Source organism: Lissotriton vulgaris, chromosome 11, assembly GCF_964263255.1.
Source record: "Lissotriton vulgaris chromosome 11, aLisVul1.2, whole genome shotgun sequence".
Taxonomy (NCBI): domain Eukaryota; kingdom Metazoa; phylum Chordata; class Amphibia; order Caudata; family Salamandridae; genus Lissotriton; species Lissotriton vulgaris.
In genome coordinates this window covers 135,876,414-136,380,600 of record NC_141699.1, presented here as the reverse complement: position 1 = coordinate 136,380,600, position 504,187 = coordinate 135,876,414, and the positions used below count along the sequence as shown (strand labels likewise).

At 46.4% G+C, this 504,187-nt stretch overlaps 3 protein-coding genes and 1 long non-coding RNA gene across 6 annotated transcripts; 2 read left to right on the top strand and 2 right to left on the bottom strand.

Moving 5' to 3' along the window:
* Positions 1–100,862: 100,862 nt before the first annotated feature.
* LOC147679386 (uncharacterized) lies at positions 100,863–105,807 on the top strand. Its single transcript, XR_015300879.1, has 3 exons — positions 100,863–103,504; positions 103,867–104,690; positions 105,001–105,807. It is a non-coding gene; the product is annotated as an uncharacterized LOC147679386 (long non-coding RNA).
* Positions 105,780–200,376, bottom strand: RILPL2 (Rab interacting lysosomal protein like 2). Its single transcript, XM_086942915.1, has 4 exons — positions 199,956–200,376; positions 153,954–154,105; positions 150,342–150,455; positions 105,780–106,049 (listed from the first exon to the last, which is right to left on the bottom strand). Exons 1-4 carry the CDS (start codon positions 200,244–200,246, stop codon positions 106,034–106,036), a joined length of 573 nt encoding a protein of 190 aa, XP_086799041.1. The 5' UTR covers positions 200,247–200,376; the 3' UTR covers positions 105,780–106,033.
* Positions 200,377–201,396: 1,020 nt separating this feature from the next.
* SNRNP35 (small nuclear ribonucleoprotein U11/U12 subunit 35) lies at positions 201,397–265,669 on the top strand. 2 transcript variants are annotated; one of them, XM_086942914.1, is made up of 3 exons: positions 201,397–201,509; positions 211,081–211,890; positions 264,777–265,669. In XM_086942914.1, the coding sequence occupies exon 2, from the start codon at positions 211,084–211,086 to the stop codon at positions 211,876–211,878; it is 795 nt and encodes a 264-aa protein (XP_086799040.1). In that variant the 5' UTR covers positions 201,397–201,509; positions 211,081–211,083; the 3' UTR covers positions 211,879–211,890; positions 264,777–265,669. The 2 variants fall into 2 exon arrangements, with proteins under 2 accessions (XP_086799040.1, XP_086799039.1); XM_086942913.1 differs by lacking the exon at positions 264,777–265,669 and having other exon boundaries at positions 211,081–213,074.
* Positions 265,670–290,843: 25,174 nt separating this feature from the next.
* On the bottom strand, positions 290,844–385,992 carry RILPL1 (Rab interacting lysosomal protein like 1). 2 transcript variants are annotated; one of them, XM_086942912.1, is made up of 8 exons: positions 385,591–385,985; positions 362,372–362,522; positions 338,727–338,845; positions 338,038–338,259; positions 322,752–322,921; positions 309,986–310,078; positions 301,490–301,577; positions 291,540–294,584 (listed from the first exon to the last, which is right to left on the bottom strand). In XM_086942912.1, the coding sequence occupies exons 1-8, from the start codon at positions 385,873–385,875 to the stop codon at positions 294,579–294,581; spliced, it is 1,134 nt and encodes a 377-aa protein (XP_086799038.1). In that variant the 5' UTR covers positions 385,876–385,985; the 3' UTR covers positions 291,540–294,578. The 2 variants fall into 2 exon arrangements, with proteins under 2 accessions (XP_086799037.1, XP_086799038.1); XM_086942911.1 differs by lacking the exon at positions 301,490–301,577 and having other exon boundaries at positions 290,844–294,584; positions 385,591–385,992.
* Positions 385,993–504,187: the final 118,195 nt, after the last annotated feature.

Below are 504,187 nucleotides of genomic sequence, written 5' to 3'. Positions count from 1 at the left end.
TGCGAACAGTTTGGAAAAGGGAGCATTGGGTTCTGCAGGCCCATGTGTAGACACACCGGATTGTGTGTCGGATCTGCCCTAGGGTAGAACGGTCTGGGTCGGGGTGACCGCGAGACCAACTGATGTGAATAGGATATTGTAGAAAATCCGTATATGTATATTGTCATTCCCCATCCTTAGGTGCGACCTGTATATTTATCTGTATATCTACTCATTGTGAATACAATCTAAGGAGGGAAGGTGAGTACGTTTTGGCTGGGTCACAGGGGCCCCTGGGGGCTGATCCCATCTAAACAGAAAATCCGGCCATTACAAGAGCCCAGGTGACCCCAGAGGTTGGCAGAGGTTAAAGTTAGATAGAACCTTACTCTCTATTTGTGGTAGTGGTCGAGCAGTAAGGCAGTATGAGAGGACAGTTTTAAGCATTTGATGTACACACTCAAGCATTGAACTCTAGACCAATTGTTTTTGTATAAAAAAATATACTGATTTATTTTTTTGAACCAAGCACGCCTGGCACAGGTGAGCATTTAATACTTTACTAAATAAGTTGCTGAATGTAGAACAATTTGAAAATGCAAAAGAACTTGTACTTTGTTTGATTTACAGGGGATGCCGTAGATTGCAATACTTAGCAAATACAGTACACTGAAAGGAATAGGCTTTTTCAGTAAATTACAGGTAAGTTACTTTTCTAACTCTGTGCTCGATGCCTAGATTAGGCACTGCGACATTCCTGCAAACATGTAAGTACTATTTGGTTATTCGTGTGATTTTTAAAGAATATTTTTAGATTTCAAAACTCCACACTTAAAAACTTTTTGGAAGAAAATTGTCAATGTTTATCGGTTCACTGGTAAGTTATTGACTATGGGAGTTAAGGTTCTGGGGTTAGACTTGGGCGGGGGGTCCTCCAAGGTCAGTGATTCACTCTTGTTACACCCTCAGCAGCACTAGGGCGGCCGGGTGCAGAGAGGTGAGGGCCAATGTTATCCAATGGGAGATAAGGGACCTCTGGTTGGCGGCTGCTGGCAAGCAGGCCACTGGTTTGTTGGAGCAGAGCTCCTAGGGTTTGGGTCAGGGCAAATGGGGAAACAAAGTAGCACTAAAGGTGAACCCCCCTCAGTGACACTGGGGCGGCTGGGTGCAGAATGCTGTTTTGACGTCTGGCACTCTGTTTTCTATGGAGAACCTCTGGTTTGCATAAGCACTGCAGGCAGGGAGACGAAGGATTTCTGGGTGTGACCACCATTTTCGAGAGGTAAGTTGGGAAGTTAAGGGTTGGTTAGGCACCATTGGTTTGGGCACACAAGGCAGTGCCTTTTTGGGTCAGATCTTCTTACCAGCTCCTGGTTGGGGGCTGTTAGGCCTGGGGTTACCATTCCACATAGGGTAGCCTGGCACAGAGTGGAAGGATCTAATCCGAGGCAATTGTGTTATACTTGCATCGCACCCTATGCCCATCCACCAAAAAGGACACAGCACACCTTGTTTAGAAAAGTAGAAAATTCTTTATATTCTGTTTTAGTTAGTTTCTTGTTTCCCTCTTAGTTTCAAAGACCGTTGCACCTACACATTTATCACAGTGCAATAAATCCACTCACTCATGTAAGCTTTACCACTTTCAGTTACAAAGCTCCCCTGGCGAATCTTATTCAGTTCCAACGTTTCCTTTAGCACATTAGATCCCTTCAATTCATGTATGTTATTTTACATCAATCTGGATCAAAAAGGGAATTTCTACACCAAGCACCCTGAGTTGACTAACTCAATATCATCCTGCAACAGAAGGCATTTTAACTTCAGTGGTATATCACAGTTGTAAATAGCATTTCACACTTGTTCTACCCCCTCTCCTGGTGCAGTTTCTATTGTACCGATGATTTCACTCGGAGGCAGTTTCTCCTAAGGCTTGTGTAAACCCCTGCCTCAGTCCTGTTCTACCACCAATATCCGTTCACTTCCACTGAGCCAAAGAAGTTTGTGTTCGTTTGCACCCTAGAGGATTCAAACCCTCTTCTCTGCAGATTCCGGTAGATCTTATAGTTTCCCTTCTGTCCTCCACCCATTTACTTTATGCCTGGCAGTATGATAATTTCTCCAGGGCCCACAGGGGTTTCGTACGGTTCCAGTTTCTCTATTTGCCTCAATCGCCCAACTTTCTCCGGGCTTCCGGTAGTGTCGAACTGTTGTTATCAGGCTGATACTTGGGTAATCTCTTCCTTTCCCCCCACCCAGCGCAACGTCTAGGGCAGAAGCGAGACCCTCCTCAGCTCCAGGGTAAGACTGTCACTGACAGTCTTACCGGGCTCTTGTAGCCTCCTCCCGGTCAAATGGTTCTACTGCTTCACCTCTTCTAGTCACGCACTCGCGGCTCTGCTCCGTTCTCTGCCGCGACGCTGGAGATTCCTCGTAGCCGGCAAAGTCGGAACTTCTCAGACTCCCTCTGACTCCACTGGATCCGTGACCCGCCCTCTCCTCAGCTGAGAGAGGAAGGGAGAGGATGGGGGCTGGCCTGCTCTGGTTCCCGCCCCTACCTCTCAGCGCTTACCTGACAACTTGTTCCGGTCCTTGCGCTGCCGCTCCACCCAAACTGCTGCACTGGCGTGTAGAACCGGGTCCTCTCCAGTTAGATCTTCCTACCGGGGGCCCGAGTCCACAAGGCAGGCACACAATGACGGGACAACCATGGCCAGCGACCACAAGGTGAGGTTGCCCCTATCACCGGAGGGGGATCAGAGAACCCGGAAGGGGGGGTGGGGGAAGAGTATAGTGGGACAGCCTGTGCCAAATCAGCTACTCTCCTGCCAACGATCAACTGCTCCCATCAGGGGGTTCAATGACGCTTTCCTCAGGAACCTTTTCAGAGGTTTTGGTCAAATAATGTCATTAGGACAGTGGCAGGGCTCGGTCAAAAGCCAGGGGGTGACGTCCTCAGAGAAGGGGCTGCCGTCTTATGGGACGATCTAACCACTTTTATTGCAACTACTGCCTCACTCGTCACCAAGTTCTCACCAGACTCTGGTCACTCCTAAAATGGCCACCCTAGTTCTGACCCTTATATAGGCTGGCCTCAGGCTACCAAAACCAGCTGGAAGGTTCTGGAGCTTTTCCCATACTCTCCAATGGCGCCAGTTCCTGAGGTAATCAGTTGTGGCAGTTACCAGCAACCATGTTTTGTGACTAAATTTTCATCTCAGTAAGGGACACCTAGGCCTCAAAAAGTTATAAGGACAAGGTAGCACCTAACCCCTAGGACAACACCCAAAAGTTTCCATTGAACATAAAAATGAAAAATACTAGGAGGCAAAAAGGGACAAAAATAAATAAGAGGAGGGACCACCCAAAGGGCTGACGGGTCTAACACGCATTCTCCCCCACCCCACCTGAAAGTGGGGAGATCTACCCAACCCCTCAGTCATCACTAAGGCAGAAATACCTAGAGAGACCATCTGCATTGGCGTGGTCCACTCCAGGCCGATGTTCCACTCGGAAGTCCATTCCCTGTAGGGAGATAGACCATCTCAACAACTTAGGATTTTTTCCCTTCATTTGCATCAGCCAACGAAGAGGACGGTGGTCAGTCTGAACCAGGAAGTGCGAGCCAAACTGGTATGGCCGCAACTTCTTCAGAGCCCATACCACTGCAAAGGCTTCTCGCTCAATTGCACTCCACCTCTGTTCCCGGGGAAGAAGTCTCCTGGCCAGGAAGACAACAGGTTGATCCAGACCCTCTTCATTGAGTTGCGATAACACTGCCCCAATGCCATGTTCTGATGAGTCTGTTTGGACAATGAATTCCTTAGAAAAATCTGGAGCTCTCAGGACTGGACCCACACACATTGCTTGTTTTAAGGTGTCATAGGCTTGCTGACAAGCCTCTGTCCAAACTACCGGTCGGGGTTGCTTTTTGGATGTGAGTTCAGTTAGGGGTGCCACAATGGTGCCATACCCCTTCACAAAGCGACTGTAGTAACCGGTGAGGCCCAGGAGAGCTCGGACCTCAGTTTGTGTCTTGGGGGCTCCCAGGCCATGATAACCTCAATCTTCGCCTGGAGGGGCTGCACCATTCCCCTGCCCACCAAGTGGCTTAGATACACCACCGACCCCTGCCCGATCTGACATTTACTGGCCTTGATTGTCAAGCCAGCCTGTTTCAGGGCCTGGAGAACAGCTTGTAGAGGACACAAATGGTCCTTCCAGCTGCTGCTGAAGACTACAATGTCATCCAGATAAGCAGTGGAGAAGGCCTCCATCCCGGAGAGGACCTCGTTCACCAGCCGTTGAAAGGTGGCAGGGGCGTTCTTGAGCCCAAAGGGCATTACACAGAACTGGTAGTGGCCCTCGGGCGTGGAGAAGGCTGACCTTTCCTTGGCTCCATCTGAAAGGAAGATCTGCCTGTACCCTGTAAGGTCAAAGGTAGTCCAGTATTGGGCAGCTCCCAGCTGGTCAATGAGTTCATCCGCCCTAGGGATCGGATGGGCATCAGTTTTGGTTACTGAATTCAGTCCCCGGTAATCCACACAGAACCTTAGTTCTGGAGTGGTGCCCGGTGGGGCAGCTTTTGGTACCAGAACCACCGGACTGGACCAGGGGCTACTCGAAGGTTCAATTACTCCTAGCTCCAGCATCTTAGTGACTTCACTGTGGATGCTGGCCTTCATCTTGTCTGACAGCCGGTAGATCTTAGACTTCACAGGTGGGCTGTCTCCTGTGTCCACATCATGGGTACACAGTTGGGTCCTTCCCGGGACAAGGGAGAACAGTGAGGAGTACTGCTCCAAGACCTGTTGGCAGTCCCTACGCTGTTCAGGAGTGAGGGATGGGGAGAGAATCACTCCCTCCACCGACCCATCCTTTTCCTGAGACGAAAATAGATCCGGGAGAGGCTCACTTTCCTCCTCCGCTCCATCGGTCACCATCATCAAGATGACCTCGGGCCTCTCATGGTGGGGTTTAAGGCGATTGGCATGGAGCACCCGATGGGGCTGCCGGGGGGGGGTCTTAAGATCCACTAAGTAAGTGGCCTTACCCTTCTTCTCGATCACCTCAAAGGGGCCTGTCCAGCGATCCTGGAGGGCACTTAGCTCTCCAGGTTCCATCACCCACACTTTCTGGCCAGGCTCCAACTCCACAGGGTGAGCTTTGTGGTCATACCACTCCGTCATCACTGCTTGACTGGCTTCCAAGTTGTCAGAAGCTTGCTTCCACAACTTAGCCATTTGGTTCCAGAAGGCCAGCATATAGCTCACCACATCCTGGGGAAGCTTCCTGGGAGTCTTTCCACATCCGTCTTTCACCAGGCTGAGAGGTCCACGCACAGGGTGCCCATACAGGAGTTCGAAGGGGCTGAAGCCCACTCCCTTCTGTGGCACTTCCCTGTAGGCAAACAGACAGGGTAGGAGGTCGTCCCATTTCCTCCGCAGGCTCTCAAGCAGACTTCTGATCATGCTTTTCAAAGTTTTGTTGAACCTTTCCACTAGACCATTGGTCTGTGGGTGGTAAGGAGTGGTGAACCGGTAGGTAATCCCAGACTCCTTCCACATAGCCCGCATGTAAGCTGACATGAAGTTGGTTCCCCTGTCAGACACAACTTCCTTGGGGAAACCCACTCAGGTAAAGATCCCCATCAGGGCCCTGCCACTGCAGGCGCAGTAATAGTCCTCAGAGGAATTGCCTCTGGGTACTGTGTGGCGTGATCCACCAGAACCAGGATAAACCTGTGACCAGCTGAAGTTGGTGGATTCAATGGCCCCACGATGTCGATGCCCACCCTTTCAAAGGGGGTGCTAACGACAGGAAGTGGTTCCAGGGGAGCTTTCAGCTTCACTCCTGTTTTCCCACTGGCTTGGCAAGACACACAAGTCCGACAGTAAGTGTCGGAGGCCACCCTCATTTGAGGCCAATAAAAGGGGGGGACAAGCCGGGCAAAGGTCTTGTCCTGACCCAAGTGTCCTGCCAAGGGTATCTCATGAGCCAGTTCTAAAAGAAAGGCTCGGTAATGTTGAGGGACAACCAAGGCCCGTGACGAACCGTGCACTGGTGCCTTAGGTTCACTGTAGAGGAGTCCATCCTCCCAGTAAATATGGTAGTTCCCAGTAACGTTTTCTGCTGCCTGGGCTTCGGCCTGTCGCCTCAGTCCCTCCAGGGTAGGGCACTCCTTCTGGCCCTTACAAAACTCCTCCCTGGTAGGCCCTCCTTCCACATGCCACTCGGCAGGGATAGGTTGGTTCTCCAAGGAGATAATATCCCCCTCCGCGGACTCCTGGTCCATCACTGCAGGTGGCCTATCTGTCTCGCGGGGAGTGGATGCCGAGGCAGGCTTCTCCTGTCCCCCGTATCGTTCCCTTTCTGGCAGCTGGCTGTGACTTTGTTCCAGGCTCCAGCCCAAGCGAACTCCCCCTCCGGGTAGTCGCGGACCTTGTGCTGGCACAGGCCCAGTCAGGTGTACCCAGCATCTCAGAATGAGTCGGTATTCCACCACCTTCCAAGCATTGTGCTCCATATCATTCCCAAGCAGACAATCTACTGGCACGGCAGGGCTTACGGCAACTCGAAGTAAACCTGCAACCCTGTCCCTCTCAAATGGAACCTCGGCCACCGGGTAGTGACCCATTCTGCCGTCAGCCATCGCGGCGGGGTGGAGTACATGTGGAATAATCTGCTCTGGAAACACCAGATGACTCCTTACCATAGTCATACTGACTCCTGTGTCTCTCAGAGCTTCCCCTCTTTGGCCCCCCCCCCACACCTCCCCCCCCATATCGAAGGGCAACTCCTCCCGAGCGCTACACTAGCTACTCCCGGGGCTTTTCCTCCAGTGGGAGGGGGTGGTCTCTTTGGGCAATTGACATCACCTTTATAGTGCCCAACCCCACCACACTCATAGCAGCGGACAACCCTGGGCTGCTGACTATGGTCAGGATGAGGGTTTCTTGGCGGGTTAGCCTTGGGAAAGAATCCTGCTCACTTTCCCTGGAATCTGTTTTGGGGGCCTCTTGAAAACTCCCTCTGTTTATCTCCCCCTTCTTTCTTATGTGGGGTGCCTTGTCCAGTCTTTTGGGAATCCCCTCCAGTCCCCTTTGAGGACATTCGGGTACTAGCCCAGATTTCCGCCTCCTCAGCAAGCTTCCGGGGGCTGGTCAGCTTGCTGTCCACCAGGTGTTGTCGCAGCTCGGGAAAACATTTCTCGAGTAGGTGCTCCTTGAGGATAAGGTCATACAACCCCTCGTAGTCCTCCACCTCGCTGCCTTGCACCCAACCCTCTAGAGCCTTCTTTGCATAGTCTAGGAAATCCACCCAATTCTGTGTGCCCAGTTTGTGGCTGCTCCTAAACTTCTGTCGGTATTTTTCTGGAGTCAACCCAAACTTTTTGTATCGGTGCCACTTTCATGGTGGGGTAGTGGGTCTGCTCTCCCTGCTCTAGGGCCAAAAGTGTATCCCTGCCTGCAGGAGGCATGTATTTATACAAGGCACCCCCCAGTGTTTTTCCAATATCCCATGGGCTCTTAAGGAGACCTCATAGGCAGCCAGCCACTTGGCAATGTCATCCCCTGCGCTGTAGCTGGCGACTACGTCCTTTGGCAAATAGGGTCTGGGTTCCCTGGTTGTGTCTTTAGGTTCGCTGCCACCAATAGGAGTACTGGGAGTCCCTATTTGCAGGGCCTTGAGGTCTAAATCTCTGAGACTCCACTCATGAGCCATCCTCTTTTCCTCCCTCTCCTTTTCCAACCTAGCTAGCTCCCACTTCAACTGCCTTTTCTCTCTCCGGTCAGCTAATTCGGCTTTGGTCAAGCTTCTTACAGACACTACTGCTCTCCCTCGAAAGTGTCCTAGGACCTGTTAGTAGGTTCCCTCCTTCGGTTTGGTACAGTACATCCCCTTCGATGACCGTGTCCCGATCCCCCTCTTCCTCCTCCTTCCTCCCATCTGGATGAGCGGCCACCCATGCTCTCAAGCTGGTTTGGAGTTCCCCCTTTTTAGCACCTCGCTTGAAAAACACCCCCTTTTCTTGGCAAAAGTCTCGGAGTTGGGCCGCAGTATAGGTCTCCAACTCCTCCAAATCAAATTCCATTTTGCCCACAGGGTATCAAACAGCCACTTTGAAGAATTCAAGGAAGGGTATCACGTGAGGGCTTCCTCCATCCACCACCAGGAAAGAATTTGGAAAAGCAAAACGGTAATTAGGGAGTCCGCTAGGAGAAAACTCCAGGTGTAGGCCTGTGGTACACACTGCGTTACTATTAAGTGGATGCAAGCACAAGCTCTAATCCCACCACTGATCACCAATTATGTTAGACCTGGGGGTTACCATTCCACATAGGGTAGCCTGGCACAGAGTGGAAGGATCTAATTCGAGGCAATTGTTATACTTGCATCGCACCCAATACAGTAACCCAATGCCTATCCACCAAAAAGGACACAGCACACCTAGTTTAGAAAAGTAGAAAATTCTTTATATTCTGTTTTAGTTAGTTTCTTGTTTCCCTCTTAGTTTCAAAGACCGTTGCACCTACACATTTATCACAGTGCAATAAATCTACTCACTCATGTAAGCTTTACCACTTTCACAGTTACAAAGCTCCCTTGGCGAATCTTATTCAGTTCCAACGTTTCCTTTAGCACATTAGATCCCTTCAATTCATTTGTTATTTTACATCAATCTAGATCAAAAAGGAAATTTCTACACCAAGCACCCTGAGTTGACTAACTCGATATCATCCTGCAACGGAAGGCATTTTAACTTCAATAGTATATCACAGTTGTAAATAGCATTTCACACTTGTTCTACCCCCTCTCCTGGTGCAGTTTCTATTGTAACGATGGTTTCACTCTGAGGCAGTTCCTCCTAAGGCTTGTGTAAACCCCTGCCTCAGTCCTGTTCTACCACCAATATCCGTTCACTTCCACTGAGCCAAAGTAGTTTGTGTTCGTTTGCACCCTAGCGGATTCAAGCCCTCTTCTCTGCTGATTCCGGTACCGTTTAGGGCACGTATAGCGGGACAGCCTGTGCCAAATCAGCCACTCTCCTGCCAACGATCAACTGCTCCCATCAGGGGGTTCAATGATTCTTCCCTCAGGAACCTTTTCAGAGGTTTTGGTCAAATAATGTCATTAGGACAGTGGCAGGGCTCGGTCAAAAGCCAGGGGGTGACGTCCTCAGACAAGGGGCTGCCGTCTTATGGGACGATCTAACCACTTTTATTGCGCCTACCTCCCCAAACTACTGCCTCTCTCGTCGCCAAGTTCTCACCAGACTCTCTGGTCACTCCTAAAATGGCCGCCCTAGTTCTGACCCTTATATAGGCTGACCTCAGGCTACCAGAACCAGCTGGAAGGTTCTGGAGCTTTTCCCATACTCTCCTATGGCGCCAGTTCCTGAGGTAATCAGTTGTGGCAGTTACCAGCCACCATTTTGTGTGGCTAAATTTTCATATCAATAAGGGACACCTAGACCTCAAAGTTATAAGGACAAGGTAGCACCTAACCCCTAGGAAAACACCTAAAGTTTCCAGTGAACATAAAAATGAAAAATACTAGGAGGCAAAAAGGGACAAAAATAAATATATGAGGAGGGACCACCCAAAGGGCTGACGGGTCTAACCGGGGCCTTCTGGATTTAGGCTTGAGGCAGGTCAGGGGTCGCCGTATCTCTGGTCAGGAACGCCGGGGTGACGACCTTGAAGTGTTTTTCCGCTCTATCTCAGGCCAGCTTTGGCGGGAGCAAGTGGGCTGGAATAATGATTTCTGGCTACTGCCAGAGGTTCCAGTTGAACAAACCCGGTGTTCAATGGAGAAGTCTTTGGAAGTGAAGGCAGGCAGGTCCTCCTGGGTTTTCGAGGTTGCTGGCTGCAGGACACACCAGGATTTCGCAGGAGCAGGTTTGAGGGGAGACATGCCTGTAGGGCTGGGGCCAAGTCAGTGGGCGTCTTCCTCTTGTTAACTGGCTGCACGGCTGTCCAGTCCTTCTTTTCGTTTCTGGATCTGAGGAAGCCAGGTTCAGGGTGTCTCTAAATACCTTCACCTTCTTCACCACATTCACCTTCTTCACCACATTCACCTTCTTCACCACATTCACCTTCTTCACCCCCTTCTTTGATGGGCAACAGCCTTGTCAGGATTGTATCAATAAGGATGGTGCCCAGTGCTACACCAAGAATATCTCCCAGATGAAACCTTCCACAGGTAACTGGGGAGTCAGATCGCCCTACAGGGATTCTGGCAGATTAACCAACCCAAGGCAAACTAGGATAGGGCCCATATATTCTATGTAATAGCACAATGGTTGAATGTTTAATTGGATCTCGGCTAGCGTAGTTTGCGCAGTCTCGCTGGCGAGATTATGTTTCTTAGTAGAGGGTAAACCCCGCCCCTCTTCTCTATTGGCTGGGTTTTTAAACGGCGGCCAGCCATTGGAGAAGAGGTTTTACTGACGTCATTTTTCCCAGCTAAGCCCCTTCTTTTTGGGATTGAGGGGTGTGTTTTTTTTACCATTCTTTCTCATTCTTCTCCATTGGCTGTAATGTAAAAACAACAGTCAAAAACACGCCTGTTTACATTCCAGCCAATGAGAAGAGGGGAGAAAGAAAAACACGCCCCCCAGTCTGAAAAGGACGTCATGGCCAGCACTTGTTACTCACAGCATGTAGCTCCAGGTGGTAGGCAGTTGTTTCCCAGGAAACGGTGCTCTTGTGGGTGGCCAAGCTTGCTGCCTTGCGCTTGGATCCCTGCCTGGTTATGTTTACCCGGGCCTCCCGTGGAGGCTCTGCTTTCGGCCGTGCGGGCGTCTTGGTCTAGCGGGCGGCCAAGCTTGTTACTCACAGCGTGTAGCTCCAGGCGGTAGGCAGTTGTTTCCCAGACAGCGGTGTTCTCGCAGGCGGCCAAGCTTGCTGCCTTGCGCTTGGTTCCCTGACCGGTTATGTTTCCCCGGGCCTCCCGAGTAGGCTCTGCTTTCGGCCTCGTGAGCTGACTGTGGGCGCGTCGTGGTCTAGCTCCTGCGCCCGGGGCTCTCGCGACTGCGGGCCCAGTTTATCGGGCCAGGCGGCCCATTCTGCCTGTCTCTCATGCGGGTGAGGGGGCGGGCTGATGCCTGTCTTGCGCTCGGCTGCGGCCCTGGGCGCCGATGGCCGGTGCATGGGGCCGTTGACCCGCTTTTGCCATTACCCCTGCGGTGGGGGTGGGTGCAGGCTCGACCTGGACTGGCGCCCGGAGTGCCCCTTTGGGCTGTGAGCACAGGCACCGGTGTCCGGCCCTTCATGGCATGCAGGTGGGGGGGGGCGGGCTCTGCCTTTCCTGCGCACAACGCTCCCTGGTGGCAGCAGGTGCCAGGGCCTGGTGCATCGAGTTGTGTGACCCAATTTTACTAGAGCGTGCATGCGGGGGGGGGGCGGAATGAGGCTTTGTCCGGGCTCACGTGCACAGGCACTGGGTCCTTCGTGTCCAGACAGGGCAGGGGGATCCACAAGGCACACGGTGGGCGAGGTAGGGGTGCCGGGGTACGGTCGGTGTTCTCAGGTAGTTTTGTGGCCCATTAGAAGATCAGATTTGCCCGCACGGTCCATGAAGGTGGGCACCCGGGCCGCGTCGGCACTCCCTTGCCTTGGTGCGGCATGTGGTGCGGAGCAGGGGGAGGTGCGCTCCTCGGGGGAGGGCTGAATTCCTTTTTTCCGGTTCTCGACCCTGCCAACGAGGAGGGGATCTGTTTCCTCATTTTATTGCCTGGTCAGTGAGGGAATGGCATGCCGGGGGGAGGGGGGGTGCTACAAGTGTGATAATGGCCATCCGTGCCCTGCAGGGGCAATACTGACCGGTCAGTGGGGAGGGCAGACAGCTATAAGTTGGATAATGCCCTCGGTGTCAGCAGTTGCCTGCAAGTGGAAGAATGCCATGCCAGTGGGCGGGCAGTGTGCTACAAGTAGTGTCAGCAGGGGAGAGAAAGCCATGTCCGTGGGGGGGCAATGTGCTACAAGTAGGAGAATGCCCCCAGTGTCAGCAGGGGGCAGAATGCCATGCCAGTGGGGAGGACAGTGTGCTATAAGTGGGAGAATGCCCCTCCCTGTCAGCAGTTCCCTGCAAGGGGGGGGGAATTACCTTGGCAGTGGAGGGAGCAGTGTCATCTGTGGAATGCTCAGACAGTGTTGAAGGTGCCCAGACAGTGGAGAGGGCAAGAGGGTAATGCTTGATCAGCGTGGGAATGCAATGCCAGTGGGCAGGCAATGTCTTGCAAATCAAAAAGCAATGCATGATGAATAGCCCTTTGTGATGTTATTTTAACAATGCACCTTAACAAAAAAAATTCAGAAGGCTGTGTGTGGGGCTCTGTGTGTGTGGGGCTCTGTGTGTGTGGGGCTCTGTGTGTGTGGGGCTCTGTGTGTGTGGGGCTCTGTGTGTGTGGGGCTCTGTGTGTGTGGGGCTCTGTGTGTGTGGGGCTCTGTGTGTGTGGGGCTCTGTGTGTGGGGCTCTGTGTGTGTGGGGCTCTGTGTGTGTGGCTCTGTGTGTGGGGCTCTGTGTGTGGGGCTCTGTGTGTGGGGCTCTGTGTGTGGGGCTCTGTGTGTGGGGCTCTGTGTGTGGGGCTCTGTGTGTGGGGCTCTGTGTGTGGGGCTCTGTGTGTGGGGCTCTGTGTGTGGGGCTCTGTGTGTGGGGCTCTGTGTGTGGGGCTCTGTGTGTGGGGCTCTGTGTGTGGGGCTCTGTGTGTGGGGCTCTGTGTGTGGGGCTCTGTGTGTGGGGCTCTGTGTGTGGGGCTCTGTGTGTGGGGCTCTGTGTGTGGGGCTCTGTGTGTGGGGCTCTGTGTGTGGGGCTCTGTGTGTGGGGCTCTGTGTGTGGGGCTCTGTGTGTGGGGCTCTGTGTGTGGGGCTCTGTGTGTGGGGCTCTGTGTGTGTGGGTGGCTCTGTGTGTGTGGGTGGCTCTGTGTGTGTGTGGCTCTGTGTGGCTCTGTGTGTGTGTGGCTCTGTGTGGCTCTGTGTGTGTGTGTGGCTCTGTGTGTGTGTGTGGCTCTGTGTGTGTGTGTGGCTCTGTGTGTGTGTGTGGCTCTGTGTGTGTGTGTGTGTGGCTCTGTGTGTGTGTGTGTGTGGCTCTGTGTGTGTGTGTGTGTGGCTCTGTGTGTGTGTGGCTCTGTGTGTGTGTGTGTGGCTCTGTGTGTGTGTGTGGCTCTGTGTGTGTGTGTGGCTCTGTGTGTGTGTGTGTGTGTGTGTGTGGCTCTGTGTGTGTGTGTGTGTGGCTCTGTGTGTGTGTGTGTGTGGCTCTGTGTGTGTGTGTGTGTGTGGCTCTGTGTGTGTGTGTGGCTCTGTGTGTGTGGCTCTGTGTGTGTGGCGCTCTGTGTGTGTGTGTGGCGCTCTGTGTGTGTGTGTGGCGCTCTGTGTGTGTGTGTGGCGCTCTGTGTGTGTGTGGCGCTCTGTGTGTGTGTGGCGCTCTGTGTGTGTGTGGCGCTCTGTGTGTGTGTGGCGCTCTGTGTGTGTGTGGCGCTCTGTGTGTGTGTGGCGCTCTGTGTGTGTGTGTGTGTGGCTCTCTGTGTGTGTGTGTGTGGCTCTGTGTGTGTGTGGCTCTGTGTGTGTGTGGCGCTCTGTGTGTGTGTGTGTGTGGCTCTCTGTGTGTGTGTGTGTGGCTCTGTGTGTGTGTGGCTCTGTGTGTGTGTGTGGCTCTGTGTGTGTGTGTGGCTCTGTGTGTGTGTGTGGCTCTGTGTGTGTGTGGCTCTGTGTGTGTGTGTGTGTGGCTCTGTGTGTGTGTGTGTGGCTCTGTGTGTGTGTGTGTGGCTCTGTGTGTGTGTGTGTGGCTCTGTGTGTGTGTGGCTCTGTGTGTGTGTGGCTCTGTGTGTGTGTGTGTGGCTCTGTGTGTGTGTGTGTGGCTCTGTGTGTGTGTGTGTGGCTCTGTGTGTGTGGCTCTGTGTGTGTGGCTCTGTGTGTGTGGCTCTGTGTGTGTGGCTCTGTGTGTGTGGCTCTGTGTGTGTGGCTCTGTGTGTGTGGCTCTGTGTGTGGGGGGCTCTGTGTGTGTGTGGCTCTGTGTGTGGGGGGCTCTGTGTGTGTGGGGCTCTGTGTGTGTGGGGCTCTGTGTGTGTGGGGCTCTGTGTGTGTGGGGCTCTGTGTGTGTGGGGCTCTGTGTGTGTGGGGCTCTGTGTGTGGGGCTCTGTGTGTGTGTGGCTCTGTGTGTGTGTGGCTCTGTGTGTGTGTGGCTCTGTGTGTGTGGCTCTGTGTGTGTGGCTCTGTGTGTGTGTGTGTGTGGCTAGTGTGTGTGTGTGTGGCTCTCTGTGTGTGTGTGTGTGTGTGGCTCTCTGTGTGTGTGTGTGTGTGTGTGGCTCTCTGTGTGTGTGTGTGTGTGGCTCTCTGTGTGTGTGTGTGTGTGGCTCTGTGTGTGTGTGTGTGGCTCTGTGTGTGTGTGTGGCTCTGTGTGTGTGTGTGGCTCTGTGTGTGTGTGTGGCTCTGTGTGTGTGTGTGGCTCTGTGTGTGTGTGTGGCTCTGTGTGTGTGTGGCTCTGTGTGTGTGTGGCTCTGTGTGTGTGTGTGTGTGTGTGGCTCTGTGTGTGTGTGTGTGGCTCTGTGTGTGTGTGTGGCTCTGTGTGTGTGTGTGTGTGTGTGTGTGGCTCTGTGTGTGTGTGGCTCTGTGTGTGTGGCTCTGTGTGTGTGTGGCTCTGTGTGTGTGTGTGTGTGTGTGTGGCTCTGTGTGTATGCTCTGTGTGTGTGTGTGGCTCTGTGTGTGTGTGTGGCTCTGTGTGTGTGTGTGTGGCTCTGTGTGTGTGTGTGTGTGTGTGTGTGTGTGTGGCTCTGTGTGTGTGTGTGTGGCTCTGTGTGTATGCTCTGTGTGTGTGTGTGTGTATGGCTCTGTGTGTGTGTGTGGCTCTGTGTGTGTGTGTGGCTCTGTGTGTGTGTGTGGCTCTGTGTGTGTGTGTGGCTCTGTGTGTGTGGCTCTGTGTGTGTGTGGCTCTGTGTGTGGCTCTGTGTGTGTGTGTGTGTGGCTCTGTGTGTGTGTGTGTGGCTCTGTGTGTGTGTGTGGCTCTGTGTGTGTGTGTGTGTGTGTGTGTGGCTCTGTGTGTGTGTGGCTCTGTGTGTGTGTGGCTCTGGGGCTCTGTGTGTGTGTGTGTGGGGCTCTGTGTGTGGGGCTCTGTGTGTGTGGGGCTCTGTGTGTGTGGGGCTCTGTGTGTGTGGGGCTCTGTGTGTGTGGGGCTCTGTGTGTGTGGGGCTCTGTGTGTGTGGGGCTCTGTGTGTGTGGGGCTCTGTGTGTGTGTGTGGCTCTGTGTGTGTGTGGCTCTGTGTGGCTCTGTGTGTGTGTGGCTCTGTGTGTGTGTGGCTCTGTGTGTGTGTGTGGCTCTGTGTGTGTGTGGCTCTGTGTGTGTGTGTGTGGCTCTGTGTGTGTGTGGCTCTGTGTGTGTGTGGCTCTGTGTGTGTGTGGCTCTGTGTGTGTGTGTGTGGCTCTGTGTGTGTGTGGCTCTGTGTGTGTGTGGCTCTGTGTGTGTGTGTGTGGCTCTGTGTGTGTGTGTGTGGCGCTGTGTGTGTGTGTGTGGCTCTGTGTGTGTGGCTCTGTGTGTGTGGCTCTGTGTGTGTGGCTCTGTGTGTGTGGCTCTGTGTGTGTGGCTCTGTGTGTGTGGCTCTGTGTGTGTGGCTCTGTGTGTGTGGCTCTGTGTGTGTGGCTCTGTGTGTGTGGCTCTGTGTGTGTGGCTCTGTGTGTGTGTGGCTCTGTGTGTGTGTGGCTCTGTGTGTGTGGCTCTGTGTGTGTGGCTCTGTGTGTGTGTGTGTGTGGCTAGTGTGTGTGTGTGTGGCTCTCTGTGTGTGTGTGTGTGTGGCTCTCTGTGTGTGTGTGTGGCTCTCTGTGTGTGTGTGTGTGTGTGGCTCTGTGTGTGTGTGTGTGGCTCTGTGTGTGTGTGTGGCTCTGTGTGTGTGTGTGGCTCTGTGTGTGTGTGTGGCTCTGCGTGTGTGTGTGGCTCTGTGTGTGTGTGTGGCTGTGTGTGTGTGTGGCTCTGTGTGTGTGTGGCTCTGTGTGTGTGTGTGTGGCTCTCTGTGTGTGTGTGTGTGGCTCTCTGTGTGTGTGTGTGTGGCTCTGTGTGTGTGTGTGGCTCTGTGGCTCTGTGTGTGTGTGTGTGTGTGTGTGGCTCTGTGTGTGTGTGGCTCTGTGTGTGTGTGGCTCTGTGTGTGTGTGTGTGTGTGTGTGTGGCTCTGTGTGTATGCTCTGTGTGTGTGTGTGGCTCTGTGTGTGTGTGTGTGGCTCTGTGTGTGTGTGTGTGGCTCTGTGTGTGTGTGTGTGGCTCTGTGTGTGTGTGGCTCTGTGTGTGTGTGTGTGTGTGTGTGTGGCTCTGTGTGTATGCTCTGTGTGTGTGTGTGGCTCTGTGTGTGTGTGTGTGGCTCTGTGTGTGTGTGTGTGGCTCTGTGTGTGTGTGTGTGTGTGTGTGGCTCTGTGTGTGTGTGTGTGGCTCTGTGTGTATGCTCTGTGTGTGTGTGTGTATGGCTCTGTGTGTGTGTGTGGCTCTGTGTGTGTGTGTGGCTCTGTGTGTGTGTGTGGCTCTGTGTGTGTGTGGCTCTGTGTGTGTGTGGCTCTGTGTGTGGCTCTGTGTGTGTGGCTCTGTGTGTGTGTGTGTGGCTCTGTGTGTGTGTGTGTGGCTCTGTGTGTGTGTGTGTGGCTCTGTGTGTGTGTGGCTCTGTGTGTGTGTGGCTCTGGGGCTCTGTGTGTGTGTGTGTGGGGCTCTGTGTGTGTGTGTGTGTGTGTGGGGCTCTGTGTGTGTGGGGCTCTGGTACCATAGTCTTTCACGAACCTTCGGTAGTAGCCCGTGAGGCCCAGGAAGGCTCGCACCTCAGTTTGAGTGATAGGGGGTTGCCAGTTCTGGATGGCGGCAATTTTCAGCTGTAGAGGGGCCACTAGACCGCTTCCCACCTGGTGTCCGAGGTAGGTCACTGACCCTTGTCCAATTTGACATTTGCTGGCCTTGATCGTGAGGCCAGCTCGCTGAAGGGCTTGCAGCACTGCTTGGAGGTGGTGGAGGTGCTCGGTCCAATGGTGGCTGTACACAGCGATGTCGTCCAGGTAGGCGGCGCTGAACTCTTCGAGCCCCGCCAGGACCTGATTGACGAGCCGTTGGAAAGTCGCTGGGGCATTTTTCATGCCGAAGGGCATGACCGTGAAATGATAGTGGCCATCGGGGGTGGAGAAGGCAGAACGTTCTTGTGCTCGGGGTGTGAGGCCGATCTGCCAATAGCCTGCCGTTAGGTCGAAGATGCTGAGGTAGCGGGCAGCGCCCATTCGGTCGACCAGTTCATCTGCCCGGGGGATGGGGTGTGCGTCCGTTCTGGTGACTTCATTCAGGCCCCGGTAGTCGACGCAGAACCGGAGTTCTGGTGTGGTTCCGGGGGCGGCTGCTTTGGGGACCAGTACGACCGGGCTGGCCCATGGACTGTCTGAGGGCTCGATGACCCCGAGCGTGAGCATCTTAGCTACTTCCGCCTGGATGCAGGCCCGTACCCGATCAGGTACGCGGTAGGCCCGGTGGCGGATAGGAGGGCTGTCTCCGGTGTCCACATCGTGCACACACCAGGAAGTGACACCTGGGGTGAGGGAGAACAGGCTGGCAAATCGTGATAGGAGGGCTTGGCACTCTTGGCGTTGTTCCTGGGTGAGGGTCTCCGAGAGTCGGACCCCATCCACGGAGCCGTCTTGCTCCTGGGTCCGCAAGAGGTCAGGGAGAGGCTCGGAGTCGTCTTCAGCCCCGTTGTCTGTGGCCATCAAGAGGCTGAGTTCTGTTCGTGCAAAGTGGGGTTTCAGTCTGTTGGTGTGGAGGACTCGGAGCGGATTCCGGGCGGACTCCATATCGATCAGATAGGTGGCAGGACCCTTGCGCTCGATTACCTTGAAGGGTCCCGTCCATTTGTCTTGGAGAGCGCACGGTTCTGTGGGGGACATTACCCAGACCTGTTGCCCCGGCTCGAATTCAATAGATGAGGCGTTCTGGTCATACCATTTCTTCATGTCCTCTTGACTGGCCTCTAGGTTGGCTTTTGCTAGGTCTCTGAACCGCTGGGACTGGTTGCGGAGGGTGAGGAGGTACCGGAAGACATCTGGAGGACTCTTGGCCGGAGGCATCTCCCAGCCTTCTTTGATCAGGCTGAGTGGCCCCCGTACGGGGTGCCCATAGAGCAGCTCGAATGGGCTGAAGCCTAGGGACTTCTGTGGGACCTCCCGGTAGGCGAAGAGGAGGCACGGCAGCAGCACGTCCCACTGGCGACGGAGGGGTTCTTCCAATCCCCCGATCATCCCTTTTAGTGTGCGATTGAACCGCTCAACAAGTCCGTTTCCTTGGGGGTGATAGGGGGTCGTGAAGCGGTAGGTGACCCCACACTGTTGCCAGAGGGACTTCATATATTTGGAAATAAAGTTCGTGCCTCTGTCACTGACGACTTCTCGGGGGAACCCCACACGGGAGAAGATCCCCATCAGGGCCCTGCCGACCACTGGGGCTGTCACGGTCCGGAGAGGAATAGCCTCAGGGTAGCGGGTGGCGTGGTCCACTAGTACTAGGATGAAGCGATGGCCTTGTCTTGTACGCGGGTCTAGGGGCCCCACAATGTCTATTCCGACCCTCTCAAATGGGGTCGTGACTACGGGAAAGGGTTGCAGGGGGGCCTTTAATTTGCGGCCGCTCTTCCCACTAGCTTGGCACGTGGGGCAAGATCGGCAATGCTGGTGCACATCGTTTCTCATTTTTGGCCAGAAGAAGTGGGTCACTAGGCGGCTGTAGGTTTTGTCTTGTCCCAGGTGCCCTGCCAGGGGGACATCGTGGGCCAGATTTAGCAGGAAGTCTCTAAAGCGGAGGGGCACCACTAGTACTCGGTTGGCCCCCAGCTCGGCGATTCGTTGCTCGCTGTACAATAGGTCATTGTCCCAGTAGACCCAATGAGTTCCGGAGGTATCCCCTGCGCTTTGGGCGAGCGCTTGTTGTCGGAGTCCCTCAAGGGAGGGACAGGTCTTCTGCTCCTGACGAAATTGTTCTTGTGTGGGTCCCCCTTCTTGAGCCCACTGGTCAAGATTAGCAAGGTCGGAAGGTTGAGCAAGTTCGAGGGGGATGCCCTGGTCGGGGGTCTCGGCGGGGGCGACCGGAGGCGGAGGCGCCGGCCATTCTGGTTCTTCCGGGTGATGGTTGGCCCGGGCGGCCATGGACCGGGTGGTGACGCACGCCCAGTCTGGGACGCCCAACATCCCCAAGTGTTCTTTTCGCTCCACGGCTGCCCACGGGGAGCTTTCCAGGTCATTTCCGAGGAGGCAGTCCACGGGGGCGTCGTCTCGGACCGTTACTTTCAACATGCCGGAGACCCCTCCCCACTCAAAGGGGACGCAGGCCATCCGACACAGACTCTCCGAGTTGTCGGCTGATCGCACAGGGCAGAGAATGTTCGGTAGATATTGTTCTGGGGTCACCAGATGACAGCGGACGGCTGTCACACTGGCCCCGGTGTCTCGAAGGGCTTCGGCCCGTTGTCCATTGATGCTCACCCATTGGCTGTACTTCTGGGTGTTAGCGGGTAGGGGGACCCGCGGGACCATGTCTCTTCCCCCTAAGCACGCGAGAGTCATGGCGGCTGGCTCCCACTCTTGATACTCTTGCTCGTCTGTTTCTTGTTCCTCGGAGATCTGTTCTTCCCCTAGTGCCGCGGCGGCCACCTGGCGGGGTCTTGGACTCTGATACTGCGGGCAGCTTGGGTCGTTTGCATAGTGGCCGACTCGTTGGCATCGGTGACATGTAACATTGGCTCTGTATCCCGGTCGCGCCGGGGTACTGCCCCGGTTGGCCGGGGGGGTGGTGCTGGTAGTGGGGGTGGCCGGAGTGTTGTCTCTTCCTCGTCCTTGGCCCCCTCCTCCTCCTCTGGGTCGGTGGTGACCATTGTTGTTCCTGTTCTGCTCGTAGGACCCATTCCGGCCCACTCGGGTGATCTCCCACCGGTCAGCTTCGGCTGCGAGCTGCCGGGGATCGGTTAACTTGCTGTCGAGGAGGTGTTGGCGTAGTTCAATGAAGCAGTTGTTGGACAGATGCTCCCATACCATCAGATTGAACAACTGCTCGTAGGTCGTGACGTTGTTCCCTCTGATCCAGCCTTCGAAGGCTCGGCTAAAGTACGTTACATAGTCCACCCAAGTTGTACCTGGAATGCGTGTGCAGTCTCGGAACCTCTGACGGTACATCTCGGGCGTGAGGCCATAGCGAGTGAGGAGGGCCGCTTTCATATGGTCGTAGGAGGTCATCTGGTGGTCTGGGAGCTGTAACAGAGTATCGCGGCCCTCATTGAGGAATTTGCCCCATAGGCCGGCTCCCCAGTCGGCTCTATCGATCCGGTGCGCAGTCATCGCGATTTCATATGCCTTAAACCATTGCTGGATGTCGTCTTCTCGAAAATATTCTCGGACCACATCCTTGGGGATGTGCACTTTCTTGTCCGTGGTCCCTGGGGTGGACGGCCTGTCGGGCACCCCTAACTCTTTATTCTGTTTGCGCAGGTTGATCTCGGCTAGGTTCCGCTCGTGCTCGTACGTTAGTCTTTTTTCCTCGAGCTCCCTTTGCCTCTGTTTCTCCTCTCTTTCTTCTCGGAGGCGAAGGTGCTCTAAGTTTATTTTTTGCTCGGCCAATTTGAATTCTATGTCCATCTTGAGTCGGGCCATTTCGAGTTCGTGCAGTCGGGCTTTTTCTCTTTCTTGGATCTCGTCTTGCGAGAGACCCGTTCTTTGCTCTTCAGGGGCCGTGTTGGTCTTTTTCGCGGTGCTTTGCTCAGGGGCTTCGACATCCCCGGTCTCTGCCCAAGATTCTAGGGCATGCTTAAAATCGTCCTTGGTACTTAGTCCGGTGGTAGCGATACCTAGTTCGATGCAGAACTGCTTTAGTTCACGATGGCTGTATTCCTCTAGTTTTTCCATTTGGAACTTCTCAGTTGATCCGCTCTCTTTAGTCGACATTGTTGTTCGTTGTGGGGTGAGCTACTCTCTGTACGTTATGCGGTGATTCGGATCGCGCCGCTGGCCACCAATGTTAGACGGACCGGGAGGGTCGGCCGAGTTACGGGGAGAGGTCTCCAGGGAGAGCCGTCTCCAACGACTGTACAGATAAGTAACTTCCCCCCCACAGACGGACACCACACAAGATTGAAGGTTAACGAGACTTTATATGCAATTCTCAGGTTACGTTGATATAATACAAGGAGGTCTGGACTCAGGGGTCCCCTCGGTTCTGATCTCGGGTTGAGGAAAAAGGGTAGCGGGACAGTCTTAGTTACCAATGAGTTCAATAGCTCTCAATCCTCGAGCTCGGCGTGTTTGCTGATCGGGCCGTGGAGGAGCCAAGCAGGTCCCGAGATGGATGAAGGATGGTCGACGGGCCGTGGAGAAGCCAAGCAGGTCCCGATGCAGATGACGGTTACAACGGTCCGCGGCCTCGCCAGCAGATCCGGACGACGGTGAAGGATGAAGGTTACGACGGCTGTGGCAGCGCCAACAGGCAGGATGATGGTGCACAGGACAGAGCTACGGCAGCGCCAGTAGTCCGTCCAGGATGAGTTCTTCTTTCGTCTCTCGACTCCAAGATACAACTGCCTTCCTGCTCTGGAGCTGCCCCAGTTATAGGGCTGGCGTGCTTTGATGTCCGGACCCTCGCACTTGGAGGTCGGGAGGTCCGGGATGAGGGAGTCCAGACACCCAGCAGGGGGGTGGAGCCAGCGCCCGGGGAGGCGATGGGCGAGCGGCACTGGCCGGGGGAGAGCCATCGACACCTCTTTCTCCCATTGACCCGCCAAGTAGCTCGCTCACCTCCTGGGTGGAGGGTGGTGCCGGAATGTCTGAGGCCGGGCTAGGCCCAGGGTTGAGGTCGATCGGGGGCCAGGCGGCCTCGTGGCGAAGTGTCCAAGATGGCGGCCCAGGCTGGGCGCATGGGTCGGCAGTGGATCGGGCCCACGAGGTTATCATGCTCGAGGGCAGGTGTCCCTGAGGGGACGTAGGACGTGCAATGGTGGTGTGTGGTGCTTGCGTGACTGGCTCGGGCCTGGTCGAGCCGGGGGAGAGCGGCCCGTCATGTGGCCTGTCCAACAGTGTGTGGCTCTGTGTGTGTGGCTCTGTGTGTGTGGCTCTGTGTGTGTGGCTCTGTGTGTGTGTGTGTGGCTCTGTGTGTGTGGCTCTGTGTGTGGGGCTCTGTGTGTGGGGCTCTGTGTGTGTGGGGCTCTGTGTGTGTGGGGCTCTGTGTGTGTGGGGCTCTGTGTGTGTGGGGCTCTGTGTGTGTGGGGCTCTGTGTGTGTGTGGCTCTGTGTGTGTGTGGGGCTCTGTGTGTGTGTGGCTCTGTGTGTGTGTGGCTCTGTGTGTGTGTGGCTCTGTGTGTGTGTGGCTCTGTGTGTGTGTGGCTCTGTGTGTGTGTGTGTGTGGCTCTGTGTGTGTGGGGCTCTGTGTGTGTGGGGCTCTGTGTGTGTGGGGCTCTGTGTGTGTGTGGCTCTGTGTGTGTGTGGCTCTGTGTGTGTGTGGCTCTGTGTGTGTGTGGCTCTGTGTGTGTGGGGCTCTGTGTGTGTGTGTGGGGCTCTGTGTGTGTGTGTGTGTGGGGCTCTGTGTGTGTGTGTGTGTGGGGCTCTGTGTGTGTGTGTGTGTGGGGCTCTGTGTGTGTGTGTGGGGCTCTGTGTGTGTGTGTGTGTGGGGCTCTGTGTGTGTGTGTGTGTGGGGCTCTGTGTGTGTGTGTGTGTGGGGCTCTGTGTGTGTGTGGGGCTCTGTGTGTGTGTGTGTGTGGGGCTCTGTGTGTGTGTGTGTGTGTGTGGGGCTCTGTGTGTGTGTGTGTGTGTGTGTGTGTGTGTGGGGCTCTGTGTGTGTGTGTGTGTGGGGCTGTGTGTGTGTGTGTGTGTGGGGCTGTGTGTGTGTGTGTGTGTGGGGCTGTGTGTGTGTGTGTGTGGGGCTGTGTGTGTGTGTGGCTGTGTGTGTGTGTGGGGCTCTGTGTGTGTGGGGCTCTGTGTGTGTGGGGCTCTGTGTGTGTGTGGGGCTCTGTGTGTGTGTGTGTGTGCGTGGGGCTCTGTGTGTGTGTGTGTGGGGCTCTGTGTGTGTGTGTGTGGGGCTCTGTGTGTGTGGGGCTCTGTGTGTGTGTGGGGCTCTGTGTGTGTGGGGCTCTGTGTGTGTGTGGCTCTGTGTGTGTGTGTGTGGCTCTGTGTGTGTGTGTGGCTCTGTGTGTGTGGGGCTCTGTGTGTGTGTGGGGGGGGGCTCTGTGTGTGTGGGGGGGGGGCTCTGTGTGTGTGTGGCTCTGTGTGTGTGGGGGGGGCTCTGTGTGTGTGTGTGTGGCTCTGTGTGTGTGTGTGGCTCTGTGTGTGTGTGGCTGTGTGTGTGGCTGTGTGTGTGGCTCTGTGTGTGTGTGGCTCTGTGTGTGTGTGGCTCTGTGTGTGTGTGGCTCTGTGTGTGTGTGGCTCTGTGTGTGTGTGTGTGGCTCTGTGTGTGTGTGTGGCTGTGTGTGGCTGTGTGTGTGTGTGTGGCTGTGTGTGTGTGTGTGGCTCTGTGTGTGTGTGTGGCTCTGTGTGTTGGTGGCTCTGTGTGTTGGTGGCTCTGTGTGTTGGTGGCTCTGTGTGTTGGTGGCTCTGTGTGTTGGTGGCTCTGTGTGTTGGTGGCTCTGTGTGTGTGTGGCTCTGTGTGTGTGTGTGGCTCTGTGTGTGTCTGTGGCTCTGTGTGTGTGTGTGGCTCTGTGTGTGTGTGTGTGGCTCTGTGTGTGTGTGTGTGTGGCTCTGTGTGTGTGTGGCTCTGTGTGTGTGTGTGTGTGTGTGTGTGTGGCTCTGTGTGTGTGTGGCTCTGTGTGTGTGTGGCTCTGTGTGTGTGTGGCTCTGTGTGTGTGTGGCTCTGTGTGTGGGGCTCTGTGTGTGTGTGTGGGGCTCTGTGTGTGTGTGGGGCTCTGTGTGTGTGTGGGGCTCTGTGTGTGTGTGGGGCTCTGTGTGTGTGTGGGGCTCTGTGTGTGTGTGGGGCTCTGTGTGTGTGGGGGGGGCTCTGTGTGTGTGTGTGGGGCTCTGTGTGTGTGGGGGGGGGGCTCTGTGTGTGTGTGGCTCTGTGTGTGTGGGGGGGGGGGGCTCTGTGTGCGTGGGGCTCTGTGTGTGTGTGGGGGGCTCTGTGTGTGTGTGTGGGGCTGTGTGTGTGTGTGTGTGTGTGTGGGGGGCTCTGTGTGTGTGTGTGTGTGTGTGTGTGTGGCTCTGTGTGTGTGTGTGTGTGTGTGTGGGGCTGTGTGTGTGTGTGTGTGTGGGGCTGTGTGTGTGTGTGTGTGGGGCTGTGTGTGTGTGTGTGTGGCTGTGTGTGTGTGGGGCTCTGTGTGTGTGTGGGGCTCTGTGTGTGTGTGGGGCTCTGTGTGTGTGTGGGGCTCTGTGTGTGTGTGTGTGTGTGGGGCTCTGTGTGTGTGTGGGGCTCTGTGTGTGTGTGGGGCTCTGTGTGTGTGTGGGGCTCTGTGTGTGTGTGTGGGGCTCTGTGTGTGTGTGTGGGGCTCTGTGTGTGTGTGTGTGGGGCTCTGTGTGTGTGTGGGGCTTTGTGTGTGTGTGGGGCTTTGTGTGTGTGTGTGTGTGTGGGGCTGTGTGTGTGTGTGGGGCTGTGTGTGTGTGTGGGGCTGTGTGTGTGTGTGTGTGGGGCTCTGTGTGTGTGTGGGGCTCTGTGTGTGTGTGGGGCTCTGTGTGTGTGTGGGGCTGTGTGTGTGTGTGTGGGGCTGTGTGTGTGTGTGGGGCTCTGTGTGTGTGTGGGGCTCTGTGTGTGTGTGGGGCTCTGTGTGTGTGTGTGTGGGGCTCTGTGTGTGTGTGTGTGTGGCTGTGTGTGTGTGTGTGTGTGGCTGTGTGTGGGGTTGTGTGTGTGTGTGGGGCTGTGTGTGTGTGTGTGGGGCTGTGTGTGTGTGGGGGGCTCTGTGTGTGTGTGGGGGGCTCTGTGTGTGTGGGGGGGGCTCTGTGTGTGTGTGTGGGGCTCTGTGTGTGTGTGTGGGGCTCTGTGTGTGTGTGTGGGGCTCTGTGTGTGTGTGTGGGGCTCTGTGTGTGTGTGGGGCTCTGTGTGTGTGTGGGGCTCTGTGTGTGTGTGTGTGTGTGGGGCTCTGTGTGTGTGGGGCTCTGTGTGTGTGGGGCTCTGTGTGTGTGGGGCTCTGTGTGTGTGGGGCTCTGTGTGTGTGGGGCTCTGTGTGTGTGGGGCTCTGTGTGTGTGTGGGGCTCTGTGTGTGTGGGGGGCTCTGTGTGTGTGTGGGGGGCTCTGTGTGTGTGTGGGGGGCTCTGTGTGTGTGTGGGGGGCTCTGTGTGTGTGTGGGGGGCTCTGTGTGTGTGTGGGGGGCTCTGTGTGTGTGTGGGGGGCTCTGTGTGTGTGGGGGGGCTCTGTGTGTGTGTGTGTGTGTGTGTGGGGCTCTGTGTGTGTGTGTGTGTGTGGGGCTCTGTGTGTGTGTGTGGGGCTCTGTGTGTGTGTGTGGGGCTCTGTGTGTGTGTGTGGGGCTCTGTGTGTGTGTGTGGGGCTCTGTGTGTGTGTGTGGGGCTCTGTGTGTGTGTGGGGGGCTCTGTGTGTGTGTGTGGGGCTCTGTGTGTGTGTGGGGCTCTGTGTGTGTGTGGGGCTCTGTGTGTGTGGGGCTCTGTGTGTGTGGGGCTCTGTGTGTGTGGGGCTCTGTGTGTGTGGGGCTCTGTGTGTGTGGGGCTCTGTGTGTGTGGGGCTCTGTGTGTGTGGGCTCTGTGTGTGTGGGGCTCTGTGTGTGTGGGGCTCTGTGTGTGTGGGGCTCTGTGTGTGTGGGGCTCTGTGTGTGTGGGGCTCTGTGTGTGTGGGGCTCTGTGTGTGTGGGGCTCTGTGTGTGGGGGGCTCTGTGTGTGTGGGGCTCTGTGTGTGTGGGGCTGTGTGTGTGGGGCTGTGTGTGTGGGGCTGTGTGTGTGGGGCTGTGTGTGTGGGGCTCTGTGTGTGGGGGGGCTCTGTGTGTGTGTGTGTGGGGCTCTGTGTGTGTGTGTGGGGCTCTGTGTGTGTGTGTGGGGCTCTGTGTGTGTGTGTGGGGCTCTGTGTGTGTGTGTGGGGCTCTGTGTGTGTGTGTGGGGCTCTGTGTGTGTGTGTGGGGCTCTGTGTGTGTGTGTGGGGCTCTGTGTGTGTGTGTGGGGCTCTGTGTGTGTGTGTGTGGGGCTCTGTGTGTGTGTGTGGGGCTCTGTGTGTGTGTGTGGGGCTCTGTGTGTGTGTGTGGGGCTCTGTGTGTGTGTGTGGGGCTCTGTGTGTGTGTGTGTGGGGCTCTGTGTGTGTGTGTGTGGGGCTCTGTGTGTGTGGGGCTCTGTGTGTGTGTGTGGGGCTCTGTGTGTGGGGCTCTGTGTGTGTGTGTGGGGCTCTGTGTGTGTGTGGGGGGCTCTGTGTGTGTGTGGGGGGCTCTGTGTGTGTGTGGGGGGCTCTGTGTGTGTGTGTGGGGCTCTGTGTGTGTGTGTGTGGGGCTCTGTGTGTGTGGGGCTCTGTGTGTGTGTGTGTGGGGCTCTGTGTGTGTGTGTGTGTGTGGGGCTCTGTGTGTGTGTGTGTGGGGCTCTGTGTGTGTGGGGGGGGGCTCTGTTTGTGTGTGGGGGGCTCTGTGTGTGTGTGTGGGGCTCTGTGTGTGTGTGTGTGGGGCTCTGTGTGTGTGTGTGTGTGGGGCTCTGTGTGTGTGGGGCTCTGTGTGTGTGTGTGTGGCTGTGTGTGTGTGGGGGGCTCTGTGTGTGTGGGGGGGGCTCTGTGTGTGTGTGGGGGGCTCTGTGTGTGTGTGGGGGGCTCTGTGTGTGTGTGTGGGGCTCTGTGTGTGTGTGTGGGGCTCTGTGTGTGTGTGTGTGGGGCTCTGTGTGTGTGTGTGTGGGGCTCTGTGTGTGTGGGGCTCTGTGTGTGTGTGTGGCTGTGTGTGTGTGGGGCTGTGTGTGTGTGTGGGGCTGTGTGTGTGTGGGGCTCTGTGTGTGTGTGTGGGGCTGTGTGTGTGTGTGTGGGGCTCTGTGTGTGTGTGTGTGGGGCTCTGTGTGTGTGTGTGTGTGGGGCTCTGTGTCTGTGTGTGTGTGTGTGTGGCTCTGTGTGTGTGGGGGGGGCTCTGTGTGTGTGTGTGTGTGGGGCTCTGTGTGTGTGTGTGGGGCTCTGTGTGTGTGTGTGTGGGGCTCTGTGTGTGTGTGTGTGTGGGGCTCTGTGTGTGTGTGTGTGGGGCTCTGTGTGTGTGTGTGTGGGGCTCTGTGTGTGTGTGTGTGTGTGTGGGGCTCTGTGTGTGTGGGGCTCTGTGTGTGTGTGGCTGTGTGTGTGTGTGTGGCTGTGTGTGTGTGGGGCTGTGTGTGTGTGTGTGGCTGTGTGTGTGTGTGTGTGTGTGTGTGTGTGTGGCTGTGTGTGTGTGTTAGACGGACCGGGAGGGTCGGCCGAGTTTACGGGGAGAGGTCTCCAGGGAGAGCCGTCTCCAACGACTGTACAGATAAGTAACTTCCCCCCCACAGACGGACACCACACAAGATTGAAGGTTAACGAGACTTTATATGCAATTCTCAGGTTACGTTGATATAATACAAGGAGGTCTGGACTCAGGGGTCCCCTCGGTTCTGATCTCTGGTTGAGGAGAAGGGTAGCGGGACAGTCTTAGTTACCAATGAGTTCAATAGCTCTCAATCCTCGAGCTCGGCGTGTTTGCTGATCGGGCCGTGGAGGAGCCAAGCAGGTCCCGAGATGGATGAAAGATGGTCGACGGGCCGTGGAGAAGCCAAGCAGGTCCCGATATGGATGAAGGATGGTCGACGGGCCGTGGAGAAGCCAAGCAGGTCCCGATGCAGATGACGGTTACAACGGTCCGCGGCCTCGCCAGCAGATCCGGGCGACGGTGAAGGATGAAGGTTACGACGGCTGTGGCAGCGCCAACAGGCAGGAGGATGGTGCACAGGACAGAGCTACGGCAGCGCCAGTAGTCCGTCCAGGATGAGTTCTTCTTTCGTCTCTCGACTCCAAGATACAACTGCCTTCCTGTTCTGGAGCTGCCCCAGTTATAGGGCTGGCGTGCTTTGATGTCCGGACCCTCGCACTTGGAGGTCGGGAGGTCCGGGATGAGGGAGTCCAGACACCCAGCAGGGGGGTGGAGCCAGCGCCCGGGGAGGCGATGGGCGAGCGGCACTGGCCGGGGGAGAACCATCGACACCTCTTTCTCCCATTGACTGGCCAAGTAGCTCGCTCACCTCCTGGGTGGAGGGTGGTGCCGGAATGTCTGAGGCCGGGCTAGGCCCAGGGTTGAGGTCGATCGGGGGCCAGGCGGCCTCGTGGCGAAGTGTCCAAGATGGCGGCCCTGGCTGGGCGCATGGTCGGCCGTGGATCGGACCCACGAGGTTATCATGCTCGAGGGCAGGTGTCCCTGAGGGGACGTAGGACGTGCAATGGTGGTGTGTGGTGCTTGTGTGACTGGCTCGGGCTTGGTCGAGCCGGGGGAGAGCGGCCCGTCATGTGGCCTGTCCAACATGCGTCCCCCCCAGCTGAAGGTGGGGAGAGTTACCCATCCTCTTGGGGACTCTCTTCGTCGAGGCGGAAAAACCGGGACAGGCCATCCGCGTTGGCGTGGTCGGACCCAGGCCGGTGTTCAACGGTAAAGTCCATACCTTGCAAGGAGATGGTCCAGCGTAGCAGTTTTGGGTTTTCCCCCCGCATATGCATCAACCACTGCAGGGGTCGGTGGTCAGTCTGCACCCGAAAGTGGGTGCCAAAAAGGTAGGGTCGGAGCTTCTTGAGGGCCCATACCACAGCGAAGGCTTCCCTCTCTATGGTGCTCCAGCGTTGTTCCCGTGGTAGGAGTCTCCGGCTGATGAAGGCCACCGGTTGATCAAGGCCTTCGGTGTTCACCTGGGACAGGACCGCCCCAATGCCCTGGTCGGAGGCGTCCGTCTGGACGACGAACTCCCGGCTGTAGTCTGGGGCCTGGAGCACAGGAGCGGAACACATGGCGGCCTTTAGCTGTTCGAAGGCCGCTTGGCACTCTGGGGTCCAGTTCACCTTCTTGGGCTGATTTTTTGACGTGAGTTCGGTGAGAGGCCCCACGATGGTACCATAGTCTTTCACGAACCTTCGGTAGTAGCCCGTGAGGCCCAGGAAGGCTCGCACCTCAGTTTGAGTGATAGGGGGTTGCCAGTTCTGGATGGCGGCAATTTTCAGTTGTAGAGGGGCCACTAGACCGCTTCCCACCTGGTGTCCGAGGTAGGTCACTGACCCTTGTCCAATTTGACATTTGCTGGCCTTGATCGTGAGGCCAGCTCGCTGAAGGGCTTGCAACACTGCTTGGAGGTGGTGGAGGTGCTCGGTCCAGTGGTGGCTGTACACAGCGATGTCGTCCAGGTAGGCGGCGCTGAACTCTTCGAGCCCCGCCAGGACCTGATTGACGAGCCGTTGGAAAGTCGCTGGGGCATTTTTCATGCCGAAGGGCATGACCGTGAAATGATAGTGGCCATCGGGGGTGGAGAAGGCAGAACGTTCTTGTGCTCGGGGTGTGAGGCCGATCTGCCAATAGCCTGCCGTTAGATCGAAGATGCTGAGGTAGCGGGCAGCGCCCATTCGGTCGACCAGTTCATCTGCCCGGGGGATGGGGTGTGCGTCCGTTCTGGTGACTTCATTCAGGCCCCGGTAGTCGACACAGAACCGGAGTTCGGGTGTGGTTCCGGGGGCGGCTGCTTTGGGGACCAGTACGACCGGGCTGGCCCATGGACTGTCGGAGGGCTCGAGGACCCCGAGCGTGAGCATCTTAGTTACTTCCGCCTGGATGCAGGCCCGTACCCGATCAGGTACGCGGTAGGCCCGGTGGCGGATAGGAGGGCTGTCTCCGGTGTCCACATCGTGCACACACCAGGAAGTGACACCTGGGGTGAGGGAGAACAGGCTGGCAAATCGTGATAGGAGGGCTTGGCACTCTTGGCGTTGTTCCTGGGTGAGGGTCTCCGAGAGTCGGACCCCATCCACGGGTCCGTCTTGCTCCTGGGTCCGCAAGAGGTCAGGGAGAGGCTCGGAGTCGTCTTCAACCCCGTTGTCTGTGGCCATCAAGAGGCTGAGTTCTGTTCGTGCAAAGTGGGGTTTCAGTCTGTTGGTGTGGAGGACTCGGAGCGGATTCCGGGCGGACTCCATATCGATCAGATAGGTGGCAGGACCCTTGCGCTCGATTACCTTGAAGGGTCCCGTCCATTTGTCTTGGAGAGCGCACGGTTCTGTGGGGGACATTACCCAGACCTGTTGCCCCGGCTCGAATTCAATAGATGAGGCGTTCTGGTCATACCATTTCTTCATGTCCTCTTGACTGGCCTCTAGGTTGGCTTTTGCTAGGTCTCTGAACCGCTGGGACTGGTTGCGGAGGGTGAGGAGGTATCGGAAGACATCTGGAGGACTCTTGGCCGGAGGCATCTCCCAGCCTTCTTTGATCAGGCTGAGTGGCCCCCGTACTGGGTGCCCATAGAGCAGCTCGAATGGGCTGAAGCCTAGGGACTTCTGTGGGACCTCCCGGTAGGCGAAGAGGAGGCACGGCAGCAGCACGTCCCACTGGCGACGGAGGGGTTCTTCCAATCCCCCGATCATCCCTTTTAGTGTGCGATTGAACCGCTCAACAAGTCCGTTTCCTTGGGGGTGATAGGGGGTCGTGAAGCGGTAGGTGACCCCACACTGTTGCCAGAGGGACTTCATATATTTGGAAATAAAGTTCGTGCCTCTGTCACTGACGACTTCTCGGGGGAACCCCACACGGGAGAAGATCCCCATCAGGGCCCTGCCGACCACTGGGGCTGTGACGGTCCGGAGAGGAATAGCCTCAGGGTAGCGGGTGGCGTGGTCCACTAGTACTAGGATGAAGCGATGGCCTTGTTTTGTACGTGGGTCTAGGGGTCCCACAATGTCTATTCCGACCCTCTCAAATGGGGTCGTGACTACGGGAAAGGGTTGCAGGGGAGCCTTTAATTTGCGGCCGCTCTTCCCACTGGCTTGGCACGTGGGGCAAGATCGGCAATGCTGGTGCACATCGTTTCTCATTTTTGGCCAGAAGAAGTGGGTCACTAGGCGGCTGTAGGTTTTATCTTGTCCCAGGTGCCCTGCCAGGGGGACATCGTGGGCCAGATTTAGCAGGAAGTCTCTAAAGCGGAGTGGCACCACTAGTACTCTGTTGGCCCCCAGCTCGGTGATTCGTTGCTCGCTGTACAATAGGTCATTGTCCCAGTAGACCCAATGAGTTCCGGAGGTATCCCCTGCGCTTTGGGCGAGCGCTTGTTGTCGGAGTCCCTCAAGGGAGGGACAGGTCTTCTGCTCCTGACGAAATTGTTCTTGTGTGGGCCCCCCTTCTTGAGCCCACTGGTCAAGATTAGCAAGGTCGGAAGGTTGAGCAGGTTCGAGGGGGATGCCCTGGTCGGGGGTCTCGGCGGGGGCGACCGGAGGCGGAGGCGCCGGCCATTCTGGTTCTTCCGGGTGATGGTTGGCACGGGCGGCCATGGACCGGGTGGTGACGCACGCCCAGTCTGGGACGCCCAACATCCCCAAGTGTTCTTTTCGCTCCACGGCTGCCCACGGGGAGCTTTCCAGGTCATTTCCGAGGAGGCAGTCCACGGGGGCGTCGTCTCGGACCGTTACTTTCAACATGCCGGAGACCCCTCCCCACTCAAAGGGGACGCAGGCCATCCGACACAGACTCTCCGAATTGTCGGCTGATCGCACAGGGCAGAGAATGTTCGGTAGATATTGTTCTGGGGTCACCAGATGACAGCGGACGGCTGTCACACTGGCCCCGGTGTCTCGAAGGGCTTCGGCCCGTTGTCCATTGATGCTCACCCATTGGCTGTACTTCTGGGTGTTAGCGGGTAGGGGGACCCGCGGGACCATGTCTCTTCCCCCTAAGCACGCGAGAGTCATGGCGGCTGGCTCCCACTCTTGATACTCTTGCTCGTCTGTTTCTTGTTCCTCGGAGATCTGTTCTTCCCCTAGTGCTGCGGCGGCCACCTGGCGGGGTCTTGGACTCTGATACTGCGGGCAGCTTGGGTCGTTTGCATAGTGGCCGACTCGTTGGCATCGGTGACATGTAACATTGGCTCTGTATCCCGGTCGCGCCGGGGTGCTGCCCCGGTTGGCCGGGGGGGTGGTGCTGGTAGTGGGGGCGGCCGGAGTGTTGTCTCTTCCTCGTCCTTGGCCCCCTCCTCCTCCTCTGGGTCGGGGGTGACCATTGTTGTTCCTGTTCTGCTCGTAGGACCCATTCCGGCCCACTCGGGTGATCTCCCACCGGTCAGCTTCAGCTGCGAGCTGCCGGGGATCGGTTAACTTGCTGTCGAGGAGGTGTTGGCGTAGTTCAATGAAGCAATTGTTGGACAGATGCTCCCATACCATCAGATTGAACAACTGCTCGTAGGTCGTGACGTTGTTCCCTCTGATCCAGCCTTCGAAGGCTCGGCTAAAGTACGTTACATAGTCCACCCAAGTTGTACCTGGAATGCGTGTGCAGTCTCGGAACCTCTGACGGTACATCTCGGGTGTGAGGCCATAGCGAGTGAGGAGGGCCGCTTTCATATGGTCGTAGGAGGTCATCTGGTGGTCTGGGAGCTGTAACAGAGTATCGCGGCCCTCATTGAGGAATTTGCCCCATAGGCCGGCTCCCCAGTCGGCTCTATCGATCCGGTGCGCAGTCATCGCGATTTCATATGCCTTAAACCATTGCTGGATGTCGTCTTCTCGAAAATATTCTCGGACCACATCTTTGGGGATGTGCACTTTTTTGTCCGTGGTCCCTGGGGTGGACGGTCTGTCGGGCACCCCTAACTCTTTATTCTGTTTGCGCAGGTTGATCTCGGCTAGGTTCCGCTCATGCTCGTACGTTAGTCTTTTTTCCTCGAGCTCCCTTTGCCTCTGTTTCTCCTCTCTTTCTTCTCGGAGGCGAAGGTGCTCTAAGTTTATTTTTTGCTCGGCCAATTTGAGTTCTATGTCCATCTTGAGTCGGGCCATTTCAAGTTCGTGTAGTCGGGCTTTTTCTCTTTCTTGGATCTCGTCTTGCGAGAGACCCGTTCTTTGCTCTTCAGGGGCCGTGTTGGTCTTTTTCGCGGTGCTTTGCTCAGGGGCTTCGACATCCCCGGTCTCTGCCCAAGATTCTAGGGCATGCTTAAAATCGTCCTTGGTACTTAGTCCGGTGGTAGCGATACCTAGTTCGATGCAGAACTGCTTTAGTTCACAATGGCTGTATTCCTCTAGTTTTTCCATTTGGAACTTCTCAGTTGATCCGCTCTCTTTAGTCGACATTGTTGTTCGTTGTGGGGTGAGCTACTCTCTGTACGTTATGCGGTGATTCGGATCGCGCCGCTGGCCACCAATGTTAGACGGACCGGGAGGGTCGGCCGAGTTTACGGGGAGAGGTCTCCAGGGAGAGCCGTCTCCAACGACTGTACAGATAAGTAACTTCCCCCCCACAGACGGACACCACACAAGATTGAAGGTTAACGAGACTTTATATGCAATTCTCAGGTTACGTTGATATAATACAAGGAGGTCTGGACTCAGGGGTCCCCTCGGTTCTGATCTCTGGTTGAGGAGAAGGGTAGCGGGACAGTCTTAGTTACCAATGAGTTCAATAGCTCTCAATCCTCGAGCTCGGCGTGTTTGCTGATCGGGCCGTGGAGGAGCCAAGCAGGTCCCGAGATGGATGAAAGATGGTCGACGGGCCGTGGAGAAGCCAAGCAGGTCCCGATATGGATGAAGGATGGTCGACGGGCCGTGGAGAAGCCAAGCAGGTCCCGATGCAGATGACGGTTACAACGGTCCGCGGCCTCGCCAGCAGATCCGGGCGACGGTGAAGGATGAAGGTTACGACGGCTGTGGCAGCGCCAACAGGCAGGAGGATGGTGCACAGGACAGAGCTACGGCAGCGCCAGTAGTCCGTCCAGGATGAGTTCTTCTTTCGTCTCTCGACTCCAAGATACAACTGCCTTCCTGTTCTGGAGCTGCCCCAGTTATAGGGCTGGCGTGCTTTGATGTCCGGACCCTCGCACTTGGAGGTCGGGAGGTCCGGGATGAGGGAGTCCAGACACCCAGCAGGGGGGTGGAGCCAGCGCCCGGGGAGGCGATGGGCGAGCGGCACTGGCCGGGGGAGAACCATCGACACCTCTTTCTCCCATTGACTGGCCAAGTAGCTCGCTCACCTCCTGGGTGGAGGGTGGTGCCGGAATGTCTGAGGCCGGGCTAGGCCCAGGGTTGAGGTCGATCGGGGGCCAGGCGGCCTCGTGGCGAAGTGTCCAAGATGGCGGCCCTGGCTGGGCGCATGGTCGGCCGTGGATCGGACCCACGAGGTTATCATGCTCGAGGGCAGGTGTCCCTGAGGGGACGTAGGACGTGCAATGGTGGTGTGTGGTGCTTGTGTGACTGGCTCGGGCTTGGTCGAGCCGGGGGAGAGCGGCCCGTCATGTGGCCTGTCCAACAGTGTGTGTGTGTGTGTGGGGCTCTGTGTGTGTGTGTGTGTGGGGCTCTGTGTGTGTGTGTGTGTGGGGCTCTGTGTGTGTGTGTGTGGGGCTCTGTGTGTGTGTGTGTGGGGCTCTGTGTGTGTGTGTGTGGGGCTCTGTGTGTGTGTGTGTGTGGGGCTCTGTGTGTGTGTGTGTGTGGGGCTCTGTGTGTGTGTGTGTGTGTGGGGCTCTGTGTGTGTGTGGGGCTCTGTGTGTGTGTGGGGCTCTGTGTGTGTGTGTGTGTGTGTGTGTGGGGCTGTGTGGGGCTGTGTGTGTGTGTGTGTGGCTCTGTGTGTGGGGCTCTGTGTGTGTGGGGCTCTGTGTGTGTGGGGCTCTGTGTGTGTGTGGCTGTGTGTGTGGGGGGCGGCTCTGTGTGTGTGGGGGGCGGCTCTGTGTGTGTGTGGGGGGGCTCTGTGTGTGTGTGGGGGGGCTCTGTGTGTGTGTGGCTCTGTGTGTGTGTGGCTCTGTGTGTGTGGGGCTCTGTGTGTGTGGGGCTCTGTGTGTGTGGGGCTCTGTGTGTGTGGGGCTCTGTGTGTGTGTGGCTGTGTGTGTGTGTGGCTGTGTGTGTGTGTGGGGGGGGGGCTCTGTGTGTGTGTGTGGGGCTCTGTGTGTGTGTGTGTGGGGCTCTGTGTGTGTGTGTGTGGGGCTCTGTGTGTGTGTGTGTGGGGCTCTGTGTGTGTGTGTGGGGCTCTGTGTGTGTGTGTGGGGCTCTGTGTGTGTGTGGGGCTCTGTGTGTGTGTGTGGGGCTCTGTGTGTGTGTGGGGGGCTCTGTGTGTGTGTGGGGGGCTCTGTGTGTGTGTGTGTAGGGCTCTGTGTGTGTGTGGGGGGCTCTGTGTGTGTGTGGGGGGGGCTCTGTGTGTGTGTGTGTGGGGCTCTGTGTGTGTGTGTGTGGGGCTCTGTGTGTGTGTGTGTGTGGGGCTCTGTGTGTGTGTGTGTGTGGGGCTCTGTGTGTGTGTGTGTGGGGCTCTGTGTGTGTGTGTGGGGCTCTGTGTGTGTGTGTGGGGCTCTGTGTGTGTGTGTGGCTGTGTGTGTGTGTGTGTGGGGCTGTGTGTGTGTGTGTGTGGGGCTGTGTGTGTGTGTGGGGCTCTGTGTGTGTGTGGGGCTCTGTGTGTGTGTGTGTGGGGCTCTGTGTGTGTGTGTGTGGGGCTCTGTGTGTGTGTGTGTGGGGCTCTGTGTGTGTGGGGCTCTGTGTGTGTGGGGCTCTGTGTGTGTGGGGCTCTGTGTGTGTGGGGCTCTGTGTGTGTGGGGCTCTGTGTGTGTGGCTGTGTGTGTGGGGGGGGGGGGCTCTGTGTGTGTGGGGGGCTCTGTGTGTGGGGGGGCTCTGTGTGTGTGTGGGGGGGCTCTGTGTGTGTGTGGCTCTGTGTGTGTGGGGCTCTGTGTGTGTGTGGCTTTGTGTGTGTGTGGCTCTGTGTGTGTGTGGGGGGGGGCTCTGTGTGTGTGTGGGGGGGGGCTTTGTGTGTGTGTGGGGGGGCTCTGTGTGTGTGTGTGGGGCTCTGTGTGTGTGTGTTTGGGGCTCTGTGTGTGTGTGTGGGGCTCTGTGTGTGTGTGTGGGGCTCTGTGTGTGTGTGTGGGGCTCTGTGTGTGTGTGTGGGGCTCTGTGTGTGTGGCTCTGTGTGTGTGTGTGTGGCTCTGTGTGTGGGGCTCTGTGTGTGGGGCTCTGTGTGTGTGGGGCTCTGTGTGTGTGGGGCTCTGTGTGTGTGGGGCTCTGTGTGTGTGGGGCTCTGTGTGTGTGGGGCTCTGTGTGTGTGGGGCTCTGTGTGTGTGGGGCTCTGTGTGTGTGTGTGTGTGGGGCTCTGTGTGTGTGGCTGTGTGTGTGGGGGGGCTGTGTGTGTGTGGGGGGCTCTGTGTGTGTGTGGGGGGGCTCTGTGTGTGTGTGGGGGGGCTCTGTGTGTGTGTGGGGGCTCTGTGTGTGTGGGGGGGGGCTCTGTGTGTGTGTGGGGGGGCTCTGTGTGTGTGGGGGGGCTCTGTGTGTGTGTGGGGGGGGCTCTGTGTGTGTGGGGGGCTCTGTGTGTGTGTGTGTGTGGGGCTCTGTGTGTGTGTGTGTGTGTGGGGCTCTGTGTGTGTGTGTGGGGCTCTGTGTGTGTGTGGCTTTGTGTGTGTGGCTCTGTGTGTGTGTGGGGGGGCTCTGTGTGTGTGGGGGGGCTCTGTGTGTGTGGGGGGGCTCTGTGTGTGTGGGGGGGCTCTGTGTGTGTGGGGGGGCTCTGTGTGTGTGGGGGGGCTCTGTGTGTGTGGGGGGGCTCTGTGTGTGTGGGGGGCTCTGTGTGTGGGGGGCTCTGTGTGTGGGGGGGCTCTGTGTGTGTGGGGGGCTCTGTGTGTGTGGGGGGCTCTGTGTGTGTGTGGGGCTCTGTGCGTGTGTGTGTGGGGCTCTGTGCGTGTGTGTGTGGGGCTCTGTGTGTGTGTGTGTGGGGCTCTGTGCGTGTGTGTGTGGGGCTCTGTGCGTGTGTGTGTGGGGCTCTGTGCGTGTGTGTGTGGGGCTCTGTGCGTGTGTGTGTGGGGCTCTGTGCGTGTGTGTGTGGGGCTCCGTGCGTGTCTGTGGGGCTCTGCGTCTGTGGGGCTGTGTGTGTGTGGGGGGCTCTGTGTGGGTGCGAATGCAATAGGTCTCGCATTTGCGAGAGATTAAGCTATTGGGATAGTAAATGACAATGCCATTTATTTATGTTTTAAAACATAAACAAAAATAATGTCATGAGCAATGCTAATAGCTCTAACTTTAACAAAGACAAGACCATTGCATTGTAAATGCTTGTTTTCTTTACCATTCTCTTGATGCTGATTACTCTATTCAGTTTTCTTATATCGATTATTGCAGCACACTTATTTTACACAAGAATCTGTGTTTGACACAATATGTTGTGATCGATGACAATCAACCCAGGAAGGGACAGTTAAAGCTGCACGACCACAATTGGCTACACCTGTAATTAGTCCAGTGACCATTATTGCAATAATGGGTAGTCCCATCAGAAGAGTAGAGATTCCTTTCTGGATTGCTCAAAAAATTCATCCGCTTGAAGCAGTGTTTCCCCATACGGGACCCCAAGAAAACCATAAAATTCTCACAGTATGCCTGCCAGTGGGGATGGTTCCCCCAGTGGAAGACTGCGCCACTTGGGGCACAATCTTTGATTCAGTATATAGCAAAATACACTGTACACCCTCCTTAGCTGTTTTGCCTGAGGCGCTTAAACGGATCCAAAATGAGTACAGGGTGGCCCCGGTGCTGGATTTTGCGATGAGACTGATGGGCAATTTAGCAGCACTGGCCTCAATCATGTTAAATAATCTAAAAGGGCAGCAGCGGCGTTGGCTTTCTTCTCGTGGCTCACACAGATTTCTCCAGGAGCTCCAACTACCAAAAATAATTCAAGAAACATATGCCTCAATAGATGGAGATAATTTGGGAGCGAGATTTAATAAACCACAATTTAAAGGTAATTCGGAAAAGGATAACTCGAAGCAAGTGCTCGTGTCTTAAAAATAAACCAGTGTGATAGTAAGAAAAATAAATAAAAGACCTAAGCACAGGGTGGATCTCCTCAACGGGAGCTCACTGAGAAGCGCTATAATTTGTGTAACCATGATTCAATTAAACAGACTGAGTGTAGGAAACTGGCTCTGTATATACTATACCAAAGTGAGGTATAGTGTGCACAGAGTCCAGGCAGAGGTAAAGTTAGATTTAACTTTACACTCTATTTGTGGTAGTGTGGTCGAGCACTAAGGCCGTATCAGAGGACAGTGTGAAACATTTGTTGTTCACACTGTCTGAAGTTCAGTTTTTGAGTGTGTGAATTCATTTGCTGACTGATTGTTTTAGTTATTTTATTTTCTAGAACCTAGCAAGCCTGGCACAGGTAAGCAATTCATTAATCTGAAAGAGACATGTTAGTGATAGATTCCTTACCTTAGAATATCCCGAGGCGTCAGACTGGATCCGGAAGATTTTGTGTAGCAGTACCCTTGATCGTTGGTAGGCGTCGTCTGCGGCTCCGCGTCCATCGTCGGCGCAGTGATGACGTCGTCGGGGTACTTAGACGCCACCTCCGCGTGCTGATGTCAGTTCTTCTTTTTTCACCGCCAGCCAGCGCAGATCTGGAAAGAGCAGTTCCCTAGTCACTTTTTTACTAACTTTTGGTGATCTTTTGATCCACTTCGAAGTCTGTACGACTCCGACGGTGCCTTTAGGGATGCCCGGATTCAAGCATGGAGACGAGTGCAACTGTACCATGTCGGTCACGGATCCCCACCGCCTTTGCCTGACGTGTTTGGGCGTCGACCATGACGACGAGGCCTGCCCCGACTGTCGGGCCCTTTCGAGGAAGGCCAGGCGGGAGCGGTCCCGCAGGCGACTCGAACTCCGCCAGTCGGCCCCGCGCCGTGTGAGGTCCCGGTCCCACGGGAGGTCGAGGGACAGGTCGCTGGGACGGAGCCATCACAGCTCTGGGAGTCAGCACCACTCCTCCGGGTCCAAGTCGTCAGGTAAGAAGCATAAGAAGTCGAAGAGACATCATCGCTCTTCCGGCTCCCCCCGACGCTCGCACGATGCGGCCGGGGGTTCGGGTGACACCGCCCACGCGGCTCCTCGGGAGTCGTGGGCGCCGTGTTCGGCCCCATACCCCCCGGTCCCTTGCCTGAACGCGACGCCGGAGGAGATTGAGTGTTTCCTCATGGCCATGAGGTCCCTTTCTCCTCCGACGGGTTCCGCGGCGCCTTCGGGCCCACCAAACCCGTCTGGGGGCCCTAGTGGGTCGGGGGCTTCGACCCAGACGCCGTCGGGTGCTTCGGCCCCGGCACCGCAGGGCCCCACGATCCCAACACCGCCGCTGCCCTCGGCCCCGGCGCCGCAGGGTACAGTGGCCCCGGCGTCGTCTGTGCCTTCGAGCGCGGCGGCGCAGGGCGCCACTGGACCTTCCTCGGGCGATGGATCGTCACCGGTGGACCTTACGACCCCCCCTCGGCGTCGGTCCGTGTGGTGTCCCCTCCGGCGTCGTCCTCGGGCGGCACCGTCCCCGATGCTTCTTTTCAATCAGTTCCGCCATCCGGACAACGCCTATCGGCGCCGATCTCGACGCCGTTTGGAGATTTTAGTTTCTATGAACCGACCTCATTCAATTACGACCCTGAATCTCAGGAGATGAGGGATGAGGAGGATTGGGAGGGGTCTGAGGACCCTCTGGCCAGAAAGTGCCAGTCTAACATGGACTGGGTAGGAGACCTTGGGGAGGCCAGTGGCCTGGACATCTCTCCAGACACTGGATTTGTCTCTCCTCCTACCGTGGCTTCGGAGGAGGGAGCTACCTATGGTGTAGTGTTGATGAGGGCTGCCAAGGCCTTGGGCCTTGAGCTCCCCGTCGCGGCCGTGAGGACTAACCTCCTCACTGAGGTCCTTAAGCCGCAGTCATGCTCCATGGAGCCTCTGCTGCCGTTTAATGAGGCCTTGACGGACGTTCTTTTGGGCACTTGGTCCAGGCACACTACAGGTTCGTCTGTAGATAGGAACGTGGCCAGACGCCACCGCCCGGCTCCGGGCGACCCATGTTTCCTGTCCTCCCACCCCACCCCCGAGAGTCTGGTCATCCATGCCTCTAACTCCCAGACCGCCTTCCCAACGGCCCCGCCGGACAGGGAGTCCAAGAGGTACGAGAACTATGGTAAGAAGATCTTCTCGTCCCTTAGCTTGGGACTGCGGTCTTCCAACACCGCATGCCTCTTGGGCCGCTACACCCACTCTCTGTGGGAGACGGTGGCGGAAGTGCTGCCAGAGTGCCCGTTGGAGGTACGGGCCAAACTCGGCCAAGCCCTTGTGGAGGGCCGGGACGCAGCCAAGTATTCAATCAGGTGTGGACTGGATTCTACTGACTCGCTGGGCAGAGCGATGGCTACGACGGTGGCGGTACGACGCCACGCCTGGCTGAGATCCGCCAACTTTTCGGTAGACGTCCAAAACACCCTCATGGACATGCCGTTCGATGGCCGTCGCCTCTTTGGCGACAAGGCAGACCACACGCTTGAGTGCCTTAAGGACTCCAGGGCTACGGCCAAGTCCTTGGGCCTCTCGGCCCCGCGCCAGCAAATTGGTGCCTTTCGCTCCTTTCGTGGCCAAGGAAGGGGCGTCCCCACACATGGCGCCAGCCACTTGCCGCAAACTGTCGCCAGCGTGGCGGCGGCCGTGGAAACCGCCGTGGGGGCAGTCGGGGGAACAAGCGGAGTCAGTCCACACCTGCCCCCGCAGCATCCGCCTCTAAACCCTCCTAGTCCGTGCTTTTCGGCCCATGTGACGCCAGTGGGAGGCAGGGTTCGCCATCACCACTCTCACTGGCGCACAGTCACTTCGGACAGGTGGGTGCTGCAGATCGTCCGAAGGGGATACTCCCTCCCCTTCGAGATGACCCCTCAAGCCATGCCACCGCAACACCACCGCGTATTGGGGGATCATTTGCGGCTCCTGCAGGAGGAAGTTTCGGCCCTCTTGGCCCAGGGGGCCATCGAGCGCGTTCCTGGGCCAGAAGTAGGATCTGAGGAACGTCAACGGCTTCCTCCGGAAGGAGTAGTTCAAAATGCTGACACTGGCTCAGGTCTTGACTGCCCTAGACCCAGGAGACTGGATGGTAGCGTTGGACTTGCAGGACGCATATTTCCACATCCCCGTCCTGCCGGCCCACTGGCGTTACCTGAGGTTCACGGTAGGCCTCGAGCACTTTCAGTTTACGGTGCTCCCCTTCGGCCTTACCAGCGCCCCACGGGTGTTCATGAAGGTGATGGCGGTGGTCGCAGCTCATCTGCGCAGGTTGGGGGTCTCAGTCTTCCCCTACCTAGACGACTGGTTGTTGAAGGCGGGCTCGCCCCAGACAGTCGTCAGCCACCTCCAGACTACGGCGGATCTCCTGCACCAGCTGGGATTTTCCATCAATGTGCCGAAGTCACACCTGTGCCCCTCTCAGAAGCTCCTTTTCATCAGAGCGGTTCTCGACTTTCGGGTTTACCCGCCCGAACAGCGGGTTCGGGATATACAGGCTCTGATTCCGATCTTCGGGCCGTTATCCCGAGTTTCGGTAAGGTTGACGCTGTGGCTTCTGGGGCTGATGGCCTCCTGCATCCTTCTGGTGCATCACGCACGGTGGCGGATGCGGGCTCTGCAGTGGGACCTTAAGTTTCAGTGGGCCCAGCACCGGGGCAACCTGTCCAACCATGTCCTGATCTCGGAGGGCACTGCGAGACAGCTGCAGTGGTGGCTCACTGACCGCGATTGGGTCAACGGCAGATCCCTCTCCCTTCCCCAACCGGAGCACGTAGTTGTGACGGATGCGTCCCTCCAGGGCTGGGGAGGCCACTTTGGAGAGGCGGAGATCAGAGGGCTCTGGTCTCCGGCGGAGTCCTGGCTCCATATCAATCTGTTGGAGCTGCGGGCGATAAATCTGGCACTGAAGGCATTCCTCCCGTCTGTCCGAGGGAGTGCAGTGCAAGTGTTCACGGACAACACCACCGCCATGTGGTACTGCAACAAACAGGGCGGGGTGGGGTCGTGGACACTTTGCCAGGAGGCTCTGCGCCTCTGGTAATGGCTGGAACATCAGGGCGTGACTCTGGTGGTTCAACACCTGGCAGGTTCTCTGAACGCCAGGGCGGATGAACTCAGCAGTCGGTGCTTCGATGGATCACGAATGGCGTCTGAACTCGGACGTGGCGCAAGGCCTCTTTCTGCGATGGGGAGAGCCTTGGTTAGATCTATTCGCCACCGAAGAGAACGCGCATTGTCATCAGTTCTGCGCGTTGGAATTTCCAAGGCGGCACTCGCTCAGCGACGCTTTTTGTCGCGAGTGGAGCTGAGGTCTGTTGAACGCCTTTCCGCCTATACCACTTCTGCCCAGAGTGCTGAAGAAGATCAAGCGCGACCGGGCACAAGTCATCCTTGTGGCTCCGGACTGGGCACGAAGGTACTGGTATCCCGAGCTACTCAGTATGTCAGTCGATCCCCCGGTTCGTCTGCCTCTTCAGGAGGACCTTCTGTCGCAGCAGCAGGGGACGTTCCTCCACCCGAACCTGTCCAGTCTCCACCTCCATGCTTGGAGATTGAGCGGCGACAGTTGAGGCCATTTGACTTGCCTCCTGAAGTTTGCAACATCATTCTGGCAGCCAGGCATCCCTCCACAAAGTCTGTATACGCCTGCAGGTGGATCCCCTCCATGCCCCTCTCTGAGGTTCTCCTTTGTCTTCTCTCTCTTGCCCAGCAGGGCTCTGCTCTGGGCACTATCAAGGGCTATCTTTCAGCCTTTCTGAGGCTGCCTGACCAACCTTCTTTGTTCAAGTCCCCTATCGTTAACAGATTCCTGAAAGGCATCACTCATACCTTTCCTTCTGTTTCCTTTGTGATGCCTCAGTGGGACGTGAACCTGGTTCTAACGTTCCTGATGTGCGCTCCCTTTGAGCCGCTTCACAACTGTCCTCTTCGCCTTCTTTCTCTGAAGACTGCCTTCCTGGTTGCCATCACCTCTGCCAGGAGAGTGAGTGAGCTCCAGGCTCTGTCTTGTAAGCGTCCTTTCCTTTCAGTCCATCCGGACAAGGTTGTGTTAAGGACAAGGCCCTCCTTCCTTCCCAAGGTAGTCACGGCCTTCCACATTGGGCAATCCATCACATTGCCCACCTTCTTTCCGCCTCCGCACCCCTCGAGAGAGGAGGAGAGGCTCCACCGTCTGGACCCAAATTGTGCGCTCTCATTTTATCTGAACCGCACACAACAGTTACGGGTGGATGATCAACTCTTTGTTGGGTACGCGGGCGCTGGGAAAGGGGTGCACAAGCGGACCATCTCCCGGTGGATTATCTTGTGCATCCAGGCGTGTTACTCCTTGGCTAAGAAGGAACCCCCTGTTGGGCTGAGGGATCATTCCACTCGAGCCACGGCCATTACAACTGCCTTGGGCCGAGGTGTGCCCTTGCAGGACATTTGCCAGGCAGCTACGTGGGTTCGCTGCACACGTTTGCAAGACACTATTGCCTGGACAGTCAAGTCCGGAGGGATGGCTATTTTGGCCGTTCCGTCCTCCAGGACTTTCTGGTGTGATTATTGGTTCGCAGACCCACCACCACGGGGATGGTATTGCTGGGGTATCTATTCTAAGGTAAGGAATCTATCACTAACGTGTCTGTTTCAGATGCACAAGTTACTACTTGTGTAACGATATATCTGTAAGAGACATTAGTTAGTGATAGATTCCTTACCGACCCACCCATCCTCCCCGTTCTGCGAACCGATATCTAGGGTTAAGGTCATCCCCTTTCAGGGCCCTAGTTTCTTGGCACCAGTGTTGGTTTTTGTCATGGCTCTGCGCTTCTGGGGCGGAAAAGCTGTGGCTAAGAATTGACATCAGCACGCGGAGGCGGCGTCTAAGTACTCAGACGACGTCATCACGGCGCCAACGACGGACGCGGAGCCGCAGACGACGCCTACCGACGCGCAAGGGTACTGCTACGCAAAATTTTCCAGATCCAGTCTGACGCCTGGGGATATTCTAAGGTAAGGAACCTATCACAAACTAATGTCTCTTACAGATATATCGTTACACAAGTAGTAACTTGTGCTTTACAGTAATAATGCAATTGAAATACAGTTTGAAGGATAATTGTATATGCACTTTGGTTTGATTTACAGTATGGATGCAGAGAAATGCAATACTTAGTAAATGTAGTACATAGACTTGAATAGGCTTTTCAGTAAAATAGCTGGTATGTAACTTTTCAGATTACTAGGCTTACACAGTGTAGTATACCTAGATACTACTCTGGGACATTTCCTGGAAACCGGTAAGTAAATGTTTTTGTTAGATTATGCAATTTTAAAGAATTTCTTTAGTTTCTCAAACTCCACACTTGGAAACTTTTCAGAGAAAAACTGTCAATATTATCCTATGGAAGAAAATAGTGTTATTGGTTTTGAGGTAAGTCAAGTCAAATGGTCTTTATTCGGATATAAAAACATCCATAAAAGTGCAGCTTTTCACAACAATAAAACGCAAGTATAAAAACCATGTAAAAACACCAAGGAAAAAACTGGTTACGAAAATGGCAATAAAACCAATGTGCAAAGGAAATGCGATACTGACGATTTTTCTAGCATTCAATAGCAAGAATCTGACACCAGCACTGTGCAATAGGTGACCTCAGGTTTTACAATATCATCAGGCAGTGTAGATAGTTGGCATTTAGATTCCAAAAAACATCAGTGCCAAACTATCAATGTGCAAATACGCATTATGTAAACTTTGGAACCATGTGCAAAATCCGCAAAATGATGTGCAAATAATTCATTATTATCTAAGGCCTGTTCATAGATGCTCGTGAGTGTATCGCAGATTGAAGAAAAGAGCTAACTCTGAGGATTATTTCATCGCATCCTAACAGCTGTATTACCTGGAGTGCCAGATTAAAGTCAACGATGGCATGGCTTTTAAAATAAGGGATTAGATACTGTTTGGTAAATTTATCATAGAATCCACAGAAAAACAAAGTGTAGCAGTGTTTGTTTACATCCGGTGCCACATGGCAGAAAAGGTTCTCCAAAGTTTTGTTGAAACCCAACGGGGAACAGAGTGAATATTTAATACTCCCATCCCTAAGTCGGAAAAGCAAACTCCTGTTACATCTTCCAAGGTTTTTTCTAAGATATACCTGTGGCATATTGTTAATCCTGCCAGGTGGCACCAGGAGAGGGGTATATCTAATAATTGTTGATTTGTGGAGCTCCATCTTTTCTCGTTCTATCCGGTACAAACTGTACAATGCCCCTCTCACCGACTTGTGTGTTATACCTTCAATGGATAGAGGGGAGAAGAATGTATGCTCCAACTTCACACTAGCTAGACTTTTCTTTACTGCCTCAAGCCAAGGTATGCAATTAGCCCTATCACATTTTAGGCAGTCCATAATTATTTCTTGTGTTAGGGAGGCTGCAGGATTTCACCAAATCGTTAACCAAAATAGTGTCGGCCGTGACCTAATAAAATCCTCCACATAAAAAAGCTTCAATTCCTTATGACATATGTAGGTGGGTGCCGAAATGAACGCCCCTAATACCTTTCTACCGAATCTATTTTCTTCAGTTTGTATACTACTGCAGTTTGTGTACCCCCACAACTCTGTACAATAGGTTGCCGTTGGTAGGCATTGGGTTCTATAGATCTGTAGTAATGGTATTACGACCTCAGCACTTTTCGGCTGTCTGAGGCTAATTATAGAATTTATGGCCTTACCCAATTTATTTTTCCCATGGGCTACATGAGGCTGCCATGATACTGAGTCTGAATAAATCAGGCCCAGGTAGGGAAAAGTGCTAGTGCATTTTAGAAGCGCTTTCCCTGACACAATTTGATGTATACAATACTTTTTAGGCCCACAAGACATTATATGTGATTTATTAAAAATTAGTGCACAAATCAAGATCAGCCATAAAAGAAACAAAGCCCGTTATTAAAGTGCGGAATACTTTTGGCGTGCAGCCCATAAGGACCGCATCATCCGCATATAAAAGTGCGGGGAGTAATTTACCATTAAAGCTAGGAACGTCGCCAATTAATTTAGACAGAGTTACTCAATTCATTTATATACAGAATAAAAAGTAGAGGAGCTAGAACACAGCCTTGTCTAACCCCCCTACTGATTAAAATATCTCCGGAGACCTCGCCTTCATTGTTTATCCTGACCCGCCCTTTCAAGTCTCTGTGCAAATGAGCCAAAAAGTGTACTAAAGCTTTGTCCAACCCGTAGTTTAAAAGAATCTCCCATAATCGTGAACGGTTAACAAAATCAAAGGCAGAACTCCAATCCATAAAACCCAGGTAAAGCGGGACCTTTTTGGCGATGGTGTATTTGCCCAATATGAGATTTAAGTTCAAACACTGTTCCACAGTTCCCACATTACTCCTGAATCCCAGCTGACAAGAGTGTAAAATCTGGTTGTCCTCTGCCTAAACCCTGAACTTATTAAAAACCACTCTTCCTAGAATCTTCAAAGTATTATCAATAAAAGATATGCGGCGATAGCAACTAGGGCGAAGTCTATCGCCCTTCTTAAAGATAGGAACGATGATACTGTTTGACCAGGTTTGTGGGATGGTGGTATGGGACAAATTATTAAAAACATTACATAATAACTGGGACCAGAAATCTGGCTCTGATTTAATTTGGTCAATAGATAAACTGTCGGGCCAGGTGCTTTATTACCTGCGCTCTGATTTATGGCATCTTCCACTTCAGTTATGGAGATATTAACCACCATAGATGAACAAGTGATGTTAGCTGTCTTTTGTGGTGCTGCATATATGCTTGAGAAGTGATCTTCCCACGTTTTGCCAACTGTGTTACAGTTAATTGGGGTGATATTTGAGCCCAAAGACCTCATGGATTTGACCTCACCCCAGAACCCGTTGACATCTTTGAGTGCGGCAGAGCGGGCAAGGGAATCCCACCGCTCCTTTAGTAGCTCCTCTGCGCGAGTTTTAGTTGCATGCTTGTAACGTGTTCTAGAGATTCTAACCAGGGACAAGTCCCTTGGTTCTGCTACAAGGGCTTCCCGAAGTTCACGATTTGCTCGTGAGCAGGTGCCATTAAACCAACTAGGATTTTTATTTGAGTGCCTAACGGGTTTGGAGATCTCTCTTTTGATACCCTCACATAACCCTGAAAAGGCCCGGATAATTTCTGAACCTGGGCAATCACTAGACAAGCACGTTTCCGCAAGTAAGGGATACATATTTGTGATACGTGCTAAGAGAGCCTTATTATCGATGCTCTTCCAGATTACTCTACCGTTGTCTGTTGACGCAACCAGGTTTCTAGCCCCTATTTCCTTCTGTTTCCAGTTTTTTGGCAAATTTGATTACAGTCAGGATTGGGTTGTGGTCACTGTGGACAGTGCTTAGAACATCGGCCTTTGCTAGACAGTTCACTAGGGAGGAAGATATAAAAACATAATCGATTGTGGAGGAACAACCATACCCTCTGTAAGTAGGCAGTGGACCTTTGGCCGTCGAACAGTCCACTTTCTCCATAACATTGACTAAATCCTGAGTGGCTAAATGGTTGAGTAGTTCTTCCCCTCTTTTACAGGGTTATACCTGACCAGATGTCGCCACTGGGTTTACATTTCCCTTGTGCAAATGCGCATTGAAATCGCCTCCCAGGCAAATTCCATCCAGTTTGCCATATGTATGACCATCCGCAATTTTGTCGATAAAATCAAATAATTTTATAAAATTCTTATTCGGTTGTGAGATAAAATCATTATTGTAAAAGTTTATTAAACATAACTTCAACCTATTGGAATAGATTATAGCCTGGAAGTTGCTATCATTAGTATCCAGGGGTTTAATTTTACAGCCTGCTGTGATCTTTACCCATGTGGATAGACCCCCACTAGGTCTGCCCACTGCAGGACTCTGTGCAGTACTATTATGGCAAACTAATCCCTCATAAAGTGGACCACTGGTGCACCATGTTTCCTGAAACATTACGATGTCAAAATTGCTAATCCAGTCAGTCCAATCAGCCGATTCCAATTTTGCCTTTAAACCAGCAATGTTCCAACTGAGTATATTCAAACTATGATCAGGGGTGACCAGATCATTGGTGTTAGAACCGGTTAGCGGTAGTTCATCCGTGCACGCCTTGGAAGAGCTATTAGTGGGTCTAGGTTTAGTCATACCCTGGAGGTCCTTTTCAATATACTGAGGTCTTTCTACAGTGTCAGGAAGACCTTTTGATGGTCAGTCCTGACTCTCCAGATCAGATAAGGCGCTGAACCGATTATATAATGGGTATGTTGGTGTGGCTAAGTTGAATGATCTCTGGGGCGGTCTATAGAAAAATCCCAGGGGTAACGAGGTTATGGCCGTTGAGGGACTAAAACGGGTGTTGTTGCTTCTTAATATGTATTTCACAAGGGATGGGTGCCTAAAACACATAACTATACAGTCTCCATGGATGTTCTTAACCGAGGGGCCAACCCATCCCACCCGTCGTACCATTAGAATATCGTTGGAGATCTCCATCCCCACCTCTTTATACCTAGACAGGCAATCAATACACTTATTTCTCAGCTGAACTCAAGACTCACTTTGCTTCTCTTTCAAGGAGGTAACTCCTGTCAAAATTAAAACATATGGACAGGCTTCAGGGGGCAAATGAAGGACGGGTAACAGCAGTTAGCCTATTGTCTATGTCACCATCAGCAGGTTTTGTAATAGCCGGTAGGGATCTTCCAGATGGAGCTCCCACCGGCAAACTCGGGGGGGCCAGGTGGCCTGTCTCCTGCAGGCATCACAGTCTGCGACGGTGTGCCCGCAGCAGAGCCCGGGAAAATACAAGGCATAGGCTGATTGGTTCCTATGACACTTTTTCCGCTTACATTCTTAGTACCCAATGTGCAGCAGTCATCCCTTCCTCTAACAATAACCCTGTTAAAAGCCTCCATATCTTTCAGAAACCTATCACCCCTTATCTGATCAATGATGATGGCACCTTTCCTTTTTGGCATCTTTTTTTAACCAGGCCTTCTAACCTATCAAGACGTTTAAAAATAAGATTAAGCTGTTTATCCATTAGACTTTTCAGTTGTTTAAAAGTTGAGTCCACTATGGTATCAATCAGATTCCCATTTATCTTGTTGTTTGTACCATTTTCAACAAATGACTCAGTCTGTGTACAAATGGAGTTTGGCCCTGCTCCTGTTATAATTGGGTCTATGTTGTTATCGTCTAGTTGTACAGTCTCATTGGCCGGTTCCCCACTTGATGCAGTCTTTCCTCGAGACCACATACGCGGAGTTGGTTGGCCTTTATTACGAGGAGATTGTTTCCTCTAGTTGACAGATGATTTTAAAGGGCCTCTCTCCCTTTTCTCGCCAGCAGTCTTAGTATTGGAGGCCGAGCTACAAATATCAAAAATATCCTTTGGGTCTTGCTGGGAGTCAGTAATAGTGATTGTGTTACTGTCAGCAAACGAAGCAGTGGTTGAGGTGGCTAACTGAGCAGTTTTTAAGATTGTAACTACAGGTGAGAGCAGCAAGGTGTTAATGCGATCGCCATTTTCACAACTAGTCGGGGGGTCTAAATACGATGACGAAAGTCCCATTGACATTCTTCTCTCCGTATTTGCAATTTCAGTTGTAACCATATTAAAAGCATTCTCCAGCATGCTTTTGAATGAGGGAGGGACAACAGAAGAGATCTTGGGAACCTGTGTAGTTGTATTAACAATACGTTTCCCCATTTTTGAATTTTCTCTCACCTTGCTCACAGCTTAGAGAGGTGGCCCGCCCGACCACTGTCGACCACGGATGGCCACAGATGGCCCGCCCTCTGCCCGGGCTCAGCCAGGCTCGTCCTGCGCGTGTCCCGTGACGCGGATGGAGCCTCTCCGCTTTTGTAGCGCCTCCGGGTGGGATGGTTGGCAAAAACCGGAAGTTGGCCGCTGTGCAGCCTGGGAGCTGTAGTCTCCCCCAACTGTGGCCGCGAGGTGGTTAGAAGCGGCGGCAGGGGAGACAGACAGCTTTAGTCCCCCAGGTGCGGCAGAGTCATCAGGAACCCAGCAGGTATGTGGACGCTCACCTCCGCGTGCAAATTCACCCCCGCTCCACCGAGGGAGCCTGTCCGCTTTTGTAGCGCCTCCGGGTGGGATGGTAGGCGAAAACCGGAAGTTGGCCGCTGTGCAGCCTGGGAGCTGTAGTCTCCCCCAACTGTGGCCGCGAGGTGGTTAGAAGTGGCGGCAGGGGAGACACACAGCTTTAGCCCCCCAGGTGCGGCAGAGTCATCAGGAAACCAGCAGGTATGTGGACGCTCAGCTCCGCGTGCAAATTCAACCAAATGGTTTTGAGATAAGTATTTGGTAGTGGGAGTTGAGGTTCGGGGGGTAGACTCAGGGGTCCTCCGGGGTCAAGGATGCACTCTAGTTACACCCTCCGTGGCACTAGGGCGGCCGGGTGCAGAGTGCTGAGGCCCAATGTTATCCAACGGGGGGGATAGGGGACCGCCGGTTGATGGCTTCTGGCAAGCAGGACACTTGGTTGTGGGAGCAAAGCTCCTGGACTTTAACTCGGGGCAAATGGGGAAACAAAGTAGCAACAAAGATGCACCCTCAGCAGCACTAGGGCGGCCGGGTGCAGGGTGCTGCTTTTACGTTGGACTCCTTGTTGTTTTCAATGGGGAACCTTCAGTTTGTGAAGGCCCTACAGGCTTGGGGACGAAGGTCTTCTGGGTGCGACCGCCACTTCGAGAGGTAAGTTGGGAAGTTAGGCATCGTCAGTTGAGGCACACAAGGCAGTGGAGCGTCTGGTGCAGAGGTGCCTTTTGGGGTTGGATCTTCTTACCAGTTCCTGGTCGCGGTTAGGGTGACCTTCTGGATTTAGACTGCAGGCGTCTGAATCACCGGGGTGACCTCCTCATGGTGTTTGCCTACTCCAGCTCGGGCAGTGGACGGCGGGTGCAGAGTGGTGCGGATTCTGGTTTTCTGGCAAAGACCAGAGGTTGCAGATGAACAAATCCGGTGTTCGCTGGAGACAGTCTTGTAGTTGAAGGCAGGCAGGTCCTCTGAGGTTTTCGAGGTTGCTGGCTGCAGAACACACCAGTATTTCGCAGTAGCAGGTTCAAGGTGAGGACAGGCCGGTTGGGGGTCAGAACTAGTGGGGACCAGTTGCTGGGAGCAGCAAGTGGTCTGGGGAAGCTCACAAAGGTGGCAAGCCTTTATGCTTCCCCTTTGTGAACTCTGCCCATCCTGGGGGAGGAGGCTTGGCACCTCGTCCTAGGATGTACTTTGTTTCAGGTCCCAGAGAGCAGCAGGCTCTCGACCCAGGGGTCCAGAAACCTGTCTGGTGGTGGCAGCCGAAAGCAGCCACTTGGCTTGGACCCAGGGGTCCAGAAACCTGTCTGGTGGCGGCAGCTGAAAGCAGCCTCTCAGCCTGGACACGAGTGGTAGGTTAGTTATCACGGGGCCCCCTGTGTGCATTTCTCATAAAATCCCACACTGGCATCAGTGTGGGTTTAATGTGCTGAGAAGTTTGATACCAAACTTCTCTGTTTTCAGTGTAGCCATTATGGTGCTGAGGAGTTAGTAATGACTTTTTAAAAAACCTTTATTGTAGCATTCAGTAAAAATACAAGTATGGGCCTACAACCACGGGGGCCAGCCGCTAGACAAATTAAAATCGCCGATATCACAGTATGACACAGCTCATCAGCCGACAACCCAAAGGTCCGGCAGCGATTCAGGATAAAACTTGTATTAGAATGCACAACTGGATTTCAGGATGAGACGGAGGTTTCATTTTATATTTTATAAGAGAGGATCAGGTGCCATACAATCAAACAGAATGCGGGGGACAGGGTAAGAAACAGGATATGCATGTAATAACCACTATAATGGAGAATTGGCGCCAGAGCATATAGATCGTTGCAAAACAGAACACACAATATACATTCCATGTTGCGCCAGTACTCGGAGCCTGCCCACCCAGGAATCAGGATATCATAAGAACATAAGCACGAAATACAAGCACACAATAAGAAGCCGAATGATTTGTAGCTATACTGATCCTTTAAGAAAAGAGAGAGAAGGAAAGAAAGGCCATAGAAAATAACAAAGGCAAAATAAAAAAAATAAAAAAAACTCCAGCCCCCCACGCTGCACCCCTGCAAATGGCTAAAGCCTGACCCCACTAGCAGCGTGCCTGTCGCCCCTAATAACTAAAACCCCAAAAGGTAGGAGAAAGAACGGAGGAGGGCATTTCCATGTGTGCCCCCAGCCCCTTTAGACCCCCCGCCTGAAACAGATACCCCCTATCACTAAAAGACAAGTTTATGACAACAATATAGAAGAAATTAGAGGGTATCGTGAGACACCGCCCAGCCTCTTAGAGCAAACAGTTGCAGGTCCGACACTTGTGAAAGCCATGCTAACCCTTCCCGACCCAGTCGATCTTAACCTTGGCCCTTCAGAACAAGAACACGAACCCCTCCCAGCGAGACCCAAAGGCACACAAAGAAGAAACAAAGGAGAAGAGAGTCATCAGAAATCAGCCCATGGCTACCGGCAGGCGGTGAGTCCACAGGAACTGTAGAGGCAGGCGAATTCTCCCTCCTAGTTGAACAGTCCCAATGTGTCTTGCACAGGAGTCGTAGCGTCACCAGGGAAGGAGAAGATGACCACAAAATGAATGGAAAGTCACAAACAAAAGTCTCTGGGAAGGGAACGCCTGACGATATCTCCAAAGCCGGTGGTGGTGGTGGTGGAAGGTTTAGCAATACCATGACATCCTCAGTAACACTGTCTCCCAGGGCACCGTCCGATGGTTCCAATACTTGCTTCCTCACAGGGTTCTCGCACGGAGTCAAAATGGCCGTGGTATGAATGGCTTCAGATTCCTGGACCGACAATAAGGCTGGGCCCGGTTCCACCAGGAGCATCTCAGATAGGCGCGTGTCCAATTTGCTCAACAAAGTATCCACATGTGAGCGAAATGCCCAAAGTTCTGCCAGTATTGACCTCAGCGATGGCTCATGGACCGTTCGATCCATAGTCTCATGCCCGATATCAGTCACAATCACCTCCCCGGGTGAGTCTGGCATCCTGGGGGGGGACAGACAGGACCACGAACATGCAGATGCGAAGGGTGACCAGTCTTTGTCCGCAGCCACGGTCAACCCAGTTAAGGCCGCAGGCCAGAGACCCCGAACCACCGAACCCCGGCGGGCGCAGACCGGGTCAGCGGGACGGGGGCCCCCACCTGCAGCTGGCAGCAAGCAGACTCACCCCCCGGTCGATGCTGAGCAATGAAAACGATTGCTGCCAAATTCGGGCTGAATTAGAGCCTCCACTCCGGTTGACCGGACCCAGCCCAATTCTCCTTGCCGATGTTGTTGAAAGTGAAAGTACTCCAGGCCCCGGCTTCACCGCTGGAGTAGGCCGCAAACTTCAACTCGATGGAACTTCGTCAAACAAGCCGATAAAAGTTTCCGGATTTCACCATCGTAGTGCGGAACAGTTCATGCACACAGAGACTAGGCGTAAAGTCAGGATAATATACAGGATATCTTGGCGGGTTACGGAGGTCGGCGGAGCCGGGAGCCTAAGCAGCCATCTTGCTTGCTGACGTAGCTCCTCCAGCACCATATACTCTTAATGGCAGCACTGCACTTACAATGTCTAAGAATTGGCTTAGACATTGTAGGGGTACAGGGCTTATGCACCCATACCCTCACCATTCGTATAGTCCACCCAGCTAGAGGGGTGACTGACCTATGCCAGGGCAGTGGGTTGTAGGCATGACACACAGATGTGTACCATGTCGGCTCTTCACGTTGTTCTGCACCAAAACAACTCAGCCTGCAAAGGCAGTGTGAGTGTAATGGTACAGGACCTCTAAGGGTGACACAATAAGTACTGCAGCCCTTAGAGGCCTTTACTGGTCTCCTTGCCCTGGGTACCATTTACCAGAGGCTGACCTGTGGCCAGAGATGCCAATTGGGTTTAGGCTTCACTGCAGTTTTATGGAATGAACGTAGGCCCTGGGTACCTGATTAGCAGGAGCCCAGGGCACACTCCATCAAAGCAATTCAGCAAAAATTGGGGGCAGCCATGCAGAAAGATGGCACTTTCTCACAATGAATATCCGGATACTGCTACATGTCCTTCTCATTCCTTTCAGGAGTCATCTGAAAAATTCTGGAGGAGGAGGAGGATCAGGAGGAGGATCAGGAGGAGGATCAGAAGGAGGATCGGAGAGGTATGTGAAACTGAAGGACTTCCAACACACTGCAGACTACATAATTAATAAGGAAGACAAACCTCCACAGTCAAAGCCTCAATTTAAAAAGAAGGTGGCTGGAATTAAAGCCAAACAAGCCACAGATATTGAAGACACTGCTTCTGAACAAGGAGTGGGCTCTGACCATTGTGCACAGCGCAGCAGAAGTCATGCTAGTTTGCCAGAATCTTCTGGCAGCTCAGCTGTTGCAAGGATTTACTGCTTCCGGGTGGAAACATTGGACCAGAGACAGTGTCCCTAATCGATTATTTGAATTGCAAATCCAAATGAAGGGGCATATATAACTTACCAGCAATGTTCTCATTTGGTAGAACTTGTCATTCTGCAATGACATTCTCTTGGCTGAAAAAGAATGGCCACCAGAGTTTGTTTGAGATTGCCCACATGGAGAAACCATGATTTTACCATCCCTTTTCAAGCTTGTTTCAGAATCTGTTAAACACACATGCCAAGGAGTGGGCTTTAGCACATGCTTCAGGGTTCTACAGCAGCCACGTGGGCTGGGATGATGGACCCCTTGTCACATCGCATCTGTGAGGTCCACCCCAAAGCCACAAAGACAATAGCCCCTTAAACATGAGGCCAAAAAACGAGTTGAAGAAATACTTCCACAACTTGAATACCAGGGTGTAATAGAAAGTTGCACTCAGCAATTAATAATCTTGTTTCCATTGATAAAACCAGACTATTAATATTCTTTATTCGTAGACTGCAGCCACTTGAACACTGCTACATGCACATTTGCTGTACAAAACGTGTGAAGCACCGTACTAATGAACAATATAGTGTACAGAAAATACAAAACCAATGATTGAAATGGATTTTTCTGCCAAAAGATAGTACCTAAAAGCAATTACTTAGCCTTATTCTGCGCTTTCGGTTCTAAAACACAAGTATGTCGATTGCCTCAAGGGTTTAAGAATAGCTCCGAACTGTTTTCGGCCCAGTTCACAGAACTATGACCAGATTTTGATGACCAAGCATTGTCCTGAGTCGATGACGTATACTGAATGAATGATGACTTTACAACACACTTGACCAAAGTAGATCGCATAGTTCCTGGATTTGCTCACATGGGCTACAAATTTTAATTAAACAAATCAAATATCGCCCTTCTCGGTGTCTTATTGGGATATGAGCTGTCAAGTGAAGGCAAAAGCCTTGCGACACATTTCTTAGAGAATTGTGCGCTTCTAACACCTCCAAATACATTGAAAAACCTTCAATCAGTATTAGGTTTTCTATATTTTGCCAAAACATGCATATGAGATTATGCACAATAGGTAAAACCGTTTTACAAGTTGATTTGTCCAAACTTTTGAAGCACACATTGGACATCTGAACATACAGATTTTATGTTAAGTACAAGCTGACATGTTCGCTTCTAAACATTTACACACACTTGTAAACATCACAAACCTGCTGATCCATATAATTGCGGGTACATCAGGATACACGTATGTCGCATTCAATAAAAAAGACTGCCAATTGCATATAAATCTCATTAATACAGCTTTACAAAAAATTTGTTTTGTACCAACAGAAAAAAATCCTGGTGCAGGGTGTGGAATTTAATAAAATATCTACTAGGTTGCTTCATAAATCTACGTATCCTGTAACAAAATCCACTTGTCTCTAATGTGCCATGTGGTGTGGTGACAAATTATGGCAGCAATCTCATTATATAAGAGCTCTGAAATAGCCTCTCTGATTTTGCCAGGGCTCCTTCCATAGTAGGGCTTGAATACTAGCAATTCCCTTGTTGCCATGTTTCAGCAGATCTCCATACTGGGGCTGAAGGTAATGGTAAGCAACAATTTAAGGCAGTGTTCTTCAATCTGTGGGGCCCCCCCCCACCCCCCCGGGGGGTGACGCACCACCATCCCAGGGGGGGGGCGCGCACTCCACCTGAAAATCTTACCTTTGTTGACTTGTTTTTCCTCTGTCCCACGTCACAAGTTCTCACCCATTTCAAATGGGGATTTTTAATTAGCTGCTGCTCTCGCGTTCTCCAATCAGCACGCAATGAGGGGGACAGCAGCGGAGATTGCAAGAAGTGCCGAGAAAATTTGCGGGTATAAAGATCTTGCATTCCGCTTTAGGTGCCTTTTCTTCCTGGTTTCCTAGCAAGGCTTTCCTATGTTTTTCCGACGCCTTGCTGTGAAATACTGCTGGAATCTGCACAGCTAAGAGGGCTTTCTCAAAATTTGGTCGGGGGTGGGGTGGGCTGATGTTCGGCCGTAACTGAGGTTTTGGTCACAATGCGCGCCTAGTAAAAGCCTCCTCGCGCACCGCGCTTTATCTGCGCATTGCTAGTAACCAATTTAGCCTGTCTGCAGGTGACCTTGTTGGTATTTATACATAATACATATGGCAATTACCCTACACACAAACTGGATTCCGGGCAGGGATGGGAACCCTCACCAATATTTCAGCGGTTACCCTCATAGCCAATCAGTCATTTGCAAAATCTAGGCCCCTGTACACCTGCTTTATCGACCTAAAAGCGGCTTTCGATAAAGTTTCAAGAGCCAACTTATGGGCAAAAATGCAAGACTGGGGGGGTTCCACCACGACTCCTGAAGGCCATCATCAATCTATACTCACATACGTGGGTATAAATAAAGAAAGGAGACGGGTCCAGTTTAACTGGCAAAATTCAAACATCCAATGGGCTAAAACAGGGTTGCGTACTGGCACCCTGTCTATTTAACATCTATACCTCCGATCTTGATAAGCGCCTCAGGTTAATCCAAGCAGACCCTCCAAAATTGGGAAAAAAACGATCCCTTGTGTCCAATATGCTGATGACATCGTCCTGCTAGCACAAACTCCCATAGGCCTACAGAAACTGATCACAGAACTAGGAGACTATGCCACCTCGAACCAACTTACGATTAACCCTAAAAAAACAAAAGTTATGTGTTTCTCGAAATCTATTAAAACACCGAAAAGTCTAACTTTTTCCTGGAATTTGGGTGAGCATCAATTGACAAGGGTTACGTGCTACAAATACCTGGGCTTTCAGTTAGATTGTAAGCTTAACTTCAAATCACACTTGGACCAAGGTCGCTTGAAAGCCAAACAACTGTTGTTCGCTTTTAAAACTCTAAGGAAAAAAATTATAGGATGCTCCACTGCCCACCTGCTTAAAGTGATTGCTGCAAAATTTTAACCTTCCATTTCATACGGCTCAGAAATTCTGAACACCAAAGATGCCACAGTCCTAAATACAGCACAATCTACACTATTTAAGAGACTGTTCACAATTCCGCTACACACCTCACAGGCACAAATCCGCCTAGAATATGGTCTAAAAAATCAGATTATGGCCAGACAAGGCGCCCTAGTAAAATACTACTGGAGGATGAGGGAGGCAGAAGATAACACCCTAGCCCACTATTGTTGGGTCGAGATTGAAAACCAAAAGAGCCTAGCTAACTCAACCACAGCAGCCCTGAAGGAATCCCTGTCGGCATTACAGCTAGAGGATGCTTGGCTCACCCTCACAACGTACTCAGGATTTAAAATCGTTGTCAATAACGCTATCAAACGGACCTCTTTATTAACTGATAAAACGTCCTTTGCAAAAAAACATCATGCCTGGGCTGTGATTAAGGATTATCAGAGGCTGAAGCCGCAACAATATCTTTTGGAACAATTCTCACACCAGAAAAAACATTATCTGACTTTGATACGCATGGGGTCTTTCCCCTCAAAGGATTTGACCCCAAAATGGTAACAAACATGGCCAACCAAGGAGTGTCGTCTCTGTGGTCAAGGGGAAGAGTCGCTACTACACTTTCTATGCACATGCTCTTTTTTATTGGAAGTCCGAAAATCCATTCTCCGGGAGGCTCTAAGGAAGGAACAAATAAGAACATGTAGAGCAGCGGTCATTAAATGTCTCGGAGGATCGTCAATTCCTCTGTCCTGTAGAGCCATAATACTATGGAAAATCGCAGCAAAAGAACTGGTAAAATGCGACCCTGCCAAGCAGCCAATTAATTAGCAGATTTTTCCCAAATGCATTGTTATATTCGTCATTATTTTTAAAATAATAAGTATCTCCTTATTCAGACATCAACCTCAAGCCTTTTTAGTTTTTTAAAAAAAAATGTATATTCTAAAGCATGGTGTTTTATGATGGTTGTCCATCCTTTTATGATTTTTTTAATGAATCAAATAAAAGTATATTTGACTTGACTACATATGGCAATCTCACCAAATGCAAACAAACCACCCACACACGCACCAGTGTAAGGTTTTCAACATGATTTTATTCTGTCTGGCGCGGCCTTCATTAGTGGCGCTTCCTGTTGCATTGCCATGATATGTTACACTTTCTCTTTCCGGGCAAGCAAGAGAGCGATGCGTAATTAATTGACCGAGTACTCGCTCACGGAAGAATGGACTGCTTGGTAGAGAAAATTGGGAGGTTATGGAGGTTATTTACATGGCACAACGGATCGGGTAATAGTTCGCCCTCTAAATTTAAGTGCCTCAAGACGTGGCTCCGCAGGGCAGGTGGAGGTGGACGGGAGTTGGCACTTATGTCCTGGATGCTACAGGGCCGTCCTCCAACGTGGTTATCATTCACCCACTCTGGAATCCTTCTGTGCTATCGGATTTAAGTGCTGGGCTGCACTATTGCACGGTTTGCATAGGGATGGTGTGGAGCTGTTGGTTTTGCCTTTCTTGTGTGAAACTTTAGCCCGATAGCTTATCTTGCTTGAACTGACATCCATCACTAAAAATAGTGTAAAATTACACAGTGGCAAATTTCGGATAATCCCGCTCACAGCTTTTACATTCCACAAATTTTGCAGGTGGCAATAAAATGTCACACAGAATAAGGAAAAGATCATTAGACCAGGTACCCAATTCCGGTTTATGGGAAAAATAAAGTACTTTTTGCAGCATATACTTCACAAAGGGGCTTGTGAAAATATATGGTGGGAAATCACACAAATCTGTGAAACTCATTAAGTGCAGGCTTTTCAAGAATCAAACAAAAATTTGAAGTGTTTTTTATTGTTTTATTTGTTTAGATTTTAGGACCATATCTAAGTCTCAATGAAACATGTACCAAGTGCTATACCTAGTCATGAAGTATTGAGTGCTGTCGCACACTTTAGGTCAGTGACTTCTCGTTGCTCAACTGGGTGTGATTTCTGATATTTATGTTCCCCTCATCTTCTTTGCTTGATTTTGCTTGCGAGAAAGTGTCACTCATATTCGTTGAAATGTCAACCATAAGACACTAACATTATGAAAATGTCACACATAGCAACCTGAATCCTTGGCATCTCTGCACCCACACATGGAAAACCAAAAGTTTTGGGGGCAATTGTGCGACGTGTACAAAGTGGAAGGAGGTGTTAGGGTACACTTAAGTCAGAGTTCTTCAATCAAGTGGGGGGTCTGCCACCATCCTCAGCAGTATTGTCTTACCCACAGCCGTGAGAGGACCGTTTGAAGAACTTTTGGCATACATCCAGGTCAGTGGTAGTTTTAGGACCATGCTTTTTTTCGAGTTGCACTTACATAGATCTTTTTCAAGTACTCTCTGGTCCTCAGTACACGTCATTGTTCCCAGTACAGGTGGCCCACTGTCATTCACAGTCTTCTACTGCGCCTTCGTTTTTAAGGAGTACACAGCACATCGTTGTTTTGCATTATATCAGCAGTTCCTGCTATTTGCATGGCCCCTGAGGAAGGGACACGAGGTCCCAAAATGCATTGGGCCGAAGGTCAAAAATCACCACTCTGTGTTCAGATCTTCATAATGTTATGACTGTGAAACACTTTTCACGCATTATTTATCATGAAGCAATACTAATTGTATCTATGGAACAATGTCCACATTTTTGTCTTATTTGAAAACAAATGAAAATTAATGGTGATATCAACATGAGACTATTGTTTTTGTTATATGATGCATTGAATTATGCTGACATTTGTTAACAAGCCGGTATAACAAGTAAAAACTTTCCCCCAGCGGAGCACACGTTTTTTTCCAGACTACCGTCTGGAATCACTACACACGTTCACGCTTCATGAGGGATCGGCAGCCCTTTGACACCATGTGGCACGCTTTAGTTTGATTCTTTTTTTCAAACAATTCATTTACATTTAGGATTATTGATTTGTACTTTTGGTGTGCAAGTGACTACCTTCCATTTGTTATTATCAATCTGTCATGTATAAAACAAAGCATCCTAGTAAAAACTATTTTATCTTGAAAAATTTTGTTTTGAGCTGTGTAATAAGCCTCTGCCATTTAATCACACCCACTCACAAACCTACTGTTAACTAAACTCTTATTGCGTTGAAAATGATTTGCCGGATATGGCCCGGGATATGCGGATGGCGGTCAATTATATAGTGTACCAGATTCCAGAAATTTCTGTCAGGTGGTGGGGGAAGGGGGGAAGGGGGGGGGGGGGGGGTGGGCTCGGCATTAAAAAAAATTCAGCGGGGGGGGGGGGCTCAACCTACAAAAGTTTGAAGACCTCTGGTTTAAGGGTTGGAATGCCCTTTTGAGTCTATTCAAACCTACTAACGTGCATGTTTTAATGGTTTTCACCTACGCTTTTCTAATCGTTTAAGGTTGGGAATTCACTCCTGACAATGGCAGACATAAAACTTCTTCCAGAGTTGGGGAAAAAAGTGGATGGAGGGAAAGTGAACTTGTAAACACTCAGATTTTTCCCATGAGCAAATGTATACCAGCATATATGCTTGTGCTAAAATGCAGTTCACAAATTTTTGTAGGAGTACTATTTCTTGGCCTACTTCTGTGCAGTAAGTACAGCTTTCGTGAATGCAGAATACTTTAAAGACATTGGTGCACTTTTGAGACTTTATTTAATAACTGGGCACTTAATTAGGTATGGCGTTAACAATGACCTTTTGTGTTTATTAAAATGTTGTCTATCGGCTAGCTTCACTGTGAGTGACTGCATTCTGTTCTTTTACAAGGAGCATATTGACGCACAGTAGTTTTGTTCAGTGCCAGGAACTACTGTGGCAACGTGATTTTTGAGAGTAAAACAATTTTTGCTTTTACCAATGTTTGTTATAATGGTGAGGGCTCAGCAGCTCCCACGCCAATAAGGCTTTACAAAAAACATGTCAAAACATGTCATGCATTGACAAAATCAAAAGGCTGACCAACAATTTCAGACCTACTGACTTTACCAATGCTTGTTTATTTTTGTCTCCCATAATCTTATTAAAACCGGTTGCATGTATTTTCCTTTATGAATATTTTTGGGAAATTCTTGCATCCATTAACACATTTTCCTAAATGATGCTGCAAAGAAATGTTGCCTAAAATGTTACAGTAGTTTAGCGAATGTTGTTTCATTTTGTTTGTGAACACTATTTTGAAATCAAAGAATTATCAATCTTGCTTTCAGGATTCTGCAAATTTTTGCATCCAATCAGAGAGCATTCTGGGATAATTATACATAGCCTTATATTGTTAAACATTGAATACCTGTGTACACATTTTTATACTGAAACCACTGTCAGTAGTGATAGAGCGCGGGCTCACCTGCTCGGGATTTTACCATATTCACCTGGGCCCATAAAACATACACACTTTGAACAGGTAAAACTAAGCTAATCCGAATTTTATCAAACCATTTAGGATCTATACCATTTGTCTTACCAATCCTTGTCACCGGTACATAGAGTCCTAAGGGATCAAGGGTGTTAGCATTGTAGGCAGTAAATAAACATTTGCAGAGGCCAAGAACTATCGCCCTATCTCCCTTCTAGACTCCTCCCAAAAAATAATGAGCAGGGTGCTTTTGTTGCGACTGGGGGAGTGGGCAGAGACTAATGGCATCCTTGCAGATTCCCAATTTGGGTTTCGTAAGGGCCTTGGTACCATCGAGCAGTGTATTAACCTAGATCTTATCATAGGTAAATACACACTCGCAAAGCAGGGTGCGTTATTCCTCTGCTTTGCGGACCTCTCCAGCGCATTTGATTTGGTGGACCACGCTCTATTGTGGACCACGTTATTAGATATGGGTGCACCGGCTGCAATTATCCATTTCCTGGAGAAAATTACAAAAAACAATTTGATGGACAGAATGTAGATCAATGTCTTACATTCACCCCAGTACAATGATCTGGGCCTAAATCCATCGTTTTTTGCACTCCACACCACCCTGGGTCAGATAATGGCTTTATGCAAATCAGCTCTGACCCTGTGCCCCATGGGAACAGTCCAGTCCGAACTACACAGCCATATCTTTCCCAGACTGGAATCAAGCATCCGAGGACCGGACCGGTTTCGAGGTAATACCTCTCATCAGCCCGGCTAGCTTGACTCCAGTGGTGTGGAGGCTCTGGGACCCACGTCTGAGCTACCCCAGTACACTCAGGGAGAAAATTACAAAAAACAATTTGATGGACAGAATGTAGATCAATGTCTTACATTCACCCCAGTACAATGATCTGGGCCTAAATCCATCGTTTTTTGCACTCCACACCACCCTGGGTCAGATAATGGCTTTATGCAAATCAGCTCTGACCCTGTGCCCCATGGGAACAGTCCAGTCCGAACTACACAGCCATATCTTTCCCAGACTGGAATCAAGCATCCGAGGACCGGACCGGTTTCGAGGTAACACCTCTCATCAGCCCGGCTAGCTTGACTCCAGTGGTGTGGAGGCTCTGGGACCCACGTCTGAGCTACCCCAGTACACTCAGGGAGAAAATTACAAAAAACAATTTGATGGACAGAATGTAGATCAATGTCTTACATTCACCCCAGTACAATGATCTGGGCCTAAATCCATCGTTTTTGGACTCCACACCACCCTGGGTCAGATAATGGCTTTATGCAAATCAGCTCTGACCCTGTGCCCCATGGGAACAGTCCAGTCCGAACTACACAGCCATATCTTTCCCAGGGTGGTGTGGAGTGCAAAAAAACGATGGATTTGGGCCCAGATCTTTGGACTGGGGTGAATGTGTGACATTGATCCACATTCTGTCCATCACCTGTTTTGTTTGCAATTACCGCCATAAGTGCGCTGGGGATGCTCAGACGTGGGTCCCAGGCACTCCCCACCACTAGAGTCAAGCTAGCCGGGCTGATGAGAGGTGTTACCTCGAAACCGGTCCGGTCCTCGGATGCTTGATTCCGTTCTGGGAAGGACATGGCTTTTGTAGTTCGGACTGGGCTGTTCCCATGGGGCACAGGGTCAGAGCTGATTTGCATATCGCCATTGTCTAACCCAGGGTGGTGTGGAGTGCAAAAAAACGATGGATTTGGGCCCAGATCTTTGGACTGGGGTGAATGTGTGACATTGATCCACATTCTGTCCATCACCTGTTTTGTTTGCAATTACCGCCATAAGTGCGCTGGGGATGCTCAGACGTGGGTCCCAGGCACTCCACACCACTGGAGTCAAGCTAGCCGGGCTGATGAGAGGTGTTACCTCAAAACCGGTACAGTCCTCGGATGCTTGATTCCGTTCTGGGAAGGACATGGCTTTTGTAGTTCGGACTGGACTGTTCCCATGGGGCACAGGGTCAGAGCTGATTTGCATATCGCCATTGTCTAACCCAGGGTGGTGTGGAGTGCAAAAAAACGATGGATTTGGGCCCAGATCTTTGGACTGGGGTGAATGTGTGACATTGATCCACATTCTGTCCATCACCTGTTTTGTTTGCAATTATCCATTTCCTGGCCAGATTATATAGTAACTTATCGGCCCAGATTCGATTTGGCCAACGGGGGAATGCACCAATAACATCAAGGTCAACTCGGGTATCAGGCAAGGCTGTGTCCTTGCCCCCTTACTTTTCTCCCTTTTTATTAATGCCATGGACTCCGAGCTAAGATTAGTCAATGCTGATGCACCAATTGCTGAGGGCCAATCGATCCCCGTATTGCTCTATGCAGACGACATAGTCCTACTATCTAGAACACCAGTCGGTCTGCAGAGATTAATGGACAAATTTTTCGATTTCATTAAGGGGAGGATATTAAAAATAAATAATTCTAAAATTTTTATCATGGCTTGTGGGAAGAAAGTAAGGAAACTAAGATCATTCCAGTTTGAGGACCAAACAATCCAAGTGGTAGATAAATTCTGCTATTAGGGCATCACTTTTAATAGTAATGGCACGTGGGCACAGGAAATACATAATGTCAAGGCCAAGATGGGCAGAGGCACTTTCGGAGTTTTTAAATTTGCTTCTAAATTAAGAAGTCGACGTATAGGGGACATGTTGCATATCTATCGCCTTAGATGTGCTTCAGTGGCACTTTACGGCTCAGGTGTTTGGGGTCACTGTCGCCATGGAGATCTGCAAGTGGAGGAAAACAACTTTTTAAAGAGACTTCTTTGTCTCCCAACCTCTGCCTCTAACGGGCTGGTACACCATGAGGTTGGGTTAGAATTCTTGACTGATCTCATAGGTTTAAGACTACGTCTGGATAAATATAGTCTGATCCCTTGGCTTAATTACGTCATAACATCATTTAGGGATGTATTTGATTTGAATGTCTTTTTGGACCCCGTGAGTGCTACTGATATTTCAAAAAAGGAGCTTAACCCCTTCGATGGTGATGACGAGCTCAGCTCGTCATCAGCCACGGGGGGGCGTGTGCGTATGACGAGCTGAGCTCGTCATCTAACGCGGCTTTTCGAAAAAAGACGCGTAGCGCAAAAATCACTGCAGCAGCGATGCGGTTAAACATGTCTACCTGGGGACAAAAGCCAAATTACGTAGGGATGCCACTTGCCTGTATGTAACACACCAATTTTATCACTCGAATAATCAGGCAAGTTCCGGCTATCCTAAGTATCTAAAAGTGGTTACCAAGCAATCCCACCAGTATGTACTAACCAGACTATGATTAGGCATTGTCCATAATCTGGTGGCCTTTCCCCAGATAAAAAAAGTATACGTCAACACCCTGCCCATGTGATGGGTTTTCCAAGCAGAGCACCGAGCACTTTTTGCTACTTGGTCCTTTGTATTTGTATCTCCGTATTGCCTACCTTAAACCGCTTTTTAGAAAATATTCTGTGTCAACTGTTTAAAACTGCTATGAGGCTTTTATTTGCACTTGACGAACCGGATGTGTTTTTTTCACAGCGATATTTATTCTGAAATCTGTGTCTGCCAGGAAAAGTATGGCCTTTTAACCTAATAATGAATACTTTGTTTCCAGCTAAATTAGCAACCCTTTCATGTTTTGCCGCCCCCTCTTTTTTACTGATTGTATGACTTTTAATGTTTCACCAATGCTCGTACTATTGATGTATTATATGTGCTTTTATGATTGTTTTTTTAAATGATCGAATAAAGTTTTTGAAATAAAAATGAAATAAAACATTTGCACTCTGTTGGAAATGGGGGTTGCCCAAGTCTCAAAGGGGGTAGCATGGCATCAAGCGGGCAGGCCAAACTTCGAGGACATGTGAAGCATTCACGCAGTACCCTCAGTCAACACACCAGGCACACTACAAAAGAGGCAGGACACCAATTTGAGTTGGAAAATTAAGCAGTTTAGTATCTCCAACCTGCAAGGCAAAAATGCATTAACAGTGTCATCATAACACGGCGCCAACTGGCACCAGAGCCAAGTACTTCAGAGGGGGATTATTTACAGGGGATAAAAAGGGTTGAGTCCAAAGTCCATGCTGTAAGGGAAAAAGGATGGGTTAAAATTGTCATTAGATCTGGAGCCCAATCTGGCGGGGCCAACTCAGACTCTCATCCTACAGGGAAGGCTGTAATTGCAAAATACCACATTAGCATAGATGTATATATCATGCACAATCACGCCAACCCAACCCCTGTAAAAGAAAACATCAGGGCATCATAGTACCTCATAAATAGGAGCACCTGTAATAAAAGGCACAATCACCTGCACGGTGGCACAAAAGCATGCAATTAACCATTAGATAGGAAAGTGGCCTCACCACAAACGTATAAACAGTAACCTAAGAGCCAGGCCTAACCTCAGGGACCATCTGGCAACAGGTAACAATGGCATTCCATTAGGCAGGTCACCTGGCTAGGTGTATCAAACATCAGGCAGAACATACATCGCCTAGCATTAACATCAGGTAGGGGCCCTCCTCATAGATAAGGAACACCTGTACAGAAACGGGTAGGCTCCCTCTACCATCAACCTAGGGCAACCCTCCTCGGGGCATACTTATAGAAGTGGGAGGTCAGGTCTAAAACACTTCAGGGAAAATTAGGCAACAAGCAAGAAGATGCATTCCAATGGGCCTCTCACTTGGCTGTGCATGACAACCCTTTCCCTGGGGACCACTACAACCTTCTACCTCCCTCCTGTGATCCTTAGGATGAGCAGGGGCTTCTATAAGCAGTTCAGTACGCCTCCCTGGTATCCTGGGGCTCTGAGGCAGCAGTCACCAACAGCCTTTATTTGGTTTCTAGGCACTTGGGCCCCACTTAGTCAATAGAGGCAGGGTAGAAGGCGGACACCGACCCTGTGTCCCGTTGCCCTCTCTACCCCCCACACCGTATACAGTTGCCCACACTCACCGGGCTGTCCAGGGCCTCCTTCGCGGTAGGGCAGGCACCGACAATGTGCCCCGAGGCCCGGGCTTTGCTGACCCCCACGGGGCTCCCTCGTGGCTACTGTCCTTCTCCCCTTCGGTCTCCTCGGACCGGCACGGTGCTAGGGGCTCTCCTCTGTGGAGGGACAGGCATCGATAGAGTGCCTTTCTGCCCCCTCCTCTCTCACAACAACCGGGCCCCTCCTTCCTCACAGGGGGCCCGGGACTCACATGCAGCCTCCGCGTGGTGCTAGGCCCAGACGGGGCTCCCTCCTTCCTCACGGGAGCCTAAGATCAGGAGGCGGGGCTGGCACCGACAGTGTGCCCCGGCCCCGCCTACCTCACCGGCCCCTCGCGTGGGGGCACAGACCGGCGGGGTGGCCTCCCGCTCCGGGTGCTTCTCTCGGGGCTCCGCAACAAAGCTTCACCCGGGTCCCCCTCCTACCTCACGGGGACCCGGGGCTCCGACTCGACCTCCTCCTGCCTTTCCGGCCGCCCGGGCCGGCAACCAATCCCTTCGCGGCGGGGGCGGGCCAATGACGTGGCCGGGCACCCCCGTCACATGACGTGAGTGCCGCGGCCTCAGGGCCTTTGCAAAAACAACAAGTGATGGACCGAATGTGGATCAATGTCACACATTCCCCCAGTCAAAAGATCTGGGCCCGAATCCATCGTTTTTTTGCACTCCACACCACCCTGGGTTAGACAATGGCGATATGCAAATCAGCTCTGACCCTGTTGCCCCATGGGAACAGTCCAGTCCGAACTACAAAAGCCATGTCCTTCCCAGAACGGAATCAAGCATCCGAGGACCGGACCGGTTTCGAGGTAACACCTCTCATCAGCCCGGCTAGCTTGACTCCAGTGGTGTGGAGTGCCTGGGACCCACGTCTGAGCATCAGGGCCTAGCGCGGCCCCTTCCTTACTTCGGCGGCCCTCTCCTGGTACCGGGGGCCGCCGCAACGACGCCGAACACGGCGGGGGTCTCTTTGGCGGCGCCGGGCTGCGGCGGTGACGGTGGAATCAATAAGGGGTAGGCTCCCTTCTAATTAATTATTTATATAGCGACAGAAGCGCGCCTCCTCAAACAGCGCTATTCACAGCACACTGCTCCTTGCCACAGTCTCCTCAGGAAACAGCGTTTTCCACCGCGCACTACTACTCAAACCACAGCGCTATTCACAGCGCACTGCTCCTTGCTCCCACACGGCAGTTCTGGGGCAGATTAGCGCTTCCAGATTATAGCGCTTCCTAGGGGGACACAGCAGGCCCTCAGAACAACACGTTTTTCTTCCCACAGCGCTGGGTAGGCAGTCCAGGGCTTCTAAGGACACGCAGCTCCTCCCAGTCCAACGCTTAAGGCAATGCAGCAGCAGCACTTCCAAAGGGGGCCACAGCTTCCTGGGGGCACCAACCTCCCCAAACAGCGTCTGACAGGCGCACCTCACGGAGGGGGGTGAACAGTTCCACAGCCAGCCCCAGGGGCACACTCCTCCCCTCCTGGGGGGTTCAAGCCCACAGCATTCCTCCTCATGTGGGCACCTCTTTCCCTCAGCGCTGGAGTAACTCCCGGTTCCCACAGTGTCAGGGACCTGGGTAGGGGCCCTCCCTGGTCAGGGGCCCATGGGGACAGCAGCGGGGGGGTTTATAGGGGTGCAGGGCCCAGCTCACAGGCCCATGTGGCGGTAGCACCTCACAGCAGGTCCCCTCCCTTCCTTGTCCCTGCGCTGACTGACTCTCTGGTGACACTTCCCCCTATTTATACCCTCCTCCCAGGCAGTGCCAGGACCTTCTAGAATGTTGGCACATCTAGCCTAAACTGGTTCTAGGGGAGGGGGTGAGCACCCTGGGTGCCAGGCTTTCCCTCCAAAAGCTAGGGGTAGCTGGGTAATATTAACTAGACCGCCAACCTAACGCAGTCAGGTGGCACTACCCAGGGCCATGGCATCCATTTTAAAATCACAGTACATTTTAGTCAGGTACATTTTCAAAATGGGGGATATTTACAAGTGCTCACATTATGACATGTAATTTAACATTTTCAACACGGTGTCTCACACCACTCATGGCCTATACAGGTTTAATCCCATGGGGGAGACATCCTAGGTAAGGGGGTCAAAAGCGAAAAATTTGGGGGGAAAAAGGCCAAGTCCAACACACTCCTATAATAACCACAGACTCGGGAAAGATTTAAACACTTTATCTATGTAAATTCTTAAATGTCAGAGTCCATACCAATTCAATCAAAGCTCGGTCAATTAGAAAGAATATAATCAAAGCAAGATGATGTGAAAATATTTTGAGACTTTATTCAAGCATTGAAACATAGGGTAAAAAAGGGAAACGATACAATGACATACCCACATTAATTTATATTTACCTAGAATGGTGTGAAGACCAACCCTGGCCACGGGCTGGGATAAAGGATAGGACTTCTAGTAGTTCAGATGCCAGTAAGACAGCACAGGTGTAGATCAGGACCAGTGATGACCAAATTAGGATGGCTTCAGGTTGGAAACAGGTACCCTCAGCTAAGTGCAACGCCAGCGTCACACCCCTCACTGCGGCTAACAGTTGGACCCCGATTGGGTTAGCGAATCTTCTCCGTCAGGAACCCCGATTGGGTTATCGATTCTCCTACCAAACCCCGATTGGGTTATCGAATCTTCTGACAGAGTGCTCCATCAGCACCTCTGCTCTCGATCCCTATTGAGTGCGTTGGGTCAGTGACAGGTCAGCTATTCGGACAAGTCGGACAATCTAACTAGCTAAGCCAACCTTAGATATACCATTTTCCAGGGCAGTGTACCAACCCCCAATATTGCAAATGTGTGTATTCCCTCAATTTGATTGGTCAAAAGACCAGGAGAGGTCATCACACCATACCAGTTATGAGGTCACTTGATTCAATATTGTAAATTATCTGTCCCGCCCATAACTTTATTTTCCCATGCATTTTATTCCACCCAACAATGAATGTTCTAATAGTAAATACAATTTATCAATTTGTCTTCCTCTTGGAGGTTCATAAGGTCGGGTTCAAAGGCGCATCGCAGGCAAGACTGTTGTTGGCAGGGTTTCAATGCCATGGCTTGTGGACTCGGAGATTTCTACACATGTGCAGTTGCGGGTCCCAAGATGGAGCAACATTGTACTTGATTGGTCCAAACACAAATCAATAGCAAAGTCAAAAAGAATAGTTTTAGAACAAAGAATAAATGAATGCACTGTATACCACTTATCTCTACTCTATTCCTCTTACTTTATTTTAACTACAAGATTAGGAATTAGGCATAAGGAACAATTTAGTAAAAGCAGCAATGCAAGAGTTAGCATGTGAAAACGTAGAGCAGCCATCTTTAGTTCTAGTGCGCAGAAGCAAAGTTTTCCCACCAAGCAAAGAATACGTCACGTCATGTGAGTGTGACAGACGCATGCGCAGAAAAGTTCCCGCGTTGTGACGGCCATTTTAAGACACTCGAGTTATGGTTAGTAGAAAGCCCATTGACAAGCTTCACCTAGATACTGGAAATGTCGTGTGGAGCATTGTTAGTAAGACAAAACATGTTTATTAGAGTATTATATAATATTTCAAGACTATTGAGTCCGAGCAAGTCTCTTTACGAGCGAAACCTTGCTCCATCAGTAGTGCAGTCGGAGCTTACAACATTTACCTAGAGCGCTCACCCGAATAATAAAGGCTTTGCTTTAATGAACCATAAATACATGTTTGAACAGCATTAACACATGGACACAAATATTACCTTAACTGCAGGCAATGTCTTACCCTGATCCATGATGTGGTACTGTAAACTGGCAGCCAAAGGGTTTTTGCTGAGGGGTTTGGGCCTACTTGCCCCAAGGACAAAATACACATGAAAACTTGTTTCCCTTGACCCAAAAAAATATGTCCACAACCCTACTGGTGGCGGTACAAATAGCTATAGTGAAAGAAAGATCATTGGCTCTGGGAAAACAAATAATTGTTGTTACTCCCATTCCAGCCTTAGAGGCGGTCACAAAGGCCAGTGCTGCGAACATGAAAACTGTACATACGAGATGGATACAATGGGCCAACTCACAGCAAGAGATGTAGTCTATATATTTGAGTACACTACACGCACAAGCATACATGCAATACGAACACCCTCCGCCCAATGAGATAATGTCTTTAGATACTATGATTATATTATCTACAGTGATGGTCCTGCCCAGCCTGCAGTAGTGACAAATCACCAATACTCTGCCACTTGCATGGCGGTAAGGGGTGATATAAGGAATGGAGAATTCCAACCTCATAAAACCTACACACAGTGACTTGGTGATTGCACTGCACAGCTGCCTGAACTGAACTCTAATTCTGCTTCATGGTAATGCAAATCCTGAATTCTCCACTCCAATAATGTGATATGTATTATTGTTTCCAGTCTTACAATGAGTACTTACACTACTGTAGCGAGAATGCATACAAAGATTCCAAAGGGTACACAATCACGCATAAGATGCTTTGGCAACAAGTGGCTACGTTTAAAGCTAGCCTGCCACATGCTTATGTTTTACACATGCTGAGCCACCATAGTGTAGGAATAAACGTAGGGAATTGAATGACTGATAAAGTGGCAAAAGCAACAGTGCATACTGCTGCAGTTAATGCAATTACTTACTGAGGGACAAGAATAGATGGAGAGATCATGACCGGTTTCAACACTGAGCTCTATGGCATCCACTTACTGAAAGGTTCCCACTAAAATACTCTTACCAGTTAAGTGCGCAAAACATACCATTTGTTCTTCTTCACAGAGTGGGGGATAGTAATGCCTAACTCAGATTGTAGGTTAGGACTGATCCTAGCAGCATATGAGGGTCTAGCATCTGCTAATGCAGAGGTGGTGGCTACAATTTAATTATTGCAACAATGCTATTGGTGGCCAGGTCTTTCCCAAAATGCCAAAGACTATGTCCTTAAATGTGACATTTGCCAGCAAATCAAAGTATGCACCACAGCTCGTTCACTATAGACACTACTTTTTACCTTGGGCATGCCTCTGGCTTGTGTTTACCTGGACTACTACTGACCTTTACACTCCGATGTGTCTTAGAAATAAATCATGTTGGCAGTGGACTCCTGCTCTCAATTCCTACGGGTATGGCCACAGCAGTCGACTGATGCTCAAATTGTTATATAAAATTTCCAAGTCTCTATCAGCACATATGCAGTAGCCATATTCAATTCAGACCAGGGTACAGCATTCGCCTCTAGGGTGTACAGTAATAAACACCAAGTAAAAATTGGATGTGTCTGTGCAGTACTGACCCCTCCCCTCTATCATCCAGCAGGAAATGCAGTAGTGTAGGGAAAAAATGTGACTTAAAGCAGTGCTTAACAGCTGGAGTTTTAGGTTCAAGTCACAGATGGGGTCCAGAGAGCCTTCAATAATCTGCCTAGAAGAGCCTTGGATGGTCCGACTCCCTTTGAAGTCCGATGTGGGTTCCAGACCTTGACAGTCCCGTTACAGTGGCGGTGGACACACCTTTTTGATATCAGTGAATGTTTGACTGTTTTACAGGACCTAAACGACTTCAGAGACAGTTACAGCAACATCCTTCAGAAACATTATGCCACTGGTGAAGTTAAGGAAGCACCAGCAACTCCTGGTTGGATTCCAAAGATCTGGGATCTAATCCGGAGAAACTAATAGACGAGAAGAAATTTGAGCCATGTTAGAGAGCGCCTGTGCCTGTCCTGGCTGTTGAAGGTACCAGAACTGTACTTTTACAATCCCATGCCAGTAGCAAACACAAGCAATTGGTGTCTATTGATCTCATCAAACCACATCATGTGGTCAGTTCTATATAGTAGGCCTGTGGGCTCCTGGGTAGTTACCTGGCTCCGCTCACTACTGTGAGAAGTTGGCCTGGTATATGATGATCACTATTCTAGTGGGCACCGTGCACCAGTCCAAATGACCCTTATGGTGATTGGTTGTAAGTCAACCTTATAGACCAGCTATCCTAGTGGTAGCATGGACAAAAGCAGTCTTAGGCTAAACTCAAGAGGGCATGTGAAGCCAGCTGTTTTACCATATGCAATCCTTTTAAATACCAAATAAAAGGACAACACACAAGTTATATATTACAAAATATATGTATTTATTTCTAGAATAATCCCCTAAACTCTTTATGAACACAGGATAACATACAATAAGCTGCACAATTATGGATAGGCCAGGTGGCCACTCAAACCATATATTAAGAAAGTGGTACAAGTACCACATCACAAACAATGTACAGGCCTAGGGCCTTGGGAATCGCTGGGCCTACACTACACTAACGAAGGTTAGGACATAGGAGGCCCACAGGATGCGGGTGCAGTGTCTATAGGTAACCACGTTTACCATACAAGTCAATGGTGCGTAAAAATCAGAAAGTGTTAGGTTTCTGAGACTTCTGACTGGACTAGAACTTAGCCACCTAAAACTAGGACACTAGAGGTGTAATCCCCTATGGGAGCACCTGAGTTAACTTGTTACCTCACCCACAGGAAGCGGGTGCATAGGTGCCAAAGTGTGTTGGGTTTCGTCGTGTAGTTCTATGGAGCCTGGAGGTGAAGATGCTGCAGGCGGCCAGGAGAGAAGAGTCCGGTTGGATCCAAAGTACCTGAAAGCAGAGGGGACAGAGTTCAGGTCACTAGCCAGTGACCAGCGAGGAACCAGGAAGGAACCAGGCAATGTTGGGTTGCAATCAGGAGATGTTGAGGTGTTTGTCTCCGCTGCCACGTGGACCAGGAAGGATAGAGGATGTCCAGAAGGTAGTCACGTGCTGTCCCACGACGGCTCTAGCTGTCGGCGGTGTCGGTACTCAAATCGGAGTCACCAAGCCTTGGCAAATGCAACCCACGCAGGAATCGAAGATGTTGTCGGGATCGGACAGGGAAGGTCAGATCGGTAGCTCCTTTTTAGGGAAGCTGGGGCCAGTCTGGAGCAACCAGAACAGCAGTGTAAATTTGTAGGATCATTGTTACAGAGGCCCCTAGCCAACGGGCAAGTGACCAGACAACACGTCGAGCAGGGAAAATGCAAAAGGGCCCCACGCAGCACTCGTGAGTGTGGAGAGGTGATTTTCGGTGCAAGAGCTGCTCGGGGCTGGGGCTTCTCAAACCCCAATGCACAGCTTCGAGGGAACCTCAGGAGTTGCACGGGAAGCACTTCGCTGGCTTTCCAAGATGGCCGGTCCCACGTCTCACGTCGCCTCCACGGGTCTCAGCTTTGCTGTGGCTGTGGATCGGGCTGTTGGAAGTCTGGGAGTCCAGGTCTTGTTGGTCTCTGTCATTCGAGCTCCAGCGGGAGCAACGGCAAAGAAAACCTTTGAGCGCTGATGGTGCCTGCTTGCACAGGGTGGGCACTCCTTGACCACAAGGGAGATTCTTCAGTCTTCTACGTCGAGTAGGATGTCGAAGGGTCCAGATTTATGTTTCAAAGTTTCAGTCAGGATGATCTAACTTGCATTGGTACAGCTCCTACCTTTATTCCAAATCAAGGGGCTGGATCACCTGCTAGGTCCCTCCTATTGGTGGGACCCAGGAAGGGGGTGGTTACACCCCTTTCCCTTTGTCCAGTTTCGCGCCAGAGCTGGGGCTGGAGTGCCCCAGCACCGGTTTGAACTGGACTTTGCATGGGACACCTTGTGTGCCCCAGGCAGTGTCTAGTTTCATTCAACCCTCTCTGCTACAATCCACTATCTCCTGTCTGGGGTGGTGTGTGTGTGAGAAGTTGGCCTGATGTATGATGTCCACAGTTCTGTGGGCACCCTGTATCAGTCCAAACAATCCCTTATGGTGGTGGTTGTAAAGTCAACCTTATAGACAAGCTATCCTAGGGGTAGCATGGACTAAGCAGTCTTAGGCTAAACTCAAGAGGGCATTTGAAGCCAGCTGTTTTACCATATTCAATCCTATGATACCAAATGAAAGGACACCACACAAGATATATATTATAAAAATATATGTATTTATTACTAGAATAATCCTCCGTACTCTTTATGAGTGCAGAGGCACAAGCGTTTAAACAAAAGCACAGTTAAACATTCAAAAGTTGCACAATTTTGGATCGGCCCGGTGGCCAATCAAACCATATACTAAAATAGTGGTATAAATACCACCTCTCGAACAATGATAAGGCCTAGGGCGTTGTGAATCCCTGGGGCTACTCGGGACTAGCAGTGATGAAGTCGGGAGAGGCCCGCGGGACACGGGTGCAGTGCATAAAGCACACGCATGCACCAATGCAAAGTCAATGGCGCGTAAAAGTTATAGAGTTACTGTTTTGGAAGTCTTCCGACAGGAATAGAATTACCCCACTTTAAACTAGGACACTAGAGGTGTAAACCACTACAGGAGCACCGGTGTTTGCTCGTTACCTCACCCACAAGAAGCAGGTGCATAGGTGTCAAAGTGTGTCGGGTTTCGTCGTGGAGATCTATGGAGCCTGGAGATGGAGATGATGCAGGCGGCCAGGAGAGAAGAGTCCGGTTGGATCCAAGGGTGGATCGAAGATGTAGAGTACCTGAAAGCAGAGGGGACAGAGTCTGGGTCACTAGCCAGTGACCAGGATGGAACCAGGAAGGAACCAGGCGATGTCGGGCGCAATCAGGTGGTTGTTGTGAAGCTTGTCTCCGCTGCCACGTGGATTCTGGGGCATCGACGATGACCAGGAGTGGAGCACGACCTGTCCTACAAAGGCTCTCGCTGTCGGCAGTGTCAGCTTCCGGATCGGAGTTAACAGGCCCTAGCAAATGCAACCCACACAGGACTCAAAGATTGCTTCTTACTCGGACCAACAAGGTCAGAGCGGTGGCTCCTTTTCAGGGGAGCGAGGGCCAGTCTGGAGCAACCAGACTAGCAGTGTAAATTTCAAGGTTCATTGGTTCTGGGGCCACTAGCCAATGGGCAAGCGACTGCACCAACGTGTCAAGCAGGAAAATGCAAAAGGGCCCACACAGCACTCGATAAGGGTGGAGGAGAGACCTTCAGTGCACAAGGTGCTCAGGGCTGGGGCTTCTCGAATCCCAATGCACAGCTTTGAGGGTGCCTCAGAAGCTGCACAGTCAGCACTTCGCAGTCTTTTCAAGATGGCTGGCTCCACGCTTCACGTCGCCTCCACAGGTCTCAGATTCGCTGGAACTGTGGATCGGGCTGTTAGAAGTCAGGAAAGCTGGGTCTTGTTGATCTCTGTCACTCGAGTTCCGGCGGGAACTGCAACAAAGCAAACTGTTGGGCACTGGATGGTGCCTGTTTGCACAGGGTGGTCACTCCTTGACCACAAGGGAGATTCTTCAGTCTTCCACGTCGAGTGTGATGTCGAAGGGTTCAGAGTTCTGTATCAAAGATTTGTTCAGGATAATCTAATGCTCCTGTGCACAGCTCCTACCTTTATTCCAAATCAAGGGGCTGGATTACCTGCTAGGTCCCTGCTATGGGTGGGACCCAGGAAGGGGGTGGTTACACCCCTTTCCCTTTGTCCAGTTTTGCGCCAGAGCTGGGACGGGAGTGTCCCAGCAGCGGTTTGAACTGGACTATGCATGGGAAGCCTTGTGCTCCCCAGGCAGTGTCTAGTTTCATTCAACCCTCCCTGCTACAATCCACTATCTCCTGTTTGGGGTGGTGTAACACCTCCCTGTGACAGGATACCATTTGTACAGGCCTCCCCTGCCGGAGTTTCGGTCAGCAGCAGGAGGCCAGACTTGTGTCTGTGGCAGCAGCATCCATTTTGTGATGCTGGAGCTTTGGTTAGATTTAACCGTGTTTAATCAAAGTAACATGTCTTCTCCCTCTAGAAGGGTGGAATGCTACCCCCATCGCCAGGACTGGCGAGGGGGTAGTATTCCAAAGCGTATGACACCATACACGACATGTTTTGATAAAGCCAAACCAAAGTTAACAAGTAACCACGAGGATTAGAATGCACTTAAGAGTATATGGTATGGCCATATCCCGGAACAGCTAAGGGAGTTGGTCCTGACAGCTGCAGACAGGCTCAGCTCATGCTAGAGCACAATCTCACATAAAACCAAGCACTCTGCCTCCAGGATTGTTAAGGCCTGCCATAGGAGTGACTTATAGATATATATGTGTCCAGATATAGGTTTAGATATAGGTATACTATATCTAAGCAAGGGGTGATTACACGACCTTGCCCCAGCTGAATGATCAGCCAGTTGTGTCTGTTTGGATAGCCAGCCTGGGGTGGCAAAAGATATGCTGAAGCCCCTGGTAGGCCTTGGATACACCTATGCCCTGGGTACCTATAGTACACTGTACAGGGGCTGATACGGTGACCCAATATCCAATTGGAGATGTACCTAGGGTACATGGAGTCCATTTTAAAGAGAGAGCAGATAGCCTGGGGCCCTGATTATCAGGATCCCAGGCCAACTAAGTCGAAAACCAGCTAAACACTAGACAAAAAATTGGGGTAACCATAGTCAGGTATCCACCTTCCTACAATAACTGACTGATTAAGTGTATCTTAGAATATACATGGGTTAGTGAGTAATGTTTACATATATAAATATCTGTATCAGTCTTTCACTTTGTGTATAAGTGGCTGCATGGGTTGGTGAGTAGCTACATAAGTGTCTATATGGGTTATTACTTGGTTTTTCGAGTATCAGTATGAGTGTCTGAGTGTCTGTATGGTTCAGTGGGGGGTATTACTTAGTGCATACATGCATGAATGAGTGAGTCACTATTTGTATGTTTTAAAGACAGAATGTGTTCAGCACTGGATGGGTGGACAAGTGTGTGTATGGGTGTGTTAGTGAGTGAATGACTGTCTCAATAGTGTGTTTATAAGTAACTACATATATTTTAAACTAGTATATGTGAGTATCGGTGTATATAAGTGAGTATATGTGAGAGTGAGAGATTGGAAGAGTTCCTGTGTGAATAAGTATGTGGTTCTAGAAGTGATTGTTCAAAACAATAAGTATGTGTACGTTTTTGTAGAAGTAAGTGTGGTGGTGTGTGTATAACTGTATATACAAGTAAATGGATGTTTGATTCTTTATTAGCATGAGTGACTATGTGTGTGAGTAACTCTATGGATGAGTGGAGGTGAGTAACAGGATGTATAGTTGTATGAGTACATATGATGAGTGAGTACATGTAGGAGTAACTATATAGGACTGTTGGTGAATGAGTAGATGTGTATGTAGATCTTAGAATTACTGAATAGGTTGTTGTAACTGGTATTGGTATGTCCATTGTTTTGAAAATGTTAGTTTCTATTTTTGTATGTGTCTATCAAAGGTTATATTAGGGTAAGAGTTGGTCTGCCACTCTATCACAAGGATGATGTCATCAGTGATGTCATTTGAGATGTCATCAGTGATGTCATGAGTGATGTCACTGACCGTGTCATGAGTGATGTAATATGTGACATCATTAGCAGTGTATTGTGGGCGCGCAAGTTATAGTTAGTCGAACTAACTATAACGGGGGAATTTCAATGGTTTTGTACGAGTGAAATGACCAGCTAACTATAACGCCCCTGAAACCTATGATTTTTTTCAGTGAATTTCTAAGGTTTTTTAAATGCTGATTCCTAACTATAAAGCGCGCCTGAAACCTATGGTTTTTTCAGTGAATTTCAAAGGTTTTTTAAATGATAATTTCTAAATATGCCTACAGAGATAGGACATGAGTAGAGAAAACGCACAGTAAGAAAAAAAAAAGAAATGCAGAAAGAAGCAACCGAAGTCCTCAAAGACAAAGAAAAGTGCAGGAAGAAGGATAACGTGCAGAAAGAACAAACAGAAGAGCAGAAAGAAGCCTTGTTGCAACACCATCCTGTACCCTCAACTTTTTAAGATGGATACTGGTGGTAACGGAGTCTGACTAACCAGTCCTACAGCCGGTGCTGTGTTAAAAGACACTTAGAATACAGTGAAAACACCTACATACACATGGGAACACTATGCGTTGGGGTCCCCCTGTGATTAGCATGACCTCCTCTGTAAGCCCCTAGTATATAATAGGGCAGGGGGGTTAAAACTACCTCTTAGAACGCGCAACAGGGCGTGTTTGCACACGTCACCTCAGTCCCCGTCCCCTCCCTTCAACACTGTGCAAACACGCTCTGTGGCCGTTTTAAGTTGGGAGATTAAGTCCCCCTTGAATCCTGAGAGTCCCTAGGGTCCAACTAGCCCACTAGGTACCTCCAGTAAGCGCCACAGAGCTGTGTTGCATAGAGGTGTAAAAAGGGGCACAGCCTAGTCCACCTCTCTGCAGCGCAGTGGCGCTTACTAGAAGCACCTGGTGGGCTAGTTGGCCCCCAAGGGCCCTCAGGTTTGAAGGGGAATTATTTTGCCAACTTAAAACACGCCACAGAGAGTGCACACGTCACTTCAGGTGATGTGTAATCATGCCCTGTGGCCATTTTAAATTGGGAGATTAGGTCCCCTTGAACCCTGAAGGTCCCTAGGGTCCAATAAGCCCACTAGGTACCTCCAGTAAGCGCCACATAGCTGCGTTGCAGAGAGGTGTAAAAAGTGGCACGGCCTGGACCACCTCTCTGCAACGCAGCACAGTGGTGCTTACTGGAAGCACCTGGTGGGCTAGTTAGCCCCCAGGGTCCCTCAGGATTCAAGGGGAATTATTTCCCCAACTTAAAACGTACCACCGGGTGTGTTTGCACACCTCACTTCAGGCCCCGTCCCCTCCCTTCCCCACTGTGTAAACACACCCTGTGGGCGTTTTAATTTGGGAGAATAGGTCCTCTTGAATCCTGAAGGCCCCTAGGGTCCAACTAGCCCACTAGGTACCTTCAGTAAGTGCCACATAGCTGCGTTGCATAGAGGTGTAAAAAGTGGCACGGCCTGGACCACCTCTCTGCAACGCAGCGCAGTGGCGCTTACTGGATGCACCTGGTGTGCTAGTTAGCCCCCAGGGGCCCTCAGCATTCAAGGGGAATTATTTCCCCAACTTAAAACGTGCCACAGGGCATGTTTGCACACATCACCTCAGGCCGCTTCCCCTCCCTTCCCCACTGTTTAAACACGCACTGTGGCCGTTTTAAGTTGGGAGAATAAGTCCCCTTGAATCCTAAGGGTCCTTCGGCTCAAACTAGCCCACTAGGTACCTCCAGTAAGCGCCACAGAGCTGTGTTGCAGAGAGCTGTAAAAGGGGGCGTGGCCTCTGAACACCTGCCTGCAACTCAGCTCCCTGGCGCATACTGGAGATACCTGTTGGGCTAGTTGGTCCTCTGGGACCCTCAGTGTTGAAAGAGAATTAATTCCCCAACTTACAACTCGCCACGGGGCACGTTTGCACACTGGTGAAGGAAGGGGGCGTGGCCTGAAGTGACATGTATGCAAACACGCCCTGTGGCACGTTTTAAGTTGGAGAATTAATTCCTCCTCAATCCTGAGGGTCCCTGGGGGCCAACTAGACCAGCAGGTACCTCCAGTATGCGCCAGAGAGCTGCGTTGCAGAGAGGTGTTTAGAGGCCACACCCCTTTTTACAACACTCTGCAACGCAGCCCCATCGCACTTACTGGAGGCACCTGGTGGGCTACCTGGCACCCAGGGACCCTCAGGATTGAAGAGGTATTAATTCATCAACTTAAAACACGCCACAGGGCGTGTCTACACACGTCACCTCAGGCCCTACCCCCTCCCTTCACCACAGTGCAAACGCGCCCTGTGGTGCGTTTTAAGTTGGGGGATAAACTCCCCTTGAATACTGAGGGTCCCTGGGGTGCAACTAGTCCACCAGCTACCTCCATTAAGCGCCACAGAGCTGCGTTGCAGAGAGGTGTAAAAAGGGGCGTGGCCTCAGAACACCTCTCTGCAACGCAGCCCCCAGGGGGCGCGTCTGCAGAGTGCTGCAAGAAGGGTGCGTGGCCTCCGGCATGATGCCGGTCTTTCTTTTTTTTTTAAAGAAGGCGGGCTGTGTAGCCCCCCTTCTTTTTCTCATTTTTTGGCCCTGGGGACCCCATCCCCCTTTTAATTCGGGAAGGGGGCCACCTGGACCCCTCCCGAGGCCATAATCGGCCCCGGGAACCCCATCCCCCGGGGCATGGCCCTTTTTAAAAATCTTTATCATATTGGAGGGGGGCTGCCTTGACCCCCTCAGGCCATTTATGGCCCCGGGGACCCCATCCCCTGGGGCCGACCTTTGTTTATTTTATATATATTTTTAAAAATAATTTTTTTACATTTTGGGGAGGGGGGCAGCGTGGCCCCCCTCCCGGGTCACTAATATCCCCGGGGACCCCATCCCCTGGGGCTGGCCCTCTCCAGTGGGGACCGTGGGGGGTCCCCAATCCCCCCACGGTCCCGCTGGTTCCCGCGTCCTGCAGTAGCCGGGATTGCTTTTCCACACGGGGATCTGCTTTGGTATTTGGAAGAGAGAGCATGTTTCCTGCTCTCTCTTCCAAATACCAAAGCAGTTTGCTATGGCAGGGCGGGAGCCGCGAGGATCCCTCCCTGCCATAGCAAACTACAGTGTCCCGGGGGTGGGCACCCCGGGACACTGCAGGAGCCGGCCCTGGGGGGTGGCGGTCCCCAGGGCCATAACAGGGCTCCAGGAGAGGGGCCGTGTGGCCCCCCTCCCACCATTCACAAAGCCCCGGGGAGGTGGTGCTCCCCGGGGCGTGTGGGGAGGCTCGATCCCCCCCACACAGTTTTGTAAAATTTATTTTTTATATTAAACACAAGCCCCGAGGGGTGGCGGTCCCCGAGGCTGCGGGGGGCCGTGAGCCTCCCCACATATATTGACATTAAGCCCCGGGGGTGGCGGTCCCCAGGGCTTGAAGGGGCCTTTGAGCCACCCCACACATTTAATTTTAAAGCCCCGGGGTGTGGTGGTCCCCGGGGCTGGGGGGGCTGTGAGCCCCCCCTGTACATTTTGTTATAAAGTCCCAGGGGGTGGCGGTCCCCATGGCTAGAGAGCCCCTTTGGGCCCCCCACCCAAATCTAACATTGCCCACGGGATTTGGCCCACCCGGATGCTGAATATTAATGAAGCGTGGGAGGCCACACTTCGTTTTTTTTTTTATTATCGGCAGGATCCGCGCACCCTGCACGGATTTTGCAGATTTAAAAAATATATATATATATTTTCTTGGCCCTGGAGGTCCTTGTGGGACCCCCTAAGCAGGCCTAGGGAGTCAGGGTGTTTCTACCCTGCCTCCTTTTTGTGCTTTGCAAGTTTTTTTTCTCTGCTTTATTGTGCCTCGGTTCTACCGAGGCACAAGATGGCTGCCAACACTTCCTGATTTGGAGTGTTGACAGCCAATTAGCATACAGCTCATGCTCGGCAGAGTGCGCGGATCCACCGCTCCCATAGATATACATGTGATTTTTGTAGAGATGTCTCATTTGGAATGTGAATGTGTTGCTTAGCAGCTCAGAATGTTATGATTAGAAAGGAGTGAACTGAGCTGTGAAGCAGTTTGTGGATAAAGTTGGAGGCTCCTGTGCAAATCTTCATTAAACCATTTACTTCCACTTGCTTGCCTGGATTTATCTTTACACTGGCGACGAGGGAACCGTACTTATTTTCTGCGCAAGGGGGAGATGTTGGTGCCTCTACCCTTGGACTTTGGAGTTTTTCATATTTCATCATCCAATATTTGTGAGTAAACTGATTAAATTCTGAATTTAAGACATTCTGTACTCACGGATACAGATTCTTGTTCTTGGATATTTAAACTATTAAAGATTTCTGGATTTCAAACTATTTGATGTCAAATTTGCAACAAGTTTTCAAGGAAAGTGACTGTTGCTGAGGCAAGAGCAATAATTTTACAAAGAAGGTTACTATTGCCGCGTGGACTGAAAGAAATCTTGGTTCTTCTATGGAATTTGGCAATAATTGAAATTAATGAGAAACTAATGAGTTATGTGGATTGAAAGAAAAACCCAAATCTGTCTGATATTTCGCATGTTTCTAGTGAAGACTTCACAAGTTATCAATTGATTTGTGGCTGATCTCGAGTATTTCGCGGAGATTCTTGCGTTATTTATTTTTACATCTTTCTGGTATTTTTGTAACGCTACAATCGTTTCATGATTGAAAATAAACAACTCTCACCGAAGATTTCTCAACGTTCCCGAGGTGTCTGTATGCGCTTTTGTTGACATTCAACACCGCAGCACCGCAGCATTCGGAGCTCTGTGGATGCGTCATTGTAATACGTCGAGGGTTGTCAGATGTCAAACGTGATGACGCGATGATTCGATGACGTTTTGCAGCGTTTGTCAGCCATTTTAACTCGTTGGGACAAGTTGCACTGAAAAACATTGTTAGTACGCTGAACTTTATTCATGGATTACGCCGGACGCCCGTTTTTCCAAGGATTGATTTGTTTTGGCACAGAACATCGACATCTACATAAAGATTAACCCAACAACAGGAGGAAGGTTTTAATTTAAATTTTTTGTGTTAGTTTATTTATTTACAACTAATATTTCTTTTGCAGGTGGAAACTTATTTGCATTTGAATTCATTGTATATATTTTAGCACTTAACATGGGGGATCAAGCCTTGTCCACTCCACCATCCTTTTTACCAACTCCTGGTGAACCAACCATTCCGTGGAAGGAATGAAAAAAAACTATTTCTTACCTATATTCTTGCCACTGGGGCTGATAAACATGGCCCAATACGTAGACAAACCATATTACTACATAATTTGGGTGTTGAAGGTCGTAGGTTGTATGAGAATCTCCCTGAAGTTTCTCTTGGTAATGGAGATGGGCAGGCTACAAATGTTTATGAAATGAGTTTACAAATGCTAGAAACAAGATTTACGACGAAAGTCAATGTAGTTCTTGAAAGACATACGTTTTTCTGTAGAGTACAAAAAACTGGAAGAGGACATTGCATCTTATGTTCTGCTTTGAGAGGGTTATCATTAACTTGACAATTTGGAGCCTTGACAGATTCACGTATACGTGATCAAATAGTCAGATGTACAAATAATAAAAGAGTATGTGAAAAGTTACTTATAAAGGATTCAGAACTGGAAGAAGCCATACAAATAGCAAAGGGTTTAGAACATACTGATATTTGGATAAAAGAAATGGATAGGTGTACTAATTCTATTGTCAATAAGGATGAAGGAGCAAAGGTTTCAGTTTCTAAAGATTCAGAGATTCATGCCAGCATTGATGAAACTAAAATGGTTAAGCCATTTAGCAAATTGCAAGTAAAACCTGTTAGTAAATTTTCTGATAAAAGTAAAGAATCTCACCAAACTACTAAGTTTACGACTATGCGACCGATCAAATGTTATCGTTGTGGTGCCCCGGGTCACAAAGCTTCCAGTATGAGGTGTATGGCTAGGAATGCAATATGTAGAACATGTGGTATGAGAGGTCATCTTGCTAAGGTTTGTAGGACTAAGATGCCTTCTGTTCACGAAATAGATGATTCATGTGAGGATGTTCATGAGTTTATTCCTTCTATTGATAATATTATAGCTTATCAGGCGAACATTGAGGATGGAGCTGTAATTGAAAAGATTGATGTTTCTACTATTCCTACAGAAAGTACTGAAAAGATTGAAAAACCTCATTATGTTATCAAATTTGATGATGTTTTCACTTGCTGGCTGAAGGTGTACAAAATGCGATGTGGAAAGAAAAGTTTGTAATATCAGGTGAAAAAAATGAACTTTGCACTTACTTTCAGGCCTCAGCGTCAGGCAGGATTGCGGCATGCTCGTGAGAATGGATTAATAAAGTTTCAGCATGCTGCTGTCGGCGTGAAAGAAATAAAAGGACACACCTGTGGGCAAGTGCACTCTGGGAAATTACTGAACTGCAGTGTGAAAGCACGAGAACAGTTGAAAGTCAGAGAGCTTCTACCCATGATCAAGCCTCTTATGAGGAGAAACTTGTTGGGTTTTATTTTCACCTGTGCAGCTTTTCACAAAGAATAAAGCAGTTTTTTACAAACCTCCAGCAGGCGTCGGTGTTCCTCACTTCAAAGGATGAGTGGGGTGATGTTTGGATGTTTCACGGGGAGCTCCGGTCCCGTTTCACTGACCTGCCCTGCAGAGCTTGTGGCTCATTCATTGGAGCAATTGTGGCTGTATATATATATATATATATATATATATATATATATATATATATATATATATATACCATCCATCAAAACATTCCCAGTTTGAAGACACACTCGAAAAACAGATGAATTAAAAGGAAACTGCCATTTTCATTCAGATGCATTTATTTTGATGGATGATATATATATATATATATATATATATTTTTTTTTTTTTTTAAACAGAACTTAAAGTGAAGTTATAGTTAGGAATTGTAATATGTTGTTTTACATTGGAAAAACCTTAGAAATGTATTGGAAAAAACTCCCAAAGGTTAACTAGACGTTATAGATATCAGTAAAAATATACAGTTTTACACCAACAAAATTTACAAATTTGTTATCTCAAGTAACTATAACTCGACTATAACTATAACTATATTGACTCAGCACAATCACAAATATAGCTTGTTTCTGTCAGTTACTAAAGGCATTTCGACACAAGATAAGTTTTTTTATTGAACGAAGTGTGGGACTTCTGGGTGGAGGGAGTTTTGTTGTTTCCTATCTATTCTGGAACTTTCTGTCCCATAAAGGTACGTGAAGTCTTTTTGTAACCATTGCTTGATCTGTACACCACCTAGGATTTCTTCAAATGTCTAGGGCCTCATTACGAAAGCCTTGCGCCACTGATGCGTCACTTTTTCCCATGTTAAAAGTGACGCACCGGCGGTGCAAGGCCTTCATAAATAAGGCCCCTAGTGTTCAGACCTGTCTAGGGTTGGTAGGTTTACCTAGATGCTGAACGACACCATACTTAAACATGTTTTTCTACACCCTAGTGAGGACAGATTATTGATGTATTTTTTCTGAGGCCAACTCCTTTCCCCTCATCCCCAGGGCCAGGAGGAGTTTCCCTCCATCAGGGGACTGAGAAAAAGTCGCCCTTGGCATGCATGCATGCATATATGTGTGTGTCATAAGGGCGTCTTAGAGACACATATACATCAATAAAGAAACCAAGGGGTTAAGAAACAGCACTGACAGAAGAGCCAAGACTCTGCTCACATGCTGATCGTCTTCCCTACAGGGCACAGAGCGTACTTCTAGTAAAAAGAGTGCTTGCATTGCATTTCCTGCCTTCTGGGAAAGCTTCTGCTCAGTAAACTAGGCCTGAGTTGGTGACAGAACAATGTTCAAGGCTGATCAATCATGAAATATAAATAAGACCATCTGAAGTAACAGTAATGTAGCTCTCGCCCCTAGATGGCCTTTCCACTTCACAGCCCGGGATGCTACATAGGCAATAGGCCTTTAGCGTGGATTGTTATTGCTCTGTGCCATACCCTGTAGACAGGTATTTGATTATATGTAAGTTCACAGATTACTGTTTTAGGCACAGGTTACCCTTTGACAAGCCCAAACGATGGACTCTAACTATGCACATATTTGCAAATAGTGTTACTGCATGCTCAATGGTTCCCTTGAGGGAAAGCTTAGTCTCAATGCAGTGAACCTGCTTTTGGTTATAGTGATAAGCCAACGAAAAAAGGAAATCAGCCTTAGTGGTCCATTAGGAAACAATATGTCTGATGCCATAGGTCCAAAATGTTTATTATAAAAAAGGTTACAACAAAGGCAGTAGACCGGACTATATTGTGACAAGCATATGTAAAAGCTAGTAAGGTGTGCCTACGTGAGGGACTGATAAAGCATGTAAGTGTGGTGGTTGGGGAAGACGGCGCACACTACCACAGTAGACTCAATTAAACACAGTTAGATCTTTTTTTTTTTTTAGAACGTCTATAAATATCTGGTGCTCTAGGAGGAGGAAGAGCCTCCAACCCTTTCTCAGCTGGAAGGATTCCAAACGTCAAAGAAGAGGATCTCCAAGCACTCAAAAGTCAGAAGTTGAGTTTGTATTTTCAACACATGCTCTTTATTACACATCCATTTATTCCATTTCGCCAACACGTGTTTCGTCTAATGCTGTAACTGTAGCAGCAGACTTCTTCAGGCTATAAACATAAATATAATCATAATTAGGGAAGAGCACCTGAATACATAAGATTCCGACACCAGGATCCGAAACCCATAGTGCACCTTGTGTTTTGGAAAGTTAATGTAATTTTACTCAGTCCTCTGTTAGTAAAAATAATATTTTTGTACCATGATTGAGATGTTATCAGGCGATCTTATAAAGCCAATTGGTGTAGATCCTTTTGAGCCTGTCCCTGTCAGTGTGTGGAACTACAGATTGCTGCTCTATCTTCACGCCTTGCGGTACCCGCTGCGCGGGTCCCGCTTCGCCGAGGGGCGCTTGCTGCACCTGGGAGCTGCTGTTGTTGGGTGCAATCAGGGCTGAGGGCTGCGAGCAGAAGGGCTGGACTCAGTCTCGCAAGAGTCCCAGCACATCTCGCGCCCGTACCACCTGGGCCGCTCTCCCTCATCGCCCCGCCCCCAACAGAACCTGTGAAATATCTCGGACTGCCTTTACTTCCTGGGATCCTTTTGAGCCTGTCCCCGTCAGTGTGTGGATCTACGGATTGCTGCTCTATCTTCACGCCTTGCGGTACCCGCTGCGCGGGTCCCGCTTCGCCAAGGGGCGCTTGCTGCACCTGGGAGCTGCTGTTGTTGGGTGCAATGAGGGCTGCGAGCAGAAGGGCTGGACTCAGTCTCACAAGAGTCCCAGCACATCTCGCGCCCGTACCACCTGGGCCGCTCTCCCTCATCGCCCCGCCCCCAACATTTCTTCCATCGACTCCAAGGCCATAAGTAAGTGCACGAATCCCGCTGCGCTGGAGCGCGCCGGGAGAAGCCCGGGACAAGGGCGGGACCGTCTGTGGCCGTCCGGGGCCGAAGGAGGCTGGGCTGGGCCCACTCTCTTTCGCCCGCTTCCCCTTGATAGTAGCTGATCCAAGGATTAGATCACGGACATGCCCTCACCAACATTATGTGAAACCCCTTCAAGGGCTGGGGGAAGCAACACAGGGACTCTGGACAATTATTTTAAATCTACGAAAGGAGAAGGGGGAAAAGAAAGCTCCTTAGAGAAGCGCAGGGCAGAGCGTCGTCGCTCCATTGAATCCATGAAAAATAGACCCCTCATTGAGATAATCCCCTATCCGATCTCCCAAGAGGAAGCCACCCCCATGGATAGCCAAGACCCATCAACCCAAGATGATGTCCCACTATTGCTACAGGACACTCTCATCACGCTCGGCACATTGCCCGACAAGAGTATAGAGATTATTCCTCCTCTAACATCTACTACCAGGGCTGTTGACCTGGTCACCCAAACTCCCCTGCCAAATAAAAGTAAGAAAAGTAAGCCCAAGCAAACTGTTCGCGCAGAAATTCACGGCCCTCCACCTAACAAACGCAGTAGGCGTACAAGGGGTGGACAGGGGAAAACCAAAATATATCATCTAGATTTTGGCAAAAAACATAAGACCACACTATCCCCTGTTAGGTTGAGAGACAATGTGCAGACTGCCACCCCTCCTAAGGACACAAGTGCTAGCACTGTAGTTACTAATAGCGACCTAGGGGTTAATCCGCCCAATTTAGCTCCCTCTCTTACATCTTTAGGGAGTATCGAATTCCTACTTCGTTCACTTTTGCTGCCTATCAGTGAAAGTATGAAAAAAGTCGAGATCAGGCTTACCATTCTAGAGGCAACCCTAACTACACTGAACACCTTAGTTAGTAAGCAATCTAACAATAAGGGGCCCAATTCGTTTACAGGAACCTTATCAAACAAACAAAATCCCCCCCCCAATACAGGAGTTTTACGGGGTGCCAGTAAAGGAGCCTCCCAGGGCACTCCCATCGCCCTGCCCCTGCAGCCACTTATGGCCATTTCTGTCCCGACCCCACGAAACATCCTAACCAATATACCTTCACAGATAATAGATCATGACCCCCACAGCTTACAGCCAGGTATTAACCCTGAGCTCCCCCAAAATGCCAGTACTTCTTCTCCCCCCCCGGGACAGCTCACCCAAAGAGCACGGAGACCAGATTTGCCACCGGAAGCCAACAGTCTCATGGTGGTCTTAGCGGGTGCCCCCCCCTTTACATAGAGGAGAAAATGAAGATTTCCAATCCCTTAAGAAGAAAGTCATCAAATGGCTAAATTGGAACAGACCTCTACCACCACAATTCAACAATGAGATTATAATGGTCAGAAGGGTGCCTTGGCTGGGGAAGACGAGGAAAACAATTATAGGGGATTGCATAATGGTGACTTTTAGGGACCCAGGTACTGTTTCACATATTTGTGCAGGGATGAACCGATCATTGGATTCCACTATACAGACCCTGCCAGTCTCCTTCTTCTTTCCACCCATCCGTATGCATTATAACCCGTTTCATGAAGACTGGACTAGGGTGGAACGGAGATCCAGACCAAAAGGATACGTCGAACGCCTCAATTACCAACCACCTAATACCCTCTACTTCCATTACAATCGCTTCAACTGTCTGAGTGGACTCGAGGGGGTTGATTGACTGCCCACCAACAACCTCGTGACCTTGGACATTGGTCCCTGTAGTCTCCCTGTTCCATCTAGTCCCACTGTTGAAAATGTTCCCGACTCAGTGTCTGGTCTAATATTTGAAACTGTCCTGTCCCACTCTTCTATTCCGGCAAATCCCACCCCTGAACATCTGAGATTAATCTGGTAGAATGTTGCCGGCTTAGCCAACAAACTGGCCGCCGAAGATTGGGAAACCTATATCGAGACTGGGGACGTTTGTATGTTCCAGGAGACCTGGGCAAGAGAAGACTTTGGGCACCAAGGATATCAGTCATTTTTTATTCCAGCTAGGTGGGAGGGCAAAGGTCGCCCTTCAGGCGGGCTCACAACCTGGGTTGCATCTCATCTAGGCTGTGAGGCAACACGACTACCAGTTACATCTGACGATATCCTTGTGGTGTTGCTGTCTTGGCCAAACCAAGCAAAGCTTGCCTTAATTAACATCTATTCTAGGCCAGTTGGAACTGCCAGGGAATCACCTACCATAGAGGAACTCACGAACTATTTATCTGAATTACCAAGTGACTTAACCTATGTAGTGGGAGGGGACTTAAACTCTCACTTTGAGCCATTGCCATTGCCAGGTCTTTTGGAGGGTTTTCCAATGGAGGAAGAGGTTAGATGGTCAGTACCTTCGACAGACGCCCCCCCCCCGAAAGCATGGTCTCCCTTAGCATTACAGATCACAGCCCTCACCCTGAAATTTGGAATCAGAGCCTGTAATGGGCGTATTAGATCTGACATACCGAGCAGAACCACCTATAATAGAGTGGGAAGAGAATCTCGCTTGGATTATGTCCTGGTCCAAATAGTGAATTGGGCAGCCATTCGGGACTTTAGGGTGAGGGAAAGGTTAGATAGTGACGATAATGCTCTTGAGCTTGACCTCACTCACCCCGGCCTCGGAATTTGTACAACATCTCATGAGGGGACCAAACCTGAACTCCTCCTGGAAAACAACAGGAGAAGAATCAGATGGGAACATCTGGTCTCAAGCAAGGAGAAACTGGAGAGGCTTTATGACGGGATAATTCCTATTTTGGAGGTTGTGGGAGATTTGGATATCGTAGCGGACAACAAAGATTACCAGGCCAAATTACATCAGGCCCATGAGGATCTTATAAAGGCTGCGGCCCCCAACCTCCAGTAACCTCTCACCTTGCTTTTTCAGGGGCTCAGCGGGGCTGGCTGGCAGCTGATTCCACCTCAGGCGCCTAGCGGTAGTGGCCGCCATCGTGGATCGGGCTGGTTCGCCCGACCCCACCCACGCCACTCCCCCCACGCTGCTCCTCTATTTAGGAGTGATCCCCAGTCTCCCCAGCGATTGCGAGCAGCCCGGTGGCAGTGGGCTTGCTTGCAGGAGCTGAGGGCTGCGACTGAGCTTTTAAGTTCTTTTAGCGCGCTGTCACGCCGACCAAAAGCGGCGACACGCACTTGCTTTTAAATTGCCTAATTTTGTTGTCTAACCTGTACTGAAATTCAACAGGTACCCCTAACCTCTCACCTTGCTTTTTCAGGGGCCCAGCGGGGCTGGCTGGCAGCTGATTCCACCTCAGGCACCTAGCGGTAGTGGCCGCCATCTTGGATCGGGCTGGTTCGCCCGACCCCACCCACGCCACTCCCCCCCACGCTGCTCCTCTATTTAAACGTCCCCCATGTGTCAGCGCAGCGGACGAGCGCAGCGGGCGCGCCGTAGGCTCGCCGGAGTCAAGCCAGAGTCCTGCCCGTCTGCGCCCGTCCGCGGCAGGCCGGGGCAGGGGGCACCCCCTTATGCCCTCCCGCTGTCATATACTTCCTCTGAGCTTCTCTCTCACTGGATCCCTGGCATCATTAGTCATACTGTGTCTAACTCACTACAACACTTAAATCTCCTTACGAGCCCCCCCGCTGCTCCACCCGCCGCTATTCAAAGTTGTTTCCCTCGGCCTTGTGCCGCTGCCCCTATTCACTCCCTTTTGCCTGTTCCCCACGCGCCGTCTTATAATACCACTGCCACGCTCCTCAACACCAGATCCGTCGTCAGCCATCAGCATGAGCTATTCGACTTTCTTGACACCCACAATCCGGATCTCTTGTTCTTAACAGAGACCTGGCTCAAGGCAGACTCCCTTCCCAACGTCTTAGCCGCACTCCCTCCCTCATATTCCATCATTCGAGCGGATCGCCCGGAGGGCAGGAGAGGCGGCGGAGTAGCCTTGATAACACATACTGACTCCCACTTTCAAATACTCCCCTCTCCTCCTATCCCTGAGGTAGACTGCCTAATAATTCGTGCTAGCTCTCATTCGACCCCCCTTACTGCTGTTCTCATTTATCGACCCCCTCACGCAACTTCCAACTTTGTCTCTTGCCTTCAGGACATCCTCGCCACACTGGTTATTAACAACTCTTCAGTGTTGGTGTTGGGTGACTTCAATTTTTGGCCTAACGATCCCGCCGAAAGCCCCCTCTCTAAAGAATTTACCAGCCTTATGACCAGTCTTAACTTTTCTCCCCTTGTCCACAGCCCCACCCATGTTCATGGCCATTCGCTTGACCAGGTCTGGACCCTAAATATCCCTACTACTCCCCCTGTCATCTCCCCCTGCTCCTGGTCGGACCATTTTTTAATCTCCTTCTCTCTCGCGTTAGCCCCAGCGCCTAAACCTCCTCTCCCCAAGAACACCTGGGCTAGAAAATGGGGTAAGGCAGACATGCCATCTTTCTGCTCATCCCTAGCCAACTCCTGCCCTGACCTCTCAGGCCTCGCCGCCCCGGACCAGCTGACTACCATCGATGGCTGGTTGACCCGGGCAGGCGACGACTTTGCTCCCCTGAGACGGATCACGGTGAAGCGTGCCCATGCTGCCAATCGCTGGTTTACCCCCGACCTTAAGGAGAAGAAATTAGCCGCACGCAGAGCAGAGCGTGCATGGAGAAGAGAATATTGCCCCGCCAAAAAAACTATCTACCTTTCTGTGCTCAAAGTATATAAACAAAGCATACTTGATGCCAAGACCCTGTTTTATTCAAACCGGATACTAGCAGCTGAATCTCAATCTAAAGAGATTTTTGCCACAGTACATGAGTTTGCCTCATCCAACAGAGCCACGGCCTCGATCCCCCCTTCTCAACCGCTCTGCGACTCACTCAACGATTTCTTCGTTGATAAGGTCGCAAAGATCAAGGCTAATATCTCTCCCCCTTCCCCTACCTTCACCAATCCCTCCCCTCCCGTCATCACTTCCAAATTCACTTCCTGCCCCCCTTTGACCATAGCCACACTTTCTCCCCTGCTCCAAAAGGTAAAGTCAGGTTCCCCCCTAGACTTTGCCCCTGCTCGCATTTTGCGAGAAGTCTTCCTACACTGTCCTACCCCCCCCCCTCACACTTTTAAACGACTCACTCAAATCCGGAGTGGTCCCCACTGCCCATAAATTTGCGGCAGTCATCCCCATCCTAAAAAAACCCGGTGCCGACCCTTCATCCCCTTCCAATTACCGTCCCATCTCCCTTCTACCCTACTTGGCCAAGGTTCTAGAGACCCATGTAACCAGCACCCTGAGTACCTACGTGGAAACCAACCACTGCCTCTCCCCCCGGCAGGCGGGCTTTCGCCCCCTCCACTCTACGGAGAAGGTAGTGATCTCAGTGATGGACAGCCTACGCGAGGGCATTGATACCAACTTCCCCCAGGCCCTCATTCTTTTAGATCTATCCGCCGCTTTTGACACGGTGGACCACTCCATCCTCCTCACCCGTGTCAAGGCGGCGGGCATAGAGGGCCTGGCCCTCGCCTGGCTTAAGTCCTTCCTGAGTGATAGGGCTCAGGCAGTCCACCTTGCTGGTTTCACTGCTGCCTCTCGTAAGGTTGCATGCGGAGTCCCCCAAGGTTCCTCCCTTTCCCCTCTTTTGTTTAATTTATACATTTACCCCCTTATTTTTATGTTACAGCAGCTCGAGGTCACGGTGTTCAATTACGCCGATGACCTCCAGCTAATTTTTAACCTTTCCCACTCTTCCTCCTCTGCTTCAAATGTCCAATCCGTCATGTTGCTCATCCAGGACTGGATGAACTGCAACCACCTCAAACTCAACCCGGACAAGACGGAGTTAGTCTTGACCAGAGGTGGTTGCAGTCCCTGGTCCCCTTCTCACTGGCCCTCCTCACTTGGTGTTCCCCCGCTCCCAGTTCCCAAGGTCAAGACCCTTGGCATCTTCCTGGATCCCTCACTTTCCGTTCACCCTCAGGTCAATTCGGTTGTTTCCTCCTGTTTCTTTTCCCTCCGAATCATCAGGAAGATCTCTCGTTTTTTTTCTTTACCTGCCCTAAAAATTATAGTGATGGCCATGGTGCTTTCGCGTCTCGACTATGGGAACATCATTTATAATGGCGCTCCAGCTTACGCCATTCGCCGCTTGCAGCTAGTGCAGAACCAGGCTGCTCGCCTGATTCACGGCCTGCCTAAATACCATCGAGCCACCCCCCTATTGCAGGCCTTGCACTGGCTGCCGGTGAAAGAGCGCGCCCTGTTTAAGCTTGGCTGCACCACTTTTCAGGCTAAAATGGGCACCGCCCCGGAATTTATTTGTTCTGCCATCACTCCCTACACACCTGGACGAGAGCTTAGGTCCACTCATCAGGCTCTGTTAACCATCCCCCGCTTCAGCAAGAAAAAGACTGCCTGCTTCCTCACAATCCAACAGCGCCAAGAAACCGCATGGTAAAAGTGCGCTATAGAAATGTTTTTAAATTCAAATTCAAATAACGCACAGAATCCAACCAGGGGGCGTCCATGCAAGTCGTCATGGTATAACTCAGCCTGTAGAAGGGCAAAAGGGGATCTTCTTAGATCCATTAAGGAGGGCCTAGGGGGGGACAAGATAAGAGAAAGCAGATGGGCCTACAAAAAACGTATCACCCATGCCAAAGCAGAATGGGAGGAAAAGCAATGGGAAGAGCTCACTAAGTCTCTAGCGCTAAAAGATCACCGCTTGTTCTGGAGAATAGTGAGCGGGGGGTCGGAAAATCTCCATTCGGCAATTGAGCCAAATATTGTTCCAGGGGTGTGGCAGGCACACTTTCAATCCCTATATAGCGCTGAGCCAGGAGAACTTACCACCGACATCGGCGCTGGCTGGCCGGACTATGAGGGGGATCTAATAAACTTGGGCGAGGTTACGGCCGCAATAGCAGGACTTACCTCGGGAAAGGCGCCAGGATTGGATGGCCTACCCGGGACCTGTTTAAACAGGAGCCCGTTGTCTGGGCCCCCTACCTTGCCGCTCTGTTTAACGGAGTTCTTAGTGGCATGGAAATCCCCAACACTTGGCTGGGGGCGGAGGTGGTACCCATATTTAAAAAGGGCTCGTCTCTCCTCCCAGCCAACTACAGGCCTATCAGCCTGATTGATGTGGCACAGAAATTGTTCGGTAGGGTACTGCTGAATCGGCTCCAGGACTGGGCAGAAGAGGTGGGCGCCCTTAGCCCTTATCAGGCGGGTTTCAGAAAGGGGGTCTCCACAGTGGACCAGGTCTTTCGACTGAACATCATATACTGGAGGACAGCACTACTCGAGGGCGGCAGCCTTTACACAATTTTTGTGGATTTGCGGGCCGCCTTCGACCTGGTGCCCAGAGGGAAACTTTGGAGCGTTCTGGCAGAGATGGGCGTCCCCCCGGACATTTTGATAATCTTGCAGAGATTACACCATAATAACTACGCTCGAGTAAGGTGCGGGCGGTCCGGGGCACTTACGGACAAATTCCCCGTTGACCGAGGGGTGAGACAGGGTTGTGTGCTGGCACCGACCCTGTTCTGCCTCTTCTTCAACGGGGTAATCGCCCACCTAAATGCCACTGAACACACGGACGCACCCAAGTTGAACGGCAGCAGGGTGCCTGCAATCATGTTTGCAGATGACACCCTGCTGCTGTCCAAAACCCCAATGGGGATACAGAGGATCCTCGACTCATTTGTGGGCCTTTTGCACTGATCGGGGGTTAGAAATCAATGCGGCCAAGACCAAGTTTATGGTTTTGAATCCAAGCCAAAAACTACGGCCGAATCCACTACTGGGCGCCTCACGGCTCGAGAGAGTGTCCACCTTCGAATATCTCGGTGTGACTCTCAATGAAACTATGTCCTGGGGAACACATCAGAACAGGGCTAACCTCAAATTGGTACAGACGACAGGGGGCATCGCGCGAATGATGAAGGGCTCCTCCTATCGTCCGCTGGGATCGCTTATACAGATCTACAAGGCACAGGCCAGGGGTGCGACCATGTATGGGGCGGAATTGTGGGGACATATATCTTGTCGCAGTCTGTCCTTAACGGAGAACAATTTCATCAGACAGATAGCCGCACTTCCGCCCAGCACCCCCCTCCTCCCTTTGAGGCTAGATCTGGGTCTGCGACCAATAGCGGACGAATTAGGTTTGAGACCCATAGCTTTCTGGCGGAGGCTATGGAGTAGTGATGATCTTTCTGTCTATAGGGCGGAACTGAGGGAGCTATTGACCCACCCGAAAGCGCTTCGGATCCCCTGGATAAAATATATCCAAAATACCTGTACGACATTGGGGTTCCCTGACCTTTGGTCTAATTCTGCTAATGCCTCACTGATTATCTCCAAGAGAGCCCTGACCAATGCATATCATGAACAAAAATTAGCTATGACAATAGACAGCCAGGGTGAAGGGTCACTAGCTTCTGCATTCGTACAAAGTAAGGACTTGTACAGGTTTGAGAGGGTTCTAGATGATATCTCCCCCGTGTTGTCCAGGATGCTATTTCTCCAATGGAGATATGGCACGCTGCCCCTACGATCTTTTACTAGCTCCTGGTCAACACCCCCCTCCACCAAGCAGTGCCCGGCCTGTGCTGCCGCGGAGGAAAGCGATTTGCACGTGGTCCTGTTTTGTCCAGCCTATAAAGCAGCGAGGAAGTATTGGCTCCTTCCATTGATTAGAAATCTGGGTGGTAGGGAGTACCTTCCTATGTACAGAATTCTAAAAACTGATGCCACAAGCCTAACTGTGTTTGCACTAGCAAAATTCCTCACCAATGTTTGGCACACTCGCACCCGTATTTTGAAAATGCAGGCTCCCTTGTAATCGTAAGGTCCACAGCTCTCAAATGAAATTTTAGTATTAACTAACTGTAGGTTTTATACTGCTAACTGTGTATTGATTGATTATGAATGTTGATTTTATAGCAATTGTATGTGTTTTATTGCATATCTTTGATGGCCAACGGACGAAATAAAGATTGAATAAATAAAAAAAACATTAAAAAAATTGGTGTGGCATTAGTTGTGAAGAATCCTGGCACTATTTTGTATTGTGCCCAGATGTTAGTCAAGTCACCCTCTCACATCATGCATGTGCTGGTATCACCCATTGTGACAACATTATTGGAATTCTACTAGTGGTCAGAATAAAGTTGTGTATATGCTATATCAAAATTAGATCGAGAAATCCACAAGTATGATGTCTGAAAGGATAATGAGAGCATCTTATGAAAACTCCTACCTACATTATTATGTACATAATTGTATCCAAAATGTGAAAAGGACTAAAATCTTACCTTATATTGTCCCACCAACTTGTGTGAAGAGAGAGAGAGAGAGAGAGTGTGTGTGTGTGTGTGTGTGTGTGTGTGTGTGTGTGTGTGTGTGTGCGTGTGCGTGTGTGTGTGTGATATATGCAAAAATATATATAAAGCATCTGTACCCACATGTCTATTTCTATATTCACTATCAGTCTCCAAACACCCCTTTTATACATACACCATATTTATCCAGATAGTCTAGTAAATGTAAATGTAAATGTAAATAAATTTATTAAGCGCGGTTGCTGCCCACGGGCGTCCAAGCGCTGAGTTCAAGCAGAGAAGAGACGGAGCAGAAGAGTTAGCACTCAAAGGATTTGGCAAACTAGTACTTAATCCGTCAAATCTGACATCCACCTTCTTATCATCGCCGCCATTTGCCTGTGTCTGTAACTGATATCAGGTTGAATGCCAGGTTAATTAGGACCTGCTAGCTTGTGAGACTTATATTCCCATAGCTTATGTGCTACAAACCCAATTTCACACACACGTAATTTATCTCCCATTGAAACCGCATAATTAGAACAATAACTCGTTATTGGTGATTCCTGGTATGGCATGCGTACTTTACATAGGGTATCCCGGTAAAATATTTACACTTCACGTGCCGGCCCATGTCTCTCGTCACACATTGCACTCATTTTGTCAGACTCAAGCCCGTATAACATGCCACTCTAAGAAGCAAGAGTATTATGAGACCTGAACGTGTGCCCATGCCTCATGTATACATGCCAGTACGAGTGTCGGGTTTAATGAAGACCGCCCGTTGTTAGCTGGTCTTGTCTCATTTGTAGTATAATCTGCGTGCCTGTACCTAATACATATATGACACTGTCCCATTCCCACGTTCATTACTGTATCAATAGCAATTCACATGCATTTGTTATACCTGAGGGAGGGTACTCCTGTGTAATCTTTTGCGTGCCTCGTGGTTCAGCATGAGCACCATTTTGAAGAGATATATATAGGCCATATAACTGAATACGAACTAGCTGTGGTAGAGCCTCCCTACTCTAACAGAAGCACAGTTGCGGCCATAATTGAGTGGTGTCTAAGTCTGCAATACCGCAGCCTATTTAGTACTCAAATTGAATATTAAGCATTGGTCGATACAACAGCCTCTACTTATATCTTTACCATGTATAACTCATTTCTAAAACAAATACCTATGGGACAGTATTCCCATTTCGTTCATAGTGCATTGAGGCATTCCGTTCGGGCACCTAATTAAATATAGTGTCAATAAGTTGTGTTTGCAAAATAAATTTCTTGTCACTAAGTCAAATGTTCAAAGGTGACCTCGAAAAGTTCCACTTTAATCTAGTATCCATAGGTTAAATAACGCTTTAATCTAGTATCCATTTGTTAAATGACGGACGTAACTTATCATCATAAGGTGGCACCTGGATAATGCGGCAATATTTAAATGCTGAGTGAAGTCCATACATTAGAAAAGCAGCTTATCACGTAGGCTGGGATAATATAGTGGCGAGTCTGAAAAAATCCTCGGTGCATTACAAAAAGTAATACACTACAGTGCGTTTGTGTATTGATGTGACGCATCTGTATTTTAAGTGAACACCAAAGTTACAGAAGAAGTGTTTTCAGGATGCTCTCCAACATGCAGAAGAAAGAGAAGGATGTCACAAAGACTGTGTCATAAGTAGATATCAAGCATCTTACTTTCACATTATCCACTGAACATCATTGTTATTTCTTAAATCCATTCAATAGTGTCATGCAATCTTTGACAGAATAAAATACAGTAAATGTCATTGGTATTTTAATCACCTAGGCAGTAGTGCAATTCCCAATCAATGTTCAGCCCCCTTTCCACAGCTTTGAGACGCACAATCCAAATAGACTCAAGTGTAATTCTGTGTTGCCCCCGCTCTCGATTTGTTGCACCATTTCTAGACCATGAAACTGAAAGGTCTGATGTTGGTCTTGTTGTGTACAAGTGAGTGTATGAAGTGCAAAGGGGTATTTGGGCCACCTTGTCTCATTACTCTGAAGTTTTCCATTACTCTCTCTTTACCCATTCTCACTGTGCTACCAACATAAATCCTGTTGCATTTACAAATCAGCACATAAACTAGAACAAGTGTTGTGCAATTTATGTTGTGTTTGATATGGTAAGTAGACTGTCATTATATTTAAATGACCTTGTTTCTTTAGCAACACTGCACATGATGTGGCGTCCACATTTGTCGAAACGTTTCAAGTGTGGTGTTAGCCAGTCACTCCGTAGTTTGGTGCCTGGGTAACTAGGGCAGATAAGTCCTCCCAAGGTTTTTCGTTTGTGGATAGTAATGTTCAGATGTAAAGTGATATGTTGGGGGCATTGTTAGTGGTTTCTTTCAACAAGTGCCAGTGTCTGTTGAGTACTCTGCTAACATCACTAATGTTGCTGCCAAATGTGAGGTATTGGCTTTGTTAATGGTTTTCTAGCCATGTTCTGCAGCATGGCTGAAAGGTTAAAACAATAAGAAAGGGCACCCCGATGCTGCCAGCACTGGAGGGGTGGATGGGGGCAAGCCAGCAAGGGCAATGGGAGAGAGTGTGTGGTAGGCCTGCCAAAACAAACAAAGGGAGGGACGATGGGTGCAAGCCAACAAGGACAACAGGAGGGAGGGTGGTAGGCCAGCCAACACAAACAAAGGGAGGGACGATGCAGGCAAGTCAATACGGACAATAGCAGGGAGGGTGGGGGCAACCGAACCCAGACATCAGGGGGAAGCTGGGTGAGGGCAGCCAACATAAAAAAATGGAGGGAAGGGTGGTGGCAAGCCAAGACAGACAACAGGCGGGACAATGGGGTCAAGCCAACACGGACAAAAAGAGGCAGGTTGGTAGTTGGTCAACACAGATAATTGGTTGGAGGATGGGAGCAATGCAACAAGGCCAACGGGAAGGTGGGTGAGGGCAAGGCAATACAGACAACAGAAAGAAGGAAAGCAGTTGGGGCAGGTCAACACAGATAGAAAGGAACATTGTACACGGGGGAAACAGCTGATAAATATGCTCCAGTGCTTTAACACAAAGAAAATAGTAGTGCCTAAACAAATTGAGCTGTGGAAGGACAGAAGTAATTGCTTCCACTCTTCAGTGGAGGGACAAACACACTAATAGGAAGGAAGCCTACAGCAGCTCACCAATAAGACACAAGGAAATGAGAGTGACAATGAAGTCAACCAGTGGTAAGTAATGGGCAGTCTATAAGTCTACTTAAAGTCAACAAAAGGTCTCAAAGAGAGAACGCACGTGCTGTTGAGGCGCGATCTAAAAAAGGCAGGCTGGGCTAGAAACAAAGCAGAAACTCATTTGAATGGTTTCTACTAAGTGTCTTTGTATTTAAATTACGACTGTAGATGTTCCTGTAAACACATATATTATTCCAGCTCCTGTACTGGAATTTGAAAAAACTCGAAATGACATCAAGAGGCAGTTCAACTGTATAAAGTTGTCTTTTGGCATTCACACTAACCCAATCAATGCAGGGGCGTATTTGTATTTGAGACGTGGGCCTGCAAGTGCACTTGGACTGATGCAGCATCTGCCCAGGCATAATCCCTACTTCCACCCCACCACTTGTTCACCAAGGCCGTCAGGGTCAAGTACCCTAAATTACAGTGGGAGCCAAGCTCTTGGGGGGAAAATGGCTGGTGGCAGGCATCAGGCAATGCGAAAAAAGAGTAGTACCTCAACCCATTTTCTTTTATATGGTGGGTATTTGGCAGCCCCTGACAGAGTGGAGGTAGGGACACAGCTCTACGATTGAAGTTATCCTCGCTTCTGCCCCCCGCTAACAGCCACTGGGAGTCAGAACCATGGCTGAAGTGGACTTTGGCCTCCCTTCCCGGTGTTTGAACAGGGGCCTCAGTTACAGGAAAAGCTTTATTATTTAACTTTTCTAAATAAGAAAAAAAGGGTACAAAAAATGAGTATTTCACAAATTTTACACAACGATTAAGGTTTATTTGAAAATAGCATGGAGTGCTGTACAAAAGTTAGCAAAGAATGTAAAGTTTATAAAACATAGACATTTTTCAGTAAACAGGTACAGAAAAGGCACTGATCAGTGTTACCAATGGGTTTGAAAAAGGCACAGATGGTCAACACAACTATGCAGAAGGTTCCTAAACCCAAAATACAAATACAATATCTTTTAAATCCTGGAGGTTTGAGTTCTGCAGGTTTAGGCGAATGCTTCCTAGTGTTTAGCTAAGCAAGTTATATTTTGGCCACCCTCCATATTAGTTTTGCAAGCTCTTGTTCCTTTTTAGCTCTCTGATTGAACAAAGAAGCTTGGATCAGACTGAACAGTGCACTGCTTTAATGGGAGGTAATTTACTCTGAACGACAGGCTGACACATTCCATCTTCCACAGGGGAAAGATGATGCAAGCCTAGAGGACAGCATGAACATTTACTTCAGACAGTTCTGTTTTTTCATTCACACAGGAGTTTGGGAAGGTGTGTGCTGTGCTAATATTTTTCGGCTTTGCACACAGCAGAATAATGTTTGCTTGAAATGCACACAAAAGCGCATCCCATGTTATCATCCTTCACATAAGTTTATTTTACCAAATCTTCTATTCGACCCACATTCTGCACGGACACGCCAACCAATTGAGGACACTGCCAACTGTGCTGGGAACAGAACAAAAAGCGCATTGTTCGTCAGGGAGTTCCAACCGATTAAACTTAAAGGGTCAGTCTAGCTGCTTTCAATGCGATTTAATTCATTACTTAATAGCTTTTGTTTTACTTTTCCACTTTATAACATATCCGCCCCCTGTGCTATCCCTGGAGCACTTAGAGCAGTCACAGGGGGTTGTAAGGGATGAATATGCTTTACAGGATGAAGGTTACAATATCCTGTAAAAAGATGGGTAAATAATACATCACAGTACCGATTGTTTTTGATAGGAGAGAGGGATTTCATTATTCCCCTTCCTATGCCACTGTCCTTGTGCTGAAAATAAAATGTACAAGTACTCCTTTCAGGATTATTTTTCGATTTATTTTCACTTAGGCTATTTTCTGGGGTTTTCTGATTAAGTTTAGTTTTATATTTTATGTAATTCTGACAATAAAAGAAGAGGTCAAAGCCCCCCAGAATGAAATACAAGCCACAGACAACAAGGGACGACCTCAGGGCAAGATTTGGATACAAAATGGCTTATTAAGACCAGCCTCAAATGTTCTTTTAGTTACAAGTAAGGGAAAATAAACTTTAAATGAGCACCTGTATTAGAACTAGAATTGTAAAGGTAAGAAGATATAAGCTTTAGAGAGAAAGACCAATGAGTCCCAAAACTGTAACGATCTAAAGACGACCAATTTTCGGGACAATCAAGATTCAGGATTCTACAGGATCTGAACACACACAGAAAATACAACCCTGATTTTTGAAGAAGCCTGCATGGTAAATCTGCTTTTGAAATACATTACTGGGGTAATTAGCAATCATAATTAGTGCTCGTGTTTTATGTCATTTTATTTTGGGGAACATTTCCATCTATATTCATACTTGCTTTTTAGCCATCTTATCAGTATTTATCAATTTTTTTGAGTTTTGAGAATAAATGAAGTAGTAGCACTGATATATCCACGTTTATTTAACTAATAAATGTGTACTCATACGTTGATGACTGTCCAGTTTTAGCACATTATGTAACCAAATTTAATAAAACAACAAACCCAAATGAAAATATATGCATAATAGCACAAACTTATTTTGAACTATGCAGTAATTTAAGGACATTTCATGCTGGGTTTTTTTTTACTTCATATGCTCACAATCTGCACGTCTATTGGGTGGGAGAGTCAGTGAAAAGATGCCCAATTTTCTGTACTTTTCTCCTTATAAAAATAAATACAGACAGGAAACACATTGTTATCTATATGTATTTATCTGTAAAAATCAGTAAAAATGATAAGTGTGAGACTTAATCATAATGTATTCCCTTATGCGCAGAGTATGATGACAACAGGCATGCAGGCCACAGTCCATCTGCAAGACACAGTTCCTCGCGCCAGCTGTGGGCCTTTTTCCAGTATTGAGTCTGTTTTCCAGTCACACATGACAGATTCCGATATTCTGTTAGTGCTAATCACTACAGGAGAGGATGTAGAAGTCAAGGAGAACTAACAACAAGTAAAAAAAACAGGAACCAGGCAAAGAAGGTAGAAGTAGCAGAACACTGGCCGTTTACCTTCAATTTTCTCTTGAACATTGTTCATTTTGCTTTAATTTTCCCTGAACATTTGTGGCAGGCTTTTTAAAATCACCCAATGGCACCTGTAGACCCAAATCTTGTCTTAATACTGTTCTTTGTGTGCACGAATGAATCAGCGCATACAAGGTTTTCAATGACAACCCGTAATACAGTGCTGGGGATTAGAAGGATCCGGAAACACCTGCCAGCAGTAAGCACAGTTGGCATAGTTAGTTCATCATAGTGCAATCTAGCTGCTACTCAGAGGCTTCTCTAAACATCAACAGATTCCAGAGTGCCTAAAACAGTCAATACTCCTTGCTTTTTAAAGCTATGGATGCTTTACCTCCAGTTGGTCTGAGGGACACAGTAAATGTAAATGTAAATGTAAATGTGGGATACTTGTATAGCGCACAGTTACTCTACCCGAGTGTCCCGGCGCTGTAGACTGCTGGGGAACCCGTCCTGGTTTTCCCTGTGAGATGGTCCCTTTTGGGTATCTCCAGGGTGAAACCAGGCATCCCTGGCGTCTGTGGGGGCCGTTGTAGAGATGAGGCAAGCTAATGCCCAGAGTTGCCGAGTGTGCTCCCTGGTCGGAGTGGGCACCGATGCGAGAATTATCAGTCCGCTGATCCTGGTCCAAGACCCTGCCGCGTCGGGAATCGAACCCTGGTCCCGGGCCGTTCTCTGCACTCGGGTCTGCCGCCTCTAACCAGTGAGCCACACCTCTCTACCAGTAGTACTTTAATCATATCCATTCTTCTATTTACTAATGTCAGTCCTACACTTGCTATCGAAGAATCGTATGAACTCTATTGATTCAGTTGGTGCTAAGTTAGCTAAAGGGCCTTGTAGAAGGATTTAAAATATCCTGACCTTTATTGACTGGCAGTAGACAGCAGATGAAACGGGGTCCATTCAATATGGAATCCCCCAGGGTTCACTTCTGTCAATGGCCCTTCAATACTTGCTGAGGCTGCTTAATAAGATAGTCTGAAACTTTAGCGTTAGGTTGTATTCTTATACATATGATATTGTACTTCTCTTTGTCTCGTCTTTTAAATGATGTTAGATTTGTCTTGTTTCACTTAGCCTAAAGCTTCAAATCACACCAAACATCTCCGCAGAAAGCACTGAAAAGCTTAGGGGTCTCGCTTAATAGAGGTCACCATAAATTCTCAAATTATCATCTTAAATTGCTTGACCATGCATTATCTTTTACTACCTCGTAGGTCAGTTGTAATTGCCGCCACTGTCGCCTCTTAACTAGATTGGGCCACCAGTTTATCTGGACCTTTCGGAAGACATATCAAACTATGGAACATTCTGAAGCAAACTCAGTTAAAAAAAACCTGGTGTTTAGTAAGCGATACTTTTAGACACCACCTCCTCCTTGACCAGCAAATGTTCATCATGGCCTTGACAACAACTGGTATGTTATATTACAAATCTGGCTCACATGTACCTGAATTAGAAGTGTATGAAATTCCTTCTTCTTCATAGGTATGAGTCTTCAAACCTTCTGGCATCCCATTTGCACATGATGCCTTTGATAGCATAAGTGATTCAGAAAAGGGGGTGGTGATGAACAGAGTGTCTGAATCAAGCAGACCACTCTTACCCAGTCCAAAGATCCGGGCTTGATCCATCACCGTTTTTTTAGCTCACTGCACCATCCCAGCTCAGAACTTGGCTATATGCAAATTAGTCTGACCCTGGCCCAGTGCATCATGGGATAATTAACGGTGATGGATCAAGCCCTGATCTTTGGACTGGGTAAGAGTGGTTAAGAGTGGGTAAGAGTGGTCTGCTTAATTCTGACACTCTGTTCATCACCACCCCCTTTTCTGAATCGTTTTTGATAGCATAAGACAACTATTGCTTTAGAGTGCCAGGTTAACCTAATCTAAAAAAGTCCTGAGAAGGGAAAAAATACTTTATATTTTCGTAAGACCTTAAAAATATATTGTCATGTAATGGCGTTGCTGTTACTGGCTAACTGCGCTGCTCTGACAGAATTTTAAGATTTACTTTGTGCACTTCACAAATCAACTCACAATTTCATTTTTTTGTTTACAATAGTACATAAGTATGATACACGTGGCAAAGGTGAAAAGGTGATAAAATAGGAACAATTATAATTGAGGCACATATGAAAAGGTTGCACAAGTATTACATTGTTTTTGTAATGCCCTTACTATTGTAGTTTTCCAGAAATGTAGAAAATATTAGGTGCTATTATCACTAACAGTAATGGTCATCAATGTATTGACTTCAAAAGGATGAAGACTAATTTGGCCTTGCCAGCACTAAAGCCTGTACCCAGCAGGCAACACATAACCATCAGCAATAATCACATTACATTGTGAGCCATCCTGCTTGTCATAAGAATTTCTCCTAAACAATACACGAGGTATTTTAAGAAACAGAAAGTGCATACAATTCCCTTGTTTTACATATACTGTGATAGTTAACTGGTCTGAAGAGGGAGATGGACACAATGCATGAAACCATAGACAACCGGGACAGGACACTGCGAGGGTTTGGGTCTCATCAAAGCAAAATAATATCTCCTTCCCCAGCAACAGAAACGTTTGCATTCAGCGACTGATGAGGCTCAGTCTCCCATGAAATCATATTTGCCACCATATGTTTAAGAGATATTTTGTGCTCACCCTACCGGATCCTCGAAGAAGTTGTCATGGAACATTTGCTTTTGAAATACATTACTGGAGTTCAGTTATGTGCAGGGTATGAGAATGCTCTCTAAAATTATGGAAATAAACTCTGGAATAAACATTCCTGCACACATGAAATACTTGTAGATGGGCACAGTTCAGGAGATCTGTCCAAGCTGCAGTAGAGCTCCCAAGGAGCTTAGACGCTCAAGTACTCTGGCTTCCTTCACTTAAATGAAAAGCTGTATTGAAGAGAAAAATTAGAACCACAGTTACATTCAACTTAGGCAGACAGAAGGAGACTATACATTAACAACATTAACAATCTGACCCCATCGCAGCAGGGAGTCTTGCCTCCAAATCACATCATGATTGATCACGGTCTGGACTTATGGATACAAGCCAAAATAGTGAAGAACTTTGACTCAACATAAAAACTTTGTTGTTGTACTGAGGACTTGCAATCTAAATGCACCATAATCCATCTTCTGCATGACTTGCTCTTTCTTTTGGCCGGCAGGAAGAAGATCCTTCTCCCTATCTTCTTGAAATATGGGTGTTGGGCCCGGGCCACAACTTTAAATTTAATAACCCCTCTTTCTTCGCCTGAAATAAATTTTGCTATTGGCCAAATTTTAAAGGTGTCTATTAATAAATTATCCTTGTTGAATGTCTACTTCGCTGCAGGCTAACTGCATTTACTTTATTTGAGGACTATTTACTGGTCATAAATCGTGTTTTAAGATTATGTTTAGGTGACAAACGCAAATGCATGTACTGGGAACGTTTGGGTAATATAGTTTATGATTACTCCTTCCTTTTTAGGTCTCGCCTGAGCCAGCACACGCGCTACTCTGGTGAGACATTTAGTGAAACAGCTTTAAAAAGCCGACCACAGCTTTTTGTCTTGCCTTGAGCATGCAGTTACACAGTGACGAGCAGAGGCGCCATCTGGCTTTCCTCTATCGTTATGGCTCATTAAGTGCATCGCTCGCGGGCACCCTTACAGCCCTCGATCACTTTCACTTTGACGGCCGCGTCACTTTCACGGCCAGGCGGCCAATGCTTGTTCTTTTTCCTTTTCCCTATTTCCCGACTGTCATAATAATTTTTCCACAAGTTTGGCCTCTAAAGATCTCTTCTATGTCCTCTGGACCAGCTTCCCTCTAACTATTGCTCGGACTTGTCACTGCTTTTATTTTATTTTTCTCTCATTACATTTTTTCTTCCTGTCACCCTTTCAGCCCGGTCGCTTTTATTATTTACATTTCTTGGTGTTATCCCTGTCTCAGTCTGCTTATCAGTATTTCTCTTATGGCCTTCCTACTCGTTAGCCATGGATGACTCATCACGTTTCAGATGATGAGTGAGAGGCCATTAATTTCATCCTGACGCTACCTTGCGTTCACTTCTTTCATCAGGACTGCAGAGATCACGTTGCTTATTGCAACCGATCGGTAAGTTTTATTTCTCTTTCTTTTGCCTCTCACTTTTATCAGCCCGACCTTCCTTGCTCTCTATTGGCACATCCAGCCGCCTTCATTCCTGGCTTGACTTTTACATCTTGCATTGGATTGTATTTCTCCTCTTATCTCTCAGCCTTATAGCCTTGGAGCTCCTGGACACATTTGAAAGATCTTTCATGTTTATGGCTGCCCATGCTGGGACAGGTTATTGTGAAGTCCCCGGGGCTCCTCTTATTTCATGTTTATTAGTCAGAGTTAGCACTGGGACTGTTTGACCTGTTTTTTTGCTAATCTCCATTGCAATCTCTCTGCAGAGTCTGCCACTTCTGCTGATTTGTTACGGGTATTAGGCCCTGCAGGCCATGACCGTGTTATTTGCTCTTGACACACGTCCCCTTCCTTACAGCTTTCATGAACACTCGCTAAGAAATTTGTGTTAACGAATATTCCTCGAGAATCTCCTTTTGCTTGAATAATGTGAGGTCAGTGAACTAAAACCCAGACTTGAATGAGGCCTGCTCCACCTGTCATTGTGGGACCGGGCCATGAACAACTTAGCTTCCCATTCCCTAATGGCCTTGGTGTGCATGCAGAGACAGAAGTCAGAGTACGTGAAATCATGGTTCGAACCCAAGCGCCAAAGGCAAATGGAATAGAGGTTCCTGTTGGGCATCTGTCCCTTGCAATGCTTACATGGCTTGACGCCAGAAAGCTTCAGAGGATACATATTACTGCAATACTATATTTTTGTTCTGTAAGAAATCTCAAATCTCTCAAGAGAAAGAATGCTCTGGATCCGGATCAAAGGCACAGAAAACAAGCATTGGCATAGCCAATAGGTCTCGCTTTTGGGACCTTATAAGTATTTAGTTATGAAGCACAATATCCTTGGTGCAACAAAATTAAATATTGCATGGTTAAACACTTATGAGGTTCCAAAGGCGAGACCTATTGGCTATGTCAATACTTGTTTAGTTTTGCAACTAGTATTATATTTAGACATTCTATTTTTCAATACTAAAGCACTTTTTTTGTAATGGTCTTAAATACCTGTTATGCTGATGCATGTTACTGTTTTTCGATTTGTAGTGTCATGTAAAGGAACGGTTGACTATTTAAAGATGTTAACATCCCAGGATATTTCTAGGAATATAAGATTGATTCTATTTTTAATTGCCTTGAATAGCTGCTATTGTCGTTTACTGCTTTGGTCTGTTTTCCTACGTATAATAATTACAAGTAGTTATTTTATCTTTTACTATCAATGCACTTTATTGCATTTACTTTGAATATTCACTACTGCTGATGATTTTGACTGTTTCTGGCTGGCATTGTTAAGAGAAAGCAATGTCCTACCCTTTAATGTAGTCAATATATGGTGGCACTCCCTAGGTTATTGGCTATTGTGAAATCTGGAACAGTCTGTGGTATATTATTTTTAATTAGGATGTCTGTGTTGAAATGTATTTTCTATGAAATTTTATCTTAAAGAAAAAAAGATTCTGTCAAGAACAAGCTATAAAAATAAATAACAGAAATCTCTATGCTTTAACCATTATCCTATTTTTTAGCACACAAATTAAGTGGACAAATGCAGAATTTTCACTTAATTCAATGGGTAAAACTTTATAAGGGTACATTTGTGTTGTTGAAGCTCAGGAATTGACCACAAAATGAAGTGAATGCTTTCTTCACAGATTAAAAAACATTTCAAATGACAGAATACACACTGAGGAACAGGTCATTATATTTCATTGGAAGGTATTCGTATAATTATATGACCTTTTGTTATAGAAAACGATGCTGTTCCCTAGCTCTTGACATGATAGTTTTGCTATTGCGCAGCTCAATGGTGTTCACTTTTTTTTTTACCTCAGAAGGGAGACAAGCAGAGAGAGGTCTGCCAGGATTCAAACTTGTGACTAGCAGGTGACACATCAGCAGTAAACACTTTTAACCTATCTTTTCTACAACCCCATATACACATATTGAATATTTTTCAAAATGTAAGTTCCATGTTGTGGAATCGTCTGTAGAATATTATGACACAGTAGTGTTTAGGGCGAGGCACGAACAATAGCCTAGACTGGTATTTCTACATTTCTGAAATAGAATGCGAGTGACAGTTCTGGATGTGTATTCATGCAAGAATGTCCTGTACTTCAAAGCGAGAGAATCCAGACACAAAACTTGACCTTATCAAAGTGAAACATTGATTTCTTTCTGGATTCTGCAGGACTCCATTAAATCAATTACTAAACATCATTCAAAGAGAAAAGTTAAAAGCACACACATATTTATACTGATAAATGTGAGTGTACATTTAAAGGTATAATCTGTGCAAACAAGCATAGAGAAATAAATTCAAAAGGAGTCTGAGCTTGACATCTAGACAACTTGACAAATTATGCATGCCACAAAAAATAAGAGAACAAATCGGTACCGCACCGAAATTCTCAGTTCCAAGTATTTTGTCTTATAGTCGGATGGCTCTTATATGTTTCTACAGAATGCCTTTGTGTTCCGCAGAATTCCTCGAGTTCATGTCATAGTATAGTCGTGTTTGCTAATAGTGCTAACCATATTGCCTAAACAACAAATTTCGGAAGGGTGGTGGTATGAGTGGTAGTAAATGTTGGTGTTGACTGCAAACACTTGTAAGTGTTCACTGTCTAGATGTGTATGGGTGGATGGATGGGTGCAGGAGGGTCGGAGTGGAGTAGCGGACGAAGATGTAGATAGCAGACGCTACACTTAGTACTGGTGGGGATACAGCTTATCAAAAAAAGATTACCTGTCACCACTGAATGTCTAGATGTGTATGGGTGGATGGATGGGTGCAGGAGAATCCAAGGGGAGTAGCGGACATAGATGTAAATAGTAGACGCTACACTTCGAGCTTGTCAAAAAAAGATTACTTGTCACCACTTAAGTAATATCCCAAGCAAACATTACATTTAACGAAGATTCACTTGAATATATTTCTAGTTCTTCACCATCTTGTTCTACGTTTTGTTCACAGTGTATGTTTTCAGACAGTTCTTAGTCCCTTTGAGGCTCATTTAGATTGCTATACTCCTAAAGACAAGCTACATTTGGTGAGAGGCACATATTTAAAGTCTAGTTCTTGGTGTAACATCAAAGACATCGGCCAGGGGGGCGTGGATGCCGAGGAGGTAGGCAGCGTGAGCCCGGAGCTCCGCGCCCAATCCCGAATATCATCCTGATTATCCGTGCGAATTCCAGTAAAAATGGGATAATCCATAATCTGAAGTCATCACGGAAGCTGCGGCGTTCAGAGTGGACGACCTGGAGCTGTTCCTTGTCCTGAAAATTGACTTTGAAGACCAGCACCGGGTGTGATGCCGTCGATCTAAGATGGCGCCCTGAGGCCTGGACAAAGCAACGACGTGGGTACGAGGCCTGATTCTCCTGCTGATCCATTACTGGCAGTGTTTACTAAACTGGAGGGCCCCTCCTGACCTTCTCGGCAGGCACAGGTGATCTTTCCTCGACTACAATTACGTTCGCCAACGAAGTCCTAAAATGGCGGCGGCTTTGTGACGACGGTCCCGATTATCCGAGCACAATCTGGCACCTTGAGGCTCAGCGGCAGCAGAGGACCCCCGGGAACTGAACCCCTGGTCGCCATTCTCGAGGGCGAGGTGTGCCACGAGACACGCCCACCTCGGTTGGCCACACCCCCTCCAACGCCCCCCCCAATCACCATAAATCATGTGCCTTGGCAGGAAGCGCAGCGGACGAGCGCAGCGGGCGCGACGATTGCGCGCCGAAGGCGCGCTTAAGGCAAGCTCGTCTGCGCTCGTCCGCGACCGGCCGGGGCTAGGGGCATGCCACTCTGCCCGCCGTACCAGCTATTCATCTCCCCAACTACGTTGCCTCCAGGGCCCTTGGCCACTACCTGCTTCAACCCATTCTCGCATTATGTCTCTTGGCCTATCCCCTTCTGCCTCTTCGACTGTCCCTTCCCCCCAACCTACCCCTCCTTCTCCCTCTGGAGGTAGCGCCACTCCTGCTGCCCCCAGATCCCTTACGGCCATCTATTTAAATACTAGGTCTGCAGTAGCTCATGCCCATGAGCTTTCTGTTCTACTGGACCTTCAGGCCCCCGACCTGCTATTCCTAACGGAAACATGGTTCTGCGACGACTCCCTCCCTGTCCTCTTGGCTACTCTTCCAACGCCATATTACGCGATCCGCGCCGATCGCTTAAATGGCAGAGCCGGGGGCGGGGTGGCGGTCATTGCCCGAACCGACCTCCCATTCCAAACCTTATCTCTACCAGATATTGCCACTTCGGAGTATCTAGCCATCCGTACCACTTCCATCTCACCCCCACTCACCTGCATACTCATCTATCGTCCCCCCCAATCCCCGCTATCGTTTCTCACGGACTTTTTGGAAGTCGTAGCTACAGCTACCGTTAACAATTCTTCCATCTTGCTCTTGGGTGATTTTAATTTTTGGCCCTCCGACCCAGCGGAATGCTCATCTTCCAAAGAATTTTCAGAAACTCTTCACTCTCTTAATTTCATCTCGCATATTCAATCTCCAACTCACATCAAGGGTCATACACTTGACCAGATCTGGTCTCTTAACTGCCCAGTAGAATCCCCCTCTGTATTACCTTGCACTTGGTCTGACCATCATTTGATTTCTTTTTCTCTCCCCACCCTCCCCCAGGTCAAACCCCCACTCCCGAAAAACATCTGGATGCGAGCATGGGGCCGAGTGGACCTGGATAGTCTAGTTTCCTTACTTGCCACCTCCCTTCCCTCCTTGGAAAACCTGCCTACTCACTCCCAGATTACTGCCATTGGTCAATGGCTCTCTACAGGCAGTGACTCTGTTGCCCCCCTGAAGCGGGTCACCACCAAACGAGAGAAGGATGCCAACAAGTGGTTCAACCAAGACCTTAAAACCACTAAACTAGCGGTTCGCCGCGCGGAGCGAGCCTGGAGGAAAAATTACTGTCCTTCTTTGCGACTAGAGTTCGTCAACACCTTGGCTCTCTACAAAAAAAACATCTTGGAGGCAAAAACCATCTATTTTTCCTCCAAAATACTCGCAGCGGAAAACAAATCGAAGGAAATCTTCTCGATTATCCACAACTTGGCATTCTCGGACAGAACCTCCCTCAAACCTACCCCCTCACTGGATCTCTGTCTCTCCCTCAATCACTTCTTTATTCAAAAAATTGCTATTATTAAAGCCAATATCCCCGGCCCCTCCCTCTCTTTTGTGGACCCACAATGCCCTCCCCCTAAGGCACATCTCACTGCCTTTCCACTTCTTACCCAAGAATCTCTGGCTGCTATAATTCCACTTGTCAAATCTGGCTCCCCTCTGGATCCCTGCCCGGCCCATATTCTTCGTCACATTTTCCTAAGCTGTCCTGACCCCCCCCTCCACGCTCTCAATAGTTCTCTTTCTCAGGGCGTGGTACCTGAATCACTTAAGTCTGCCGTCATTGTCCCCATATTGAAGAAACCGGGCGCTGATCCCTCAGTTCCAGCCAACTTCCGTCCCATCTCTCTCCTGCCGTTTCTGGCGAAAGTTCTCGAGCGCCATGTTACCTCTGCCTTGAGCTCTTTCGTGGAGAAGAACGGGATTCTTGCCCCCCGCCAGGCTGGGTTTCGCCCTGCACACTCTACGGAGTCCGTAGTACTTTCGGTCCTTGACAACCTCAGGGAGGGTATGGATACCAACCAACCGCAGGCCTTAGTCCTCCTCGATCTCTCAGCCGCTTTTGACACGGTGGATCATTCCATCCTGCTCTCCCGTGTCAGGGCGGCGGGGATCGGGGGCACGGCTCTGGTCTGGCTATCCTCCTTCCTGAGGGACCGCACCCAGGCTGTCCGCCTGGGTGACTTTACTGCGGACTTCCGTAATGTTCAGTGCGGGGTTCCCCAAGGCTCCTCCCTTTCCCCCCTCCTATTCAACCTATACATCTCCCCTCTTATTTTTTCTCTGCAACAAATGGAGGTCGCCGTATTTAATTATGCGGACGACCTCCAGCTTGTCTTTAACCTCTCTTCTTCCCCTGACTCTGCTCTCAACCTCCAAACCATTATGATCCATATCCGGGACTGGATGAACCACAATCATCTCAAACTCAACCCAGACAAAACAGAGCTGGTGTTGACGGGTGGTTCGTCCAGCCCCTGGTCGCCCATCTTTTGGCCCCCTTCCCTTGGTCCTCCGCCTGTCCCCTCTACATCAGTAAAAACCCTTGGCATCAAGCTCAACTCCCATCTCACCCTCCACTCCCAGGTGAGCTCTGTGGTTTCCTCTTCCTTTCTGGCACTGCGAACCATACGCAAGGTGTCCCGCTTTTTTTCATTTGATGCACTTAAACTAATTACCCTTGCCATGGTCGTGTCTCGCCTGGATTACGGCAACTCCCTATATGCAGGTATTCCTGCATATAGTCTTCGGCGGTTGCAGCAGGTCCAAAACCAGGCGGCGCGCCTGGTGTTTAAACTCCCTAAAACCCACCATGTCACTCCCCTTTTGAAATCCCTACATTGGCTCCCGGTCTGTGCCCGTGTCCAGTTCAAGCTTGCTTCTATCACTTTTCAGGCTCGACTGGGCACGGCCCCGGCTTTCATTTCATCTGAAATTATCCCCTATGTTCCCGCCAGGGAACTGCGGTCTTCTACCCTATCTCTCCTTACGGTCCCACGGTTCCGGAGGAAGAAATGGGGAGGCTCTAAGTTCGCGACCCTCGCCCCGATTTTCCTGAACTCACTGCCTCTTGAGCTCAGAGCCTCCACCTCGTACCTACTGTTCCGGAAACAGCTCAAGGCACATCTTTTCGCAAAATTTCTCAACTAACTCCCCTTGCTTCTCCCCTCATGTTTAGCTCTCTGTCAGTCTAGCGCCATGAAACCGCTGGTGTACGTGCGCTGTATAAATATTTTTAAATAGAAATAGAAATAGAAATAGAACCATCTAGTGCGATCGGAGCAGAGTCCAATGCCCTAAGGATATCCTAGATCTCTGATCCTATTGCCCGAGGAGTTATCCAGTGGCGGAGCTCTGCAGTGCGGAGGCAGTGAGGGGGACAAAGGGACCCTAGGGGCCGCTGACAGCTGCAGCCAAGATGGTGAAACCGAAAGGGAAGGGGGACGGAGCGACTGACACAGAGGTGGTGGATGGAGCGGATCGCGACCAGTCTGCTCTCCAGCGCATGCAGGACCGTATACTGGAGGCCATCGCGACCACGAAAGATGCCCTGCAGCAGGACATCGCCCAGGTGGCGACGGGCTTGGGTCTCCTGAAAGCAGATCATGATAAACTTAAGGACAGAGTCAAGTCTATGGAGATCACTGTTCAGGAATTGGCCCCGGACCACGCAGCTGTGAAAGCGCAGATGGCGGATGCTCTAGATAGGCTGAAGGTGTTGGAGAGGAGGGCCGAGGATGCGGAAAACAGGAGTAGGCGCAATAATGTTCGCCTCGTGGGCCTACCGGAAAAAATTGAGGGCGATGATATGGTGGGCTACCTCGATAATTGGCTACGCACTGAGGTCGCGCCAGAAGGACTATCTTCTTTCTACTTCCTGGAACTGGCCCACAGGGTTCCGGCTCGACCTCCGGCCCCGGGCCTGCCACCTCGCCCGGTGGTGATCAAGTTGCTCCACTACAGGGATCGGGACTGGCTACTACAGAGGGCGAGGGAAGCGGGACCCTTTCAAGTTGACAACAACAGAGTCACCATGTTCCCGGCTACACTTTTGAGACCCAAAGACTCAGGGCCAACTTCTTGTCCCTCAAGCGTGAGCTCCGTGGAGAGGGCATAAAATTCTCCCTTCTCTTCCCAGCGAAGCTGAGAGTTGTGGTGGACGAAAAGTCGCTTTTTTTCACTACCTCGGCGGATGCTTGGGCCTGGTGGGACACCTATAAAGCTGGAACGGACGGAGCTAAGGCCAGGGTGGAGGAGGCTAGAGAGACACAGCCGATCAGGAAGTCGCAACGGATTCGTAAAAATCGCTGGAGAACTGGAAAACCGTCCGTGTCACAGACGGAGACAGAGAGGAAGGCGGCCCTACAGGTGGTTGTGGACCTATCTAGCACGACCAGAAGCCAGTCCGGGAAGGGCACGGACTCTGATGAGCAGGGCACGGGGTCGGAGACGGGGCTCTCGGAATATGGTGGAGCCAAAGGCCCTATAGTGACACCACAGACGTCTGGGTAGATAGTCGAAGCATGAACCACTGGACTGGAGAAGCGGCCTGCTGGTCAGACACTGGGGCGCTGTGCCCGTGAGAGCAGTTTACTATTGTGTGGGACTTCGTGAGTCTATTATGGGGGGATCATGGGGCAGGATATGCGGGATTGATTTGCTTTAACGTACTCTCTCGACATCGGTCCGCGCCCTACTGGCCCTTACGGTCATCGCAGTGGAGACTGCGAATAATAGTGCCTTCCTTTGAGGGGATAGTTGGTTGTGATAGTTTGGATGGGTTTGCTACCAATTGCGGGGGGGCCTGTCCTGGGGGGGTGGGAACCGAGAGTAGTTGGGGACGCTCAGGTTGTTTTTGGAGGGTTCACTTGTTTGGAGTGGGAGGGGGGGGCAGCACGTTGTTGGCAAAAGCGCATGGTCAATGGCTTTTATTGTTCTGTCTGTATGTGCAAGAGGATATGGCTAGTACGGGGGCTTTGAAATGTGTGACCTGGAATGTGCGGGGTCTCCATACTATGGTGCGTAGACACAAGGTTCACGCGTATCTAAAGCGTAGGGGTGTGCATATAGCTTTTCTACAAGAGACGCACCTCACCAAGCAGGAGGGAATTGCACTGCAAAGAAGGTGGAGGGGGCAGCTTTTTAACACAACATATTCGGCCTTTGCGAGGGGGACATTGATTTGGATACGGGCAGGGGTCCCTTTCCAGGTCACTAAGACGGTGGTGGACCCAGAGGGTAGATTTGTGGCTGTAGAGGGGAGACTCAGGGGCCGGGTGGTATCTCTCTGCAGTGTATATGCCCCAAATGTAGATTTGCCCGCTTTTCTAACGACACTCTCGGGCAAACTGGCTAGGTATTTGGCAGGGCCGATGCTCATGGGGGGGGGGGTTTAACTCGGTGGTGGATATTGATTTGGATAGATCTCATCCCCCGCTGCAAGCCTCCCCAGTACACAGGGTAGCGAAGCGCAGATTGGAATGGCAGGAGAGCTGGGACCTGGGGGACGCCTGGAGAACACTACACCCCACCACGAGGGACTATTCCTTTCATTCAACTTTACATGACCTGCATGTTAGACTGGATGCGTTTCTGTGCTCGTCACATATGCTCTCAACAGTGGGTAGCGGGGAGTATTTGGCTCGCACGATGTCGGACCACAACCCTTTATTGTTGTCCCTGAACTGGATGGTGGAAATCAACTGTGTACCAACATGGCGGCTGCAACCTGATACCTTAGATGATTTGCTCTTTAGGGAGGCCTTGGGGGAGCGAATAGCGCGTTACTTTGAGGAGAATAGTGGCTCTGCCTCTACTAGAGCTGTGGAGTGGGACGCGTTTAAGGTGGTGGTCAGAGGTCACTGTATTGGGAACACTGCAGGGGCTCGTAAAACTTTGCTAGATGATCTCGAGAGAGCGGAGAGACGATTGAGGGAGAAGGAGAGGGAACGCCCGAATCACCCCGAGCTTCAGGAGGGGATTAGTGGCGCCATGGAAGCGCTAGCGGTGGAGTTGGAGCGGCTGCGTAGCTTCGACCACAAGGCGTATATGACGAAGGCGCATGCGGAAGGTGATAAGGCGGGGTCGATGCTGGCGTGGCTCGCCAACCCGATCAGGCGGGGCGCTCCGATCATGGCGATTCAGGCGGGAGGGGGGGGCTTTGCCACACCCAAGCCGGGATTCTGGATAGGTTTAGGGCGTACTATGAGGGTTTATATAGGAGCGGACAGATGGGCGGGGCGGAAGAGCTGGGCACCTTTCTCGAAGGGTTGCAGCTACCACGATTGGAGGACTCGGAAGCAGAGGAGCTGGGTGGGCCTATAACGATCGGGGAGATAGGGAGTGCAGTGAAGCAGATGGCTAGAAATAAGACTCCAGGGCTTGACGTTCTCCCGATAGAGTTTTATAGCAAATACTTGGAGTATCTGGCTCCACAACTGCAATTGGTCTATAATGAAGCGCAATCACGAGGTAGGCTCCCGAGTTCCATGTGCGAGGCCCTTATGATCCCATTGCTAAAGCCTGGCAGAGTGAGCGATGCCCTTTCGTCCTACCGTCCATTATCTATGCTGACGACGGATTACAAGATCCTGAGCAAAATCCTAGCAAATAGATTATTGACCCACATGACCGGTCTGATTCATAAGGATCAATGCGGCTTTATCCCGACACGTAACACTACCCACAATATCCGCAGACTTACAAGGCTGATGGGGGCTCGGTGGTCGGAAGACACTACTCCATTCGTGCTCTCTATAGATATCGAGAAGGCCTTCGATAGTCTTGAATGGGACTATCTGTATGAGGTGATGAGGCGTTTCAGGCTGGGGGACGGATATATCAACTGGACCAAAGTCCTATATACGGAAGCCACAGCTAGAGTCAGAGTGTGTTCATTGATCTCGAAGCAATATCCGGTACGACGAGGCACTAGGCAGGGGTGCTCCCTTTCTCCCCTCTTGTTCGCTTTAGCAATGGAACCTTTTGCAGCGGAAGCCAGGTCTGGCCGCCATTATAAGGGGCTGGTATACAGGGACAGGCCGCATGTCATCTCATTATATGCGGACGACCTACTGATGTTCTTGGCTGATGCGGAAGCAGAGTTACTGGGGGCGAGACGTTTGCTGGAGCTGTTCGGGCAGCTGTCGGGCTTGAGGGTCAATTGGCCCAAATCTTGTCTATACCCTCTGAGACAGGGAGAGCCGTGCCCTCTCACGGCGCAGGAACTCCGATGGGAACCGCATTGTCTGCACTATCTCGGAGTTTACATCTACCATACCCCAACGGATATGCTGGATGGCAATATTAATCGCTGTATTACTGCCCTGAGAGGGTGCATGGACTTCTGGGCCACTCTTCCACTCTCACCAGCTGGTCGGGTCTCCCTGCTTAAGATGGTGGCTCTGCCTAGGCTATTGTATTACTTTAGGACTCTTCCGGTATGGGTTCCGGGCTCCGTCTTTCGGCGCCTGAGATCATTGACCATAGCGTTTTTATGGGGCACGGGCATGTGATGAATCGCGCTGGATACCCTCTTGCGACCCAAGGATGAGGGAGGCATGGCGGTGCCCGATTTCGAAGGCTATTATCTGGCGGCTCAACTGCAGACTTTCACTCAGGAGGTCGCGAGGGTGTATCGAGGCCCGGAGCATTCTGGAGATGAGGGTGCCCCGCAGCATGTGCTGGCATACATCACGCTGCATCAGAAGCTATTGCTTAGAGATTTGACAGTGGAGGAACAGACGTTCTGACTTTGCTGGAACCGGGCGCGCAAACGAGCGGGTGTCTGCCGCATGTATGCTCCGGAAATTCCGCTGGGAATGGTTACAGCCCTGCCTCATGGTGGGGACTGGTTGAGATTACTAGGTTGGGAAGAGGCTGGGGTTCAAATGCTGGGCGACTTGTATGAGGATGGTGCATTGCTTCCATTTCAGGAGTTGCAGGAGCAGTTCGACCTCCCACGAGGAGATTACTTGTTACATGCGGCGGTAACAGGCGCCATGCAAGACACCTGGGGAGAGGGTTTGCAGGAACCTGCGACCTCCATGGCGTGCCAATATACGATGATGGCAGCCGGGACCTTTAAGGCGGTAACCTGCCTGTACTCCAGAATGTTGCGGGAGGCCTTGCAGTCGCTCGCAGCTTTAAAAGCTAAATGGGAGTTGGACCTCCAAATGGAGATCCCTGAAACAACTTGGGGTCAATTGTTGCGAAGGGCGCGGAAAAGCTCAAGGAACGCTAGGTTCCAGCTCCTACACTTTTATATTATTCATCGGGCATACCTCACGCCTGGGAAAATACGGCAATACTTTGGGGTGGAACAGGCGGCCTGTCCCAGGTGTAACACAGTTGGGGCGGATCTGGGTAACATGCTGTGGGATTGCCCTGCCTTGGGGTAATACTGGCAGGAGGTTGGGAGGGCCCTGAATAATGCTACAGATAGGGAAATACAGTACATCAAAGCAGTGGGGGTCCTACATTGGTTTCCACACACGTCTAAAAATAAGAATACCAGCCGATTTATAGATTTGGGGTTGATCCTGGCAAAGAGGGAAATAACGAGGAATTGGAAGTCGAAAGTGGGACCCACGTATAAACGGTGGTATGGTGAATGTCTGAGGTGGGCAGCCTGTGAAAGCACTTTGAGGTACCAGATGGCTAGGAGGACTGATGATGAGAAAGCCATGGAGAGGGCAACAGCGTGGGAAATGATGGTGTAGGCGCTCCGGGATGATAATGATGAGGAGGAAGGGGAGGAGGAGGACTCGGTAGCAGCTGACCCCACCAGCACACCTAGGAACACACCTGAGTGAATGTATAGGACCTCCTTGCACGCACCAGACCTTAATCTGACTGGGATTATCAAACAGCGCTGCCACGGGGGGGGGGGGGGGGGGGGGAGTTCAGGACTGTAAGAAGTTGGGGGGGAGGGGGGTGGTTGATGGGGGTGGGGGAGGGGCGAAAATTTCAAAAGCAGTCCACTTCTTCCTGTGAATGTAACTACGGACATTGAACTATAAAGCAGGGAATGGACTCAGCACGATGGCTGTTTAGTCTTCTATCTGGAGACGCGCCTGGTATGATGGGGGGAGAGTATTGATAATGTGCCTTCCTGCTATGTTTACTGGATATGTCATAAAGATATTGTCTGTACATTATTTTGGTGCTGCAATAAAAACGATGTTATTAAAAAATCAAAGACATCGGCCAGAGCTTGTTTGGGTGCCACAGAGCAAGCAGAGGCTACTGTACCTCACACATGGGGATTGAGGCCTTTTTCACTAATGTTCCAGGTTCTTACCTACTTTTGGCACTGCAAACTGGGCGCCCTTTCCGCACTTGACTCTTAGGATAGAGAGGGCGAGCAGTCAAAGGTTTCTCCGGAAAGCAGTGTGTTGGGTAGACTTAGAACTAAAATGGATATGCAACATAAACAATAACTGCTGCCAGGCCAGTGCTTTTCTTAATAGAAATAGTGAAGTACTTTTACTACACACCAAAAGGTAATACTACACACAAAAGGTAACGTCAATCAGGCATAGGGCTTTTATATGGGTGCTAAAAGATAATAATCACACAGAATGACTAGTTTAATGTATGGCATATGTGAATAGCATGCAGTACATTCCCTCCCTTGGACATGAAGAAACTGGAACCAAGTTCAATAATTTGGGTCAAGCTCTTATAGTCCTTTTCCAGATGGGGGATGTTGATCCCACTGTCAGTGGTCTGGATCAAGTTTTGAAGTGGTTCATCTTCAAAAGTACTTTCTCCTGCTGCAGAGTCTTAGTTGAAGTTAATATCTCTCAAAGCAGGGAGTGATGATGTTATCTTCATATTGGCAGTGAGCCATGTACTAACAAAAAACGAGAGGTATATGTTAAAAGTATATCATGCAAAAAAAGTGGTTTCTCATAAAATGTAAAGATGAAAAGGGCCAGTTGCCTACCCACTGTATTCAGCCAGCAATGAGGATCTGGAAATGTATCATAGAGCAATATAGAATAAATTCAGGAATCCATTGAAAAAGTGAAACCATCAACAGGATATTTGATAAGCTCAGAGAGAAAACCCCGCTAAGATATGTGGCGTTTCGCTTAGGAAAAATAGATTAAACTGATGCAGAATTGGCCCTTAAAGTATATGGTTGCCTGCTTCGTATGCATTTCCCCAAACTGATGATGACCCATTGCACGTTGGGGTTAAAACGCCATATGGGCAAATGGAACTTATGTGACTACAATCATTGACTGACTTAAAATTGAATAGATTAAAAGCAGCATCAATTATCTATTTCATGGTTCCTTTGCCTGTTTTTTCTGCACACACTATATTACTTATTTGTTTTTCATCACTGTGTGAACACTCACGAGCACTGAGCACTTTCTATACAGCAATAAAACAGATACTTGCATGATACGTGTCTTTCTGTTTCATCAACTAAAGTATTGCTAAATCGTATATAAATTGAAGAACTCAATTTGTATTCTAACTTGTCAAATCCTTCAACACCTGGCACCTATGTTGTATGCCTAGTGAATGCCCCGGGTTCTAGATATTTTTATTTTAATATAATTTTTTTAATTATGGGTAGCCCCTGTTTCTTAAACAGAAGTTTTACCAGGAGCATTCAAAAAAGATCCTACTGGTCTCTGCAACATATGCTCACAGTAAGCATGGAGTTCCACTGCCAATCATAATACATACAGCATGAAAATGCCACACCCACACTTTACTTGAGTGGGGCCTGAAGGTGCCACACTCAAATCTAAACAGAAAAAATTTGTTTTTATTGTTATCAATCAGAAAGACGGGAACCGGCCACCACCGCTTATTGTATATAAGTCACAGGACTTTGATTGTAGTCCATTGTTGATTAGAGTGTGCACTTGCTGTGTCACTTCAGACCTCAGAGCCACTACCAGGGTCTCATGATCAGGTACAAGGCGCCTGACCTTGGGGATCACACAGGAGTAATCGTGTATCGTGTATAGTGGGTCAAAAATATTAGGCAGCTTGGGCTGGACTGTTCCCTTGAGGCACAGGGTCAGACTGATTTGCATATGGCCATGTCTGAACTGGGGTGGATGAGTGAGCTAAAGAAGGATGATGGATTAAACCCAGATCAGTTGACTGGAGGGGAGTGTTTGATTTGCTCAAACGCTCCGTCCATCATCCCCTTTGGTATTGCTTTCTTCACCCTAAGTTGGCAGGGTATGCCCAGACGTGGGTCCCCTGCTCACTTTGGGCCATATGTATCATACTACCGTTTAGCGAATTCCAAATAGCGAATTTTAAGGAATCGCTATTTGGAATTCGCAAAACGGTATGTATGTACAAAATCGCTATTAAATAGCGATTCTTTACCATTCCTAATTTGCGATTAGCAAATTGCTAATCGCAAATTACCCATTAATTTCCATGGGCCAGGAGGCCCATAGGAATGAAGGGGCAATTTGCACTTAGCAATTAGCTAATCGCAAATTAGGAATTTTTTCAAGGGTGCAAGGGTGTCTCAAGAACACCCTGCTGCACCCCTGAAAAAGACATTTGGGGGCATATGGCGCACATACATGCCCTAAGGGCATGTATGGGTGTCATATGGCACCTTTGGTTTTTTTGAAAAATGCATAATTAAAAGAATTCGCAAATTAACCCCATCTAGAAGTTGGTGGTAATTTGCGATTCCTTAATGGCATTTTTTTTCTTTGATACATTGCATTTAAGGAATCGAAATATTTGCGATTCCTTAAGTGCAATCGCAAAATAAGGAATAGCAAATTTTGCGATTCCTTATTTTGATGCAAACATGTTTGATACATACCATTTAGGTATTTAGCATTCGCAAAGGCCGATAATGCTTAATAGCTTGATACATATGGCCCTTTGCCACTGGATTCAAGCTAGCCTGGCTGATGACGGCTGAATAGCTAGATGCCAGGATGCTTGTTTTCGGTCCAGGGAAGGCATGGCTTGACAGTTCGGGCTGGACTGTTCCCATGAGGCACAGGGCCAGACTGATTTGCATATGGCCATGTCTGAACTGGGGTGGATGAGTGAGCTAAAGAAGGATGATGGATTAAACCCAGATCAGTTGACTGGAGGGGAGTGTTTGATTTGCTCAAACGCTCCGTCCATCATCCCCTTTGGTATTGCTTTCTTCACCCTAAGTTGGCAGGGTATGCCCAGACGTGGGTCCCCTGCTCACTTTGGGGCATATGTATCATACTACCGTTTAGCGAATTCCAAATAGCGAATTTTAAGGAATCGCTATTTGGAATTCGCAAAACAGTATGTATGTACAAAATCGCTATTAAATAGCGATTCTTTACCATTCCTAATTTGCGATTAGCAAATTGCTAATCGCAAATTACCCATTAATTTCCATGGGCCAGGAGGCCCATAGGAATGAAGGGGCAATTTGCGATTAGCAATTAGCTAATCGCAAATTAGGAATTTTTTCAAGGGTGCAGGGGTGTCTCAAGAACACCCTGCTGCACCCCTGAAAAAGACATTTGGGGGCATATGGCGCACATACATGCCCTAAGGGCATGTATGGGTGTCATATGGCACCTTTGGTTTTTTTGAAAAATGCATAATCAAAAGAATTCGCAAATTAACCCCATCTAGAAGTTGGTGGTAATTTGCGATTCCTTAATGGCATTTTTTGCATTTTTTTCTTTGATACATTGCATTTAAGGAATCGCAATATTTGCGATTCCTTAAGTGCAATCGCAAAATAAGGAATAGCAAATTTTGCGATTCCTTATTTTGATGCAAAAATGTTTGATACATACCATTTAGGTATTTAGCATTCGCAAAGGCCGAAATTCGCAGAATTTCGGCCTTTGCGAATGCTTAATAGCTTGATACATATGGCCCTTTGCCACTGGATTCAAGCTAGCCTGGCTGATGATGGCTGAATAGCTAGATGCCAGGATGCTTGTTTTCGGTCCAGGGAAGGCATGGCTTGACAGTTCGGGCTGGACTGTTCCCATGAGGCACAGGGTCAGACTGATTTGCATATGGCCATGTCTGAACTTGGGTGGTGGAGTGAGCTAAAGCATGATGGTGGATTAAACCCAGACCAGTTGACTGGGGGTGAGTGTTTGATTTACTCAAACACTCCGTCCATCATCTCCTTTGGTATCGCCAAAATATTAAGATACCAGATAATCTAATGCTGAGGTCACCCAGGGCAGAGGTGCACATCTGTACTCCATGCAAGGAACATGCCCATCCCAACAAAATCAAATACTTATTTACTTGTATGTTATCAGAATGCCCCTCCGTCATCCCCACCTCACCAAACCTACAGACCTCTGGCATACATAACAAACAGAATTTTTTTGCTTTCTAAACCAGTTATAATAGGCCTGATGGTAGGCGCTAAAGCTAGAGATGTAGCCATTGCCGAGCAAGAGAGTCTAATATGTTCTCCCGACAAAAAACAGTTACAAGAGTCAAGTCCCAGGAAGGTAAAAGATAGAAGCTTGTCCAGTGTAGCATTCCAGATTATCAAAATGTAGGTCTACAGGAGCTGAATGTTTTCGTAAAGTGCAGCCTTTGCTAACTCCTTATTTGTGTAGGTAGGTGTTTCATCTTCTAATGGTGGGCTTGACCACTGAAGCTGGTTCCATACGCATCATTCGTCATAGAGCCTTCTGTCTGTCCCATGTTGGTGGGTTCAGTATGTGGGTAGCACTAGTACACAGGGTTCCAAAAAGGGAGAAGGATGAGAAGGATAATGGTGAATATTCACTAAACGCATAGCATGTTTAGTAGTGGCTGTGAGTGAGTAGGGCAAGGAGTTTCCCAAAGGGGTAGACAAGCCTTGAAGTCATCCTCCGAATATGTAATTAGTGGGTTATGTGGCCGTGTTTTCTGTGCAGAAGGCACATTTCGTCTATTCCATGTGTGTGCAAATATGCTGAAAAAGGGATGCAACCAGTCATGCCCTCTGAAGTATTCAATGGTTTTATTTTTATATTTTCTTGTCGCTGCACCCACACCCGCACTGGTCTTAAGTGTGATAAAGCACATTTTCAATGCACTTTATGTACATACCCCAATATACAGTTCTTAATAAGACTACTACAGTCCTTTGAAGGGTTTATTAATTGTATTCATCATCTAAGTTGCCAAAGCAAAATGACACACGACCACAGATGAAAGTGGATTACCTCGGCTGAAGACATACAGTGAAATTATTTTGTATGGTCAAATCTGCATTGTGTGCGATTGTTTCCGCAGGGTCCCAACATTTACAGTGTTTTGTATGGTAAATGTAAATTATTTACATTAATCTACACTAGATTCAATAGCGCATCACTGACAAAGCTTGTGAAAGAGCAAAATATGTTGTCTGAGGATGGAAGTTATCATTTTGGCACAAAACTACTTGACAAAATCAACAAGCACCTCAAAAAACCTGGGAAGGGGGGGTGGAAGCTCAGAGCAGGGGAGGGAGAGTGAAACAGAGTGTGAAGTGTGTGTGTGTTTGTGTATGCGCTGACGTTTCCTTCCTCTGGTTTGCCGCCAGGTTGCAGAAAGAGGACAAACCTTCAGCCCTTCACTGAAGCCATACTGGGTTCACTCCTCTAGCCACAGCAACAGTTTCACTAATATTATGGAATTTGTGTAAATCAGGAAGATTTGTTGGTAACTAGTGGGATCTGAATTTTCATCTTTTTAACGAATGGATCTATGCAATGGGCTCAACTGCTATAGGTAGAAGGTAGTGTCCCAGATACAAGAATCTCATTAATCACATTGGTGAGCAGAGGACTCACCGAGTTATCCATGAACATAGATAGCTCCTTCTACCTCCTCTTTATCAGGGGTTTTGAGCACATCTAAGCATCCATGTTAGAACAGATTAAGTGATTGTGCATCAGCTGTACACTTAAGTGACATAGTCTATAGGAATATAATAAAGAGAAAATTAGTCAATCCAGGTTTTAGTTGCCCATTTCCTTCTGATGGTCTGATCTTTGATGGATATAGGCCCAGATCTCTGTACTGGGGTGAATGTATGACATTGTTCTGCATTCTGTCCATCAATTGTTCTTTTTGCATTTGTCACCCCGAGTGGGACGGGTATGCCTAGACGTGGGTCGCATGCTCTCCATGCTATTGGAGTCAAGCTATCCTGGCTGATGAGGGCTGAGAGCTCGAAACTGGTCTAAGGATGCTTGTTTCCAGTCCAGGGAGGACCTGGCCTGGCAGTTCGGGCTGGACTGTTCTCATTGGGCGCAGGGTCAAGACTGATTTGCATATGGCTGGGTCCAAACTGGAATGGCATGGTGAGAAAAAAAACAATAGATGTAGGCCCAGATCTCTGTACTGGGGTGAATATATGACATTGTTCTGCATTCTGCCCATCAATTGTTCTTTTTTGATTTTTTGTCCATAGGCAGTTACACTGCCATCATGGTCGACTTTTACCATGTGCACAGACACTACCCTGCTAGGCAAAACCCAGCTGATTGATGTACATGATGTAAAGAAGTGTCTTGGGACCGGCAGCAAAGGTAGTCAGTGACATTCTACAACAAGCACGAGGGAAATGAGTGCCTCCTCCTGTCCAAACATTGATGGGGCTAGGAACTCTCCCTCTTTTTCTCCTACAAAGTATGACATAAGATTTCTCTCTTCTACTCTCGCAGTCCCTGTCTTCTGTTGCACTCCAGACAATACACAGATTCAAAGGTGCATCACATTGACATGCCAGTGTGCTCGGCAACACTTTCAGCTTTGCCCCACTTCCACCGTCTGTCCCAAGCACATACTGGCAGCAGAAAGTAACTGAGGGAACGTGGGGTGCGTGTGACGGTCTCCTCATAGGAAAACAGTAGACGAGTTAGCAGGGAGGCAGGCAGCTCTGGCGGGGAAACGGATGGGCGCTAAGGGGCCACTGAGGTCACACCCCATCTCCGAACATTATCAAGGGGAAGGAGAAAGGATACGCAAAGGACAATGAATCAGCACCAAACTGGCCTACATGAATGGTAGGACTACATCAGCAAGGTAAATACCAAATAATAATGTCACACAGACCAGGACTACTGCCAGAGGAAGTATCCCTAATAGGACAGAACCCTCCGTGGTGGTTGGGCCTTCCGTTGCAAGGTAGGGTTACTCGCTTTTCATGTCCTGAGGCCTACAGTGACAGTAGTTCTACTATGGAGCAGAATTGTGTGGCTTTAGGCCACATGCCCAAAAGAAACCCACTTGTCCTTTAAATAAGGTGGAGCCTAATAGCTCTAGTCCCTTTGCAGAGCCTCCTCTTCACTTATTCCATTCCGCAAGAAGTTGAAGACCTGGCTTTTCGAGTAGTCCCACAAGGTCCTAGGTTTGGCTAGACTCACAACTGCTCAGGACTCACACCTACTTAAGGGCAGGATACCCTTCTAGGTGATAGTACGCTCTACAAAAAAACATAACATAGCATGACGTGTGCTATATAGCCCTCACAGACATGAGATCATGGAGCGCTGTTTCAGAGAGCTGAAAGTGGCAACATGGCCTTCACCTCTGTAACCGAATACTCTGCAGCTTAGTACTCCAGCCATCAACACTGGTTCAGTAGGCGCCACGGTCACACTTGCAATCAATATATGCGTCATGGCACATGAAAATAAATTGTAGGCCTGCATTTGTCAGTTATATTTTCTATAAGAACCAAGGCGTGCAGTAAAGACTAGCAGGATCTGCTATTCCTGCTTGGGCCACTGGCAGGATCGAGAGGAATGGTAAGTAGTTTTGCTGGCATGCGACAGCATGCGTGCTTCCCGGTATGAGTCTGTGTCAAGTGTGAGCTTGTGCCCACATAATTGGGCTCCACAAGCACACAATGATCATGCCTGGCAAGATGGGATCCACTCCATGACAAGAGAGTTGGCATACCAGATATTTGGTGTGCATCCTTCACATAATGCAACTCATGTGAGACACGAAGTGGACCACACCAGGCATAATGTTTGCTTTTCCTGACATAATGCAATCCACCGTGGCATAATGGAGCCTATGCTTGACAAACTAGGGCCATTATTGATTTCATTATGGTAATCCCTGGCAAAGCCCCTGCATACAATCGACATCCCTGATATTGGGTATTAATACAAGGTCATATAGGAAACAATCTGTCAATGTGTGGCAGTAGTATAAGTAAAGTTGTTTCAGAAAATGGCAAATTGGAGTTTGCGGACCACAAGTTTCACTGAAAGTGAAAAACTGGTATTTCGGAGCTGAAATGTTATTTTTTCATGAAAATATCTAGCTATTGTGTGGGAGAAAAAGTTCATTTATCAAAGATGAAAAGTTTGTATTTGATTGGACATGTGTACGTTCACAAAATGATGAGCTGATGTTTCCATGATATTTTTAAGGCTGATATCCGCGTGATAATTCCTGATAAGTTCAGTAAACATATTGTGGATGTACCACATGTAATGGCTGTTAGTCATGACACACTTTGAGGTGATTCATCCTCTGTATCATGGATACTCGCAAAACGTTTCTCGGGGGCCATAAAGTACAGCTTGGGTTGTGCCCGAGGGCCGCATCTATGCAGTGGTATGCCAACTCGCTCCCCCCGTTTGCTTTGCTTTTTTCTTCAAAGTTGCAATAGCCCTGTTCCAAAAAAGCACATTAGCACAATACCTAAAAAGTGCATGTCATGCAACTTTTATTTACTAATCCGTTTGGGATTTGTAAATTAATAGAAAACAGATGCTCACCTCATTTTGTAAAGCAAAAGACACACAAATGATGGACGGAATGCAGAACAAATCAAAATATTCACCCCAAGAGATCTGGGTTAAATCCTTCATTCTTTTGCTCACCCAATTTAGACCCAGCAATATGCAAATCAGCCTTGACCATGTGCCTCATGGGAACAATGAAGCCCGAACTGCCAAACTAGGCCCTCCCATGCTCACCTCATTTTGTAGCGAACACAAAGAGATGGTGGACAGAGCGCTGAAACTTTTCAGACACTCACCCCCAGTCACAGATCTGGGTTGAATCCACCATCGTTCTTTAGCTCACTTCGCCACCCCAGTTCAGACACAGCTATATGCAAATCAGTCTTGACCCTGTGCCTCAAGGGAACAGTCCAGCCCGAACTGCTAAGCCAGGTCTTCCCTGGACCAGAAACAAGCATCCTGGGACCGGTTTCGGACTAAAAGCCCTCATCAGCCCGGCTAGCTTGAATCCAGTGGTGCAGCGAGCAAGGGTACCACCTCTGGACATACCTGGGAGAAGGGTCAAGACTGATTTGCCTATGGCTGGGTCTAAACTGGAAAGGCATGGTGTGTAAAATAAAAGATGGATTTAGGCCCAAATTTCTATACTGGGGTTAATGTTTGACATTTTTCAGCATTCTGCCCATCAATTGTTCTTTTTGCATCTATTTACAGCTGTGTATCCCTACCCACATCCCTGCTATTCAAAGTCATGTCCCCCTCCCTCAGTCGTAGCTGCCAACTCTATCCACTTTGCACCCTATCTTCATTCGCCCCAACCTCCCCAACAGCCCAGCTCCTGTCGTTCGCTTTTGCATATGGTTAGGTTCAAACTCGAATGGAGTGGTGAGCAAAACAATGAGGGATTTAGGCCCAGCTCTCTGTACTGGGATGAATGTATGACATTGTTCTGCATTCTGTCCATCAATTGTTGTTTTTGCACACCTCATTTTGTAAGCACAAGCATCCATGTTAGCGTGTACCTAAAAAATGAAGCGACTACCACGTCATAGTACCTTTTTAGGTCTCGCCTAGCGAACGCAACGCATGTGCTGCTTCGCTTGGCGAGACTTGATTGTTGTGGCTTTGGTGAGCAAAGGGAGCCAACCATTTGCACGCACGGACAGGCGATGTGTGCGGCACGCATGGCGTCTCCTCTGCCTCACACGCTCCCACTGCGCGCTTGTTATTAACTCTGGTGGTGTTTCCCGGAACGACCTTCATTGTTTGCAATGATTGAGTTAAAACTGACTCAATTGGGAGGAGCTTCGCGGGCAAGCAAGATGGCCGCGTAAGCTCGGAGCTCCGGAGACCCTCCGACCCTCCGCATAAATCCTGATCGAAATCCTGTTCCACGGTGGTGGATCCTTGTTGGTGAATGGTCGTTGAGACGGGATCTGCTGTCCGATTCAAAATCCGACGGCAGCGACACTGAAGCGCATGATCGATATGCCGAGTGAGTGACTCCTGCGCCAGCCAGCGGAGCAAGCGAAGTTGCAGAGTGGCCTTCCGATGAATAAACATCTGCGGCTGCTACGCTTCACACTTGCTTGTGTTCTCGAAGGGGTTTTGGTGTACCACCCTTTGTTCAATCCTCGGCTCCAACATGGCGGGCAAAGGTGACCCAGACAGAACTGTGAACAGGGTCAGTAGGAAGACGGTCCAACCCCAGACAAACAAGATTGACCGCTATGCCCAACAAAGGACCTCGCCGATTGTGGCCGCCCACTCAAAAGACACTCTACGTGCGGGTTCGCCGGACGAGGCAGAGCCGACACTCCGGGACATCATGGGGGCTATAGCTGGCATCAGAACGGAGATGCACAAGCAACACGAGGTCCTGACGCTCAAAGTTGATACCTTGGCGATCGATCTCAACCTGATCAGGGCCGACCTCGGCAAGACCAATGACAGGGTGAAATCGCTAGACATTAAAACCACGAGCCTCACGACTGATGTCTCGGACCTGCAGACGGAGGTCCGGAACCGGAGGTCTGTCAACGATCTTTTTTCGAGGCGGCTGGAAGACTTTGAGGGACGTGCCAGGCGGCAGAACGTCCGAATTATTGGGGTACCGGAGGGCGCAGAGGAATCGGCCACTGATCTCTTCGTCGAGGAACTGATAAAGACTCATCTGGCCCCCGCGGGCCTCAGCCATTTCTTTTCAGTTGAGCGGGCCCACAGAATGCCGGGTGGACCGCTCAAGTCGGGCGCCACGCCACGACCCATCATAGCCCGCCTGTTCAATTTCAGAGATCGGGACGTGATCCTACAGGCCTCGAGACGACACGGGCCCCTCAAGTTCCAGAACGCGGATGTCAACTTCTACCCGGACTTTACTAGGGCGGTTCAAAGACAGCGCCAAAGTTTTGCGGGAGTGAAGCGGCGTCTCAGAGACTTGGGGATGAAGTACTCGATGATGTTCCCCGCTAAACTGCGTATTGAACACAATGGTCATGCTGTATTTTTCGACATGCCTGAGGTGGTGAGCGACTGGCTGGACACCTTGCCTCACAGACGCGAAGAACGGGAAGAACATTCGGAGGGCGCCTCGGGAGGCCCCGATCGTCAGGAGTTGAACTCATTTCACTAACTTTGTCAGTCGGTGATCCTGTTGACAATGACCAAAAAGCCATACTGTTTCACGTTATGGTGAATATCCTTCTTCCTATCATGGAGGGTGGCGGGGGGGACTATGTGATCTCCTTTCTCCTCTAGGGTCTTCTTGTAGTTTAGTTTATGGGGCGACAGGCACACTGCTGGTTGGGGGGGCTATTTAGTCTGCTGCAGGGGTGCAGGGTGGGGGGTGGTTCGACAGTTGGTTTTGTTTGCTTTCTTTGTTTCTCCTTTCTTCTTCCAAGGCAATGCAACGAATGCTCTAATTCTTTTACTGTATCTGTGAGGCCTACTTGGGCCGGCGAAGGCCCGCGATTCGATGATGGGGGGTAGGAAATTAAAAGTTCTGAGTTGGAATGTTAACGGCTTGGGTGACCGCATCAAGAGAGGGGTGGTTTTGCAATTGTTTAAGAGATGTATGCCTGATGTTATTTTGTTACAGGAGACGCACTTGGTGGGAAACACGTGTCGAGCGCTTAACAGGAAGGGTTTCAAAATGGTGGCACATTCAGGGTTTTCCTCTGGGTCCCGGGGGGCAGGGATAATGATGCGCACGTCTCTCCCATTTGAGATTGACTCCAGTGTTGTGGATGAGAGGGGGCGGTACGCTGCCGTCACGGGGAGATGGGAGGGGCGGTCCCTGATTCTGGTTTCAGTTTACGTTCCCCTGGGGCTTCAAAACAACACTTTTCAGGACCTTGGGGGCGCCATCTTGGGCCTACCCGAGGGGTTGCTTATTGTGGGTGGTGACTTCAACTCAGTCTGCTCTGGGACCTTGGACAGACATCCGCCCAGAGATCTCCGTAGTTCACAATCCTGGTTGCCCGATTTCCTCGACACCATGGGACTGATTGACTGCTGGAGACTTATGCATCCCACCCAGAGTCAATACTCGTTTCACTCCGGGGCGCACGGTAGCCTCTCTAGAATAGATTATGTCCTGACCCTGGCGGCCCATGCGTCGGTGATTTCCGAGGCCCGCTTGCTGGCGAGGGGCATCTCGGACCATTCCCCGGTCTGGGTGTCTTTCGACTTCGCCATTGTGGTCACCGAGCGGCCTGTAGTGGTTAACCCGTGGTATTTTCGAAACCCGAAAACGCGTGGACTCCTGGCCAGAGTTATTGAGCTCTATTTCTCTGAGAATACCGGGACGGTCGCATCAGCCGCCACTTTATGGGAGGCGCTTAAGACGGTTCTGCGAGGTGAGGCTCTCACCCTTATAGCGGACGTCCGGAGACACAGAGATGCCGACATGGTGCGCATTGAAGCGGAGATCATGGAGTTGGACTCCCAATTGGAAGCGGGCCCCACGCCTGAGCTGCTTCATGCCCTCTCGCTTAAGCAATTAGAATACCGTGATATTGTCTCCGATGCTGCCAGAGTCATGGGTAGGGAACAACAGGGTAGAATCTACGATGTTGGTGACAAGGCGGGCAAGCTCCTTGCTTGGCTTGACAAGAAAGAGAGAGCTGGTCGCGTGGTTCCGGAGGTGTTGGGGGACGATGGCCTGCTTGTCACTGATCCGAGGGCGATAGTTGAGTCGTTCTCGGACTACTTTGAGAGCATTTACACTTCAGTCTCGGACCGATCTGAGACCGACTCCAGTGCACTTCTGGCGGACATAGATCTCCCTTGCCTGTCGGAGACGGACCGAGACGACTTAGATAGGGACATCACTGCGGATGAGATAGCCCTTGCCATTCGTTCCCTCAGACCTGGTAAGGCGCCTGGCCCCAATGGTATTCCAGTGGAACTGTATAAAATCAAGCCTGATGTTGTTTCTCCGCCTCTACGGGACATGTTCTTGGAGGCGCGAGAGACGGGCATGCTTCCCCACGACCAGAGGCTGGCCACCATTGTGGTTATCCATAAGGAAGGGAAGCCAAGAGATTTGTGCCGATCGTATCGTCCCATCTCTCTGTTGAACGCAGAGCCTAAGATTCTTGCCAAATTGCTGTCCAATCGCCTGATTGGCGCAATCGGCGACTTAGTGCACCTGGACCAGTCGGGCTTTATTCCACATCGCAACACGGCCCTTAACCTTCGGAGACTCCACAGAGCCATGGCTAGGGCTCACACACTCAGGGAACCAGCTGTTCTGGCGTCGTTGGATGCTACAATGACGTTTGACTCCCTCAAATGGAACTACCTGTGGGCAGTGTTGGCGAAGCTCGGCTTCGGTCCGGAATTCGTAGGGTGGGTTAAACTTTTGTATGCCAGCCCGCTGGCTAATGTGTCGGTCAATGGTCGAGTGTCCGCGTCCTTTGCTCTTCAGAGGGGCACTAGGCAGGGTTGTCCCCTGTCGCCCCTTCTGTTCGCACTGGCACTTGAACCGTTGGCAGCCTGGATACGGCACCACCCTGACATACAAGGCATTCGCTGGTCCCCTGGGTTCGAGGACCGAGTGTCATTATATGCAGACGACATCCTTCTGTATCTTACCTCCCCTTGCAAATCTCTCATCGTGGCATGTGACGTGCTTCGACTATTTGGCCGGCACTCCGGCCTGGTCATTAATTGGTCGAAGTCGCATTTATACGTTCTGAGTGGGGGGACGCCTCGTCTTCCGAGGGACTGTGGCATACAGGTGGCGAGACAGGGATTTAAATACCTGGGGATCTATATTTCAACTGACCCCAAGGCACGCTACGAGAACAATTTGCTGCCCCCTCTTGTTCGTCTCTGACGTGATGTAGAGGGGTGGCGTAAACTTCCTCTCTCCCTCCTTGGGTGCGCGGCGTTATTTAAAATGATGTCCCTGCCCAGGTTCCTGTATGCCCTGCAAAATACTCAAGATCCGGTCCCGGCCAGATACTTCGGGGAAATCGAGAGCTTGCAACGTGCCCTGCTCTGGGATGGCCGGCCACGCATTGCTACCACGAAGCTCACGCTCCCGTGGTATGATGGGGGCATCGCATTGCCCGACGTGCGGAGATACTACTGGGCCTCTCAGTTGGTGGCCCTCATTCATGGTCTTTACGGCCCGGCAGAAAGTCCAGGTTACACCATGGATCGTGGCTACTGGATGGCGGCAAATACCATAGGGCACTGTACACGAGATCTCTTGATAGGCGGATGTCTGGGCCAACAAAAACCACTGTGCACATCTGGAGAACGATCACAAAGGCACAGGGGTGGAATGACAAGCTCACAATGGCAACTCCACTTTATGACTCTGAGATTCTGGGTAAATTGTGGCACACTAAGGGATTCGACAAGTGGGACATGATCGAATCTCTAGGGTGGAGGACATGCTGGCGCGTGGAGAGGTGAAGTCTTTTGCCTAACTACAGACGGAGTTCCAGCTGGGCGAAACGGAATATTTTCGGTACGCTCAGCTGCGCCATGCACTCCTGTCCACCATGCCGGAGGGCGAGGCAATTCCCGAATGTTCTCCCCTGGAAGATCGGGTACTGGACGACCACATGCCGGACAGTGCCATCTCCCTGGCGTATAAAAAACTGATTAATGTTCGCACGGCTCTTCTTCTGGGGGTGAGAGATCAATGGATACGGGACGGGATAGAGATCGACGACGAGGACTGGCAATATGTGGTGTCGTCCCCCAAGGAGGTCGCTATCCCCGCCCGGCTTCGATTGGTGCAATTGAAGATCCTGCACAGAGTCTACGTCACTGGCCCCAGATTAATACATATGGGACATTCGGTTGACGGCCTCTGTCGGCGTGGCTGTGGCGCTCTGGCCACCTTCATACATATCATTTGGGAGTGCAGTGTGATAGCTTCCTATTGGAGGCGGGTGCACTTGATCATGAGTGAGGTGACCGGGGTGGGAGTACACGCGGAGGCCCGGAGATGCCTCTTGAATATCTGGGGTCCAACAGATTACAACACTGAACAAACCCAGTGGGTCACCCTTGGGAATATGGTCGCAAAGCGGGACATTGCACAAATGTGGGGAGCGATAACAGCCCCGAAGGTGGTACAGTGGAAGGCCAACATGGATTGGTGTATGTTCCGAGAAAAGACAGTGTATGTAGCCAGGGGTAAACCCAAAAAGTGGCAGAAGTTGTGGGGGGCCTGGAACGAGTATAGGGGTGACATCTGCATACCACCGGAATCCGCCCCACTAGAAGAACACCTGACTCCATAGCCTACAATTCCAACTGACGATTTGGTATCACTACTATCCTGTGTTTCCTTCCCCCCCTGGTTCTATGTATCCATATTGTTCTGAATCTATCTGCGATCAATGTGCCTAGCCGACTCCTTGATTAGGCCCCACTGCATAATAGTTTAATTGCCTTCTTTCTTAGCGCTAGTTTTGGCGCCTCCTTCTGTTCTTGTTTCTTTTTCATAAAAAACGCAAAAAATGGAAAATTATAACCTTGACACGTTCTGTTACTTTGCTTCTTGCACTTTGACCTATTGCTTTTCGAGTTGCTGCCTAGCCTCCGGGATGTAAGCCTGAATAGCTGTGTGCACTATTTGAAAATAAAGGTTTAAAAAATTTTTTTTAAAAAAATGACTCAATTACAAAAACAAGGGTTGCTCTCATAAAAAAAACTGAAGGTTTTTACACGTGCAGTGTTTGTTTCCAACAGGATGTAGAACGGCCTATAATGAATCATAGCATTCACAGACTTTAAATATAACCATATTTATTGTGTTACCGTCACAATTGTGCTGCTATCATTGCCAAATTCAAGATCTTCAATGCATCGACTACAGAAGTATGAAAGTCGGAGTCAGCCACCCTTCAGCCTTTCCCCAGCTAACTGAAGCAGACGGAGTAGTCCAATATGACCTTCATTGTTTGTGATAGGATGAGTGAGTTAAAACTAACTCGATTGTAGTGGAGGGTGCAGGTGAGATAGTATCTCTTCTGGTGCTGTTGGGGGCGGAGCGCCGCGACTAGCGCTGCGCTCGCAGTCTATATCAGCCCAGGGGGTCCTCATCGCGCTGCGGACATGCGCTGAATTTCACTTTGGTGAGATTGCTTGGCCACTATTAACTCACTTGCGCATGCTTTTAAATTCTTGATTTTTGATGTTCCAGCATTACTCTGCTAACTTTGTAGACTTTTTTACTTACTGACATTTCACTTGTCTTTTGCCACCCGCACCTCGGTTCCACCACGGGGCTTCCCCGATTGTAGTGGAGGGTGCAGGCAAGCAGTATCTCTTCTGTGGCTGTTGGGGGCGGAGCGCCGCGACTAGCGCCGCGCTCGCAGTCTATATCAGTCCATGGCTTTCCCGTCGCGCAGCGGGTGCGCCGCTGGCGTGCCAAAGGCAAGCCCGTCTGCGCCCGTCCGCGGCCGGTCGGGGCCAGGGGCCATGCTTTATGCCCATTTTTTCCGCTACTCCATATCTGAGCTATAGTCACTTCAGGGCAATTGGGCTCTTCATCCCCTCACTTTGAAGACTCTAGACAAACTTCAGATTCTGTCCTTTAAGAAGGTTGTTGGCACATCTTTGATCATGCCACCGGACCTGAGCCCCTTACTCTCTGTGAAAATTCCAACCCTCCCTCCTCTTTTTTCCCGATACCAGACAAAATGACCATTTGCTATCTTAATACCCTTTTCCATGGTCAGACATCAACTAGAGATCTTCTATTTCTTATATGGCAGTAAACCAGATATGCTTTTTTTTATCCGAAACCTGGCTTACAGCTGAATCTAGCCCTGATATCTTAGCAGCTATACCTGATAACTACTACATCCTCCAGACTAACAGGTCGGAGAATAAAGTTCATGGTGGGGTGGCGGCCATTATCTCTCAGGCACATAAATTCACCTCTCTGACTATTGTAGGTATTCCTTCAAATTTGAATCTACCACCTCCTCTTTCATTTGTGCACTTTTCTTCAGACCCCCTCTTCCTATGCCCTCTTTCCCCCAGTCATTTGGCCAGGCAATTGACGACCTTGCTATAAATCACGCCAGAGTACTGATTATCTACAGATCCAACCTCTGTGCCACGGATCTCCTGGCGGATTCTACAGACTCTTGCGAATACCTTGTACTCTCCATCTGTAGCAACTCCACTCTTTTATGCAAGCTATACATCATCTATCATCCCCCGGGCACGAACGTCTCCTTCACTGTCCAACTCATGGAACTCATCACTGCTAAGTCCTCCTCAAACTCTAAAGATATCTTCCTGGGTGATTTCAACCTGCACTGGAATGACTCCAAGGACCCTCATGTCAATGCCATCAAAGACCTCCTGTCCGATCAAGCCCTGACCCAAGCCTGTTCACTCCCAACTCACTCGAAAGGGGCCACCCTCGACTGGATCATCTCTAAGGACTCAACAGTCAAGCTTATCTCTATAGACCCGTGTGACTGGTCTGACCACCATGCCATCACATTCCTACTACATGGAACCGACAAGATAAGGGCACCTCAACCAGTGATTCCTAAATGCTGGATTAGAGACACTAGAAACCTAGGCCTCAATGAACTGAAGGCTCGCTGCACATCTGACCCCCCCCTCCCATTTCTCAACGGTCAATGACCTTAATAATCATTACTCTACAACTATCTCGAACATCATGGATGAATTTGCCCCACTAAAGCTAAAAAGAACCCAACAAAAAGATAAGAACCCCTGGTTGACTGGACCCCTCAATGCAATCCGAAAGAATCTGGAGACAGCACCCCTCAGCCGCACATCTTAAACTTATCCGCCAGGCCAGAAATGCCTACAACAAGAACATCCTTAACTCAAAAAAAGAATTTTTCAGATCCATACTAGAAAACGCCAAGAACAGACCTCGCAAACTCTTCGACTTGGTCAAACACCAATCTAATATACTGGCCAAAACCTCGAAAGAAACACCCAAGTCCTTAATGTCATCGGAGGAATTCTCCTCCTTTTTCGCAGACAAAGTCACAGCCTTAGAAAATTAATTTAGTGCCGCCACATACTCTCTATCCCTCCCAGGAATGCACCCTCCTCCCGAGATGCCTCCACAGACTTCACCTGAGAACCAAGCAATTTGGACTGACTTCAACCTCTATGACGAAGACTCAGTTTCTAAAATCCTATCGTCCCTAAAACCGAATAACCACTTCAACGACCCGCTCCCCTCCAACTGCCTAGTGGCCGTTGCCCAATCCATTATCCCTAGCTGGACTGCAATAATTAACGCCTCGCTCCAGCAGGGTTCCATTCCTGACTCTCTGAAAGCCGGCCAAGTCCTCCCCATTTTGAAAAAGCCGTCGCTGGACCCAGCCATTCCAGACAATTTCAGACCTATCTCCAACATCCCCCTCTTAGCCGAAATGTTGGAGAAGTGTGTTCAACAGCAACTAAGTCAACACATCAACAACTTCCACCTTCTCGATGACTTCCAATCTGGATTCAGACCCTGGCACAGTACTGAAACGACCATGCTCCACATCGTTGATGATGCCCTCCTAGCTTTAGACCAAGGAAAAAACAAGCCTTTTAATCCTCCTAGATCTTTCATCGGCCTTTGACACGGTCAACCACGAAAAACTAATCGAACGCCTCAAACTCAGGATGGGATTGAATGGCGCTGTTCTAAATTGGTTCAGATCCTTTCTCCAAAACCGTTCGCAGCGATTCCTAATCAACGGCAACCTCTCTGCTCCCTCTCTGGTCAAAGTCGGAGTCCCCCAAGGATCAACCCTGTCCCCCACCCTCTTCAACCTCTACCTCGAACCACTTGCTGAAGTATTACGCTCAGCAAATATCTCCTACCATATGTATGCTGACGACACCCATCTCTACATCAAAGCCTCCTCTCTCGAGGATATTCTCTCCCTGAGTGAGGCCCTGAAATCAACCGTCCACTGGCTCACCTCCAATCAACTCAAGCTCAACCCCAAGAAAACATAATTTCTCCTAATTTCCCCTCCAAAAACCAATCCAGAGACGCAGATATGGATTAAAGCTATCACAGCCCTAGATTGCCTGCCGACCATCGTGGACTCAGAAAAATCTCTGGGAATAACCCTCGACTGCAAGTTGAACATGTGGGACCACATCAACCTGATGGCCAAATCAGCCAGATTCCACTTGAGCTACCTCTGGAAGCTGAAACCCTTCCTTGACACTACAGACCTAAAAAGTGCAGTCCAAGCGCTGGTAATCTCTAGACTGGAATATGGATGCTCCACCCTCTCTGGTTTACCCACGATCTCCCTGGCACCTCTGAGAGCCTGCCTCAATTCCGCCTCCAGACTTCTTACAAGCTCAAAAAAATTTGACCATATAACCCCACACATGAAAGCATTGAACTGGCTTCCCCTTGAGGCCAGAATACAACTCAAACTGGCCTGCATCACACACAAGGCCTTATACTCAAAGTCCCGGCTTATCTCGCACAGAAACTGGTGATATCTAGTGGAATCAGAAACTCCCGGTCCGCCAGAGAGACCTGTTACTCCAACCTACTCGGTTCCGGAAAAAAATACTTTTAACCGGGCTTTCTCTGGATCCGCCCCAAGAATATGGAACTCTCTCCCGCCAGCCATCAGAAGAATCCCCTCTTTGGCACGTTTCAAAAAGGAGGCCAAAACCTTCCTTATGGGTGCATTCCCCTCCTAAATGCTGCCTCCTACGAACACATAGACTTTGACTTACTACTGGCTAGCGACTCCCTTCGGAATACCAAGCTACCCCATCAGGATATCTGGGGCCTTATATGGAGCCACTTCAATGTAACTGTACATTCTTTTCCTCTACCATTAATGTGTTTTCCTTGCCTAATGTGATCACATGTAAAGCGCTCTGATATCCCAACGGGTTAAGTTCGCGCTCTATAAAACAATTAAACAAAAGAACACAATGACCCGCGGGAAAGTATCTGTTCGGCTGAATTCACTGACCTTCTCACAGGTATGAATTACAACCAGCATATCAGGGTAGCTACACATATTAAAGGTCACACCCTCAATCAGGTTTGGACATCCAACCTTGAGCTGTCCAATTTACAAATTCTTTCTTGCCCATGGTCAGATCATTACAGCATTTCCTTTACGATCCCCTGCCTCTCCCCCATCCAAGCCCTCCCCTCAGTATCCATTATGGCTAGTAATTGGAACCGGGTAGATATGACAGCTTTTTGCTCTTTTCTAGCCACCCCCTTGCCTAGTACCCCTACACCTTCTGCTCAACTGATATCTCCTCATACCCAGGTGGAACACATCAATGCCTGGTTGGATTCAGCCAGAGACAGACTAGCACCACTTAAGAGAATTAAGCACAAAACGCCCCATGATGCTTAGCGTTGGTTTTCTGACATCCTAAAGAGAAAGAAATTAGCCCTGCGCCAGCTTGAGCGCAAATGGAGGCGAGATTATTGCCCAGAAAATAAGCCTATCTTCATACTAGCCCGCAAAGATTACAAGAACACTATTCTTAAGTCTAAAACTGAATATTTCTCATTAAAAATTCTTGATTCAACCAACAAAGCTAAGGACATTTTTTCTGTTGTAGACGAACTGGTCAAACCTGACTGTGTCACTCCACAGCCTACTCCCTCCCAGCCTCTGTGTGATTCCCTTAACTCTTATTTCTTTGGTAAAATTGCAACTATTAAAGCCAGCATTCCTAAAGATGACTTATCTTCTGTTCCCAGTCGCCCACACATTAACCCTCACCTTTTTGATCAATTCCCTCCTATCACTCAGGAGACCTTTTTCTCTCTTCTTCATAGGCTTCATTCTGGCTCTCCTACTGACACCTGCCCTCCTCATATCACTCAGGATATTTTCCTCTGCTATCCTAAACCCCTTCTGTCGCTCCTTAACAACTCCCTCGCTGCTGGCATTATCCCTAAACTCTTTAAGAGTGCTGAGGTTGTCCCCGTCTTGAAGAAGATTGGTTCCAATCCACTAATTCCTAGTAATTTCCGCCCCATATCACTACTACCCTATTTGGGGGAAGTTCTAGAGGCCCATGTCGTAAATTGTTTGAGCTCTTTCATAGAGCACTCTCATTTTCTCGACTCACATCAAGCAGGCTTTAGGCCCAAACATTCTACTGAGTCTGTTGTTTTGGCGGCTCTTGATGAACTAAGGAAGGGTGCGGATCAGAACATCACACAGGCTTTGGTGCTCCTGGATCTCTCACCGGCTCTCGACACCGTCGACCACCATCTTTTGGTCGACCGCGTCGAGAGCGCCGGGATCCAGGGCCCCCCACTAAAGTGGATAGCATCTTTTCTTAGCGACCGGTACAAAGCGGTTCGCCTTGCCAATTTCTCATCTGAGAAGACAAGAGTAACTGGTGGGGTGCCTCAGGGGTCATCCCTTTCGCCTCCTCTCTTCAATCTGTATATCCTTCCTCTGATCCTGGCCCTACGCAAGATGAAGGTCATTATTTTTAATTACGCCGACGACCTCCAGAAGGTTTTTAATATTGATTCCTCACTCGCCTTCATGGAGAATTTTCGAACTACCTTGACTTTTATCAGTAATTGGATGAATGCAAACCAGCTTAAATGGAATCCTGATAAGACTGAGCTGGTTCTTACTGGGGATCTGACCAACCCTTGGAATTCTAATTTTTGGCCTCAATCATTGGGTTGCCCACCTTCTGCTGCCAGCTAGGTTAAAAGCCTAGGTATCATTATTAGCAGTGGCTGTAGGAAGGTGGATATCCGACTATGGTTACCCCCAACTTTTTGCATGGTGTTTTGCTGGTTTTTCGACTTAGTTGACCTGGGGCCCTGCTATTCAGGCCCCAGGCCCACTGCTCTCTCTGTAAAATGGATTCCATGTACCTTAGGTGCATAACCAATTGGTACTGGGCCACCTTATCAGTCCCTGTACAGCATACCTTAGGTATCCAGGGCATAGGTGTACCCAGGGCCTACCAGGGGCTGCAGCATGTATTATGCCACCCCTGGCTGGCCACCCAAATCTGACACAACTGGCTAAACGACAGCTGGGGCAAGGTGGTGTAATCACCCTTTGCTTTAGATATAGTATTCCTATATCTAAACCTAAAATGGACACATGTATTCCTATCAGTCACTCCTATGGCAGGCCTTATCAATCCTGAAGGCAGAGTGCTTGGAATTATGTGAGATGGTGCTCTGGCATGAGCTGAGCCCATTTGCAGCTTGCGGAACCAAGTCCTAATAGCTGTTCCATGATAACGCGTACCATATACTCTTAAGTGCATTATAATCCTCGCGGTTATTTGCCAACTTAGGTATCGCTTTATCAAAACATGTCATACGAATTGGAATACTAACCCCTCGCCAATTCTGGCGACGGGGTTAGCATTCCACCCTTCTAGATGGACACGACATGTATGTAACTGTGAACCCCGGTTAAAGTTAACTTGAGCCTCAGCATCACAAAATGGATGCTGCCACCACAGACACAAGTCTGACCTCCTGCTGCTGGGAGTCCTTCCAGCGAGGAGAGCTTGGACAAAGGGTTTCCTGTCAGGGGCGGTGCTAGAACCATCCCAGACAGGGTTTTGTGTATCCCAGGTAGGCAGGGCTGAGAGGAAGGTGACTGCAAGTGGCACCCCGGTGCTCACTGTGCATATGCCGGCTCAAACCAGTTCCAGGGGCACCCCAGCCCCTGAGCTGGGGAGAGACCAGACAAAGGAGAGGGGTGTAACCACCCCCCTCCTGGTCCCACCCATGGGCAGGACCTAGTCGCGTGCCAGCCCCTTTTCTTAGGATAAAGGTAGAAGCGGGCCCCCTTCCCAAACTAGATCCTCCTGAATCAACTTTAAACGAAGAAGACGACTGGACTTCGACATTCTGCTGCACAGAAGACTGAAGAGAATCTCGCTTGTGGCCTAGGAGTGGCCACCCTGTGAACACAGGCACCAACCAGCAACTCGACGGCTGCTTTGCCGCCGCCTCCCGCCGGAGCCCGAGCCCAGAGCCTGACAAGACCCAGACTCCCAGACTTCTCACAGCCCGATCCACAGTCCCTGCAAAGAAGGGACCCGTGGAGGCACCGAGAGACGTGGGACCGGACCTCTTGGAAGACACTCGAAAAGCTGACTGCGCAGCATCAGAGGCATCCTCGACGTTGTGCTTTGGGGACTGAGAACCCCCACCACCGAGCAGCCCTTGCACCGAAGATCAGCCCCCCAGCATCTCCACGATCTGCGTGGGGTCCTTTTGCATTGTGCCACTCGGCGCGCCATCCCGGCCACTAGCCACGTGGTCAGCGGCCATCTTGGCGATGAAACCGACAAACTACACAGCGGGTCTGGTTGCTCCAGACTTGCCCTCGCTCCTGTAAAAGGGAGCACCCGCTCTGACCTTGCTGGTCCGAGTGATAAGCCTTTTTCGATTCCTGCGTGGCTTGCATTAGCCAAGGCCTGTTTGCTTCAATCAAGTTGCCGACACCGCCAACAGCGAGAAGCCTGCATGGGACAGCTCGTGACCGACTCCTGGACGTCCTCGACCCCCGGTGTCCACGTGGCTGCAGAGAGAAGCTACACCTCAACGCCTGTTTGCACCCGACATCGCCTGGTTCCAATCTGGTTCCACGGTAGTCACTGGCTAGTGACTTTGAACATTGTCCCCTCTGCTTTCAGGTCTTCACATCTTCAGATCCACCCTTGGGTCCACCGGAACTCTTCACATCGAGTCGCCTGCAGCATCTTCAGCTCCAAGCACCATCGACCAGCGTGACGAAACCCGACACTACTTCGACCCTATGCACCCGCTTCCTGTGGGTGAGGTAACTCAGCAACGCCGGTGTTCCCACACTGGTACACACCTCTAGGGCCTGTGTCTCAAGTTTCAGCTTTCTAGGTCACTCAGAAGGTTCCTAACTTTCTAACTTTTACGCACCATAGACATTGCATTGGTGAGTGCGTGCACTTTAAACACTGCACCCGAGTCCCGCGGGCCTTTCCCGACTTAGTCACTGCTAGTCCCGATCAGCTCCAGCGATTCCCAAGGCCCTAAGCCTGTTTCCTTTTAGATTGGTATCTCTTATACCACTTTCTTAGTATATGGTTTCGGTGGCCCCTAGGGCTCATCCATATTGTGCAACTTTTGTGTATTTTAAACTGTGTTTTGTTTAAGCTTGTGCTTCTGTGCTCATAAAGAGTTCAGGGGATATTTGTAGTTAATAAATATATATATATTTTCAATATATATCTGTGTGGTGTCCTTTCATCTGGTATTCAATGGGGTTGTGTATGGTAATACAGCTGGCTTCACATGCCTTTCAGAGTTTAGCCTAAGACTGCTTAGACCAGTTATCCTAGTGGTAACGTGGACAATGAGGTTGACTTACAACCAATCATCACAAGGGTTGCTTGGCATGGTACAAGGTGATCACTAGAACTAATGAGCATCATATACCAGGCCAACTTCTCACAGTGACCTTACCATGAAAGCCCAGATAAACTCTGCGGTCCCTGCTAGCTTCTCCCACCTGTGAAGAATTCGTAAGAGAAGTAGATTTTTAAGCTCCGAGGCTTTGATTCAAGTCATTTTGGCCCTTGTCATGTCCCGTATTGACTACGCCAATTCTTTATATGTAGGAATCCCAGCATACCAATCTCGAAAGCTTCATTTGGTGCAGAATCAAGCCGCTAGGCTTGTTTACGGCCAGCCTAAATCTCTCCATGTTCAACCATTACTTAAGAGCCTTCATTGGCTCCCTGTGACTCAACGCTGTCTTTTCAAACTTGGTTGTATCACTTTCAAGGCCCTCCTAGATCAGGGTCCTAGTTTCATCTTAACCAAAATACAGTGGTATGTCCCCATTCGTGAATTACGCTCATCCAATATGAACCTCTTGAGTCCTTGTCCATTTAAACTTAATAAACATGGCGGTCTTAGAATCTCGTCCTTAGCCCCCCCAATATTGGAATTCACTCCCTCTGGACCTTCGTCTTTCCACTTCCTACTTCTCCTTTAGGAAAGCGCTCAAAACTTGGTTGTTTGCTCAGGCCTTCAATTAAAGTATCTGCTGTGTCTGTTTGCATGTCTGCCTGCCTAGCCCCAAGAAACCGTCTGGTGATTGTGCGCTCAAGAAATACTTTTAACATAACATAACATAACAATTACAAAAAGAAGTGTTGCTCTCATAGCAAAAACTGAAGGTTTTTACACATGCAGTGCTTGTTTCCAACAGGATGTAGAATGGCCTATATTGAATCGTAGCATTCACAGACTTTCAATATAGCCATATTTATTGTGTTACCGTCACAATTGTGCTGGCTATCACTGTCAAATTCAAGGTCTTCATTGCATCGGCCAGAGAAATATGGAAGTCCGAGTCAGCTATCCCCAGCTAACTGAAGCAGACGTAGCAGTCCAATATGTTCATGATCTGTTAGGTAACGTTATTTTATGTCTGTTGGCACTGGGGTCACCAGTCCCCTAGGGTAGCATGGCACGAGCGGGTAGGCATCAGAAAGCATATGTGTTAAGCAACCATGCAGCACACGCAACCACTGAGTCAGAAACCTGGGCACGCAATTAGTGACACCACTCCAGTGAGTTTGTGTAAAAACTCAAGTTAACTTTATTAAGATAGAGCTGGGTCAGGGTATTAGGAATTCATCATAAAATTAGCTTATTAACTTTCCACTAAAATACATGTGTGAGAACACTTGGCAATAAATACTGGATGAATAAATAATAAATATTAAATAACCACAGGCCTGACCTTGGCCTGGTTTCTCATCATCACCTGTAAGAAATACATTATAAGGTCATGAATACAACACTGCGTTAAGTAATGAGGAAACATTTCACTAAAGGTGTGACATCCTATTAGCCTCAGCCTTAGGCTCCTCCTCCCCTATTAGGGGTAAAACTTAGGAAGGCATAAATGACGTATCATAAATAACTGTAGATCAGAGTTATCATTCTTCTTACGCCTATGAAGAACTTCCTGTGAAGTCAACGTAAAACATTTCATTAGGTCAGTATTACCTATCTTATCAAGTAAGAATTTCCTTCAATCAGGGTAGCCTTTCTCTTAGCAGAAGTAAACATTTAATAATAGATCAACCATTTCATGCCTCAGACCTGCACATTCCATTGGGCCTATGCAGAGCATTCCCCTAAATAAGGCAGTAATAACTAGGCCTATTGTAATATGTGCATTTCATTAGTAGCACAAACACTGCATTTCTCAGCAATAACATTTCCTAAAACGCAGGAATAAACAGTGCCTCAAATGAGGGTAAAGCATTCAATTGGCAGGAGCGACCCCTTCCTTAACCAGGAATGACATTTCAGCGGATAAGGGTAACATTTCCTTATTCAGTGCCCAACAGTTCAATAATCCCAAAATAAGTCAGGCTTCAAGCATTAGTGAACATTTACTAATAGGTAAACCTTTCATAAGGCCTAGGCTGAACAGGACTCTAGGCGGAATATGGAAAATCCCTGGGTTTGGGTCTATCACTCGCTATTTCTCTTCATCAGGGAATGGTAGGCTTTCCATTACAGCCCCTAAACAGGGGGGGGGGGGTTACCCTATTAGGAATTGAGGCCTATAAACTATGGGCCTTGGGACCTCTCAACCAGTCCAATACCAGAGTAAACATTTCCTGCAGTAAAGATAAGCAGTTCAACAACACAGTTCCTTGGGTTAGAGTAAAGGAAGCAATTCACCAATGCATCAACATTCAATAAAGGCATCACCTTTCATTATTTTCCAATAAACATTTCAGTATAACAACCCCAGCATTTCATTAACCCAGCATGGAACATCTCCTCATTTACTGGTGGGTAATTAATCACCATCTTCCTATGGAAGAATATCCATTTCCTTAGACATAGAGAACCAGGCCCTAGTTAGGGAAGAACTTTCCATTAGACAAGTTAAGCATTTCGTTTAGCAAGAATGAGCTTAAAGAACTTGGCTTGCACATATAAAACCTTCCCTTATGCATATAGAAACATCTCCTTAAGCCCGGATAATCTATGCATCAGGCTAAGATGAGCAATACATTAGTCTAGGCTTAGCCATACCTAAGGCCTAAATAAGCATTCCATAATGGCTAAGCTGTCCCAGGCCTCAGACAACAAGAAGTCAGGTTCCCCTAGCCAGGGGTTAACTTTTAAGGGCCCACCAGACAATCCGGGCCTCCGCCCAGTTCAGGGAGTGCTGGAGGCACAATGGTGGCCAATGGGGCCCAGTAACAGCTTTTCCCAGGACGTGGCAGGTGAGCGCTTGAGGGGGGTTTCACGGCGCTTCTCTCCCTCATCACATTTCACAGGGGGGCAGCCTCGTGGGGACAAGCGGTGCTTCAGCCCCAGCCATCTCCTGGCATACAGCGCTTCCACGGGCACCCCAGTTCTGGGAGCTTGCGCTCAAACAGCAGTTCCCGGGCAGTATAGCGCTTCAGCAGGCAGTCCTAGCAGTTGGGGCACTTCACAGAGCTTTACAGGGGGGGCAACTTCCACAGCCCTGCAGGCAATTCACAGCGCTCCCACAGGACACAGCAATTCTTCACCAGTCAAGCGCTTGGAGGGCAATGTAGCGCTTAGGCAGTTTCTAGGTTGGCGCTTCATCAGCAGTTGCTTTAAAATAGAGGCAGCTCACAGGACATGCCAAACAGCAGCGGTAGGTTAGCGCAGGGACCCCAGGTGGCGTCAGGGGGCACAGGGAGCAACACAGCGCCAATACCTGGGTGGCTCTTCAAATGTCCTGTGGAGATTCAGTCTCTTCTTGGCGCTTTATGTTCCTTGCGCCTTTGTAAGTTTCTTGGTTACTGGTTCCTTGATTTCTTCTTGGCGCAGCTGTTTCTTGCGCCCTTGTAAGTAGCAGTTGGGTTCTTGTTTCCTTTGGTTTCTTATTCCTTGAAGGGGGTTAAGTTGGTGGCTGGTGTTGGATCTCCTCAGCCAATCCCCTCAAGTGGTCCCTGGGGGTTCCCTGCCGCGGGGCTAGGTCAGTGGGGGGGGGACAGGATACCTCAACACTTGTAAAGCAGCACACTAGGCCTTGTCATTCCAGCATCATAAGACCCTGCCCTGACCCCCACTGCCTATCCTCCTGCGTAGGTACTTCCCCAGGTCTTCCCCTCAGCTTCTCTCCCCAGGAAAGTTCCCTCCCTTTCCTTTTATAGTGCCAGTTGACAGTTGGTAGTGTCAGTTGGTGTCACCTCACCTCTCCCAGAAGGTTCCAGAGGCTTCCGGAGGTTCCACCATTCTACCTGTGGACAGGCTGGCAGGCTAAGATGGATACATTGCCTGAGGGTTGCAGCCAGCCCCTGGCTACTAGAATGCGCCCACCAAATCACGCTGCTGCAGCAGTGGTCTGTGGCGGCCATGTTAGGGGTAGGAAGTACCTGTACTTTAACACTAGTTTTACACTACACAGGCCCTTCTCCACTACACAAGACCTACACACTGTTGTTTCAATAGGGGCATTCTAAATTAACAGGGGATAAAAAGCGAAAAATTTCTGGGGAAAGGGCCAAGTCTCACAATGTCATAACGCACTACTTGCCTTTTGTATGGCACTGTAATGCCTTCAGCAGTTTGTTTTACATTATTTTCAGCCATGCTGCATATACACCATGTCTAAAAATCATTGCCAAAGCCAATATGTCTCATGAATGAGACTGAGACCTACTGATTTTGTCAATGCTTGTTCAGCTATGGTGCCTGTATTCTCAAAATAGCACCAAACATACCCTTGCAACATCGTTTTTTTTGTTTCTGGGCTTTGTTTCTACAGTAATTTCAGCTTGTTTTACAAGCAGTTCAGCCCTGCTCATAAAACAAGCTTCACTAACTGAAGAAAACAAGCCCTGAATTACAAAACAATGTTGCATGACTAACACTAGCAACAAAGAAAACAGCGATCAAGCAGCAGCTTTCTCCGCTGCAACTCTCAACTTACCAGTGTCACAGAGATGGGCTCCTCCCTGGACAAGAACACAAGCAACCCAGGACAGGTTTCCCCTAGATACGGTTCATCAGCCATGTGTAGCTTGTACCAGTGACACAGTGTTCACGGGATCCATGTCTAGGAATAAATAGCCTTACCATTTAGGGCGACACACTAAAATATACAAAAAGTAATGGATGGAATGCTGGACTTAATTTCAGTCACTAGTAATATCTCGGGATGCATCACAGTCCACTGTCATTTTGCATACCATGCCAACTCAATTTGGACCCAGCCTTTTCCATCTATGGCAGAGGGAGACCGAGATGTATGCTGAGTCACATAAATTGGTCAAGTAGATACACTGAGATTAAGATTATGGTCTCTCTGCTTAACAGCTGACAATTTAGATCAGGTACATCACTTTAGTTCTGGATTTCATACAATATGCATAATACAAGGGTATAGCAACAGGAAATAATGAAAATAAACAGACTGTATTTGTGATTGACAGGATCACAGCTAATCCTGTAACAGCCCAAGTTCTGAAAAGGACTACATAGCAATTCACCTTACAAAACTTTACTGGTTTTTAAGTGGATACTAGGCCATGCTAATTTCACCAAGACTACACCAATTTAAGAGTGAGCATCTAGATCAATTAAAAGGTAGATTAAATAAGGCGTGGTTAAAAAATCTGGATTTAAAATAGAACCAGTCCCTTATTAATATAGGGCATACTCATTGTACGAGTGAATTATTAATGGCCAGTGGGTGAACACATCCTGTTACTAAATGGGGCAATAAAAGAATCACCACAGTATTTCAGTAGACAATGCCTATCTCTGAAATTATTATTGTCATCATAAAAACCAAAGTAGAAGTGAACATGTTTTTCAACACTGTCTGGATAGTAGTTCTGGTATCAAAGTCCTGATAATTCTGGATTTCTAGCCACTCGGGGTGTATTTGCTTTCTATCGCTATACATTGCAGCCCTTGGGCTGCTTTTACTACACGCTATTTGCAGAACTACTACTAACTGGGAAATGTCTGCTGAATTATTTTTAGGGACGACAGTCAAAACGTATTTTATGCAAGTGAAAAAATAACCAATGGGGTACCAGGGTTGTAAAAATATTGAATAACAGACTACTATTTTTACATTTACCAAATCATGGGGTGGTTGTATAGAAAAACACAATTGGTACTTACAAACGTTTTACAATCGATTTTTCTTGAACACTTTCATTTGATAACGCAGCATTGGGTGCAACTGGTTCTTCTTCCAATGTTGTAGCCTGGTCCTCGCTCGGGGCAATGAGGCCACTGTGACAATATATAAAGTATATAGAGTAGATAGTTGGCATCATTTACTTTCCATGAATGGGTAAAGTATGGTCCTGTGCTCTGTAGTCTAGTGTCTGGACCCTTTAAGTTTGCCCACTCAGCTATCTCATTGTCAATATGATACCACGTGTGTTGATGGCCCTACCACAGTAGAAAAAAGTAGACAACCTGAGGCCATGTGAAGACCTCTTGCACTTTACAAAGTCACAGTTTTAGGCCATTCCAAACCAGTGTGATAGGTGGCCACACATTAATTTAGTAATAATATTATTTTTATAGAGAAAAGTGAAGGAATGCGGGATGGTAAGACTTTTGTAATTGGAAAGCAGTTCTGGAGTTTTCCATCACTGAAATTTAAGAACATTGTGTTTTTACAAATATGTTGATGTTTGTAGTATATTCTGGTTAAGATACAGTGGTGGGATCTCATCACACCAAAGATTCCCCAGGTTTCTAGTTTTCAGAAATGCCTAGGTTTTGGTAGGGTTCTGTGGGCTCTTGCAGTCCCTGATCACAAATACTACAGCCATCATCTAAGGAAATTGGAAAGAAAAGTGTATTCATGCTGTCTTAGTTTGGCCCTTGCATGGCACTCTGGGCTGCAGACATTGGCGCGAGTCACACACAACACACTTCCATTCATTCCCGAGGGCCTTTAAATTACAGAAATGTTCTGGGTAGTTAGGAGTTCCTGGGTGCTGGCCAATCCTAGGCCAAAATACTGCACAAATGTGTGCTTTTGTCAAAGTTTAAGGTTTGCAAGTGCTTCTGGGTAGGACAATCTAGCGAAAGCCACACAAGTCACCCCTCCCTGGATTCCGCCAGGTATCTAGTTGTCAAAAATCTGCAGATTGCTTGGTTTCATTAGGTGTCGGTTGAGCTAGGGCCCAAAATCCACAGCTACCCACACTGCAACAAGAGGGTTCGTTTTCAGTGGAAAGATGTGATGTGGCCATGCTGTGAGTTGGGTCCTTTCCTCTTATGGGAACTAGGTCTAACCACACAAGTGAGGTAGCATGGGGAACACAGAATAGAAGAACATTTGTTATTATCAATTGGATTTCTTAGTATTTGTGCCTTCTAAATGTAAGCCAGTCTGTAATAAATAAGACATTTTGAAAAATCCCCCCAGAATCACATACTAGTATGAGTATACCCAAATTCAGAGTTGTACTCACTGCTTCTCAACTCTGTATCTGGTATCCATTTCAGAACTACATAGGTTTCCTGGCTACCCATTTTTCACCCTATATATTTTTCTATATGAATTGCTGTATACTTGGTACACAATGAAAAACCATTGCAAGGTGCAGCTCAGTTGTTGTCACTGGGTACATCGGGTTCCTGGACAACCTATAAATCCTGTATATCCCTGCAGCAAGAAGAGTCTAGCAATCATAATGGTATATTGCTTTTGTGATTCAGCCTTTGTGACAAAAAGTTACAGATAAACAAGGTCACAAATGGGTATTTTTCCTACACATTTACAATGCTTTTTATCTCAACAGTTTCTTTGGTGAAATCTAGAATGATCTATACAAATCCAGAAAACTATAGCCTTTCTGGACCACCCAAGGGTTTCACACCAGTTTCCACCACAAACTGGAAGAAGGTTGAAAGTGCAAACATTCAAACAAATGAGCTATCTCTTATAAAAATGCCAAAACTGTGGTACAACATTGCTTTCCCTTGCAGCTTTGCACGTTTTTGAAAGCGGGGAAGATGGTGACTTTAGTAAAGCTAACCTTTAGTTGATGCTGTTCTCCTATCTTTCCTCAAAAACTCAAAACTTAGCTATATTTTGACTATCTTCTCAGTCCCCTCCAGGGGAATCAAAAACCCTGGGTACCTTTAGAATCCCCATGATGTTGGGAAAAAAGGAGCCAATTTGACATGGCTACCTTCTGCAGAAAAACGTTATGGAGGCCTAAGCGCAAAGTACCCCAAATAGGCAAAAAGGGCTCAGCACTGGGGTGACAAAGCCTCAGCAGTTAAAGGGTTAAACTCTCTCACCACCTTTTCCTTAGGATAGAGTGACGATGAAGGTGCATCATAATTAACAGGTGGTGGTAAATAGCACACACTACTGATTCAAATATCTATTCCCACTCTTTTCAAAAGAGTTAGGAGCTCAGGCACCTCTTGTTCAACTCTTCTTCCAGTGGCGGTACCCTTTGGAACTACAATCAAGGATTGTGGGATGGGTTTCTACCAAGAAGCTCAGTGAGAACTTTACCACAGGATTCTTGTTGGAAGGTAAACTACATTATTTAAAGGGGAAATAAGCACTAGGGTACAGTAGAATATTTTGTACATCTTCTTCATGTGATAATGTTACCCTTACCAGTCAGGGGGCTCTTACAATTTGCCATGGAGCCCCAATCTTTGCCTTAAATTCATCAGCTTTTGCTATTTTACCTCTGGCCAGTTTCTTTATCTTGTGGTTTTCCCCTTCAGCAGTGCCACTGTTTCCACTGCAAATACATTGCAGCACCCCATCATACTGTATCTTTCATTATGAAGTAGCTCTGCCTGAAGATGAGTCGCCCAAGACTATATTCTATTCAAGCAGCAAATAAAATGCAGTGACTCCTCCTTAAGCATTGCGACAAAGGCTAACCCAATGACAACGTGCTGCTTTCAGCAAAACATCTGCACTACTCGCTTTCCTTGCACATATACACTCCCAGGTCCACTCACACTCCTACGCTATTTGTGAGTGGTTTGCTGATGGACAACCACTCGCAATGTGCCCCTTTCTTGTACTTTGTTAAGCTCTTCATGTACTTCCTTCTCCCCTTACACTCTTGTGCTGTCCACGCGTAGGCTATAAGCAGCACAACAAAAAAGGGTCAACCCACTGGCAATGTACTTGCCGCTACTCTAGGCTCGACATGCCTCACCAAAACAAACCACTGGCTAATGCAAGCACTTACCATTGACATGGTTTCTGAGACGCACCACATGAAACCCTCACCACTTTAGCACTAGCATTCAATACGCATTCGATTACAAAAGCACCCTCTCCAACTAACATGCACACATTGTACAAAAACGGTGGTAGGCATGCCACCCCATAGAGTACCCACTCTGAAATTAGAAACATTTGAGACATGCAGACCACACATAAATGCTGCACATTCCAACACAAACATACACACAGAAGCACACACTGTAAACTGCAGAACCATAAATTCACAAACTCATCTCTCCCATACAACTAATTCTTCAGAACCTAGTTTATCTACTTCTCAGATCCCTAAAGTAACAAGAATTCTGGAAAAAAGTATGCCCAATGGGCATTTAAGATATCTCACTTAACTAAGAGGCCACAACATTAGAAAAAGAGTGCTGTGCAGATACAAACAGAACAGTGGCAACATAATTCACCATTGGGTTGAGGACAAGATGACATGATGTGCCCTCTCATGGATAAAGAACGCCTACAATTGGGGAATACACAATATTGGAACCCACCTTTTATAGCACTGCAGTTCCTCTTGAGCGACAAGAAGTTGAGCCTTCAGGTGGTTACGTTCTTGCAATACCGCTCTCAGTTCCTCCAGTGTGAATCGAGGGCGGTTCGGATCTGTAAGATCTACAACCATTTTGTCTGTCCCAAGATCCAGCTGCAAAAGAAAACGTATTTTGTGTTGCTTGTGAGGAGAGAATGGCGGCCATGCTATCAAGACAAGTTTGAATGCACTATTTTTAGATTCAAATATGCCACCTTATGCAGTGCTTACACTTTAGGAAGAATCTAAAACACGCAGTTAAATATAATGATAACTATAGCACAGCAGATGGACTAAAACTGGCAAGTTGAGAACGAGGATCTTAGAGAAACAGTTATAGATTTAACCCAACGCAGTTAGGTATGGATTGGCAGCACCGCTGTCTGCAAGACGTGTTTTTACCAGTTCTTTAAAATATACACAGAGTAGGCATTGGCTAAACCAGAGGAGTACTACTCTTTCACCTCATGCTGTTGACTCTCTGATGTATCATTCCACCTCCAATGGAGTGCTTGGATTGCAATGATAATGGGATTATTTTACACCTGAAAAATACACTACGTCATCAAACACTTTGATCTTTACCTCGTACATGTACTGTGGGCAGAAAGCAACCCTGTACTTCTTTTTTTAACTGTGCTAAGCCTATTTTACAGTAGTAGGCTTTAAAAACCATTTTTATTGGTTTTAATTACCAAATACATAGAAACACTCTTAATTTAGACCTCTGGTTTACATGCAGGCAGTATAAAATAGACTTTTTTATACACTGGGTTACACAAGTAGACACAGATCCCAGTATTACTCCCATATGGGTGTTTGAAATGAACAATCTATTCTTACCTTAATCCATCTCTCTGAGTTCTCCTTTTACCACTCCTAGTTAAACAGTCCATTCATTAATCGTGTCAGCAACATCTATAGTGTATCATCCTTTGGTTCCCCAGCCTGTAGAAGAGCCTCCACCATTTCCGAATTATCAGGGACTTCCAGGGATAACCCCTGCTTTCATAAAGTTATTTTTTTGACCTCCATGTTCATATCTAGACCTGCAAGCTCTTCATGTATGGTTGGTGTGGTATATGCAGTCCACTTCCTTGCCAAATCTCTTTTTGAAACTATTAAAATCAACATTAAAAACGTGAGTTTGGACCTGGTAAATCGGCATCTTTCAGTATTGCCGCGATAACAAACTGAGGCACTGAGGGAATATTAAAGGCTAGAATTCGACCAAGCTCACAAAGAATTATCTGCCAATATTCGTGCAATTCATCTTATTACAGTCCCAGACTGTATGAATTAAGGTGGCTTCTTCCACCTCACATTTCAAGCAGGCGGTCTGCTGAGCCCTCCCCATTTTATAGAGTCCTCTTCCATTATAATAATACACTCTGTGGAGTAATTTCAGCTGGACCTGGCGTAGACGTAACTTGATTGCATCCTCCCTCTGAAGCATCAGAGCCCCTTCCCAATCAGTATCTTCCAGAATTCCTACATCACCCTTCCATCTAGCCCTCAGCTTCTGAAACCAGACCTACATATTAATAATAAGGGTTCTATAAAAAGCGGGTATTGCCCCATCCCAGTTCTCCAAGTACAGGCTCTCTGACCCTTTCACGAACAAATGAGCTCCCATATGTTGCTGATTCTCTGCAGCAAACACACCCTTGTCTCTAATGCTAGTAAAGAATATGTGTCCTGGTGCCCCATTTTGTAAAGTAAGGCTGTCATAGTTGTGATGCAGCGGGCCCTCCAATCTCTTGGCCCCAGTGCCACTGCACCTGCTTCACTAATAACAGCTAACCCGAAGCAAAGCGTTTCTAAATCTGGGCCTATGTAATTTTGCTGCAGCTTGTCTTAAACTGTGTGCAATGCAATTTTAAAATAACTTATTCACCGTGCTTTCTGTGAGATTGGGACATTGTAGCACTTTAAATACAGAAGTCACTATTCCTTATTGCACCTATAAAGAATAGTGGTTCAATTCAGTGACTCCCTTGTGACACACACAGACATCTGAAGTGATCACATTAACCAACTAAGGTTTCATAACGCAAGTGCTTATTCCACTGATCAAGTTGTATTTATTTTTCACCAAGTCCCTGGGCCAGCTCCCCACCACTGCTGCAGGCCGAGCCCCCCATTCGAACATGCACCGTGCTGCCATTCCTTGACGCCATTGTTTTTGTTGTCAAATATGTGCTCACTTTCACCTCCTCTTTTCCCACCACAAATCGTAACATTCGCTTTCTTTTTTTCCAGCCTTAACCATAACTTTTGCCTCCTTTCCCTTCCCCCAAATCATAACTTTTGGCTTCTTTTTTACAGCTTAACCCATAACTTTTTGCCTTCTTTTTCCCCCTTAAACTGCTCCTTCTCCCACGCTCTCCCGGCTAACTCTTCCTCCAGATTCTCGCCTTCTCTTGACCCCACCCAGCACCCCAACCCTCCCAGGAACTGACTTGATTGAGGCCACAATGCCGGGATGCCAAAGGCAAGCCAATCTGTGACCATCTGCGTCTGGACCTCGCCTAGCGCCAGGACCACTGGGTCTCCACCCACCCACAGTTACACCAGCACTAAGATAACAGCAGCAACTTTTGCAGCTGCACACCCCCCACGCTCAACGGCAGGACCCTTCGCCTGCCGACAATGCTGCTTCTCCTGTCCGGCTGGACGCCTTTTTGAATATAGCATACATTGTTGACTATATTTTATGTTTCTTGTGTATTAAATACGTTAAGGACCACTGTTGTTTTCTAAATTGATACCCTAGGTCCTTGACTACTTATAGGGTTCCCTTGTTAACTTAAAACTGCTTCTCCTGCACCGTCAGATCACTCTCCCATGGGCCCACGGCCACCACTACTGAGCTAAGAGAAATCCAATGCCTCCTGATCAACTTCCGGTCGCTCCACAAACACGCCAGCGATGTCTGGGGCACCTTCACCTCTCTCACCCACGATGTTGTCTTCCTCACCAAGATCTGGCTCAACCCCGCATCAGAAACTGACTTTGCCAACGCCACACCAAACTGATACAAGATCATACACTGGGACCGCATCAACAAACTCGGAGGTGGAATAGCCATTATCATCCACAAAGAATCTCTCCACTGCACAGCTACCAGCAACGCCAACAACCCCGTCATGGAACACCTCAACTTCAAACTCAACACAAGCGGCAAGACCACCTTCAGAGGTACCATGGCATACAGACCACCATGGCTACGCCCCGCCTTCTGCGAGGCCATCTAAGACTTCTTTGCCCCTCTGGCCATCAACTCCAAGAACATCATCTTTCTCAGAGACTTCAAGGACGAACAATCTCGACCTCACCCAACCCATCACCGACCCCACACACATCACCAGGCACACACTGGACCCCATCTTTACAGCCAGAAACAGAATCAGGTACAGCCATGCCTCCGAAATCACATGGTCTGACAACTCGATTGTCCATTGCTCTATCACTACCACTCTCGACAGCCTCACCAACCAGACCAGTACCTCCCACAGCAGCTGAAGCAAGGTAACCGAGAACCTATGGACCAACCCCCGGGACACCACTTCCAACCTCGAGATGGTCGTCAAAAACTTCAACTCATGGATCACCGAATGCGCAAACATAGTTGACCCATTCAAACTTGCCAAACCAGGCAGACCCACCAAACACTCCAGCTGGTTCAACCCATATTTTAAATTCACGAAACACAACTGCAAACGACTGGAAAGGATCTGGTGCACCAGCAAAGTGCCTAAAGACCAAGCCAACTTCAAACTGGCTCTCAACAGATACCACCATTGCCTGGAAAACGCTAAAAAGGACAACCTGACCACCTGCATCGAAGCCAGCTACAACCACAGCAACAACTCTTCACCATGCTCAAAGCATTCTCCAACCCCCTCAGCAACCGAGAACACTGTTAATCCCTTCTCAGGATCTCTATGACACCCTTGCAGTATTCTTTTACAGAAAAATCTCCACCATCTACAAACACTTTGACCTCCAACCACTCATTGGCCAGCATCCACACCCTCCTCAACCTCACCGACTTAAACTCAAACTCAAGGATCACAAAGTGGGGCCAACTCACCGAGCAGATCACCATCATGAGCTCCAACCACTCAGGAGCACCCAGAAATTCCTGCCCCCACCACATGTTCAACCTGGGGAACAGTACAATCAGCAAGGAACTCAACTCAATCCTCAACCCATCCATCTCCTCAGCCTCCTTTCCAAAGGGATGGAAATACGTGAAAATCAAGTCACTCCTGATGTGGCCTAACAGCTAGAGAGGTCAACCTCGAAGCTGGGGAACCAGGTTTAAGTCTCAGCAGGGACGCTCAAGATCCTGTGATTCTGGGAAAATCATTTAATCTCCCTGTGCCTAACAAAAATGAATATGTCTGTCTGTAACGCAACTGGTGCTCATGTAAAGCGCTCTGATACCTTCGGGTCAAGTTCATGCTATATAAAACTTCCCAAAAAATAAAAAACATCTGCAAAACTGGAAGAGCTCAAGAACTACCGGCCTATCTCCCTCCTCCCTTTCTCTGCAAAAGTCTAGAGAAAGCAATCAACCACCAACTCACCAACCACCTAGAGAACAACGACCGCCTGGACCCATCCCAATCTGGGTTACGCTTAAATCACAGAACAGAAACTGCTCTAATTGCAGCCACCAATGACATTAGGTCTCTCCAAGGCCAGGGAGAACACAAAACCCTGATACTCCTTGACTCTAAGCAGCCTTCAACACTGTGTTCCACTACACCCTCCTTAAAAGACTCCACCAGATGGGGATCCAAGGTGATGCCCTCAAATTGACTGCATCCTTCCTTTCCAGAAGAACCCAGAGTGTCTGCCATCCACTCTACACTTCGGGCCCAAAGAACATCATCTGCGGCGTTCCCCAAGGGTGCTCTCTGAGCCCCACCTTATTCAACACATACATGGCCCCTCTGGCCGCCTTTGTCAGTACCTACAGTATCAATATCATATCATATGGTGATGACACTCAAATCATCCTCTCCCTTTCCACAGACCCCACAAATACCAAGGCCAACTTCCACATGTGCATGACTAGCGTCACCAGCTGGATGCAAAACAACTGCCTCAAACTCAACACCAACAAAATAGAAGTACTCCTCTTCGAGAGCAAAACATCCCAATGCTAGGACATCTGTTGGCCAGAAGATCTGGCCCCTCTTCCACACCCACAGAACACACACGGAACCTCTGCATCATACCTTACAGCAATTAACCATGAAAAAACAGATAAACGCAGTGTGCTCAGTCTGCTCCAGGAAATCTTCAAGTGGCTCCCCATCAGCACTTACAATGGGACTCCTGAAGAGTCTACTCGCCTATCTAGGTAAGTATGGGCAGGGATGAGACATTTGGAAGATAGATCCAACATTGTGTTTGCTAAAATAAGAGTAGTATTTGATGTCCCTTGTAGGAGGCTGGCTTAGTATATGGTGCACATTCATTTAAGTCTGTGTAGGAGAGTAGGGTCTGCTATCCTATGGTCACCCCAATTTTTGCTTTTTGCTTCACTGGTTTTCGACTTACTGAGGCTGTGGGCCTGCTAATCAGACCCCCAGCCTGCTGTTCTCTCTCTAAATTTATAATACATGTGCTATAGGCACATACCACAATTGGAAATGGACTCCTTGTCAGCCCCTGTACCATGCACTATAGGTGCTCAGGGCATAGGTGCCACCAAGGCCTACCAGGGGCTGAAGCATAGCTTTTGCCACCCCTGGCTGGTTCTTAAATTGACACAACTGGCTGATCACTCAGCTGGGGCAAGTGGGTGTAAACACCCCTTGCTTAGATATAGTATACCTATATCTAAACCTATATCTGGACACATATATAGCCTGTAAGCCACTCCTATGGAAGGCCTCATCAATCCTGGAGGCAGAGTGCGTGGTTTTATGTGAGATGGAGCTCTGGCATGAGCTGAGCCTGTCTGCAGCTGTCGGGAACAACTCCCTAAGCTGATCCGGGATAATGCCATACCATATACTCTTAAGCGCCTTATAATCCTCGCGGTTATATAGCAACTTGGGTTTGGCTTTATCAAAACATGTCGTGTAAGGTGTCATACGAATTGGAATACTACCCCCTCGCCAGTTCTGGCGACGGGGGTAGCATTCCACCCTTCTAGAGGGATAAGACATGTTACTTTACTGAAACGCGGTTGATTTAAAATGAGCCTCAGATCCACAAAATGGATGCCCCTGCCACAGACACGGGTCTGGCCTCCTGCTGCTGACCGAAACTCAGCAAATGGTGGCCTGGACAAAGGGTTTCCTGTCGCAGGGCGGTGTTAAACCACCCCAGACAGGAGAAAGTGGATTGCAGCAGGGAGGTTTCAAAGAAACCAGACACTGCCTGGGGAGCACAAGGCTGCCCCTTGCATAATCCGGCCAAACCGGTTCTGGGGCCTTCCAGCCCCAGTCCCAGCGCGGCCTGGATCAAAGGAAAGAGGTGTAACCACCCCCTTCCTGGGTCCCACCCATAAGAGGCGACCTAGCAGGATGTCCAGCCCACCAGATTCGAATAAGAGTGGGAGCAGTGCCAATGCAACTCAGATCATCCTGAAGAAACATAAGAAACGAATTCTGGACCCTTCGACATTCTATTCGACATAGAAGCCTGAAGAATCTCCCTTGTGGTCAAGGAGTGACCACCCTGTGCAAACAGGCACCATCCAGCCCTCGACCCTTGCTTTGTTGCAGTTCCCGCCGGAACCCGAGCGACAGAGACCGACGAGATCAAGCTTGCCTGCCTTCTCCCAGCCCGATCCACAGTCCCTGCAGAGCTGAGACCAGTGGAGGCGACCGGAAGCGTGGGGCACGCCATCTTGAAAAGGCCACGAGACGCTGACCGTGCAGCCCACGAGTGATCCTCGAAGCTGTGCACGGGGGTTTGAGAAGCCCCCACCCCGAGCTACACTTGCACCAAAGCTACCCCCTCCACACTCGACAAGTGCTGCGTGGGGCCCTTCTGCTTGTGGCGGCTCGACGCGTTGGCCCGGTCACTTGCCAGCTGGCTTGTGGCCCCTGTGCCGACGAAAACTTGAATACAACTTGCTTTTCTGGTTGCTCCAGATCTGCACCAGCTCCTGTGAAAAGGAGCCCCCACTCTGACCCTCCTGGTTCGAGTGATAAGCAATCTCCCGGTTCCGCGTGGATTGCTTTTGCCAAGTGCTGTTTGCTGCAGTCTTGAAGCCGACGGTGCTGACGGCGAGAGCCTACGTGGGACAGATCGTGACTTGCTCCTGGACGTAGCAGATGCCCCAGAGCCCACGTGACAGCGGAGAGAAGCCTATCGACAACCACCTGATTGCGCCCGACATTGCCTGGTTCCGTCCTGGTTCCACCCTGGTCACTGCTGAGTGACCCAGACTCTGTCCCCTCTGCTTTCAGGTACTTTTCTACTTCGATCCACCCTTGGATCGCACCGGACACTTCTGCTTCACATCGCCTGCAGCTTCAACAGCTCCAAGCACCAAGAGCCTGCGTGTCAAAACCCGACGCCACTTCGACCCTGTGCACCCACGGCCTGTGGGTGAGGTAACATTGCAACGCCGGTGTTCCCACACTGGTACACACCTCTAGGGTCTGTGTCTAAAGTTTTGTTCCTCTAGGTTCAGCGGAAGTATCTTTTAATTCACTTTGTGCAACTTTTACGCACCATTGACATTGCATTGGCGCAAGCCGCACTTTCCGTGCTGCACCCGAGTTCCGTGGGCTACTCCCGACTTCAGCATTGCTAGTCCTGACTGCTCCCAGCGAATCTCTAGGCCCTAGGCCTAACCACTGTTCGATTGGTATCTCTTATACCACTTTTTTAGTATATGGTTTAAGTGGCCACCGGCCCTTATCCAAAACTGTGCAACTTTGTATGTTATACTGTGCTTTTAATTTAACGCTTGTGCCCCTTTCCTCATAAAGAATACTGGGGAGTAATTTAGAAATAAATACATATATTTTTATAATATATACTTGTGTGTTGTCCTTTCATTTGATTACAGGATTGTATGTGGTAAAACAGCTCGCTTAACACGACCTCTTAAGTTAAGCCTTTAAGGCTGCTTAGTCCATGCTACCACTAGGATAGCTTGTCTAACAAGGTTGACTTACAACCAGACATCTTTGGGGTTTGTTTGGACTGATACCAAGTGGTTCCAGAATTGGAAACACTACATATCAGGCCAACTTCTCACATTGGTGTGCAGCGGTGCGGATTTGAGCTTGCTGTTTGTTTTACCATTGCAATCTTTATATCAAATTGAAAGATCACATCAAGTACCTTAGGTACATATAAAATCAAAAGCTTAGCATATTAAGTTCTACTGAACTTAGTAGTTGTAGATTAAAGGGATTAGCACACCCTGACTACAACTCACTAGCAAGGTACAGTAGGAAAACACTTAGTGTGGGTAAGTGCACCACTTACACCTCACTAGCAGTCATGTCTGATACAGGTGGAGCCTCAGGCTCTGCTCCTGTAACAGTTGACCCTACTAAGGCAACTTCCAGATATGACAACCTTAGCCACAAAGACCTGAGTGCCTTGTGCACAGCCAGGGGGCTAAAAAAGGGCAGAGTCCCTACCATTCCTTCCCTAATAGCTATCCTGGAAAAGGATGACTTAGATAAGGTGAGTCAGGCTCCCTTAGATTCAGGTGAAGGGATAAACTCCCCTGAGAATGAGGATCTTCCAGATGAAGAGGAAGAGGAGGAGGAAGAGGAAGAGGAAGAGGAAGGCTCAGATGTAGAAGAGCCTGAAGATCAGGATCAGAGGGTGACCCAGGTACAGGTTGCCAGGCTTAACCAGGCCAACCTAGACCTACATGGGAATGGAGAGGGCCAGCACCACTCCAGATCTCATAACCAAATTCTCCCAGGTAATAGGAGGGTGAGATCTCAATCAGGGGACTCCCATCTTTCTAGTGCCTCAAGAGAATCTCAAAGAGGGATGACTCCCTCCCAGAGAAAAGCGCATAGGGCCAGAATGAGGGCTGTCCAACTCCAAATAGAAAGGGAAGAGGTAGCCTTGGCTCAAGCTAAACTTGCTTTAGCAAGAGAACGAAAATTGTGTGGCTTAGATGCCACTGGTGGCAGCAAAGTTCCTAAAGAAAAAGACAGGGCCTATGACAATAGAAACCTGACAAAAATGGTGCCCCCCTACAAGGAAGGGGATGATATCCACAAATGGATGACTGCTCTTGAGAGGGCCTGCATGGTACAGCAGGTCCCTGAGGATCAGTGGGCAGCAATTTTATGGTACTCCTTTTCTGAGAAAGGGAGGGACAGGCTCCTCACTGTTAGACCTGAGGAAGCCAAAAACTACTCTGTTCTGAAGAGTGCTCTTATTGAAGGGTTTGGCCTAACCACTGAGCAATACAGGTTGTTGTTCAGAGACACCCAAAAAGCACAGACTCAGGACTGGACTGATTTTGTTGATTGTGCCACTAAGGCTCTGGAGGGTTGGCTGCAGGGAAGTAAAGTTTCAGACTATACAGGATTGTACAATCTTATCATGAGAGAGCAGATCCTTAATAACTGTCAGAACCAGCTGTTGCATCAATACCTTGTTGACTCTGATTTGACCTCTCCCCAAGAATTGGGAAAGAAGGCAGACAAATGGGTCAGAACAAGGATGAAGCAGAAGAACCAGAACCAAGGTGACCAGAAGAAAAGAGACCAGAAGGGTGGGAATCAGAAAGATAAAGAAAAGGACCAGAAGTCTTCAGGCCCCCAAACTAGCAATAAGGAGGGGGGTTCCCAAAATGGAAACAAGAAAAAGAAGGATGATGGCCCAAAGAAACCTTGGTGTAATACCTGCAAATCAGTTTCACACTGGGGCAGTGAATGCACTAAGAAAAATCCAGTTCCTACCACTGCAGCTCCTAAAGCAACTGCACCCCCTAGTACAGTCAGCAGTGGTGGTACACAACCTAAGGGGTTAGTAGGGTTAACCTTGGGTACTGAGGTGGAATCTGGCCTAGTCAGAATCCCCACACAGGCAGTTCTCCTATATGATGTGGACTTATCTTTGACCACTGCAGTAAGCCCCAGTAACCTGGGCAAATATAGGCAGACTCCCTTAATCAATGAGAAACTGGCTCAGGCCTACAGGGACACTTGTGCCAGTGTCACTATGGTGACACCTGACTTTGTGGACCCTGGTCAGATTGTACTAGGTGAAAGTTACCTAGTGACCAATGCAAGCAACTCCACTACTTCCCATAGTTAGGCTGTTGTGAACTTCTCCTGGGGAGGGGTAGATGGCCTAAAGAAAGTTGTTGTGAGCGCAGTCCTCCCAGTAGACTGTCTGTTAGGCAATGATCTTGAAAGCTCAGTTTGGTCAGAAGTGGAGTACAGGACTCATGCAGAAATGCTAGGGATTTCAGCTCATGTCCTTGCAGTGACAAGGTCTCAGGCTAAGAAGTGCCTTCCTGAACCAGTGGTGGATCTTGAAACAATAGACCAACCACAACCCAAGAGAAGGAGCAAAAGGGTTAAGGCTGTGCCTTCCCACTTGCCCCAGGTTGAGGATCAAGTTTCACAGGAAACTGATTCTGCAGTCCAAGAGGAGACTGTCTCAGAGGAGCTTGAACCTGACCAGGTTGAGTTTCTGGGGACAGGGGGACCCTCAAGGGCAGACCTGGGGCAGGCCCAATTAGATTGCCCTTCACTTGAACCCCTCAGACAGCAAGCTGCTGCTGAGGCTGCAGGGAATGCTCAAGGTACCCATAGAGTGTATTGGGATGAAGGACTCCTTTATTCAGAGGCTAGAGACCCCAAGCCTGGCACAACCAGGAGGTTGGTTATACCTTTGAAGTTTAGGGGTTTCCTTCTTACCTTGGCCCATGATATTCCCCTTGCAGGACACCTAGGCCAGAATAAGACTTGGGACAGGCTTGTTCCACACTTTCACTGGCCTCACATGTCAGAAAATGTAAAGGAGTTTTGTCGCTCCTGTGTCACTTGCCAAGCCAGTGGTAAGTCAGGTGGCACAACAAAGGCCCCCCTGATACCACTACCTGTGGTGGGGGTACCCTTTGAAAGAGTTGGAATAGACATTGTGGGTCCCATGGATCCTCCAACAGCATCTGGGCACAGATTTATACTGGTGGTAGTGGATCATGCCACCAGGTACCCAGAGGCAATTCCCCTGAGGACCACCACAGCTCCTGTGGTGGCAAAAGCCCTCATTGCAGTTTTCTCAAGAGTGGGCTTTCCAAAGGAGGTTCTTTCAGACAGAGGTACCAATTTTATGTCTGGATACTTGAAAGCAATGTGGAAAGAGTGTGGAGTAAACTATAAGTTTACCACACCCTACCATCCACAGTGCAATGGGCTTGTTGAAAGGTTCAACAAGACCCTAAAGGGAATGATAAAAGGTTTACCAGAGAAGCTTAGGCGGAAATGGGACATCCTTTTACCCTGCTTGCTCTTTGCTTACAGAGAGGTCCCACAGAAGGGGGTTGGCTACAGCCCTTTTGAACTTTTGTTTGGCCACCCTGTAAGGGGTCCATTGAGTTTGGTGAAGGAAGGATGGGAGTTACCTCTCAAAAAGCCTAAACTAGACATTGTGGACTATGTACTTGGTCTCCGCTCCAGGATGGCTGAATACATGGAGAGAGCATCCAAAAACCTGGAGGCCAGTCAAGAATTACAGAAAGCTTGGCATGACCAAAAGGCTGTTCTGGTTGAGTTCCAGCCAGGGCAGAAGGTGTGGGTGTTGGACCCAATGGGCCCAGCAGCTCTCCAGGACCAATGGACTGGACCCTACCCTATCATTGAGAGAAAGGGAGAAGTCACCTATGTGGTTGACTTTGGTACCCCTAGGAGCCCCCACAGGGTGCTCCATGTAAACCGTTTGAAAGCATTTGTTGACAGGGAGGACATGAGTCTCCTCATGGCCACAGATGGGGAACAGGAGGAAGAGAGTGACCCTCTCCCAGACCTGCTTTCCCAGAACCCTGATGATGGTTCAGTTGATGGAGTAGCCTTGGCAGGCAGCCTCACTGAGCAGCAACAGGTGGACTGCAGACAGGTGTTGCAGGCCCACAGACATATGTTTTCACTCACACCCAGCCAGACTAATTGGTGCACCCATGAGGTGGACACTGGTGACAGTCTGCCTGTGAAGAATAAGATCTACAGGCAACCTGATCATGTCAGGGATTGTATAAAGGCTGAGGTGCAAAAGATGTTGGAGCTTGGAGTGATTGAGCCATCAGAGAGCCCATGGGCTAGCCCAGTGGTCCTTGTGCCAAAACCTCATACCAAAGATGGGAAGAGAGAAATGAGGTTTTGTGTGGACTACAGAGGTGTCTCAATGCTGTCACTAGGACAGATGCACATCCCATTCCAAGAGCAGATGAGCTCATTGATAAATTGGCTTCTGCCAAGTTTCTGAGCACATTTGATTTGACAGCTGGCTACTGGCAAATCAGACTAGCTGAAGAGTCAAAAGCCAAAACAGCATTCTCTACCCCTAGTGGGCATTATCAGTTTGTGGTAATGCCCTTTGGTTTGAAGAATGCACCTGCCACCTTCGAAAGGTTGGTGAATCAAGTCCTTGCTGGGTTGGATGACTTTTGTGCAGCATATCTAGATGATATTGCTGTCTTTAGCTCCACCTGGGAGGATCACCTGATCCACCTGAAGAAGGTTCTGGAGGCCCTGCAAAAGGCAGGCCTGACTATCAAGGCTACTAAGTGCCAGATAGGGCAGAGCAAGGTTGTGTACTTGGGCCACCTAGTAGGTGGGGGTCAAGTTCAACCACTGGAGAGCAAGATCCAGACCATACAGGACTGGGCTCCTCCAACTACCCAGACACAAGTCAGAGCCTTCTTGGGCCTGACTGGGTATTACAGAAAATTTGTAAAGAACTATGGGTCCATTGTGACACCATTGAATGACTTGACATCCAAGAAGATGCCCAAAAAGGTTCAGTGGACAGTTAGCTGTCAAAAGGCATTTGATGACCTGAAGAAGGCCATGTGCTCTGCACCTATCCTGAAGAGTCCTGACTACTCCAAACAGTTCATTGTACAGACAGATGCTTCTGAGTTGGGGGTGGGAGCTGTGCTTTCACAACTTAATCAAGATGGTCAAGACCAGCCCATTGCTTTTATTAGCAGAAGGCTGACCCCCAGGGAGAAACGTTGGTCAGCTATTGAGAGGGAGGCCTTTGCTGTGGTTTGGGCCCTGAAGAAGTTGAGGCCATACTTGTCTGGTACTCACTTCCTAATTCAGACAGACCATAAGCCCCTCTTGTGGCTAAATCAGATGAAGGGTGAAAATCCCAAACTGCTCAGGTGGTCCATTTCCCTACAGGGGATGGACTTTACAGTGGAGCACCGCCCAGGGACTGACCATGGTAATGCAGATGGTCTCTCCAGGTACTTCCACTTAGAACATGAAGACTTATCTGGTCAAGGTTAAGTTTAATGTCCCTGCGTTTGGGGGGGGGGGGGGTTGTGTAGGAGAGTAGGGTCTGCTATCCTATGGTCACCCCAATTTTTGCTTTTTGCTTCACTGGTTTTCGACTTACTGAGGCTGTGGGCCTGCTAATCAGACCCCCAGCCTGCTGTTCTCTCTCTAAATTTATAATACATGTGCTATAGGCACATACCACAATTGGAAATGGACTCCTTGTCAGCCCCTGTACCATGCACTATAGGTGCTCAGGGCATAGGTGCCACCAAGGCCTACCAGGGGCTGAAGCATAGATTTTGCCACCCCTGGCTGGTTCTTAAATTGACACAACTGGCTGATCACTCAGCCGGGGCAAGTGGGTGTAAACACCCCTTGCTTAGATATAGTATACCTATATCTAAACCTATATCTGGACACATATATAGCCTGTAAGCCACTCCTATGGAAGGCCTCATCAATCCTGGAGGCAGAGTGCATGGTTTTATGTGAGATGGAGCTCTGGCATGAGCTGAGCCTGTCTGCAGCTGTCGGGAACAACTCCCTAAGCTGATCCGGGATAATGCCATACCATATACTCTTAAGCGCCTTATAATCCTCGCGGTTATATAGCAACTTTGGTTTGGCTTTATCAAAACATGTCGTGTAAGGTGTCATACGAATTGGAATACTACCCCCTCGCCAGTTCTGGCGACGGGGGTAGCATTCCACCCTTCTAGAGGGATAAGACATGTTACTTTACTGAAACGCGGTTGATTTAAAATGAGCCTCAGATCCACAAAATGGATGCCCCTGCCACAGACACGGGTCTGGCCTCCTGCTGCTGACCGAAACTCAGCAAATGGTGGCCTGGACAAAGGGTTTCCTGTCGCAGGGCGGTGTTAAACCACCCCAGACAGGAGATAGTGGATTGCAGCAGGGAGGTTTCAAAGAAACCAGACACTGCCTGGGGACCACAAGGCTGCCCCTTGCATAATCCGGCCAAACCGGTTCTGGGGCCTTCCAGCCCCAGTCCCAGCGCGGCCTGGATCAAAGGAAAGGGGTGTAACCACCCCCTTCCTGGGACCCACCTATAGTTGGGGACCTAGCAGGATGTCCAGCCCACCAGATTCGAATAAGAGTGGGAGCAGTGCCAATGCAACTCAGATCATCCTGAAGAAACATAAGAAACGAATTCTGGACCCTTCGACATTCTATTCGACATAGAAGCCTGAAGAATCTCCCTTGTGGTCAAGGAGTGACCACCCTGTGCAAACAGGCACCATCCAGCCCTCGACCCTTGCTTTGTTGCAGTTCCCGCCGGAACTCGAGCGACAGAGACCGACGAGATCAAGCTTGCCTGCCTTCTCCCAGCCCGATCCACAGTCCCTGCAGAGCTGAGACCAGTGGAGGCGACCGGAAGCGTGGGGCACGCCATCTTGAAAAGGCCACGAGACGCTGACCGTGCAGCCCACGAGTGATCCTCGAAGCTGTGCACCGGGGTTTTTAATTCACTTTGTGCAACTTTTACGCACCATTGACATTGCATTGGCGCAAGCCGCACTTTCCGTGCTGCACCCGAGTTCCGTGGGCTACTCCCGACTTCAGCATTGCTAGTCCTGACTGCTCCCAGCGAATCTCTAGGCCCTAGGCCTAACCACTGTTCGATTGGTATCTCTTATACCACTTTTTTAGTATATGGTTTAAGTGGCCACCGGCCCTTATCCAAAACTGTGCAACTTTGTATGTTATACTGTGCTTTTGATTTAACGCTTGTGCCCCTTTCCTCATAAAGAGTACTGGGGAGTAATTTAGAAATAAATACATATATTTTTATAATATATACTTGTGTGGTGTCCTTTCATTTGATTACAGGATTGTATGTGGTAAAACAGCTCGCTTAACACGACCTCTTAAGTTAAGCCTTTAAGGCTGCTTAGTCCATGCTACCACTAGGATAGCTTGTCTAACAAGGTTGACTTACAACCAGACATCTTTGGGGTTTGTTTGGACTGATACCAAGTGGTTCCAGAATTGGAAACACTACATATCAGGCCAACTTCTCACAGTCAGTGATACTCAGAGTACGGCCCGGGGGCCGCTTGTGGCCCTCTTGACATTTACATGCGGCCCCCATGGTAAACAGTAACACAAGCTGGTGTTTCGTTGCTGAGGAATAATGTTCAGAATTATTTTTTAAATAAACCGGCAAGCATTTATTTTAAACGGGCAAGCATTTATTAACCTGCAAATAAATACTTGCCCATTTATTAATCATGTCTTTACGCCTCCTTACACAATCCCTGACTCACCTGTACCCCCTACCGCCACCCTGCTGTCATTAGTGCGGCCCTCAGTCACACCACAGATCGTACTTTGCAAATGTTTGTGAGTACCCATGATTTAAGTGATGCACCTTGCACTAATCCAGGCAACCCTTAAGGTGATTATAGTGGTCTTTAACAACCATAGAAAGCTCTCAAAGTGGTAGCTGTGGAGAGCAGCCTTTAGGCTTAGTCCAGGAGTGTTAAGCAACTTGTTTTTCCAGTTTAATCATGTAGTGTAGGTTAAATGAAATGCATTGCATTGCGATTTATATAGCGCACGTATCACCCGAAGGCATCAAGGCGCTTGCCTTGGGAACCCGTCCTGGTATTCCCCTGTGGGATAACCCCAGCAGGGTATCCACAAGGTGAAAGCCAGGCATCCCGCGGCGGGGGGCCGTAGTGGAGATTAAGCAAGCTATTGCCCAGAGTCGCAGAGTGTGAACCCGTGAGTCGAGTAGGCACCGGAACGAGAATTATCGAGTCCGTAGAATTTTTGAACCCAAGACCCTGCCGAGGCGGGGAATTGAACCCTGGTCCAGGACCGATCTCAGCTTCCGGGTCTGCCGCCTCTAACCCCTGAGCCACACTATATAAAGACCAACACAGTCTATATATAAAAATATGTCTATTTATTACACATCACTCACTAACACTACATGGATATATCTCCTACCCGGAGATATCAACACTAATACACAACAATACTTCAATTGCAATTGCAATAAGATAAGAAAGCACAAAATATAGTTGTCTCCAAGGGGAGACCAAACCATATACTAAGAAAGTGGAATGCGTACTGTGACTGAAGTCGGACTAGGACCAGGAGACTCAGAGGAGCTGCTGACCAGGGCCGGCCCTAGGCATGTGCAAAGTGTGCACCTGCACAGGGCCGCCAAACCCCAGGGGCCGCCACGACGAGGATCCGTTCGTGGCATTGGAGGCCCCCTGGCAGGATTTGGCGCCTATGGCCAGGGGCGTAACAATAGCACCCGCAGACCACGTGGTGCGGGGGGGGGGCGAGCTCCAAGGGGGCCCCTCAAGCAATGTGCACGGCATGGGAGACTGGCAACAACGGTCATTCGGCTCGTTCCTCTAAAAGTTATGTGCGAATCAGCAACAAAAGTAAAATAGCTGGAATCTCATCATGGCATCAAAGAAAATAGTTCGAGTTTTTTTGGGGCGTGGGGCGGGGAGGGGGATACTTACGTAGTACGTACGTGCCGCAGGCTGCGCGCGCCTCTGTCTTTTTCTCCAACTCCTCAGTGTTAAAGTTACTGCAGTCACTGAGGGGGCTCGAGGTGAGGGAGAGATAGGAACAGGGGAGAGAGAGTTAGATAGATTTGAGCGTGGGCAGGTTTGAACATGTTTGCCTCGGAAACATTTGATTAACAGTCCAGGCCTGCCCCAAAGTTTGCATGAGCAGGTCTTGGAGTAGGACGGAGGGGTGTACTCTCCCAGGCACTGCAGGGGGTCACATGCTTTGAGAGGAATGGGCTCTGATATCACTGGACTGGTGTGACATCGGCGCCCACTAACGAAGTTCGATTTGGATGATGGGGCAGAGCGACGTTAATGAGCTTATCCGAAGGAGATAACAGACTGGGACAATCGCTCGATCGCAGCCCTGCATCTGCTGCCTCCAGCCAGGGGGCCCTATACCTGCCAGCACAGGGGTCTATTGTCTTCCAGTTCCAGGGAGGTAGAGTTGACTTCAAAAGAAACGTGTTCATGCGAGAGCTGGACTCGAGGAGAAAGGTCACTGTGGTAGGACATATTCTGACTTTCTGTTTCACAGGATCATATTGATTTTCAGAAATGTCCTTAAAGGCTGTGTGCCACTGAAGAGTCAGGAATGGGCTTCGCTGTCAACCCCTAACCAGCACTCCAGGCCTTATGGCTAGGTTTGAACTATATATATTTAACATATATATCAATGAGTAATAGCTGTGAGGGAGCCAATAAATGAATAGGGAGAGCAGCTGTACCAGAGCTGACCCAAGAGTCTGCCTCGGATCTTAGATCCCGCGCAGGAGCCAGGCCTGAACATGTTTGCTATGTAAACCATACCACAAATAGTACGTACAATAAGATAAAGTCTCTTCTTCAAAATTCTAACAGTTTATTTCTTTAAAATTTGGAATCTTTGAAATTAATGTGTCACATTATAACACACCACAGAGAAGTACTTTATTAAAAGTGATATTTTTTAAATATGAACCAATAGAGTAGTAAGAGGCAAGACAATTATGTAACCCCTGTACATGGTCCAGATTATTAGAGCAACATTATAGTGGGTTTTTGTACAACTGGTATTCTGCACTCACGTATTTGAATAGTCTATTATATCAGGGCAATAGGTTTTTGTACAAATGGCATTCTGAACTTGCGTATTTTGGAATTGTTTTCATACATCAATCATGAAGCAAAAAAACGTTTTGGTTAAATAAAATATTTGCCTAAGATCACACAATTTAAGTGGAAAATTCTTTGCACAAATCAATACGTAAATGGCTAATCTTTGTCTTATCTCATGTTAAGGGTTTGTTTTTATCTCTTTGCAGGGGCGTAACAATAGCCCCCGCAGACCCCGTGGAGCGGGGGGGGTCCCGAGCTCCAGGGGGCCCCCTCAAGCACTGTGCACGCATGGGAGACTGGTAATAAGGGTTGTCCCTCTAAAAATCATGTGGGAGTCAGCAGCAAAAGTAAAATACCAGAAAGATGATCATCACAGAAAATAGTACGAGTTTTGGGGGGGATGGGGCAGCTACGTATGTGCCAGGCGGGCGTATGGTGTGATTCACCTTTGAGGCACAGTCCGGCTTACTGATGTTACAGTGGTGGGCATGGCCATTGTAAGCGTGGCTTCTTATGCTGGTACTGTGGCATTGGCTGATTTGGCCCAGGGCGGGATAAGTACAGTAGAGCGACAGGCAGGGCAAGGAAGGTCAATGTAGAGGGTGGCTAACGCAGACACAATGATGGAGCAGTCTCCACCCACCAGGGCCGGCCCTAGGCATGTGCAAATTGTGCACCTGCACAGGGCCGCCAAACCCCAGGGGCCGCCACGACGAGGATCCGTTCGTGGCACTGGTGGCCCCCTGGCAGGATTTGGCGCCTATGGCTCTTGTTTTGTTTTATTGCATTTTTAGACTCCAGACGAAGGGTCCATGCAGACCCGAAATGCATTGGGTTGTGAAAGAGATTGAGAAATAAGGAATGAATTATATATGGATTTTCGCTGTTTAAAGAAAAGAAGAAAGTATTTCCTTAAATTAAACAATAATTTAATCAAGAATAAGAGTTGAAAAAGCTTTGTTAATTGAATATAAACTTGTTTTGAATTTGGAGAATAAACCTCCGGTTTCATAGAAAAGGTGCGCACATACTTCGGGACTGGTACGCATGACCTGGTTCATTCGTATTAATGAGAGGCACTGCCAGACACAGTGCAAAGGATGTAGTAGCACAACATTAAGCTTGAAGATACATAGAAAATTGAACAATTGAGTGCACGGAGAACCATCATACGAAAAGTACAAAAGAGACATCCCTGTCCAGTGTCCTCAAGGTTGGACAAGCCGTACCAGGCACCAAGGGTTTCGCCGGGAAGCTGGAAAGGTGGGGGTGGGGGCGCTTTTGCTACTAAGGGGTGGTTTGTAGCTGTGCAGCAGTTTAAAAGCACTGTAGAATTCCTTGCATAGCCAACCGTTTTCAGACAACAATTAAAGTGTCCTTTGAGTAAAGTGCCAAGATAACTCGAGTGATTAATGTACGGGCTAATCAAAGTTTTGTCTAGTGGCAGTTTTGACTCATCTAAGGTAGCACAGAGGGTTAATATGCCTGATGCAAAGAGTGTGTACTATGTAGATCACAGAACAGTATTTTATGTGCATTGCACAGTGGGTTACTGCTTTTGTCACTGAGATACTTTTGTTACTGTGCAGTTTATAAATGACAATCATAATCTAGGTTAGAAAGGCATATTTTTCCAAGTATTTCATATCCTGATTTAGCTAAAAATGGTTTGTTTGGGGAGAAATACATTCTTGTAAGCAAAGTCAACCCTAACCACTGGGTAACGTTCTTTATCCTGAAATTGTGCTTTCCCATATCAAGCACTCTTAAAAAATGCCTAACAGTATGGATGACATGTGTTCCCTACACATTGTAGTCCCCTTTGTCTTATGCAACATTTTGAGTGTTGAGGAGTCATTTCGAAATGGTGGGGCTGCTCTGGTGCTGAGCCGGTGCTGAGTGATGCAGCATTGGTGATGAGTTGCTGAAGTAAATAAATTTGGCAGTAGAGCACTCCAAAAATAATTAAAACCTGTTCCAAAGTCGGCAGCTCTGGTTGTTACGCCACATCATCTCTCCTGAACAGAGTTGAAATAATCGATAGGAAAAATGATATAAATTCCTTCTTATTATTTTTTAAAGAAAAAGGCCTAGGGCAATGAGCTTTCAGGTTGGCCTGGTGTCTCTGAACCATTCATGTTTAAAAGTTGACCTATTTTAGTAAAATATGATTTACAGGTTGCACGCGCATCTCTTTGACAGGCTCACGTAGTGACATGAAAGATGGCGATGAATTCAGGCTCCGCTTTTTATTTCCATAGCCACGTTCAGAGAGGTTTTATGGGAGTAATGATTATTCTCACTAATACCAAATGTGTAGGATGTAGTGATAATTCCCCTGTTACCAATGTTCGTCATTACAGAGAAGTAAACGGCATTACAGGACAGTAAGCTAGGCATTGCATCCATGGTAGGTGGACAGTGGTCATGCCATGGGTTAAATGACAACGAAACAACAGTAATCATGTCTGATTGTATTGTATATGATCTATAGTACACACGTAGATGCATGCATGTGGAAAGCTTGGCGCGCCTAGTCTTTTCAATGCCCTTTATTCGGATGTTGTCTTGGTTTTCTTTAAGGTTCTTGTCATTTTGTATTTACAAGCCCCTTGCGCGACCAGTGCGTCACTTTTAATATGGGAAAAAGTGGCGCACCGGCGGCGCAAGGGGCTTGTAAATAAAATAAGCCCCAGGGTTTTTACTGGTATCCTTGGTCCATGCGGTAAGTCGTGAGGGGGTGACACCATCGGTTACCCGCACAGGGTGACACCAACCCTAGTGATGCCACTGTATATAGGCATAGAAATCATAACCATATTTAGACTTGGCTCCGCCCCGTCCGGACCCCCTCTTCCGGGGCCTCCACCTACGCTCCCTGCATAGGGCCACCATGAGCCTAGAGCCGGCCCTGTGCTGACACAAGGAACCACCCATGGTAGGTACCCAGGAATCCACAGAGGCTGTTTGCAGAATGGAAACACAGCTGCATGTCGAATAGAAGTCAATAGGAAAGTCACTGTTGCAGTTTTTAAGAAGAAGGACCCGCCCCAGTGGACACTGAAAAAAACATGTGGAAGACAGGTGGTTGGACAGTCACCCCACCTGTGGATACCCCAAGAACCAGGATACCTACACCAGGGAAGCCGGTGCATATGTGTTAAGGGACGTCAGAAACTGCCATAGACCACAATAGAGGATGTCAAAGAAGATACCACTGGAGAAGACTGTGCAAGAGTCCGGTGGAATCCAAGGGTGGATTCTTGAAGAGGAGAACCTGTAAGCAAAGGGGACAGAGTCTATGCTTATCTGAAATGACCAGGAGACACGAAAGAGCAATGCCCACCGATGTTGGACAGTTCAGAAGTGTTGACGGTGACCTTGTTGCTGCTGCTGTCAGGGCCATGCGACGCAGGAGAGTCAAAGCAGGCCCCGCGCAAGCAGGGGAGCCCACTGAAGCAGGAGAAGACCCTCAGGAGGACCCACAGGCCAAAGGTGCAGGAGTCGCAAGAGGACCTCGAGCAGCTCACCAAGAAGGAAGGCCCAAGGTGCAGATGATGCAGTGAGGATGCTGTACTTGACAAGAAAATATGCTGGGGGTCGAAACTTTTTGTAGCCCGAAGAGCTCTGGAGTGCAGAGCCAACAAACCTTGACAACAGCAAGTTGACACAGTGCACAGGGGTTTTGTTCCAGTGGTTCCAAAAAGGGATACAGGCCTCAAATTGCAGAGAGGACAGGTAAGGCCTCGAAGGAGTTGCAGAACCACCACCTGTTTGGTGAGATTTTCGAAGTCGGTGGGACGTCAGGAGCAGCAGACCGTTCAGCTCCCTTGCGGTGCCTGCAGATGCAGGGTAGTGACTTCTTCACTCCAAGGGAGATTACTTCGGGTGTCCTGGAAGCCCAAACGTCTGGTGAAGATCCTGGAAGAGACACAGACACAGACGAAGACTTGCAAAACAGCGCGACCAGGAACAGCAGTCTTCCTTGATGCAGTCCCAGTTCCAGGCAAAGTCCAGTGCAGTCCATGTGTCCAGAAAGTCGAAGAGTTATGTGGTTTCAGGCTTGAGTCTTGTTCCACACAAATCTGAAATACCAGCCACAGGTAAGCCCTTAAGTACCCCAGCCCAATACACTAAGCCCTGTCTGGGAGGTGGTCACACCAAACTGTGACAGTAAACCTATTGATCTACCTTCCCCTGCTCGAGTTTGGCTCAGAAGCAGGTGGGCAAAATTGTTTTCATTGTTGGCAGCAGTAATAGCTTGCTGTCAGACCCTGAAAGGCTGTTGCCGGTAGTACAGGGAGGTACCTCAAGGGACCCCCCCAGTACGTGGGATCATACTTCCAACACTGTAATCGCTGTTGGGGTATGATTCCAATATGTTTTAAATTCAAATTTGTTTTATTGTTTTCAATAAAGAACACAGGCATTACATTGCAAAATAAGGGCTCCATGTAGAAGCAGCGTATGAGACAGACAAGCATGTCTTCTCCACAAAGCAAACTACAATCGTGATACATGGGCCAAACTGTGATTCTGAGACACAAGACGTGTTCGCTGAGCCTGTTAAGTAAACACAACCTCAAGAACCAGAACCAAAGAAAGAAAACCCTGCAGGTCGAAGAGATGCTCAGCCGATCTGCAGCTAGTTCCACGCCACTGTGAAAAGGTGCGAGGGCCATTGCCCGGTGGGAACTCCGGGTTGTTTAAGAGAGGAGTGAGCGGGGAGGGGAAAGTCGTAAGGTCTCTTAAGAGCGACCGAGTCCCAAACCCGCAAGATGGTGCGAGTGATAGGCGACTTCTGGCAGTATTGCGGCCTGTGGTGCCGGTGGAGAAACGGTATCTTCCAAAGGGATGTCTGGGCCATCGCCCTGTCATGAAATAACCATCTTTTTTCAGATTCCGGTCTATACCACTCCACTAAATAGCGGAGCTGTGTTGCTTGAAAGTATTGCTGGAGATTAGGGATCCCCAGACCCCCCTCATCCATGCTCTGATACGCTAATTGTTTGTGTAAGCGCGGGCGTTTCCCCCCCCCCCCCTTTTGAACTGTTGAAAGGCAGCTTGTAGGTTTGCGATGGCACCAGCAGGAGGGATCACTGGAATAGTTTGAAAAATATATAAAATCTTGGGCAGGGCCGACATCTTCACCGCCGCGATTCGCCCTAACAGGGAGAGTGGTTGTTTGGACCATCGTGTCAGATCTGCGCGAATCTGGGACGCAAGGTTTGCGTAGTTGAGGGTGACTGTTGATTCCGTGGACGGGGTAAGAGTGATGCCCAGATATGGAATCTGCGTTCTTGTCTGCAGGCCCCCTCCATACTCTGGCGGGCCCGTAAAAGAACGGGTGTTCCTGCCCAGTGGTAGTATCATCGACTTCCCCCTATTCACCCGGAAGCCGGACACCTCACCAAAGGACTCCACCTCCTCTAAGAATGTGGGAAGTGATCTCTCCAATCGATCAAGAGCAGCTATGATATCGTCGGCGTATAGGCCGATCGTGTGTGGTTCTCCACCAAATGTGAGGCCGTGGATATTCGGATTATCGCAGATCTTTTGCGCCAGCGGCTCCACATATAGAGAAAAAAAAAAGAGGCGAGATGGGGCACCCCTGCCTCGTGCCACGCTGGATCTCGAATGGGCTCGAACGCAAGCCACCCAGGCGAACCCGCGCTTGGGGGCGGTGATAACAGCTCGCGATCCAAGATTGAAAGCGATTCCCTATCCCGAAGTGGGCCACGACCCGTTGTAGGAAATTCCAGTCGACCCGGTCGAACGCTTTTTCCGCGTCTATGGCCAGTAGGGCCGAGTTTGACTGTTGGAAATGGGCCTTGTCCACCAGGTGGAGGATTCGTTTGGTGTTATCGCTGCATTGTCGGCTTGGAACAAAGCCCGATTGATCCGTCTCAATAATCCCAGGTAAGTACGGCCCCCGGCGAGCGGCTAACACGCCGGTAAAGAATTTCAGGTCTAAGTTAATTAGGGAGATGGGGCGAAACGCCGAGCAATGTGTAGGTTCCTTGCCGGGTTTAGGCAGCACCACAATCTCAGCCTCCAACATGTCCGGCAGAATGGAGCCCGGACCGCGGAAGGAATTGAAAAGCCGAGTAAGGACTGGAGCTAAGAGCGTGCTGAAGGCTTTATAAAAACCGGTGGAGTAACCGTCTGGGCCCGGGGACTTGGGGGGGTCGAAGGCGGGATAAGGCTGCCACCACCTCATCTAGCCGGATGGGGGCCTCCAAGGTGTCCGCACTCGCCGGAGAGAGCGCTGTGGTCGCCACATTCTCCAGGTATGCATCGATGTCTGTGCCCAGAGCAGTGTCGGCTCGGTATAATGAGGCACAGAAGTCTTGAAATGCCTCCGCGATCTGTGCCTCCTCCCTGATTTCATCGCCCTTCCCGTCACGCAGACCCTGAATCTTCGAGCGCTGAGTTTTTGCTTTCAGCGCGCTGGCGAGTAGGCGACCAGTTTTGTTCCCTCCCACATAGTAAGTATGGCGGAGGCGCAGGGCGGCAAATTCGGCCCTATCTGTGTCCATGCCTGCCAATTGGGCTCTGGCAGCCTTTAATCGTTTCCAACCCCTTGGAGCTCTGGTGCGACTATGAACCCTCTCGAGTTCAGATACCTGATCAGTCAGGTCCTCTCGTTTCGCTTTACGGTCCTTAGCCTCCGTCGCTGCTATCGCAATGAGTTCGCCACGAGCCACCGATTTTAGGGCTCCCATAAGGCTGAAACTGAAATCTCGGGCGTGTCATTAATGGCCAGATAATCAGTAATGCACTTGCAAAGTTGCTGAGAGACCACTGGGCGTTGCAGGAGAGTTTCACGTAGTCTCCACCTTCCGGGGGGACGCCTATTCTTGGGAACCGTGAGTGTGAGTTCGACCGCATCATGGTCTGAGAGAGCTGCTGGCACAATGCATATGTCGGCTAGTCTGGCATTCAAATCAGAGGATCAGAGAAAGTGATCCATCCTGGCATAAGTGCGGTGTACATGGGAGTAAAATGTGTATTGTGATGCCCCAGGATGTTTGGCCCTCCTTAAGTCCACCAGCCCCCTTTCGTGTAGCCAAGTCTTGCCTACCGTGGAGAGGGTGCCTTTATCCCTGTATCTATGCCCAGTTCTGTCCGTGTTAGTGTCCATCACCAGGTTGAGGTCCCCCCCTATAAGCAAGAGAGGGTCTGGGGATCGAAGAGCCTTCGAGATAGCGCCTTTCAAAAAGGACTCCTGCCCCGTGTTCGGTGTGTACAGGGAACCTATTGTCAGCTGTTGGTCACCTATCAGGAAGCTGTATGCTAGGAGCCTGCTTTTGATCTCCCCAACTTTATCTCTGATCTGTCCCTGGAAGCACCTAGACACCAGAATCGCCACCCCTGCTTTTTTCTCCGGCATAGAAGAGAAGAATTGTTGGGGGAAGCGCGGGATCGCATCCTGTGCCAATCCTTCGCGAGTAAATCGGTTTCTTGGAGTAAACAAATCTCAGCCCCCGAGTTTTCCAGATATGAGAGCACTGCCCTTCGCTTAACGGGATTATTCAGACCCCTCACATTAAGGGTCAATACCTTCAAGGCAGAGTCCGCCATCTCGGGGTTAAGGGGTAAAGGGCGCTATGTGAGTTTGATGACATTGCGGTGCGACATACATGTGTGCATCAACCATTCCAGCACACTGATCCCCCCCGGCACACTGGTTCCCACCCCTGACCCACCCCCCTGCCCTCAACCAAACCCCAACTGAAAGCCCCTTTCCGCCCCCGCCACCCACCTCCCCCTGAACTCCCGCCCCCTCAACCCACCGTCCCCCCTCCCTAATCCCAACCGGCAACTCCCAAAAAAGTGTCATAGTTCCAGGCCTATCAATACCAGTTCAGGCCTGGGGTGTCGTAATGTGGAGGAGTGTGTGGCAGTGGCGACCCCTTAGGCCCCCACCCGTTCCCCCCCTCGACCCGCTTATTCCACGTGTCAAGAAACCCCTTATGATTGCTGCACTAGGCATGTGCTGCTGTGTCTTTGTGCACTTCCTGGACGGCTGCTGCCTGTGCCTGCGCCATAGATTGCGGGTCCGGCTTGAGAGAAGCTGTGGGCGACCGTCTGCAACCCACTCGGTGCCAACCATCCTGCGAGGATCTCGGTGATGTCTTCTGCGAAGACCGTAGTGGTGCATCATCTTTTCCAGAATCCTCGTCTAGTTCAATACCTAGGAGTTTACACGTGTCCCTCAAGGATCTGAGTTGCTGCAAGGTTCCGTTCCATTTAAAGATGATCCGGAAAGGGTGACCCCAGGAGTACGGAATCCCTTTGTCGCGCAGGAAAGTTGTGCCTTTTTGGAATGCTTTCCTTTTCTGCAGGGTGATGGCAGAGAGATCCTGATACAGCGCTATCGGATGGCCATGATATTGGAGGGGCTGCTTCCGGCGCGCCTCCTGCAAGATCCGCTCCTTCAACGGAAAGTCAGGCAAAAAAGCCAGGATATCTGGTGGGGGGGCAGGCGCTCGGCGCGCCAGGCCTACCCTGTGTGCCCTGTCAATGCGTATGTCAAATTCCTCAGATTATTATTATTATTCTCCCAGAACCTCCCTGAACAGACCCTGCAGGAATTGAGTCAAGTTGCCCCCCTCTGTTTTGGATGGGACGCCTCGGACTCTTATGTTGTTTCTGCGTGAGCGGTTCTCAAGGTCCTCCGCGTGTGCCTGGAGGTCGACTTGTTGTTCACGCAGGCGGACGACCTCCTGTTGTAGCTGCTCCACCTCCTCACTCCGGGTCTGATCTGCCTCCTCCACCGCTGCCACGCGTTCGCCAAGCCATCCACGTCCTGGTGCAGTTTGCGGTATTCCCCAGCGATGTCCTGCTTCGGTGTTTGGAAATCTTCCCTCAGGGAGTTGAATAGGGTCTCTAAAAACGATATGGTGATGGGGGTTTCTCCATTTTCCTGCCCTGGGCTGTCCTTTGCTGTGGTCAGGGGCGGCGGGCTCTTCTCACCTTTAGGAGCCCCCTTCACCAGCATGTCCGTGATGGTGCGGCGGTTGCCTCGTGCCCCCATTGCCATGATGTGCTAAGCTCCTGTACCCAGAGGGGCCCCCGAGGCGCGGAGGATGGATGAGAGCTTGTTCCAGTGGGAGGGGGGGGGGGTGGTCTTCAGGCACCGACGCGGCCAGATCACGAGGCAGGGCGCCACCCAGGGCGGGCACACTGCTTTTCGCCGCACCATAGAGCTCCCGAAGGGCAGGCGCCTCAAACGTGCACTATAAGCGGTCCACAGCGAGTCGTCCCCAGCCGTTGTCACTGGTGTCTCCCACAGGCCGAGTCTCAGTTCTGTTCACCCAGCCCCCTCTCAGCGTCCGTTTCTAGGCCCCAGGCGTCTGGGGGTGACTCCTTCTCCTCTTTGTGTACCCGATGTCGCCTCAAGCAGTTTAGGCCGATGATGTTGCCCCCGACGTGTGTATCCTGGTAGGTCTCAGGGCCCAGGGCCCAGCGGGAGCATGGGTCTGCAGGCGCAGGCTAGGCGCACGGCGCCGCGTCCCAGGGGCCGTCTCAGTCTCCGCAGGCGTTTGTGCAGGCAGGAGTATGAGCCACCCCGCGTCCCCAGTACTTGTGCCCGTGGCCCGGGACCAGGCTGCAGAGTTCGGGCTGCTTGGTGCAGCCTCCTGCCTCTTCCCCGGGCGCACTCACCGGGCTTTCAGGGCCTGCAACGACACTCCCTGGGGGCACCGGCAGCCCCGATCCGAGCCGCCCCTCAGGACGCCGCACCAGCCGCTGCCATCACCCTGCCCTCGTCGTGTTGCTGGGGGTGTCGGCTGCCTCTCTCACCGTGTTGCTTGGGATGTCAGCTGCCTCTCACCCGAGCCCCGGCGTCGGGCTCGATTTTTGCGCTGTCCAGCGGGGCTCGGTGTTTGCCCACGGCCGCCCTCCTCACCGCTGGGTCGGCCCCCCAGGTGGCCGGGTCCCCGACCTCTGCCTCCGCCGACCCCCAGGGGCCAGCCGCTGTCCGATGGGCTCCCACAGCAAGCAGGAGACACAGATCACGCCAGAGCCCCGGCCGCCATTTCACTGCAGCAGACGGCGGGCTCCGGCACTGCGGGGGAAGGGGTGTCTCGCAGGGCCGCTCCATAGACTCTTCGCTGGCCAGAAGTGTGGACAGTGGGTGCCCCCTCTTGTGCTGGGCACGGGTCACTCTCGTGGCGGGGATACTAAGGGCTCATGAAGGGTCGGAACGGGGGACCGGGCCGGGAGCTTCACACACCAACGTCCACCACGGTCGCCATCTTCGATTCCAATATGTTTGATACCAAACATGACCAGGTTTGGTGCAGCTCTATATAGTAAGACATCTTGTAATGACTGATGTCCACTATGTATTAAAATGGCTGACCGCACTTACAAAGCCTGGAGAATCGACTTTGGAGTTTGTAGGGGTGCCCTGCTCATACAGGGGCACCCTCACACTTATAACCAAGCACCCTGCCCTCAAGACTGAACAGCCTGGCATGGGGTGACTTATAGGTTTTGAGTGCAGTGACCCCAGATAATAGGAAACGTATATCTGTTGTGAGAGGTGCAAGCATCAACTCACACAGGATGCAATGGCAGGCCTGAGTTTAAGTGGACTCCCATGGGTGGCACAATAAATGCTGCAGCCCATGGGAGACCCCTGGTGTACCTTTGCCCTGTGTACCTTAGTACCTTATATTAGGGACTTACAATGGTACATCAGTAGCCATTGTGGATGTACAGAAGTACTTAGCATGGTCAATTTGGGAGAAAGCACTGTGGCTGGGGTCCTGATCAGCAGGATCCCAGTCAGACTAGTCAGAAACACACTGACACCAGGCAAAAAGTGGGGGTACCCATGCTACAAGGTTCCTACCTTCCTACTCCCCTGCATATATCGGTAATAAGGATGACCAGTAGAGCAGATAAAAATTGGTTTGTCTTACTACCGAGCATGGTACCCTGGGCATATATGCTGAAAACACCAAGCTAAGATTGATATTCACTCTGATAGAATAGTTTGGCTAGCTTGTTTTTTTCCTATCACGATAGATCTGAACCTCTGCTTGTGGTCTACTTCATCCAGGAAGTGACAGATTTCCAGGACTTGTACGGAAACAGGCCCACCGTCACTATATCTTCACTGCCTGCTGACACTTTCATCCTTCATATTTGGGTCTGGATAGTGCCTGATACCAGAGTCATGATGGCACAGAGAGATGCTGTGTAAAGTCAGGCAAACCTATATTGGTAAATAGGGATTCAATTTCATTGTTGCTGTGCAGATGTTAGGACACTGAAGATGGAAAATAAACCCCTTATCTGGATTATTAGGCCATACATGGCACAACACCAGATCATGACCCAGACTAACAGGGCTTTCCCCTCAGCTTCATATACCTCCAAAAAACAAGTTTACTCTTCTTAACTATAAGCTTGATTCATGAAGGTGAATAAACATGTTTATATTTATTCAGGTGTATTCTTACTCCTACACCTAGTTCTACTGCTCCACGTTTTTGCTATTGACTATGTCTGAGTGGAGATTTACACTTGACACTAGAAACACATATACAGATGTCCATGTTGGCTTCTGGAGGTCCTTTGTTTTTCTCTTTCTTGGTACTCCTAATCCAAATGTTAATTCTCCACAGACTCCTACAGCCACTGTGAAGGGGTCTCCACCTAGGGGTCAAGCTCTGCCAGTGGTCAAAGGCAAAACAGCCTAAGAAGGATGCCATGGAGCAATTTAATGTGACCTATCTAGTCTGTCCAGACTGTCATCGAGGATGAAGACCCATTCGATCTGTTGGAAGCCTCACTGTCTCCCCAGGAGGTATCTGAAGATGAATGAGATTAGAAAATCTCAAAGGAGGATTTGGACACGTTCTGGCGACTTTGTGTGTATGAGAAAGGGTGATGAGAATTTAGATGCTGATGAAGGCCCTTTATCTGAGAAGTTTTCCTCCTTGGCCTTCTGAGAGACACATTCTATACATTTGATCCTGAAGGATTCACCCATCCAATTCACCTGACTAACCCCATCACCAAAGAAAACAGTTAGTTTGCAGGCCAGACTGCACGAACCATACACTAAGGAAGTGAAAAATAATATGCGGGAAAAATGCACCGGGCAATCTCTAGACTAGTTTCACAGTTAAACAACACCCCTGACATTAAAACCAACCTAATCACTTTTTGCGTAAGTTCATAAGAAAAAAAATGACATTGCTAGGTCCTGGAAGGTACACCAGGACAAACATCTTGACTTACAGGGCTATTTGTCAAAAATGCTTTACCCGGCTTTCCACCTTTAAAGCAGGGTACCACCATTGACCCACAGATTTTGGAAGTGGCGCACCTGGTCGAGGTGTAGGAATAGGAACCATGTGGGCGCGTTCTACTGAGAAGACCTTTAAGAGCCCCTTTGATTTCCATGTGTTCAGAATGAGGTCCTCTAGGAATATGTCCACGCTTGGGCCTAGTGTCCATTACCTTATTTCCTCTGGACCTGCCTTCGTTGTCTTCCAATTTAGCCTCTATCGCCTCAGCCTGGAGCAGGACCCCTTAGACTCTGAGAGTCCGGGTCTCCGAACAGAGTGCTGTGATCAGGACCTCATTCTCCTTTTACACCATCACCCAATTTGCACAGATCCACCCTTATCAGCATGACCTCTGTAGTGATAGTCAGTTTGGCCTCCAGCAAGCCAGAATTGGTCTCCTTGGATCGCCCCCCCACCCCCATAATGTCTTTTAGGGTGAGGCCATCTTTGCCCTGGGAAGCACACGACACGTTAGGCCCCACCATAGTCGCACCCTCATGTGCCACTTTAGGAAAGGCGTATCTGTCCCGTTTTGTTTGCTGCGAGCCCCTGGCACCCCTGCTACCAGTCATTTTCGCCTTCATGCTTCACTTGCCTATCACAACGTGCAAGGGTGGAATTCACTGTTCCATGCCGAGGTCGTCCTCTCTTTACTATAGCATGGCTCATGGCCTCTCGGGTTTCCCGCTACCTCCAGAAGCATGAGGCATTTCTAGTCCGGGATTCGTTGGTATCACTTGTGCTTTCACTTATGCTCCCTTGCTGTGTTTGCCTTCTAGTTTGAGCCTAGTAGGGGCCCCAATGATGCCCTACAGTTCCACTGCTCTGCAGTCCAAGGGAGCCTCCCGCCTCTACCTAATTGCAGAGGCAGCCTGCATTGACAGGAGCTAGCTTTCGCTCATCGCGGGGGTCAAGGCCCTCTCTTTGCCACTCTAAGTAACTCTATGCATTTTGCAAGCCTCACACTTGCGACTCCCGATCCCGTCTCCCCAACTCGCCTCCAGGGCACGGCTCGCATTATCTCACCCCGCATTAGGGGCATCGGGCACTTTTCATATGACACGCTAAGGATCTCTTTGGGCCCCAGGGGAGAGCAGCCTCAGCCCTGCTTCCTCCCTGGCCACCGTCTCTCCGCCATCCGATGTCAGGGGTAGCCGCCCGACAGTAGGCTCCGGCCCGGCAGCTGCCCCGGGAACCCTCATCACAGCTAACGCTCCCTCGAGTACCTGCCCCTCTCCCTCCTAAAGTGCATACTGCTGAGGGAGGGTGGGAAGTGGATTAATGGATGGATTTTGAAGGAATTTGGTTTGCGGGCGTAGGAGCCGTTTCAGCATTAGGCCATCTTGCTTGGCAGTTGACCATGCCCACCAGCACAGCCATCTTTGGTTTTGTACCAGACATGTTAAAGGAGTCAGATGCCACTCAATAACACAGTTGGGGAGTAAGATATGGCGAAGTGACCACCGAGGGTAGATGGTCTCAGGAAGAATTTCACCTTCATATCAATTGTTTGGAGCTTCAGGTTGGATGGTGGCTAAAATTAACTTTCAATCGAAAACCTGAAGAGGAGGAAAGCATGGCTGTTAAACCGTATGTCATACACTCACCACTGTAGGGGATACAATATAAAACTACATTTGGACTTGCAGGCCAGATTGATATTACCATCTGGAGCTGCCACTTGTGTGCTCTTTGGAAGAACTTTGTTGCACTAATTGTACAGCCTGCGGCCTAATCCGTATCTCATTCTACCAAATGATATACTGCGCAGTGCAGTGCAACTGCTCTTTAAACATCCAATTTGGCCCAGCAACTGACTACATCACCTACCTGATATCCTAGAATGAATCCTCTTTTTTAAACAGACTGTACATCAGGGGTGGGGAATTCCTATCTCCCGACGCCCGAGACATCTAGATTTCTTAGGAGGGCAAGAGGTTTTAATTTGCATTTTGTCCAAAGGACAAGTAGACAGTTTAATGGTGCTGGGGCCTGCACTTTAATTTCCCCAGAGCAGAACAACAACGGAGATATAGCAGAGCTCAAAGTTGCAGCCAGCTCCATAAGCTTGTGTGGCCCCCAGGCCCGCCCCTGTTCCTTTTATTTTTTTTTAGCATGAGACAAACATCTGCTTCTGCAGCTCCAGAACACTCACAGCACTGGCATGGAAGAGGCTGCCTTATCTGCCTCGTGGCCCCTTGGTCTGACTTGAACTCTATGACCCCTGCGTTTTAATCTCTGCTCCACTCTTGGGCCTCATACGGCCCCAAGAGCAGTGCTTTCCCTTCTCATGCACCTCGTGCAGCCCCTTCTTTGCACTTTGCCTTTCCTGTACACTTTGTTTCACCCGGTGCCTAAACCTGCTAACACCGCCCTCTCTGACAGCCTGGACCTGCTCCCCTTGGCCTCTCGTTTTCTTAGTCATTCAGGGCTTACATTAAAGCTCATAAGTTTCTCCATGAGGCTTTCATGCAGGCCTAAGGCCACCCCCATTTCTGTCCTTGAACTAGGCCTCTCTTCTCACTTTGTGCATACACCAGGGGCATTTTGAACACACTTCCATAGCAACTACAGCAGCTGTGAAGTTCTTAATGGGCCTCTTCAGTCTACAGGTCTGCACACAAAGGCCCATAATGGTTTTGAAAGGGGTGGGTGGATGAGTGATAGGGTGGTTTAATAGATGCATTGATGAATGAGTGAAAGGGTGGATGGATAGATGCATGTATGAATGAGTGAAAGGTTGGATGGATAGGTGCATGGATGAATGGGTGGAGTGAAAGGGTGGATGGATAGATGCATGAATGAGTGAAATGATGGATGTCAGGAAGGATGCATGAAAGAATGGATGGGCAAGGGTGAAAGGATGGATGGCTGAGTGGATGGATGGGTAAGTGGATGGATGGGGTGAAAGTGGATGGATGGGGTGAAAGTGGATGGATGAGTGAAAGGATGGATGGCTGAATGAAAGGGGGATTAATGGGTGAGAGATAGAGTAGATGAATGGATGGACGGCCGAGTGGGTGGGTGGATGAATCTGTGGGTGGGTAGGTGCCTAGCTGGGAGGAAGGGTGGATGGATGGATGGATGGGTGGATAGTTGAGTGTAAAGGTGGATGGAGGGATTAGTGAAAGGGTGGATGGAGGGATTAGTGAAAGGGTGGATGGATATATGAGCGAAATGGAAGATGGATGAGGTAAAAGGGTGGATGGATGAGCTAAAGCATAAATGGAGGAAGTGAAAGGGTGGAAGGATATAAGAGTGAAAAGGAGGATGGATGTATGAGCAAAAGGATGGATGGAGGGATGAGTGAAAGTGTGGATGAATATGAGCGAAAAGGAGGATGTGTGGGATGAAAGGATGGATGGATGAGCAAAAGGATGGATGAGCGAAAGGAAGGCTGGATTGATGAGTTTGCTAGATAGGTTTGGAGATGGAAGGATAGGTATGAACAGGGGCTTCGTGAACACCCCACTTTAGCAGCTACTGTAGAGGTGGAGCTCTTGATGGGCCTCTTCTGTCTGCAGCTCGACAGACAAAGGCTCATAATTAATGTGAAAGGGTGGGTGTGAGTGAAAGGATGGATGAATGTGTGGGTGAAAGGATGAGTGAGTGTAAGTGTTGCTGGCTAAATGCATGGATGAATGAGTGACAGGGATGGTTGAGTGACGGGGATAGTGGATAGACAAAGGATGTTATAATGAAGGAAAAGGTGAATGGATGGATGGGTTACAGGGTGTATGGATTAGGGAGCAAAAGGATGGATGAGTTTAAAGGATAAATGGATGAGTGGAAAGATGGATTGATTGGATTGATGGATTGGTAGATGGGTGGGTGGGTGGATGAGTGAAAGAGTGGATGGATGAGTGAAAGGATGGATGGATAAGTGAAAGGATGGATGGATGGATAGATGGATGGAGGGAATGGGTGGCTGTATGGATGAGCGAAAGGATGGACAGATGGCTGAAATGGTTAGGTTTGGAGATGGATGGGTAGGTTTGGATATTGATGAGCGGATGGACTGACAAATCAACAGATGGACAAACATATTGGTGAAAGGCTAATGGATGAAAGAATGAATGGATGACCATGTAAAGATGAAATGCTAGATATCAGTGGGTGAAAGGATGAATGGATGGATGCTTAGATGGAAGAGACAGAGCAATTCTGGAGAGGACTCCAGTGACTTTTTTCGCTTGCTTGGTGGCATAAGAGCTTTGGATCAAAGTGGGGGGTATTTCAATTTTCTGGTTACTCACTTGGCCTGCCCTATGCTCCTTTCTCTACCTGGGGATTATCAGGTAGGTGTGGTGCTGTTCGCCAGCACGTTCTTACTAGACAGCCAGTATTTGGTCTCATAAAGGCCTCATTGCCATTGAAATTCCTGGTACTGAACAAAACTACTTTGTAAAAGAGCAGAATGTCACACACAATGAAGCCAGCCTATAGATAGGATGAGAAAGCATTTAAATAAAAACAAAAAGTCTTGGTTAACTCAGATTGAATTAGGGGCTCAAATGTTAAAGTAAGTCACAAAAGTACACCCAGGATATATGTCCTTATATTATTGCAGATTTACGTTTTTCATGAATTCACATGAATTTCCTTAAGTAGGCCAGGAAACCGTAATTCTAGAAAATATTTGTGAATTGCATTTTAGCATGAGCAAAGATGAATGTTCCTCAGTGGAAATCAGAGTGTTTACAAGTTCACTTTTCCTCGCACCACATTTTTCCCAGCCCTGGAAGAAACTTTACTTCTGCCGTTGTCAGGGGTAGTAAATTTCCAACCTTTCTCAGTATGAGAAAAGATTAGAGAAAAGCTAGTGAAACCCCCCAAAAGTCAAATCCTTTTATAGTATTAGCCTGACATTACCCAGAGAGGCTACTATCAGAGCTCTTCTATATTGAGATGGCTGCCATTATTTTACGGCGCACTATGTGGCACCAAAGGGACAAGTGGATTTTGTTACAGGACAAGTAGATTTATGAAGCTACTTGTCCCTTGGACAAGTAAATATTTCATTAAATTCCACACCCCTGGTACATATATATATATATATATATATATATATATATGTGTATGAGAAAGCACAAAAATAGGGGTTGAGGCAAACAAGCTTGCACCTAGCTATTACATTGGCTAATTCAGTAGAATGATGGTGCTCAAAACCAGGAGGTACACCCCTCTTCACCCCCTATTTGGAAAAACCAAATACAAAACGTTCAACAAATTGGAATTAGCACCCATCCAAAATTATAAAATTTCAGAATTTCTTCATATATCGGATAAAATGTCCAGACATAAATTCAATAGAGCAGGTCTCAAATCCACTTGTAATAGCAAAATTGTTCTTTATTGATGTACTTCAAAAATTTCTTTATAAAATCCAAATCATCAGAAATTTAGCCAACGCGTTTCATCTCGGTCGAGACTTCTTCAGGGCTAAAGAAAAACAGCATACATAATATTTTAGAAAAAATATAAAATACATATACATATATATATACACACAAATTTACAAGTTCACAGATATTAAAGAAGCATCTTTACAAATCTACAAGAATAATACTAATCATTAACATTTAAAAAATGGGGATTGAAAGATGTAGTTTGATCAAAAAGCATCACTACATTTTGAGATAAGAATACATATTGTCCGAAAAAGCGAACTCATTTTTGTTGTGTATATTCAAATGATCCTTTTAACAACCTTTGTTTAGAAAGACCATGTACTTTCTGTTTGGAGGAGGAAGGCATTGCGACATACACTTTTTATGTAATGACACACATGTATTGATTTCTACAGTTACTTTCTAGTTACACCACATTTTTGACTGGACACTAAGTTGGTTACAATACTCTTATACCAAAATGCAAAGAGAGAGCACATCTATTACTCAAAAATACATAATTCAATGACATACCTCAAATTGAAGTATTGATGATTATGTTGTAATCCACTAGTACAAATGGCGTAAACAGACCTAATCAGATGACAGTGATCATGTGGATGGTCACAAGATGATCTGTAAATTCAAATGAAATAATAAATCCTCTCTAACAACCTGATAGTTTTTGTAACCACCTTCTCATAAAACATGATCAGATTAGGAAGAAATTCATTACACAATATAATCACATCTCATGCTTATCATGAATAATGAAATCTGTTGTGTTGGTATAGCAACCTGCCCAATGTATCCAATAATTATACACTAAATAGACCATGCTAAAAGGAAGAATCCTCTTATGTTTTAAGTACCTCAAATATCAAGATGATCTTATATCATACCTCAAATTGATGCTTGTATCATATTCCAAAATTTCACTGGAAATGCAAGACGAATTTATCTGTGCAATAATAGTCAGTCCTCAGTGTACCGAATATCTATAACATGGATGCAAGATGTGAGATGCATCATTGATATGTATTATTTTTATTGCCATTGCTAATTATAATCCTTAAACTTATATCAAACATGACTTCATCCAATTTTATTACCTCTATATGCATTGTTATAAAAGTAAAACTTTGCTCCCAATAGCATAGAGGTATAACGGTTATAAGAGTAAAACGGTACTCATAATAGCATATTTTGAAATGTAACTAAAATCACATATTTTCATTTTGCTACCAACAAGTAATCAATCATATGTCCAGATATATTGAAGGTACAACCTCTGGCGTATAGCAGATATAGATAGCTTGAAAAATATCTAGTCAGATAGTTATCCAAAAAACATAGATGAAACTTTTGGCTCCATACAGTACTTTTCGAGCAGGCAGTTTTGTGAATCAACAAACTTCAAAAACGTAATAATGATTAAGGGTCAGAATTCATATGCGAGTGGAGAATGAAACATAGGCTCCATCTAGTCATTAATATAATTGAGAGACAGCACTTTGAGTGACAAAAGCTTCTATGTTACATTAATAACGTTAAAGCCAACAGGAATGTAACTCTTTTCACACCAAATAGGTCTAGAGACCCTCTCTAATGCACTCAAATTCAAAAACGAAAATATATTTACCTGGCTTTAATAGTTAAACGCCACGGTTACTGTAGATAGAAAAAAAGAGAAAAAGAAAAAACAAATTATAATCAATATGCACTATTTAAAAATGCAGAATATTACTATCCCGTTTATCTACCATTAAAAAAAATTATGTGTCGAGCTTGTGTAAAGACTTACCACGAGAAGGCATGGTGGTCGAAAGCAAAGCAAGACGACAGTATTCGTAACGATTAAACCAAACACTGAGCTCAAAACCATTTTATACATTTTACCCGCAAGTTAATTAGGTTCACCTGTCTCGCTATTGAATAATAGAGACAGAAAACATCCACGGCAAACGGGCTTCTGACACGTTATAGCGGCCATTTTCAAAAGGTACAAACTAAGTCAAATTTGACCGCCATTTCTGAATAGAGTATTTCACATTATGGTGGCCATTTTCAAACGGTACAAGCTGGATCAAATTTGGCCGCCATCATTGAATGGAGTATCGTTCATAAGTGTAAGGCTAACATTATCGAATGGAACATATTTGCCAACGTACCCATATATATGTCCAAGAACGTACACACTGGCCTGATCAAATACACTACAAAAAAGTAAGATTGGCCTTAAATCCTATACCGTATGTATCAAGGCTTCATTATCAATGTGCCAAATAGACAAAGAATAAGCTGTTTCTAGAATGAGATATCACCTCCTCAGGTTCAGACCATTTCAATACGGCGGCCATTTCGGAATGGTGTAAATGACGTGAATTTAAACTAATATTTCTAAATGTATTGTTAATCCTCAGAGTGAGGATACTTTTGCTGAATGAATCCTGTTTCGATATTGGTGGCAATGTAGAAATATTTTCCACAGATCAAACTGACTCAATTTACTCTCAGGGTTCTTCTTAAAAAGATGTGTCTCCGTAAAACCCAATATTTAGATTAAATTATAAGTTCCATTATATTTATCACACATCATTGTAACATTGCTATAACAGCCAGAGCAGTAAATAATATGATAGTTGAAAATTTCAAATAGGATCTTATGTTAGAATAAATTACAAGTTCTACACACTTATTCGACAACATCCTGACCTGTATTTGGAAAAACAGAACAGAACACAAAAATTGTATAATGTGGCAGTTTAAAAAAATAAATATAAAAAAAGCATTATCGAACATGTTGTTTTAAAATTATGTTGTCATGGGTAATATTAAAGACCATTGATGTCAACCTGGTCAAATTGAAATTCATTACTAGAACGATTTCATTATTAGGATACATAGTGATCTTTAAAACATTCACAAACTGGCAGACAAAAAGATCAGCGGCCACATCAATACTATTCACAGAAAATAATTAAATTCATTATTGTAATTGAGTCCAAATTTTACACTACGAAGACGACAGATCCATTTAGCTTCAAGTTGTCTTAGGGATAGTTCTCGATTTCCACCTCTTTTATTACTCTTTACAAGGTCAATGGCATGAAATTCGATCTCTTTGTTACATGGATGTTCACTGCAAATATGATTAGCCATCGGGTATTTAGCATCTGCATTCCTTATTGCTCTTGAATACGTGTTTTTAAACTACGTATGCTGCTCCCAACATACGTTTTGCCACAGAAGCATATAATGATATAGACCACAAAAGTAGTATTACAATTCATAAAATGATCAATTGTAAATTCTTTTGACCGATTAGAGGAAAACGTGTTGATTTTATTTTTCCCATATGTGCATATGCAGCAGCCGCCACATATAAAACAAAATTGGGTTTTTCTGGTAACCAAGTTCTTTTTGAGCGATTGGACTTAACATAACTTGGACATAATGTGTCTTTCCGAGTGGGACCTCTCCTATATACCACTTTTGGTTTCTTCGAGACAGTTCCTTGTGGAATGATTTAGATTCTAACAAATGCCAATTTTTTCTTAACACATTGTAGATGTGACCACTATAAGAATTGTATTCAGTAATTAATGCAATTTCCATCACAGTGCCACATTTCTGTACATACCAATCTCCATCATGTAGAAAGGCATTCTTCTCAGGATTAATTCTGCCATGTCTAACAGCATTGAAGTATGTTCGAGTTTGTTGGCATCTCGTTTAAAAACAAAATGTTTTATGCAAATATGGGAAAAATAAAATCAACAAGTTTTCCTATAATAGGTCAAAAGAATTTACAATTGATCATTTTATCAATTGTAATACTACTTTTGTGGTCTATATCATTAAATGCTTCTGTGGCAAAATGTATGTTGGGAGCAGCATACGTAGTTTAAAAAGACGTATTCAAGAGCATATAAGAGCAATAAGGAATGCAGATGCTAAATACCCTATGGCTAATCATATTTGCAGTGAACATCCTTGTAACAAAAGAGATCGAATTTCATGCCATTGACCATGTAAAGAGTAATGAAAGAGGTGGAAATCGAGAACTATCCCTATGACAACTTGAAGCCAAATGGATCTGTCGTCTTCGTAGTGTAAAATTTGGACTCAATCACAATAATAAATTTCATTATTTTCTGTGAATAGTGTTGATGTGGCCGCTTATCTTTTTATCTGCCAGTTTGTGAATGTTTTTAACATCACTATGTATCCTAATAATGGAATCGTTCTAGTAATGAATTTGACCAGGTTGACATCAATGGTCTTTATTATTACCCATGACAACAAAATGTAAAAACAACATGTTGAATAATGCTTTTTGTATATTTATTTTTTAAACTGCCACATTATACAATTTTTGTGTTCTGTTCTGTTTTTCCAAATACAGGTCAGGATGTTGCTGAATAAGTGTGATAGAACTTATTCTAACATAAGATCCTATTTGACATTTTCAACTATCATATTTTTTACTGCTCTGGCTGTTATAGCAATGTTACAATGAGGTGTGATTAATTTTATGGAATTTATAATTTAATCTAAATATTGGGTTTTACGGAGACACATCTTTTTAAGAAGAACCCTGAGAGTAAATTGAGTCAGTTTGATCTGTGGAAAATATTTCTACATTGCCACCAATATCGAAACAGGATTCATTCAGCAAAAGTATCCTCACTCTGAGGATTAACAATACATTTAGAAATATTAGTCTAAATTCACGTCATTTACACCATTCCGAAATGGCCGCTGTATTGAAATGGTCTGAACGTGAGGAGGTGATATCTCATTCTAGAAACAGCTTATTCTTTGTCTATTTGGCATATTGCTAATGAAGCCTTGATACGTACGGTATAGGATTCATGGCCAATCTTACTTTTTTGTAGTGTATTCGATCAGGCCAGTGTGTTCGTTCTTGGACATATATACGGGTACGTTGGCAAATATGTTCCATTCGATAATGTTAGCCTTACACTTATAAACGATATTCCATTCAATGATGGCTGCCAAATTTGATCCAGCTTGTACCTTTTGAAAATGGCCGCCATAATGTGAAATACTCTATTCAGAAATGGAGGTCAAATTTGACTTAGTTTGTACCTTTTGAAAATGGCCGCTATAACGTGTCAGAAGCCCATTTGGCGTGGATGTTTTCTGTCTCTATTATTCAACAGCGAGACAGGTGAACCTAATTAACCTGCGGGTAAAATGTATAAAATCGTTTTGAGCTCAGTGTACGGTTTGATCGTTACAAACACTGTCGTCTTGCTTTGCTTTCGGCCACCATGCCTTCTCGTGGTAAATCTTTACACAAGCTGGGCACGTAATTTTTTTAACGGTAGATAAACGGGATAGTAATAGTCTGCATTTTTAAATTGTGCATATTGATTATAATTTGTTTTTTCTTTTTCTCGTTTTTTCTATCTACAGTAACCGTGGCGTTTAACTATTAAAGCCAGGTAAAGATATTTTCGTTTTTGAATTTGAGTGCATTAGAGAGGGTCTCTAGACCTATTTAGTGTGAAAAGAGTTACATTCCTCTTGGCTTTAACGTTATCAATGAAACATAGAAGCTTTTGTCACTCAAAGTGCTTTCTCTCAATTATATTAATGACTAGGTGGAGCCTATGTTTTATTTTCCGCTCGCGTATGAATTCTGACCCTTAATGATGATTACGTTTTTGAAGTTTGTTGATTCACAAAACTGCCTGCTCGAAAAGTACTGTATGGAGCCAAACGTTTCATCTATGTTTTTTGGCTGACTATCTGACTAGATATGTTTTAAGCTATCTATATCTGCTATACGCCAGAGGTTTTACCTTCAATATATCTGGACATATGATTGATTACTTGTTGGTAGCAAAATGAAATTATGTGATTTGGGTTACATTTCAAAATATGCTATTATGAGTACTGTTTTACTCTTATAACTGTTATACCTCTATGCTATTGGGAGCACCGTTTTACTTTTATAACAATGCATATAGAGGTAATAAAATTGGATGAAGTCATGTTTGATATAAGTTTAAGGATTATAATTAGCAATGGCAATAAAAATAATACATATCAATGATGCATCTCACATCTTGCATCCATGTTATAGATATTCGGTACACTGAGGACTGACTATTATTGCACAGATTAATTTGTCTTGCATTTCCAGTGAAATTTTGGAATATGATACAAGCATCAATTCGAGGTATGATATAAGATCATCTTGATATTTGAGGTACTTAAAACATAAGAGGATTCTTCCTTTTAGCATGGTCTATTTAGTTTGTAATTATTGGATACATTGGGCAAGTTGTTATACCAACACGACAGATTTCATTATTCATGATAAGCAAGAGATGTGATTATATTGTGTAATGAATTTCTTCCTAATCTGATCATGTTTTATGAGAAGGTGGTTAAAAAAAGTATCAGGTTGTTAGAGAGGATTTATTATTTCATTTGAATTTACAGATCAACTTGTGACCATCCACATGATCACTATCATCTGATTAGGTCTGTTTACACCATTTGTACTAGTGGATTACAATATAATCATCAATACTTTAATTTGAGGTATGTCATTGAATTATGTATTTTTGAGTAATAGATGTGCTCTCTCTTTGCATTTAGGTATAAGAGTAATGTAACCAACTTGGTGTCCAGTCAAAAATGTGGTGTAACTAGAAAGTAACTGTAGAAATCAATACATGTGTGTCATTAAATAAAAAGTGTATGTTGCAATGCTTTCCTCCTCCAAACAGAAAGTATATGGTCTTTCTAAACAAAGGTTGTTAAAAGGATCATGTGAATATACACAACAAAAATGAGTTAGCTTTTCGGACAATATGTATTCTTATCTCAAAATGTAGTGATGCTTTTTGAATAACTACATCTTTCAATCCGCCTTTTCTTAATGTTAATGATTAGTATTATTCTTGTAGATTTGTAAAGATGCTTCTTTAATATCTGTGAAGTTATAGATTTGTGTGTATATATATATATATATATATATATATATATATATATATATATATGTATTTTATATTTTTTCTAAAATAATATGTATGCTGTTTTTCTTTAGCCCTGAAGAAGTCTCGACCGAGACGAAAAGCGTTGGCTAAATTTCTGATGATTTGGATTTTATAAAGAAATATTTGAAGTACACCAATAAAGAACAATTTTGCTATTACAAGTGGATTTGAGACCTGCCCTCTTGAATTTATGTCTGGACTTTTTATCCGATATATGAAGAAATTCTGAAATTTTATAATTTTGGATGGGTGCTAATTCCAATTTGTTGAATAAATATATATATATATATATATATATATATATATATATATATATATACTAGCAGCCCGTCCCGACGTTGTCCGGGTATGAATTGCTGCCGGCCAGTAGTATATTGTTTTGTAGGATCTCGTTTTGATAGCATTTGCTATCTGTGACAGGCATGTGAAACGCTCCGATTCACAGTGCACTGCTGATGCACTTAAGAGTGCGCATTCAGTAGTGTGTGAACTCGAGTTTCCCTACTTTCTTTTTCCTTGCAATATTATATAGAGCGAACTCGACAACATGGCATGAGCCCAATTTACATTACAGAAGAACACAATCATTTGTGGTAGGCACGGGGAGACAAAACGATTTGCCTGGAATCACAGGATGTTGAGCTGATGCCGAGATTCGAACGTAGGTCCCCAGCTCTAAAGTTCGCAATTGTAGAACTTGTGGCGGGAGGTGTGTCTAAAAGTGTATGTCGGTGCTGGCCATCAATAAGAGAGACCTGTGCATTTTTCAAATGGGTGGTGAAAAAATATGAGTATGTTGCTGGAGATGTGGCCGCCGTGCCACCAATGTACTTACCGGGGGAGGGTAAACACCCATTATTCCGCAACTTTCTTTCCGCATACCATCACTCCGCATACTTTCATTACGAAAGTACCAGGACTCCGCAATGCCATTATAAAGCATGCCATTACATTTTATATGCTTTTACCACGCATACATTTACAACGAAATTCGTTGTAAATGCATGAATGGTAAAAGCATGGTTTTTTTTAATGTTTGGATAAGGTAGGTATGGGTATAGGGGTATATGTTTTGGGGTACTGAGGTATATGTTTTGAGGTGTTTGGGTATTTTAAGGGTTCAGATATAGTTTTAGGTAAATATAATGTCACATAATGGTTGGTAATACCCTGGATGGGCTTACAGCCTCTTTACATGCTCCCAATTTGACAGTCCTTCAATCTCACCCCGAATGGGCAGTATCAATACATAATTGATTTTTCTTTTTACATCAAACACATGCTCACATATATACACAATCATCATATTTCATTTTTGTATATATTTCAAAATTATTTGTATGCTTTTTCATGTTTTAGCTGTTCATTGTTCTCTCCTACATTGATCACCCTGCAATCATCTTACATCAATTTACATATCATTTTTCTGTAATATCCTTATTTTCCCAGATGTACCGCTAATTCTTCGTGTGTATTTAAACCTTCAGGGTTCCTAGTTTGTAAATCAACGATGTAGCGGGACTCTAGTCTTCGCAACATCATCAGTCTACCTCCACCTCTAGGGTATACTGGGACATGGTCTAGTATAAAAAATCTGAGCAGATCCATGTCACTCTTGTGTTTCTGTTGGAAGTGACGGGCTACTGGGTATGTCATGTCACAATTTTTTATAGCCCTAGTGTGTTCAAGGACTCTCTTTTTTGTTTCATGAATAGTACTTTCATTATATTGGAGTTTGCAGGGGCAGACCAGACAGTACACTGTGTAGGGTGTACTGCATGTTAGAAACTTTTTGATCTTCCTAAGTTTCTCAATCCCTGGTACCTTGTATGATGAGACCTTTTTACTTCCCGAGCACGCCTTACATTTACCGCAGGGAAAGAATACCTGCAAACTATTAGTCAGCTGAATGGGCGGCTTTTTACTGTGATAGCTGCTCGTGAGTGTATCTCTCAACGATCTCGCTTTTCTAAAGGTAAGTAATGGTTGGGGCGGAATATCCATTCCTATTACTGGATCCAACTTTAAGAGGTTCCAATTTTTCTTAAAAATCTGTTTTAAGTCCCCTGCTTCCTCAGAAAAAGTTGTAATCATTCTGAATTTACCCCCCTCAGTTCTCTTGTTTTTTTCATTGAATAGCTGTTCTCTGGGTGTGCTGTTAACCCTTCTAAAGGCCTCTTGTAAGGTACGTTCTTCATAACCTCGTGCTCTTAATCTATCCATTCATTCACCTGCGTGTATCAGAAAATCCACTTCTATGGTATCATTCCTCTTAATCCGCAGGAGTTCTCCAAACGGAATACTCCTTATTAGTCTGGGAGAGTAACTGCTCCGACCATGCAATATCGAATTGCCTGCTGTAGGCTTTCGAAACAGTTTGGTATGAATGTTACCATCTGTTATGCATACCTCCAAATCGAGAAAATGCACTGATGAGGCACTAATCTCTGCAGTGAATTGCAAGTTTACCAAATTGTGGTTCAGTCTATCAATATATTCCATGGCTGTCTCCATAGATCCCCTCCAAATAACGAAGAGATCGTCTTTGTAACAATGCCAGGTGACTATGTTCTGGGTCCAGTTGTTGTTGTTCTCCGCCCAGGCCACCTGCTCCTCCCACCAGCCAACGAATAAATTTGCGTAGCTGGGGGCGAAGCAGGTGCGCATCGCGGTCCCTGAGACCTGTCGATAGTATTGTCCTTGGTACTAAAAAATGTTGTTATTGAGACTGAACTCCAAAAATTGCACAACCATTTCGTTGTGAGTGGTAAATTTTACAGGTCTATTCTGCAGAAAATACCTCACTGCCTTGATCCCATCAGCATGTGCAATGCATGTATATAGACTGGCAATATCCATAACAGCCATTAGATCACCCTCACCCTATATATAAATACCACATTAAGCGCAAATAAATGACAACAGCTCATTGTTTTAAAAGATATAAAGATTGTTCTGTTCCGCTACTGTTCTATGTAGACTAGCAGAGATCACCAGCTGGAAGATAAAGGAACTGTCAACTTTATGGTAAGATTTGAATGCTGCATAGCTGTACCTCTATTGATAATATATGTAATGGTTTTGAGTTACCTGTCCTGGTGGCCCTTCTCTGTGAAGTTTCTCCAGTTGCATCTTCAAGTTGTCTCTTTCCATCTCCAGCTCCTCCAATGTTAGGCTGCTCTGGTTGACCAACGATTCCAGCATCTCAAGCACTCTGACGATTTTAAACTGAAGTTCGGGAACTTTGCTGTTAATATCTTTAGACTCTGTGCCTATTTTCAAAAAGTCCCGCCCTATCACGTAAGAAATATCATAGACGTCCTCCACAGTCAACTGGAAAGCATCCTTCTCAAAGGCTTGCTCAGGAGTGTGCTCCTCCATGGCCTTAAAAATGTCTATCTGATCCCTGGACAAGTTGGAAGCACTGCTCCCCTTCTACAAAAAGAGACCAACTCCTTCAAACCTATGTGAAGACTTCACTCAAGTATGAACCACTTTGAATAAAGAACCAGTGGCTCATAAAAATGGATGCACTAGTCACCTCTGCACAAAGCACACCGAAACCAGGTCTGTGCAGTGTTTCACACAGGATTGTGTATGCACAAACTGCTCCGAATTGTGAATACAGATCTAGACACACTTCTTCACAATGGGAGAGCGTGCACAGGCTGACTCCCCCACCAGGTATTCTGAAATAATAAACTGCGACCGTGCTTTACCAGACCTAGCTGCAGTGCTTCACCAACAAGCGTAAACGAGCTCCCAACTGAACAACTTTGCAAGTCCAGAACCTAGCACAGCGATTCAACATGCCTCCCACTCCTCCGAGTACCTTGAGACGAGTCCTATCAATGCAGTGCTTCAAAACAATGGGTGCGCCGTCTGCATCCAAGCTCCACACTTCCTAGATGTCTAAGCTTTCTGTTTAAAGTACAACTTCTGGTACTTCGTTTCATTTCCTCCTGTGACGTGACACGGCGAGTCCACACAGCCGCGTCTCGGACCAGTTGCCATAGCTACCACATGCCCTCTACCCTACAAGTGCCATCTTGGTTTTGGTTTGACGACTTGTTAAATGTAATCGATGTGCACTGTTCTCTATCTGTATTTGGCAAATCGCAGGGAACTGCTATATGTATCGTTCAATGAGTTATTCACATTACAACATTTTTTAAATACATTTTAGTTTACGTGTTTTAATAATTCTCTAACTTTGACTACGTTTTGTTTTTAAGTAATATTTTGCGACCTTTACCAGTCCTAGCAATACTTAACAGGTATTAAAATAATACTTCTTCCAAACAGATAATTATGATTGCTCATCCTCTGGTATAAACTTTATTTTCGGGGTATTCAGCTTGACTCGAGATATTATGAATAGGAGTAAAGACTCTTTTAAGATGGACGTCGAGTGGAAGCCTCGCTGGCCATCTTTCGCTCCAGTTCGCACTGTTTTGTCCGAATTGGGGGTGGGGTGGCAGATGTAAAATCGAAATCGAGGCTTGAATTGCAACGCTTGCTCTTGAGGCAGGCAACTCGAACCTATGATTGGCCCTCGTCTCTAACGTCCTTGTTAGGCTAGATTACGGCGAGGTTTGCGACAGTGAAGTCCCTATCTGTTGTGCTTGTGATTACTGTGATGAGGTACTTTTGTATATGCTTTTTGCGTTACCTTGGATTGTTATTTCATTGATATACCTCTTTTTGCCCCTGACAAGGCGTCGGAGTGCTTTATGGTGGCTAACATGCAACTCCGAGACCGCGGATAATATAGTAGTTTTTGCTTGTTGTGATAGTCTGCGCTATGAAGTAAACCATTTCAATTTACTTCAGCTTCTTTGTGGTGGATTAAATTAATAGGAGTTGTGAATGTCATTAGAGCGCAGCATTTGCCACCCTTTTTTTGGCCGGGGGGGTTAAAAAAATACTGGTTATTTGTTTGTGTTATACTATTCTCTAAGCCAAGAGTGAGTAGGTGAAAATAAATGTGTGTAAAATTGTCAGTATGCCTGTATAGCATGGCAGGAATCCTTCTGTTTGCCCCCAATACCACGTCTGAAAAGATTGAGAAAACTTCAAAAGACCCGTTCATCTGTACTGCAAAGCAACCACGCTGCTGTATTCAGTAGTTTCCATTTCTGTACAACAGAAATATATAGTAATGTGAAACCGTAATCGACGTCGGCATCCACGTGAGCCCCGTGGTTGGTTACTACTTTACTGCATAAAAGAGAAAGAACGTTCCCTTGTCATAAATAAAGTTAATAATGTAGTTCTTTATTAATCCGCATTAAAAGTTATTATCCACATATTTCTAATTAAAGTGCACAATGCCATATTGCTCCATCCACACCAACATGACCTGTTTCGGGAGAGTACCTCTCCCTTACTCATGGGAGCAAAATGCTCCTTTAACTGTAATTCCGAAAGATGTGGAGATTAACAGTTCATGAGGATCAATAAAAAGTACACTTTTAACTTTATTTCTGACGCGAGGTACTTTTTTTGCATGGATTTTATCCAGTTATAATTGTTACCAACCCAATGGCTGGCTTCTGATGAACTTTCAATGCGTTTTAACTTCTTTCTGTATGTCTTAGCTGTTTTAAGTTTTTGTTTCGGAAGGGAAAATTATCATATTTCACTGCTTTTCCTAATATTTTCACTGGAACTCACAAAAAATATACGACAGTCTAGATAAAAAACTGACCTGGTGGCTACCCAATGTGAGCGACGCCCTGTGTGTGGGGTCAAATGCATATCCTCAACCTTTTGAATCATCCCAGAGGGCGATTGAGTGTTTTGGGAGGGTGAGTGTATATAAACCAAAGGATAGGAAAGTCTTTTGGAGGGTAAGGAAGGTTTACAGAGCAGGTGATCCATTTCAATCCAACGTGAAACATCGCTTATCTGGATCGTCGAGATGAGCCCAAGGGACGGTGATACCCTACAATTTACAGTGGGCTAGCTGCGGTCAAGGGTGTATATAAACTTTTGTTCAGTTGAAGGTTCTTCGTCAATGGACCCTTGACCTAGGGCCACCAAGTTTTGAAAAATAAAAACTGGGGCGTTCCACAAAAGTAGAAGTAGGACTACAATTTTGCATCAATAGGGAGCGCACACTGACTTAATTGAAAGTGCTTATCAACATAGGGAATAAGGATGAAAGGGGGCATGTAACAGTTCAAATTACAAATACTGTATCATCTGTGATAACTAAACTGCGTTCTGCCAGAGCTAATTACTAATTCTACATTCAACATATGAAATCCTCCTTAGCTGTTTCTGTGTTTAATTCTCTTAAAACAAACAAGTGCTAAATTTACAGAAATTTGCCAGAACAGATGGTGAAAAATTGGGGATACCAGTTACCCTACCCTGATTTTGTTCTTGAAACTAAATTGTGATACCTCACATTCCTTTCCTTGAAAAGGGCTTAGCATAGTGGTCTTTGGTTATCGCACAAGGAGAGGAAATAGTAAAGCCTACAGCTATATTCGAGGATCGGTTTGCCCCTGAGACAATTGGCCCAGTTGTCGCTGCACTTGCTGCATTGTTGATAGGTAGGGTTCTGGTGAAATAAGAATATTGTAATGCACTCTGTATAAAGTCCTGCTTACATTTATGTACTGATACTGAAACCAAAGGTTATATACACAAGCTTATAAAACCTTCCCCCACACAGACTGGAAAACACACAAGTCAGTACTTACTCAGATCACAAACACAAATTCTGTTGATCGCCATATACAATTAAACAGAACCCGAATTCAGAGATAAGTAGACCACTCCCCTTTCCCCACACTCAATCTGATCAGTCCACGTTCTACTCTGAATTAGTCTGCTGATTACCCTCTTAAGGATGCCCCACTCACTGGAGTACTAGAACACTGTGCATATTTGTCAACCAGTTGGCTCTTGAATGAGTGCGAGAGACAATGTTTGAAAGGGAGACCCCATTAAAGTTAATGAAGAAAAACGTATTTTTGGCGAGTGATGGAGGTTTCCAAAGAGGTTGACCTCATGAAAGTTCATTGATGCATATTATTTTTTTTGGGCTGTGCTGGTCAAACAAAGCCTCTCATCACCAAATCTTGTAACTATAGAACAGTGTCAGGCTTGCACAACAGTCCACAACAAAAATAAATAAACTGTACTAATAGATATCAAGCATAGTACTGCCAAGAATTTAATTTAATTTTGGCCAATAGTGTCCTGGCTGCTTCAGCATTAGGAGGTTTACAGATTGGATTCTTTCGCGAGATTGGCTTCTAAGCCAGTGCCGGACTCTGCCCCATGAACATTTAACAGCTTCTCCATAGAGCACGTTCCAGGACAAGATGCTGAAAACTGACTAAATCCACTGTAACTAAATTGGACATGTGTAATGCACTTCTGGTGCACGGTTCAAAAATTGAGAAATTCCTCAAAGCAATGTAATGAAAACACTTTAAATACACATACAGTTTGTCTCTAATTCAGGTGTGTGCACAATGCAAAAATTCACATTCAAATATTATGTGCAGTTTTGTATGTATCAAAGAAAAGTGTTCTGCACATGTCACAGATACCTCACCAGGCTTCCCATTAAGCAGTACATAGACAACCTGGTTCTACTGGACCAAACTTTAACTGGGATGAAAAGGGCCCTGGATATACTTCATCTGTATAATGCAAAGAACGCTCCATGTAAATGCACCTGAAACCAAGGTCCTTGTTTTTGTCAAAGAATCAGGAAACATCAGCTGGAATGGCACCTTGGCCCCCTAAGGATAAAAACTACCAGCACATATAACTAGCTCGGTGTTTGGCTGTCAATTATAGGCAAACCCACTATGCAGGCCAAAGCTCTGGCAGACAAAGCAGCAAAGACAACGTATGCATTAAGCAAACTACACCGTAAGTTACAAAGCCATTTGATAGAGGGAATCCGAAGAGTATTGCTGGCAAAATTGTTACCAAGGATAATGAATGGACACTTGGCCTTCCCAGGCATGCTCACAAAGCCATTAGAGTACTGTCACACAACAGCATGTAGGAACATATTTAATATCCCAAAAAGTACCCTGCGCACATCGATCCGGCTAGAGTTTGATCTTGTGAATATGGATATTGTATGTAAAAACGTTCTAATCACGTGTTATCATCGTGTGTCCAGAGCTGATCAAGATTCTGTGAGAAGTGCACTGAACTTGATTTAAAGCAGGTGGTCAAAGTGTTTGGACAGCACCAGAGTCATATTGGACCTGTCCTTAAGAGGGCATAACAAACCCTCTCATAACAACAGGTCTCCCAAAAAGGATTGTAAACGTGCAAGGCAAGTGCACATCAAGGGAGCAGGACATATAACAAATCAGAAACAGCCCGGGAGCGGTGGGTCTCTGCATATCCCATGAAACCACCTCTTGCCAACCATATCGCAAAATGGCTTTGGGCAGACAAGCCCTAAAGAACATACTGCTCACTAGGCTTCTAACCCTGTTGATACAGGAACGTAGGTCCCACTGGAAGAACATCCCCAAACAGTGGAACCACGCTGGATTTCCCTGCGCACGAGAAGGCAATATTCGCTTGGCAGACGCTAAAGGATCGTTTGGACTTCTCAAACGCCGTGCACACATAGCCATAGGGGGCTCGGGTTTACTGAGACGCCTTATCCAGCGCCGGGATTTTCAAAGAGGATCAACACACAATATGGATTTATCATACAGGGGACAACTGAATGTGTCTTCATCCCCTGTGGATGTATCTTTCGTCAAATTATTGGGTCAACAAAATACCAACAAAAATAACAGCCATCGCTCTGTCTTCCCTAAATATACTGTACAGCTGCAAGGTCTCAAATAATTCACGGCTTCCTCACGAAGGCTCACAGCCGAAACACGCGTAGGACATTATTTTTTTCAGCCATGGTAATGATGCATTTTTTTCTCTCTAGCAATACAATATACTATGATGTTTCGACCACACTTGGTTGTACTACATTATTTATAATCTGTTGGAGATTCCCTATCAATGAGGACCTCAAATGATGAACATGCAATAAAATATTAGAGACTATGTATATAGCGTGTGTAGAAGAACAATATATGAATCATTAATGTACCGATCAAAACAAACGTTTTCACATATCTTTTTTTCGTTATAACATCAGTGACGTGAGGTAATGGATGAATGTGGGAGTATGACTGAACATCTGTACTAGAGACTATATTTTATAGAAATAGACCTATAATGTTTTTTTAAATTGATTAGGTAAAGATAAATGTATACAAATATAAAATTACGGTTTATTAACTAAATACAGTTTTCTATTAATAAATGTTTTAGATATGAATATGCCTCTTGGTGTATATACATTTCTTTAGAAATTCTGAAGGTCCACTAGTCTACCAGCGTCCTACGTGTTTTCTCTCACAAAAGAACATCCCTGCTGGCCATGGGCAATGCAGGCTGCGCCAATCTCGGTCCGAATCGGCAGCCCACATTGTCTGTTGCTGCCCTGCATTGCTCCATCAGAGGCGACTCTACCTGAGAACCATTTTCTTGCAAAATGGGATAAGAACATGCAAAGACGCATTAGCATACATCTACACAACAGTTGTCCCAATGGACCTAGCACAGACTGGTAAGCTGTTTGCTGAGGCTGGAAGGCACCTGTGCATCGTCTGCCCACAGAGGGGGACAGAAAATGAAACACTTTCAGCACCATCGTAGGAATGCCCAAGTTAAATTTGATATGTTCCAATACTCTGTTGTAGCGTGTGGAAAGAACTCTCACATCAGGGCATTGTGTACTTTATTGCTATGTATGTCCACAAAGCGTCTCACGTAAAGAGTTCCTTATCACGGTACCCTGCTTCTTATTGCAATGCATGTTTACAAAGCGTTTTCTAATCAGCAGGTGGCACTTTAGCGAACAGTTTGTCGAACCAAGTAGGTGCATGATTAATAGAGCTTAATAACCTGGTTTTAGCACGTGTTAAAGTTTTTAGCACGTGGAAGAGTTTTTACATCTAGGCACATTGCACTTTATTGCATTACAATGCACGTGGCACTTTACCAAACAGTTTGTTTGTATTTGGCTATGTTAGTGTACGATTTATAGTATCTGGATACCTACACCTCTTTAATTCACATACACTCTTAAAACAAGCATTTGCAATGCAATAGGTCTCGCATTACTGAAAGTTTGAGCTATTTCTGTTGCAAACAATAATGCTACGCCAATAGCTCAAACTTTCAGTAATGTGAGACCTATTGCATTTTTAATGCTTGTTGTTTACTCTTCTTGGGGAATGTCCACCTGGTGGACTCCACCCAATGGTGCACTTTCGCATCTCCTAGAGGACCATTTGCAGGTATGACTTCAGCTTCGGCAGCATCCTCCCTCCGCCCTGCGGACTCTCACCCTCCTCAAAGGGACCCCTTGAAACAAGAGCATATTTGTGAATCTCCCCTGAAACTGCGCACCAGGGCCCGCCTCCTCTCTAATGAAAACCTTTAATCATATTCAAATAGGTTACTATTCAGCGGGGAAATAGAAATATGGATTTGATAGCAATACATTTCCATCGCTGGCTAAGCTCACTGCTTAATTGTCCTGCCCCAGGGCTCACACATTTCATTGTTCGATGGGTGCTTAAGTCCCACTCTCATTTAGTGTTGGTGATATTACTGCTGATGGGCCTAATACTCTCAATATTTGAAAGGGGATTGCATGATAGAACGCAGAGTATTAAAAGAAAAAGAAAAAAAGAGGGGGGATGTAAGAGGGGCTGGGGGACAGAGAAGGAAGGGGGCTGCAGCTGGATTTCACTTTTGGAAAAAAAAGTAATTTTCTTCAAAGTCAAATCATTCTTTTTATGAAAGTGGAAAAGACGAGTCTGCAGATCGGTCCGGCGGTGGCAGGCGCCCTCATTATTGTTCTAATGGTTATTAATTATTAGACAGGCGAGACCTAAAAATACTGGTTGCATATGTGGATCACGTGCTGCGCGCGCGCGCGCACACACAAACACAAAACACACACACAGGCACACAGAGACAAACACGCTCACACATGCATACAAACCACACATGAACACATGCATTCTCAGACATAAAACACGCTCACACACACATCCAAAGCACATTCGCACCCTTACAAAACACACACAACTCCCCCTCCCGGAGACCCTCTGAACCTATTGAGACGTGAAGCGTTTTAAGCGCACCAAGAGCGCATTAAGCTCTTTGGGCACTACCAGGGGACATTTACCTATACACATTCTCTCCTCCCAGCGCAGGGACAGTGGGAACGGCTTCTAAAAGTATTTATTGTATCCTGGTGAAAAAGGTTCACCAAGGTAATATTTGAAACTATGGCTCGTGCCACGGATGATAAATGTGGAACACCCGGAGGCTGAGGGGCTAAACCGCTGTTAGGACCGCAGGCAATGGCAGTCTCATCGCTGTCCGGGGCGGGCAGCCGGGACGTCACGGCTCTACCTAGCGCCTAGTTCTTAGGAGTCGTAAAAACTGCAACTAAACGCTTCACAGGCCGCTCCCTCTGTAAAACGGGCGCTACAGCTACTAACAGGGCTCAGTCCTTAACTGAGCTGCTCTTGCACAACAAGAAAGAACAAGCCGGGTGAAAGTGGCGCAGAACAAAACACAGCTTCTTTCATTTACTTGCTTCCCTGTGAAATGGATAAAAAAAAAAAGCCCGCGAGTGGTGTGCGTGCGCCACAGCGAGCCCTGGTTTCGGTTTCAATTATCACGGCCGTGTCTGGGCACGATAATTGAAACCACATGACGGCCTATTGGTGTCTATTACGCTCACCAAGCACGTAATAGACACCAATAGACCGTGGGCGGAGCAGTGTGCCAGCCTTTGGCCAATAGCGTGCAGTCTTTCATTAAAAGATGCACGCTAAGGCCAATGGGGTAGCTGAAAAGTAAATGCGCACGCACAAGCGTGTGGGATTAGGTCAGCTTAGATTCCCCATTTTTCACGTACAAAATGTCTCGCGCTGTGCAGTGCACCGCTAGGCGCAAGACATAAAAAAGCACCTTGGTTGGACACGTTGCACCTAGTGAGCAGTTTTGTTTATGAGGGCACTTTTCACCTTAGTGCCATGCACATAGTGGTCGGCCGGCCTGAGCATGTCCCACTTTAGCAAGCACTTTGCCACTTTAGAGAACAGCTTAAAATGGGGTTCCTGTATTCCGCATGCCTTACACACCCCTCCGGTCTGCCTGACTTTAAAATTATTGGTCAGTTTTACTTTTTTTTTTTTTAAAGTACCTGGTGAGGTTTATTTTTATTTGTGTTACAGGCACTGTTTTGGTCCTCTATGCTGCTAGTTTGCTCCAGTGTCACATGGGGATATTTTTATGGTTGTATTTTTTTTATCCTCCAAAGTTTCTGTATGGTTTTAAGTGCATTTTTTTTCTTCAAACGTGTTTGTAATGATTTTAAGTAATCACACAATAAAGACGACTATGCCAAGTCAAAGATACCCAAGAGAAGAACACTTAATCTCATTGGTGCATAATCAAAGTCACCAAATCCAACACAGGCTGCCACTTACTGTGGAGTAAATGCACATCATTCTATCCAACACAGGCATTACTATTTCTCATGAGCTCCGTGCCTAGGAGTTCATCATTCAGCGATTTGTGCATGCAAACCATTCAGCAAAACAAACTTATACCACTGTTCCACATCCATCCAACTCTGAGACACACAGGCATGTGCAGCTCTCGCAGATTGATACCTATTCAAATAGAGCTAGCACACTTTACCGAACCCAGCATATAATACTATAATAACCTCCCTGTTCCACACAGACCCAAAACACATCTGTCCAGAACACGACCACTTGCGCATGTACTCCCGTCATTGAATCCAGGGCACATGCCACAGTTCCAAACAGCTCAGATGCACCACAGGTAATACTTGCTCAATTAAATGGATGTGAACTGAATGCTCACTCTAGATATCCCACTTAATACTCAATATGAATCCTTTCTGCTTTCATAAACTTGAACATGTGCTCCACTCGCTAGCCAATTCATGGCCCCACTGTTTCACTTGGAAAGAATACACATGCGCACAAATTTAAATCCTTATTCACTCGGACATAACTGAAATTAAAACTTGCCTGCTTTGCATATGCACCACGTACATATTTGTACATTTGAAATCTGTACAAATCTCACTAATTCAACACTTAGGGACAGATGTAGGTCCCTAATTACCGGTCGGTAACGGCCGATTTCGGCCATTACCGACCGGTAATTGGTTTTTGAGATGTAGGGGCCCTTATTTTACAGAATCGGTAAATTTACCGATTCTGTAAAATACCAAATCGGTAATTTTACCGATACTGTAAATCCCAGATGTAGGTAGCACTGTTTACAGTGCTACAGGCCTTCAGAATTCGGTATTTTACCACCCAATACAATTGGGCGGTAAAATACTGAATTCAGGTGTACATGCACATCTGTGCATGTACACCTGTGCCATGTGACACACAGACATGCCCTTAGGGCATGTATGTGTGCCACATGTCACACAAGCCTGTACTTAGGGTGCTAGAGGGTGTCAAAGTGACACCCCCTGCACCCTTGCAGGATTCGGTATTTACCGAATCGGTAAATACCGAATCGGTATTTCCCATTGATTCCTATGGGCTTCAAGGCCCATAGGAATCAATAAATACCGAATCATACCGATTCTGTAATTCTAAAATTAGAATTACCTACATCTGCACCCTTCCTATTTACCGACTCTTAAATACCGAATCGGTATGATTCGGTATTTAAGAGTAGGTAAATCGGAATTACCTACATCGGGCCCTTACTCAACATGTCGTAAATACACAGTCCTACAACATTGGTACACCGGCTCCTCAAAGAGGATGCAAACAGAATACTTGGTATGTTTACGTTAAAGTGACTTTTTAAAAAGCCATGAAGGCTAAGACTTTGTGAACTACAGGTTTTTATGTGCAGGTTAGAGTGGTCACTTGGCCAAAAGGTTAAATGGTATTTCTCTACAAGCAGCTCAGTATACAAATACTACCTTAACGTATATCTAATATGCCACTTTATAACAAGCAATATACCCCAATACATCGAGATGTAGAATGTTATTGATGTGCTCTTTTTTTCTGAATTATGAAAAATGTAAGTCCTGAAAAAGTAATTATTTGATTTTTGTTTGTAGAAAATGAATGATTGGTCACCCATTGCTGTGGAGTACCATCCTCTAAAAGCAGGAAGCATTGATGGAACAGATGAGGAACCACATGACCGCGCTGTTTCAAGGGCCATCTTGTCACGATATGTGCCAAATAAAGGTGTCTGTGGAGACCCTCATCTTACGCTTTTTGTTGCTAGACTAAATTTACAGACCAAGGAGGAGAAATTAAAGGAGGTATTTTCCAGATATGGAGACATAAGAAGAATTCGGCTTGTTAGAGACCTGGTAACTGGATTCTCAAAGGGTTATGCATTTGTAGAGTACAAGGAACAGCGGTCCATATTAAAAGCACACAGAGATGCAAATAAACTTGTCATAGATCAAAATGAGATTATGGTAGACTATGAGTTGGAAAGAACCTTAAAGGGTTGGATCCCGCGGCGCTTTGGAGGAGGCTTTGGAGGTAAAAAGGAATCTGGCCAGTTAAGATTCGGAGGCCGGGACAGACCCTTCCGTAAGCCTATCAATTTGCAGAACAATTCTTACTTGGAGAGATATTCAGAAAGATATGGACCTCCTCGGGAGAGAGTGCGAGAATGGAGGGAAAGGGGCAGAGACCACGAATGGAACAGAGACAGCAGGTGGCAGGAGGAGCGATCCCGAGGCGGAAGGGAAAGTGTGAAAGACAAAGAAGACTCAAAAGATGAAAGAAGCAGAGATAGAGAACGAAGGGACAGGGAGAGACCACGAAAGGAGAGGGAGAGAGATAAAAGTAGGGACAACCACACCAGAAAACAAAAGGATGAAGACGAACAGCACTAGATCTATGGCAAGGTGTTTTTTTTAAAACATTTTTTTTTTACTTTCAGCTTCCTCAAATTCACCAATCGTATGAGCTTTCTATTTTTTCCCCGAAATGTCTGCTTGGAAAAACAGTTCATCATTTTTTAATACCTGTTCCACGTGTGACATAAACTGTTGATCATTTGAGCTTTATTGTAGTTACAATAATGTAATTGAGTTTGGGCATTTGCAGTAACATCCAAACCCTGTAAACTCAGTTACTTTGAACAAACAAAATAAATCTTGCAGTGATGTAAATGACAACAATGATGAATCCTTTTCAATGATTAGATTAAAAACATTTAACCACAGTTTACTTTAAAGCTAATGGAAGTGATGAAGCCACTACAAGATGCACTTTCCATTGGGAAGGGTGAGCACATCATGGTCTGCTTCAAAACACTTGGTGGCCAGATTCCATTATGCCAACCTAGCACATCATAATTTGTTGCTAAGTGTATTGCACAGGGCTGAAGTACACGCACATTTAACCATGGGTCCACATATGCCCGTTCCCCAGGCCCCAACATGTGTAATTTCTAGAATTATGCATGTTTACAATAATGTTCTTCTCACACGTTCTGAGGGTATCTGCAATTTGCGCATGCCTTCCCTTAATAAAGAAACCCCTGAACTATCAAAAAATATACTTTGTATTTAACAAACCTCTTAGCCAGCCATATACTTACCAACAATGCAGTCAACAAAACCAAAGTAAATTACATTGTATCTCAGTAATATAAAAATAATAATCAGAAACTCGCCTACCATACCAGGTTTGAGGTTGAAGGGAGTCTGAAACACAGTTTATATCGTCCTTCATTAAACAAGTATATTTCTTTGGAAAATTCTGCTTCTGTGTGTACGTTTGAGCTTTCAAAGACAATTTGACTAGGTTGGATACCCTTAAATAACTTTAAAGGATAAGACTGATTGACAGAAGCTCATTCATCAGGACAGTGTGAAGTGTAAATATGCAACTATTTCCACCCAGCCGTTCATCCTTCAGAGGACAATAAAATGAGTACAATTGAGTTGGGTAGCAATAAACAGATGTTATTCAGCATCACAATTCCCCAGTGGTTGAACTTGCACTGTACAAATACGTGTGTGTAATGCAAGTCACTGATGCAATTTAATTAATCTTTTCATATAAAACCTTTTCATTTTCGGAAGGCTTAGTGTTAGACTTTTGTTGCTTTAAATTTGTAAAAACAGTACATCATGCATTGCTCACATTTTGTGACAAAAAGTAAGGTTGTGAAAAGTGTCTGTAGGCCAGTTTAGCCAGTGATGAAGATCTAATCAATAGATAACCTATAACCATCTATGTACAATCACGCACACAAAAAACACTTCTCTCCTGCATTTCCACAATATAAGAGTTGAAGTGGCAGAAATGAGCCAGAAGCACATACAAACTATTGTCCGCCATGTTTTTGTTGCTTTATGTACAAATGAAGATCCATTTTTCACCTGTAGACTCATCCAATTGAAAAGCAAGGTCATTCTTTACATTTAAACCTAGATGTATTCTTCTATTTAGTGTCTGTATCATCCGTTTAAATCACCCTATAATGTATGGAGTCAGAAAAGGTTAACCTCTAGTCAGTGTTAACAAGCTTGAAGTCTCTGTGATGCACCCAAGATTATTCTAGAAGTAGTACTAAGCAGTTGAATTAACTTAATTTAGTTTGCAAAGTCACCTTTATTCAACTTTTATTCCGTTCTAAGCCCAGGCAATTATGAATTGTTGCAAATCTGTGCTCAAGTAGTCTTTGGTTTGAGGGAAATCAATCTTCAATTCTGATGTTTACCCTTTTGCTGGGATACAATGCTCAAACGTTATTGCCCCATTCTGATTTCAAAGTAATGACTTCCTCTCCTCACATCTTTTTAAATTGCTCACCTCTGTTAGCCAATTGACTATGAAGATTGGAGCCATGCGGTAGGCCAGTGACCACTATTAGAAAACATAATATATATTGCTTTGAGACTCCAATCTAGTGTACAAGCAGAACATTAACCATGTCCTTCTCATGGAATGCTCATTTTCTTCTGGCACCCACTTCCTTTTTCCCAACTTCCCTGATTTTCAATTGAAAACTCACATTTGATCTGTTACAAAACTGCATCACCAACCTTTCCTGTAGGCAAAGGTTGTGAAATTGTTACCGGCCTCTCAATGTATTCTGTGTCATAGCCGTTCTTTGCCTTCTTGTACCTTCATTTTTAGTTTACACTGTTAATAAAGGGCTATAAAACCTTTGGGTTGGCAAAGACTAATAGGAATCGGTGCCGGATTAAGAAGGGTGGGCACTGCATTATATTGCGTTCAGCTAAAATGTATGTATGCTTTTGTAACAGTTTCCCTAACCCCTTCTGTTACTGAATGTCAATCAGAAACAGATGTGTCCTTGATCTTGGAGAAAATTGAAGTAAAAAAATGAGGTGTCTCTTCAATAGAGAGAAAATGCAAACCTCTACGCTTCTTAGACCTACTACTATAATTTGCATTGATTTACCATTTTCAAAGATTTACAGACCCTCAATGATTATGCCGTTAAAATCTATGTAAACTGTAGAATTTCTGCATGAGCAAATCTGTTCTGCAAATGGATCTGTCTCCTAATCAAGCTTCTGTTAATTGAGACAAAAGAATTTCCACCAATGGGTAAGGTACAACACACATTGTGCATAGAGCCGTTGGTGAAGTGGAGTGCACTAGGGCATTTCCTATCAACGTACTCGCCCCATTTCTTTTCTCTATCTACACTAATGTGGTAGAGGCTACCCTGTCAGACTCAACCCCATACGTCCCTAAAACTAACAACGTTCGCACCCCAATTCTCCTGTATGCTGACGACAAAGTATTAATTGCCCGCACGAGCCTGGCCCTACAAAAGTTACTGGACATTTATGTAACCTACATGCAAAAATTAGGGCTTAAAACTACCGAAGCAAAGTCTTTCATCCTAATCTCTAGCAGGAAGGTTCTTAGCTTTTATATTTCTGGGAAAAAAAACATACCGATACCTTTTCTAACCTAGGTGTAACATTTCATAGGCAACTATCATGGTCCTATATGCTTACTACCAGGGGGTTATCACTTGAGAGAAGTATCATTGCTCTTCATTCATCAAAAAATTGTGGGCAAAACCTATCGACATGGTAAAAAAGGTGTATGCAGCGAAATCAGTGTCGGTAGCAGCCTATGGAGCAGGCATATGGGATTATACCAACCCATCTGCCCTCCAAGTAATAGAGGACATCTTTTGGAAAAAACTAGTAGGCCTCCCCGTAAGCTGCTCCAACCACATTATCCGAACAGAATTGGAGGTCCCATATTTGACGGATACAATCACTTAGGCACCAATTATTTTATGGCACTCTATCTGAAGAAGGGAGTCTATTCACATTACCCAAAAACGAATTGAAGACTGTTTATCCATGGAAAATGTCGATGGGATCCCATGGATTTCTTGTATCAAATCTACTCTCTCCTCCTTAGGTTTAGAACGCTTATTTGTTAGCCCTATGGACTGTTTGAGCATTTCAAAACGGAGATTAAATCCCTTTTTCTTAAGCAAAAGGCAGATGCCAGACTGCAAACAAAGTGTACAACGGTATCGGTAAAATTTTATGGCAAGACCGGAGGCTCCTAATATGCTTTCTTATCTTGCCTTTATTCCAATAGCAACCAAGATAAGTACTAAAACTACAGTTCCCAGAGGGCCGAGAAAACTGCTGGCCAATGGGAGCACTCAAAATCACAACATCATAACGAATCGGGGCGTAGCAACAGGTATAACGTTACAACTGACTGCGAACAGTCCTCTTTTCTTGCTGCTCGCAGTCAGATAAGTGCCTTCTCTTCGTTTATGTATATATGCATGATGCATGGTTATGTGTAATTATTGTATGCTGTACTGTTTCTTCTGAATGCCATAATTGCCCTTTGTGCTTACCGTGTTATTTTTCAAGTTTCAACGCTCTGTTTCCTGCTCAGCTGTTATCCCCCCACTCACGCGTGTTGGTGGTTGAGTCTCGTTCCTCGCCCCCTTGACCCCGTCTCTTGTGGGAGTGGTTTGGTTGGTTTCTACTCCCTTCCAGCCTCCTGCACCTCCTGGTCCTTAATCTGAACCCTTTCTCTCCATTGTGGCTCACCATTTTCTCTCAAATGGAGATTGACAGTTCCCCTGGGTGTGACCTGCATACTGAGGAAGGCGAAGCCTTCGAGAGTGACTTAAATACTTTTAATAACACTTCTGTGGAGAATGCTGTTGAAGCATCTATGAAACTTTTTTCTAAGGTAATGGAGAATTCTATGCTCAGTCTGTTGTCCAAAGCTTTGGCCCATTCTGCGGGGATATCAGAAAAAGAAAGTTGGTACCCTCTGTGTCTACAAATGTTCCTCAAAATATGTCACGCTTGATTAGCGAGTCTCCCTTGCACCTGACTGAGGACTTTGTATCTCCCAGGGGTTCTCAACTTCTGACGGCAAGAGGAAATCTAAATCCAAACACGTAAAGGTACCTAAAAAATTGGTGATTTCTACCATTATGAACATAGACGACGATAGATGTGAAACAGTTGATGATTTGTTTGACGTCTTTGATGTTTTAAATCCTCCTTCCCGCCTCTTCTAAGAAATTCAAATCTGACTTCTTTGCTTTTACTCCAGTATTGTACTCTGACGGTGCCCCCATGTTTGATCCTTCCACCATCCATCACCCCAACTCCACGGAGTGGTTCCTGGCTTCGCATGCTGGCAATTATATTTCAGCCAGACTTCGTCCTCACATCGACAAATCAGCCCGATCTAAATTAAAGTCTGAATGTCCAGAGCCTTCTCTACCATCCAACATTACTGTTGCTCCTTCTATTGACCATCCTCTTCTTATGTTTTTCTCTAAGTTTGGCAAAGACCCCCGCAAAGGGGTGGATAAAGCTTGGTCCATCTGCCAGGACAAGCTTTTGAATATCGTGGGCCCTTTTGCTCGCATTTTTGACTTGGCAGAAGTTGCTCTCTTGAGGGACATGACTTGAGTGCTGAAGATATTTCTTTGTGGGCTTTTTAGGCAACGACAATGCAGCTATTACGAACGCCGCAAAGAGCTTCTTATCAAACTCGATCCTAAATTAGCTAATCTAACTCCTCTAGATCAAGGCAGATAGCCTTTTGTTCAGAGACTCCCTTGTTAAAGATTTCAGCAAAGTTGTCACTACCTTTTGTCTCTCTGGATTAGGCTCAGCAATCGATCAAAAAAAGTTTTTTCACCTTGGGTTTTTAGGCGGGCCGGCAGAGGCAGGAGTCGCTCTTCCGGCCTCTCCTATCCGAATTAAGGCTCCAGAGGATCTTTCAACACAGGAGTACAAACCTCAATTCTACCCACAAAGAGGTCATGGGTTCTGAGGTCGAGGACAGAAGAACTTCCGCCACAACAACCAACAAGGTAGGTCCTCCTTTGCTTCCCCCGGTGGGTGGTCATTTGAAACTCTTCATCCAAAAATGGCGTACTCTAACCGCAGATCCCTGGGTTCTAAACTCTGTCCAAGGTTATCTTCTAAAATTTTATGCGCCACCTTCCCAAACAGTTTTCCCTCCTCCTCTAGTCTTTTCAGCAGACATGTCTCATCTTATTTCGGTAGAGGTCCAAAACCTACTCCAAAAACAAGTCATTCAGATCGCCCCTCTAGATACCTCAGGGTTTCTCAGTTCCATTTTCCGTGTCCGAAAGAAAAACAAGAAAATACGTCCAGTTATAAATCAAAAATGGTTCAACCAGTTTGTGGTGTATCGCCACTTCAAAATGGAAACTGTCATTCATTTGCAAGATACGCTTCGCCCAAACGACTGGATGGTCTGGATAGACTTACAAGACGCATATCTTACCATTCCTAATCACGTTTCTCAAGAATAGAGATGCCTGGCCCTAAGATGGCCGCCTGGGACCTTTAATGATCGAAAGAAGAGCACACTAGGCTGTTCCTGCTGAAGCTGGAGCGCAGCTCCACCTCCACCTCCCTTGCCCTTCACAGTAAGTCCCTTGCTTTACCCTGAGTGAAGCTTTGTAAAGAGCTGGAATCCCTCTCCAGATCGGCTCGGATGGTGATGCCTGGCCCTAAGATGGCCGCCTGGTACCTTGAGTGATCATTGGAGACCACTTGAAGCTGTCCCTGCCCCCTTTTGATTTACTTACTTGACTTGCTTGACTCCTTTGAAAGCGGTCGCTCCAGCCTTCCTCCCGACATCATAGCGCTGCTGTGGTATCGTAACGCTGCTTCTCATTGCATTATTTTTTATTTGAATTGCTTTAGCATTCGAGCTGTAACGTAGCGCTCCGCCCTGCTTGCTTTGCATATTTCATCTAGATTGTGGCTGTGTGCGTAGCGCTGCTCCTCTCCTCTCCCGATCGGTGGCGTAGTGCTCCGCATCGCTTTGTGTGGTGATTTAAAGTATTATTATTTTTCCTGTATTCCACCGCTAGTCCGCTCTTCCCGCACTGCCCCCTGATTGCGCCCATAGCGTAGTGCTGTCCTTCTTGTTGTTGTTTGGACACCATTTTGTTGTGCCTGCAGCCCGTCCCTCCCCCTATGCCCACGCCTCCCTGCTCCCCCTCCCACGCTCCGCCCCCTCCACTATCCTTTAAATGCCAGATGCTCCAACGCGCAGCATCCACGCGCAGCGTCCACGCGCTGCGGCCGCGCCGAAGGTGCGCCAAAGGTAAGCCCGTCCGCGCCTGGACCGCGCCCAGCGCCATTCCCCCTGGTCCTCGTAATGCCATCCCCTCCCGCATTACTTACGATGCCACCACCCTCCTAGCCCTTAACCCCGGCCGTTACCCCAACTGCGTCCAAGCCGCTCCTGGACACACCCATGGACCCTTCTCCTGCAACTCCTGCAAGTTCGACGGCACCAAGAACAACTCCTCATCTACGAACACATAACAGATATCCGACCCCAACCACCTACAATGCATCCTGCTCAACACCCGCTCGGTCCACAGGCACGCAATTGACCTCTGGAATCTACTAGACACCATCTCTCCGGACGTCGCCTTCCTAACAGAAACATGGATGAACGCCGCATCAGCCCCAGACATCACCATTGCCATTCGGAAGACTATAAGATCATTCGCAAGGACCGTACAGGCCACACAGGAGGAGGCATCGCTATCGTCCATAAAAAATCCCTCCGTATCTCAACCAGCTCAGACGTCAATCTCGCCAACTCTGAACATCTTCACTTCCAGATCCACATCGACCCCAAGACCATACTCAGAGGCACCCTCCTTTACAGGCCACCAGGACCCCGCGCACAATTTAGTGAAGACATCACGGACTTCATCACTCCACACGCGCTCCCCTCCAAAGATTACATCCTTCTGGGAGACCTCAACTTTCACCTTGAAAAGAACAACGACCGCAACACCACCACCCTTCTAGACAACCTCGCCAACCTAGGACTTAAACAACTTGTCACTACCCCCACCCACATCGCAGGTCACACACTCGACCCTATCTTCACCTCCAGCAAACATGTCTCCTTCAGCCACACCACAACTCTCCTTTGGACTGACCACAGCTGCGTTCACTTTACCTACAACAAGCCCACATCCAACAACCACCCCCAACCCACTCTGCAAAGAAACTGGAACAAAATCACCATCGACCAGATCTCCTCATCGCTTCTTCTAAACCCCCCAGCCCACTCCTCAAACCCCGACCAAGCAGCCACCAACCTCACCCAATGGTTATCCAACAGCGCCGACATCCTAGCACCACTGAAAAAACGACAATTCAAACTAGGCAGCAAGAAGGCCTCCTGGTTCAACGATGATCTTAACAAATCCAAGAAACTCTGTCCCTCTCTTGAGAAGGCCTGGAAAAAAGACCCAACCACCAGCACCAAGGACGCCTTCAAAAATGCCACCCGCATACACCACCAACTGATCCGGAATGCCAAGAAAGCCGCTTTCACGAACAGACTAGATAACAACGCCCACAACAGCAAGGAACTATTCAACATCGTCAAGGAATTTACAAACCCCTCAGCCAACTCCAACGACATCACCCCCTCTCAAGCCCTCTGCGACTCCCTAGCCTCATTCTTCCACAACAAAATTGCAGACATCCACAACAGCTTCGACAACCGACCCGAAGACCAACCCACCCAACCCCCTGCAGGACCCCCACCCCCCCTGAACATCCTCAATGACTGGAAGCCAATCTCCACTGAGGACACCATCCGTCTGATGAACTCTATCCACTCGGGATCCCCCACAGACCCATGCCCCCACCACATCTTCAACAAAGCAGACTCCATTATAGCACCGCACCTCGAGACGTCATCAACTGCTCCCTCAACTCCGCAACCTTCCTGGAAAGCTGGAAACACGCAGAACTCAGCGCCCTCCTGAAGAAACCCACAGCTGACCCCACCGAACTCAAAAACTACCGCCCTATCTCACTCCTTCCATTCCCGGCCAAAGTCATCGAGAAAGCGGTCAACAACCAGCTCGCCGCATTCCTCGAAACCAACAAATCCCTCGACTCCTCACAATCCGGCTTCCGAGCCAAGCACAGCACTGAAACCGCCCTCATAGCAGCAACAGACGACATTCGAACTCTACTGGACAATGGAGACACAGTCGCCCTCATCCTCCTCGACCTCTCCGCAGCCTTCGACGCGGTCTGTCATAGCACCCTTTTACAACGCCTCAGAAACGTCGGAATCCAAGGAAAAGCACTGGAATGGATCACCTCGTTCCTCACCGGAAGAACTCAGAGAGTCCGCCTCCCACCATTCAAGTCTGAGGCCACTGAAGTCATCTGCGGCGTACCACAAGGTTCTTCACTCAGCCCCACCCTCTTCAACGTATACATGAGCCCCCTCGCGGTCATCGCACGCCAACACAACCTCAACATCATCTCCTACGCCGATGACACTCAACTGATCCTATCTCTCACCAGAGACCCTAACACTGCCAAAACCAACCTGCATGAAGGAATGAAAGAAGTAGCTGACTGGATGAAGCACAGCCGTCTGAAACTGAACTCAGACAAAACAGAAGTCCTCATCCTAGGCACTTCCCCCTCCGCCTGGGATGACTCTTGGTGGCCAGAGGCCCTTGGAAAAGCACCCATCCCAACGGACCACGCACGGAACTTAGGCGTCATCCTGGATTCCTCACTCTCGATGAACAGACAAGTCAACGCCGTTTCTTCATCTTGCTTCAACATTCTTCGCATGCTCAAAAAAACATTTCGTTGGATCCCCACCGAATCTAGAAAAACGGTCACCCACGCTCTGGTCACTAGCCGACTGGACTACGGAAACACCCTCTACGCCGGTACCACCGCAAAACTCCAGAAAAAACTCCAACGCATCCAGAACGCTTCAGCCAGGCTCATATTAGACATCCCGCGTAAAGAACATATCTCTGGTCACCTGAAAAACCTCCACTGGCTCCCCGTCAATAAGAGAATTACTTTCCGGCTCCTAACCCACGCACACAAAGCACTCTACGAAATCGGACCCGAATGCCTCAACACACGACTGTCCTTCTACACCCCCTCCCGCCAGCTACGATCCTCCAACCAAGCCCTTGCCACTGTACCTCGCATCAACAAAACCACCATGGGAGGTAGATCCTTCAACTACCTGGCAGCTAAAACCTGGAACTCACTTCCCACTCACCTTCGCCTTACTCAGAACCACCTAGCATTCAGAAAGCAACTTAAAACGTGGATATTTGACAAGTAATTCCCCACCCTTCTTCAAGCGCCTTGAGACCCTCTGGGTATGTAGCGCGCTATATAAATTTAGTGACTTGACTTGACTTATTAAATTTAAGGCGGACCCCGCTCACTGGGACACTCAAGCAGTTGAAAATTCTCCCCCCCCCCCCCCCTTGAGAACTGCCCAATAGAAAGCATAAAAATGAGCTTGTTCACGCTCCGGACTGGCACGGCCTGATGCCTGGTTTGAAAATGGCCAACGCCAATCCACCTCTGCATTCAGAAACTGTAATTTAACTTACCGCCAGGTTTAAGACTATACCCAAGACGCCAAGCTAAATGCCCATGCAGTTTAAGGGCATACCCAGGACGCTTAACCAAGCGCAAGCTGATCTTCACATTTCCCGTCTTGATGAGGAATTGGGCCAGCCTCCCGAAGCCTAGAGATTGCCAGACCCTCCAATGGCGACCAATAAGGACTACCCTCCGCCTGCTCCAACGACGCTAGGACTCCTGGCCCACTCTAAGGTACCAGACCTGCTCCATGTCTCTTTCACCCCCCTGCAGCAACCACGCTTTCACCCCCCTGCAGCAACCACTCTTATACCTTAGTCTACTCTGTGGCCCCCCCACTACCTGCTCCATGACGCTTTCTCCCACCTGCAGCAACCACTCTTATACCTTAGTCTACTCTGCGCCCCCTCAATCTCGACTCCCATATTAGGGTGGAACCTTGAGTGCCCACCAAACATTCGTTGTGGGAAGTCTCCCACAGTCGATACTACCAGACCAAGGGAGTCCTGCCCCCCTATCAATAGCTCGTCCCGTCCCTCCTACATAATACGCAATAATGTCACCAGGCACGCCATTTTCGGTCGAACCACCCATGTCGATCCACATGAAACCGCACAGCGCAAATGCCTTCGCTATTAGCTTCCCCCTAACCTATCTCCAAAAGTGAGAAGAAACCACAAAAAGAATCTAATCAGACAACACCCAGAAACGCTATTTGTAGACACGTACCACTGCCAGTGGCGTAGCGGGGGTGGGGGCGGGCGACACAATTTTTGAGGCGGGCGCACAGCACTGGAGGCCCGTTGGGCCGGCCTTTATAATTTATTTGGGAACAATTCGAAGGTAGGAACACAGTGTGAGTGTCCCAAATAAATTATTAAGGCGGCCGCAATGGGCTTCCAGTGCCGCGGCCGCCACCCAGACTGTGACAGTCAAGTCAAGTGCAATGCAAAGCCGCACGCTCCAGCCTGCACTCTGACGTGACTGACTCACTGTCACCTGCTTCGGTAACTGCAGCAGACTGCATTCACAGTGCACACAAACGCGGGACTTACTTTTGGCAATGAGTCCCGCGTTAATGGTTCCTTATTTTGCGTAATCTAGAAAGATCGAAAGTTTGAGACATATATTTACATACACGGTGTCCACCCCTAGAGATGATTTATGAAACCGACCTTCCTGCTGTCTATTGCACCTCTAGATTTCATATGGCAGACTAGATGAGACCTGTGCCTGCCGTATATCGAGATCACCTTGAAACTACAACCTAATTACACTGCTTGTAATAAATGTCAGCCTTCCGCTCATCTGCGGGAGATATATATTACAACACAGTGCACAGTTATGATCTAGGGATGTATATTTTTAAACCTAGTTGCTTGGAGTCCTTCTGCGGGCCATGGTTGAGCAGAGCTGTAGGCAGTTTTTCGTAGAACTGTGACCACAATGGCAGAGTCGCAACCTGCTATTTCTGTACTTCCAAACGCCCACACTTGAAATTCTGTTTTGTGCTGCTTTACAAGTTTTTCCTGACCAACACGAGAGGCGCTGTGGCTGAGTTGTGTGTTTGCACTGTGCCTGCCTGCTGCGCTGCAGTTAAACCTTAAAAGCCGGTCAGGAGTGCAGGCTGCACTGTGCAGCGCTGTGCGGCCTAAGTCCCTGCGCCGCGTTAGTGACGTCCTGCCTCGTCCTCTGACCGTTGTTGGCCCCCCCCCCCCCCCCCGTCCCACCCTCGCTCAGAGTCCTCCAGGGCTGTCAATCAGTTGTAGCGTGCGCGCGAGTGCTACCAATGACGGCCCTTTATGGACATTTTTGGCCAGCCCTCGCCTCCAGAACGTAGCAGTGACGAGTTATGCACTCACCGTTACGTTCTCGTCTTGTGACTCGTGTCGGAATTAATTCTTGCCTGGGGGCGCCGGCTGGCACTGGGCAGTGCTTTAGTTCAGGCAGCTTTCAGAGAGACAGACTTATTCATTAAAGAGGTGAGAGAGAATCAGTAATTTTCATTCATTGGCAAGCTCTGACTCATTCCCATGAAATCATTGCCCTTCCGGCCGAGGCTGGCTGCCATGTACTGTCACTGTGGCAGTGCTCCCACTAGCTACCAACAGCCTCACGTCCTAGAGAATTCTGGGCTGGGGCCAGGGGCCCATTTGTACAATACTTACAATGTGACCATCATAGACCACTAATACAGTACCAGAAAAAAAGAGAATAATATGACAAACCTGGATCTGCGCTATACCTCAGTACATCATGACAACTTGTATTATGCTGTAATGACGCAATGTGTAAATATATTCATGATTAAACAACAGGGGGTGGTGATGGAAAGAGTTTCTGAACTAAGCAGAATACTCTAACCCAGTCAAGAGATCAGGGCTTAATCCAACACCGTTTTTTAGCTCACTGCACCATCCCAGCTCAGAACCTGGCTATATGCAAATTAGTCTGTCCCTGGCCCAGTGCATCATGGGAACTGGGCAAACCAAACTACCAAGCCAATTCTTTCACTGGGAAGGAAACAAGCTTCCGGGGACCGGTTTCTGGCATTTCAGCCGTCTTCGGCCCGGCTTGCTTGAATCCTGATGGTGCAATGAGCAAGGGACTGAGTATACCCTTCCACGCTTGGGACGTGAGTCCCAGGCTCTCCACACCACTGGAGTCAAGCTATCCAGGCTGAATGAAGGCTGATAGCCAGAAACCGGTCCTTGGATGCTTGATTCCGGTTTGGGAAAGACATGGCTTGGTAGTTCGGACTGGACTGTTCCCATGGGGCACAGGGTCAGAGCTGATTTGTATATAGCCAGTGTCTAACCCAGGGTGGTGTGGAGTGCAAAAAAACGATGGATTTAGGCCCAGATCCTTGTACTGGGGTGAATGTATGACATTGTTCTACATTCTGTCCATCAACTGTGTTTTTTAAATATATTCATGCTCACTAGAAATGTAGACAGATGTGAAGTTGTATGTGTACCCAATTGTTACTAAAAACGAAATAAACAAAAAAATATTATTGTGGCAGTGCTCCCAGCCTCCCAACAAGAGGAGCGCTGTGCTTTAGGCCCGGCCTGACCTGCATCAGCTGGAGCTCCTGCTCCTCCAAAGAGGCACTCTCACACCCAGCTGCTACAGTAGGGTAGGGCCCTTCTTTTGCACCTGTCGGTGTTCTCACTTTAATACAAATCACCAGGCACCAAATCAGCCCATGCGCCACCCTTTCATTTTTACCTAGGCAGTGGCCATGGAGCACCGTGTTTCAGGCTTGTGCAGTGAGTCTCGATCAACCAGGCATTGTGCCTTAGGGGAGAGGCTACTCGAGTTAACTATTGGCAGCAATAGTGTGTCGACGGACATCTTTCAAGTGCTCACCGTCCTTTTTCCCCCATCACCCCCCCCCTCCTCAAAGGGGCGGCAATCTGAGGGATAGCCCTGGGCGCCACAAGCTCTAGCTCCTGCAAAGGGCAGGTAAAGATGGATCTCATCTTCCACACAGATAGACCTGAGAGCTGGAACACTACATTAAGAATGCAACTTCACATATCTAAAACGATGATCAGTTCTCAGCTGTAAACTGACAACCTCTCTCACCAACCAGGCAACTAGAAAAGGGACTACATCAGTGACCATTTACGCAAATGGCACAGTTTTGATACAGGCCAACAACGAGAACTTAGGGGCCCCCTCCCCGATCAATCTGCCCCATCAGGAAAGCAAATATCTACTTCCACTCCCCTGATGAAATCCCCAAGCCTCCCCCACAGAAACTCCTCCCACTCCTCCATCCCCACGAACCGAGACAAGGAGCATCAGTCCCCACAGCCCCCTCAATCTTATCTTCTTCAACACTACTCCATCATCCCACGGGCTCAGTCTACTGACCCCCTTCAATCTCCTGAAGAAGATCAATCCCCATCGCCCCCTCAATCTCATCTTCCTCAACAGCACATCATCATCCCTCTGGCTCGGTCTATTGACCCCCTCATCACTCCTGCAGAATCATTGAGGAAGAGCTCACGATTAAACCCCCTACCGAGGGTCGCTAACGGACACAGCCGGGCTGACCTACTCCGCATTAGACCTCACAATTCGACCCTGCCCCCCACCTCACGAGATGTCCCAACCCAAAACTGCACGCCAACAGCCCCGGAAAATATGGCGCACCGGCTGGCCCTACTAGAAAGTCAGTTAGAAATCCTATTCAGTGGCCTTGATGAAATCCTTTCTAACCTAGACAAGACTCGAAAGCTGCAACGTTCCCAACTCATGACTTCCTATCCGACTGACTCTACCCCTCTAAAACCCCAAATAGGGACCTCCCCCGCCCTCGAGAACCGGCTGCTCAGGTCCCCTAGAACTGACGCTGTGATCCCACTACAATCTCTCACAAGAATCAAAGCCCCCACGACTGGAGCTCAGAGCCACACTAATAAAGATGTGGAGATCCAAATACAAAGACCATCCAGAAGGAAAGCAGCAATGTCTGCTGAAGAAGCTATGGACCTAGACTCCAATCATGACTCCCCTCTCCCAACTTCCACTAACTCCAATGTTCAAGTGATCACGGGCTTCGGAAGAGACTTCCCTCCTGTGAAAACCACAAGACGCCCGCCCTCCCTCACCTCCATACCGAGGGCCCCATTAGAAAAGCATCTGAAAAAAATAATATATCTACTAACTGTATGCTCATTAACTGCAGATCAGCCCCCAAGCATGCAACGGAATTAGCTGAAGCCATCCTCTCTCAGGACATAGACATTGCGTTCATCACGTAGACCTGGTTAAATGAGATCTCCCTACCTTGTTTAGACATGCTGGTGACCCCAGGTTTCACCATCATCAACAAAGATAGAAAAGATCAACGCGGGGAGATGTAGTCATCATCCATAAAGATGACATTGGCATCGCTGTAATGGACTCATGCAAATATAGCTCCTTTGAATGTCTATCTGTCACCATCATGACTAAGGATAACAGCCCTTTAGTTGGTCACCTTCTCCATCACCCACCTGGCAACTCCCCCTCTTTTGGTGAACACCTATCCGACTTGATTGCCCACTGCGCACTCAAAGACACTAACTACATAATCCTGGGTGATCTCAACTTACGCTGGAACGAGGCCAACAACACACTAATTCAATCTCTCAATACTCTCCTTTGTGACAATAACCTTTCCCAACACGGCTCTGAAGAAACTCACAACAAAGGAGCGACCTTGGATGCCATCATTGCCCACCAAGATGCAATTACGATCGACAACATCCTCCCAGTGGACTGGTCGGATCATCACATGACCTTATTCCACATCAACCAAAAAGTCCTATCCCGGCCTACTGTTCAAGACCCCCCCCCATGGTCCCGAAATCTCACCAAGATCCCCCTGGATGTCATGGAAGATAAACTAAAGTTGCTCCTACCCAGCGACAAAGATCTCTCCACAACTAACCTCACCTCGCTCTATAACACGAATATGGTAATCCTTCTTGACCAACTAGCACCATTGAAACTAAGAAAAAATCAAGCCATTCCGTCCAGATCTTGGTTCGACTGACACTAATGAAGAAAGGGGACAACTAAGGAGGAGCTTGCCCACTTCCTGCCATCGCGACAAACTGAGAACTATCCGGAGGAAATACAAGAATCACATCAAGAACCAAAAATCTATGTATTTCCGCTATGCTCTGGATAGCGCAAAAAGCAGACCCAATGAGCTCTTCAGTATTATTAGACAGCAAACCTCCAAACCAGATACTTCCCTGGGGCAGGCCTCCAAAGAACGATGCGACCACTTCGCCAACTTCTTCAATGATAAGATCTCCAAGATCGAGTGCTCTCTGGTCACCAACTGCTCTTCCTTTCCCCATAGCAGCCAGGGTTGGGTGCTTGGTAGCGCTCCCCCTCCCACAACTAAACCCTGGTCACTCTTTCAGCCCATTCTAGAAGAAGAGATAGTCAAACTTATCTCCACCTCTAAACCTTCATCTCACACCCTGACCCCCTTCCGTCTCAACTCACCAAAAAATGGAAACTCTCCCTAGACCCACTGTGGTGCACTATTATTGACGACTCCCTGAAAACCGGAATTGTCCCAGACTTGTCCCACTTTCAGACAGTCACCCCACTGTTAAAAAAAACCAGGCCTGGACATAACTGATTTAAACAACTTCAGACCCGTCTCTAACCTTCCTCTTCTTTCCAAAATTCTAGAAAGATGTGTACTCCACCAGCTAACTCGGCACCTGGACAATACCAATCTCCTCGCATCAGTCGGGATTCAGGAAAGGGTGCAGCACGGAAACCGCAAACCTTAATGTAATAGATGACATACACAAATCACTGGACTTAGACCAATGTTGCCTCCTCATTCTCCTAGACCTATTGGCAGCATTCTTATTAGGTATGGGCGAATTTTGCGAATCTGGCGTTCGCGAATTTTGCGAATTTGCGAACTCGCAATCCGCAAAATCCGCAAATTCTCGCGAATTTGCAGATTTTTTTTGTGTTCGCAAGGGTTTCTGCCAGTTCGCGAGGGTTTGGTATTAGTTCGCAATTGCGAACTTACTTGTCAGCTCGCAACGGTCGCGACTATGTTGGTTCTACGTCTGGTTCATCATCACAGCCTCCCAGCACCCTCTGTTTCACCACTGCCACCCTCTCTTTCACCCATGCCACCCTCTGTTACATCAATGCCACCTTCTGGTTCATCATCACTGTAGATTATGGGGGGGAAAAGCAAGCACACCTGCCCTGCTTCAACTGACATGACTTAATTTGGGGTTAGTTTATTAATGTGTCACTGTTTTAAAATTCCAGGTCTGGCACCTGCTTCCTTATCAGTAATTTGCTTTCTGTTGCAGTGCAATTTTTTTTTCCAGGACCTTTGTGGCCTACTTCTAGCTATTCTGTGAGCCTGCTGTGAGGGTCAGAGCAGGGTCATACAATTGTTGCAACTAGCAACTGAACTCTGGAGGGGCCCCAGTCAGGAAGCATTACAGTGAATTGTTACTAATGATGAGTTTGAACTCTTGCACCTGCCGAGTGCTTTCAGTTTTGCAAAACTCGTTTTTCTGCAATTTCGCGGGATTCGCGGGGCGCGAACACACACGCGAGATCGGATTCGGAAGCCGCGAATTCGTGCGAATATGCGATTTCTTTTTTTGCGGCGTGTTAGTTCGCAAGGTTTTGTGCGTTTTCGCGAGCCGCTTGTAGCGCAAGGCGCGAAGTTACCCTCGCGGTCGTTCAAGGGCGCGGCCATCTTGTTTGCATGACGTATTTCCGTTTCCGGGCGTGAAGTGTAATCTCGCAAAGTGTGCGGCTCGCAAGTACAATTTCGCGAGTGTTCGCGAGGAACATCTCGCGCGAACTTACCCGCGCGGTCGTGAACGGGCGCGGCCATCTTGTTTCTCATTTATTGCTATGGTTCTGGGCATGCTTCTTGTATCCTCTCTAAATCTGTGCCATCCTTTGCTTGTTTGAAGTTTTTTTTAATCTATTTTACTTATTATATATCCCTCTATTTTTCTAGCCCTATATTTTTGTGTTTACTGCTACTTTTTGTTAATTTTAAACTACTTTTTTTAAACTCTTTTCTTTTCTTTTCTTTTCTTTTCTTCTCTTCCCTATTCTATTTTCTTTATTCCTTTCCGCCCAGACCATGGTGAAGGGAGCTGGGAAGCTTCCCGAGAAGGGGAAGGGTCCCGCACCCCGTGCCCGGCTCCCGTGCGGGCGTTTGAGGGGGGAGACAGTCGCACCCCGGGAGATGTTCAGCCCGGAGGAGGTGGGCTCACTAGTGTTCTATGTACAGCGCCACCTCCCCAGGACCATAATGGCAGGAGGCAAGATCGGAGGCGGGTACGGGATGCGGGATCGCCGGAAGCGGTGGGATAAGGTGTGCCGGGCCATGTACCACCACTCTCGGGTCCGGCGCACCTACAACCAGGCCACCCACCGCTGGACGGATGTCCTGACCCGTGAACGAGATCTACTCGACCTGCTTGGCCTCGAGATCCCCAGGCTTGGTGAGTAGTAGTAGTAGCTATTTCTTTACTACTCTGTTTTCTCCTGCTGTGTTATTATATTGCAATTTTTTTTACCAAGAGCAATAATGCTGCTCATTACATTGTAGGTATATTATATTTCAAAATCTTCTGTGCATTTCAGGTGCACTGCTCTCCTTCTCAGTAGTGTTGCTACTATGCTTATTTGTTTCCGATTTTGTGTTCATTTCATTGGCCTGTGAAATTATGTATGAGTGTAGTTTAAAGAACTGCGTAATGCTACACACTAAGGTTCAGATGTTTAATTACCGGCGCATCCCTGCAAAGTAGCAGGGATGCGCCAGTAATTTTGCGCCACGCCACTATCACCCATGGTGCGCCGTATTTACAATGCGGCGCACCATGGGCCCAAAACGTCACCAAAGCGTTACGCATCTGTGCCGTAAGCGCGGCGCATTGCTGGAGTTGCGTCGCAACGATGGCGCAGCTCCATCAATGCTCTGGGGTGCCCTATCTCCCCAAAGCTGCGTCAAGCCGTACGTCTGCTTCAAGCAGGCGCAGGGTGTGAGTCACGCATCATTGTCGTTAAAGTGAGTGATTGAAATCTTGTAGATTTCCCATAGCCACTTTTAGGATGCATTCCTGCGCAGGAACGCCCTCCCTTGCGCCGGAACGCCCCCTGATGGCGCAGGGCTTTTCAACGTGATGCATCTCCCATATGCGTCACGTTGTTAATATACGCTGCATCATTGCGCCTCTTTTGTGCTGCCGCTGCGTCACAAAAGTCACGCAACAATGGAGCAAAAGAGCCGCAAGGGGCTTCTAAATCAGCCCGTACAGACTCCAGTCCTTCCTTTGTACACATGGCGATAAGAAGAAATAGTGGTGGTGGATTGATAGTTTGAGTATTTTAATGACTGGTTAATGTAGTAGGAAACTTTAGTGTTGTCGCTGATCTGCAATCACGGTGGACTTTGGCTGTCACTTCGCGTGCTGCGGACTGCTGCTTGCCAATCCTAGGCAAACCTTTTTAGTACTTTGTGTAGTGAGTTACATAAGAAGTTTACAATTCGATGGTCCGCAAATCAAGCAATACTAATAACGTAGTAGACCACATGAGATTGGTCAATAATATATCCTGTTGAATAGTTGTCTATTTGCTATTTCACCAAAATATTTTGTTAGTTCTTTTGAAATGTTTGATTTGGTTGACAAATATCATCCATGTTTTCTGTTTTTCTTTCTTTCATGTTGTACATCAGCTTCCCCCAGGGGCAAGAGGAGGACACAGGAGGAGGAGGAGGAGGGTGCTGTTGAGGATGCAGGCCAGGATCGGGCAGGCGAGGGCTCCTTTGCTGGCCCCAGTAAGTTTTAATTTTAATATAGAGTACTTATTTTTTCCCAGCGTTCCTCATTCGATTTTTTTCTAAATCGTCTTTGATATTCGTGTAGACTGGATTTAAATTCTTATCCTGCCTCGACTATGACTCCGTGTGGTATTACCAGATTATTCTTATTAGTCTGTCTGTGTAGCTAACTAAGATTGCACATTTGGCAATTCCATTGGACTCCCATTCTAGTCAGCAATAGCTCTATGCACAGAGTGCAGTCCTCTGGGATTGTCCATAATGTCTTTTCAAGTCTTCTAAATGTTTATGCTTTGACAATTGCCAACAATAAAAAGGTGAATGACCACCAAGAAAGATTAAGATACTACTTTACTTTTGATTTGGATAGGAGGACAATCTATTCTACTACTGTTGCAGGGACAAATCTGCACAAACAGAACTATGGACACTATATAATGCATTGCTTAGCTTATCAATTATAATAGGTGCTGTTAGACTTTCCACATACCTCAGTGATAACAGACTTTGTAGTTGAACCCCCAATCTACTTACTGACTAGATAGTGTGGCAGAGTCATTTAGCTCCCAAAGTCACCGATGATTATGATTATTCCCCAATGATGTCGGAGGCACAGACTCATGCTTGCAAAAATTGCAAAACCTTTAGCTCATCCACTCTAGTCTGGAGGACCAAAAACCACAGAGTCTATTTAAGTTTAAAAGCTTTATTAAAAGTAAACACATTTATTAAAATCAAGTTTGTCTTAAACGTAAACGTTTAACTGGAAATGGAAAAGTGCTTAGTGCTGACGATTAATTGGACACATTTCTTGTGGTCGAGCCAAGTTCTCACCTGGTTTGAACTTGATCCTGCTCGTGTTCTTAGAAGTGAAGCTTCTGTCTGTTAGGAGAAAAAGTGGTGCGTGTTAAAAATAAAAAGCAAGCATTCATCAGTTGTGCCAAAAAGTGCAGCAAGACAACAGCCTTCCCTGGAAAAAGGGACATTTTTACTTTAGAGTAGACAGTCACAAATTATTACATTGTATACTGTTTTTTTCACATTTCTTTCTCCCTCCTAGACCAAATATTATATAGTAGTGTGTGGTGTATTCTAACATGATTAAATGTACTTTGTAGGTGGAACATCTGGAGGCGGGGCCAGCGCGGAGGTGACGGTGGCATTGGACGAGGACAACTCTGGGGAGGAGGCGGTGGAAGTGCCGGACAATTCTGTGGGGGATGACACGGTGGTGGCGGGCAGAGGTAAGCTATATATTCCTTACTTATTGAGATTGAAGACTGCAGAGTGTGCTTTCTGCACGGGTGTATTATAAATAAACCAGGTAGTAGCCTCCTCTAAATGTACTTCGACTTAGCTGTGAAGTTTTTGGCGAGAAGAATCCCAATCAGATCTGAGATGAACTTGATGGATGGGATGAACGAAAAGCGAAAGAAGGGTGTAAGTAAGTGTGGAAGGACGAGAAATGTAATGATGACTGGCAAAGAAGAATGATATGTGTTTGCTTGGTCCCCGAGGTGGCTGGGAAGGAAAGAATATGGTATGGTGCATGGCTGGGTGAATGATGAAGCAAGGATGGGTGGAAGGAGAACAGCCTGGGTGGGTGAAACAGAAACTGTATGTGTGCATATACTTTGAATGGATGGATGCCTGGATCATTCATGGTACTATCTGACTCTTAGATAGCATATGTGTATCTAGAGAGAGTAGACAGTCACTGGATGAACTAAGTGTTACTTTGAAGAGCATGTAACACCGCACCCGCACGTCCGTTCCAGTGTAGGAAAGGCAAGGAAAAGAAGTTGTAATTTTGTCCAAATACTACCATGAATAATAGCAGTAGTTTGTATTGCAACTGCAAGCACAGCATATATCCGGTTATTACGGTGGACACTCCCTACCTCTCTTAATAACTTTAGTTTAGTAGTAGTATGTCATTCATGTGTGGGTGTATCACTGTTCACTCAATAATAAGCAAAGCACCTAAAGTCATCCCATATGTCATCAAATACATCCCATGTGAAGTGATAGATAATCATATTATTTAGCTTCTTCATTTTTCTTTTCTAATACTCATTTGCACTGTAGGATGAAAGCTAAATTAATTAAGCAGTAGCCCTTTTAACAGAGTATTCTCAGTGCCACCCGTAATAGAAAAGTAAGAGCTTCACCACCTGCATGTACTGGACCGGTACAGTAACGCAAGTCTGTCTCACTCACCATGGTGTGCGTCTGTTTTTCTCGGGTGCAAGTTCACTGCGCTGGCATTATGCCGGCTTGCATAAGATAACGTACCAATTTTCCTAAACAAGAGAGAAGAAGAAGAATAAGACTGGTGTACTGTCATAGTCGACTGTAATGGAAGTCCATAGTGCTCGTAGAATTTGTTCCTTAAACTCCCACTAATGTTAAAGCAAGGATGAAGAAGTCGGAGGTTACATAGATACTGTCCTCAATAGTTATGTACTGTGCTTTCAATTTGCTACTTGTACTGTGACAACTTTCTGCTCAATCATTTTGTGTTAATCTTAAGGAGCATTGGTTACAGACTATGTCTTTCTTTCTTCATGTAGTTGCTCCATCCAAATCCAAGAGACCATCAAGGAGGAAGGAGCTGGCTCGAATGGCCCGGCAACGGAGGCTGGATGCCACTGTCGCTGAATATCGGCGGCTGGTGGCCCTGGAGGAGGAGGAGACGCAGTCTGGTAATACAAAAACGTCCACTGGGACAGCTGCATCCTCCTCCTTGCGGGCTGCCAGCCAGCGCAGTGCTCCAGCGGTACGCAGCCCGGCTACCAAAGCCAAACGCCACCGCGGAGCAGCAAAGACAGCAGCTGCCCCCCACAGGATTTGCAAGGCACGCCAGCGCCGCTTATCCCTCAGACTGTCCTACCTGGAGCAGGAGGTCCTGAACTATAAGAACTTGGTGGAGGGCCTCCGCTTCGAACATGCCACCCTCCGCAAGGAGCATAATGCCCTGGCTGCTAAAGTCAACAGCACCCTGCCATAGTGTCCCTTGCCCCTTTTTTAGAGACTTTTGGGGGGTGGGAATTGGGATTTGGGTTTTTGGGGACTTTTGAAGGACAATCGTTGGGGTTAGGGAGGGTCTTGGGGAGATTATTTTGTTAGGGCTATAAAAATATACTTTTTGAAACTTTATCTGACCATACCTGTTTTTTACTGCTTTTGAGTCTAGTGAGTGGGGGTTTAACAGTAAGTTTGTTTTCCTGAATAGTCCTAGGGCTTTAGTAGTACTACCGTCAATCTCTCGTCTCTCCTAATACTCTATTATACTACCTCTAACCAAACGCTTATCTTACCTGTAATTTCTGTTTGAAAGTAGGGCTAGGCCCAGGGCTGGCTCCACGGGAAATGGCGATTAAGGTTGCAATCCAGGGCGGCTGAAATTTCCTCCTCCTTGTGGTGGTACTAGTGGTGTGACACAGTGGCAGTTGCATGGCTATGGAAAAAAAGAAAATGAAACCTGGTTTGTCCTTACTGTAGCATTACAACGCTACGATAGAGAATATAGCAGGTGACAGTACACTAGACTACAACAGTGCCACAATGTAGCCTAACAAATGTTAAAGTATTTATAGTATAACTTCTACTTGCGTAGGATTTCTTTGACATTGGCTAATACTACAAGAAATAGTAGTGAAGCTGAGTAAGTCTAGAATATATCCTCGGATTCCTTCACCAGCCTGTTGCTATGACCTTATCCTCCCCAGCAAGTGTGTGGAATTATTGATGTCAGTTAGTCACACATCAAGCAAAACCACGCAACCCGGGGGAAGAGGGTTAGGGTTTGTAAAATGGATAGGAATGGGGATTTCTTTTTGGGTAGGTTTTGTTGAGAGAAAAAAAAAGCACAGCATGGACAAACAATAATTGAACATAAAGAAATGTTTGGGTACAAATCTAACCATAAATCTTTTACGTGACATAAAGGAAGTGCATGCACTACTGAATGCATTGTTACAGAAAAGTAAGTAATACTTTCGACAACCGTGAATGCCAGAATGCGACAGTACAGGCCTACATTAAATTAGGTCAAAAAAATAGCCGAAGTAAAACCTATAGAATGGCTGTTGGGATCAATTTAGAAGCAGAGAGAGATCCAAGAAATGCAGTCACACACACTCATTGAATAAAAGAATGGATACTGTATCTGTTTTGTTGTAGTTGTCCTGTTGAATTTGGTAAGTAAGCTGCATGCAGCAAACAATTCCTCTTATTAGCGGCACTCCTCCATTCCAGCTGACGCTTCGTCCATCAATGTTGGTGACCAGAAGACACCCTGTACACTGCCTGCCTGGCGGATGCTGAATTGTGGCTCGCTAATGTGAAGCCTGACTCCATCCTTTTTTCCCCATTGCAGACTGAAACCCGGCCTGTAATTATTGAACGAAAAACAGCACTGATAAATAAATATAAGGTATGTACGCTGTGTAGTGCAAAAAGTCACACTTTGATTTTCCTAATAGACAGTACAACATTTTTGAAAGTGCGTACTCTGTCTGAGTCACCTTTTCAAGGATAAATTATTATGGGCGAATTAATTTAGCGGATCTTTCTCCTCAAGCTAGGTGTACTGTAAACTGTGTTTTAGAACAAAATTAGACCTTCCCAGCAGTGCTTCCACCCAGACCCTTACTAAAGCCAGTTGCAAAAATGTAGAAGACCCCCAATTAGATCTCAAAAAACGAGGCCTAGCAGAAAACTGGTGACAAAACGTACTTCGAAAGTAAAAGTAGGCCCAAATACCCCCTTACCCACCGTGGATTGTATTCAAACCACTTGCAAGCAAGCAAAAGTATCTATAGCCAGCATCGCTCCAAGACTCGAAAACCCCCCCACCCAAACACATGCAATAGAAATACTGCTAACCCTAACGAGCCATAGGTTAAGAATAGTGGCAGAGGCTTTCTTTAACTATGCCAAATCCCTCCTTTCCCACCATGGATTTTCTTCAAATGACTTGCAACCAAAATTACACATTCTCACGAGTGCTCTAAGACCCCAGAACTCAGTTGCAAAAATCTAGAACACCCCAAAACACATGCAATCCTGCTGCTAGGGCTAACCCTAACGAACCTTAATTTACAAAAAGTGCCAAAAGGCTTTTCCTTATGGATTTTGTCCCAACCACTTCTATCCGGTATTAGACCTTTCCAGGAATGCCCCAAGACCCGCCAACCCACCCGCCAAAAAGCACAACCCCCCCAAACAGCCCAAAAGCAAAATCTCATACTTACAATATTTCTCGGCCTTCGGTCCAAACGCGCTGTGTAGCTAGGCCATAACTCCGGTTTACCACCACGGATTTCCTGAAAAGCAAATGCAATCAAGATTAGAGTGTCCCAGCAGTGCTCCCAGACCCCGAAACTCAACCACAAACAGCCGGAACCCCCCCAAAGAGCTCCTCAAAGGCAAGCAAGTCAGCAAAAACACAAATAAATTCCGCCTCCGATTTGGTCCAAACCACTTTTATCCGGTATTAGAGCTTCCCAGCAATGGCCCGAGAGCCGTCAACCCAGGAGAAAATGAGTAGAAGACCCCCAAACAGCCAAAGAGCAAAAGTACAAAAATGGGGACTTAGTCATTTTTTTGCCAATTTCCCAAATCACTCCGCGCGCGCTCTGCAGCTCGGCCACCATGGATGTGCTTCAAACCTCTTGCAAAGTAAAGTATCCATAGCCAGCAGTGCTCCCAGACCCCGAAACCCACCCACAAACACCAGGAAGTCCCCCAAACAGGCCCCCGAAAACGCTACATTGAGCAAAATGTCAGAAATAGCACAAAAAAAAATCTGCGTGGATTTTGTCCCAACCACTTCTATCCGGTATTAGACCTTCCCAGGAATGCCCCAAGACCCGCCAACCCACCCGCCAAAAAGCACAACACCCCCAAACAGCCCAAAAGCAAAATCTCATACTTACAATATTTCTCGGCCTTCGGTCCAAACGCGCTGTGTAGCTAGGCCATAACTCCAGTTTACCACCATGGATTTCCTGAAAAGCAAATGCAATCAAGATTAGAGTGTCCCAGCAGTGCTCCCAGACCCCGAAACCCACCCACAAACACCAGGAAGCCCCCCAAACAGGCCCCCGAAAACGCTACATTGAGCAAAATGTCAGAAATAGCAAAACAAAATCTGCGTGGATTTTGTACCAACCACTTCTATCCGGTATTAGACCTTCCCAGGAATGCCCCAAGACCCGCCAACCCACCCGCCAAAAAGCACAACACCCCCAAACAGCCCAAAAGCTAAATCTCATACTTACAATATTTCTCGGCCTTCGGTCCAAACGCGCTGTGTAGCTAGGCCATAACTCCAGTTTACCACCACGGATTTCCTGAAAAGCAAATGCAATCAAGATTAGAGTGTCCCAGCAGTGCTCCCAGACCCCGAAACTCACCCACAAACAGCCGGAACCCCCCCAAAGAGCACCTCAAAGGCAAGCAAGTCAGCAAAAACACAAAAAAATTCCGCCTCCAATTAGGTCCAAACCACTTTTATCCGGTATTCGAGCTTCCCAGCAATGGCCCCAGAGCCGTCAATTCACCCGCAATGAAGTAGAACACCCCCACAAGTGCTGAGTCTTTCTTCATTGGGCGTAAACCAGCCCTCTGCTTTGATGGAAATAGGAGCCTGGAGGAGGAGGATAGAGGAGCATGTTCTTCTGAACTCGTGAACCTGAGGAATGCAGACTGCGGCACCTTCAAATCAATAAGCAAACAAGTGAAGACAGTTCTGCTGATGGGCTTGTTTTTGTGATTAGGTGATTAAAGTTTGAATTATATTAACTGTGCACAACAAAGAAAGACAGACACACAGGAATAAAAGTGAATAAGGACGAAAAAGAAAGTTATTGATTCATTGTCTCATTTTCAGGGCTCGGTGTCACGGTCCACGAATAAGAATAAGGCTTCGTCATCATACTCTGCGAATTCAGGCAGGGTGAGCTCAGTGTCACCTGACAGAGAAGAAATTCCCTCATCTATGTTGCTGTCCACCTCGTCTTCATCCGTTGTGCTTTCTCGTACTCTGTAATCTGGTGGTATGAGGTGCTGATTCATCTTGATCATTGTTAACCTCTCCACATTTTTGGGCGAGAGGCGGCTCCGTTTGGAAGTTACAATGCCACCAGCAGCACTGAAAACACGTTCAGAAGACACGCTTGCGAGTGGGCAAGACAAGTAGTTTAAAGCCAGGTTGGAGAGCTGTGGCCACAATTCTTTTTTCCCATGCCAATACGCCAATGGGTCAGCATTAACATAGACCTCTGTTGAGTCATTCAGATAGTCCTTCACCATCGACTCAAGGTGCTCCTCCAAGGTTCCTCCACTTTGCTTAGCTGTTGCTGTGACCTTTTGAGAGCCAAACCCAAGCCGAGCTAGCCAATGCTCTTCAGCCTCCAATGTTACTGTTGTGTCTGGTGGTGCAGATGATCCGGTTGCCGGTGTCTTTAACGGCTGAGAGGTCACTTGTGCCGCAGCCACAGGTGCAGAAGTGGATTGTTTTGACTGGGGATGGCCTACTGATGCTGATTTACTGCCTTTTCCTTCAATTTTCTGCTGTTCTCTTTCAAACCTCTTGGCTGAGGAGGCTAGCCACTGTTTGTACTTTGTAACATCTTCATCAGCAAAAGGAAAGAATGCTCGGCCTGCCAGTGCCTTTTTGTAGCATGGATCCAGAATAGTAGCACAAATGTAATGCTGGTTTGAGTGGATCATTTTAAGACGTTCATCACCTTATAGGCGCTCTAATAATTTCTCCGCCAAAACAAAAGGGTCTTGGTTTTTTTCATCTTTTTGAAACACAGAACACACCTCCTTCAGTTGGTGCCCCAGCATGTACAACAATGGGATAGCTTTTCCCAAATTACAGTCCTCCTTGCTGACTGCACGCGTGAAGACCTCAAAAGGACGAAGCATGCGTGTCAGGCTTTTAACTATGTCCCATTGCGCCGCACCCATCCTCAGGTCCTCCTTCTGAGCTGTACCCTGTGTTAAGAAATAGTGATCGAGTACCGTATACTGCTCATACAGACGCTCAAGCATGTAGAAGGTTGAGTTCCAACGTGTTGCCACCTCCTGGATTAGTGCTTTCAATGGCATTCGACGTTCATATAGCAGGATCCTCAGATGCTTCCGGGCCTTAAAAGAATGGCTGAAATGCTTGCACATTTTTCGGCAGGTGTCCACTACCCTGTACGGTGCACTGTCTTTATCACTCAAGAATTTTTTGACAACCAGGTTTATACAGTGCGCCAAACACGGCACTCTGAAATAGTCACCCAGCTCCATGGCCTTAACTACATTGGCGCCATTATCCGTGGAAACATAACCAATCTGGCGTTTTTTTGGGGACAGCCAGTCAAGGACCTTTGTGTTAAACTCATCCAAAATGTTTTCTGCTGTGTGACGTTTCTCCAAACCAAACATGGCTAGTGTTGCATGTTTCCGAGCAGCTTTAAAAACTTGGTCCGGGTCAACACCTGCGTTTAGCTTTGCTTTAACCCCTGAAAAAGAGACCCAGTGTGCAGTGATGCACATGTAATCAGCGCCTGCGCCACTGGTCCACATGTCTGTTTTCAGATGTATAGTGTGAACAGCACTCTTCTGCAAAGCTGCCCCAATCACCTCCAGAACATCTTCATGTAGTGCTGGAACCGCAACTCGGGCAAAATAGAACCGGCTAGGAACCTTCCATTTAGGGCAGAGCGCTGCCACTAATTCTAGAAAACCAACCCCTTCTACAAAAGAAAAAGGGAGAAGGTCCAGAGCTAGCATTTTAGCCAGCTTAGTGTTATACAGATGCATCAGTGGGTGGTTGCGTTCATATTGCGCTTCTGTAAACAACATCTTTTTAATGTTGCCCTGGACCAAGCATTTACGGGATAATGATGATAATGATGATATCTTCGACCCAGTTACGCTCGCTGATGAACTTTTTCGCATTGGTGTCTCACTCTCTCCCACACTCTTAGTGTGGCTCACATGGGATGTGCTGCTGACAGGGGTACTGGGTGTAAGAGAAGTGTTTGACACGTCTTCTTCCTCCTCGTCATCATCAGATGAAAAATCAACGTTTTCATTACGTGCAATTAGGGCTTCCTTGATCGCCTGTAGGTGCGCAAACCATTGGACAGGGTGCTGTCTCTTAAGATGACCTCTCTGGCCTCCGGTACCATAGTTGGTACCAAACTTACCACGACTAACTGCAACCTTACAAATGCTACAAATGGCGAAGTTTTCCCTTTTTGGGCAAACACTAAAGAAGTCCCAAGCTGGGGACTTGAATTGTCTGTGGGGGCCGGAGGAGGCGGCGATACTGGTGGCGGTGGTCTTGCTGCTAATGCCAGATGAAGTGGAGGATGTGGATCGCCGAACTTTAGTACGTTGTGCACTTTCACCACCACTAATTGAGGTCGAGGTGGATGGAGGTCCCTTCTTGCGAGGAAGAAATATGGAAGCGGTAGGTGTTGGTGTACTAGTTAACTCCAATGATTGTTGTGTTTCCATTGCCTCCTCGTCGACATCATCATCACGCTCAGCAGCTTCTCGGGCTAGGGTCAAAATGTCTCTTTGCTGCATGCCCGCTGGGGCTGCAGTGACCTTTATGATGACTGGCTCGTCGTCGTGAGAGGCTTCATCAGCAGCAGTATCCGCCACTTCTTGTTGAGCCTCATCACACTCCATAACTATGAGTTTTTCGGCGACCTTCCTTTTACGCTTAAGTACCTTTGTCAGATCATGGTGTGCCTCACTCTCAGGCGGCCGTGATGGTTCCCAATCTTCATCCAGATCATCAGAAGGAGGTGGGCTTGAAGAAGATGTAGACAACCCCCTTGATCTTTTCCTTGCTAGGGATGTGGAAGACAATGAATGATCATCAGGAGGAGTGGCTTCCTCAAATGATACCTCAGTTTGATTGTCGATTTCCTGATGTGCCCCTACTTCGGGAGGAACAACTATTGTGAGCACTTGTGACCCTCCATGCACCTCTGCTTGCGCATCTCCTTGCGCTGCCTCTCCTTCCACATGTACTTGGGCTTGTACTTGCACATGTGGTTGTTGTTGCGGCTGTGGTTGTTCAACACTTGTCAGATGAGTTACAACAACCTGTGTTGATTCAGGGACAATGCTGCTACTTTCTTGCGATGAGCCAACATCACTGGTCGATGGTGATTGAAGAAGTACACTGACTGCCTCTGCAGCACTCAAGGGCTTGGACTTAAGTTGGCGTGGTGGTGGCGGCACTGAGCCCAATGGAGCGGGGGTGCTGCTCCCAGCTTGGTCCCCAGCAGATCCCGCTGCTGCTGCAGGCGTACTTTTTTTTTTACTCCCAAAAAACGTGGCGGCCGGCACACCAGCCTCCTTGGTAACTCGCTTCTTCTGCTCCTTACTGGAAACTTTCTTGCTAGAGGAGCTACGGGGAACTCTTTTTGGGGCCATCTTCTTCAGAGCAGGTCAGAACAGCAGGCCGCAGTTGCACGAGTTGCAGAGTTGTCTGTGGCCAGACGTGACGCCGCGTGACGTTATGCTGCACACACACACCGCTGCAGGACTTCTTCCTGGCACTGGTGGTTCTCTTGAGTCTTGTGCACCTAAAAGCAATGGAAGACAGAGGAACATCAGTTCAGTTATAGAGCACAAAAAAATCGAAAAACACTGCAAAATCAGCACAATCCCATGCCCTCCATGATGTTTAAATTCAAGACACCCCACAGAAAGACTAGGCCCATGCAACACTCACTACCCCTGGGCATAGAGGTTGAAAACTAGGCAAAATGGTTGCAGGCCTAACAACACTGCCTGCATTCAAAATGGCCCCCTCCCTCCCAGCACATGGCCAGGGCCTGTAGCAGCACTCAAAATGGCCCCCACCCACATGGCCTGTCCCCATGAACACCCCCAAAAAACGAAAATCACAGAAAAATCAGCACAATCCCAAGCCATCCAGCCCCTCCATGATGTTTAAATTCAAGACAACCCACAGAAAGACTAGGCCCATGCACCACTCACTACCCCTGGGCATAATGGATGAAAGCTAGGCAAAATGGGTGCAGGCCTGAGAACACTGCCTGCATTCAAAATGGCCCCCTCCCTCCCAGCACATGGCCAGGGCCTGTAGCAGCACTCAAAATGGCCCCCAACCACATGGCCTGTCCACAACAGGCCCAAAAAACGAAAATCACAGAAAAATCAGCACAATCCCAAGCCATCCAGCCCCTCCATGATGTTTAAATTCAAGACAACCCACAGAAAGACTAGGCCCATGCACCACTCACTACCCCTGGTGAAAAGGCCACAACAGGCCAAAAAAACGAAAATCACAGAAAAATCAGCACAATCCCAAGCCATCCAGCCCCTCCATGATGTTTAAATTCAAGACAACCCACAGAAAGACTAGGCCCATGCACCACTCACTACCCCTGGGCATAATGGATGAAAGCTAGGCAAAATGGGTGCAGGCCTGAGAACACTGCCTGCATTCAAAATGGCCCCCTCCCTCCCAGCACATGGCCAGGGCCTGTAGCAGCACTCAAAATGGCCCCCAACCACATGGCCTGTCCACAACAGGCCAAAAAAATGAAAATCACAGAAAAATCAGCACAATCCCAAGCCATCCAGCCCCTCCATGATGTTTAAATTCAAGACAACCCACAGAAAGACTAGGCCCATGCACCACTCACTACCCCTGGTGAAAAGGCCACAACAGGCCAAAAAAACGAAAATCACAGAAAAATCAGCACAATCCCAAGCCATCCAGCCCCTCCATGATGTTTAAATTCAAGACAACCCACAGAAAGACTAGGCCCATGCACCGCTCACTACCCCTGGGCATAATGGATGAAAGCTAGGCAAAATGGGTGCAGGCCTGGAAACACTGCCTGCATTCAAAATGGCCCCCTCCCTCCCAGCACATGGCCGGGGCCTGTAGCAGCACTCAAAATGGCCCCCACCCACATGGCCTGTCCCCATGAACACCCCAAAAAACCGAAAATCACAGAAAAATCAGCACAATCCCAAGCCATCCAGCCCCTCCATGATGTTTAAATTTAAGAAAACCCACAGAAAGACTAGGCCCATGCAACACTCACTACCCCTGGTGAAAAGGCCACAACAGGCCAAAAAAACGAAAATCACAGAAAAATCAGCACAATCCCAAGCCATCCAGCCCCTCTGTGATGTTTAAATTCAAGAAAACCCACAGAAAGACTAGGCCCAAGCAACACTCACTACCCCTGGTGAAAAGGCCACAACAGGCCAAAAAAACGAAAATCACAGAAAAATCAGCACAATCCCAAGCCATCCAGCCCCTCCATGATGTTTAAATTCAAAACACCCCACAGAAAGACTCAGTGCACCCACCACTGAGTACCCCTGGGCAAAAGGCCCCAAAACAGCCCAAAAATCGAAAATTCCAAAATTGTAGTTGCAACTGTAATGCCCCAAACAAACTTACTTGTGAAATTTCTAATCCAAAAGTGATCCAAAGAAAGTCAAAAAGGCCTCAAATCCAAATATCCAGCAGCATCCACAACAAGCATTTGCAATGCAATAGGTCTCGCATTAGGAAAGTTTGAGCAATTGGTATTGTAAATGACCAATTTTTTATTTATGTATTGGTTTTGAAAATAGCAAAATTAATATCTTTGTCATTTACAATGCCAATAGTTTTAACTTTCGCAAATGAGCCAGCTATAGCATTTGTAACGCAATATGTGTTGTATTTACATGACTTAGATGTATTGATATTACAAATAACAATGGCTTGTAATTTTTTAAATAATTAATACGTAAAAAAAGGTTATTGTAAATTATAATGGCAATAGCTTAAACTTTTGTAAATAACTTTTGTGAAGATTATGTTCACTATATTTTATTATGATGAAAATGCAAGAACAGAAGTGAAATATTAACATCTTTTTGTGACATTTGTAATAAAGCTTGAAACATTGGGAGAACATATTTGAATCAGTCGTTGTTGAATGGTTGCACAGATTGATGCTGTGGTGGCGCTGAGTGATGTTGTGGTGGCGACGAGTGATGCTGTGGCATTCAGTGATGCTGTGGTAGTGCATAGTATGTTGTGGTGCCCCTGAGTGATGCTGTGGTAGTGCTGAGTGATGCTGTGGCGACGCGATAGATAGATAGAGTGAGTGTGATAGATAGATAGAGGGAGGGTGATAGATAGAGTGAGGGCGATACATAGATAGATAGAGTGAGGGCGATACATAGATAGAGTGAGGGCGATAGAGTCAGGGCGATAGATAGATAGATAGAGTGGTATTGTATGGAGTGTGTGTTGCATTCAGTAGAGTGTAATTATGTGGTGTGTAATTATGTGGCAATGAGTGGTATTTGGAATGTATGTTGCTTTGAGTGCATTGTAACTATGTTGCATATAACTGTGTGGCACTAAGTGGTACTTGGAGTGTATGTTGCATTGAGTGCTGTGTACTTATGTGGAGGGTAATTATGTGGCACTGAGTGGGATTTGGAGTGTATGTTGCATTGAGTGCTGTGTAATTATGTGGCGTGTAATTATGTGGCACTGAGTGGGATTTGGAGTGTATGTTGCAATGAGTGCAGTGTAATTATGTGGCGTGTAATTATGTGGCACTGTGTGGTATTTCGAGTGTATGTTGCATTGAGTGCAGTGTAATTATGTGGTGTGTAATTATGTGGCACTGTTGGTATTTGGAGTGTGTGCTGCATTGAGTGCAGTGTAATTATGTGGCATGTATTTATGTGGCACTGAGAGGTATTTGGAGTGTGTGTTCCATTGAGTGCAGTGTAATTATGTGGCACTGAGTGGTATTTGGAGTGTATGTTGCATTCAGTGCTGTGTAATTATGTGGCACTGAGTGGGATTTGGAGTGTATGTTGCATTGAGTGCAGTGTAATTATGTGGCATGTAATTATGTGGCACTGTGTGGTATTTCGAGTGTATGTTGCATTGAGTGCTGTGCAATTATGTGGCGTGTAATTATGTGGCACTGTTGGTATTTGGAGTGTATGTTGCATTGAGTGCAGTGTAATTCTGTGGCGTCTATTTATGTGGCACTGAGAGGTATTTGGAATGTATGTTCTATTGAGTGCAGTGTAATTATGTGGCGTGTAATTATGTGGCACTGAGTGGTATTTGGAGTGTATGTTGCATTGAGTGCAGTGTAATTATGTGGCGTATAGTATAGTGTATGCAGCTCATGTGCAGCTTGTAATCTGTGCCTGAGCTTCACCGCATACCTCGGGCCATGTTTATCTTTAAAGCAACTCTGTATTTATAACAATGTTTTATAGCGCATGCTGCCAACTAACTAATTGTCTCTTGGCACATTACTCACACCTAGTCAGTCCTATTAGCCGAAGGTTATACATTTTAGGACTCATTTGCTGTCCTTCTGACCAAACATATGAACTTCAGAATGCACGCACGCTTCCTAAGTAGCTGGTCTGCTCACCATGCCTTTTTACGGACTTTGTGGCTATGATTCTTTTGGAGGCGTCGGGGGGGAGGCATAGCTACTAGCCCTCTTTACCACCATCTGTTTGTGGTAACCTTGCGGGTAGGTTGCTTATTAGCAGGCCATGCTGTTGCAAGAGAAGATGGCAGAGGTGAGGGTGAGACTGCAAGTGTCTGCCTACTTAGGCACCGACAGCCATTAAAAATACGGTAGCTAATAAGGGAAATTTAATCTGCTTCTCGGCACAGCAGGATGTGACATTGTGCTGCGTTACCTTATTTCCCAGCATGCCATCTCCCCCTGGCCCCTATTGATACCGGGGGTCCCGCCCCCTAGCTTACCAGCTTCAGATGGGCGGCACAGAGGGGTACGCAGAGGCAGATGTGTTTGTTGGTCGGAGACAATCTCGTGCGGCTGCAGATGGCACTGCCTGGCAGCGGGCTTTGCTCCCTGACACCCCGTCACACTCCGAGTAGTGCTGGCAGAGAGGGGCCCCATCCCATCCTCTTTAAACATGCAGCGCTTCTTTTCTATTTTTTTTTTTAAGTGGAAAGGAAACTAGAATTCTGGCTGACTCAAACAGGGCTCATGTAGTCGGCCTACTCAAAGGTATTTGGACAGGATGGTTTCCAGCTACGTCGCACACTGTGCTATGGTTTGGCATTTTGCAGTAACTGTTTTCAAGTACGGTGGGGACCCTCACAGCACTATGTGCCTCGCTATCCACAGGTATAGGTTGGGTGCTGCAAACTCGTGGCAAGTTCTTTAACTTGGGAATGTAACATTTAGAAATATCACACCCCTCGCTTATCTGTTTGTCTACTGCAGAAGAGGTTAACTTCCAGTTATTTATATATCACTTAATAACATTTAACCTGTTTCTAAGCTTTTCTAAGTTTCACAGATAAAGAAACCGAGGCGGAGGGAGTGACTTTCTCAGGATCTCTGCCATTTGAGTCACGCTTGACATTTTGTCTGTGTTTCTTGTGGGCGAGGGCCCGGGGGAGAGATACCGCTAACTTTTTTTTTTTAATGACACCTGTCATGTGATAGAAATTTGGGTTGAACTTGTGAATGTTTAAAGACAACAATAATAATACAAGCATGTAGTGTCGTGTGTGGCAGAATTCGGGTTGTGAAGCATGATTGAAAACTTCCAGTAGATTCGAAGTGACCATCGGTCAATCAAAGCCTGGCTCTCTGGCAGGTGCTTGCAGCCGATTGGCTGAACCTGTTTCACACTGGTGCACCTGAGGCTTCAAATCCGCCCGTCGGGAAGGCCCTGCTGAGAAGAGAGCAGTGGACCCTGGCGCGGCACTGAGGGGGAAGGGTTAGGGCAGGGCCTCTACAGTGCTCGGCTGAGCCTAAAGGAGGCGCTGGACGTGCGAACTGGCCCTCGGCGTTGGAGCGCACAGGGCGTCGGGCTGACTGGCGGCAATGGTGAGTGAAACTCCTGGCAGAAAGGACCGCACCTTGAGGGCCAGTGAAGCGTGTGTGTTTTCTGCATGGACCTGGACCCCAGCCACAGCAGTGCATTCACATGTGTGAGAAGCAGTGGGTTCAGGGCCAGGCATTCTTACAAGCCCCTAAAGGAGCCCTGCTAAATAAAAGTTTATCTATATTGGACTAACGTTGTGGTAGTCTGTACGAGGAACATTGGACCGTAATTGTGTGCTCCCTACGACATGGGTGCGTCTGTCGGTAATGCTGTTTTGCATTTGTACTTGGATTGCTTTATGCATTTTATATTCCTTAGTTTAGCAAACCACCGCATGCAGCTTTTCTGAATTGATATTTCATAATTACAGAGCGGTTTTCGAAGTTGAGTGGATGGAAACGTAGCGCGCGTGCGCATTACAAAAACGAAAGTGAGATGTGCACATGCGTGTGTACACGAGCGCGTACACAGACCCCAATCTGCGGGTGTCCGGTCTGTATCACTTGGCAGGCAAGACAGTAAAACAATACGTCCTTCTGCGATACCTAAACAAGCACTGTGGGGGAGAGGTCGGCGGCAGTGAAGGTGCCTGCGAGAGGCTCATGTGGCGTCTCAAAAGTGAAAGCAGGAGCGCGAGAACAGACGCTGCTGACGTGCCGTACACGCTCACAGCTCATGCCAGCAGCAAACGCGCGCTCACGAGGCCAAATCCGAGATGGAAAATGCGCGCCCCAGACTCGTGCCCACATATTCAAGCATATAGGTATACTAAAGTATACTTGAGGTCCATCGCTACGCTCGACCTAAAAAGTAATCCTTCCAGCTCCAGATCCAAATGAAAAGTGACCAGGAGATGGACAAAGCCTGGGAGGAGCCTGCTGGACAGGAACAGGAAGTTGAAGACTGTGGGGCACTTCCTTCCTCCCCCCTCCCCAAAATGGACTCCTCGCAAAAAAAGTGCAGGCAAATGTCAACCCGAGGAGTTATTCAGATAAAAATCATCATTTCCAGAAGGTTTATGCTGCTTGCTGGTGGATTTCTTGTGCAGAATTGCAAATTTTGTATTTTCGCGAGTGCAAGATTGTTGCTGCTCGCCGCATCTACAAGCTCGCAATTGCGAAGTACCGCGATACGTGATCACGGAGTACTCGCGTTTGACAAACTCTTGCTGTGCAAGTTGGCAAGCCGCGATTACGTAATCGCGCTCGCCAAATTCCCGCGGGATTCCGCAGCAAGATCCAAAATGGCGCAGCACTCGCAAAATATCAAGAAAAACAACTCGGCAAACGCTGAAAGACAGTAAGTAAACGCCGCGCGCCGCAAAATTGTATCACCAAGAAAAAAAAATCCGCTGCGTGCGAATTTGCGGATTTTCGGTAAATTCGCGAGCGTTCGCAGATTGCGAATTTACCGAAAATCCGCAAAATACGCGAGCGTAACGGATTTTCCGCCCATGCCTAATTCTTATCCTCAAAGCTCTCAAAGAAAGGGCCGGACTAGACGACATGGTCCTCAACTGGTTCTCCTCATTCTTGCACATCCGACCTTCACCCAGTCAAGAGGGGAGTGTCCCAAGGATCAGTGCTCTCCCCTCAACTCTTCAACATTTATATGGGATCCCTCACCACCCTACTCAGAAAAACTAACATCCCCTTCCACCTCTACCCTGATGATACTTAACTCTACTTGGAAATCTCCTCTTCTAAAGACATTCATAGACTCAATGAAACATTAAAGGAAGTGCAACGTTGGCTGTCAAGCAACCATTTAAAACTGAACCCGAACAAAACCGAACTACTCCTCATCTCAAACAAAGAAGAGAACCCACAAATGGTTGAGTGGTTAATAGTTATCGATGCGCTCAATGGGAACCTCACCCTGGCTGACTCCGTTAAGTCATTAGGCATCACGCTAGACTCCAAACTAGACTTGACCAAACATATTAAGATCTCGGCGAAAAGCGCTTTCCTTAACTTGAAGCTACTAAACAAAATAAAACCTTTAATTCCATCCAAAGATCTCAAACAAGCCACCCAAGCATTGGTGCTGTCACGACAGGACTATGTAAACGCAATCCTCTCGGGAATAGCCAAAACTCATCTTGCTCCTCTGAAAACAACCCTCAACGCGGCCGCCAGAATGGTCACTGGAATAAAGAAATTTGATCACATCTGTCCAGCACTAAAATAACTCAAGTGGTTACCAATAGAAATGCAGGCGAACTTTAGAACAGCCTGCCTCACCCACAAAGCCCTTCACGCAGGCAAACCCGAATATCTGGCGTCCAAACTCAGAAAAGCAGGTCAGAACAGGAACCTCAGAAGCTCTAATACCTTACTTCTTATCCCCCTAAAAGCTCAAAAACAAAAAACCGCAGACAGGTCCTTTGCTGGTAATGCACCCAAAATATGGAACTCTATCCCCTCCCCACATCAGAACTATTCCTTCCTTCCCTAAATTCAAAAGCCAGCTCAAAATCCTTTTCCTCGACCTCTCCCTATCTAACCGATAGGAGCAGCTCCGAGTGTTTAAAGTGACATTGCTCCTCTCTCCGATGCAGTTTGCCAAGTTCCTGTAATGGAACTTGTCATCATCCTCTTTACTACGATTCGTATCCTGAATGTCTTGCTATACTGTATTATGTTTGCTTTCTTTTGCACTGCTCTGTATTTGTTGTGAAGCGCTTCAATACCTTCCCATCAGGCTAGCACTATATAAAACTTCTTAAATAAAAAAAATAAAAGAAGTTCCTTCAATTCCAATGGCTAGGCGTAACCTACCATTTTTGTTCCCTTCTGTTCGGACTATCGTCAGCACCGTGGTGCTTTACAAAAATCATGAAACCGGTGGTGTCTTACCTACGATTCCTCAGCATCAGGTTTATCATTTATCTAGACAACATTCTGCTCATGAACACGGACAAACAGAATCTTTTGTCAGATTTGAGCACCACTCGGTCTCTGCTTCTAGATCTAGGTTTTCTTCTCAATATCGAAAAATCTATTCTCATTCCTTCCCAGCGCATCGAATTCTTGGGCTTTCTTGTGGATTTTTCCACGGCGTCTCTTCTTCCACAGTCAAAAGTTTGGACCATAATGTCCGAAATTTCTCACATCCTTCAGACCTCTCTGATCTCTCTCAGATCTCTTGCTCGGATCGTCGGCCTCCTCTCTGCTTCCATCCAGGCCATCTTTCCAAAGCCCCTTCATTATCGCGCCCTTCAACGTCTAAAGATCCGGCATGTTCGCCAAGGTTTGGCCTATTCCGACCTCTTGCTTTGGATCAGGAGTCTTGTGTCGAGCTCCAATGGTGGATCGACCATTTAGATGCTTGGAACGTGCGTACTATCTTCGCTTCGGCCCCAAATCTTGTATTAGAGTCTGATGCAAGCCTGTTGGGTTGGGGTGCCCGTTGTGGACCAATATCGACTGGCGGTACATGGTCTCGCAAGGAGTCAAAATTGCACATCAATTGTTTGGAGATGCTGGCAGGCTCCCTTGCAATCCAAAGCCTCATCAAGAACAGAGTTAGCTGGTCCATTCTCCTTCATATGGACAATGTTTCTGCGGTCTACTACATCAACCATCTAGGTGGCACCAAGTCCAAACCTCTAGCAGAGCTAGCAAAGAGTCCTCTCAATTATGCTTTACCTCCTTTCCTCATGATCAACAGGGTACTTTCTCAGGTTCGTCGCCAATCGACCTGCCTGTTCATAGTAGTTCCCTTCTGGCAATCACAGATTTGGTTCCCGTCTCTTCTAGATATGGCGGTGTCCTTTCTGGTTCGCCTCCCTGTTTGCAACGACCTGCTTCTGAACCCCTTGGGTCATCCTCACAGTCTCATCCTGGACTAATCCTTGGTACACTCAGCATGGAAAGTCTCCAGTCTGTCCCTCCTGACCTCATTTTGCAAGAGGCTTCTCTCTGTATCAGCAAAGCCTGGGCTCCAGGTACCTCCAAAACCTACAAGTCTGCTTGGTTTATGGACAAGCTGGTGTCTGTAAAGACACATCGATCCCTTTTCAGCCCCTCTAAATTTTGTGGTTCATTTTCTGGCTTCCGAAGCCAGTGCAGGTAAGTCCTATAGAACGGTCAATTTGTATAGATCAGCCATTTCCCTTAATCTTTGTCCTATTGATGGCAAACCGGTCGGTGTTCATCCTCTCATTTGCCGTCTTTTTCGAGGGATACGATTTTCCAGACCTCCGTTGGCTAAGTATTCTAATTCATGGTACGTTAATTTGGTTCTTAAGTTATTTTCTGATTGGCCAGACAACTCCGCTCTTTCTCTGAAAATGCTCTCTGCTAAACTTACCATATTACTGTGTCTTGTTTCTATCAAACGTGTTTCAGATGTTAATTCCTCTCGTCAGTTTTCTTCTACAGGTGTATTGTTTCAAGTTAATAAACATACTAAGACGAATTTGAACACTGTTTTTAGGGCTCGGCCTTCGTCACCACTGCGTCAGCAGTGGGGCGGAGCTCCGAGCCGTATTGTTAAGGGGCTGTGAATCGTGCAGTGAAAATTCCTCAGTGCGCGAGAATTTTTTGGGTGTTGTCTGCCATCTGCATGGTCATTGGTCCTTTCACGGCTGTGTTTTTGTAAGTGTTCACGCAATAGGCCCTAGGAATTTTTCTCTATCGACTTCCTGCATAATCCGTGCCAGAACGCGCATGAGCTGCCATAAATTCCCAATTACCAGATGTCAGGGTCCGTTCGCGCATTCACGACTCTGTAGTTTTCTTGAGCTGTAAGTGCGCGCATGCTGTCTCCTCGTCCAGGAGAATGCCATAAATTTTCAATGAGCAGCTGTCAGAGGTGTCGGTAATTGAAGGCAGATGCCAATCTTATCGCGATTTTGTTTTTCTTTGCTGCGTGAAGGCTAGGTTTTAGGTGCTCCTTAAATGAAGAGACAGTCAAAAATAATTTGCTGTCAGAATATGCACAATAGGGCTTGGGGCTTCTTCCTGCCAGGATGTCCCTGCTTGAGAGCTTAACTTATGAATGGAAGCGTTCACGCTGTGTGAAAAACAGAAGCATTCATTTTGTATTATAAAAAGGTCCTACGGGGGGGCGTGGCTTGGACGCCAGAGAAATGGCGGCGTAATTCTGTCCTCCTCCAAGCGGCTGTGGACGATTATGCTGTAAAGAGCTGCATCCGCCTCTAATCCTGGCCAAAACGGGTGCCTGGCTGTCGGAACACCTGAACCGACGATGAGGGAAGTTTGACCCAGATCCGACCGAAGGAAGAGGAGTTGACTGCCTGTTTTGCCCTGACCGGAGGGAACTGCACTGCATAACGGAGCCCACTCACGGACGCAACCACGCGGCCCCCCGGTATCCCGGAGATCCAGTCACGTCGCGCAACACGGGCTGGTAAGGCTCTTCCAGGGCGGTGCAGGACCATGGACCCACACGGTACCACGGAGTAGTGAGTAAAAACGAAGATCGCAGTGTGGCTGCTGAGTGCGTGCAAATGTGGAAGGCAGCGCTGACGGCATGAAATGGCGGCCACCCAGAGCGCCTGACTCCGCGCTTAGATCACCCCGCTCCGTTGCCGTGTTCTAGAGAATGCCTATGAGTCTGAGATAGGCGAAGCGATGCAGACGGATTAGACCCAATGTTCAGGCACAGCTTTGGAAATAACGCTGCTGTCAGAATCTGCTAAACTATGTGAATCCCAGAGCTGATTGTTTAAAATGGTGGTTCCCCAGCTCGTCTAACATCGTGATTGTATAACCCTGCGCCTGGATGCCGTGATGATTACTGTGGCCTCTGGTGTGCTATGAGGAATTGTAGGCAAGCAATTAGAACCAATCAACCACTTTTTTGGAAATAACGCTGCAAGCATACATAAAAACAATTATTGTAACCATCTACAGAGCCTAATTTGAATTTTCTGTCAAAAGCAGATCTTAGAGAAACTGAGAAGATCTACAGAGACTCTAGGAATCTGGTGGCATATATGTGGACTAATACTGTGACACTGTGTGTGGTATGCTGGTTGAACCTTTGCGGCAACTATCGCAATTGATATTTACAAGGATACAATCGATATTTACAAGGAGCACCACAAGCATTGTGCAAAACGACGGCTCCTGCTGATGAATGTTCATGGCGAGAGCTATAGCTTATATGCTGGTATTACATCCATAATTTCCCATCAATAAAATCGCTTTTCACTACTCACGATCACCGGAACAGGGCGGAAGGAGTCTCTAAGGTGCTGCCCTGTACTCTCACAACGTAATTCAGTCTCAACGCCGTGAGTTGGTGAGAATCAGAGTAAAACCACAACAAAACCACAACAAATCGCTACACACAACTAAAGGATGGGGGACAAAGAAAATGGTGTAACTTCTAAACGCCTGAAATCTAACCCACCGACGCCAGTCAAAGGGAATAAAGGAATGACGGAAGCCATGGAAACAATTTTGAGCAGGCTAGAAGAAGTTAGGGACTTGGCTAAATCCACCAAAGAAGAGGTTGTAGCTATCCGCCAGGATATCAAAGACATCAATTCAAGACTAACGGAGTCCGAGAGCAGGATAAGCAAATTGGAAGACTTTGAAAATAAAACGTGTGGAGCTATCAAGAACCTCTACTTATGCTCGGACCACCTTGTGAGGAAAGTTGCAGAATTGGAAGACAGAAACAGAAGGGGGAACCTAAGAATTTTTGGTATGCCGGAAAAAGCAGAGGAATCCCATGACTCATGCATACCCTTCCTCGAGGAGTGGTTCACTCAGGCCACAAGTCTAACCTTCACTCAGCCACTGGAGTTTGATAGAGCACATAGAGTACCAGGACGAATCTCTAAGGATCAGAGGGGCCCGAGAGCGATCGTGTGTAAACCGCTAAGGTATCAGCACACAGAGCAGATACTTACCTTCGCTCGCAAGCATAACCATGTGCTATGGAAAGGTCACAAAATCTTCATCTCACAGGCATTCAGTAAGGAAACTATGGAAATCAGGAAAGCCTTCCTCGCATTGAGGCCCCAACTGAAGTCACTTGGTCACATGTATGGCTTTATTGGTCCAACAAAGTTTAGAGTAACTATACAAGGTGTGACTCATGTGTTCTCTGACCCGCGAAAACTGCGACAACTCCTGTTCGACCACGGAGATGGCACTATGGAAGTCTCCCCTTCAGCTCAACAAGGAGCCTCTTCATCTGGCCTAGGATGAGTTTTGGCTTGGGGCTTTGGCACTATTACTCTCATGTTCCTGAATCCTCATGGAAGTGCCTATCTGACCTGGAACCGATATGAGGGTCTCCTGTCCGGTATTGTTACATGGTTACATGGTTGATGACCACGACTGGATTTGGACGATGTCCGATTAGGGCCCACTCACCTGGGGGCTGGTTCTGGCCTGTTCTGTTCGGCACGGTACTGTTCTACTGGTCTATGTACCCTTTGGGCCCTCTGCCAGCGAACCCTCTGGTACCCGGATCTGTATTAGAACGATCTCTTGAATCCTTGACTTAAAAGCTGTATCATAAAGGTTATATCTATGCTACCATGATATTGCTCGTGTCCCTCTTGGACCTCAAATAGGTGCTATGCTGTGGTGTTGTTTTGTAGCACTCCTCCTTGATGTTAGGTGCACCCACGATAATTCCTCTACAATTACTGTTGTGCTTGGTTCACGATACTGAAGTCAATGCAGTGACTTTCCTGTGCTCAATGTTATGGCACCATTGTTGTTTATTGTTGCCTACATACTTGGCTTATTTTTTCTCTAGATTGGGGTTGCAGCCCCAAAGATTAATAGTTATGAGTAAGCTGCTTGGAGGCGGCCTCGTGGTCGTCATTCCCGAGTCGCCATGTTCTGTTGTTTCTACTACTGGGGAGGGAGGGGTGGGCTGTGGGTGAGGGAGGAGGGTGGAGGGAGGTTGGTAGGAGTGAAGGGGGGATTGTTTTCGCATTTTGTATATTGTTTTGTTTAGTTTTGTCCATCTTGCATCCTAGCTTGCGTCCATTGCACCACATTACGTTCCGGGGCGTATACTCTGTCCTTCAATGTCCTGCATATTGTACTAGCCCTGTATTCAACGTGAGATATGACACTGCTGGTTTTGCCAAAGGTATGAGACTCTCTTCTCGATCCAATTTTTATGCATACACATGGGTCATGAGACGATATCACTTGTTGTATAATTGATGGCTCCTGTTATAGACACTCCAATAGGGACAACAACCATAGCTAACCTTAGAATATTATCGTTGAACTTGAAAGGCCTTAACCAACCGGTTAAACGCCAAAAGATACTTGATTATCTACGTAGACAGCGTGGAGATATAGCCTTACTGCAGGAGACAAAACTAGAAGCGAAGCAATTTCACACACTGCGCAACAAATACTACACCGAAGTGATAGGCTCTGAAGCAATCTCAGAAAAGAATGGGGTGGTGATGCTAGTGGCCAAGAATGCAAATGTGGAGGTAGTCTCTACTACAACAGACACGAAAGGTAGATGGATTTCGGCGAAACTACTCAAAGATGACACTGAATTCTTTATCACGACTATTTATGCCCCAAATACACACGATCCGTCTTTCTGGGTAGGCCTCACGAAGCAGATCATTTCCATCCCCGACACGGCAGTCCATATTTTGGCGGGCGATTTCAATCTCCCATATGACCCTATACTAGATAGAGACTCTAAATGCGTCTTTCGTCCAGGCAGAGCCCATAAGGCGTTCATGAAACTGTGCAATAGGTTCCATATGGTAGACACGTGGCGCTTACTACATCCTGATGGTAGAGACTATTCCTTCTACTCCCCACCACATGACTCGTTTTCGAGAATTGACTACATACTCATATCTAAAAACGCGGTGGCAAGAGTTGAGGACGCAGACATTGCTCCCAGATTAGTCTCTGATCATTCCTGCGTCTCCCTCACACTATCTAATATTAAACCAACTACCCGTCAGTCTATGTGGCGATTCAATGATACCATTCTTAATGACACGAAACACAAAGAAACCCTTGACACTGCCATTAAAGATTTCTTACTGTTAAACAAGAGAGGGGACACCTCAGACACCATCCGTTGGGAGGCACTGAAATCCACTATAAGGGGACTTATTATAAAAATATCCTCTGCAATTAATAAGAACCGCACCGCGGCCTTGCTGAAGTTAGAAGAGGACATTTCAAAACTCCAGCGCAAATACCAGATGAGTAGAAACCCTGAAGTCCTAACTGAACTGTCCAATCAAAAATATACCTATAAGAAACTTATCAGTGAAAAGGCAGGAATTTGGCTAGACAAGAGGAAGCGTTTCAAAATCTGTGACTCGAACAAAGCAGGGAAGGGGCTAGCGGCTTATCTTAAATTTAAAATTCAAAAGAACACCATTACTTCCTTACTCGATGGAAATGGTACTCCTAACTCTGATCCCACTAAGATTGCGAATATTTTCAAAGACTTTTATGAGAAACTCTATGCTAGGAACGTGCACGTTGACAGTGAAAAAATGAAGAAGTACCTCTCAAATTGCACACTCCCAACACCTAAGACCGCAGAAAGGGAATCCTTGAATGAACCGATCTCTGAATCGGAGGTTATTAGCGCGATCAAATCCCTCAAAAAGGGGAAAGCCCCTGGCCCTGATGGCTATACAGCACCATTTTATAAGACCTTCGCCCATATTCTTGCAACTCCTCTATTAGAGGTTTTCCATGAAATTAGCACCACAGGAGAGGTTAAGGGAACTATGGCTGAAGCCGTAATTGCTGTAATACCCAAGGAAGGCAAAGACCATAAACTCCCCAAAAATTACAGGCCTATCTCACTGATAAACTTAGATTGTAAGCTCCTGGCAGCGATTTTAGCAAGACGCATCCAGACGGTTCTGCCGTCCCTAATACATCCCTCGCAAGCGGGTTTCCTGAAGAACAGGCTATCGAGCGATAACACGAGAATTCTGGCTCACGTTATTGAAAAAGCGAAATTCTTATCCACACCCACCGTAGCAATTACACTAGGCGCTGAGAAAGCGTTCGACAAAGTAGACTGGACTTATTTAAATGCTGTACTACACAAATTCGACCTGGGTCCCCTATTCACTAAATTAGTCATGTCCCTCTATGCCTGTCCCTCCGCTAGAGTACGAGCTGGTGGCGCTTTTTCCTCCCCCTTTAGTCTAGAGCAAGGCACTAGGCAGGGTTGTCCATTGTCCCCGTCCTTATTCCTCCTGGCAATTGAACCCTTTCTGTACTATATAAGGGAAAATCCTGACATTGCAGGAATTCGGTTCGCAGGCTGTACAATTAAACTCACGGCCTATGCTGATGACGTATTGGTCATGAGTGAGAAAGCTGATAAGGCTATACCGGCGTTACTCTCCACAATTGAAGAATTCTCAAGCGTGTCTGGATACTCCCTGAACAAGGATAAAACTGAGGTGAAATCATTAAATAACCTGTGTGATAAAAACATCCTGGGCGACTCCGGGCTTACCTGGCAGCCGAAGAGTTTTAAATATTTAGGATTGGAATTTGAAAGTGATTTGATAACCACCCTAAAAATTAATGAGGAGATACTATATAAAAAATACAAAAACTGTTAGATGGCTGGTCTCCAAAATTCCTCTCATGGCGGGGTAGGGCGGAAACATTGAAAATGATGATCAGTCCCTTGGTAAATTACATGGCATGTATGCTCCCCATGACCTTCACGGAGGACTTTCTACATAAAGTTGAGAAATCGCTCACGGACTTTCTGTGGAAAGGGAAGAAACCGAGAATTGCCATGAAGAGACTGCAACTTCCAAAGCTTAAAGGGGGTTTAGGTTTACCAAATTTCAGAAACTACCAAACCGCCTTTCTCTGTAAGCAGGGCGCTTCCTGGTTTACCGAAGACCCTACTTATACGCGCTTATGGATTGACATTGAGAAATCCATTATAGGTAAGGCCCCGCTCTCTGCTGTGCTTACAATGGACCTCTCACACCGTACGAATTCTAAATACATCATGCTTAATACCAAGAGAGCTCTTTTGCGGATAGATCGCGTTCACAACACTGGTCTGCAAATCCACAATTCATCTTCTGCATCTTTATGGCGTAACCCGTCAATTAAAATCGGCGGATCGCCCGTCATATGGGATCACTGGTCTGATAAAGGTATTAATGTGGTTGCAGATCTCCACGAAAATAACATTCCACTGCCATTCTCGACTTTGCAGGCTAGACACTCCCTATTACCGATTGACTTTTACGCTTTCCTGAAGCTAAAGTCAGCCCTATCCACTAGAACATTCAAGCTAGCGACGCCTTGGCTAAAATCTGTGCTCCCTCACTTTCACTCCTCTGGACATTTTGTCTCAAAAATATATAAACTTCTTGCACCAACACCCAACAAATCGATGAGGCGCAATTAAGTCAAATGGGAATCAGAACCAAACAACACTGGCATAAGCATAGACTGGGTCAGGATACATGCATCAGCACTCACACACAAGGTCTCGCCGATACTATCGCAGACCAAGTATATGATTCTTAACAGGGCATTCTGGACCCCACAGCGACTATTTAAGGTTGGCCTGCGAGACACACCGACTTGCTGGAACTGCTCCTCGGGCATTGGTGACCTTCCACACATGTTATTTAATTGCCCCACGCTTCACACATATTGGGCTAAAATCTTTGACTACATTGGGCACACGTTTGACATACACCCTGCAAGGGAATTCATCTACATTATCCTGGGAGCCTTAGACCCACTATTAAAGGGAGACCATGACCGCCAGCTCCTGGTTCTCTTACTAACATTAGCATGCAAGGTGGTCCTATGCAATTGGAAATCAGCGGCTGAGGTCTCTTTCAATGCCTGGAGGGAATGGCTGTCCTGCATTAGGGGCACTGACAATCCCGCTCTACACTCATCACCATGGCAAGTTACCAACAAAAAACTATGGTCTTCCTTAGATCAGGCCTCCTTCACCTTCGACCCAACATGAAGTACTAACTGATGAGGTCAATACTTAGTTAAGTGTGGGATGCCCGCTGCATGAACTGTACTGGTTATAACCTGTACCCATGGGCTTAACAGCCTTAGACACACTGTGCAGGGACGACAAAATATACATGGTATTATATGGCTAGATTTGAATGGAGGGCTCTACGGAACTGTGTACAACCGTAAGAATGCAATGATGGTATATTATTTTGTTTAATATATATACTTTACTTTATTTTCCTTTACTGTATGTATGTATTGTTTTATATGTACTGATCCATGTTTGATTGCGGCATCACTCCAATACGATTGTATTTCTACTGATGCCTTATGGCCGTTATCACTTTTGTTTTTGCTCAATAAAAAAGATTTGAACTTAAAAAATAAAAAAAAGTATATGCACAATAGGTCACTCATGAGAATTTTGTTTTAAGGCACGGTAAGTCAACCTAATAGATTTCCCCTTGATTGAATATGTTAGTCATTGCTTAAACAACGTAGTTCAGATTGAAGGTATTTCAACAGTTTGTTCCATTCCTAATGTTTTGATGTAGTGCAGAAGGGCATGAAGCTGAATAAATAGAATTCCCAGGTTTATTGCCATCTGTTTGGAGCCAATGTTAAAAAGTGTCTGTAGTGAAATTTTGAGTAAACCTGCCTGTAAAGATGGATCCCAGCTCAATGTTATTTCAACACTAGCCTAATCACTACAGAAGAATAAATTGCCTTCATTCCAGAAAGCGGGACCAAATTAGGCCTCAGGACACAAGATGAAACCGGAATCACTTCAGCCATGTACACATTGGTTCCCGGAATCAGCAGTAATGGTTGTAATGATTAGGGAATCTCAATAAAGCGTTCGACATGTTGTGCAACGAGAAGCTGTTAACTTTTCTGGATTCCATGACAGCTTGTTGTTGAACAATAGTCCAAAGTAGTGATAATAGTTTGTTGGAGAAAGACCTATTTTGTTCAGCATGTAAAAACCCTTTCAATATACTTTACCAAACATGATGAGTTTGCTTTCATCATACATAAATGTTAACTCGTCGCTGGCCTTCGAGGACGTGCACACAGTGCTCTGCAGGGTACAGAGAGATCTCAGCAGCAGGGGCATCAACCGCTGAGCTATCTCGCTCACTCGCACTCAAGGTAACTGCAGACTTCAACCAGACGCAGACAGAGAGCGCCATCAGAGCAGCAGGCGCGTTAACACCACAAACTATATGTAAGGCTGGAGCCTGTGCATGGAGCCCTCTGCAGGAGCAGCACGAACCGACCCAGCTAGGTTACTTACCGAGCACTTATTTATTTATGCGTTTTTATATAGCGCGGACTTTACCCGAAGGTGTCAGAGCGCTTCAGAATAGGAACAGAAGTAATACATGAGAACATTACAAGTGCACAAAATACAAAAGCAAACGTTACATTAAATGAAGCAAAAATGACAATCGTGAGCCAACAAAATACAAGAGGTAGCAGACGGTGCATTACAAAAGTGACAATAGTGAACCAACAAAATACGCTATTGCGCATGCGTGTTACCCAATCAGCCCCCTCTGCCGTAGGTGGATTAACCAACCAAGCCATCTTACTGGGAACTGTGGAAACACAGGTCTGTGCTGATTCAGAGTGCAGAGTGCAGACAGATTCAGAGTACAGGTTCAGAGTGCAGATTGAGAATGCAGAGTGCAGATTCGGAGTGCAGATAGTGAGTGCAGATTGGTAGTGCAGATTGTGAGTTCAGAGTGCAGATTGAGAGTGCAGATTGAGAGTGCAGTTTGAGAGTGCAGAGTGCAGATTGAGAGTGCAGAGTGCAGATTGAGAATACAGAGTGCAGATTCAAAGTGCAGATTCAAAGTGCAGATTCAGAGTGCAGATTCAGAGTGCAGTTTCAGAGTGCAGTTTCAGAGTGCAGATTCAGAGTGCAGATTGGTAGTGCATAGTGCAGATTGTGAGTGCAGATTGGTAGTGCAGAGTGCAGATTCAGACTGCAGATTGAGATTGAGAGTGCAGAGTGCAGATTGAGAGTGCAGAGTGCAGATTGAGAGTGCAGAGTGCAGATTGAGGATGCAGATTCAGAGTGCAGATTCAGAGTGCAGATTCAGAATGCAGAATCAGAGTGCAGATTCAGAGTGCCGATAGTGAGTGCAGATTGTGAGTGCAGTGTGCAGATTGTGATTGCAGATTGAGAGTGCAGAGTGCAGATTGTGAGTGCAGAGTGCAGATTGTGAGTGCAGAGTGCAGTTTGAGAGTGCAGAGTGCAGTTTGAGAGTGCAGAGTGCAGTTTGAGAGTGCAGAGTGCAGATTGAGAATGCAGAGTGCAGATTCAGAGTGCAGATTGAGAATGCAGAGTGCAGATTCAGAGTGCAGAGTGCAGATTGAGAATGCAGAGTGCAGATTCAGAGTGCAGAGTGCAGATTGTGAGTGCAGATTGAGAGTGCAGATTGAGAGTGTAGATTGAGAGTGCAGAGTGTAGATTGAGAGTGCAGAGTGTAGATTGAGAGTGTAGATTGAGAGTGCAGAGTGTAGATTGAGAGTGCAGAGTGCAGATTGAGAGTGCAGAGTGCAGATTCAAAGTGCAGATTCAAAGTGCAGATTCAGAGTGCAGATTCAGAGTGCAGTTTCAGAGTGCAGTTTCAGAGTGCAGATTCAGAGTGCAGATTGGTAGTGCATAGTGCAGATTGTGAGTGCAGATTGGTAGTGCAGAGTGCAGATTCAGACTGCAGATTGAGATTGAGAGTGCAGAGTGCAGATTGAGAGTGCAGAGTGCAGATTGAGAGTGCAGAGTGCAGATTGAGGATGCAGATTCAGAGTGCAGATTCAGAGTGCAGATTCAGAATGCAGAATCAGAGTGCAGATTCAGAGTGCCGATAGTGAGTGCAGATTGTGAGTGCAGTGTGCAGATTGTGATTGCAGATTGAGAGTGCAGAGTGCAGATTGTGAGTGCAGAGTGCAGATTGTGAGTGCAGAGTGCAGTTTGAGAGTGCAGAGTGCAGTTTGAGAGTGCAGAGTGCAGTTTGAGAGTGCAGAGTGCAGATTGAGAATGCAGAGTGCAGATTCAGAGTGCAGATTGAGAATGCAGAGTGCAGATTCAGAGTGCAGAGTGCAGATTGAGAATGCAGAGTGCAGATTCAGAGTGCAGAGTGCAGATTGTGAGTGCAGATTGAGAGTGCAGATTGAGAGTGTAGATTGAGAGTGCAGAGTGTAGATTGAGAGTGCAGAGTGTAGATTGAGATTGCAGAGTGTAGATTGAGAGTGTAGATTGAGAGTGCAGAGTGTAGATTGAGAGTGCAGAGTGCAGATTGAGAGTGCAGAGTGCAGATTGAGAGTGCAGTTTCAGAGTGCAGTTTCAGAGTGCAGATTCAGAGTGCAGTGTGCAGATTGTGAGTGCAGATTGGTAGTGCAGATTGTGAGTGCAGATTGGTAGTGCAGAGTGCAGATTGAGAGTGCAGAGTGCAGATTGAGAGTGCAGAGTGCAGATTGAGAGTGCAGAGTGCAGTTTGAGTGCTGTTTCAGAGTGCAGAGTGTGAGTGCAGAGTGCAGATTCAGAGTGCAGATTCAGAGTGCAGAGTGTGAGTGCAGAGTGTGAGTGCAGAGTGCAGATTCAGAGTGCAGAGTGTGAGTGAAGAGTGCATTTGTGAGTGCAGAGTGCAGATTCAGAGTGCAGAGTGTGAGTGAAGAGTGCATTTATGAGTGCAGAGTGCAGATTCAGAGTGCAGAGTGTGAGTGAAGAGTGCATTTGTGAGTGCAAATTTAGAGTTCAGATTGTGAGTGCAGAGTTCAGAGTGCAGGGTGCAGATTCAGAGTGCAGTTTCAGAGTGACTGAGTGCAGAGTGAGTGCAAAGTGACAGTGAGTGCAGAGTGACTGCAGAACCAGTGTGTAAGGGTGCAGGGTGCACATTGTGTTAGTGTGCAGGATAAACAGTGTGTGACTATGCAGGGTGACATTGGGAGTGTGCGGGTGAGCAGTGTGTGAATGTGTAGGGGCAGTGTGTGAATGTGCAGAAAACACCACATACACCACACACACATACCACACACACACACACACACACACCATACACACACCACACACACACATACACCACACACACATAACACACACACAAACCACACACCTCACTCTCTCAACACCACACACTCGTCACCACTCACCACAACACACTCACCACCACACACTCACCCCCCCCCCCCCAGGCTCACCCCCACCAGGCTCACCCCCACAGACACGCCACTACACAGAAAACAACACACACAACAACACACCCCCAGCCGTCGATGAATGCTTTCACCAGGCACAAACACCAACAACCATCAATATACGCTTTCACCAAAAACAAACACGACCATGCATCAGTGCCGCTAAACACTCACGCACACAACAAACAATTTCAGTGCAACTTTCACTAAACACACACACACACCAAGTGCTGACAGTGCACCAGCCACTCTTTCAATTGGCACAATCATCAACAGCAGTCAGTGCACCCTTTCACCAACCACATGCGTTACCATCCAGCTCTGTACGCTTGACAGCCACACTCACTAACAGCTCTTACTGCACGCTACCACCAGCCATACACACCTCAAGCCACCACTACACGCTTCCACTAAACACACACACCAACAGCCATCACTGCACAATTCCTACAGGCACACACATCAATGCACACACCAATTGATAACGCATCCACCAATTAATATTGTACCTATCGCACTATGCTGCACTTTACCTTTTAAAGATATTGCGTTAAAGTGCAGCATGCCACCATTGATAACATTCCAATCCAACACACATATCTCCAACACACACTACATGTTTCCACTCCAAAACACATGCCTAAAACACATTGCCATTTACAATGCCATTATCTCTAACTCAAACAAACCCGAGCCCTAATGCATTCCTAATGCTTGTTTATCCTTATTTTCCTTCCCATCCTAAGCTATGTGTAGGTCAATGCCTCCAGGTATACGAGCAAAGAACCTCTGTTCTCAGAACGTCCCCCAATTCCCAACTTCTCATTTCCTTCCGCAAATCCCATCTTCCTGTTTCCTCTGCTACTCTGGCCCGTTGGGTTCGTTGGGTCATGTCCCTTGCGGGCATTGACATCTCTGTTTTTGGGGCACATTCCACCAGGGGAGCCATGGCCTCCAAAGCTTTTTGGGCAGGCTCTCACTTGGAGGACATTCTAAGATCTGCGGATTGGTCTAATGACAAAGTATTCCGAATGTTTTATTACAAGCCGTTTGTTTCTGCTGTTTCTTTGGTTGTTGATATGCTTTGAACAAGCATAACAGGAGCCTCCGGTCTTGCCATAAAATGTAGATTTTCTTAGTATATTATGACGGAAAGTCTTAATTTTATTAACACCATCGCTGCTAGTGATATTTTCCTCCTGTGCTAGAATTTTCAAAAGTCCATAGAGCATGACGAGCTGGGCTTGTCATCAGCCTGGTAGGAGGCTACTTCATGACGAGCCCAGCTCGTCATGAGCCTGGAAGGGGTTAAAGACACAGAGGCGAGTATTATCCTGCCTCAACACTTCTAATCTGTGTTTTCTCCCTCCCTACAGCGGCTCCAGCATTGCCTCCTGCATCTTCGTGACAGGATTCATAATCTGCAAGAGTGCTCTTCACCTCTTCGTGACGCTTCTTCTTCCTGTTCGGCTTCTTCTACAGTGATTCCTGCTGTTCGAGGGACCTGGTTGAATTTTGGTCAAGAGATTTATTTCCTGGACTTTGGCCTTTTGTATTGTGTTATCTATTGTTCCTCTGTTTATTGACTCTATCTGAGCTGCTCGCCAGCAAAAAGAGGACTGTTTGCAGTCAGTTGTGATGTTCTACCTGTTGCTACGCCCTGATTGGTTATGATGTTGTGATTTTGAGTGTTCCCATTGGCCAGCGGTTTGCTCGGCCCTCTGGGAACTGTAGTTTTAGTACTTATCTTGGCTGCTATTGGAATAAAGGCAGGATAAGAAAGCATAATAGGAGCCTCTGGTCTTGCCTTAAAATTAAGACTTTCCGTCATAATCTACTAGGAAAATCTACATTATACCTTGAAGGTCTGAAGGCTCAGGAAGGGACAATATCATATTTATTTACTGTGACAAACTCAAGCCATAGATTTGTATTAATCAAATTCCGATTGAATTTGATCCCTTGTATGTTGGCACACCCTTCAGGAATCTATTCTATAAATGAATTACCCTTTTGTCCCTGCAACGGTACCTCTGCACAATCAAATCTACATATTTTTTTCTTCTGCAAATTTTACAGGGAACCTCGCAAAAGATTAATTCTGCCTCTGATGCACAAATTTAACTTTAAACAATGCCATGTAGCAATGTTCTTTTTACAATCCCTGCCTAATCCTATGGTTTGCTTCTCAGTGGCGTCCTTTTGAACTCAATCGTGGAAGATCAGGCCGAGAATTAATTTTTAACACTTCTTATTAATTGTTTTTTAATTGCGATTGTTATAACTTTGTTTTATTATCTTTGTACTGACATGTACATAATTTTCGATTCTGCACTGATTGATTGATGTCTTAAATTGTATTCATCTGTGCTTTTGTGATCTTATGGTATAGTATTGAATAAAGTAATTTGACTGACTGACTAGAGCTCTGTTCCAACCATTCTAATATAGTCTGAGTTTGCTTAAAGTAAGGTAATTACTTTGTGGCATCTCTCTTCAGATGTTTAAATTTGGAGTTCGATATTTCCAGTGGGTCATTTCTAAAACAGCACTCCTTACTTTTTACTTCATGCCTTTGCTTCTATTTAGTCGGTCTGCATCCCTTTTTAAAAAACGCCCTGTCGCTAGCAGAGGAGGCTTTCAAGCCATGTAACATACAGTGGTCTTTTCCTTCTATTTTAGCTGCAGATCACACTGGCCTAGAATTTCAACCTAAGAACGGTGCATGTTGCGGTCATCATAAACACCCATACATCTGTTAATTAGAGAGCTTACCCTTACACACACAGTCTGGAAAATGCATACAGAGGTGCACCTTACTTTATAGATTGGCGTTTTTCCCAGATACCAAGCACTCTTGGTAAAAGTCTTACAACATACAATATGTGACGGACAGTCAAACAACTGTTATCAAACCTCCTAGTATATCATAGTTTTCAAAGGATAATTGATCTGGACTCCCACATTTTTGTGGCATTCTTCATCATTTGTCTTTTTCCTGACTTTTTAGGTAGATACTATCTGGATAGACTCAACGTTTTGAGGGAGTTCCACATAACAATGGTCATGATAGTTTGAGGAATCCAGATAAACTAAAAAGTACCTGGCATGCAAAGATCTTCAAATCGAAAAAGGGAGAGTTCTCTAGGGCTGATAGTGACTGTAAAGTTCAAGAACTCATTACTATCATTAAGTCGGCGGTGAACTTGTGGGACAGCTGTTTATTGTCTCTCCATATAATGAAAATGTTGCCAATATAACGTTTCTACACGTTCAGTATATGGGTTGGTGATGTTTAGAACACTACTCCTTTCTAAGTCGGGGACATAAACACAGGCCACCCTTGGGATGAATGTACTGCCCATGAAGTACTGTGTCTGGAGGAAAAAAAATATTCTGAAACAGGAAATATGTTTTGCTAGGGCCATATCTGCACAGTCAAGTACAAAATCCTTTGGAGTGAGTGTCTCACTCTGGGTTAGACAGTAATTAGTCAATAACCCGTCAAATGGGATGCTAGCATACAAGACTTTGACATCCATAGTAATTAATACTTCTTTTGATTAATCCAATTGTTTTCCTTCTAGAAAGTTAGTATGTCATTTGTATCTTTCAAGTAGGATGGCAATTGCTGACAAGGGGGTGAAAGAACCAATCGCAACATTTCCGGAGAGGTTCCAACTCTTATCCGATACCGGAGACTGTGGGCCGTTTTGATGGTAGATAAGGGCACATAGAACGGAAGAAACAGGTTTGCATTAGACGGTGAATGTATGAATCATTTATTTCTAAGAGATCCTGCACGATTCCAGTTTTAACTGTACACAGGGTACCCACCTATAAAGGGATATCTTTTGGGTTTTCTCAGAGGCGTTTTTATTATATTTTGATCCCTGCAACTATCCAGTTCATTGTTATTCTGAACTCTCTCCAAATGTTAAGATCATCCTGGTGGAAGAACACCAATGGTGAAGCTTGTACACAAACAATGTGGATGAGGTGTCCTGTTACATTATCTTTTGAAACCTACAATATACTAGGAGTTTGATAACAGTTATTTGTTTGACTATCTGTCACCTTTCCCATGAATGTAGACTTTGGCCGCATTGATAACCTATTTTGATTTACTATATAAATATAACTCATAGTAACTGCTTTTATTGACCTAAATGTCATTATGCTCCCAAATAAAAAAGACTTTGATTGGAAGTCAGTGTGACAGACCTCATCTCATCTCACTCCTTTTGGTGATAACCCATTAATTGAAGAAAACCCAGTGATAAATTTGATATTAAGTATGGTCTCTGTGTGTTACAGTAGGTAGTGAAATTCTCAGACTCGCTGGGACTAGTAGTCTTTTTATGCTGTTGCCATATAAGCATTGTTGTACAACACTAACTCACCCAGAGTCTGTACTTTTCAATCGCTGGATGCAGTTAATCAGCTTTATATTTCGATACAGGCATATCCTGCATGCATTTCTCAAAGCTATGTTGAAATTATAGCCAACCACTTTTCAAAGCTGCACAGTTATGAATAATTCCACCCTTATACGTTTCCACTGTTATTCAAACTATGTTTTTATTCCTTTTATGAGTGGAGTTAATTCAACTCATGAAAGGATTACATACCTATTTTGAATAGAAGTGGAAACGTCTAAGTGCTGAATTATTCAGAGCAAAGTGTTTGGCTATAATTTGAACATCATTTGGACTGGCATTTTTGTGTCCTAGTACCCGGACTGTATCCATCAGAGGCACAGGACAAAGCTTGTGGTGGTAAAACATCGCACTCCGGGGGTGAGTAACGGCTTACCTGGTAGTACTGTGATCGCTTGACCACGGGCTGAAATATAGCTACTGGCGTAACACTGGGGGCATAACTACAGGCCTGAGAGCGCTTTACCACGGGCTATTACATAGCTGCTGGCGTAACTTTGGGGGCATAACTACAGATCTTTACCGGCGTAAAACGAAAACGTGTGATATGTTGTACGATCTGTACTCCTGATACCCTCGATCGTGCAACGTGAGGGAGTTTATAATTGGTATATGTCACAGTTACCATGTTGCCTCGGGGTCTATTTGAGGAGAACCGTGAATTGGACTGATAACCGACGGGGCTCCGTTTTGCACGATTTCTTGAAACACTGGGGAAAACAGTACTCGTGCAAAGTATTAATATTCCGGATGCTTTTTGTGTGTGGGTACACTGATATGAGTCTTCTTCTGTGCCCTAAAAACATAGGTTGTGCTCTTTGGAACTCCACCCCAACGTTGCTTTTTCGAGTTTAATGGGCTAATAAACTCGGTGAGTGAACATGCCTCAATTAACAAAGGGGGAAGGAAACCATGGGCCAAATTATGCTCAAGAATGTGATTGAGTACATATGTGTGATTGGGATTAAGTATACATATAGAATATTAGATCATGATGGCTGTGCTAATTAAAAACATTCTCTCAAATTAATCTCAACTATCCAATGAAGATGTTTATCTTTTATTGAATTTCATGATGCACCTCCACATTTTATTTGTTTGAAACTATCGAACATGAATGGAATAGACTAACTTTTTAGTAGTCAGTAATGGGGATGAGGGAATTGCACTTTATATACGTTGACAGTATTATAATCTGGAGGGGATCAAGTATTAAACAACGTTGGTAGGGGGTACATATGTCTGGATTTTACCTATTTGAATGTTGTTTATCTCTTCACAGTTAATGTATTCTGTGTTGACCGAACTTCCTCTACATGGACAAGATCAATTTGATCTAGCATTACCTACTTCACTACGTATCAAGGTAAGGAGTTTTCATATGGGACTGGGACTGATAGACGTCCTGACGAAGACCATTGTGACCTACTGATTGGGGGCACACTCAGGTCGAAACATGTTGACTCCAGCAGTTTAGGAGGGGTGTTATAGGTTCCTAATAGTCCTTCCTTAACACCACCATCCGTTTTTGAATTTTAATCCTGACCTTGGAACCAACAAATAAAGGGATATCTGGTATCCATGAGCCAGTTTTAAACTACCTTTTGTGACTGCACTTTGTCTTATCACTGTACCCAGTCTTGTACTGACACTTCTTGGTTAGTACACTGTTTGTCAAGTCTAGTGTTGTGATTTCTTTACGTTATGTGTTCCCCCTCCCTATGCTCCGCCCTGCACGTGGCTACGCCAGGGCGTTGCAGCAGACCCTATGATGAAGCATGTCACACGCATTTGTGTGTGAGTGAGGGCAGTTTTTTCAAACATATGAGTTTGTCACTGTTTGTGAAATTCACTATTTGTGTTTTTGTCCTCTCCACCCCTCCCTGTGGAATGCTTCTGCCCCACAGGCAAGTGGTCATTGCATTTTGTCCAAGCATTGGTCATTGATATTTCTTTCCTAGTGTGCATTTTGCATGGAGGGAGTAGTAGGAATATGACCTCAGAGTGGCATTACCTGTTAACTACAAATCCTCCAGGTAATAAATAGCCTTCGATTGCTTTGCCCAGGCATTTCGAAGACAAGGGTGTCAACACAAGTTTCCGTTTTGCCATGCGTACGTAGGGTTTACGAACTGAAAGAACTGGACTGGTCTTCCCTTTGGCAATTTATCATATGAAAGAACATTCTGGATGAGCTTCTCTTCTGAGTTGACCTTCCTCAGCATTTCCACATCCATTGGCTCGAAGACCCTGTTCTGCTTTGAGTTTGATGGTCAGAGCTAGGAGGGCGTGAATCGGTGAGGTGGCAGAAGGAAGTGACAACCCATGAAGATTGCTTGCTTTGTGTGGGGGCTGCTCAGTGCAGCCACTATTGCTAGAGATATCTTGGCTCCAAGGGCGCTTATGTTCTGGAGTGAGTTTTGTTTGTTTGTTGGACGCTGCAGTTGCAGGTGAATTGTAAAATTTTCTACAAATAGAGGATAGAGGGCCACACCAGACTCGTGGTGGGCCGCTCGGTCGTATTGCTGCTATTTTACAAAGCTGATTGCTGATAATTCTTTAAAAAAATTGTTTGAAACTTTTACCTGTGTCACTGCTGAAACCGCTTTCCCCGCACCTCACTCCCTACGTTCCCTTACTTCCGGGCTAATCCCGGTCTAGCGTTCATAACCTGACAACTCTGCACAGCAGGGCTGAGTGGTGGGTGGGAGGAGTCACGGGCTCAAAAAGCTAGGCTGGAGCAAGCGCGCGGTGATATAGGGCCATCCCAGCTCGTGGTGGGCCGCTCGGTAGCCTCGCTGCTTGTACGTAACCCTGCTATTTACAACACTGATTGCTGATAATTCTTTTTAAAAATTGTTTGGAACTTTTACCTGTGTCACTGCTTAAACCGTTTCCCCCGCACCTCACTCCCTACGTTCCCTCACTTCCGGGCTAATCCCGGTCTAGTGTTCATAACTGTAACGACCGGATTCTTAGACCAAGCAGGCTACCAACCGTAGCTAACCCAGTCGTCACGTAACCACACTCTTCTAAGGCCACTATATACATGATATCTAGAATACTCACCTGAGAAGGTGAAAAAGAGCTATTTACAAGCCTATGCAGTCAAAGATACCACTAACATCTAATGGATTCCATATCTTATCCTATAATTACCTCATCTTATATTCTTTAACGTCACCCGACGATATCTTTAACGTCACCTGACAATATCTTTAACGTCACCCGACGATATCTTTAACGTCACCCGATGATCTACACTAATGGGGATTCACCTTTAAAAGTTATTTTCTAAATGAAGTTCACACTCTCCCTCCATCTTCAGTTACCTTTTCAGAAGGGCGTATCCCATCCTTCTGTATGTCAGCATCTGATTAAAAGGAAAGGTTAATCCCATTCATAAAAACAACATTCAAAGATTTTTAACATTAAATCTTTATTCTACAATTCAGCATAACAGAATGAGCAAAAAGAAACATGAGTTAGGTTAGTCGCTACCTGCAACCTAAAAAGTGAACAAGAATGAATGATTAGATATGTTCTACACTAAGCTCAGAACGCCTCACCTTAGACGTGTCTTTCCATCTCAGCAGCGGAGCTGATCCCTCTATCTCTCTTCTTGCTTTGTCTCGGGATTCTGCTCTCCTTCTATGGCTCACGAATACACGTTTGCACCGCTACACCTCATCTACGCTGCCATGGTTCCGAAATACTCAAACCCTCTCCTTACTTTACAGCGCTTAGCTGGGACGCGCTCACCTCTGGCTGGTCACTGAGAGGAGGACTTTGTGAATAGCTCGCCGCACCCGCTCCGCGGGTGCCGCTTCGCCGCCAAGAGAGGAGGAGTGGGAGATCAACGCCACCAGAGGGCTGCAGGGCTGCGAGCGTATCAGGGACTCCAATTCCCAGGAGTCCCTGAGAGACCGCTGACCACTTCCGGTCCGCTCTCCCTGCCGGCCCGCCCACCGCCCACCGGAGGGATTGTTAAAGCCCCCCCAGCGGACCTAGCATTGGGAGACCTTACTTTACAGCGCTTAGCTGGGACGCGCTCACCTCTGGCTGGTCACTGAGAGGAGGACTTTGTGAATAGCTCGCCGCCAAGAGAGGAGGAGTGGGAGATAAACGCCACCAGAGGGCTGCAGGGCTGCGAGCGTATCAGGGACTCCAATTCCCAGGAGTCCCTGAGAGACCGCTGACCACTTCCGGTCCGCTCTCCCTGCCGGCCCGCCCACCGCCCACCAGAGGGATTGTTAAAGCCCCACCAGCGGACCTAGCATTGGGAGACCTTACTTTACAGCGCTTAGCTGGGACGCGCTCACCTCTGGCTGGTCACTGAGAGGAGGACTTTGTGAATAGCTCGCCGCACCCGCTCCGCGGGTGCCGCTTCGCCGCCAAGAGAGGAGGAGTGGGAGATCAACGCCACCAGAGGGCTGCAGGGCTGCGAGCGTATCAGGGACTCCAATTCCCAGGAGTCCCTGAGAGACCGCTGACCACTTCCGGTCCGCTCTCCCTGCCGGCCCGCCCACCGGAGGGATTGTTAAAGCCCCACCAGCGGACCTAGCATTGGGAGACCTTACTTTACAGCGCTTAGCCGGGACGCGCTCACCTCTGGCTGGTCACTGAGAGGAGGACTTTGTGAATAGCTCGCCGCCAAGAGAGGAGGAGTGGGAGATCAACGCCACCAGAGGGCTGCAGGGCTGCGAGCGTATCAGGGACTCCAATTCCCAGGAGTCCCTGAGAGACCGCTGACCACTTCCGGTCCGCTCTCCCTGCCGGCCCGCCCACCGCCCACCGCCCACCGGAGGGATTGTTAAAGCCCCACCAGCGGACCTAGCATTGGGAGACCTTACTTTACAGCGCTTAGCTGGGACGCGCTCACCTCTGGCTGGTCACTGAGAGGAGGACTTTGTGAATAGCTCGCCGCACCCGCTCCGCGAGTGCCGCTTCGCCGCCAAGAGAGGAGGAGTGGGAGATCAACGCCACCAGAGGGCTGCAGGGCTGCGAGCGTATCAGGGACTCCAATTCCCAGGAGTCCCTGAGAGACCGCTGACCACTTCCGGTCCGCTCTCCCTGCCGGCCCGCCCACCGGAGGGATTGTTAAAGCCCCACCAGCGGACCTAGCATTGGGAGACCTTACTTTACAGCGCTTAGCTGGGACGCGCTCACCTCTGGCTGGTCACTGAGAGGAGGACTTTGTGAATAGCTCGCCGCACCCGCTCCGCGGGTGCCGCTTCGCCGCCAAGAGAGGAGGAGTGGGAGATCAACGCCACCAGAGGGCTGCAGGGCTGCGAGCGTATCAGGGACTCCAATTCCCAGGAGTCCCTGAGAGACCGCTGACCACTTCCGGTCCGCTCTCCCTGCCGGCCCGCCCACCGGAGGGATTGTTAAAGCCCCACCAGCGGACCTAGCATTGGGAGACCTTACTTTACAGCGCTTAGCTGGGACGCGCTCACCTCTGGCTGGTCACTGAGAGGAGGACTTTGTGAATAGCTCGCCGCACCCGCTCCGCGGTGCCGCTTCTCCGCCAAGAGTGGGAGATCAACGCCACCAGAGGGCTGCAGGGCTGCGAGCGTATCAGGGACTCCAATTCCCACGAGTCCCTGAGAGACCGCTGACCACTTCCGGTCCGCTCTCCCTGCCGGCCCGCCCACCGCCCACCGGAGGGATTGTTAAAGCCCCACCAGCGGACCTAGCATTGGGAGACCTTTCTTTACAGCGCTTAGCTGGGACGCGCTCACCTCTGGCTGGTCACTGAGAGGAGGACTTTGTGAATAGCTCGCCGCCAAGAGAGGAGGAGTGGGAGATCAACGCCACCAGAGGGCTGCAGGGCTGCGAGCGTATCAGGGACTCCAATTCCCAGGAGTCCCTGAGAGACCGCTGACCACTTCCGGTCCGCTCTCCCTGCCGGCCCGCCCACCGGAGGGATTGTTAAAGCCCCACCAGCGGACCTAGCATTGGGAGACCTTACTTTACAGCGCTTAGCTGGGACGCGCTCACCTCTGGCTGGTCACTGAGAGGAGGACTTTGTGAATAGCTCGCCGCACCCGCTCCGCGGTGCCGCTTCGCCGCCAAGAGTGGGAGATCAACGCCACCAGAGGGCTGCAGGGCTGCGAGCGTATCAGGGACTCCAATTCCCACGAGTCCCTGAGAGACCGCTGACCACTTCCGGTCCGCTCTCCCTGCCGGCCCGCCCACCGCCCACCGGAGGGATTGTTAAAGCCCCACCAGCGGACCTAGCATTGGGAGACCTTTCTTTACAGCGCTTAGCTGGGACGCGCTCACCTCTGGCTGGTCACTGAGAGGAGGACTTTGTGAATAGCTCGCCGCCAAGAGAGGAGGAGTGGGAGATCAACGCCACCAGAGGGCTGCAGGGCTGCGAGCGTATCAGGGACTCCAATTCCCAGGAGTCCCTGAGAGACCGCTGACCACTTCCGGTCCGCTCTCCCTGCCGGCCCGCCCACCGCCCACCGGAGGGATTGTTAAAGCCCCACCAGCGGACCTAGCATTGGGAGACCTTACTTTACAGCGCTTAGCTGGGACGCGCTCACCTCTGGCTGGTCACTGAGAGGAGGACTTTGTGAATAGCTCGCCGCCAAGAGTGGGAGATCAACGCCACCAGAGGGCTGCAGGGCTGCGAGCGTATCAGGGACTCCAATTCCCACGAGTCCCTGAGAGACCGCTGACCACTTCCGGTCCGCTCTCCCTGCCGGCCCACCCACCGCCCACCGGAGGGATTGTTAAAGCCCCACCAGCGGACCTAGCATTGGGAGACCTTTCTTTACAGCGCTTAGCTGGGACGCGCTCACCTCTGGCTGGTCACTGAGAGGAGGACTTTGTGAATAGCTCGCTGCACCCGCTCCGCGGGTGCCGCTTCGCCGCCAAGAGAGGAGGAGTGGGAGATCAACGCCACCAGAGGGCTGCAGGGCTGCGAGCGTATCAGGGACTCCAATTCCCAGGAGTCCCTGAGAGACCGCTGACCACTTCCGGTCCGCTCTCCCTGCCGGCCCGCCCACTGCCCTCAGACCCTGCTACATCTGGGGCCACTCCTCCCGCAGCGCGGGACGCAGCCCGGAGCAAAGACCGGGCTAAGAGCGGGCCGTTTGAGGCCGTTCGAGGACGGCAGCGGACGGCCCTGGCCCACCCCCCTTGCTACTCCTAACTCGCCTGTTGTCCCACCATTGTGTTAAGCTAGGCTAGCCCAATAGAAGCAACTTATCTAGCAAGGTGTGTGAGGGCTCACACTCTATTGTAAGCACTATGAGCACTAGGATGACACGTAGAAAGGCCTCCAAAGGTGGTTCACAAGTCAGTGGTCCTATGGACGACTTCATCACCCGCACCAATATAGCTATCGATGAAGAAATATCCAAACTCCAAACTCGGGTATCCTTAGAACTGGCAGCCGCACGGAGGTTGTCCGAGGTAATTGCCCTCTCGAAAAAATCATCCCTAGGCCATATAGCCTCTGCTGTCACCCCTGCTCGCCCTGTGCGCCCAAATAGCATCACTACTCAGGCTGATTTACATCATCCCCCGATTACTCCCTCTGCCACTCCGCCTTTAGAGCAAACACGCACTTTAGAAGAGCTAAGTTTCCCTGCACTTCCCCATGCCCAGTCCCCCACCCCTAACCCTCCTGCCCAAGTATTTCCAATTACTTCCTGCGTTAGTGGCGCGCAACCCAAAAGAAAACGCCAATCACGCTCAGCCTACTCCCGCAAAAAGGCAAAAGTGGCAGTTTCCCAACATCTCACATTGGCTAATACTCAGGCATGTATTGTTTTACCTGAGGGTCCTTTAAGATCACAGCCAGTATGCCAAAATATGGGAGAGGGTCTAGCCATCACCACCCCAGAGGTCGAGGGGTCGCAGGCGCAGGACCAGGGACAAAATGAGAAGGAATTCATAGACCAAGTCTGGGATACACTAAAAAAACTTCTCTCACCACTCGACTTAAGATTGTCTAGGATAGAAAACAATCTACTCGAGATGGAGAAGAGCATTATTGCTCTGGCCACTCTTGGCCTGAGAAGTCTTGAAAATCAGGGCATGTCCTTATCTGACCCACATTTGCCAGCTCCTGTTGTACAAGCTGAGCAGCACCCCGCACCAGTACCTGTTGCTGCAAGACCTGTTCCTAAGCCGAGGACGGTGGCTGTGGATCAAATTTCCACGACCGCTAAACCTCAGGCTTCCAAACCGCAGGTTCCTGCACGGAATTCTAAGCCGCAAAAAACAAATCCAAATCTGGTACCACCCACTAGACCCCACCCTACTGAAACCCAGGGCCCTCGCCCAAAAGAAAATTTTAGAGGAGGCTACATAGATCTTCCTCCAGAGGCCAATGACTATGTAGTTGTGTTGACAGGTGTCCCTGTGCTCGGCACTGACCAATACGAAAACCATTGGTCATTGCAAAATAAAATAATGCACTGGCTTAGCGTTAACAGACCAGTTCCTAATGGCAAAAGAAGCCGAGTAATGATGGTCCGTAGAATACCCTGGGTGGGCCCAACAAAGAAATCTAAGCAAGGGGACTGCGTAGTTGTAACTTTTGATGACCCACATACGGCACGCCATATCTGTTCTTGGCCAACTAGCGAAGAATCCCTAGTCATACCAAGGCCGTTATCCTACTTTTACCCTCCACGCCAAGTACATACTCAAGCGGATAACTGGTCCTTGGTGCAGCACCATCCATGGAACATCCATCCCACGAGGCAAATGGACACCCTTTTACATTGGAATGGCCTCTCAACCTACAACAGATTTGGAGGCTTGGAGGAGGTCGATTGACTCTTTGCGCCCCCCGCTTCCTTACAACTAGAAAAAGCTTCGCCTCCCAGGGACACAGAAATATCTGGAAATCAAACTTACGGCCCACAAACTAACGATGGCGGGCTCCTGACTCGCACGCCGTGGAACTGACTAAAATGGCTACTTTAGATTGTACAAGGATGGAACCATGGCCAGACAGCCACTGCCCGATTCCACCTCCTCCCGTTCAATCCAATCTAATGGAGATCAAACTGCCAGTCAGTGCTGCCCCCACTGAACTTTATTGGATTAAGATCCCCCCAATACCAACTATTCCGGATGAGGAAAATTCTTCCTTACCCACTCATGTTCCTAAAATCTCTCCACCTGGTGAATCCTCACTGAAGATCTTAAGCTGGAATGTGGCTGGCCTCGAACGTAACCTGGATAACCCGGAATGGAACACCTTCCTGGCACCTTACGACATTTGTTTGCTACAGGAAACATGGTGCCAGGAACCTAGACATAGAGTGGGGTTCTCGACCTTCTACGTCCCGGCTGTCCACCATCAAGGTTCCAAAGGACGCCCGTCCGGCGGTCTTCTTATCTGGATCAACATAGCTCTAGACCTCAGCGTTCTCCAAAGACCCACTGAATCTCCTGACCTCCAATGGCTAACACTCCATCACAAAGGGGGAAGGAAACTAGAACTATTTAATATCTATTTAAGGGACAGCAGGAACGGAGGATCTTTAACCTCACTAGGTTTAAGCAACAACCTGGCTGCCTGCGACGCTGACTCTCTCGTCCTGCTGGCAGGCGATTTTAACTGCTGTTTTGAGCCTTTAGCTAAAGAAGACATTCTGGACACTAATGATGAGGATAATAGGAGGGGAATCCCCATCTTGAACCTTGACCCGATTCCGAAATGGACACAAAGGGTGATCGATATAAACGCTCTCTGTATGGAGTATAATCTGAGAGCAACAAATGGGCATTCTAGATCAGATCCCATGGGTGCCCACACATACAATAGGACGGGCCACTCTTCCAGAATTGACTTTGTTATGCTCAACTATACCCTCTGGCCATACCATCAAGACATGGAGGTTATCGAAACCTGTGATAGCGACCACAACCCTCTTGCTGTAACCATTTCTGTTCCCTGGCACCAGGGCTCTCAAGAAACCACCAACCAGATATGGAAATCCTCACATGAGATCCTCCCCTCGAACTGTGGGAAACGTCTTAAATGGGCAAGAGTCGCAGCAGATGAGGCAAGGATGACGCAAGCTGAAACCATCTTATTACAGGCCGAATCCAAGTTTGGTGCTACAAACGGCGATAGTAAGAAGTTCCTTTCACTATTTTTAGAGACAGTAACAGCACTAAGTGGGCTATTCATCATTTCGAAACCCAGCTCCAGAAGCACTGCAAAAGGTGTCCCGAGAGCAAATGGAAAGTGGTTCACAGCAAATTGCCGAAATGCTAAGAGCGAACTTGTGGCCGCAGTAAAAGGAAAAGACCAAGCTGCCATCAGGTCTGCAAGGAAACTCTACAGGAAATCTGTGACTGAGGCCAAGCGGTCATATGACTTCAACTTTTGGCGTGATCTAACGGAGGCAAGCACGAGGAAAGATGCCAAGGGGTTTTGGCACTTGCTAAGGTCAAGAGACAAGCCCATAGATCAACAACTGACTTGCAACATCCCTGGCGCTGCCTGGTTTGCCCATTTTTCGAACTTGTATTCAGCGCAAACAGGGCCCCCCCAACCAGACCCGCTCCCACGGCTCAGTCCCATAGATCTCCCACCAAACGAAGTTGCATTCACCGCTGTGGAAGTAGAGAAGGCAATTAGTTGTATTGTTCCCAACAAAGCGGCAGGCCCGGACGGGATCCCGGGCGACCTGATAAAAAATAATCCCCCATTTTGGAGCAGACTAATTGCTGCACTTCTTAATGAGGTTACGTTGGGGGGGTCTTTCCCTGACTCTTGGAGGGGCGCTGAAGTCGTCCCCATTTTCAAGAAAGGTAACAGGGAAGACCCAGCTAATTACCGCCCCATCAGTTTGTTGGACACGACGCAAAAGGTGGCGGGGAAAGTGGTATTGGGCAGGATTCTGGAGTGGGTGGACGATAACCAGATATTATCTGATTTCCAAGCGGGTTTTAGATCAGGGACAGGCACCGTCGAGCAGACTTTCCGCCTTCTAATGCTCTATTGGAAGGTAGTGGTGCTAGGAGGAGGCAGTTTATACTTAGTCTTTATAGACTTAAAAACGGCCTTCGACCTGGTCCCACGAGCATTATTGTGGAAAGTCCTTGACGGTCTAGGTCTACCTCCCTACCTTTTGGCCTTACTGATAAAATTCCATGCAAACAACTTTGCTCAAATCAGATGGGGTGCCCAGGGAGAAAAAACACCGTGTATCCCAGTAGACAGGGGCGTCCGCCAGGGGTGTGTGCTTGCCCCCACTCTGTTTTCGCTCTACGTAAATGGAGTGGTGGAGCATCTTCTACAACATCCTGCAGATGCACCATCCCTGGCCGGAAGGAAAATCCCGACGCTCCTGTTTGCGGATGACACCCTCCTGATTTCGAAGTCACCCACAGGCATACAGGCACTACTCACCAGCTTTAAGGCCTTCTGTGATACCAAGGGTTTAGCCATAAATATTGGCAAGACCAAATTTCTTGTCCTCAACCCCCCGAAGAAAACTGTTAAACCCCCCACTCTAGACTCTGTCCCATTAGCACGGGTCAAAGAATTTGACTATTTAGGCATACGTCTCTGTGATAGTATGAATTGGAAGGCCCACCACCATAAAGTGTTTCTAACCCACAAGAGGGTTGTTGGTGCTCTACTCAAAGAACAACGTGCTTCCTCCATAAAACCGATCGGGGCACTTCTTGACATTTATAGGGCCAGGGTTGTGAGTGCAGCATTGTATGGCGCAGAACTTTGGGGAACCCAGAGAGTGGACACCTTAGCCCACCTAGAAAATAAATTCCATAAAGACTTGATGAGGTTACCCCAGAGCACTCCCACAATCCCACTCTTGCTCGACGCAGGTACTCGCCCTATCTGCGAGCAAGCTAAACTACGCCCCTTATTACTGTGGTCCAGAATTTGGAACGTTCCTGAACTCCACAGCTATGCGGATGCCCTAAAAGATGTCTTGTCCCTACCTGGCTGGCACAAGATCGCCTGGCTTAGAGAGGTTAAGAAGGCACTTTTCTTGCTTGGTCTAGGATCTGCGTGGGAAAATAAAACCGCACCTCCCAAACAAGAACTGAAGAAGGCCTATTGGTCTTGGGTGGATAGCGAGAGACTTGGTAAATCAAACCATCCAAAAACTGTTGCCAACTTCCTGATGGTTAAAGGTAACCCCTTTAGAGAACCATACTTGGACCTGATCCACAGTCCATATGATAGGGCTTTATATTTTAAATTCAGGGTTGGGGTTTTACCTTTATGCCAGTTTACTTCTACCTGGAAACCACCCGTGCAAACTATACCCTACTGCCCATTTTGCGAGCTGAAAACAGAATCCGTTGCACACTTTTTATTTGAGTGTCGAGCCTATCTGGCTCCCAGACGGAGGTGGTTGAAGCCTCTTTTCAGGAGCCTAGGAACCCGCTCACACCTGGAAGCTTTGAGAATATTGCTCTCAGACACAAGACCTTTTTTTGCCATCTGTTTGGCAAAATTCCTAGGATGGGCTTGGCGTATAAGAACCACTAAAAAATTGATGACCCAATAACGTCTCCCCTTTTTTAACATGTTTTTCTTGTCCAAACGAACAGATCTTTTTAATGGCACAATGAATTGTAAGTTGTTTGTTCGATTATTGTTTTACACTGTGATGTTTTGCTTTTATGATATGCTTTTATATATCGAAATAAAGCTTACTACTACTACTACAAACCCTCTCCTGGACTCAGTCTCTGCCACTCCTGTATGATGTCACTACAGGACCCTTAGTCACTTTCCTTCTTCGTTTCAGGATTTCAATTAGCAGATGGTATCAATCTCTCTGCACCAGCCTTCGGACCAACTTCTTCTGTCTACTTCACACGTTACTTTCTCCCTGTCTCCCTGCTCGCTCCTTGATAATATAGAGCTCTCTTTCTCTATGGAAAATTCCGGTATTAGGCCGACTCCCACCAAATTCCTGTACCAGTCCCCGGCCCCCTTCGCTTTCCACAGTGGCCGGATGTACCATTACTCCGCATACTATTACTCCGCATACCGTTACAACGCGTCTTTTACAACGCATACCATTACAACGCATAGCGCTTTGAGGTGCTGGATAGTGGTAAGTATAATTTACTATTCTAACTCCAGTCCCCGTGGACCCTAGGGAAGGTGTTGGATAGTAAATTATACTTATTCCCTATCCTAGAGCGCCCCCCAGCGCAATGCGTTGTAATGGTATGCGGAGTAAAAGTTGCGTTGTAATGGTAGTGCGGAGTAAAAGATGCGCTGTAACGGGTGTATACCACAGTGGCCACCTGCGTATTGCATCTAGAGCCGGGGAGACAAACACATTCCTTTGATAAGAGCCAGTCTTGACCGGTTCCTCACTAGTGAATAACAGGCTAAATTCTTAACACTACCTTTACCGTGCAAGCGCCTCGGACAGTCGAGGCAGAATTACAAAATGGCTTCTCTCTAGCTTTCGGGCATGTAGGCCCAAAAAAACGGAAAAAGGCACTAAACCCTGTCAAAGCTTGGTAGCCTCGCTGCTTGTACGTAACGCTGCTATTTTACAAAGCTGATTGCTGATAATTAATTTTAAAAATTGTTTGGAACTTTTACCTGTGTCACTGCTGAAACCGTTTTCCCCGCACCTCACTCCCTATGTTCCCTCACTTCCGGTCCTGCACTTCCGGGCTAATCCCGGTCTAGTGTTCATAACCTGACAGCCGCTGCACAGCAGGGCTGAGTGGTGGGTGGGAAGAGATACGGGCTCAAAAAGCTAGGCTGGCGCGCCTAAGGCAAGCCCATCTGCGCCCGGCCGCGCCAGGCCGGGACCAGGGGCCACGACCCCTGGTCCCGCACTCCGTATTCCAGGCAAGAACTCCTGTCACTAAACCATGGAGCTCTGCAGTTAAACCATCAAATCGTCGCTGGGCTACGGCACGAAGGACTGCTAAAGTCGCCACCTAGCTCAACCAAACGCAAGGGCACTTCAATCCCCATAAAAACGGTAACACCACAAAGATGCAGCTTTGCGCTGCTCAATACACATTCTCTCCAAAAGCATAACCTCTAAGTCTTCTCGTTACTTCAGGAAGTTCACCTCGATATCTTAGGGGCTACTGAAACTTCGCTTGAAGAGTCCTCTACTCCAAATTTGGTCGCATCTCTGCCAACTAACGTTGCGGCCATCCATCAAAATAGGACAGGCAGTATGAAGGGGGGAGGGGTAGCCTTTCTCTACAACTGCTCCTTCAAAACGGAAACCATCTGCTCAGAAAGCCTGGAGGGCGCGAATGTATTAGCTGTTAAATTCTGCTCCTCCACCGACTCCCTGGTAATACTCCTAGTCTACCGTCCCCCACGTACATCACCGGGTTTTGTTGAACCTTTCCTGGACTTAGTCCATGACCTTCGGTCACGCTATGAAGGACTGGTAGTAATGGGGGACTTTAATTTCCATTGGGAGAACTTCCAAGGACTGTCAGGCAAAGCAGTTAGATGAGGCCATGACATCGCTAGAACTTTGTCAAAGGGCGGTGGGCTCGACACATGAAAAGGGTCACACATTGGACTTGATCTGGACCTCTGTCCCGATCAGTCCAATCACTATCTCCCCCTGCTTGCGGTCAGACCACCTCCTATTGCAGGGTTGATTCACATTCCCAGGGCGATCGGTAAATCCAGCACCAGGGTGGAAAGTCCTAAGAAGCTGGAATAAGATCAGAGCAGATCTGGTAGCCATCCTAAAAATCCCCTGATCCACATACGCAACCCGAGTGCAACATAGAGGCCTTTAGCCTCAATTTATCACTAAAGCTCAATAACGCCATTGAAGCAACAGCACCTGCTTGTAGTGTGAGAATCTTGGGCCAGGGCAAAGGTGCTCCCTGGTTCAACGATGCTCTTAGGGTATTGAAACCATCCTTGCGAGAGAGCCTGGCGCAAAGAGTATGAACCCGGGTCTCGTATACAACGGCATTTGCCACCTACAAACAGGCAATCATTTCCAGGAAAGCCGATTTCTATGAGGACAGAATCTCTGCAGCAAGCAACCCCCAGAAAGCAACTTTTAAGGTCCTGACCGAGTTAAGGAAAAACAAGGAGCAAAAACTCTCCTTTAGTCAAGAAGACTGTCACAAATTCCGTCCAGTTTCACGAATAAAATATCGGATCTCCTGACAGAAATCCGTTGCACTCTGAGCTTTAGCTGTCCTAGTAGCCCCTCACCAACACCCCCTCTGATTATCCACCCTCTAACCACCCTGCCACCACTTACTAAGGAGACTCTGGCAGTCCTGATGGGGCGAGTGAAATCCGGGTCACCAGCGGACCCATGCCCACCTAGGATCTTTAAGCTGGCCCTGCCAGGAATAGAGGACGACGTACTCTCCCTTCTCGACAGGTTCCCACTGATTTTAAGGAGGCCCGCCTGATCCCCGCTCCTAAAAAAAAGCCTGGTGCTGATACCAAGATCTTGAAAAATTTTAGACCTATCTCACAGCTGCCTTTCTTAGCTAAAGTAATTGAACAGCACGTCCTCCCCCACCTTTCTTGCCATCTTGAAGACAATCTTCTTCTAGAACGAAATCTGGCCGGCTTCAGGGCCCATCACAGTACTGAATTGGTCTTGCTCTTCGTGCTGGATGACCTGAAACTCAGGGCAGACAAAAAAACTCTGTGCGACCTGGTGCTGTTAGACCTCTCCGCAGCATTTGATACGGTCAACCATGACCAATTACTGTCGCAGTTGGGGGATCTTGGCATTCAGGGCACTGCTCATGCCTGGCTAACTTAATTTCTTAAAAACCGTTCCCAGAGAGTCCAACTGGCAAATTTGGTTTCCAACCAAGCAGGTCTCTCATGTGGAGTTCCCCAAGGCTCAGCACTTTCATCCCTCCTTTTCAACGCCTATTTGCAGCCTTTGATCTCTGCACTAAACCAGTTGGAGTGCCAGCTCTACAACTATGCAGATGACACTCAAATTATTATTCAAATTGACAATTACCCTACGGCATATGTAAGAATGCAAAACATACTAAAATTTACGGTCAATTGGATGTCAGCCAATTCGTTAAAGATAAATCCGGATAAAACTGAGGTGCTGGCGATCACCACAGCGTCCAGCCCCTGGAACGACCTCCTTTGGCCAAAAGAACTGGGGCCCTCCCCGGAAGCGGGAGCGGCTGTGAAAAGCCTGGGCATTCAAATAGATGCCAAACTTTCTATGGCACAACAAGTCTCAGCAGTTGTCGGCACTTGCGTGGGCCTACTAAGACAACTGCAGAAACCATCTCCACTCCTGACCTCGGCCACACTCAGACGGGCGGTCTCAGCTATGATCCTGTTGCGTCTGGATTACGGCAATTCTTTGTACGCTGGCCTTCCCCAACAACTGTTGGCCAGTCTACAAACAGTCATGAACAACACAGCAAGATTAATCTTTACAAAACATAGACGGACACACGCTACAACACTGATACGTGAGCTTCATTGGCTCCCAATTAGGCAGAGAATCAAGTTCAAGGGCCTCTGCACCACACATAAAGCTCGGTACGGACAAGCCCCAAGGTACATCAAGGAGCGCATAGTTCCCTATGTACCCAGTAGGACACTCCGATCAGCAGAAGCCACCCTTTTGGTTTGCCCCGGTTTTAAACTATCCTCTGTGGGAGGGTGAGCATTCTCCAATGCAATTCCCGTGGCCTGTAACAACTTGCCAGTGAGCCTGCGTAAGGAAATGAACCTCCTACCCTTCAGGAAGCAGCTTAAAACTGTGCTCTTCCTGGAGGCATGGGGTACGTCCTAGCAGCCCCCCACTCCCCTCTCCCATCTTGTCCGTGTGCACTCTCTGACAAGCGCTTAGAGACCCCTGGGTGATAAGGCGCATTACAAATCTAAATAAAACAAATCCCTTTCTCCAGCTGTTGTGTTATATCAATTCTACATTGTTTAAATTTGTTTACGGGACAAGAGCATCAGAAAGTCGTTGAGGTGTTAACTTAGGCATCACTTAAGGCTGCACATCAATATTATCTGTTTGAAATACTGTCCCAGGAGATTAATTTTGTTCGACTTCCCTATTAATTAACAGAGTCGTAAAATTCCTGTGCCAGAAAATATAGTCAGAATTGATTGGATTATATACCAGGATGACATGTCACTTTTACATACTTATAGACTGAAAACCATATGCATCGCGAGACAAGATCTTTCAATTACATTAGTTAATGACATAAAAAAAGAAATTAAAGATAGTTACCAGTTCATCAGTGGGGCTTTAATCAGAGTCCTTGCCCAGCGTTGATGCTAGACACTGTGACATAATTATATCATTACAAAAACAAGACACGCCAACAACCGGTTGCGGTCTACATTGAAAGGATGCTGCTAATAATCTTATGCTTGTGTTCCAGCTGATCTCAAATATTCAAGAGCTCTGCGGCGGGCGGTGACCTGTCAATTAAAGAGCTGAAATATGCCAGTGGTGCTGCTCAAATATGCTTGGAGCTGATCCATGTGCCAGAAGTGCTTGCTGTTATACCAGTATGCTGCTTTAATTGATAAGTGCTGCTCACTGGAAGCACTCACCGTCCCAGGAACAGGCTACTTACCTTATTGGCACATGCCTCAATGCAGGAGAATTTTCCATCAGGCTTGACACCGTCATAATGCCAGTTTGAAGCATGCTTTCCAGGTCAGTTTCCCAATTGCTATAGTTTGTGAAGTAAACATTAATCCAGTAAAGCTGCGACCGGCCATGCAGGCCGCATCACCGATAAATCTGACATCTGCAGGCTGAACAGTTCCTTAAGACAAGCATGCGCTTCCATAATTACCCTGTCTCCCAAGAGCACAACGCCTTTCCAGGAACCCAACACCAACAGTACCACTATTCAGGCACACAAAGGAAGCATACTGAACCAGATTAACACCGAGAATGGTTCCCTGGGTGTAGATAAAAAGAGTACCATTAGGTAATAGCGGGGCATGGAGGTGGATACTATGATCCTTGCATATCTTTAGTTTCAACGTCATGTTTCTGCCCTTTCCTAAAAACCTAACAGGTCTTGGGCATTCATCAGGGTTAATAACTGCCTTATTAACCCTAACAGAAAATTAAGGTAAGAGTAGCTTTAGTAAAACCAGAGAGGACCTACATCTCCGAGGTAAGACCTCTGATTTAGATACCAATATTCTGGGGCTTTTTGCCTCATGGTCTGTCGAGGGGGGTTCACCTCCTGTAGTCACGCATTCGTCAAGGGAGCGTGCCCTCTTGGATCCTACCCTTCCCCTTACAAACAGCCGACATTGGCCCATCAGCCTTGGCAGGGAGTGGGCACGTGGTCCCATTCTGTAGTGGGCAGAAGCAACATTTAAAGAGCAAACAGATCAATGGATGCAGACGGGGGACCCAAAGCCACTCTATGAAGCATACATGTATGTATTTATTATGTATTCATCAATTTGATTATACAAGACTGCAGTGAAAGATAAGGCTGTCTCTAGACCAGACCTAAAAGAAAAAAAACAAGTTCAGGGAAGTTGATTCTACAGCACACATAGCACTTCAATGCCTCATCAGGGGTAGTAAGCACGATAGAAATACCATTACAATTACATACAGTGAAAGCAGATGCACTGCAGGTTATTCTATCCTCCCGCGCTGCACATAATCAAGATGTGGGCGAGCAGTAATGGGCGAGACAGGTAACCCGGGAATCCCTCTGCTGATCTAACCTCATAAGAGCCCACCTACCCCTTGTCCTGCTGAGTTTTCATTGGTATCTTGTTCGTTAATGTGGCCCAGAGCGCATTCTATGTTCCATCTCCCAGGTGCTGAGCTATTACTTGGGCTGCAAGGCTGAACTTCTATGGTACTCCGGTTGCAAAGCATGTCCAGATTAGTGTTGCAACTCATAAAGGTATAGCCCCTGTGCTCTCTTAACGAGTCAGCAATTGCTAGGGTGATAGCAAGAGGTTCATGAGTGAGTGAGATGGCCACTATACCACCAGGAGAGATTGGTTGGAGCAGACCCAGCAGTCTTGTGGAAGATGTGTGGCGCAGCAGTCAGGGTGCCTGGCTCCGGACCACAGGGTTCACGGTTCAATAGCCGGCGGCAGGTAAGCCCAGTATCATGTGACTCTGGGCAATTGCTTGCTTAATCTTCCCGAGGGCCCCCAGCGCCGAGACATGTCTCCAGAGGTAGCTGTGCGCTTTACAAATGCTGGTATTTCATTATTCATTTCTTGTTAGTGTGGCGTGCTTCTTTCCTTAGAATTCCTGCTCTTTTCTGATACGGTTTCCCACCTGGTCCACTTTCCCACCGGACGTCTGGTCATATTCATGAGCCCAAAGCCCTTGTGACAGACACAGGCTTCGTCAGTGCAGTTGTCGTGTGGCCTCAGGCCTGATGGAAAGAGAAGCTGGCTATTGCAGCTGCTGGACCACTGAATGGCTCCAGGCTAAATATCCACGTGCTTCCTCTATTCAGATGCTACCACGCACTTGCAATTCCAAAAGCAATGACGCAGTACACCTCGCCGGTCACCATTATTAGGATCGGCAGCGAGTAAATGGAAGGAACCCTGGTGGGATGCAACATTTCTATGAGACTGGCTAAGAACTAAACCAGTACAAACAATAGATGGTTGTCAAGAAAAGGCTGAGGGATCCCATTTTTGATGATACAAACCACAGGACATGCTGTTTTCAAGGTGTTGTAGATGCATAAACCGATTACTTTGTTTTACTTGTTTTTTTCAAGTATTCGGGAGTAAACACTATGTCAAAGATAGACTGCAATGTACTGTAGTGTTCTGGATTTGATGGAAGTGTGCGCACCTAGTGTTGAAGGTGACACCATGTCGAATGAAAGAACAGAGCACATAGAGAATGTATTGGCTGTTGTAATCTAACCATCAGAATGTAATCAGATTTTATACGCAAAATAAGATATGGCAAACACGGGGAACTTACCACACCTATCCCTGTAGGTAGAGGCGTACGCCAGGGCTGCGTCCTTGCCCCAACCCTTTTTAGTCTCTTTGTAAATGGGTTAGTCGACTTTTTAAAAATGAAGAGAAGGACTTATATGCACCCAAGCTGGCGGCACGTACCATCCCGGCCATGATGTTTGCCGATGATACCTTGTAATGATCAAAATCTCCCATGGGTATACAGAGGGTCCTAAACAAATTTGAGGCCTTCTGCAAGGAAAGGGGGCTTGAGATTAACCTGCAAAAAATAAAATATGGTGTTTAACTCAGCCAAAAGTACCCGACCAAACCAAAGTCTAGACGGCAGACCCCTAGAGAGGGTATCTGTCTTCGCTTACCCCGGCACTACAATCACAGAAAAAATGGACTGGATGGGCACAAATTATTAAAATCAGCCTGAAGCTAGCAAAAATAGCAGGGGGCCTGACCAAGATGTTCAGAAACTCTATTCATAAACCTGTGGATCCAACATTAGAAATATACAAGGTGCAAGCAAGAAGCGCTGCTCTACATGGAGCTGAAATCTGGGGCCTTAAGGACACCGATAGCCTAACTCGAGTGGAAAACTCCTTTGTAAGACAACTGTTTGGTCTCCCTTGTAGTACACCACTCATACCGTTATGATTAGATCTTGGGGTTAGGCCAATCGAGGAAGAAGTCTCTCGGAGACCTCTTCTATTCTGGAGACGCTTATGGGCTACCCCCGAATTGGTTGTGTATAGGGAAAAACTAAGGGATGTTAAGTGCATACCTGGGGCAGGGCGACTACCATGGCTCACCTATGTAAGGAACACTTTTACACACATGGGATGGGGTAACCAGTGGGAAAACCCAGAAGTGATATTCCCCTCAGTTTCAAGGAATGAGATAAAGACCCGTTACTGGGAGTATAAAATGGCCCAACTACAAGGGAACCATATAATAGGAAAGCTTACTGAAGCCTTCTTGGAAATCAAAGAGCAGTATATACTAGAGCCAGTACTCAATTACATCAAACCGGCAGCTGCTAGGAAACTATTTGCAATTCAGGCATGGGGTACTACCTCTACGTGCTTTCACAAATAAATGGGCGGGCTCAGTAATATTGGGTTGCCCGGCCTGTAGTGACGCAGAAAAGTCTGAATATCTCTTGGTTTTTTTCTGCACTTGGTACACGAAAGCAAGGAAACAATGGTTGGTCCAGCTATGTAGAAATCTGGAAACCATGCAGTGTTCAGAGGCATTCAGGATACTAAAATATGATGGCAGTCTCCCCATAGCTTTTTCGATGGCAGGCTTCTTATTTGCTATATGGTGCACACGTAGAGCTTTCCTAAAAATGCCCCTCACAGAATGTGATCAAACCCGTATACATTCTTTAAAATTTTTTTTTTTTTTTAAATGAATGAATTTTACATAAACTGTATGTGTACTTTAGTATTTTTAACAAAGCATTAGAATCTTGATGTAAATTATCCAACGGGTAGGCCTACTAAGAACCAGAAAAGCTGTCTTAGGGTTACAAAAATGTTTTTTAGTCTTTTTATGATTGAAGCAATTCTTGTTATACAATTTTAGAATTTTTTGAAATTAGGCATTGTAAATTGTTAAATATTGCACTTTATTGAAAACAATGATAATGTCAATATTCTCCTCTTGACTGCCACAAGCACTTCATACTAGCAGATATCGTGGTTGATCAGTTGTCCGAGCGATAGAACAATAAGCGGGTAATATTTTGTTTGTAGAAGATGGTACTATGCTCTGCACACGTACATAAATGCCAACTGTAGACTCAGGATGACTGTGATATACATTACACAAGTGTGTATTCAGTCCACAATGCCATAAGATGTATATATATATATATTTTTTTTTATTATCCTTTTTGATCCTGTTTTGTTATAAATCAAATATTCGATTTTGCCCAAATGCTTTTATGATCAAATTGATCGAAATAAAGTTTTACTGACTGACCCGATTTTATTATTTGTTGCAATGAATCTACCAGCAATCTCGCTGCGGTTTCAGATTTGTAACGTTGTGAAGGAGAAACTGGAAACATCTGCAAAATCGATGTGGGTTACCTGTGCTAAACAGTAATATATATATTTTTCAGTTGAGTACAAGGCAGTTGAAAACATTCAACAGATAGGCCTAGAATTTGCTATACCAATGGGTTACAGTACATAATGTACAAGACAGTAAAGATCGGACATGGAGAACGCACATCCAGCACACCTCCTTTTGTACCAGGGAAGTGAGTGAGGACATAAAAGATGGAAGCTGCCCGGCAAGATGGCGCCGAGAGGACAGCCAGAAACCATTCAGGTTATATACAAAGGTGGAGAGGAAGTTTAGAAGCATGGGGGTTCCTACTCCATTCAGGCATTAGTGCTGCGATGAGGGCTCTAGATTTGCTAGCAGTGCAGTTACGAGGTATATTTCTGAGTGTATTACAGAATAAATTCAGACTTTGACTCACTGGTAAATACGTCACATTGCTGTTGTGTTTGGTTTGTTTAAAGGTGTCTGGATGGAACCATGTTTTTTGCTTTATTTTTTTACATCTGGGAAAATCTAGTGTTTGACGAAGTTGGGTTTTTGTAATCATGGGTGGGTATGGTATGTATGTAAAAAGAGGATAGGGGGGCTGATAACAATGGTACAAGTCACAAAGAGACAGTGTGGGTATCAGAAACATCCACCAAACGAGGTATGGGGGCAGATTGACTATAAGGTGGAAGTGAAAATTACCAAGTCATCATACAGGTTCCTTGACATCGTGTCACCCGAGCCAATGATGCACCATTACGCTTTACAACATTGTTCCGTCTTTTCTGCAATACACAGTTAAACGAAAAAAACTCCAAGGTGTATAAAACAGAGCTGGAAGTCTTTCATCAGTGTTTATGATCGTAAACAAACAGCACATTTATTTCTTAGTGGACCACAACTACACATAAATGTAACTTATTAACTAATGAAGCTAGCAGTGAAATATATTTACCAAAAACAGCTGTAAATCGAGTAAAAAGAAGATAAATCCAAACAAAATATTTAAATGTTCTCATTTTATTAACCAAGATGGCAGATTTCCTAATGTCAAAATTCCAAGGCACTCTCACCTTGTGCATCAGTATCTACAATATCTACATGATTTAGGCACTATAAATAACAAAGTGAGAAAAACATTCATAATCCCTTTGGAAGATGCACTTTGTACAAGAGCTTACGGTACACATTATGTTAATATATGGGTGAGATCAAGGAGGCCGCAACATGATTCTTTCCCTCCAGGGACATTCTCCTATCTAAGATGTTCATGTACAATAGTAGGGATCTGAAACTTGTTTCTTGAGTGAAAAGTAATCCACTCTGTTAGGTCTGAAGATTACTACTGGGTGTCCTCAAATGACCTGCATGGTCCAAAAAATATTGCCTTCTTCTGAAAGTCTTTTCTTTGAAACAGTCCACATTTTAGAGACCATAATGCACACTGCGATCTGGAAGCCTGAATACTGATTTTCTACAACGTTTCAGAAGGTGGTGCAACTTAGGCCTCTTGGCAAACCGATGTCGTCAAAGCGGAGTTCACAGTTCAAGCTTGAAATCATTTATCTCCCTACCCTTTATCCCCAACCAAAAAATTAAAATAAACAAACCCCCAGCCAGAAGGGTTCGGCCAAAAACGGACCCAAATTAGAATGTTTGGATATTCGTAATTTCTGAAGAAGGCAAACTAATTGATATTGCACTAATGCGGACTTGTAGAACAAGTACTCCAACTTTTTGAACCAACTTTCAGGACACAAAGGGGAAAAAAAAGTTCTACTGTGAACTGCAGCAAAAAAATAAAATACAAAAAAGACAATGGTTCTGAGGGTGGTTGTGAAGGGACACTATATTCACCTCTACTATTAAAATTATGACTTTCCGCAAAGTAACTATTCGAAAAACCAACATTTTAATAGTATTTAATTCCACAAAGAACGCTCGCATTTAGAGAGCAGTCACCAAAATGCTGAAGGGAAGAAACTTGGAAATATTTATTGCTCTAAATATTGAACTTCCGGACCCATTTGCCCTGTATAGTATTTCTTCCTGTCCAGCATCTCGTAGCTCCACGTATGGGCATGCTCTTTTTATTTTACAAACTCAGCAAATCCATTTAGCCAGAGAATAACGAGTTCTTGAACTTTTCTTTATAGGTTAAGCCATGTGAAAATCTTGCGGTGTATGCAGGTTTTCCTTGAGGTCTGAATCACACAGAATTTGTACACACAAATCTAGAAGTCCGAAAATTCCTACTACAATTTGCTTTCTATTCTGGTATTGCAAAAATTCCCAGGTTAAAGTAGGGAAATCCACGCATATTGCACATTCCACATCAATGCCTAAAATAACCTAGTAGATTTTCTGCTGTTGGAAAATCAATAAGTTTATGTTTCATTTTTAGGTACATATGCTTCCTTTTTCCTCCACAGGGAAAGTATTGTGTGAATGCTTTTCACTCAACACCCAAGAAACATAGGTGCAATCTAGTGTCATTCACACACAATTTATAAATGTATGCCGGTTTTTTCTAGCACTAACTTTAAGTGAGTAAATGGAGGGTGAAAACCATTAGACAGGTTTGCGAGTACATAAAGTTGTGTCTCTGGGGTTGTTTACTGCTTTCTCAATGGTCAGCATCTAAACCTACCCCAGGAACAACTGTGTTACAACCCTACGCCTAAGCGTTCTGCAGAAATCTGATATACTGGTTTATTTTACATCGTACAATTTCCTATTGGCAAGTGTGAAAGGGCAGATTACGTGACTTAGGTTCTTTAATTCTACATAGGTTCTCGGATTGTACACCCACCTCAAATTAAAGCAGGGGTGCAAAACAGGCTTGTGAATGAGTTTTACCCCAACGCCAATCTCTTACTTTAGAGAAGATGGATCAATCCACTGGGATATCTCATTTTACACTTCAATCCACCCTCCCTTAGAATGATCAGCCTGAAACAGGAGGATTCATTTAAAAAAAGGTTTTCAGTGACTATCAGAGCCAAACTGGAAATCAGCCTGGGTGTCAGAAGTGCACAATTGTTCTGACAACGTTTCTTGTTGACCTAGAGTAAAAAAAATCCTCAAAAGGAACACAGGAGGTCACCAAACAATTATGAAGAGAACACGAAGTCAAAGATTTGCAGTGGTTTACAGTATTCTTACTTTGGCTGAAGAGGGAAGTACAGATTTCATGATGCAATACTTAACTATAAGTAAGCGTTGAACGTTTAATCTTGTTCTTGTGCATAGTGCTTCTCCAGATTTACCACCAATAAAACAAAGCTCACACATAGAAGTAAATAAAATTGCAATCAGTCATCTTGCATTGAAAAAAATTCTGAAATACCTATGGAATTCACACACTATTGTCAAAATATTTAAGTTTGCATGTTGGTAAATTCAAAAAGTAAAACCACTGCAATCGTACGTGTCATACAATCAGCCCCTCACAAGTACTTGTATAGATGCAGTTGCATTTGTCAGGGAAAGAAACTGGTCGCTGTAAATATACCTGCCTGAGAAATTTGTCTTTTAACAGATACAGAACCTTCTACTTGCAGAACACTTTTATACAAAGTATCTTCTAAAAAATCCATTATGTTTTACAATAGCAAAAACATTTAAGTTACTTTTAAAGTGCTTTATGCAGCTCCAAAAAGCCAAGAAAACAAAAGTCTGTTTAACCAAGAAAGATTTTGTACTGCTTCCACATTATATGAATGGCAGAAATTGAATCCAGGATTTCCTGGATTCCAAACACAATTAACACGTTTTAAGAAAAGCACTATAAAAGTAGATTTTTTTGTATCATTCACTTCAAGAAAGGCATGCTTTTTCATAAAAACATGCAGTCAAATGTTTATAAAATTCTATACTGATCTCGAAAATAGTTAATTTCCCGCATTAGACAATGTTGATGTCACAGTACTTCCAGGTACATTCCCTCCGCATCATCTTTTGTGCACTTTCTGTGATTATGATTTTGCTTGAATGAATAAATGAACGGATTTTAAATTTGCTTCTGGGTTTTTCTTCCTTTCTGCAGTATCCACACACACACACAGTTGTATTAGGCGCCGTGGCTTCATTCATGGCATCGATGACGGTTTCAAGGGCAACGCTGGGAAATGGGTAATATCATTCATTGTGCAACTTCTGGCTTGGGGCACTGGAAGATTTAAAAAGTCTTTCACATAAAGTACTAATCACAAACTTGCAGTTGAATAATTAAAAGAAAATAATACACATGCTTTTCAAGCAAAACTGCACAAGAGCTAACCTTGAGCTGGAATAGCTTATGGTTACTCTTTTCTCATTAGCACACTTTTTTAGTATTTTGAATAAGCCTGAATTACATAAAATTATTGCTAGGATGCCAAAGACTAATGTTAATATAATTATATATATAAAACTGGGACACATCCCAGTGCATCCAGGTATAAAAAATGATCCAGGACATTGTTCTGTTCCTCCTATGAACATGTAAGCAGCTCGTATATAAATGTCTTTTCTTCTGAAATATATAACCATTCCGCAGTGGGTAGCAAATAAAGCTATTTTCTAGTCCAAAAGTAATGAGAGTTCCAGGCAGCAACTCAAGTTACAGGTCTTGCAACGCCTCTTGCCCTTGCTCTGTGTAGTAATTTTCTCTGTTATATTCATCCCAGGCGCCAAAGGATTCTTCAAAGTGGACGTTTCTCTGAGTTGTCGTTGAGCGCTTTTTATCTCGAGAGAAGAAACTAAATCTTCAAAAAAAATAATTAGAGAATTAATGCACTGCACCTTGCAAGTTGTATTACAGTGTAGTATTCAAGGCGTTTGCATGTTAATACGGAGGTTGTTAATACTGACCTACAATAATATAGCATCCTCTATATCTGACTACATTGTAAGGCAAGTAGATAAATACAGTAGATAAATACTATTCTTAACGACCCATTCTTCCTTTCGGGGTTAAGTACAATTAAAAAGAGTGATTATAAACTTACATTTCTATATAGTGGTTATGTCGATTTTGTGGATGTAAAACATTTGTCGTGCGGTGTATCACAAGATAATATAGTGACCCACCACCCTTCAAAGGCACCCGCCCACAACAACTACACAATACAAATTAAAATACAATGTACATGTCTTCTTAAATCTTCAACTTCACCTACTGACCCACATCAGATTCCAAAGTTAGAAAAGCTTCTCCTTTTATTTAACAATGAGTGACTACTAGAAATGCCAGCTAATTTTTACAGGAGGGGTGCTTACTGAACGGGACTAGGAAAATCTGTTTGAAACCGGCAATATTTCCTCCTTTTACCCTTAACACTATAATAAGACACCCTAAACTTTTCACTTGAAATGCTTAGGACTTCGGAAGGGTGATGTAGAAATGGCAGGACTATTAATCACAGTACATCTAACACTTAAAACCAAGTTATAGTAAGCTCTAGATTACAACTATTCAGACTACAGTGAGCACTTCTTTTGTGGGGCAGATTTTCTTAATGGTGGCTAGAGTTTCCTTCACCAGCGGCCAAAATTTGCTTCAAATTTAGCCATGAACGCCAATTCACAGAAAAGGCAGGGGAAGCAGACGTGACATTGCACCCCATTTGACCTATACATTCACTCACCCACAGATGCTTACACATTAACACAATCACACACTCTCTCCTGCAGGTTTATATTCCTGCTAATAGTACTCCATTTTTTATACACTAACAAACAGTGAATAATATACGGTTATTCATTATTAGTGTAATTAAAAAAATGCCAAAAAACAAGGAGACTGGATCCCCAACAGATGAGTCCATAAGGACGAGGTGCCCCTGTGTTTATGGCATGGACTTTACCACCTCCGAGTCCAGGAGATGCAAATGCAGATTGCCCCTGGGATTGCAAGGGGTTGCAACTGCGACCCCAAGGGACCCCGAAATGAGGTCTATGAATTTAGCCAACTGGAGTTTGAGTTCATGGAAGAGGACCCCACACTTAAGCCTTCTCTCACCAACTTGCAAGCACAGTGCAACATAGTGTGGTGGAACCCCACCCGCATTTATGAACGCTAGAGGGCTCATTCCATGTGTGAACCCAGGTGGTCCTTTAAACAAGATTTGTTTCTATATGCTGCTGGACGATGGGTCACCGTAAATGTCCTATCTCCTCCATGATTCCAACTGGCAACGCAACATTTATTTTTATTGACAGCATACATATTTTCAAAACCAAAAATTGTGTGACAATTATTAAAATGCTTCTACAGGCTAGAAACTTCACTATTGGGATCCCTGCCACAGAGCTTTGGTAAATGGGCCACCAATTTATCCACAACTGCAATGGTTCGTTCTTAAGTGCGCATCTGCACTTGAAAATGTGACCATTAAAGTTTAAACTTCACAAGATTTCACAGCAGGGGCCCTCGTACTGGATGGATGCTAGAAGAGGGCTTATGCAGCATATCATAAATGCTTTTTTAAAGCTCAATGCTTATTATCTAACTTTCAGCTAACACATGAATCGTGTTAAATTTCAATTGTTGTTATGGACTGCAGGACATCCTATCTGAGTGACTGAATAGTGTCTGAAGGAGCCATGCAGGCAACAAAAACGAAACCTATGTTTAGAATAGGTTTCCAACTTTGTATACCTGCACCTCTGATACTAAGCCATTGTTCGAAAAGACTCCAAAAGCACGACCACTACAGTGAACACCCAAGCAGATTTTTTAAAATCGAATAAAAAGCCCAAATCTTAAAACGCTTAGTAAGGGAAAAAATTTACACTGAAAATCTGTCACATTTTTGTTGTCAAACCGCAAACCTTTTAATAAAAAATTATGTAAAATGGTAGTTTTGACAACTTGTTTTTATTTTTAACATGTATAAACAACTTAAATACTTTGTGCCAAATGTAATGGCACATATACCCAATAAGGTAATATCTCAAACAAAGCAGTGCCTTGTGCCAGGGTTATAATCCACAATTAGAATATAAACGAAACTTAACAACTGCTGGTAAGCAGCAAAATTATACATGGCAACAAGTTGTGTTTTGGTGGTTTGTCAGGGTCCCAAACACCAGGGACACCAAAACAGAGCAGTCACATTTGTAGGTTTTTGCAAATCGCAAAACAAAGAAAGCTATGGCTATCATTGCTCAATTGTCATGGGTCTAAAAACAATAATACTAAGTAAGGATCAGAACCATTTCATATAGTTAGAAGCAAAATCATCTGCTTTAATTTTCAATAGATTGCAACTAAAGTGAATGAATGATGTGACAAATGCCACTGCAGCACCAGAGGGACGTGCCTAGACTGAGAGGAGGAGTGTCTTCTCAGGATAGGTAGTAGGAGTGGTACATCATTGACCACAAGCAAAGGTGTGGTTGGCTGGCTGACGTGTAACTCCAGTGACTGAAATGACAACGTCCTTGTGTGCGAGAGTCTTGCGGTTGAGAAGCCGCCAAATGGTCATAATCCCTGGTGCATAGTTCTCGCCCTACGGGAGGAGGCTCAAGAACGGTTTTGCTCTTGAGGGGCAGCCTAGCTCAGAGAGATTATCTGAAGGCAAGACAGGACCCAACAGTATCCTAACTTAAACCTCGGTAGGCCAGATTCCATTAGACTACCCTGGTCCACTCACCATCTTTGTAGCTGATCTGTAAGATTGAAGATCTTATCCGCACTACCAAGAAGAAATCACTGAAGGAACGACTGGACAACAACGCCCACGACAGCAAGGAACTCTTCAGCATCGTCAAGGAGTTCTCCAACCCCAGAACCGGCAACAACGACATCACTCCTTCACAAGATCTCTGCGACTCTCTCGCCTCGTTCTTCCACCGCAAGATCGCCGACTTCCACAACAGCTTCAGCGCACCATCCACGCACCCAACCGTCGAACCAACGCCCTCCACCGCCACCCTCCGCACTTGGACCACGGTGACCACCGAAGACACAGCTCGCACTATGAACACCGTGCACTCCGGATCTCCGACCGACCCCTGCCCCCACCACATCTTCAACAAGGCCGACTCCATCATCGCACCCCAACTCCGGGACGTCATCAACACCTCCTTCCACACCGCCACCTTCCCGGAGAGCTGGAAGCATGCCGAGCTCAACGCCCTACTGAAGAAACCAACAGCGGACCCCACCGACCTCAAAAACTTCCGCCCCATCTCGCTCCTCCCTTTTCCTGCCAAAGTCATCGAGAAGACCGTCAACAGACAGCTTGCAGCCTTCCTCGAGACGAACGGATCCCTCGACCCCTCGCAGTCCGGTTTCCGAGCCAACCACAGCACTGAAACCGCCCTCATCACAGCCACCGACGACATCAGAACCCTGCTCGACAACGGGGAAACAGCGGCCCTCATCTTCCTGGACCTCTCCGCAGCGTTCGACACTGTCTTCCACCGCACCCTAGTTCAACGCCTCAGCAACATCGGTATCCAAGAGAAGGCACTGGAATGGATCATCTCGTTCCTCACCGGAAGAACACAGAGAGTCCGCTTCCCCCCATTTCGATCCGAGGCCACCGAAGTCATCTGCGGCGTACCGCAAGGATCATCACTCAGCCCCACCCTCTTCAACGTCTACATGAGACCTCTTGCAGCCATCGCACGCCAGCACAACCTCAACATCATCTCCTACGCCGACGACACCCAGCTGATCCTCTCCCTCACCAGAGACCCTGCCACTGCCAGAACGAGCCTACACGAAGGGATGAAAGACGTTGCCGAGTGGATGAAGAACAGCCGCCTGAAACTGAACTCAGACAAGACTGAAGTCCTCGTCCTGGGACCATCGCCCTCCGCCTGGACGACTCCTGGTGGCCCCCCGCCCTGGGCGCCACTCACAAACCAACAGACCACGCACGCAACCTGGGCTTCATCCTGGACTCCTCCCTCTCGATGACCAGACAAGTCAACGCCATCTCCTCATCTCGCTTCAACACCCTACGCATGCTCCGCAAGATCTTCTGATCGATCCCGACCGAAACCAGGAAGACGGTCACCCAGGCACGCGTCACCAGCCGAATGGACTATAGAAACACCCGCTATGCCGGAACCACAGCCAAGCTACAGAAAAGACTCCAGCGCATCCAGAACGCCTCCGCCCGACTCATCATGGACATCCCCCGACGCAGCCACATCTCCGGCCATCTGAAGGACTTACACTGGCTCCCCGTCAGCAAGAGGATCACATTCAGGCTCCTCACCCACGCATACAAGTCTCTTCACGACCTGGGTCCCAAGTACCTCAATGACCGCTTGACCTTCTACACGCCCACCCGCCAGCTCCGTTCTACAAGCCTCGCCCTCGCCGCCGTACCACGCATCCGAAGAGCCACCGCCGGAGGCAGATCCTTCTCCTACAAATGTTATGATTGATTGATTGAAGATAGCGGGGAGTCAAAAGAAACCTGGGATTCGAGCAACAGAGAATGTGGGCTACACATGGCGAATCAGTACAGTACTGTCCCCAATCCAGACGGGTAAGAAGAGGTGACAATAGTCACTCCTCCATTCATCTAAGGCATGTGAGCGCTTAAAGCCTTGAAAACGACCCTTTGTTGATCCAGATTTCTTTGTATTTGTAAGGGCTCAGGTGGAGGGTCTCCCACACAGCACAGACTCAACAGACACAGTATGCCTCATCTAGTTCTTAGTATAGCCCACGGAATGAGAAAAACTCACAAAGACCACAGGTAGAGTGAATGTACTATACCTCAGTGAGAGTCTTGGAATGTCTTGAACAATGCCTCATCTTTAATCCATCAGAGAGCTTTAAGGGCCTATGTGAATGAGAGGATAAGCGTTGTTACACTGCAGGAGCGCACTTTCTTGTAGGTTTAACATACCTATGGGATACCCATGGTCATGTAAATATGTATATTGAACCCTCTAACCAACAATATGATCATCTCTCACCATTTGAACCATGAATTATAGATGGGTAATACACCCAACAGCCAGCTGTGAACATCTTTTTTTCTTTGCTGCCCAAATGATTTTTGCGCTCCAGAGAACCTGGTGGCGCCTTTCAAGAAAGATATTAGTGAAAGGGGCTGCTTTGAAGACATTGTCCAATCAACATGTGAGGTACTCTGTCACCTCAATCACAAAACGTAGACAAGCCACTGCATGGCTAGAATAGGTCGGCAACAAAATATTTATTATCCCACTCAGTGCCTCTTGTGAAAGTGGATGCCATTCAGATGGGGGTAAAATGGTCTACACAATTTTGTTTTGTAATCTGGTCATTAGAGATTTATTTATTGAAAAACAAAAGCTGGATTTTACATCCTCAATATTCAAATGTTGCTCATAAAAAGAGAATCTTTGTAGAGATTACAATGGAAGAGCTTGGCTGAGGAGCCAATGGGGCGAGGCTACCATCTGTGGGATTATGAGCATAAAACACTTTTGCATACGTCTTTTGAATTTGGCATATTGATGTCAAACACATGCAACTTTTTTTCCTATAGCATATAAATAACATAGCACATAAAAAATTCTCATCCACCTGTCACAAGTCCTACGTGCATTTGCTTGAAAATGATGTTCAATAGTTATTCAGTGACCATATATATTTTCTACAAATAATTCTTTTGGAAGTCGTTTGAAGATTTTAACATGCCTCCTTCGATTGAAAGCCTCTAAAATGTTCCCTCTACAGCCAAGGATTTGTGGAGGAGCTTTTATAAATATGAAATAAATGTTCTATAGGACAGGTGTGCCCACTTACTTTCTGCAAAACTAATCCATCTAGAATTTATATTGGTAAAACACAAAACATTAAAATAGATCTCAAAATGGAAAGTACAAAGAGATTACACAAATGAAAGAAAAAGGGCACCAAATTAAAAAAGGTAAGATTTTTTTTGTTATTGTAAGGATTTGATGTTGGCCTTTTGTGTATTATATCTTTATTATCATCAACTCCTATTAGAGAATTTGCATACAAAGCTATACATCACAAGAGGATGCAAAGTGCGAATTAGTAAACAGTAACTGTGCACAACAACACACAAACATAGCTCGTTATATAACTTTTTTTTCTGGTTAGAAAATACTTAGCAAAGGCAGTAGTATTAGCTTGATTACAAAAAAAGTGCATGTAAATGAAACTGTAAAAAGTCAGTGAAGAACTAACTGTCAAGTTTAATATGCCCATTGGTCATTTCGATTGACAGATGTGACCCGTACTGTGATTGAAAGATCCCACAGGCAGCCAATTGGAATGCAACCAATTGCAAATATTAAAGCAACAGTACTACTAGATACATTCAGAGAAACATGCTTTTTTATATTTTCATAATCTTGCCTTTTTTTTAAAAAAAGCTGTACACTGTTTTCTAATAAAAAGGTGTGACATTTTTATTCTGGCTAGTACTCCATTATAGCTTTTACATGCTGATGGGACACTTATGGACTGCAGGCACACAAGTAATGTTGTCCATTTGGTGAATTTAAGTTCTAATTGAATCAAAATATTATATGGAAATGTATATAGTAATCATATGGAAAATATGAGGAAATGTTACTTGTCAAAGTGTTGCTTTTACTGTAGTACTGATGCTTTAATGCACAATAGAGTCATGCAAGGAACGTCAAACTTCAAAAGGCAAACTCAAAAAAAGAAAGTGCCTACAAGGGAAACAAGTCTTCTGATTGGCTGCAGTGTGGGATCGTCTGGAATCAAACCAGCAGCTACCATGGGCATAATGGCTGTGAACATCCTGGTCAGAAAAGTACAGACACAGAAAGATAAAAGACTAGAGTAAGATACAAATACATTCCATAAAAGAAACAAACAATAGGAGTGGTGGAACAGCTTTGGACTATGTATATTTTTCCAGTTTGTTAATAAAGAAAGGTGTGTTACAACTGTAACACCTAAGACCACTGAAATTTGGAGTTTACTCCCGGAGCTCTGTTACAGTCAGTGGAACGTTGTTACGTAGAATGGAGGCACTTACCACAAAAAGACCTTGCTTATCAAAGGCCACTTTGGAAATTGAGCCAAGTGGGCTCATCTTTAAGTGGAGAGGTTGCAGGAGGTATTTAAAGCATGGATCAAATTGATGGACCTCCCCAAATGGAGGAGGGAACAACAGTAATTTAAAGTGTACATTCTCAGCTATTAATAGAATGGATAAGTCACTGTGAGCTTGGTTTACAACCTACGATTTATCTTGCAACAAAGCCCCAGGTGGAAGATGCAGGAGATCACATATTAATGCTGTTCCATAGGCTGCAACCACTTAACCACTTTACACTTCAGAAATCTCTTGTTTCAAAAAGGAATGCAAACTCAATTAAAGCAGAAATTGCTGGTTCAATTGTGCGGAATCGCCAGCATTTGTAGACTCGTACTGCCTAGAAAAGCTCAATGGATGTTGGTAACATATTTAAAACGACTGGTTTGGTCAAGAAGGCAAAGGGCATCATGGGCTCGGGCAGTTGGGATGCTTGGTCCTGAAAAGACCAATACAAGAATTATCAAGAGCACAAGGCTGTACAGTTATCTCAATCTACTTCAATGCCTCATCGTTCCTGCAGCACCTAACCTAAAATGTATGACTCTGTTTGAGTGGAAATATACATTTCCGTAGGCCTCACAAGCTTTCAGCAGCATAAGCGGTCTATGTAGTCCTTTATTTCCACTTTTAATCTGTCCCCTAGATCTAAAATGTTGTGACTGCAAATTTATTTTTATTACAGAAACATACGATTAGACAAGAGATCAAGGCAGGCATTTTCATGCAGTAGTGCATATCCCCTCTCAGTTTGGGACACAGAGATTATTATAGAATGAATCTTTATACTCACTTAATTACTGTTCTCTTGTCTTGGTCCATGAATTCTTTCACTGGGTGAAAATATTCAAGTTAATTTCACATTTCTCCTGTCTTACTTGTTTATGGCTATCATAAAATGACTTGTTTTACACCAGGTGAATTAACCGAGGAGTCCCAGACTGGTTATTGTGTTACTTGTACTGTAGAAAACTAACCACTGCCTTTGCGGACTCATACATTGTACAGCACCAAAGGGAGTTGACCCACCCAGTCAGGACACAAAGCCTGGCTTAAAAATCAAAGGTCCCTGTTAGCAATAAAAGCATTGTGGTTTTTCATATAGAATGTAAACACTTGATGGCTGAACCAGTGTGCAATCTCTCTCATATTGTTTGATTAATAAATGGTTTTCAGTACTCTCCAATTTGAGAATTAATGCTCCAACGTAGTTTTAAAATGTTACGTTGGCTATCTTTATAAATTAAGAATATTTCAAGATCACTCTTATCGGACTAAGCTTCCAAAACAATGAACAAGCGTTTTCACTCTGCCATTAACCAGTTAAGTGCTGCGAACGTTCGGCGGACGTCGCGTGCACTACCTCGCTAGTGCTGCGCACATCCGCTGAACGTTCCGATTCCGCCCGCGCAATGGAACGTCCGCACTGGGGCGGAATTTGCGGCGAGCTTAACGGGTTAACCTTTATTCCCCTTCAACAACCCTTTAAGTTTTGAAACAATAACTAAAGATGTACATCAAACGTTTATCTGAGGGTCACACACAGGATAAGGCCATAGTAAAGGATATGAAATGCAGATGCATCACACTAATTAAATGCAGCAATAGGAATCATTAGCATCAACCAAAACATAATATGATTTTATACCCGAAGACCGAAAGATTTGTTTGCAATTTAGGAAGCATTTTGTCACAATTTCATCACCATCTTTCTCATACCTACGCACTGCATTTAATGGGCTTGTGTTGATGTTGCTTTTGGAAATAAATACTACAGTGAAAAAATGCTGTCAACACCAACCATTTTGTTGTTTTTTCTTGCTTTATTAAACTGAAAACAAGTTTCCTGCAGCTTTCAATACATTATTTTAAGTAGTGATTTCTTACTGGCCATCCTAAAGCATTCCAAGTATTAAAGAAATCATGCCTATCAGCCCATTATTACAAGTAAAAGGAGCTCAGACCACCAACCTCGAAGAAACCGAAAGGTAAGACTACCGTAGCGAAATACAATAGCCCTCAGTATACCAACCTACTCCAGCCACACTCAAAGCCAACCCCACACCCAAAACAAACTAATACAATGTACGTCCCATACACATCAACAGCCAACTTAATCCAACACAACCCATTCCCACTCCGAACTTACCCCCACCCAGTCTGACCTTACCCCATCATAGTATGACCCAATGCGCCACAATCCAACTAACTCTGTAATGAGTAGAGTCCTGCATGCACACATTCTATCCAACCAGCCTAGACTCCAACCCAATCTGTAAATTGCGAAGACCAGTCTGCCTCTACAAGTCCAGCCCAAAAGGCTCACCAGTCCAGCCCAATTAACGCTCCAGTTGTCTTTGCCCTGGTCCACTAATATCTGCACTATTCAAACATTATGTCAAACTTCAATAGTCCACAATTTAAGCTATCCATCGCAATATAAACAAATCCATCATTAAAAACAAAAATACAACAACAACTTTATTTCTGGTATTTTTGAAGTGTTGACCAAGCCCTAAATGGCAAGAGAGCATGGTACACAGCAATAGGGGATACACAATGAAAACCGGGGTGCGTGATGAATAGCACTGGAGACGCAAATCATGTGACCTAGAAAGTGATATGGATAAGATGCAAAATCATAACTTTAGAGAATGCGTGTAGCATTGTCAGATCGATTAAAGTGAGTGCCACAGAAATCGGGGAGTCTAAAGAACATTCTTTAAAAGTAAGTGCGTCTTAAAGACAGCGGGGATGTATCTTTAGCGTGTAAAAACAGGTTGATTTTCAGCATCTCTGTTACGAGAGTTCTGGAGGCAAAGAGAAATGGAAAGGTTACTCACAATCCTAGTTCTGCATCACAGGTATCTTTAATATGTTGTATACACTAAAAAGCTCCACCCACGAGACCCCCAGAACTCTGTTACCTTAGTTAAGTATCTGAAATATTTCAACGCTGCTTACCAAATGCATTCCTGTCTTTTTAAGACTCTATAAAGAATTATATTTAAAAAAAGTAAACTGAGTGCAAGAAACCCTGATTAGTGCTTAACCCTCCCTATTGAAAGAAAATGTAAACTGCAGTTAACATGGTTAAATAAGCAACAGCCCTGTTCAGGAGGAATTTGTCCAAGGCAGGGTACTCCAAAATCACGGAATGCAGGTCAGAGGAACGGCAGAAGCAGCCGCACGCAAGACTCCTCATCAAGAAGATAGACACGTATTATGGGGCTGAGGAGTTTTTGCCAGTTAACATCGGATTCCCTTTCTGCCTTATGTAGCCGACAGTCTGTTGGCAGGATCCAACAGTCATCTTCAGCTAGTTGTTACATGGGATTTTGTGCTTCTGCATAATCAAGCAGTGGTTGAATCCTGTGAGTAGTGTTTGACTGTAATCCAAAAAATCAAACACATTTTAGAAGGACTTTTTGCATCATCTGTAGAGCAGCCGACTAGAAGACGGGAAAGCTTTTGCCCGTTTTACAATATAAAGTAATGGATGTTCAGTTAGTAAAGTGTAAAATTTGGCTAAGGAGCTGAATCAAAAGACAACTTATTACAAGCCATTGATCCGATCAGGGTCTCCGAAAATTAAAGTGCTAAAAGATCATTTCTGGGGCTCTGTGAGAATTACCCTATGTTTATAAAGGGTTTTGCTGTGATTTTGATTTGGAAACATCATTATTATTGTTCAGAGAAAAGAAAACAAAACAAGCATGGCAGTATAAAATAATTTTCATAGTCCCTTACATTACAGTCCGCTTTGAAGAAATCAATGGGATACGAACATCAGCGAGCGGCGAGTAGTATGAGCCCAGCAATATGTCAAGGGCAGTCAGAGTCAGTGGGGAAAGCTAGTGATCAAAAGAATGGTAGCCAAAGCAAATAATATAGAAACACGACAAACATAAACTTAGCAATTAAGTGAAAACAAAACCTGTATGCCAACAGTTGAAGTAGGGTCAGGGATGCTAATACCTGTAAAATTGTAGAGGGCTTTGCTGTGAGGACAGGTCCACTTAGGACACTACTTACACACATTCTCAATTTGCATTATTAAAGCAGAAAGCAAGGGGGGCTTCCATTCTATTGATCAAGCTATGATTGAAGTTCCAGCCTTGCCACCTTTTTCGATCAGGCTATATGTACTCTAACAGTTGATGCCAGCAGACAGCGAATTGGAGTTGTTCTTTCCCAAAAATTATTCAATATGGAAAAACTGTCTCATATTCATACTGAATCTTTAGAGAAACCAAATACTTAGCAACTGAATGAGAGATGCTCTAGTCTGCATCTGGGCTGTAGAACATTTTGAATCATTTTTACAGATGAGGGCATTAAAATAGGTTGTTTTTGTGTATGTGTAAAAGAGAGGGTATGGGAAAAGCTTCATCATGACTGATTAGAATTTGATCCAAATTAATCAAAAGCTATTTTGAATGTGGTGTTTAAAATGTCAGTGCAGATTGCTTTTCACCATTGTCAGCTAATGTCAGAAACAGTCAGAAAACCCCAAGAAGAATGCGTGGTAGTTTGTGTGGTTTATGTGGCTAGTGTTAGCTGGTTATGGGATTAAGGAAGAACCTTGGTTGAAAGGAAGGAAGAGTGATATACCAATGGGGGAGGTGGCTAGATTTCACGAGTTTTGGCCCAAGGAAAGGTAACTGAGGTCGGAGGTAGAAGTGTTTTGGAAGTTAAGGGGTGAGTTCTGTATTAAACTTTTGTTTGTTCAGACGGGTAACTGCTTGGTGCCTCTAGCTATTCTGTGAAACGCCACTGGGAGGGCTGCTACTAAGGGGCATTTAGGAGACTCTGCTAACATGAAAAGGTGAGTGAAAGGTTTTAGTGGCTATTCATGGATAGAGAAATTTCTATGTTTGTTAAGGTTTGTAATTGGTATCAGGAGGCGAATAGGATATTTAACGATAGATGTTTTCATGTCAGTGTAATACAATTCTAGAAGGACCCTGGTAGGATCTTGCTTTGGATTTTGTTGGGCCGTATGAAACTTCTGGAGGAGGTTGGAAAAAGAACATTATTGCTTTGAAGCATTATTTTTCAAACTTTTTGCATATGGAATGGGTGTTCCATATGATCACAGAAAGTGATGTGTTTATGAAAAGCGGTGCACCAAAGTCCATTATAATGCATCTAAAAAACAATAATATAATTGGGTTTAAAATTACACAGTACGCTTTACTCCACTCTTCAACGAGCTGTTCATCACAAACGGAATCCCAGAATCATGGAGGGGGAAGTATGATCCAGCCAATTTTTAAAGGGGGAAACTCAACAAAGCCGATAAACTACAGATTGATTGCTTTAATTGACGTTGAAGCAAAGTTATATGCAAGCTGCTTGCTAACCCAATTGAAAAAATGGTCAGACAATTACAGCTGCATCCAAGATCTCAAACAGGGTTCCGGGTCGGAGCAGGCACCTTAACAAACCTAATGGCACTAACATTGTTAGCCGAAAAAGCCAAATTTAAGAACATCCGCTTGCTTGCCTGTTTTGTGGACCTTAAGCAAGCTTTCGATAGCATGCCCCGTAAACGTCTGCGGGAAAAACTTGACAGCTGGTGCATCCCTACAAAGTTATAAAATGCAATCTGAGAACTATATTCGTGCACATGGAGTCGGGCTAAGTTAGGGGATGGCCGGTGGATAGCAAAGAAAATACACACCCAAAATGGTTTGAAACAAGGGTGCGTGTTAGCTCCAACTCTTTTCAATCTATATATATCTTATCTTGAAGATGCTTTCCTGGAAATCAAAAGTCCTCCCCCATCAATAGTTCATGGGGAAATCAGGTGCCTTCAGTACGCCGACTATCTAGTACTACGAGGAATGAGTGCCGTAGCCAAATATTTGACAGCAAAAGGTCTAGAAATGAATTTTCTAAAAACAAAGGTTGTACGGTTGGTGGATGCCAAACACAAGAAATTCATATGGCATATAGAGGGTAATAAAGTTGAAGCCGTTACCTCCTATAAATATCTTGGATTCATGGTAGAACAAAAATTGAGCTATAAATCACAGCTCACCTCAATGAGGTCAAAAACTCAAAACCTGATATACGGTTTTAACGTTTTAAAACATAGATTAAGCTGTACATCATACGATAATCTAATAACTGTTATGCAAGCACCAGTTATTGCCAACAGTAACCTATGGCACTGAAATAATGAAAGGATGTGACATCTCTGTTTTGAACAACATACAAACAAAAGCCTATAAAAAAGTCTTTCATATCCAACAATGTGCATCACCAGCCCATGTGCGGCTAGAGTTTGGCTTACTAAATCAGGAATTTCGAAGCAAAGGCGCCTTCATTAAATTATGTTGGAGGCTGCGTGCTTCTGAAAGTGGGACCATAGACCAACTATGCTGGAAAAGAAATAGGCAGACAAAAAGAAAAGAAAATGCACGGATCCTGGGGTAGTCATTTAAACCAAGTGACAGAGGACCTGTCTGCGCAACACATTTGGAATCTTAGCATAGGGAAAAAGGCTTTCAACAAACTAATCAACACTACAATAAAACTCTTGTCTCACTCAACGGATGAGAATACCTTACTGCAAAGACGGCATGCTTGGATGGTTATCAGCTCATATGAGAAAAGGAAGCCTCAGGAATACTTATCAGCTTATTTCTCACCTACCCTAAAACATCAAGTTATGAGGCTGCGTCTTGGCATGTGGGAAACAAAAGACTTAATCCCAGCATTGAAGGATAAAAGTGAAAAATCGAGACTGCAGACCATGCGGATACAAATATGAATATTTTCAACATATTTTTTGTGCATGCCCAAAGTTATTAAAAGACCGGAAGTCACTAATAAAAGCACTACTGAATAGAATGATTATAAAAAAGTGTAGAGAAGCTGTAATCACCTGGCTTGGCGGAGCCTCAATACCTCTAGTATGCAGGGGGGTGAAACTTTTAAATGTGTACATAAAGGACATTTTCTGAAACTCTGTGGATATCTAAATAGACTTTTTATTTTATTTTTTCACTATTGAACAATCCGGAAACTTTTTGAAAAGTAAAATGCTGTATTATAAATAGGCTGTCACAAAGACATGAACTTCCCAAATCGCCATTTTAAACGATATTTTAAATAAATCTGAAATCACACAGTACGCATATCCTCAAGTATGGATAAAGGACCCCAAGATAAGGGAATTAAAAGTAATTCGAAACACTAAAGAAACCCTGATCTTACAGCATACCTCCACAAAACTATCTAAGGATATACAGATCATACACCATTTGAGTTAGTGTCAGAGTCCAAGTCGGAGTAGAACCCATATTGGTATCAACTAGTGAAAAAAACAGATTTTTCCTCAGATTCATTTGGTAAGGTGAAAAGAAAATTAAGGTAAAGTTAATGAAAACACGTTAAAGTGAAAGTTCCAGAGTTTGGAAGGAGGGGTGTTTCAAAACCATTGATTATCATTGTGGGCCCAGGTGGAGAGGGTCACACTTGTAAAATTAAGTAACAATTCCTGGTCTTGTAAAAATAGAGTGGCAAACTATTCTGGTTGAGTAGAGTACTTGGGATGTGATGGGTTTGTTTCTTATGTTCCTGTTTAAAGGTGTACTGAACATGTATTTAGAGAACGTAGTAATGAGGTTTCTGAGAAGGCAAGAAGAACTTGACATTAATGAAGTGGTGTGAGTGAGGGGAGTTAGCTGCAAATCAGTCAATTTACGAAATTTGAAGTACATGACACTGTTCTGACTCTTAAGAGTCTAAATGGAACATTTTGTGAAGGAAAAGGAGGTGCTGGTGTATCATTACTGAGAAAGAGTTAAAGCATTTCGAAGTAATTGTAACTATTATGGCGCTTTTTTTGTGTGGGGTTTTTTCAAATAAGGATTTATTGTTCAAGGAAGTCACACAAGTTCACGTTTGGTATCCTGATGTTCTTGGATGGTGTTTTCCTTCTGGAAAACGGAAATTTGTTTAGTGTATCTTACTTATTGTATTTTGTAGTCCATAATATCTTATTCAGAAGTGTGTGCCTAACTCACTGAGCTACCTCATTAACTAAATAAAGGACACCGCCATGAAAACAGCAAATCAAGGAAATCGCTACTTACAGTCGTTTAATACCGGATTCCTGTTGTGTTGGTGTTTTTGAATGAATTATGGGTGTTGGATGTATCACTTTATTTTCTTCTTCTGCTTCCTCACTGTATTGAAGGAAAGCAAATTGTTAACATTTCCTGTTTCTGCAGCTCCACATACAATATAAAACGTCAACAAGAAAAAACACACTTTTGTTGCTTTGTTTTAAGGAGCTTTCAACTTCTTTCTTTCTCCTGCCACAACAAGTCGTGTCCTCATCACAACCGGACACTGATACATTAGAGGATAAATCTGTGTTTTTTATATTTTGAACCATTATCACATGACATCATTGTAGGGAAGTATTTTCTTGATGCACATGGTATGAAGTGTGAGATGGCTGTTTGCTTCTGTAATCTTAAATTAGAAGTCAAGAAACTTTACTTCCCCGAAAATGCCTGGGACTCAAAAGTTCAATATTTTTCAATCATGGTATGTATGTACTTGGAAATGCTGTCGAAAAAACAGTATCTTCATCAAGATAAAGTTTCTTAATCCATTCAACTTTTTAAAATGTTCCACAAAACAAGACTGAAAAAGAAAAGGGATAGGTTTCAAGGTGATTGGAGAGACAAATGAAGAAAGTGTGATTGGACCCAGAATCAACCAACATCCTTGTTAATCCCTTCCATGCTGATGACGAACCCCAGCCGTCATGTACTACGGTGCTCGTGTGCTGATGACGGCTGGGGTTCGTCACGGCCCGCCCCTGTTCGTGCTGTTTACAGCACACCAGGGGAATCGCGGCCACATGGAAAGGGTTAAGAGAGCATGAACTAACCAGTTGAAAAACGAATATGCAATTTTCAGTGCGCAGTTACTAAAAGATTCAAGCACTTTTTAGTTTCGTAAATTAGTTTTTACAATGTACTGGGAATGTTTCAGACAACACCAGCTTGCTAATACCAATGGAATTTTAACTATAACTGATCTACTTTGGGATTACATATATGTGGAAAGTAAATGTTTAAAGTTTAAGTATTTAGGAGTTTTATATATCACATTGTGAGTAGTATTTTCTCGATATTTTCTTTATATCGAGCAGTTTGTAAACTGTCTAAACAAAAATGTGATAAACTGAAAGTGAAACATCTCTGTACTGTCTATTGCAGAAATCTCTCTAAATATTTGGTTAGAAGATCTGGTCTTGTTTTTATCTTGAATCGAATCTTTTGCATTCTGCTTTTGCAAATACCATATTTTTTCACGTGACCCATTTAATTTCTCCATTCTTGCTCACTCCTGATCTCTCACATGTTCTCTATGTTTCTTGGTCTCTGTGTGGATAGCACCCACATTTCTTCTCACTATCATTAAGACACGTCTATTTGTTTTTCAAACTCTGTTCCTTCTCCGTTCTATCTTTTTTTCTTCACTGATGTTTAAGAAATATTATGTTGTTAACAAAGTGCTCTTCAAACCAGAGATAACATTTAAAATAGATTAGGGACCAGGGAGTTTGACTTCTGCAAATTAATATCCTGTTTCGGCAGCATCAGCTCACAGCCAGCAGAGGGAGCATTTCTAGCCAGAAGTAAACGAGAACAAATAATATGTAATTATTTTCAATCTTGAACAGGCTCATACCCTTATGGTTCAACAACATATAGTACACTTCTACTATTACAAGTAAAATTTGCTGTTGATTAAAAAAGGTCATGGGCAGGATGTGGACTTGAGCAGAATTTGATATACAGAGAGGAGGAGGATATAACTGGCACTAAGATTAGTGATCTCACTTCCCACTTCAACACTTGCTTGTAATAAGATGATATGTAAACTAAACCAGCTGTTCAAAGTAAATGATGGAGTGCCTAAATTAGTGACATATTCTACTACCCTTGACCAATATTGGACACATTGATATTTTAATGTTAGAACATGCGCAAAAAATTGCTAATAAAACATAACATGACTTTACATGAAAGTAGTTGAATTTCCTCACAGAACAATTGCATTCAACGTATTTCACTAAATTATTTAGCAGTCTAGTCTGGGTAGTTCACTGTAACACAATATCTGCATCTAGTATTCGGAGACTGCTTTGCTTTCTAATCTCCTTCAGCATCCCATACATCTTTTAGGTTTTATCTATTTTAACTTTTTACCTTATTCTTTTCTCATCACTTCTACTGGAAGGCATTTCCATAAATTCTACATCCAATCAGTTATGACCTTTCTTAAGTGACTCTACAATGGTTTGGAATACTAACCGGGGCAATTCCAGTGGTTAGACTATTTCCAAGCACCTTTTGTGTGCATTTTTCAAGTGAAAAGTCTCATAACATTGTTTCTTGTTCCACTCAGTGCAAATGAAATAGGTTCACCCTGTCATCCAGGCACTCATACACTGATATATGTACATGTATACCTTTCATCTAGTCTTTTTAGCTCCGTCCAGAAGATTCCTGGTGTATGACAAACACTCACTAGGCTTCCTATAGTCAGGCGCAAAACAAAAATTCGCTACACTGGTGCTTCCTACTGTACTGCCATATTGTTTTAAAACACTGAAGTCAACAGACACAATACCAAGATCAGTCTAAGGTTGTTGAATGCCAAAATTATAATTACAGATAAATGAAATGAATTCTTTGCTCCCGACTAACAATACTTAACATTTTCTGACATTTTCCACACTTCCTGATATACCAACCCATTTTGGTACTCCACATTGAAAAAGCTGTACTCAGCATTGGATCACGGGGTATGCCCGAGATACCCCATCCAAACATTAACTTGCACCCATGTATACACCCAGACCAAGAACTATTTACGTAGACCACCTTAGTCAAGTACCGGTGCTCCTTCTGCCTAGTCACTCACAATGTGATTGTTTGGCATGAACTTATGTTCCAGGGGTCAGATCATGAGGCCATTGATTGTGTAATTTAATTGGTGTGGGATAGTCAAGGTAGTAATATTTCATATGGTTTTCCAATAATTACAGTAGCATGGCTCAGGCTTATGAACCTACAGGTGCCAGTGTTGACCCCACTTCACAGGTTTTGAAATGCAGCTACATCTGCTAGCATCAGATCTGCCAAATAACCGTGCTGCTGGTCAGTTTCCATAGTTATCTCCAGAACAGGTTCTAGATGTACATGGTATATGTGAGACAAGGATCTTGCCTGGCCCTGTTGAGCTTAGACTTCAAAGGCCCCAACTACTCGCCTTTCACACTCACTAAAGCCCAAGTATACCTAGATCCAATACTGCCCACACTGGGAGCTCTAAACTGTGTAATTTTTACTTTTTTTGCCACTGAATCCTTTAAGCTGGAGAGCACAACAATTACACAAGAGCAATTGTAAGCATGAAAAATGACCTTCATAAATATGGAATGTTTGCTGATAATAACCTCTCATCCTGGAGTCTGAGAAGCTTCTAGTTTGAGGGTGTTCCAACATCGGAAAATGTTAACAGCAGAAAACTATGATAATTTGTAACTGTGGAAAGTACATACGAATCTGTAGATATGTATAGCTAGAGACTGCCGACTGCCAGAACACAGCAGTGGCAACTTGAGAGTATGAGTACCTGATTGTCGATAACTACTAGTAAGGTGATTTAAAGGGCATCTCTGCTCATATTGCTTTTTCAGCCAGCTAAGCTATCATCCACCATTTTCAATGCACATAATTATAATACACAGTAGTTATAATTCCCTGTGCATTAAAAAAAACAGGCGTTTGAGAAGAATGTATAATTTATAAATCACTGCCAACCCTTTGTTTAACATACTACTGTTGAAGAATCATGTATGCCATGTAGAGCGGGCTTTAGTTCAGCCTCTTAGCCATGACGGATGGCTATCAACCATATCTCTGTTACTTCTCCTTATTCGATGAGCTTCCACCCTATTCGTGTGTGGTCCTACCCTGGGGCATTTCTTCTCTACATCCTTTCAGGATAGATGACCTGCACTGCTAACATGAGAGGATACGTTTTAGATTGACTTTCAACATTCAATGGGACTGCACTGCTTTACTCCATCACCTGCAATCACACATTTTTACAAACCTAAACTGTTTTTGCAATTGTTAGTGTGAGTGTCTGCCAGCTGTGTGCTACTGCAGAGCCATTTGCTTCTCTGACTGTTGCTCTCTGCCTGACACCTGCTTTTTAATTTTTAAGTCTATGAGTGCAACACCCATGTATAGTGCTACTAGGCCCACTCACTTTTTTTAAAAAACTTTTTTTTATTAACAATGCTCGTAAGACCATACAATATAACACCACGTTTGAAAAACACAATGGGAGATGATACAAATGTTATCAGGAAATTACACATCAGGGAAATACAAGGGCCCTCCAGTGTTACAATTTGACTACCCCTCCAAGAGAGTACCCGTTCCTCTACATTTGCGCCAGGGCGCTCATACTTTCGTCCATTTTTTCGTACATCCCCTGCTTTTGTATACCGTTTCTTCCGCTCTTTGGCACCAGCCAAGGTCGCGCTGCCAATCCTCCAAGAGCGGGGGCGCCTGCACCCCCCATTCCCTGGCAATGTTCCGGTTTGCAGCCCCTGCAGTGAAGGCCAGCCAAAGTTTCACATATCTAGACCAATCAGTGTCCCTTTTAATCAGTAGTAGAACCAACTTCCGGTCCATCGGGACTGACACTCGCATTACCTTAGCGGTACAAAACGGGGTGGTGATGGACGGAGCATCTGAATCAATCAAACACTCACACCCAGTCAAAAGATCCGGGTTTAATCCATCACCGTTCTTTAGCCCACTCTGCCACCCCAGTTCAGACATGGCTATATGCAAATCAGTCTGACCCTGTGCCTCATGGGAACAGTCCAGCCCGAACTGCCAAGCCATGTCTTCCCTGGACCGGAAACAAGCTTCTGAGGACCGGTTTCTGGCATTCCAGCAGTCTTCAGCCCGGCTTGCTTGAATCCAGTGGCAAAGTGAGCAAGGGACTCACGTCTGAGCATACCCTGCCACACTTATGGTGGCCAAAAGCGGTACAAAAGGGGGTGGTGATGGACGGAGCATCTGAATCAATCAAACACTCACACCCAGTCAAAAGATCTGGGTTTAATCCATCACCGTTCTTTAGCCCACTCTGCCACCCCAGTTCAGACATGGCTATATGCAAATCAGTCTGACCCTGTGCCTCATGGGAACAGTCCAGCCCGAAATGCCAAGCCACGTCTTCCCTGGACCGGAAACAAGCTTCCGAGGACCGGTTTCTGGCACTCACATTACCTTAGACATGGTTTACGTTACCTTCGTTCAGAATGGAATGATCTCCGGACACTGCTTTGGATATGAAAGAAGGTGCCCTCCTGTTGACAACCCCTCACACAGGATGCAGACTGGCACCTTCCCCATGCATAAAGGTGAGTGCGAGGATAGTAGGTACGATGAAGGATTTTAAACTGCAAAAGCCTTAACCTAGAGCGGATAGCAATCTCTCTAGGACCCTGGAGAGCGTCTTGACAGTCTTCCTCATCGAGGCTCCCAAGGTCCCTGGCCCAGGCAACTCTGAGATTAACCAAGGGATCAGGCATATTATTTATTAATTTGCGATAGATTGTGGATGTGGGTTTCTCTGCAATGGGGTCGAGTAATAACCAATCCTCCATCGGGGAGTAATCCGGGATGAATGTACTACTTGGTATATGGGAGCGTAAGGCATGCAGTAGTCGTATGTGCTGATATCTCTGTGAGTGATGTAAGCTGTACTCCTTCTGAAGGTAGTCGAAGGTTCTGGGAGCGTCCCTTTTCCATACATCCCTAGGTAGTCAATGCCAATCTGTTGCCACCCCTTAAACCATGTCAGAGTCGTCACTTCACTCAGCAGCTCACCCTGCCAGAGTGGAGTTCTCCCGGTTAGCTTGCCAGCCCAGCCCAGGAACCAATTTGCCTCTTTCCAACAGTGTAGAACTACCTTAGTGTGTTCAGGCCATGACCTCTGGGGTCTGCGGGCATAAAGAAGAGCTTCACAATTGCCCCTCGGCATAACCATTCTATCCACCCTATAGGCGGGCTCGTCCCCATCTGTGTACACTCAGTCATTGACCACCTGCAATTGTGAGGCCCAGTAATATAATTGTGTAAGCATCTTGAACAAAGGTGCCCTAGCCATGAGAGAGAGCGGAAGGGTGCACCAATGAGCCACGTCGGCATTCAGGCGAGCCAGTTGAGGCTCGAGATTCCTCTAAAAAAACTCCCTCCTATCACGCATGATGTACACGCCTAGATATTTGAATCCCTCCAAGACCACTGCTGCCGAGCACCGAGACGGGACCAGAGGGGGAGAGCCCGACAGAGGAAAGGTCACAGACTTAGACCAGTTGATGGTATAGCCGGAGTAGCTGCCAAACAACTTGAATAAGTGCACTACTTGAGCAATCGAGTGATATGGTCTTTCCAGATAGAGGATGATGTCGTCGGCGTATAGGGATATACGCTCTTCCCACTCGTCAGTCGCCGCCAAGCCCCAGATTGAGGAGTCTCTCCTGATCCAGTGGGCCAGAGGCTCCAGCGCAAGGGCGAAGAGGAGGGGGGACAGGGAGCATCCCTGTCGAGTCCCCCTCCGCAGGGAAAAGGCCCTCGATACGGCCCAGTTGACACGCACCCGAGCCGCTGGTCGTTTGTACAGGAGCCGTACCCAGCTACAGAAGATCGGTCCGAAGCCCAACCTCTCAAGTACCATGAACAAATATGGCCAGTCGATGCTATCGAAGGCCATTGAGGCATCCAGCACCATCAATGCCGTCTGAGTGTCTCCAACATCTTCAGTCATGTAGAGAACCCCATAAAGACGCGGAAGGTTGTGAAGAGTGCTTCTGCGGGGCATGAATCCAGATTGGTCAACGTGGAACAAATCTGTAACCACTGACAGCAGTCGATCAGCCAGGACCTTGGCGAGAGCCATGGCCTCCACATTTAGCAAAGAAATCGGCCAGTAGAAAGGCGCATTGGTCTGCCGGCTTCCGTGCCTTGTGAATCACCACTATCATGGCTTCTCTTTGATCAGGGCGCAGGCTCCTGTATTCTTGCACCTCATTGAGCATCTCAAGCATAGGGGCTGTCCCAATTGTGGCTTGTTTTCTATAGATTTCAATTAGGAGCCCATTAGGGCCAGAGGTTTTACCCGACTGCAGGGTGTTTAGAGCATTACCGAGCTCTCCTACCGTGACATCTGCCTCTAGGCGTTTGCTCATTTCCTCAGATAACATAGGTAGTGCAAAGTCACATAGAAATTCTGCACAGTCCCTTTCAGTTCTAATGCATACAGACGAGTACACTCACTCGAAATGAGCCGCAAAGGCCTCTGCCATGTCCATGCTTGATGAGCATAGTGAACCCGCCGCGTCCCATACTGCAGATACCCATGAGCACTCCCTATCTCTGCGCTCCAGCCACGTTAGTAATTTCAGTGCTTTGTCCCAAATATCATAAATCCAGTGCTGTGTGGCCAGTGCATAGGCACAGGCCTCACCATCGGCCAGGGCCCTAAGATCTTTCTGTTTCAGCTTCAGTCTGTGGAAAAGTTCCACCGAGGGGGGTCATTCCAGTGTCCCTATCTAGCTGCTTGATTTCACACTCTAGGAGCCGGATCTGAAGAGACTCCTCCTTTTTTGTGCCCCAATTAGTGACTGAGCCAAGCCCCTCAGCACTGTCTTGTAGGCCTCCCACAGAATAATCTGTGAGTCCACGGACCCCAACTTCTCTTTGAAGTACAACTTGGACCCCTCTCGAAGCTAGTCGCCGATCTCCGGGTTCCGAAGGCGCCAGGGGTCTATTCTCAGAAAGGTCGCCCTGTTGACGATCGGGCCCCTAAGGGTGGTACAAAGGGGGGAGTGATCCGAAATCTCCCGAGCCATATGTTTAGTGTCGTCGAATTCCCCCATTTGATCATTGTGGGTAAAGAAGTGGTCGATCCTGGAAAAGGACCTGTGCCGCGCCGAATGGAACGTATACTGCCGAAGTGAGGGGTTGTGGCCCACCACAGGTCACCCAGTCCCATAGCCGTGGCAAAGTCCAAGAGGCCTCGTTTCCCTTGTCTACCTGAGGGGGCTTTGGACCGGTCGAATTCTGGGTACATAATTGCATTTGTGTCACCGGCGAGAAGTAATATTCCTGTAGGAAGGCTTGTCAAGAATGCACTCGACTTGGGGAGGCACACAGAATGATGGTCCAGGGATATATAGCAGGGTTAAAATATCAATCAGAGTCCCTCCCATCTACCCGCCACTGCAGCAAAACAGCCCGCGTCGTCTGCCCACATGCCCGAAACAACAAGAGGTAGGGTATCACGTACAAGGATTCCCACTCCTTGTGACCCAGAGGTGAACTCGGAGTGTGCAACCATTTTGGAGCAAAAACGATCTAGGGCTTTACATCTATTCCCCTGCAGATGCGATTCTTGAAGCAGGACCACATCCGGGGAGTGCCTCTATAGATATTGCAGTACTAGAGTATGCTTAATGTTATTGCCCAGCCCATTGACATTCCAGGTCCAGACCTGCACCATAGCCAACTCACCCATCATCTCAGAAACCTGTCCACCCTCTCGGAAAGACCATTGCCCCCGATGTGACTCCCAGAGCAATACCCAGTGAATGGTGGATATGGTGGCCTCGAGCAAACCTCCCGTCCCCCCAAATTCCCCAGAACCCCATGAACATAACAATCCAGAAACCCAACTCCCCCCTCCTTGCCGCCCTGCCAGGTGAGTCCCCAACCTCCCACCATGTAAACTCGCAGAATGCCTGTTGCCCTGGTAATACAAATAAAACGATTTGTGAGGAAACGTGAACTTGCAGACATTGGGAAGAGGTATATATCGGTTATCGAAATGTACACCCCCATGTTGTGAGTAGCAAGTTAGCTCTTGTGTATCAATCAGTGCACCTACACACATCAGACCCCGGAGCCACATAGAGAACATAAAAATGTTCACAATTTGTGCAGTGTTCCAGTCAATAACAAGACCGCCGGTTCCTGCCACCCATCCGCCGTGAACCCATGCCGCCTGCCACTCCATATTCAAGGACCCAGAGGAAGAGTTCATTCGAGGCCTACCGTCCGGCCCAAAAATGTAGGAACTGTCTCAAAGTCATGCAGCCGTCCGGTGCTCTCTGCCACTGGCGGTTCGCCCCTCTCCAAGATCAGTGACGTCCTCACCCCGGTTCGGTACCGAGCGTGGCTGTCTCCCCTGCCAACCAACTGTTCGCCAACCTTCCAGCCAGTCACTGGCCTTTGCCTGCACATTAAAGAAGTAGGCTTTCTCGTTGTCTAGGATTTTGAGTCTGGCCGGGAAGAGCATCATGTATTTCACACCCTGGTCCTTAAGGGCCTTTTTCACCCCATTAAAGGAGCGCTGCTGGCGTTGAACTTAAAGCGTGAAATCCGGAAAGAAGCGGATGGTTTTATTTTCTAGCTGAAGATGTCCACGGGTACGTGCCGCCTGTAGGATGGCATCCCTGTCCCTAAAATTCAGGATGCGGGCAATGATCGTATTGGGAGGAGCCCCAGGTTTGGGCTTACCTCCTTGGGCCCTGTGTACCCGTTCGACAGAGAAAAAGTTTGATAGACGTTTAGGCTTCAAGTGGTTCAGTATCAGGTCTTCTATGAACCAGTCCATTAAGGGCTCCTCCATCCCTTCTGGCACCCCCACTATGCGTATGTTGTTTTCTCCAGCACGACCTTCCTGGTCCTCCAGATGAGCGTAGATATCGGCTTGGTTCTTGGTGAGGGCGGCAACTTGTTCCTCCAGCCTCTTGGTCTTCGACTGAAGGTCCCCAATCCTAGTCTCCGCCGCGGAAACCTTCTCGGACATTTTTCTGAAGTCAGCTCATAGGAGGTTTACCTCTTCGGTCACTGAGTCTAATTTAGGCTCCAGGGTACAGCGGAAATCCTAATGGCCCTCATGATGTCTTTCAGAGAGGGGCCCGGGCCGCTGTCATCGGGTCATCTTGCTGAGTACCACCCGTCACTCCTTCTTCCCGACTGACAGCTACAGTGTATTTGTCTATTTGGTTGGTTTGGCTCTGACCCTTTGTCCTATTGCGGTCCATGGCGGATCGTGGACGATGTCTCAGTATTGCACCTGCACTCAGAGGAGCTGTGTCAGAACCTGCGAAGACGGCGGACGTCCCCCCTCGGGCGCTTACTCAGGACCACCAATTTATCGCCAGGACCAGATGGGCCCGTGGCCCACCCCCACTGCGTCCCGGACCATAGGTGACAAGCAGCAGCTCAAAGCCAAAGTTTGTTGCATTGCGCATCTTCCAGCAGGAGGGCCCCCCAGCAGGCAGCAGCACTCACCAGCGCCTTTACAACAATCCCGACAATGCAGTCCAGGCCCTTCACACCCCCTGCAGAGTGGGGCACTTCCTCAAATATAGGGGTGGGTCTTAGGCCCAGTAGGGGAGGCCGAGATACCCTCCCAGCGTATCCAGCACCTCACACCAGCAACTGCAGCCACTGCAGGGCGGTGGGGGCGCCCCCCAGTAAGGTCTCCCTTGTGGCACCGCTAGACGTGGGGCCCCTGGTTGGATCTGCCAGCGTCCAATGTCTCCGAGGGTGCCCGTCTCCTGACGCAGGTGAGGCTCCGGGTCCCTCAAGTCACATCCGCACCTCAGTGACTAATGGCAGCCGTGATGAAGTCCGCTCGATGTCTGGGCTGCATACTCGCTAGCGTGCACCAGGTGCCTGTTTACTGTAATCATGGGACACGTAGCTGGTTTGAAAGGGTCTATTCCGACCCTGCTATGCGCAGCAGGCGATCAGGATAAGACTGGGGGTCTCTGCTCACAGGTTCTCTGTAGGCACCATTTTCGATCGCCTTTGCCTCAGGCCACCGCACTTCATTACAGCGCCCACCGCTGCTCTACATAGCCGCCTGTCGCCACCGCGGGTCGCCTTCACACTCCGATGTTGTTGAGTGTCCTCGGTCACACCGTCGGTGCACGGAATATGTCGGATTTAGGGGTTTATTCCCAAACTGCTAGCGCAGCCAGATTACAAAGCCACCATCTTCCACGGCTGGAAGCCAAGCCCCCCACTCATTTGTTTTTTTAGCGATCATGTGCACACTTTATTTTAATTTACAGCATGAAAAGGACGGTCTGCAGTTTTGAAACAATAAATGAAATTGCAAGAATGGCAGCTGATGCGCAACACTCATGCTCAAACAGGAGGCAATCTTGAAATTCTTTTTTTTAAGAAAAAGAATGCCAGTTTGGCCGGCCATGCATGCACATGACTAACGACCAGTGGCCATCTTGAAATGATTTTTCACATGGCACGAGCGTCCATTTTCTATTTTCTTCTCTTAAACAATGGCAATGGAAACTAGAAGTGGCAACATCAATAGCGGATTAATCTCCTTTTAAAGGAAGGCCTTTTTATTTTGTCAGTGCTTGCTTAAATTGTAAATTGAATACCAGCCATTGCAGTCACTGTTTACACATACATGAAAAAGGGTTGAAAAATCAGTAATAAGTGAGAAGGGGAGGAGAGTACATATGCAGGGAGTTGACACTAGTCAGTGCAAACAAATGCAAAAAAATGTAGGGAGTAAATGTTCCTTAAAGACAACGCTAGTTACGCAACATAAACCCTCTACTGTTGTGTAGTTTCTAGGAGTCCCCCAGGACCTGCTCGTTTTGGATGACCTAAACTGAGGGCTTGGTGTCCAAAACGACTCTGGACACCCCCACAGGTTATGTCAGCCGTTAGACCAGTTAGCTTTACAGTGCCACTACCACCCCCTGTATTCTACAGTGGTGTAGGTAGTCTCTGGCAACCACTGAACATGACAACCCTGATTCCACAGGGATCGTGGAAAACAGTACATTACGTTTCGCTCAGACACTCTTATTCTCAGAAAATACACAAGATAATGATTAGGACGTTTTCAATACGTATTTATTGCTCAAGCGTCAATCTTGTGTAAAACATATGTGCTGCGACAATCAGGAGACAGAAGCATATAAACGATATGGCAACTATCCATATAGTAAATAGGAGATACGATCCTACCATAGTGCTAATAAAATGAGCACGAGCAGCTCAGATAAAAACAGTACCACTTGCATATTCCTAAATTGCACAACCTAAAATAATGTGCCTAAATGTACTTATTCTAGACCTGTGAGTGTAGCATATATGGGTAGGTATCTACAGCCAAGAAATCCCCAGGGATGAACTAGCCCCCTCACCTGACGGCTGAGAACGAAGGACCCCGTCTCGAGGATGACACCACGCAAGGGATATCAGACAACTGCGTGTCGAAAATTCAGCATGCAGGACCCATGTCTTCAGCTTGGAAGGAAATCTCCTCAAATTTGTCGGGGGAGTGAGGGTCTTTTATATTAAAGTGGTCACTCCAGATTTTTTTCTAGATTCTATGTTTTTAAAACAACCATGGATGTTTTGAAAACAATCATAAATGTCTTGAAAACAATCACAGATGCTTTTCTAAACAAGTGTGATCATTCACAGCTGGCTGGTGGCCAAGGATGAAAAAAAGTGGTGACCCTTATTCAGAATAAATCTGCCGTGTTTGGGCACATGTTTATGTACGTCAGGTACAGGGATTTTGATAGACTATTTAGAGACTAGTGTTGAAGAGACAGAAGCAAGCTACTAAGTAAAAGGTCATTTTTTAGAATAGTGATTGTCGTGTGGATGGGACAAGCTATGTAAAAATGGGGTATACATGATGAAACTATCCTAAAAGACATGACACTACAAATGCATGCAGTACCTCTTATAATATGCTATTTCCTCCTGTAGTAAAAATACTTTGGATTTCAGTTCATTTCTTTCGTGTAGGACATCACGAAGCTCTTGTAACGTAAATCTTGGGCGATTGGGATCCTTCAAATCCAAACTCATATCAGATTCAATAATATATTCCTCATTGTTCGATTCCGTCTGAAAAAAAAATAAACACCACCAGTAAATTGCTATACGTTCACATATAGTTTCTGTTCAGTCACATATGGTACATTTAAAAATGCCATAACCATGTTTCACCTCCCACCTTCAGCTGTAGTTCAGCATTTTTATTTCATTTGTTCATTTATGGCTGTATGCAGGGTGCCGCAAGCCAGTATCAAGGGGCAGCTTTAGACACGATATGAACTTTTTTCACGCTGGCAATACATACAGTCTTACATTCCCAACAGATCAGGTGATTCAATGGTGTGATGGAAGGAAATGTTATCTATCTAACTTCTCTCTGTGCAGGTCTCTTATAAAGTACTTTTGTTGTATAGCGTTTTAGGACCCTAGTGTAATTTTCCCGATTCATGCCCCTATATAGGTATAAAATATTGTATCCTAATATAGGCATAGAAGTCATAACCATACTAAGACACCTTCAAGGTATAAATATGCCCACACTTGTCCAAACAAACACACAGTGGTTTGGAGCAGTTCGACTATCTACTTGCCCGACGCCCTGCTACAGCAAGTGCCGAAGGAAAACGACCCTCCAGCTGATGCGCTGAGAGAGACGCTGTACTTTCTCCAGCCGAGAAATCCAGCTCCAGTGTTTCCAGGCTACCCTTGCGGGTTGCTGGGAAATCGAGTCCTGAGAGAGAGAGATACAAGACCTCCTTCATTCTAAAACCAAGGTACGGAGCCGATTAGATCCTAAGAGAATTCTTGGAATAGATTATTGGTAAAGCATACTAGAACTAGGCTACATCTTACTTACTTCTTCCCTTGTACTAGACCTAGGTTAGGTACACCGGGTAGGCGTATTTTAGAAGCACCAGTTGAGTACCTTTAGTCAATATTTATCACTGTATGTATTTTATGCATCTTAGGTATTTTATGGCTTAGAAACCATATCATGCTTTTACAATATTATTTTATAATACTCTTCGTACTGTATGCTTTGTACTTTTCCACAAGTATTACGATTGCAGCAGTTCATTTCTAATGCTTGAGAAAGAAGACTGTTCAATAAAAACCTTTTATTGAAAACGCCCGTCTGTCTATTTCTCTGCACCTCTGGTGAAACGAAGCATGCACGATTGACTGAGTGAAATAACTATCTATTGTTTCCGCGACTCTAGAGATATATTTCTTACTCTTGGGAAACAAAGTTGACATGTTTTAAACGGTTGTCAGAAATGAATCCCTTCTTGTTCATTCGAGAAAGTTTCTAGTGACCTCTGAGCTAGCTGGCACACACACAATTAAGTCTAGTATATCTAAACTACTGGATACACTATTCCAATGCGCATAGCCTATTGGGAATATAGGAACTACACTACACTTGTTTATATTAAGATTATTTCTAAAGCCACAGATAAGAGTTTTCCTAGGGATATCCAGGAAATCTGGATCCTTGCCATATTTTCTGGGTATCCATACAAGATAGATTTAGATGAACTAAAACTAAATGAAACCCATTAATATAGTCAGTGGTTAGCCTACAAATCTGGCATGGATCCAGCTCCTCAGAGCAAACATTGGGCATCCATGGCATGAATTTGAATAGAATTTAAAAGTATTTGTTAAGCGCACGTTTACCAGGCGGTTTCTTGGCGCTGAAGGATGCAGGCCCTCTGGAGCAGGGGTGCAGATGCTAGAGGGAGAAGACTTGCAAGAAGAGAAATGTTTTGAGCGCCCTGCGGAACTCAAGATAGGAGGCAGCAGATCTAATGGGGGGAGGGAGGGTGTTCCAGAAAGTTGGGGCGAGAACAGAGAATTTCATCCCTCCCGATTTGCTCTTCCTAAACCTGGGTACAGAGAGAAGAGACTGGGAGGATGAGCGCAGCTCTCTGCAGGGAGTATAGGCCTTGATTTCAGAGTTAATAAAAGCGGGGGCAGTCCCAGCACGGGCCTGAAAGGTTGTGCAGCCCAGCTTGAAGAGGACAGGTTCTTTAATGGGAAGCCAGTGCAAGGCCTTGAGAGACCATAGATAAGACGGGCAGCCTGGTTCTGGACCAATTGAAGGCACCGGAGGGCATAGGCAGGGACTCCGTTGTACAGAATGTTGCCATAGTCCAGGACCATCGCCATAAGAATGAGTTTCAGGGCCGGGAAAGAGAAGAACCGGGATATCTTCCGAATGGTGCGGAGGATGAAGATACAGGATGAAACTACTGTACTGATCTGGGAGTGCAGCGTGATGTGTTGGTTTAGCGGTATCCCTAATGTTTTGACTGAAGGGGAATGTGACGGAGGTGGGCCAAAGGAAGGGGGCCAAAATGTGGGGGTCCAGGGACTGGGACTACCTCCGGTGAGAACTAGCACAGTTTTATCCGGATTCAATTTGAGATGGTTGTAGTTCATCCAGTCCCTGATGAAGATCATGACTGATTGGAAGTTATGAATAGAGCCAGGGGAGTGGGAGAGATTGAAAATGAGTTGGAGGTAGTCGGCATAGTTGAAGACTGTGACCTCCATCTGCTGTAAAGCAAAAATAAGAGCGAAGATATACAGGTTAAACAAAAGGAGGAGAGGGAAGAGCCTTGAGGGACACCACACTGCACCTTGTGTGGGGAAGCAGAGAAGTCGGCAAGATGGAGAGCCTGGGTGCGGTCGCTTAGAAAGGAATTAAGCCAGGCCAAGGCCGCCCCCCCGCCGCCCGCCGCCTCGACACGGGTAAGAAGGATGGAATGATCAACCGTGTCGAAGGCGATGGACAGGTCAAGGAGGACAAGGGCCTGGGGTAGGTTGACATCCATTCCCTCTCTAAGCTTGTCCATGACGGAGATGACAACCTTCTCAGTAGAGTGTAGTGGGCGAAAGCCCGCCTGGCATGATGCTAAGCAGCCACTCTCTTCCACAAAAGTGCTGAGGACTTTGGTGACATGGGACTCAAGGACTTTACCCAGGAAAGGGAGAAGAGAGATGGGCGATAGTTGGACGGGGAGGATGGATCGGCACCGGGCTTTTTTAGAATGGGAATTATTGTTGCTGACTTATGGAGATTGGGAACAAGGCCCTGTTTAAGCGAGTCATTTAGGAAAACAAGAGGGGGCTGAGGACAAGCTAAAAAGATCTCTTTCAGAACATAAGCAGGGCAGATGTCAGAGGGGGATCCTGACTTAACTTGGGCCAGCAGAGGGAAAAGAGTTTGCCTGGTCAGGAGAGGTATGTGATCCAGGTGAAAAGTGTTGGGCGGTGGCTGAGGGTCAGAGAAAGTGGAGGGGGGTAATGGTATATTGGCCTTGATGATCGCAATTTTTTCTATGAAAAAGTCGTTGAGGGAGTCACAGAGAGATTGGGAGGGGGAGGGTTTGAGGGTGACTATCTGAAGAGGCCAGCTCATGGACCGTGGCAAAGATTTCCCAAGGTTGGCTTTCGGCTAAAAGGATTCTTCTAGAGAAATATTCAGTTTTAGCTAGGAGAATAGCTTTTTTATATTCGTGGAGGATGGAGATATACTGTTGTTTAAGGGCGGGGCTGTACGCACGCCTCCAGGCGCGCTCTGCCCGTCGCGCTTCAAGTTCTCTCCTTAAGGTCAGCGTTAAACCATCTGTTGGCGTCGTCGGCACGTCTAACTGACGCGCTTCAGGGGGTCCACTTGGTCACACGATCCTGCGAGGCAGCTGCTAAGGGTGGCTGCTTGGGATGATGGGGTAAGTCCCTCTAGAGCTGGGCAAGAGACTGAAAGGGAGGAGCAGAGAGTAGGGATATCTACTTTATTCCAATTCCGGGCCCAAGTGTTTTTTGGGAAAAGGTCTTTTGGCGAGGCTTAAGTCCAGGAAAAACGAAATAAGGGAGTGATCAGACCAAGTACAGGGCGTGACAATGGGAGCGACACCGCCTCCCACCTTCCCCTCGGGTCTGTCGGCCCGAAGGGCATAATAGGAAGAGGGGAGAGCCGCTAACACGTTTGGCAGTGAGTCAGGGCAAAACCAGGTTTCTGTCAGAAACAGGTCAGGTTTTTAGGAGTCTAAAAAGTCAAACAGTTCTAGATAGTGTTTAACTGCCGACCTGGTGTTAAGAAGGAAGGCTGAGATGGTGGGTGTGGGATTGGATGGGGAGGGAGATCGTGGTGTCACAGGGGGTGGGGGGATAATGAAGACAGGGTGGCTGGGAGGGAGGGTATGGGGTTTGCTCGGGCGAGGCCAAGTTTGTCAATCTTGGCAAGGGTTGCTGGACAAGGAAGCCAGGGGCCCTGGTGTGAGCACAACTGTTCAGAAGAATAAGTTAAAAAACGGGCATAGTGGCATGGATACTAGTTTTATGATGCTGAAGAACGAAGATGCAAGACATGAGTGAGCACTGAACAAACCTGAATAAAGCCACGTTTTCAGTTGTTTTCTAAAATGAAGATTGATTTCTTTATACAGGATGAGTGGAAGCTCATTCCCTCGCTTAGCTGCCATAAAAGGGAAGCTTCCCCACAGGTTTTGGTACCATCAATTTGAAAGAGTATGTGGAGCCATTCGAGATTGCCTTTGAATACTGCAGATATGACTTTAATACAGACAAATGTAGCCAAAGCAGCTAGGGCAGACAACAACTAGTTAGGTCAACAATAACAAAACAGTTTTTGTGTCTGGAATTTAAATACTGACTAACTAACAATTTATTGTTACTTTGAATGAGGTTTTAAATTACATATAGCATTATATGAAATTTTGGCGCATCCTCCTTTATTGCTTAGTAGATATTAAAAAATTGAAATATAGCATATGTATGTCAGGGCATTTTTCGTTAAAATACTAAATGAATTAGGCATTTCGTCTTTTCCTCATAATCTGAGCACCATAATCTTTAGTTGTTAAGACCTTACCTATACACTTCAATTTAAATTCACACAATAAGACACTGTCACAGGATAGTGGGATATAAATATTAAAAATTGGTAGGAAAATCATTTAACAAAGTAGAGTGTGTACAACTAATCCAAGAATAATCTATTTATTAACTTTAAAAAAAAATGTTAAGAGTTTTATATAGCGCAAACTCGTCCTGAGGATATCAGGCATCAGAGCGCTTTATATGAGCCCCAGTTTCGTTACAGGTGGACACTTTCATTTTTGGTAGGCACGGGGAGATTAAGTGATTTGCCCTGAATCATAGGAAGCTGAACGTCCCTGCAGAGACTCTAATCCAGTTCCCCAGCTCAAAGAGCGACCACTCTAGCAGTAAGGCTATATCCGCTCAAACGTGCACTGTTATGCATTTCTATACACTAAGTTTGGGAGGATGCAAACACATTTAGCTGTGTGCAAAGCATCAAGAAAATCCAGATCACACAAACAAAGACGATCAAGGAGACAAATTCAATAAACCCACAAAAAAAACAAATTGCAAAGTAAAAATCAAAGCCTTCATTCTAAAGCCAACAATGCAACGGAGAACAAGCAAAATGTGTTGAAGTTTAAATTTGTTGATGTTTTAGGTTTAAATATACAGTACAGTGACTACTTTTGACTTCACCAGTTTCCATAACCTAAGGGGCCATCCCAGTCATGGATGCACCCAACATGGTTTAGCCTGAGTAAAGCAAAGTGGCGCAGTAATACTGGGGACAAGCCCTCTAGACCTCAGTAAATACAATGGGATTATGAATTTACATGAGAAATTGCAAAGGCACAGATTGCCATAGGTCATTTCCAGCTGCATAAGGGCTAATTGGACCAAAATGTGATTCCCTTGTTGTACCAAGACCTTGTATTGGTAATACTTGTTACCATGCGCTTTTACCAGGCCACTCATAATTACAGCACAGATGTCTTATGTTCTAAATCTCTTAAATACACTCACTGTGTCTTAAAGTTGGACATGTCCGTCCTCGTAAAAGTTGCAGTTAGCTTTTCGATCTGCTATCTCATGTTTCAGTAGTACTGCCTGGATGGCTACCATTACCTGCACCAAATTGAGAGCCTGGTTCCACTAGTGCAATGTTTTACAGATACCAGCATCATACAGTTGTTTCTGCACTGCTTGCAGATGAAAATCTCGATATTACTCTGAGAAGGATATACAATTTCAGCCTTGCAGCATCTTCATTGACAGAGAGTACACTTGTACATTACCTTGAAGGCCATTTTGGCGGCCCAAAAGGCCTCCTACAAGAATGCCCTAATTAGTAATATGATGACTGGCGAACCACTGGCACTCGCTAAATTTACAATAAGGGAGGCCGAGACCATTCATCCCTAATACAAAAGCTGCCAGTGATCCACGCTACATCTAGATTGAGGCTAAATTTAAAATAATGCTTGAAAGTTGTGGACTGTTCCAGCAAAGTTGACACTTTGCCAACATTTACCACAACCTACAAACAGTATGGAGAAATGGTACAGTCCACTTCAGCTCTTGGCTCACTTCACTGTGAGTGACGGAAATTTGTTCTTGCACATTTGGAAAAAAGTTCACTTCAATGTAAGGGTGGTAGGCTGCTCTCCGATTTCATTTCTCTTATGTTTTTTTTAATTTTTGCAATGGGCCACTTTTTTCCTTTTTTTGTAAATACATGAAAGGACCCTTCAGACAATGGCATATTTCCTTTTTATTCGTTTTACACTGTCACTTGTACAGGTTTGCAGAACAAAACAAAAGTTACCAGCTATCCATGGCCAGGCCTGCTAGCTTTGCCAATATTTGTTTAACCATCAGCAAATAATGCTGATACATAACTTGAGGCCTTCCTGCCTCCAGATAGCAGGTGCAATCATACCTATTTTAACTTTTAACTTTATGTTCCCATTATGTGCAAGTTTAAATGCTGGGAGAGGTCAAGTGTTCTGCATCAATATACACATGTCTTTGGGATGAACTTGAAAAGTAGTCTTCGAGGTAAACAAAGTTACCATGAACAAGTTATCCAGAGTTTAAATCCAGAAACCAAATACTGAGAGATCATTTTTAGCCAAAAATGTGCAAGTAGATAGATCAGCAGTTATTGTTTCAAACGTACAAAGCTCATTCTCTTCACAAATGGCATTTTCTTTCTGAATCTAATGCGCGTGCATCTTTATTTACGGCGAACAAAGCAAACACAAGGAGATGATGGACGGAGCACTGAAACTTTTCAGACACTCACCCCCAGTCACAGATCTGGGTTGAATAAATCATCGTTTTTTAGCTCACTTTGCCGCCCCAGTTCAGACCCAGCCGTATGCTAGTCAGTCTTGACCCTTTGCCTTATGGGAACAGTCCAGCCCAAACTGCCAGCCAGGTCTTCCCTGGACCAGAAACAAGGATCCTGGGAACGGTTTTGCCAGGCTAGCTTGAATCCAGTGGCAAAGTGAGCAAGGGACCCACGTCTGGGCATAGCCTGCCAACTTAGGGCGAACAAAGCAAACACAAGGAGATCTGTAGGTCACTACGCCACCCCAGTTCAGACCCAGGTGATTTGCATATGGCTGGGTTTGAACTGGGGTGGCGAAGTGAGCTAAAGAACGATGATGGATTCAACCCAGATCTGTGGCTGGGGTGAGTGACTGAAAGGTTTCTGCGCTCCATCCATCATCTTTTTGTATTTGCATCTGTATTTACAGCCACAACCTGCTCTGGTGCTCCAATATACACATTTTATCAGTCCACCAGGCAAACAATGCAGCACAAGTTTGCTAATATCTGCCCTTTCCATTTACTCATCATGGCTTATCTAACGAGCATTAGTAAATTCAATAAATGTGTGCTATTGGCCGTCAGGCTTTTGGTTTTGTCAATGCTGGTTTTGTCTTTTTGGAATAAAAAAAACATTATTGCTGGAGCAGCGTCTGGGCTCTTGTCAATCGTTTAAACAAATACAAAGAAAAATAAAAAAAAAAACACTGGCCAAAAGCAAAATTATATAATAAGTCAAAAGGCATACACTGCCGTAGTAGTCCCTGGTACTGAAGGGAACTGCTTTGTGTGTGGATGTGCTCCTGGTGAAAGGGTAAAATAATGTCACTTACACTGTAGTTAGCTGATGGATTAATCGTAAAAGAAAAAAGTGACTGACACAAAGACGAGTGGATGAAGAAGTCTGGCTGAAAACCACTTGGAGTATATATTTTACATGTATAATTTTAACAAAATCAAAAGGTTTTCCCTGATGCCAGACCCAACAAGCATTGGCATAGCCAATAGGTCTCGCCTTGCAGAAATGTGTCCATTCTGAATGGTTTCTAAGTACGTACGTGTATGACATTCAGCTTTGCCATAATGTTTTTTGCTATCACAATCCTTTTGTTTGCTACATTTTTAGCAGACCTTTAAATGGTACCGTTTTACACAAAGTGTTAATTTTTGGTGCACAGTGTTTCTTCCTTCAACATCATCCACCCTGGGGGCGTTGGTCAAAATTAAAGCGGAAAGCAAGTCGGAAAGGCGAGAACGGGGCAGTAAGAGCAGCATAGACTGAAAGAAAGGGAGAGATGGGAGGACAGAGTGAGAAGAGGGCATGGGGTCAAGAGAAGGAGCGGGCTCAGAGAAGAAAATGCGTTGAAAGAGAAGATGCAACAGAGAGACGCAGTTTGCTCAATATCACAATGTTTGCTAGAAAGGAGTAACACACTTGCAGAAATGTGTCCTTTCTGAATGGTTTTTAAGGTTTTAAAACGAAGCATCTCATTGTAGCGGTAACCTGCATCAAACTCGCGCAGGGAGAGCGATTGAAAGTGTGGAGAGCCTGCAACAAGAAAACAAGCGAGTCTCCTCCCATCTCAGCCGGCTCCTGGAAGAGGCACAAAGGAGCCGGGGGAAGGAAGGAAGGGGTATGGGAGAAGGCTTTCGCAAGGGCGGCCGCGCCAAGCAGACCAAAAACAACCTTTGAAATATAAACACTCAACAGATGACACCCAACGCGCCGCTGCAAGGTGGATGTCGTAAGCGTCAACATTTTAAGGAAAGGTGGGACAAAAAGCTACCTTTGGCCAATTGCATGCTTTAATTTTTGAAAGCTACATGCAAAGGCCAATGAAATGTCACTACAACACGCACAAGCTTGCCCGGCGTCCAGAGTGATTCCAAGAGGTCATCTCCTTGAGCAGCGTATGCACGCTGCGCTAGGCTCGACCTAAAAAGTACACAGGATGCAAAAAGGGCCAAGCTACATAATGAAAAAAGTGTTGGGTGGGGATTATACCTCGTGACGGACACTTTCTTGATCATTTTTCAGTAGACTTCCCACTCTGAAAAATAACTTAAATGTGGTCACTTTCAAATAAATTCAATTAGCAATTTCCCATATATTTCATTCAATAAAGGAAACAGTTTTTCATAAATCAGAAACCTGACTGATAGATATTGAATAAGGAGGCTGGATGGGTCCAAGAAAAAGAGGTCAGCGAGCTACCTGAATCGCGCAACACTGTTGCCAGTAGAACGCTTGATAATAATACTGCAAAGGGGGGAAAGGAAATACAACACGCAATTAGCCCCGCACTACCGGGCGGAGTTGGAGGAGGCCAGAGCCCTGGGCCGGCTCCCCCTGGATTAGAGGCATGCTGAGGTGGTAGTCTTTCACAAGCCGGGTCGCCCCCCTGAGCAGCACGCCTCCTATCGTCCGATCTCGCTCCTCAACGTGGAGGCCAAGGTTTTGGCCAAGGCGTTGGCCAATCGGCTCCTCCCCTATATTTCGGGACTTATCCACCCGGATCAAGCCGGTTTCATGCCCCAAAGGGCGACCAGACACAATATCAGGAGGGCACATGTGGCGATGGAGGCAGTTAGGGGCACTGGGCAGCAGTTTGCGTTTCTCCTTGCTGACATGGACAGAGCATTCGATTCACTAAGCTTCGTGTATCTGTTCTTGCTAAAGCCGCGGCCTAATCTCGGACCCCGCTTTTTGTCCTATCTGCGCCTTCTGTACACCGACTAAACTGCTTCGGTTCGAGTTGCGGGAGCAATCTCGTCTAAATTTCAGATTCGGCGTGGTACCTGGCAGGGATCCCCCTTGTCGCCTTACTGGTTTGCCTTGGCTATGGAGCCCCTGGCAGCGTGGGTGCGCAAAGATGCGCAGCTGAGTGGGTTTGAATGGGCGCAGGGCTTGTCAGACAGAATCGCTCTGTATACGGACGACGTCCTCTTCTTTCTTACGGACCTTAATAGGTTAGTGCCGCACCTTCTACGGATCATGCAGATCTTTGGGGAATCGTCGGGAACTATATATGAACCCCCACAAGTCCACGTTGTGGGTACTGGGAGAGCGGACACACGCAGTGGGTGACTGGGCCGCTCCACTCCAAGTAGCGATAGGGGGCCTCAAATATTTGGGGGTCTTCCAGTCAGATGTCCCAGCCGTGTCCTGGGAGCGGAATCTGGTGCCGGTCTGGGACTGTGTGCGGGCCGATCTCAAAACCTGGTCGAGCATGCCGCTTACTACATATGGCAGGTCGGCAATTTTTAAAATGGTGGTGCTTCCCCACCTGCTTTATCAGTTGCAATATCACCCGTATCCGATATCTCCGGGCTGGTTTCGTCAAGTGAAGTCTACTTTGGGGCAGTGCCTATGGGGGGGGGGAGGGTGCGGTAGGCGTGGCATTGCGCACGTGTTTCCTCTCCACCTATTCTGGGGGTCTAGCGACCTCGGATATCCTCCCCGGGGTGCGGGGTGCTGCCATAGCTATGCGTCTTCGCTTTATCCAATTCAAATACTTGCATAGGGTCTAATTTACAAGGGTTCGTCTTTGGCGGGCGGGACTGATTGCTTCACCAGACTGTCTCCATTGTCACATAGAGGAGGGGACGTTCCTACACACGGTCTGGAGCTGCGGAGCTCTTGGTCGATTCTGGAGTGGGGTCCTGGCCTGACTTTGAGGTATTGGGGTGGGAACTCGCTCGTACACCACAGTTTGCCTTACTACATGTAATGGATGGGGTAACCTATATAAAAGACACCTGATGTTGCTGGACCTCACGATGGCCAAGAGGGGCATAGCTAAAGGGTGGAAGGGCCCCCAAACCCCGTCTGTGGGTGTTTGGAAGAGGGGACTAGACTTTTGCACAGGGCTGGAGCATCCGATATTTGTGGCTAGGAGGTGCCCGCGGAAGCATTATAAAATTTGGAAGCAGTGGGCGGATTATAGGGGTGTGTGGCTGGCACCCCCTATGGAGCAGGATGATCTTCCCCAGGGGGAGTGAAGGGGAGAGTGCGTTGGAGTGGTAGGGCATGGAGCTGGGGGGACAGGTGGGCTTCCATATATTATCCCTTTTGTGCAGTATATTGCTTATTGTGACTGGGATGGGCCTGGAGCTGGTTGTGTGACTCAGGGGGGGTGGGGGAGGGGGGGTGAAGGTTGCTTGGTAAGGGTGTGGGGAGTTGGGGTCTGTGGTGGGAGGACTGGGTGCGGTGGGGGTGGTTTTTTTCTTTTTACTTGCTCATGTATGTGTGTGCAGTGAAAAGTCGATTGCCTCTGATACTGTCATGTTTATGCCTGCAGTCGTCCCTGGGGTACAGGGCCCTGCATTACTTGTGCAATCTGACAATAAAATTGGTTTAAAAAAAAAAGTGGGGGAAAGGAACAAAGGTGTAACCTTAGGAGAACTGAAATGGATCAGTTGAATGTCTACCCAAATGATCTTCTGCCAATGCAATTAACTTGTGCCTGCAAACCCAAGGCTGCCATTAGTCAAAGTTCATCTGGATGAGAAGGTAATCCTGGAAAAAATAGATCCTATAGATTGTTGCAACTGAGTTAGCAGACCTGTCCTTTTGTTCACCATGGGCTTTAAAAGTACTAGAAGAAACAATCTGCAACTCCCCAAACTCTTTGTTACTGCCAGTGAGTGTGGGTTTGTCTTGGACTGTTAAGCCTTTGAAACTTCAGCAGACACCTAGTAAAGTCTACTTGTGCTTTTCTCCTCCCCTTCAACACTAGCCAACTATGTTTTCAAGTGTGTTCACTATTTTTTGTACACTTGTGAAAAACCTTAACATAACTGCATAAAAAAATTAAAACGTACTCATCCTACACCTTTACAGAAGTCAATCTCACAATCTGTTTCACCCGTTCGTTCTTCATCCATCTCATTTTAGCAATACCCAATGTTTGACTTGCGAAGGTAAGCTGTTCAGAAACCACACTTGAGAGTGCATATTATGCAAATTAACTATTTCTTGAGGTATGAAGATAACACCACAGGGGCACAAAAAAACAGGGAGAAGGACTCAAGCAAGTCTACATTGAGGAATTGACTATGATTGGCCGATAGTAATACCAACACAACAGGGAAGGGAAGTAACAAGGCAGAGGATGCACACCATGACTAGTCACTCAGTGGTAATATCTATGTTCAAGACCAGAGGTTGAAGAGGGCAGATACCTTTTAGATGGGTGGGTTCAGTAAGAAGAGTTTGCATCTTTAACTGATGCATACACTAGTAACAACATATCTAACTCTGTCAGGACCATGTGATAGGTTATTTACACTTATTGAAACCAAAACGTTGGCAAAAGGCCTAGCCAGTACTTGAAAGCCTGAGAGTTAGGGTGCCAGGCAGTCGGAATCAGGGCTGGGCAGTGGCACTGACATAGGGTGGGAAATAGGCTCCTCATTTGCCAATTATCTTACTTTGTTAATCTGCCTACTAAAGAAAGCATACATGGGTTTAATGACCTTCTGCTGATCTAGGTTTTCGGGTCTGGTAGCATGGCTCTGATGGGAGTGGCACGATAAAGAAGGACAACAGGTTACACAAGAGAGCCAGTTGATGTGACTTTATGATTCTGAAGTCCATTTTAATAGCCGAAGTGCAAATATCGATCGACATGGAATCCCTGGGATTCTTACATTCCACTGGTTATTTTCACCAGAGGTAGACTGCACACTTGATCTACAACCAATACTGCAAACGTAAAAAATTAAGAATTGGTGTGGAACTCTCATACCACAGCTGAACCACCAATGTATATAGCTTGTGCCATAAATATTCATCACGTAATCTTTGAAATGTGTGTGCTATGCTTTCCAACTCCGGGAATTAGGGGAGTGAGAGCAAGCATGGACGAGGTTTAAAATTGACAATGCAATAGGTCTGGCTTTAAAAGAATGCTATAGGGTACTGTGATGCATTACTAGTAAATATCATGGGACTAGATTTGAATTTGTGTGGAAGCAAAGAACTGTAGCGTAATATTGTTGTAGGTTAAAAAGTCAGGTGACAGTTGAACTGTCAAACCAGACTTAAAAATTAATGTAGGTTAACCCCTCCCCTGCTGGTGACGGAACCACTCCGTCATTAGCCGCGGTCGCGCTGTGCTGATGACGGAGCGGCTCCGTCACAGCCCGCTCGGCACGCCTGCGCGGCGCGGATTCCGTGCCTGCACTGAGCGTTCCATTTAGCGGGCGGGGCCGTGACGGAACCGCTTCGTCATGAACACAGCGCGACCGCGGCTGGTGACTGAGCGGTTTCGTCACCAGCATGGGCACGCCGCGTGGCCCACCCGTCCCCTTAAGACTGCGGCGGAATAGCCGCCGCAGCGAAGGGGTTAATGACTGCCCTCCTATCTGTCCTGCTTACAGAGAAAAACAACATAAATTATCTAGGACACTTTAATATCATTCCAATGTCATGTGTGTGGCCTTGAATGTTCAAGCTTAGGTAGCTGGATAAATAAAATAAAATCTGTGTGGAGGGCAAGCACTTTTTTGTGGAAGCACACGTCTGCCCCATCAAAACATGTACTCTGCATTACCTTTTGTCGGAGCTCAATAGAATCTGCTTATCAAAACATCTACTCCTGGCTCCCAACGTGTGGAGATCCAAAACCCCTCTCTAGTGATGCTCACCTAATTGACTGCTTTGAAAGGACTAGCATTCAAGGTGCTTTGTAGATTGTTACTCTGCATTAGCATCTATGAATGCAAGATGAAATTAAAGAATGATCTGAAGATACATGAAAAACACACAAACAAGAACACACATTTAAGTTTGAAAACAAGCCCATAAGAATGCTTTATAAGAAACATTTTTCTATCCTAGGGCATGATATAAATGTGTCCACCTACAGTGTACACATTTCCTGCCAAAATGGGTTATCAAATACAGAGGCTCTGGCAATTAATGCATCATTACAGAGACCAGGAAAAGGCAGGCATACAAAATATAGACATCACACAAGAACAAAAAAGAAATATTAAAAGAAACGTCAAAAGACTCCCCAACTATGGCACACAGTACAGAAAGAAATTGTGAAATTAAGATTCTCGGATGTTGAAGATTAATCTGAGGCTTAGCATATTAAAAGCAATGGATGATGCCAGAAAGGTAGCAGAAGACTTCTTTATGGGTTAAAAGGACAAACATATACTTTCAGGATTGCAGTCTTGTTCCTATTTTCATTGTTGGAGCTGATCTATAGGACATGCAATATTCACTCATCTTCCTTCATTCCTCCCATCTCAAACCCGCTCTCCTTACTTTTACCATGACTTTTCCGCTTTTATTCTTCTCTATTCTAGGCCTGGGCGGCAAATTCCGTTCCGCTTGCGAAATTTGGGTAATTTTGCGTTCCGCGGAAAACACGAAATTGCCCAAAATTCTGCGTTCCACGTCTACGCGAACTTTTTTGCTTGTTTGCGTTCTCAAAATGCGTATTTGCGAGATATTTCCCCCCAAGAAGCACGCAAACAGCGATTGCGAACAGGAAAAAAGCATTGCGAACAAGCAATTCCGCGTGTTAGCAGAATTTCTGCATGTTCGCAGAGATTTTTTACTGTTTCGGAGAGATTTGTGTAACGCAATTACGCAAATTCCACCCACCCCTACTCTATTCCCCTCAGCTCAATCGCATCTTCCTCTTCACCCTTCCTTCCCATAACCTTTCTCTCCCCATTACAAATCTTTGTATTTCTTCGATCATCCCTCTTTCCCAGTTATACCTCCTTGTCCACTAACATAATTAGAACACATCGCTACACCCCTCCTCTTAGTCCTTTCTCCTCCTTGTTCACAAAGTCATTTTATGTAAGACCTTGAGAAGCCTTTATCGGTACCATGTAAAGTACATTTACCTCTTAGGTGATCATATGCAATACAAATATATGAAATAAATAAACCAAAATATATGCGAAAGCAAGTAAAAAAAATATTTTGCAAATGTACTAAATTTTGTCACACTGGAATCTTTTCTTACCTTCACCACCTCCCCATTTTGGTTGTTCTGCTGCCCTTGTAGTTTCTCTCTTAATTTTCCAATTTCCATCCTCATTTTTCCCGATTCTTGTTCCTTAGTTTGCAGATCTGCTTCCAATTCCACTTTCTGCTCAATTAGGGATTTCCCCTGAGCCTCCACTACATTGATTCTATGCCGAAGGTCATGGTTGATCTTCATTAATCTGTTTTGCTGTTGTTGCAACTGCCGCAAAACAATAAAAGAGGTTTTGTCGTTTGCCGTTCATTGCTGGGAAAGTTTGACAAAACTAGGTAGTTGAAAGTGTACGCCATGTAATGGCTTTAAAGTTCGGGTTGAATTTTAAACTTATCTTTCTTTGACAATTTTGCAAGTGCTTGAATTTTAGGAGGACTGTAACAAGCAGTAAATAACATATCTATTAGCATTGAACAATCTCTACATCAATATGGAAATTGGGCAAAGGCAGCATGAAAGGTGACATTAGACTGAAAACAAAGTTAGAGGATGCAAGTTAATTTTTAAGGCTCGTCACTCTTGTGCAGCAAGTTCTGATTTGCACAAAGAAGTGGCATAAAGTAAATTTTCACCCTAAACCTTTCCATTTGGGAGTGTTAATGGTGGTAAATGTTTTGCATGAACAGCAATATTTACTCACAATAGCATAACGCGAGATGACAAAAAATACTTACTGCCTCAATGTCCTCATTTTTTAAGCCAAGCTCCCGATCCTTTGCTCTGATTTCGTCCCTTTGTTTATCCACCACTTCCTTCAATTTCTTCATCACTTGCCGTTCACGCTCCGACATCCCTAGCAAAAAAGGAAACGCTTCATTATGTCCTTATTCAAGTTGCTGCGCTGTACCATTCCTCTTGGTGACGGATCCAGAAAAGTGTCAAGACTCTGCAACATAAAGGAGGTCACAGATCGCGACTGAAAACCACATGGAGATAATGAACCACTAGTCTACATTATTGAGTCTGTCTGTGTTGAACCCTTTTAATTTTGGGGAGTTTAAAGACCTCCAATTGCTATTGTGTAGAATTAACTAACTTTTCAAGATCAATTAGAAAGGATGCAATATGCACATACATTTAGAATGAGTGAACTGAACTACTGAAAAAAATTGTGAAAGTTTGGAATTCTTTAGGGGATGAGATTTGTGAATGTCAACCAAAACCATATGATCCACTACGCAAATTATGTAACCAGACAGGGATCAATTCCACACCTGCTAAAGAATACTAATGAAGAAATCGTTGACAGAGGGCATTCACCCATCAGTGAATCCGAACCATAACAATTCTATCTTTTAAAATAAAGATTTAGGCTAACATGGAGAATTCTAGAACTACAATATTGCCATTGTAAAAGAAACAAATAATTCATTAGCACAAAGAAAATGAGAAACAATTATTTATTTTAGAAAAAAAGTTATACTATGATTGCAGAATATTTTGAACTGCTGCCGACTTTCTTACTGCAACAATTCTAACAATATGACATTAAAATTGCATACACTGGACAGAAAGAGAGTTGGTGGAAAACTATAAAGCAAGACACTGTAAGCCAAGTAATAGAAACTAAGGGCCTGATTACGATGACTTTGGCGCGACTGGCACCATGGTGGAAGCAGGACCTCCCGACTAGAAGTCAGCAGTCCTGTTGCTCGAATTATGATACGACTGCCTTCATGGCAGTCGCAATTTGTATACTTGGCATTGGGGTGTGTGCAGCAGGTTGCACCACCCCCTCAGTACAAAATATACAAATTTTAAGCATTCCTGCACTATGCGCAGGCACCACGCGGTGCCTACACATGGATGTTTAGGGGGGCACCATATGTGCTTCATAGGGCCCAATTCAGAGGGCTAGAGGGGAAGGTGGCCCTGCTAAGGGCCCCCAAAGTCACTGTCCCCCTGCCTTATCATGCCATGAAAGGGCTGATGAAAAGGAACATCCATATTCGTACGGCGGTGCATAAGCAGGCACCGCCCCATTGTAGGGAATAGGAGTCCGACCCCCGCACTGACGGGATCCTTGACCCTATCGGACGCAGCGTTCTTTCCCTCCACCAGCCGTGATCCAAACGCTTGCATACTAATACGGCGGTCGGATCTAATGCGCTGATTGTACCACCGCCATCGTAATCAAGTCCTAAGTAACGACAAAACAGGAAGTGCAAAATTAATTCCCAGTGTAGGTTCAAATACATAAAAACATCAAAGCCACATGCAAAATATTTAAGAATGAATAGTGACAAAATTAAATTTGATGGGGGAAAACTAGGAAAAGGAAAAATGTCGTATGAGAATCCAGATAAATGCCTAATGATATGTACATCATAGAAGGAGCATTTGCCAAGGTGGCATTAAAAGTAATTCCAAGTTAGGCTTTGCTTAATGAAGAGTAAATATATGAAGTTATAAATAATAAAGACAGATGCAATTTTACTTTGATTTTCCATTTTTCAAGCCCTGGATTTTTATTTCAACCGAATGCACTCTGGCAGTCAAAATCTTGGTTCATGTACATTGAAACAAATTCTCCCTGTAAGAAACCAGAATTGGCAACACCAGAATGTCTGCCTTTAATGGGTCAACACATGTAAATGTAGGCATCCTACATAAGCTTTATATACACTGCATGTACAAATGCTTTTCATCACTTTAAAGCCAGCCCTATTTTCTTTGTCAATCCTGTATAAAACACATATGAGACAAAGAATTGAATGGAATAAAACAGCGTGAATTAACATACATTTCAAATGTAAATTAGTCCCTCGTATTCCAATGGAAGCACTTCCTAGGAAGGTGGAATGATACGCCAAAGAGCCAGCAGAATGGGGTGATAAATTACTACTACTCTGGGTAGAGCTTAGCCCCCTCAGTGTGTATTTGAAAGAACTTGTAACAATATGTCTTGCAGACAGCTGTGCTGTCTACCCAGACCTAAAAAGGAAAATGAGCCAGTAAATGCTACTCATGGTGACATTGAGCTATGTCTATTATAGGTGAAGTACACAAGGGAGTGGAATAAGGGGCGACGTGCTGTTTTGGACTGAACTCAACATGTGGCCCACATGGTATTGATTTTGGAAATGTGGGCAAAATGTATTCATTTATTTCAAAATTTGTACAGCGTATAGCTGTCCCAGTTACGGGGCATCCCAGCGCTACCTAAGCATGTGCCAATAGACCACTCCAGCACATGGAAAGCACCCTACGCTGGGAAAAGACTTTCAAAATGCCAGATGGTTCTGAAGTCCTCTAATTGAAAGCTGGAGGGAATTCCAAAGGTGCGCCGCCTGGACCTTAAAAGAGCGGCCACCTGCTCTGGCTCTTTGAAATCGGGGGGTAGAGACCGAACCAGAGTTGGCCGAACGCAGAGGGCGATTTGGCACATATTGGACCAGCAGATCCGCTAAAATCGGCGGTCCTTGTTGTGTCAACATTTTGTGGGCTACACACAGAGGCTTAAAATGAATTCTTTTAGCTATCGGCAACCAATGAAGCTTAGGCAAAAGATTCGCAACCGAACAAGATTTAGGAAGTGCTAGCAGGGCACGAGCTGCAGCATTCTGGGTTCTTTGGAGGCGAGAAATACAGTATTTATTGGTGCCTAAGTAGAGGGAGTTACCATAATCTAACCTTAATAAGACTGTAGCCTGAAGAATAGTTTGGGGGACCGTTGGTGCAAAATAGCCAAGTAAAGGTTTCAGCCCGCTTAGGAGACCAAAACAAGATCCGGCTAAGGCCTTGGATTGTGCATCAAATTAAAGATCACTATCTATCCAAAAGCCTAGGCTTTTTACTGCCTTGGCAGCATTGAGCTGTAAGCAATTTGCTGTTATCCAGTCAGAGATGGCTAAAAGGTCCTCTTTAAATTTAAAAAGATTATCTAGACAACTTTTTGAGAAGACGACAACTAACTGGGTGTCATCTGCAAAGGAAAACAATGACAACCCTCTACTTTTTGCCAACAAAGCTAGGGGTTGGACATAGATGTTAGAAAAGTGCAGGGCTCAATATAGAGCCCTATGGGACCCCATGTTTGATAGCATGTATCTGTGAATGATAAGGTGGCACCACCACTTGAAAATCGCCATCAGGTCACCAAAGACCAATATATGTAACATCTGTTTTAACAAACATCCTAGAATCTGTTATTATGGAGGCTAATGCTGAAAAATAAGGTCAGCTATGGAATGATTAGTACGACACAGCAAGGATTTAATTGGAATAAGCCTGGTCAAACTCACCTGCTGAGTTTGTTGAGACAATTAGCAAAAAGGTTTTGGAAACATATTTATTGGTGGTACACAATAGGGTCATTATTAAGGTACACCAATGAAGTTGAGGCTGGCTTGTGCATGCAAGCGGCCAATGCATTGCATGGCAGTACGTGGGACCGACGGCAATGTCACCCTAAAGTCCTGCAATTGTACAGCTGTGCTTTTAAAATCAGTTCTTCTAAATGTAGGACAATGACCTGCATGCATACAATACCATTTTTATTTGCTGTGCACCTTCTAGATGTTATATGTGCAAGGGGTAGAGTTAGAGTGCTGTAAAGAATTTGAAACGTTTATTTTAATTTCATCAATATGTATTACATATGTACTTTAAAGTTCTTGTTTAATAGACTCATCTTAAATAAACAATATTTTTACTACTACCGAGTTGTCCATTGTCCATTAAGCGGCCTTCCAACTCACAAAAAGGCAATATAGTGGATCTAACTTTCCCACCACTAAGCTCAATAAAACTGCTTTAATTACTGGACTGACTGTAGGAAGGTGGATATCTGACTATGGTTGCCCCCAACTTTTTTGTCTAGTGTTTTGCTGGTTTTCGACATAGTGGCCTGGGATCCTGCTATCCAGGACCCCAGGCGTCCTGCTCTCTCTGTTAAAATGTACTCCAAGTACCTTAGGTACATATCTAATTGGATACTGAGTCACCTTATCAGCCCCTGTACAGTGTACCTTAGGTACCCAGGGCATAGGTGCACCCAAGGCCTACCAGGGGCAGCAGCATGTATTATGCCACCCCTGGCTGGCCATCCAAATCTGACACAACTGGCTGATCAATCAGCTGGGGCAAGGTGGTGTAATCACCCTTTGCTTTAGATCTAGTATACCTATATCTAAACCTAAAATGGACACATATCCTCCTATAAGTCACTCCTATGGCAGGCCTTAACAATCCTGGAGGCAGAGTGCTTGGAATTATGTGAGATGGTGCTCTAGCATGAGCTAAGCTTGTCTGCAGCTTTCGGAACCAAGTCCTTTGGCTGTTTCCATGATAACGATATACCATATACTCTTAAGTGCATTATAATCCTCGCGGTTATTGCTAACTTTGGCATAGCATTATCAAAACATGTCGAATAAGGTGTCGTACGAATTGGAATACTACCCCCTCGCCAATTCTGGCGACGGGGGTAGCATTCCACCCTTTTAGAGGGACATGACATGTATGTAACTGTGAACCCCGGTTAAAGTTCACTCGAGCCTCAGCATCACAAAATGGATGCTGCCACCACAGACACAAGTCTGACCTCCCGCTGCTGGGAGTCCTTCCAGCGAGGGAGGCCTGGACAAAGGGTTTCCTGCCTTGGGAGGTGCTAGCACCACCCCAGACAGGATTTTGTGTATTAGGTAGGACAGGCCTGAAAGAAATGAGACATGCCTGGGGCACACAAGGTGTCCCTGTGCATACACCGGTTCAAACCAGTTGCTGGGGCACTCCAGCCCCAGCTCTGGTGCGAAACCGGACAGAGGATAGGGTGTGTAACCACCCCCCTTCCTGGTCCCACCCATAGGAGGGACCTAGTGGTAGTACAGCCCCCTTTAGGAGAATAAAGGTAGGAGCTGGTCCCATTCCAAGTTAGATTAATCCTGATTTGAAACTCTACAAGAAGAAACTCTGGACTTCGACATTCTGCTCCACAGAAGACTGAAGAAATCTCCCTTGTGGTCAAGGAGTGACCACCCTGCACAAGCAGGCACCATCAAGCATTCCAGCGGTTCACTTTGTCGTCTTCCCTCGAGGATCCAGACTTCAGAGCCCGACGAGACCCGGACTTCCAGACCTCTCCGACCTCTACCTACATCTGCAGCACAGCTGAGATCCGTGGGTGCGACGAGACACGTGGGACCGGCCATCTTGGAAGAAGCAGCACTTCGCCCCAGCACGACTTCTGAGGTAACCTCGACCAAGTGCTTTGGGGATTGAGAAGCCCCAGCCCGGAGCAGCTCCTGCACCGAAGATCAGCCCTCCAGCATCCACGAGATCTGCGTGGGGCCCTTTTGCTTGATTGCTGCTCGACACGTTGTCTGGTCACTTGCCGGCTGGCTAGTGGCCTCCTAGACAATGATCCACAAAAACTACACCGCTGGTCTGGTTGCTCCAAACTGGCCCTTGCTTCCCTGCAAATGAGAAGCACCCCGGACCCTCCTGGTCCGCCCCAGACGCCTTTTCCACTCACCGCGTGGGTTGCCTTTGCCAAGGCCTGTTGACGCCGAATCTGGAACCAACACCGCCGACAGCGAGAGCCTGCGTGGGACAGCTCGTGCCTCCATCCTGATCGAAGACACCTCCTGGTCCACGTGGCTGCAGAGTCAAGCGTCCACTCTTCACCTGATCGCGACAACAGCATCTGGTTCCTTCCTGGTTCCACGCCGGTCACTGGCTACTGGCTAGTGACTTTGAACATTGTCCCCTCTGCTTTCAGGTCTTCATCTTCCTCGATCCACCCTTGGATCGCTCCAGACAGCTTCCTCCTGGTCGCCTGCAGCATCGTTCAAGGCTCCATAGACTTCGACGCGGAAACCGACACACTTTCACACCTATGCACCCGCAGCCCGAGGGTGAGGTAACGAGAGCATTTCGGTGCTCAACGGTAGATTGACTCTCCTAGTGTCCAGATTTCCAGTCGTGTTTGTCCTAGCTAGTCGGAACTGTCCGTACTCCCCTTTTTCGTAAACTGTACTGTCCATTGACTTTGTTACGCATCTCGTGTGTGAGTTCACACTGTGCACACGCGTCCCGTGGGCCTCCTATTACTTACCTCAGGTCAGGATAGTGTAGTCCCAGCGATCCTACAGCCTCTGGACAGCTCCGTTCCTTCTATCGATTTCCTTATCCCACTTGTTTAGTATATGGTTTGACGTGCCCCTAGGGCAACATTGTAATTGTGCAACTTAAACGTATTTTTCTTAAGAGTCTTGTCATGTGCTTAGCCCTCTGACCTCATAAAGAGTTCAGAGGTGTATGTTAGTTAATAAATATCTTCTCTATTTTCATAACTACCTGTGTGGTGTCCTTTCATTTGGTATTCAAGGGGTTATATGTGGTAAAACAGCTGGCTTCACATGACAAAAGAGTTTAGCCTAAGACTGCTTTGTCCATGCTACCATTAGGATAGCTGGTCTATAAGGTTGACTTACAACCAATCACCATAACGGTTGTTTGGACTGATACAAGGTGATCACTAGAACTAGTGAGCATCATAAATCAGGCCAACTTCTCACACTGACCAGACTACATCACTATGTTATCTACTGCCTACGCTATACGTCAATTGTAGAAGTTTCAACCAGAAGAATTACTTTCTGCTGTTTTTGCCAGTATAATCATACGGTCGACGTATTAAGACAAGCTCAACCATTTCATCAACAAAAGAACTTAAATGTGTAAACACACTCATCTCAAAATGTAATTTAATTTAGAGGTTTTATATAGCGCTGGCTGGACCCAGAGGTATCAGAGCGCTTTACATGATAGAGCTAGTTACGGTAAGAGACAAATGACAGCATCAAAGAATAACAAAAACATCAGCGTGCTTAACAAGACAGATACATATGGTAAAACAAAATTACAACATTTACAACATCATTTTAGGATAAACAGCAGTTAAGACAGAGAATGACAAAAGGCTTTTTATACATATCATGTAAACAGATACTCGGAGAAAAGAGTTGAAATACCTCATCATGCCTAAAACAGCAACCCCATGCATTCACAGCAATCCAAAAGGAGGGAGGGGCGACACTGCTTGGCACACCAGCACACAGTTCTCCCAGATATACTGTGCTAAAGCCAGTGCATGAAAACACTCACTTAAGTTTAAAGACTAGGGTTCACCATTGTTGGTGCAGCCAGTGCTGTGTATCTCTGGACACACATTTCAGAGATAATAACAAATCAAGGAAACTCAGAACTCACACAGATTTCCAAACTTTGGACTTAAGCTGGTAAGGCAAGACACCCTCCAACCACTTCATGATCACAACCAGAACAAAAATCCATTAATCACTGAAGCTAATATGCAGTTTTATGTCGTTGGGGTAAAAGATGGTCAGCTATGTGATAAAGTCAAACAGCGCCAATAAACCAGATGTATCTGCCTAGACTGGTCATTCGCACCTATAGCAGTCAATGACTCAATGTTGTGGTTTGGGCGAAATTCCAGCTGAAAATCATTTAGTACTTTAATTTCCTCCACAAACTACAATAGTTGAACACTAACTGCTCTTTTGAAAAGTCTTGTAGTGTAGTTCCTAGTTTCCCACTAGGCCCTGCGCATTGGAATAACAAACAGTAGTATCGACGTGGAACTGCGGATATTCCAGGCCTCCACTGACTATGCTAAACTTAATTGGGTGTGTTACCAACTAGCTCAGAGGTCACTGGAAACTTTCTTCTCTGCATGGGAAGTGATCAGCTTCCCTGGCACAGACAAGAAGGGATTCAGCTTTCCAACAACCGTGCAACAGGACAACTTTGCTCCTCAGATCAAGAGTCAATCTCTAGGGTCGTGTGAAACAATAGACATGTATTTCACTCAGTCAGTTTAGTGCAGTTTACTTTCACGAGATGTAGAGAATAGAGAGACGGGCGTTTGTCAATAAAGGGTTAACATTTATTGAACAGTCTTTCTTCTCGTACAAGAGAAATGTATTGCCACAATTGCAAGACTTGTTATTATAAAAAGTACGTACAGTAAGATAAGGATTGCGAAATAGAACTGTAAAAGCATTGATATGGTTTCTTAGCCATACAATGGTTTAAAAGTAATAAAACATATATACAGTCATATATACATTAGGCTAAAATACTCAACTGGTGCTTCTAACTACGCCTACCCCAGTGTGCCTGACCTAAGCCTAACACGTGGAAGGGGAGTAAGTAAGTAGCTTTAAGTTAAGTTGGTTTTGCCAAGGTTTGCTTCAAGAATTCTCATCTAAGGGTTTAGTCAACACCATACCTCTGAATAGAATGATGGAAGTCTGGTATTTCCTTCAGGGGGCACTCAATATCCCAGTCACCCGCGAGGGCAGACCGGAAACGCTGGAGCTGGATTTCTCTGCAGGAGAAAGGCAGCGGGTCTCTTCAGCGCGTCGGGAGGAGGAGGCGGGGGACAGCGCCCGCGGCAGCTGGAATCTGCTGGGCTTCTTTCGCAGAGGGACGGCTGTTCAGCTCCTAAGCGTACTGCACCATCGTTCGCACTTTAGCAGCGATAATGGTATCAGTAGCTTCACCACCAAGGGACAACAGCAGCAGCGTACTGCGTGCAGCAGCAATGGGATGCACAACAGGGTGCACGGCAGCTTACAACAGCACGACAGCTCTCAGCTCACAGCTCACGGCAACGTTGGTAATATTTATACCCGACAGGTGCCGGGTTTGACGCAAGTTTGCTGGACATAAGACGTCAATTAAAGATGTCACTAGGAAGTGATAGTTATCAGTTGCTCATTAGAGTTCCATTACTAATCAAAACACAGCAAGCGGGGATTTCCAGGTTTGCTGAGTTTTTATCTTGTTGAAGAACTCGGAGTGTTAATCTAGGAATATCAGATAGTGACTTCTGCTCTGTCATTGCACTAATTGGTTGCAAAGGAAGTGGCAGAGAACTATGCTGGAATGTGGCTCTGTTCGTGTGAGGCCAGAGATGACTTTTCTGAAAATCGCACTTGAACGGTTATGCCAATATAGGGAATAAATGGATTTATAGCCGAATAGGGGCATAAGGTCGCAGTATCGATCAGGAACCTAGATAAACACGCAACAGTCTAAGCATTACTATGCAAAGTAGTTTTTGTCCAATGAAGGTCATATTACTGCATGTGTAAGGCCTGACAAACTCCATAGAGCTACTACCTATAGAGAACCCATATTCCCTCAACTACAATCTGTGTTTTAAATACCCTGTACATACATTCACCTCAACTACCCTACTTGGCGGCCATCTTAGACTAGTCAATCCTCCTTACCTTTCCATGCCTAAAGAAGCGGCCATTTTAAACTAGTCACATCCTCTACTCCTGCCTGCCCACTTCTTAGACTAACCACCTTACTCGCCCTTACCATAGCCCTTTTTTTTACACCCACAACCTCCTACACCTACCTACACCTCTACTCCTAACATGGAACGTACGGGCAAGCACACATATAAAATTATTTACCCCCCTAAGCTCTCTAAAAAAAACACCAAACGCTTTAAATACAACTTCCTGAAGTCCCACCCTGAAACCCCCTTTGTAGACACCTACTTCTCACTAAACAAAGGAGCGAAGAGCACAGATATCATCTTTTACACTACTCGTAGAGCACTATGGAGACAAGCGCTCCTCACCTTACTCACTATCTCCGCCACCAGGAAATCCGCCCATGGCTTAACACTGTCCACCACTCCTTCCCAACTCTTCCCAGCTAGAGCAACCATCACCATCTACAACAATGGCACTATTTTGATTCAATCCACAGACAGGAACCTTGACCTATTCGACAACCTGTTCCCCACTTTCATAGACTATATCTCCAACCCTCAGACTCAAATCCATCTGGCATCCGACCCTAACCACCCTGACTCCACTGCGCCTCCTACCACTAACACACACCTCCCCCATCCCCCCAGTACTCTACTCTATCATCCACCCACTACTGTCACCTCACATCCCTCATTCACAGGCGTAGATCACTCCTCTTCTTACATCCTCCCCACCCCCTCTACACCCCAACACAACCCTCCCCTCCCACTTCCAACTAGAAGCTCAGAACTCCCCACCTCCCTTAACTGCACTCCCCCTCCCCACAATAGGCCCCTCTCTCATTTCACCTCCCTCCCACTCCCAGTCCCCACTACCTCTCCTGCACCCCCGCCACCCCTAGCCCTCAATCATCCATCAACTTATCCCCCCCCATTCTTAGTCCCCACTACTCCACCTGCATCCTGGACACCCCTAATTCTCATTCATCCCTCAACTTATCCCCCCCCACTCTCAGTCCTCACTTGCACCCCCGTAACCTCCAGCCTACACTCATCCCCCATCGTCTCTCCCCCTCCTACCAATTACTCCCGGCCCAATAACACCAACCCCCTTACTAATCTTCTCACACCTCTCCCCTCCAACTCTCCTACCACTTCTACTACCAACACCCTTACCTATACCACTAACCTCCTCCCCAACCCTAACTCAATGACACCCTTCCCCCCAACCTCCCTATCCTCCCGAACAACCCACCCATGAATATCACCAACCCCTGCAATAACACCACTCCACTCCCCCTCCACTACAGTCAATTAGTCCCTCACTCACCTTTAGTGCCCAGCCTCAACCCCTTTCCCAATCCCACGCTGGACATGATTATGTCCACTCTCCAAGTCAAAGTAGATCTACACACCCTCAAAGAGTTGCTCCTTACACAATCCAGTCACCCCTTACCCATCGCCACTCCCCCTCCTAACAAATCCCCCACCCTTCCTACTCACCCTCTCACACAAAACTCCCCACATTGGACCTCTATCCCCGCTCGCAATCTCACCAACCGCTCCCGACGCACCATTAATCCACTCTCGGACCACGACATACGCACTCTCCTCCGCTCTTATGACCCAGTTCCCCAAAACCACTTAGCCACCACACACCTTTCCATCCCCACGATTCACTCTAATCCCCTTAGGCACTCCACACTAAACAACAACAGAGGCTCGGTCCCAAATAACCTTCAAAAAGTCCCCCTCACTCTAGAACCCTCCACCACCCTCTACACCCCCAGACTCAAATGCATACTTCTCAACTGCAGATCGGCCCCTAGACACTCCTCCAACATCGCCGATCTCATCAAAACACTGGACCTTGATCTAACCATTCTGACTGAAACTTGGTTAACTGAATCTTCTACACCTATCATGGATATTCTACTTCCACCCAACCACCTCATCATTAGACTTGACAGGTCCAGCAAGTCAGGCGGTGGAATCGCGTGTATTTATAGGAGCAACCTCTCAATTACTAGAACCACCCCCCCCCCACTGACCTCCTGCGAATACATCTGCCTAGATGTCATCAGCGAGAACAAACCTGTATGCTCTCTACACGTCATCTACAACCCACCTGGAGACAACCTCATCTTCACCCAACAACTCATGGACACAATATCATCTATTCCGGACGGCAAAACACTCAGATTTTCCTTGGTGACTTCAATCTCCATTGGAACGATTACAATGACGCGGTGGTAAATAGTCTCAAAAACTACCTCAATGCTCTCGACCTCACCCAAATCTGCAACAGCCCGACCCACGATAAAGGCCCTATTCTCGACCCTATCATGTCCAAAGAGAACTCTACCCAACTTGAGTCAATCCAACCCTTTGACTGGTCAGACCACCACATTATCACATTCTTCATCAATGAAAAAGTTAAACTTAACCCGGTTCAAGCCACTAAACCCAAGGTCTGGAAAAGGGACATGAAGAAACTTAACCCAAATTCTTTACCTTCCCACAGCAGCAATCTCCTCCTTCCCCCTACCGGCGCTCTTGACGTTCAATCTTTGACCGACCACTACCTCAACTCTATGACCTCAATAATCAATGAGGCCGCCCCCTTGCAATTGAAAAGAGTCTCCACTAAGAACTCCAACCCATGGTACGATGGTAGACTCAATGAAGACAGACGAGCCATGCGAATGGCAGAGCGCACCTGGAGATCAGCCCCTTCGGCACTGCACCTTAAAAATCTGAAGAAAAAGAGAAACGCCTACTTCAGGAAAATCAAGCGCACCAAATCAGATTTTTTTAGCCTTCAGCTCGATCAAGCAAAAAACCGGCCTAGAAAACTATTCGAACTAATCAAAACACAATCCAAGGAACAACCCCAACATTCACATAGCACAATAGGTGATATACCATCATCTGAAGACTTCGCTGCTTTCTTCAAGCTAAAGACTGATAACATAAGGAGTGATCTGTGCAATTACGTAATCCTTTACTCCAACCCCCACAGCATAACACCCACTGAACCAAAAAACAATGCTGCATGGTCATACTTTGACACCTACTCAGAAGAAACAATTGTCAAACTGATCAGCACATTGAAACCCTCTAATCACCTCACAGACCCTCTTTCTGCCAACGCTGTAAAAGACTTCATCCCATTACTCCTCCCACTCTGGACCAAAATTATTAACAGTTCACTTCAACAAGGACTCATCCCCGACTCACTCAAAATTGGACAAGTTACACCCATACTCAAGAAACCAACAGCGGACCCTACCGACCTAAACAATTACCGTCCTATAACCAATATTCCCACACTTGCAAAACTGTTGGAAAAATGCGTACAACTTCAATTGACAAAACACATTGATCAGTTTGACCTCCTCAACCCTCATCAATCTGGTTTCCGAGCAGGGCACAGTACTGAAACTGCTATGACACACATAATCGATGACACACTCCAAATCCTAGATCAAAACGATACCTGCCTCCTCATCCTTCTTGATCTCTCCTCAGCATTTGACACTGTCAAACACGAGAACTTACTCGAGCAGTTAAACACCACAATGGGTCTATCGGGGACTGTTCTCAAATGGTTCACCTCCTTTCTGCATAACAGGGCTCAGAAATTCAAGAGCAACAACTTGATGTCCCCACCATTGCCTGTAACCTTAGGCATCCCACAAGGATCTTCTTTATCCCCAACATTGTTCAATTTGGTCATGGAACCTCTCACCACCTTGCTACAAGCATCTAATATACAGTTTCACATGTACGCCGACGACACCCAACTATATCTCAAATTACAATCTCCCAACGACATCAAACTTCTGAACTCAACGCTCAGAAACACTTAATCATGGCTTGCCGATAATCACCTCAAACTCAATGCTCTGAAAACTGAGTTCCTACTGATCTCACCTCCAGCGAAAATCTCCACCACTCAAACTTGGCTTAAGCACCTAACTGCACTCAATGTCCAACCTACCATCGTGGACTCAGCGAAATCCTTAGGTATTACACTTGACACCAATCTCAACATGCAGCAGCACATCAGCAAGGCAACTAAGGGAGCTAATTACCAAATCAATACCCTGAGGAAACTTAAACCCTTCCTCCCTGCCAAGGACTTCCAAACTGCAGTACAAGCCCTAGTCATTCCTCGCTTAGACTACGGTAGCATCGCCCTTTGCGGACTCCGTCTATCTACAACTGCACCCCTGAGAGCCTCTTTGAACACTGCAGCAAGACTCATCACTGGATCAAAAAAACACTCTCATATTTCCCCGGACTTAAAATCCCTGAACTGGTTGCCTTTTGAAGCCAGAATACATTTGAAAATTGCCTGCATGATGCACAGAGCTGTACACCACAACTCACCCCGCCACCTCACTCAGAAACTGACAATATCTGGCGGCGCAAGACCACTAGAACCACAAAGAATCTTCTCCTTAAACCTTGTAGATTCCGGAAGGAAAAAACATATAAACGCTCTTTTTCAGGAATGGCCCCAGGATCTGGAACTCACTCCCTCCTGAAACCAGACTTATCTCCTCCTCTGCATTCTTTAAAAAAGAAGTAAAAGCTATCCTCTTGACTAAATTCACCTGAACTTGTACTTTGGATCTATTTGAGACTCTACACCTATCTGCACTATTGTTTTGTCTGATTGTCGATATGTATCACTGGTTTTAGTCAATCATTATGCTCCCCCATGTACCCAACCTATTTTGCTTTTCACTTTTTACCAACACTATTCTTTGCTCAAAAGTTTGTTAATCAGTCCCATGTTTCCTGTTTCCTTACCCCCTGTATATGTAAAGCGCTCCGATATTTGCAAAGATCTTGTTCACGCTATATAAAACTTTCAAAATAAATAAATAAAAATAAATAGTAAGTTGGTATCTCTGGATGGTGCAATCTGACCTACATACCATTGAGACTAACTCTTTGTCGGCCTTTGCTTTTGTTTAGGTCTGGCTTTAGAGTTTTAGCTGTTTGTTTCAGACCTGTAGTTTCCAATGATTTAACATATGCTTAAAGTGGGCTTTGGGTATGCCACATGCTCATTACAGGAGTGCTCTTGTCAATTTCAGACCCCTATTGTTGATTTGATGGCTTTCCTCCCAATTCTTGTGTGTCCCCCACACAGGGGCATGGATGAATCTTATTCTTCCAATGCTAATGTCAAGGAATTAGTTTTCTTTTTGCAATCATGTGTCATTAGCATCTACTTGGGCATCGTTATGCCATATGGAAACAACTGTTACAAATAGGAGAGGTTGCTGATTTATTTTCAACAGTGCCTGCATTAGCCAAAAATGATAGGCGATTGGAGTAGGTATGCAGCCTGAAGAGTTCTCTGACATCACATGCTTTGCATCCATCCCACATCCAGTGATAGAGTTCGGAATCGTGTTGTCTCCATCTTCTAATTCATTTTCATCGTCGGCCACCATTTTATGATAAGTCTATTCCTTCTGTGACGCCAGATGGCATGCCGGAAGTTCTTGTGCATTGTCGCCATTTTTAGATTGTTTTCTCTCTCTTTTTTTTTATTTTTTAGTATGCTGTTTTACAAACTTCCCCTGGCATTCAATCTCTGTTCTCTTCGCCTTGCTTTTCTGTCATTTCTGGGGAGGCGGGAGGGTTGCATGTGTATCCCGCAAACTCTTCAGGCTGCAAAACTACTCCTATCTGTAAGTAACCATTTCGTTTTGGAGCTTGAATCCTTTTCTGAATTCACAAGCTGTGCATCTGATTACGTAACAGTGTTTGGTTCCTTGGGAAGGATGAATTGAAATGCAGATGAATTGGCAAACAGACGTAAGACTTTTTGTTCCACCTGTGCTTCTTTGTTTGAATGGAGTCCACACAGTAATGTTTCGTGAAGGTGTGTGGAGATTCCCAGGTTGCAGCCATGAAGATGTCGGCACGTGGTAATTTCCCAGGAATGGTAATGTTGCGCACTTCTTCCTGGTTGAGTGCGCACTAGGGCATGTGGGTCAAGTCTTCCCCGCCTTTGCATAGCATATTTTGATGGTTTCCTAGATCTATTGTTCAGTCGTTCCTTTAGCTATCGGTGTACCGCAGCTTGCCCTGGCAAAGGAGATGAAGAGCTGGTTTTCATTCTGGATTGCTTTTGTCTCCTGCAAGCAGTACATGAGTGATTTTGTGTCCAGCAGGTAGTACATAAGTGCTCTTTGCACGTCCAAGGTATAAAGTGCCACTTTGCCTGACTCTGTGGGTCTTGAAAGAAGGCTGGCAGTTGGACGTGAAAAGGTGACACCACCTTTGGTAGGAACTGTGGGTTCGTTCTCAGAAAAACCTTGTGGATTTGAAGGTATGGTTCTAGGAAGGTCAGTGGTTGCAGCTCGCTGACTCCGCAGAGTGACATGTTGGCTATTAGGAATACTGGTCTTTAGAGTTAAAAACCTCAATTCAGTCTAGTGCATTGGTTCAAATGGTTCAACCCTGAGAGTACTGTGTTCAGGTTCCACATTGGCGCTGGTGTTCTTGGTTGTGCAACTTTCTTTGATCCTTCCAGGAATCCTTTCAAACATAGTATGAAGCGGCTGCTCCCTGTTATTTCTCTGGTGTAAGCAACTACGGCGCCTATGTGGACCTTTAGTGATGTACAGGTCAGGCCGCTGTCTAGTAGGTGGGTAAGGTATATTAGCACTACCCCATGTTCAGTCCTTGTCTCTATTCTGTTTTGGTCTATGCACCTGTGGATGTATCTGGTCCACTTGCCCATGTTGCACTTTCTAGTGCTCGTTTTTCTTGATTTCAGAATTTCTATTGTCCTGGAAGGCCACTGAAGGTGCCCAAATACTATATATTCAAGGTGCATGCTGCTAGGTTGAGTGTTGCAGGTTCTGGGTGACACACTCCCCTGTTCTGCGTAGTTAATAGGTCCTTAGTTGCTTTGATTGGTATGATTTGTCCTTTGGCCCTCTCTAATAGATCCAAATACCATGTCTTTATGGACCATTGTGGGGAGATTAGTATGAGTGACGTTCCTGGTTGTCTGGCCTTTTCCATTACCCTTGGGATAAGGGGAATCAGTGGAAAGGCATAGCCAAATTTCCATGATCAGTCAGTATATCAACAGGGTATTCCCCTCGACCACTGGTGTGGAAACCTGAACGTGAAGTTTTGGCATTTTGAGATTTTCTGGAGTTGCGAACAGGGCTACGCATACCATTCTCCATTGTATGAACACTGTGAGAAGTTGGCCTGATATATGATGTTTCCAATTCTGGAACCACCTTGTACCAGTCCAAACAATCCCTTATGCGGTCTGGTTGTAAGTCAACCTTAGTAGACAAGCTATCTTAAGGGTAGCATAGACTAAGCAGCCTTAAAGGCTTAACTCAAGAGGTCGTGTTATGCGAGCGGTTTTACCACATACAATCCTGTAATATCAAATGAAAGGACACCACACAAGTATATATTATAAAAATGTGTTTATTTCTAAATTAATCCCCAGTACTCTTTATGAGCAAAGGGGCACAAGCGTTAAATCAAAAGCACAGTATAACATACAAAGTTGCATAATTATGGATAAGGGCGGGTGTCCACTCAAACCATATATTAAAAAAGTGGTATAAGAGATACCAATCGAAAAGTGGTTAGGCCTAGGGCCTAGGGAATTGCTGGGAGCAGTCAGGACAAGCAATGCTGAAGTCGGGAAAAGCCCGCGGGATTCGGGTGTAGCACTTAAAGTGCGGCTTGCACCAATGCAATGTCAATGGTGCGTAAAAGTTACACAAATAGAGTTTAAGGACACTTCCCTTGAACCTAGAGGAACCAAACTTTAGACACAGACCCTAGAGGTGTGTACCAGTGTGGGAACACCGGCGTTGCAATGTTACCTCACCCACAGGAAGCGGGTGCATAGGGTCGAAGTGGCGTCAGGTTTTGACACGCAGGCTCTTGGTGCTTGGAGCTGAAGATGCTGCAGGCGATGTGAAGGAGAAGTGTCCGGTGGGATCCAAGGGTGGATCGAAGTAGAAAAGTACCTGAAAGCAGAGAGGACAGAGTCTGGGTCACTCAGCAGTGACCAGGGTGGAACCAGGACGGAACCAGGCAATGTCGGGCGCAATCAGGTGGTTGTCGAGGAGCCTCTCTCCGCTGTCACGTGGGCTCTGGGGCATCTGCGACGTCCAGGAGCAGGTCACGATCTGTCCCACGCAGGCTCTCACCGTCGGCGCAGTCGGCTTCAAGATTGGAGCAAACAACACTTGGCAAGAGCAATCCATGCAGGACCGGAAGATTGCTTCTCACTCGGACCAGGAGGGTCAGAGCAGGGGCTCCTTTTCAGAGGAGCTGGTGCAAGTCTGGAGCAACCAGAACAGCAAGTCGGTTTTAGGTTTTCATCGGCACAGGGGCCACAAGCCAGCTGGCAAGAGACCGGGCCAACGCGTTGAGCCAAAGAAAGCTGAAGGGCCCCACGCAGCACTCGTCGAGTGTAGAGGGGTGAGCTTCGGTGCAAGAGTGGCTCAGGGTTGGGGCTTCTCAGACCCCGGTGTACAGCTTCGAGGGTCACTCGTGGGCTGCACGGTCAGCTTCTCGTGGCCTTTTCAAGATGGCGTGCCCCACGCTTCCGGTCGCCTCCACGGGTCTCAGCTCTGCAGGGACTGTGGATCGGGCTGTAGGAAGGCAGGCAAGCTTGATCTCGTCGATCTCTGTCGCTTGAGTTCCGGCGGAAACTGCAACAAAGCAAGGGTCGAGGTGCTGGATGGTGCCTGTTTGCACAGGGTGGTCACTCCTTGACCACAAGGGAGATTCTTCAGTCTTCTACGTTGAGTAGGATGTCGAAGGGTCCAGAGTTTCGTTTCAAATGTTTCGTCAGGATAATCTCAGTGCGTTGGCACTGCTCCCATTCTTATACCAATCTAGGGGGCTGGATTACCTGCTAGGTCCCCTCCTATGGGTGGGACCCAGGAAGGGGGTGGATACACCCCTTTCCCTTTGATCCAGGCCGCGCTGGGACTGGGGCTGGTGTGCCCCAGAACCGGTTTGGCCGGATTATGCAAGGGGCAGCCTTGTGCTCCCCAGGCAGTGTCTGGGTTCTTTCAAATCTCCCTGCTACAATCCACTATCTCCCGTCTGGGGTGGTGTAACACCGCCCTGCGACAGGAAACCCTTTGTCCAGGCCTCCTCTGCTGAGTTTCGGTCAGCAGCAGGAGGTCAGACTCGTGTCTGTGGCAGAAGCATCCATTTTGTGGATCTGAGGCTCTTTTAAAAATCAACCGCGTTTCAGTAAAGTAACATGTCTTCTCCCTCTAGAGGGGTGGAATGCTATCCCCGTCGACAGAACTGTCGAGGGGATAGTATTCCCAATCGTATGACACCTTACACGACATGTTTTGATAAAGCCAAACCAAAGTTGCTATATAACCGCGAGGCACTTAAGAGTATATGGTATGGCATTATCCCGGAACAGCTTAGGGAGTTGTTCCCGACAGCTGCAGACAGGCTCAGCTCATGCCAGAGCTCCATCTCACATTAAACCACGCACTCTGCCTCCAGGATTGATAAGGCCTTCCATAGGAGTGGCTCACAGGTTTATATGTGTCCAGATATAGGTTTAGATATAGATATACTATACCTAAGCAAGGGGTGATTACACCCACTTGCCCCAGCTGAGTGATTAGCCAGTTGTGTCAATTTAAGAACCAGCCAGGGGGGGCAAAATCTATGCTTCAGCCCCTGGTAGGCCTTGGTGGCACCTATGCCCTGAGCACCTATAGTGCATGGTACAGGGGCTGACAAGGAGTCCATTTCCAATTGTGGTATGTACCTATAGCACATGTATTACGAATTTAGAGAGAGAACAGCAAGCTGGGGGTCTGATTAGCAGGCCCACAGCCTCAGTAAGTCGAAAACCAGTGAAGCAAAAAGAAAAAATTGGGGTGACCATAGGATAGCAGACCCTACTCTCCTACAAACACGCTGTCCAGTACTTCCTGCTTTAGCTCCCATTCGTAGGAGGTATTCTCTTGCCTCTTCAGCCTGCCTGCTTCCATATTCTGTTTCACGGGAAGGTGTATTGTTACCAGTATCATGTTCCATTGGCTCACCCACTTCCATATTTCCTGTATTAACTTTGACAGTGAGAATAACTTGGTTCCCCCCTACTTGTTGAGGTAGAACATAATTGTTGTGCTGTCGGTGTAAATAAGCACTGTCTGCCCCTTCAGACAGTATCCCTCACAGTTTTCCTTACAGCTTCTTCCCTTTTGACACAGACAATGCTCACTTCAGTGTCGACTCTCCTCCCTATGCCAGCTAGGCTTGTTCAAGTTTTCTTCATCATCGCTGGAGAAACCCAGGTCCTTCAGGAATTCTTGTGGTTTTCGTGCCGGCCATGGGTTAATGTGCAAGTCTCTGCTTCAATCTGGTCTTGAGTCTTCTGTAAAAATTCAGCGCTTTGCAGTCTTTGTCATTGTGATCCGTCAAGAGACACAGATTACAGACCTCCTGTGGATCCCTGTGCGCAAACCGGAGTTGGTAGTTTGGGGAGAATGTAAGGGGATGTTCTCCATATCCTTTATCCACCCATTTTCTTCGCATTTTATGCCCACATTCCAATGTGCTTCCAGACCCAACAGCAGAAAAAAATCTTTAGATGGCAGTGACGCACAGGCACTTCAGAGGTCCGGCCTGACATTGCCCACGGGATGGACTTGCCACCAAAGGGTGATCAAAGACACCCACCAAAAAACAAGCAGAAGAAGGACAAAACACGATTCCAGACACAAACACTAGATGGTGGAATAGATTCACAGCGTTTGAATCCAGAAAAGGATTCATGCTGCAAAATTACAAATTCCCTTTTTTGTCCTTATCACGTCCTCAAGCACTTTCTCAGCGAGTTGTGCTTTGGGAATACCTTCCATGAAAGTTGGGATATATAATAATGACCGTTTTCATTACAATCCATTATTAACATATTGATTAAGACACAATAAATAAGTCAAAATGAAGACCTGTGAAATTGAATATGCATATGTATGTGGAAACCATCCCCTCTCCGTGATCTGTGCCACTGAAAACAAAGGCACAGTCAGCTTTTTGCCATGGTTTCTTTCCTCTTTTAATAAAAGACATTCGAGGGCACCTAGTTCAGTTCATTTTTCTCTGGTGTTCTGAGGCAGAAGGGGCAGTAGTGAACCATGCGTAGCTGCATAAGGAAAAGGCATTATTGTCCATTTCCAGGGACCGTTGGTAAGGATCTATGGTGCCGCTGCCTGATTATAGAAAGGGCATATATCCGACTGTGGGACTCCCTAACAATGACCCAAGTTACAGTAGCTTCAAACAGAAAAGGATTTGTGCCGGACCGCAAGGGCGGCTGGCAGGTATGTAAACAGAGTTGATTAGGCTTTGCATCCATAAAAACAAACACCATCCAATATTAACCCGTTGACCGTGGCGCAAATTTCGCCGCGGTGCGAGTGAAATAATAGATAGGTGTGGTTCGGGCGGCCCTCGGCCGTCCTCAGCACACGCCCACTGTGATGTCAGAAGGCGGGGGGCCGTCCGACGCACCAAAAGGGTTAAATGCACTTAAAAAACATTAACATCTAAAACTGAAATGAAAATTAGCAAATGTTTTTAAAAAGTCCGATTTAAAATTAAATAGCAATAAATTTACTAAATGCATAAAAAAATAGAGCTTTTCAAATTCCAACAGCAGATATTCAAAATTGACAACAATTTTGAATTGAGACCATTTGAAAAAAAGTTGCCATTCCTGATGCTAATTTCACATCATTATAAAAATAATACAATGTAGCAGGCCCTGAAAAATGTACTCGCCCTGGCACGTCCGTTTTTATCAGTGCAAGCTGTTTTCAGGGCCTACTTGTCAGTTCTAGTGAGAAAGCTCGAGTTGGCATAAAAAAGGATTTCTGTTTATTCAGAAATTGAATGAGCAATAAAAACGTCTTTAAATCTTTTTTTTCTTTAATCTTACCACACTTGCGGTACAGGGAGTGTGAGAAATAAGCCTGTAGAATGTCAGCTTTTTTCTAACACACAACATTTAAATATGTATATGTATTGCGATTTATATAGCGCACGTATCACCCGAAGGCATCAAGGCGCTTGCCTTGGGAACCCGTCCTGGTATTCCCCTGTGAGATAACCCCAGCAGGGTATCCACAAGGTGAAAGCCAGGCATCCTGCCGCGAGGGGCCGTAGTGGAGATTAAGCAAGCTATTGCCCAGAGTCGCAGAGTGTGAACCCGTGAGTCGAGTAGGCACCGGAACGAGAATTATCGAGTCCGTGGAATTTTTGAGCCCAAGACCCGCCGAGGCGGGGAATTGAACCCTGGTCCAGGACCGATCTCATCTTCTGGGTCTGCCGCCTCTAACCCCTGAGCCACACTTCTCCACATAACTTGTAAATGAACTGTAAAATTTTCAAAAACTACATCAGCTGTTGGGAAAGCACATTTTTTTGTAATTCTGAAGCATGATGGAAAAAAAGATTTTAATAGGATCAAAACAAATAGGAACTCTTTACTTACGGATGTGCAAATAAAAAATATTTCCTGAAATCTGTTTTCTACACCTTATCTTTGTACACTATAAACGGTAAGTCAATAAGAAATGTTACGGCCATTTCAATGGAAATTGTGCATTCTGTAAATGACAGTGCGCTACTACATCATGCTTTAGTAATATATTTAATACAAGTGAGAGTTTTTAAATAATTAACTGAGAAATATATCTGCCCCCTCCCTATCAGTAAACATAGAGGCAAGGCAAGGGTCATGTGTACCCTGTATGCGGGCTAGGTTATTTTTATATATTGACCAAATGTTTAGTCTAAGAAATCAAACAAAAGAGTTCTTTGTACAGCATATATGCTGAACTCAGATATTTGACGGTGCTCTCATTGGGACAATAAAAAAAATGGTAGATCAGTGAAATTAAATATTTGCCCATTATCTCACAATTTGAGACCAGTTTATGGTTCAAGAGCATTACCGTTGGGTCGAGTAAATCATTCAAGTCACTAGTCTGCAGGTCTACTATGATTTTTATAATCTTTCATGTCCTGTGTAGGGATTCTAAAATGTTTAACTGTAATACATGATTTCTCAACAGGCAATTGCTTGAACGTGAACTGTTTACGTGCACCAAACGGACTATGATTATTTATTATTAAAGTTCATGCCCTACTTTTCAAAATGTTTAATGGTATTCTAGTTTCTTCCCCCCAGTAATTAGTGTCACTCCATTGCAAATCACTCAGTGGCCAAAATATGGCTACAGTCTCTTATTAAGGAAGCTATAAACGTCATACATATGATCTTAATCCTATATTGAAGTGAACAAAGCTCTAGATCTCAATGACTAACTTCCTTGTATATGGGACTCACCAGCCCTAGAGAATGGCATCAAGCTTATCCCTTACATTTCTTAAAGTACAGACCCCATCTGTGGGCAAACCGGGTAGGCATACAAAAAACTGGCACAATGGCCACAGTAGTGATTAATAAAATGTAGTAAGTACCCGTTTAAGATGTTCCCCACTCCTGCGCCCTTAGTTTCGTATTTTTATGAGCCAACTAAATTAAGTCTTTCTACCCATTCACTTACATCACCTGACCCTTCCTTATATTGATGACTTAGGTACTGCAGCCTGCTACAGAAAAGCCCTATTTCTGACTGGCAGGATTTCTAGTAACAAGCACTAGCAAGGCTGATCGATCTGGCTTGCATTTTCAGTTACAGCCAGACATATTGGCCTTGTTAAAAAAAGAGACTTTTTGAACTTACCAATACTTGTGTTCAGTAATGATAAGCAGTTAACTACTTCAGTCAATGAGTTAGTCTGTTCAAGGTCTATATTTATTCATGTTACAGCACGCAGCTATGTCTACTGACTCAGTAACTTCAGCTACACTTACATTTTTCCATTTTCTGAAAACGGGAGCTTTAGTATAAACGTTTTGTATTTTTTAATATGCCTGCAACATACACTGAAAGAAAACTGTCCTGTGGGTCAAGGTTCTGCTTTTACCTGCGTGCTTCTGCAATTCCTCTTCTGTTAAGTTGACATCCTTCACTGTAAGGTTTGTCATCAGTTGCTTGTTTTCTTGCTGGAGTTGAGAAATTTGGGTGAGAAGGTCTTGTGCCTCCCCTCGCCATACATCTTCTATAAGCTCCAGCTCCTGGAATTAAAGAAAAGAGCAATGTCCTATTAGTACATAATGGTTTACTTTATTCTATGGGGCCACAGTCTGCAACATTCAGGGCAGGCCACACCACAGGATGGAAGAAAAGCACTTTTAAGAGCCATTCGCCTACTTCTCGACATTCCCCAATGCCGATCCACCTCTTTGAACCCTTCCCCCAATTCTTTCATTCCATCATAGAATAACCTGTATGCCTGGGATGAGCTTAGTTCTAACGTAAAACTAGGCCTTTGAAGGTGGGTAGTGGGTGGGAATGAGAAATGGAACACAGGCTCAGGTCGTAAAAGATAACAATTTTTGTTGGTGCGAGAGGCTACCTACCGATGTCTGATCTCCCACAATACACCAGATGATACAAATATATTTAACATTCAACAACATTTATTTATTTCAGAGAGGTTGCCAAACAAAAAAGTTGCCACTTAGAAAAACCCAATACAACGTAAGCACAAAAATACAATATTGCACCAGCACAGTCTAAATGCATATGATACATGGCTGTAGCAGAGGTCTGAACATGTTCCACTGCTTTCTGCTTCAAGTGGTAAGATTACAAGTTCCTGCACGCCTTTTTCCAAGCTTCTGGATCAACTGAAACTCATCCAGCTTAGCTTGGGATTAAGTAAGAATAATTATAGGTTAAACATGCCACGTATTTGGTGTTTGAAACAGTTTCCCGGCAACAGTAGTTATACAAAACAGAAGAGGCTGACAGCCATGATACACTGGTGAAATGTAATTACCAGGCATCTCCGCATGCATAGTCGTCAGATGAGAATACCGGTCGAAAAGCAATGCAGTGAAGCCATAAAATGGAAGAAGGGGGTGGGTCAAGTGCTCATTCAACAGCAAGGAGTTACAAATCTTAGTTAGAAAGTGATTTTGGTGTGACGTAACTAGCATCAGGGTGGAGTGTGGCACTGCAATGTTATCCTGGTCCACCTAGTCTAACACTGATAGGCCTCAGGCACGTCGAGAGGCTTACCTGTGCCAAATATCCTTTCTGAACCAAAAATATAACTAACATTGTTTTGAAGTGGGTAGAGTCGAGCTGGCATCTTCATCTCTGAAGGTTCACTAAAGAACAAGGGTCTGGCCGACTAGCAGGATGTTCTGAAAGAATGTATCTCCAGATTGTGAAAAACTACAATAGTTTGTTCTCCAGCACCTAACAGCAGAATCTGTGCTCAGACCAGAATCCCTTAATAAAGGTGACCATGCACCAAAGTCCTTAACCTGAGTTGATGGGACCATACGCAGGTCAGTGAGCCCGACTAACAGGAGTCCAAGTAAGCTGGACACTCTAGTGCAGGCATCTGAAAAAAACAGACAGACAAAAGACCTACACAGAGATATCCAGGCCCACAGATCAGGAAAGGGTCCTTTAAGGGAGTGAGTGAGATGCCTAAAGAAGAACACTGAATGTGTTGTTCTATCAGCATAAGTAAAATCGGAGGGTCAGATCCTGCACAGAACAAAAGAGATTGCAAGAAAAAAAACATGGTCACATGGCAAGAGGTACTAGCTTTACTATTATGCAAAGCCAGAGACCTAAAGAGACATCTTCCGGCAGCAGAGGCAGGACAAATTGACTGAATTCCAAATCGGTACAACTGGGACTACGGTCCAATGCAAACAGAGGACAGGCTGCAGAAATCAGAAAACTCCAGACCGGATATATGATGTTACAACGCGGACTTTTACTCCGCATACTGTTACAACGCGGTTTTTACAACGCGGGTCATGTAACAACGCATGTATTTACAACGCATTTTTTTACAACGCAGGTACCTTTACAACGCGGACCATTACAACGTAAGTATTGGTAAGTATATATTAATAAGAATAATATAATAGTAACTTAATGTAAAAAGTATAATTTAATGTAATTTTAAATAATTTAATTTCCGTAAATTAATTTAAATTTAAATTAATGTTACTTTATTTTTACCCTGTACCCCTGTACCCCAAAAACTCAAAACTGACCCTCAACCCCAAAAATAATGCAAAGTAATTTAATTTAATTTATTTGCTATTAAATAATTTAAATTAAAATTAAATTTAATTTATTTTTACCCTGTACCCCAAAAACTTAAAACTGACCCTGAACCCTAAAAATACCCCTTTACCCAAAAACTAAAAACTGACCCTGAACCCTAAAAATACCCCTTTACCCTAAAACCCAAAACTGACCCTGAACCCTAAAAATACCCCTTTACCCAAAAACCCAAAACTGACCCTGAACCCTAAAAATACCCCTTTACCCAAAAACCCAAAACTGACCCTGAACCCTAAAAATACCCCTTTACCCTAAAACCCAAAACTGACCCTGAACCCTAAAAATACCACTTTACCCAAAAACCCAAAACTGACCCTGAACCCTAAAAATACCCCTTTACCCAAAAACCCAAAACTGACCCTGAACCCTAAAAATACCCCTTTACCCAAAAACCCAAAACTGACCCTGAACCCTAAAAATACCCCTTTACCCTAAAACCCAAAACTGACCCTGAACCCTAAAAATACCCCTTTACCCTAAAACCCAAAACTGACCCTGAACCCTAAAAATACCCCTTTACCCTAAAACCCAAAACTGACCCTGAACCCTAAAAATACCCCTTTACCCTAAAACCCAAAACTGACCCTGAACCCTAAAAATACCCCTTTACCCTAAAACCCAAAACTGACCCTGAACCCTAAAAATACCCCTTTACCCTAAAACCCAAAACTGACCCTGAACCCTAAAAATACCCCTTAACCCTAAAACCCAAAACTGACCCTAACCCCTAAAAATACCCCTTAACCCTAAAACCCAAAACTGACCCTAACCCCTAAAAATACCCCTTAACCCCAAACATATAACATTTAAAATATAACTATATACTTACCAATACTTACGTTGTAATGGTATGCGTTGTAAAGGTACCTGCGTTGTAAAAAAATGCGTTGTAAAAACATGAGTTGTAACAGTATCCGCGTTGTAATGGATGCGTTGTAACAGTAGTGCGTTGTAAAAAATGCGTTGTAACAAGTAAACACCGTTAAGGCTCAGTACTACTTAGGAAATCATCTTCAAGTATTCAAAGGTCTAAAGAGGATGCACCCCTAAACCTCAGAGGAAGAGCTTAGAGAGAAGCTCAAGCAAAATTGCAAGGGAAGCTGGCTTCCAGGCAGACTAGCGGACAGAGAAGCAGGCTCCCGGACAGGTGGTAGCCATGGAAGCAGGCTCCAGGGCAGGTGGCTTCCAGAGAAGCAGGCTTCTGGGTCGGTAGCGGCAAAGTAAGCAGGCTCCAGGGTGGGAGGCAGCCAGGGAAGCAGGATTCCGGGCGGGAGGAAGCCAGGGAAGCAGGATCCCGGGCGGGAGGCAGCCAGGGAAGCAGGCTCCCTGGCGGGAGGCAGCCAGGGAAGCAGGCTCCCTGGCGGGAGGCAGTCAGTGCAGCAGGCTTCAGGGCAGGAGGCAGTCAGAAAAGCAGCTTCCCAGGCACCAAAGGAAGCAGGCTTGGAAGGCTGGGTGGGAGGTGACAAGAGAAGCGGATTATGGGGAGATGTTACAAATGAATGTAGGTCCGTAGGGTGTCAAAATGGAAGGGAAGGTGAGTGGCGACTGAACAGGCAGCTAAGGAAATAGTCTGTGGAGAGACCGATCCCAGCCCAGGTCCTCAGGTTCTCACTGGCATACTGAAAGTCAGCAATGTCGGGGGCCTTGTGGCTCTCCCTCAAGCTCCTGCATTAACTCTTAACTTCAGCCTTCGTTATCCTCAATTGCAGACAAGGTGCAGCAGGCAGTGTGGGATCAAAATCTGTGCAAAACGGTTCCCTTAAAAGGCCAGTCACATCTCCACTCTGTGTGACAAACACTTTCAAGGGTGAGTGGGCATAAGAATCAATGTTTCTTTCGGCTATTCTCTTCTGGGAGAGACTGTGTGGTTGATTAGCCTGCCGGAAACCCTCAACACACCCCCAACCACCCATCCACCTCAGATGCGAACGACAAAACGACAAGCCTCGCCTCGCCTCATGCTATAACTTCGGCACACAGACAATATTGGTCATGCATGCTGCCTCCTCGCTGATTGATTTGGGTGTAATCATTTGGGGCAAAGGGGGGAGTTTTAATGTGCTGTAGGGGATCTCACTTGATAAATCAAATCAAATCCCAACCAAACTGGGCACCATAAAACTCCTACTTCGCATGGCAATGTTAATAACAAAGTGGTTCTTTATGATGTTAGGAGAGCGAGTGCTAGAATAGATCATTAGCTCCACACTCTGTCAAAACTTTATGTTTTGGTGGTTGAGGACACAAGGAGGCATTTGTTATATTCAAAACAATGCTAATACAGCCATTGGGATAAAGTCCACATGTTGTTGAATGGCAAAAGGCAAAACCAAACAGAAACTACATTAAATGGCTCAAAAATTACAGAAGATCCTAGTGATTGCTAAATCAGGAAAGTTGTAAGATTTCACAAATGTATTTGCATACGCAGAACTGCCTCTTATACACTTTAACTCTGTTCTTCACCTCTTCAGACTCCAGACAGAAGCGTGAGGCTAAAATTACTAAACCGGAAAGCTGTTTCTATCTCCTCTCTTGCAAATACTAAGGTTCATGGACAGGATAAATTTACATCCTTATTTATAAACCGTTTTCTGCCTGGTCTAATATACACACTTCATAATCAGCGTCTAGACACGAGGATGATAGCCTTCCCAAGGCACAATTCAACCATTTCAACAAGGGCCTTTCAATTATTTCATCATTTGCAAAAACAGGGAAAGACCTGCCAGAATGCTCTTCTTATAGTCCTATAGCTCAGCTGAAATGTGTCGCAAGAATTTACTTTTAGATTTTGGGCAATAGGCCAGAACAAGTTGTTTCACCCTTAACCGACCCCTTTCATTTAGGTTGTATTAACACTAGGTAGACTTCAGATAAAGTTAGATTAGTTAAATATATATATTTAAAGGTTACATGTACTAGAGGATTGTGAATGTCACGGTTCATCCATTGCACTTCTTTACTTGGACACAAATTGAACTTCTTTACTTGGACACAAAGAAAGCATTTGACAACCTTGTCTGGGGTTACACTAAAATGATGCTGCAAAAAAATAATCTGACTCTAAAATTCACACCTTTTATTAGGTTATTTTGTGGCTCACCAAAAATTCATGTTTAAGATTAACACTAACCGCATAAAGAAAAACAACATTACACAAGACGCAGGTTACACAAGAGTAAGTGCCCGATTTAGATCGCAACAGTGACAGATATCCCGTCCGAAGAAATATAAATCCCATAACACATAATGGGATTTATATTTTGGTGTATGGGATATCCATCACCGTTGTGATGGAGTAACCCGTCCACTGAGATCAAAATCCGGCAAATAATCTCCTTTGATTATGTTTATAACTTTTTTTTAATTAGTTTTGCAAATTGTCAACAAAATTTATGATACACACCATCAAATTGAACACCCCATCCTGTGTGGATGCCGCCATTTCTGTAGATAAGTTGTGTATTTTTGCACCAGTGCCTCAAGGTTTCCATCAATTGGATCCTCGTGAGATAATCCACAGTTTCCTGTGATTTTTGCTCTCTTGGTCAAACAATTGGCACCAGGTCTAAGAAAAGGTTTGTCTTAACAAGGACTGCAGCATGATCGTTTGCTTGCCCTTAATAAGCATTGCCTGCCTTTACAAATGACCATCAACAGTTTTATTAGACATCCCTCAACATTAACTGCTGCACAAACTTATTGCACCAACCAAATCCATCCTATTGGTAAAAATATGCATCTTTCAATATCAAATATAATCTGATTATATATTCGGTGCTCTTTATTTTTTTCAATACACTTTTAAACCACTTACAAACTAGAAAATAAACTTTATCAAATGTTTGCATAGTGAAACGTTTTAAAAAGTTTCTAACCACTATGAAGACTAGTGGTTTTCAGAGTTAGCGCTCTAGCGGGGGGAGGGGCTTCTAACATAAATAAAGTGCAGTTCTGGGGGCCCAGGCGATTTCTCAAGGTGGTGGCAGCTCCTTGTGTGTTGCTTCGGAGTCTGGCAGATTGTGAGGGGATCCTCCTCTGCCTGTATTGACCCCAGCTGGACTAGTCTTTAAAACTCGCTGAAAATACTTTTTAACTTTATTTTAATATCTGTGATGCATTTTTAACTGGTATTGTACCTGTTGCCAATTGCTGTGTGTGCAATCTCCCACCAGCCCCGTTCCACCGTGGCTCTCGTGCAGTTTGTGGAGGGCAGGGTAGGGCACCATATTGCCTGAGGGCCGGAACCCGCCGTTAACAGAGTTAGCGCTCTAGCGGGGTGAGGGGCTTCAAACATAAATAGTGATGGCTGCTCGGTCGCGCCGAAGGAGCGCCAAAGAAGGGCCCGTCTGTGCCCGTCCTTGTCCCGGACGAGTCCAGGGCCAGATCCCCTGCCAGCCTGCATAGGAAGCATCAGACCACCAGATTAAGGTACTCCCATGATGACCTTCTTGCATTGAATGTTTTTAGATGTGGAGAAGGAAATCTCTGGGGGGTGGCTGTTAACACATCTCGGATATGCTCCGCGTGTAATTTTCAATTTCATCCCTTACTGGGTGGCCCGGAGCAAGTAAATATTGACCCGATGTTGTTTAGGGCGGGGTTAATTAATGCTAGGTCGTTGGTAAAACATGCCGCCGACGTTTTTGAAATTTTGGTGGAGGACCAATTTGATCTTTTGTTTATTACCGAGACCTGGCTTAATGACACTTGCGCACCGGTGGTAGAGTAAGCTATCGCGCAGGGGTTTTAAGATCACGAGGGCGGACCGCCCGTGTGGCAGAGGTGGCGGAGTCGCTGTGATTTATAGGGACCTATGGGCCTTCTCCTGCGATCCCCAGGACGAGCTTGGGGATGCGGAGATGCTCCACTTTTCTCTTGTGTTGACCCCACATTTCACCTTAGGAGGTACCTTGGTGTATCGTCCCCCGGGTAATGTGGGTAATTTTATTGGAGCATTGGAGGAGGCTATAGTGCCACGTGCCCTAAGATTTTCAAGGTTTCTCCTTTTGGGGGATTTTAATATCCACGTTGATGCTCTAGACTCCACTGAGGCTAACCGCCTAGGAGAAGCCCTAACCATGGCCAACCTTAAACAGTGGGTCGATGCTCCAACTCATGTGGTTGGCCACCTCTTAGATCTGGTTTGTTCCAATTTTGATCTTGTAATATCCGATCAGGAGAGCGTGACATGGTCAGACCATGAGCTGATCAAGTTTTCCTGGTCTTTGGGCAGAGCCACGGGGATTGAGGGCCCCCCCCCCCCCACTTGCTCACTCACAGAGATCAACCTAGACATATTGTCTGAATCCCTATCCCGAAATCGTCCGATTTTGACCTCGGAGATTGGTGAGGCAGTCAGTACTTTTAATACATGGATGGAACAGGGGTCAGCAGCCTCTATTAACAATAACTGTATTCGTAGGCTATGGTCCACCCATTCCAAACCATGGTTTTCCCACTCCCTACGGGAATTAAAGCTGGGATGTAAGAAACTTGAACGGGTGTGGAGACAAGCTTCCTTGCCTGAGGCTAAGAGGGACCTGCGCACTGCCCAAAAGGACTACTATGCTGCAATTAGATTAGCTAAGAGTAGCTGCTATGCAGGGAGAATAGAAAAAGCAAACAACAATAGTAAAGACATTTTTTCTATTGTTCAGAGCTTTGTACCACCATGTGCTGCGCTACCTATGCTGCCCTCATCGGATCACTGGTGTGAAGAGCTCTCTTCTTTCTGCACTGATAAAATTGCTAAGATTCAAGAGGACTTGCGAGCTGTCTGTGACGGATCCAAGGCCTCTTTAGCATTACTCTCTCTTTCTGGGCCTAAGCCAACTGAGCAGTTTGATGTCTTCTCTCCGTCTACTGAGTCCGACATCCTAGCAGTATTGGAGGCCCTGAAGTCGGGGTCCCCTTCTGACCCATGTCCAGTGAGGGTCCTTGGGGGGGGGGGGGGGGGGGGGGGGGGGGGGGCGGATACGGTATGTAAAGAGGTTACCCTGATTGTTAATTTCTCCTTTTCCTCTGCTATTGTTCCGTCATGTTGGAAGCAAGCCAAACTTCTGCTGCTACTAAAAAAGACCGGATTGGATCCGGCCGCTCCATCCAGCTATCGGCCTCTCTCACTGCTGCCAGCTTTGGCTAAAGTCTGTGAAAAGATTGCTTTCAGACAGTTAGACCGTTTTATCGAGGCATCTCAGGCTTTACATCCGACTCAATCAGGGTTCCGTGCTGCCTATAGCACCGAAACGGCGCTGGTTGAGATGTCTGAGGCGATTCGGGAGTGCCTAGAGGGAGGTGGCAGAGCGGTTCTGATTTTACTAGACCTCTCTGCCGCCTTCGATACGGTGCCCCACACCCTACTCCTCACCAGATTGGCTGCCGTTGGCATCTCTGGGTTAGCTCTTGATTGGCTGACGTCATTCTTGGATGACAGGACGCAACCGGTCTGGATGCCACCCCATGCCTCTTTGCCTAAGAAACTTACAACAGGTGTCCCACAGGGGTCTACTCAGAGCCCCCTACTTTTTAATGTTTATCTGACCCCTCTGATTCATTTGGCTGAACAGTTGGAGGCTAAAATAATGGCTTACGCTGACGACACCCAACTGTTGTTCACCTGGCCAAAGGACAACTCGGACACCTGTTCGGCTTTGCCTTTCATCTGTTTTTCACTGGCTAGCACTTGCTCAGCTCAAGTGCAATGAAGACAAGTCCGAGGTTCTCTTTTATGGCTCCTTTCCGGATAATTTTAAAAACCACCTTTGGCCACCAGATCTGCCCTGCCCCAAGTCCATGGGCGGCCCTGCTAAGAACTTGGGGGTCTGGTTTGGGAGTGATCTCAAGTTTGAGGACCACATCAAAAAACTCATATGTGTGTGCTTTGCTACCCTTAAAGTCCTACATAGGTTTTTCCCATTGCTGCCGAAAGAAGCCAAGGAGACTGTGTCGCGTGCTTTAATCCTTTCTAGGCTCGACTATGCGAATGCCCGGTTTACTGGCTTACCTGCGTATCTGATCCAACGGCTTCAGGTTATTCAAAATGCGGCTGTGCGACTCCTGTTTAAACTGCCCAGGAGGTCTAGCGTCTGCCCTCACTTACGCAGCCTCCATTGGCTTCCGGTGGCGCACCGGATTATGTTCAAAATGCTGGTTTTCTCCTTCCGAGCGATCCATCAGCTTGGACCTGGGTATTTGAGGAAGAGGTTTACCCTGTATGTTCCGAAGCGCTGTCTCCGTTCGGCTAATCAGTGCCAAATGACAGTGCCTAGATTTAAGCTTTCCAGAGTTGGAGGACAGTCCATTTCAGTCAGGGCTGCCAGGGCTTGGAACGCTCTTCCACTACATCTTAAGGCTGCTCAATCCATTGGCGCCTTTAAGAACGGGGTGAAAACCCATCTGTTTAATATGAACCTGTAATTTCCTGCTCCCCCCTCGCTATCTCTGCCTCCTCTTTCCGCGCCAGGATACTTTTCAGTAACGGAGCGCGTTATAAAAGCTTTTATAACATAACAAAAGTTTCTAACCACTATGAAGACTAGTGGTTTTCAGTTAAACATGCACATTTTTCTTTAAATTATGTGCTCTATTTCTGTTTAAATAAACAAACTGTTTATTTCTTTAAATGATGTCCTCTCTTTCTGTTGGTAAGGCTATATGCCCAAAGAAAGCTTACTTTATTTTATACTTGTACAATTTTGGGTATTCTAAAAAGTGGCTGTGCAGATATTTTTTGTTTAAAAAAAACACACCAGTTTTACAGTTTTAAACAACATAAGTAACAATGCAATATGAATAAATACTGGTAACACAAACAATAACTGGTAACACAAAACCAAATGTATTGCTCCCTTATCCCGCCCCCTTTGATTTTTCAGCTTTATTTCAATGTCACCCATAGGTCACCTATGATAAATCCTGGGTGTCACTCTAAACCTACTTTTGGGAGATCTCCTTCCACGGAGTATCTAAGGTATGTTCCTTGATATAGCACTGAGACCAGGCAAAAAATGAATAACAAGCTGCATTAAGCTAGCTGCTAAGACACTCAAATATCCTACGTTTTTGTCTCAATTCAAGTACATAGCACCATCCTAATGCACCCCAGCCACAGTACACCAATGAAAGGGGGGTGCTCAATTCAGAAATTAGATATTAGATCTTCCGGGTCAGGACTCTATGATTAAGCATGCCATACTTTTGTGTGAGTAAGTGTCTGTTAAAACAAAGACATAATGTTACCAAACTTTGAGATATGTGTGGGAACACAAGAGCTTTCTTCTGACATAGCCTCACAGAGCACAATAAAAAAAACAGAAACAAAAACAGTTTCTGCATGTTTAAACTGAAAGCTACCAGTTTTTGCGGTGGTTAGAAACTTTTTGAAACGTTTCACTATACATTAAAACATTAAAATTTCATTTTCTAGTTTGTAAATCTATTTGTTGGGAAACATGCATGAAGTTTTGCAGAATGCTTTTCTGTTCACTATTTTAAGGTCGCTCATCGCTTATAACCCATGGGACTACTGCCAACTCTAAAAAAACATTTTTGTCAAAATTCACAAAGGGAAAGGTGTCTCTTGGAGGTGATGCAATGTTCATGTTTTTTACCCGGTTTTCGGTCGGAAAACATTAATACATCCCAATCCGATTCAGTATTTGGAAGGCATGCCCAAAACACGCCCCTTCCAAGTGCTGAATCAGTATTTGGTGGCAAACCTGAATTGCGATGCGGTAACATGTTACTGAATCACAATTTAGTTTTGTACACAAGAAAAGGCTTTTCTGCGGTTGCAAACGGCCAGATTCTGTGAATCGGATCCTTTGTGATCACAAAAAGGCCCTAAATCTCAGAAATGTATTACTTGATAGTTGAGACAGATCTCTATGGAATCTGAAAATTTTATTGCTTTCACTTCCATGAATTTGGAATTTTAGAGTCAGGAGATATGCCAGCCCTGTACGAAGGACAAGGAAATGTCACGTTTGAAAAGTATCCTATTTTATTATTAGAAACAGATTCCAGATAAAAAGCGCTGGAAGCAGTTATTCCAGTCAGATAAGGAACAGAAATAAATTAACTCCCTTCTCAAAAAGAAATGTAAGCTAAGTGTCAGCAAAAGCCCTGGTTTTATGGTCCTCTGCACATCACATTTAAAATTAACTTTATTCATGAAAACGTATTTTAGAAATCATGGCAGGAAGTAACTCTAGCCTGGAAGCCAAGGTTTAGTGTTTTTTTATTCGTCTTGTCTACATTATCGGCAGTCACACGTGGCAAGGCATGTGTTATCCAAGTGTTGTTTCGTTGGCAGGCTGGCTGGATACCCTTACCAGTGTACTAAAACGTGCAGTATAAAAATAGTCCCCTTAACACAGTGAAATCACGAATTTATTTTTAACATGGAACATCCTGCTAATGAAAACATTTTATGCAATTCAGTGCTAGATGAATAAATGTGTGTGCATGGAAAGCATTTAAAGAACACAACTTAGCTTTTATTGAGAACTGTCTGGATCTAATTTATTGCTGTTGTATTTGGCTTTCATATGGAAGCCATTATCATGAAGAACCAGATCAGAATCTGGTAATTCACTGCTGTGACGTCTCAACAGTGGTTACCTGCTGGTATGATGTCACACAGAGAAGGGCTTCCCATTTATTCCGTTACCTCGTCCAGGTCTCGAGTGACCCAAGTGTGGTAGCCGGAAGCAGCTGACATCATAGTATTGTACTTAACACTCCATCCTACAACATTCCATAACATCACTTTAGATATGGACTAACCAACGCAATCCCAGAGTTCGACTAAAAGTTACAAACCACTCCCCCCTCAGTCTCCTAGTGTCTTATCCTGTCACCAGAAACACTTGATTCTGTAATAGGACCTTATACACGGTAACCCACTAAATATTGTTTATTGCCAAAAAATACGATTAGACACGGACACAAAATGCACACTTTTCACCACCAAATAACAGACACACATGTCCACCGCTCAAATTAACACACATTTCCTTACACTAACCCACTAGTAATCCTTTTTGGGTTCGGAGTAGCATGCTACTTGCCGAAAAGTGATTGGACGCCTCGTCAGGGGTAGTAAGGGCTATATAAATACAATTTCTCTTGGTATTTTGCTTGCAAGGTTTTCTGCATTAGTAGGGGTGATTTCGGTTATTGTGCTTATTTCTCTATCTTTTTCTCTCTGGCAGTCAGCTGGACTTACAATTATAAAATCATGAATATATATATATATATATATACACATATATATATATATATATACATACATACATACACACAACGATCCTGGACTTCAGCTGCTGGCCTGGCAACGAAACAGGTACGGACCACAGGAGCGCTATAGAGATTTAAAGTGCTTTATTCCACCGTTTTCTTAGTCAACATGACGCGTTTCGGCTGCGTCTCCACAGCCTTGATCACATCATATATAGTGGATGTGATGATATAGTGCAAGGCCCAGCTCTCCCTCCCTGTTGAGTAATACCCTTTTACTGTGGGTGGATTGCTACTCGAGGTTTGGACCTTCCATGCCTCTGTGTCAAGATTTAGAATAGGGATAAGTGTGTCCTCCCATTCATATAAGGATTTTTATTATTACTTTTTTTTTTCGGAGTGTTCCACAATGTAATAAATACAGAAGCAACTTCTTGTATGTTCTTTCAGTAGTTGGTTTTATTCACAGTAGATATTTTTCATCAGTCCATCATTGTTCGAGTATTCCACAAGGTAGCAGATGCCAAAGCAGCCGACACATGTTTCTCCCGATGGTGGCCCACTGGCCTGGGGTTTTCTCAAGGCTGCGGGGAACACGATGAAATACAATGAGTGGTGAGATTCCAGCTGTGATCAAGTGTATATCTAGGTGTTAAAATAGATGCAAGAGGCAAATATGTACCCCAGAGAAAAGCGATCAAGGGAAAAGCGCAGGAACTTAATTATGCATTTTCATTGTAGGCAAAAACCAGCCGTAGCCACGATTTGAAACCTCTGGTGGCAGTAATGAAGGCCAAATTGTTACCAACTCTTGCGTATGGATCAGAGATAATTGTAGGTGCTGAGGCCAGTCTACTTGACAAACTGGTGATAAGTTTGAATAAATATACCTTCGGGTTACCCAGATGAGCCTCGCCTTCCCAAGTAAGATTAGAGTTCTCAATTCTCAATGTCATCAGGTGTATGCCGGCCCTCTAACAAACCAAGTTTTTAAAGGGTCAATGATGAAGCATGACACCAGGTGGTGTGTGAGACCAGTCCTCCACTTTTTGTGAGATGCCTCCACTCACGAACTAGGAAACATCTGCACCTAGATCCCTCTCACTGGGAGCAGCGCTGTTGTGTTTATACATTAAAACCAAACCTATTGGCTTTGACAATGCTAATGGCTATTGTTTTCAGATGCATTATCAAGATTGCAATTCTAAAAAATGGCACAATTTGCTCAAAACCACCAGCTTCCTGCAGTTCCAAACCCATCTCAAGGGCTGTACTGTAGAAGCGTGCGCTGCAGAGCTGAGGAAACATGCTCTGCAGGGCTGAACATGCAAACTCCAGATTAATCAGTCAACAAGATCGGAGACTGACTAGCAGCCTGCCATGGTGTGGGCGGGAAGGGAGCACTGTAAGAGTATGCCAATGTGGTCTAAAGCTGAATAAATGAAGCACATGCGTGAGATATTTGTGTGGCACAGACTGCAGACAAAATGGCTTCTGTTGTAGGTGTTGTGAGTAGGAGGCAAGAACAGCAGGCCTCTGTGTGGCAGAATTGGTGTATGCAAACTGTCAGAAAGGAGGCAGGCAAACGCCAGCTCAGTAACTGGAGCAACAGTTACTCGTGGTTTGGACAGGGCAGTTTTGAGTGCACACGGGGTCATCTCAGCTAAGAAACTGGCATGTCTTGAAAAGCCCCAGGATTGCCCCAAATTGATGACGAGCAGCCATGGGACCAGCTCTCTTCATATTTGATCCAGCGTGAAGGACGCATAGGCCCACCCCTGGCTCAGTGGATCCAGTGTAGCAACCAAACGCTCTGCAGTGTTCCAAGCCCACTGGGGAAAAAAAACGCAGCAGGTGACACCTATAAGGCCCACTCCCAGCCCAGTCCATACAATGTATGACACTTAGTATAAATCTTGAACACCAATGCAAATTGCCTCAGTCCTACTTTTTTGCGCACCGGTGTTGAATTCAGGGGAACAACAAATGGCAATTACGACCCCTGATCCCTTTTCACCCAGTCGCAATCTGTGGACATTTCCATCCACAGGGGGGAGTTCGTATTGACAATCTGCTACTCTGTGTACGGTACGACCTGTAGTAAATATCACTCAAAAGATATCAGGAGGACACTAATAACACAACACCGCTCACTCATTGCCTCATTTCTTCTTCTACAATAACTTTATCCATCCTTTTCAAAACACGAGTTGTGCTTATTATCCTCTAACATTCTGGTTTCTTCGCCAGAAATTAACTAATATTATTGTAGTCTCTGAAACACAATGAAACATTTAAGTTTGAGGTCTAAAGGAATAATGTAACATGAAACATGTATAAACATTGTAACCTCGAAACAGCACTACAATTATAAGTGCGCATACGCAGGCCACTGTCACACTATTACGGAGAGTGGATTCATTCACTGTGTTTTTTTTTTTTAAAAATTTTTAAAACCTTTATTGTAGGAAAGCACACAGCTATTCAGCCTAACATCCCGGAGGCAAGGCAGCATAGTATGGAACGGTCATAGTGCCTAGCGATTCATGTCAGGACAATGCAGGTTGTTTTTATTTTTTCACACAGAAACTTAAACAAAGCGCCCAAGGGCGCGGAAAAGGCAATGGAAAAGAAGAAGACCACTAGGCGGTAGGAGGCGGCAGGGGCTAGAGAAGTTGTAGAAAGAACTGAGACAGAATGTAGCAAAAGCGGGGGGGGGAAGGAAGAACAGGAGAATCAGTACAAGAGTAACATAGCTGTCGTCAACGTCTATGGCGACAAGCGTTCATCTCGTGGCACCGGTGCAGGTGGTAGACACAAGTCCCCTCTATAGGCATTCCAGGCACCCCATACCTTGTTCCACGTCTGAGGCCGCCCCCTGGCAGTATACACAGTCTTTTCGCGCAACATACACCAGTCCATGTTGGCCTTCCATTGTACCACCAGGGGGGCCGCATTAGAACCCCACCTCTGTGCTATGTCCCGTTTAGCGACCATATTGCCCAGTGTGGCCCATCGGGTCTGCGCCGTATCATAGTCATTAGGCTCCCAAACATTCAGGAGGCACCTACGCGCCTCCGCAGCTAACTCCACTCCAGTCACCTCCCGCATCACTCTATGGACCCTCTCCCAGTAAGGGGCAATAACGGGGCACTCCCACAGTATATGCAGAAAGGTGGCAAGGGCTCCGCAGCCACGGCGACAGAGTCCATCCGGCGAGAAGCCCATGTGCACAAGCCTGGGGCCGGTGACATACACTCGGTGAAGAATTTTAAACTGGACCAATCTCAGACGCGAGGAAATGGCCACCTCCTTAGGGGAGGACACAGCACTCTGCCAGTCCTCATCGTCCAGTTCCAGCCCATCGGCCACCCACTGTTCCCGCAAGCGCTGGAGGAGGTCCACCTGAACGTTGATTAGTTTCTTGTAGGACAGAGAGATGGCGCTATCAGGCATAATTCACTGTGTTGAGGATATAACAAAATGTAGAGCAATACTGGTACAACCTATGCTTTGATAAGTCCAGATCACGCTATTGTATTACATCTAAAATTAAAACGTGTTTTAAGTCTTCAAGCGCCACACCAAAAATACTTGATATTGGACGGTCTGCGGATGAAATGCGACATGGGTGACTGTATATTCGATTAACAGTATCAAACATAAAATCTGTTGTGAGCATATATATTTATAACCAAACCAATTTACCCTCCCATTATTGTTAGAATGTAGCATTATTAGATATAGCATGTCCCTCATCCAAGCACCTCATGGATGCTCAATGGGTCTCTAAGCTTTCGATTACCACCCTCGTTCCTCTCTATCAATAGCTTTGTTCATGAAATAAACCTATTAAAATAACTCTGCAGCTTCTAAAAATATCAGTAGGTTTGTAGACTCCAAACAGTGCAATGACGCCGCTGCCAATGGGTGGGACTGCTGTTGACTTCTAGGGCTACAGAATAAGGATTTCCTTTTTGCTTCCAGGGCAAATTCTTATCGTGCGACTAATCCTGGCACATTGCATCATACAAAAGATGCACAAAGAAAAAACACAACACTGGGACTGGGCTCGAGGTGCCAAATATTGTCAATACAAAAACTGTGTGTCCTGCTAGCGTGTACGCTACTGTGGCAAACACAAAAGCCAGGAACACGTCTAAAGCAAAAAAAACAGAGTGTATCTTTCAATATAGCATTTTTCCTAGGGTAGCAAAGCTATGTAACATATTATGTGATTATGTAGCAATTATACTGCTATGATACACACAGATGTGATACGTTAGTCAAGTTTTTCACAAATTAAAGTTTAACAATAAAACCCTTACCTTTTCCAAAAAGAGAAATATTAAGATGTATTTTGCTATGTTTCACTGTACAAAATAGTTCATAAAAACTTCATATAATGCAACAGCAGCCACAAATCGAATGCATGCCACAAAATGTAATCTTCCGTCACCGCTTAGTATCAGATATTAATATTATTATTATTGAAATGAATGAATGAATGAAAAAGATTTATTTGAGCGCGAACTAAGCCCAAGGGCATCAAGGTGCTTATTGCCCAGCTCAACTCAGAATCCGGGGAGGGGTGGTCATGGAGCATACCCATGGGGTCGTGAATGTTTAGAACTTTGCATATTATTAGCAGAGCAATAAAGTGTTCCTAAATAAAAAAAAAACAAAATTGAATTTGGAGGCAAAAAATTAAGTTGTTATCCTTAGATTGATTGTGGGAGGGATGCAAGTACAGCAGACACATGCTAGTATGAACGACTGGTGGCCTCCATCGAAGCACAAGAAGGGGGCATGGATTAGGAGCAAAAAAAGACAAAGCGATATGCTGGAGTCTAGATATTCCTTTAAAAATGAAAAATTCTGAAAAGTTCGAAACTTCCCATTAGATGTTAATTTTTTGTATATTTTGTCTGAGTTAAATAAAATATTCCATATTTGTGCGTTTGTTTTATGTAGCAGTGTTTTGGGTACTGGGCGTAGACATTGTTTAGGCAGGGGTCCCTGGCGTGCAGTAGAGATTCAGTGGGGTGCAATGAAGCCAAAAGTTTAAGAACTGCATTGTTACCATACAAATAACAGAAATTGCTCCACCAGGGGAATTTAACAATTGAGTTACCCTAGGATGTAAGAACTCTATGCTTTTATGCCTATTAACATAATTCCACATTAGGCAGAATATGATACATTTTCTTAAACAAAGAAAAAAAATATAAAGATGTTATAATTACTTTTAGGAGCACTCAGGCCTCTTTTGCTTTCATTGTCGTTCATCAATGTGCGAGTCTGGTAGTATTAAGCTTCCTTTGTAGTTGAGGGACTATGCAGGGTTTGCCTAGTTCAGATTATTCGGTCTTCCTTATATAGGGCACGTGGTTGAAAATCCCAGACATCACTTTCCAATACACCTTTGTAGATTATCTCCTGAGGAACCATAGATTTGATCGATTCATTGAAAAACAGTATTAGGTCAAGCTTTTGAAAATCTATGCAATTGCCACTTACTTTGAAAAGTGTGACATTTTCAAATTTTAAGTTTGAAAATATTGTTTAAAAGCAACAACTTTTAAAATAAATGTTCTCAAAACGAAATAATTAAAAACAATGTCATATTATTACTTTAAATGTGTTCGATATTAAAAGTATAGTACTTATATTAGGAGTAAATGCCTGGTAATGGCAAAAGTCAAGGAGTACTTGGGAATGGGGCTGCTTTGTGTTTCAAAACCGTAAGCTTTGCTATCAAATGTAGGTGCTGAAGGGGATCTAGGTGGGGTCCCCTCTATCATCCAAGTAATGTTGGGAAAGAAAGATTTAGAGGATGGGTAGAGGAGGGCACCCACATTTGCGGAAGGAATACCCATCAACAAAAAGGTCATGGATGAGGAGAAGCGGAGCCGGTGCACATGGGGGGGCACACCTCTGCAGCAGCAATTCCATAAGAGGGGCTGCAGCGAACAGTAAGAGAAAATATCTCCAAAAACAAAATACATTAGTTGATAAAAATGGGAGCCTTTTAGAACGAAATGCTTTCAGTTTAAATGACAGCTGCGTAGATTCTATGACGACATCCTCATTGGCCATGGGGACTCAAACCATGCAGCTGAGAAAGCCCCTAGCCCAGCTGTCCTCGCCACACCTGGCCAACAAATGCATAGATTGATTTACTTTTGGGACTTAAGGTTTCTCACTTTTAGTTTCTGACTTAATGTTTTCAAACTTGATATTCAGAATGTTCTAAGCAGGTTTCTGAAATACTGTCCTCTCCAACTGCGACTACAATCCTGTGGTGCTCCCTACCCTATGCAATCTGTTACTGAAGAAATATCCACAATTACGAATGAAGCTGCCACCACGATACACCCTCCCATCCCCAGATGTCCCCAATGTAATGCCGGCTAACACATTTGCCCTGACGGGGATGGGTCATGTGCAGTTACTTTTAGGCTTTAGTGCCAAGAAGCCACCTTGTGTTTTAAGGAGGTGCATATTAAAAATAATATCTAATATAACCGATAGTGCTTTGCTGAAAACCCACACATGCCCTCTTAACAATCTGATAATAGCTGAGCAGGAAGGCCTGAGGCAGTAGTCTATTTACTGCTCAGAGAAGCTCTTCCATTATGTAATGTCTATTTTCTTTGTTGTCTTCTGGCACTGGGGCTGCTGAAGCGGCTCCAAGACTCCTGGTGTCTGCACTGTGGTGCACAACTCATCCACAAAAGACAAATATGTTCTCCCTCTCCACTAATTATGCATTCTGAAGTTACAGGGGATACAAAAAGTTTTCCAAGACCTGCCCCTTGCAACAAAAAGAAAAACACACCAGGCTCAGAAAAGCAACTGTAGGCTGCTGATGAACTTTCCAAACCTTGGCTCAGTGAACGGTGTGTCCACTGGGATAACTCCCTGCCAGAGACAGGGTTAATGCTGCAGCCTGCCCTTACACAGTTGCAAACCCCCTGATGTGAGTAATCGGACAGACAGAAGCACACTGGCACACTGGCAGCCCAGTCAGATGACTGCTGACCGCTGCAGCATTCCTTCCTCATTGCAAGTCACGAGCGATGCCTCAATAAAACAGAGCCCCATACATCCGCGTTTATCTACGGCCCATTCACAGTAGTAAAGTTGTAGCTGCACGTGGGACCACAGAGGCGATGGAAGGTCGAGTCAAGAGAATAAGCTTCATTGAACGTTATAAGTTAGAAATGTAATGATACACACCGTTCACAACGTTAACGGGGACGCCTAGCGTATACACCGGAATATAACATGTATATTTCACGGATCGCTCGAAGCATCACTATCAGCATACGTATACAGTATTGTATTTCACATTTGTATAGCACCCTGCTTCCACGAGGGTGCCCCCTAGTGCTGTATGTGGGATCAAAACGTGAGGTGAAGTTGTAACACATGAATAACTACAATTACCGTAATTCACTAGATATAGCAAGTTGGCCTGGTAAAGCACGTAACTGGTGTACTGTGAACACTGACGCTAAGCCTTTGGAACAGTCCAGGGAGGATGTCAGACTTAATAACAGCCTGCTGTAACTCAGGACCCCCCCCCCCCCCATTCACATCCTATCTGAAAGGTCACAGTTGCCTACGGGTCCCTCGAGGTCACAAGCGTTCCCGCTACACTTAATAAACATAGGAATGTATAGGAGCCACGTCTGCAGTAATTAGGCAGGAGGAGACGGGGGTGTCAATGTCAAGGATGGTAAAGTACTCGTTTGCAGGCACAACGCAGGCTTCAGAGTGGTAGTTTGCGATTCCCTGGTGAGAGCGATAGCGAATAGGCATCGCCGCGGAACAGGCTTTTTGGACCGTTATGAAAGCAGCATGTGGTAAGACTATTGAACTACTTATACAGATTCAAACATCGCCCTTCTCTCCGGATCACAAAAGTTACAGCAATGAAGATAAACTGATAAATGCGTATTGAGGTCTCTGGGGGCGAACACGGAGGGACCACTGCACAAAGCTTTGCAAATGTGCGCATTTCACATCAGCCGGTTAACTGCTTAGCTAATAAAGCCCTTAACTGGGTTTCTATTTACAGTTGAAGACACACAAAAGATGAACGGAATGCATAAAAGATAAAAGCATACACCCCCAGGCAAGACATCTGTATTAAATCCATCGTTCTTTTGCTCCCCTCACCACCCCAGTTTGGACCGAGCCATACACTGTTCTACTCCTCATGGGAACAGTCAAGCCGGAACTGCCAAGCCAGGTCCTCCCTGGACCAGAAACCAGCATCATGGGACCGGTTTTGGGGGACCAACCCTCATCAGCCAGGCTAGCTTGAATCCAGTGGTGCAGCGAGCAAGAGACCCGTGTCTGGACATAACCGGGAGAAGGGTCAAGACCGATTTGCCTATGTCTGGGTTAACTTGGAACGGTATGGTGTGTAAAAAAAAACAATGGATTTAGGCCCAAATATCTATATTGGGGTGAATGTTTGACATTGTTCAGTATTCCATCCATCAATTGTTCTTTTTGCATCTATTTACAGCTGTGTATCCCTAGCCACATCCCTGCCATTCAAAGCCATGTCCCCTCTTCCCTCTGTCGTAGCTGCCAACTCCATCCACTTCCCACCATATCTTCATTCGCCCGACCTCCCCCACAGCCCAGCTCCTGTCGCTCGTCTTTAGCCATACCATGACCGGAGGCACTCAAAATCTCCAGGATAAAATGTGAAAGTTGTCAATTTTCTGCTAGGGTAAAATGAAAAAAATGTGGAGAAAACCTAATAAGCCGGTAGAAACTACGATCAAAGTATACACTGATGTCAAATGAGAAAAACAATCAAACTACGTCTGCATGTATTTCATGTTAATACTCCTAAATGGTTTGAAATTAAGCCGAACGGAATAGGCAGGGTTTCTGTTTCACTCATGCAAATCTTTCCATCCCTCCCCCCATGCGTGTCCTGACAGCAGCATCTGTGTTTCTCTCACCCACATCCTTCTCAGCCTCAAGTGTGTCGTATGACCAGACCGACTGCTTCTTCCCACATCTCGCAAAACACTCCAATGCTTGCCCTCGTAACTAAGAGCGTCCAGTGGCTTCCCACGTGAAGTCACAAATGACACAAAACTGTCAGCACTGTGCAACTGCATAATTCAGAGGGGAACCACTCAATCTACTCCACTCCAATGCATCCCACTCCAACCTAAACTACCTCAGTCTACACCGCTCTACCCAAATCTCCCCACTTCCCTCCTCTAATCCACCCAATCTACCACACTCCACTCTACTTAACTTCAATCCATTCCATCTACCCCTCTCCAATCTCCTCTACCACACTCCAATCAAACCAGCTCCTCCCCAATCTACCCCACTACAACAGTCTGACTTCAATCTAATCCAGCCTACCCCATTACACTCCTGTCTACCCCGCTCCAATCTTTCCCAGTCTACCTCACCCTACTCCAACCTACCCCACTCCATTCCAATCTGCCCATCTCGAATCCACCCAATCTACCCCACTCGATCTGCCTTACTCCGCCCCACCCTATTCCACTCCACCATACTGACCCATAATATGAGAGATCGCTGAGGCCAAGCACTTCCGGTGCATCAGTGGTATGTGTGTTAGGGGGCATGAATAACTCTCAGTACTCCTAACAAGAGGTGAGAGGATGTAGCTTTACAGCTAGAGAGTTCGACCTCCAAGCAGGAGAACTGAATTCAAGACTCGGCAACGACGCTCAACATCCTGTGATTCTGGGCAAATCACTTAATCTCCTTGCGCCTAACAAAAATTAAGGTGTCCCTCTGTAATGAAACTGGTGCTCATGTAAAGCGCTCTGATACCTGAAATCTTCGGGTCGAGTTTGCGCTATATAAAACTCTTAAAACAAAAAAAAGCCTTCCTACAGACACTCGGGGTGCGCACTACTCTGCCCAATGAGCCACTCACTCACCTGAGCTACCTTTACAATTAGTGCCCAGGGAGTGCCAACTCAAGCCCAATGTTTAGATTTGCCACTATGGCCCCGTTCTACTCTGCTTCAGACTTTTGCAGAAACCTGCTTGGACAGATAATTAGTTCACAAATTGCGCTTTTGAGAGGGAAAAGAAAAAAAAGCCGGTAAATTGAAAAATCTAGGGGGGGGAATGGGAAAAAACGTGTTTATTTGCATTCTGCATCGCGGATTTGCGCCGCTATTGAGAAAAGTAAATATGATGTGCAGATGTTTCTAAGTTAAGACATCTGTGCCACCACTGCCCAGTCTGTTCTACCCATACCAATCACAGCCCTGCCCAAATCGCTACTTGTCATTGCCATGTCAAACTCATCTACCGCCAGCCTCCACTTTTCAAGCCCACCGGCCTTTACCTCAGTCTTTCTACCCACTCCCATTCTTAGCCACTCTCCCATTCCACAATCACAACACCAAAGTCTCAGTACAACTCTTTGGTGCTCCCTACCGCACTTCCGCACCCATGCCCTTCTTGCCACCTCCTGGCCCACGTACAGATGCTTTCAGTACTCCCTTTACCCCTCTTTTGCCCCCTTCCTCCAGTCCCAAGTGGGGCAGTTTCAGCCTCTGGTGCCCCTGTTCTCTTCTTGCTATAAGTCCAGTTCAAAGCACCTGTGGCCCCACCTCTAAGCGCTAGCTCAATCAAAACACACCCAACTCCACTGTCGGATGCTCCCGGGCCCTCGTCAGCCCACCCTGAGCCACAACAACCCCCGCCCACCTTCTGGTGCTTCTTGTCCTTCTCCTGCCGCTCCACCCGCTCCAGGCGGAGGCGCTCGAGCTCCAGGCGCAGGTCGTGCTGCTCGGGTTCCATGGCGTTCCGGCTCACCAGCACCTCCAGGATCTCCAGCACCCGCACCACCCGCGGCATGAGCCGGCCGATGGCCTCGCAGCCGTGCAGGTCAATCAGCCGCTCGAACTCCTGGCCCACGGACGAGGCCATGTCGTAGACGTCCATCACCGTCAGCTCGGCCACCGGCTTCTCCAGGGCGGGGACGTCCTCCATGGCTGCTGGGCTCGGTGCGCTGGCCTGCGGGGCGCCGTTTCTGCCAGCGCCCGCCAGCAGTGCGCATGCGCGTCCGGAGACTTGGGAAGCCTGCCATGGACTGATCCCGCAGGAAAGGGCCCGATCTGCGCATGCGCCCACAGCAACCGAGACCTGTCAGTCTAAAAGCAGAGCCCCCACCGCGGTGGAATGGACAACAACTTCCCGTTACTTTACTGAATGCAGCAGTCGAAGTGCATTGAAAAAGTATGCGAACTGTGATGCTGCATGCATTGGGGGCTGGGTCAGTGAGCAGGGGGCGGAGTCGAATGTATGGCTAAAAAAACAAAATATTATGTACAGTTTTTTTGTCTTTCGCCTTCAGGTAGATGCATATAAAATAACCACACAGCTTATAATAAACATAAACAGTTGGGTTAATCAGTGGGAAATGCAAAATAGTAAATTATGAAACATCTATTTGTTAATGCACTGCAGAGGTCTGTGCTTACCAAGAGAGTCACCAATTTGAATCTTGGTGCAGTGGAGAAAAGTGACTTATGTACTTTTAGCGCTACAAGGTCCCACTCTGTGACAGCCACTGTGAACATGTAAGTCATTATTTTAAACTTACATTGCACACGGTATGAGATAGACTGCTACAAAATGTGCAAAAGAGGTTTAAGATAAAATGCTGCTTCCAAAATGTATATTTTAGTAATGCCCAGAATGTACATAATGCATTTTTTAGATATAATTGTCCATTAAAAGAAAGAAAAGCACTTCACAGCTCAGGTGGGAGCTCCCTCTCACTTCCACTCAAAAAGAATAAATCTTTGTGATCACAAAGCGTCAACTGATTCTATAAATGAAAGCCAGTACGAGCACCGTTCACAAATTAACCAGTTGCGCACATTCACATTTTTTTCAGGCAGCAGGCACCCTGGTGAGAAGGCTTGGTTAGCTGTCTGCCTCTCTCTTGGTTTCACAGCACCTGGAGACTCCCTGAAAGACACTTTAGCTTAGCCATTTAAACTATGGGAATTAACAGTCCGGGATGGTTGTCTTTTAAAAACAAGCATTGGCATAGCCAATAGGTCTCGCCTTTGGGAACTTATAAGTGTTTAGCCAGAGATATTGACTTTACCTATGTCTTTAAGCTGCGATGTACAGAAGTTTGCAGCATGCTGAAAAGTTATAATAAAGAAGTGTTAGAAGCATTTTTGTTACCTTAGATATGACCAAAAAAGCATTATGTACAACTAAACGACCATATTAAAAAAGTATTAAAAATAATGTCTTCGTTTTTTTTGTCCTTTCAATGCTGGCAACTTGTATCTGCCTGTCCCAATGGTTGCTTTTTGTGTTGTTTTTGTTATGGGGGCATAAATAACAGGACGGTGAAGGTCAGTCAGTCAGTGAGTGAGAGAGTCAGTCAGTGAGAGAGTGAGAGTCAGTCAGTGAGAGTGAGAGTCAGTCAGTGAGAGTGAGAGAGTGAGTCAGTCAGTGAGTGAAAGAGAGTGAGTCAATGAGAGTCAGTCAGTGAGAGTGAGTCAGTCTTTAAGCGAGAGTCAATCTTTAAGCGAGAGTCAGTCTTTTAGTGAGAGTAAGCCTTTTAGCGAGAGTCAGTCTTTTAGCGAGAGACAGTCAGTCAGTGAGAGAGAGTCAGTCAGTGAGAGAGTCAGTCAGTGAGAGAGTCAGTGAGAGAGAGTCCATGAGAGAGAGACAGTCAGTGAGAGAGAATCAGTCAGTGAGAGAGAGTCAGTCCGTGAGAGAGAGTGAGCCACTGAGTGAGAGTGAGTCACTCAGTGGGAGAGTGAGTCTGTGAGTGAGTCTGTGAGAGTGAGTCTGAGAGAGTCTTTGAGAGAGTGTCTGTCAAAGTCTGTGAGAGAGTGTCTGTGAGAGAGTCTGTGAGAGTGTGTCTGTGAGAGTGTCTGAGAGCGAGTGTCTGGGAGAGAGTGTCTGGGAGAGAGGGCCTGTGAGAAAGTGTCTTTGAGAGTCTGTGAGAGAGTGTCTGTGAGAGTCTTTGAGAGTGTCTGTGAGAGTCTTTCTGTGAGAGTGTCTGTGAGATTCTGTCTGTGAGAGTGTCTGTGAGAGAGTGTTTGTGAGAGTCTGTGAGTGTCTGAGAGAGTCCGAGAGTGTCTGTGAGAGTGTCTATGAGAGTGCCTGTGAGAGAGTGTCTGAGTGTATGTGAGAATGTCTGTGAGAGTGTCTGTGACAGAGAGTCTGTGAGAGAGTGTCTGTGATAGTCTGTGAGAGAGTCTGTGAGAGAGTATCTGAGAGTCTTTGAGAGTGTCTGTGATAGAGAGTCTGTGAGAGTGTATCTGTGAGAGAGTCTGAGAGAGTGTCTGTGAGAGAGTGTCTGAGTGTATGTGAGAATGTCTGTGAGAGAGTCTGTGAGAGAGTGTCTGTGATAGTCTGTGAGAGAGAGTCTGAGAGTGTCTGTGAGAGAGTGTCTGTGAGTGTTTTTGATAGTGTCTGTGAGAGAGTGCCTGTGAGAGAGTGTTTGTGAGAGAGTCTGTGATAGAGTGTTTGTGAGTCTGTCTGTGAGAGTCTTTGAGCGTGTCTGTGAGAGAGAGACTGTGAGAGTATCTGTGAGAGAGTCTGACAGAGTGTCTGTGAGAGAGTGCCTGTGAGAGTGCCTGTGAGGGAGTGTCTGAGTGTATGTGCGAATGTCTGTGAGAGAGTCTGTGAGAGAGTCTGAGAGAGAGAGTCTGAGAGAGAGTCTGTGAGAGTGTCTGTGACAGTGTCTGCCAGAGAGCGTCTGTGAGAGAATGTCTGTGAGAGCGAGAGGCTCTTTAGTGGCGAGTAGGGTCAAGATTTAATTAACAGTAATATATAGAAAGCCTGAGTACAATATGACAATGCCCAAAAGCAGGTAGCGCTCAAGATTGCTATTGACAACTCAATTAGAAAAAAACACCAAGTAATCACTCAAAAACAATCACTGAAGTTGCATAAATAATTAAAGATTGTATGTCTTTCGGTAATATGTGCTAAGTGACATCATAAACCATGAAAGACCCATCAATTCATGACATCACAACAGAAAAACATATATTATTATTATTGAGGAGATAGGAAAGTGATGTGCACCTGCGGGAGCTTCATTGGCAATCATACACGGCTAAGCTCGTCAGCCGGGAAGCGCTGGAAGGGAGGCAGATGGCGGCTGCGCGCGTGAACGGAAGCATGGGCCACCAAAAGCCTGCTGTGGCAGCACTTTGAAAACCCCAATACTAAATGTCTCTGAGCAGCGCATGCGCTACTGGCTCAGCAAGACCTAAAAAGTAGGGAAACAGGTTTCCAGAAATTAAAAAGTATGGGCACATTTTGACCCTCCAATCATGCTCACTTCAAACTAAATGACAAATGTAACTAACAAAATGACGATATTTGAGCGCAGAAAAGAGCGAGTAAGCGGAAAGAAAATAATATTTTGTGTTAAAAAAAGTTAGAAGTTATTTATTTTAGTTTCAGTGGCGTAGTAAGGAGGCCATTGGCGTGGGTACAAGCATGGTAATTGGGCACACTCCCTGCTGGGCAGCTAATACAATAAGAAACAAGGCTCAGTGAGCCCCTAAGGCCTCTGGGCCGCTGTGACACTGCACCTGCTGCACCATTAGCAGCTATGCCCCTGTTTAGTTTATGGACGCAGGGTAACTAAGTTTAGGTGCAAGGCTCAATAAACAACCTCCTATACCATTTTCTTTCTCGGTGTGATTTGCGAATTGGCAAAAACTCCAGAAGTGGAGGTAGTGAGACATTAGGTCTCTGGAAAATCAAAGTTCATTCTATCAGTATTGTTTCCTGATCTGTTATTATCCTGTAGAAAGTTCAGTAGCAAATCTGAAAAGTCTTCTGTAAATGTTTTATTGGTAATTACAAGTTAGAAAGCTTCAGATTCCGTCATAATTTCATAAATCAAAAGTTGGTTCAATTCCACTATGAATTCAGCCAACACGTGTTTAGCTAAAGAATCCTCTTTTTTAACTTGGAATGGCAAATAAACCTACTACAGATACAAAATTGTCCTTTCTGGAAGGTAGTAACAGAACAAGAAATAACATTGATTGAATAAACTTTGATTTATTACGGGCCTAATATTTTCATTTTTTCTTTTTAGGGCCAACATGATCTTCTTGTGAACATTCACAATATGAATTCTAAAATTCAGCAAAATTAATTTGCTGGTAGCGAAAGTTAACAATCCTTCATTGCCATACTTTCTTCCTATAAAAATGACACCCAATAATTTTGGGTGGATATATGGGATAGGACAGGACCTGGTCAAAATCCAGACTGCGTCAATAGACTTTTTGAGCGGGTTGACCTGGTCTTAACCCAAGCTAGAAATCATTGGATGGGCCAGACTGCATTAAAGACTTTGGAGATGCTCCTGCAATTTAGAGTTGCTTATCTGTATTGTATGTATTTTAATGTAGCATTTGTGTAGTGCTTGCTGCTACTATTTGGTGCACTGGAGCACTTAGTCACATGAATAACAAGCTACACCATTTACGGTGTGTGGTTGGGAGGGCACTGTTTTTAGGTTGAGCCTTTCGCTGCGCGCATGCGCTGCTCTAGGAGAGGGCCTCTTGGAATCACTCCAGACTTTCTGAAAACTCATGCATGCGGCTTTAGATTTTCCACACATTGTATTGGCCTTTGCTTGTGGCTTTCAAAAATGAAAGCACGCAATTGGACAAAGGCGGGTGCATGCCCCACCTTTTTAAGTAAATGTTTATTCCCACATCATCCAGCTTGCTGGAGCGAGCAGCGGCGCACAGGGGGCCATCTGTTGTGGATCATGTTTCAAATTAGCGTGGTCTCTTTAACTTTCACGGCAGCGCAGACACAAGCACCCCTTTCACAGTTTTACTCTGAGAAAATGTAAATGGAACTCCCACCGTCGCAACTGCCCCATTCCGCCACCGGCAGATGCACAGTTGCTGGCCCTGGGTGGTATATGCCCCACCGCTTTTCCCGGTTCTTGATGTGCCGCAAGGAATCCTCCGGTGGCCGTGGCTTCCGGGAACACAGCGGTCAGTTATATCCTTGCTGTTCCTCCATCCTGCAGAGCAGGAAGGAACGGCGTAGCAAGAACGCCAAGCGGGGCACCAGCATTCAGCTTTAAGGGGGCATGCAGCTCCTGTTCACAGCAGACGCAAACTAGAGGATGTCTCTCTTTTATGTCAGTCTGTACATTCACCCCGAGTCCCTAATGCTGTCACCAACATCAGTGTAATGTATCAGAACGTGCTACACGAGTCAGACAATGTTCAATGACTTTTCCCCTTGGCAAAATGGCGCCTGCACCTCCCATGAATGACGCAAATAAAGGTCTGACGTTCCATCTCCACTCCAAGCCAAGCTTCAACCTAGCATTCCAGGTTCATATACATAACACCAAAATATAATAAGAATTTTAGGGTACAGATGCACTTAAGAGTTCCATGAAAAATTGGCAATAATGTTGCGTCTTCTAAGAACTTACAAAAATGTATGCTATTATTCAGCGGCTTGTCCTATTTAATGAAACCTATTTGACAAAAAAAAAGCCCTTATTTCGTTTTCTGTGGCATACGAGGCGGTCTAGAAACACAAAACTCGGTTCCAATATGGCCGCTACAAAACGCAAGTTCCCCTCAGTGGTCAGATAAAATAAATGGAGTGACTTTGAAAAAGTGCCTGATTTGAGCTCGATTCCGGCATACAGAACAGCTTCTACTCAAATATCTTAATCGTGGGTGAACTTTATAGATGACAAAAAAGTTCTTAATTTTACCTTTGAATAATCATATACATTTAACGTTACAAAGAAAATGTCAATTAATTTCAACTTTTATCGTGTTTTTCATGAAACTAAAGCAGTACTAAAAAGCAAAATGAAGAACATTTACCAAGGGAATCTTCAAATTTTGCCTGAGTACGTCTCTATGTCTCTATACACAACTTTCTATAATGCTTATCTGTGTTTGCTTGTCCGTACGTTTTTCCCTCTCCATGTCTTTCTGTCTGTCTGTCAGCCAAAGACAAAGCCAATAGCTCTGTCTAAACACTTATAACGCCCCAAAGGTGAGACCTATTGGCTATGCCAATGCTTGTTTGTTTTGATCCTCTGTAGGAAATGTTTTCATGTCTTTCGAGATGACCACTGAGGTTTTGCTGGCGTTCATCTTATTTTTACCATCTCTAAAGCTGAAAAGTTTGTTTTCGAAGCTGCATTGAGCAGGACATAATCTATGCTGCAGGTACTGCATCCGTTTACCTTCTGAATGCACGGTGGAGCCAGCAGGCGCGTCTGCAGACTTTCATAGTGTGCACAGCCACTCAAGGGTCTCCAGCTTGGGCCACTCAGGGATTATCCATTGAGCGTTGCTCAGACTTCTCAGTCCAGTCTTGCTTTCTAAGGAGCAAACATTGTCCCAATTTGCCATGGGCATGGCTGGTTTATGGAGCCTGAGATTGTCGGAACCCAGGGAAGTCTACCAACCCCAGACATCTCTGAAGAAGAGACCTAGCGGAATCTAGGCTGGTGTGGCGGGTGTGCATCTCAACACTTTTTTGTTACCCAGAATGCCATGCAGTCATCAACCTTTGGATAAAAACACGATTTCCTCACATGTATATAACAGAAAACATCAGAATTTACTGCCAGCTGTTGTGAGGATTAGGAAATGCAGAATGGAAGAGCGTTTGATGTTGGTGGTGAATTGATGTATTTACTACTACATATATGGGGAAAAAGTAGCACTTGGACTTAATATTTGACATTTACACGGTATTATGCATGAGGAAACTATGCACGATCCATACAAGTGACACCTCCTTAGCTTTTACTTCGCCTCTAGGTTTAAAAAATGTGTGATGTTGGAAGATAACCTAAAAAAAACAACCTCCAGAAGCTACAGACATACTCAAGCTATCGGCCCATGACCCTGTTCTGCAGTCTGCTTATTGGTATACCAGCTGTGGTGGATGTGTTTTATTATCGAGGGTATGTGTGATTTAAAAATGAAAGGGCATTTACCTTTAGCATCGAAGTGCAGTATTTACTGATACATAAATGTAACTAAATAGCGCTTTTCCTCAGTATTTGACATTTGCACAGTGGTATGATTGTGAAATGCTTGGGCTAGGCACTCACGTCTTACATCTTCAAAGTTAACCCTAAGACAAAAAACTAGAGATGTTCCACTGGACAAATCTTAGTAGCAGACCATGCATCTAAAATGCTCTGCACATGGATGCAGTTCTGGTCTCTTCCTCTCCATTGCAGCTCAAGTGTCCTTGACTCTTGTGATCTTATTTTCACAAAGTGAAGTGTAGGATAGTTGGGTGTTGAGTACAGTGGGACAAACAGAATGCCATGGTGGACAGTTGCTGCAAAGTTAGTGAATTTCAGGGTACACTATGGAAGGTAAGTCACACTGCTCCCCTTGCCTCAGAGAAGATGGAGTGCAAATGGTTCGCATGGCACATCTTCTGCTGTCACTATTATGTTTCTATTTGTTCATTTCACACACAAAAATATACTTTGTGTCTAAGGTGCATTTTGAGACTGATGCTGAGGGAAGATTAGGTGGTAAAATCACTGATTTTCTCCCCTGAGGAGCTTGAATTGCAGATGGTAAGGAGAGGCTAGCGAGCGGGACGCCAGGTGCAAGAATTCGCAGCTTCTCACTAGCTATTTTTTTTGTGTAAAAAAAAAGCATGATGCCTGATGTCCAGGGGGCATTAAATGTCTGTCCCACCAATATAGGGGAGGGGAAAGGCAGCGAGAAGCTGTGTAGCTGAGAGAGTCAGGTCCTGTTCATGGGATCCTCACGAGCGTAGCGCTCATCCTAAAGAAATTCCTGGTGCTTCATGGGGTTTCCACGCCGTAGAGGGCAGATGAATTCCCTGCAGAGGGAAAGGCTTTTTGTACCTGAGGACTTTTGGGTAGTCCATCTCTCCAAGGGAGGAAGGATATCCACCATGTTGCCCTCTCGGAGGAGTATAAAGGCTATAAGAGGCTGTGGTTTTTGTGTTGAGTAAGGCATGGTATTTGGGTGCCCCCACGCATTGGGGTTGTGTGTTCAAAGGAAAGTTGGCTTGTGGAAAATTGAAGTTTAAGAAGAGTAGTTTAGGGAGCAGGAGTCTTGAAGGCAAATGTAGAGAGAGTGGGTTTGAATTTGAATTATCTGACTATAAGCTGACTCACTGAGCCAGAATCGAAATTAATTTTTACTTCAACACATGCACAGAGAAAGGAATGGACCAGAGGAAGGAAACTTGTCTGTCTTCCCTGAAGGTGTACGTACATACTCCATTTCTGAGTAAAATAAATGCTGTTGTGACCGGAAGTAGGAGGAGGTAGTCTCCATGGCTTATTGGGAACCTGCCTTGTTCAGGCAGGGAGTGCTAGCCTGGCTGCGTCCTCCTTATGCTGCAGTGAGGAAATTTATATTGAAAATTGTTGCCAAGATCGTAGAGCTGCTTCCCCTGCCTGCTTCGACCCAAGACTGCCGTAAACAGAGCAGAGCTCTCCATATTCCCATTAGACAATTACAGCCAACAGACATTGTCACCTAGGTTAGAGGGGTTTAGGAGTCCAGTATCTGGGAAGGTAGCCACAAAAGATGCATATTGCCCAAGGATCTCTTTCTCCTGCCCGGTGCTTGTTCATTCTCATCGTGTTGCACCCAGTAGTATGACCCATCTGTGGTGGCTCCCCCGTGGCATCTGACACTGTTGAGCCATCATCTGTGTTCACCTGTGGATGTAGCACCCCAATGTCTCTTTTGGGAGAGCTGTGCTGGCACCCCACCATCCTTGCTGTGGACCACCAGAGTCACAGGCTTTGTTTGCCACCTTCTGCTGCCCCAATGGGATTATGAAGATTCTTACGACCTGATTCACAAGAGTAGCTTATACTTTTGAGTACGTTTACACTTAAACTGCACTTTTGTAGTAACTCCAGCACTACACATGGCCGACCACTGGTACTGCAATACCTCCCTATAGAAAACAATGTCGGTGTACAAAAGTACAGCTTGTGAATATGGAAAAGTAGTAAACGTACTCAAAAGTGTAAGTTACTTCAAAAGTGTAGTTTGTGAATAGCACTTTGTAGTAGGTTTTGTAGTACTACTAGAGTTTGTGAATTAGGCCCTTGGAGTTCCTGCGCTGCAGCTGCTACTCCGCCACACACTCTGCTCTTCCAGCATTTTAACGCCAGCCCCAGTCTACCCATGTGCTCACCACGATAACTTAGCATGACAATTACTGTAAACGCTCTCACCCTCCCACCCAAACTGCACACAACATTCCAGCCACTCCCTCTGGCACAGCGGTTCACAGTGTTGCTGGAACAAATTTCCCCAAAGAATTATTCTACTGCTACTTAAAACACTTGGATATAAATCAGATCTATTTGGTTCCATGTGGGAGCCCTTTAAACACTATGATTATTATGCTGTTAGTGCCAAAATCTGTCCAATCTGAAGCATTGCGCCACAGCAGAAAGAATAGCCTTAATAAGTATGATACCAGGAGAAGTAATGGCCATCTGAAATACTGTGTTGTAGATAAAAACATCACATGCTGCACTGTGTGAGGAATAATATCTGGCCCAAACACAATATGCATCCAATAGGGATTATGACATAAAGTACTCGTGTGTAATGTGATAAAGCCTCTCAAAATATTGGGTCCATAGATAACTGGTCATCATAAATATGTTTTGTGGAATATTGTGAGCGGAAACTATGAGCGAAAATAAAGTTTTGGGATAATAATGGTCCTTGTTATCGGTAAGCATGAAGAGTACCACTGAAGACTGGCATACCTATTAGGATGTAGAAAAAAGGTGTACTTTATGTTATACCTGTTATTTTTATGTACGCTGGTGCAAATAAAAGGGTCCGTCTTTGCAGCATCTAGAAAGTGGGCGCATGACATACGACTACTATTCTTGTCTGTGATGCAACTATAAAATTCCTGTACTTCTGATTATATACAGAGTCACTCAGAAGTCCACTTGACAATATACTAGTGACTCCCAGCTATGTTCTTAAAAGTACCTAGAATCCCCCAGATATCTGCTATTGATAATACCCTGAGATTTGTTGTAGATATTATCCAAGTTCGTTTTACCTACAGCTTCGATATTAATACCACCCAAAGTCATCTTCCTAATGTCCGCAAACACACTCTTATAGGCCTGCTGTCGGTAGCAGAGACTTATGTAAGATCTCCACTCATTATAACACAGAGCCACTCAGACTTCACCTCTGGAAGATGCAAATATTAGTTTATAAAATGACAATACAACAAATTTAAAACAAGGAAATGGAAATCCATTATTACTCAGCAATCTGTTATTAATTATACCTAGAGTATGTCAGAGAGGTTTTTTGGATAAGACCTCGAGTTGCTCAGAGATCTGCTCCACTCCAGAGAGTACCTAAGTGCAGTTAATTCTCATACTCACCCAGAGGTAATCCCTAGTTATTAACCAAGCCCCCACAGAGTTCTGCCCTTGATGCTATCCAGACTCACTCATGATAATACACAAAGTTACTCATAATTTCCCCCTCTAAAAATATACATACTCAATCAGAGTTCTGCAATTGTTGATAACAACCTCACCCAGGATTCTGCTGTACGTTCTGCCTGGATTCACTCAAAGGTCTGCTCTTGATCATATGTAGACTAGAGCGATTTGCTCCTGATTGTCATGGACTCTATTTCTGATAATATCTAGGCTCACTGAGAGCTCTGTTCATCTAAGGTTAATAACACCCAGGCTCAATTAGATCCACACTTGCTCAGAGATTTGGTAATGTTATTCCACAGACCAACTCCTTGTTCTGCCCACGGTAATATTCTAACTCAGAGCCTCAAGTTTTGTTTTCACTAACATCAAATCTCACTCAGACTTGGGTCTTGGTCACACCTAGACTCATACAGATGTTTGTGTTTGATAACACTGAGTCACTCAGAATTCTGGTCTTGATAATACAGACTACTGTAGAGACCAATTATTAAAGATATCAACGACTACCTCAGGGATCCTATCTGGATAATCCCTAAAGCTGCTTAGAGCTCTAATTTTGTTAATACGCAACATCACTCATAAATCTGTTCTCGATTGTTTTTTAATCCAGAGCTTATGTCCTAATAATACCAAAACTCTCAGAGAGAACTTCTGTTGATACAGATTCACTCATAATTCTTTCTGCTCTTGATAACATCCATACACATCGGAGCTCTCTTGATACTAAACAAACCTATTTTCAGTGTGACTATTGATAATGCTTAGACTCTTTAAGAGTTCTTCTTCTGATAATACAGACCCACTCACAGCTCTGCACCTCATAATGGCCAGACTCACCCTGGGCTCTGTACCTTCCGACATACATTCATACTCAAAGAGTTATCTTTGCTAATATCCAGATTTACCCAGAGCTGTTCTTTTGTTTACACCCAGAATAAGTTATACCTCTGATAAGGAGATCAGTGGATCCCCAATCCTCGGGCCTCCTCAGCATCGACATCCTCACTTACACGAATACAGCCAACGACCAACTGTTCACCTCATGGGAACAACTCAGCACTCCAGACACTACCACCTTAATGAACTCCATCAACTCAGGAACACCCACCAGCCCATGCCCACACTGACTCTTCAACCTCGGAAGCGACGAGATCAGTCACCAGCTTAATACCATCCTCAATAACTCAATCACCACAGCTGCCTTTACCAACGCATGGAAACACACAGAGATTAGACAAGTCCTCAAGAAACCCTCTGCAAACCCCCCAATCTCCAGAACTACCGCCCCGATCTCACTACTCCCGTTTTCAGCCAGAGTCCTGGAGAAGGCCATCAACCTCTAACTCACTAAACACTTGGAGAGAAACAACCAACTGCACCCCTCCCAATCAGGTTTCAGAACCAACCATAGCACTGAGAGAGCCCTGATCACCGCAACTGATGACAACCTCACCCTACTCGACAGAGGAGAATCAGTTGCCCTGATCCTTCTCGACCTCTCCGCAGCCTTCGACACCGTCTCCCACCACACACTCATCCACTGACTACAGCAGATCGGAATCAAAGAAGATGCTCTCAGATGGACGGCATCATTCCTCGAGGGGCCCACCCAGAGCATCCGCCTCCCTCTCTTCACATCACAGCCCAAGTGTAACATCTGTTGCATCCCCCAAGGTTCATCCCTCAGTCCTACCCTCTTCAACATCTACATGATGCTGTTAACAGACATTGTTGGAACCCACAACATCAACATCATCTCCTATGCCAACGACACCCAGCTCATTTTGTCGCTCTCAGCGGACCCCACCACAACGAAAGCCAACTTCCACAACTGCATGAGTAGTGTCTTAATCTGGACAGCTTCCTGAACCTCAACACGGACAAGACTGAAGTGCTGATCTTCGGCAGACACATCCCTATCTAGAACGACTCTTGGAGGTCATCGGAACTCGCCCCTGCACCCACTCCAGAAGGCCATGTCTGCAACCTTAGCATCATCCTTGACATCAGACTCTCCATGAAACGACAGGTGAACGCCGTCCCCTCAGCTTGCTTAACAGTGAACTTATGAGAAGACTCCAGACGATCCAGAACACAGCAGCCATACTGATCCTCAACCTCCCCAAAAGAACCCATATCATCCATCACCTGAGAGACCTCCACTGGCTCCCCATCCAGAAAAGATGCCAAGTCAAGATCCTGACCCATGCTTACAAAGCACTCCATGACCAAGGACCAGCATACACAAATGCCCGACTGTACTTCCACCAACCACCCAGAACCCTCCTCTCTGCCCACCTCGCCCTCACCCAGACACCGCACATCAGTGGCGTAATGAACCTTGAGGGGGGGTGCCTGCAAAGTACATAGAGGGGCCCCCCTCCAAACTCACTCAGGAGCTCTCAGGCCACTGTGCTGAGGGAGCCCCGTGGAGCTCGGGCCCCTCCCCCCCTGCATTGCCATTGTTGCACCACTGCCGAACATTCGTCGATGGCGAACCAGAGGACGTTCCATCTCCCACCTCACCCCAAAACCTGGAACACTCTCCTCCACCACTCCCGAACTGCACCATCATTGACAGACATCGGGAAGTGAAGCCTTGAAAAAGTAATCGAAGCGACAAAGCACGTGTCGGCTGTTTCTGAATATCAGATCATACAAAGAAAGTGAATAAACTCAATAAAGCAACTGGAACCAACGGTCTCTCGTAATGAATTTACTCTATTTGGATTACTGCTATATAAATTTGGACCTGTCAAACTGACAGACTGCTTAAAATATATTGGTGGTGCTCTGGACAATAAATATACATACATTATTTTGCTGTTGGTAATCCCAAAACTCAATCAGAGTTTTGCTCCTGATAATATCCAGACTTGAAGCTCTACTTTAGTCAATTCTGCGGTTGACTCAAAGCTCAGCCTTTGATTATAAATACCCATAATTACTTAGAGAAAGTCTTGAGGTTGTGACATACTCCCCTTGGATGTCTGAGAGAGACTGTTTTGTGCCCTATCAGGCTCCCAAACATAAGTAATGCCCTACCTGGAAAGTGGTTCTTTAGAGAGTTGCCATTGCAGAGGAAAGCCCTTGCCAGCCTGCTCATATCCAGACCTGGTACATTCAGATTACAAGACGAGTCTGGTGTCCAGTGGCAGGCTACCCCTATGGACATCGTTTCCTCCCTCTGGATTACGATGTCCGGCACGGAAAGGCTGTCGGAAAGTGACTTTGGGGGCCCGTGGCCTTTGGTTGATGTCCAAGGGGGTACTTAAGGGTCCCCCCTGTAAATCCCTGCACTGTGTGGCAGGCACCGTGGGGTGCCTGCGACAGTGTGCAGGGTTTTCCCCAAACATCCCATTTCCCCATAGGAGCCTGCGTTACTTCCGGTTGCCGGGCATAACACGAGCTCCAGTAGGAAACAAGGGAATCCGACTGAACGGTGTTCGGTCGCATCGTATTCTGGCGGTCGGAACCCTGACCGCAATTGATCGGTCTCGATTCCGAGTTGATGGCGGGTGGATGCTTCCAGCCTGACATCGTAATGAGCCCCTAAATTTATTTAATGTTCTTCTTGATAGAATTTCCATTCAAGAGCAAGTAGGGAAGGAGGGAAGGAGAAATGGAGACATTCGCTCAAGTTAAGACAGGTCAGAACCAGTCACGCTCAGGGGCTTCATGGACGCCACTGCAGCTGCTGCTACGCAAGTGGGCCCTCAATCTTTCAGAGGGCCCTAATTTAACCCAAGGAATATCCTTTGTGATATGGGAGACTCGGGGTCCCTCGTGGGTTCTGCAAGGGTCTCCATCACTTTGTGTTAGGCCACTGGTCACACTATTGCTGAGTCACTCTGTGATAATTATATATCAGACAAGGGGCTGGAGACAATGCAATGACTTTCGGGAAAGTCTAGACCTCTAACTACCCCCTGGTGGAAACTACCTAGCTCAGGAATCCACTTACGGGTCAGTAGTGGTAAAGGCCATACTTAACCACCCAGCAACCATGTCTGTCTGCCTGACAGCAATTTGTAGTTGAATTTGGTCTCTGGTAACACTTAGTTCAATCCACTTGATCTTGCGTCCCCTACCTTTTTTTGTTTTTCCTATTTCAGTTCCCTTTTAGGCTTGTGTTTGCCCTTGGACGTTTTGGTTCTGCCTTGTTTGAATATTGTTTGTCGTGCCATTGAGCTGCTGCTGTTTGGGAGTCTCCAACTCCTTGATGTCCTTGAGATTAGCGTTGGTTTTTTAGTCAGCGTCTGGACTCATAACCACCTTCTTCACCCTAGGTCAGGCTAAACCGATTTGCTCCCATTGGGGATAACCATTTACAGTACAAACCGGTACTTTGTATCTCATATAAAATTATCTTTTACACTTTACTCTACATGTTTACACCTCACTTCACATACAACTGGAGAAACATTCTGTGCCTCATTCTCCTAGTAGACGCCAGTCCGTTCTGTGTATTCTCAATGACACACCATCCCAGCATGCACTCTTCTATGTTCTCTTCCCTTCCCTTTTTTCCCTTTGTTTCTCTTGTGAGTCATTTGACTTACAGCACCTGTATGAGGGGGCCTGCATTATGTTGTGGGGAGGAAGGATATAAAGGTCATGATGAGGATAAATTCTGGTTCCAGGTTCACGCTCATATCTGAAAAGAAGTTCAAGGAGTTGTTTAGTAAGACGATGAGGATAGGAGTGCTGGACATTCAACTAGGAAGATGTAAGGTACCTCATATCATTCAAAATATTCCAGAGGTAATGTGTGCATTTCAGCTAAAGGTGAGCTGGTTCTGTTGTGGTTGCACCGAAGATGAAGAAGCTCTGCTGTGGTTGCAGCAAAGAGATTTGAAGACAAAACTTTGCCTTAATGATATCCCCTGGTGTTGCAGTGTGGGCGCACTGGGATTGAGGTTGAAAGCAGCAGAGCTGAGAAATTGGTCTTGCCTGGAGAATGAAAGGAAGAACCACAAAAAGCACATGGTCTGTTGTCTACAGTTTTGTGAATTCAGTTTAGTTGTATGTATCCAAAAGTAATATTAGCATTAGCATGGGAGACCTGTTATGTACACTGTCTACTGCAGTGTGTTTGAATGAGTATTGTTGTGAGTACCTTTATTTATATTACAAGTACTATGTACAATTCAAAGTTGAACATTGGGCTACAAGAGCCAGACCCATGCTAGATCTTTGACATGACCAGTGGACATGTTAAGATTCCAAATTGGTTCTTTGTGTGTAAACATATCTCTTGTCACTATCCCGGAAAGGATGTATGACAGTACAACGCGTGGTATTACCACGCAGGTTTTACAACGCAAGTCGTTACAACGACTTGCGTTGGGGGGCGCTGGATAGTGGAATAGTTTAATTTACTATTCCAACTCCAGTCCCCGTGGATAGTAGGGAAGGTTTTGGATATTAAATTAAACTATTTCCTATCCTACAGTGCCCTCCAGCACAAGTCGTTGTTACGACTTTCGTTGTAAAACCTGCGGTACCGCGTTGTAAAAGTTTCTTTGTAAAGGATGTTCCCCTCCTGGAAATAGTCAGCATGGATCCAGTCCATAAACATCAACACTGGACAAAACTGTATGAGTATCGAAACTATCATCACCGCTGTATTATTGTGTCCACTATTGCCCATGCATACACATGTATGTACTTCGAGCTTATTACCAGAATTTTTAAAAGTACATTTTTCTGTTGAATTTATTTACTGGTACTATTAGCGATTTACATTATTAGGACTATCCTGACCTGTATAAGCCAGATTCTTCCATTTGCAAGCAAGAAAACATTGAGAACTAGCCATCGATTCACCAAGGGAGTTTTTGTTAAGATTGATATCCGAGTGTAATGGAATGGCATATATATTTGATGTAAAGCCTGTCCTTGTGGCAGAATTTGCACCTGGAGCTATTGTAAGGCTGACAAATACAGAACCTCTGGGAAAGGAGGAAAAAATTAAGGGTGGGTAGGCAAGACATACAGTTTCAATGACTTGTACCACATGATCTTAAATCTTGGCTCAGACTGGCCCTTATCAGTGTCTCTCAAGGTATTTGGAGAACTCTGAGATGGAGTACCCATATTCAGTATTATAAATTAAGACAATCAGCTAAAGTAAAACATTTAGGGGTCGATTACGATGCCGTTCAGAAGGGCTCTGAATCGGATTTGGGGTTTGCCGAATCCCTTTCCGAACCCTTGTTTCCGACCGAATCGTACATAGCTCCCAATGACCGATTTTGATGCGCGGAAACGATTAGGGCTGTCCGAATCGATTCCGAAAGCCATTCGGACAGGTCGAGTCTTTCGGAGCTGAATCGTACAGTTCTATGGACTCAATTTGCGTGCGAGCAAGTGATTACAATGAACGATTTAGACAGCCGTTCCGATTCGGTTTGCCCGAACAAAACGGCTGTCGGAATCCATCTTTTGGGGGCCCGTATCAGGCCCCCCTCACCTGGGACCTTCTGAATCGGGCCTATGGGAGTACCCAAGGGAACCCCCTTTCCTACCATGCACACTGCCATGGTGAGTGCCTGCCACAGGGTGCACGATTTTCCCCAGCCACCACTTTATTCAATGGGAGCCTATGTTCTCGTTCAGAACACAGGTTTCCATTGAAGTCAATGGATGTCCAACCGAATCGTATCTGGATGCATCAAAATCGCTCGGCCAGAGTCCCCCGATCTGACGCGTTCGGAAAGCATTCCAGAACCGAATCGGTCGGAATGCTTTCCGAACAAGATCGTAATCGGCCCCTTAGTCAAAGTTCAACTAGCTGGATTGTACATAGTGATTACCCCAAGGGGAGCTGACTTACAACCAGGAATCCGAGCACAGTTTGTGAACACCTAGGAGATAGGAGACGAGTGCAGCCCATACACAACCAACAAACTACTAGAGCATAGAGGGGAAACTAAAGAGCCAGGTAGAGGAACACCTGAGTGTAAAACTGAGGAAGTGGGCACGCCGGTAAACGAACTGGCGCTAGTAGCGAGAGCCACCGCATCCCAAACACAATGTTGCCAGCCACTGAAATTAAGGTTTTTAACCTATTTATATTGCAGTTACATCGTGCGGCCTGCAGATTACCTACAGTTTTGCATGCAGACGTTTCATATATATACCTCATGCAGAAATTCTTCAAAGTCTGCAACTTTTCCAGATTCTTAATTGGAACTTAGAGGTGAAGTTGTTGGGTCAGGTTACAAGTAAATTAAATACTTAGAAACCTTTCCTGTGTATAGTGCTTGCACAACGTGACATTCATTCCTCCCCACATACTTGTCACCCTTCCATCCCACTGTGCCCAAGAACGCTCTGACTCAGATAGGTTGTTCAAGGGCGAAGCCTTTTCTTTATTCACTTCAATCCGGGTACTTCACCACAGTCCATTACAATATTACCCTTATCCTCCTGGTATATATCAAAATATTCAAAGCATCACAGTTTATCAACATAACGTGTCAAGCAGTAAGAACTTTTATTTATGACATGGCACTTTATCGTCAACTAGGCTGCACATTTTACTTGGCCATACACTTGAAATTGGGCCATACGCTTGAACTTGGCTGTACGCTGGAAGTTGCCATACGCTTGAACTTGGCCTACTCGGCCTGGCCAGCGCCCACTCGGCTGCGTCCATTGCACCAGCAGGGCGCAACAGACTACAGCCAGCAGCGCCACAACTTGAACTCCAGGGCACTGCATACCGCACCTGCCCACCGGGGTACTTGCACAGAGGCAGCCCCACCCCCAATATTCTACTCCACTCCATCCGTGTTGGGTTAGGGCAGAAGAGTCCAGGACCACCAGCAGGCCAGTCCCCTCCCCGCCTACCCTGTTTACACATGGAAACTACCCCCTCAAGCAAGGGGTCCAACCAGTAGCTGAAACACCATACTTTACTGTTAACTGTCAGCACTCCGCCACCCCTACTCCACGAGGCCTTGCTCTTCCACCGGGTGAGTGGGTGGTCGACGACGCTCTTGCGGGGCCACGGCCGGGCCGCAGGGACAAAGAGGCCGACCCGGAGGGGACGCCTCCTTAAATACACAGCCAGGATTCCCTGCGCAGCTTGATGACGACCCCTCTCCGCCCCTCTTACATCTATACACTTCCCTGCCCCCTGGAGTAATCACAGCCACACGGCGCGACTAAGCAGTGCCCCTCCCCTAGTTGCGGGGGGGAGCGCCTGTTCATATATGCACTGTTATGTTTACACTGTATGAACCTGGAGCAAGTGGTGCAGTGTATGTAGAAAAGTGCACCAGAATTTCAAATTTTTCAAAGAAGTGGAACTGTATATGCTGCTCAAGGGAAAGGGGGAAAAAAGGCTTCAATGTATTTATGAACTTTCTCTGATTTTTTAACAATCCTTGTTTGAATTTACTAAAGTAGCGGAGACTCCACAGGTGTGGCATTCAAAGAATAGACTTAGGTTAGAAATGAACACGAATACTAAGCATACAAATAAAAAAAATAAAAAAATATTCGGAGGAAACATACACATGCACGGATTCTGGCGATTCATGTGAGCAGTTATACATCTCTGCATTGTGCAGGCAGACTCCAAGATTCTATGGATTTTTTAGGTTTTGCCTGGCGAAAGCTGCGCTTTCTGCGCAGCTTTTTCGCGCAGGCGAAAACCGGAAGTGCCCGCCCCCCGCAACAAGAAGGAAGACGGCAAGCAGTATGGCGGCGCCCGCGGGGCTCCCGTGGCCTGGAGGGAACCCCGGGAGATGCGGAGGACGTTGCCGGTCTCCCATGCCGAAGAGGGAGACCGGAGAAGTGCCGCCGTCGCAAGGTGCAGGTGAGTCGATTTGTGCTCCCGTCCCCGTTCCCGCCCCTTCTCCCGCCCAGCCACGCAGAGCACCGGCCGCCCGCTCTCTGTCCCCACCGCAGGCCCGGAAGGCGCCTGCCGCCCGCTCGCAGTCTCCCCCGGCGCGGACGGCTCCCGCCGCCCGCTCCCAGTCTCCCCCTCAGGCCCGGAAGCCCCCTGCCGCCCGCTCCCTGTCACCCCCGCCGCCGAAGAAGGCCCCAGCCACCCCTCAGCCTGCCAAGAGCGCTTCACTGCTGGACCTGGGCTCCCGTCCCCGTTCCCGCCCCTTCTCCCGCCCAGCCACGCAGAGCACCGGCCGCCCGCTCTCTGTCCCCACCGCAGGCCCGGAAGGCGCCTGCCGCCCGCTCGCAGTCTCCCCCGGCGCGGAAGGCTCCCGCCGCCCGCTCCCAGTCTCCCCCTCAGGCCCGGAAGCCCCCTGCCGCCCGCTCCCCGTCACCCCCGCCGCCGAAGAAGGCCCCTGCCACCCCTCAGCCTGCCAAGAGCGCTTCACTGCTGGACCTGGGCACGCAACCTTGATCTACGAGTGTCAGCCATTTCAGTTTATTCTTAGTCAATAAACATTTCTGCTTTTCACTATTTAGAAACATAGATAATATCTATTCTAAATACATTCTCAATTTCTGATGAATTAAATCAACTGGATTTTAGTGAATGTACGATGTATAGATCTAGGACACATTTTTATGTATGGCGCTCTAGTGCCCTCTGTGGCATGGAGCCTTATTTCTGGAAGATATTATATGAACTACATCTTGAACAGAGTAGGCAAAGTACAAACAGGCTTTACAAACCCGGCTAAGGATACAGGGAATGACTGGATGCAGTCTGATGTTATTCTTTGCAATTACCTGGTTACGACAAGGACGTGGCTAACGAGACAAGGAATCTGTCAGCCTAGGAAATTAAAATAGTATATATACTGTTTGCAGCTCCTAGGTCATTCTGCCAGCGGGAACAGCAGTGGTGAGATGTGTCACCTTGGAGACGATGCACAGAAAAGAAAGCCGTTTGACAAAGGCAATTGAATTGGCTTGTGTATACTGCACATGCCCAGGCATACAATATGGACGTATGAGAACGCACAACTTAAAAGACCCATGCTCACAAGTACCAGCATGCAGTAATACACACAGACCACCAAATATAGGCATTTGTGCACAGATGACAACAGTCATGCATAACCCAACACTAGAGGGGACAAATGGTGATGTGCACCAGCGGAGCAAAGGCTAAAATCAAGCAGGGGCACATGGTGATCTGTTTGCCTGAGAGCACTAGTGATGAACCTCAGGAGAGTATTGGGTGATGAGCGCCAGAGGAGGGCAGAATGATGCGCAGTTCAGGGGAACAGGTCTCTGTGCATTTAGAGGCATCATTGTGAGGATTCAGGCTGATATGAAGCAAGAAGCACATGGAGATGCACAAAGGGGGCACCCGGCAATGAACAGAATGCGAGCGCCCTGCATTGCTAGATAAGTCTCACGTTGTCCCATGTGAAGTGTGAGCAACTCATCCCGACTAAGGGGGGGGGGGGGTTTGGAAGGAAGCATGTCCCATGTGAAGTGTGAGCAACTCATCCCGACTAAGGGGGGGGGGGGTTTGGAAGGAAGCATGCACTCGTGCCCTTTTTGCTGTTAGTGAATTAAGAGTAAAAATCAAACATTTATACCAGGAGAAACATTACTATTTTATTTCACAAATGGTTGAAGCTGCTTGCATATCCCGAGTCAGGCGGGTGTCTACCAATTTCTAACCCCCCCAAAAAATACGTTATTTTGACTGTGTGTGTGTGTGTGTGTGGGGGGGGGCTCTGTGTGGGTGTGTGTGGGGGGCTTTGTGTGGCTGTGTGTGGGGGGGCTCTGTGTGGGTGTGTGTGTGGGGGGGGTTTGTGTGTGTTGGGGGGGCTCTCTGTGGGTGTTGGTGTGTGTCATTTGCGAGAGATAAAGCTAGTGGCATTGTAAATGACAATGCCATTTATTTATGTTAAAAAAAAACATAAATAAAAATAATGTCAAGAGCAATGCCAATCGCTCTAACTTTAACAAAGGCAAAACCATTGCATTGTAAATGCTTGTTACTCTTTCTTCGAATCGCTTGCTATGCATTCATGAGGTTTTATTGCCTTGTGCAGACCCTCTCTGCAATGTCTGCTTCCGCTTCACAACCAGTGATCCCCCTTTAGCCCCCTCCAACTTCTTTCCCTTCTCACATTGTTGCTATATGTGCTTTTCCGGTGCTATTATGGACTAAATACATCATGAACGTTATCCTTCATTGCACCTTACTTTGACTTTTGAGTGTGACTTTCATCACATCAGTGAAAGGATAGTTGCTGTTATATTAGTTTAAACTTTGATATTATCTTGATGAGAATTCTGGCTCCACTATAAAGACACGCTGACAAATCAGGAAAGGCATCGATCAAGGAATAGCTTATCATGCCATTTCCGTAAACAGATACTGTGAGTTACCAACATGGCATGTTTAGCAGAAGGGACTTCACACACCCTTTCACCAAGTACTCTGATTAGGATGAGGGTGGTGGGGGAGAGGGGCTCGAGCAGATATGACCCCAGGCTCAGAAGTGTAACTAAACCCCTCTGCAAGAGGAGTGGCCCATGTAACTAAGGGGGTGGTCTAATGCAGCTGAAACATAATCCTGTGCTTGACAAATTCTTACACAGAGGTTTACTGGATAAAGAATAAATGGACTCTACGGGCAACAAGGTATTTACCACTTTACGGAGCATTAAGCATCTTTAACTCAGGCCTAAAGTGATTTAAAAAAAGGTACATTTAAAATTGTGCGATGCCTTGACTTCTTTCTATTGCTGGTTTTGAAGAGTCAACTGTATGAAGGGGATCATTTGGTAATTCAATTAAAATGAAATACTGTCCATAGGCAGTGCTTAATTTGAGATGGTGGTTGCTGGTGGGACTCACCGCCGCAAATGTTTTGGGACAGGCACTTTTTTCCCCCACCAGACTTTGACCCAGAGCATTAGAAAGAAAAACACATATGGGGAAACCAACAAGTAAGGAAAAGATGGAAAAACAGTGACTAAAGCAGAAAGCAGGGATGAAAGAAAACCTACTGGAGTGAGATAATTCGATAGAAATGTCTGGTGATTCATTAAAGAGGCATAAGGTGCAGTCAAGAGAAGCATTGCTTTTCGGCACCTTGACCTTCGATGGCACTGTCTGTGTACCACTGAACAAAACTTTGGACCCCAGCAGTTATTGTTTTACAAATTAAGCACAGGCTGGAACCCACTTGTAAATAGTAGTATCCACCAAGGGATACTGTCTACAAACCACTTGTTGCCAAGATCCACAATTTCCATCTGCTTTTAATCGTCTATCTGCAGACACATGGAGGGATTAAATCAGGCCGAATTCAGTTAATGAGTGCTCTTAAACTTTTTAGATTGGAATTTAGGGCTAGCAGGCATCCCCACTCCTACCAAATTATCCCCACTCCTACCAAATCATACCTGACTTCCAAACTTGACTTTACTAAAAACATGTGGGCCTGGCCACTAACACAGCTTTCGTTTTTCAGGGGTTGTGCAGTTTTCGTCCAGTCAACGAAGGACAGGACAGGAAGAGATGCTCTCATAGTGCCCTGGCTTGATGTCTATTCTTTGCTTCGCCAGAGCTTATGCCTGGTCCCTTTAAATACTGATTTAGCCTCCAGTGACATAACAGAATTTACCACTGGTCCACTCAGGGATGGAAGCTACAGATAGTAAACAGGGCTCTTAGGATGGGCCATGCCATCAGTTACTACTACCTTTAAAACAGTATAGTTGCCTTTTCCTTAAATAACAGACACAATTCTGGATCTTTTCAGGGAGCAGCTGTAATGTTTCAGAAATTAGTGCCAGATGTCGCATGTATCAGTTTAGTGATGAGTTCACTGGTGTTGCTCATTGTACAATTAAGTTGAATAACAAGCTACATTGGTGGCATCCTTGTGACTGCATTAATGTGCTAGCACAAGTTTTCTGCCCACGGGTCTTGAATCACAGTTATCAATGCTCCAAGGCGCTGAGGGAGCTTGGACCACATGCTACAGAAAATAAAAAGTTAGACCTTAAACGTTTGCAGTGCTTAATTTGCCCACAAAAAAAATACGTGCCAGGGCTCTCCTCAGCAGGCCACTGCAGCTTGCACCACCGGTTGCCCCTGCCAGTGCTGCCAATGACAGTAGCAACACAGCTACTAACCATCACACCCCTACATGTGCGACAATTCAGACTATACCAGGCCCCAAAACTATGAGCATGGCTTGGGTGGAGCGGTATTGTCATTTTTAATATATATTGAATTAATAAACAACTTGTGCTCATTTCTAATTTTGAAAGACAGAGCCGCCATTTGGCCGACTGTCAGAAGTGCTAGTGTTGATAATTAAGGGGTCCATTAGCATGGCGGGAGGATCGCCACCGCCGACCAGCGGTGGCGATCCGCCCACCAACACACCCCAGCGGACGGCCTTTTACCCCCGCCACATTAGCATGCCGGGGAGTACCGCGACGGACGGAAAGAACGCCCGACGCTTTTCCGCCGGTAGGCAATCAATCGTCCCGATTGCCTACCGGGGCGGAAAAGGCCCATAATATGGTGGTGGTGCCTTGCAGGCACCGCCATCCATATTAGCATGTGTCATTTTTAATGCCTTTCCATGGCGAGGACTCCGCCATGGAAAGGCATGCAATTTTTGCATTGCCCCCAGGTGGGTGAGGAGCTGCATTTGTGTGGTACCTATGGTACCCCCAACATTGGCATGGACAAGGTGGCAGGCACAACATGCATATATTGCATTGTGGCAGGTGCTGCTTACAGCACTGCCCGCTGCAATGTAATATATGTGGGATGCCACCGTGGCAGCCTAATTGCCATTGCGGGACCGCCGCACCTCTTGCGGGTCATCCCGTTTGCCATTGCGGTGGCAGGCGGACTTTCGTAATCACTCCCTAAGTGTCGGTGCCAAGCACTGGAAACTACCAGTTAAAATTAAGCACTGTTGTAATCTTCGTTCATTTGTCAAAAGCATGTCAGTTGATCCAAATCACTTTATTTATCAAATGTCGATACATTGTTTAAAGATACATACTTCACAAGTTTGATCATTAGATTACAGAGATGACAAACATTATTAATATTTATCCAAAACATTAATGGTGAAATCAAAATATGCACTGTCACCAAGGAATAAAAAACAGCTGTAATAGTCAAGGCAACGTCTACTGAGGCAAAATGCCTTAAAAGTAGAATTTTTAAAAATTGGAAGGTGACACAGGATTTGGGTGTGTCCACAATTGCTTTTAGCACTCCTTTGAACAAAGGAGATAATATTTTTTTTGTATTACCTCTGGAAATTGGTATCGACCCGTCTTGTTGAGGGATCTCATCAGGAAAACAAGTGAAGGTTGCATTTGTGGATGGAGGACAAAGGGAGCACAGGTTAGGAAGCATGGAACTTGGTACAAAGCACCCATGTGTGTAAAGTGCTTATGTAAGGCATACATTCTGTAGAACCAAAAAGGGCCATCATCCTCAAGAAGAAGAAGAAAAATTCTATGGACGAAGCAAGTGAAGTCAATTGGTTGCTTAAAGAATTGAGTAAAGGAAGTGCAATCCCATACTTTATTTACATGAGTTTAAGGATAGGTAGGGCATGTACTTTTATCTGTTTGCTGAGTTGGCAGCCTGAGAGAGTGTGCCCCATGTTCAAAATTTATAGAGGTCTGGCCATCTGTCAGGTCTGTGGAGATCGTAGTGTCAGGTCAGAAGTGGGATCATGTAGCCATCCTGTTGTCAGGAGAAATGTTTAAAATACACTTTTTAATAAATAAAAAAAATTTGTAATGTGGAATGCATGCGCACACATACGTCAACATGCATGTGCGTAACTAATAAATAACACAGCGCCAGTAGCATCATGACGCATACGTTTTAATGCACTTTTCTTTTTTGTTGCCAATGCTGCATCATTGCCAAAACCATTTTTCCTTTTGCCGATGCTGTACAAATAGCATTGTCAAAGCCAATATGTCACAAATGTGAGAACAATTGGCTTTGCCAATGCTCATTGATTTTCAACTTCCATTTTAATGATTGATTTCAACAGTTGCCATTAACACAATATAATATAATGGATACAAGAAATGTATTAATAATAATAATAATAATAAAAGCAATTAATATAGGAAACCCTGAAGTGGGTTGAAAAAAAATTGCACGGGATCACACAAAGAAGGGCTGTTGGGAGTAAAACATAAACAAAAGAAGAGAATAAAGAGTAAAAAGAAACAAAACTTAGAGCCTAATTCCGTAAGGTAAATATATATGTGTGGATGTACTTGTGTATGTTACTACTACACCTAGCTGTTAATCTACACTTTTTTGTTATTAACCATATTAGAGTGTAGATTAAACACCTAACTGTAAATTACATTCTCCACCCCTTGGAGGAGCATCCCAAAAAGGATTTACAAGAGCATGTCTACTGCATGGGGGTTAACTAACCCCATCCATATTGTGGGTTTCCCCCTAAAAATGTTGGAACCTTTCATTCAACTTGCAATCTTTCATGCAAGACACACCAAACTTCTTACATGTGTGTGAGAAGGGCTGTTGCATCCCCAAAATGCATTGCGGATATAGGATATCCGTTGACAAGTTTTGATTCTTCGTATGGATGAACATGGAAAATAAAAGTGAAATATTGGAGAGGTTTTTTTTAACTTAAAAGCATATTAGAAAATAAAGATGAGTTTTGGAATATTAAATTAATAGAAAATTATTCAATAAGAGACATCAGTGACATAATGGCAGGTACAAGTAGAACTGTGCAACGGTATGATAGAAGCACGCATAGTTAAACTACGCATGCCTCTACCATGCATCCCAAACCACAAATGCGTCTTGATCACGCATTCCTTTACCATTACCACAAAATGTTGTGGTATAGGCATGAATGGTAAAGGGGGTATGTGTGATTAAGCTCGCCACTCCCTTAAACTACCACAACACCTTCCACAGCCCTAAAAACTACCCTATCTATCCATTGCCCTCCCACTGCCATTAGGCCTAAAACCTTCCCCCTTTACGTACACTACCCTGCCACCCTGCCCGGTGCTGTCCCTTACACTATTCCAACCCCTTCCACTGCCCTAAAACCTACCCAAACCCCCAGCCCTAAAACTATCTACCCATTCACCTCACACTGCCCCAAGGCCTAGAACCCTGCCCCTTTACATACACTACCCCCCCCCACGCTGTCCCTTAAACTACCCCAACCCCTTCCACTGCCCTAAACCTCCACCAGCTCCCTCCCAGGCCTAAAAACTACCTCCCTAGCCCCACTTACCTCACATCAGCATCTTCCTGCTTCTGTCTTCCAGCAGCTAGATTCGTGGGTATGGCATATGCGTGGTTAAGCCAAGAGTGGTCGAGCTTGCGTAGTCGGAACACGTGTGGTTCAAACCGCCGTGTTCTGACTGTTTCCCCTGTGCAACACGAGAGGAACTCACAATGAGATGCAGGGAGAACTTGTATGACTTTGAAGCATAGTTTCGGGACCAGAGAAACTCACCCTTGCATGCACGGCAAGCCTGGAATAAAATAATATTTGAACATTGAACACCGAATGCAGTTAGTGAGTGAAAACGGGAGTGCAATATAGAGTTCTAAATTAAAAGATATAAGACTAATTTACATTTGTTCGTTTTTAAAATGAACAATGCATTATTGTGATGTCAAAGATTTTCACAATTTTATTGGCATGGATGCTTCCGCTTTGGCGTTGATACTAGGGGTGGGCGGAATTTGCGTAATTGCGTTACGCAAATCTCCGCGAAACGGTAAAAAATCTCCGCGAACACCCAGAAATTCCACGAACGCACGGAATTGCATGTTCTTGATGCTTTTTTACTGTTTGCAATCGCTGTTTGCGTGCTCGGGGGGAAAATATCTTGCGAACACACATTTTGTAAACACGAATAAGCAAAAAATTTCGCGACGTCGCGTAACGCAGAATTTTGGGCAATTTCACCTTCTCCGCGGAACGCGATTTTATGCAAATTCCACGAGCGGAACGGAATTTGCCGTCCAGGCCTAGTTGATACTTTATTACAGTGTGAGTGTTTTTGCTGCAAGCACAGATTTTTGCAACAAAAACAAGGTTAGGTGTTGTTGAGAGAACGATGGGATCCAAAATAACAGTGTCACGTCAAATAAAATAGTAAAATTGTCATGCTACAGAAAAAAAGCTAACATGGTCCAATGTTGCCTTGTTTATCCTGCCTAAATAGCTGGTACCTGTTACCACCATTGCTACTTTTCAAACAAATATATAACAGTCTTGTTGATGACCAGGCGGTGGTATGACGATGACTACTTTCTATCTTTCTCGTTTTTGTCTCTTACTTCACTCCGCCTGTAGTTATGCATCAATTCATCAATGATAATTTTATCTCAATTTAAGAATTTCAATACGTTTCCATGAGATTTTTGTCTAAATAAATCTCACCAACTGATGATAGAATATGTGTTTTGTAAAGGTCAATTAATAACACTGAAAAAGCACTTTTTTTACAAATTAAGAAAAAATGTCCATTTGGTTTTTAGATTAGTCCCATATGTGTGATGAAAATGCAAAGTATGGGGAAAACAGAGCAGAGGAAGAAAATAAACGTAATAGGAAGCGAAAGGGGAAGTGGTCTAAGTTCAAGAGGAAGGCTGAGCTGAGCCACATGACTCAGTGGAATTTCACCAAATCCCGTATGTGCCACATTATAGTCTTATGTGAATGGGTTAATGTATGTTTCCTAAACCCTTGGACATCCAATTGATTTGCTTCTTTCGATTGAGTCTACAACTGCTACAAGTTATTGACTGGGAAAAGATGCTTTTGCAGTCATCATCATCATCATCAGAAGATTTATTTTGAGAAAGCATCTAAAAGATTCCACAAAAATACAACATTAACACAGAATACATGTAGGTACTTTAATAACATTAACAACACACTATAGACTGAAATATATGATCATGTAACCGTAATCTAGAAGACTCATATATTTGTCATAAATGTGTGCATTCATTTCCTTAGCTTCTGGAGAGACCTTTGTCCAATTTTTATGATTACACAGTTTAATAAATACATTTTGCAGACTCAATCCATATGCAGAATTCAAACATATTGGTGGCACAACATCAAATAGTAATGTTTGGATGAGAAGTGATGACTGGGAGGAATAGACCCGTGGCGGCTAGTGCATTATGGAATCAATGGGGCTCAAAGGCACAATCCAGCACTCTGCCTGTGTCTTGCCAATCCCCGGGGTAATCTTTCACGTCCCACACTAGCAGACATGCATACATACACACAGCTTCAGGCACAAACACAAATACATTCATACTTACATACACATATAATCCCCAGCACAAAGACAAATACACACTTAGGCCCTCATTATGATGTCTGGTGGACGGTCCACCTGACACCCAGGACATTGGTCCAACAGCCGCATTACAATGCAGGCGGGTGAAGCGGTAATGTCGGGGGATAGACCACCTCGAACAGGATCAAAGATCCCATCGGGACAGCGGTCAGATTCCTAACACTAAAATGGAGGTGGTGCCTGCGCAGGCACTGTCATAGGAATTAGAATATGCCTTTCCGACTGCCTGTTCATGGTGGTCCCACCTCAATGAGTAGGCAGATGGAAAGAGACTTTGGGGGCTCCAAGCAGGGCCCCTCGTGCCCCATGGGCCACTGCTAAGTGTCCTTGGGGGACATGTAGGGCTCCCCCACACATCCATGCACCATGTGCCAGGCACCACATGTGCTTGGCACACAATGCATGGATGTGCACAGAGTTCTACTGCGGTTTGAGCTGTGGCACTTTTCCTGGGCCGCAGCACTAGTCGCAGTAGAAAAAAGCATTTTGCCTGGCGGTCCTATCCTGATAGGGTGGGTGGGACCGCTGACTCATTGTCGGATGGCCCCTGCCCGATACGATGGCAGTTGGCGGTCTCACCGACCGCCATTCTGATGAGCCCCTTAGACTTTAATTCAGAAAAACATACATGTGGCTGGCCCACTATTTCCGACTCTCCCATCTCTGCAGCACCCAGAGGCAGACCCACGAGCTTGCACCCAATCAGATGCTGGAATAGGTTTGAAGGTGCCACTCCGCGACGCTAGTGCAGCATGTCCGATATGGTTTGTGTATGTGTCAGACCGGTCTGTAACAGTTCCAGCTAACACATGTGCAAAACAGGTAGTGGAGCCCTTTTCTGCTGTTAACCTTACATCACAGCTTTTACATGCAAAGGAACGACCAGTGAGATAGTTTGTTTTCCTATTAAAGCTGTAATATGCCAAGCAGTAATGTCAGAGGGTTGACTCCCTGATGCCTTTAGGGGCAGCTGCTGTTGGTATGGACTGGACCTCAACTTTACAACCAAAGGCGCATCAAAGGTAAGATGGAGGCTTCTCTGTAGGGTACTTTGGAGACGCATCAGCCAAGTGCTCAGATCGTCCCCTGATTGTCAATTAGGCGAGACAGTTTTTTGTGATGTAAATTTTTAAATATGAGTCTGTATTTGTATCTATTGGTATAACAATAAGCCCTATTTGTCGTTCTGAAAGGCCTGAGTATGAAGGATGAGCCAGATAGGGCAGGAGCAGGAAAAGGGGGAGTCTAAGATACTAAAAGGAAGGGTGTGAAAATATTCATGGCATTACATGCAGCCCAGGAGGGACACAGTAAAGCTCAATGGTCATTGCAGATCAGCCATGTATCTCAGATCCATACATAGCAAGCTGCACCAGTCCAGGATTTATCTTTCCATTCTGGGACTTGTAGTCCAGGACCGAAGAAGCTTCTCACGCATGTGCATGTGAAGCTTGGCAGCCATGTTGTACAAATGGCAGGAGGTACTAAAGCATACATGTCAACACACCTGATTCCGGGGGGAGGCTTCTGATTCTTTATAGCCAAAAATAGCTTTATTTTTATTAATCTCCTGCCTAAAACTGCTTTTACTTTAATTTGTGGTAATGGGGAAAAAAAGTCCTCCTATTTTTTCAGGTCGAGCAGACCTTACTCTCAATGCGTGAGCATTGAGAGTGTCTGCTTCAGACCTTTTGTCGCCCGTTATTGGGAATGAGGACACCAATCTGTTACGAGCGTTTTTCCTCGCAGTTTTCACCGCGGGAGCGCGCGTCTGAAAGCAGCGCATGCGCGGTGCAAGCCCTGGCTCTCACACAGACACAGGCAGCCCCCACCCCTCTGCATGCACGCATGCACACACACAGGCGCAAGCCCTCGCTCACACACAGACACAGGCAGACCCCACCCCTCTGCATGCACGCACACACACACAGGCGCGCGCATGCACACGCAGGCACACTATCCCCTGCCTCACATTGTCTCAATCACACAGTCACGCATGCGCACACACATACACGAACGCACACACGCATACACACAGGCCTTCACATTAGCCCTGGCCCCCCCCTCCCCTCCCACTCACCGGGCTCTTTCGGCGTGTTCCGTGTCTCCTCTGCAGCGCTGGTCGGAGTCGGCCGGCTTCACTGCTTCCTCGGCGGCGGCGGGCGGAACTTCCTGCTGGATTGCAGGCCCCGCCCCCGTCTCGGCCAAAAGTGCCTGACTTCCGGTTTTCACGGAGCAGGGCTGCGGCGGTGATTTCGAATGCTCATTACGTTTTTGAATTAGCAACAATGATCCAAGTGCGTGACGCCAGCACCTAAAACACGATGACTTGTGTACGAAAACGAGACAATCCGTTTGTGGTAACTTGACGATCTTACTGTGCCTCCGGGGTTTTCTTTTCACGCACATTAAACTCGCATCGTTTCCATGTGCCTGTTACATAGGAGATGACCCGATCCGGTTTCCGTCGCATAGGTGAAATGCAGACGTCTAGCCTTGCATGGCGGGGAAGGTTGAGCGCACAGCACTTCTTGGAAGGAGTGGAAAGTCCGAATCAATATGTTGCCTCTTCTTGGCGGGCTTCGCCGCTGCCACGTCACAGAGGCTGGGGGACGGAAGAGCGAGTCGGTTGAGCGCGCGCAAGGGGAGGGGCTCGGGACGGTGTGAAGTGACTACCTGCAGGTCCAATGCCATGCACTTATGTGCTCAAGTATAGCAGTGTTTTCTGTTGGCTTATGTGTGACATTTCCATGTTTGCTTAGGTGTGACTTTTATTTCCGTATGTATGATACTCTGAGAGGCACTTTTTTACGAGCAGGACAGAATATTTTAATCTGTGCCGCGCAATTAATTTCAGAAATTAATCAGTTTTCTGAAATGTAATGGCCTAGCTGGGCCCTTAAAACATTCGCATTACTCTGGAACTGCTGATTCAAGGTATATATACAATTGACGATGATTATCACTCTTTGAAGGCAAACCCTGTCCGTCATCGTGTTTAACTAGATTTGGTTCTGACTGAATATTTATGTTTTGGGGGTTACCTTATGTTGATCCTCTGGCATTATTTTGATTTACTATTAAGAGATTAGTTGCTAATTCCTTAACTAACTACCTTTTACCTTCTGTAGTAATTTTGAATTTGAATAAACCCACAATATTTGACCCGGAATCCGGCCTCGTGTAAGCTATTTGATATGCCTTTGGACTCAATCTTATGAAGACTCGCAAGGCCTTATAAAGACTCAGCTAGTCCTGAGGCCACGCATTGACCCTCTTAATCATTTGTTTAGTGTGAACAGAGGGACTATCTAAACCTTCGTTGCTGTTACTGATCATTAAACTGATGACCATGTTTGCTCTCCGCTGCTACCTTATGCTTTTGGTTTTCCACTTGCATTTCACTCTGTTTATTATAATTACCATCTAGTAATAATTAGACTGTAAAGTTAATAAGTATTCAGATAGATATAACACATGCTATAAATTCTTTGGTGCTAAATCAAATTATAAAATATTTAAGTGTTATATTGTGAAATTTTAAAAAACGTTAAGGAGCATCCTCATTACTCATAGGAAAATTGATTTAATTGTGCACAAACTGATGCAAGGCTTATTTTTTTCTTTTCATTAAAAAGTAATTGGTGCATTTATTCTGTCTGTTTACAAAATGGCAACTACTACAATTAATTATATTGGAGGGAGTGATACTAATGCTGTTGTAAACAAAGCCAGTTATGAAATACAACACATATTGCATTACAAATGCTATAGGTGTTTACATTTGCGAAAGTTATAACTATTGGCATTGTAAATGACAAAGCTATTAATTTCGCTATTTTCCAAAACAAAACATAAATAAAAAAATTGTCATTTACAATACCAATAGCTCAAACTTTCCTAATGCGAGACCTATTGCATTGCAAATGCTTGTTCTCCAATTTTTCCCTCTTTCTAGTTTCAAATTGTTGGCATACATGCTAAACAAATGTTGATAATGTATAGCAAGGAGGCTACATACCCATTAATGTGAAGGAAAAACAACCAGGAAAGGAATATTTGAAATACATTTGTGGGCACAAAAAGCCACTTTTACTTGTACAAAAGATGTAATGCTCTCCTGCAGACCCAAGTGAAATATTTGCCTTGATTGCAGTGAAACTGTTTCTCTCGCAGTGAAACTGTTTCTCCCTGTGAAAACCAAAATGTTGTGTCTCTTGTGAAAGCATGCATAGGAAAAGAAAAGTAATTTTTCGGTTACTGATTTAAAGTAAAACCAAAAACATGTTTATTATTTTCAAATGAAGCCTAAAATGTGTCCTGTTTCTAAAGATGCAAAGAGGTCCATTAGTAGGGAAAGCTAATAAGACAAGACGGAGAGAAAAATAATGCATAGTTAGTGGGACACAGAGGGGAGAGGCCTTCTTTTATGACCTCAGTAAAAAAAAAAAACAGGCAAATAATCAGTAATTAAAACACTGACATTTAGTTTAGTTACAAAATAAATGACAGGCAGTGCTTAATAAAAGAACTAGCAATTAACCACTACAAAGTACGCAAGAAACTGGATTAAATGCATGGAATATTTTGCTTAGGAGCAGAAGACTAACCTAATAGCCAACAATAACCGATAAACCTAATAACATTAAAAAAACATACATATATATTTTGGAATATATATTTATATATATATATAGTTTAAAATAGTAAATGTTAAATATTTTAATATATAACATTAATGCAACTTAAATTAAAGACATTTCAGTAATATTTAATACTATAAATATATACTTATATTAACACACACAGATATATGTGTGTATGTTTATATATACATATATATAATGTAATACTTTAAATTGTTTGGCATATTTTTTTATTTACTACTATAAAAAACATATATATATATAAATATATATGTGTGTGTGTAGAAATATATTTATAAATATATATATATAAATGAAATATGAAAATATTAACAAATAACTGCAAAACATTAAATAAATTACCAAATGAATAAAATATAAAACACTTAAAATTAAAAAATAAATTGCTAAATATATAATTAAAAAATGTATATATACACAAATAATATAACATGTAATAAATAACTAATAATTATAGATATAGTTAAACATTATTAGGAAAAGTATTGGTGTCTGGGAATAATAGATATACTATGCCCACTCCAGTGAAAGTATAGGTTTACATTTACTATTCCCTATCCAGACAGGTCATCAGTAGAGAAAATATTGGACTAAGTAGGGGTAAGATTTACTATTCTCACTCCAGTCTGTGCACTAGTGGGAACAGCGTTAGACTTCGGAGGGGTTAAATTTACTATTCCCACTCCAGCCTGTCCAACAGTGGGGAAATCGTTGGACCTCGGAGTGGTTAAATTTACTATTCTCACTCCAGTGTAAGCAACAGTAGGAAAAGTACCTCACTTCAAACACATTACATATTTGAATAACCCTATTAATTTAGAGCAAAGGTAACACTCTTTATATGAACCTTATTAATTAACTTATATATATATATACTAGCAGCCCGCCCCAGCGTTGCCTGGGGCAGAAGGGGGCTAGGGGCAGCATTTCCGGATTGCGGCAGCATTGCCCGGGGCAGAAGGGGGCTGGGGGCAACATTTCAGGCTTGGGTGCATTCCCGCCCGCCCGCCCCGACATTGCCCAGACCGCCTCCCGGCCGCCTCCTGCCTGCCTGCCTCCCGCCTCCCGCCTGCCTCCCGCCTCCCGCCTCCCACCTCGCCTTTGCCTTTGCCTTACCCCGCCCGCCCTGACATTGCCCAGACCGCCTCCCGCCTCCCGGGCGCCTCCCGCCTCGCCTTTGCCTTGCCTTTGCCTTACCTGAGCCGCCGCTCTTCCCCTTGCTCGGGACTTCACCGCCACTCCTCGCTGCTCATCACCGCACCTCCCCGCCTGTCGTCATCACACACGTTGCAGACATCGCTAGGTCGCGGCCAGCGCTACGTCGTGGCCGGCTCTAATTTTAGGGTACTACTTTGTTTTTAAAGTTTAATTTACGTTTTTTTTTTAAATTTTATGCAGCCTGTGTCCATCTACACACCCTGAGGATTACAACAATGTATTGGGTGTGTAGATTGGCGCTGTGGTTCCCAAGTTTACCTTGCCAAAAGGTTTCTGTTCTCTCTTTATAATAGTAGTATAGCTATAGATATAGATATATATATAAAAAGATAAAAACAGTTAAACGATTTACGTTATTTTTAAACAATCTCATAATTATAATTTTTTTATTTTTTATGTATTTCTTAATTACCTTCTCACACTATACCCCTAAAATTTTAGCAGCCCACACTTACAATATAACTAAAATAAATACGTATAACATAATTTACATAATCGCTAATCAATTAATTAATTAACAATTAATAATTATTTGGTAATTAATTATTCATACCTAGCAAACATAGCAACCCACAACTATAATGTAGGTGCATTAAATCTGTATTACATTATGTACATAAACAAGTATCAAATAAATAATTATTAAAAAATACATAATTATTTGTTAATTAATTATCACTTAATTTCCCACTCTATATCCCTACAAACTCAATAGCCCACACCTAAAATATAAAGTTATTACACACTTTACATAATTAATAATCAATTACATTAGAAATAATATGTTAATAATGAATTGTTAAATAATTAGTACTTAAACTCCCATCCTATAACCCTACAAACCCAGCAGCCTGCACCTAAATTATAACAAAGAAAAAACTATTACACTATTTACATAACTAATATTCAATTAAATAATTAACAACAAATTATAAATATTAATGAATCATTATCTAATTAACTTCCCACCATATACCTCTACAAACATAGCAACTCACACCTAAATTTAGTATAATAAATCAATACTACATAACAAAACATAACAAATATCACATACTTACTTAAAACGTATTAATTTATTATTAAGTAATTATTACTTCACTTCCCACCCTATACCCTAACAAACCTAACAACCGCCTATGACAATACAAATTACTATTAACAGTTAAAAATGCTAAAACACTTAAAGTTAAAAACTATATTGTAAAAAATTATAATAATTATACAAACAATACTAAAAAATACAATTAATATAATAACTAAAACACATTAAATTAATTAATATTCTTTACAACTATTTTATTAAAAACAATATTAACAACAACAATATTCTTAACGATATTACTTACCTGAAAAAACGTTATTCTTGACAACGATATTACTGCATTACAATTGTTCTTTTCTATATTTCTGTCTCCCGATATTTACAGCTCAATATTTTGGCCAAAAACCAGCTAAGCGACTACTGCTGCCTTTTGAAGCTAAGGAATCAGGTTTGAACCCCAGCCTTGGTGCTTGACTCAAAATTGTGCTATTCTGGGAAGTTCTCCCTATACCTAAAAATGTGAAATGTATTTGTGTAATCCTCTCCTCTGTGAAAGGAGGTCACCAATAAAGCAAGGAAAAATTCTGTAAAATTAAGATATGAGTTACACTATATATCAAAGACAATTAAAAAAACAGATATGCTAACAACTAGCTGTATAACAATACACAATAGTGATGTCCATAAATTGAGTCCTTCCTCACCCGTTTCGTGCCTTGTATCTATCTCCCTGTTTAACCTGAACCCTTTAAACTGGGAAATACCTATCCAAACTTGTGCTGTCCCAAACCAGACTCAGGGTGGCCACCAAGATAGGAAGTCCACAAATGTTGGGCAAGACCAGTTAGAAAACACCCCTTCAGGATTAGAAGAGTGTAAGGAAAGAAAGGAAAACACAAAGTCAGGATTAGGACTTTTTCACTGCTGCCATTCTCCTCGTGGACAGGTACAGAAGCAGAGAGAGCGAGAGAGATTACACAGTGGCGGTCTCTATTGTGTAGTTAAAGTTAGGCCAGAGTTTCCATAGAAAGAACATGTTTGTTTTGCTAATAACTTTGATGCAGTTGGATGAATCTGAATGAAACTTTACAGAAAAAGTTCATCCACCTCATCTTCTTCCTGGACAGTTTTGGGGTGATCTGTCAAACAGGGGCCAAGGAAAGGGTGGTCCCAAAGCACTCATTTTCCAAGTTAATTCCCATAGGAAACCTTGCTTTCCAATACAGAAAATAATGGCTGAACATAATTGCACTAAATGTGGCAGATAAGTAGAACTTTACTCAGAAAGCATGCTTTTCATTATTTGGTGTAAGCAATATTTGAGAATTCTGTGTTTAAAGAGGTGCCCGGGTTGAGCTTGAAGAGATTAAAAAGTTCTATATATCTGGACGGTTGATTAAAAAAAAAATATATATAGGGCCTTCCGATTGGTGGAGAAAGATTTTTTACCCTATCTGTCCTTTTTGGTGCACCGGTACCGGTCCTGCGGTAGCCATTGATCTGATTGTTTGGCAGCATTCCAAAGAAAAATGTGGTAGCTGCCAATACAGGGTTTGAGAACTCCATCCCCGTGTCCTGAAGTTGCGCAAAACAATGTATAACGGGGCCGATAAGGTACACCCAGACCACCTGCCACTTGTGAGAGGATCCAGAAGGATCAAAATAACAAAACAATTTGTGCCATGGGTACCGTAGTACTCCTGTGCTTCCCAATGCATCCCTTGTGGCTAGACCAGGTGGCTGAATGCATCCATTGAAGTCTCCAGAAACTGTCTAAAGGGACTGCGGTGTGACTAAAACTTGTGGGATGAGGCAGCTGTGCACTGCGCTCTGGTGGCAGCGGGTTCCTCAGCAGCCATCTCAACAGTCACTTTGAATCTTTCAAGTCCTCACGAAAATAGATGTTGACCTGGGCATAGTCCCAATATAAATAGCAGCCACCTCTAGGCAAAACTGCTTGTGAATGTGGTTTCCAGTGAAAGGGAAGCAGCAACGTGTAGGTGCATTCATATGCAGGTAAAAATATACCATTCTTCCGTGAGTTGAACATGGAGTGCAGAGACTCCATTCTTGGCCAGTCAAGGTCTTTAGGTTAAATGAGGAATATGGAGTTTAAGCCAAAAGATTGAAAAGGTTAAACTTCATGTTATACTTTTATATTAATACACACTTCTCAGTACCTTTGAATATTTCATAGAAAGATCATAAGGAAGCTAAAGCCTGGAGCAGAGAACTGAGAGGAGACTTTCGAGAGACACTGAGAAGACTTTGAAAAATTCCTGATTTACAAGTGGCTTGAGCCATATCAAAAGAGAAAGTTCGATGACTTATTTTCCCAATGTATTCGAATGTAGGCCCTTACAAATCCAGGAGTGACTTTAACCACTGGATGAGTGGTTTTGTTTACAAGTTCTGAAAGACAACAATGAGCCAAAATAGGCTGTGAATGTGAACAGCCTATTAAAGAACTCTAAAGAGGAAAAGTCCTTTGATGAGTCTAATTATGATCTCCTGCTGAGAAGTCTGAAGTCAGGTGAGACTGATGTTAGAAAAAGGTCTGTTTCAATGATTAATCATAGGTGCTTTTTTCTTATTCCCAGAATTCCTTAACCTAATCCCATCCTCAACTTTAAGAAGAGTTTTGTCCAGAGAATAACAACTCTCAGGTGCGGGTAAATGCGGCGTAACTCGCAGATAGGGAGATTCTAATTGGTAACCATTGAGAAAATTCGATGTGGTCCCCCATGTTCTATCTCTCATGGCTTCTACTCTAAGTTGCGTGCGGCACATGGTACCATTCTGCTCCTGGGTCACTAGCATGCTCTGACATAAATCCTGCTCCTGGCATGGCCACTAACGGGAGTAAATGGGACCTCACATCTAGGATCTGATCCAAGGAGGAGACCCCCAAAAATCTGAAGAATCTTCCCAGCAAGCCAAGCAGGGAAAAGATTTGCAGGATTAAAAAGACTCAAACCGCGAAGAAGACAAAATGATCACCAAAGGTACATTAGAAAATGTGATGTATGAAAGAGCCCTTGAACTGGAAGAATTCAGAGTGCGGATAGTAACGCTGGACGAACAAGTCATTATTCCTTCAGTAAAACCTCCAAGCATTGTACCCTATGCATCAGAGGTGTCCTGAAGGCAAAGCAATGTAAGACATAAAGGCATATGTACAGGAGATTCTGGGTGTCATTGTGGAGAGATCCAAGGGAAAAAATATTCAAATAGACAGAGGCCATAGGACGGTGCTGGTGTGTCCTAGGGCGAGAGGACGACCAGTTTTCCTAGCATACTTTGGAGACAAGCAGATGACTTTGGTTCATAAAATAAGCCAAATATGATACCATGGAGTAAACCTACAAATCTTTCAAGACCTCTCCATTATCATGCTACAAAAAAGAAGTGCTTTTCAGCCAGTTACATTATTCTTGAGCATCAGTAGAGTTAAGTATATAAATGGGGGTACCCCTTCCACATCAGCTTTGACTGGCAAGTGAAACAATGGACTACAAAATCTCTGCCAGTAACCTGTGAGGTTTTTGGAAGCCCACCAAGATAAGATTGAATTGCAGATGGTGTTCTTGCTGCTCTTGAGGAGTCTGGCATGGTGAAAGGTAGTCTGGAAACGATACCGACAAACTTCGCTACAAGATGATATTCTAGCAGGCTACACATCAACAGAAGAGCAGCTCCAAAAGATCAACGCAGCCCCACCTAAGTCCCAATAGATGCATGCCTGGGAAACAAGTACAAAGATAGGCTTGGTCTGAGAGGCAGGAGAGGGTGGACTATAAACAACAAACGATAAGCCCAAGATGATGAGAAATGCCCCATTGGGGGTGGGGGGGGGAGGGGGGAGCGCAGACCAACAGCTAGGACCTGACACAGGCTTGAATATTTTCTCTTTTTTGGACATAATTTAGTAACAACCATCATCTCTGTAGTACATATGTATGTGTTCTAGTCTTCATAGAATGTAGTTACTTCACTCTTAGAATGTATTACTCACCTTGTTCGATGTTTCCTTGTAAACTGTAGTTCTGTTCCATGACAGTTACTGCTTGCCTTTGTAAGGAGCGGTCCGCTCTTGTTACTTCTCCGTATCGTATTAAATGGCTCTTGAATCATTCCTGGATCACTCCGCTTATTTACCACAATCTCCTTGTAGAAACATAGTATTGGGAGTTGTATTTCGAGTTGAGGGCTTTGGGGGTAAGTTGTAAATATGTTGTTGGAAAATGACGATAATAGGAAGGGGATCCCAAAATTAGAAACACCACAAAACAAACTAAGACAGTGACAAGATAGGATGAATCTCACCATTACAACTTATAATGTTAGGGGTCCAAATAGTCCAACCAAATAAAAGTGTTACTGTATGAGCTCACTTTACCAAAAATCAACACTGGGCTCTTTCAGGTAGCTCATTTGACTCAGCGTTGCAGAACCAAAGGATTTCCATACTAGCATTTTTGACCAGAGAGAAAGCCTGCAGGGGCAGACGTACTTGTCGTGTTGTGCTGGTCGCGCCCTGTCGTCGGTTGTCACCCTACAGTCAAGGCTACTACAGTACTCATACTTCACAAATGTAATTTCCAAGTAGAAGGACAGTTGAAAGACAAGCCAGGCCAGTGGGAGGCAATTAGTGGCACACACAATGGGCGACCACTGACACTTGCATCGATCTACAGCCCAACACAGGGACAAGATCAGTTCTTGAGAGAGACAATGCAAACTGTGGCAGCAGGGTGAAAAGGACCAATCATAGTTCACCCCAATCCGAATATGGTAATTGATGGGTAAAAGGAGAGGACAAAATAGCATCATGGGGAAACAACTGTCATGTCAGTCAATCTGTCAATCATACAAGATTTACAGAGCTCAGCTTATCACCTGTGAGAGCATCCAGGCACCGAGAGCCCCACTGCATGGGAGGGATCAGTTGCACAGTCAGGTCTTGAGTCCTTTCCTAAATTCAAGTAGCAAGGATGATGATCGGAATGTGAAGGGGGAGGTCGTTCCAGGATTTCGCAGCAAGGCAGGAGTTGAAGCATTCTCCACTGTTAGTTGCTGATAGAGTATTATTATAAACACTGGCTAAAAGGGAGAAGATTTAGACAACCGCTGATTATACGCATTAAACTCAGTAAAACATAACAGTTATATGGAGTAGATCGTATCCTTCTAGGGAAAAGCCGCTACAAAAGGTGCAAGAAGTGACGAAGCAACCCATAACCCTATCAGACCATGGCCCCCTCCAGTGTGTGTTGAGATGACCGTAATGCCCCCAAAAGACCAGAGGAGAGATGTGGCTCCTGGTTGAGGCTCTGGTGAAAGACCCTGTAGTTCTGAACAACATCAGCCACTGCTTAACAGTTTACATAGCACTTATGACAACAGAGATACTAGTATGGCTGCTTCATCGGAGGCCAAATACACAGTACTGAGAGGTACCTCCAAGCTGAGGCAGCATGACTAATGAAAGAGAGGGAGACCCTACTTGTACTGCTGAGGAATGAATTGAGGCAAACAGAAGAGGTTCATAAACGGGTACACTCTCAAAGATTATGGAGGAATGTTACAACAAAAAGGGGGCAGATAAGAACCCTGGAGATAGATAGAGCAAACTGTCTGTTGGACAAGTTAGATTTTTTCAGTCTGAGAATGACCCAGCTTGTCTACTGGCAAATTTACACAGGGCAAAACAAGCACGTAGCTATTTCAGGTCTGAAATGGAGAAGGCAAATTGTGTCGTGGAGAGAGGGAAAAGGCATGGTGCTGTCAAGAATTCTATTTAGAGCTCTACACAAAAGAGACAACAGATGCTAATCAGCACAAGGGTTACCTGGCTTCAGCAGATCTCCCTAAGATATCGCGCTCCAAAAGATTCAAAACTGGATGTCTAACCATCCTCCATAACTCAACCCAACTAAACAGAATTTCTTTTGATCTTACCTCAGAAAGTGAATACCCCAGTACAGGAATGGATGGCCAACTTACCTGCACAGGGTGACTGCCATTCTCTAGAGTGCTAGATCACTTGAAATCACCCGTGACAATGATTAAACCTTCACAGCCACATCACAGCCATGGCAAAAAACACACAACACCAACTCAGGCAGCTGTGGGGCATCAGACGATTGATCCCAGATCAAGACTTTAAAACAGTGGTGCAGTCTCTTGTTCTCTCCAGACTAGATTTCGAAATTGGCCTTTTATCAGGCATTCCCAAAGTTCACCCTGACCCACTGAGAGCAACACTATGTGCAGGAGCCTACTTTGTGTTAGGTCTCACAAAATTTTACCACATTTCCCCTGCCCTTCTAATCCTTTGAAGCACAGGCCCACTTCAAAACTGCCTGCATTACCCACAGAGTACTGCACTCTTCTTCACCCTTGCTCTATCTAAATGAGAAATTGAAAATCCCTGAAGCAAATTGGGGTTCCAGAAATGCCCAATCCGTGATCCTAGAACCCGTCACCCTCAATCAAGATTGGTACATGAGCCAGTCATTCTCTGGTAGTGCCACAAGAATCTGGAACTCCTTACTGCCCTCCCTTCGCCTATCAACCTGCATAGCCAACTTCAAAAAGGACTTCACGCTCTTCCTATTTGACAGACACCTTTGTTAATCACCCTCAACCACACCCACATACTTTCTTCACCAGGATACGAACTACCTTCGTTGTGTGACCCCACACCATTGTTGCTTGTCTTTATACGACACTTGTCCAGTGGCTGCATTTGTCGAAGTTGCAGCTACCGATGCAAATGTCTCAATTTAATTATTGTAACTGTAACTTGCTGTACCCTTGTATCCTGATACGGTTGTAAAGCGCTCTGATGCCTTCAGGCCATTTCGCGCTATATAAAATTGCAACAAAAAAAAATATCAGACACAGAAAGTGCTAAACTGTAAGAGCTGATTTCTAAAGAGGAAATTCTAAGAGTCATTAGAAGTCTGCACCTATCAAGGGTGCCCGGCCAAGATGGGTTTAAGGTGATGTTTAATAAAACCTTTAGCAACCAACTCCTGCCAATACTGCTGAAGATTTCTCAGGAAGTAATAAAAAAGGGGAAAGCAACCTGACAATGGGGAATCCACAAATCTTACTCATACCAAAGACCAATAAATCCCCCCCATACAAAAAACATCATAGGGCTCCTTCAACCATCAAACCTCATGTCGATGGGCCTTTACCTTTTCCTTCTGCCCTTCTATTATAAATGGAATTTCCGGTTGGCTAGGGGCCTGCACCTAAGCCAGGCAGAAACCACCACTCAAGTCCGGCCAAGGGAGTTACACATTGAAGATAACCCCTGCTCACCCACTTGGTAGCTTGGCACAAGTAGTCAGGCTTATCCCAGATGCAATGGGTAAAGCATTTGCACAACACACTCCCACAGCAGCAACACACTAGGCACACCACAAAAGAAACTCTACACAAGGTTATGTAAAAATAGCTTTTGTATTACTCATAAAACACATTAGAATGTAATCACAAATATACACTGTGCCACCTGGCACTTGGTATGACTTTATAGGGATTATATACACTAGGGGGACAATTGGGCCACTGTCATAACCATCAGAACTCACAATTATCAAAAGCAATCAGTAACTACTGGTAAAGATACACCTAGTATAAACACATTACGTATGAACACCATAACTCTACCAAGTGTAGCATATTATGCAAAACATCATAATCACATAAGGCTCACATTTGGCCTACGCTACACGATAGGTTATGCGTACACAACATCAAACGCAGTGCACATTATTATGCAAAACATATTAGGCAAAAGTATCAACATCAGGGCACCACAGTATCCACTTGCAGTACACCTATCAGGAGCACTTCCTAGGCGTGAACCTCACAACGTTACTTAAGACAGCCTATTGTGCAAAGCATAATAATCACATGAAGCCCACTTTAGGCCTATACCTCAGCAATAGGGCACAGTAATCACTGCAAAGGTGCACACATCACCTAAGGGCCGTACGCCCACCCAAAACATAGAGGGGAACATCAAGCCACCTGGCCTTATCCTCTGGGGCCCGTCCTGAGTGTCCCCGCAATGCCCTTGTTAAAAGTGAGGACTCTCCCCACTTTGTGTCTCTTCCCAAGGCTTCCACTAGCCCCCTGGCTGCAGTTGCAGCAAGAACAATGCCCCCAACAGGCCCGTAACACAATGGGGTGGGGGCAAGGGTGCAACTCACCATCGTTTTCTCTTTGGAACAATACCACCAGTGCTGTGATAAGAATGCAGCTGCCTGCGATCATGCGGGCAGCTGTGACCATGTGAGGAGTGTAGATCACTTCTGCTCAGGGGCCTCCTTCGAGGACTCACCCCGAGCTTCTTTACTCCATTCAGCAGAAAGACCCCTTCTGGGTCTTTCGCCTGTAACTTTACAGTGGGGCGGCCCGCCACTCAGGGCGCCGCCCTTGCCCCTCACCTCACAGACCGGTGGCAGGAAAATTTTGGTTGGGCCCCGCTGGAGCCACTGCACCTCCCCACCCCCTGTCATCTAGAGCCAGACATGCAATACACAACAGGCAGGCAAAAAGACACACAGCACACAGAAATGCCCACTCCTAAAAGTGGCATTTCTAAAACAGTGATAATAAATACGCAGCATTTATTTCCACTATTCCAAACATACCAAACCTGATCATGTTACTCCTCTCATGTCAGGAATTACCACTGAAGCACATATCAGGGAATCCCCAATTCATTCCTATGAGAGGGCAGCCTCACAGCAGTGAGGAACCAATAGGCTGTTTGTCACTACCAGGACATGCCACACAGTTAAGACACATGTCCTACCGTTTACCTACATTGCACCCTGTCCATAGGGCTAGCAAGGGCCTACCTTAGGGGTGACTGATATCTAGTAAAACGGGAGTCGAAGACATGGCACCCACTTTATGTACCACGTCACAGCGGCAGTAAACTGCGTGCGCAGGCCCTGGAATGGCAGAGGCCTGGGATAGGTTTGAAAAGCTACTTTGGTGAGTGGGTAATCAGCGCTGCAACCCCACCAGTAGCATTTAATTTACTGGCCCTGGGTATATGAGATACCACTTTACAAAGGACTGATAGGTAAATTAAATACACCATACAGGTGTAGACCAATCTTACCACATTTACCATAGGGAGCACATGCACTTTACCACTGGACAGCAGTGATAAAGTGCCCAGAGTCCTAGAACCACCAACACCAGGTCAGACAACATATCAGGAGGAAGGCAAAAAGTTCAGGCATGACCCTGCAAAAAGGGCCAAGTCCAACACCTTCCTTTCAATTGTAATAACAGTGCCCAATTCAAAAAGAAAAAGTCTTGCAATGACTTAATCAAGCCACAATGAATTTGTAGTACTGCTAATTAACTTTCTCCTATACCACCACTATAGGTGTAAAAGTGCTTGAGTGCAAATTCAAGCAGCAGTAGTGAGTGCTACACTGAGTAGACAATGGTTTTAGTCAAATGTAGTACCCAAGTACGAGACTGTACTTTTATAAAGGCCAAAGTGCAAGACGAAAGAACCAAGTTAAGTAAAATTATTGCCTTAACAAAACAAAGTAGAGAGCAGCCACTATAGGAGACCCTAGCAACAACAATTTTATAGCACTACTGTTTATCGTTCTCATAAAAACACTACTATGGGTGTTAAAGTGCTTGTGCGCAAATTCAAACTGCAAGAATAGGTACAATCTTAAGTGGTCAATGGTTTTCAGTCGAATATGGTAACTATAAACAAAACTATGCTTCGATACTGAACCAATGTGCAAGACAAAGCTGCCTAGTTGAAACAATTACCTTAACATCACAGAATAGAGACTAAAAGGAACTCTAGATGCCCAACCTTGCTATTTACCCGCTTGTAAACCTTTGCCTAAAATAATACCTGAATTAACATGGCCTAGGATCCGGTGCTGCAATCCTCTTCCCCCAAGATCTCTCATTACATTATATTAAGCAGTTACAAGATTTTTAAAACTAGCGAAAAACTGCACTAGTCTAATGATTAACTTTGTGTTAATTGGGTCCATTGACCCCAAGAGTGCAGTCCTACAGGATCTGATTCCCCGATCAAGAAATTCTCACCTTAGTAGACTTTTACATTGGCCAATCAACATTGGGCAGATACCTATGATGTTGAGCAGAGTCTCTATTTCCTGATGGCACAAATGATACGTCCGGGCTTTGAAAGAACCATCCATCCTCCATTTTGGGATAAGGTCTGTGGTGTTATCGTAATACGACGGTTGGGATGCAGCCAGCTTCACAGTGTTCTCCCGACTGCCATAACAGCGGTCCAGAGGTTGGATCACCAAACTCAAATTCAGGCCCTAAATGCCACACCTGTGGCACTATATACCTACTAATGATGTTATCAGTTTGTATTAATTTATTCCTTCAAAAGTCATTGTCCTGTAATGTCTTATATTGACAAACATGCAATAAAGTTTGTGTTAAAAAAAACTGTGGTTCTTAACCTGTGGTCCGAGGACCCCTGGGAGTCTACGAAGCCTATAATGGGGGCGACATCTGTTTTTTTCAAAATTAAATAACATTAAAATAAATAAATTACAATTAATAAAGTATATACAAAAAAAGAAGCAAAAATAAAAATTTGAAAACTTTCTCTATATTTGAATGTGAATTTAACAAAATATTTCAATGTCTGGGCATTTGTTTGGTCTGTACTTTTTGTGTATTGTTTTCTGGTTCAAATCATAGGAATTGTTGAGACTGGGGGGCCCCAACTTACAATAATGACTCAGTGAGAGGTTCCAGGATTCAAGTAACTCTCAGTGGGGGTTCACAGAGGGGAAAAGGTTAAGAACCACTGGTCTATAATCTTTGCACCTCTAAGTCTCAAGGAACCTGACACAGTTCTGAGTAATTAAACATCAAGTGTGGTGAATTTTACGTTTTACTGCAAATATGAAGCTGTTATTGGTCAAATCTTAGGATCACTGAAACATACTTTGTAGTTCACAGTGTCAGTTTCATGTTTTACAAGGACAATGTCATAGGCTTACATAGGGCTCCCGGGTTAATATGGTTGAATCAATCACCCACAAACAGATGTTCAGTATGAGTGTATGCAGATGTATCTTTCACTTCTCTTTGCCCCACTCCATAAAAGAAACCTTCTGGTCATCAAACACAACACCAGAACACTTTCCACATACATCACACTTTAAACCTAGACTCTACTGAAGCAACACAACAATAGATGTGGTTTAACAGCTAGAGCGGATGACTTTGAAGCCGGGGAACCATGTTCAAGTCTGGCGGGAGCCTCAAACATTCTGTGATTCTAGGCAAATCATTTAATCCCCATGCCTAAAAATGAAAGTGTCCACCTGTAATACAACGTGTGCTCATGTAAAGTGCTTTAATACCTGCGGCTCAAGTTCATGATATATAAAACTGCAAAAAAGAAATTGTCAGTCTGAGCATACACCAGTCCTCTTGCTCTATTCCACTCCACCCTTAAATGCAGAGGCACAGCTCTTTATCAGTGGCGGCTCCTCCGCTATTGCTGGAGGAGCATCGCCCCACTGCTTTTAAGCAGTGCAATGTAAAGGAAACATAAAATGATAATACCTTTCAGGTATTGCTGCTCAGCACTCGGAACAGGGAAGGGGAGGAATAGTTTGCCCACTCCTAAGAGCACATGACTAATTGGCTGGCCCTCTCAGGCCACCAAAAACAATCCTGCTTACTTTCCCTTTTCTCCATGCAGGCTACGCCCAGGCCCCCATTCACTGGCTGGGCATCGAACCAGGACGCTCAGACCAATCACAATGCTGCATTGTAGTGTTGTGATTGGTCAGGGGAGCCTGGCTGTGCTTCCTGTTCCTGTAGTCAAATCGAGGAGAGCAGGAGCAGAGATGCGGGACCCGTTGGCAAGGTAAGTGTTTTTTTTACAATCTGCACACAAATCCCTCCCCCACCCCCCTGTGCTCTCTCCCCTCCGCGCCCACCCTGCCACCCACAACCATGCCAACCACCACTGCTCTATATATGCTGCATCACGACATAACCACTACTCAGGTCTTCTTGAAGGACCCCATGCTATGAAGTAGCATGCAACCCATTCACTGAAATGTGATAGAGATCTCATAAGGGTATGCGACACTTTACAAATACAACTGTGATACAATACAAAGCTTAAGTTCAATTTTCACTATCACAACACATTTTAACTGGAAAAAATATTGAATAATTCAAATGCATTCCAACCCTAAGTGCAGGGGATGATGGCTCCAGCTTTTATTGGTATCTGTCGGCTTGGCTTTTTGCTACTAATAGGCTAGGGTGACCACCGCACTCCAGTTCATTATGGACACTATCTGTAGTCCTGAACTTTACTAATCATTATTTTCAGATTGTGTTTGTCGAATTAGTGCAAAGGAGCAAAACAAGACCACAACACCCATAACGCATTAGGTTAGCACACAAGAGTCCAGGACTGAAAACAGTGTCCGTAATGACCTGGGGAGAGGTAGTCATCATGTACAGACAGGTGAAATTAACAAGTGAAATCAAAGCACAGGAACAAGGCACTCTGCTTACAGTGCCAAGAAAGAAAGAGCACTGACAGCAGCCAAGCAGCAGAAGACAGAACAAAATCAGGGTGCCAACAGAAAGTCACAACAGGAAGGAGAAGGACTCGCTAATGAGCATTTCATAGCACGCAAGGGAAGCAGACGTGGAACAGAAAGTGTGGGAGGCCGTGACAGAAGGCAGACTGAGAGTGGCAATAATTAACAGACTGAGCAAGATAAACACAAGTGCAGAGGAGTGGTTACAAAATTGGGCTACTTCCAGCTTTTAAAGGGAACAAAATACTAGATCACAAATGTATTGCATTAAGGGTGAATAAACATAGTGCTTTCTTCTGATAGAGCTATGACGCGTCCTGTGGATGGAAGAGTGTGTGATATATGGGGCCTATATGGATAGGGTAGGTGGTATAAGTGAGGGCCAGAAGTGTGCTCTCACCTTGTTTTTGTTGCTGTGCCTAAGCATGTGCCTAAGCATGAGCTTGAAGTGCAGGCAGGTGTGAGTGATGACATGCTTATGTGTAAGAGACGCTGTCATGGACTCTGTCATACAAGTGGTAACGCAAGCTGTCAGGCCAGTGGAGAGGCAGCCAGTGGTAAAGCATGAACTGATAGCAGCTTCATGCAGGTCACCAGACTACTCAGATGTGTATGTTACTCTGGCAGCCCCTAATACTGATACTAGACTGTGCAACTATCTTGTCCAGTCACACAGCAGCAACCACATCTCCAAGTCCTAATGGGAAGTGCTTAAATTGAGCCGGTGGTTTCCTAGTGTTTGGCACCGGCACTTTATTGTCAAAACCGGCACTTAAGGTAGATAAGCAGAACAACAGTTGTTTATTAATTCCAGGGGCGACTACTCCACTAGGACGGCGGAGCGTCGACCCATTCTTTCTCTAACAAAAAGTTATTACCATTTTATGTTTCCTTCATGAATTGCAGGGTGGGCGGGTGGGTGGGGCTGCTCTGCTCTTGGAGCAGGGCAGGGGAGGAGTGGTTTGCCTACTCCTGAGTGCACAAAGCATGTCAGCTTGCATGGAGAACATGGCCACCCCATTAACCCCTGGCTGGGTAGCATCCCGACCAATCACAACACTGCTTGTAGCTTTGTGATTGGCTATGGGGAGGGAGCCTGGCTGCCTGACTCCTGTTCCTGTCAGAGACAGGAGAGCAGGAGCCGAGAAGATGCGGGACCCGGCGGGTGGAAAGGTAAAGTTAAATTAATGTAATTCTATTTTTTTATCTGCCCGCAACCCCCTGTGACACCCCCGCGAATCCCGTCCAGCCCGCGACCCCTCGCTCCCGCCCCCCACCAGCAAGCAATGCTGGCCCCTACTGATTAATTCAATATACATTAAAAACAACTAATATGAGCCGCACAAACCATTCTTATAGCTTAGAGGGCATCGAACAGTCTGAAATGTCAAATTTGTAGGAGTGTGATGATTAGTATTTCTGTAGGTTCTGTCATTGGTGGTGCTGGCAGTGTCAATGTGTGATGCAAGCTGTGTTGGCCTACTGACGAGGGCCCTGGCACTTATCTTTTAACAAATTAAGCACTGGTAATTAGAGATATTTCACAGCATAGGAATCACTTTTTAAAAAATCAAATACGTACCACGCTTGCATGATTGAAGTTTGGCAGGTGGTCCAATGTGATGAGAGACACTTTCATCCAGGAGAAGTTTATGTGTGAGAACTTTGAACACTGCAGACTTCCAGCATTCTGGGCCGTAAAGCAAAATAGGAACCCGTTCCCATCAATCTTGTTCATTTCTGCATTTATGTGTTTGTGATCTGATGGGCCACTGTACTGAAGCTTGAAAACGGATCAGGTGACCATGGCAAGTCCATACAGCTCTAAATCTTTCAAGGAACTGTTAAGTCCCAAAATTCCAGGGCTCTCTGCCTCAATCCCATATTTAAAAACACCAAAAGAAAAGCAAAGCATATTGCATTCAAAAACATTTTAACCATGATCTCATTTGTAACTGCACTCCAGTCAGCATTTTACTGCAATGGTTTAATCTAGGATGTCATTCTGGTGGCTTGCCTAGCATATTTACTAGTATCCTATATACCCTCTACCCATGGACATCAACATCTTCGCAATTGCGCTTGAGAGCTTAGCCAATTGTACAACATCAGCTTGATTTGCCACAATATTTATGAAGCAGGTTGACATTGCAAAATACAGCTATTACTGCAGCAAAGAGCTGAATACAGACAAGATGGAAGTAATGATCTTTGGCAACAGCAGCAACACATGGAACAACTCCTGGTGGCCATCAGACCTAGGACCCACACCCACTCTCTCCAACCATGCCAGAAATCTAGGAATCATCATTGACAACAAGCTCACCATGAAATCACAGATCAATCAGGTCTTCTCCGCCTACTTCCTCACTCTGCGCATGCTACGTAACATCTTCAAGAGGCTACCTGTACACATGAGATGCACCATGACTCAAGCCTTCATCACCAGCCAACTGGACAATGGCAATGCCCAGATAAAGCTATCTCCGTCACATACAAAAAGCTAATACACAACACTCCGGATCCCCTAATATCACTGAGTGAGAAATGGGGGTGGGATGGCCTAGAATTGGACGACGAAGAATGGCAGGAAGCACTCTCTTCCCCAAAGGAGGTCGCCATCTCAGCAAAACTGAAGCTGATCCAATTTAAGATTTTACATTGAGTGTATCTCGCCGGCCACAGATTGGTACTGATGGGCAGGAGTGAAGAGGGGCTGTGTAAAAAGGAATTGCACCTGGAGGGGTCCTTTCTACACATTGTTTATGAGTGTCCAATAAGTCGAAACTATTGGAAAAAAGTTAATAAATGTATGAGCACAGCATGGGCGTAGAAATTCAACTTAAAGCTAAAAGATGTCTCTTGAATGTTTGGGAGCCCACAGACTTGAACACGAAGGGCCAAACCTGGGCAAGGCTTGGCCAGACGGTAGCCAAGCGGAATATCGTCCATCTGTGGGAAGCGGTAACACCACAAACACTGAACGCCTGGAAGGAGGACATAGACTGGTGTATGGTACGGGAGAAAACGGTATATGTAGCAAAAATGGATAGCGCTCTGGACTAAATGGAATGTGTATCATGGTAATGTTTGTGAGCCCCCAAATGTCCCCTCCCTCGATGAACCACTGACACCACTGACACCTTGATATGTACAGACAGCGACCACTTTGTTCTACCCCACTGTTATAATTAACAAAATAACTGCTTGATTGTGAGACTGTGACCCGGCTGTTAGCAATGATTTATTGTATGCAATGACCATTCCACTTGAATTGTTCAATAAAAAGAATTGTTTAAAAAAAAGAGGCAATGGCAATGCCCTCTACCTAGTAATACTTGCACACCTCTTACATAGACTCTTACATAGACTTCAGACCATACAGAACGCCCCAGCCTGACTCATTCTCGGCCTGCCCTGACAAACCCACATAACACCTCTCCTCAGTTAACTCTACTGGCTTCCCGTAAAGAAGAGATGCCAATTGGAGCTTCTGACCCGTGCACACAAGGCTCTACGCAACCTTCGATCTGCCTAAGTTAACCACCACCTGAACTTAAACCAACCGTCGAGTATACTATGCTGCGCCTCCATTTCACTTGCCCATATTCCCCGCATCTACCAAAGCAGAAGTGGAGATGCTCCTTCTTCCACATCACAGCAACCTTGCATACAAAAAACTGTTAAACCATATATACTTACCGGTCTCAAAACTGTAATATTTTCACATGATTTAGAAGTACCGAAATATGAGTAAAGTGCAAATAACTATCATTTTGAAATGAGTCAAAATAGAACGCAGACTATGAAAATGGAACGCCATCACCCCCACCACTGTCAGAATTGGGCCTGGGGTGGTTATTCACTCTGAATTGCTTCTCTTCCATTCCAATAATTCTCTTTGTCCATTCCAAAAACTATTAGAACAAGTTTTTCATCCACTTTGGCACTTATGATAATTCCCTAGGCTTGCGCATTGACCAAAATGTAACCTTGTTACCACAGATTTCCAAACTTGCTAAAAGAGATACAGTCTAGTTGTTGTTACTCAGAAAAATCAAACCCAATATTCATCCCCTTAACTCACACCAGCAGTTCTAACTCTAGTTGTCGCCCACCTAGGTGGTGGTCATGCTTTACTAGTCAGGCCACTCGCATGCAGCAGGCTGCCTTGTCAGAGGTGAAAATAAATCAGAATACATCCCTCCCAATATTTGAAATGAAACTGAATTGTTCTTGAAACCGGAATCATCTTCAAAATTGCTTGTGTCATTTACAAAGCTCTACATCGCCCCTCAACAGCAACCATAGTAAAAAATGTAATTCGCACCAGAAAAGCAGAAAGCTATTACAGTCAAATCTCACCTCTCACTTCAGTGAGTTGCATCTGTTCGAAGGCATAGATAATGTTTTGTATTATCTGTATGTTGTCGCATGGATGACTGCATTTAGTATTATCTGTGTGGGGTCCTGCGTCATTTAGGGATAAGAACGCAACACTTAAGAAGACTTGTAGTGTTTTAACTTGATTTTTCCATAGGCTAGGAACTATATTTACAAACAATAAACATGGAGACAAACTCGGAGTGCCATAATACCTTTTCCGTGCCCTAACTGATTTTCATAACCTCCATTACCATTTATCACACATTCCTAATGTTCCTTTTTGTAAAAAAAATTGTAAAAATTGATTACACTTCATCCGGCCCAAGCCGGAAAGTACAGAGATTCCGGCCTGATTGTGGACATAAAGATACAACTCGTAAATGACCTCCGTGAATACCAAAAGTCGTAAAGTTAGACGTTTGTCTCAGATTGCCTTTGTGAATCGGGCCAATAGATTTTTTTCTTTTGTGAATAGGCCCTATTGTGAATAGTAAATATTCAGGGCACACAAAACACATGGTAGATGTTGATGTAATGCAGACTTTCTGACACAGTAGACATAAGACTGAAGATGGTAAATAGGAGAGGGATTTTAGGTATATGCAAAAAAGACTCAGGCCCCCTTACACTTATTGCAGAATTTGGTGCAGAAATCTACAATTCCAGTCAGTGTTTATATACCAAATAATAGTGATTAAGAGTTTTTTCCTCTGGAATGGGGAAGAACTGCTTGGTCACAGAAATAACAGCTTCTTTTTCAGACAGTTTTTCCCCACCTCTGTGAGGAAAAACTGTGACATTTCTTTCTGCTCTAGCAAGAGGGTGGAATTTGGGAGCATGGGTGCAAGGCAGGCTTGTGCCTGTCTGGGGGAGGATTGGCTGCTCCCCCATACTGCTGTTGGGGGCCGCCAGGGCTGCAATGCAGCCCCACAGCACCTGTGCCTGTAGCAAGACAGACAGACCCAGTGCCTTTGGGCCCGGAATTATCTGGTTCGTAGTTTGTAGACCCCATAATTCCAGGCCCAAAAAGGGTAGGAATTGCAAGGTCCAAAGTTTCACCAGGAGTTATCGTGCTGGTAAAATAAACAACTCGTATCAAGGGCCTCTGTCTCGCTGGCATTTCCTCTGCGTCAGTGGTTTCTTGAGTACATTCAAAAGTTAGCAGTCAGTGACTTAAGTGGAGCACCACTCTGCACCTCCCGCTCCACACCAAAATACTTCCCACGTTAGACCATTCGATAAAAACACACACAACTGCGCAGCCTAAGGGGCAATCAGGCAGTACCTGAATGGCTGGTCTGTGAAGTCAGTGTGCAGACTCTTTTTTTGGCAGTTTGTGGGTCTGTTCTATGGTCTGCTGGGCAGGTTTTTACTGATGATTTCTCTGACTTGAAAACAAACATTGCCTGCAGCAAGCTCAAATCCATGCAGTCTTCCAAACCTTGCAAAACACGTATACAGCGTGGCTTTACAAGTTCTAAACAGCCCCAATTTCCAAACACGGACCACATTTTTTTTTTAGAGATTCTAATTCACTAATGGAAGCTACTTTAATTTTTATGCCTGAGCCTGTTTTCTGTCCTTGTCCTATCCCACAGAAAGGGAAAGTTAAAAAGCCACACACCCTGCGCCAAAGCTGCAGGGCTGCCTGATAAAAACAAAAGGAAGTTGGGGTAGTCCTTCAACCCAGCAATTATCTATTGCAGAACTTCCTTTGCAGATGTAATGTTGTAGATTGATGCCCTCTTGTGGCACATCATTTTACTACACTGCTATTCTTATATTTGGCGTCAGTTGGCACTATTTGCACAAATGAACCATGAACTCAAAAAGGCTCACAATTTTGCCTCCCTCTTCTGAAGATGAGTAACACTGGAAAGGTAGGTACAGACACTAAGGATAGATGTATTCGTACTGAAGTGTATGCAATGTTGGGAAGCGGAGGCTTGAACTGAAAAGGTGCATAGACACTTCAGCACCATTGCAGTCACTAACAGCGTTCCATCCACTTCTGGAAAATGAATTCAAAGTTGGCTCCTGTAGCATATTGATGTTATATGCACTAGGGCCTTTGTGGTTCAAGGCGGACTCTGAACAGGAACTACTTGGTAGTGGGGAAGGTTGTTATACTTAGCTTTGGTGACTTCCCTGCTACTCAGCTGGTGTGGCTCTTGGAATGCCTGATGACATAATAGAATCCTGGGTGCCTGGCTTGTCTGGAGTGGCAGTTGATGGCAGGCAGGCTGAGTGGCAGGGAGGCCGCCCCACGAGAGCAACGTAATGCGCATGGATCTTACCTTGTGTGTCCGCTGCGAGGACGAATTCTCAGCTTTGTGACGTCGTGGGGAGGTTAGCAATACCGCCCCCTCACGTTTTCCAGCACCGGCGTGCCGAGAGCCACCCGGTGCGCCATGTTGTGCGTGCCGCCATTTTGAGACTGACATCGAATTTATGTTGGAGTCTTTGTTTTGCCAGTCACCATGGAAATAATCCTGCGGAGGAACTACAAGACTTTTTGGAGATAATCGGAATGTCGTGGCAGAGAGAGCTGTCTGGCAGTAACTCTTTTAACAACATGCAAGCCTATTTGGTGAGGTTGCGACCAATGGAGGCTGTTTGTTTTCGGCAGGCTTGTGTTTATTTATGGAATGGACATTTCAAGGGGTTCACGCATAGAAGACACTTTCATCTTTACTCTTCCCTGGTGTTCTGCACCTTGTTCGGGATAATACAGCTACTGGCATGTTAAGGACAGCGATTTCTACTTCTTTGGAGACCTCAGGTGAGAGACCGCTCAACGGAGCACAAGACTTTCTCTTTCATTATATTGCTGGTCACTATAATGTTTGTCTCGTTGTGTGTGTGTGGGTTCAAGGCCATAGTTTGTGCCTAAGGTCTGTATCAGTGTTTATTGCAAAGTGCAGCCATCTTAGGGGAGGTCATGGGGTGATGATAGTTCTTGGGGTGTTTTAAGTGCTGTTTAGTTTCGGTGGTGAGTGCCATTCTATTGTGTATTTGTGGGGTGGTTAGTGTCTCATTGCAGTTCATTTTGGGGTGGTGAGTGCCTTGTGCAGTTTGTCTTAGGGTGGTGAGTTCCCTATGGTGGTGAATTTGTGGGGTGGCGAGTTTCCGATGTAGTTTGTTTAGGGTGGTGAGTGCCCTATGGTGGTGAGTCTTTGGGGTGGTGACTGCTCGTACAGTTTGTCTTAGGCTGGTGAGTTCACTATGGTGGTGAGTTTATGGGGTGGCGAGTTTCCGGTGTAGTTTGTTTAGAGTGGTTAGTGCCCTATGGTGGCGAGTTTTTTTTTTGGGGTGGTGAGTGCCCCGTACAGTTTGTTTTAGGGTGGTGAGTGCCCTATGGTGAGGAGTTTTTTTGGGGTGGTGAGTGCCCCGTACAGTTTGTTTTAGGGTGGTGAGTGCCCTATGGTGGTGAGTTTTTTTTGGGGGGTGGGGAGTGCCCCGTGCAGTTTGTTTTAGGGTGATGAGTGCCGTATGTAGTTTGTTTAAAGTGGTGAGTGCCCTATGGTGGTGAGTTTTTGGGGTGGTTAGCGCCGTGCAGTTTATTTTATTTCTGGACGTTTACTAGATTTTCATGCATTTATTGTTATGCTAACTAGTGTCATTTATGCTTGTGTTAATTTTTTTTTCCTGAGGGAGGGGGATGAACAATGTAAATATTAAGTTTGAAAATGCATTGCTTATTATGGAAGATAATATTTTTCTCTTTAGAATGCAATGTAAATGCTTTCTTTTCACAATGCATTGTATATCTTCATTGTATATTCTGATGGTTGTTCACATTTCCTTCCTTCACTTGTGAATTGTTGTTTCCCTAAGGAAGGGGGATATGTTATACTTAGCTTTGGTGACTTCCCTGCTACTCAGCTGGTGTGGCTCTTGGAATGCCTGATGACATAATAGAATCCTGGGTGCCTGGCTTGTGTGGAGTGGCAGTTGATGGCAGGCTGAGTGGCAGGGAGGCCGCTCCTGGTGGGGCTTTGTTATCTTAACTTATTTACTTGAAACTGAACTTGGAACAAAGCTTTATTAAATCCAGCTTGTTTAGTACCTATCTCTAGGACTTCTTTAATTACAACAAAGGTGTTAGGGTGTGGTTCCTGGAAGTATGAGGTAATGTGCAAAATAAAGATATGCTGAACCACAGCTCCTGTGTGTGGCATGATCTATTTGCATGCTGCAGGGGTGGGAAAGATACTACAACCCTGAAGAATACTCCATGTCACCAGGCTTGCATGAGAATACAGCTGTAGTTGAAGAGCTGTGAAAATTTGATAAAAGCAGTCAATAAAATTTTTTTATTAGCACAGTTTGAATCTCAGAAAGACGATAACAGCCATCTGACATGCATTGAAACTCCGAACAAGACTCACTGGCAATTAGACTAATGTGGGGCAAAATTGTCCTTCGCCTAGCCAGACCTACAAAGAAGCAAGCATCCCTTCAAGTATCCGCATCGAATAGACTAGTTATATTGAACTCATATTGACTCATGGAGCACATAGGGCACTCCAAAACCTTGGGGTATATACACAAAAGCATTTCTGACTATAGGAAGTAGGACTGCAGGAGAACTCTTTTATGTACTTTAAATGCATTTGTGAATAAGCCCAGAAATGTGTAACTCCCTATTAGTTAAAGTGCAAACAGACCTCATCCTTTTCTCTTTGTGCATTAATTGTTTTCAAATAGCCCATTTCATTCCTATTTCAGACGTTTTGGGGCCAATTCACAGAAACAAATAAGAGTATGTACAAGAGTAAGGTAAGTACTGCTTCTCATACTCCTATGCGCCGTTGTGAATAGACCACCCATATTTCGTGGCTGAGGACCACTCTCTTACTTCTTCGGTATTCTAACAAAAGTATAACTAAGATAAATGTGTAACTACCTCATATAAAAATTAACAAGAGTGACCCCCTTTTTGGTTCCATTTAATATAAGAAAATCTTTCTGGGACAATAACGAAAGGAAAAGCATTGGCCTGGCATCAAGTCTGGAGGTGGGGAATATTCCATCAAATGTCTACAAGATTTTATTTGGCAAAGTGCGTAATAGAACATAGGGTGGTGTGGGAGAGTAGGGTCTCCTTTCCTATGGTCACCCCAGATTTTTGCTTTTGCTTCATTGGTTTTCGACATAATGTGGCTGTGGGCCTGCTAATCAGACCCACAGCCTGCTGTTCTCTCTCTAAATTCACATCCATGTACTTTAGGTGCATACCCAATTGGACATTGGGTCACCTTATCAGCCCCTGTACAGGATACTATAGGTACCCAGGGCATAGGTGTATCCAAGGCCTACCAGGGGCTGCAGCATATCTTTTGCCACCCCTGGCTGGCTATCCAAACTGACACAACTGGCGGATCACTCAGCTGGGGCAAGGTCGTGTAATCACCCCTTGCTTAGATATAGTATACCTATATCTAAACCTATATCTGGACACATATATACCTATAAGTCACTCCTATGGCAGGCCTTAACAATCCTGGAGGCAGAGTGCTTGGTTTTATGTGAGATGCTGCTCTAGCATGAGCTGAGCCTGTCTGCAGCTGTCGGGACCAACTCCCTTAGCTGTTCCGGGATATTGCCATACCATATACTCTTAAGTGCATTATAATCCTTGCGGTTACTTGCTAACTTTGGTTTGGCTTTATCAAAACATGTCGTGTAAGGTGTCATATGCTTTGGAATACTACCCCCTCGCCAGTCCTGGCGACGGGGGTAGCATTCCACCCTTCTAAAGGGAGAAGACATGTTACTTTGCTTAAACGCGGTTAAATCTAACCAAAGCCCAAGCATCACAAAATGGATGCTGCTGCCACAGACACGAGTCTGGCCTCCTGCTGCGGACCGAAACTCCGGCAGGGGAGGCCTGGACAATTGGTATCCTGTCACAGGGAGGTGTTACACCACCCCAGACAGGAGATAGTGGATTGTAGCAGGGAGGGTCGAATGAAACTAGACACTGCCTGGGGAGCACAAGGCTTCCCATGCATAGTCCAGTTCAAACCGGTGCTGGGACACTCCAGTCCCAGCTCTGGCACAAAACTGGACAAAGGGAAAGGGGTGTAACCACCCCCTTCCTGGGTCCCACCCATAGGAGGGACCTAGCAGGTAATCCAGCCCCTTGATTTGGAATAAAGGTAGGAGCTGTGCCCAGCAGCATTAGATTATCCTGAACGAAACTTTGATACAGAACTCTGGACCCTTCGACATCCCACTCGACGTGGAAGACTGAAGAATCTCCCTTGTGGTCAAGGAGTGACCACCCTGTGCAAACAGGCACCATCCAGCGCCCAACAGTTTGCTTTGTTGCAGTTCCCGCCAGAACTCGAGTGACAGAGATCGACAAGACCCAGCTTCTCTGACTTCTAACAGCCCGATCCACAGTCCCAGTGAATCTGAGACCCGTGGAGCCGGTCATCTTGAAAAGACGACAAAGTGCTGACCGTGCAGCTTCTGAATCACCCTCAAAGCTGTGCATTGGGGTTTGAGAAGCCCCATCCCCGAGCAGCTTGTGCACCGAAGATCTCCCCTCCACACTCATCGAGTGCTGCGTGGGGCCCTTTTACATTTTCCTGCTCGACGCGTTGGTCCAGTCGCTTGCCCGTTGGCTAGTGGCCCCAGAACCAACAAACCTTGAAATTTACACTGCTAGTCTGGTTGCTCCAGACTGGCCCTTGCTCCCCTGAAAAGGAGCCACCGCTCTGACCTTGCTGGTCCGAGTAAGAAGCGATCTTGGAGTCCTGCGTGGGTTGCATTTGCCAAGGCCTGTTAACTCCGATCTGGAAGCCGACACCGCCGACAGCGAGAGCCTTTCTGGGACAGCTCGTTCTCCACTCTTGGTCATCGTCGATGCCCCAGAGTCAACGTGGCAGCGGAGACAAGCTTCACGACAACCACCTGATTGCGCCCAACATCGCCTGGTTCCTTCCTGGTTCCATCCTGGTCACTGGCTAGTGACCCAGACTCTGTCCCCTCTGATTTCAGGTACTCTACATCTTCGATCCACCCTTGGATCCAACCGGACTCTTCTCTCCTGGTCGCCTGCAGCATCTTCATCTCCAGGCTCCATAGATCTCCACGACCTATGCACCCGCTTCCTGTGGGTGAGGTAACGAACTAACACCGGTGCTCCTGTAGTGGTTTACACCTCTAGTGTCCTAGTTTAAAGTGGGGTAATTCTATTCCAGTCGGAAGACTTCCAAAACAGTAACTCTTTAACTTTTACGCGCCATTGACTTTGCATTGGTGCATGCGTTTGCTTTAGGCACTGCACCCGTGTCCCGCGGGCCTCTCCGGACTTCATCACTGTTAGTCCCGAGTAGTCCCAGCGATTCACAACGCCCTAGGCCTTACCATTGTTTGAGAGGTGGTACTTATACCACTATTTTAGTATATTGTTCGAGTGGCCTCCGGGCCTATCCAAAATTGTGCAACTTTTGAATGTTTAACTGTGCTTTTGTTTAAACGCTTGTGCCTCTGCACTCATAAAGAGTACTGAGGATTATTCTAGTAATAAATACATATATTTTTATAATATATAACTTGTGTGGTGTCCTTTCATTTGATATTACAGGATTGCATATGGTAAAACAGCTGGCTTCACATGCCCTCTTGAGTTTAGCCTAAGACTGCTTAGTTCATGCTACCCCTAGGATAGATTGTCTATAAGGTTGACTTTACAACCACCACCATAAGGGATTGTTTGGACTGATACAGGGTGCCCATAGAACTGTGGACATCATACATCAGGCCAACTTCTCACAGGCGGTCTCCCAGAAATACCTTAAGGTCCATACAACCAATGGGTAGAGTCATTCCGTGGAGCTCCCTGACAGTGGATGAGTGCCACGGTGCAGGGCAGGCAGGATCTCAGTGTCAGTGATAAAAACAATCAACAAGAAAAATAGGAAGATGTTGTAGCAGTAATCAGCAGGGCAGAAACCTACATGTCTCACCTGCAAACATACCTGCAGGCGATGACCAGATGGTTGTAGGTTTTTACCAATCATTGCCACCCAATCTGTTGAACAGATCCAGGGTGCCCCAGTGACATGGTGCCATTTGGTTACTAGATACCTGCAGCGTTTAGGTACTATAGAGATTTACACAAGCACAAGAATGAGTACCAATCAGCATGCAGAAGACCATGTACGGCAATTGGAAAACAGAGAACTTTACAGTGAGTCTGCCAAGAAAGAGGCAAGACTTAATCGGCAGTGCGAAAGCTGTATACACTGCAGAAGGCTTCCAATTTGGATGACACAACCATGCTTGGCTTGATGTATGGAATGCTCAAATTATCCCCAGATGCTGTAAATCTTTCAGGCTGCTTTCCAGGCCATCGTTATTGCTCACTGCCGCTGTACAGAAGCTAATTATATAGATTAGCCTTGATTGTACACAAATAAGGACACCCCAGACTGCTAGGACAAGTCCACTCTTCCTGTGGGCTCAAGAAACCTTGGACACGCTTCTGCTTTCTTTGGCCTCAGTCCTATGGCACAATGATGATAACATTTATAGATTGCTCGAATGCCCAGAGGCATGTTGGCTGCCTGTGACCATATGAACAGAGGCCCAGTCAGTTGGAATACAGCCAGATTTGTAACATTTCCAATATGCCAAAAGGGTGGTGGCAGACTTCAAAGACTGAGAGAGACAGTTCCATTGAAGAGTACATCTAATAAAGCTCCTTTCTCCCTAGGAGACTCGTTTGTGGGCTCTGTGTGGGAACAACCAGATTTCTAGCAGAGCTAGATGGTAAAGCTCTGATTGGAGAGTACAATTTGAAGTTGTTCTTTAAATAGGCAGGGCCGATTCCATGAAGAGCTTTGAATACTATGCAAATGGCCTTAAAGTTGATGCGCTGCTTGATAGGAAGCATGAGCTGCACAAACCTGAATCAATTTCCATGCTCAATGTCTGTGCATACCTGTCACCAGTATGTCTCACTGTAACAACCTAAAATGTAATGATTGAATGCTTTTCATCAATCTCAGCAACTGATAATTAGTGTAAGTAAAAATACATTTACCCCTGAGTTTGCCAGTACCAAATCAAGTTCTGGATTGAGCTGAGATTCCTAGCATGACTTTGCGGATGACTGACTGTTGCTTCCTATAACCACAATACCACCAGTGTAGAACAAACAATGAGAGGAATGCAGATGCCCTTAAGATGTGTTGCAGGAGAGGAAAAAACAGCAAAGGGAAAAACCTCCAGAGGCAATGGAAGAAGAAGTTTGGAGAAATAGATCAGGAGTTGATGTGAAGATGAGAATCGGGGGGGGGGGGAGGGCGTGCCTTGACACCCGCGGAAGAGGGGGCGCAGCTTGACGCCAGCGGAAAATGGCGGCACCCGCACCCGAGTGAGGCTCTTCTGAGTGGCATGGGTGACCGCATCATATCTCTGCTTTCTTTCTCCAAGACGGGTGCTCCTGAATGCTGAGGTTGCCCTGTCACAGGAAATAAATTTGGCAGTCATTTTATGGCTCTGTGACCTGTCTCTCAGTGGTGGGAACCTTTGTCTCATCATGGCGTTGATTGCGGCCGCCATTTTAGGTGAGACGACACCGGAGCCTCGCAAGAGTAAATACAGCTCTTTTCTTCTGCACTCCTCACCATGGAACATTCTTCTCTAATACTGCTTGTTCTATGAAATTGACCTCTGTGGCTACTCCATCGGCTTTGCAGTTTAGCTGGCATTGAAGCTTCCACTTTCCTCAGGACAGCACTGAAAGTGACCGCCATCTTGCATACACTGATTCTCCATGATACTGGAGACATGTGAAGGGAATAGCGGTGGTTGTACTTTTATTCTAGCTTTCTCCACTGTGCGGCATGCTTTATCGTCGAGTTTTGCCCTCACGCTGGCTGCTTCTGTGCGTTTATGAGGTTTTTTCTCATATTCCTCATTTTTCTTCTTGTAGAGGGGGACCCATATTTTTCGGACACTTGGCTGATCCTATGTGCTTTTCTATAATCCTTGGTACAGCTGAGGTCTAAACTCTCAATTCCTATTCTCTCCTATGGGAAGATTGAAGAAACTTTGTCCTCCTCCATCACGTTCCATCCAGTCCTTCATTAAAAATTCTAAGATTTTTACAGAATTTTTCAAAATGGAAGAATCTTTGGTATCTTTGTCTAAGGGCTCTTCTTCTTCAAGTCCTATTCCTCTGGCTGCAGGGAAAGTGGGTACAAAACGTCTGAAGAAAGATCTACCTTTTCCGTCAAAGTCAACCTCTCCCGTTTCTTTGGACTTGGTGGTGAAGGAGATTCATGCTCTTTGTCCTTTCATGGAAGTAACAAATACCAAACTGCAATTTCTGACAGACAACTGGTCTCAGATACACGTACGGCTTACAGCAGTCGAACAGAATGTATCCTTGTTCGGGCTTACTGATACTAAAGTTAACGTGCTCCAATCTCAGGTCTCCTCCCTTCAAAGGCAAGTCGAAGACCTTGAAAATCGGAACAGAACAAATAACCTTCGCATTTATGGCCTGCCAGAGGGTTTGGAGGTTTCAGAGCCCATCTCTTTTTCAAATCCTTCCTTCCTAAGCTGCTGCTGAGGGAATAGCACTTAATTTTCAGCGTGCTCACAGATTGGGACACCAGGCGACCAGCCCGATTTCTTCACAGAGGCCATTTTCTTGAATACGCAGACTTGCCTAAAGTCCTCGCAGTAGTTAAGTCTATTCAGCGTGTCTCATGGTCTGGCTCCCCTTTGTTCTTCACTCAGGATTACGCCAAGGCCACAGCGAACAGGCACAAAGAGTTTCTTAACATGAGACATGACTTACGCTCTTTAGGGGCCCAATATGAAATGAAATGAAATGAAAATGAAATATCGTACTTGTATAGCGCACTGCTACCCCAGCTGTGGTGTCCTGGCACTGTATTCATACCGCTGTGGAACACTTCCTGGCTTTTCCCTGTGAGATGTCCACTCCTGGGCACCCCCAAGGTGAAGCCAGGCATCCCAGCGCTGTTGGGGCCGTTGTGGAGATTAAGCAAGCTATTGCCCAGAGTTGCAGCGTGGGACCCATGATTAGATTAGGCACTGAGGCGAGAATTATCAGGTCCGAGGAAATTGAGACCAAGACCCGCCGAGGTGGGAATTGAACCCTGGTCCCGGGCCAGACCTCTGCATCAGGGTCTGCCGCTCTAACCATTGAGCCACACTTCTCCACCACTTCTCCAAATATGGTCTTTTCCATCCTTACCTTTATTTTTTTTAATTTCTTTTTATTATTGCACACAAAAAGAAATCATAAACACATACAATAAATACACTGGGTTGCATTGTAATTCACTTTGCATATAGAAACGTCCTCCTGATCAAAGATGTACAGCTATGATAACAACAAATAGTTTCAGGGATCTTCCGACCGTGTCGGGTCATCTGGCAACTCTGGAGGAGCACATATATCGCCCCTATACTGATTCCATGGCCCTCAGATTTTGCCCCATTTCCTGGGTCTCTCTCTGGCCACATACACCGCCCATTCCCTAAACATACACCAATCCAAATCTTCCATCCATTTCCCAATCATAGGGGGTTGGGTCGCCCCCCACAGTTTAGCGAAATTACGCTTAGCCACCCCCCACACCAATGTGGCTCACACCTTTCCATGGGGGAGAGGTCAGATGGCTCCCAGACATTCAAGAGGCACCGCCGCGCCTCCAACTCAAAACTCACCCCCCACCCCTCCTGTACCTTGGCATGAACAGCGGACCAATACCCTCTCAGAAGAGCACAGTCCCACAGGATATGGAAAAACGTTCCAGCCTCCCCACATCCTCTCTTACACACGTCACTCTCCACCAAGCCCATTCGCACCATTCGTGGGCCAGTAACATAGCATCAGTGAAGGATCTTCAATTGAACCAGCCGAAGTCTCATTGGAATTGCAACGACCCTTGGTGAGGCCACCACCTCCCTCCAGTCCTCATCCTAGAGGATCAATCCATCAGCAGTCCATTGGTCTCTAGGAACCACTAGGGGATCCTCCGTATGATTAACAATTTTTTTTATAAATCAAGGAGATCGTCTTTGTTGGAAGATGCCTGTCCAACACTCGATCCTCTAAAGGGGATGCCTCCGGGAGCGTCACGTCCCCGGGAATCCCGGCCCGCAACGCGTGCCTAATCTGGAGGTAGCGAAACTACTCGCTCCCTTGCAGTTGATATCGTTCCTGCAACGTTTCAAACAGGAGGACCCCATCGTTACCCCACATGTCACCTACTCGGGAGATCCCAATGAGGTCCCATTTATCAAAACCCTTGGACTTCCATAAGCTTCCCAGGTGCTCAGCGTTCCAGAGGGGTGTAGCCAATGTAATTCTCCCTTCCCACTTGAGGGAGCAATTGGCCTCATGCCAGACCTGCACTGCAACCGCCGTTGGTCCCACGAGGGGAAAACGCCAGCGCCTAGCATACAATGCTCTAGTAAACTCCCCGCCTGGAACCTGACCCCGATCCATAGCATAGCCGGGATCCATCGGTGAACCATATATGGCGTGATTAACCGCTGCCAACTGCGACGCCCAGTAATACTTACGGATATCCGGCAGACCTATCCCCCGTCATAACACGGCAACGTCAATTTCGCGAAAGCAATTTGGGGTCTACCATCCCAGAGAAGCTGTCTCTGAAGTGACTCAACCTCCCTGAAATACGACGGGGGAACCGGGTCCAGTGAGTTTTGAAGCGCGTACAGAAAACGGGGAAGGGCCATCATCTTAAACAGGACCGCACGACCAAGAAGGGAGATAGGGAGCGACTTCCATCGGGTCACATCCCGTCGAAGCCGGGCGAGGGGCGGTAACAAATTGTTTTAGTATCTACTCCGAGGGTCATGGGAGATAAAGATGCCTAGATATTTAAAGCCCACCATTTCCCGTCTGACCGGATAACTCGGAGGAACTACCGGGGGATCACTACTCAAAACAAAAAGAACCGACTTTGTCCAGTTAATGGCAAAGCCAGAATACCTACCATACACCTCCAGGATATCCAGAAATGCTACCAACGAAAATCGAGGGGAGGTCAAATACAACACAATATCATCCGCATAAAGCGATATCTTGACCTCCCACTCAGACGTCCATTGGAGCCCCCTGATCGACCTGTCCCAGCGGACCCAGGCCGCTAGCGGCTCGAGTGCCAATGCAAATAACAGCAGGGAAAGAGGACATCCCTGTCTGGTGCCCCTTCCCAACGCCAAGTCAGCCGACCTATGATTGTTAACAACTATTCGGGCCAATGGGCCAGAATACAAAAGGCGGACCCAAGACACGAACTCCAGGCCAAAGCCCATCTTACCCAGAACAGCAAAAAGATACGGCCATTCCACCCTGTCAAACGCCATAGTGGCATCCAAGGACAACAAAACCGCCTGCTCATGTATATGTGAAGCACCTCCCAGAAACCCATGCAACCTACGGAGATTGAGTGCCATATTTCGGCGAGGCATAAATCCGGACTGGTCCGGGTGAATCAGTGGCGTGATGACCTTCACAAGCCGGGTCGCCAACAGTTGAGCCAAGGCTTTAGGCTCAGCATTTAACAAGGAGACCGGCCGGTATGAAGAGCACTCTGTTTTCGGCCTTCCTTCCTTGTGCAGGACTATGATATTCGATACACGCTGATCATATGGGAGTTGACCCCTCTCCTTACTTTCCTCAAATATTTCTCTAACGAAGGGAGCCAACTTATTCGCGTTCACTTTGTAGAGCTCAACGGGTAGCCCATTAGGGCAGAAGCCTTACCAGAACGGAACCCTCTGATTGCCTGTGCCACTTCGTTGTTAGTTAGCGGAGAGTCAAGGAATGCCTTGGCATCGGAATATCTCAAATCAAATCCGCATTCTCTGTCTCTGAGTAGTGACATTCGGCCGCGTACACCTTCTTATAATAGCTAGCAAACTCCTCCACAATCTCCTGAGGACTCGTGATTTTGTCCGAACCAGCGCGGTGCAGCACCGGAACCAACCGTGATGCCCAATCCCCCTTCTCCAACCAGGCAATCAGCTTCCCAGCCTTGTCCCCGTGTTCATAGACCATACTCTGGGTATCCGCCAGCTGTGACCTCGCATTATCCCGGGCCAAGCTTCGATATTCATCCCTAAGGAGACGCAGGCGTGGAGTCAAGCAACACCTCCCGTTCCAGAGCAAACAACTCCAATTCCACCCTGTCCACCTCGGCGCGCCCCTCTTTCTTCTTTCCGGAAACATACGCCAGCAGCTCCCCCTGGAGGACAGTCTTATACGCTTCCCACAGGGAACATTTGGAATCCACTGAGTCGACATTCTCTTTAAAGTATCTATCTTCCACACGCACTATTTCCTTCCTAGACGCCGGGTCTCGGAACCGCCAAGCATTAATAGGAGCAACCCAGTCCACATCACGCCTGCCCAGATCCAAACTGATCCAGATAGGTGAGTGATCCGAGATCCCCCTAGCCAAGTGCCGCACCTCCTGTAGCCACGCAGCCTGGACCGCAGGCACCAGTACATAATCCAATCTGGAGAGGGACTTGTGCGCCGCCGAGACGTGAGTGTATTGAGATTCACCGGGGTTTTTAAACCTCCAACCATCAATCAAACCAACAGTTTCCGCAAAGTCTGCCAACCACCTCCAGGACGACAATAGCTCCCGAACCGGGCACCTATCAACCATCCCATCCATGACTGCATTAAAATCACCACCAACAATCAACAACCCAAAAGGCAACGTCAGAAAACCTTTCCCCAGATCCTGAAATGTATCAGACTGAAGGGCCGGGGGAACATAAACAGACATAAAGGTTACAATTCTTCCCTCCCACATCCCAGAAATACCACCATATCTACCCCGATTATCGATCCAGGTAGCCCGTATGGCCGGGGGGAAGTATTCCTAATCAAAATCCCGACCCCTCGCGATCCAGTCGTGAAACCTGCGTGTGCAACCAACTTATAGCCCCTTCTGTGGAGAGCCATACATCGCTTTCCCATAAGGTGAGTTTCCTGCAGCAATACCACATCTGGGGAGTGTCTCCGAATCAACTGGCCAACCATACCCTTCTTGATCTTATCTCCCAGTCCATTTACATTCCAACTCAGGGCGGAGATCCCAACCACCCCTCTAGCGGAGGACATCACCCTTCCAGGAAATTTCAGATGTCGACACCCAGTGTAAAATAAAAAGACAAAAACAGAACACAACAAACCACAATCCCAAACAAACCCCCTTCCCCCCACCATTCACCCCTGCCTGTGACAAACGCCTCATCCCCAACTAGCAGTGTGCCTGTCGCCCCAAACTAATCTAAAATAACTAAAGGTAGTAAATAAAGGAGGGCCTACCCACAAGCCCGACGTACCCTCCCCCTCACGAACAATACCTCCACCCCCTTAGTGACTACTCATATGCTGTAACCAGACTAAAAATGTTTTAAACAGGGGGTTCCAATATTCGCTCCCTTAGCTCCTCAAGATGCAGAAGACTCAAGTCAAGGTCCCATGGGCACCCATTCACCGCCTCACTGTTCATCGACCTCCGTCGGATCACCGGTCCCAGACTCCGGCCCATGGGAGCTGTCCAGCCAGTCCATCGCCACTTCAGGATTGTCAAGGAACCACGCCTTACCACCGTACTCCACCCGCAGGCTAGCCGGGTATAGCATAGCGTACTTGACGCCCTTATCTCTCAGCCGCCGTTTGACCAACAAAAACCCCTGCCGTTGTTTCTGTACCAGCTGGGTAAAATCCGGAAAGAAAAGAATGGATGCATTCTCAAATGCCAGCGGGCCTGTGATGCGGGCCGTCTGAAGGATGACATCTCGGTCACGGAAATTGAAGACTCTGGCTATCATAGGACGGGAATTTACCCCTGGCCTGGGTTTCCCTCCAGGGACCCTGTGCGCCCGTTCAACTGTAAAAAAATTACTTAGGCCCTTGGGTTTCAAATGATTCAAGATAAGGTTTTCCACAAAGAGATCCGGCGTAGGGCCCTCTGATTTCTCCGGCACCCCTAAAATGCGAATGTTATTGCATCATGCCCGTCCCTCGTATTCATCAAGCTTCCTGTCGGTCAGGTCCCTTGACATTTTAAGATCGCGCACCTCCTGCTGCAGTACATTGACATCATCAATAAGGCTCGTGGCCTTGACCTCCAGAGACTTAACTTTCTCACTGGTCTTGGTGAGGTCTGCCCGCAACAATCCCATCTCGATGGTAACCTTATCAAGTTTGCTGTCCATCGTCTCCATTTTCTGGCCCATGGATGTCTGTACGCCTGTGATTGCAGCCATAAGATCCGACAGGGTAGGCTCCTCAGTCACCGGAGCGCCCTCCGCACCCCCTGCCAGCACCTTCTTGACCTCAATTGGAGAACCCTTGGGAAGAGTATACCGATCAAGCTTGTTAGATTGAATCTGCCTGGCACCCCTCGACGTCTTGGCCACCGGCTTGTGGGTATCCCCTCTCGCCGCCATCTTGTCCCTCGACGCTCCGTCCTCCGCCGCAGCTCCATCTCAAAGGAACAGCACCTCCGTGTTTCCGGCAACCAGAGGAGCCTAGGAGCACCTTTGCAGCCCACAGAAGTCTTTGCCAAGGGTCCAACCAGGATACCTCCAGGGCCCCCCCTGGGGAATTCGGCGATCTACTCGGGGGCTGGCTTCAATCTGCATTCCCCCCGCGGTGCACACCAAGGCCCACGTCGTGGTCCACCACCGCTGTGCACCAGGTCCAAAACTGTAGGGCCCCCCTTCCTCCTCACCGAGGCTCACAATTCACAGGCAGCTGACTGGTCCCCACGGGGCGCAGCACCCAGCGGTAGAATGATACGGGCAGCCCCAGCAGTCCCCGAGCTCCCGGTGCCCCAGTCGTGCAGGCGATTATCTTCCAATCCCAGTCCCCTTCCTCAGGACATGATGACCGAGCAATCACTTACGGGGGAAGATTGTGAACGCATCTGTGCTCCGATTTCCACCCCGCAGCCCCGCCGTCAGCAGAGCGCTGGGGTACGTACGCCGCCCTGGCGCCACACTAGGCTTGCGGTCCCCAGTCCAGCGGGCCGTCCCTCTGCCTCCGACCGGGTCCGAGGAGCTGCCGAGGGCACAGGCAAAGACCTCAGAAAGGCGGCATTCCAGGAAGAGGGCCCCTAAAGCAATGCCCCTCCTCAGCAGCGCTGGCCCCAGACCGCCGAGCCCACCAGGGACCCGCGGCAAATTTATTGCGGACTCTGACCGGTCCGACCCTGCCACGCCCCGTGCCCGCTGTTATCGCACTACAGGGCGGGCAGGGAAGCACTCGAGGTCCCGGTCCAGCACCGAGACAGGGCCGCAAAACCATTGGGCGGCTCACATGGGCTACCGATCTCTCCACAGGCCCCACATTTCGCCACCTAGCACAGGAGCTGTTCCCCCACCCGATAGTGGGACGGGAGCTCAGGATGTAGGGCAGAATGAATGTTCAGGAGTGGGGGGCCGGCGGAGCTGGTCCCTAAGCCGCCATCTTGCTCCCTGGCTTGGCTCCTCCTCTCTCCATCCTTACCTTTTTAAGGTCACCTACAAGAATAAAACTACAACATAAGAAGAACTAGCTAAGCTGCAGAACTCCATAAATTCCTGTAATTCAGAATCTTTGGACTTTTCTGGCGCTTTGACTACTCAGACCACACAATGTAAACGAACTTTCGTAGTAGTCGTTCTTATTTTTCTCATGTTCTCAAACTTTAATATGTGGTTGATTACCTTACACTGTGTGTTATGGCTTTTTCCAATTGCCCATTGAGATCTTTTTATGATAATTGCCTTTTCTCCTTTGCTGCAAACAAGTTGTTGTCTGTACCCGCCTTGTATCTTCGTCCTCTGTGATGTGGTTTCCAGTCACCCTCCGTTCCGTTGCGTTTGGGCGTGTCATCTCTCCATGTGGTTTCACCCCCTCACCTCTTCATGGTACTTTTAGGTATGTTTTGTCTTTTCCTATATTCATATCTTTTTCTTCTCTTCTTTTTTCTTCCTTTGTCACCTTTCCTTTCCACTTTTCAGTTCTAATTCTTTTCCTTTTCTACATTTAATGTTTTATATCTGTATTTGCATTTACGTCTCTCATCTTTTATGCACTGTCTTATTATTTTCCTATATGGTTGGGTTAATATAGGGTTTATTTCTTACTTATTTATTTATTTATTTTTTTAAAAACCTTTATTGCAGCATTCATAAAATACAAGTATGGGCCTATAACCCCAAGGGCCGGCTGCTAAACAGAAATAAAACCCGATTAATCATGATACAACACAGCTCTTCAGCCGACAACCCTGAGGTCCGGCAGCGATTCAGGATAGATCTGGTATCCGAACGCATTGATAAATCACAGGATATAATAAAGGTTTCATGTTATATTATTTAAATGAGCGGATCAGGTGCCATACAATCTATCAATAGGATATGGGGGACAGGCCAAGGAAACAGGATATGCATATAAAAACAGTCATTCGTGGGACTCTGGCGTTAGCGCGTATGAATCAAAATAAACAAAAAAACAATATACGTTTTCATGAATGCCAGTTCTCAGGGCCTGCCCACCCAGAAGTTCGACTAACGTAAAAGGCATAGGCACTAAAGTACAGATCACAATGTAATCAAATTAAAACACAAACCATACTGATCCTAAAGGAATAAAGGGAAGGAAGAAAAAGGCCATAGAAAATAATAAAGGAAAAATTAAAAAAAAAACTCCAACCCCCACCCTGCACCCCTGCCGATGGCTATAGCCTAACCCCACTAGCAGCGTGCCTGTCGCACCATTAACCTAAACCCTAAAGGAAGGAAGAAGAAGAATGGAGGAGGGCATAGTCGTACGAAGTTCCCGGCCCCTTAGCCCTCCCGCCAAAAGCAGACACCCCCTATCGCAAAAGACAGATGAATAGCTACTCTTTCAAAAGACAATAGGGGGCCCCGTGATACACCGCCCAGCCTCTTTGATCAAACAGATGCAGTTCAAGCGTCTATAACAGTAGTTCCAAGCCATCCGGATTCAATTGACTTAACCTTGCCCCTTTCGAACCAGCACACGAACCCTCCCCAGCGAGACCCATGAGCACACAAACGAGTCATAGATGAGAGGGAAGTCATCGAGAGTCAATCCATTACCAACTGCAGCTAGTAACTCCAAAAGAACTTCAAGCGCAGAAAGTTCCCCTCGCTTAACTGGACTGTCCCGGTGTTTCTTGCCTCAGGATCGTAAAATCTCCAAAAAAGGGAAAGACAACCACAAGATGAGAGAAGAGTCTACAACGCCGGTCTCCGGGGAGGGAACGTCATTCGATACCTCCAAAGTCAATGGTGATGAAAGGTAAGGTGATACACTCACGGTCTTGGGGGTCCCATCTTCCAGAGCGCCATCCGTTGGTTCCGATATTTGCTTCGACACTCGTTTCCTCACGGGGTCCTCGCACAAAGTCAAAATGGCCACGGCTTGAATAGCTGTAAATTGCTGGTTCAACCGTGGGGCAGGGTCTGGTACCTCGACCAGAATCCCAGTTAGGCATGCATCCATTTTAGTGAATAACACATCCACTGTGAGTGAAACGCCCAAAGTTCTGCCAATACTGACCCCAGCGTTAGTCCAGACTCCATCCGATCCATGGTATCAAGTTCGGTACCAGTCACAATTAACTCCCCGGGTGAATCTGGCATTTTCAGGGGGAACGAACAGGATCACGAAAGGGCAAGCGTGGATGGCGACCCGTCGTTATCCACAGCCGCGTTAATCCGGCGCAACACCGCAGGCCGGGGTCCCGACTCGCCGAACCCCGGCAGGAATCTTTACCGGGTCCGCGGGACGAGGATCCCCTCCCACAGTCAGCAACAGCAGGTCACCTCTCTCTCGACGCTGGGAATGGAAAACAATCGCCACCAGGTTCGGGCGTAGACGAAGTCTCCACTACGGTTGACCGGACCCTGCCAGGGTCTCTCAGCCGATGTTGTTGCACTGCAGCCCGGCCTTGCAGATACTCGAGGCCCCGGCTTCACCGCCGGAGCAGGCCACGATCTTCAACTCGGTGTAAGTTCATGAAATCAGCCAATAAAAATTTGGGGATTTCACCATCGGAATGAGGAACACTTCATCCAAGCAGAGGCTGGGCGTAAGATCAGGATATTGTGCAGGATCTTGTGGCGGAGTACGGAGGTCGGCGGAGCCGGGTACCTAAGCAGCCATCTTGTTTGCCGTCGTAGCTCCTCCTCCCTATTTCTTACTTATTGATGGTTTGCCTAGATCATGTTTTTTTTCTTATCTGTGATTTTGCCATGTCTATGAAGTTTGTCTCTTGGAATGTCAAAGGTTTGAATTCTCCCATAAAAGATCCAAAAGGAACAACCACATCACTCCCGATCTGAAGGCACTAAAATGGCTCTCTTATGAGGCAAGGATGTAGCTGAAATTTGCTTGCAAGACTCACAAATACCTACACTTCAACACACTGAAGTTCCCAGCTGATCAATTGAACTGTCTGGCGGTGGCAGATTGTCTAGAAATACCAGCACCTTTCTGTTGAAACCTCAAATATTTTGCAAAAAGAAAACCTACAGGTGAGCTGTAGCTGATATTGGCCCCTGCAAATTTGAAACTCGCTTTCCCATGAAGTCAGACTGAACCCTTCAATCACATTATTCAAACAAGCATTTGCAATGCAATAGGTCTCGCATTAGGAAAGTGTGAGCTATTGGTATTGTAAATGACACATTTATTTAATATGTGTTGGCTTTTAAAATATATAAATTAACAGCATCGTTATTCACAAAGCCAATAGTTTACACTTTCTTAATGCGAGTCCTATTGGCTATGGCAATGCTTGTTGGTAGCAAGCAAGGACAGTGCTGTTGTGGTGCTGACTGATGATGTGGTTGGGCTGAGTGATGGGGTGGTGTATTATAGTGATGTGGTGGTGTATTAGAGTGATGTGGTGGTGTCCCAGAGTGATGTGGTGGTGTTCCCATGGTGGTGTCCCCGAGTGATGTGGTGGTGTCCCCGAGTGATGTGGTGGTGTGCCCAAGTAATTTGGTGGTGTCCCCGAGTGACGTGGTGGTGTCCCCAGAGTGATGTGGTGGTGTCCCCGAGTGATGTGGTGGTGTGCCCGAGTGATTTGGTGGTGTCCCCGAGTGATGTGGTGGTGTCCCCGAGTGATGTGATGGTGTTCCTGAGTGTTGCAGGGTGGAGTTGGAGGGTGGAGTTGGTGTTGGAGGGTGGAGTTGGATTTGGAGGGTGGAGTTGGAGGGTGGAGTTGGAGTTGGAGGGTGGAGTTGGAGGGTGGAGTTGAAGGGTGGAGTTGGTGTTGGAGGGTGGTGTTGGAGGGTGGAGTTGGAGGGTGGAGTTGGAGGGTGGAGTTGGAGGGTGGAGTTGGATTGGAGGGTGGAGTTGGAGTTGGAGGGTGGAGTTGGAGGGTAGATTTGGAGTTGGAGGGTGGATTTGGAGTTGGAGGGTGGATCTGGAGTTGGAGGGTGGATTTGAAGTTGGAGGGTGGAGTTGGAGTTGGAGGGTGAAGTTGGGGGGTTTGTGGTACACTCAGGAGTTCAAAGTAAAGACTTTAAAAGGAATACATACACATGCACGAGGCACGAAGGCTGGAGAGCAGGGGATCATATGAATTAATATAATTGGCTAAAGAGAAGATGCAAAAAATAAGTTAAAAGGGAGAAAGCAAGAAGGAATAAAAGTGGATTAAAAGGGCTGAAATGTCAATTAGCATGCAATGCAAAAATAGAGGAAAAGGTGTAACAAAAAGAAGGTAAAAGAAAAAGACAATAAGCATACAAATAAAGTAGACAAAGTATTGCAAAATTATTAGGAATTAAAAGTGGACAAAAGAGGGAATTAATGAGATGATGAAGGGGAATAAAGGTGGAATGCAAGCAGCCTATGAAATGAGATTCCCATAAAAGAGGACTGTGGGAATGAATTAACTGTTGGATAAAAGATAGAACTAAAAAAACAGTTATGTGTTTTCTCTTGTACTTGTAAAATGTGCGCACTCACTGACATTAGCTCTCTGTGAAAGGATCATTTTCCACCTCTGCACAAACCGGAAAGAGTGATTCAGAATCCCCCATTTTGAGGCTGACAAAGGAGCCTGTATGATCGTAGACGGCAATCAACGGACATCAAACCAAGTTGCCGTGAATTGCTTTTGAAGGACAGGCAGCGCTGGGAGGAGGGCTGATTCTGCGGAGAGCGTGAAGTGGCAGAGGGGGGCGGGGTAGAGCATTCCTTTGAATTCTGAAGCTCTCGGCATTGCTGTGGCGGGTCTGATGCGATGATGCGAGGCGGCTGGGGGGGGGGGAAACAAATGGTAAGCGAATGCACGGGAACATGCACTGTGAGTAATCCGCCTGCCAAAGCCCTTGGTCAAGAGTTTGTTTCAACTGATATAAACTCACCTATTAATCCCTGTGGGATATAATAGGCGAGCCCTAAAAAAAAGTCAAACTGCCTTTAATGAGCAAAACTTTACCCTGAACCCACTGACACATTTCTCTGGATACTGGGAGGACACATTTCTCCAGCCAGGGTTTGCACTCGCCACATATGTCCTTGTTTCTAACTCACTGTCCTACTCCCGATTTGTAACAGATAGTGTCAGCATTTATGTTTCTTGGTTGTCCATTTTCTACTTATTGAACAATTTGTAAAGCACTCCGATACCCTTCTTGGGTCAAGATTGCACTTTATAAAACTTTATTAAAAAAAGACAACGGGTTATATCACATTTGTCTAAATTGGAAGCATATATAGGTCTTATACAGGAGTCTCATCTTACAACAAATGAATCCTTAAAATTGAAAAGGGGATGGGAGAGGGAGGTCTTTTTCTTTCCAGGATATGGTAAATGAAATGGCGTTTTTACTCTTTGTCATGAATTGCTTTGTGTTAAACTGCTATCACAGATTTCCATGCTGAAGGTAGATGGCCATATACTAAATTGCTGATTGGGAATGCTCCAATTTCTTTGCTTAATGTTTACGCTCCCACTGCTGGAGTTCCCTCTTTTTGGATGTCCCTTGCTCAACAAATTCCCAATTGAACTGATGATACTTTTATCCTTGCAGAGGATTGTAATCAAATTGTTGTTCCGTTCATTGATTGTGGCTCGTTGGTCTCCTTTACCGCACACAAAGCTCATAAAATGTTCATCCAAAATATTCAAGACTATAAGCTCATTGATGCTTGGAGACTTTGCAATCCCACTACGAGAGAATATACTTATTATTCTCCAGCCCAAAAACCTAATCACAAATAGATTATTACTTTATATCCCATAATGTCTCCCAATTCTTAAGAGCTGCGGACATTGGTTCTATTTTAATATCCGAACATGCACCCATTTCTATTCAATTGGATATTTTGCAAAAACCTAATACACCTAGAATATGGCGTTTCAATAATGCACTTCTCTTGGATCCAACGTTCACCTCCTCTTTTGTCTCGATTTTTAGTGACTATTTTTCTTTTAATCAAACGGATACCCTACCCTTCTATATTGTTTGGGATGCATTTAAAGCAGCTGCTAGAGAATTTATTATTGGTTTTGTTTCCCAAAAAAGCAGTGGCGTAGCTAGAGCTTGTGGCGCCCGGGGCTATCCTTCAGATTGCCGCGCCCTGGGGGGTGCTGGGGAAAAAGGACGGCGTGCACCTGAAAGATGTCCGAGAAAGACGTAGTATCGCTGCTAATAGTCAGGTGAAGCTCACAACTTCTCCTCCACAGGCAGCTCGCTGCTAAGCTGAGCTCTGGAATTGGGTGTGAAAGAACTTACTTAGGATGAAACAAGCAAAAACGAATCACTTCAGATGCTCGTCCTTAAAAAATCTACAGTAGCTTGAGGCATGTTACCTACCTATGCCTTCCAAAGCTAGAAATGGAAAAATTGAAGAGCAGGCACCCTGTACCAGAGTACCTGCTTGTTTCTGAGAAGTGTGGTACTCTGTAATTAAACGTTCTATGTCACACTTGAGAAGTGCCGGTACTCTCCAATTAAACATATTACATCACTCTTGAGAAGTGCCAGTACTCTCCAATTAAATGTATTACGTCACTCTTGAGAAGTGCAAGTACTCTCTGTCTCAAAATAAAAAAGTTCCTGTACTCAGTACCTGCCCATTTAAATCACTGATGCCTTCCTAAAAAACAAGTGCTCTGCAAAGTGGGTACACTCAGGTCTACTTTAGTCTTCACTATCCATTGAATAGCAGCTCAGCTGCTTTGTTAGCCTGTCAGAAGTGGGGAGTAGTGGGAGACGCCTTATAAGCCTGACATGGTTTTATTCTGCTGTTTGTGGAGTAGCTGTTGTCCCTTTTATTGTATGGACTTGTCAAGCAAAATGCCAATAACATTTTCTTACAAAAAAAGAACTTCATCTGTAGAATCTTTGAGTTTCTATCAAAGGATGGCCCTGCCCCTGGCACCATTCAGTCAGTGCCAGTAAATAATATTATTGCCTCACTCTCTATACAAGCTTTACCGAAGAGGTAAATTCCACTGAAAGAGCACTGAGATCTTCGGAAGCATTCTGACCTGTTGTGGCACTGTTTATGTCCCTGTCTGTTGTTCTGTCTATTTAGTCTCTGCTCACCACCCCCATAGGCAGCCATCCCCAAAGAGGAACAGTAGAGGCTTATGCTCTGGGGCAGTGAGGCCTGTGGTAGTAGATAAGAGGTGGAGCAGGGAGGGTGCCAAGCTCCTTGTGGGGGCGTTCTGGTTTGCCAACACGCCCTCCTCTGCAGTAGAGAATAACTATTTGAAAAAGAGTTTGAGAGGATAACGAGATCTGATGTTCCCCAACAGTGCCCGGGAGACACTTGGGATGTGGAAGCAAAACTGGACATAGCATGGGACAAAGAAGGATGCGGTGTTCAAAAGAACCTAATGAGGGACGGTGATGGCTACTGAAATCTGCGCTGCACCTCAATACTTTTCTTAATCATCTGTGTGTTCATCCCCTCTGAAATAGACAGAATGGCTTGAAATTGACTCCCAAGCGTGAAACAGAGGATATTTAGTAAATAGTTTTCACCAAATACTTAGATTCTAGGCAGAGTACTGTTCTAGCTCTAGCCACAGAACACTTTGGAGTTCAAAGGTTTGTAATACTTTTCATGCAAGTGAAGCAGGTATGCTGGGCACCTCTGCATAGCACAGGGACGAAAGAACATCTTTCACTTTACTGCCTAAATCTTGCCCTTGAAAATAAGTTCAGAACCCTCCCCACTTCTTTTTATAGGACTTGTGAACTGCAACTCACCAAAGATCCTTTCCTCCCCTCTGAAACCTGTTTAAGCTCCCTCTTACCTCACTCAGCCTCCAGTACTCCACAGTGGTGGCAGCCAGGGTCCCTATGTAGGGGTTGGTTCTCTTCTGCTGCAGCAGCAAATACCCCAAAAACAAAACACCACTAGAATTGCCAATACTGTTCACTATTTATTCCCTTACTTTGCAATTGGGACACATCCCTGACTCAATGTGACACCGAAAATGTCACTTCATATCTTTTTATTTTTCAATTTTTCATGAGATAGTTATATTTTTTCTTTGTATCAAATTTCGGTCGTGTAATGTACATAGATCATATATACAACCCACACAATGGCTGCATAACCTCAACATCAGTGGAGACTGGTGCCAATAATGGGTAACACGGAAATAAACGTGCTGCATAAAGAGTAACCTACGTGTTGGCCATAAACAACAGACTACGGGCAGATATCTATCAGGTCAAAAAATGCTCCAAAGTGAGAATAGACTCGGACCCGTCTGTCTAATTAATGGTAATTCGGGTACAGCTGAATGAAGCCGGGGACAGCAAATAAAATAAAATCTACCGACTAAATCGAAACAATAAAATAGAAAAGAACCATGAGGGTCGCGCAACCTCCAGCCACTACCGCCCCCGAAATAGTGCCCCCTAGCTACACCAATGCAAAAAAGTAATGCCTCATGCAAACTAACCAAAGAATTCCTAGCTAGGATAAAGAACATGGAGCATTCCTATTTTTCAACTAAATCGAAAGATTGTTTATCTAAGCGTATCAATGCCAAGTTTCAATTTAATGAGGAATTGACTGACAATGCCTCACTTTATTTACTGAAGTCTAGCGTAAGGTTTTATGGTGGCCAGAACAAGGCTGGTAAAATACTGGAAAATTATCTGAAAGTTAGCAGGGACTCAGTTCTCTGTGAGGTGGACTGGTCGCCGGAGTGCTCAAACAGGATTGCACTATATGCAGATGATACCCTGTTCTTCATGTCTGACCGGTGGGCTGCCGGACCCCGCGTGCTCCCTCCAAATCCTACGGATTTTTGGGGAGACTTCGGGGCTATGCGCTAACCCAACCAAATCTACCCTGTTACCTATCTGTGGTGCACAGAGGAATCAAGCTTGCGCCTCGCAATTGATTGTTGCCAAAGAGGGCTTCAAATACCTCAGGGTATACATCATGCGGTGCCCCCACGCTGCATGTACGCATAATATAGCTCCCCTGCTCCCCGCCGTCAAAGACGAGATGACAATTTGGTCTCACCTACCCCTTTCACTATACGGCAGATCTGCAATTTTCAATCAAACATCTGGGCGTACTATTGGGCTTTGCACCTCCTGGTAATTAACGAATGGTGGTATGGTTCTCAGGCAAATCCGGCTTAGGCTGTGGAGAAGCTCTTCATGGCGGATACTTCGCTGCTTCATCTACTATACAGTTGCTCGCCCTCAGAGGCGTTTCCCCTGAGCTGCCGGACAGTTATTCAGATATGGAGGCGGGTGGATCGGTCCATGGGGTGGTGGGGTACGTTGACCGGCGCCACTCCCCTCTGGCAGGGAACACACCTTTGGCCTGTCTCGGCACTAGTGGGGATTCGCAGGTGGGATGACGTTGGGATATCCTCTCTCGGAGACATTATGCAGGGGTCCACACTTAAATCTTTCCAAAGATCGCAGGCTGATTTCAACCTTCATAAGTGACAGTTTCATTGGTATCTGCAGCTCCGACACGCATTGACCCCCCTGATACGACAAATTCAGTCTCTGCCAGAGTTCTACCCACTGGAGGGTCGGTTGCTGATGGGAGACCTAGAGGCCCACAAAATCCTGCAAATTTACCAAACCCTCACTACACACTCCAAGACCGAGCGCTGGCGAGCCCCAGGTTTGCCGCTTTCTCTACCAGATATAGGCTTATTCAATTTAAATATCTCAATAGAATTAATTACACGTGCCTCTGCCTCTGGAAAATGGGGGCTATCCCGTCTCCCAATTGTTTCCGTTGTGGTACAGAAGAGGGGTCATTCCTGCGTACGATGTGGCGTTGCGGGGCATTGCAGCTCTTCTGGCAGGCGTGTTGTCTTGCATGGGGAGGGTGCTGGCATGGGACCTTCCGGCAGACCCTAGATTGACGCTATTACATAGCACAGACACATTGGGGAGAACAGATATAAAATATACCTTCTGTTTTTGGGCCTCACATTGGCTAAGCGAGACATAGCGCAGCATTGGAAGGCCAAGTCCCCGCCTAATATAGCCACTTGAAAAAGGCCTTAGATACGTGTATGTCAGCGAAGATTTCAGTGTTTCAGGCAAGGGACTGTTCGCAGAATCATGGAAAGATCTGGGCTAGGTGGGCCAAGTACAGAGGCATCAACTTGTCTTTAATGGGGCAGCCAGGCACCTGCGACCCTATCGAGAGACTTCTGGTGAATGGCTGCCAGTCTAACGTGCCAATGCTACACAGATGTGGATGGAAATTCATTCGATGTATCAATATTATATTTTCAAAGTATGTATGGTGTGCTTTTAGGGGGGAGGAGGGGATGTTTTCTATGGTCTGATGTTCCGCAGACCTCATTGGTGGGTAATTTGCAGTACCTAGAGTTTATACACTGTGTCTTTCAAATGTATTTTGCTTGCTCGGCCTGGCCCATCTGGTTCTGTGTAAAATCAATAAATCTGTTGTTAAAAAAAATTATCTGAAAGTTAAACATAATAAGCTTACTATCGAGTCTATTATGGATGAGCAACAAACATTGAAGTTTAAAGATTTCGAAACCTTAAATGAGTTTCTCCTCTTCTACAAGTCAATATACACACCAGATACCTACCCCTCAAAACTTCACATTTCTAAGTTTCTTGCAGACACTCAGCGCTCTTTTGATACCCAATTAGATTTCACTTCCTTAGAATCCGATCTATCGCAAAAAGAACCTCTTACTGCTTTACAGACACTTACAAAAGATAAAACTCCAGGCCAGGATAGATTCACAATTGAGTTTTTTTATTATACACTTTAAACAGCTCCTTCTTCCGAAGATATGTGACCTTTTAGACTTTTTTCTACACTCGGGCGAAACTTCTGGTTCTTTTTTGGATGCCCTAATCTGTCTTATTCCTAAAGAAGAGAAAGATTTTAAAGACTGCAAAAATTACAGACCCATCTCGCTAGTCAATATTGACTACAAGATTTTTTCTAAGGCTTTAGCCATACGTCTGGAATCCTACCTCCCCCAATTACTGGGTGCAGAACAGTCTGGATCTGTTAAAGGCCATCTAATTTTGGACAGTACTAATTTTTTTTTACATTTTATCTAAATATTCCTACTTACTTCATTCACTAGCAGCAGGGGCCCTAGAGGTTGAGAAGGTGTTGCCCGTTTAGAATAGCTTTATCTCTTTCAAACACTTAAATGGTTCGGTTTTGGTCCAAAAATCATGTCTGTGATTTTGGTTCTTTATTCACATCTAGGGGCAGCAGTATGTGTGAATGGCAACATATCTGCGTATTTTAACCTTGGCCGAGGGGTTTGCCAGGGTTGCCTTTTATCCCGTTTTTTTTATATTTAGCCTTGGAACCGTTTTTATTGTGAATCCGTCGACATCAAGAGATACACAGATTTGAGTTTAAAAAACAACTTAAATTGGCAGCATTTGCTGATGATGTACTAATATTTATTTCACAATCTCAATCTTCTCTCCCTGCATTCTTACAAGAAGTCGAATCCTTTACATCTGTTTCCGGTTACAAATTTAACATAGACAAATGTGAAATACTACCTCTAACCAAATACACGTTCAAAGACGATTTTGCTGCTTCAAACTTTATATGGAGCTCTCATTGTATAAAATATTTAGGTTTGCTTTTTACTACTTCTTTCTCAACAACACTTTCCATGTGCATGGATGAATGTATACAGAGAATTTCCACATTAACTACTAAATGGCATCCCCTATACCTTTCCTGATGGGGCCGTTTAGACATCATTAAGATGATGCTTACCCCATAATACTCAACACAATTTCTAATATTCCTGTGCCCATCCCCTCAAAAGTTTTGAAAAGGATAAACTCTATATTATTAATATTTCTTTGGTACAAAAAGAGGTCCCGCATGTCATTACAAAAATTACCACAGCCAAAATTTGAGGGTGGTGTCAAGTTTCCTAATTTTTCTACATACCAAAAATCTTTTTTTCTCTGTCAAGCCTCGAGGTGGATCTCTGAGTCTTTTACACACCATCCCTTATGGGTTGAACTTGAACTTTCTTACTTATTGCCTTTTTAATTTAAAGAATATTTATCATTCTCCCGCAAACCACAACCCTATCCTTAAACATACATGCAACATTTTAGAATCCGCGTAACCACCATTACCTGGAGATTCAGACTCTTTTCTTAAATCCACAATATGGTATAATACGCTGATATTGATTCGTCGTAAACCCTTCTGTTGGAAAGCTTGGAGACATAAAGGTTTAATTTAGGTACACCAACTCTATGTACAAGATGGGGTCATGCTTTTCTTACAAGCTAGTCTACATTTTGATCTCCCCACATCCTATCAATCTAAATATAATCTTCTGGCACAGGCAAGACACACTGCGCATGCTCAGTAAATAACTCCCAATTCTTTTGTCTCCTCTTCTGTTAATGGATTACACATCCTTCTTCGCACTTGTCTCAGAACCTTTACTATTTATACTAATTCACGCACTTCTAATGCTGTTAGAGATAAATCTAAAAAAGAGTTCTCTTGGGAGAGGGACCTAGAGGTCAATTGGCCGATCCTTTGTGGAACAAAATATGGCCTAAAATTAGGAAGATATCCAGAGCAGCAAACACTACACAAACACTCTTTTTTATTTAAAATAGACTTTTATTATCCCCAGTGATTTTAAATAAGAGACACTCCGATCTCCCCGATACCTGTTGGACATGTTCCTCCACACTTGCTGACTTACATCACTTACTTTTTTACATGTCCTCATGTCCATCATTTTTGGAAAAATGTATTGTCTCAAATAAATTCAATCTTCAGTTCCAAAATCCCCTTTGCCATTACTCACTTATTTTTGGGAAGCTTGTCTCCTGCTTGGAACAATTGTAATTTTAATGTAAAGATTATAGACCTATTGTTAGCAGTGGCCTTTCAGCAAATTACCAAAAATTGGAAAGACTTCACCAAACTATCTTTCTAAGTCTAGTGGTAGCAGTTTGTGATACTCACATATTGGATATGGCTTTCGTACACCCTACTCATATTGCTATAAAATGTTTGAACTTATTGTCACCTGTCACTATGCACATAGATGCCAATGCTAGGCGCTCTTTCTCTCAAACCCTGATTCAACAAGAAGTCTCTCAACCTCCATGACTTTTCTTATTCTGGTCATTTAGTAATTTAATTATGTTAGCACCATCATTATATTTTTATAATGAAATATAATTCCTCTTTGATTATACTAGCTTAATTCTCTATTATATTTCCCTTTTCAAACCATGTTAACCTGTTACTTGCACCCAACTGTTTATTTTTTTTATTTACTGTTTTATTTCTATTTATGTAACTATGTATTGCTTCATTGTTATATGTTTTTCTATTATTTTTTTGTTGAAATCTTTTTATTGATATAACAGGCTCTATGACAGTAACATACCATACAGCATTGATGGTAGGTGGACAATAAAGTGACAGAGGGACATACAAAACTCGACACAAACGTTGTGATCTGCATTATCCGTTTCAAAATTGCATACAATATCAGTCAGGTACAGAAACAGATTGAGTATCCATCACCTCCCCCTATACAGTCTCCATGCTCCCCAGATCTTTTCCCACTTCCTAGGACACCCTCTGCTCTTATATATCACCTTCTCAGCCCTCTGGCACCAATCCAGTCGTTCTCCCATTCTTCCACCGTTGGCACCACATCACTACCCCACAATCTGGCTATATTTCTCTTGGCGACCATGCTTGTCAATGCTAACCAGGCCTTATCCACTTGGGCCATGTATATCGCTTGTCACTCCCAGGATATGCCAGCGGGCCTCCAGAGGAACCTCCGCACCAACCACCTCAGACATCACATCCGCCAGGCTGGACCAGTACGCCCGGATCCTAGCGCAGTCCCATAAAATGTGGAAGAAGGTGCCCACTTCTCCACAGCCTCGCAGGCAAAACTGTGACTCAACGTACCCAATACGGTATTGTGTTGTGCGCGAGTGTAAGAGCGATGCAGGGTGCGCAGCTGAACCAGTCTAAACCGGGCACGAATCGCCACTTCCCGTGGGGCTCTACAAAGCTTTGTTCCAACCATCCTCCTCTAACAGCCCAACCTCAGACTCCCATCTGTTGCGCAGAGGTCTCAGGGGATCGGGCAGATTATTGATAAGCTTCTTATACATGAGGGAAATAGCCCTATCTACCATCGGGTCCAGCAACAACCTATCCTCCAGTGGGGCATACTCTGGTAATTGATCCCCTCGATGGATGTGCGATAGACGGTATGTCTGAGCTGTTGATAGTGAAGAAACTCATGCAGGGTAGAAAACTCTAACATGTCCCCTCTTTTCCATACAACCCCTAGCACATCTATACCAACAAGACTCCATTTGCAAAGGTCCCACAGTTTCACCACCTCAGAGAGGTAACTCCCAGCCCAATGCGGGGTTTGCGCTTTCAGTTTCGCCTCCCATCCCAACAATTTTGTCGCCTTCCTCCACGCCTCCACAACCAATACCGTCAAAGGCGGCAGAGGGGATCTACATCTACCCCTGCGATACAGCGCGTCCAGGTAGGTACCACTGCCCAAAACCATACGATCTATCCTATACGCTGGCTCATCCATCGGGCCGAACACTCACCCATTAATGTTCACTAACTGTGCCGCCCAATAATAGAGCCTAACATCAGGGACAGCTAGTCCTCCCTCGTAGACCCCCCTCTGCAGTTTCCTCAGTGCGATTCTCGGGCAGCCCCCCCCCCCCCCCAAAGCAGTGTACGCAGCTCTGCGTCAATCACTCAGAAGACCGTCTCTGGGATCGGGAAGGGAGTACTCTGCAAAACATAAAGGAGTTGGGGAAGGGCCATCATTTTAAATAAGACGGCACGTCCCATCAGGGAGAGCGGTAGAGTCCTCCAATGCACAACATCCCCACGTAACCGCTCCAATTGAGCCTGCACATTCATGCGAATGAACTCCTCCTCCAACTTCGTGATCCAGATACCCAAGTATCGGAAGTTCTCCTTTCACACCGGCCCTTGACACTCTACAGGTAAATGTTTTTCTATTTTTAAGCATTCTTGATAAACTTACTTTTGAAACTTAAGATGAGAATCGGGATGATAAACTACCCAGCAGTGAGCAGAGAAGAATCCGGAATAAGGAGATGTGTAGTTGAGACTTGCATATGATTCTTGAATCCAAGGAAAAACCTGCAGAACAACCAATAGTACAAAGGTTTAGAGGAAGAGGTGAAGAATGTGCCTGAAAATACTATTGGCTGCATTGCAGTGCATCAACCCATGAATTCAGCATCCTTTTATACTAGAGAGCCGGGAGGTGACATCACAGGAAGTTCAGGAGAAATCTTGGAGGAATCCACTGGGTCTCCCATCTTGGATTAGGAATTTTATTTATTTTTATTTATAAAGTTTTATATAGCGCGAACTTGATCCCGAAGGATATCAGAGCGCTTTACAATTTGAGGCAAAGGTAACAAATCAGAACATTAAACTTTAAAAATAAATAAAATAAATATTCTAACATGGCATATTATAAACGTGTGCTTACTCTTTTCTTTCTTTTCCATTTAACCAGACTGAGCCACAGCAATGCGTGGTCGTTAGTGGGAAAGTTGTGCATACACAGGGAAGAAAAGTATTCCCCTGATCTGCACCATCTGCACCGGGACTCCACCGCTCCCCCACTGCCATCCCGTGTCAAACACCTCCACACGACCCACCCGGCCGTCCCCGCCGATGCCTGGGAAAATTCCAACGACACAACAAAAACCATCCTGCAGCCCGCATCCCTGCCCAGGAATGGCCGCACACCCATTCCCCCCCTGCTCTCCGCAGCTCAACAGAAAGCCACGAGACACCCATGCCCCGTACAAGCGACCCGCCCTCCATCTCCTGCTCCCAGCCTGGCAAACATCCCCAACACTGCGATCAGGCCATCCGGACAACGGTCCGATAGCTGGGCCCCGACCAGGGTGATTAAACAATGACCCGTAAGACCGGGCTTTGATCAAGCTGAGTGAACAATGACCTGAAAGACCGGGCCCGGATCAAGCCGAGTGAACAACGACCTAAGCACCAAGCCTTGACCAGGCCACCAACCACAAACATCTTCTGGATCTGGCCACGAACTGCAAACACTGCCCTGATTGAACAACGGACCAACAGCCAAAAGACTAGAACGAAAAAGTACTAAAGGCCTGCAAGCTGCGGAGCAAAGCAGCAGCCTCCTCTATCCTGCCTCCAACTAGCCCGGGATTCTGCTCCACAGCCTGGGCCACCTGAATAAATCTGGGCTCCTCCCGCAGACGAAGGTTTCCGCATCTCCCCCCACCACGCATGAAGGGCACAGAAGACCCGGGCGGCTCCCCCGCACCGAGACCCAGCAAGTGGGCCACTCTGGTTCTTCAAATGGCACCCGAACAGGGACTCCACGAGTACAAAGGTCAGGCCCGGTGGATGTGAGGAGGGGCACGGAGAGACTCCGACAGAGGGGCCCTACCCGAGGGATTCTTGCAATCCGGTAAGCCGAACGACTCGCCCGCTGTTCCTCCCCACCCGGTCTGGGCCACATGACCGCTTTCTCGCTGGAGTCTCCTAGCAAATAATTTCTGGAGCAGGACACAGCCCTACGTCTGCAGAAGAGAACTACCCCTGTAAGGTAAGGGTGGACTGATCACCCACCAAGTCTGTATGATTCTGCTGTTATTGACTTTTGCAAAAGCCAAACAACCGAGGTGAGTTTTAAAAACCCGCAGGTGTCTGTTATCTGTTTTCAAGCATGCCAGTCAGTAGTAAGTTCAAGAAATTATGTTGTTGTATGTGTACGCAGGACTACCAGCTGGAGGCGGCTTGTCCGCTTTCTCCAGAAGGGACCCCTGGCCATACGATGTATGTTAAACATGGCCCTTCTGCCATAATGTTTTCCTCATTCTCGGTAAAATATACGAAACAAAGTAACGCGGAATTACAGTGGCCACTTTATGGCTCCTTTAATTCCCAAGTTCTCGCCAACTTAGAGGAATAATTAATGAAAAGAAAAACGCGCCTGTCTATGTTTGAATCTGTCCGATTTTGGAAGAAAGAGATAGAGCAGAGAGCTAGAAAGCAGAAGGCTCAAGAAAGAAAACTGGAACGTATGTCAATGGCCAACCCCGTCAGAGAAAATTTACAAAATCAAATGACAAAATCGGTAGAAAAAGCTGATAGGGAGCATGGGGCTCGGGTTACAAAAGTGTTATCCAGCTCGTGAGGAGAAAGGAAAGGGCCATACGGAAGGGGGAGAAGAAGGTGATTCCTTGCTTGATACCATGCTAGAAAGCCCTCCTGCATATGCCCCAATGTACCCTGCCCTGACGCCTCACACCCCGCATGTCCCCCCGCCACCGCCCACTACTGCCCCCACTGCCCCTCTTACTGTTCTCCCTGTCACATCAACCTTCCCGATTTTTCCTATGACACACGACCATGCCCGCTAACCCTGTCCTCGCTGCGGGAATGACAACAAGTCTCCATCCGCCCAACTCCTGCGGCTTTACCCCTACTCGCCCTTTTCCTACATCCCGTGGTCTACAGTTAAGCAGGATTTAAATAAATTGTTGAATTCCCCCCGACTGGCCTCCTTGCGCTCTGCAGTCAGTGGGAATGTTGGATAAATAAAGGGAATATTTATGCCTTTAAAGAAATATGGTCCACCTTTTCCCAATGGACAATTATGGAACAGACCACCTGAGCTGAATACATGTGTACCCTGGTCATGCAAAGATTTAAAAATGCGCTTATGCAGATACCCACCAGAATAATGGACCTAAGGTCACAAATAAAAAGAGGCGATGTTCACGGAGAGGGGATATTTGGCGCTATGTCTGCTTTAATGGCTTACCGTGATATGACCGCTTTTCCCAACACCCCTCTAGAAACAGCTATGCCAATGAGAGAGGCGGAACCTGTCTTTGTTAACGCACTTACCGATGCCCAAAATAATGGTCGAAGGGCTGTTGAGGCACACTGGCGCAGGCTTTGGGTTCAGGTTCCTTGGAAAAGGTCAGAAGTAATGCAGTTAAAAGGACAATTACCAGATCCCCGGAAGAATCTGGCTGTCTTTTACAGAGAATTAGGTCAGATTATATCTGCAGGTACTCTCGTTCTTGAGGATATAGATTTACTTTTTGGTACGGTTGTCCCCAATGAAATTTAGGACAAGATTCGACATACTGACCCTGAAGTGGCGTTGGGAGGTAAATGAGCTGACCTAGAGGCTATGGAAAAGCAAGGGTAGGAGGGACTAAACCAGAAGCTGCCATCCTGACTTTGCCCGGTAAAATGATAACGTTTATTAAAATACTTTTGCCGGAAACTGTCATTAACTGGGATAAAATAAACACCAGTAGGCAGCGAAAAGATGAGAATGTGGCTGACTTCTTTACCCATTTTGAGACAGAATACAAGGGACATAGTTGTTTGGATCCCCGGACCCCAGGTTCTGGCCCAGTATTTGTCGATAAGATTGTCAGCAACTTGCTTCCTGAGATCTCCGCCAGGCTTAAGAAAGTTGAAAGTATGTGGTCTGCCCAAACTATGACTGATACCTTGGCTATGGCATAATATCACGAGAATAGGGAGAATGAAAATAGAGACAATGAAAGTAAGAAGGTTAGGGATCTTAAGACTAAGGCACTTCTGCAGCAGGCTTACCCTGCCCGAGGTCTCTATGCCCGCGGGAATTTTAGACCTCAACTCCAAACCCCTCCGATGGCTCGCCAGTCTATCCCCTCCAGCCCTCAACGTACAGGAGCCCTCCAAACAGATCAGTGTGCTTATTGTAAGGGGTACGGCCATTGGATAGATGAGTGTCGTGTGTTAGCTGAAAACATCCGAACAGGGAAGACTCTGCCTCACGCTCCCAGGGAGGGGAGGCCGACTAGAGACCATGGTCCAACCCATCCAAAGAATAGAGAACGGAGGCCCAGGGATGACGCTCCCGTCCGGCAGCACCCGGCAATAGGTTTGATAGGTACGAAGCAACACGCACTTATTACAATGATGATTATGGCAAAGTTGATAGAACAGGGTCCTACCAAGCATAGGACAGCCAGGAAAGGGGTATTACCAGAGTGAAAATTCCAGTGGATCAAAGGGGCCCGTATGTTCAAATGTAAGTTGTGGGGAACGATCAGAATTTTCTTTTGGATACTGGGGCCACCAGATCTTCTACTGCACGTCTGTCAGTCCCGGAGGCACCCCTTTCTGGCAATATGAATGTCTCTGTATCTTTTGCAGGAACACCTGTGACGAGCCCTGTCTCTGCACCCTCCGTTTCTATATTGGCCCCCCACATGTTGACGCTCCCTTGGTCCTTATTACAGGTTGCAGCCTGTCCTGGAGAACTATGGGTCTTGGAAGATTTCGGAAACAAGAAGTGACATTACAGAAAGTACAGAATCTATCTTCTATTGGGAAACATAAGAATCTATTACACTCAACCTGTTGGAGTGAGAAGGAAGACATAGTCCAGCGTCCTGTCTTTCTGGAGACCTACAGAACAGAGAAAGCACCATGAAGAAATTCAGAAGGTACGTAAATGGCTTCCTGAAATAAATAAGCTTTCCCAAAAACTTTTCTTCATAAAGTGTTCGTTTGCAAACCTTTAGGCTTCTGTGGAAAAATTGCATGGTTTCACAAACCTGAGCACTAATATGGGTTTTTTGCATTTTTGAGGTACAACATACTGACAGGGACAGCCATATGCAGATAAGCCTTGCTCCTTATGTCATCTCCATCCTAATTCAAAGCATGTTTTTGCAAAAGAAAAAATAAACTCATATATTTAATTGACTGCTACACAACATATAGCATAATAAATCTTGCAAAAAAAGAAAGCTAAAGTTTTTTTTAAAAAATGGAAACCAAGGTGAACAAAAAATAAGAAGTTAAATCAATTTTACAATTTACGAAACATACACAATTAACCATGTACAAAGGTATTTAACCAGAAACAGGATCCCCATTTTTACTAAGTGTTTGTGTTCCATAATACTTAGAACAATCGAAAGTTCTAATCCACAAAAATTAGTGTATATGGACCACCAATCTCTCAAAGAAGGTGAATCAAATTTCAGCCAAGTCTCAGCAATACCAAGTCTGAAGGTAATTACAGCACAAAACACAATCCCACTAGAGCTAAATGGAATATCTAATTAGAAGCACAACAAAATATGCTTAGGGGACACACAAATATTTATACTAAATGGTTTACTAATTCTCTAAAGACGATGAACCCAATAATGTGGAATGTTGGAGCAATGATGAGCTTTGAGACAAGACACACTCAAGAACTGGTTGCTTAATTGAATACTCTTCCCTGATAACTTTAATACTTAGCCTAACAATCTTTATGACTGACAAATGGTTCAAATTCTCAGGTTGACTTTCCAATATTAGACAATAAACACACCCAACGGTACTTTTGTGATGGAGTGTTAAAAATGAATCAGTGATAGAAAAAGAGCTAAGATTAATACAATAAACTAAATTTATCACATTAATATTAGCTCCAGATGTAATGTAATGTGTCTGCAAGATAAAGTTAAGCTGGAAAATGGGAGCACGCATTAGTTCACAGAACCAAACTAAAGCGATGATCTAGAGAACTGATTAAGTTAAGGGTAATTTTAGGTACAGAGTGCAACATATATAGGTGCACTCGATTTGCATTTGAGTTTTTATAAACCAATCAGAGACCATCTGTATCTGTTTCAAAATACAAGCATATGCAACAGAGGCAGTTGCATATTCTTGCTGAGCTAACCTACACAGAACATGGGTCAACTAGGAACTGATGTCAATGTGTTTAATGGACCAGAACAATTTGCTTAGGAGTCCATTCTGAATTTGACCGAGAATTCAAAACTTCAACATGTGAGTTATATCCCATGACAGGGACAACACTGCCATCCCAAAGTACATATTCTCAAATGTCTTCAGGACATGGTCATTGGCGAGGCATGGCTTCAGCAGTTTTACGGCTCCTGGCTGTGCTACCCTTTCCATTTATATATATGGTGGTTTTATTCTTGATCAAATGTACAACTTCTGAAACGAGTTCCACTCTAATTAGAGCACTTCAAAGAAGGACAGCAGGGGATTGTCTGTGTTTTTTTTGCAGCTCCACATTTACATTTTAAATACCTCAGTGCCTGTTAGCTTAACACAATGAGGTTTATTGGCAAAAGTAAATTTACACATAAGTAAATCTACACATGTAAATTTACTCTAACACTTTAAATTAAATTTACTATTTTTGGGTAGTACTCATTTCCAAGTGAAAAATGTACTCCAAAATGGAGGCTTACATGTCTCCACCCCTGAAACAAGGGATAGAGACAAACTACGTAGACAGAGAGCTCTACCACTGTATTGGAGATCTCCCTATGAGGAAAAATATAGAAAATGATAAAAGTTATTTTTTAACAGATTTTATTGACATTTTAAGGTAACCATGATACATCATAGTTTCACTTATTAGCAATCAATAGAGAATACAAAAAATGATTAAAGTTGATGTATATTTTAAAAATATATACATTTTATTGTATAATAAACTTTGCCTCTGCTTGCATGTCGAAGTGGAGATGTAGCACATTCTTTATCTATGCATGACTGGTCAGCGTGCATTCCAAAATGTTGTGAGAGAGACAGAGAAGCTGTTGGTGCAGTTCATGTATGAGGTATGTTTTGCCCCTTGTTTTCATTTATTGGTCCTTTATGTTTTTGAGTTAATATATATGGTCAGTGAAACTGTTCACTCCATTTATTCTCTTTAGCACTTTATATGGATGTGACTCTTAATGAAGTACTTCTGCGCTATTTTGGGCATCCTCCTGATGAGTGCACCTCCTTGCTGTTCAGAGTTTTATATATGAGGCAATCCCTTTGATTTTGTGATTGTGCTGACATTATTCATTGAGTTTCTTGCTTCAACTTTTAGGATTTGCCTGGATGTTTGGCAGTGGGTTATTGAATTAATTATTTTCATCCAATGGGATCCTTAGAAAAGAAGACTCAGCGTGTCTCCTTTTATCCTGTTGTGTGAGTTTGTTTACTGGCCTTTGTTAACACTAAACTCCCCTTTTCCCTCAGAGCCTCGCCAACCATTACTGTGTTTAAGAAGGATCTCAAGACCCATTTGTTCAATGCCCCTCTCGTATAGTTCATCCAGGTCTTGCTCCTGCACTTTTGTTCTCAATCCACTCACCGCGCCAGGATACCCTGTGGTAACAGAGCGCGCTATAAAAGTTTTAATAAACAAACAAATAAACAAACAAACTTTGAATAAGATATCCCCATTCATTTTAGAACGTTCCCTGATTTAATTATGAATATAACAAATATAATCTGCCAGGTTTCAAGACAACTTTGTGAGTCATTTTTCTTCCCTCCCATTGATGGTAGTAGTTGTTTTTATATAAATGAGAGATTGAAAACTGTTCAATCAACATGCAGGGTCCTTTTGATTGTCCTGAAGAAGGCGCCTCATTGATGTACTACTGACAAGTTTTCTTAGTATTGGTTTCCCAGGCTCTCTGCTCCACTTGTCTTCACCTCAGTGTAGCCTGGATCCTGCTGCCTCCTCACAACTATGTGCCATTCTCTCCCCGGGAGATTCAGTGAAGGCAGCGCAAGGGTTGATTTTCATCTCTTAAAACACACAATTGTAGGCCGCAGGGTGTCATCCGGCCGTGTTGTGGGCCCAGATGGAGCAGGTTCCCCCAGCGGAGAAATCCAGGGCTCCTCCTCAGACCATGGGAGGCCCTCAGCCACACTCCCTGTGACCACGTCCCCGGCCCCAATGCAGCGAATACGAGGCCCAGTTCACCACAGGTCACAGCGTCTGTCCTGGCCTTCACTGCTCAGCTGCACCTGCCAACCGGCGTGGCCCTTTCCTCTCAGCCAAGTGGCCCAAGGGACCGACACAAACAATACCAGATCTCGCCCCCGCCACCTTAGCAGTCCAGCGGGACCCCAGGGGTCAAACCTGCGATACCTATGCCGCGATGTGATCCAGGCTTAAGTTCGGTCGGGTTGGACCGCACAGAGAAGTATCAAAACACGTCCACCATGTTCGGTGTTCAAGCCATGCCCATTCAAATAAAATGTTACATTTTAAAAATGTAATTAAATAAACTACTTACACATACCACAAAATAACAATAACCGAAATAGTATAAAGCTAAAATAAATATTAAACGTTTAAATAACTGAAATAAATTCAAGTATTTAAAAATAGGTGTATAATTAGATTTACTACACTACAATACACCTGTGATCAAGCGCTCTGTGGAGCGCGAAACGTGTCACGTAAGGTTTATGGCGTGAATAAACCTTGTAACTTGGATTTATTACTGTGACCTGTCATTGGTTTGACCCGAGTGCTCGCTTTGGAACTCCGTTTTTGTGAGTATATATATATATACGTGCGTGGGACGACGCACTGCCGAGAGTCAAAGGACCCGAGGAGTGAAAATTTCATCTGGTCATGGGCGCAGAAGGTACATGAAATGTAGGCATCCAAAGTGTCATCCGTTAAGCCCAATGGAGGGCTATAAACATGTCCCAAAGTGGGTGCTAGCAGATATACCCACTGGAGGGTTGTGAAATATTAAAACAAAAGGACTACATCTCCCAGAGTACTGAGTATACAAATGACGTCCTATCGAGGAGGCGCACTAGATGTCAAACCAATCAAATTAAAGCTCGAGGGGGAGAATGTGGATGTTTGAATTAAAGCTGCTAACACGGGCCTCTGAAGAGAATCACAAAGGATTCGAAACGCGTCAGGCCGGGGACGCTATGAGGGGATACCAAGTTGGATGCCTTTGTAAAATAAAGTGAGATACAAACCAGCAACCTGGCCACGCCCACCTGACGGGATTGGTGCAAGTTCATGGGTGCAGGGCCCATATTAATATCTACATAGAAAGGAATCCCCACATCAGGGATTACAAAAAACCCAAAACCATAGAAATTCAGCAGTTATAGTTATGCTTATCTCAAGGAACTATAACTCGTGCCCTAAGTTAACTATAACTCGCACCCTCGCCATGCACAGTTTTCTCATCCATAAGTTTACAGAAAATGTTGCATTGATGTCATATGAGATGTCATGACTGATGTAACATTTGGGGTAATTATCAGTGCATGATGAGGGCACGAATTATAGTTACTTTAGGGCCCAAATTATAGTTTTCTGAGATAATTATAACTACACCTGCTGTAATTCTATGGTTTTGTATATGTAAAATCTGAACCCAACTATAATGTCCCTGTAACCTTTTTTAGTGAATTTCTAAGGTTTTTCAAAATTCTATTTCCTAACTATAACGACCCTGTAACATTTGGTTTTTGTTGAAAATTTCTATGTTTTTTTTAATGCTATGCTGTGGGGGTTGGCCACAGGGCCTGGCCGCAGGCAACCCCTGCATTCAGCCAACCACAAGTAAAGGGGAGGGGGTCACACAGCCCCAATCCCCGGGACAATTGCTGGCCCTGGAGACCCCAACACCTGGGGCTCAGCCATATTAAGAAGGGGGAGGGGGCATGCGGCCTTCCTCCCTGGGCCAATATTGCCCCGGGGACCTTATCCCTTGGGGCCTACTCAATTAATAATTGGGGAGGGGGGCATGCAGGCTCCCTCCCAAGTCAGTTTTGGCCCCTGGGACCACATGTCCTAGGGTCCAACCTTACTAAGAAGGGACATGGAGCCCTTTCCGCGGGCCAAATTTGGCCCCAGGGACCCCATCCCCCAAAGCCTGAGCAGTAAATGGTGGTGCCCTGAACCCCACCCTGGAGCCCAACCAGGGGACCCACTGCAGGTTTGTTGGGGGCTGCAAGGGAAGCCCTAATACCCCCGGGGCCCAAGCCAGCTCCATGCCTCGAGCGGGAGCCGGCATTGCTCCTGTCCGCAGGGAGCAGCTAATAATTCTGCTCTCTGCGGGCTGGATCAATTTTTTCATCTGTTTCACTGCCCGATTCACAGCGGGCTGGAAAACAGAAGAAAATTCTGCTCCCAGAGGGCCGGAGCATTTTTGATGCTCCTGCCCACTGGGAGTGGACTTACTGTTTGTGTTTGCTTGGCGAGAGCTTTAAAATTGCTCCCACCAAGCAAACACAGGTTTCCCTGCCTGCACCAGGGCCCCCCAGGACATAGCAGGAGCCGTCCCTGGGTGATGGAGTCCCCAAGACCATTAATGGCTTGGGGGCATGTGACCCCTCCTCCCTTTTAGGTCCATGGACAGGTCCAAGGGAGTTGGGGCCCTAGGGGCCAAAAAGGGACTGGGGAGGGGGGCTGTGCGGTCCCTCCTCCTTTTTTAGACACAGCTGGGTCTTGGGGGTGAGGTGGCTGTCCCCGGGGCTGAAATCAGCTTTGCCATCTTCATATGCGTTTAGGTCCCAGGGGCTGGGATCCCCAGCTCTGTAATCATCCTGGGGACTGGAGCACAGCCGACCACCTCCACCTAATATATAAAGCAAATTTCCTCTGAGACCTGGCCTAGCCAAAAGAAAAAAAAAAAGCAAATGCAGGGTAACCATGCTTGCGTTTTTTTTTAATGCCCGTGGATCCAAATTGATGGGAAAATTGGTGCGACCCCACCACCATGCCTAGGTGTAAAGGTATTCCTTTCCTGTGCACTTCACTTTTCTTTCCTTTTATCTTGGGACTCGGCTGAGTCTGAGTCCCAAGATGGCTTTCACCACTTCCTGGTTCAAGATGTTGCAGCCAATCAGATCTCATTTTGATCTGTGATATCCACAGACCCTCCCCCTCCCTAGATAGCTTTAAATCTTTTTACTTTAATAACTCCAAACCTCTGAACAGATTTACACCAAATTACAAAAAGCACTGAACCAACATCTAGATTTCTGCCAAATCTGGTGTAATTCCCTTCAGCAGTTCGGGCTGTAGCTGCGCCTAAAATCGCTATGGGAAATTGAATGGGGAAAACACATTTTGAGACCCTCCCTTTTTTCTCAGTCCCCGCTTGACGAGTCACCTTGAAACTTTCCAGACAGCAGCTGAAGTGATAGGCATACTAGTTTTGAAACTTTTGGGAAGATTCGTCAAACGGCTCCAAAGTTATTAGCAAAACAAGAAACGCTTTGTCAATGGAAACTAGGTCCTAACTATAACTACCTTCTGTGTGTATATATTTAAACAATATTTGCCGCTTAATCTGCTTATTTAGTGGTGTATTTACTAATCCAAAACCCAATGCGTTTGGGCCGGCACTTGGCCTTGATCATGGGATGGTTCTATACGGATACCAGGCCTATGAGTAATGCAGAACACAGAAATCGTCTTTATCAGTAAAGATCTGGAGTGTATGTGCCTGTGTTGGTCTCAGTGGCAAATCTTGTTGAAGGATAATACGGGGTTTCCTCACAACCCGGGCACACATCAGCAACATGAGTGCCATAAAAGGTCATTTCTTTGGGGACTGATTTGTGTGTGCTTGCCAGTAGGCAGTTATAGTTAGGACCTAGTTTCGACAGGAAGAGTGTTTTTGTTTTTTGGTCCAATATATACTAGGACCACCAGTAGGTCATACACATACACACATATATATGTATGTATATACATATATTTATATATTACTTACTGGCGCTTGCAGTAGGTAGTTATAGTTAGGACCTAGTTTCCATAGGAAGAACGTTTTGTTTTGCCAATATCTTAATAACATTTTCAAAACTAACACAGCGTTCAATTCAGCTACAGTGTGGAAAGTTTCAGGGTGATCTGTCAAGCAGGGGCCGAGAAAAAGGAGGGGTCTCAAAATGAGTTTTCCCATTGTTAATTCCTATAGGGATTATGAACATGACTACAGCCGGAACTAAAGGACGGAATTACACCAAATTCGGCAGAAAGCTAGCTCTTGGTCCAGAACCTGTGCTTTTTGAGATTTGATGTAAATCCATTCAATAGTTTTAGAGTTATTAAATTAAACCCAAATTTATATATCTTGGGGCACGGACCCTCCCCGAATTTGATAGTCCCTGTGCTGAAATCTGATTGGCTGCCAACACTTCAAACAGTCAGCTGAGTCTCATACAAAAACATAAAAAATAAGGAAAAGGATGCAAGGTAGGAAAACCTTGAACGCCTAGGTCTGGTGGTGGGGTCCCACAGTGACCTCATCGGGGGTTATAAACATTTTTGTTTTATTTTGCCATGAAATCGTTTGTGGGTCTGCAAATTTGATGCAAAATTGAGGGGGGGAAAAGTATGGTCTCCCACACTTATGTACTATAACCCCTGGGTGGGCCAGGTCGGAGGGGCACGTGAGCATAAAAAAAAAGAAAAGGAGGAGGACGTATGGGGGCCCAATTTCCTCACAGTACAAATAGTGACAGAACTGGTGGACTACAACTCCACTATATTTCAGAGCTTCGTAGGCTCCACCATCATAGAACCATATATCATTGTTGTTTTTAGTTGTAAACTCACTGTTATGTGACAAACACTTTAAAACAAATGACATGCTCAATAATATTCATTACAATAATAAACAAGAGCAAATAGTACAACCAGAGGACAACTCCTAAACTCATGCTTTCATAATTTGGTTCACGTTAAGTCTATATTCATGTCCACATTAATAGAAACAATCAATTCAATAGAATTGACTTATACATAAGGTAGCAATAACATGTCGATTTACAAATACACATAGCCCTGCTAACAATGTCACAGGTGCATTCCTAAAATCCAATTATTGTGGGTATGTCCTTGATGTGTGAGAAGTGCAGAAAGTGCCAGAAGGACTATAAAGTGCAAATATACATCAATATATCAAAACCTACAATTCACAATGTTGTGAAATACAAATATATATCAAATCATTTTCCCCTCATGGAAGCCACCTTGTCCCAGCCCTGCGGAGTAGCTCTAGTGACCATTGAGGATTAAATCAATGCGATCTGTGCTTTTTACTTGACCATGGTACCTTCCAAAAAGGCATGTCAGCATATGCTGGGCTGTAAAACACCAACAATGCTTTGCAGATGTGTGTCTATCTGTTCCACAATGTATCTAAATTAGGTAGTAGTCTGAGGGGTTGAGGAAACCCAGGTCCCCCATATCCCGGGCAGATAAGCATGCTTCTTTGGTAATCAGGTGTTCCTGCCCTCCCAGATAAAACTCTCTGCCAATTTCTGTATCATTTCCAGAGTTATTGGATGTGGTGTAGAGGCAGAGTTTGGGATACACAGGGTAGATTAGGTAGGAAGGTCATCTTCTTAATGGCTGCAATTCTGCCCAACCAAGGAAGGCCGGGCATGACCCAAGATTGAAGATCCCTGAGGGTAGGACAAGCAAATCACCATAAATAGGAGCTGCTGCTTTGGACAGAGAGGAACAGAGTTTGATTCCCAGATATTGGACAAATTTATTTGACCAGGCCAGTGAATACATGCTTTGAAAATATCCCGCCTTTCCCTTGGGATTCAAATAGTCAACAGCAGCAATTTCTGAGGGTTGATTATCTAGACTGACACCCTCCCAAAAGAGTCCAATTGAAACAGTAAGAACTTAAATGACCTTGACCAAGCGGGGTTGGTCAGACTGAGGATTACATCATCCGCATGGAGCGCCAATTTATACTCATGCTTGTTAATAGGGACCCCTGTCATTTCTGGGTTGGGCCTGATTTTCCAGCCAAGGGTTCCATGTATAGCATAAATTATAGGGAGAATAAGGGACATCCCTGCCATGTGCTCCTAGACACAGTGAAAAGGTCTGACAGCACACCGTTGACCTTGACCCTGGCTCAGGCTGGGATTAGCTGCTCAGGACCCAGCCTCTGAATTTGGGATCCAGCTCTAGTCTACTCAGGAGCTCAGCTGGAGTTTTCTTCCAATCAATCAATCAATCAATCATGCGTTTGTAAGCGCCACGAATTACATCCCACCACTGTTGCTGCCCTTCTGAGCTGAGCTGCTATGACAGCGCCTATGCTAAAAAGTGAATAATATTTATTATCATTCAATCATTCATTCACCGTCTCTTGACTAATTTTCCAAGACCATTTAAGGTGCATTACACAAACACACACATATGCGTGTGCTACTACTTTCCAAAATATATTTTTGAGGAACGTGGAGGGCAACAAACATATTCATCAGCTCTCAGTTTGCAGGAAAAGAATGCAGAGGAAAATACAGGATCACATAGAATGAAGTAAATTCACAGTTTCGTAAACACTGAATGTGTTGCTATCCTATTCACATAGAACTGTCCTGCTAAGCTTGGCATGCACTGCCAGAACAATCCCATTAAACGACATAAACTCTGCTGAGACACGCCTTTGAAAACGAGAAATGCCATGTTTGTAATTCCCTCAATTGCTACCCGTCATGCTTTCCTTTCATGTTGTACAGCATTCTTACGCCCTACTTGGCCAGGTTCACTGCACTTAAATCAAATCAAGGGAAAGACTGTGCCATCAAAAGTAGCATGAACACTGCCTGAGTGCATTAGCTACTGCTTCGAATAAAATAATGCTTCATGGGGTGGGCTCTCTGATGTATAGTTACGTTTCCCGAATACCCCTTTAGAAATCCATTCTAAACCTGTACTTTAAATGTGGGAAATGCGGAGTAAAATGCACAAGTTTTCCCATACATTTCCAAAATGTTCTTGAGCAAGCTGCAATCGAGTCTGGCACAAACTTATTTTGAAGCAGTTCAGCATGTCAGCTTCACTTACCTGCTGTAAGGCGATAGGTTCTGCCCATCAAATGCACCTGGATTGTTTGCTTTTTGACCATCTGCATGTGACGTTTTTACTGTGGGTGATACCCATCACTGGAGACTCACCCATGGTAAACTCACAGTAAATGGACTGCGTGTGCTTACCACCAGGATCACCATTTAAGATAAGGTCACTCCGATGCAACACTGGTAAGGGTCACTTGGCTGGTTACATGCAAGCATGTGTGCACACGTGTGTGCACATGTGTACGGGCTGCAAGTGTGAGACTCCTGCCATGCGCAGCCTGGTAACTGCCCACAGGTAGCATTGTGCAGAGGGGACTCTGCAGGATTGGATAGTGACCTGGGGTAGACCTCATAATGTTAGTGTGGTGCACTGTCTTGTCTGCAGTGACACTCCATTACACACCTATGGGGAAGACTGCCTTAGAGCGCAGCTTCACTTCCCTTTGACCTACAGAGATCAGTGACATATCGAACTAGGGTGGAATCTGTATGCCAAACCCAAAAATGAGATTTCAAAGAAGATATCCATACAGCTTATGGGTACTTCAGGATTGTCATATTTCTATGCGTAGTTCAGGATCAGAGCCTAGGTCGTCTTTTGTCACCCTACTGTGCCAAGTTAATGACATTTCTCTTCAGCAGTAGGAATAAAAGGCCTCCACACACAAAGGGAGCAATTAACAGTGTTTCACTCAGCTCCTGAGGAGGAAAGGGGTGGGATTGAAGGATCTGCATCAATCAATCAGCTATCACAATGTACCCAGGATGGACCAGCCCAAGCCCACTGAACAAAGGAGAGAGGCTAGACCTCTGGAACCCACACATGATAGGACTGTGAGGATGCGCCCAATGAACCCTCTTGCTTACCTGAAGTGAACCCCTGGGTCCACTCTGCCGTCTCTCCACTGTTGTGCCTGAGGGCTGAGAGAGAGACACAGGGTAGAACCAGGTGGGACCTGTAGAGGGCCAAGAACAGTAACGAAGGACCACTCTCTCTTGGAACAAGCAGGCAGGCCCCAACAACAATGAACCAATCTAGGCCGAATGAAGGAGGGGACAAAAATGCTGAGGAACTCAGAACCTGGCACGAGAGAGATGGCGAAAAACCCAGTGAAGGAGAAGAATCCTGCTGCAGGTCATCAGAAGGTGAGGAAGAAGAAACCCTATCGCCGAAGATAACACCACCATTATCAATAAGTCGCAGAAGATGTGGAGGGAAGAGTAGTAGTGGTGGAGGACGCTGGTTGGCCTGCTACAACTCAGGAGAGTTGTGGTGTTGTGGGTCAATGACTTGATGGAGGGAGCTGGCCCATTATGGAGGAGAGGCAGCCACAGGGTGTGTAGAGCTCGCCTAATTCCCTCCTACAACTTCGGAAGTCCAGCTACATGATCAGTGGCCATCAAGGCACTCACTGCAAGGTGTAAAAAAGGGCACTACTGGTTGATTTTTAAAAGCACAGCTGTTTGTCAAATGCATAAAGAGAACTCCTGTTCAATTTACTCATTCAGAATTGTGTGAGGTGCACTACTGTTTGCTTATTGAGTAACACAGGGTTGGCTCACTGATCAAGCTGTGAAAATCAGAGCCCCTCATTATGGGGAGACTATACTTGTTCCAGGTTCCACGTCCTTATATTCTACATATGGTGTCAGAAGTGGGATCTGGTGATATGGAGGCTGTAGTTAACCGTATGGTGGAGAGCCAACAGAAGATGGAAAAGGCTTTTGAACAATTTTGAAATATGGCTGCGGAAGATAGAGAAAAACTTCATAAGGCCCTGACTAGCCAGGCACAGCCATAGGGAAATTGGTGGATGTACTGGGTTAATAAAGATGTCACACCACATTGCCATCAGTGGTCCATCAGAAATATGTCAGTGGAGTAGACTCTGATTTTTTAAAACAATTTTGTATGGCGCAAGCACCTACATAGCCAGCTGACTGATGGGCTCAATATTTGAATCATCTACTCTCTTGAGATCTTCAAACCACCTATCAGGCAGCTAATCCCCAAGGAATCACTCCCTAAGGTGAGATCAAGTGGAGTTTTCTTGAGACTGGGGGTGGATGAGGAAACTTATAGGGTAAGGTTGATCACGGCAGGGCCACAGGAGACTCCCAGTGTCCTGTATTATATAGTTACGGATATGACTGAACATTGGCTTAAACCCATCAGTACCATGAAAAAGGTGATCTTTGAGATGATGTACTTAGAACAATACCTTTCCTCCTTACATTCCCTGGTCCAGAAATGGGACACCAACATATGCAGCAGTCGAAATCACAATCGCCTATAACCGAGCACATGAGCTCCTGAGAGACCGTGAGGACAGCCGTTGGAGGAGTACTGGCCCCAGTTCCCTAAAATCACACAGGTGAGGGTTGACCTTGAAGCCCAAGGTAGTGAAATTGGTTCCTGCTCCCAGACCCCCGCTCCCTGGACAGCAGTGTTTTCATTGTGGGGGATTCAGACACATTGCTTGACACCGTCCCCATAAGGAGGGAGCTATGGAGGTTGGGTTGATTAGGTGTCTCTGCTGTACTACAACCAATGTTCTACTCCCCTGTCAATGTAAGATGAAGGTTTATGAGGAACTTGTTACAGCCTTGGTGGACATCAGATTCCATCAGGGCATTATTCGGGCTCAGTTCATCTCAGGGGGGAGTAACAAACCCAACAGGAATGGTAAACAACCAATGTGTCCACGGGGAGAAGAAGCTATATCCCATCTCGGAGAACCACCGTCAACACCAAGTTGACTCCGCCACACCTCTACAGGTGGGACTCATTCCTAAATTACCTGAACCATTAATTGTTGGTAACGACTATCCCATCCTGGAAACCCTAATCCAAGACACCTGTAAGGAAAGTGACAAGTGGTGGAGAAACGCACCGTTCTCCCAGGCCGAAGATTATGAATGGCCTATTATGGAAGAATGGAAGAGTAAGAAGCAAAGAAGAGAAGAAAAGAAATCACCACAGGTTGCATTACCTGTAGGTACTGATGACTTTATATGGAACTCTGATTGAACTTTCCGGCTGCCCAACTTGAGGACCCCCAGGTCAGAGAAGCATGTAAAACAGTTTCTGAGCAGGAAGATCCTGAGGAAGTAGGTTTGCAATTCTTTCTTAAGGATGGGTTATTGTACATGAAGAGAGGGAAAACCCAACCCCAACAGCTATCAATACCCGCTCCCTTTAGGTAGAAAATATTATTCCTGGCCCAAAGCCATTTACTGGGTGGACATTTTAGCACAGAAAAAAACTGAAAAATCCATCCTAGATAGATTGTATTGGTCCGGCATATTTAAACAGCAGGTGAAGACCTATTGCAGGGAATGCCCTGCATGGCAAAAGAATAGCTGCTATTGGCCCTCAAGGGTTCCCTTGAACCCTCTTCTGGTGATCGAGGAACCATTTTAGAGAGTAGGAATGGATATCGGTCCGCTTCTCCCTTCACGTAGTGGATGCCGATATGTCCTTGTCATGGTGGACTACACCACTTGGTATCCCCAGGCAGTGGCTCTATGACAGCCCAACACAACCCACATAGCAAAGGCTATGATAAAAATATTTTCAAGATAAGGATTCCCGAAATGGCTCTTTTTGCATTCAGATGTAAAATCCTAAAGAGCACTGTGTAGTGTCCTGTTTTAAATAATGACAGACACTTACTGTTGTTTTAGGAGCTTTATTTTATGCCTCCTAGCTTGTCCGTGTCCCTACGCTATCTAACCCTTTCCTGTCCTCGCTCCTCCTCCTCCTCTAACCCCCTAGCTCCGCCCACGCCCAACTACTAGAATGCACACATTATTACATCTCCCCCTTTGTTAACAAATGAAACGACTGACTTGATCAGAGTTCTTCAATTAGCCGCCTGGGTCTCTGAATGTTCCGTCGAGGGCGGAGACTCACACCTCCATCTTCAGACTCAGCTTCTGCCTAAGTTTTAGGTCGCTGTACTGCAACTGCATGATCAGGCCTCTCAGCAATCTGTTGTTCAATTGTTCTGTCGAGAGCCTCTTTCATAGCAGGAGTACACCTTTGAAAGTGCGAGACATTTCGGGTAATTTGTCTGTTCTCTGACTCTGCTGTAGTCATTGTACCCTTCTGTTGAGTGATTATCAAAGGTTCAGCTCTGAATTTAAAGTCCGTCTTTTTCAGCTGCTCCTGCTTGACCACCACACAGTCCCCTTCGTGAAGGGATGGAGATTTGGCTCTCCTCCGAGTGTCTGCATAGGACTTCATTTTGCTCTTGCCTGCCCGATCAGCCACTACTACTTCCTGATGGGCACGTGCGGGAGACACTGGCCGCAAAGCTCCTTCCCAGGTAGGTATCCGCATTCTGATGGATCGCCCCAACATCAGTGTGGCAGGACACTTTCCTGTGGTGGCATGGGGTGTCGTTCGATATGCTCTCCGGACTTCATTGAGAGCCACTTGAAAGTCCTTTTGGTCGAGGGTAGCTTGTTGAAATGTCTTTTTTAAAGTTGCCATGAATCTTTCTATGGTACCATTGGCCTTTGGCCATAGAGGCGTGACTTTGCGATGCCTAAAGTTGAGATTCTTCGCAAATTCGCCAAACTCATGTCCATTAAAAGAAGGGCCATTGTCGGTCTTGAGTTCCTTAGGGACATCCCAGGCAGCGAATACTTCATCTAGCACAGCAATAGTGCTAGAGGCATTGTTGGATGATACAAATTGTGCTATTGGAAACCTCGAATATTCATCCATTATTGCTAGGATATATTTGCCTGACTGAAGAGGCCCATAAAAGTCCATGGGGAGTTCTTGCCATACCCCACTGGGTAGTTTGGTCATTTGTAGAGGAGCTGGAGGATCTCCTTGATTGACCAGTTGGCCCTGGGGACAGTCCTTTAGGGTGAGCTCCACCATTTGATCAAGCAGTGGAAACCACACTCGCTCTCTGAGAGCTCTTTTTGTCGTGACGACTCCACAGTGGCCCTCGTGGGCTAAGTTAATGACACCCTGACGTAGCTGCCTCGGGATGACGATCGAATGTCACTCACATCTTGTGGGCTCTTGGTGTCATTGAGTGCTATCACTTTCTCTGGATCGGGCTTCATCCCGGCTCCAAAGAATTTAAGACACTTGTCCTTGTTGAGGGTAAGGTTGGCTTCTAGGAGAGCATGGCACACCCGATCTAGTGCTTTGTCATGTTCCTGGACATTTGACCCATACACTAAAATGTCGCTGCTATAATTCAGCGTGTTTGGTATGTGCTGGATGGTCTGGCGGATAACTTCTTGAAATATCTCTGCCGGTAAGGAAATACCAAAACTTAGCCGTTTGTATCGAAACAGCCCCAAATGAGTGGCGAATGTTGTTATATAGCGCGACTTCTCATGTAGTTCCAGCTGATGGTATCCCTTATTTAAATCGAGTTTGGCGAAGACTCTTGCGCCGTTTAATGATGAAATCATGTCACTCAAGTGAGGTCCTGGGTGACGCTCCCTTTCGATGTCAGTGTTAGGGAGCCTCATGTCTACACATAGGCGCACCTTTTCGGGTGTGCCTTTCTTTGGCACGATGGTGACACCCATGGTGTTGGACCGTCAGTTCGTTCAATAATGTCAGTTTTTAATAGCTCCTGAATGTCATCCTCCACCGCTTGCTGAAGGGGAAAGGGTACTCGCCTGGAATGTTGCGCTACAGGACGTACTTGTTCATTAATATGTAGTCGGATCAGGCATTTGTTCATCTTTCCAAGCCCAGCGAATAACTTGGGTAACTTGTGTATAATGTCCGGATCATCACTGACCCTGTATAAAACCTCAACCAGCCGAAGACGCTCCGCAGTAGGTAAACTGAGGAGACAATCAGCCTTCGGACCTTCAATAACATGAATGTACGCCGGCACAGAGGTGGTTTTGTGTGTGAGTATCGTTGCAAACTTTCCTAGACAAGGAAGGGGCTTCTTCGACATCCAGGTGAACACTCTAACATATGCCGGGCTCAAGGGAGGTGGTGGATTCATTTTGTTGTATTCAGTCACAGGGATATAATTCAGTGACACCCCACTGTCTAATACAAACTTGGTCCCATGATTTCCCACACTTATATAGAGTCTGGGGTATTTCTTTAATTGATCGGGATCAGCTACCATGCTGGCATACTCATTCGTGTATTCCGATTCCAGGGATGCTGATCTGGATTCTCTAGACGGCGACCTTCTCATCCATTGTGACTTGCGAGATTCTCTGCTGGAGGATGACTTCGGCCGATCCTGTACTGCTTTTGCATGATGTCGCCTTGTGTCAGGGCGAGATGACCTTGTTGTTTCATTCATTCTTTCCTTGCGATATTCTCCACACATCGCTTCAAAGTGATTTTTACGTCCACACTTCCGACATTGCTGACCCATTGCTGGACAAGCATCTGTGTGTGGGAAGTCATATCCACACCAATAACATTTTCTTGAGCGATCTTGTTTCTTGTCGCTCCGGCCAGACTCATAGCGTCAGCGTCCTGTATATTGGTGATGGGATGACGGCCGGGACCTTCGCTGTCGTTCTCTCGAGCATCTGCGAGTGCTATTGACCTGCACCCGATATGCTTGCTCCCTTCTTTCACTACGCCCTGCCTCCATTCTCTTGGCGTGTTTCTCCGCTTGATCATGCACCTGGGTCATCTCTTCAATCTCATTATGGCTCTTCCTTAGCAACCGCCTTCAGAGCGTCTCTGATTGGCAACCATCAATTATTCGCAGTCTGATGGCATCCTCCGTTGAGAACGTGTCAAAATCGCAATACCGAGACATTCGACGTAGTCTTGTTATGAATGTGCTCATCACTTCCTCCTTTTCTTGACGGGCCTGGTGAAAGATGTATCTTTCATAATCCACATTTCTTTTGTGTAAAAACTTCTTGTTTAACGCATCTCGCACCTTGTCATATGATCCTGTATCTGCTGTCGGCAATTCTTTGATCAACTTGCTGACTTTTTTCCCAACAAGATTGCGCAGTGCAATCAGTTTATCTTCATCTCCCGTGACTGATCCTTTAACATAGTCCTCAAAATCCTTGAACCACTCCTGCCATCTGGGGCCCAAGCTCCCTCCAGCTAACAGGGTCAGTGGTTCCGGGGGGCGCAGATGTGACACTCCAGTCATGATTGGCGTGGGAGCTGCTGCACCGTCATTACTTCGGCATGGTGAATTCGACATTTTTACGGTAAGCTTTTGTCCCCTTTTTGTCTCTGCACGTGTTTACTGGTGTCACTTTTGCGATCGCCTATGCTTGTTTGTGTTGTCACTTTTCCACTCAATTGTGCTTGTTGTTATCTCATTCTTGCATTGGCGCGTGCTTGTTTATTCTTCTTCTTGAATCGATGAATGCTTGTTTATTAGCTCTGCCTGACCTCAAAATGGCCGCTTATGGATCATACAGGGGAGTGTCTATCAAGGCTGCCTGACTCTAAGATGGCTGCCAGTCTGGAAACCTCATTCTTCACGAGATTTGGTTTCATTCAATCTGCAGGCGCACGGGGATCCACTCGGCACTCACCGGCAGCCGGTTTTTCCAGGCAGCAATGTTTCATCAACGTCTCACACACTCCGGGGCCACTAAGACATCCAGGTAGGATCGGGACGGGCTCCCAACGTCGTTTCTTTATTCGTGTGCCGTTTCGCCCGCGTCTGGGGTGAGCTCTCGACTTTGGTGCGTACCGGCGCTCTTCTGTAGGCACTTCCACGAGGCTTCAGCAATGCCTCACACGCTCCTTGGTTACCGGAGCAACAAGGTAGGATCGGGGTAGGCTCCCGATCTCTTCTTCAAATGCGCACTACTATACTACACTACATTCGGGGTGAGCTCCCGGTTTTGGCACGAAGCAGCCCTCCACTTCAATCACCTTCAGCGCTCGACCACGCTGACCAGGCAGGGCTCTACGCGACCGATCAATCGCGGAGCCAGGGCAATTACCGCTGGCCTTTTGTAACAACCTGGAATTCCCCGGATCGGGGACAGACACCCACAGAACACACAACAACCAGTTATATGGAGGGTATTTAATGGTGAGAATAGGCAATACAAAGAAAGTAACTCAAATAACGTAATGTAAATGTGTAAATGTAAATGTATTTGAGCTTATATAGCGCACAGCTACCCACAAAGGGTTTCCCGGCGCTTGCTTAGGGAACCCGTCCTGGTATTCCCCTGTGAGATAACCCCGGCAGGGTATCCACAAGGTGAAAGCCAGGCATCCCGCCACGAGGGGCCGTTGTGGAGATTAAGCAAGCTATTGCCCAGAGTCGCAGAGTGTGAACCCGTGAGTTGAGAAGGCACCAGAGCGAGAATTATCGAGTCCGTGGAATTTTTGAGCCCAAGACCCGCCGAGGCGGGGAATTGAACCCTGGTCCAGGGCCGATCTCAGCTTCCGGGTCTGCCGCCTCTAACCCCTGAGCCACACTTCTCCACTAGCTGGAACCTCCAGTCGAAATACGATACCCAATCACAGCACCGAAGGCTCTCACCGTCCTCCGCATGTACACCGGTCCCAATGTACTTCAACGGAGGGCACTGTGCTAAACAACGGCCGACAATGCCGCTCGACAGCTGTGATGGGTTGTCTAGTCTCGGTGGTAGATTTGGGGTCTTGAGAGACGTGGGAGTCACCCAGCCGGGCTCTAGACCACTGGTTCTAACGGGAGAACAGGGAGCAGCCGCTCCACCTGTTCCTCTAGAAGCTGGCCCATCTGTAGGCCCCAATGCACGGAGTCGCAGCAAACACCTCCTTGGTGAGCGTCTTCTGTGCCCTGACACCGAATAACAAAACAATAATACCGCAGAGTGGGGCCGAGAGCAGCCACTCTATCGCACCTCCTACCTCTACTGAACTTTTTGCTGAGATGCGGCAAACACCTCCCGGTGTGCGTCTCAGTGTACGGCAAGAACTAACAATGTACGGGGGCTTGGAGCGTCCGCTCCCACCAGTCTCCGTCTGGACCTTTCTCCACGTCGCGCTGACTCGTCCGAGTCTGAAGCGCGACACAACTGAGTTTCCGGCTATTAGGATGAGTTAGAAGACACGGGGCAGAGAGCGGGTGCTCCAGTGATACCTCAATAACCGCAAGGTTTCCGAATGAGAAGAACTCCGCTGTTTGTGACGTCGGTGTAGACTCCGAATATCCGACGCAGCGTACTTCCCGTCTCCTCCTTAAATAGGCGGTCCTACAGAGTTAGGTAAGCATCACCTTCTGTATTACCTAACCGTGTTTCTCGCTAAGCCTTATGGGATCTGTAGTCCGTGCCGTATGCCGTGCGCTGGATACCGCGTTATCCCTAGGGATACCTTTAGCTTTCGGAGGCGGCTTCAGCTGGGCACCCGTGTCGCGACGGCGATCATTTCTCTTGTGTTGCCCAGGGACAGAACGCTTCTCCTCATGAGTTCATGGGTGGCGGGTTGCAGGATCCCACCCTCGTCGCCAGCTGAAGTGTCCTGTTCTAAATAATGATAGACACTTACTGTTGTTTTAGGAGCTTTATTTTATGCCTCCTAGCTTGTCCGTGTCCCTACGCTATCTAACCCTGTCCTGTCCTCGCTCCTCCTCTTCCTCTAACCCCCTAGCTCTGCCCACACCCAACTACTAGAATGCACACATTATTACACACCGGATTTTTCCCTTCGAGTTACTCTTTGGTCGTGAGCCTTGTGTTTAACTGGACATGGCCTGAGAGGAATGGGAACAAAAAAAGGACGAGACTAAGACCCTCTTGGAGTATGTTACTAGTCTTAAAATACACTTAGGTCAGATTAAAAATTAGCAGCCTGATTCATGTACAATCCGTTTTGCGTGTCCCTAATAGCGAATCATAGCGACTCGCTATTGAGGACACGCAAAACGGCATTCATGTAGGAATTGCTAATAAAATAGCGATTCCTACATGTTCTTTATTTGCGAGTAGCAATTTGCTACTCGCAAATACTCCCCATTCATTCCTATGGGCCAAGAGGCCCATAGGAATGAATGGGGAGTATCCCTTATTTGCGAGTAGCAATTTGCTACTCGCAAATGAGATAGCGATTTGAAGGGTGCCAGGGGTGTCCAAAGGACGCCCTGTAGCACCCCTAAAATGCACATTTGGACAGGTGTTGCGCACACACATGTCCAAAGGACATGTGTGTGTGCAACATGCAACTTAGAAAAATGCTTTTAAAAGCATTTTTCTGAGTTTCTGCTATTTACCGACAGGTCTGACCTCTCGGTAAATAGCGGCCCCAAAAGTGCTAAATCGCAATTTCAGGATGTGTCATGAATAGCATTTGAGGAATCTCTAATAGAGATTCCTTAAATGCTATTCCTCGCATATTTGCGACTTCTTAAATAGCGATTTTTGCATTTGGTATCATGAATACCAAATGCAAAAATCGCACTCGCAAAGGGCCAGATTCTCAGAATCTGGCCCTTTTGCGAGCGCTATTGCCTACATGAATCAGGCTGATAGTGAGGAACAAATTGAAGAATGCCCAACAAGCCCAAAAATCACATTATGACAAAAGGGCAAAGGCTTGCACCCCGAACGTAGGAGATCTTGTCCTTTTAACGAAGCCCTCCTCGGAACACAAGCTTTTGGGTAAATGGCAAGGCCCTTATAAAGTGTTGGAACAAGTGACTCCTGTCATTTATATTGAGTTGAACTTTGATAAAAAAAGTATCCCAGATCTATCACATGAACCATCTGAAGAAATGGGAGGGACCCTTAACTGTCCTTTTCGGAACACCTCGTGAGGAAACTCTCTTGTGTAATCAATGTATCAATACAGACCTCACTGAAAGCCTGAACCAAGCAATCAGAACTCACTTACGACACCTTCAGGAGGGGTTCTCCATTATTCCTAGCAAGACCACTGTCATAGACCATCTTACAAATACGCCTCCGGGGAAGAAAGTGTGCTTGAGACCGTACTGCGTCCTGGAAGCCTGTGGAGAGGTGTAGGAAGCTGGCTCTGTATAGACTATACCAAAGTAAGGTATTGTGTGCACAGAGTTCAGTGGATCCCCAGAGGTATTGCAGAGGCTCAATTAGATAATCACTAACAGATCTCTTTGTGGTAGTGTGGTTGAGGAGTCAGGCTTATCAGGAGGGTGTGTTAAGCATTTATTGTATTCACTCAGGCAAGAACTTATGGGAGAAAAGAAGGTTCTCGGTTTGCAGGTAAGTAAACGACCTATAGGAATAGCTTTTTGGGTTTAGAACCAAGGATCCCCACGGGTCAGTTAGGCACTCAATTCGCACCACCAGCAGCACTAGCGCAGCTGGGTGCAGAGGGCAGAGGCACAATGGGACTAGGGGGCCGTCGGTTGGGGGCTGCTTACGAGCAGCACACTTGGTTGTGGGAGCAAAGCTCCTGGGGTTGGGATCAGCAATGCAGGTGCCAACAACCACCACAGTAGCTGCTCCACTAGTGGCACAGAGGGGGCCGGATGCAGAGTGCCAAGAAGACGTCAGGAGCCCTGTGGTTTTCAATGGAGATCTCCGGTTTGGAAGAAAAGCTGCTGGCTTGGGAAAGGAGGTTTCCTGAAGGCAACCACTGGCTGGAGAGGTAAGTTGGGGTCTTGGGGGATGCCTGAACACTGTTGGTTGGGCCACCCAAGGGGGTGGGGCTTCAGGTGCAGGGGTGTCTTTAGGCGTCAGATCTTCTTACCAGCTCTGGTCAGGGGACCCCTCAGGTTGAGGCTGCAGGCGTTGGTCTGAAGCTCCAGGTAGGTCAGGGATCACCAGATCTCAGGTCAGGTTTACTGGGGAGGCTATTCAAACTCAGGCAGTGGGCATTGGGTGCAGAGTAGTGCAAACCGCAGAGCCGCCTGGTTCCGGATTCTGTGTTGGAGTCTTTGGTTGAGCAAATCTGGTGCTCACTGGAGACAGAGTCATTTTGGTGAAGGAGGGCTGGGGCCAAGACAGTTTATGTCCTCTTCTTCCTTCTGCATCACAGCTCTTCTGTCCTTCGTCTTTGGGTTCTCTAATCTGAGGAGGTAAGGGTCAGGGTCGCCCCATAATATTAGATTTAGGGGTGTTAAAGGGTTGTGAAGGTCGAGACCAATAGGTCCCTTCCGTTGGATGAGTACAGCCCCTATTATGCCATCCTCCAGTGGGAGGTGGGCATGAGCCTTTCTCTAATTGGCTGTGTCCCCTCATCTTCACGATGGAGGGGACTGAGATGTGTACTTCACCTTGCCTCCCCTACTTGAGGGGTGGGGTTGGCCACTGTGCCCAAAGTGGGGGTCAGAACTGGTGGGAGCCAGTTGCTGGAGACAGCAAAAGGCAGGGTCAGCTCACAAAGGCGGCAGGCCTTTGAAGCTTCCCTTTCGTAGACCTAGCCCATCCTGGGGGAAGAGGCATGATATATCTGCCAAAGATGTGGTTTGTTTCTGGACCCAGAGGGCAGAGGCCCTCCACTCAGGGGTCCAGAAACCTGTCTGATGGTGGAAAATGGCAGGTAGCCATTCAGGAACCACACCAGGGCTGGTCGTTTTTCAAGGGACATCTCTAAGATGCCCTCTGAATGCATTTTGCATTAAAACCCACACTGCCGGAGAGCGCGCGATGCGGCGATCAAGATGGCCGCTCCCACCTGAGCTTTGTGATTTCGGCGGCGCTTCTGCTGCGAAGGTCCTGTTTCTACAAGGCGTTTCTTGACGGAAACGGCCGTTTCCATCGTCGGAACTGCCCCCCACCACATGGGTATGTTTCTGTAAGCTCTCCTGATCGTTTTGGGCTTTTTTTTTCATAAATGCAGTTACCTCGGAAACGGCCGCCATTTTGTTTTTCATTTTTCACCGTTTTTTTTATTTCTGCTTCTAAACCACCCAGAATGTGCTCACTTCAGGATTATTGCCCAATGGCCTTGTTTGTACTATTATAGTGGTTTTTAAGGGCATTTGAACTCTTTTGTGGCATTTGGTGACTTTTTCTTGGCTTCTCCTTTGTCGTCGGACCTTGGCATCTACTATTTACCTCAACACTTGCCTTGATATTGTTCTGTTGGGGTTTTGCATCTCCTGGGCCCATTCCAACTCCATTGGTGTGCTCTGCAGACTCCTAGTGGCATTTCATTGCTCATTTTGGTTTTTTGCAGCCCTCGTCCTACGGTACGCTGCTCATACTTCAACTTACACCTTTAATTCTTTCTTTTTTTTGTCTTTGCCAATATGGAGCACGGACATAATTCAAAAGCTTTCAATGTTGCTCCCACCTCACGTAAGGAGTCTACACCTGTGGGCAAACGCCTCAAAAAGGACCCACCATCTCCTTCAAAGTCTCCGCCCCCTGTCACTCTTGAGGACCTCATGGAAGAACTTTGCTTAATTTGCCCTTTTATTGCAGACACTACTGCTACCCTGCAAAGGCTGGATGATAAGTGGTCCAGTCTTGACAAAAGGGTTACTGTTGTTGAGCAAAGAATCAGTGACGCTCAAGATATTACCGTCAATCTGGTAAATCTCACCAAATTCTGAAGGGTCCGACATTATCCTTTTTTTGAAGACTCAAGTCTTACCAATTCTTGGTATGCCTAAACATGTGGATGTCAATATTCAACGAGCGCACCGTCTGAGTCCTAAAAACTCCTCCTCATCTTCAAAACCTAGAGGCATCATTGCTTATTTTCTTCTCTATTCTGACCTCATGACTATTCTCCATTCAGCCAAACAACACAAGCAACTGCTATGGTCAGGCCACAAACAATTTTTTTTTTCAAGATGTCTCCAAACCGACTGCGACGCGTCGAAAAGAATTTCTGGATTTGCGGCCTACGCTTCGTTCCATGAACGCTAGATATGGTCTAATCCATCCTTGCTTCTTCAAGGTTACATACAAGGAACGGTCTTACAGCTTCGAGGATCCGGCTGATCTCCGCAGATTCATCCATTCCCACACAGAAGATTCCATGGAGCAAAGCAGCTCTTAGCTTACAATGTTTCTGTCTCTGTGTTTACTTTGTTGTCTAACATGTGTTGACTTGTTGCCTCCTTTCATATCACCTCATTATTTTGTTTTTATCGTTCCTTAGTTCCGTTTCCTGTTGTTTCGTTTGCCCTCCTCTCCATTGTATTGTGTCATCGTCCGTTTCCGTCATCCTAGTACGCTGATTCCCTGCATACTTGTTGGTAAGTCTCCTTCATTTGTTCTTACGTCGTGCTCGGTCCTTGGTTCTCTTTGCATTTGTTTTCTTTTTCTAGTCTTTTCTTCTTTTGGTTCCTTGGACTGTGTTTTCGACCTTAATATTTTTCTTCTTCTGCGGTCGTCTTTTCTCGCTGCTCCCGCTCTCACTTCATTGTCCTTTTTTTTGTTATGTGTTCTGTATGGCTGAGACCTTTTTGGTTCTTCTCGCCATCCTTCTTCTTGCTGTCTTCTTTAGGGTTGCTTTTGGCTCCCCTCTTCCTTCCTACTTACTTCCCTTTCCTTTCCTTCCTTCTCCTTTTTTGGTTTCTCTCAGCATCTTTTACTTCATTCATCCTTCCCCTATTATTCTTCTTTCCTCTACTCCGACGCGATGGTGTTTTTTCTACTCTACCTACCTTACTCTCCTTCTTCTTTCATCCTTCCTTTTGGCACTACGGTATTAGTCATTTCTTCTCTTTCTCCTCCATTTATATCTCTTCACTTCTCCTTATTTCACCTTCCTATGATGGCTTCGCTCCTTTTCCTTTCGCTCTTTCTACCTGGGTTTCTTTACTACTTCTATCGTTCCTCTTTTCACTATATCTGGCTTGTTTTCACCTTTCCTTGCCAATCTTTCTATATATTCTCTCTTTTTGCCTGCATTACTCTCTCTTTTTACTTTTCCTTTAATCTCCTCATATGAAAGGTTTCCGACTCATTTCCTGGAATGTTAAGGGTCTTAAGAAACAACGTGTTTTATCTCATCTTGCTCGTTTAAAATGTCAAATTGCCTTATTACAAGAAACACATCTTTCTACTCAAGAGTTATCGATGTTACGTAGACAATGGGTTGGGGATGTTTTTTGCTCTCCTGCTATTAATCACAAAAATGGTGTTGTTATTTTGTTTCATAAAGCGTTGTCTGTTCAAATTCTAAATGAAACTATTGACACTAATGGCAGGTGGCTGCCCCTTGATTGCATTGTTAATGATGTTCATCTCTCTCTCTGTAATGTCTATGGTCCGAATGGCATTGATTCTTCCTTTTGGAATGATTTCTCCTCCCTTCTCTCTTCTAATGCTAATGAAGATTTGATTGTTGGGGGAGAGTGTAATCAATTGATGGACCCTTTTTTGGACCGTAAATCACAAGCTCGCTACATTCCCAACAAAATGCAAAAATCCTTCCACAAAGCCATCTCCTCCAGAGGCCTTATAGACTCATGGAGGTTGCCCCACCCTGACTCTCTGGAATGTTCCTTTTTTTCTCCTGTGCATAATTCCCTCTCCCGTATTGATTATATTTTTCTCTCCCACCACGCTTTCCAATTTATGACCAACTCAGAAATAGGCTCTATCCTCATCTCAGATCATGCCCCAGTTATTTTAGATATGGATTACCCCTCTCCCACGCCTCAGGCCCGCAGATGGCGCTTTAACAACTCCCTTTTACTTGATCCCACTTTCATTGAACACTTCACTCGTTTCATGGATGACTTTTTCACTACTAACTTACACTCCACCTCTGACTTTCACTTTCTCTGGGATGCTTTCAAGGCCACTGCTCGGGGTTGTATTATTGACTTTGTTTCACGTAAAAAAAAGAAAGCGCTATCCCAAGCTTCCTCCTATCTAAAACGCATTAAAGAACTAGAGCATCTTTACTACACTTCCAACTCTCCTGACTCTCTTTCCTCTCTCATTTCTGCTAAACTGCAATTTAATAAACATTCCTGGGAATCGGCCTCCAATCAGCTTCTTCAATTTAATGCAAAGATATATGGTGGTCGCAATAAAGCTGGAAGGGCTCTGGCAAATTATCTCAAAATTAAAAAACAGAAACAGAAAATAGTCTTGATTAAAGATTCACAGGGCTCGCTCCAGTCTTCTGATGCCAAAATTCTGGATTGCTTTGTTCAATACTCCTGAGTCTTCCCCCTCTACAGAGCAATTAGACTCTTTCTTTAATTCTGTCCCTAAATCTCCCAATCCTTCGTTGGTTTTCTCCTCTCTTGATGCCCCGATTTCAGAAAAGGAAATTCTTGCTGCTCTCTCTCTTCTCCCCAAAGATAAGACACCTGGCCCTGATGGCTTTACTGTTAGTTTCTTTCTCCAATTTAAATCTATCTTGATTCCTCATTTTCTTCAGTTAATTAACCATTTTCTCTCCTCTGGTGAATCTAAAGGTTCTTTTTCGCAGGCTATGCTAGTTCTTCTCCCCAAGAAAGATAAGGACCCTTCCCTATGTAAAAATTACCGACCCATTTCCCTCATTAATACTGACTGTAAATTGTATGCGAAAATTCTGGCTTTATGGATTAATTCCATTGTCCCTGATTTGGTTAACATTCATCAATCCGGCTTTGTTAAGGGAAGATCCATTACAGACAATTCTAGAACCCTTCTTAATATCATTCATCTTTCTGCTAAAATGGACAGTCCCTTGGCTGCCATTACTCTAGACGCCGAGAAGGCACTTGACCGTGTCAACTGGGATTTTATGTTTGGCGCCCTTAGCTGGCACGGTTTCAGTCCCACTTTTCTTAAATTTGTTCAGTTGCTTTATTCTGCTCCTTCCACTTCTATATGGATTAATGGTATGTAATCTGATTATTTTCCCCTTCATAGAGGAACCAGGCAAGGCTGTCCACTTTCCCCCCTTCTCTTTATTCTGGCACTCGAACCCTTCCTTGAGAAAATTCGACAATCCCCTTCCTAGTCTGGCTTTCTTTATAAAGATGTTGAGATTAAGTTTACTGCTTATGCAGACGATATTTTGCTTTACATTTCTAACCCTGTTGTTGCCCTTCCCGCTTTTTTTTCTTTATTACATGATTATTCCTCTGTTTCTGGATATAAATTAAATATTGATAAAACTGAAGTCCTTCCAACATCTTATTTCTGACAATTCCTTATTAACCTTTCCAACACTTCATGATTCCTTCGGTATCGCTAACAAATACTGCACACACTTTCATGAACTTCTGCCCAAACTATCCACTATTATCCTACACAATACTCCTTCATCCTCTTCACCTCCCCTCCTTGCCTCTCCACCTAACTTTCAGGTTCCCCTTAAGGCCTCTGCTATTTATAAATTACTTTCTCCCTCACTTATTGACAGGCCTAAAACTAATCTTGAACTTATCTGGGAATCGGACCTCAATCAAACTTTCCCCTCACTTACCTGGGACTCTATTTGGTCCAAACTTCATTCCACCTCTCGTTCCGCTAGTACCACACAAACCCTTTATTTTTTTTATAATAGATTATTTTATACTCCCTGTGATTTGTTTAAATTTAAATTGTTAGACACTAAGAAGTGTTAGTCCTGTTCATGCACTCCTGGTGACTTTGTTCACATGTTTTTTCTTTGTCCTAAGGTCCAACTTATGTGGTCCCACATTTGGTCTACACTTAATAAGATTTTATCTACTAATGTTCCCTTTGTTATTTCTTCTGTATTCCTGGGTGGTTTGGCCCCAGTTTGGGATGTCCCACTCCATACTCGTAAATTTATTGATCTTTGCATAGCTATCGCTTTTCAAATTATAACAACTAATTGGAAAGACACTACAAACGTGGTTTATAATACTTGGTGGAATTTGCTCTGCCATCATCATAGACTAGATCGTGCATGTGCTTCTTCTATTCCATTGTTGATAAAACGTGATTTACTTTGGTCCCCTTTAACAGACTTTTTATCTAAAAGTGCCCCTTGATTACATGTTATTGTTATATTTAGTATTACTGTTATTATTATTACTGTGAACTTCTCTGTATTTCATACCTCTTTATTTCTCTTACCATAAATGTTTCTATTGCTGTTCCCCTTTCATCCCCCCTTTTTTTCCCTTTCTTCCCTCTTTCTTTCTCTCTTCCTTCCCCACAAAATGAAAAGTTATAAAAGCATTTTTTCTTTGTATAGCGTTTTCCCCTTTTGGCACATTATTCTCCACAATTATTTTAATTCCTATTGCTCTTTATTTGTGCTATTGTACTGATGTTTTACATTGTTTTCTTCAACTCAATAAAGCTTTT

Bases quoted from the DNA above. Each gene is read 5' to 3' on its own strand.
- RILPL2 (XM_086942915.1), bottom strand. From the start codon at position 200,246: ATGGAGGAGCACACTCCTGAGCAAGCCTTTGAGAAGGATGCTTTCCAG. The intron at 154,106-199,955 runs GTAACTCAAAAC...TTTCTTTTGCAG, and splicing joins GAGAAGGGCCACCAGGACAG to CTGGATCTTGGGACAGACAA. The intron at 150,456-153,953 runs GTGGGTTCCAAT...ATATTGTCACAG, and splicing joins GAACTGCAGTGCTATAAAAG to TGGCCTCATTGCCCCGAGCG.
- SNRNP35 (XM_086942914.1), top strand. From the start codon at position 211,084: ATGAATGATTGGTCACCCATTGCTGTGGAGTACCATCCTCTAAAAGCA.
- RILPL1 (XM_086942911.1), bottom strand. From the start codon at position 385,875: ATGGAGGACGTCCCCGCCCTGGAGAAGCCGGTGGCCGAGCTGACGGTG. The intron at 322,922-338,037 runs GTAAGAAAAGAT...TTTTTTTTTCAG, and splicing joins AAAATGGGGAGGTGGTGAAG to ACGGAATCGAACAATGAGGA. The intron at 294,585-309,985 runs GTAAGTAGCGAT...TTTTTTTTGAAG, and splicing joins GAATCCGGTATTAAACGACT to ATTTAGTTTCTTCTCTCGAG.